Source organism: Mastigoproctus giganteus, chromosome 6 (assembly GCF_048544385.1).
Source record: "Mastigoproctus giganteus isolate SK-2022 chromosome 6, ASM4854438v1, whole genome shotgun sequence".
Classification (NCBI taxonomy): Eukaryota; Metazoa; Arthropoda; class Arachnida; order Uropygi; family Thelyphonidae; genus Mastigoproctus; species Mastigoproctus giganteus.
Genome location: NC_143580.1, coordinates 165911517 through 166380828, shown reverse-complemented (window position 1 = coordinate 166380828; position 469312 = coordinate 165911517). Strand labels below are relative to the sequence as shown.

Below are 469312 nucleotides of genomic sequence, written 5' to 3'. Positions count from 1 at the left end.
AAATCAGGCACTGCAGCGGCTGCAGCAATGGGCATCAAAGAACCAGCTGAAAATATCGTCAGACAAGACCTCATCGATCCTGCTAAAGGGGACTCTGCAACTACGACGACCCCCGCAAATTAAAATCAACAATGTAACAATTAAATTTGTGAGCCAACTGAAGTATCTGGGCGTTATCCTAGATAAAAACATGACGTTCCAGCCGCATCTGAAATACATCAGAAGAAAAATCAGAGGATACTCTGGACTGGTAACCAGAATCACAAGGAAAGATTGGGGACTCAAGAAAAAAGCACTGATGCTTTACTATAAAACAACCTTCCTGCCTGCAATCACCTATGCAGCAGCGGTTTGGTATCCAAAAACGACACTGGTAGTCAACAAAAGAACACTAGAAATGACCCAAAGGACCATACTGCTATCAACAACGCGCGCCTGCAGCACGGTAAGTACCCCAGCATTGCAGGTACTTGCTGGAGCGCTCCCTCTGGACCTGGAGGCAGTTCAGGCCGGGCTACTGTTTTTGCTGGCCAGGGGAGTGGCCGCTACCCACCAAGGATACACGACTGACCCGGCGGGCAACCTAAAACACGAAAAAAATAGGCTACAGACCCACCTCCTAGATCTTTGGCAGAGAAGGTGGACAGAGACTACAAAAGGCGAAGTAACAAAAAGATTTCTACCAGACCTCCAGAAAATATACCCAAAGCAGCCACCGTGGTACTTCCCAGGGTACCATATGACAACACTATTAACCGGACACGGACCCTACAAGGAGAAGCTGTTTGGCTTCCGACTTGTTGAGGACCCCAACTGCATATGTGGAGAAAGTGAAAGCTGGAGCCACATAGTCTATGATTGTCAACACTATGAAGACCTCAGAGGGCTACTAATAACAAGGTTAAGATACTTCCCAAAAGGACTGGAGCACCACTTCCTGGACACTGAGGATGAATATAGGGCACTCTCCCAGTATGCGCAAGACTTATTCACCAGGAGAAAAACACTAATAGCTATCTACAGCAACGTACACAGAGATTGACAAAAATCGGCGCCAAATGTGACAAAAAAACTGAAACCTTGCAGAGGACCAGTACTTGGAAAAGAAGAGTGCTGATCACACGGAAGAGAAAAGCAAGGACGGGGGAATGCAGCACAGACAGTAGAGAATAGACTAAACGCAGCACAGTTGCAAACAGCTTGATGGCGATCTGAAGAGGACACCCTCGCCCTCTTCACCTATTATTCCCACTTCCTTGGGGGGAGGGGACATTTTTTGTTCCTTCTCCTCCACCCCCAAACTTCTACTCTGGTGGGGCATGGGCATGCCCCACTGAAAACTGGGGCTATCTACTCTATTGGCCCCATATTTCTGTCTTTTCCCCCCAATCTTCGGTCTCCCTCCCCTCTCTACCTTCATCATAGCGAAAGCCCCACACGTCAAAAACTAAATATGATAAAATTACCTTACGCCCAAAACTCGGCCTAGCAAACCAAAGCGACATTACCCCAGCGCAGATTTTTTATTTACTTATATATTTATTTTTATTATTTTTTTTTTTTATTTATTTATTTTTATTATTTTTTTTATTTTATTTATTATTTTTTTTTTTAAGGTCCTAGCCGCCGAAATCCCAGGAAATTAAGCGGCAGGACCTGCCAGAGTGAATCTACAGCTACTGGGTTCCTGGTCTGCCTCCACGGGGCGTAAGTGGGACAACGTTGGGCCTCAATAGGGGTCCAACGGCTAAATGACCAGATGAACAACGGTACAGAACACAACACATGAACAATTCCCACACACTTTTAAATCTCTGGCATTTCCCAGTGAACTGGTTCACCACAATGAAAGCAACGCGGAGATGGGGGAAACCCCTGGTGCCGTAAGACAACAACACACACTTACACTTACACTTACACTTACCCCCATTTTTCCTTCTGGTGGGGCATGGGCATGCCCCACTGACACCTATTGGGGTCGCCTTCCCTATTGACTCCATATTTCTGTCTCTCCCCCCCAGTCTTCAGTCTCCCTCCCCTACTCTATCTGTACACAAGCGATTGCCCTACACGTCCAAATTTAATCATGTCCAAATTAAATGTGCCAATAGTTTCGGCCTTTCAAATCCTAGCACTCTTACTCCCGCCCCCCCTCCCACGCGAAAGATCAAATCTTTTTTTTTTTTTTTAGGTCCTAGCCACTGAAATCTTGGGAAATTAGGTGGCAGGACCTGCCAGAGTAATTAATTATAATGCTGATATACCTGGCCTGCCTCCACGGGGCTGAGTGTGGACAACGTTGGGCCTCAGCAGGGGTCCAGCGGCTAAATGGCCAGAAGAACAACGGTACATAGCACTATACATATACAATATCCACACACTTTTAAATCTCTGGCCTTTCCAGTGAACTGGCACACCTACAATGAAAGCAACGCGGAGATGGGGGAAACCCCTGGTGCCGCTTGACACTAAATACACTGTACACTCTATCCTTGTAGAAATTTTTTTTTTCCTTTTTTTTTAATTTTTATTTTATCTTTATTCTTTATCTTATTTTATTTATTTATTATTATTATTTATTTTTTATTTTATTTATTTATTTTTATTTATTTATTTTTTTTTTTTTTTGCCCTCCCTGGGACGCTCAGGCTAATCCCAGGGTCGGCCAGCCAGAGTTCTCTTCCCAATTACCTGGTCCGGCTCCCAGTGCCAGTGACGGTAACTAGCAGTCTGTGGTGTTCCACAGACCCTAGGCTAATCGGCCAGATGAACAACATAACCCGCACTAACCAAACATGAACATACACTAACATATGCTATCTGGCCTTGACAGTACTGTCTTACTTCACAAGAGATTCAAATGCGGAGTTGTGCGAAAGCACCGGTGCCGCCTGTCAAAAAACACTATGTTACTATCCTTGTAGAAATGGAATCCTTTATTCCACACTCCACTTTAAAATCTCGTCCTTTATCTAAACCTTAGCACGTTTATTCGAAAACCAATAAATGTGCTAAGGCTGTTCAAAAGAAGAACGTTCCATATCATAATGGGATTGTTTCCAATTCTTCAGTTTCATTTTCTGCCTACAGCAAAGCTCGCAACTATTGGAAAGCATTTATTAATCAGCCCAAACTAGATTTTGAACAGGCTAAGAGTAAAAAACTTGCTTCTTGCCCTAATGGTAGCCGAGCATTCTAGTCTCTTGCTAAAGCTATTGGCCGCAACTTTTTCCATCTTTGCTCCCACCTCTGTCAAAACCAGATGGTTCTGTTGCCAGTTCAGCCAGGGACAAAGCTGACCTGCTAGCATCCCAATTTTCTTCCAGCTCATGTATTAATGATCTTAGTAAAACACCTCCCACCATTCCCAACACTCTCCGTTCAATGCCTCCTGTGGTCTTCCGTCGAAAGGACCAGAAAAATCAATTAACCGCCAACTCTTAAACTACGTAGAAACCTTCTGTCTGATCAATGATCATCAGAAGGATTTGGACTAATCTTGATGCTAAGAAAGCTCCAGGTCCCGATGGCATTTCTTCACTTGTTCTCAAAACCTGTGCTCCTAAACTTACTCCTATTCTTTGTCGCCTTTTTTCACTTTCTTATTCCAAAGGTGTTTTTCCTTCTGCTTTGAAATTTGCTGATATCCAGCCAGTTCCTTAAAAGGGTGACAAATCCCTCCCATCTAATTATCGTCCCATTGCAATTACTTCTACTCTTTCTAAAGTAATGGAAAAATCATTTAACTGCCAACTCTTAAACTACCTAGAAACCTTTTGTCTGATCAGTGATCGCCAGTATGGATTCCGTCGGGTGGTGATATTCTGGCTTATGTTACCCATTTATGGGCAAATTCAATGGAAAAGTTTGGTAAAACACAAGTAGTTGCTCTTAACATATCAAAGGTTTTCCATCGTGGTTGGCATAAAGGTCCTCTAAATAAGCTTCTATCTTACGGTTTGCCAACTGTTTTTTCTAATTAGTTATTCAGTTTTCTTTGTATACAAATACTTTGTATTCGGACTCAAAAATTTGTTCTTCGTATATTCCCAGAATAACATTAATTCAACTTAGACGTGGGCAGAAGGGGCATAAGACCCCCTTAACCAAAAATTTGAAATTAAAGAAAAAGGACGCGAAGGCGTTCTAAAAAAAAAAAAAACTCAAAACCTTGATTGCCATGCTCGCCCTTCCCCTTACGAAGTTACCTGGACCTGGTCTTCAAGCCCCCCGTTACGATGACACCTGGATACGCCACCGACTCAACTCATAGAATAACTGAACTCATAGTACAAAAATATGTATGTTAGGTTGCTGCTATTTCGTTATTGGCGCTTAACTTTGATTATGCATATCTCAATTAAAAGCTTATTTATTAATAATAATTATGTAACAATAGGTTATCGTAATTACATTTTGAAGCAAATATATGGATTTTTTTTTCTCCTTCGCCGTTAGGTGAAACTTAAACGCGACATACTAGCGCCACCTAAACCAGGTTTATACTGGTTTGGTAGAAATTGTTCATTATCATTTTATTTTGTGCAGTCAATACTGAAATTTGTGTGTTGTTCAGGCGCGTTGTGAAATGGCTCTGAAGCGAATCAAAAAGGAATTAGAAGATTTGAAACGTGATCCGCCTGCTCAATGTTCAGCTGGACCTGTTGGTGATGATCTTTTTCACTGGCAAGCTACTATAATGGGACCTCCAGACAGTCCCTATCAGGGAGGTGTCTTTTTTCTAACTATTCATTTTCCCACTGATTATCCTTTCAAACCACCAAAACTGGCATTCACTACACGTATATACCATCCTAATATTAATAGTAATGGAAGTATTTGTCTTGATATTTTGAGATCGCAGTGGTCACCTGCTCTTACGATTTCCAAAGTATTGCTTTCCATTTGTTCTCTTTTGTGTGATCCCAATCCGGATGATCCATTAGTACCTGAAATTGCCAGGATCTATAAAACAGACCGTGATAAATATAACGAACTAGCAAGAGAATGGAGCAGGAAATACGCAATGTGATGATAAATAAAACGCCTAAAATTAGGCCTTGTGCCTTCTGTAACTGCACCGTTGAAATCCTACTCATACATGATACGAACTTTAAAACGTGTTATATTCTAGGAATTTATACACCCGTAATTTTGCTGTATGAACTGAACATTTTAATTTTCTTTTCACAGAAATATGGAAGAAGAGTATTGCTGAGCATATGTACTACCTAGAATAGCAACGAGTAAGAAGATATTAAGATTTTTCGGGAATAGAAATAATTCATTTCTAATATGCGATGACGTTATACAGGCATAAGTCATTTCTGTGTGTGTACGTAATATGTACTGCACAGATTTATTACAGTCTTTACGATTACCTTCAGTTATTTTCATTGTCAGCTTCTAGTATATATGGTATGGTACTCATCATACTGTAGCCATCCTTGTAAATTTTGCTGTGTAAATGTCATAAATGTAGTATCACTTTTAATAAAAAAAAAACTTGTAGTATAAATTCAAGGAATATACAATCTTCCACAAAAATACATTTAAATTTCTCTTTTATATGTCAGCATAAACAATTTACCATGTTCAGTTACTATGCCAAATTTTTATTTATATTTGAAGTTTTAATAAAAGATTCTTCACATAAGTATGAATATTCAGTTATAACTTTTAATATTTAAATTTTTTTTATTAAATAGGCTTTATTATAAAAATTTATTGTATATGGCTAAAATGGGAGTAAGCAGATGTAATGGAACACCAGCAATTAAAAATCTCACTAGTTAGAATGCCTGTGTTTTCAAAAAAGGTTTATATATTTTTAAAATAGTAGTATATGGTATTGTTCCTCAAAGGGGTTCTATAGTTATGGCCATAATTTATTATTAATAATTAAAACAAAGTGAAACTTTATTTTATAAGACTTTAATTTTGGAATTAAATGCTTTTTTTTTTTTCTCTCTTCCCCTTTCAAATATAAAAAGATTACAGGCCTGTGAAACATTTCACAGAACATTTGTTTTATGGGAAAAAAATGCCTGAGATATTATTTGTTGCCAAGGAGGAAAAAGTCTGTCTGGATTTAAGGAATCAAAACACTACTTAACTGTGTTCCTTAGAGAGAATTCTGCAGATTTTAAAAGGCCATTGCTAGTTTATAACTGCCATTAAAGGGCTAAAGTCAAAGTTGCTTATTCTTTGGAAATCAAATAAAACCTGAGTTAGACTTTCTTTGAATGGTGTAAGGGTGTATTTCTGCCCACCTTAATAAAGACTGCATTGAAATTGATGTTGCACACAGTACTTACAGCTAGTCTGCAAGAATATATTCTTGAATAATGCTCTTTAGCATACACAAGATGTAGATTTGTCTGATGGCAAAGTTAGCGTGTTCATACACTAAATACAAGTGCATCATTTCATTTTTCAAACAATATTATCATAGATGAACATTTTTCAAAACAATAAAACTGATAGAGAAGTGGCTTTAACTCAAATATTCAACTGGAGGAATTCAATATCCCTAAAGCCATAAATATCACTGAAGCCTGAAATGAAGTTTCCAACTGTATAAAAAGTATTGCCAGAACATTGCATGAGTAGTAACTCCCAAGGTTTCAAAGAAAAACTGCAGAGCAAACCCAAGCTGAGGCTACACAACTAGGCTTTAAATCAGATAAAGATGAACTGATTGCCTCACATAATGAGACATTAGGTAGCTACACAGTGGTTTTAGCCTAAGGTCTGGACCATAGGGGTCCAAATCTGCAGGATAAATCACTGAACTGCTTGCTATAAACACAAAAAAAAAAAAAAAAAAAAATAGTGTATAATTTTAATTTTCAGTTTTTTAAAGTTTTAAAAAAATAATCATTTAGCAAAAAATTACACTAATGGTCCACATCTGCAGGAAAAACTGTTTGTGTGTGGCCACCTATTGTCAAATGGGGGAAGCTCATTCAGCTGGATAAACTTAGACCAAAAGCAAATACATACGAAATAGATATGCCTTTAAGATATCTGAAAGCATAGGATCCCAGATTTGTTTTCAAGAGTTTATTGGCAATAAAGGAGGTGATAGAAGCAAGTGGTCTAGCCTCTGAATTAAGTGAGAAGTCTAGAGACTCCAAGATTCAACAGGAAGCTCTATGCTAGGGAAAAAAAAAAAAAAAAAAAATTCCACGAACAAATTTTTTCATTCCCAAATAAAATGGAGCCCTGAGAAAAAACAGAAAACTCCGAAGTCCTCAAGGCTAAACAGATGAAGATAGGAGGTCATCTGAATAATTTTTAAAGCCTAATCACATCAAATTAGGCTTTTAAAATGTTTCACTGAATATTTTTAATATTCTATCTAAATACTGTATTTTAAAGGGCTTAAGAAAGATATAGATGGTATAGTATTTATGGAACTGCTTAAATAATGTAAAAATACGGTCTGATTTCCAACCTCCACATGAATCTACAGATACCCATACAAATGAGTCTTCCACAACTTCCTACTTCTGGTAACCTGTGGTATTCACTGAGTGAATAAAAATCTCCTGCTGTTCTGCAGCTTTCTGACACTGCTTACAACAAGTTTAATTTCTTTATTAATTTCAGATGCAGTTTTTTTTAATTCATCACAGCATCAAAATTTTCAGGGTATTCTTTGAGATCTGACGAGCAAGAAGGGCATAACTCACTCTATTATTTATTTTATTTATTATTATTATTTTTTTTTTTTTCAGTAAAATTCGACTTGAATTGTTAGGTGTTATTGTATATTTAGTATGAATTTATAATTGGTTTAATTTTCTTGCATTTTATAATATTTTGGATAATGTATCTCACTTGCTCTTTCAGTAACAGTATTATGCTGTTATAATATGTTTTAAATTACATACAAATTTCTATGTTTTGGTATATAATATTCATAACGAGCACAGTTGTTTATTTGAATTTATATTATGCTAAGCTTAAATTATAATTGCATATAAGAAGTGATGTGATGGAGATAAAAGCTGCCATATATAGAGACAGTAAGGCCTTGCTGTTTAAAGGAGTTATGTTCCTGAAGATGTCTATGAATGGGTGAGGTTCAGGGCCTAGGGGAAAAGGGGAGGAGTTCTTGGCTCGCAGGATAATGTAAATATATATATTATATATATTCATTTACTGCCAAATTAAAAGACAAATAACAGAGTACACATAAGTCCCAACTCTTTTACATAAATAGAGCACTTGTGAAAACTTTATCAAGGTAATATTTTCAGCAGTGTTACTAAAAAGTGATTTCACCTGTTTAGTACCCAGGAACTACAAATACAAACAGAATACATTTTATACCAGTCAGTGATTTGGTGCCCCACACAAAGTAGAAATCAAGAGGTTATATGATTTAGAGTTTGGTATTAATTAAATTAAACTGTGCTTAAACTCTATTGGTAACATAAGTTAAATAGAGCATTTGCTCGACAGCAGGAAAGTCAGGCATTCTGTTCCAAATTTTGATCAGTCACCAAAGGTGATATTTCCTGCATATGGAAATAAAAGTTGAAAGGTTTCACAGTTAAGTTCAACTGTATGCATGTCAAAGAACATAGGTCAGCTGCCACAGTGCTATACACTGTGGTGGCTGACCTATAACTGCTTCCCCCTCCACAAAGTTATTTGTGAATCTTAAAATTGTTTCACATGTAGCATGTTAGAACTGTTACATTATTTTGAGGTTACTTTGCATTAGGTGATGCAACTGAGTGAACATTAAATTTTGTTTCAAGCTGGGGAAAAGTGTGATTGAAACCTATGAATTGTAAAAACAAGTCTATGCTAATGACGACTTATGCTTATTTATTTATTATATTTTTTTCTGTTTTGAAAGATTTTGATATGGCCATTAGGATCTGTGAATGAATGGATGTTCAAAGCTTCTAACCTCAGAAATGGTCAAAAAAGTTCATACACTTGATTGAATCTGATCACTGAGTGACTCTTCAAATGATGGAAGAACTGCACTGTTTGACTGATAAATAAAAGCTGCTCAGACTTGAAGCATATGAAAGAGCTCATTCAATCTGTTGATGATCCCTCCTTGCTGAATTCAGCTGTAACAGATGACAAGGCATGGTGTTTTAAATAAAACTTTTGTTCTAAAAAAAATGTTTTCAAAAACCAGTGATATTGATCATTTTCATCAACAGCAAAGAAATTATTTACAAGGAATTTATTCCATGCAATAAAACTGAAGAGTACTGTGCACAAGTTTTGGATTGTTTAAAAAAAAAGTAAGACCTCAGTATTAAAAAAAAGAGTTGGTTCCTGTTGCATAGAAATGTCCACATTCTGCACCAATTATTAAGGAATTTTGGAAAATGTGGGATTGAGGACCCCCCCAACACATTTCCTTAATTGTCTTTTATGATTAATCCAACAACTATTTTTTTTTTCCCAAAATCAAATCCATAGCAATTTTGATGGGGTAAAAGACATTACAAGAAAAATGTGACAAAAGATTGGTATTTGTTATTTCTAATGCATTTAATATTTGTAAAATAATAAGAGAAGTTTACTTCAATATAATACATAGAACACTTTTGTATGATACTCTCTAGCAATTAAAACGAAAAAAATCAAATCTTACATTACAGTAAAAAATAATTAAAAATCAAATGAACACAAATGGACATTGTGTTCATTTGAATTTTAATTGTGTTCAAATTGATTAATTATTTTTAATTACTTTCATTTGATTTTTAATTATTTTTTACTGTAATGTAAGATATTCAATTTTTTTCGTTTTAATTGCTGGAGAGCATCATATGGAAGTGTTCTACGCATTATATTGAGGTAAACTTCTCTTATTATTTTACAAATATTGATATCAACGTAGAATGTATTGAGCATTAGCGCCCTGGTTCACACTATCTAATGCATTTAAGAACAGTTTCCAACAGTTCTAGAAATGATCTCACAATCTGCCAAAGCCAATTATATTGAAAATTATTAAAAGCTTTTTTCATTCTAACGTCTGGTTTTCTTTAAGCTGACTCATTCCTGGAACCTGAGCTGGATATCATCATTCTTCTCTTTTTTGGTGATTCCTCTCTCTCTCTCTCTCTCTCAGGGTAACTCAAATTTTTTTTGGTTGGTGCAGCATAAACCTCAGGCTTCCTTACACCATATGGTTAATAATAACCTGATTGTCAACCTCTGTATTTGAGAAGTCTAAAAGACCTTTTCATTATGTAGGTTTTATATTCCCTCCCCTACTCTACTACCATAACTGGGCAGCTGTGAACCTGCAATTTTTATTTGAGGGCATACATATGGCAATTTTCAGAAACTATGAGGTATACACAGAAAAACTGGATAAAAAAATAATTTTAACATAATAAACTTCAATAGCTAGCTAATAACATTTAGTTTTTTTTTTTTTTTTTTTTTTCAGTAATTTCCTTCACTACCAGTTCATTACATTTAGCCATAATTATGATAGCATCTCTGGATTCAGAGGAGAGTCCCAATGTACCGGAGATGTGCAAATATCTCTCTATTCACAAAGCAAAATCAAACAATGTTGAGTAATTAAGACCTGTAAACTAATTTTTTGTGGAAAAATAATTGAGTTGGTGGTTAAAGTAATGCAGGGTCATTATAAAAAAAAAAAAAATACTAGATATACCACAATAATAATACAGCAAATTAATGCTACAATTAGGCTTATACCCTGTCATTCTGCTACCCAGGTACCAAGACAACCTCATATTTAAATGCAAAATAAAACAAAGCAACACTCACCCGCAGCAGCACAAATGCGCTCACCAAAAGAGAAGTGCCCTACCTCCCACCCACCACAGCACAAGTGCCACTTTTCCAATGAATGAAATAAACAAAGACATGGAACTCACAACTTGTGAATTCTGAAAAAGCTTAAATTGTTTTTGATATGTGGAATACTCCACAATGTTTCTTCTGTTCCACCCTTTCCTCCTTAGTTTGAATGCTCATGACCACTCCTTTTTTCATTCAATGTTTTAATTTGTCATTTGGTTTGTTTTAAATATTTGATTTATTTTTGTTAATTTTGTGTATTATTAATTTAAAGGCTAATTTGTATATTTACATTTGGTTTAGACCTGTCAGTTGACTGGATCAATTGAAAATCACATCTTGTTTGCTTTAATTAATGTAAGGAGACAGCCAGGTCATATGGTGTGGCTTTTAGTTTAGTTCATTATTGTTTTTCTATGTTTGAATCATACAGGAATCCATTAATATTTGACTAGATGGTGGTCGACTGAAATATCGGGCCGTCGAAAGTGGGTAAGCGTTGCTTATGGGCGGTAGTTCAAGAGTGTGCCGAAATTTTTTTTTTTTTTTTATATTGTTTTCTGATTGGTCAGTATTCAACATTTAGGGCATCAAATTTTATTTTGCTTATTGGTGAAACATAGGAACACAGCACTACTGCTGAAATATGATCCTTTTTCGGAGTTCACAATTGCCGATGTCCCTTTGATGATCTTTGGTCAAGGTGAGTTCCCAGTCTTTGATTATTTCATTTATTAAAATGGCACTTGTGCTTTGATGGGTATAAGAGTATCCATTTCTGAGGGTGTATATATATATATCAGAAGGCTTGTTATTGTTTGTTTGTTTGTTATTTAGTTTTTAGGAGCATTAGCAACTAAGGCCATATTGCTCCGGGATATGCGGTGGTCATTCCCTGACCTTTTCGCATCCTCCGTATTTGGTGGTGACGGGCTTGAACCCCGGTCTAATCAAGAAGCGTGTGCTACGCACTGCTGCTCCTTCCCACTTGGCTACGGAGGCGCCTATCAGAAGGCGTTTCTTTGTGTGGTACATCTAATGGTACTGGAGGCATAACCATAGTAGTCTTTATAGTAAAGCAGTTTGGAATTACCTTGGCAGGAATGCAGTTATATGACAATCACAGCATGGTTAGATTATGGAAAGATCTTCTCCGAACATTATTAGATACTATGAGGTAGACAAAGAAACTGGATAGGAAAAATAATTTTGACATCATAAACTTAAATTCCAGTAGAGCTTTTGAAACTGTTCCCTATGAACAACTTTGTACAAATTGAAGCAGTGCAGCAGCATTAGGTTGAAGTTACTGATATAGATAAAGAGATGGTTGAAATGGTACTGGAGGCATAACCATAGTAGTCTTTATAGTAAAGCAGTTTGGAATTACCTTGGCAGGAATGCAGTTATATGACAATCACAGCATGGTTAGATTATGGAAAGATCTTCTCCGAACATTATTAGATACTATGAGGTAGACAAAGAAACTGGATAGGAAAAATAATTTTGACATCATAAACTTAAATTCCAGTAGAGCTTTTGAAACTGTTCCCTATGAACAACTTTGTACAAATTGAAGCAGTGCAGCAGCATTAGGTTGAAGTTACTGATATAGATAAAGAGATGGTTGAGTAGCAGAAGACAAAGAATAGTATTAATGGCCACTGCTCTTCATGAACTAATGTTATTAGTAGAATTCTTCAGAATTCAGTGCTGGGCCTATTCTCATTTTCAATATTTATTAACAATATTGAGGAAATGCACATCAAGTGTAACAGCCCTTCCCAAGTACATGGTCGAAATGAGTGGTCCTTTAAGCACCTCAGATCACAACTTGGTGATTGTCTCTTCTCCAATGGAGCCTTTATCTCATGGCTATTCCCACCCTCATGTTGTTTGGCATTAAAAAGAATGCAAAATGGAATGACCTGTGAGATTTCTTTTCTTTTACTTGGTTGGATGGATTACTGTTTCAAAACTTCTGACGTTAATGTTTGCTCAGATCATGTCAGTGAAATTATTCTTGTAGGAATGGAATCCTCTATCCCACACTCCACTTTAAAATCTCGTCCTTTATCTAAACCTTGGTTTTCCAATTAATGTGCTAAGGCTGTTCAAGAGAAGAACGTTGCATATCGTAATTGGCTTGTTTCTAATTCTTCAGTTTCATTTTCTGCCTACACCAAAGCTAGCAACAATTGTAAAGCAGTTATTAATCAGTCCAAACTAGATTTTGAACAGGCTAAAAATAGAAAACTTGCTTCTTGCCCTAATGGTAGCCGGGCATTCTGGTCTCTTACCAAAGCTATTGGCCTCAACTTTTGGCCATCTCTGTCAAAACCAGATAGTTCTGTTGTCACTTCGGCTAAGGATAAAGCTGACCTACTAGCATCCCATTTTTCTTCCAACTCATGTATTAATGACCTTGGTAAAATACCTTTCACCATTCCCAGCACGCTCCATTCAATGCCTCCTCTGGTCTTCCGGCAAAAGGATGTCAAGATTTTGACAAATCTTGATGCTAAGAAAGTTCCAGGTCCTGATGATATTTCTCCACTTGTTCACAAAACCTGTGCTCCTGAACTTACTCCTGTTCTTTGCCGCCTTTTTTTCACTTTCTTATTCCAAAGGTGTTTTTCCTTCTGCTTGGAAATTTGCCCACATCCAGAGAGTTCCTAAAAAGGGTGACAAATCCCTCTCATCCAATTTTCATCCCATTGCAATTGCTTCTACTCTTTCTAAAGTAATGGAGAAATCAATTAACAGCCAGCTCTTAAAACTACCTAGAACCCTTCTGTCTGATCAACAATCGCCAGTATGGATTCAGTCAGTGTCAATCCACTGGTGATATTCTGGCTAATGTTACCCATTTATGAACAAATTCAATGGAAATGTTCAGTTAAACACAAGCAGTTGCTCTTGACATATCAAAGGCTTTCAATCGTGTTTGGCATAAAGGTCTTCTAAACAAGCTTCCATCTAATGGTCTGTCGAGGTTTTTTGTAATTGGTTGTCCAGTTTTCTCTCTGATTGCTCACTGAGGGTGATGGTAGATGGCTCTCTGTCTTCTAACTTCTCCACTAATGCTGGTATCCCCCAAAGTTCAGTTCTTTCTCCCCTCTTTTCCTCTTGTATATTAATGACCTTCTTCCATTCAGTTTTGCCAGTGATAGCACATTGCATTCCACTTTCCATTTTGAGAAAACTTGCCCTGTTCAATCAGCTTCAATGTCTTGAATATCTGCTACCAATTCCTTAAATGCCGATCTCCAGGTAATTCTCCAGTGGGGCAAAGACAACTTAGTTGATTTCAATCCTTCTAAAACTCAGTCTTATCTTATATCTCTCAAAAAAAGGATTCTTCTGCTCCTATGCTTATCTTTGGTAACACTCCGATTTCTAGGCAAGTTGATATATCTCTTTTGGGAATTACTCTGACTTCTAATCTCTCTTGGCACAAACACATTACAAATATTGCTTCCTCCGCATCTAAAAAACTTGGTTTTCTCTTTCGCTCTCGGCGTTACATTTCTTCCAAACAGCTGTTCACTCTACAAATCGCAAATCCACCCTACCATAGAATATTGTTCCCACATCTGGGGCGGTGCCCCCAAAATCTCTCTCAAGCTTCTAGATTCCATGCAGAAGAGGGCAGTTAGGTTAACTAATGTCTCATAGACATACTATTTCTGCTGCATGCCTTTTCTGCAGATACTTCCATGGGCACTGTTCTTCTGAATTGGCTTCTATAATTCCTGCTGTTTCTTTCAAAATGGTCCGAACACGTGCCGCCAACATCCATTTATTGTCGAACTTCAAATTCACAGAACCAACTTTTCATCTTCCTCATTTATTCATTCAACTGCTGTTTTCTGAAACAACCTTCCTTCAAAATTACAGTCTACACAAGTTCAAGTTTAATATCAACAAATATCTTCTCTTGTCTTCTCAACCTCCAACCCAAGTGCGGTACTAAGTACTATAGGTTCTAATACCTCTCGTGTGTGGGGGTTACATAAAAAAAAGAAAAGCCATTTGTGCTGAAAAGTGGCAATAGAGTGTCAGCATTGATAAATACAAGGTATGGCATTTGGGTAAAAATAATTCCAGAATAACATATAAATGGATGGTATCAAAACCCTAGTGATATACAGAAATTTAACAAAACCAAGTGATATACAGAAATTTAACCAGCAGATAGAATGAGATAATCATTCTACCATGTTGTAAGGTGATGGTTAGAATACTACTTTGAATACTGCATACAGGTCTGGAAGATGTGTTTTAGGAAGGATATAGATCTGCTGTAATAGGTATAGAGAAGACAAGATTAATCAAGGACACAAAAGGATACTCTTACTAAGAAAGACTAGTTCTGTAAATTGGCATCTGCAAGGAGACCTGACCGAAGTCTTTATGGATTAAGTACATTAAAATGCTGATGGCATTTAGTTTACTAGAACATAATCTTCCTAGGATAAGACGGACACACAAGGAGGCAGATATAAACTGGAAAAGGATGATTGCAGAACAGGCGCAAAAATTTTCTTTCAGCTAGAGTAATTGATTTTTGGAACAAATTTCCATTTGAGGAAATAGGTAGTTTAAACAAATTATGGATGAAGGCTTTTTATTATTTTTCTTCCTGATGCTACAGAAGCTTGCTTCCTTGCATCATTTTGCTACTGTTAATACTATTAATAGAGTCTTTTCTATCCTTCGGTGTTGAAGCTGACATCACAATACCAATACATCAAACTGATTAATTGACAATGGTACTCACTGAGCACTAAAATCACTTGGAAATGTGAATAAACTGGTGCTTCTATGTCAGTAAATGCAAAGTTACAGCATATTTCCCAAGAAGACATATAACGTATACAGACAATAGCTAAGCAAGGTTCAATTCAGGGAATAATTGAATAACTGACCCTTTGATGGGTGAAACACATTTGAAGCTTGAACCACAAATAGTTTAGTTTCCTGGAAATTGGGATCACAAAAACTTAATGCTCATTATAACTAAATATAGTTATGATGAGCATTGAGGGATTGACAAAATTTCGTTATAAAATACCCACTATATCAGTGATGAGTTAAACTACCTCCTTTTTTTTTTTTTTTTTAATTCTTAATAACTTGATAAAAAGATAGATTCAAAAAACAAAAGAAATATTAGAGAGAAAAAATATTAGTGCATACCTGCATATTATTTGTATTAATATGCTTGTATAAACTACCATACACTTAATATTAAACACTATTTCAATTAGTCTTTTTATTTATGCATCTTAAAATTGATGTTTGTTTTAAAGATTTCACTTTGATATTTCTCAAGTTCCCCTTGAAGACATATCAACACTCAACACATTAAAAGTCTCATTATTTGCCTCAGTTCTTTCAAAAAGATTAACTAATGTGTCCATTGCACCTTGAGCTTGGGAGATTGTCAGCACTGATTTTTATCCACTTTCGCTTATCATCATCACAATCATCTTTGCTGGGCACAGCATTTAGAATGTCACTCTCCATAGGAAGACCACAGACCACTAGTTAAATTGTCATCGACGCGTACAAATTCATCGATGTTATTATTAAAACCTACAATGTTGTTACCTAGCAACCATATGGATAAGGGTAAGTTGTTTTCTTTGTTTCCATTGAAGATATCCATGATTGAAATTTCATTTGAATTTAATTTCCATTTCTTGAAGCAATTCGATATGGTTGTCAAAGTACGTTGTTCCATGCATCATTCAATAAATTTATAGCATCCAATATTGATATAGACTTGTTAAGTTCCTGTTCTCTTTGAAACTATAAATCTTTTATAAATTCCTTTCATACTCTTGATTACACCTATGTCCATTGGTTGTAAAATTGATGTTGCATTGTGAGGCAGAAACACTAGCTTAATGTCAGATCTGGGGATGTGCAGGACAGTTATCAACTAACAAAATATTTTTCTTCTTTTTTTGAATAACTCCTTATTCCAATAATTTACATATTGCCAAAAAATATCTGAAGTCATCCAAGTGTTCTTGTTCGCAGTGTAATCCACAGGAAGTTTCCTTATGTTTTTGAAACACAGAGGTTTTAACGATTTTCCCGATAAGTTTTTTTTTTTTAAATCAGTTCCTGTCATATTAGCACATAGGAGCACCATCAAAAGTCTTTGATTTTTTTCCACCAACACATTTTTCCTCTTTGAATTTAAATGTAGTGTCAGGTTTCAAATTATAAAAAAAGTCCTGTTTTGTCAGTGTAGTAGATGTCTTAGTCATTGAAATCTTTCCTGATTTCTGCCCAAACACGATTAGCATTAGCATTAGCAGAGGCATATGATGCAAGAAAGCAAGCTTATTCAGCATCAGCCAAAAAAAAAAACAAAAAAAAAAAAAAAAAACCCACTCCCATTTCACCCCTCCGTTCGTTCGAAATACCTGTCCAGTTGAGCTTTAAATTTGTTTAGGCTATCAACTTCAACAACCAGTGATGGAAGTCGGTTCCACCAACCAACCACCCGCTGGCCAAAGGCAAATTTCCGCACATCTATCCGACATCCGTCCTTCCTCAATTTGAATTTATGCCCTCTGAGGTGATTATTCTGAGAAAGATGAAGAATCCCATTGGCATTGAGCATGCTCAAACCATTCAAAGCCTTATACACCTCTATCAGATCACCTCGCCGGTGCCTAGTCTCCAGACTCTGTAATTTGCAAAACTTAAGCCTTTCTTCGTAAGAGCAACCCTTTGTTCCATTTACTAATCTTGTTGCCCTTCTCTGTACCCGTTCCAGCAGCTCTACATCCTTCTTGAAATGAGGCCTCCAGACCTGTATACAGTACTCAAGATGTGGCCTTACCATTGCCTTATACAAGGGAATAATCACCTCCTTAGCCCTGCTAGAAAAATTCCTCTTTATCATTGACAAGACACCATGAGCTACTCTTGCAGCTCGTCTGCACTGCTCAGAGAACTTCATATCTGCCTGCACAATTACCCCCAGGTCCTTTTCATTCTCCACCACTGTCAGTGTAGTACCGCAGAGTTGATACGTTGATCTGGGGTTACTGTTTCCCATATGCAGCACTTTACATTTGTCGATGTTAAACCTCATTTGCCACCTCTCAGCCCATCTGTTCAACCTGTCCAGATCCTGTTGCAGCAGCATAGCGTCAGTATTGTCCTTAACGACCCTGCCAACCTTTGTATCATCTGCAAACTTGGACATTAAACTTGATATCCCATCATCAATATCATTCATAAACACCGAAAACAACAACGGACCCAACACTGAACCTTGAGGAACTCCACTAATAACATTAGTCCACGTTGAGCAGTGTCCATTGATTACCACTCTCTGTCTTCTGCCACTCAACCATCCCCTTATCCATAGCAGCAATTTGCCTCCAATGCCACACTGCTCCAATTTGTGCAGCAGTCTTCCATGTGCAACAGTATCAAAAGCCTTTCTAAGATCCAAATATATAATATCAAAGTTATTCCCTGCATCCAGTTCTTTTGTGACTACATCATAGTATCCAATCAAATTGGTCAGGCAAGACCTGCCCTTAACAAAACCATGCTGCGTCTGAGCTATAACTGAATTCTTGTCTAGATGATCCTGCAGTGCTTCTTTAACCAGTGCCTCCATTAATTTACCTGGAACAGAAGTTAAACTAACAGGTCTATAATTACTTGTGTCAGCCTTTGAACCTCCTTTGTGAATTGGGGTCACATTTGCACATCTCCAGTCCATAGGTACCTCCCCTGAGTCCAAGGAAGCTCTCATAATTATGGCTAAGGGTTTGCTTACTTCCTTTGCTGCCTCCTTTAATATAACTGGATAGATCCCATCCACCCCAGGTGCCTTTTTTATGTTTATCCTCAACAATCTCTCCTCCACTTTCCTCTCAGTTATTACAAAATCATCCAGCTCACTGCCAATGTTTACTTTACCTACATCATTCTCCTTCCTGAATAACTCCTCATGCGTGAATGTAGATGCAAAATACTCGTTTAGATTGTTAGCCACCTGAGCAGGATCCTCAACTGTTGAACCATCAATATCCAGTGGACCAATCTGATTCATCCCTTTCCTTTTCGAGTTCAAGTATGTAAAGAACTCTTTTCTGTTTTTCTTTGCATCCTTTGCCAAGGATTTTTCATAGTCTGCCTTTGCCTGCCTAATCTCCTTTGTGACTTGGTTACAGACCAACTTATATCTATCATAGGCTTCCATGTCACCCATTAATTTGTATGTATCCCATGCATTTTTCTTCTCTGCCACATGTCTCATTAGTTCATCTGACAACCATTTAGGCCTAAACCTTGAACAATATTTCTTAGTTGGTATGTAAAGCCTGGTAGCCTCCAAGATTAGTTCCTTGAATGCTTCCCATTTTGAGTTTGCTGTTGGTAACATCATCAGTTGGTCCCACTGTATAGAATTTAAATACTGTCTCAGACCATCATAGTCGCCTTTACGAAAACAAAAACCCTTCCCTTTACCTCTGATGGTAGTTACCTCCTTGAGTAAATCCCACTTCAACACACTGTGATCACTGCCACCTAGTGGTTCATTTATCTGCAGGTTCTTAATGCATGAAGAATCACTACTGATAATCAGATCAAGAGTATTGCTCCCTCTTGTTGCCTCACGAACATGCTGATGTAGAAAACAATCATCCAATAAATCCACAAAAGCCTTGCTAGTGTGCGAGTGACCAACCCACAATTTCCAGTCAATATCTGGGAAATTAAAGTCCCCCATTATAAGACTCTCTGATTTACTGGCCCACTCTATTTCCCTGTACAATATCTTATTATACTCATCAGAGTCATTAGGCCTATAGCACACTCCTACTCTCAATTTTGATTTCCCTATGCTTATGTCACACCAAACTGACTCGACGCTGCCCTGTCCATCGATGTCGACTGGCTTCACTTCCTTGGACTTTATGTGTTTCTTAATTAATAGCATGACCCCTCCTCCCCTCCTGTCCTGTCTATCCTTTCTATACACATTGTATTCCCCAAATTCCAGTTCCGCATTACTTATATCTGTGTGACACCACGTCTCTGATATCCCAACAATATCTGCCTTTGATGTTTTGAGCAATACCTCAAATTCATCAAATTTATTTACCAATCTCCTAGCATTGGTGTACACGCAGGTATACATGCACCTGTTTCTATTCTTAGCTACCCTAACACAACCCATGTGTTTACTTGTACCGCAATGACTACCAGCAGTCTCTGAAATATCCTGCATCCTGTTTTTCGGACTTCTGCTCATTTCAATAGAAGCAGTGCAAGAATCACTTCCACCTCTGCCACTGGCTACTGTTAATCTATTAGTCCTTGTATCCCCCCCAACTAGCAGTTTTCCGACCCACCTAACACTGCCTCGACAGCATCAGCAAAAATTCTTGCACCCTTTCTATTTAAGTGTATCCCATCCCTGTAGAAGCAATCTCTCCTGTTAACAAGTACAGTCCAGGCTGAAAAAAATTCTACCCCTTGAGCCTTGCACAATCCCTCCAGGGCCGAATTGATCGACAAGGCTCTCATCATATACTCCCTCCTATCGTGTCTGGGCAGAATTGCAGACACTTTCAAGTTCAACCCTAATTCACGGCTTTTTTTCAACAGTGACCTGTACTTGCTAAGTAATTCCGCCGGTCTCCTACTCTTAATATCATTAGTGCCAACGTGTACAACTATATCACCTTTTGTGCCCTTAAAAGATGATATCCGCTCTACAACGTCATCAACCTTTGCCCCTGGCAGACATACCCTGGTCCTATTCCACCTATCCTTTTTACAAAGGATGTTCCCCGTTTCCCTGACAATAGAGTCACCAACAACTACTAGTTCCTGTGGGACCAGCGCATTCTGCCTAGGGGGCTGCTTCTGTGTTGCCTGATGACCAAGTGCAAGCTCTGGCGTTGATGTGGGCAGCTGAGAGCTTGATGGGCCCCTCAATTTATTTTCTTCGAGGGCATCCACCCTGTCCTTCAAGCTCTCATAAAGGCCCATAACAACGCTGAGTTGTCGCCTGATTTCCTTGCACTCCTTACATCGTGCACACACAAAGACATCCCCCTTGGCAGTATCATGTCCCGTACCCGACTGCTCCGCAAACATCAAGCAAACAGTGCATTTTACTAGACTGTGATTCAGAGGGCAATTGCCCCCCTCAGTTCTCCCCTGAACCACAGCACTCCCATTAGCTTGAGCCTTTTGCTTTGCTGCTCTGGTCAGAGTCATGATTCCGATTTAATTCAATAAAATTCAAAACAAAAATTAAATCCTTAAGTTATATCCCAAAACAGTTATGTTATATATATTTTTTTTTCGGTATCTAGTGTTTTCTACGAGTTCCCTTTATACAACTTCCGTATCACGTGTACCACTATAGTTATGTATTAATTATTTGTTAGATTAAGTCGTTACATATATATTAATCCATTCATTTTCCATTATTGCATCTGTATATTTCAAGATTCCCCACCAATTTTTGCATAAATGATGTTATGTCGGTTTTTAAATTGATCCAGCCAACTCTTGTTACACACAAAATCGTCCAAATTGTTTAGCAAATTTTTCCACTTGAGCCTTCACGATCAGACAGTCTTGAAAATCCAGCACTTCTTTGTGTAGTGAATCATTGAAACAATGCTTTCGACATTTTTAACCTCTTACTTTCTAAAATTTTTTTTTTAATTATTAATTATGTTCTTTTATAGTGCCAATATGTAAACATGTTGATTCTTCGCACCACATTCTAACTCGCAAATAATTTCGACTTTTTTAGGAATTGAGAGAGACTTTCTTTTGTTAGTAGACATGTTTCTAACTGATTTTACTTTAAAATGACAGTAAAGTGATCTGCATACAAAGTAGTTCTTAGGTCCTGAAATAAATTAATGATTCAGTGAATACAAGACAATCTGTAAATAGGGTAATGCAACAAATGGAATGCCAGTGCACTATTGTATAGCTCCCTGTCCCCAAAAGGGCAAGGTCATAAACTGTCAGTTAATTCAATGCGGATGGTCATAAAAGCTAAGTCGCCCTTTTCATTTTTGTTTGGGTTTTTTCTGATTACCTGAGCAATTAAGAATGTTTGCATAGTTACCAAATTTTGTACAGTATATCCATATAGTACGCTCTTTATAACAGTGAGCGATTATATGGGAATACTGTAAATTAAAATCATTATGGGTTTGCTCATTGCAGCCGTGATCTCGTTATTTTAATGTGCGCATTATAACCAAGTTCAAATGTAAGTAAATCAGTGAAACAGCAAAGTCAGTAAAGCATTGAAAATCCGAATGAGCAGCATTTATTTTTTTTTTATGCTGGTGCCATAAAATAATTACAGTAAGTGCCAGTTATTGTGATCATGTTTGTGAATCGAATTTTGATTTATTTATTTTTTTTTTGTATTTTATTCTATTTTTTTTTTCTTTTTTTGATTCTATTCTGATTTGATTCTACGGCAATTCTAATAAGCAAAAATCAGAGGGATATTATCCACAGGATATAAAATTAAGATACAAAGCACAAATTTTCACCTTTTTTTCCCTTACCAATTAACAAAAATGATATGTGAAAATCAGAAGAATATTATCTACAGGTTAGCAAAATAAATTTATGCTTATGTACATAGCCTAATTAATATACAATGGCGGACAAAAAAACTGTATCACTTCCGTGAATTTTTCAAATAATGTGTTTTGCACTGCATTGTGGGTTGCAGAAGTGTTCAATGCATTTTTTACATGGGATATACACTGAGCGATCACTGAATTATAACCACCTATCTAATACTTCATAGGTCCTCCTTTTGCTCTCAGTAGAGCAACTATCCGACGTGGCATTGATTCAACAAGATGTCGGAAGTGTTCGGGAGGCATGGCCAACCAAGCTGTGTAATGCAGTCAGCAATGCAGGTATGGAGGTGATTGGTGTATCCAGACACCTGATGTGCCTTTCCATAGTGTCCCACAAGTGAGACACTATGGGATTGATATCGCTGGAACTCTTGAGGCCAATCAATATGCTGGAAGTCAGAACTGTGTTCCTCAAACCATTCCTGCACAAGTGCCTGATAGCTCTGCACATTATCATCTTGGAAGACACCACTGCCATTCTGGAAAAAGTGTAACATAGCGGGGTGTACACAGTCAGCAAGTAGTTGAAGATAGTGGAGACCACTGATACGTTGTTCCACATGCACCAGGAGTCCAAGTTCCTGCCAGTGAAACATGCCCCACACCATACAACCGCCTCCACCGGCCTGCACTTTTGATACCATGGATGAAGAGCTTCATGTTGTTGACTCCAAATCCGTATATGACCATCCATGGTGTGGGGTAAATAACATGACTCAACCGACCAGCACACCTTCTAGTCTTCTAACGTCCAACTTACATGCTCTTTACACCACACGAGTCTTTTATGCCGATGAACCCTGGTTAGGAGAGGATGCTGTAGGGGGTTGTCTGCTGGTATAGCCCATACGTGCGAGCATACAACACATGGTCATGGCAGATATTGTTCCAGGTTGGCCCATGTTATATTGGGTAGTCAACTCTTAAACAGTGCTGCATCTGTTTGCCTATACTAGTCATTGGACCTGGAACTCACCTCTAACATCAACCTTTTGCTGACCTTTGAAGTTTTGCCGTCGGGTCATTGTTTGATCATTCTGACAACAGGCCTAGTAAACTTTAACTACAGTGGCTCTCGAATTCAGTTCAGCTGTTTGGAAATCAAGGCACCAGCTCATCGAGCGCCCACAATCTGTCCTTTATCAAAGTCCGATAAATTCTTGCTTTTATCCATTACACTCGGATTTTTACTACCTACTGAACTACTGACACCTTATCTATGCTATGTAGGTCGACTAACTCCGCACTTCATACCTCACGTGGTCAACAGGTCGCATTCAGTTTTCATAGGGTGCCATCATTCAATAATCACTCAGTGTATATTTCTGTGAATAAAATCTAATAAAAAGACTCCACCTGATATACCTAACTGCCATAAATATCTTCCGAGAGGGCAAAATGCCCAATTAATGGAAATATGAGAAGTCGTGCAAGTGGCAGTCATGACAACCAAATACATTTTATTGCTTTATGTGTACAAACTAAAATGACAAGTTAACTTAATAGTATTATGTACTATAAATCAGCAAAATAAGTCCTCAATATTTTGTTGTTCCTCCTTGAGCTGCAATTACAGCCTTACAACGATCTGGCATACAGTTAATCAACTTCTAAATATACGATTGCCCAATTTCGTGATCTCCTGCAGTGTCCCTTACAATGGTCTCCTGCAGCTGAATCTTATTGTTGGCTTCTTTTGAGCAATTTTAGACAACATTCTGTACCAGCAATTTTCAATAGGGTTCAAATCTGGATTGTTGTTGGGCCTGTCCAACAATGTAATGCCAATATTTCTGAGATATGACTGCACCTTAACGGAGAAAAACGAGGGAAAACATGGTATATGTTTTAAGCGTTGTGAGACAAGAAGACAAACTCATCATTAAATCTAAATAGCATAAAACTTATCAATTTTGCTGTGTGGCAAGGTGCTGAGTCCTGTTGAAAAATGCAGTTTTGGACATCTGTGTGGTGATCCCTAATAATGGGTTTCAGGCACTCCTCCAAGATGGCAGTGTAGGTTTCTGCATTCACCGTTCCATTAATAAATTTAATTTGCCCCACCCCTTAGCTTCTTATGCATCCCAGACCATCTGACCAGTAGGGACCTTTACAGTCAGAATGGTATGCCTCTGATTTTCGTCTTCTGACATATCGCTTCCCATCCAAGCCATGCAGGTTGAATTTCAATTCGTCAGAAAAGATGACTGTGTCCCATTGCTCTTTTGTCCACAAAACATGCGTTTTAGCCCAAGCAAGTCGCTTTCTCATTTGTTAGGTTTACAAAGGCTTCTTCTTGGGCCGATAGGCATGCAGACCACATTCCAAAAGCTGACTTTGGATAGTTCATGCACTTGTTTCAACACCAGAGGCCATCTGAAAGTCCAGTTTTAGATCAGGAGCACTAGCATGGCAATTACAAAGGCATAGCCATTTCAAATATCGATCTTGGGAAGGCATAGTCATTCTCTTACGGCCTGATCCAGGTTTTCTCTTCACATCACTAGTTTCACGCTTTAATTTGAGCACCCCTGATACTGTTGACTGGTGGTAACCTATCTTATCAGCAATAGCACGTATCGAAAGCCCTTCCTGGGACAGAGCAACCGCTACACTTTTTTTCTTTGGTGTCAACTGAATATATGGAGCCATGCTTACACCTCTGCAAAACAGGATACTAATGAGCGTGTATACCCCTCCAATTCTGTATTTATAGAAACGGCTGTTGCAATACCTTTGCTTTGCAACCAACAAAATGACCGTAATCAAACAATATCTTATACGTTTCACTACAAATGTTAATTTTTTTAAGGTGATGCAGTTTTTTTGTCCACCACTAACATATATACAGCACTAACCGATCATAACACTTTGTAATCTGATATTTATGTTCACTGACATTTAATCTGAAACAGTAAGATAAGCATAATTCAATAACAAAGAAGACGGTACACAGAAATTGCAAGTAACACAATATGCACATGTGAGGTACAGAGTAAAAAGATTCTGAACAGAATTTTAGTTTACTGTATTGTAGTTTTCATCGCCGTTTAAAAGGAAGCAGAAATTTTTAACAATTGAATCAGACTCAAATTTTAAACATACTTGCAAATGGGGAAAGTGAGTCTTCGTTAGCAGACCATAACAAACATTAAAAACAACAAGGAAAAAATGTAAGTTTGCATCGAAACTTGATTCAGATGGCGCCAAATAGAGAAAACTGTGAGAACAGCTGATGACCCAACCCTCAAAGATGGCATTTATTTGCGGTTCACACAGAGGTGAAGTTTAGGAGAACTCATATCTGGACCTTTGTTGTGAAAAGGTGCTGGATTTTAACAAAAAAAATTAGGCGATCCCTCAGATTTTAAAGCCACTGTTTTTATTTCTAAATTTAATATGAAGTTGTTTTTTTTTTGTCTCCAGAACCAGTATCTTTGATAAGTTCGAAAATCCAAACAAATCAGAAGTCCAATAGTTGGGATTATTTACGCTGTACTGTAATGCAAGGTTCTGTATTTTGAAATTTTTCACTTGATTGGAGTTTGGATTGTTTGGCTGCAAGATTATACAAGCTAATAAGACATCCATCAAATGCAAAATATATTTCAGTAGAATTATCACCACAATGCACTAATATATGGGTGTATGTGTGTGTGTGTAAATAGGTAATGTGATTTCTCAGATATAACATGATATGTACAGATTTTTTTTTTTTTCTTCTGGTAAAAATATGTTATAATAATGTTTTTAATTTTTTTTATACAATTTAAGTTTACCATCTTGAAGAAACCATTATGCAGGATGGATCCCCCTCCACTTCATTCAACTGGATAGATATCATTTTTCCCAAACAGATGAAGGGACAGATGTGAGCCAGCAGAGTGGTGCTGAGTGAGGGAAAATGTCAAGTCTGGTCGTATACTGGTTAGTCGATACTGTAACTTCAATTTCCAATCAATCCCTGGTCCATGAGGCTGTCACAGACATTCTCTCAGCTATTCCAAGCTGTCCTTGCTACCTGGGAGTCTAAAACGCTGATGGAACTGATATTCAGATGACATTGAGGTCAAGTGCATATAATTTTGGCAAAGTCGGGTCGGTCTGTGATAGCCAAATCCTCTGCTTGCACTTTCACGATGGTAGGATAGTTAGTAACCCTGGGTATAACACCCCATGTGCAAGTTCTGAAATACAGCAACTAGCACACTGTAGGTGACCACCCAGATGCAAACAAATGTGAGCTGGGGTCAAAGTGTGGCATCCACACAACAAGGAACAATGACGCCACTCTGTATTACCAGGCCAGGAATGCTAGGTAGTAGATGACTCTCGTTAACTGATGCAACACCACCACTTTGCTTATTGTAAACTTGAAATGGTGCAACCCATGTTTAGTTCTGTCAATCCCCCCCCATCTCTATCATCATGCAGTATGTTTGAGGTTATGATAGACATCATGGCAAGATCCAATCTTCCTTACATTTCAAGGATACAGTTTTAAAATGGTGTTTGCAGGCCAGCCGCTATATAGTACATCGGATGAACCTCCTAAAGAACCTAACTCTTTAGGAGGCTTCTGGATCAGCTAGTGTATAATCTCGCTGCCTCAACAGTGATAGTGAATGGAGGGAGTCCGAGTAGTGTGTATGTGGAGGGCATTGTCGAGGCCACGTTATCTCAAGGAGCTGGGTATATTCTTACCCATTTTTGGATATATTCATATCCAAAAATTTCATTACTCCATACAGCATTTCCCCTGCCACCTTTTCTTACTACTTAATACACCACGAATTGCCTAACAGAACAAACTAACTGTGTAACTCCCAAACACCTCCCTGTTCATTTCACAAATATGTGGTCTCAGTTCTAATCAAAATGATGTCCATTTCCACTTAGTCTGCCAAACCCCATGTACTTTTTCTGACAATCTCAATTATTGGTTGATTTAACCATTGCTCATCTCAGCTGTCCTAATTATTCACTCTACAATTCCTTTCACTTCAAAGTTGTTACTTATGCATGTGTTTGATCTGATATTCTCTGTCAGAGACTTCGAAGTTGGAATCTCCTCTTTTTGATCTTCTCTGGCTTAAAATCTCTCTACCACACTATGTCAAATTCATCTGTTACCCCTATCGTTCTCCCAAATCTACTAATCATTTGGAACTCTTTCACTTCTCTTTGAAACTTGACTTTCTCCAGTCCAATTTTCCTAAGGAGGAGGTAATGTTTCTTGGTGATTTTAATGTTCAAACTCCAGCTGGCTTCCATTTTCTAGTCATACGAACCCAGATGGTAGAGATGCTGAGGCTCTTGCAATTACTAATAACCTCACACAGATTGTTCATTTACCTACCAGAATACCAGACAATCCTAACCACGCAGCCAACATGCTTGATCTTTTTCTCATAATCCCTCTAAGTACACGGTCGAGGAGACCGAGGGTCGAATAAAGAATTGTTTATTCCACACTCCACCTTAAATTCTTGTCCTTTACCTAAACCTTGGTTTTCCAATAAATGTGCTAAAGCTATTCAAGGGAAGAATGCTACATATCATAATTGGCTTGTTCCCAAATCTCTAGATTTGTTTTCTGCCTAGACCAAAGCTTTCAACAATTGTAGAGTAGTTATTAATCACTGCAGCCTTGTCTTGATGGTCCTGCAATTCATCTTTAATCAGTGACTCATTTTCTCGGGAACATGGGAACTGGTATGTCCAACATTCCCTATAAATGTTTTGTGATTAGACATTGAAGGGCTTATATACCAAAATGAAGAATTATTTTGGTGTTAATTTGCTTTACAATAGAAGGAGAACCTTAAATCTAACCACACTTCCTTATTTTGACTTTAAGGACATAACTCTCAATAAACAATATATACTTATACAAATTAATTACCATGAATTTCAAAACTTTATTTGAAAGAGTTATAAATGAAAAAAAAAAAAAAAAAAAAAAAAAAAATACTGTATCAACTAATAAAAGAGAAGATACTGATAGTTTATTGGGAAAATTGTTAAACCGAACATTTTATTTAGTATTGTAAATTGTTATACATAATATATTCCATAAACAGCGTTTTTCTTCTTGTATTAGAAAAATATGAAGCAAATTGTATGTTAAAAAACTAATGTGATTTCTGTCTTGAACTCTTAAGGTTCAGTGGAGTTTAAAAGAGCCAGTTGCATACAAGCATCAAGACATAGTCATGTTTTTACTGACATCATTACCGAAAACTCTGTTTCACATAAATACATTGAAGTGAAAGGTAGCGAAATCCAAGTTTTTTTTCACTCAACATGTTATATTTGCTCCTAATACTTATCCAAAATGTTGCGACTTTTGCCGCTATATCTTTTTTTGCGAAGTTCTGTTATTGGCCAGTTCAGTGAGCTGATCTTCTTCCAGTGGTTTAGATTGACAAACAAAAGAATTTTTGTATCCATAGGCTACCCTTACAAATCTATTCTCTCAGTTTCCAAGGAATAATCTTGAAAATCTTTACTAAGTGCATTTAGATGAACTTTACATTAGCATTTTAATTACCTTTTCATCAAAAACAAGGTTTATTACCATTTGACAGTACTGAGGAAACACATTAATAAATACCCATATCCATTCTTTTAGACCAAATTAATAACTTTTTCTGAAATGCTCTAATTTTGTCAATAGTGAAAAATATATGTTGTTTAGCTGTCCTTGAAGGAAGAGGTTAAGTTCATTGAGGGTAATGAATATGTCATTTAAATAGGCAAGTTTTGCAAACCAACTTCCATTATCGTTAAGTACTCCTAAATCAGATTTCCTGTATCAAAAATATTTCCACCTCTTCCTTTAGCTTTGCTAGTTGTGTCAATACCTTCCCTCAAGAAAGCAAACGGATATTGTTATGCAGAAGAAGTTAAGTATGAGCAGAACCCATTTATTCACACAGTACAGAGAAGAATCTTTAGGTGGTAGCACTTGCTTTCACAAAATTTATAATTTTAACTGGTTGTGAAAGTACTTTGCTGAGTTCTGGCATCATTTTTTTAAGCTGGTTGTTCACAATAAAAAAAACAATGTGTTGCAATAATATCTGTGTGAGCAGTTCTCTTAATTTGAGCTACAACCCAAGATTGACATCCCTCATTGCTGCTGCCCCATCTATACATACATCAATGCAGCACTTCCACAGCAAACTTTCTCTTTTCTTAACAAATTCATTTAAGGCATTAAAGATGCATTTGCCAATGGTAAAAGTTTTTAGTTCCAAGCAGCAAAGCAGTTCTTCCAATTTCCACTTCAGAATATTCAATAAACTGCACACAGACCATAAAATGGATTGGTTTGATGTAGCTAGTGATTTATCCATTTGAATAGCATACCAGTGTAACATAATAAACTTTATCCATTAGTTATCTAATTAAGTTTTAAGTACATCCTGCTGCTTTTTTTTTAAAGCAATGGAGTGTTGAAAAATAATCAGTGGGTTTATTTTTTATTATTTTTTTTTTTGACCCATGTTTTGTATCTAAGTGACAGAGTAGCTTTGTGAGTTTCATTGCCTCATACTTACAGCTCCATAAAGTTCAATGCAAAAACCATATTGAATGTATGTAAAATCATATTTTCATTTTTTTAACTTATCTGACAAACTCGTGGAAGGCTCACTAATCTTTTTTTATAGCTGCACTTGCACTGGAAGTATTCATAAAGGTTCTGATAGTATCTTCTATTTGCTGTCACGACGAGCTTGGCAGCATCTTTGAAGTTGACAAAAATCAAAGAGCATTCTTAGCTTCTTGTTATGGAAGGGGGGTTTACTGAAAAAAATTATGCAAATGGCTGAATATATAATACTCCAAGAATCATGGGGAAGTGATAGCAGCATTTATATAAATATATAATATTAGCTAACAGCAGTTCAGGCTCAGGATGCATTTTGCATTTCCTAGCAATGTATGGCAATGTTTTTTGTGTTAAAAGTCTGATCCACCCACAGAAGTAGATTAAATGCTATTTGTAGCAATCGTTCTATAGAGCACATTCTGGGAATGGCATGAAATAGTAAGATCATCTGCATATAGGTATGTATAACAGTATTTGGGATATTATTTGTTATGTTGTTTATTCTAATTGCAAAACTGAGCATAGAGCCTGTGCCACTCCTTCCTCTTGAAGGAAATACCCGGTGGTTATAAAATAAGTTTCCCTATTCAGGAGACCCTGGTGTCAAAATGGTTGGAGACAGCACTGTGAAAATCAGTGGGTAGTCATTTAGGGCATGGGGAAGATATTTGTTGAAGGAAAAAAAAAAAAAGTTCAAATTTACACCACCAGGGGAGAAATCGGCACTGTAAACATGAGATGGAATACTTAGGACTAGATTTAAATATCAGAACTTGAAATCTACGGATATTGTTCTATGTGCTTTCCTTCACTTGAGATGACATTCTGAAAATAGAGGACTGTATGCAACAGTATCGCACAGCATCTCATTGGGGATGTTGGCTACATGCTGTTTAATGCTTGCTTTGAAATCGACAAGATTCTGTATGCCGCCACACTAAACTCTGTCTTTCAGGTATCCCCACAGCCAGAAATCACAGAAATTGAGATCTGCTGACCGGGCTGACCAGAACTGCGGAAAGTCTCTAGAAATAATGCGATCATTTCCGAATGTTGAACGGAGCAGTTCCTTCACTTGTCGACTAACATGGGAAGAGGCACCATCTTGCATGAACACTACAGTTTCCAAGCATTGCCTTTCTTGCAGAGCGAGAATCGCTTAGAAGAGAGCAGTACCATGCACTAGTTACTGTACACCTTACAAGACCATGAGGTGTTAGACTCTTCAAAGAAAAATGGCCCGATTATAAACTCTGCTGTGAATCCACACCACACTGTAATGTATGGAGTGTAGTGGTCTTTCATGAACAGCAGATGGCCGAGAAGTTTCGCATATTTGGCAGTTTTGTGCATTTACAGCCCCATGAAAAGTGAAATGTGCCTCATCAGACCACGTCATTCGAGCCCATGTATCATCAAGTTCCATACGAGCCAGAAATCATAGAGAAAGTCTATTTGTTGTTGCTGATCACAAGACTTTAGTTCTTGCACTATGTGAATCTTGTACGGGAACCAGTGTAAAATTATTCGAAGCACTTTATGTACAGTAGACCAAGGAAGGTTCAAGTCTCTTGACACACCTCTGGCACTACTGACTGGCAGTGTTTCGCATTCTGACGTGGAGGCCATTGCAACCGCCACTTAATCCACTTACTTCCATTTCAATACATGGTCATCCCCTGTCTGGAATTGCACCTAACTCCCTGGTTGCTTCAAATTTCTTTATTAGTTTTCGAAGCCCCACTGACATCAAAGGTCCTTTACGCAAACTTTTAAGTTTCCAATATTCATGTAGTGCTGCATTTGCATTACTATTATTCTGGTAGAACAATTTTACTAAAAGAGTATGTTCCTTTTCTGTAAGAGCCATAATGGTTATTGACGGTGGTTGTTGGTCTTTCTGCTTTTATCTAACAGGATGTCATTTGTGTAAGCAGCGTGTCTTGAAGAAGTAAATAACAACTTTTACATATGTGCAGCAACGTTTTTCCCTCAATGGCAGAAATTTTAACTAATTTTTTTTTTTTTTCTACAAATAGCTTCCTCGTACCATAAATGACATACCCACCGATTTTCACAGTGATAACTCTAACCGTTTTGACACTAGGGTCTCCTGAATAGGGAAACTTATTTTACAATCACCTGTACTATGACAGTATGTTTTGGTAGCAAACCTGAAATTCTGTGTTGCAGAAAGCTCTGAATAAAGATTAGTAGATTGCCTCTGAGATTATGCAGATCATTTAGGATGCCATAACGTTGGGTAGCGATGAAGGTTTTTTCTATATTTACACATACTATTACTATGTACTCATTTCTTCTTAATGCTTTACTTTTACCATTGAAGTCTAGAGAGGTCCTATTTTTACCAAAACCATACTAATTTGTATTCATTAAGGTATTTTCATTCTGGGTACCATGTGAATTACATGTGCATCATCTTTTCCAGGATTTACCAATAAAACTAATAACATTGGCCAGTGGTTGGGTGGATTTGTGTGATCTTTCCTAGATTTTGGAAAGGCTACAACTATTGAATGTTGTCAGGCACCAAGATAAGTAGATTATTCAATAAAGAACATAAGATGAAGTGCCTTGTCATCTAAATGATATATCAGTAAGTAGAATATTCCATGAGAACCCACTACACTGTTGCACAATTTAGAAATGGATTCTTTCAGCTGCTATTGTAAGGGGCTGGTTATAAGGTTGTGAAAAACTTGAGAAAATTAGCTTTGCTTTTTTCAGCAGTAATTTTATTTTTTTGGAATGCTATGGTATGTGATGTTGATGCAGGTACCTTGGAGAATGTTTCACCGAGGGCATTTACAATCTCTTGGCAGAGGATAATTCCTGCCCATTCCTGTTAAGAAATGGGGAGCATATCAGAGGAAATCTGCCATTTAGCAGTCTAATCTTATTCCATATTTGTCTCGGGTCAAAGCTTTTAGTGATGTAGAGGCATACTGAATCCAAGAGTCTTGTTTAGCTTGCCTTCTGATGTGATGCACCTTTGCTTTAAATTTCTTGCAAATGATTAAGTTTATGGTGGTCATGATCTTCAAAATAGGTTCCATGTCTTTTTTGATTTTTTGGCTATTACATACCTCATTCTACCAGTGGTTATTATACATGTAGTTCTCGACTTCACGAGTTAATTCGTTCCTAGCACGTGCTCGTAAAGCAGGAATTTATTTCCCATAGACATAAGGTTAAAAATAGGGGTTACGTTCTCAACAATGAAATTAGTTAGCTAAGTAGTTTGTTTAAACAATGATTGATTTATCAAAAGAAATGAAAACGTAGCCTGTAAAATCAAGCAAATTATAATAATAGAGAAATTGTTTACGACTTACAGATATTAAAGAATGTTTATTCTTCATTATCATCGACTAAATGCACACTCGTTGATCACTCATTATTGGCTCGGTACTCGGTTTGTTGCACAAGGAGTCGTCTTCTTCAGAAATGTTTTGAGAGGCGTTTGTTTCCAAGATAATCTTCTCTTTTAATTATAAATTTCACGATTGCATGCATAAGCATTTTTTAATGGAACGCAAAAATTACAATATGATTTGCACGGAGTAACAAGTTTACGAAGCTTAAAAAAAAAAAAAAGGAATGAAGAGAAGATTATGAAAATTTATTTATGTTTTTTATACGATTGAAGATTTCAGTAAAGGGCAAACACATTTCACCATAAAAAACCACACAATTCCAGCTATCAGTATTTTTGCAAATGCAAGAAGATCGAATCTACTACCCGTTTATAATTGCTTGCAGTAACAGAAAAGCCCAATAAACTGGAAAGTGCAACTTGTTGTTATTGTTTTATGGTCGTGACCTCCATAAAATATCACAAAGGCGTTTAAAATTGATTCTTATAATGGAACATATAATAATGATGAAAATGTAGTGCATTTTAATTGGTAACTAATACAATTTACAAACCACGCTCACGACCTTTTATATGGCCTTAAGGTCATGCTCGTGACCTTAAAAATGACATTTTAGAGAGATAAATAGCTTAGTTATATTCCTACAGCGAAAATTTTAACTTCCAAGATCTTGAAAAAGGAATTACCAAAAAACAATGTGTTATTGGGTTCACATTACGATATTTTAATGATACAATGGTGTCTCTGGAACTGATTAATATCGTAAAGTGGGTTACACTATTGTATAGCTATGCACGTAGTTTGGAATGCGGTATTTACAAATGTTTAACATTCATTTTTTGCAATTAATGTTCACATTTTCAATTTTGTTGATACTTGATACTTGAAAAAAAAAAAAACTCATAAACCCGGGAACTCGTAAAGCGAGAAAAGCCTGTATTGATGCATCTGATTGGATGATAGTGGGATAGCAGTATGCTGCAGCTAGTAGCTGACATGTAATATGTTCAGTAATGTTGTCATGCACTCTCTGCTTGAATAATTTGTTTATCTTATGAGACAGAATTAATATTTTGCCCAGTCTTCCTTTGAAATTTTCCATAAGTCCATGCTCGTATAGGGCTTATTGTTTGTAGCTTGAAAATTATAGTGAAATGATCACTGTTAAGCATATCATCCAGTACTGTCCAATCTGATGATAGGATATAAGGTTGGGGAACAGATGGAAAGCTGCTCAATGGCTGATGTTCACCCAGCGGAAAGATGCACATACAAGATACTACCCAAAAGTTCCCAAAATGTATTTATAAAATAAATTACTCACCCCGGGTCTTATTTGCCACTGTCACCTTCGAAGTAGTCCCCTTGAGAGCATAAACACCGATCCCAGCGCTTCACCCAATGATTTGAATGATGTTTCCCGAAAGTCCTTTGCCATAGTGTTCAGCACTGCCTGCAATTCGGTTTGGATATCCTCTACGCTGTCAAATCTTTGACCCTTCAGCTTGATTTTCATTCTTGGGAAGAGAAAGAAGTCGCAGGGGGCTAAGTCTGATCAATAAGGGGATGGGGACAACTGTCATGTTGGATGCCAAAAACTGCATCACAGTGAGAGATGTGTGGACTGGCTTGCTGTCATGATGGACCCAGTTCTCTGTGCACCACTTCTCTGGATGTTTCCTCTTGGTGGCTTCCCTTAACCGTTCAGGATGCCGCAGTAGAACTTTGCATTGACGGTCTCGCCAGGAGGAATGAATTCCTTATGGATAATCCCGTAATGTCAGCATGGACTTCACATTGCTCCTTGCTTATCGGGTTTCCTTTGGTTAGGGCAAAGATGGGCTCTTCCGCTGGGATGATTGTTGCTTGGTTTCTGAGTCATACCCATATACACAACAGTTGTCGACAGTGATGACAGTAGAAAGGAAGTTTTGATCACTCCTGGCCCATTCTTGAAGATCTCTGCTAACTTCCATGCGATGCTGCTTTTGATCTTCCCTCAGTAACGTGGCACGAACTTGGCCGCAATCCTTCTCATGTTCAACTTATCTGACAAAATCCGCTGACACGTGCCATATGATAGTCCAATGCCACAAATGTCATGGATGGTCCTCAATGACGGACACCCAGAACAATCGTCGTCGTCAACCGACATTTAACCTTTTTAAAACAATTAAACCAGTAGTATGTCTGTGTCTGGCCTAAAGCATTGTCACCAAAAGCTTGTTTCAACTTCTAATGGGTTTCTGCTGCTGTATCGTTAAGAAGGAAACAAAACTTGATGCAAACATGTTGCTCTCTCACATCAGCCATTACAACAATCGCAAACTACGCAAAACACACTGCCAAAGAACTGCACACAAATGATCCAGCAAGGATGCATGCAGTGCCACAAGTCCGTACTAGATGTAGTTCCCGTGCAACATTCAAATTTTGGGAACATTTGGGTAGCACCTCGTATGTGTGTAGGCCAGTATTTAACACAGTAATATTTTTAGTGTTTAATATAGATTCAATTATTTAATCAGTAGTATGTCTGCATCTGGCCTAAAGCATTGTCACCAAAAGCTTGTTTCAACTTCTAATAGGTTTCTGCTGCTGTATCGTTAAGAATGAAACAAAACTTGATGCAAACATGTTGCTCTCTCACATCAGCCATTGCAAAAATCGCAAACTACGCAAAACACACTGCCAAAGAACTGCACACAAATGATCCAGCCCAATGGCACGTGGCACACTGATTCATAAAGGATGCATGCAGTGCTACAAGTCCGTACTAGGTGTAGTTCCCGTGCAACATTCAAATTTCGGGAACATTTAGGTAGCACCTCATATGTGTGTAGGCCAGTATTTAACACAGTAAGATTTTTAGTGTTTAATATAGATATTCAATTATTTGATTGACTTTTCCCACCTAGTTGGAGTGATCCCATAATGGGCAGTGTCCAAACAAAGTGGAAGAGGTAGCTGTTTAATCGGATTCTGAAGGTCTGCATTGCAGAAAGGATGATTTTGTGGGAAGTACTGTGACATAAGTGTTACAGTGATTCCAAGTACCATGCAGATATTAACTGCTTTCAGATCGAGGGTATGCTAGTCTGCCACAACACCCTGGGTAACAGTTGAAGTGTTTTTGTTCCATGAGAAAAGTGTTCCTTCCATCCTTCCTGACAAGGATTTAGTTGTGGTGTTAGATTTTTCTCTTGCAAACAGATGCCTGCTGGGATATAATGATTACTCAAATCATAAACATCTTCTGTTTGCTACAAAAGCTTCTCCAGTTCAATTGGATTATATTATGCAATATTTGGGTTTAGCAGAGGAAGATGAATCTGTCAAAAAATAAAGGTCAGTGTGAATAACATATTCTGCATGGATCTCTGATATTTCTTCTGGGCTGACTTTGTCATCAATGTCCATATGCATGTCAAAATAACTTATTTTTACAATAGGATCAGATTGTTTTGTTTTTACTATTGAAAGTGATGTGCCAGACTTTTGGGAACAAGTCTGGAATATTACTGGCTTGATCTGCTATTGGTTGCTTAGGAGACTTGTGAAGCAGAAAGCAGTGATTGGGCCAAATCACTGGTTTCCCAGTAAGTGATAAATTCACAGGGATGAGAGATCAGTTTATACACACCTATTATTGTCATTTTAGCATATGTACATTTTGTAAAATTCAGTAACATTTTTTTTTTTTTTTTTTTTTGCCTCTTGGTATGTCACTTTATGATCAATTTTGTATTCCCCCCCCCTTTCCTGTTTGCCATTTATGTTTTTGAATAGGCTGGGTGACCACCTTTGTAATATTACAGATTTGGCAGAACGCTGTTTGCACATGTTCTTTGGACCCACATTTGGGATAGATAGGGATTCCTTGGCATATAGTTTGAGATTGCCCATATTTCTGACACTTATAGTATCTTAGGAGTAGGAATAATATATGGGCAGATTTGAACAATTTAAATATCCTGCTTTTATGGTTGTTGGTAAGGTTGGTATGCTAAAGATAATAATGACATTGCATGTAGGAATCAGTATGCCACTTTTTTTTTTTTTTTACACTAGTATTTGTTTTGTTTGCACAATCTTTTGACCTTGTGGTTCTTGAACAATTTCTTCTTCACTTATATTCATTATACCCATTGCAGTGTTTGGAGACTAGGCACCTGTGACAGGTATTCATGGCCCTGAATGGATTGGGTAAACTGAATGCAAATGGCATTCTTCCTCTTGCTGAAACTACATACATGAGAGGGCATAAATTAAAGTGAGGAAGGATGGTTACAGGATAGATGCGCAGAAGTTTGCCCTCAGCCAGCAAGTAGTTGATTGTTGGAATAGGCTTCCGCCTGTTTTTGTGGAAGTGGATGGTTTGAATAAATTCAAACTAGACGAATTCATTCTTATAGTGTAAGGATGAGTGAAGTGTGCGTGCACGTTTTCGGCTGATGCTGTATAAGCTTACTTTCTTGTATCATTTGCCGCTCATATTACTACTACAGGTCCCATTCTGAGGTGACCTTTGCAAGAATTAAGAGTTGTATGAGTAATTACCTAGACAGGCACTCCACCAAAGAATGAAAATTAAGAAATTCTCTGCATGTTTGATGCTTGTAGTTTCAATCAATAGATCTTCAGACATTTTTTTGACAATAACCATTTTCAGTGAGCCAACAGCATTTTCCAGGCATTTTTGGATCAAGAAAATTGATAATTTTCTCAATGGCCGATCCATAAGCGAATTCAATATCAGTAATGATGGGCAGTCCTGTTTGCATGGGAAAATTACATTTGTCTATCTCACTAGGCATTGTGAACGTGGAGATTTAAGTGACAGAAATACATCACAGTCCATGGTTGCAACTTTTGGACCTGGGGTATTATCTTTACCTCCTAGGTTTCCAGAACTGCCATGGGGAGGCAGGATCAGTGCTGCTTCCTGGCCAAGGGCATGGGTTAGTACAATTAGTAAAATGAATTAAAATTAAAGATAAAGGTGCTTTAACTTTTCTGGGCTCTCTTTTTAGTGTTTTTAAGTAGAGCTACTTTAAAAGAAAATTTTAACTCTCAGAGAAAACAAGGATAACTCTTAAGTCGCTGGAGAGAAAACTCCCTATAAGCACACAAGGATCTCTTGGCCACAAAAAAATGTTTGGTACCCAGTGCACACAACCATGTGGAGCATTTATTTCACCAGTCAGTTTTTTGAAGGAAAGAGGCAAGAAATCTTTTAAATGGGAAATTTTCAAATTTATTCTTCATTCGAATATTATTAAGATCATGAAACATTATCAGAAACAACATCTTATATATTTAAAAACTGCAATCAACTGTATGGCCATATCTTGAGGTAGTGACTGGGCAAAAAAAAAAAAAACTATGAAAAGTTACTATAGCAATGATGTTTTTTGACATATGTACAATTCTGTAAAGAATTTTTTTTCTGACACCTAAACTTTGCCAATGAAAAAACAATGATGATGGAGAATGAACATGAATATCATAGTGGAGTAATATTAATTCATGTTCATGTAATTCTAATAGATATTTAACCCTAGCACTACCAAGCATTAGCACTCAAAATTTATGACTGTCAAAAAATAATAAAATAAAATAAATCCTATTTGGAGGAATAAATAATTTTATTTGCAAAGAACATTAAAGATGGCAAATGTGTACATATTTTACAGTTATCACTGATGGGTAACACTTTGCTTGACATTGCCCATATATCAGCATCCTACAATGTTCACAGTAAGTGGTGGTCATCCTCCACAGTCGTGCCAGGAAGAGATGCACACTGTGTTATGGGAGAAAAAAAAAAAAAAAAAAAGACAAAACTTTGTAAATATCATCACTCCTGGATTTTTTTCTGACACATTACTGAAAAAAAAATAAATCTATAAAATTTAAATAAAATAAATTAAAATTTCCATCTTACAGTAATACTATCACAATACCTAAAATTGACAATGCAACACTAACCAGAAAGAAAAGAATTAACAATATGGGATATTCGTAGAAGGATAAGAGAAATTTATCTCAATCTGATACATAAAACACTTCCGTATGATACTCTCCAGAAATTAAAACGAATAAAAGATTAACACAAAATGATTACAGTACAAAATCAGTTGAACACAATTCAAAAATTAACTGAAATACAAAAAACAAATTAAAAATCAATTAAAGTTAAACATAAATTTTGAAAAATGATTTTCCTTCCTTACGTGTAACTTTGATTTTTAATTTGTTTTTTTGTATTTTTGAATTGTATTCAATTGATTTTGTAATCATTTGTTAATCTTTTATTCGTTTTAATTTCTGGAGAGTATCATTCGGAAGTGTTCTACATATCATATTGAGGTAAATTTCTCTTATCCTTCTACAAATATTGATAACAACGTAGAATGCATTGAGCACCAACAGCTCTGTTATATACTAACAATATGAGAATACATGCAGGCACAGTTTTATGGTATGCTGATATTTTTGTTTAAATTCAAATGCCATTGCCATGTTGTAAATTTTAGAAGGCACAGTATTCTATGGTTAAATTTACATTTTACTGTTTTTGGTATATAAATACATAAAATGTGCAAGATAGCCAGCTAACAATATCAAGACTACTAATAAATAAAATTTTATCGCAACATTCTTTGCAGTGACTTGCAAGTTTAAATTCTGGTATCTGCTAATTACTGGAGTAATTCCAGTAATTACTGGAATGTTAATTATGCAACTTTTGTAAGTTTAATTCTCAACCTGTACGGGTGCTTTGAATCCACTTTGAATGCATCATCACGGGAATATCACAACTCATATTGGAATGACCGTAGGAGATTCATGAGTTCACTTGTATGGCCTGTGACATGTATTTCAAGGTCAATCTAGTAGATAATCCTAACTCAACTGAAGATTTTCTTTTTTTTCTGATGTAAGCAGTTGCCAATCTTAATTAAAACTTGGTTCATTACTATTGTCACTGGCCAAAAAATTAGAAACTTTTATTCAGTATCTAGCAAGACCACCTTTTTTCCTGAATTACCAGTCGTAGCATGGATTCTGCTAGGTGTCTGGTGCCATCAGGATATTTGTCAGCTGCTCTATTATGGTTGGTAAAAAACTGCAAAGCCAAACTGCCCTTTTCAATATATCCCAGACATTCTCAATTGGAGATCATCTGTGATATATTGAGATCTGGAGAATTAGGCAGCCAGGGTGGTAGAGGTTGAAAATCATGGGAATGTTCCTCGAACCATTCAGATAAAATTTTTGATTGTTGGATAGCTGCAATGTCGTTTTGGAAGAATCCATTGCAATCTGGGTGAAAATGAAGCACTGCAGGGTGAAAGCTGGTCTGATATGACAGAAAGATGTTCATTTGAGGTAACATAACCTTCTAACTATATGAGTAAACCGACTTTACCAAAAGAATGTACTGCATACCACGATACCACCAGCCACTTGAGTGGTTGACATGATACAGTCTGCATACTTCATAAGGCACTTTACCCTTAGCAGTGGTGCAAAAAAAAAAAAAAAAAAAAAAAAAAAAAAATGTAAATCAAGGCTAATCAAAACACATGATCCTTTTCTGGTATTCCAAAGTCCATCTTGGCATTGGCAGAACCACCTGTCAAACAGTTCAATTTTTTTTTACAAAAAAAGTAGCATTTGTATAGGTACAAGACTATATCAAAATCCAGATTCTCAATTCCCACTAGAGAGTTTGGCTGGAAATGGGTCTTTTATTCTTTGCCTAAACTGAATTTTTCAGTATTTGCTGCATACTGAACCTTCCATTCTGATGCACAATTTGCTTTAAATTCCTGCAGCCTTGTGCTTGGAGTAGACTTTCTATCGCATTCTTTGTTTTAGAGTTATATTCTCCTTTTGCTTTCCACTCATTATGTACCTTTTTAGACAGTTGATTTACCAGAGCAATGGTTTCCTTTGTTTTCTCAAATGTGGCTCCTGCCAAATGTGCTCCAACAATAATATCTTTCTGAAAATCAGAAAGGTTGGCAGTCTTCTCCATGAATGAACTGACTAAGAAGACCAGGAAATCATACAGTATTTATCTGATGCCAGGGAACTTGTGATCATACCACTGAGTCACATGTTATGATCACAAGTTCCTAACATGAGTGATATACTTTGGAATGATCACAAATGTAAATTGCCACATGATCTTGTGATCACAAGATCACATATGGCAATTTATATTTGCATATTTAATTATCTGTTGATGTCAATTGCAAAAGATTTCTACTTTTTTGGCAAGTGAGCGTAGGTGAAAAGTCACTGAAGAAACCAGCGGATGCCCTAAAGACAAATAAAACTAGGGCTTTTAGCATTTAGTAACCTAACGGACGCACCCCCAATTCAGCCTCAAAACAGACAAGTGCGTACTGCTCTACTTCACAAGAGGGTTTAGTTTTATTGAGATGTGAGGGAAACAAGTAACATTTTCTGTAACAAAAATAAGTTGACTAGAACAAAAATGTCTGTCAGGAGCAATAATTGACAATTTACTAACAGATGGTTAGTTTTTAAGATAGGTAAAGAGAGAGTGAATTATTTATTAAAGTTATTATTATTTTTTATATTCTACCCATAGCAGCTTACAAAAAGGGAATGTGTAGTGTTAATATTATAAAAAACTTGCTCCTTTTTTTATGGAGTTTTTTCTGACCTGTAACGGGTATTGGTACCAAGTGCATGGGATAGTTGGATGTAATGACCATCCTGATCACATGATGATCATTATTTGTTCCATAAGCCACAGGGGCTCACATCTGGTGAGTATGGGCTTGGCATACCCAGGGTCCTGAGCTGGATATCGTCATTCTTTTCGGTGACTCCTTTCTACCTCTCTCTCTCTCTCTCTCTCGGAAATGTTTTTTGGCTGGTGCAGCATAAGCCTCAGGCTTCCTTGCACCATACGGCTGATAATAATAATAAAATAATATCTTTGACTTCCTGATCTTTTCCTCATATGTTTTCTGAAGGTTGCTGGTGTTGAGCATCAACTCATCTGATTGACATAGCGATGCAATTGAGCACCATGTCAATCAGGTAGGTAGCCATTTCCTTCTTTTTGATGAGGATTGTCTGGTTTGTTATGCAGCATTGTCTTCTCTGTTCTCTGTTATTATGACACAGTCCCAGTATAGTCTATGAGTAGAAGTCTCTAGTATAGGCTGAGGCTCGTACTTGTAATATGGTAAACTTTCTTTGATAAGCTGGTATTTTTGCACTAGATTCTGATGTATTATCCTGGCCATCTGGTCATGTCTGTGAGTGTACTCAGTTTGGATGATCATCCTGCAGCAATGTGCTGGATTGTTTCTGGTAGGAGGTGGCATCTGTTAATCTGGGGTCCTTGGTGATGTATCTCCTGTAGTTCCTTGTGTTGGTTACCTGATCTGATAGCAATCACGAATCCTTCAGTCTCGGGGAAGAATTTTCCTTCCACGAGTCAAGCGTTAGAAGCCATCGCATCTATGTAGTCTTGATGGACGTCATTGTAGTGTCTTCTTTGCCCATCTTTCTGTCTTTGTTTCTTCTGTCTGTGTGTGCTCTTCTTGTTGATATTGAGTGACAGGTGCCATTTGTTTATTAGATTGTTACTCTGTTTTCCTGGAACTAATCCCGCCTTGTTCAATGAGGTTAGTCAATCCCCTCCCTCCTTTACAGGCTATGGTCAGTCTCAATGGCAGACTTTGGGTGGTGGTGACAGCTCTTGGTCATCATTATCCTGCTCAATCTCATAACCTTCTCCAGTTCGGTGTTGGTCTAATCTACGATCTCAAAGGAGTGTGTTAATACTGGGACAGACTGAATAATTGTTTATGGCTGTGACCATGTTTCCACCATTCAACCGATTTTAGCAAGCTTCTCAGTCTCTGATGGCATTTCTGAGTCAGTTGGGCCTTAATCTGGTGTTCTACCTGGTCAGCCTGCATCATCTCCAGACATTTGTATGTTGCTCCCTCTGTCACGGCTCCAATCTCTTCACTGGTCTTCAGCTGGTAGTTTTGTCCGACTAAATGTCCTTTATGTAATCCATGTGCCTTACATTTGTTTAGGCCAAACTGCATTCCTGATGTCAGTGCTGAACTAACTCTTCAGTGATCTGGAATAGCTGTTACATTGATTCTCAGTTGTGGCACAGAGCTTGATGTCATTCATGTACATCAGGGGAGGGGAGAGAGAGAGAGAGAGAGAGAGAGAGAGAGAGAGAGAGAGAGAACGAACGAACGAACAAGTTCTTCCTTTCTTCTTCTTTTAGGGTATATCCATGCTTTCTGCTATTGAACATGGTGGATAGTGAGTTCAGTGCCAGACATAACCATAATGGGCTCAGGGCATCTCCCTGTAACGGTCCTCTGCTGATGGCTATCGGTCCTGTCGTGATGTTCTCAACCTTGGTGTCCTCCATTTTGCTATGACCCAAGACCAACAGGCTTCTCTGAAGTATGTCGGTGTTGGATTGACTGTAGATCTTCAGTGTCTCTATCAGCCAGCTATGGAGTCAAAGGCCTTGAGGTAGTCAATATAGGCCATGTACAGGTTGCTGTGCTTCTTGTAAGCTTGCTCCATAACTGCAGCACCATTGGTAATTGCTCCTTGCATCCTCTGCTTACATTCCTTTTGCTGCTAGGCCATGATGTTCAGGCTCTCCAAGTGGTCTGATGTCTTAGTTATGCATCTGGTCAGGATCTTGTACACTGTTGGAGACGAGTGTCTTTGTCCTTAGCACTCAGGGATTGTATCAGGGTGCCTTATCTGAGTGAATTGCTCTGCTATATGCCTGTGTGCATTATAATAAAGTATGCCTTATTATTATTAGTTTAGTATTTAGGTTTAGTGCTAGGACAAATTTTTTTTTTTTCAATTGATATTATGTCTAGAACTAGAGAAGCAAAGCATAGGACCCAAAGCAGTGAGGATACCTTGGCTTGCAGTGGGAGGGGGGAATCTTCTACTTCACAGAGGCATTAAATGCAAACAGCCAGTACTACTTCTGTGAAGATCTGTTTCCATCACCGGTATGAGTTTACAGTAACCCTGCAATGCGAGTGCTCACAACACCCAAACAAAATTGAACTCTTCCATTTCCATGGAGGCAGAATGATTGACAAGGTTCTTCTCATGGTGGTCGGATAGCACTGCATAGAGGTCTGGAAGCTTCATTTTAGGAAGGATGTAAATCTTCTGGATCAGGTGCAGAGGATAACAAGATTGATGAAGGGAATGAATGTGTAGTCATACCAAGACAGGCTTCAGTTCTTCAAATTGCAGCATCTTGAGATTAGGTACCTGGAAGGTGATCTGATCAAGATTTTTAAGGCTTGGAATGAACTGAACAAGATCAATGGTGATAACATTTTTCTTCTTGCTTAGACTACACACGAGGGGACATAAATTCAAACTGAGAAAGGATGGTTGCAGGATAGGTGTAAGAAGGTTTGCTTTCAGCCAGCAGGTGGTTGACTGTTGGAACAAACTTCCATCTAGTGTTGTGGAAGCAGGCAGTTTGAATAAATTCAAGGGAGAACTAGGAAAATTGTTCGAAGGGTGGACAAGTGATTCAGGAGGGTTTTTTCTTTTTTTTTTTTCAGTGATGCTTTATAAGCTTGCTTCCTAGCATCATATGCTAATAATAATATAACAAAAGAAATGGGTGCCCCCTAAACCACCCATGCACCTTGACCTCCAGATAGCACTGTACAGCCCTGGATTTGCTTAACAAGTATGTGGTAATGTAAAGCCATGAATTAGGGCTGAATTTAAAGTCTCTGCAATTTCATCATAACACAATAGGGGGGAATTTATTATTATCATCATCATCAATTTATTTCTCTGTTGAAGAGACAACCCTGGGACAACCATTGGCTAGAAGGGTGAGTTATATTCTAAGGTGTGAAGCAGACCCATGAGCAAAAGGTTACAAAGTCCATGGGAAGTTCACCCTGAAAAGTTGAATACAGAATTTTGGAATACATGAGTAATTATGATTTTATAATAGAATATTTAAATTTTTTGGTATCTTTGAACATTATAGAATATTTAAAATTTTAACATCTTAGGTTGGCATCTAGAATACCAAGAATATATATTTAAAAGGGATCAAAATTAAATGCAGTTTTTGAGCCAAGTGGCTGTGCACTACAGTTACAGGAGACGATAGGAGTCAGCAAAGACTTGCAATCTGTAGGCTTTTTCATTACAGGGCTTTTCCGGTTCAATTCTTAGTTGATTGAAGACTTCTATTGTGTTTGCTGGAAAAAAGTGACTTAGGCTGTCCAGGTTTTTTAAGTTGCTTTGAAGACACTGTCAATCAGTCTGGCCATGCACAAAGCTCTGGGTTAGAATTTTTTTTTTCTCAGAGCACTGCCAGTGCTTGTTAATGGATGGGACTTTTTTCACAGGACAGGATACACTTATATAGATGTGCAAGAATATTTGCTGAATTGAGGCGGTGTTAGTTGGGTCAAAAAACTGCCAGTTTGGGGGGGGGGGAGAATGTAAGAGTTCTTAAAAACACACAGACGCATTTACTTAATAGCACACTAACAGTAGGATTGTAGTAAATAAGTCTCATAAGTTTCAAGTATTGATTAAATCATCAAATGCTAACATTATAGGTATAACAGAAACATGGTGTCACTGTTATTGGGAATGCAGAATATTTGAATATGGTGATTATGTCATGTATATCCTTTACAGACATGATAAAAGTTGGAGGAAGAGTAATGTCCTAATAAAAAAAAAAAAAAAAGACTGGAAGTTGAAGGCGCCTCTGTAGCCAGGTGGGAAGGAGCAGCAGTGCGTAGCACACGCTTCTTGATTAGACTGGGGTTCGAGCCCGTCACCACCAAATACGGAGGATGCAGAAAGGTCAGGGAATGACCACAGCATATTCCCGGAGCAATATGGCCTTAGTTGCTAATGCTCCCAAACACCAAATAACATAACAATAACTGGAAGTTGATTTTATAATAACAGCAAATGAGGCAGAAGAGAAATTACTGTGATGGCTAAAAGTGAACAAAGTGCACTGGGCTGATGGATTCTATCCAATTATATTAAAAGGAGGTGCAAAAGAGATGGTTAAAATTTCAGCCATCATAATATGAGCATTCCTAGATCCAAAAAAGGGATAAGTTTAACCTTTATAACAAGAAAAATAATGCTATCAATAGTCAAAGAAGCAATGCCAGATCACCTTGATAGGAGTGGAGCCATAGCAATCGCAGTATGTATTTATTAAAGGGAGATCACACCTCACCAATCTGATTAGCTACTATGAGGCTGTAACAAAGAAACTGGATGTAAAGAATAATTTTAACATATTTTGGTTTCAGTGAAGCGTCTGATGCTCTACAGTTGTTGCATAAATTGGAGGAATGTGGGATTAGATGCAAGTTACTACTATGAATAAAGGGATGGTTAAGTGGCAGAATGGTTCAGTGGTCCTTGAAGGTGTTACAGATCAGGTAAACTGGGCTTGCATCCTGGAAGTTTAAAATGCTGACCGAACTGATAGTCAGGTGACACTTCAGTCAAGTGGACCAAATTTAGGCAAAGTTCAGTTGTTCTGCAACAATCCAATCCTCTTCTTGCACCTTCGTGATGGTGGGACTTTTAGTAACCCTGGGTATAACCCCCCATTAGCAAGTCATAAAATACTGGAGGTGACCACCCAGGTGCAAACCAATGTAAGCAGGGGTTGAGCTGCGGCATCCACACCACACAGAAAAATGCTGCCCCCACTGTTTTATGAGGCAATACCACAACTTTGCTTATTGGAGGCTTGAAGTGGTGTAACCCATATTTACTGTCCAGAGCAAAGCTCTAGTAACCTCACCATTTCTTCCATCATGCAGTATAACTGATGTCTTTTGAGATTATGATGGGCATCATGGCGAGATCCATGATGTTCATCATAATCCTTACACTTTAAGGGTATAACTCTAAAACAATGTTCACAGGCCAGCCACTAGATAGTCCATGGGACTGAACCTACTGGTAACTTTATAGGAGGCTTCTGGATCAGCTAGTGTATAATCTCTCCACCTCTGCTCTGCCAGATAGTAACTGGAGGAGTCTGAGTAGTGTGTATACAGGAACGGGGGAATTGCGGCAAGGAGCTTGGGTATATTCTTGCTGTGTATACCATATCCAAAATTTTCATTACTTCATACATCTCCTCCCCACCTTTTCTTACTACTGAATACATCATGAATAGTCAAATTAATAGAACAAACTTATATGTGAAAAGATCTAAACCTCTCAAACACTTATTCATTAATTTCACAAATAAACGTGGTCTCAGTTCCAATCTTAATGATGTTCATTTCTACTTAAGTCTGCAAAGCCCCACTTACTCTTTTTGACAGAATTGCAATTATCGGTTGATTCAATCACTGTGCCTCTCAGTTGTTCTAATTATGATTCCTTTTGCTTCAAAGTTGGTACTTGTGCTTATGTCTGCTCTGATATTCCCTATTACAGACTTAGTAATTGGGATCTTGTCTGGCTTAAAAGCTCTCTACCCCATTCTGTGAAATTCATTTGTTGCCTTTATCATTCTCCCAACTCCACTAATCATTTGGAACTCTTTGACCTCCTTTCTTTTAAACTCAACTTTCTCCAGTTCAAGTTTCCTTACAGTAAGGTAAATTTCTTGTATGATTTTAACATTCATAACTCCACGTTCACATTCACAATAGGAGGGATTAAATACCAAAAGCCTTGTGGATTAACTCAAGGCTTTTTTGGGGAGAAATTATCACCATGGCCCACCCTAACAGGTGGAAGGAACCTGTTTCATAGAGATGGAATAAATATGAATAAGGGTGGTGTAGGAGTCTTTGTCAATAACTGGGGAAGCCTTATGATTGGTTGATTATTTGGTGGCACATTGGCAGCTAAGCCATAATGCACCAAGTCAAGAGGTCTTGAGGATTAGAAAAACTGTTAGTTAGGGATTATAGAGACATGTTTATCTGATGATATGGGTCAGAGTATGCACACACACACATCTCAGAAGTTCTTGTTTGTGACATAGCTGAGTGGTCAAGAGCATGAGTGCAGTAGCACATGCTACTTGAGTGGACCAGGGTTCAAGCTCATGACCACTAAATATGATTAACATTTGTACTGATTGATTTATTGTAAACTCCACTGACCTGGTAGTCGTTCCGGAGTATAAACAAGAACATTTTTTTTTTTTTTAAAGCTGATACCAGCAAGATGTGCTAAGGAATAATGCTTGAATGGGTATATCAGGGATAATATAAGAAGACCGTGTTAACTGGGTTTACAAATGCCAGCAGTGTTGTTGATAAAATGAACAAATTTAAAGTTGTCAATAAGTTTAAAAATCTCTTCTCCAGTTGTACAAGTGGACAAAGGTTGATAGAACAAAATGTTTTCATGGGCTTCTTTATTCAGCTCATATCTGACAAACACTAAACCTTTTGGTGTTTTAAAATGATGCATGAGGCTGAATTATTATTATTATTAGCTACATGGTGCAAGAAAGCCTGAGGCTTATGCTGCACCAGCCAAAAAAAAATTCCCCAAGTTATCCTGAGAGAGAGCCCAGGGGCTCACATCTGGTGAGTTTGGGCTTGGCACACCCAGAGTCCTGATTTGGATATCATCATTCTTCGTGATTCCCTTCTTTCTCTTTCTTTCTTTCTCTCTCTCTCTCTCTCTCTCTCTCTCTCTCTCTCTCTCAGAGAGAGAGAATAGTAGAAGGGAATCACCAAGAAAGAGAAGAATGATATCCATATAAGAATTTGTGAGCATCTTCAAACATATTAACACATAATGAAATATGTTCACTCTCATCATCAGTCCCTGAAAATTGAAATTTTAAATAATTTGTCATATCTGTGCAATATATTTGTTTTATTTGCAACTTTTCTTTTACAACACCAAGAGACAGTTCAGGCGATTCATTAATTTGGTCCTCATACCTATCTTATGACATATGACTGATTTCATTGCAATCTTCACCTTTATACTTTAAAAATCCCATTTCAAGCTACTTATCCATGATGGGTTCAACAACAACAAAAAAAAAAGGCCCAATTCCAATATACAATTATTGTATACTTATATACAGTTTGCATAGTAAATGACTGTCAACGTCTGCAAGTACAAAGGGTACTAGGAAAGTTTTGCAATATGACGCAACAATGAATCACAGGAAGCTGCTTGTTGCTGCATGTTGAGACATGTTCATACGTGCATAGTAGCTGCCGCGCCAAGTCGATGGGCTCAGTTATTCATTAGTAGTGAGAGTGTAAAGTGCTTGCGATGGCATCGTGGTCACGAAATGAGATAAGGACAGTTTTGCGGTATAATTTCGTGCGTGATTTAACCATAGACCAGTGCTTAGAAGAAATGACTCTTGCACTAGATGATGATTGTCCACATCGTACAACGATATTCAGGTGGTATAGAGAATTCCAAAGGGGAAATTTCACTCTGGAGGATTCTGAGAGGCCGGGAAGGCCACGAACGTCAGTTACGGAGGAAAACGTTACTGCTGTGAGGAAAATGCTTGACGAAACCAGGCGAGTGACCTACCAACAGATAGAGGATACTTTGGGCCTAAATGCACCAGCAATTCGTTCGATTCTGCAAGATCATTTGCACGTGAAGAAACTTTGTTCTCTCTGGGTGCCGCATCAACTGACTGAAGAGCAGATGACACGACGTGTGACTTGGTGCCGGGAGATGTTAAAAAAGTTTGATAAGGGACAATCTCGGTATGTGAACAACATCGTGACAGGTGACGAGACTTGGCTGTACTATTACGATCTGCCGACCAAGGCTCAAAACAAAGTTTGGGTCTTTGATGATGACGACACACCCGTAATTGTCAGAAAATCCCGATCTGTAAAGAAGAAAATGATAGCTGTATTTTTCAAATCGAGTGGAATTGTGGAACGTGTCGTTTTGGACACACAGAAGACAGTCACAGCTAAGTGGTATACTGAACAATGCCTGCCTAAAGTCATTGGATCTATGAAGAACCTGCGGCCAAAGTCAAGAATGGACACCTGGTACCTCCATCACGAAAATGCTCCAGCTCACCGCGCCAAAGCCTGCACCGAATATTTGACCACGACAGGACTGAAACTTCTCGAGCACCCTCCCTACAGTTCAGACCTTGCTCCCTGCGACTTTGCACTGTTCCCGCATGTGAAAATGAAGCTAAAAGGGAGGCGGTTTTCCAGTGATGAGGACCTTCTACGGGCTTGGGACAACGAGTGTGCTTTACTCCCTAGTGAAACTTGGCAGAACTGGTTTAAAGATTGGTTTCGGAGGATGGAGAGGTGTATTGAATGTAGAGGAAATTACTTTGAAAAAATTAAATAAACAAAGCTGTATTGCAAAACTTTCCTAGTACCCTTTGTAACATTTCGAGGATACCACAACATACATGAAAATATGGAAATTCAGAATACAAGAATCCATCTGATTCTTGTATTCAGAATACCGGTGATCCATATATGGCAGAAATAATACCCATGAAATCAGTTTGATGTGTTAGTTATATTTTTTGTAATACACATTAAAATAAATACATATCCTATTGAAATTAAAAAAAAAAAAAAAAAAAAAAAAAAAATGTTCACTGATATACCACCTAACATTGCATACCACATATTGGGAAACATTGCCCTAAACAGGCATTACTTACTGGAAAAGCTAAACATGCAAGTAAATGCACAATTAAAATTTATATGCAAATAAAAAATACAGTAATTAAATACCACACATTACACTAGACATTTTCATAATATACAACCTATCCATATTCTGTCTCTTCCCCCCCCACTACTATACTTCGTACTTTCTCCATGTGCAATCAACTAACTACAGTCCCAATTAAAGGATTCCTCTAATCTTCAATGGGATTTGAACCCAGACCTCTCCAAACAAGTGGCAAGTAGCAAAACTACTATATTATCACTGAGAATGGAAAGTCCATAAAGAGTGATGCGCAACTATGTATCCTATTCACAAGTGTTGTCTAAGAAACTTGTTTGTTATTTGGTTTTTAGGAGCATTAGCAACTAAGGTCATATTGCTCCGGGATATGCGTTGGTCATTCCCTGACCTTTCTGCATCCTCCGTATTTGGTGGTGACGGGCTCGAACCCCAGTCTAATCAAGAAGCATGTGCTATGCACTGCTCCTTCCTACCTGGCTATGGAGGCGCTGGTCTGAGAAGCAAACTGAGTAATTATGGACCTGTAAGTTTGACTTTATTCCATGGAATATTATGGAATCCATAATTTTAAATAAAACCAGATCACCTGGACAGGAGTGGAGCTTTAATGCAATCACAGCAGGGATCTATTAATAGGAAATCACACCTGACCAATCTGAGTAGCTACCAAAAGGTTGTCACAAAGTAACCGGATGCTAAAATAATTTTGACATCATTAACTTAGACTTTTTGTAATTTTCTAATTCAGTCCCACAAGAAAGCCTGTTTTATAAATTGAAACAATGTGGCATTAGGAAGATTATGAATAAAGGAATGGTTAAGTGGTAGGAGACAGACTAGTTATAAATGGCCACTGCATTTCATGAATCAATTTTATGAGTAGGATCTCAATGCTTTATTGGAGCTGGGCTCTCACAGTTTCTCACATTTATTAATTATATTTATATAAGTTTGCTTATTCCAAGTTTGCTTATGATTATTAAATTTCCAAGTTTGCTTAGGATACAAAGTGAGCACTGTGGATAATAACATTAATCAGCATATGCTACTTCAACAAGACCTAATTAAAATTTTCAAATGAGCTTTAAAATAGCAGTTGAAGTATAACATTGATATATGGAAGGTACTGTTTGAGCAACGGTACTCCCAGGATAACATACCATTTGGGTATTATCAAAATAAATGTAGCAGATTAAAGTGATTCTTGCAAGGCTTCTACTAAAATTAGCAGCAGCCTTGAAAGCAAGGTGCTAGGGATTTCAAGAACTGCTGGTAGTCATCATGAAACAAGTAAATACATGGGCTGTGTTAGAGTAACACAGAATAAGAACAGGTGCATGTATACTTGCATGTACACCAATGCTAGGATTATAGTAAATAAATTAATGAATTTGACATCAAATGCAGACATTGTTGGAATTTCAGATGTCACTCAGATATAAGAGATGCAGAATTTGATTATGGGGAGTACAATGTATACAGAAAGAAGACAGGATAGGAGAGTGGGGTATATGCTCTTAGTTAAGAAGCATAAAATCTAGAGCAGTGCATCCAGTTGACATGGGTGGCCAGTGCAGTTTGGAGTCAGTTTGGTATGGCATAAGCACAGGGAAAGCAAAAATGAGTGTAGCAGTAAGTTATAGACCTAATGACTCTGATAAGTACAGCAAACAGCTGTACAGAGAAATAAAGTGGGCAGTCAATCAGAATGTCTTATAATGGCGATTTTAACTTTACGAATGTTGCCTGAAACTTGTGGATTGGTCACTCACAGACTAGCAAGATTTTACGAATTGATTGGATGACTGTTTTAAAACAGCATGTTAGAGAGGCAACAAGAGGGAGTAATACTCTTGATCGGATTAACAACGGTGATTAATCATGCACTGAAATCATACATTAAGAATCAGCAGAAAAAAGAACCACTAGATGGCAGTGATCACAGCATACTGATTTGGGATTTACTTAGATGTAACTTATCTTCAAGAGTAAAGTGAGGGTTTTTTCTTTTGTAAAGATAACTACAGTGGTCTCAGTTTTAAATTCTATACAGTGAACCAACTGATGATGTTAATATCAGCAAACTCTAAATGGGAAGCATTCAAGGAATTAATCATATAACTTATGACTTTTCATACCAACTAAGGAATACGCTTCAAGGTATAGCCCTAAATGGATGTCAGAAGAACTGATAAAACTTGTGGCAAGTTTTATCAGTTCTAGAAGTGATAGAAGCTTTGTTATTGTTTGTTTGTTATTTGGTTTTTAGGAGCATTAGCAACTAGGGCCATATTGCTCTGGGAATATACGGTGGGCATCCCCTGACCTTTCCGCATCCTCCGTATTTGGTGGTGACAGGCTTGAACCCCAGTCTAATCAAGAAGCATGTGCTACGCACTGCTGCTCCTTCCCACCTGGCTACAGAGGCGCCCAGTGATAGAAGTGCAAATGGGTTGAGAAATGACAGTTGAAGTTTAAATTAATAAATGCAAAGTACTGCATATGAGTAGCAGTAACCCCAGAGTAATGTACCAAATGTGTGGTACTACACTCAGGGTAGTGGAAAATGAAAAAGACCGGAGGTAATTGTGCTGTGAAAGATATGAAGTTCTCTGAGCTTTGTAGACAGGTGGCTGCAGGGCAGCTCATGGAGTTTTGTCAATAATATACAGGAATTTTGCTAGCAGGATAAGGAGGTGATTATCCCATTGTATAATGGCAATGGTCGGAACACATCTTGAGTACTGCACCCACAGGTCTGGAGGCCTAATTTTAGAAAGGATGTGGGGCTCCTGGAATAAGTACATAGAAGGGCAACAACATTGCTGAGTGGAACAAAGGGTGCTCTCACACCAGACATTTGGAACGAATGGAGGGTTGAAATGGGAGGGGGTTTTTTTTGGCTGATGCTGCATAAGCTTGCTTTCCTGCATCATATGCCTCTGCTAATGCTACCAATCAAGGCTTCATTTCTGCAAATTGCAGCATCTGAAGACTAGGCACCTATGAGGTGATCTGATTGAGGTGTTTATGGCTTTAAATAGATTGAGCAAGCTCAATGTTGATGAGATTCTTTCTCTTGCTCAGACCACATGCATGAGGGGGTACAAATTCAAACTAAGGAAGGATGGTTGTAGAATAGATGTGCAGAAGTTTTTTCCCTTTAGCCAGCAGATGGTTGATTGCATGGTGACCTAACTGAAGTGTTTAACCATACTTTTATCTCCTTTAAAAAATCTTGAAGGCTTTAAAAAATCTTGAGTAAACTAAACTGATGGCACCTTTACTCTTTCCTGAAAATTGAAAAACTTTGGTTGCTGGATAATTTGCAAAAATCTCACTTGGTCAATTGATAATTAGCATTAGTAGAGGCATATGATGCAAGAAAGCAAGCTTATGCAGCATCAGCCAAAAAAAAAAAAAAAAAAACTTCCACTTCACCCCTCCATTCGATCGAAATACCTGTCCAGCTGAGCCTTAAATTTATTTAGACTATCAACTTCCACAAGGGATGGAAGTCTGTTCCACCAACCAACTACCCGCTGGCTAAAGGCAAACTTCCGCACATCTATCCTACATCTGCCTTTCCTCAATTTGAGCCGACCGGGCTAGCCGAGTGGGTAAAGTACCTGCCCGGCAACCCAAAGGTCGCGGGTTCGATTCCCGCCTCGGGCTTGGATCAAAGTACTGCAAAAACCTTGGGAGGTGCAATATGGCCACAGAAGCCGATGCGCCAACAACTACCAAATCAAATCAAATCCTCAATTTGAATTTATGCCCTCTCAGGTGATTATTCTGAGCAAGAAGCAAAATCCCCTCAGCATTGAGCATGCTCAAACCATTCAAGGCTTTATACACCTCTATCAGATCACCTTGCTGGTGCCTAGTCTCCAGACACTGTAATTTGCAAAACTTAAGCCTTTCTTTGTAAGAGCAACCCTTTGTTCCATTCGCTAATCTTGTTGCCCTTCTCTGTACTCATTCCAGCAGCTCTACATCCTTCTTGAAATGAGTCCTCCAGACCTGTATACAGTACTCAAGGTGTGGCCTGACCATTGCCTTATACAAGGGAATAATCACCTCCTTATTCCTGCTAGAAAAATTCCTGTATATCACTGATATGACACCATGAGCTACTCTTGCAGCCCATTTGCACTGCTCAGAGAACTTGATATCTGCCTGCACAATTATCCCCAGGTCCTTTTCATTCTCTACCACTGTCAGTGTAGTACCACAGAGTTGATATGTTGCTCTGGGGTTGCTGTTTCCCATATGTAGTACTTTATATTTGTCAATGTTAAACTTCATTTGCCCCCTCTCAGCCCATCTGCTCAACCTTTCCAGATCCTGTTGCAGCAACATAGCGTCAGTAGTGTCCTTAACAAGCCTGCCAACCTTTATCGTCTGCAAACTTGGACATTAAGCTTGATATACCATCATCAATATTATTTATAAATACAGAAAACAATAATGGACCCAACACTGAACCCTGAGGGACTCCACTAATAACATTAGTCCACGATGAGCAGTGTCCATTGATTACTACTCTCTGTCTTCTCCCCGTCATCCACCCCTTTATCCATAGCAGCAATTTGCCTCCAATGCCACACTGCTCCACTTTGTGGAGCAGTCTTCCATGTGAAACACTATCAAAAGCCTTTCTAAGATCCAAGTATATAATATCAAAGTTATTCCCTGCATCCAGTTCTTTTGTGACTGCATCATAGTATCCAATCAAATTAGTCAGGCAAGACTTTGCCTTAACAAAACCATGCTGTGTCCGAGCTATAACTGAAGTCTTATCTAGATGATCCTGCAGTGCTTCTTTAACCAGTGCCTCCATTAATTTTCCTGGAACAGAAGTTAAACTCACAGGTCTATAATTACTTGTGTCAGACTTTGATACTCTTTTGCGAATTGGGGGTCACATTTGTGCATCTCCAGTCTATGGTACCTCCCCTGAGTCCAAGGAAGCTCTCATAATTATGGCTAAGGGTTTGCTTACTTCCTTTGCTGCCTCCTTTAATATAACTGGATAGATCCCATCCACCCCCAGGTGCCTTTCTTGTGTTTATCTTCAACAATTTCTCCTCCGCTTTACTCCCAGTTATTACAAGATTATCTAGCTTACTGCCAGAGTTGAATACACCTCTGGTATTCCCCTTGCTGAATAACTCCTCATGTGTGAATGTCGATGCAAAATATTCATTTAGTTTGTTAGCTACCTGGGCGGGATCATCAACAGTTGAACCATTGATATCAAGTGAACCAATCTGATTCATCCCCTTCCTTCTAGAGTTTACATAAGTAAAAAAAATATTTGCTGTTTTTCTTTGCATCCGTTGCCAAAGATTTCTCGTAATCTGCCTACGCCTGCCTAACCTCCTTTGTAACTTGGTTACAGATCAACATATCTATCATAGGCTTCTGTGTCACCCATTAAAATATATGTATACCATGCATTTTTATTCTCTGCCATATGTCTCATTTGTTCATCCGACATCCATTTAGGCCTAAACCTTGAAAATATTTCTTAGTTGGCATGTAAAGCCTAGTAGCTTCCAAAATACGTTTTTTGAATGCTTCCCATTTTGAATTTGCTGTTGGTAACATCATCAGTTGGTCCCAATGTATAGAATTTAAATACTGTCTCAGACCATCGTAGTCGCCTTTACGAAAGCAATACCCCTTCCCTTTATCCCTGATGGTAGTTACCTCTTTGCATAAATCCCACTTCAGCACACTGTGATCACTGCCACCTAGTGGTTCCTCTATCTGCAGATTCTTAATGCATGAAGAATCACTACTGATAATGAAAATGAAGAGTATTACTCCTTCTAGTTGCCTCCCGAACATGCTGATGTAGAAAACAATCATCCAATAAATCCACAAAACCTTGCTAGTGTATGAGTGACCAACCAACAAATTCCAGTCAATATCTGGGAAATTAAAATCCATTATAAGACTCCCTGATTTACTGGCCCACTCTATTTCCCCGTACAGTTTCTTATTATACTCATCAGAGTCATTAGGCCTATAGCACACTCCTACTCTCAATTTTGATCTCCCAATGCTTATGTCACACCAAACTGACTTGACACTGCATTGTTCAGCGATGTCGACTGGCTTCACTTCCTAGGGTTTTATGTGTTTCTTAACTAATAGCATAACCCCTCCTCCCTTCCTATCCAGTCTATCCTTTCTGTAGACGTACTCCCTAAATTCCAGTTCTGCATTCCTTATATCTGTGTGACACCACGTCTCTGATATCCCAACAATATCTGCCTTTGATGCTTTGAGCAATACCTCAAATTCATCAAATTTATTTACCAAACTCCTAGCATTGGTGTACATGCAAGTATACATGCATCTGTTCTTTTTCTTAGCTACCCTAACACAACCCATGTGTTTACTTGTACCGCAATGACTCCCAGCAGTCTCTGAAATATCCCGCATATTGTTTTCCAGGCTTCTGCTCATTCCAATAGAAGCAGTGCAAGAATCACTTTCACCTCTGCCAGTGGCTACTGTTAATCTATTAGTCCTTGTATCCCCCCAAGCTAGCAGTTTTCCGACCCACCTAACACTGCCTCAATAGCATCAGCAAACATTCTTGCACCCTTTCTATTTAAGTGTATCTCATCTCTGTAGAAGCAGTCCGTTCTGTTAACAAGTACAGACCAGGCTGAAAAAAATACATATAATGCTCTGTTGATAAAAAAAATAAGTTGGTTTATTTTTAACCCACAGATTATCTTATACTCCGTCTTATACTACTTACAAAAGTAATGCAGGACTGTCTAAACAATAATGCAGTTATGGCAATAACAGTAATTTTGTTAAGAGGCAATCCTCTCTAATCAATCTGATTGGATACTATGATGCAGTAATAAAAGCAAAGTAACTGAATGCAGAAAATAACTTTGACATCATATACCTAAATTTAAGAACAGCTTTTGATACTCTTCCACATGGACGACTGCTATACAAATTGGTGCAGTGAGGCACTAGTAGCAAGTTACTGCTATGGATAAAAGGATAGATGAGTGGGAGAAGACAGCAGGAGCTTATAAGTGGGCACTGCTCCACTTGGACTAATGTTTTTAAAATGTTCTTTTTTATAATCCGGCACGACCACTAGGTCAGCTAAATTTAGCAGTCACAGGCTTGAACCCCGGTCCACTCAAAGAGCATGTGCTACTGCACTCGCACTCCTGACCACTCGGCTACATGAGGCCTAAATTATTATTAGTGGAGTCATTCAGGGTTCAAGTGCTGGGCCTCATTGTTTTCAATATTTCTTAACAGTATGATGAGGGTATATCAAGCTCATTGTCTAAGTTTGCAATATAGGGTTGGCAGAGTAGTTAATGATACTACTACCGCAACAAGATCTAGAAAAATTAGGTAGATGGGGTAAATCCCTGTATTTAGGTAGCCCTAATCCTAAAATAGCATACCAATTAGGTGACACTGTGCACAAGGTAATAGAGAATGAAAATGACCTCGAATAGTTGTGCAGACATAGTATAAACATGCAGAAATTTTCTTTCTGTTGTGGGGGGGATTGTTTTTTTGATTGAAGGAAAAAACTTGCTGCTTGTGTTGTGTAAGTAGGTAGAGTTAATAAAATTAAGGAAGAATAAGAGAATAATAATATTTTGTTTGTTTGTTTTGTTTTTATTGATGTAATATAACATTGTTTTGTTGCATAATTTGGATGTGAGGAATTGAATAAATTTTAAGAATTGGACAATTAGGAGACACCCACAAATTGGCTGATGCTGTATAAACTTTGTTTGCATCATTTTGTAAAATATTAATACTCTTCATAACAATATTAATGTGATATTGAAAATTTTTGTTATTACTCAAAATACTACTCTTTCAAAGTTAACAGTATGATGTTAACTTTGAAAACATTATACTGTTATGATGTTTTTCAAAGACATCATAAAAAAAAAAAAAAATTTATCCTGTCGTTATATTGCTAATTAGCCTTAATCGTGGCAGTGAAAATTCCATTTTGAAGCTTTTCTTCGAAGACATTCAGTTATGTCTTAGAAGAAATGCATTCTGTTATGTAGCTACAATCAGTGATGCATTATCCTACAGGCAAAAAAGGCATCTGCCTAGGGCCCCAAAATCACTCTTTCAAAATCTCATTGCTGTTTTTTACTAATATTTTTTAAGTGATTTTTATCGGAAACTGAACTTTCTATCTGCCAGGGTTAATGAACTTGAAGATTAATTTTAAAATTACGTTTTTTTTTCAAAAACGGTTTTACCAATTTTGATGAAATTTTATATTTAGTTCTTGTCATATAATTTATTTGTTTTGTTGTCACAATAAAATGAAATTGAAAATTTTCTTTATTAGTTTTTTTTAGATGGGGCCCCCAAATTCCGTTTTCCCTTGGGCCCAGTGAAGGTATAATACAGCATTGACTACAATATTTCTTATTATATGTAGCTACAGCATATTAGTATTTCTTAGTTCTACTCCAATAAATCCAAGTCTTGATTTGAATATTATATTATGAACATTTTGATTTTACATTTTGTGCAGACATGAAGTTCTCTGAGCAGTGCAGATAGCCTGCAATGCCAGCATGTGGGGGGTTTTGTCAATGATATACAAGAATTTTGCCAGCAGGTAAAAGGAAGTACTTATTCTGTTGTATAAATCAAGATAACCCCGGGGGCTCACATCTAGTGAGTATGGGCTTGGCAAACCCAGGGTCCTGAGCTGGATATCATCATTCTTCTCTTTCTTGGTGATTCCTTTCTACTTCTCTCTCTCTCTCTGTCAGGGGCTAACTTGGGAATTTTTTTTTTTGGCTGGTGCAGCATAAGCCTCAGGCTTCCTTGTACCATATGGCCATTAATAATAATAATAATATGGTTAGGCCACATCTTGATTACTGCATGCAGTTTGAAAGCCTCATTTTAGAAAGGGTGTGGATCTGTTGGAATTGGCGAAGAGAAAGGCAATGTGATTAGCAAGTAAAACAAAAAAGTATGCTAAGAAAGGCTGGTTCTGCAAACTGCATCATCTGGAAACCAGTGAGATCTGACTGAGGTTTAAGGCTTTGAATGAATTGAGTAAGCTAAATGTTGGTGGCATCCTTACTCTTGCTCAAACAATAGATAAATTTAAATTGAAGGTTGCTGGATAAATATACAGAAATTTGCTTTCTGCCAATGGGGGGGGGGGGTATTGTTTGATTGATTGTTGGGAAAAAACTTCCATCTGGTATTGTGTAAGTGGGTAGTATTAATAAATTTAATTAAGGAAGAATTAGAGAATAATATATATATATTTTTTTTTTTGGCTAAGATTTAGTACTTGGTGCACCCTCTCTACACTCGCCGACACGGCAGTGATTGGCTGATGCTGTATAAGCTTGGTTTGCATTTCTAAAGATCAGCCTCATCATTTTGTAAATACCAATACTCTTCATAAAAAATATTAAAATAATGAAAAATTTTGTTATTGTTCAAAATATTACTCTTTCAAAGTTAATTGACCATTCTTAGTCAACGGAGGAGTAAAGACAAAAATGTCTTCTCACGAGACAAATAAATAAAATAAATATATCCTACCTTTATATTGCTAATTAGCCTTACTCACAGCAGTGAAAAGTCCATTTTTAAGCTGTTCTTCGAAGACATTCTGTTATGTAGCTAGTTCCATAACAGTTGTGCTGTAATTTCATTCCAATAAATCCTAGTCATGATTTTCATGTTATATATATATATATTTTTTTACATTAAGTAATACATTAAGTAATCACCCTTATGAGCCAAACTGGGTAGCACCAAAATTCAGTCCTTGAATAAACCCCAAATATTATGAAATAAAAGGATTATTTTCTTTAAACAAAAACACATCAAGTAAGTAATTTTTTTTTTTTCCCGAACCTCTTCCTCCCTTATAACTCACATCCTTAGCCGTTGAGTGGAAATCACTTCGTCTCTTAAACATTTGTCTTTTGCCGCTCTGCTACATAGCCAATCAGCTAAAATCTGAGACCACAAGGTCTGCATAAAACATCATGTCCCATCTGTTACTTTCTCGCAAACACTACATACGATGGGTGTTCAATAAATTATCTACCTATCAATGAAGTAAATGTAATAGAGGCAAAAATCTGTTTTTCAGTGTAACTCCTCTGAACCCCAATACACTTGTTCCATTTTGTTGGAAATGAGGAGATACCAGACAAATAAAATTCTTTGTCCTGTCTATCAAAAATCTCAGAAACAGCAGACTTCAGTTACTTCAGTTCATTATCATCAGCAAAGCGACGTCCAAGTACGATTTTCTTGAGGTATCAAAACAGTAAATAGTCACCGTGGGCCAGATCCAGTCTGTAAGGTGCATGAGTAAGTTCTGTAAAGTCAGTCTCTCAAAGCAGCAGGATGTGACCTGTGCACTGGTGCGTTGTCCTGAAGAAGCAGCACACCTCTGAAAAGTTTTCCACAGCGTTTTTCCTTTATGACATCCGTTAGATTGTACAGCATGGATGCATATGACTCCCCAGTGACTGTCTGCTTGTGTTCCAATTCATTGATTTTGCTTGGTCTCAGGATTCCAGTGATGAACCCATGTTTCATTGCCTGTAACAATTCTGGAGATAAAAGTTTCAGGATCCCTTACATAAAGCTCTAAATTCTCCTCACAACACCGTACTTTGAATTGCTTCTGCACATGGATCAGAAATCTGGGGACCCACCTTTCACTGACCTTACTCAGGGCCGTGCCGTGCTATAATACAGAGAGGCGGCACCATAAGGGGGCGGCATAAGCAGCGAAATCAAAATATGGGAAATCAAAATAGGGGCGGCATTTCGAAGACTTGCATCATACTGAGAAAATCTACAGCACGGCCCTGACCTTACTCATCCCCAAATGTTCATGGAGGATGGTTATAACTGTTCCCTCATATATGTCACATTCCCTAGAGACTAAGGAGATCTTCAAACGTCTGTCATTCAGCACAAGGGTTTCCACAGCTTGGCACATTTCTGCAGTGGTTGCTGTCACAGGCCTTCCTGGACGTGGTTCGATGGACTTTATACCCTACTTGAATTGTTTTGACCAAAATTTCACCTGGTAGTCTGCAGGTGCACTGTTGTCATACACAGCCACCATACTTTCATGAATGGCCTTTGGTGCAGTAATGCCGCGTTCCTATGTGCCGCCAGTAAGCAAAATAAAATTTGCCGCCCTAAATGTTGAATACTGATAAGCGTTAACCAATCAGAAAACAATATCGAAAAAATTGCGGCGCCCTCTTGAATATAATTTTTAACCCTCTTGAATTGTCGCCAGTAAGCTTCCTCACCAAAGCAGGCTGCCCTGCTTTGGTGAGGAAGTTGACGACTAAACGATGCGCCACTTTCAGCAAATCCATAATTTGATACAGGTGTCTTCCTTCTTTCTGTTACTGTAGCACAACCTAAAAACACAGTGGGATTAAAATTAGCACGATTTATGTTGAGATACGTAGGAACATGATAAATCATGACTCATTGAAATATAACTAATTTCCTATAAATTACCTTCGGTAGATAAGTCCGTCGTAGTTATTGTCACAGTGAATGATATCTGTGAAAAGTCTATACACTCCTGCCTAAAAGTTTGTTTTTGTTAATTTTTTTTTTTCAAATTAGCTATGACAATGTAAGGTTTAATATTAAAAAACACATGTTATAAAATATTTTAACATATTTATTAAACATTGAAAAATTTACATAAAAAAATATTGAAATGATTAACCTTAACAACTATGTTGATTTTTCATAAAAATATTCTGCACGAGATTTCATCACTGCCTTACACAGACGTGGCATTCTAGCGATTAATTTTATACGAGTGTCTTGACTAATATTATTCCAAGCATTTTGCAAGGTTCCTATAAATTTTGTGAAGATGGGCAGACTTGACGGTCTGCGCGGTAGCACAGTGGTATCATCCTCCCCACACCAGGTGGGAAAGGCCCGGGTAGATAGCAAGGTTTTTTCCTATAGACACGGGTTTTTTCGTTCAGCAAGACAGGCAAATCGACCAGAAAACACACGCAATTTACCGACAAATACATATATGGATAGATGTAATCATTTACGGGTGACCCTAATATAATAATTTGATTTTTTTTTTTTTTCATGGACTTGAAGGTCCAGATGATCCCATAAAGGCTCTACTGGATTAAATCAGGCGATTAGGGTGGCCACACCATTATTTGCAATACTTCCTCCTCTTTATTTAGTTGCTAGAATGTCTCTGCACAGCTTAGAACTGTCTCATTGTAATATAAACTTTCTTCCAAAAAGTCGAAGTACAGAAGATATTACATTATGTTTAAAAGTGTTTTTATAGCCTTCTTTTCTTAAAATTCCTTCAATTATAACGACGTCACCCGCTCCAATAAACCAAAAGCAATCCCAGATCATGATGGAGCCACCACGGTGCTTGGCTGTAGGCACTAAATAATGTGGCACCATTATTTCTTCAAATTATGATTATGATTCCCTGTAAATGATTACATCTACCAATATTTATTTTGTCCGTAAATTGTGTGTGTTCTCTAGTCGATTTGCCTGTTTGCTGGACGAAAAAAACCCAGTTTCTGGGGGATAAAACCCTTGCTATCTACGCCTCAGACCGAATAACTCAGCCACGAAGTTAAAAAAGCCAACTAAAGTTCCTCGCGTCATCGACGAGATTCGAACCCGGGCCTTTTTCTCCTGATGTGGGGAGGACGGTGACGACACCACTGTGCTACCATGATCACCTCGCATAAATTCTATGCTTGAATTCAATAATTTCAAATTTGGATTTTTCTCCACACTACGTTTTTTCACTATTCAACTGTCCAATGTTGATGGCTGTTAACTGTGAGTTTCGGACTAGATGTAGACACGGGAGTTTCTCGGTACCTATTGAACTCAGTTCGGATTTCAGATGCAGTAAGTCGTCGATTGCGTTTAGAAATCAGTGTTACAGTTTTATCTTGTATCGTCCTTTCGTGGTTTGGCCGTTAAACTGGTAGTCTCCTTGAATTATCGAATGGTAGCTTGTACTCTTTTAAGTGAAATACGTAGTTTTTTGCCAATAATTCTCATGGAATAAATTTCTTTACATATAGTTATATCAGCACTACTTTTTTCAACACTCAGTTCCTCATTTCTTGTCATAAACGCACGAAAACTGATAACTTTTTCGAATAAATAATTTCGACGGTTATTTTTATTCCTTTAGCTGATTCCCGACGTGATAACAAGCAGCGTTTATTGTAATCGAATGATTTGCAATAATCTAAATAACCGATTATGACCTCTCGATTAAGCCCATCACTACTCAAAACTCTTTACAGTCAGGCGTGTCCTGAGAAAAAGTTGCTGCCCGGAGTAAGTTCATTCTGGGGGCTAGTCAGAGAACTCAAATGCCGATGCTATTTCGTGTGATATATTCCCCAATTCGGCTTCAGATATTGATCAACCGATATTGCTTTGGTTTGACAGAAAGTAGCACCAGTTACATAGGAGGTAGACGTCACGGGGGACTCAAATTAGAAGGCAAATAGAGAAAATATTTTCTGTTTCTACTCCGGCACGACCACCAGGTCAACGCTGGACGAAAATACAAATATAAATCAATATAAATCAATCAATACAAATGCTACTTATTTAGCAGTCATGGGCTTGAACCCCGGTCCACTCAAAGAGCGTGTGCTACTGCACTCGCACCCCTGACCACTCGGCTGCGTCAAAGGTGGATGACACACAACCGAAGCCGCTTGGAAAAATTGACGATGTAACAAATAGTTTATCAGCACCTAATAAACTATTGTGTGAATAAAAAGAAAAAAAAAATGTCATATTAGGGTTACCTGAGAACAACCTCATCCACCCACGTGTATTATGTTCATAAACTGCGTGCATCCTCTGGTTAGTTTACCTGTAGTAGCAGTAGCGCATCAACAATTTAGGTCATATTGCATCGTATGTAATATGTCTGTAAATTGTGGTTAGCGGAGCGGTATCGTCACCATCCTCCCCCCCCCACACTGGGTGGAAAACGGATGGGTTCAAATCCCGTCGATGAAACAAGGAACTTTAAGGGGCTTTTTTCACTCCGTGGCTGAGTTAGGCGGTTTCAGATATAGATAGCAAGTTTTTCACCGCAGAAACTGGGGTTTTCATACAGCAAAACAGGCAAATCGACCAGAGAACTCATGCAATTTACAGACATGAATACGAGTTTATATAATCAATTACGGGTAATCATAATATAGTAATTTGAATTTTTTTTTTTTTTTTTTTTCTCTATATGTTCTGTGATCGATTTGCTGTTTGCTGATTTTCTGGCCTTATTTGGCAGACTGAATTTGTTTCGTAAAGACGATAGAGAAGGTTCAAGATTTTTGCTGATGCCATTAGGGCCGGCCACAAACATGCTAAATGGGTTCTGTTCAACAGGGCCCTGCACTCAAATGGTCTAAATAATAATATCATTCTCATCTTTATCGCATTTCTATCAACAAGCTAACTGCTGTCTTAATGTTTAGTTATCCACATTATCATCACTCCAAGAGTGCTTGCGCTAGTCGACTTCCAAAATTGCTAGAAGTAGAGTGCATACTTCCTTCTCAATATGTATGTTTCGTTTGATATCGAACAAAGGACGTTATTTAAATATGTAATTTTTACATTATACTTCCTATCAATAATATCTGTATTAATTTTAAATTCTTGAGGCAAGGATATAGGGCCTGCAAGTAATTCTTGAAGGGGCCCTCAGATTTCGGGGTGGTGGCACTGAATGCCATTAAGGAAACATTATGGGTTCGGGGAAACTGCTACTTCTGGTGGTTAGGGAAGTAGGCACCACATCAACTCAGATAGACATGGGACAAAAATTACAATTGCACCCTCTCTGAGTACTTGTGTGCAACCCTTAATTGCTCCAAATATTGCAAGGGACATTGTAATAATAGTGAAATCCCCCAACAATCTGGGAACACAACCAACAGGTTTTATTCCCAGAAACCCGGGTTTTCCGCCCAGCAAAACTGGTAAATCAACTAGAGAACATGAAAAATTTATGGACAAATTACATATGGGCAAATAAGATCATCCTTGACTGGTCCTAATACGGTATGTCAGGACTACCACTATAAGTAATTACACCGATGAGCCAAAACATTATGATCACCTACCTAATATGATGTTGGTCCTCCATGTGCAGCCAAAACAGCTCATAACCGGCAAGGCATGGATGCTACAAGATTTCTAAATGTGTCTTGTGGTATCTGGTACCAACATGTAACCAGCAGATCCTTTAACTCCTATAAGGTTCGTGGTTGAGATGCCACAGATTGGAGTTGCTGTCCCAACACAAACCATAGGGTGCCTCTGTAGCCAGGTGGGCAGGAGCAGTAGTGCCTAGCACACGCTTCTTGATTAGACCGGGGTTTCAAGCCCGTGACCACCAAATACGGCGGATGCGGAAAGGTTAGGGAATGACCATCGCATATCCCCGGAGCAATATGGCCTTAGTTGCTAATGCTCCTAAAAACCAAACAACAAACAAACAAACAATAGATGCTCGATGGGATTGATGTCCGGAGAATTTGGAAGCCAGAGCAATACATGGAAATCTTCCTCATGTTTTGCGAACCAGTCTCGAACAATCCAGGCGGCGTGGCATGGCACATTAATCTGCTGAAAGACGGCACCACCAGATGGGAAGACCGTTGCCACAAAAGGATGTACCTAGTCAGCAATCATGATTAGGTAGGCAGTAGATATCAGAGTGCCCAGCACATGGATGACTGGATTTAGGGTATCCCAGCAGAACATCTCCCAAAGCACGACACCGCAGCCACTGGCTTGTTTTCATCCCATGGTGCATCCAGGCACTATCACTTCCCCAGGTAAAGGATGCACACATAGCCGGTTGTCCACAAGGTGCAACAGGAAATGTGATGCATTGGGCCAAATGACCTTCTTCCAATCACTCAAGGTCCAGTTTTGATGCTCACTTGCGCATTGTAGGTGCTGTCACCAGTGAACTGTGGTTAGCACGGGCACTCGGAGCAGCCTGCGCTGCAGCCCCATTTTCGGGTGGGTTTGATGTGCTGTGTGTTGTGACACGTTACTCCCGTCACCAGCATTCCAATTATTGGCAATTTGCGCAACAGTCGTTCTTCTGTTGCCACGTACCATTCGGGAGTCTTCACTCACCTCGAGCATTGATGAGCCATAGTTGTCCAACACCTTGCTGGCGGTTCGTGGATTCCCCCTCCTCGGACCACTTTTGGTAGGTACTAACCATGGCTGACAGTGAGCATCCCACTAGCCGTGCTGTTTCGGATATGCTCTGACCCAGTCATCTGGCCATTACAATTTGGCCTTTGTCAAACTCGCTTAAGTCCGCTGCCTTTCCCATCTGAAGAACAAGAGTAACACTGATGAACGGAGCTCAGTATCAGGTGTTTTTTATACTGTGTCCAGACCCGCACGCACCATAGTTCACCTGCAGTTGCTTCGATTTGCATAATGACTCGCTGGTCATAATGTTTTGACTCATCAGTGTATAATGGGTGTTGCAGATCAGTTAAACGTCAGAAAGTACAAAATTTAAAGTGTCTATATACAGTGCTGAACAAAATTAACAGAACACAGAAAATGTGGTGTAAATGGTGAAACTTGCGTTGAAGTGAAAAAAATTTGATAGGGTGACGTACCATAGAATAATTATGAAATGAGGAGACAGCAAGAGAAACTATGGACAAATATAAGTAACATTTATAGGGGTTGTATAAGAATTACCAAACAAGTCACATTACAGAAGTCGATACAAGATGCTCAAAAATATGGTCACCTGACGTAAGTATTGTGTATGAACCCCTCTAACAGTTGAAGAAGCCTGACAGCAGTGAACCATATGCAATATAAGGGTGTATATAAGATTCTGTAACAACAAATCCCATTCTTCCACCAGTGCAGTCCTTAGCTCACCAAGTGACCCAGGAGTCGGGTGTTGGCATGCAGTGAGACTCCCAAGGGCATCCCAGACATGCTCAATTAGATTTAAGTCTGGTGATCACGCTGGCCACAGCAGTCATTAGATTTCTTTGGTTTCAAGATATTCCTCCACCACTTGGGATCTATATGTAGTGGTGTCGTGCACGAAAAGAAAATTTTGGCCAACTACAACCCTAAAAAGTCTCATATAGGGTTCGAAGAACTGTTATCTGTACTTCTGCGCAGTTAAGGTACCCCTATCAAAAACACGAAGAGGGGTGCGGCCATTGATCATTATTCTGCCCCACATGAGAACACTACCTCCACCATAAGTATCTCTTTCTCTGATATTGGGGGGGGATGGTACCACATACAAAGGGACACTGCCCCCAGACCTTGCAGCATAGACCCACTATATAATGACAAAAGGTAGCGTGAGGACTATCAAACATCACGGAAGGGATAAAACCCCATAATGACAGCCAGTAGACTTGATTATGACCCCAAGATAATGACCAGAAAATAGGACCCAGACCCCATGCAGTCTGGAAGGATGACATTCCAGATTTAACCCCCTATTAGTGTCCCACCTAGATGAGACTCAACGGCCAGCTTTTTAGAGCCTGCAAACTGATGGAGACGACATAAGGTGGCACTCTCCCGCCGGAACAGCCTATTGGCGACCCAAATCCGCACTCTCTTGAGCGGATCTTTTTTTCCAAACTCCTGGGGAGGAGAGGCTTGCCTCTCCTTGCCTCCCCAATTTTCTCACTCTGGTGGGGCACGGGCATGCCTCACTACCTGCAGGGGCTATCTACTCTGTCGGCCCCTTATTTCCAACTTCTTCCCCCCAGTCTTCATCCTTCCCCCAAACTTTTGTCTTGCACAGCGTTTAGCCCTACATTTCAAAATCAAAAGAGAACATCAAAATTCTTGCCCGAACCTATTTGGTTTTTAAAACTCACTTTCACCGCACAGCCCCACGTCGCGTACTATTAATACTAACTTGCTAAGTATCACTAATATCAACGTCGATTTATTTATTTATTATAATTATTATTATTTATTATTTATTTATTTTTATTTTATTATTTTATTTTTTTTTTTGGTCCTAGCCACTGAAATCCCAGGAAAGTAAGTGGCAAGACCAGCCAGAGTACAAATATTGGTAACACCCGGCCGGCCTCCCTGTGGCAGGTATTGGTAACGTCGGGTCTCACTAGGGGCCCGGCGGCTAACAGGCCGGATGAACAATGGGCACAACAAACTACACAGTACATATCCCACACACTTTTAAATCTCTGGCTTGTCCGATACAGAGAACATACGCGGAGATGGGAGAAATCCCAGGTGCCGTCAGACCCCGAACATACCTAATACCTTGTTGTCTCCAGATGAAACATCTATTATCTGTTTTTGTAGGCTAAAAAGGGACTCATTAGAGAACAAAACTGTACGCCATTTGTCAGGGCTCCAAGTCTCATGTTCTTGGCACCACTTTCAACAAGCTCTGCAGTGGTTTAGGGTTACTGTGATACAAACCACTGCTGGCTTCCTTGTGTAGAGTCCACTTGAATCAAGCCTTCTTAACACAGTCTGGCTGGAAATGTTTTCACCTGTAGCCACAGCAATCTCATTGAAAATAGGACATCGTAGGGTTCCATCTGTTAGTGCCAGATAGTGCAGCGTTCTGGTTGACATAGCCCTTAGGCGACCTTGGCTAGCTCTTCTTGTAATGGTTCCGGTCTCCTGCTTCTACAGTGCTGAGATGACACATTGCAACACATTAAGCCAAATTGCCACCTCTGCCTGCAACTACCAACTGTAGTTGAATATACTTACTTATTTTTGCTTTCAATTGGAAGATTTTATATAACAAAATATAAATAATATTTTGTAATAGTAAGAGTTTTAAAGCAATATTTGTTGAAATGTTTTTAATTATTTGCCATTAGTGTTGAGGAAATTCTTTTTTCCTCTTCTGTTTCCTTTTCTAACCTATTTCTTCCGTTTCTTTCTTCTAACTATTTTCCTACTAAGTCCTTCCCATTTATTCTTGATGTTTTGCATCAGTATGAAGTATAGTTGTTCCTGGCTGCCTCCACGTGGCTAGGGACGGGAGTCTGGGGGTAGAAGGAAATTGCTTCTGCCCCCAGACTGCGAAATGCCAGGAGCCGGCACACAACATACAACAGAACACACACTTACACACAGTAACGGGTTCAAACATTTTATTAGTTGTTCTTTCCTTGAAAAGTTTTTTTTTTTTTTTTTTCTGCCGGCTCAGCGATATGCTTTTAGAGTACACTGCGGTGTATAGGGGAAACCCTGGATCCCGCCTAACAAACACAAATACTTGAATACTTGCCTGCAACTACCCAGCTTCAAGTCACCCAATGGCCTGCCATCTCAAACAATCATCTAAACGATGACCTGCCATCCTGAGTATTATTATTATTATTATTATTATTAGCTATATGGTGCAAGGAAGCCTGAGGCTTATCTAGCGAGTTTGGGCTTGGCACACCCAGAGTCCTGAACTGGATATCATCATCATTCTTCTCTTTCTTGGTGATTCCCTTCTACTTCTCTCTCTCTCTCTCTCTCTCAGGGTAACTCGGAAATTTTTTTTAGCTGGTGCACCATAAGCCTCAGGCTTCCTTGCACTTTATGGCTAGTAATAATAATAATAAAGTAGAAGGGAATCACCAAGAAAGAGAAGAATGATGATATCCAGCTCTAGACCCTGGGTGTGCCAAGCCCATACTCACCAGGTGAGTCCCAAGCAAGCAAAAAACGGGAATGAAATGATGTGGTAACAACCCGTATTTTTATAGGCATTAAGAACTTGCATAATGTGCGGCCCTGTAAGGTGGTATATTGATTTCTATTGAATACTTGGAATTTGCATGCCACAATGCCTATTATATCAAATATTCATGTTCAGCAACACTGTTCACAATAAACAAATTAAATAAATCTGAGCTCTTGATAGGTCAACTAATGCTAAAGTAGTTTGGCTTAATGAGATATGGTGCAACTCTGCAGTAGAAGATGAAGAATTTCATTTAGGTAAATATTGTGTTCTCTGAGATAATGAAATGGTGGGGGAGGATGCTTGCAAGTGTTCAAGGTTCATAATTATATGTAAACTGATAAAATGAGTGACAGATGAGGTAAAGAGTTTGATGGAGCAAAAGAAAAGTCTGTGTGTTTGTTTGATTTTTATGGGGAAAGAAATGGTCATGAGACAATTACAGACAATCACGTGATTCCTATTTGTATGAGTATTATAAAAGAATATGTAACAAAGTAATTGACAGGTTAAGGTAGGTGGGGAAAAAGTTATTTATGAAAAAACACTAGATAAGGTGTTCTCATATATGAGTAAATCTAACAGGTCCCTTAATTGGTTGGAATTGGCAGAAATGGCAGAACGATTGAATAGATCGATCTGCCATGTCACCTCATCAATATATACAGTTGGAAGCAGCCTCAATTCTGGAAAATGTTAAGGAATCATCCTGCTTTAAAATTAGTGATATAATGATTTCAGAGAAGCACTTGTTAGATAACGTATCAATGTTGAAGGAGGACAGGGCTCCAAAGGAGGATGGTATATACACAGTTATAACTAAAAAAGGCTGCACATGAGCACATAAATCTGTTGTGACCATTAATGAGACTATCATTAGACTCAGGAAAGGATCCTTGGACTGGAAAAGTGCTAATGTTTCCTCAATACACATAGGTGGTGCATAAAGAGGAGTTGTGTAATTATAAGCCAGTTTATTTGACTTCTGAAGTACGGAAGATCATGCATTCTGTGGTAAAGGATGTAATTCAGAACCAACTGGACAAGAATCGTATTTTGAATAGATCACAGCATGGGTTCATCAATGGGAGATCATACCTGACCACTTTGGCAAATTATTATGATATAATCATTAAAAGGTTGGATGCAGGTAATAATTTTGACATACATTCACTTTAGTAAATCTTTTGATAGCATTCCTCAAGAAAGGTGACTTTAAGCAGCACTGGAAGAAGTTGGAGTTACTAGTGAAATCCTATGCTGGATCACAAGCTGGCTAAAAGATAGGAGACAGAAGTTTGTCTTAAATGGTCAATCTTTAAGTTGGCTAAGGTAACAAGTGGGGTTCCTCAAGGATCAATGTTGGGCCCATCTATATTTTTAATTTTCATAAATGATTAACAAGAGCATTGGTATTCATGGTAAGCTGTGAAAGTTTACAGATTTGAAGGTGGGAAGGGTGGTTAACAATCCAGGGCAGGCCAGTTGCTTCAAAATGACTTGTATTGGTCCAAAAAAGATGGAAGTTATAATTTTAATGTTTCTAAATATAAAGTTATGTATTTGGAGAAAAAATACTGGAGTCATGTATAAGCTAAGGAGGGATGGTGCTAAAATTAGTCGAATATGAAAAAGACTTAGGTGTTATGATTCAATCTGACATGAAATTTTCCAATCCATAAGGTGGAAGCTAGGAAGGCAAGTGGTGTCCTGTCTATGATTTATATGACCTTTACTATTACAAAGAAGGATGTCATTATTTGTATGTACAAGATGATGATTAATTCACATTTGATATAATATTTCAAGCTTGGAGACTGATCGAAATATAAAATCTCAGGGAATTATTTTTATTTTATTGCACTATTATTATTATTATTATTTTATTTATCTGTTTCCTTGCATAATTCTGCATTACTATGTCAATAATAAATCACACTGGATAAACTTTTCTGTCCTAGTGAGATCTGAATTCAATGACTTCAAGAAATCAAAAATCTGAGAAAATGACGGGATCTATCCAATTATATTCAGGGAGGCAGCAAAGGATGTGAGTAAACCCTTACCCATAATTATGAGAGCATCTTCGGATTTAGGGTCGTCCCCATGGATTAGAGATGTGTGAATGTATCCCCAATTCACAACGGGGATCAAAGGGTGACACAAGTAACTGCAGACCTGTTATTTTAACTTCTGTTCCAAGGAAAATGATGCAATCACTGGAAAAGGCTGCAATTATACTTCAGGCACAGCATGGGTTGATTAAAGCCAGATCTCGTCTGACCAATATGATTAGATAATACGATGCAAAGGAACTAGATGGAAAAAATAATTTTGATAACATATAATTGGATTTCAGGAAAGATTTTGAAACTATTGCATATAAAAGAAAGGCTACTGTACAAATAAGAGCAGCATGGCATTAAGGGCAAGTTTCTGCTGTGGATAAAGGGAAGATTGAGTTAGTGGGGTTCCACAGCTACTGGGTCCATTTTTGTTTTCTGAATTTATTAACCACCCTGTCAACCTTTGTATCATCTGCAGACTTAGACATGAAGCCTGATATACCTTCATCAATATCATTAATGACAGTAATGATACTATGCTACAGTAACAGGATCTATAAAAGTTATGCAGATAGGCTGAAAAACGGCAATTGAAGTTTAAAATTGACAAATGTAAGGTACTGCATATAGATAGCAATAATCCCAGAGTATCTTACCAACTGCATATGGTACTACACTCAGAACAGTGGAGAATGAAAAAGAATTGGAGGTAATTGTGCAATCAGATATGAAGTTCTCTGAGATGTGCAGACAGGCTGCCAAGCCAGCTCATGGGGATTTGTTAATGATATATAGGAATTTTTCTAGCAGGGATTAGGAGGTTATTATCCCATTGTATAAGGCAATGATCAGGCCACATATTGAGTATTAACTCTGTAACATGCTGATGTAGAAAACAGCATCCAATAAATTCACCAAAGCCTTGCTGTGTATTTAACTTTCCAGATATTGACTACTAACTTGGAGGCCTCAGTTGAGGAAAGATGTTGAGCTGCTGGAACAGGTACAGAGAAGGGCAACAAGACTGATGAGAGAAACAAAGGGGTGCTGTTACCAAAAAAAGGCTTCAGTTCTGAAAACTGCAGAACTGGAGACTAGGCACCTGTGAGGTGATTGGATTGAGGTGTTGAAGGCTTAGAATGGATTGAGTAAGCTAAGTGTTGATGGCATTCTTCCTCTTTCTGAGTGTACACATGAGGAAATATAAATTCAAATTGAGGAAGGATGATTGCAGGATAAAGGTGCAGAAGTTTGCCTTCAACCAGTGGGTGGTTGATTATTGGGACAAACTTCCATCTGTTGTTTTGGAAGTGGGTGGTTCTAAAAAATTCCAGGAAGAATTAGACAAACTGCTGGAGGGAATGGATAGGTGAAATGGGATTTTTTTTTTTTTTTTTGGCTGATGCTGTATAAGCTTGCTTTCTTGCATCATTTGCCACTACTAAAACTAATACTAATATATGAACTGGATGCAGGGAATAACTTCGATATTATATATTTGGATCTTAGAAAGGCTTTTGATACTGTTGCACACGGAAGACTGCTGCACAAATTGGAGCAGTGTGGCATTGGAGGCAAATTGCTGCTATGGATAAGGGGATGGTTGAGTGGCAGAAGACAGAGAGTGGTAATCAATGGACACTGCTCAACGTGGACTAATGTTATTAGTGGAGTTCCTCAGGGTTCAGTGTTGGGTCCGTTGTTGTTTTCGGTGTTTATGAATGATATTGATGATGGGATATCAAGTTTAATGTCCAAGTTTGCAGACGATACGAAGGTTGGCAGGGTTGTCAAGGACACTACTGACGCTATGCTGCTGCAACAGGATCTGGAAAGGTTGAACAGATGGGCTAAGAGGTGGCAAATGAAGTTTAACATCGAAAAATATAAAGTACTACATATGGGAAACAGCAACCCCAGAGCAACGTATCAACTCTGTGGTACTACACTGACAGTGGTAGAGAATGAAAGGGACCTGGGGGTGGTTGTGCGGGCAGATATGAAGTTTTCTGAGCAGTGCAGATGGGCGGCAAGAGTAGCTCATGGTGTATTGTCGATGATATACAGGAATTTTTCTAGCAGGGATAAGGAGGTGATTATTCCATTGTATAAGGCAATGGTCACCCACACCTAGAGTACTGTATACAGGTCTGGAGGCCTAATTTCAAGAAGGATGTAGAGCTGCTGGAATGAGTACAGAGAAGGGCAACAAGATTAGTGAATGGAACAAAGGGGTGCTCTTACGAAGAAAGGCTTAAGTTTTGCAAATTACAGTGTCTGGAGACTAGGCACCGGCGAGGTGATCTGATAGAGGTGTATAAAGCCTTGAATGGTTTGAGCATGCTCAATGCTGATGGGATTCTTCATCTTGCTCAGAATGATCACCTGAGAGGGCATAAATTCAAATTGAGAAAAGACAGATGTAGGATAGACCTGAGGAAATTTGCCTTTAGCCAGCAGGTGGTTGGTTGGTTGGTGGAATAGACTTCCATCCCTTGTCGTGGAAGTTGATAGCCTAAATAAGTTTAAGGCTCAGCTGGACCGGTATTTCGAACGAACAGAGGGGTGAAGTGGAAGTGGTTATTTTTTATTTATTTATTTATTTTTTTTTTTGGCTGATTCTGCATAAGCTTGCTTTCTTGCATCAAATGCCTCTACTAATGCTAATGCTAATGTCTTTGTGCAGAAATAAAATGGAGTCAACACTGTTGCTACTTGCACTGCTAATCCAGCTGCACTAAAATTTCTTTCGGAGCTTACACTGCTGGCAGGTTATTTCCAGAAAAGAGTAAAAATTTCAGTGAATTTTGGTGACATTAGCATTAGTAGAGGCATATGATGCAAGAAAGCAAGCTTATTCAGCATCAGCCAAAAAAAAAAAAAAAAAACACACACCACTCCCATTTCACCCCTCCGTTCGTTCGAAATACCTGTCCAGTTGAGCTTTAAATTTGTTTAGGCTATCAACTTCAACAACAAGTGATGGAAGTCGGTTCCACCAACCAACCACCCGCTGGCCAAAGGCAAATTTCCGCACATCTATCCGACATCCGTCCTTCCTCAATCTGAGGTGATTATTCTGAGCAAGATGAAGAATCCCATTGGCATTGAGCATGCTCAAACCATTCAAAGCCTTATACACCTCTATCAGATCACCTCGCCGGTGCCTAGTCTCCAGACTCTGTAATTTGCAAAACTTAAGCCTTTCTTCGTAAGAGCAACCCTTTGTTCCATTCACTAATCTTGTTGCCCTTCTCTGTACCCGTTCCAGCAGCTCTACATCCTTCTTGAAATGAGGCCTCCAGACCTGTATACAGTACTCAAGATGTGGCCTAACCATTGCCTTATACAAGGGAATAATCACCTCCTTATCCCTGCTAGAAAAATTCCTGTATATCATTGACAAGACACCATGAGCTACTCTGGCAGCTCGTCTGCACTGCTCAGAGAACTTCATATCTGCCTGCACAATTACCCCCAGGTCCTTTTCATTCTAAACCACTGTCAGTGTAGTACCGCAGAGTTGATACGTTGCTCTGGGGTTACTGTTTCCCATATGTAGTACTTTACATTTGTCAATGTTAAACTTCATTTGCCACCTCTCAGCCCATCTGTTCAACCTTTCCAGATCCTGTTGCAGCAGCATAGCGTCAGTAGTGTCCTTAACAACCCTGCCAACCTTTGTATCATCTGCAAACTTGGACATTAAACTTGATATCCCATCATCAATATCATTCATAAACACCGAAAACAACAACGGACCCAACACTGAACCCTGAGGAACTCCACTAATAACATTAGTCCACGTTGAGCAGTGTCCATTGATTACCACTCTCTGTCTTCTGCCACTCAACCATCCCCTTATCCATAGCAGCAATTTGCCTCCAATGCCAGCGGCGAAGTGCGACTTATTGGCTAATTAAAACATTGGCGAAGTGCGACTTATTGGCTAATTAAAAGTGTCAACAGACAAATAATACACATTTTTTTCTAAAAAAAAACTTTAAAAATTTAAATACATAAAAAAATATATGTAAAAAAAGCCCGAAATGTTTGAAATAACAATTCATTTCAATTATTTGTACCCGACCTAAGCCCAAACATCGTTTATGTTACGTGGCCTGGGTTCATCCAGACCTCTAGTATATAGCATATGGTTAGTAATTATACTGTATAGTAAAACTACTAATATACTATATAATATACGGTTAGTATAACTACTAATATACTATATAATATATGGTTAGTATAACTACTAATAGTATATGATTATTAGTTATAGTAGTATATAGTTAACTATGAATATGAGTATATGGTAGTATACAGTTAGTAGTTATTCTCCTAAAACTAGAATGTATAATATTTAGTTTTTGATACTAACATTAAACTATTGACATTAAGTTTATAGTTAACTAGGAGTATAATGTTAGTAGTAATAACTACTAACATTATACTAACATTAACTGGTCAATAGTTAACCACTATTACTGGTTAATTTTAGTAGTAATAACTACTAATATTACTAACAGCAAATAGGAGTATTCACTGGATCGTTAACAGCAATTAGTAGCAATAATAGTTACTATTTTAACTATTGTCACTGGAAGAGTTAGTAGCAATAGTTGTCATTAACTGTTATTACTACTAACAACTCTTCCAGCATTGGACTTCTTACTCCAAAGTTGGGGTAAGGAGTCATTGCCACTGTGGTATTGTCATCCATAAATTGGCCATCACTTTCAGGATAAAGAGTAGGGTTTTTGACTTTCGACCTTCCACAAGTAAGTAGCGTAAGTACCGTAGTACATAGAGTAAGTAGCGGGCTCACACTCACAACTTACTCTACTGAATCAACTTTAGTGACCATTAGCACCATTTAGGAAGTGACACAATTTGCCTCATTTCCATTTCTCATTTTCGCCAAAGATGTTTTCACATAAAACATCTTTTGTGCATACAGGGTACACACATGCCTTTTTTTTTTTTGTAATTGGGTATCCAGTTTTCTTTCTGACTGCTCACTGCAGATGATGGTACATGGTTCTGTTTTCTAACATATCCACTAATGTTGGTGTTCTACAAGGTTCAGTTCTTTCTCCCACTCTTTTCCTCTTGTATATTAATGACTTTCTTACATCGACTAGAAATCCTATCCATAGTTTTGCTGATGATAGCACATTTCATTCCACCTTCCAGTTTGAGAAATCTTGCCCTGCACAAACAGCTTCAACTTCTCAAATATTCATTACCAATTCCTTAAATGCTGATCTCCAGGAAATTCTCCAGTGGGGCAAAGGTAACGTAGTTAATTTCAATCCTTCTAAAACTCAATCTTCTTTTATGTCTCGCAAAAAGGGTTCTTCTGCTTCTATGCTTATCTTTGACAGCATTCAGATTTCTAGACACAAAATCTGAATGCCTTCTAATCTCAGTCATGGTTTAAGCACATCACAAATATTACTTCCTATACATTTGCAAAACTGAATTTTCTCTTTCGCTCTCAGCATTACTTTTCTTCTAAACACAAATCTCAATTCTGCCCTAGCATATACACTGAGTGATCACTGAATTATGACCACTACTATCTAATACTTCGTAGGTCCTCCTTTTGCCCTCAGTACAGCAGTTATCTGACATGGCATTGATTCAACAAGATGTCAGGGAAGTGTTCGGGAGGTATGGCCAATCAAGCTGTATGGAATGTGGTCAGCAATGCAGGTATAGAGGTGATTGGTGTATCCAGACACCTGATATGCCTTTCCATAGAGTCCAATCGATGCTATTGAAGCAGTGTTAGATGGGTTGGAAAACTGCTAGCTTGGGTGGGGGATACACGGATTAATAGATTAACAGTAGACACTGGCAGAGGTGAAAGTGATTCTTGCACTGCTTTTATTGGAATGAGCAGCAGCCTGGAAAACAAGATGCAGGAAATTTCAGAGACTGCTGGGAGTCATTGCAGTACAAGTAAACACATGGGCTGTGTTAGGGCAGCTAAGAATAGGAACAGGTGCATGCATACTTGCATGTACACCAATGCTAGGAGTTTGGTAAATAAATTTGATGAATTTGAGGTGTTGGTCAAAACAGCAAAGGCAAATATTGTTAGAATATCAGAGATGTGGTGTCACACAGATATAATGAATGCAGAAATGGAATTTGGGGTGTACAATGTGTACAGGAAGGATAGGAAGGGAGAAGGGGTTATGCTATTAGTTAAGAAACACAAAATCCAAGGAAGTACAGCCAGTCGACATGGCTGGACAGTGCAGTGTCGAGTCAGTTTGGTGTGACATAAGCACTAGGAAATCAAAATTGAGAGTAGGAGTGTGTTATAAGCCTAATGACTCTGATGAGTATAATAAACAATTGTACAGAGAAATAGAGTTGGCCAGTAAATCAGAGTCTTATAATGGGGGATTTTAATTTCCCAGATATCGACTGGAATTTGTGGGTTGATCACTCACACACTAGCAAGCTTTTGTGGATTTATTGGATGATTGTTTTCTACAGCAGCATGTTCTAGTGGCAACTAGAGGGAGTAATACCCTTTATCTGATTATCAGTAGTGATTCTTCATGCATTAAGAATATGCAGATAAAGGAACCACTAGGTGGCTGTGATCACAGTGTGTTGAAGTGGGATTTACTCAAAGAGGTAACTACCATCAGGGGTAAAGGGAAGAGTTTTTGCTTTCGTAAAGCAAAAACCCAGTATTTAAATTCTGTACGGCGGAACCAACTGATAATGTTACCAACAGAAAATTCAAAATGGAAAGCATTCAAAGAATTAATCTTGGAAGCTGCTTTTTAGGCTTTTCATACCAACTAAGAAATATTGTTCAAGGTTTAGGCCTAAATGGATGTCAGATGAACTAATGAGACATGTGACAGAGAAGAAAAATACATGGGATACATATAAATTAATGGATGACATGGCCTATGATAGATATAAGATGGTCTGTAACCAAGAGACAAAGGAGGTTAGGCAGGCAAAGAACGATTATGAGAAATCTTTGGCAAAGGATGCAAAGAAAAACAGCAAAGACTTTTTTACTTATGTAAACTCTAGAAGGAAGGGGTTGAATCAGATTGGTCCACTTGATATCAATGGTGTTACTGTTGATGATCCTACTCAGGTGGCTAACAAATTAAATGAGTATTTTGCATCCACATTCACACATGAGGAGTTATTCAGGGAGGGGAATGCCAGAGGTGAACTAAAATCTGGCAGTGAGCTAGATGATTTTATAATAACTGAGAAGAAAGTGGAGGAGAAATTGTTGAAGATAAACATAAGAAAGGCACTTGGGGTGGATGGGATCTATCCAGTTATATTAAAGGAGGTAGCAAAGAAAGTAAGCAAACCCTTACCCATAATTATGAGAGCTTCCTTGGACTCAGGGGAAGTACCCATGGACTAGAGATGTGCAAATGTGACCCCAATTCACAAAGGAGGATCAAAGGGTGACACAAGTAATTATAGACCTGTTAGTTTAACTTCTGTTCAAGGGAAATTAATGGAGGCATTGGTTAAAGAAGCGCTGCAGGATCATCTAGACAAGACTTCAGTTATAGCTTGGACACAGCATGGTTTGTTAAGGGAAAGTCTTGCCTGACAAATTTGATTGGACACTACGATGTGATCACAAAGGAACTGGATGCAAAGAATAATTTTGATATCATATATTTGGATCTTAGAAAAGCCTTTGATTCTGTTGCACATGAAGGACTGCTGCACGAATTGGAGCAGTGTGGCATTGGAGGCAAATTCCTGATACGGATAAAGGGATGGTTGAGTGGGAGAAGACAGAGGATTGTAATAAATGGACACTGCTCTTCATAGGCTAATATTATAGTGGAGTCCCCCAGGGTTCTGTGTTGGGTCAACTGTTGTTTTCTGTGTTTATTAATGATACTGATGATGGTATATCAGGCTTACTGTCCATGTTTGGAGAAGATTTGAATGTTGACAGGGTTGGTAATGACACTAATGACAGTTTGTGGTTGGAACAAGATCGAGAAAAGTTGAGCAGATGGGCTGAGAGGTGCCGAATGAAGTTTAACATTGACAAATGTAAAGTACTGCATATAGGAAGCAGTAACCCCAGAGTAACGTATTAACTCTTTGGTACTACACTGACAGTGGTGGAGAATGAAAAAACCTGGGGATAATTGTGCAGTCAGATATGAAGTTTTCTGAGCAGTGCAGATGGTCTGCAAGAGTAGTTCATGTTGTCTTGTCAATGATACACAGGAATTTTTCTAGCAGGGATAAGGAGGTGATTATCCCCTTGTATACGGCAGTGGTCAGGCCACACCTAGCATACTGTATACAGGTCTGGAGGCCTCATTTTAGGAAGGATGTAGAACTGCTAGAGCGAGTGCAGAGAAGGGCAACAAGATTAGTGAATGGAACAAGGGGTTGCTCTTACAAAGAAAGGCTTACGTTTTGTAAATTACAGTGTCTGGAGACTAGGCACCTGTGAGGTGATCTGATCTGATAAAGCCTTGAATGATTTGAGCATGCTCAATGCTGATGGGATTCTTCCTCTTGCCCAGAATAATCACCTGAGAGGGCATAAATTCAAATTGAGAAAAGACAGTTGTAGGATAGATGTGTCTGTTTACTTTTAGCCAGCGGGTGGTTGATTCTGGAACAAACTTCCACCTGTCGTAGAATTTGAAAGCTTAAATAGATTCAATTAGAACTAGACAAACATTTGGAGCAAGTGGATGGGTGCAATTAGAAGGTTTTTTTTTGGATGGGTGGGTATGTATGTACGTATGTATGTATGTCTTTGTGTGTGTGTGTGTGTGTGTGTGTGTGTGTGTGTGTGTGTGTGTGTGTGTGTGTGTGTGTGTGTGTGTGTGTGTGTGTGTGTGTGTGTGTGTGCACGTGCATGCGTGCACGCATAATTATGTATGTATCATACACTCGCACGTATGGGCTATACCCATATGGGCAAGTATGCACGCATACATACATACATACTTTCTGAATGCATGCATGGAGCAAGCAAGCAAGCAAGCTAGCTAGCTAGCTTGTTTCTTGCATCATGTGCCTTCGGAGTGTACACAGTCAGCAAGCAGTTGACGATAGTGAAGACCACTGTTACATTGTTCCACATGCACCAGGGGTCCAAGTTACTGCCAGTGAAGCATGCCCTGCACTTTTGATACCACGGATGAAGAGCCCCATGTTGTTGACTTCAAATTTGTATATGACCATCCACGGTGTGGAGTAAATAACATGACTCAACCGACCAGCACACCTTCCAGTCTTCTAACATCCAACTTGCATGCTCTTTGCACCAGGCGAATCTTTTACGCCGATGAAACTTGGTTGGGAGAGGATGCCGTAGGGGTCGTCTGCTGGTATAGCCCATACGTGCGAGTGTACGACACATGGTCATGGCAGATATTGTTCCGGTTTGGCCCATGTTGTATTGGGTAGTCAACTCTTCAACAGTGCTGCACCTGTTCGCCTGTACGAGCCATAGGACCTGGCACTCACCTCTAACATCAACCTTTTTTTTGACCTTTGCAGTTTTGCCGTTGGGTTGTTGTTTGACCACTTTGACGCCAGTCCTGGTACACTTTAACTATGGTGGCTCTCGAACACCCCACCAGTTCAGCCGTTTGGGAAATCAAGGCACCAGCTTATCGAGTACCCACAATCTGTCCTTTACCAAAGTCTGATAAATCTTTGCTTTTATCCATTACGCTCGGAATTTTACTACGAACTGAACCACTGACACATTTATGCTACATAGGTCAACTAACTGTGGACTCTCGTACCTCACGTGGTCAAAGGGTCACATTCAGTTTTCATAGGGTGGTCATAATTCAGTGATCACTCAGTGTATTAGTTCCCACATGTGGGGTGGGACCCCCTATAATCTTTCTCAGTCTTCTAAACTTTGTTCAAAAGAGGTAGTTAGGTTAATTAATGACCCATTTCTCAAAAATCTTTCCACTCTCTGTATCATAGATGTTTGGTTTCTGCTGCATGCCTTTTCTACAGATACTTCCATGGGCACTGTTCTTCTAATTTGTCTTCTTTAATTCCTGCAATCTCTTCCAAGCCAGTCTGAACATGTTCTGCAACCATTCAACATCCTTTTACTGTCCAAATTTAAACTCACAGAATCAACTTTTCGTCTTCCCCATTTATCCCTTCAACTTCTATTTTTTGGAAGAACCTCCATTTACAAGTATTCTCTGAAAATTACAATCTAGAGAAATTCACCAAGTTGCAATCTAAGATTGCACTGAGGACTACTCATCTGAACTGATTACTTGGAAAGGTTGTTCTTGAGAAAAGAGATCAAGAGTGTTGGCGGTGTGTTTAGGATTATCTGGTATTTAAATCAATAATCTGTGCGAGGTAAATGTAAATTAAACACTGATACTAGCATTGTTTATTTACTCAAGTAAATTAAACACTGATAGCATCCTTCCCATTTTTTTTTTTTTTGGGAAACATAAACACTCAATAGGAAATAATTTTAAATTGGAAAAGGATGGTTGCAGGATAGATGTGCAAAAATTTATCCTCAACGACAGAGTTGGAATTAACTTCCACTGAAATACTGTAAAATTGGAGATGTTGTTCGAATAAATTTAAAGGATTGGAAAAATTATTATTTTACCAAATGATATAAACAAAGTAGATAGAGATACTTTATTTTTTTATGGCTGATGCTTTTAGAGCATGTCATAAAAGCTTGAATTTTTTAAAACAAATTTTTCCTTTATCAACCATTTTTTTTATTACCAGTAGTAGCAAATGATGCAAGAAAACAAGCTTATACAGCATTATTCAAAGGGAATAAAACTTTCCCATTTCGTTTATCCATTCTCTCCAACACTTAGTTTAGTTCTTTGAATTTTTTAAGCTATCCAATTCCACAACATCAGATGGTAGTTTGTTCGAGCAATCAACCACCCACTGGCTAATGGCAAACTTCTGCACATCTATTCTGCAATCACCCTTCCTCAATTTGAATTTATGTCCCCTCCTGTGCATAGTCCGCAAAAAAGGAAGAATCTCATCGGCATTGAGCTTGCTCAATCCATTCAAAACCTTAAACACCTCAATCATATCACCTCACAGGTGCCTAGTCTCCAGATGCTGCAGTTTACAGAGCCAAAGCCTTTCTTGTTAAGAGCACCCCTTTGTTCCCTTCACCAATCTAATTTCCTTTCTCCATACCCACTCCAGCAGCTCTACATCCTTCCTGAAATGAGGCTGCCAGACCTGTATGCAGTACTCATGATGTGGCCTGACCATTACCTTATACCAGGAGTGGCCAACTTAATTTGTGATGTGATCTACTTTTTTCCTTCAAAATGTGCTGCGATCTACCATCTCAAAAATTTCATTGCACAAGGTGCACAAATCGAGGGATGACTATATTTAAAATTGGTCATGATCGACAGAAATTAAATCTGCGATCGACTCGTTGGCTACCCCTGACTTATACAATAGGATAATCGGATAATCATCTCTTATCCCTGATAGCAAAATTACTGTATATCATTGAAAAACCCCATGAGCTGTCCTGGCTGCCTGTACTGCTCAGAGAACTTCATATCTGACTGTACAATTATCCCCAGGTCTTTCCACTACCCTGAGTGTAGTACAACACAGTTGGTAAGATACTCTGGAGTTACTGCTATCCATATGCAGTACTTTGTATTTGTCAATGTTAAACTTTAACTGCTATTTCTTAGCTCATTGACCTAATTTTCCTAGATCCTGCTGCAGTAACTCACCCTGATTACTGTCATTAACCACCCTGCCATAATATGCAAACTTGAACGTTAAGCCTGATATGCTTTCATCAATATCAATTAATAAGTATAGAAAACAACAATGGGCCCAACCAGATAGGCCCCAAAATTTTTGAGGGGGCCCTGTTCAAGAATTACTGTTGGAGTCCTATGCAAGAATTACTTGCGGGGCCCTGTTTGTTATTTCCTTACCTCCAGAAGTTTTCAAGTCGACCTGCACAAGCATTCTTGGAGTGACGATAATGTAGGTAACTAGACATAAAGACAGCGGTAGGCTCATTGATAGAAATGAATATGGAAAAGACACGGATATTATTATTTAGACTAGTGCTTCTCAAATTATCTGTGGTGAAGGACAAGTTTCTTTTATTTCCGATATGTTACAAACTGATACTTTTGTAAAATACAATAAAAATGAATTACTAGAAAAATGAAAAATTACTCGTTGCAGCTGGTAACAAACAGTTTGCAGAATGTCACCAGTCCGTGGACCACATTTTGAGTAGCACTGATTTAGACCATTTGAGTGCGGCACCCTGTTCGACAAAACCAGTTGCATATGCTTGTGGCTGGCCCTGGACCCAACACTGAACCCTCCTGGGGAACTCTACTAGAAGAAGAAGAAGAAGAGAATCTTTATTTCAACAATAATAATATCTATAAAATACTGTTTATGTTGCAACCTACCCACAGGCCAATGATTTACACGTTCAAGAATCAATGAATTTAAATGATAAATGTAAAGGTAAAAAAAAATGAAATAATTTCGCATGCCAGTAATCGAACCCTGGCCTCCTGGGCGAAAGCCAGATATCCTAACCACTAGACCACATGAGAAGATACAATCATAAACTAATAACATAGTTTATTCTAAATTGAGATAGCGAGATTTCGAAGTTAATCAATACTTACGAGTCCGTAGAAATACCGTTCGTGACTTCCCGCCATTTTTACACGATAGCATAAGCTTAGTGTAGTATACTGCATAATATAATATTGTCAATTAATCAGTAAATCTATTAATCTTGATAAACTTTATTGTCAATTAAATTGTATTTTTAACTCTATAAATATATATAACGACTTAATCGTAACGAATAATTAATACATAACTATAGTGGTACACGTGATACGGAAGTTGTATAAAGGGAACACTAGATACCGAAAAAAAAAAAAATAAAATAAAAAAAAAAAATATATATATATATATATATATATATATATATATATATATAACATAACTGTTTTGGGATATAACTTAAGGATTTAATTTTTGTTTTAAATTTTATTGAATTAAATTGGAATCATGACTCTGACCAGAGCAGCAAAGCAAAAGGCTCAAGCTAATGGGAGTGCTGTGGTTCAGGGGAGAACTGAGGGGGGCAGTTGCCCTCTGAATCACAGTCTATTAAAATGCACTGTTTGCTTGATGTTTGCGGAGCAGTCGGGTACGGGACATGATACTGCCAAGGGGGAAGTCTTTGTGTGTGCACGATGTAAGGAGTGCAAGGAAATCAGGCGACAACTCAGCGTTGTTATGGGCCTTTATGAGACCTTGAAGGATAGGGTGGATGCCCTCGAAGGAAATAAATTGAGGGGCCCATCAAGCTCTCAGCTGCCCACATCAACGCCAGAGCTTGCACTTGGTCATCAGGCAACACAGGGGCAGCCCCCTAGGCAGAATGCGCTGGTCCCACAGGAACTAGTAGTAGTTGCTGACTCTATTGTCAGGGAAACGGGGAACATGCTTTGTAAAAAGGATAGGTGGAATAGGACCAGGGTATGTCTGCCAGGGGCAAAGGTTGATGACGTTGTAGAGCGGATATCATCTTTTAAGGGCACAAAAGGTGATATAGTTGTACACGTTGGCACTAATGATATTAAGAGTAGGAGACCGGCGGAATTACTTAGCAAGTACAGGTCACTGTTGAAAAAAAGCCGTGAATTAGGGTTGAACTTGAAAGTGTCTGCAATTCTGCCCAGACACGATAGGAGGGAGTATATGATGAGAGCCTTGTCGATCAATTCGGCCCTGGAGGGATTCTGCAAGGCTCAAGGGGTTGAATTTTTTTCAGCCTGGACTGTACTTGTTAACAGGAGAGATTGCTTCTACAGGGATGGGAGACACTTAAATAGAAAGGGTGCAAGAATTTTTGCTGATGCTGTCGAGGCAGTGTTAGGTGGGTCGGAAAACTGCTAGTTGGGGGGGATACAAGGACTAATAGATTAACAGTAGCCACTGGCAGAGGTGGAAGTGATTCTTGCACTGCTTCTATTCAAATGAGCAGAAGTCTGAAAAACAAGATGCAGGATATTTCAGAGACTGCTGGTAGTCATTGCGTTACAAGTAAACACATGGGTTGTGTTAGGGTAGCTAAGAATAGAAACAGGTGCATGTATACCTGCGTGTACACCAATGCTAGGAGTTTGGTAAATAAATTTGATGAATTTGAGGTATTGCTCAAAACATCAAAGGCAGATATTGTTGGGATATCAGAGACGTGGTGTCACACAGATATAAGTAATGCGGAACTGGAATTTGGGGAATACAATGTATATAGAAAGGATAGACAGGACAGGAGGGGAGGAGGGGTTATGCTATTAATTAAGAAACACATAAAGTCAAAGGAAGTGCAGCCAGTTGACATCGATGGACAGGGCAGTGTCGAGTCAGTTTGGTGTGACATAAGCATAGGGAAATCAAAATTGAGAGTAGGAGTGTGCTATAGGCCTAATGACTCTGATGAGTATAATAATATATTGTACAGGGAAATAGAGTGGGCCAGTAAATCAGAGAGTCTTATAATGGGGGATTTTAATTTCCCAGATATTGACTGGAATTTGTGGGTTGGTCACTCGCACACTAGCAAGGCTTTTGTGGATTTATTGGATGATTGTTTTCTACATCAGCATGTTCGTGGGGCAACAAGAGGGAGCAATACTCTTGATCTGATTATCAGTAGTGATTCTTCATGCATTAAGAACCTGCAGATAAATGAACCACTAGGTGGCAGTGATCACAGTGTGTTGAAGTGGGATTTACTCAAGGAGGTAACTACCATCAGAGGTAAAGGGAAGGGTTTTTGTTTTCGTAAAGGCGACTATGATGGTCTGAGACAGTATTTAAATTCTATACAGTGGGACCAACTGATGATGTTACCAACAGCAAACTCAAAATGGGAAGCATTCAAGGAACTAATCTTGGTGGCTACCAGGCTTTACATACCAACTAAGAAATATTGTTCAAGGTTTAGGCCTAAATGGTTGTCAGATGGACTAATGAGACATGTGGCAGAGAAGAAAAATGCATGGGATACATACAAATTAATGAGTGACATGGAAGCCTATGATAGATATAAGTTGGTCTGTAACCAAGTCACAAAGGAGATTAGGCAGGCAAAGGCAGACTACGAAAAATCCTTGGCAAAGGATGCAAAGAAAAACAGAAAGGAGTTCTTTATATACTTGAACTCGAGAAGGAAAGGGATGAATCAGATTGGTCCACTGGATATCGATGGTTCAACAGTTGAGGATCCTGCTCAGGTGGCTAACAATCTAAACGAGTATTTTGCATCTACATTCACGCATGAGGAGTTATTCAGGAAGGAGAATGATGTAGGTAAAGTAAACATTGGCAGTGAGCTGGATGATTTTGTAATAACTGAGAGGAAAGTGGAGGAGAGATTGTTGAGGATAAACATAAAAAAGGCACCTGGGGTGGATGGGATCTATCCAGTTATATTAAAGGAGGCAGCAAAGGAAGTATGCAAACCCCTAGCCATAATTATGAGAGCTTCTTTGGACTCAGGGGAGGTACACATAGACTGGAGATGTGCAAATGTAACCCCAATTCACAAAGGAGGATCAAAGGCTGACACAAGTAATTATAGACCTGTTAGTTTAACTTCTGTTCCAGGTAAATTAATGGAGGCACTGGTTAAAGAAGCACTGCAGGATCATCTAGACAAGAATTCAGTTATAGCTCAGACGCAGCATGGTTTTGTTAAGGGCAGGTCTTGCCTGACCAATCTGATTGGATACTATGATGTAGTCACAAAAGAACTGGATGCAGGGAATAACTTTGATATTATATATTTGGATCTTAGAAAGGCTTTTGATACTGTTGCACATGGAAGACTGCTGCACAAATTGGAGCAGTGTGGCATTGGAGGCAAATTGCTGCTATGGATAAGGGGATGGTTGAGTGGCAGAAGACAGAGAGTGGTAATCAATGGACACTGCTCAACGTGGACTAATGTTATTAGTGGAGTTCCTCAAGGTTCAGTGTTGGGTCCATTGTTGTTTTCGGTGTTTATGAATGATATTGATGATGGGATATCAAGTTTAATGTCTAAGTTTGCAGATGATACAAAGGTTGGCAGGGTCGTTAAGGACACTACTGACGCTATGCTGCTGCAACAGGATCTGGAAAGGTTGAACAGATGGGCTGAGAGGTGGCAAATGAAGTTTAACATTGACAAATGTAAAGTACTACATATGGGTAACAGTAACCCCAGAGCAATGTATCAACTCTCCGGTACTACACTGACAGTGGTGGAGAATGAAAAGGACCTGGGGGTAATTGTGCAGGCAGATATGAAGTTCTCTGAGCAGTGCAGACGAGCTGCAAGAGTAGCTCATGGTGTCTTGTCAATGATATACAGGAATTTTTCTAGCAGGGATAAGGAGGTGATTATTCCCTTGTATAAGGCAATGGTTAGGCCACATCTTGAGTACTGTATACAGGTCTGGAGGCCTCATTTCAAGAAGGATGTAGAGCTGCTGGAACGGGTACAGAGAAGGGCAACAAGATTAGTAAATGGAACAAAGGGTTGCTCTTACGAAGAAAGGCTTAAGTTTTGCAAATTACAGAGTCTGGAGACTAGGCACCGGCGAGGTGATCTGATAGAGGTGTATAAGGCTTTGAATGGTTTGAGCATGCTCAATGCCAATGGGATTCTTCATCTTTCTCAGAATAATCACCTCAGAGGGCATAAATTCAAATTGAGGAAGGATGGATGTCGGATAGATGTGCGGAAATTTGCCTTTGGCCAGCGGGTGGTTGGTTGGTGGAACCGACTTCCATCACTTGTTGTTGAAGTTGATAGCCTAAACAAATTTAAAGCTCAACTGGACAGGTATTTCGAACGAACGGAGGGGTGAAATGGGAGAGGGTTTTTTTTTTTTTTTTTGGCTGATGCTGAATAAGCTTGCTTTCTTGCATCATATGCCTCTACTAATGCTAATGCTAATGCTAACATTAGTCCATGAAGAGCAGTGGCTATTTCTTGCAATTCCCTGTCTTCTCCCACACAACTATGTCATTATTCATAGCAGTAACTTGGCCTTAATGCCACACTGCTCCAATTTATACAGCAGTCTTTTGTTTGCAAAGGTATCAAAAGCTTTCATTAAATCCAAATATATAATATCAAAATTATTTTTTGTATACCGTTTCTTTGTGACTGCATTGTAATATCCAATCAAATTTTGTCTGTCAACATTTTCCCCTAACGAACCCATGCTGTGTCTGAAGTATAACTGCATGCTTGTCTAGATGGTCCTGCATTACTTCTTTAATCAGTAACTCCATTATTTTCCCTGGAATAAAAGGCTAACAGGTCTGCAATTATTCATATCTCTTTGATCCCTTTTGTGAATTAATCTCCATACATCTCCAGTCTACAGGGACTGGAGTTAAATCCAAGGTTTCAGGGGAAGTCGCTCATAATGATGGTTAAGGTTTTACTTACCTCCCTTATAATAACTGGATAGATCCCATCCACCCCAGCTGTCTTTCTTACATTTAACTTTAGCAATTTCTCTTCCTCTTTCTTCTCAATTATTGCAAAATAATTTGGCTCTGTGGTAGAGCTAAATACATGTCTGGTCATTTTACCATAAAATTTTAATGGCTAATGATGAATTATAAATTAATTACTTATCTTCTAATTTATTATCAACAAAAAGGAATTTCATTACTGTATTTAATGCACATCAACCACAAACAGGATGGTAAGTGTTTTGTAAATAAGATATTTCACGAAATTTAATTCTACGTTTAAGAAAGTTAATAAAAGGGATCAAGTAGTCATCACGATGTGAATTAGTATTAGTGAGGACAAATGATGCAAGAATGCAAGCTTATTCTGCATCAACCGGAAAAAAATCTCTGAGTCAATTGTAATTTGTCACTTCTAAAAAGTAACAACCTAGTTTTATCTTGAACCTTGTGAGATTGTCTACTTCAACAGCCTTGGATGGAAAGAAACTTATGCCATTGTCAGTAACACACTCCTCCAAAGTGAACTTCATAGATAGCTGTCACTTTTTGGGGAGTGTTGTTGCTGCTCTGGTTTTTGCCTGTTTTGGCCAGAAATTCATATTTTTCTCCTGCTTATATATTTTCTGGCCAAAACGATTTTTTTTTTTACAAAATGAGGAAGTCTTCACAAAAAAAGAGGAGAAACAGATTATTTTTTGCAAAGTAGATTTTTTTTTAAGGCCATTTTTTTTTTTTTTTTCACCTGCCTGAATATTTTCTCACAATCAGCACTGCTATGAGGAATTGTAAAATGCCATAATGCTTGAAATATAACAGATTTAACAATCTGTTATATTCCAAGCTTCCTTGTACGATTGTCTATACTTGGCTGTCAAGTGCATTTCAGAATGTTCATAACCGAGGGGTATATTATGAAAGTTCTTTTTTCATCATTATGGAAGAAGAACTAGTACAAGTTATACTGAAATACTTTTTTTTATCTTCAACAATATTGAGAATTACTGGAAACTTACTTTTTTTTTTTTTTTTTTTTAACAAAACTGATTTATTTCAAATTAGTTCAAAGAAATTGTTCTCCAAATAATCATTGGACAGTGAACTGTTCTCAAAATATGATTAAATTTAAGTTAAATTTATATCTGTATAATATTTATAATATTTAATTCTAATATTTAATGCATAATATATTATACATTAAATATTAGAATTTTTCAAGTCACTGATCCCCAAATTTAAACTTGGATGCTCTGTGAATGTCTATATTTTTGTCAGCTGTTCATTTAGCCAGTGTAATCAAAGCATTACAGCAAGTTAGACATATGTTGCTGGCATCTCACAGACACTATGTGGGAATGGGAGTTGCCTAGAATAAAGGTAGACACTTTTGCTCACCTGGCATCTGTTAAACACCAAACACAAATTTAATATGTTGTAATTCATAATATATCAAAATGAAAACAGAAAATATAGTATAACCACTTACAGAATATTGGTTTGGAAAGGTACATAAGAGGATTTATTTCATTTCCAGATTTAAAAAAATAACAGAAAAATTTTAAAAAGTTGTCCATTAGATGCCATGCTAGCAGTTGAAGATTAACTTAATGCTCCTGGAAACTTGGTTGACAACTTGCTACCTATGAATTCTATTTGGAACCAGTAAGGAAACATGCTTTAATCTTAGGAATTCATGATAGAAAGTCAGCTGGCCATTCAACTAAGTCCACAATATACAAAATTTATTCGTGGAATCATCATAAAGTAGAGTATTTGTACAGACCTCAACCCCTGTTGATGCCCGAAATTCCTGGTTGTGTTTTGCAGGGATGCTAGACAAGACCTCCCCTTCTGAGACTCTATAGTCACACTGACTGAGCTTACACAATCTTCCTCTGCACTGTTGGACAGTAGTGGTATTGTCACACTTCCACTTCATGGTTGGCATTGGATAGTGTAGGTTGGTGAAGGTAAAGAAAGCCAACACGAGAAAACTTACTGGGCAAACTCGTTTCCTGCTACAGCAGTTTCTCCCTGCATTCTCGGTAAACAGAGTGTGTGTGTTATCGGTAGTGGCAGTAGAAGTCGATAACGATGTATTGATTAGATTTTTCTCATTATTAAAAGCAGATTATTGGAGTTCATGAGTGTAATGCCTTCGCAGTTGAAATTTACTTATGGGTACGCCCTCCAGATTGCCTCAGTCTTAGAGCGTTTATCCTCCACTTATCATTGTTTTAAAATAGGAAAATGACTCTACAGACATTTTATCGGTAGTAGCAGTAGAAGTTCATTTCCTATTGGGAAAAAACAGAGGGAAGGGGAGATAAACAGCCTCACTCTCCAGACTGAGGCAGTCCCGTAAGTAAATTTCAGCCCACTCATGAACTCCAATAATCTGCTTTTAATAATGAGAAAAAAAACTAATCAATATATCGTTATCGATTTCTACTGCCACTACCATTAACATGCACCATCTGTTTACCGAGAATTCAGGGAGAAACTGCAATAGCAGGAAACAAGTTTGCCCGGTAAGTTAAGCGAAATTTCCTGTCGTTCTTGTGTTGGCTTTCTTTACCTTAGCCTGTAGGTTGACAACAATTGCATGAATTGACAAGACAGCAATGCAACATCTCAAAATATACCTCTCTCAAAATCAGTCATCTTGGCGTAACATGTCATAATGAGAACAATTTACTTGTGTTGCTCATATGTCTTACTTATGTACATCTGAGTTACTTGTTTATCTGGAAAGGTCTAATAGACTAAAAAGACAGGAGTGTCTGGATACTTCTGATTTTTGGAGAATTCTGATGTTAACAGCCCAAAGTATTTCGATCAGCCATGCTGATATTAATGTTGCTAATTCTTACATTATTTTGATTATGAAAATTTAGTCTAAAGGGCTGAAGCCAAAGATATTCAAACTGATATGTTTTGGTAAGAAAATTTGGAAAGATATTGATGGAAGAAAACATGTACTTAGAGTTAAAATTTTATAACCATGGCAAAAATTTAAGGTTAATTTAAACTTGATAAACATCATACGAGGTCTGTTTAATAAAGAATGATCATAAAAAAAAAAGGTAAACTGCAGCCATTATCAACCCACTGCAGGATGGAAGCCTCCTCAACAATTCATGCTGAGGGAAATTGACCATAATCTGCCACGCTGGTCCAGTGCAGGTTGGCAAATCGACCGTATTTAGCGGTCAGGGGCTTGAACCCCGGTCTACTCAAAGAGCGCGTGCTACTGCACTCCCGCTCCTGACCACTCGGATGATCATAACATACCTTTATTAATCATCCATATTTTGATGGTCCTTTTCAAAGTAGTCCCCATTCAGTAAGTGCAGTTCATTGAATGGGGACTACTTTTCAAAGTAGTCCCCATTCAATGAATTGCACTTACTCCAATGTTTCTGCCATTCTCCAATAACATGGAAGTCATTTGAGACATACATTTGAAAAATACATTTTTACAACTTCTTGTGATAATTGGAAACTTTTCCTTTCTTACACTGTTGTGATGCAGCATCCAACAGCTGCGTGCAGTTGTGGTCATTTATGACAAATTTGATCCCACAAAGTGCACATTACAGTTCTGTAGTAAGATCCCATAACAGTCGTATGACATGGCACATGCTGGTGAACCATTCCTTGAATGTCAAAAAAAAAAAGAGATGACTATAACCTTTCCAGAGAAGCCACAACTTTTGCTTTTTTGGTGTTGGTGATGATGTAGACTACTAAACAGCTTTGTTGCTTTCTCTCTCAGCTGAAATGAAGCATGTTTCATCTGCCATTATTATCTTGTGCAGAACCTCCATCTTCAGTAACCCCTCTGTTGCAGCTCCTAATAAACCTCCATGCAAACGTGCTGTTGCTCAGGTAACCTTGGAACCCAGTTGTTGTTATTTGGTTTTTAGGAGCATTAGCAACTAAGGCCATATTGCTCCAGGGATATGCGGTGGTCATTCCCTGACCATTCTGCATTCTCCGTATTTGGTGGTCACTGGCTCGAACCCAAGTCTAATCAAGAAGCATGTGCTATGCACTGCTGCTCCTGCTCACCTGGCTATGGAGGTGCCATGGAACCCAGTATGCACAAACATGTGTCATATGCAAATGGTCATGGAGAATACTGTACATGCTTCCTACTGATATTCTCAACATCTTTCTCTCTGCCAGTTGCCTAACTGTTATACAATGATCTTCTCTCACGATTACAGAAGCAGCATTTATGGTTTTTCTGGTGACAGCAGTGGTTGGAGCTCCAGGACTACCAATTTTTGTGATCGAATCACATCCATCTTTAAACATTCTAAACTACCTGCAACCTGTGCTTTATGGAAGTGCTGATTCACCATAACATTTCATATGATTCAGCTGATGTTTTCTTGAGATGGAAACAAAATTTGAGAATAGCATACCGTTCTTCGTGTGTTATTGTTACGTAGACGAAACTGAATAGGCATAAACTTGACTAACTTCCAAGGGCATGCTGTGCTGTATGCACAAGTCGACTGAGCAGTTGCCATGTGTTGCGGCTTTGTTTGGTCTTAAATTCCGCAGTTCAGCTAGAAATAGCAAGCAGTATGGTTGTTCATGAAAAATTATGATCATTCTTTATTGAACAACCCTCATATGTTGTTTGATTTACAGCATAGCTTTAAGTTCCAAGAAATGTGATAATTCTATAATTAGCATAGCTTTTGAAGAAACAACTTACCTCTAAGTTAAGTTCTGGTTCTTCAAAAGCTATGCGCAGGGCCGGCTCAAGGGTGAATGGCGCAACTAGGCCACAATGAGTGATGACATCCCCCATCCGCTGATGTGAAGATTTTCATTTTTTTTGAATAATTAATTTTACCAATTTGTGTCAAGGTTTGGGGCATTGGCACCTCTAGGCCAGTACCTGTTCAGCCTTACCCTAAAGCCGGCCCTGGCTATGCTAATCATAGAATTGTCATATGTTATTAATTTATCAGCCTATAATCTTAGATGCCGAAATAGTCCCGTGTTTGAACACTTGCCTATCCTAAATAAATATCGAACAAGGCACTATATATCTGTTGCCAATGCTGTTCTTTCAATAGATTAAATTAAGGAAAACTTCCAATTTTGCAACTGAAATTTACCATATTCTTTATGAAGCCATTTTTCCTCTAGATTTGAAGGGGTAAAAATGATAACCCTAGTGTTGATCTCGTATATTTTCTGCAAGCACCTTTTGTTTCAGCTTTATAATTATTGTATGCAATTATATTTTATTATTATATGTTTATAAAATTTACTATGATTAAATAAATATGCAGTGTGTTGTATTGTAATTGCATCATCATTATTTGAAAATATAACAGATTTTTATACTCAGGAAGAAGGACGTAGCACAAGCAAGACATTTTGCCTCCACAAAATATTTTCTCAAACTAACCTTGTGTATAAAGCACGCACAATGTAATATAGTCACTAGAAGAATAATTACTGTTATCAAATACTGGCAAAATTGCTGTATATTACCGACATTATTCCTCACTGTTATAGCAGCCTTACTATACTGTTGCATGAACTTCACATAAGGTTGTATTACAACCTCCAAATCCTATTTGTCTTCAACACTGTTAAATATACAACACCCACCCCTCAGTTGATAATTTAACTTTGAATTACTGTGGTACATATGAAATGCCTTGCATTTAGTAGCATTAAAACTTAATTGCCGTTTTTTGATCAGTTGTATAATTCAGTCTTGTTTTAGCAACATATCTGGATTCTTGTTTTTAACCTTACCTATCTTGGTATTATTAGAAAATTTTGACATGAAACCTGTAATACTATCATATGATATCATTAATAATAATTAGAAACAAGGGGAACCCTACCACAGACTGCTGAGAGACCCCACTGCTGAAGAAGTACCAGTTAACCATTCCTTGATCCACAGTAGCAACTTAACTCAAGTAATACACTTCTCAAACTAATGCACAAGATGTTCATGTGAGGCTCTATCAAAAACTTGTCTAAAATCTAAGTGAATTATACAACAATTACTCCATTTTTTTAGTGACTACATCATAATTCAGTACCAGATTTGTCTGATCAGATCTCTTGACTTAATTGTGTTCCCCTCTCACAATAATAATGGATCAAGGTAATCATGCACATTTTTAATCACAGATTCCTAAAATATTATGGAATCTATGATAATTACTTGTATCATTCATATGGTCTCCCTTATATGGTAACAGGAAAAAATATCCCTTATATTATGTAATGAAACAGGCCCCAGGTTTTAACTTCAGTATTTTATAATTAAGAAAAAAAAAAAAAAAAAAAAAAAAAAATTTGTATGTGCAATTATTTAAATCTTTCTTAAAAATGTACTTGGAAAAAAAATGGGATTTTTTCGCTATATAATTTTCCTAGATTTTGTATTTTCTTGAACTATGCTTGTCCCAGACGAAAACTGCAATCAATTACTGATGAATTTGGCCAGATCATTAATACGGCGTTGTTAGGCTTCTCATGGTATGAAACCACCAATTTTGGAGAAAATTCTAAATGAAGTTTTGACACTTTTTTTTTATTTTTTTCATCCACTAATAACAATGGTTTGTATGTTTCTTCTGTTTTCTCAACTTGGTTTTCCCTTCGTTGCAGCTTTCATATTCGGTTAATCAAAAAAAAGGTTAGGTTAGTTTGTCACTAATTCGGGATGGATTTAAGCGAAAAATGGTGTCTGTAACCTTTAGTGTACAGTATTCTTGAAATTTTGTTAGATCAAGTGGTTATGAACAGTTTTCAGGGGGAAAAAATAAAACTGGATATTTTTTCCCAGGATTCCCCTTGTGTATGGGAGAGACATTTCTAATATTTTGGATTTTCACCTAAATCTAAGAATTTTAGCACATTAGCATTAGTTAAGGCATATGATGCAAGAAAGCAAGCTTATATAGCATCAGCAAAAAAAAAAAAAAAAAAAAAGAGCCTCCATTATTATTGACAAGAGTACAGAAGTGAAACTATAAATTCTGCACTTCCCCCACCAGATTGCCCAACAGCTCCCATGTAATCTTTAATAACCATACCAACCCGTACTTTAACAGCCATTAAGAGGCCCTCCCCATGGTGGCTAGTGGACCTAGCACTGGGTTTAGATATTCCCTTAGCTTTGAGTATAACCAGATGAAACTATCAGTTCATTGTACTTTCTTCATTTCTAGAAATTTCTCTTATGCCCTTGAAAACCATTGCTTTGAATTAGAATAATAGAACTTAGAAGCACAAATAGTTCTAAAAAGGTATGTGTTCTTATTTGTTTTATGTATGAGTATAGATAGAAGGGAAATCCAAGCGTTGCCATTCATAAAATATGTATAAAATTTTAAGTGTGTGTGTGTACCTTATATATACACACACATATCAGATATATATATAAGAAACACATGGGTAAATAAATTAAATGAACCCATTATCAGTCATTCATCAGTTTTTTTTATTCACTGCTAGTTTTTTGGGATTTTTTTTCTTAACATCTTCCAGAAAAGCATTAGTACACAACATCAGATGACATTCAGCAAGATGAATAAATAGTAATTTGGGCTCAGATACATATTTATGCAAAAGCTGAAAGTAAAGCATTAACTGAATGATTGATGTTATATGATTTTCTGGGATAATGGGCAAAGAATGAAGCAAGGCAAAAATTCCTAAAAAAACAAAAACATATCCAATACAGCAATTCTTCACAATGATGACTGGCATTATAAGAGTGATAACAGTATTATAAGTGGTACAATGATTATAAAAATACAGAGGAAGACTAGCTACAGAGAATTTCATGTAATGCTTATCTACTGTGGGTCAGTGCTAAACATAGTGCAAAAAAAAAAAAAAAAAAAAAGTTACAAGACCAGAAATATTCTTTTCACAAAATTTTAATCTTAATATATCTTTGCAACAACATCAGTTTCTTAACATATATTGAATCTTTATAAAGAAATCCAAAATAAAATAACTTAATATCTACCTAGAACTAATGAAATTAATTGAAGAAAAAAGAGGCACAATAATAAATGGAAAAAATATAAAACACAAAATATGCAGATGATATTGTGATTTTAACAGAAACCAAAGAACAACTAAAAGAAATATTAACAAACATCGATAAAGCAAGCAACAATTATGGAATTAATATTAATATAAATAAAACCAAAGTAATGCAAATCAGAAAAAACATAGAAGACAAACATCCAAAATCAACAAATAGAACAAGCACAAAAATTTGTATATCTGGGCTCTCTAATAACTGGAAACCTAAGTAATATTGACCAAATTAATCACAGACTGAACATCGGATGGACAAACATGAACAAACTCAAAAGCATATGAAAGAGCAATAAAATCTCAAATAGTCTAAAAATTAAACTATATGAAACTGTCATCATACCTACAGCAACTTATGGATCAGAGAATTGGAAAATAAATAAGAAGAAAGGCAAAAAATAATAGTAATTTGAAATGAGATGTCTAAGGAAAATCAATAAAACAAATTGGAGAGAACATAAAACTAATGAACAAGTAAGGAGAGATCTAAATTTTGAATACAGAATAATAGAGCAGATCTACAAAAAAACAACTTCAGTGGTTTGGACATGTGAACCGGATGAAACAAAACAAGCTGCCTAATGTAGTACTGACAGGAAGAATTGGAGATAAGAAACCACCAGGAAGACCCAAAAGAGAATGACTCCAATGCCTAAAGGAAAACACAAGCTTTCAGAGTTTCAGAGTGATGCAAGATTCAAGAGATTGACAACAATTGAGGCCAATATCTAAATAGGGACTCAACCCATGCCAAACGGAGGAGTGGAATGATGATGACGACACACTTATGAACCAGTTAAACTCAGGGTATAGCATATCTGCAATTTCTAGTATAATGTTGAACTCAAAATTGTTTGCATCTTGGCAGGCAGAAGGCGAACCATTTCCTTTATGACTTCTAGTTCATTTTTAATATACTTTTCATGGTGAGGATTTTTATTAATATAATCAATTATAAACTTATAATTTTTTTCACTATGATGCATGTTTTCAATTTGTTTTTGAGGATCAGGTGACATTAATTTATTATATAATCTACCAAGACAGAAATGTGCAATCAAGGCAGGCCTAGTAACATCCTCAGAAAAAGCATCAGGCAGTTTCTTATTGATATCTTTAAGTGATTCAATAAAGGCTTCAAAATGATGAATGCTCTTATTTGCTAGAAGATTAATTTTTTTAATTATATGTGTTGAATTTTGTTTATCTTTTTGCAAGGTACACAGTTTCATGTCCATCATCTCACTGTATATTTCAGACAATTCAAACATGATCTGTCTGCAAATAAGGAGGTAATGCTGGGGATTTAACTCCTTCAGCAACTCTTCCAACAGATCTATTCTTCGTTTGTGCATTTTACACTGCCGATCCTCATCTGGTTCAAAAAATATAAGAAGCCTGAATGCCTTACTCATATCTTGTATAATCTGAACATAATTTGATGTGTATTCATTAAGTGCATAATACTGTTTTGCTTCATCCAGCCATTTCTGAATGCTTAGAAACACGAGTCTTGCTTGTTCATACTGTTTGATATGCTGATCAGTTATCATTTTTTCATATTTATGAATCTGTTGTTCCTTTAAGAATATGTACGGCTTCTCTTTTTCTTGTACAGATGAACTTTCGCTGGCATTAATTTCTTTTATTTCAAAATCATGATCACTATTTTGCTTTTTTTCTTGAGAATTATGGAGAAGCTCATCTTGTGATGAAACAAGCAATGCAAGTCCATATTTTGCCCAACACCTTGCAGTATCAGCTTTGGCATGCTGAAAAGAATCCTTCTCACTTGCCTGTATATCACTATTCTTTTTCTGCATTGGCTGATTCTCATATTTGTCTAGAGTATAACTAGCACAAGCAAGGTAATGTCTTGCAACAGTAAAGTTTTCTTTTGTAATGAAATACTGGGAAAGTGTTGCACAGTTTACAGCCCAATCAATAAGGTCATAGTCATCACTTTCCAACTGTCTTTTTAAAGTGGCATGGCAATAAACTGCTGCAGTTTCATTTTCTTGAAGATGTTCATATACTTGTGCAAGATAATAAAGTGTATGAGTATAGGCTTTTTCAATTTTTTTCCATCCGTCTTCACTTGGTTTTTCTGCAGCTGGATTAAAAAAGTCTTCGAAATCGCATGGAATTTGTTCTTTGTTTGCATTTTTATATGTTGTGTATGTCTTCTCAGCTTGTTTAAGTAGATCACATGATTTCTCTAATTCAGATCTCATCGACCATATGATACCTAATTGATTTAATACACTAATTGCGAGAAGGCAACATTCTGGCTGTAGCGCATATTTTTCTATAATTTCCCAACTTCTCATTAAATTATCTGTACCCGAAGTAACATCTTCAGTATCTACATCAACGACACCCAATTCATATTTAACTAATGCAGTCAGAAGAGAAATGTTCGATAGCTTACCCGCTGCAGAAACTGAGTTATCCACTTCTATAACATTTAATTCCGACTCCAATGTTTCAAGAAGTTTTCGTGCCTCATATTTTGACTTAAAAGGCTCGTTTTCTGGATCGTTCGAGCCACATTCATATATCAGTTTACGAGCCATTAGATATCTCTCACGGGCTGATGCGTACCATTCTGTTTTTAACACGGCCATAGTTTATTATTTTATTTTTTACTTATACAAATTAAAACATTGCTTCAACACATGTTCAAGGATCTCCAGAATTACAGCGAATTTCAAGCTTTGCTTTGTAGTGCTTTTCAACGCCCTCTTTATAAACGCAACAGCGGTATATTCCAATAATAGGCACATGGGTATTTTAGCATGCTGTACGCGAAGGCAGCTACGTTTGAACCAAATTCCTATCATTACTTCTTGCTGTGTGCGTACTCACAGATTTTTTACTTGTGCTATTTCATTGCAAAAAAAAGGAAAAAAAAGAAAGTAGTATGCGCTAAGGTTAAATGTATGTAAAAGAATAAACTGATGTTCAGAATTTTTTGAAAAAAGAAGTTGAGTAAAATATTTTTGTAAATAACACATGCAATGGAAACACAATCTCAAATGAGGTGGGTATGAAGTGAGTCATATTTAGTCATTAAAACTTTTAATAGGGGTGGTGAGACTGTAATAGCATAATTAGTGTTATCAGAGGAAGGGATGCGAGTTGCACAGATTCCAACCTAAAATTTCGCGTCATACACAGGGTGACTAGAACTCATGTTTTTTTTTTTTTTTTTGGAGGATAATGTCCCGTAAAATTGTTTCGGGATGTTCACACAAAGCTTTTTTCGCCACTAAATATACATAGTTAAAGCAGAATATATAATTTTTTAAAAAATTTAATGTGGCCATTTAATTGTGGTCAGAGGTGGACGGACCATAAGACTTAGCGGGGCAACCCCGGAGGTCGGTGGATTTTCAACATTACACTTTGACCTCATTATTTGTTTTGACCCAGTCCGCCTCTGATTATGGTTATAAATGGCAACGCACCTATTGTTATTCATTGTCAAATTGCATCATACGAACCTAGCTGCATATGTATACGCTACTTATTGACATGGTATAATTTTAATTTAGTAATACACGTAATAATAGAATACACGTTGCAGTGGGTAAATAAAATTTTGGCCAAGACGAAAGACGTTTGGAAGGAACCATATTAAAGTTAGGTCACGTGCAGGGCCGCGTGACGCTACGGCCAAACCGGCCATGGCCGGGGGCCTAACCCGAATAGGGGCCTCATTTTCAGTGTAAATATTTTGTAAAGTAGTGATAAAAATTTCTAATAATAATAATAATAAACCAAGAAAACGTGTAATATAAAAGAATACCTAAACTTAACGTGTTTAAATTTATTCTTATACCTTTTTATTGTACAAGAAATAAGTTAAAAGTTTCTATTAAAATTGTTTTTATTATTATTTTATTTTTCAAGTCAAAAAACAAAACATTTTTGACCTCTTATTTTATATTGTTATCAAGGAATTATTATTCACAATATAAATATAAAAACCAATGTAGTATTTATATGTATGTGTTATTTATATTATTATTATTATTACTACTAGCCATATGGTGTAATGATGTAGTAGTATGGTGTAGTAGTAATAATGGCTAGCCATTATTACTACTAGCCATATTACTACTAGCTTATGCTGCACAAGCCAAAAAAAAAAATCCTGAGTTACCCTGAGAGAGAGAGTTATTTGGTTTTTTTTTTTTAGGAGCATTAGCAACTAAGGCCATATTGCTCCAGGGATATGCGGTGGTCATTCCCTGACCTTTCCGCATCCTCCATATTTGGTGGTTAAGGGCTCAAACCCCGGTCTAATCAAGAAGCGTGTGTGCAGGCACTGCTGCTCCTGCCCACCTGGCTACGGAGGCGCCCAGAGAGAGAGAGAGAGAGAGAGAGTGGGGGGGGGATTGATAGAAGTAGAAAGGAATCACCAAGAAAGAGAAGAATGATGGTATCTAGCTCAGGACCCTGGCTGTGCCAAGCCCATACTCACCAGATGTGAGCCCCTAAAGAGGCCTCGAATTTAAATATGGTTGGGGGCCTATTTCATCCGGCCCTGGCCATGTGATCATGTTACTGTGTCGATGAAGGATGGCGTGAAGTTATTATTCAATCAGTTTTATTAAAGCCATCTTTAAATAATATTAAATGCCATAAAGTTTTACTGATACCACATTTTAAATAAAAAACACTACTCTAATGTATAAGTATTATTACCATTTATTTAAAATGTATGCCATTCTCCATATGACGGTTTCAACCTTTTCTGGGGTCTCATCAGTGGAGAAGCAAGCATGCCATGCTTGTACTACTGTTTTATAACTCCTGGTATAAGGTCTGTCTTTGTTCAAAATTCTTTTAGCTTTTTTTATATTCCTGTTGTGGATATTTGGAAGAGAAATTGTTGAAGTTAAACATAAGAAAGGCACCTGGGGTGGATGGGATCTATCCAGTTATATTAAAGGAGGTGGAAAAGCAACTAAGCAAACTTTTAGCCATAATTATGAGAGCATCCTTGGACCCAGGGGAGGTCCCCACAGACTGGCGATGTGCAAATGTATCCCCAATTCACAAAGGAGGATTGAAGGGTGACACGAATAATTACAGACCAGTTAGTTTAACTTCTGTTCCGGGTAAAATAATGGAGTCACTGGTAAAAGATGCATTGCAGGATCATCTAGACGACTGCAGCAGTAATTCAGACACAGCATGGGTTTGTTAAGGGAAAGTTTTGTCTGACAAATTTGATAGGATATTATGATGCAGTTACAAAGGAACTGGATGCAAAAAAATAATTTTGATATAATAATTTGGTTTTCAGGAAAGCTTTTGACACTGTTGTGCATGGAAGACTATTGTACAAATTGGAGCAGAATGGTATTAAGGGTAAGTTGCTACAATGGATAAAAGGATTGTTGAGTGGGAGAAGACAGAGGGTGGTAATTAATGGGTGCTGCTCTTCGTGGACTAATGTTATTAGTGGAGTCCCACAGGGTTCAGTGTTGGGTGTTTTGTATATTTATCAATGATATTGATGAAGGTATATCAGGCTTAATGTCGAAGTTTGCAGATGATACAAAGGTTGGCAGGGTTGTTAATGGCAGTGTGCTACTGCAACAGGATCTAGATAATTTGGGCAGATGGGCTAAGAAGTGGCAACTGAAGTTTAACCTTGAAAAATTCAAAGTACTGCATATGGGTAGTAGTAACCCCATAGAAACATACCAACTGTGTGGTACTACACTTAAGGTGGTAGAAAATGAAAAAGACCTGGGAGTAATTGTGCAGTCAGATATGAAGTTTTCTGAGCAATGCAGACAGGCTGCCAGGGCAGGTCATGGGGTTTTGTCAATGATATATAGGAATTTTGCTAGCAGGGAGAAGGAGATGATTGTTCCTCTGTATAAGGCAATGGTCAGGCCACGCCTTGAGTACTGTGTACAGGTCTGGAGGCCTCATTTTAGGAAGGATGTAGATTTACTTGAGTGTGTAGAGAGAAGGGCAACAGGGTTGGTGAGGGGAATGAAGGGATCCTCTTACCAAGAGAGGCTTAAGTTCTGCAAATTGCAGTGGCTGGAGACTAGGCACCTGCGCAGTGATCTGATTGAGGTATATAAGGCCTTGAATGGGTTGAGCATGCTGAATTCTGATGGGATCCTTCCACTTGTTCAGATTACGAAACTAAGGGGCATAAATTCAAATTAAGAAAGGACAGATGTAGAATAGATGTGCGGAAATTTGCCTTTAGCCAGCGGGTGGTTAATTGTTGGAACAAACTTCCATCTGTCGTTGTAAGTTGACAGGTTAAATAAATTTAAGGAGGAACTGGACAGGCATTTAGAGGGAATGGTGTGATTTTTTTTTTTAGCTGATGCTGCATAAGCTCATACACTTGCTTTCTTGCATTACATGCCACTACTACTACTACTACCAATTTTTTCTTAAGTAAGTATACATCACCCACTGAACCGATCTAGCAGTACAGGTTAATATTTTGGAGTAATGCTGGTGATTATCATTCTGTGGAGATTATAGGGATTTGAAGTACTGTATTTTTATATAAAAATAACAAATTACCCCTGAAAATTAGGCAATACTGTATGCAAAATCTTTTAAAAAACCAGAATATGCTATGCCTCCAAGGATTCTGGATTTATGAGGATTTCTGATATATATTCATTGTTGCAGCTTGCATATACAGAATAAAGTTGAAATAATTTGTAGGTTGATACTTTTTTTGGACACCATAGTTTTCACCCAATGGCTTTCATTGAGGATTGTGAACTCTCACTAGAGTGCAGCCCTGACCTCAAGGTGAGGTGAGATGAGTTACTTAAATAAAAAAAAAGCATAGCTATTTACTAAGATTTGATACAAACAGTAACTAGAAGCTATCAAGCTGTAATTCTCAGAATAAAAATCATATTTAAAAATTCCAAATGATAGTTTTCCAAGCATGACAGAATATGGGATCCGGAAAAGTGGCCCTCTCATTTTGTCCCTCACATTTCTCACCCAGCACATTTCGCCCCCTGTAGATAATGAGCAGGTTACAAAAATGTATATAATACACCTACTTTTTTAATAATTCTAATTTATTTTGTTTTAATAGAAGAAATGCACATTATTATTGTTTAAAACTCGAAGTTGTATGCAATGTCTCTAAGGTAATCAATCACATTACAATTTTGAAAATCTTGGACTATTCTTTTGATTTTAGCAGAAATTGTAGCATACTTCTTGTTTCTTTGATTGCCTGAATTACCGGCAATTAGTTGTGTAATTTCAAAATTGTGCAGCCCTTGTTGTTTCTTTAAAGGCTCAATGAATCGGTAAATATTTGAAAATAAAGTAGCACAAGTTTCCTGAAATCCCCTGTGCCACCCCTCCACGGTGTTGTTGGTACGTTGCTGAGTTCGTGTTCGTGTGTAAACATTCCACAATTCGATGGCAAAAATGGGTAATTGCTGGCCTCTCCATTGTCTTCTTCCAATATATGTATCTTCAAAGTAGTTTGCAATCACCATAGCTTCAATGGGGCATCAGCTTCAACTAAATCTTCAAATGCTTGAATAATGTTAGCAGGAGGAATAAATGCCAATGCCGGAATCATTCGGATCCAACGAGCAAATTCATGGTCTTGTTCGTATCGGGCTTTTAAACCTTCATTCTGTACTTTTCGCCAAATGCTTTGGGAAAGATGAAAAAAAACAACCGGTATTTACAATACCAGGAAATTCTTGTTGGAAGGCTTGCATGGCACTTTGTTTGAAATCTGTCATATGTCGCTGTAGATTAGTATAGATAGTCCCGGTTGTAGATTTTTATCTTCTTGAAGCAACTTGACATATGTGGCACGAGTTTTGTTTGGCAGAAGCACGTATACCACTGGAATAACTGCATTGAATTGAACCACATGAATTGTATAAAGCTGCTGAAAAAGCGTGGGTACTGTGCTAAAAGTTCCATCAGAAAACCACTCCTGGCTACGTGCCAATAACTGAAGATTGTTACTAGTGGAAAAAATAAGCATGCTACCCGGGAGCAGTTCGTCCTGAGAATCATACATCAAAAACTGTTGTAGATTGCCATCGATAATAATTTCTTGATAATTTTGTGGAATTACTAGGTCCTGGAGATTGCTTGGTAAAGCAGGAGTACCATTGTTGCATCGAACATGACAAATGGTTCATTTAAGTGAATCCTTTTTAGGAAGTAATGATGTGACATTGGCATGAGCCTCTGCAATTACTGATGCGGTAATTTGCTGTGGTCGTTCGTTCGCGGTTGTTGCATGTTGCCGTATTTTACCAGTCAATTGCAATGCTTCCGACCTTGCAGCTTGAGCTGCATGGTTATGTTTAGTTACGACTTTCACAACTGGGCCTTCCAAACCCTCTGTCCAAACATGCCCTTTGCAGGTGGAACGTTTTTCACAAACCCAGATTCCATGTTGTTGATCTAAAGTTCTCTTTGAAAACACGTAAATGTGGTTGTCATCATCTACCAATTTTCTTTTGCCTCTTAGTTGATGGAACACTTTTTGCCATTGTGCACACAGGATTAATCAACGAAGATGCAAAAATAATATGCAGAAATTGCACTGCCTGCGACACTCAGCTTGTTCATGCGATGCACCACAGATAATGAGGCGGCGAAAACAGCAAATGCGTGCTGTCCACTGCGCCAGGAAATGTGAGGAGAGCCAGATGCAGGAACTTTTATTGTTTGAATTTAGACAAATCAGAACAAGATTCACTTGTTACTGAAAAGACTTCTATAAGATTAGTCACTGTTCCCTCCCCCCCCATGTCCGTCACTAATCACGTGACTATCGGCCTTGTGATCAAGTATGTATTCTTTCCATTGTGAAAGGATTAACTGAAAAGAACTGTTAATGTGAAAGGATTAACTGGAAATAACTGTTAATCCTTTCACAATGGAAAGAGAACCCTGAAGACATACAAAGGGGGAGAAATTAGTTTAAAAGCTACTTGACAATTTGTACACGAATGTAATTTCGAAAATTTGTTCGGAAAAGTTAGAGTTATCGGAAGTTCAGTTCGAGTAATCAAGAGCGTTTAACATTGAATCTCCACTAAAGGGGCTGGTATATATAGACTCTGGTCAACTCTCGATAACTCGAATTTTTATTCGAGTTATCAAGAGTTGACTGTGTTTACAGTTTTTTAACCTATTCATTATCTATAGGGGCGAAATGCGAGGGGCCATTTTCCTGTAAATCACAGAATACTAGGGTAGAATTTGAATAGTCGCGTCAGCTGTCGAAAGAAATAAGTGTGGTAGAACTGTCTGTTCATGGTTGCATGAAATACAATTTACAAAATTCTGTGAATTTTCATTTATTGTTATTTGATCGTGTTAAGATGGAAACTATGTGGAAATTTTTTCCGTGTAGTTTCTTTTTGAAATAATTAACCAATTGGTGAGTTCCAAATCGAACAGCGGGATTTGAAGAATTTTGTACACCAGTTAGTTTTTTTATGGGGTGATGTGTGGCAAGAAATAGTTTAAAATATGGATGAAATTTTAAAAAAAATCTGTAATGTAAATAGGGCCTCTTTTTAGCTGTTTTTATAATATCAAAACTTATCTAATATAGAAATTTTCTTCAGTTCGCTCGAGGTCAGGAAATTTTGGCTATATATTCAGACTGTTTAAGAATAAGGTACTGAAATTGTACAGTGAACATATTCCTAAAAATACATTGTTAAGGAGTTATTCATTGCTGTTGACAGATGTCAGTTGTGAATATTGAACAAGATTTGGGCTGCTATTATCCAGGCAACACCAGGTGCTTATGGACCTATTCATAATTGCTCATAGGCCTGCAGTAACATATTTGTGTTGGTGGTGGACACATTGAACTCTTATAAATCAAATTGTGCATTTGTATTTGGCTTCAGTAAACTATTTATTTTCATGCAAATTGATGCCAATGATATGATCAGATATGTAACTTAATTTTTTTTTTGGGGGTATATTCAGTGAACATTTTTACCCTCATTTGCCTTTCAGACCTCATTCCAAAACACCCTGTGTATATTAGAGGTAGTGAATAAGATATAGCATTTCTTAAATTGAACTTTTAATTTTGCAGTAACAACATATGGGATTTGGCAGTTGAACAAGCAAAAAAAAATGAGCAAGGTAACTTTTATTTCCATATTTATGTTAAATTTAAATTGTAATTTTAAGCAACTTTGCATGACATAGTTTAATAAATAATAAAATGTAATATATAAAGTCATATACACTGAGTGATAATTTATGAGGTACATGTACCTAATAGTGAGTAGGTCTCCCTTTAGCTTTTAGAACAGCTTGGATCCATCATGGCTTGAATTCAGCAGTGTTGAAAATGGGGTGATGCCGGTCCATGTTGACCCAGTTGCTTTCCATAGTTGTTGCAAATTGGATGGTTACAGATTGCTATTCCAGAGAACCTGTTCAACCTCATCCCATAGCTGCTCAATTGGATTGAGATCTGGTGAATGAGGAGGCCACTGCAGTAACAAGAATTTGCTCGCATGCTCCTGGAACTAGTTCTGTACATTTCTGGCCTTGTGATATGCTGTGCTATCCTGTTGTCAGAACCCATTCACAGATATACTACAGTTGCGAAGGGATGTGCCTGGTCAGAAACAATTTTCAGATAACCTTTGGCATTCAGATTTTTCTCCACTTGTATCAAGGGGCCAGTGTACCACACAAAAACACTCTCCACCTCATTACATACCAATACCAACCTGCATTGTTGATAGAAGTCAAGCTTGTTGATCTCTAATTACTTGCTTTACCCTTTTGTAAATTGGGGAAACATTTGTACATCTCCAATCCATAGGGACCTCCCCCAAATCCAAGGACGCTCTCATAATTATGGCTAAAGGTTTGTTTATCTCTTCTGTTACCTCTCTTAATATCATTGGATAGATCCTATCCATTTATATTAAGAGAGACAGGTGAATTCCCAGGTCCCTTGTTTATCTTTGTCTTCAACAGTTTCTCTTCCCCTTTCTGCTCAGTCATCATGAAATCATTTAGCTCCCAGTTGTATACACCTTAAGAACTTCTACTCCTAAAATACCTCAAAACTTCTTCACAAGTGAATGTAGATGCAAAATATATATTTAGCTTGCCAGCAAACCAAACAGAATCATCAGTAGTTACCCCATTTATATCTAGTGGATACCATTGTAGTTCACCTTTTCCTTCCAGTGTTAGCATAAGAAAAGAATCCTTTGCTACCTGATTGCAGACTAGTATGTATTTACTGTAGATTTCTATGTCACCTTCTAATTTATTATCATCCTATACGTTTTACTTCTCTGCCACTAGTTACATTAGTTCATCTGACATCCATTTAGGTCTAAATCTCGAACAGTATATCTTAGTTGGTATAAAAAGCTTAGTAGTTCTATAATTACTTTGCTGAATGCTTCCCATATGAAATTTTCTTTTGTTAATATAATCAATTGGCCTTACTGAAGGAATTTAAAAATTGTTTACAACCACTGTAGTCACCTGTACAAAAGCAAAATCCCTTCCCTTTACCCTTGTCAGTAGTTATATCTTTAAATATATCTCACATCAATATATTATAATCAGTGCCACTTACTGGTTCCTTTATTTAGATATTCTTAATGCCCTAGCAGTCACAGCTGATAATGAGATCATTAGTATTGCTTTCTCTCATTGCTTCTCTAACATGCTGGTTAGAATACAATTATCCAATAAATCTTGAAACGTCTTGCTATAGTATGTGGGAATAAACCACAACTCCAGTCAATATCTGGAAAGTTATAGGCCTGATGTAGCTGAGTGGTCATTAGCAAGAATGTGGTAGCACATGTGCTACCACACATGGTATTAATGATTGTATTCATGATTTATTGTAAACTCCTCTGATCTGGTGGTCGTGATGGCCCTTGACAACTGGTTCTAGAAGCAGATCATAACCTGTGATGAGAAATGGGTGTTTCTGCATAATCCTGACAAGAGAAGGCAGTGGTACCCTGCAGTAAAGAGCCTTAACCAGTGGTTTGAGAGATCGCTTCACACATAAGGTGGTGTATCTGTTTGGTGGAACTTCAAGGGCGTTCTGCACTTTGAATTCGTTCCAGACAGTCATGCTGTGAATACCAGACTGTGCTGTCAACAACTGGACTACATGAAGTTTTGAAGTGTTGCTACCCAGCTTTGATTAACCGAAAATGCATACTCCTCCAACGCGATGATGCCCCAACTCATGAACACAACCAACCCAGGCGAAAATCCAGGAATTGAACATTGAAATTCCGCCATATCCAGCATACACACCAGTCATTGTGCCATCTGGCTACAGTTTGTTCTGGTGCTTAGCTACATTCCTACGCGGACAGCAGTTCAAGACATTTGATGAAGTCGAAGAGGCCCATTATGAGTTTTTCCTTTCCAAATCCAAGAACCCAGTTCCACTGCTTGCAGACAGATGGATCAAAGTCATTGAAAATGGCCTCTATTTTGAAGATTAATTTCTTCTTGTAGTTTTATATATAATCAAATAAGCTCATTGTAGGAATGAACTTTTCTGACACTCTGGTAAATTGCAACTGTTTCTTTCTTTTCACACAAAGTAAAAAAAAAAAAAAAAAAGAAATGCATGCCCCTTATAATGAATTATTTTTGAAAAAAAAAAAATTATATATTCTTTTACCAGTATGTATCACATCTATTAACAAAATTTCAAGGAAATTCATCTATTAGCAGCAACATTATAAATTGCAAAAACTGGTGCCAAATGGAAAATGCCACATTTGTTACCCACCCTGGTAACAAAATTTTAAGAAAAAATTCCCTATTGTTGTAAACTTCTGAAAAGCAGCGTCCAACCTGATACCTTTGCATCCATTGTCACATTGTATGAAAAAAGAATAAAAGCATGTACTACTTATAACGAATTGTATTTTTTGAAATTTGTGTTGTTACAGAACCTTTATTTAATATGTACTTTACAGAGAATTTCAAGGAAATTTATGTATCAACAGCTCCATCATAGATGGAATAACCTGGCATTAAATAGAAAATGCAACTTTATGCACAGAAGAAAAAATGAAATTTGCACTACCCACAGAAAATTGTTTTTACAAACTACATTACTATAGCACAGTTCCCAGATGTGAATTTGATCTTGTAATAAAGATCAAAATCACATTATAAACTCATTATAATAAACTTCTGAAAGGCTGTGTCAACCTGAAATCTTTTCATCCATTGTTACCTTGTGTGCTACTCATAATGGAATCACTTGAAATTTGTATTGTTACAAAATCTTGTTTTGATATATATTTGATATTTGATTTAATAAGAAAATTTCAGAAAAATTTTCTATTGAAAGCTGTTAAAAACTTCCAACCCCCCCATGAAATCAAAAATGAACTGTAATAATTGTGCTAGTTATTTAAAAGAAAAATAACTACTGTGGTTATTAATAATATGCTTTAGCTTTTCAAACTAGATAGTATTACTAACAAAGAGGGAAAAAAATGAGAAAATTTCATAAATGCTGGTGCTAATGAGTTTGACCACTTGGACCCCCCACATGCCTAGAGATGAAACTATAATTTGTATACTTTTTTTTTTTTTTTTTTTTTGCCCACTGGGCTAGCCGGGTGGTAAAATACCTGCCTGGCAACCCAAAGGTCGCAGGTTCGAATCCTGCCTTGAGCTTGGATCAGAGTAGTGCAAAAGCTTTGGGAGGTGCATTATGGCCACAGAAGCCAATGTATACTTTTTTTTTATAGGTTAAATACTTGTTATATTGTAGTGAGTAATAAACACACTTGAAGAGATGAAAATAACTTAAATTTCTAAATCATACTAACAAGAAAATTATTGCATCCACAAAATAGAATGAACATTCTGAGTGACAAAAATAAATGGAAGCCATCCAGTAACAAAAACAAACTCTGGCTGCTTGATCTTGTTATTGTTTTTGTTTCCAGTTTTAAAGGAAATATAACCTTATAGAAATTTTAATAAAAATGCAGGTGTCTGCTAATGAATTATATTGATGAGGTCTACTCATGTAAATATTTTTTTGGAGATTCTCCAAAATACATTTTGCAAGGCATGAGAATAGTTTATACCACCGGAGGGGTGGGAGGCTAGGTATAGATTGTGTCACTGATCATTTACTTGTTTGATTTTTATGTAGACATACTTCTTCACTTCTAATACAACCATAGATTCAGCTTGAAAATGAAGACAATGCTAGAATACTAAAATCCACATTGACATTACTCTAACAGATATTTTGATTTTAAACTTAATTTTTTTTAGCACTTTGAGGAGGGCTGTTCCAGCTCATATATTTAAAAATTAAAACAAATATTTTTTTCATAATTTTACTTTTTTTTATTAATTTTCAATGTTTTTTTCTTTCTATTTTTTTGTCAAACTTTTCAGCCCTAGACTGATATATATCACCTCAAGGCCACCTAGCCTTGAGATGGTATAACATGATGGAGCACTTATTCATTATGGTCAAGATGTTAGAACATAGTTGAATATAAACTATCCCCAACACAAATAGCCAAAGAGGTCGAGTTACTTGGCCATTGCAAACTCTTGATATTGATTTTTATGTATGTGCGAGGTTGGTTCAATAAAGAATCGCCCTGACCTAGCTGCAGAGGTGCTAGCCTGTTGATTCTTGGCACAGGTTTAGTCCCCTACATATCCACCCTGCAGATTTACACATTTTTCCCATTGATGGATGAGGCTACGGGCGCCATTTTTGTAGAAGTGGTGAGGTTGGTCTTAGAACCATACTCTGTTGCAGAAATGAGTGTCTCGTCGTCAGGGAAGTGAGTCACCCTAAGAAATGATTTCAGGGAAAGAAACAACAAGAAGAAGTCTGACAGTGCAAGATCAGGTGAGTAGGCTGGATGGGGCAGTATTTCATATCCACAAGTGGCCGCTTGTGTTGTTGCAATTTCAGAAGTGTGAATTGGGGCATTGTCTTGAAGTATTCTCACACCTCTGGACAGCACGCCTACAAGTTTTGATTTTCTCCCGTAATTTTGTGAGTAAGTTGGCATAATAGGCACCTGTAACTGTTCTACCTTTTGGCAGGTAATTAGTCATTATTATGCCTTTCTCATTCCAAAACACTGTCAGCAAGACCTTTCCTGCTGATGCTTGGACCCTTGCCTTCCCACTCCACAAGAAGGCAAGACCTTTCCTGCTGACGCTTGGGCCCTTGCCTTCTTGTGGGGTGGGAAACCATGGTGTCGCCATTCCATGGAATGCTTTTTACTTTCAGGGTCGAAATTGTGTATCTAACTTTCATCTTGAGTGATTAGATGAGAGAAAAAGTCTTCCTCATTTTTTTGACACAGGGCTAACAACTCTTGTGATTTCTGTTGTCGATCAGCCTTCTGGAAACCAGTTAATAATTGAGGAATCCACCTTGCACTCAATTTTGGGGAAACAGTTTGGGGAAATTCAAAGGTCATCTGGATAGTAGCTTCAGGTGAGGGAAATGCATAGGATGATAGGTTTAATTTCCTTTTCTTTTATTAATTATTATTTTTTTTCTTTTTTTTTTTTTAATCATTGTTTTATTCGTTTTTTTTTTTTTTTGGCTGGTGCAGCAAAAGTCATAGGCTTTCTTGCACCATGTGGCCATTACTAATACTAATACTAATTTCTGTAAATGGAGTTGATTCTTTTATTAATTATTAGTATTTTTCTTTTTTTTTTTTAATCATTGTTTTATTTGTTTTTTTTTTTGGCTGGTGCAGCAAAAGTCATAGGCTTTCTTGCACCATGTGGCCATTACTAATACTAATAATAATTTCTGTAAATGGAGTTGATCGTGAAGGACTGTTTCAACAAAGCCCACACTAATCTTCACCTCCTGGGAAAATTCACGCACAGATATACGGCGATCTTCCATGATTAACGACTTTACTTTTCTGATCGTGCTGTCATCAGTGGCTGAATGGGGATGACCTGGAATGGGCTCAGATTTTACCGATGTATGACTACACATAAACTGTCTATGCCAGTGCTTCACAATGCCATAGGATGAGGCTTCATCCTTATATGCAGCAGTCATCTCCTTGTGGATTTCTTTAGGAGATTTCCCCATCAAGAACAGATACTAGATTACAACAGCTCTGGCTTCAACTTTGTCCATGATGCTACTTCATCACACGTTCAGCTCTGTAAGAGAAAAACAAATTAAGACACAGGGCTGAAATTTAACACCTGTAGTACAGAGATATGTATTTCTTAGTTGATATGAAAAGCCTAGTAGCTTCCAATATTAATTCTTTGAATGCTTCCCATTTTGAATTTGCTGTTGGTAACATCATCAGTTGGTCCCGCCGTATAGAATTTAAATACTGTCTCAGACCACTGTAATCAGCTTTACGAAAGCAAAAACCCATCCCTTTACCTTTGAACATTTGTGTACAATGCTAATTATTGTACACAAATGGTGGGAAATGGTGAATGCTAAAAGTTTGCATAATAAAATGGAACAGAAGTTAAACTCACAGGTCTATAATTACTTGTGTCAGCCTTTGATCCTCCTTTTTTGAATTGAGGTGACATTTGCACATCTCCAGTCCATGGGTACCTCCCCTGAGTCCAAGGAAGCTCTCATAATTATGGCTAAGGGTTTGCTTACTTCCTTTGCTGCCTCCTTTAATATAACTGGATAGATCCCATCTACTCCAGGTGCCTTTCTTGTGTTTATCTTCAACAATTTCTCCTCCACTTTACTGGTGGAGGAGATTACAAGATTCTCTAGCTTACTGCCAGAGTTGAATACACCTTTGGCATTCCCCTCGTTGAATAACTCCTCATGTGTGAATGTTGATGCAAAATATTCATTTAGTTTGTTAGCTACCTGAGCAGGATCATCAACAGTTGACCCATCGATATCAAGTGGACCAATCTGATTCATCCCCTTCCTTCTGGAGTTTACATAAATAAAGAACTCTTTGCTGTTTTTCTTTGCATCCCTTGCCAAGGATCTCTCTCTCTCTCGTAATCTGCCTTCGCCTGCCTAACCTCCTTTGTAACTTGGTTACAGATCAACTTGTATCTATCATAGGCTTCTGTGTCACGTGTTAATTTGTATGTATCCCATGCATTTTTCTTCTCTGCCATATGTCTCATTAGTTCATCTGACATCCATTTAGGCCTAAATCTTGAACAATATTTCTTAGTTGGTATGTAAAGCCTAGTAGTTTCCAAGATAAGTTCTTTTAATGCTTCCCATTTTGAATTTGCTGTTGGTAACATCATCAGTTGGTCCCACTGTATAGAATTTAAATACTGTCTCAGTCCATCGTAGTCGCCTTTACGAAAGCAATAACCCTTCCCTTTACCCCTGATGGTAGTTACCTCTTTGAGTAAATCCCACTTCGGCACACTGTGATCACTGCCACCTAGTGGTTCATTTATCTGCAGATTCTTAATGCATTAAGAATCACTACTGATAATCAAATCACGACTATTACTCCCTCTAGTTGCCTCCCGAACATGCTGATGTAGAATACCATTATCCAATAAATCCACGAAATGAAAATCCCCCATTATAAGACTCTCTGATTTACTGGCCCACTCTATTTCCCTGTACAGTTTCTTATTATACTCATCACAGTCATTAGGCCTATAGCACACTCCTACTCTCAATTTTGATCTCCCAATGCTTATGTCACACCAAACTGACTCGACACTGCATTGTCCAGCGATGTCGACTGGCTTCACTTCCTTGGATTTTATGTGTTTCCTAACTAATAGCATAACCCTTCCTCCCTTCCTATCCTGTCTATCCTTTTTGTAGACGTTGTACTCCCCAAATTCCAGTTCTGCGTTCCTTATATCTGTGTGACACCACGTCTCTGAAATCCCAACAATATCTGCCTTTGATGTTTTGAGCAATACCTCAAATTCATCAAATTTATTTACTAAACTCCTAGCATTGGTGTACATGCAAGTATACATGCACCTGTTTCTATTTAGCTACCCTAACACAACCCATGTGTTTACTTGTACCGCAATGATGCCCAGCAATCTCTGAAATATCCTGCATCTTGTTTTTCAGGCTTCTGCTCATTCCAATAGAAACAGTGCCAAAATCTCTTTCACCTCTGCCAGTGGCTACTGTTAATCTATTAGTCTTTGTCTCCACCCAAGCTAGCAGTTTTCCGACCCACCTAACACTGCCTCGATAGCATCAGCAAATATTCTTGCACCCTTTCTATTTAAATGTATCCCATACCTGTAGAAGCAGTCTCTCCTGTTAACAATTACAGTCCAGGCTGAAAAAAATTCTACCCCTAGAGCCTTGCACAATCTTTTCAGGGCCGAATTGATCGACAAGGCTCTCTCATCGATTAGCCTTCAGATCTTGAGTAATAGTAGCACTATACAATTTTCTATATAATTTAGTAAGAGATTTTAGCATTGATGTGACAAACATTTTTGCTCTCTGTAAGAAATAAAACCTCAGGTTAAGATGTTACAATTTTTCGATTAATTAGTTTTAATCGATAGTATTAGTAGTGGCAAATGACGAAAGGAAGCAAACTTATATAGCATCAGCCAAAAAAAAAAACATAAAAACTCTACCCACCTAATTTGCCTAACTCTTCTAATAATTTGTCTAGTTCTTCCTTAAATTCACTCTCTGGTTGTAATCAAATTTTCTCACACATCTACCTGAAACTGTCCTTTTTCAGTTTAAATTTATCCCCCTGATATTTGTTCATCTGAGCAAAAATTATGATCCCACCTGCATTAAATTAACTCAATTTATTTAAAACCTTAAACACTTCAATGAGGTGCTTAGTTTCCAGATGCTGTGTGATTTGCAGAACTGAAGTTTTTTATGGTAAGAGTATCCTTTTCTGTCCCTGAATAATCTTGTCTGCACCTGTTCCAATAGATCCACATCCTTCCAGACCTGCATGCAGTACTCAAGGTGCTGCCTAACGTTTCCCTTATACAACAGGACAATCACCTCCTTGTTCTTGCTGGCAAAATTCCTGTATATCATTGACAGAATCCCACAAGATGTCCTGTCAGTACTGTTCAGAAAATTTCATGTGAGACTGTACAAATTATCCCCCCCCACATCTTTTTTCATTCTTCACTACTTTCAATGTGACACTACTTAATAAATTGATATGTTAATCTGGGATTACTACTGCTCATATGAAGAACCTTGCATTTGTCAGTTGTTAAACTTCAATTGCTACTTCTCGGCCCATCTGACTAATTTTTCTAGCTTTTCTTGTAGCATCATACCCCGATGTCTAACCTAGCCATCCTGCCAGCCTTTGTGTCCTACTTGCCTTCATCATATCCAGGTATCATTGTAAGGGACGGGGGGGCCATGACAGACCTAGGAATACTTATACGCATGGTTGGGGGGGGGGAATATTCTCCCTTTGTCCCTCTAAATACACCCCTAGACAAAATCTGCAAACTTGGACATCAAACTTGATATATTTTCATCAATATCATTAATAAATATTGAAAACAAAGCGTCCAAGCCTTAACCGTGAGGGATTTCGCTTAAAAACATTAGCCCAAGAAGAGCAGTGTCCATTGATAACCACTCTCTGTCTTTTCCCATTCAACCACCTCTTCCATAGTGGCAGCTTGTCCCTAATGTTACACTGTTCTGATTTGTACATTCTTTCGTGTGGAACAGTATTAAAAGCTTTTCTGAAAAATAAATATATGATGTCAAAATTATTTTTTTCATCTATTTCCTTTGTTATAGTAGCCAATAAGATTATTCAGATATGATCTTCCCTTAAGAAATCCATACTGTGATTGCCATATAACTGCATTACTTCTGAATTACTTCTCCATTATTTCACCGACTTCATTATTTTCCCTGGAAGAGAAGTCAAGCTTACAGGTCTATAATTATTCACTTCTCCTTTCATCCCCTTTAATCAATGGAGAGGACATTCTCACATTAGCATTAGCATTAGCAGAGGCATATGATGCAAGAAAGCAAGCTTATTCAGCATCAGCCAAAAAAAAAAAAAAAAAACCCACTCCCATTTCACCCCTCCGTTCGTTCGAAATACCTGTCCAGTTGAGCTTTAAATTTGTTTAGGCTATCAACTTCAACAACAAGTGATGGAAGTCGGTTCCACCAACCAACCACCCGCTGGCCAAAGGCAAATTTCCGCACATCTATCCGACATCCGTCCTTCCTCAATTTGAATTTATGCCCTCTGAGGTAATTATTCTGAGAAAGATGAAGAATCCCATTGGCATTGAGCATGCTCAAACCATTCAAAGCCTTATACACCTCTATCAGATCACCTCGCCGGTGCCTAGTCTCCAGACTCTGTAATTTGCAAAACTTAAGCCTTTCTTCGTAAGAGCAACCCTTTGTTCCATTTACTAATCTTGTTGCCCTTCTCTGTACCCGTTCCAGCAGCTCTACATCCTTCTTGAAATGAGGCCTCCAGACCTGTATACAGTACTCAAGATGTGGCCTTACCATTGCCTTATACAAGGGAATAATCACCTCCTTATCCCTGCTAGAAAAATTCCTGTATATCATTGACAAGACACCATGAGCTACTCTTGCAGCTCGTCTGCACTGCTCAGAGAACTTCATATCTGCCTGCACAATTACCCCCAGGTCCTTTTCATTCTCCACCACTGTCAGTGTAGTACCGCAGAGTTGATACGTTGCTCTGGGGTTACTGTTTCCCATATGCAGCACTTTACATTTGTCGATGTTAAACCTCATTTGCCACTTCTCAGCCCATCTGTTCAACCTTTCCAGATCCTGTTGCAGCAGCATAGCGTCAGTATTGTCCTTAACGACCCTGCCAACCTTTGTATCATCTGCAAACTTGGACATTAAACTTGATATCCCATCATCAATATCATTCATAAACACCGAAAACAACAACGGACCCAACACTGAACCTTGAGGAACTCCACTAATAACATTAGTCCACGTTGAGCAGTGTCCATTGATTACCACTCTCTGTCTTCTGACACTCAACCATCCCCTTATCCATAGCAGCAATTTGCCTCCAATGCCACACTGCTCCAATTTGTGCAGCAGTCTTCCATGTGCAACAGTATCAAAAGCCTTTCTAAGATCCAAATATATAATATCAAAGTTATTCCCTGCATCCAGTTCTTTTGTGACTACATCATAGTATCCAATCAAATTGGTCAGGCAAGACCTGCCCTTAACAAAACCATGCTGCGTCTGAGCTATAACTGAATTCTTGTCTAGATGATCCTGCAGTGCTTCTTTAACCAGTGCCTCCATTAATTTACCTGGAACAGAAGTTAAACTAGCAGGTCTATAATTACTTGTGTCAGCCTTTGAACCTCCTTTGTGAATTGGGGTCACATTTGCACATCTGCAGTCCATAGGTACCTCCCCTGAGTCCAAGGAAGCTCTCATAATTATGGCTAAGGGTTTGCTTACTTCCTTTGCTGCCTCCTTTAATATAACTGGATAGATCCCATCCACCCCAGGTGCCTTTTTTATGTTTATCCTCAACTTAAAAAAGGCACCTGGGGTGGATGGGATTTATCCAGTTATATTAAAGGAGGCAGCAAAGGAAGTAAGCTCTGCGTAACATCTGAGATCTGCAGGGAACTTCCCCTGAATCCAAGGATACTCTCATAATTATGGCTGAAGATTTACTTGCCTGCTTCTTTTAATACAATTGGTTAGATTCCATCAGTCCCAAGTACTTTATTTACTTTTAGTCTCACTACTTCTTGTTTCGCTCGCATTTATAAGTTGGTATAGTTCTGGTATGCCCATCTCTAAACACTTCTTCATACATGAATGCAGATGCAAAATATTTATTGTTTATGAGTAACCAAAACACGATCATCACTAGTCATGCCATTCATATCTAGTAGACCAATGTGGTTCTTTCCTAGCTAAAGACTTTTTGTAATCTGCCTTAGCCTGCCTAACTCCCTTTGTGACTTGATTGCATACTTGTTTGTGCTTACCATATGCTTCTGTTTCCCCTAATAATTTAATAATCATCCCATGCATTTTTATTTTCTGTTACTGGTTTTATCAGGCTGCCTGTCTTCCATTTAGGTCAAAACCTTGAACAGTATCTCTTAGTTGGTATGAAAAACTTGGTAGCTTATACAGTTACTTCTCTAAAAGCTTCTCATTTAGAATTTGCCGTTGGTAACATTATCAGTTGATCCTACTGAAAATCATTTAAAAGCTCTCTAAGATCACCGTAGTCAGATTTTTAAAAGCAAAACCCTTTCCTTTTCCCTTGATAGTAGTTACATCGTTACACAAATCCCACATTAATACTGTGATCACTGCCACCTGATGGTTCTTTTTATTTGCATGCTTCTTTATGCATGAAGATTCGCTGCTAATAATCAGATCAAGAGAACCTTTAATTAGCTTACCTCTATAGTTGGTTATACATCTTATTAAAATTATAATTGACCCTTCATTTTGATAATGGTAATTATATCAAAAACAATCTACTATTGTATTAATCATAATCATCTCATATTATGTGTATTTTTTTTTTTGTATTTATATTGTTTAATATTGTATTTATTTGCTTGTATTAACCCTGAATCAGTTGCATGGGGTTCAGTTCAGTCCAGACAATATTTAAGTAATTTGCGTTTCATCTACTCCATCTATATAGTGAAACCCCCTACTAGTTGTTTTTGAAAACGTTTTCTTTGAATTCTCTGCAGAAATTTCCAGAAATGTATGTTAATTATTGCACAGTTAGTAAAAATTTATGAATAAATTAAACCTAATTGTATGTATGTGTTGATAGACATGTCATGTTTAGTTATTGATAGCATGCTGTCGTTACAGCCACATGCTTTTCCTCCAGTCGGTAACACTCTCTGGCTTTTTGACATTGATGCATCATCTGGATCAAACTGTTGACATGCGCATATCACATTTCATGCAGCAAGCACTCCTTTTACTGACAGGCTGGCTTCTAATGAAAGAGCATTCATTGAAGTGTGTGGTTTTTAAATTTTAATTCACTTGCTGACAGGTCTAAAGAACATTTTTAAATTTTTAAAAATTAAGTAAAAATATATGTTTTTAATACAGAGCATAGATTTTTCACAGTTATACTCAGAAAAGATTGAAAATATAGGTGGCATCAAAAAAATCGAACAGGTTGAATTATTTTTTGTTGATTTTTCCAATTTTTGCAAACACAGAGGAATTTCAAATTTTCCCACAACTAGTTATCAGGTAAATGTTGTATCATAATTAGCCAAATATCTATTCTAATTGTTCCCCCTTAGCAGTTATATATTCATCTGGATCTCCTTTTTCAGCCCAATGATATAATTTCATATGAGAATTGAGAACATTGCCGCTTAATTTGATAATTGGGACACTGTTTAGGGAAAAATTTTATTCTTACTGACCGGTGAAATATTTAAATTTTATTGTGTGGGAAGGTGTTTTTTAACTTAATTAGTGTAAACCCATAATATCCTTCTAGTTACATTAAAACAATCATAATCAAAAGTTTTTCTCTTTGATCATAAAAGGGAAATACACATCTCTTTTATAATGAATTATATGTTAAATTGCCATTTTTCTTGGTGTAAAATTAAAAAATCATTTATCCATATATTAATGACCACATTGCTCTTATTTTTCACTTATTTTAAAGCAAAGGTCTATCTTGTAAGTCCTTTTTAGAGAGTGTAGGGTGACCATTTTTAAAGAGCATCCTGAAAACAGGATATCTTAAAGTACTTTATTGGAGGAGTTGATTGTTTAATGAACTAAAGACATCCCAAGCAGAGGGACCTCTAGGCTAGTTAAAAAAAAACATTAATTATGAGGATTGATATGCTTTTCAATGTTGTCAACACTGCTGCTATACGTCTTAACGTTGATTACATGAGGTCTGAAGGTCTCCTCTCTGAATTCTAGTTTCTCGTTATGCGATAATACTGCATCTGCTGCTGTAACAATGAATTTTTAAATGTTTAAATTGAAAAGGTGTTTTTCTGTTATTTAAACATTGTTTAATGTAATTTGGGAATGACATTACATGTTGGTTAGATTAAAAAGTAATGAAGCACTCTTATACCACATGATAGTTTATTAATTGCTTGTGACTTAGTTACACTAAATCTGATACAAAGGTGACATTTCAGAACCTTTCCCAGATCCTATCATCAGACCATGTGCTAAAATTAAATGGCAACAAATGAAGTGGATATTTCATTTGTTGCTATAATTCCTAATAAAGAAGATATCCCTAATAAACAATGAGACAAAGAACTTTGTCCACTTCATTTGCTGGTCTCTGATAAATAATTTGTGCAATCTTTCAAATTTATTCTCTTCATACATCCATGGCACTAGGGATATCTTCTTTATTAGGGATTACAGTAGGGATCAGTTTATTCTAATGGATATGTGGAAGTTGGCCTTCCACTTATCCATTCCTCTTTAAATATATATTGCCTGAAAAAGATTAATGGATGCAGAGCTCAAGTCTTTCTCGGTAAGAATATCCTTTTATGCCAACAGCTGACTTTGTTGCTTTTCTCTCCATCCTTTCTAACTGATCTACATCTTTGTAAAATGGCTTCCCAACCTGTACATAGTATTCAAGATGTGGCCTAACCATTGCTTTATATGCTCAATGGGATTATAATCTTTTTCTCACTGCTTTCAAAGTTTGTGTATATCACTAACAGAATCGCATGAACTGTTCTAGCAGCTTTTTCATTATCAACAACTGTAAATTATGTGCTACCCAAATGGTATCTTATGCTAGGCTTATTTATTCCCTAATGCAGTACTCTGCATTTATTAACATTATACCATGATGACATTTTCCAGTCAATTCAAATATTTTGTTGAAGTAGCATGCATTGATTAATCATTAACCACCCTGCATACTATTGTACTGTCAGCAAACTTAGATATTAAAATTTTGAAATATTGAAATAAGTGTCATTAAGAAATATCAGGAACAGTAAAAAACCTTGATTTTGACATTGGTTCATGATGTGAAGGGACCATTCATAACTACTTTCTGTCTTCTACAAATAGAAAAACAAAGAATGGTTATAAATTCTTCTAGTGTTACTATTTGTTGGTATCTCTCAGCCTATCTATCTTTTTATATTAAAACATAAGTTTTAAGGTAGATTATCTGCTTTTTTTTGCCGCATGATGATCTGCTCACGAAAGATGAGTATACTTAAATTCAGGGGATCTCAAACATGTGGCCCACAGAGGTGCATCTAGGCAGTTAATCTTAGTATTAGTAGTTGAAAATTATGCAAAAAAGCAAGCTTATACAGCATCAGTCAAAAAAAAAAACAAACTTCCCATGTCACTTGTCTATCCCCTCTAATAGTTTGTCTAGTTCTTCCTTGAATTTATTCAAACTACTGCTGGGAAGGCAAATTTCTGCTCTTGTATCGTACAACTCAATTTTAATTTCTGCCTCCTCATGTATAGGCTGTGAAAGAGGAATGATTTCATCAGCATTGAGCTTACTCAATCCATTCAGAGCCTTAAATACCTTAGGTTTCCTCTTAAGTGTCTAGTCTCTATACACAGCATTTTGTAGAACCGAAGCCTTTCCTGGTAAGGGTACCCTTTTGTTCCTCTCACTAAATTTTACCCCAGGGGCTCACATCTAGTGAGTACGGGCTTGGCACACCCAGGGTCCTGAGCTGGATATCATCATTTTTCTCTTTCTTGGTAATTTCCTTCTACTTTGGACTCTCTCTCTCTCTCTCTCTTGCTCTCAGGGTAACTCAGAAATTTTTTTTTTTTGGTTGGTGCAGCATAAGCCTCAGGCTTCCTTGTGCCATATAGTTAATAATAATAATAATAACTGTACCAACAGTAACACCAGACATAACAACAACCACCCTATGTACTTGGTAGCAATACCCATCACAAGGTGGAACCCCCAATCAGGGAGAAATAATATAAGAGCAATAATAATAATCTTGCTCTTCTCTGCACCCATTCCAAAAGATCCACATCCTTCCTAAGTGAGGCTTCTAGACCTATATGCAGTACTCAGGATTGGTCTGTTTGCTTTATACAATAGAATAATCACCTTCTTATCCCTCCTGTAAAAATTCTTGTACATCATTGACAAAACTCTATCAGCTGTCCTGGCAGCCTGTCTGTACTGCTCAGAGAACTTCATATCTGACTACACAATGACCCCCAGATCTTTTTCATTCTCCACTACCCTGAGTGTAGTACTGCTATCCTTATGCAATACCTTGTATTTGTGAATGTTAAACTTCAGTTGCCACTTCTCAGCCCATCTGCCTAATTTTTCCAGATCCTGTTGTAGTAGCATACCCTGCTTATGGTCATTAACATCCTGACAACTTTTGTATCATCTGCAAACTTAGACTTTTAGCCTGATATGCCTTCATCATTATCATTAATAAATATAAAAAAAAAATAATAATGGGCTCAACACACAGCCCTGGCAAATTTTACAAATAGGAAAAGACTAAAAAGAGCAGTGCCTATTAATAACCACTCCTTCTCCCACTCAACCATCCTTTTATCCATTGTTTCCCTTTAATGCCACACTGTTCCAATTTGTACAGCAGTCTTTTGTGTATAACACTATCAGAAACTTTTTCTGAAATCTGAGTATATGATATCAAAATTATTTTTTTCATCCAGTTCCTTTGTTATTGCATTGTAGTATCCAGTCAGGTTAGTCAGACAAGATTAAACCTTAACAAATCATGTTGCAACTGCAGTATAACTTACATTCCTGTATAGTCTTGCATTACTTTTTTAACAAGTGACTCCATTATTTTTCCTGGAAGAAGTTAAGCTAACAGGTCTATAATTACTTTTGTTGTCACTATTTAATCCCCCTTTGTGAACTGAGGATACATTTGCACATAACTTGTCCATAGGGATCTACCCTAAATCCAAGGATGCTCCCATAATAATGGCTAAAGGTTTGCTTACCCTCATTTGCTGCCTCCCTTAATATAATCAGATAGTTGCATCCATCCTAGGTGCTTTTTTTTAAAATGTTTAGCTCTTCAATAATTTCTTTTTCATTTTCCTCTCAGTTATCAAAAAGTCATTTAGCTCTGTTTGTCAATCTTATCTCTGCTTCCATAATAATTACAAAATATGAACTAGTTTAATGATACAAGAATTTTAAAATTTAAATACACAGGTTATCAAACTACAGTATATGTTATTCAAAAGCACTGTAACTTACAACCAATAAAAGATTCTCCATTTTGCTGTTGGGAAGGGAACAAGCATTTAAATTCTTTAATCTGTTTATGCCAGTTTTCTTTGTTGATTTGGCCATTCATATCAAAATGAACCTCAGCAGACATGTGAAGTAGTGTGATGATTTTTTTATTATATGTAAAACTGTTTAGTATGGTTTTACAGTAGCAGTATCTCTTTCTGTAATCTAGGTTTTAAGTGAGAACAAATTGGAACTTATATGAAAATAAGTAGAGATCCGGGTTCAAGATTATCTTGGCACTTGCCTTTCTTAGCTGACAGTTTTCATGTACATTTTTATTAGACTTAGTTGCATTGTAGCACTTATTGTTTTAAGCAGTTCTAGTGTTGTTGCTCTTGTTATGATGGTGGTAATATTTTAGGCACATTATCAACTTATGCAGTATTTTGCCATTATGTGTTGTGCTTGTACAAGTGTATGTTGTGTGGGCTGATTTGCATGATGTGCATGCTAAAAGCACTGCATAACTCACAGGGCCCCTACATCCACCTTTGATCAGTTACTCTGATCAAAGAGTCATTTTATAATTCCTCGAGTCATTTGAATGCAGGCCTCTCGAGGCTCATAACCACTGTCGTGCACATGTCACACACACACTAGTGCAGCCTGCATGTCTTTGAGTTTGTGATTCCTGATTTAGTTGATATTCCAGTTCTCTGTTTTAATATTTGATACTGCCGATAAATGATAAAATATGCTAGTTCTGCATTTGTTAAATACAGGGTGAATGCTATTTAATGTTGTAGTCATCATCTCCATGATGTCTTACAAGTCATATATTTTTGGTAGTGCAAATAGGTAAATGGAGTTGCTAGTTTATCATTCCAAAGTATGAGGGTATTTTACTCCAGTGAAAACATATTCAAAGACTATTGCTCTACTACATTTTTATGACAATAGAATTTTAAAAAATGCAAAAAAAAAAAAGTTTAAATTAGGTATTGTGCTTTTAGCTTTTATTTTATAAATTTCATTATGAGATTTGCCTCATAAGCAGTACTCTTTTCTGTAATATGGTATGCTGTATATTAAGGTTGGCCAAACTTAATAACCCATAGCTGCACAAGGCAGGCTTTTGAAGGCTTGAGAGCCACATAATTTTTGAAGATGCAAGCCTTTGAATTGCATTGGTGACTTTTAATAAATAAAGTGCATGGTAAAAATTTACTTTTCAGATTGAGCCATTTCAAAATTGGTTAATACCTTCAATTTAATTACATTTAATGTGTTCATTAATGAATAAAGTAAAAAAAATACTATTTATAATCCATTATAAAATGATGGGGAAAATACAGCCAAAATATTGTTATGGTTAATTTCACATCTTACGTTCTGTTTAAAAAGTAGGTTAACAGATGTTTTTGAGGTAAAACTGTGTTTTCCCAATAGTGAAACAGCATATGAAAAACAGCACAGTTGTTTTTTCTGGGAATTTTTGGTATTTTCATAACATAAGACATCTCAATCTGTTTAATTTTGTATGAATAAAAGTTAGAAACTGAACAGGTTCCTTGAAAAATTTCAGTGGTATTAAAATCATTAGATATTTGGTTGCTATCCACAAAATTTTTTATATATATATATTTAATTAATCAACGTTATCTTCCTTTTCATACTGTTACTCTCCACCCTCTGTGATTACTTAGCTTCTTAATACTATTATTCTTTTATTATATTTAATTAATATATATATATATATATATATCACATCACTTCAGGAATGAGTTTCTCATATGTAAATAATAAAAATATTTTATATTAACATAATTCGGGAATGCTTGGTTCCTGAGTTTTTAACTGGAATACCTTATCTCTCGCAGGTGATTTCCTTCATCACAAGGTACTGACAGGATCTGGTGGTTTTCCATTCCAACCATGTACTCAAATCAGGAGCAAGCTGATATGCACTTTATTTATGGTTTGGCTGATGGCAATGCTCTGGAGGCTCGTCGTTTGTATACCACAAAAGGTTCCCAGAACATAGACTTCCAGACAGGAAAACGTTTCAAGGTATCCATTGCTGCCTTTGTGAACATGGGACTTTTACACCTTGTGCTGCCAACAGAGGACGACCAAGATCTGTGACTTATGAAGTAGAGGAGGAGATTTTGGATGTTGTGCATGCCACTCCTGGAATCAGTACACACAGAAAATAACAATGCAACGTTCAACATTCAACTATTTGGAGAGTGCTGCGAGAACACCAACTGTTTCCTTACCATCTGCAATGGGTACAGGCCTTGTCACCAGCAGATTACCCTGCACGAGTAATGTTCTGCCAGTGGTATTCAGGCAGAAGGTGGACATTTTGAACAATTACTATAAGGTGATGTGAACGGTTAAGTGTCATAAACAGACCTTCAAAACTCGGAAACCAAGCATTTCCAGAATAATAAAATATTTTTATTGTCTACATATGAGGAACTCATTCCTGAAGTTATGCCGTGTATTTTTGAGACACCCTGTATATATATATATATATAGGTATCAATTTGAGATATGAATTTTCCCGTTCAATATTTCTTTGGAGCTGCATTTAAAAAGAGCCACACGTGGCTCCTTGAGGTTGTCACAGACATTCTCTCAGACATGCCAGACAAGCTGTAATTGCTACCTGGGAGTCTAAAAAGCTGATGGAACTGATATTCGGGTGACATTCAAGTCAACTGGACCCAATTTCGGTGAAGTCCAGATGGTCTGTGATAGCCAAATCCTCTGCTTGCACCTTCATGATGGTGGGACTGTTAGTAATCCTGGGTATAACCTCCATGCACAAGCACACTGTGGGTCACCACACAGGTGTGAACAAACGTAAGCACGGGTCGAGGTGTGGCTCCCACACCACATGGAGGAATGCCGCCCCTCGGTCTTACCAGGCAATACTAGGTGGTAGATGACTCTCATCAACCAGTGCAATACCATCACTTTGCTTATTGGAGGCTTGAAGTGGTGGAACCCATGTTTAGTCTCCAGAGCTAAGTTCCGATTAACCTTTCCCCATCTCTTCCATCAAGCAGTATGACTGATAATTACTTAACAAGTACAGGTCACTGATGTAAAAAAGCCGTGAATTAGGGTTGAATTTGAAAGTGTCTGCAATTCTGCCCAGACACGATAGGAGGGAGTATATGATGAGAGCCCTGTCGATCAATTTGGCCCTGGAAAGATTGTGCAGGGCTCAAGGGGTAGAATTTTTTTCAGCCTGGTCTGTACTTGTTAACAGGAGAGACTGCTTCTACAGGGATGGGATACACTTAAATAGAAAGGGTGCAAGAATGTTTGCTGATGCTATCGAGGCAGTGTTAGGTGGGTCGGAAAACTGCTAGATTGGTGGGATACAAGGACTAATAGATTAACAGTAGCCACTGGCAGAGGTGAAAGTGATTCTTGCACTGCTTCTATTGGAATGAGCCGCAGCCTGGAAAACAAGATGCAGGATATTTCAGAGACTGCTGGGAATCATTGGGGTACAAGTAAACACATGGGTTGTGTTAGGGTAGCTAAGAAAAAGAACAGGTGCATGTATACTTGCGTGTACACCAATGCTAGGAGTTTAGTAAATAAATTTGATGAATTTGAAGTATTGCTCAAAGCGTCAAAGGCAGATATTGTTGGGATTTCAGAGACATGGTGTCACACAGATATAAGGAATGCAGAACTGGAATTTGGGGAGTACAATGTCTACAGAAAGGATAGACAGGATAGGAAGGGAGGAGGGGTTATGCTATTAGTTAAAAAACACATAAAATCCAAGGAAGTGAAGCCAGTCGACATCGCTGGACAGTGCAGTGTCGAGTCAGTTTGGTGTGACATAAGCATTGGGAGATCAAAATTGAGAGTAGGAGTGTGCTATAGGCCTAAGGACTCTGATGAGTATAATAAGAAACTGTACGGAGAAATAGAGTGGGCCAGTAAATCAGAGAGTCTTATAATGGGGGATTTTAATTTCCCAGATATTGACTGGAATTTGGGGGCTGGTCACTCACACACTAGCAAGGCTTTTGTGGATTTATTGGATGATTGTTTTCTACATTAGCATGTTCGGGAGGCAACTAGAGGGATTTGATTATCAGTAGTGATTCTTCATGCATTAAGAATCTGCAGATAAATGAACCACTAGGTGGCAGTGATCACAGTGTTCTGAAGTGGGAGTTACTCAAAGAGGTAACTACCATTAGGAGTAAAGGGAAGGGGTATTGCTTTCGTAAAGGCGACTACGATGGACTGAGACAGTATTTAAATTCTATACAGTGGGATCAACTGATGATGTTACCAACAGCAAATTCAAAATGGGAAGCATTCAAAGAACTTATCTTGGAAGCTACTAGGCTTTACATACCAACTAAGAAATATTGTTCAAGGTTTAGGCCTAAATGGATGTCAGATGAACTAATGAGGCATATGGCAGAGAAGAAAAATGCATGGGATACATACAAATTAACACGTGACACAGAAGCCTATGATAGATACAAGTTGATCTGTAACCAAGTTAGAAAGGAGGTTAGGCAGGCGAAGGCAGATTACGAGAAATCTTTGGCAAGGGATGCAAAGAAAAACAGCAAAGAGTTCTTTACTTATGTAAACTCTAGAAGGAAGGGGATGAATCAGATTGGTCCACTTTGATATCAATGGGTCAACTGTTGATGATCCTGCTCAGGTAGCTAACAAACTAAATGAATATTTTGCATCAACATTCACACATGAGGAGTTATAAAGCAAGGGGAATGCCAGAGGTGTATTCAACTCTAGCAGTAAGCTAGAGAATCTTGTAATAACTGAGAGTAAAGTGGAGGAGAAATTGTTGAAGATAAACACAAGAAAGGCACCTGGGGTGGATGGGATCTATCCAGTTATATTAAAGGAGGCAGCAAAGGAAGTAAGCAAACCCTTAGCCATAATTATGAGAGCTTCCTTGGACTCAGGGGAGGTACCCATGGACTGGAGATGTGCAAATGTGACCCCAATTCACAAAGGAGGATCAAAGGCTGACATAAGTAATTATAGACCTGTGAGTTTAACTTCTGTTCCCGGAAAATTAATGGAGGCACTGGTTAAAGAAGCACTGCAGGATCATGTAGACAAGACTTCAGTTATAGCTTGGACACAGCATGGTTTTGTTAAGGGGAAGTCATGCCTGACCAATTTGATTGGATACTATGATGCAGTCACAAAAGAACTGGATGCAGGGAATAACTTTGATATTATATACTTGGATCTTAGAAAGGCTTTTGATACTGTTGCACATGGAAGACTGCTGCACAAATTGGAGCAGTATGGCATTGGAGGCAAATTGCTGCTATGGATAAAGGGGTGGTTGAGGGGGAGAAGACAGAGAGTGGTAATCAATGGACACTGCTCATCGTGGACTAATGTTATTAGTGGAGTCCCTCAGGGTTCAGTATTGGGTCCTTTATTGTTTTCTGTATTTATAAATGATATTGATGATGGTATATCAAGATTAATATCCAAGTTTGCAGACGATACGAAGGTTGGCAGGGTTGTCAAGGACACTACTGACACTATGCTGCTGCAACAGGATTTGGAAAGGTTGAGCAGATGGGCTTCAAGGTGGCAAATGAAGTTTAACATTGACAAATGTAAAGTACTACATATTGGAAACAGCAACTCCAGAGCAACGTATCAACTCTGTGGTACTACACTGACAGTGGTAGAGAATGAAAGGGACCTGGGGGTGGTTGTGCAGGCAGATATGAAGTTCTCTGAGCAGTGCAGACGGGCTGCAAGAGTAGCACATGGTGTATTGTCAATGATATATAGGCATTTTTCTAGCAGGGATAAGGAGGTGATTATTCCCTTGTATAAGGCAATGGTCAGGGCACACTTAGAGTACTGTATACAGGCCTGTAGGCCTCATTTCAAGAAGGATGTAGAGCTGCTGGAACGTGTACAGAGAAGGGCAACAAGATTAGTGAATGGAACAAAGGGGTGCTCTTACGAAGAAAGGCTTACGTTTTGCGAATTACAGTGTCTGGAAACTAGGCACCAGCGAGGTGATCTGATAGAGGTGTAAAAAGCCTTGAATGGTTTGATATGATATTTTTTTTTTATTTATTTATTTTGCTTTTTTTTTTTTTTTGGCTGATGCTGCATAAGCTTGCTTTCTTGCATCAAATGCCTCTACTAATGCTAATGCTAATTTTTGAGGTTATGATGAACATCATGGCAAGATCCAATCTTCATTACATTTCGAAGGTACAGCTCTAAAACAGTATTCGCAGGCCGGCCATTAGTTAGTACACCGGACCAAACCTATTGGTAACTCTTTAGGAGGCTTCTGGATCAGCTAGTGTAATAATCTTGCTACCTCTAATCTGCCAGATAGTGACTAGAGGGAGTCCATGTAGTGTGTATGCGGGGCATTGTCAAGGCCACGTTAGGTCAAGGATCTGGATATATTCTTAACATGTGTATGCCGTTTCCAAAAATTTCATTACTTCATACACCATGTCCCACCCACTTTTTCTTACTATTGAATACACCATGAATTGTCAAACTAATTGAGCAAGCTTATCTGCGAAAAGATCTAAACCTCCCAAGCACTTCCTAATTCATTTCACAAATATACGTGGTCTCAGTTCTAATCTCAACAATGTCCATTTCCACTTGCAGTCTGCCAAACCCCATGTACTTTTTCTGACAGAATCTCAGTTATCGGTTGATTCAACTACTGCTCGTCTCAGATGCCAAATTATTCGCTGTATGATTCCTTTCACCTCAGTGGTGGTACTTGTGCATATGTCCATACCAATATTCCCTGTCAGAGACTTGGTAATTTGGATTCTCCTCTTTTTGATCTGCTCTGGATTAAAATCTCTCTACCTCATTGTGTCAAATTCATCTGTTGTCTACCATTCTCCCAACTCCACTAATCACTTGGAGCTCTTTGACTTCCTCTCTTTGCAACTTGATATGCTGAGGCTTTTGCAATTACTAATGACCTTGCACAGATTGTTCATTTATCTATAAGAATACCAGACAATTCTAACCATACAGCCAACACACTTGATCTTTTTATCACAAACAACCCTTCTAAGTACACGGTCTAAGTGAGTGGTCCTTTAGGTACCTTAGATCACAACTTGGTGATTGTCTCTTCTCCAATGGAGCATTTATCTCATTGCTGTTTCCAACCTCATATTGTTTGGCATTACAAGAATGCAAAATGGGATTACCTGCTAGATCTCTTTTCTTCTTTTCCTTGGTTGGTTTACTGTTTCAACACTTCTGATGTCAACTTTTGCTCAGATCGTATCTGGGAAATTATTCTTGTAGGAATGGAATCCTTTATTCCACACTCAACTTTAAAATCTCGTCCTTTATCTAAACCTTAGTTTTCCAATAAATGTGCTAAGGCCGTTCAAAAGAAGAACGTTGCATATCGTAATTGGCTTGTTTCCAATTTTTTCAGTTTCATCTTTTGCCTACACTAAAGCTTGCGACAATTGTAAAGCAGTTATTAATCAGTCCCAACTAGATTTTGAACAGGATAAGAGTAGAAAACTTGCTTGCTTCTTGTCCTAATGGTAGCCAAGCATTCTGGTCTCTTGCTAAAGCTATTGGCCGCAACTTTTGCCCATCTCTGTTAAAACCAGATGGTTCTGTTGTCACTTCGGCCAAGTATAACGCTGACCTGCTAGCATCCCATTTTTCTTCCAACTCATGTATTAATGATCTTGGTAAAACACCTCCCAACATCCTAGCATGTTCCATTCAATGTCTCCTGTGGTCTTTCATCAAAAGGATGTCAGCAGGATTTTGACAAATCTTGATGCTAAGAAACTCCAGGTTGTGATGGTATTTCTCCACTTGTTCTCAAAACCTGTGCTCCTGAACTTACTGCTGTTCTTTGCCGCCTTTTTTCACTTTCTTATTCCAAAGATGTTTTTCCTTCTTCTTGGCATTTGCTCATAGCCAGCCAGTTCCTAAAAAGGGTGACAAATCTCTCCCATCCAATTATCGTCCGGTTGCAATTACTTCTACTCTTTCTAAAGTAATGGAGAAATCAATTATCCGCCAACTCTTAAAGTACATAGAAACCTTCCGACTGATCAACGATCGCCAGTATGGATTCTGTCAGTGTCAATCCACTGGTGATATTCTGGCTTATGTTACTCATTTATGGACAAATTCAATGGAAAAGTTTGGTGAAACATAAGCAGTTACTCTTGTTATCTCAAAGGCTTTCAATCGTGTTTAGCATAAAGGACTTCTAAACAAGCTTCCATCTTATGGTTTGCCAACTGTTTTTTGTAATTGGTTATCCAGTTTTCTCTCTGATCACTCACTGAGGTTAATGGTAGATGGCTCTCTGTCTTCTAACTTCTCCACTAATGCTGGTGTCCCCCAAGGTTCAGTTCTTTCCCCCACTCTTTTCCTCTTGTATATTAATGACCTTTTTCCATTGATTGGAAATCCTATCCATAGGTTTGCCGATGATAGCACATTGCATTCCACATTCCGTTTTGAGAAACTTTGCCCTGCTCAATCAGCTTCAACTTCACAAATATCCACTACCAATTCCTTAAATGCCGATCTCCAGGTAATTCTCTAGTGGGGCAAAGACAACTTAGTTGATTTCAATCCTTCTAAAACTCAGTCTTGTCTTATATCTCGCGAAAAGGATTCTCCTGTTCCTATGCTTATCTTTGGTGACACTCTGATTTCTAGGCAAAATGATATATCTCTTTTGGGGATTACCCTGACTTCTGATCTCTCTCTCTCTCTCTCTCTCTCTCTCTCTCTCTCTCTCTCTCTCTCTCTCTCTCCCCCCCCCCTTGGCAGAAGTACATTACAAATATTGCTTCTTCTGCATCTAAAAAACGGTTTTCTCTTTCGCTCTCGGCGTTACTTTTCTTCCAAACAGCTGCTCACTCTGTATAAATCGCAAATCCGCCCTGCCCTGGAATATTGTTTCCACATCTGGGATGGTGCCCCTGAAACCTTTCTAAGGTTTGTTGATTCCATTCAGAAGAGGATAGTGAGGTTAATTAATGACTCCTCTATAACAGTCTCTCCACTCGCTGTCTCATAGACGTACTGTTTCTGCTGCATGCCTCTTCTACAGATACTTCCATGGGCACTGTTCTTCTGAATTGGCTTCTATAATTCCCACTCTCTCTTTCAAAACGGTCCGAACACGTGTCGCCACCAGCCAACATCCATTTACTGTCCAACTTCAAACTCACAGAACCAACTTTTCATCTTCCTCGTTTATTCATTCAGCTGCCGTTTTCTGGAACAACCTTCCTTCATACATATTTCCTGAAAATTACAGTCTACAGAAGTAGTAGTAGTAGTGGCATGTGATGCAAGAAAGCAAATGTATGAGCTTATGCAGCATCAGCCAACAAAAAAAAAAAAATCACACCATTCTCTCCAAATGCCTGTCCAGTTCTTCCTTAACTTTATTCAACCTATCAACTTCCACAACGACAGATGGAAGTTTGTTCCAGCAATTAACCACCCGCTGGCTAAAGGCAAATTTCCGCACATCTATTCTACATCTGTCTTTTCTTAATTTGAATTTATGCCCCCTTAGGTTTGTAATCTGAACAAGTGGAAGGATCCCATCAGAATTCAGCGTGCTCAACCGATTCAAGGCCTTATATACCTCAATCAGATCACTGTGCAGGTGCCTAGTCTCCAGCCACTGCAATTTGCAGAACTTAAGCCTCTCTTGGTAAGAGGATCCCTTCATTACCCTCACCAATCTTGTTGCCTTTCTCTGTACATGTTCAAGAAAATCTACATCCTTCCTAAAATGAGGCCTCCAGACCTGTACACAGTACTCAAGGCGTGGCCTGACCATTGCCTTATAGAGAGGGACAATCACCTCCTTTTCCCTGCTAGCAAAATTCCTATATATCATTGACAAAACCCCATGACCTGCCCTGGCAGCCTGTCTACATTGCTCAGAGAACTTCATATCTGACTGTACAATTACTCCCAGGTCTTTTTCATTTTCTACCACCTTAAGTATAGTACCACACAGTTGGTACGTTTCTCTGGGGTTACTTCTACCCATATGCAGTACTTTGCATTTGTCAAGGTTAAACTTCAGTTGCCACTTCTTAGCCCATCTGCCCAAATTATCTAGATCCTGTTGCAGTAGCACACTGCCATTACTGTCATTAACAACCCTGCCAACCTTTGTATCATCTGCAAACTTCGACATTAAGCCTGATATACCTTCATCAATATCATTGATAAATATACAAAACAACAGTGGACCTAACACCAAACCCTGTGGGACTCCACTAATAACATTAGTCCAAGAAGAGCAGCACCCATTGATTACCACCCTCTGTCTTCTCCCACTTAACCATCCTTTTATCCATTGTAGCAACTTACCCTTAATACCATTCTGCTCCAATTTGTACAATAGTCTTCCATGCGGAACAGTGTCAAAAGCTTTCCTGAAATCCAAATATATGATATCAAAATTATTTTTTGCATCCAGTTCTTTTGTAACCACATCATAATATCCTATCAAATTTGTCAGACAAGACCTTCCCTTAACAAACCCATGCTGTGTCTGAATTATTGCTGCAGTCTTGTCTAGATGATCCTGCAATGCATCTTTAACCAGTGACTCCATTATTTTACCCGGAACAGAAGTTAAACTAACTGGTCTGTAATTACTCGTGTCACCCTTTGATCCCCCTTTGTGAATTGGGGATATATTTGCACATCTCCAGTCCGTGGGAACCTCCCCTGAGTCCAAGGATGCTCTCATAATTATGGCTAAGGGTTTGTTTAGTTTCTTTGCCGCCTCCTTTAATATAACTGGATAGATCCCATCCACCTCAGGTGCTTTTTTTACGTTTAACTTCAACAATTTCTCTTCCACTTTGCTCAAGTGGAAAAGAAATTGCAAGTTCAAGTCTAATGTCAACAAATATCTTCTTTCATCTTCTCAACCACCAACCCAAGCACGGTACTAAGTACTATAGGTTCTAATACCTCACGTGTTTGGGGTTATCATAAAAAAAAAAAAAAAAAATGAGTCAGGCCATGGTTTGACCGCATCAGTTATATATGTTCAATAAGATACACAAATAAATTTATATTTGTCATTCATATTAATAATTTAATTCATTAAAGCATATCCTAGTCTGTACTGATCACTCATATGTGCATGTTGAATTTCATTTGTGGTTTTGCCTAATTTTGCTAAAAATTTCCTTCTAGTTTTAAAAGTAAGATTTCATAAAATAATAACTAAAGCAATTTTATTTATTTATTTTAGATTCTCGGTATCTGAAGGATTCAACCATTATATTTATTGGAAATAAGCAGTCTGTATGTAATTTTATGTTTTTTTCTTCTTTGTATACACAATATCTCTAGCTTTTTTTCATTTATTATTGTTTTTTAAGTCATGTTTAACTTAAAGGGTTAATCATCTAGAGCAGGAGTTAGCAACCTTTTGGTACTAGCAGGCCACATTTGATTTCCACTTTCATAATGCAGGATGAATGACCATCAGATTAAAAAAAACAGGTTAGGGTTGTCGTAGGTCCTCAGGAAAACTGAACAGCTACCAGTTTCACATATCCACAGCTTCGAGTTTAATGCATTCATGTCAGTTACTTCAAGAACTTTCCAGGATGGTTTCAATAAAAATAGCAGAGACATTCAAGGAAATTTTTGTGCAAAAGAAAAGTTCACATTGGAAGGGGGTACGTTTATAGTTAAAATTATTAATTTAAAATATAATGGAAGTAAACTGAAAATTCTATTCAAAATAATAATCTACAACTTATAATTTAAAATTATTGCACAACTTTTATAAATTCTTTTTAGAAAAAAACATCTTTCACATTCAAAGAATTCAGGGATATATTAAACACACACACACACACACACACACACACACACACACACACACACACACACACACACACACACACACACACACACACACACACACACACACACACACACACAAGTATTTATGTACTCTTATGTTCATCCATTTGTAATGGTAGATACTTAATCTTAAGTTTAGCTATAGAATAATAAAGATTAAATAATACAGTTCTACCTAAACAGCAACAATAGCTGCAAAATTAACACTCAAGAAAACAACTCTAATGAAAACTAAATATAACTATAGACTAAAATATAAACTAAAAAACATACAAAAATGATAATCAAACTTAATTAGAAAAGATCAGATATTTAGATATCCGGTATTTGCTCAATACGGAACAGAAGCTGATATACCAGACTGTCTGGTTCAAAACTGGACATCTTGCAACTTTTTGTATGGTTATATTTATTATATAGATGTAATTCTTATGTTTTTTTTATCTTGTGATATCAGTTTTTTTTATAATATGGTATTAGTCTTACAATTATTTTGAACATATATTGTTAATAATTCACCATTCTGCATGGCTTTTGATGTTGTAAACTAATAGCTGTTTTTAACTTAATTTACTATGATGATTTCAGAAATGTTATTTGTTTTTTCACAAATCACTTAAGTTGATGTCATGCTGGCTCGACAAGTACTTGTATTATTGAATGTATCAAATCAGGAGTAAATGATTTGAATTGTAAACTAAATCTTCATATGTTGGCAACACTGCCTTCATTCATTTGTTTCTTGATCTTACAAGCTTCATGTAGCAGTGTTTTTCAGTGTGAGCTCAGTTTATTTTTGAGATTTTTGTGTCAAACTTGTGCTGAAAAGTGAATAAATGTTATGTTTGTGGAAGTTATGTAGTCCTCAAGCAAAGACAAGATATTATAAAATTTTTAAAAAAAAGTGTATCATGCTTATTTTAGAGTGAAACTTGGTGATCAAGATAAACAGTGGGCACGAATAATTTGCTGAACCTGTGTTAAAGCATTAAGATTGTGGAAAAATGGTAAAAAGAAGGCTATTCCATTTGCAATTTCTATGATTTAGCAGGAGCCTACAAACCGCTGTCATGACTGTTACTTTTCTTAGTTAATGTAGAGGGATACATTGCGAAGAGTAAGAAGGGCACTGTGTATTCAATATTCCATCTGCCATTAGACCAGTCCCACATGGAGATAATCTGCTGGTTCCATGCCTCCACTTATATTGGAGAATGCAACAACAGAGATTCAGTGATCTGGTTGTTGTTGTTTGTTTGTTTGTGATTTGGTTTTTAGGAGCATTAGCAACTAAGGCCATATTGCTTCGGGGATATGCGGTGGTCATTCCCTGACCTTTTCGTATCCTCCGTATTTGGTGGTCATGGGCTCGAACTCCGGTCTAATCAAGAAGTGTGAGCTACGCACTGCTCCTCCTGCCCACCTGGCTGTGTAGGCACCAATGATCTGGTAAGAGATTTAAATTTGCCAAAGGAATCTGCAGAACTCCTTGATTTTAGGCTTAAGTCAAAAAGTCTTCTAGCACATGGGACACTTTTCTCATGGTACTGACACAGAAAACGAGACCTTTACTTAAAGCTAAAAAGACTGGTGAAGGGAGCAAAGGAGTGCTCTTATGAAGAAAGGCTTAAGTTCTGCAAATTGCAGCTTCTGGAGACTAGGCACCTACAAGGCGATCTGATTGAGGTGTATCAGGCCTTGAATGGATTGAGCAGGCTCAATACTGATGGGATTCTTCCTCTTGCCCAGATTACAAACCTGAGGGGTCATAGATTCAAACTGAGGAAAGACAGTTGTAGAATAGATGTGTGGAAGTTTGCCTTTAGCCAACAGGTAGTTGATTGCTGGGATAAACTTCCATATGTTTAAGGCTCAGCTGGACAGGTATTTCGAACGAATTGAGGGGTGAAATGGGAGTAGTGGTTGTTTTTTTTTTTTTTTTTTTTTTTTGGCTGATGCTGAATAAGCTTGCTTTCTTGCATCATATGCAGGGAATAACTTTGATATTATATATTTGGATCTTAGAAAGGCTTTTGATACTGTTGCGCATGGAAGACTGTTGCACAAATTGGAGAAGTGTGGCATTCGAGGCAAATTGCTGCTATGGATAAAGGGATGGTTGAGTGGCAGAAGACAGAGAGTGGTAATCAATGGACACTGCTCAACGTGGACTAATGTTATTAGTGGAGTTCCTCAGGGTTCAGTGTTGGGTCCATTGTTGTTTTCTGTATTTATAAATGATATTGATGATGGTGTATCAGGCTTAATGTCCAAGTTTGCAGACGATACAAAGGTTGGCAGGGTTGTTAAGGACACTACTGATACTATGCTGCTGCAACAGGATCTGGAAAGGTTGAGCAGATGGGCTGAGAGGTGGCAAATGAAGTTTAACATTGACAAATGTAAAGTACTACATATGGGAAACAGTAACCCCAGATCAACGTATCAACTCTGTGGTACTACGCTGACAGTGGTAGAGAATGAAAAGGACCTGGGGGTAATTGTGCAGGCAGATATGAAGTTCTCTGAGCAGTGCAGACGAGCTGCAAGAGTAGCTCATGGTGTCTTGTCAATGATATACAGGAATTTTTCTAGCAGGGACAGGGATGTGATTATTCCCTTGTATAAGGCATTGGTCAGGCCACACCTTGAGTACTGTATACAGGTCTGGAGGCCTCATTTCAAGAAGGATGTAGAGCTGCTGGAACGAGTACAGAGAAGGGCAACAAGATTAGTGAATGGAACAAAGGGTTGCTCTTACGAAGAAAGGCTTAAGTTTTGCAAGTTACAGAGCCTGGAGACTAGGCATCGCCGAGGTGATCTGATAGAGGTGTACAAGGCTTTGAATGGCTTGAGCATGCTCAATGCCGATGGGATTCTTCCTCTTGCTCAGAATAATCACCTGAGAGGGCATAAATTCAAATTGAGGAAGGACGGATGTCGGATAGATGTGCGGAAATTCGCCTTTAGCCAGCGGGCAGTTGGTTTGTGGAATAGACTTCCATCGCTTGTTGTTGAAGTTGATAGCCTAAACAAATTTAAGGCTCAGCTGGACAGGTATTTCAAACGAATTGAGGGGTGAAATGGGAGTAGTGGTTGTTTTTTTTTTTTTTTTTTTTTTTTGGCTGATGCTGAATAAGCTTGCTTTCTTGCATCATATGCCTCTACTAATGCTAATGCTAATGCTAATGTTTTTGTGGAAGTTGATAGCTTAAATAAATTTAAGGCAGAACTAGATATATATTTGGAATGAATGGACAGTGAAGTGGGAAGGGTTGGGTTTTTTTTTTTTTTTTTTGGCTGATGATGTATAAGCTTGCTTCCTTGCATCATGTGCCTCTACTAATGCTATAACTGACTTAATGAACTATTTAGGAATTAGTTACAGTTCTACACAGTGGAGACTTTATTGACTCATCAAAGGGAAGTCTCAAGGGTGTGCTGCTCCACAATGGAAATAAATATGGGTCAATCCCAGTAGCTCACTCTGTGCAATTGAAAGAAACATGGGAACTTGAAGAAATTGTGGAAAAATATTAAGTATGAAGAACATGGTTGGTTGGTCTGCACTGACCAACCAACCATGTTTAAAATGATAGGCATTTTACTTAAGACAGCAATCTAGCTACACAAAAATTCCTTACTTTTTGTGTGAAATGGGACAGTTAAGCAAGGAGTAATCACTGGGATGTCAAGTTCTGGTCAAAGAGGAGCAGTCAGTTGCCTGGATCAAAGAACATAGTTCATAAACTACTGGTATACCCCAAACTGCCCTACCACCCTTGCACATCAAACTGGATTTGATGAAACAGTTTGTGAAAGCTTTACCTCTGGAAGGTCCCTGCTTCAGGTACCTTCAGCTACTACAAGAGGTGATCATTTAATTCGTGGACTGGTGCAAGATCTTATCTTAATTGTCATCATCTGAATCTTCTTAGGATTTCTCCTTCTTGAAATATTCTCTCTTGAACTTTATACACTTTTTCCACCATCGTACCCATGCTTTAAATGCTTCTTGCAAGCCATTTTTCTGCAAAGTGCTTCATTTGATGCTCTGCAAGCATCGTTGTGTTGGATGCCAAATGCTTTCCTTTCAGAGCTTTCTTCAGACATGGAAATCACACAGGGCTAAGTCTGGTGAATAAGGGAGATGTGGCAGAACCTCAGCACCTATGGCACTGATCACTGCCTGCACAATATTAGCCGGTGCCTCCGTAGCCAGGTGGGAAGGAGCAGCAGTGCATGTCACACGCTTCTTGATTAGACCGGGGTTCGAGCCCGTTACCACCAAATACGGAGGATGTGGAAAGGTCAGGGAATGACCACTGCATATCCTGGAGCAATATGGCCTTAGTTGCTAATGCTCCTAAAAACCAAATAACAACAACAATATTAGCAGTATAGGGCCCGGCATTGCCTTGATGGAGAAACCACTTCACACAGAATGCTAGATCACACCGGAATATGGCCATCCTACCAAGACACTTATTACCATCTGCTTCGTTCATCTCTTTAACTGTTTCCGACATTTAAGCCCCATCAGACACAATAACAAATCACATATCGCTGTTCATTCTGTATGTCCGACATGATACTTGCTTCAAAATGATCATCAGTGACATGCGGCTAAAGAAAATCTCTTCGCACAACACTAGCTCGACAAGTTGTTGTTGCTGTTGTTATTTGGTTTTTAGGAGCATTAGCAACTAAGGCCATATTGCTCCGGTGCGGTGGTCATTCCCTGACCTTTCCGCATGCTCCGTATTTGACGGTGACGGGCTCGAACCCTGGTCTAATCAAGAAGCGTGTGCTACGCACTGCTGCTCCTTTCCACCTGGCTATGGAGGCGCCAGCTCGACAAGTACTGGCAGGCACACACAGAGTTTGCTTAGTAGCAATGAGGGAGATCACCTCTAGCAGCAGTTATGGAAGCATAAAATCTTGCACCAGTCTGCAAATTAAATGATTACCCCTCATAAATTCCCATCGATCAACCAAGAGAAGCTAAAACCAGATAATTTTGTTGGACCTCAAATTTGCAAACTGATGAGGGACTGAGATTTTGAGGGAACTATGAATGAAATAGAAAAACAGGCATGGATTAGCTTCAGGTCTGTTGAGAATTCTTAGAGAACAACGAGGATCCAGACTACAAAAATATAGTTAAAAATATGTTGGCAAACTTCAAGAAGTTGGGTGCAACATGAGTGTCAATGTACATTTTTTACACTCCCACATTGCCACTTCCCAGAAAATCTAGAAAGTGTTAGTGAAGAACAGGGTGAGAGGTTTTGTCAGGGCATTAAAGCCATGGAGATGAGGTACCAGGGGAAGTGGAATGTCACATGATGGCTGACCAGTGCTGGAAGCTGAAGAGGGACTGTAAATTAGAAGGATTTCCAAGAAAATCAAATAAACAAAAATTTGACCCTTCATAGATCAGATTTTAAATGAGAAGTTAATAATAATGGACTTTTTACCAAACTGCCCTTTTTACTAGTGTTTTCAACAAGTATTTAAACATAAAAGTCTGGTAAAAATAGCATTTTGTTATAATTCTAGTGACAAATTCTGCCAAAATTAATAAAAATTTGTGAAAAATCATTTTTGAAATCAGCATTAGAAAATGATTCAGAAATGTCCTTTTCTGAGTAAATATCAGTGAATTTTTTTTCAAAATGTAGAGTAGTATTACTAGTAGTAGTAATAGAGCCATGTGATGCAAGAAAGCAAGCATATGAGCTTATGCACCATCAGCCAAAAAAAAAAAAAAAAAAAAAAAATTCACACTACAATTCCCTCTAAAAGTTTGTCCAGTTCCTCCTTGAATTTATTTAAGCTATCAACTTCCACAACAATAGATGGAAGTTTGTTCCAGCAATTAACCACCTGCTGGCTAAAGGCAAATTTCTGCACATCTATTCTACAACTGGCTTTCCTCAATTTGAATTTATGCCCCCTCAGGTTTGTAATCTGAGAAAACGGAAAAATCCCATCAGAATTCAGCATGCTCAACCCATTCAAGGCCTTATACACCTCAATCAGATCATCTTGAAGGTGCCTAGTCTCCAGCTGCTGCAATTTACAGAACTTAAGCCTTTCTTGATAAGAGGACCCTCCATTCTCCTCACCAATCTTGTTGCCCTTCTCTATACACGCTCAAGCAACTCTACATCCCTCCTAAAATGAGGCCTGCAGACCTGTACGTAGTACTCGAGGCGTGGCCTGACCATTGCCTTATACAAAGGGATAATTACCTCCTTTTCCTAGCAAAATTCCTGTATATCATGTGACAATGACCCCATGACCTGCTCTGGCAACCTGTCTGCATTGCTCAAAAAACTTCATATCTGACTGCACAATCACTCCCAGGTCTTTTTCATTTTCTACCACCCTAGTAGTGTAACCAGTGATGTAGCTACCATGTAGGCAAGCAAGGATTTTTCCTCCAGGCCTGGGCCCTTTAGCGGCCCGATGTCTTTGACTGTCTCCTGTTTTTGCAATTTTCATTAATTAAGTAGGGGCCCAAACATGTTCTTTGCCTCTGGGTCCGAAAAAGGGTAACTATGCTACTGAGTGTAACCATAGGAATTTTTAGAGACAAAACATTACAGAAAACAAATTAAAATAAAACAAAGAAAATTGTACTTGTTGTAGAATACTGTTAAGAAGCATGTACCAAATTCTGGCTATAAAACCTCAAGCTATAAAAATTTTGAATAAATATACAAAATTGATGCTTTTTCAAATTAGTGTAAATGCAGTAATTCTGTATGTAGCTAAAATATTATCATATCATTATATTTATGTCATGCATGAGGAGCTGTCATCTTCTAAGGGCACCAAAAGTTATATTGTTCTATATGTTGGTAATAATGATGTTAAGAAAAGATCTGAGGATTTAGTTATGAGTCATGAGTTAGGATTAAGTTTGAAAGCCTCTGCAATTCTGCTTGGCTGCAATAGCAGAAATTAAATTGTGTGCCTTTTTAATAAATTCAACCCTGGAGAGACTTTACAAGGCTCATGAGGTAGAATTTCTCTTAGCATTGTTTGTACTTGTTCACAGGAGAGACTGTATTTTTACAGGGATGGGATACAATTAAATGGAAAGTTTGCTGCAATATTTGCTGTGTGATTGACACAATGTTAAGTGGGTCAGAAAACCTCTAGTTTGGGCAAGGGAGATACATAGATTAATAGATTAACAATAGTTATAGGCACAGGTGAAAGTGATTCTTGTCCTGCTTCTATCAGGACATCGGCATCCCAGAGAACAAGGTGTCAGGGATTACAAGGTCTGCTGGTGGTGGGGAGGGGGAACTTCATGGAAAAAGCAAATACATGGGCTGTGGTAGGTTTACTAAGAGCAAAACCAGGCACACATATACTTTATTGTACACTAATGCTAGGAGCACAGTAAACAAATTTAATAATTTTGACTGCTGGTTAAGCCACCAAATGCAGACATCATAGGGATATAGGAAACATGGGGCCATTCAGACATAAGGGGGCATAGAAATTCAATATGGTTAGTACAATGTGTGCAGAAAGGACAGGAGAGAAGAAAGATTTATTATTATCAAGGATTATCAAGGATTGGAAAACAGTTGCTTTGTCTGACGAGTCAAAGTTCCTGGTGCATCATGTTGATGGAAGGCTCAGAATTTGGCGAAAACAACATGAATCCCTGGACTCATCATGTCTGATAACTACTATTCAAGGTGTTGGGGGCAGTGTTATGGTATGGAGAATGTTTTCATGGTACACGTTGGGTCCATTGATATTCATAGATTATCGTCTGAATGCCACATTGTACCTAAACATTGTTGCTGACCAAGTGCATCCATTCATGTTAACAGTTTATCCTCAGTCAGATGGTTACTTCCAGCAGGATAATGCGCCAGTCCACAAAGCCTGAATCACTATGGAATAGTTCCAGGAACATGACAATGACTTTTCTTTGCTGCACTGGCCCACTCAGTCCATGGATCTCAATCCTATTGAACATCTTTGGGATAAGCTGGAAAGTGCTGTTTGCTGCAGGCCTACACCTCCGTCGAATCTCAAGGAACTGCGTGACACACTCATGTCTGCATGGTACACCATTCCTGCACAACATTTTCAGCATCTTGTTCAATCCATGCCTAGACAAATTTAAGCTGTTTTGAAGGCTAAAGGAGGCTCAACACGCTGCTAGGTAGGCATATCTAATAAAGTGGCAGCACACCGTATAAGCTGGTCTTAGATAGTATGAATCAGAGCTGTAATACTCAATATGTTCTACGTTGATAATAATATTAGTAAATTAATAAGAGGAGTATACCTCAATATAGTACGTGGAACACTTCCGTATGATACCCTCCAGAAATTAAAACGGAAAAAACGAAAAAATCGACAACTTACCGGTACATTAAAGTAAAATATAAAAATTAAATAATTAAAGTAAAATATAAATAATTAAATAATCAATTTAACACAATTCAAAATCAATTCAAAACAATTAAAATTCAAATTAACGCAATTAAAAGAATCTAACGAAAATATTCAAAACGATTTTCCTTCCTGAAGCTGACAATGCTTTTCGACCGGCTGTCGTGATCACAGGAATGAAAATTACCGAATCAGGCTAAACCTGCAACTTAAATAGTGATTAAATGTCTTCGCGCATGCGCGTAAAGGTCCACGCATCGGAGATCAAATATGGCCGCCGAACATTAACAGAATTCTCGTGTAATTTAATTTCAACGGTTTCTGCAATTAATAGTCGCGTATAATTACGTTGAACGTTAAGTATTTTGGCCTAGTTAAATAAAAAAGTGTGTTTTTCGTTAATGGCATGAAAGGCTAATTCTGACGCTGCTGACCGAGAAGCACGAACTGAGGCTTCGTGTTGATTTACACGAATATTAAGAGAAAACCGCGTCGAACCCTGGTAAGACGAGTCACAATCACCGCAAGAAATGTTGTATACTAGATCATTAATTTGTGTTGCGAACGCGGAAAGAACCGAGCGATTGTTCAGTATAGTGTGTAACTTCCGTATAGGCCTAGCTATAATTTTAAATTCGGTATCTTTAAAGAATCTGTTAAGTTGTTTGTGCCACTGTTCAACATATGGGACAGAAATAAAGTATTTTTTGATATTACTATTGCTGATTGGTGTAGTATTTTTTATCCTATCCTTAGCTTGTACCCTAATTCGATTTATTGTGTTAATGGGATAACCCCTGTTCAAGAATCTGCTAGTTAATATTTGTATTTCTGAGTCCAAAGCAGAATCCGTCGTTGAATATTTATAGGCATTTAGAAATTGATTAAAGATAATCGATCTTTTGTAGGTGAACGGGTGGTAGCTATTATAATGTAGAAGCATACCGGTGTTTGTGGGTTTTCGATAGATGCTAAATTGTATTTTGTTCGAGTCCCAGGTAAGCGTGAAATTTAGAAAGTTTAATGACTTAGTATCCGTATCTTCCCTTTCCAATGTAAATTTGAGTCTAGAATGAATATTATTAAACGAATGTAAAATGTCTTGGATAGTACTACTATCAGTAATAACTAGAACATCGTCTAAATACCTCCCATAGTATGTGATACGGGGACGAAAAGGTGTCAAATGTATCTGCTCAATCGTTGAGAGATAGATCTCTGACATTAAGCCACTCAGGCTCAAACCCATTGGTAATCCAAAAATTTGTTTGTACACCTTGTCTCGAAAGGTGATGTAGTTAGCCTCAACTAATAGTTTAATTAAGTGAAAAATTTCCTTAATGGGCAGCTTCGTATAATTAATCGGTGTCGAGTTTTTATTTAACATATCCCAAATAATATCTAATGTGTATTCAACGTTTACATTCGTATATAATGAGGTAACATCTAATGAGAATAAATTGTCATTGTCGCCGAGTCTACAGTCTTTAAGATTATTAAATAATGTATCGTAATTCTTAATCCCAAATTGTATAACCTGTCTAAAAGGTTTTATAATATTATATACATGTGTGGCTAAGGCTGAAAATGCCGAGTTCCTGTAGGAAACAATAGGTCGAATCGGAAATCCAGGCTTGTGTAATTTTACCTGACCAAAAAGTGCAGGAATATTGTATGTTCTGGACTTCAATTCCTTCAACTGAACCATAGTAATGTAGTCGTTTTTACGATATGTGGTTAACGTTTTATTGTATTGATTTACCAAATTGGTAAACAGTGCCGGGTCCACTTCACGATAAGTGGAGGTATCAGACACAACTGAATCTAACTTATTAATATAATCATGTTTATCTAGTATTACCACTGTATCTCCTTTATCTGCCCTCTGTATAATAATGTCCTTATTTTCTCGAAGTTCTCGTAAAGCTGTACTGTCATGTGTATTCAATTTAGGAAGTCGCGTTTCTTTTATGTTATTCACTACTTGGTTAACTTGTTGAATAAATACATCTTTTTGTGGAACACTACGAAGTCCAAATTCAATATCAATTACGCATTGTTTTTTTTGGCAGCTTTCGAGGTGGTAAATTATAATTTAATCCTTTGGATAAAAGTGAAATCTGGTCCTGCGATAGTGTACACGAGGAAAGATTTGTAACCTGTTGATATGTCGGTTCGTTGGATACTGGGTGAGGGGGTGTTCGTGAACTAGCCGACATATTCTGTGGTAGTGCGTTGTGTGTCTGTGGGGGGGGATGTCACCCAACTCGTGTGAACTTGGTCGCAAGCTTGCGATAATGTGTTAGAATTCGCATGAACGTGTCTTGAACTATTCGATAATGCTTGCAACTTATTAACGTGTCTGTTTTTTATTTCTGAGGCTTGTGCTTCCCGTCGCAAATCTATGGAGGTCTTCAATACAGAACAATCGTTCGGATGTAGATAATTTTTTAATTTATCGCGAAGCTTCCTAACCTGGGAAAGGTATTTTTGTTTATCCGAATATCGAGATTTTAAGGCAAGCTTAACAATATTACGTGATGTCGCCAGTGATAGTTGTTTTATGCCTGAAATTTTTTGATTTAAATTCACCCTGGCAAACTTCGGAACGATGTTGTTTTGAAGGCAATATTTTAGGAAAGAAATATGGTAACTTTGGCCGAGTACCTAAGTGTAGATTTAATGTAATTTTGTACCAAGCCATTCAAAAAATCTCCCATAATTGTGTGTATCGATTGTATACTACTGGAGAGACAGGAAGTGAATGAAATAGTCAATAAGAGTTTGAAAATTAATTAGATAGTATGAATCAGAGCTGTAATACTCAATATGTTCTACGTTGATAATAATATTAGTAAATTAATAAGAGGAGTATACCTCAATATAGTACGTGGAACACTTCCATATGATACCCTCCAGAAATTAAAATGGAAAAAAACGAAAAAATCGACAACTTACCGGTACATTAAAGTAAAATATAAATAATTAAATAATTAAAGTAAAATATAAATAATTAAATAATCAATTTAACACAATTCAAAATCAATTTAAAACAATTAAAATTCAAATTAACGCAATTAAAAGAATCTAACGAAAATATTCAAAACGATTTTCCTTCCTGAAGCTGACAATGCTTTTCGACCGGCTGTCGTGATCACAGGAATGAAAATTCTTTAATTATTTAATTATTTATATTTTACTTTAATGTACCGGTAAGTTGTCGATTTTTTCGTTTTTTCCGTTTTAATTTCTGGAGGGTATCATACGGAAGTGTTCCACGTACTATATTGAGGTATACTCCTCTTATTAATTTACTAATAAGCTGGTCTGTAACCAAGTCACAAAGGTCACAAAGGAAGACAAAGGCAGATTATGAGAAATCATTGGCAAAGGATGCAAAGAAAAATAGCAAAGAGTTCTTTACTTATGTAAACTCTAGAAGGAAGTGGATGAATCATATTGGTCCACTTGATATTGATGGTTCAACTATTGATGATCTTGCTCAGGTAACAAACTAAATGAGTATTTTGCCTTTACATTCACATATGAGGAGTTATTCGGGGGGGGGGGGGAATGCCAGAGGTGAATTAAACTCTGGCAGTGAGCTAGATGATTTTGTAATAACTGAGAGCAGAGTGGAGGAGAAATTGTTGAAGATAAAAATAAGAAAAGCACCTGGGTTGGAGGATGGGATCTATCCAGTTATATTAAAGGCAGCAGCAAAGGAAGTAAGCAAACCTTTAGCCATAATTATGACAGCTTCCTTGGACTCAGGGGGAGGTGTGTTCAAGGACTGCAGATGTGCAAATGTGACTGCAATCCACAAAGGATGTATAATCACAAGTAATTATAGACCTGTTAGTTTAACTTCTGTTGCAGGGAAATTAATGGAGGCACTGATTAAAGAAGCACTGCAGGATCATCTAGACAAGACTTCAGTTATAGCTCAGACATAGCATGTGTTTGTTAAGGGTAGTCCTGTCTGACCAATTTGATTGGATACTACAATGTGGTCACAAAGGAACTGGATGCAAAGAATAATTTTGATATCATATATTTGAATCTTAGAAAGGCCTTTGATACTGTTGCACATGGAAGACTGCAGCACAGATTGGACCAGTGTTGAATTGGAGGCTAATTGTTGCTACGGTTTATCTGTATCTAATGGTTGAGTGGGTTGAGATGGATGGTCGAGTGGGAGAAGACAGAGAGTGGTAATCAATGGACACTTCTCTTCATGGACTAATGTTATTAGTGGAGTCCTCCAGGGTTCAGTGTTGGATCCATTGTTGTTTTCTGTATTTATTAATGATACTGATGATAGTATATGCAGACATCATAGGACTATACGAATATCAGCAGGGTTGTTAATGACACTAATGACAGTACGCTGCTGCAACAGTATCTAGAAAAGTTGAGCAGATGGGCTGAGAGGTAGCAACTGAAGTTTAACATTGACAAATGTAAAGTACTGTATATGGGAAGCAGTAACCCCAGAGTAACATATTAACTGTTTGGTACTACACCGACAGTGGTAGAGAATGAAAAGGACCTTGGGGTAATTGTGCAGGCAGATATGAAATTTTCTGAGCAGTGCAGACAGTCTGCAAGAGTAGCTCATGGTGTCTTGTCAATGATCTACAGGAATTTTTCTAGCAGGGATAAGGAGGTGATTATCCCTTTGTATAAGGCAATGGTCAGGCCACATCTTGAGTACTGTATACAGGTCTGGAGGCCTCATTTTAAGAAGGATGTAGAGCTGTTGGAATGAATACAGAGAAGGGCAACAAGATTAGTGAATGAAACAAAGGGTTGCTCTTATGAAGAAAGGCTTAAGTTTTACAAATTACAGTGTCTGGAGACTAGGCACCTGCAAGGTGATCTGATTGATGTGTATAAAGTCTTGAATGGTTTGAGCATGCTCAATGCTGATGGGATTCTTCCTCTTGCTCTGAATAATCACCTGAGAGGGCATAAATTCAAATTGAAAAAAGACAGTTTAGGATTAGATGTGGGGAAGTTTGCCTTTAGCAAGTGGGTGGTTGATTGCTATAACAAACTTTCATCTGTCATTGTAAAAGTTGATAGTTCATTGACAAGACATCATTGACTGAAATAGATTCAAGGCAGAACTAGACAAACAATTTGGAGTAAGTATATGGGTGAAATAAAGGGTTTTTTTTTTTTTTTTTTTGGCTGATACTATACAAATTTGTATAAGCTTGCTTTCTTGCATCATGTACCTTTACTAATGATGATATTAGAAGAATGATGGCCAAAGTAGGCTTCAGGAATATAATTAGATGGAATAATTTTGAATTAATATCATTTTGTAGCAATTGAAATGTTATGACAGCCATTTTCCTTTCACTTTTTTTTAATAGAAAGATAAACATTAAGCCCCACAAATTGTTTATTACTTTTTAAATTTATTGTGGCAAAGTTAGCCTTCCAATAGTATAAAATCTACACACCTGACAAATCGATTTCTTCAGCCTTCCACTTTGTTTCTTGGATGTACTTACCTACCTTCTTTTTCAGAGTATTAGCTACCTCAGCAATCACACTCATTTCACAGTCATCTAGTTAACAGTAAACTGGTCTTTCCTTTGTGCATGATGATTTAAAATACTATTTGTGAAAAGAAATCATTCAAATTTAATAAGATATCAAACTTTAAATGAAGTTGATCTGTGTTTTATTTGCTTGTAAAAAAAAAAAAAAAAAAAAATTATATATATATATATATATATATATATATATTTTATTTTTTTATTTTTTTCATAGGGTAAATCTAGTATTATCTATAGATTTTTGGAAAAACAAGAAACTGTTAAACCAACCTTGGCTTTGGAATATTTATTTGGTCGACGTTCCAAAGGATTGGATGCAGTGAGTATGAATAGATTAATTATGTTGAAGTTTATCATTTCTACATTAGTCAATTCCTTTAATATCCAAATTACTTTTCATATAGCTCACACTCATTTCCCAAGTTCCAAGTCTGATTTTTTCTTCTTTTTTTAGTTACTTTGTTCAACTATTGCTTATTAATAGAAATATTTCATATCTTATTGGTGTATTCACCTTTGGAAAGTGTGACATCACTTTTTTTTTTGGCCACAAGCATAAAAAGTAGATGATTCCTATGGATTTCTCGGCATCAGATTCAAACCTTAGGAAGGAGAATCACTGTAGAATAGATATGGAAATTTGCCTTCAGCCAACAGGTGGTTGATTGTTGGAAAAACTTCCATCTGGTATTGTGGAAGTAGGCAGTTTGAATAAATTCAACAAAAAACTAGACAAATTATTGGAGAACATGGACAGGTGATGCCCTGAGTCCATTATGGTTCGGTCTTGCACTCAAACCAATGTGTGCCATTTTCAATAAGAGCAAGTATGGGTATACCCTAAAAGAATAGAGGAATAACCTGTACACCCTCTCTCACCTGATGTATTTGGATGATATCAAACTCCACAACTAAGAATCTACTCTGGATAATTGGAGAGTTCAGCACTGACATCGGGATGCAATCTGGCCTAGACAAATGCAAGACCCATGGATTGCATCCAGGATGTCAAGTCGGACGAAACTACCAGTTGAAGATTGGTGAAGAGATTGAAGCTACAACAGAGGGAGAGAGATACAAATATCTGGGGATGATGCAGGCCCACTAGTTAAAACACAAGGAGATCAAGGCCCGCCTGACTGAGAACTGCCATCAGAGACTGAGAAGCCTACTAAAATGAAAGCTAAATGGTGGGAACATGGTCACAGCCATAAGCACTTATGCAGTCCTAGTACTGACATACTCCTTCAGGATCATAGATTGGAGAGCTGGAGAAGATTATGAGATTGACCAGGATAATGATGACCAAGAGCTGCCAACTCCACCTGAAGACAGCCATTGAAAGACTGACCATAGCCCATAAAAGAGGAGGGAGGGGACTGACTGATCTTATTGAACAAGAGAAGAAGGCAATTAAGAACCTGTATGATTGATTACATATAGGAAAACACTGCACCAAGCTGTAAGAAAGATAGACAAACAACGTACAACACTCAACAAGGAAACCACACTAACATAGACACAAGAAACAAAGACAGAATGTTGGGCAAAGAAGACACTCCATGGCAGACACTACAATGACCTCCATCAAACTACACAGATAAAATAGCATGTTCATGAATGGAAGGCCCTTCCCTGAGGCTGAAGGATTCAATCTCACTATCCAAGACCAGGTAATGAACACTAGAAACTACAGGAAATACATCTCCGAGGAACCCAGAGCAATAGACGATACATGTCAAAGATGCACTTGACTCCAGAAACAATCCAATGCATCACCGCAGGATGCAGGGTGATCACCCAGACAGGTTACACTCACAGACACGACCAGATGGCCATGATAATACATAAGAAGATAGCAAAAAAATACCAGCTGATCAAAAAAAAGTTTACCATATTACAAGTATGAGCCTCAGCCCATACTACAGACCTCTACTCACAGACTATACTGGGACCATGCCATAATAACAGACAAGATGATCCTGCACAACAGACCACACACAACCCTCATTGACAAGAAGAAAATGGCTGACTTCCTGATTGACACTGGGTAATGCCCAACACCAGCAACCTCCAGAACACAAATAAGGAAAAGATCAGGAAGTACTCAGGCCTAAGACAGGAAGTCAAAGATGAGTGGCATAAGGTAGAAGTGATGACCATCCCAATCATCATGTCAACCATTGGCATGGTTCCTAAGAGCTTCCATAAAAACCTAGCAATAAAAGGCGTCCCAGAGAACACTAACATGGAACTCCAGAAAGCCATAATCCCAAACACCTGTTGGATAGTAAGAGAGTTCCTTGACCAACAGCAACAATAATAATAGTAACCGTACATAACCAACCTGGCCCCGAGTGACAAGCGATTTTCTTCCAGTGATTATAGTGATCTCCAAAGTGATATAGTTTCTTTATTTTCCAGTGCAGCTGTTATTTTATTTACTTCAAGTGGTTCTGCACTTTAAAAGTCAAAAGTAAGAACCCAGAAAGGCAATCCACCTTTCTTTTCTTATTCTTTATATATATCACTAACCAAATCCACTAACTTAAACAACTGCTTGGTCACTGGTGGCACCGCTCCTGCCTCCACGTGGCGGGGCCGGTAACCCTCGGGGCTAAAAGGAGCAAAGATGGAAATAAGTGAATTTCCACGTTTAGAGCCGAAGTCCTCTCAACATGAACACGACAATGACACCGACAATGACTTCTCTCTTTCAAAAAGACTTAAAAAGGACACTAGGAAACAGGAATCTCCAGCTTTCCTCATAATACACTCTTTGTCATCCCAACCTGTGAGCAAGCTCTCACCTTTCATCATCCAGAGATGCCTAGAAAATGCTGCAGGTTCACAAAAAATGGTTAAACGTCTCCAATCAGGAGATCTACTAGTAGAGACATCTTACTCAAGACATTCTGAATTACTACTACAACTTACTTCTTAAAGCGGAATACCAATTCAGGTTACCCCACACAACACACTAAATTCTTCCAAGGGAGTGATCTCTGAATGGGATCTATTATATGTTTCTGAGGAAGAAATTGTCCAGGAGCTAAAAGATCAAAATGATCAGAAAAGACGGCAACTTAACTTCCACGCGAAACATAATCTTGACTTTCAGTACTCCAAATCTACTGGGTTCTGTCAATTGCCGCATTAGGCCATATATCCCAAATCCGCTCAGATGCTTTAAATGTCAAAAGTTCTGCCATTCTCAGAGAGCATGTCGTGGAGATGCTATATGTCCAAACTGCAGCTGCAAGAATCACACACAAGCAGAATGCAAAGCTCCAACACCACAGTGTCCTAATTGTAGTGGCAAACATCCAGCCTACTCCAAACACTGTGAACTGTGGAAGATAGGAAAAAAAATACAAAAATATAAAATTGAAAATAAAGTCTCTTACCAAGAAGCGAAAAAACAGATGAATTTAAGTATGCCAAAACGCACTTATGCTTCTACCACTCTCAGACACGAATCAGTGGCATGTCAGACTGAAGTATCCATCTCTCCAAAAATATCAATATCAGACTGGGCACGATCAGTACTCTTGATCCAGCATCCATCTAAACCAAATTCAATAGACCAAAGCAATAACACGCCACTCACAATTCCAACCCAGAGACTTCCGCATCGTCAGGCAGCAGAAAATTTGCAAAGATCGTATTCTGCTGAGACGAAAGTATCAGGTCTAACAAGCATGGATACAGATGATTCTATCGGTCAAGAAGAACTGCTTGAAATACACACAAAAGATATGGACGATAGCAATGAATCGGGACATCCAACTTTTCCCCGAAAAGAAAAACCAAAACTGGACCGTCATAAACAATCAACTTATAAAAAGCAGTCAGATACATCTTCCACGAACAAAACCAAATAATGGAACACATCATTCAATGGAATTGTAGAGGTTTTCGCAGCAACATCAATGTTGCTGCGATGTTGTTTCGCAGCAACATCGATGATATCAGTAAACTAATTCACTGCTTCAATCCTGTAGCTATGTGCCTACAGGAAACCAACTTTACACCCCAAGTTTCCACTACAGTCAAAAATTACACTATCTACAGACAAGATAGATCTGACACTAATAGTGCTCATGGAGGAGTAGCCATCCTGTTGGACTTAAGAGTTCCTTCAAGATGCATTCCATTGCAAACCTCTTTAGAAGCTGTTGCCACACGCATAGTAATTGGAATCACCGTTACATTGGTCTCAATTTATCTTCCACCTAATCGTCCATATTCTATTCAGGAAATCGAAGATCTTGTGTTGCAACTACCAGTTCCCTTCTGTCTACTAGGTGACTTTAATTCTCACCACCCATTGTGGGGTTCTTCCAGCTTAGACAGGCGTGGAAAGCTTGTTGAAACGTTAATAGATAGACAGGATTTAACATTGTTGAATACTGGCTCTTCTACCTATGTTCATTTTCCTACCAGATCAACCTCTGCAATAGACCTTTCCATTTGCTCTCCAGTGCTCTATCCAAGTATCCAGTGGGTAACCCTTAACGACCCTCACAACAGCGATCATTTCCCAATAATATGCAAAGTTCAAACTTCCTGTTCATTACCAACAGACAATCCAGTAAAATGGAAATTTCCAAAGGCTGACTGGATAAAATATAGCACACTTGTCTCGTTCGACAACCATATCATACAGTGCTCTTCTATCAACCATGCTACTGAACATATAACAAACTAAATTCTAACAGCTGCAACCGCTGCAGTTCCACAATACCAAGTCAGGAAAAGGCGAAAATTAAATTATTGGTGGAACGAAGAGTGCAACAATGCAAAAAAGAGAAAAACAAAGCTTGGAATCAATTCCACAAACATCCAACCACTTCCAATCTTATTAATTATAAGCGCCTTAGAGCAAGAGCCCGTTATATCAGACAGAAAGCAAAAAAAGAATCTTGGATTAAATTCGCTTCCTCAGTTAATAAAAATACAGACATCAGACTGATCTGGAATAAGATAAAATTGTTAAATGGCAAAATTCCTTCAACATCTACTCCACTAATTAACTGGAATGGACAGGAACTCTACTCCTGCAGAAATCGCAAATGCACTAGGATCTGTATTTTCTCAGTTGTCCTCCTCAACTTCTTATGACCAATCGTTTCAAAAAATTAAAGGTGTAACTGAAAAATCCAAACTGAATTTCACTGACAGATGTGCACTAAAATATAATCAACCATTTACCATGGTTGAACTTCAGCATGCTCTTACCAATACAAGGAACAACGCCGCTGGCCCTGATGGGATATTTTATATAATGCTCAAAAATTTAAATCCAAAGTCACGGTCATCACTGCTGTTCTTCCTCAATCGAATATTCATTGAACATACATACCCAAGCTACTGGCGTCATTCCTACGTTCTGGCTATCCCAAAACTTGGTAAAGACTATTCTGTTCCTCAAAACTACAGACCAATTTCACTTACCAGCTATCTGAGCAAAACCCTCGAAAAAATGATTCACCGCCGTCTAACTTGGTATCTTGAGTCCCAAAACTTAATCAATAACAATCAATTTGGTTTCAGAAAAAATCGATCATCATTGGACCTTATGATTAAAGCCGAAGCAAACATCAGAAATGCATTCATCAAAAAGGAGCATCTCGTTATGGTCTGTCTGGATATTGAGAAAACCTTTGACACCACATGGCGTTTCAGCATTTTAAAGAATCTACATTCTCTTGGCCTGAGAGGAAATTTGCCATATTTCATCCAAAATTTCTTAGAACAAAGATCCTTTCAAGTTCATTACCAAGGAATTCTCTCTAAAAACTTTGTTCAGGAAGAAGAAGTCCCTCAAGGGTCCGTTCTGAGTGCCACTCTATTCGCAATTAGAATTAATCACTTAACTGAACTTATTCCGAAAACAGTGGACTCATATCTTTATGCCGATGATCTCACAATCTCCTGCCACTCTCAAAACATGAACTACATTGAGAGACAATTGCAGATATCAATAAATCAGATCCAGATTTGGATGACACACAACGGTTACAGACTATCCAGCCAGAAATCTACTGCCATTCATTTCTGTACCATACGTAAAATGCATCCTAATCCTGAACTCCAATTAGATAACCATCTTATTCCAATAGCAAATAGTATTCGTCTACTTGGCTTAATTTTTGACTGTAAGTTAAACTATCAAAAACACATTGAACATCTCCGGACAGCTTGCCAAAAAAAAATGAACATACTCAGAGCCTTATCAGCAACAACCTGGGGAGCAGATCGTTACACCTTGCTTCACTTAAATAGATCCATAATTAGATCTTGTCTGGACTATGGCGCACCTGTCTTTGATTCTGCTAGGGAAAGTGCCTTATCTCATCTCAATCCTGTTCAACATTCAGCTCTAAGAATAGCTCTAGGTGCGTTCAGAACATCTCCAGTGCAAAGTCTCTATGTAGAAGCCTACGAAGCTCCTCTAAACATCAGAAGAAAGATGTTATTATTGAACTACGCAACCAAGATCCAAAAGCATTCGACCCATCCTAATTGGTCAATATTTAATGATCCGCCACTCACGATCTTTTATAGAAACAAACCACAAGCAACTAGGCCTGCAGGTATTAGGTTAATGGAACTAGCAGAAAACTGGAATATACAACTCAATAAAGTCCACCAAGAACCTATAGATCACGTTCCTCCATGGTCTGTCATCATGCTGTGTTGTGACTGTTATTTCCACCAATGGGGGGGAACTCTCTTTAACGGGTATTAACATCCAGCAGCTCCACACTGCACATTTACAAAGTTATCCCGACTTTGCGAAAATATATACTGACGGTTCAAAGTCTGAGAATGGATCAGGTGCAGCAGTGATATTCCATGACACTATCACTTCTGTGTTACTTCCGACAGAATACAACAGTTACACCACTGAATTATATGCCGTAAAGCTTGCTCTGGAAAACATTTCCCATCTCTCAATCAAAAAGAGTATAATCTACACAGACTCGCAAAGTGCCCTATTAGCAATGCAAAAGATTTCCCCATCTACTCATCTGCTACTACAGCTAATCAGATCAGAATTGATTCATCTCCGAGATCATCGGCAAAATGTTGTCTTCTGCTGGATCCCAAGCCATACTGGAATACCAGGAAACGAAATCGCAGATGATGCTGCTGCCAAGCATCCATCCAGCACATCCCCAATGAATTTTCTGGTCCCGTTTAGTGATTACAAAGTACATATACGAAATATATGTAAGGAACGATGGAAACTACAGTGGCAAATGCACATTCATAACAAACTCCTTGAAATTAAACCTATACCGCAATTATGGGCCTCCAATTTTCGCACAAACAGACAAGAAGAGGAGGTTGTCCTGGCCAGAGCCCGAATAGGCCACACCCATTTGACCCATTTATTCCTGTTATCAGGTAATGACCCTCCACAGCGTTCACATTGCCACAAGCCACTGACAATAAAACACATACTCCTGGAATGCATCTTGTATAACAACTCCCGTCTAATTTCATTCATTTCTCTCTCAAACTTATAGGAATTGTCACTTAGCCATATCATAGGCGAAAATTCAAATCTTACAGAATTTTTTTTCTTTCTGAAGTGAATAGGTTTATATAACCGTTTCTAACTGCTTCCATAGAAGCTAATAAAATTAGTACTAACTACTATGATAGGTGCAATATGGCCTAAGTAGCCTTTGCACCAGAAAAATCCAAGCACAACAACAACAACAACACAACCAACCACCAAGGCACCTCTGTAGCCAGGTGGGAAGGAGCAGCAGTGCGTAGCACATGCTTCTTGATTAGACCAGGGTTCGAACCCATCACCACCAAATACGGAAGATGTGGAAAGGTCAGGGAATGACCACCGCATATCCCGGAGCAATATGGCCTTAGTTGCTAATGCTCCTAAAAACCAAAATAACAACAACAACCAACCACCAAATGCACTTAGTACCAGTACTCATATCATAGGGCGGAAAAATCACATAAAGGAGAAAAAGTTTAGCCCAGTGATTATGATGCCAGACCACCAATATCACGGACCCTGATTCAGTTCCCACAGCAAGAAAAAAATCATGAAAGTCTTTGTTGGACCTACCTCCCCCATAGCCGAAGTGGTGACTGAGGCAGAGATTAGTGCCATCTAATGCCTCTCCCATAACTAAAATCCACTACTGGATGTCAAAGCTAAAAAGGTCCACCTCCATAGCTGGATGATGACGAGAAGTAGAAATATTGAACATACTGTGTCGAGTATGCTGCAGGATAAAGTATGTACCTTAGGTAGAGGGGTCGGTTCAAAAAGTTGGAGACAGTCTCCCACAGACGACAGTGGAGTGAGTGTTTCTGTTTCCTCTATGGCTACCAGAACTGAGGGACAAGCCCATCCATCCCAACCAGCTGGAAGTGCTTCCTGTGCAACTGCACTAGTGACCACCCAGGATGGAAGAAGAAGATGCCAATGCATGAAGTGGAGCATTGAAATTAATACATTCATCCTGTAAGCATACTACGAAGTAACAAAGCTAGAGACAGACATGACAGTGTACAGGAAGAAACTACACACCAAGTGGTTGGAACTACACTCGATCCCCAACTGTTCTGGTCACTGAACAGTGAATAGCAGACCAGAAATGGACCATCGTCAAGAAAACCTGACAGCTCCTGCAATCTTGGAAAATATCAAGCAGGATATGAACTACCAACTACAAAAAACAGATATCAAATATGGACACAATGGAACCAAAACTGGTGGAGTAACAGCAAATACAAAAGTGCAACCTGGAGCAGTTGAAGTGGAAACAGACAAGATTGCAATATCCAGAATAGTAGAAGAAGGGTAGAAGAAAGTCCTAGTAGAATTTGAGGGAATGGACCCCACAAAGACCCACACCATACCAAAGCAGAGACCCAACAGAATCCTGTGGCAAGTCACAGACCACCTCAATGTGAATAATACCAGAATTATCTCAACAACAATGAAGTAACACTAGACACCATAACTCAGCCATTTACTGTGATACTGTGGCAGCCGCTAGGATGAATGGAAGGTAAACCAGAGACCAATGCAAAGAAAAGGAACCACCAGCCTGTGAAAGAAGGCTGCAGCATAAGATAGAAGAGATAAGAGTGAAGATAGGCCAACTGACCCAGTACCAACGGAGTAACAGAATTAAGAAGCTGATCAGAAAAGTAAAGCCATCCTCAAGAAAGACAACATCCACAGCAAACACAAGACCTATAATCAGAGGATTGAAGAATGCCTTGACACCCTCAAGCAGAAACTCCTGGCATTTACAAAAGACTTCGCTGTTACAGGGAGAGTGCCTAGAGGAAAACAGATAACAGGATATATGATGAAAACCAGAGAGCCTTCTACAGGAAAATCAGACAAGAGGAGAAAGAAGGTAATGGAACCCCCCCCCCCCCCCCCAATCAGAATGTACTCAAGGTGTTCTGGAGAAACCTGTGGAGCAGCAAACTTAGCCACAATGGCCATGCCCCCCGGATAGATCTAGAAAGGAAGAAAACCATGAACATAAAAAGGGATGACAGAATGGGGAGATTCAGAAGGAAGATGTACAACGGTCAATCAGGAAGTCCCACAATTGGTGAACTCCAGGAATAGATAACATTCACAACTACTGTTACAAGAAGTTCAGTTGCACACATGGGCACATAACAGAGCAGTTAGATGACCCAAATAATAATGTGCCCTGACACAATCTCAGAGTCTCTGACTCAAGGAATCACTTATCTGAAGGCTAAGGACAAAGACACCACAAACAGAAATGATCTAGCACATCACTACAGGATACAGGGTGATTACCTAGATGGATTACACTCACAGACATGACCACGTGGCCAGGGATAATACAACACAGATTATACTGGGACCATGCCATAATAACAGACAAGACGATCCCACACAACAGACCAGACATAACTCTCATCAACAAGAAGGAAATGGCTACCTACCTACCTACCTGATCAACATAGTGGTGCCCAACACCAGCAACCTCTATAACACATAAGAGGAAAAGGTCAGGAAGTCAAAGATATGTGGCTTATGGAATAAGTAATGACCATCCCGATCATCGTGTCCACCATCAGCATTGAGGTTGTCACACACATTCTCTCAGATACGCCAGACAAGCTGTACTTACTACCTGGGGGTCTAAAACGCTGATGGAACTGATATTCAGGTGACACTCAAGTCAAGTGGACACAATTTCGGCGAAGTCCGGACAGTCTGTGACAGCCAAATCCTCTGCTTGCACCTTCTCGATGGTGGGACTGTTAGTGGTCCTGGGTATAACCTCCATGCCCAAATACATGGTGGGTGACCATCCAGGTGTGAACCAACGTAAGCAGGGGTCGAGGTGTGGCGCCCACACCACATGGAGGAACGCCGCCCCTCTATGTTACCAGGCAGTACTAGGTGGTAGATGACTCTCATCAACCGGTGAAATACCACCACTTTGCTTATTGGAGGCTTGAAGTGGTGGAACCCATCTTTAGTCTCTAGAGCTAAGTTCCGGTCAACCCTTCCCCATCTCTTTCATCAAGCAGTATGACTGATGACTTTTGAGGTTATGATGAACGTTGTGGTGAGATCCAATATTCCTTACATTTCGAGGGTACAGCTCTAAAACGGTGTTCGCAGGCCGGCCGCTAGTTAGTACACTGGACCGAACCTATTGGTAACTCTCTAGGAGGCTTCCGGATCAGCTAGTGTATAATCTTGCTACCTCTACTCTGCAAGATAGTGACTGGAGGGAGTCCGAGTAGTGTGTATGCGGGGAGCATTGTCGAGGCCACGTTATGTCAAGGATCTGGGTATATTCTTACCACGTGTACGCCATATCCAAAAATTTCATTACTTCATACAGCATGTCCCACCCACTCTTTCTTACTATTGAATACACCATGAATTGTCAAACTAATAGAGCAAGCTTATCTGCGAAAAGATCTAAACCTCCCAAGCACTTCCTAATTCATTTCACAAATATACGTAGTCTCAATTCTAATCTCAACTATGTCCATTTCCACTTGCAGTCTGCCAAACCCCATGTACTTTTTCTGACAGAATCTCAGTTATCGGTTGATTCAACTACTGCTCATCTCAGATGCCCAAATTATTCTCTGTATAATTCCTTTCGCCTCAAAGGTGGTACTTGTGCATATCTCCATTCTGATATTTCCTGTCAAAGACTTGGCAATTTGGAATCTCCTCTCTTTGATCTTCTCTGGCTCAAAATCTCTCTACCTCATTGTGTCAAATTCATCTGTTGTCTCTACCATTCTCCCAACTCCACTAATCACTTGGAGCTCTTTGACTTCCTCTCTTTGCAACTTGACTTCCTCTCTTTGCAACTTGACTTTCTCCAGTCTAACTTTCCTAACAGTGAGGTAATTTTCCTTGGTGATTTTAATGTTCACAACTCCAGCTGGCTTCTGTTTTCTAGTCATAACGACCCAGCAGGTCAAGATGCTGAGGCTTTTGCAATTACTAATGACCTAGCACAGATTGTTCATTTACCTACAAGAATACCGGACAATCCTAATCATACAGTCAATACGCTTGATCTTTTTCTCACAAACAACCCTTCTAAGTACACTGTCGAAGTGAGAGGTCCTTTAGGCACTTCAGATCAAAACTTGGTGATTGTCTCTTCTCGAATGGAATCATTATCTCATGGCTATTCCCAACCTCGTGTTGTTTGGCATTACAAGAATGCAAAATGTGATGACCTGCGAAACTTCTTTTCTTCTTTTCATTGGTCGGATTACTGTTTCAAAACTTCTGATGTCAACGTTTGCTCAGATCGTGTCAGTGAAATTATTCTTGCAGGAATGGAATCCTTCATCCCACACTCCACTTTAAAATCTCATTCTTTATGTAAACCTTGGTTTTCCAATAAATGTGCTAAGGCTGTTCAAGAGAAGAATGTTGCATATCGTAATTGGCTTGTTTCTAATTCGTCAGTTTCATTTTCTGCCTACTCCAAAGCTAGCAAGAATTGTAAAGCAGTTATTAATCAGTCCAAACTAGAGTTTGAACAGGCTAAGAGTAGAAAACTTGCTTCTTGCCCTAATGGTAGCCGAGAATTCTGGTCTCTTGCCAAAGCTATTGGCCGCAACTTTTGTCCATCTCTGCTACCACCTCTGTCCAAACCAGATGGTTCTGTTGTCACTTCAGCCAAGGATAAAGCTGACATGCTAGCATCCCTTTTTCTTCCAGCTCATGTATTAATGATCTTGGTAAAACACCTCCCACCATTCCCAACACGCTCCGTTCAATGCCTCCTGTGGTCTTCCGTCAAAAGGGTATCAGAAGGATTTTGATGAATCTTGATGCTAAGAAAGCTCCAGGTCCTGATGGTATTTCTCCACTTGTTCTCAAAACCTGTGCTCCTGAACTTACTCCTATTATTTGCCACCTTTTTTCACTTTCTTATTCCAAAGGTGTTTTTCCTTTTGCTTGGAAATTTGCTCATATCCAGCCAGTTCCTAAAAAGAGTGACAAATCAGTCCCATCCAATTATCGTCCCATTGCAATTACTTCTACTCTTTCTAAAGTAATGGAGAAATCAATTAACCGCCAACTCTTAAACTACCTAAAAACCTTCCGTCTGATCAACGATCGCCAGTATGGATTCCGTCAGTGTCGATCCACTGGTGATATTCTGGCTTATGTTACCCATTTATGGACTAATTCAATGGAAAGGTTTGGCGAAACACAAGTAGTTGCTCTTGACATCTCAAAGGCTTTTGATCGTGTTTGGTATAAAGGTCTTCTAAACAAGCTTCCATCTTATGGTTTGCCAACTGTTTTTTGTAATTGGTTATCCAGTTTTCTCTCAGATCACTCACTGAGGATGATGGTAGATGGCTCTCTGTCTTCTAACTTCTCCACTAATGCCGGTGTCCCCCAAGGTTCAGTTCTTTCCCCCACTCTTTTCCTCTTGTATATTAATGACCTTCTTTCATTGACTGGAAAACCTATCCATAGTTTTGCCGATGATAGCACATTGCATTCCACTTTCCATTTTGAGAAACCTTGTCCTGCTCAATCAGCTTCAACTTCTCGAAAATCTGCTACCAATTCCCTAAATGCTGATCTTCAGGTAATTCTCCAGTATGGCAAAGACAACTTAGTTGATTTCAACCCTTCTAAAACTCAGTCTTGTCTTATATATCGCAAAAAGGATTTTTCTGCTCCTATGCTTATCTTTAGTGACACTCCGATTTCTAGGCAAAATATATATCTCTTTTGGGGATTACCCTGACTTCTAATCTCTCTTGGCACAAGCACATTACAAATATTGCTTCCTCTGTATCTAAAAAACTTGGTTTTCTCTTTCGCTCTCTGCGTTACTTTTCTTCCAAATAGCTGCTCACTCTGTATAAATCGCAAATCCGCCCTGCCATGGAATATTGTTCCCACATCTGGGGTGGTGCCCCCAAAACTTCTCTCAGGCTTCTTGATTCCATTCAGAAGAGGGCAGTTAGGTTAATTAATGATTCATCTCTAACAGAGTCTCTCCACTCGCTTTCTCATAGACGTACTGTTTCTGCTGCATGCCTCTTCTACAGATACTTCCATGGGCACTGTTCTTTTGAATTGGCTTCTGTAATTCCCGCTCTCTCTTTCAAAACAGTCCGAACACGCGCCGCCACCAGCCAACATCCATTTACTGTCCAACTTCAAACCCACAGAACCAACTTTTCATCTTCTTCATTTATTCATTCAACTGCCGTTTTCTGGAACAACCTTCCTTCATACGTATTTCCTGAAAATTACAATCTACAGAAGTTCAAGTCCAATGTCAACAAATATCTTCTTTCATCTTCTCAACCTCCAACCCAATCACGGTACTAAGTACTATAGGTTCTAATTCCTCTCGTGTTTGGGGTTCACATAAAAAAAAAAAGAGCCTCTTTAAGAACCTAGCAACAATAGGCCTCTGAGGAAAACTAACATGAAACTCCCGAAAGCTGCGATCCTGAACACCTGTAGGATAGTAAATGAGTTCCTTGGACAACAGTAACAATAATTAAAATAGTAACCAGACACAACCAACCATCCCATGCACTTGGTACCAATGCCTGTCGCGGGGCGGAAAAATTCTCATAAAAGGAGAAAAAGGTTTTTTATAATAATAAAAACTTATCCAAAATGCTGTATCACATGTAGCATCTGACTAAAAGTGACACACAGTTCTGTTTTGACTGATATTAAATTGTCATGGTAGGAGGGGGTTCATAATGATTAACTTGTTAATAAATTTACCCTTAGAATGATTGTGCAAGGCTTGTGGTGTTAGAATTTTTCACAGCATAGCTTTTGCTGGTTAACAGGAGGAACATTTTTTTAACAGAGTTAGGATGCACTTGAATGGAAAGGATGTAAGGATATTTGATAGAATTTTTTCATTGCTTATATGAGACATACAACAGACTGGAAAGCAAGGGATAAGAATTACAAGGTCTGCTCTAGCCTTCAGAGGACTAGCAATTATTAATAGCAATTATATTAATAGCAAGTAAGAACTAGCTGTGCAAGAGTTACTAAGAGAACAAAGAGATCCTCATATATTTGCTTATACACTAATGTTAGAAGCATAATGAATAAATTTGGTGAATTTAGAGTTTAAAGTATCAGTTAACTCAGTTAGCCAGTGGGTGGTTGATTACTGGAACAATCTTCCATCTGATGTTGTGAAAGTAGTAGTTTGAATAAATTCAAGGAAGAAGTAAACAAACTAATGGAGGGGATGGACATGTGTGTGAGAATTTTTTTTTTTTGCTGATGCTGTATAAGTCTGCTTTGTTGCATCATTTGCCACTACTAATACTGATACTAATGATTCTAAGAGTACCTTTTCAAGATTCAAATATTTCTCCCTTTGTGCAGCAGATTACCCTAAACTTTCAATCTAAAACTTTTCAATCTTTCAGAATGGTGAACAGTTTACTCTTAATAATGCTAAACTGTTTAGGGATGTCAGTCTTAGACTGTTTGCCATTATCTACAGCTTGTAAATGAATTTTTAGTCAAAGTTAATTTTTATCCCAACAAGCACGAGCAATTGCCAATTCTCGTGCTTGTTGGGATAAAAATTAGATTTATGGAAACTCCATTTGGACCTACCACTTAGGTTGTTATAATGTTGGGAAATTAAAAAAAAAAAAAACAGATTAATTATAAAGAGCTTTGACTGTATATTTGTATTAATTAATGTCCTTCTAACTGTAAGCACGGAATTTAATTTAAGTTTAGGATTTTATACTTGGTGTAAAAGTCAACCTTAAAATTTTCGATGATTTTTGAGTGTTCAAAAGTTTCTTTGTATACTGGAATATACATCAGTTAACTGCATATTCCTAAATGCTGTATGTTTAATGTTTTCATGCAGCAATGTTTTAATGCAAAAAAATGCAAGATCCTACATTTGGGATATAATAACCCCAAAATAACCTTATACACTTGTTGGGTTGAATTGAAAACAATAGAGGAAGAAGTGCCTCCGTAGCCAGGTGGGAAGGAGCAGCAGTGCGTAGCACACGCTTCTTGATTAGACCAGGGTTCGAGCCCGTCACCACCAAATACGGAGGATGCGGAAAGGTTAGGGAATGACCACCGCATATCCTGGAGCAATATGGCCCTAGTTGCTAATGCTCCTAAAAACCAAATAACAAACAACAACAATAGAGGAAGAAAGGGATTTGGAAGTTATGATATGGTCAGACATGAAGTTCTCTGAGTAGTATAGACAGGTTACGAGGAAGGCCCATGATGTCCTATCAATGATTTATCATACATTTGCTTGTAGTGATAGGAAGGTCATGATCCCAAGGTATAGGATTAGGACCACACTTGGAATGCTGTGTTCAAGTATGGAGACTGCACCAAAAAAAAAACAGTTTCTTGAAAGAGTCCAAAGACTGGTAACACTGCCTGGTGAGATTAACAAAAAAGCATCATTACGATTCCTCATAACTTTAAATATGTGGGCTACAGAGCTTGGAAATGTGACACCTTAGAGGAGACTTCAATGGGGTGTATAAGAGGTGAAAGCAAAATGAATGGGGGTGGAATTTTCACTGTTATAAATGATTCCAGAACTAGGGGCCATAAATTCAAATTATGGGGGAACAGCTTTAGAGTGAATTGTAGAAAGTTTTCTTTTAACCAGTGAATTGTTAATTACTGTAAAAAGTTAATCTCCATGGGCGGTTGGGACTGAGCGTGGGGAAATTTAAAGGTCAGTTGGATAGACAACTTTGTGAGAAGGGAGTCAAATACATAGTTTGTTTAATTTTATTATTTATACATTTTTATTTTTACTTTTAATTATTATTATTAAATGGAAAGGAATTTGCTGGCACTGGTGCAGCAAATTCCTAGTTCTCCCACATATCTAATACTAATGAATGGTGCTTAGGACAACTGCTAATTGAGATTCTTTCAGAAAAAGAAAATGGGGCATAGAAGATTGTAGATGGAAATGAACATCATTGAGATTAGAACTGAGATCACGTATATTTATAAACCAAATGAGGAGGTTTGTTATCAAATCAACATCAATTTGATATTTGACTGGTCTATGCTTAGTAACATGAGCGACTGTTTTTACAACAATGATATAAACTTAAATAGAAGGGATGCAAGAATATTTGCTAATTCTATGAAGGCAGTGTTAGGTAGGTCAGAAAACTTCTGGCTTGAGGGGGGGGGGGGATACACAAACTAATGTATTAGCAGCAGCCACACACACACACACACACACACACACACACACACACACACACACACACACACACACACACACACACACACACACACACACACACACACACACACACACAGGTGTAAGTGATTTTTGCACTGATTCTACTGGAAAACAAGGTGTTGGAGATTACAAGGAACATATACTTGCATGTACACTAATACTAGGAGTATAGTAAACAAATTTTTGATGAATTTTAAGTACTGGTCAAATCATCAAATGCAGACAGTGCAAGAATATTGGGGATGGAGTTCTTGATGAACAGTCACATAGAATCTAGGGCAGTGCACCCAGTCATGGGAGGCCAGTGCAATTTTCAGTCACTTTCATGTGACATAAGTGCTGGAAGAAAAAAAAAAGGGAGTAGGAGCATGTTATTGGCCTAATGACTGTGATGAGTATGAAGAACAAATATGCAGACAAATAAGAGTACACCAGTAAATATAAATGTCTTATAATGGGGGATTTTAACTTTCCATATATTGACTGAAACTCATTTCATCCTGCAGTACTCTTGATCTAATTTTCAAAAGTGACTCCTCATGCATTAAGAATATCCAGATAAAGGAACTACTAAATGGCAGTGATCATAATATGTTAATGCGAGATCCACTTAAAGATATAACTACTGTCAAGGTAAAAGGAAGAGATTTTTCTTTCATAAATATTACTTCAATAGTTGTAGACAGTTTTTAAATAACCTTCAGTGCAACCAGCTGATGATGTTACCAAAAGTAAAATCTAAATAGGAGGCATTCAGAGAAGTAATTGTCGAAGCTACTGGGCTTTTTATAAGTGAAAATATATGCCAACTAAGATTACTATTTGAAGCTTATACGTAAATGGATATTAGATAGAGATAGACTAGTGGCAGAAAAGAAAAGTGTATGGGATGCATATAAATCATCAGAAGGATAGAGGAACCCTACAGTAGGTATAAACTGGTGTGCAGTTAAGTCACAGAGGGAGTTAGGCAAGCTAAGATAGATTACAAGAAGTCTCCAACATATAATGCTAAGAAAAGTAGCAAAGACTTCTTTAATTTTGTAAACATTAGAAGGAAAGGGATGAATTGGTCCACTAGATATGAATGATATAACTATTGATAATCATGCTCAAATTGCTGACAAACTGAATAGATATTTTGTATCTGTATTCACACATGTGGAATTTTTTACAGATTGGCATGCCAGAAGTATATCATAATGGGGGCGAAATGATTTTGTGATAACTGAGAGGAAGGTGAAAGAGAGGTCGGGGAGACTAAATATGAATACGCCACCTGGGGCAGATGTGATCTATCCAATTATGTTAAGAAAGGCAGAAAAAGAGGTAAGTGAAAATATAGCCATAATTATGAGAGTGTCCTTGGATTGAGGAGAAGTCCCTATGGACTGAAGATGTGCAAATGTAATTGTATCCTCAATTCAAAATGGGAGATCAAAGGGTGACTTGAGTAATTACAGATCCATAAGCTTGACTTCTGTTCCAGGGGAAAAAATAATAGAATTACTGGTTAAGGAGGTGAAGTAGGATCATCTGGACAGAAGTGCAGTTATACTGCAGTCAAAGCATGGATTTGTTATGCGATGATTATGTCTGACCAATCTGATTGGATACTATGACACAGTAACAAAGGAACTGGATGCAAAAAATAATTTTTACATCATATACTTAGATTTCAGAGAGAGCTTTTCATACTCTTCCACATAAAAGATTGCTGTATAAATTGGAGCAGTGTGGGTTTAGTAGTGAATTACTGCTATGGATAAAGGGGTAGTTGAGTGGAAGAAGACAGAATGGTTATCAATGGACACTGTTCTTTTTAGATTAATGCTATTACTGGAGCCTCCCAGGGTTCAGTGCTCCACCCATTGTTGTTTTTAATATTTGTTTATGATATTGATGAAGGCATATTAGGCTTAATGTGTAATGCTTAACTGGGACCAAAATGGTAGGATGATTAGTTACAGTAATCAGGTTATGCTACTGCAGCAGAATCTTGGAAAAATTAGGCACATGGGCTGCAAAGTAGTAATTGAAGTTTAACGTAGACAATTGCAAATTACTGTATATGGGTAGCAGCAATCTCAGAAAAACATACTAACTGTGTGGTTGATACTGATGGCAGTGAAAAATGAAAAAGACCTGGGGGTAATTGTGCAGTCATATATGAAGTTCTCTGAACATGTGGATGGGTTGCTGGGACAACTCGTGGGTCTTATCAGTGATATATAGGAATTTTTCCAGCAGGGATAAAGAGATGATTATCCCGTTGTGTAAGGTGATGGTTAAGTCACATCTTGAGTACTTCGTATAGGTCTGGAACCTCATTTTATGAAGGATGTGGAACTTTTACAGAAATGTGCAACAAGGTTAGTGAGCTGAACAAAAGTGTATGCTTACCAAGAAAGATTTCAGCTTTAAAAATTGCATTGTCTGTTAACTATTCACCTGTGAAGTGATCTGATTAAGCAATTTGAGGCTATGAATGATTGAGTAAGCTATGCTGATGGCACCCTTACTCTTGTTCAAACAAAGCACATAAATATGAATTGAGGTAGGATGGTTGTAGGACAGATGTGTGGAAATTTCCCTTCAGCCAGTGGGTAGTTGATTGCTGGAAAAAAACTTCCATTTAGTTTTGTAGATGTGGTTTGAATAAATTTAATGAAGAACTAGACAAATTATCCCGTTGGAATGGACATGTGATGTATGAGCATGCTTCTTTGCATCATTTGCCAATACTAATAATAATAATACTTTATGCATTGATACATTGCATAGGTAAGATAAAAGGAGGAAACGTATGAATTAATGAAACTTTTGCATATTGCATACACACACCAAGAATATACCCAGCTTCTGGATATAATATACCTCAACAGAGCCCACCACATATGTTCTACTTGGACTCACTCCACTCACTGGCTGTCAGAGAAGTAAATGAAAGCTGAATGAGGTCAGCTTGTTTATTTACCTCTCTTCGATCTAGTGAGAAGCAGTGAGATCTTTAGCATTAGTAGAGGCATATAATGCAAGAAAGCAAGCTTTTAACTTCCACAACAACAGATGGAAGCTTATTCCAGCAATCACCATCCACTGGCTAAAGGCAAATTTCCACACAATTATACTATAACTGTTTTTCCTCAATTTGAATTTATGCCCCCTCAGGTGTGTAATCTGAGTAAGTGGAAGAATCCCATCAGAACTGAGCTTGCTCAAACCATTCACGGCCTTATACAACTCAATCAGATCACCTCACAGGTGCCTAGTCTCCAGACACTACAATTTGCAGAACTTTACTTTTCTTGGTAAGAGAAACCCTTTGTTCCACTCACCAATTTTATTACCCTCCTATTAACTCTTTCCAGCAGCTCTACATCCTTCCAAAAATGAGGCCTCCAAACCTGTATGCAGTACTCAAGGTATGGCCTGACCATTGCCTTATACAAAGGGATAATCACCTCCTTATCCCTGGTAGCAAAGTTCCTGTATATCATTGACAAAACTCATGAACTACTCTTGCATTCTGTCTTCACTGCTCAGAAAACTTGATATCTGACTGAACAATTACCCGCAGGTCTTTCATTCACCACTACCCTGAGTGTAGTACTGAACATTTGGTATGTCACTCTGGGATTAATGCTACCCATATGCAATACTTTGCATTTATCAATGTTAAACTTCAGTTGCCACCTCTCAGCCCATCTGCTCAACTTTTCTAGATCCTGTTGTAGCAATATATTATCATTACTAGCATTAACAACCCTGCCAACCTTCGTATTGTCTGTAATCTTAGACATTCAGCCTATACACCTTCATCAATATCATTGATAAATACAGAAAAAAACACTGGACCCAACCCCAAACCCTGGGGGACTCCACTAAAAACATTAGTCCATGAAGAGCAGTGTCCATTGATTACCACTCTCTGTCTTCTCCCGCTCAACCATCCTTTTTTCCATTGTAGCAACTTGCCCTTAATGCCATACTGCACCAATTTGTACAGTAGTCTTCCATGTGCAACAGTATCAAAAGGTTTCCTAAAATCCAAGTATATGATATCAAAATTATTTTTTACATCCAGTTCCTTTGTGACCACATCATAGTATCCAATCAAATTGGTCAGATAAGACTTCCCCTTAACACACCCATGCTGTGTCTGAACAATATGTTCAGACATCTAGATCCTGCTGTGCTTCTTCAATCAGTGATTCCACTATTTTCCCCGAAACAGAAGTTAACAGGTCTCTAATTACTTTTGTCACCCTTTGATCCTCCTTTGTGAATTGGGGTCATATTTGAACAGTCTATGGGGACTTCCCCTGAGTCCAAGGAAGCTCTCATAATTATGGCTAAGGGTTTGCTTGCTTCCTTTGCAGCCTCCTTTAATATAACTGGATAGATCCCATCCACGTCAGGTGTCTTTCTTATATTTAAGTTCTACAATTTCTCCTCCACTTTGCTTTCAATTATTACAAAATTCTTTATCTCCCTGTTAGAATTTGATAAACTTCTGCCATTCTCCTCCCTAAATAACTTCTCATGTGTGAATGTAGATGTAAAATACTCATTCAGTTTGTCAGCTACCTGAGCAGGATTATCAACGGTTGAACCATCAATACCAAGTGGACCAATCTGATTTGTCCCCTTCCTTCTAGAATTTACATAAGTAAAGAAGTCTTTGCTGTTCCTCCTTGCATCCCTAGCCGATCGGGCTAGCCGAGTGGGTAAAGTACCTACCCGGCAACCCAAAGGTCGCGGGTTCGATTCCCGCCTCGGGCTTGGATCAAAGTACTGCAAAAACCTTGGGAGGTGCAATATGGCCACAGAAGCCGATGCGCCAACAACTACCAAATCAAATCAAATCCTTGCATCCTCTGCCAAAGATTTCTCATAATCTGCCTTCACTTGGCTGACCTGCTTTGTGATTTGATTACAGACTACCTTATATCTACCTAGTAGTGCAGGAACTCCTTGGCATTGAGCCAGGTGCCAATAAGGCATAAAGCAGTAATTGCCACATGAATACTGAAAATACAGCTTCAGAAACCTATTAAGGTGACAAAGATATGTTTTAAAGCATGCAGAAAAGTGAAAGAAGGTTAGTTGAGGGTACAAGAGGATATTCTCTCCAAGGTAGACTGAGGTTTTGTAAATTGCATCCACTGAAAATGATGCATATGTGTAGTGATCTAGTTGAAGTGTATAAATCTTTAAAAGGATAAGGTAAACAAAATGCTGATGGCACCTTTACTCTTTCCCAAATGACTCACAATGATACATAAATTTAAATTTTCTAAAGGATGGCTAAGAAAATGTGTGAAAATTTGTATTCAGTCAGAGGGTGATTGTTTCAGTGAATTTACAATAATTTTGTGGATATGGGCAGTTTGAATAAAGTTATAGAAGGTTTGGATGAATTATTCAAAGGAATGAGAAAATGAAATGGGATTCTTTTTTTGGCTGGTGCTACATAACTTTTTTTTTTCTTTTTCCCTTTGCATCATTTTACCAATATTGATACTAACTTGATGATGGTACATTAAAGACAAAAATACCTCCAGACTGTTTTAAATTATTCCCAATTTTGAATCACCCTGCACCACTTTTTTTTAAAGCTGCAGTTAATCTTTATTAAGATAGCAGAAGTAAATATGCTTGTACAATTTTTTTTTTCTGAATTCATATTCCTATGCAGTGATAGAGTCATAATTTGCCTCATTTCAAAAGTCCTGAAGAATTAAAGGGAAATGATGGCTGCCTTTGATAAAACACTTTTTCCAGCTAATCTGGAATAACCATGCTGGACTTTATTGGATATTTAAAACTCAGCATTCCAAAACAGGATTGCTTATTTGCTTAAAGAAGACCGAGTATTACTATAAATCTAGAAGTATTATTATATGATTTTCATATTTTGAATATTCATATTTATGTATATTGGATGATTTTCACCTTTAAGAGTAAGTAAACCTCATATATCTTATGCTGAATTGAATAAGAATTTTTATGAATAAAGTATGCATAAAATAAAGTATATGAATAAAGTAATAATGCTTTAAAATTTGATAAGTAATAGCTTTTATAGAACCAGTTAAAGACTGTTATAAAAGAAAAGGAATAGCATCCAGAATTTTTAGTGGATTGAACAAAATATGGAAACACAAAGCAGGTACATCAAAAAATGAAAACACAAAGCAGGTACATCAAAAAATGAAAACAAAATTGTTTAATTCAGTAGTCAGAACAAGATTTGCCTGTGTGGTAGAAACATGGCTGATGAGCAAAACAAGAGAAGACATTAAACCAGTGGGGAAATAAAAGTTTAAGGAAAATAATGGTTGTATACTGGACAGAAAAAATAACAAACAAGGAAATAAGATAGAAAAGAGGAAAACAATGCATCATAAATGGCATAAAACTAAAAAGATGGAAATGATTATTTGGCTAGATCACACCTTATGAAGACACTAGGGGAGTAACATAATAGCAGCAGTGAACTGGAGGCTCAGTGGTAGTGAGGATGGAAAAAAAAGCCCATAGAGGACCTGGTAGAAAATGTTTGAAAAAGAGACAGGAATGTAATCATGGGAAGAGCTAGAAGAGTTGGCAATGGACAAGTAAAGAGAGCAAGGTAGGTCATATAGGCAATACAATACAATACACACTCAATCAGAAAAAGGAAAATAATACAAACAAGTATCTTTACTGAAAAAATTAGAAATTGCTTCAGCAAGTTCTCATTTTTTCAGTCTCTCTCTCCATTTGTCCATGAGTCCATCTTCAATCTCCATGTCCATCTTCAGTCTCCATTTGTCAATAAGTTTTTTCTAAAACTTATGGACAAATTGAGATTGAAGTAGCTTGTCGATGCCCTAGATGATAGAACAGCAGAGCGTAAGTAAGTAAGCAAGCAAGCTACACTGCTATAAATTCTTGGTTTCAGAATTCTACCTCCTGTTCAACTGTAATATCTTTCTTTCTTTCTAATCATTATTTCTGGTGATTATTCTTCCTAATGATTATGTGATTTGATAGTGCTGTTACCCATTTTGTCAATTTCTCTGATGGCAAAAGGACAAAAAAAAAAAAAAAAGAAAGAAAGAATAAAGAAAAAAGTGGCTACTTTTTCAGGTTAATAAGATAATATATTGCTGTATTATTAAAAAAACTTATTTATCAATAACATTATTAATAATAAATTTATTACTAAATAACATACAATTAGTAATAATAAATAAATAATGCTTTGTTAATTTTTCTTTATTAATAAACCTATTAGCAGAGTTAGTTCCGTTATTATTATAATTACATCCAACTCAGAAGCTCTTAAATGCTAACATAGTTAAATAGTTATACAACTGTTTGGATAAATACTGCTTACTTAGACTTTATTTCATTGCTCACAAACAAATTCTTTTGTTTGTATTTCTCTGAATTTCTCTAATATATTCCTTATCACTGAGTTTTGTTTCAACTTCTGAAATGATGCTGACACTCATTTTTGGCAGTTTAAATAACTGATCTAATGTATGCCTTAGCAATAGACATGCTCCTTCAAACTGAATATCATTGTAAGATAGGCTTGGCACATCCAGGGTCCTGAGCTGGATATCATCATTCTTCTCTTTCTTGGTGACTGCTTTCTACCTTTGACTCTGACTCTCTCTTTGACTTTCTCTTTCTCTCTGACTTTCTCTCTCTCTCTCTGACTTTCTCTCTCTCTCTCTGACTTTCTCTCTCTCTCTGTGACTTTGTCTCACTCACTCTCTCAGGATAACTCAGGAATTTTTTTTTTGGCTGGTGAAGCATAAGCCTCAGGCTTCCTTGCACCATATGGCTGATGATAATGATGATAATAATAATAATAAAAAAGAAGACTGACTCATAATGACATCACTCGAGTAGTAGTCATGCTAATGCAAAATATGTAGTTACCTTGTCATGGGTGCTGGCAGCATGATGCAATGTGGTGCAAGTGCACCACCATTGAATTTCAAAGTAATACACAATTTTTAATATTTTTATTAATTTATTGACACATTAAAACAATTCAAATTCTTTCTTTCAAAATACAAGTACTTTCTTCCACCAATCACAAAAACGTTGGCTCGTCTGTACATGTAAATCAGTCAAACTTTCGAATACATGCAATATTAAAATATTGCATGTATTTGAAAATTTGGTGAACAAAAATTTATTCCTGCATGCTCCACCTTGTAAAATATTCTGCTGGCACCCATTCACCCTGTATATGTATATATATGAGGTACAGTTAAAAAGTTTGGGGACAATTAAAATTGTGGCATCAAAGCAAGTTGCAACTTGTTGCAACATGTTGAATGACTCATGTAGATATAGTAACATATGATCACCTAGTTATCTGCAGTCAGTCTGAATTAGTGCATGTTGAAGAGAGAGAGAGAGAGAGAGAGAGAGTATTTTGTCACATTTTAAAAATCGTGATTTCACTGAGCAGGGAGTTTGCATCAAATTTTGTTTCAAATTAAGGAAAAATGTGACAAACCCACAAAATGTTAAAAATGCCTTTTGGAGAAGATGCTATGTGTCATTCAAAGGCTTTACAGTGGTTTGCAAAGTTTAAAGAGGCTGCTTGTTCATTGAAGGTGATCCTCACTCTGGCCACCCTTCAGCTTCAAAAACCAGTGATTCAATCACTCACTCCAGTTTGTGATCTGATCAGGAGTGATCAAAGTTGCTAGTGAAATTTGGTATTTCTTATGGGACATATCAGTGAATTTTAACACATAATTTGGGAGGCAATGTGTTTCGGCCAAGTTTTCACCTTGCATCCTCACTGATAATTACAGAGAGTACCTAGTTCTTGTATATCAAGATCTTCATTATCATGCACTGCTACTAATCCAACCTTTGTTTCTTTCATCTTTACCAATGATGAATCATGGGTATATGGCTGTGACCCAGAAACAAAGGCCCAAATGGAAGCCCTTACTTTTTCCAAAGCCCCCAAAAAACAGCAAGACAATCACAATCAAATGTGAAGTTTGTTGCTTACCATATTTTGCTCATAAGGAATTGTTCATTATGAATTTGTCTTGTATGATTAAATAGTGAAAATGGAATGCAATACATTCCATTTTCAGAACATAGGTTAGCAGAACTAACCCTATGTTCAGAGAAATTGGCCATAAAAGTGGAATCACAGAATTGATGCTTGCACCTTGAGAAAGTTCTGCATGCACTGTTCTTTCCATTCAAGAATATCTTGCATTGTGCTCCACTTGGGTGATTCCCCATCTGCCATACTCTCCAGATTTTCTCTCTGGGATTTTTTCCTAAGTTTAAAGCCCTTGAAAAGTCATAACCTTGCAAATTATTCAAATCACGACACAGAAACTATTAGGAATTCCAAAAGAGGCCTTATCAGGAATGCTTCCAGAAGTAGGAGAAGCTTTGAGGAATTTTATTGTGGCTTAAACACATCCCACATGGTAGACAGATCCCACCATTACCTAAAGCGTACCTGGTTGGAATCATTAAATATAAAATCTTCGGATAAATCCTTAAACAGGAACAGTGGTTGCCAAGTCAACCCGATCACAGAGTCAGTAGTTCTGTCATTGGACAAGCGCTGGCCACGTCATCATGCGTCACAGCCACAGACGTCAACAAACAATTAAACCTCGCGTCTCACGCACCTGGCAGTGCACATCTTCATTCCAACTGCCATTCATGTATTTTAATTCTGACGAAGGCTACCATATAGCCGAAGCTCATATATTTCTGCTTTATCTGTACGCTCTGTGTTTAAGCCACAATAAAATTCCTCAATGAATCCAGAGCGCGTAGGCCTGTTTCGTTATGGAGAAGCTTTGGAATCAGTGTATACAGATACTTTGAAGGAGATCTATCCAAATAGCTGGTAAGCTTCGCCATTTCTCAAATATTACTTCAGTCCCCAAACTTTTTGATCACACCTCATTAGTAGTAGTAGTGGTAGTAATAGTAGTAGTGGCATGCGATGCAAGAAAGCAAGTGTATGAGCTTATGCAGCATCAGCCAAAAAAAAAAAAAAATCACACCATTCCCTCCAAATGCCTGTCCAGTTCCACCTTAAATTTATTCAACCTATCAACTTCCACAACGACAGTTGTGGAAGTTGATAGGTTTTCTAAATGTGTTTTCTAAATATTTAATGATATGTGTTTCTTGATGGTAGGCTAAAGAGATATGTCACATATGGGAATTGGGAGGAGGAACTTTATTCACTCAGTTGCTTGAAGTACCTGTTATGACAGCAAATGTGATGTAAGTAACTTATCCAAATATATTTGCTTAGTTAATACCCAATTTATACAGAGGAGAAAATGCGAAGTTATATTTTTCACCATGATATAAAAAGTAGTGATTAATTGGGGACTCGGATAGTTGAGATAACTTTGAATTTTTAGGAAGTTATATAGTGCAATGTATATTTTTAACATACTATAAAAAGATTACTGATACTGACATTAATTTAAACAGTAAACCAAGTGCTAGGGAAGCAAGCAAGGTCATTCTGAATGTGAACCACATGCTTTTATTTACAAAAACTTAAGCAGAACTAACCGACTGCAGACAGGTGCCTCCGTAGCCAGGTGGGCAGGAGCAGCAGTGTGTAGCACACGCTTCTTGATTAGACCGGGGGTCAAGCCCGTGACCACCAAATATGGAGGATGCGGAAAGGTCAGGGAATGACCACCGCATATCCCTGGAGCGATAGGGCCTTAGTTGCTAATGCTCCTAAAAACCAAATAATAACAACCAACTGCAGACAATAAAGGCTATTTATTTAAGACAATAGATTAAGATTGAGCATTGCTTTAAACAAATTATATATATTTTTAATGTCAAGACATTTTAAAATCGTGATAATCCAATGTAACCCTCATTATCACCTTCCCACCTTATTTTGTCCTTGAAGTTCTTCCTCTTAAGGCTACAGTTGCACTGATCTCCTCTCCTGTTAATAATTGACTTTCAAGTTGCAATTTAAGTCAGGGATTCTTTTAACACTGTAGGTCATAAATGATTCCCCTTTTGTTTCTGTTCTCTACTTCAGTTATTTTAAAGATTTTATTTCACCCTTTTATATAGTGATAGTTTTTATGGAATTCCAACAGTCATCCACTTGAATGCAGAAAATTATCTTTTTCAATAAGTTTTTCATATATGCATTTAAAGGTTTCTTTACACCATGGTCCACTAGCTGTATTACAGATGCATGATGAAACAAATAACTGTAAATGTCCTCATCATGTTTTTAAAATTTATTTGAAAAACAAGATGGTGTATAGTGTTCAAAAGAAGCAAGACTTTCTTCAGTTTTCAGAATTGCTTTGATATGTTTAACCCGAGGAATGAAAGTTTTTCATAGTATTAAATAAATTCTTCTTCATTCATACGTTTGTCTAATTATAATTAACAAAGTTTCACTTTTTCATAGTCTCTCTCTCTCTCTCTCTCTCTCACCACACACACACATATGAGGAAATTTTCAGTTAATGCTGATTTCATTTGGAATGGTTATGTAGTCCCTTCAAATTAGTAAAGTGTATATTTTTTGCAACACTGTTCTGAAGTGCTATATCTATTTTAAAAGCATTTCACTACTTTGATTTCTAACTTTCTCCTCCAGTAGCGATAATAACGATGATGATCATCATCATCCTCTCTATTATAACTAATGAGTGTTACAGGTTATTGTCATAGTGTAAGTCAGTCTTTGTCGACTGTCAGACTGCCATTTACTTTTTTTTGTTAAATTTAACCCTAGACAGAGTTAGCCTTCTTTTGTCTAATTTTTAGTATTAGTAGTGAAAATGATGCAAAAAAGTGAGTTTATACATCAGTCAAAAAAAAAAAAAAAAATCCATTTCACTTATTCATTCCCTCCATTACTTTATCTAGTACTTCCTTGAATTTATTAAAAAATGGATGGATGCTAGTTCCGGAAATCACCGACCTGTTGCCTGAAGGCAGACTTCCACACATCTATTCTACAACCATCTTTCCTCAATTTCAGTTTTTACCCCCTCATGTGCATAGTGTGAGCAAGAGAAAGAACCCCCATTAGCATTGAGTTTGCTCAAGCCATTCAAAGCCTCAAACACCTCAATCAGATCACCTCACAGGTGCCTAGTCTCCAGACACTGTAATCTGCAAAACTTAAGCTTTCTTTATAAGCGCAACCCTTTGTTCCATTCACTAATCTTGTTGCCCTTCTCTGTACTCGTTCCAACAGCTCTACATCCTTCTTAACATGAGGCCTCCAGACCTGTATACAGTACTCAAGGTGTGGCCTGACCATTGCCTTATACAAGGAGATAATCACCTCCTTATCCCTGCTAGAAAAATTCCTGTATATTATTGACAAGACACCATGAGCTACTCTTGCAAACAGTCTGCACTACTCAGAAAACTTCATATCTGCCTGCACAATTACCCCCAGGTCCTCTTCATTATTATAAAATCATTCAGCTGCCTTTTAGAGTTTGATAAACTTCTGGCATCCACTTTCCTAAAAATTCCTCATGTGTGAATGGAGATGCAAAAATACCTATTCAGTTTGTCAGCAACCTGAATAGGATCCAACTTTATGTTGTCAAATATTATCAAAGTTTGATAATATTTGATAACATAAAGCTGAATGACAGTGTTCAGTACATGATATTCAAGTTAGGATGAAATTTGAGTAGTAGTAGTAGTGGCATATGATGCAAGAAAGCAAGTGTATGAGCTTATGCAGCATCAGCCAAAAAAAAAAAAAAATCACACCATTCCCTCTAAATGCCTGTCCAGTTCCTCCTGAAATTTATTCAACCTATCAACTTCCACAATGACAGATGGAAGTTTGTTCCAGCAATTAACCACCTGCTGGCTAAAGGCAAATTTCTGCACATCTATTCTACATCTGTCCTTTCTTAATTTGAATTTATGCCCCCTTAGGTTCGTAATCTGAACAAGTGGAAGGATCCCATCAGAGTTCAGCGTGCTCAACCCATTCAAGGCCTTATACACCTCAATCAGATCACTGCGCAGGTGCCTAGTCTCCAGCCACTGCAATTTGCTGAATTTACGCCTCTCTTCGTAAGAGGATCCCTTCATTCCCCTCACCAATCTTGTTGCCCTTCTCTGTACATGTTCAAGCAAATCTACATCCTTCCTAAAATGAGTTCCCAGATCTGTATGCAGTAATCAAGGCGTGGCCTGACCATTGTCTTATAAAGAGGGACAATCACCTCCTTTTCCCTGCTAGCAAAATTCCTATATATCATTGACAAAACCCCATGACCTGCCTGGCAGCCTGTCTGCATTGCTCAGAAAACTTCATATCTGACTGCACAATTACTCCCAGGTCTTTTTCATTTTCTACCACCTTAAGTGTAGTACCACACAGTTGGTACGTTTCACTGGGGTTACTTCTACCCATATGCAGTACTTTACATTTGTCAAGGTTAAACTTCAGTTGCCACTTCTTAGCCCATCTGCCCAAATTATCTAGATCCTGTTGCAGTAGCACACTGCCATTACTGTCATTAACAACCCTGCCAACCTTTGTATCATCTGCAAACTTCGACATTAAGCCTGATATACCTTCATCAATATCATTGATAAATATACAAAACAACAGTGGACCTAACACCGAACTCTGTGGGACTCCACTAATAACATTAGTCTACGAAGAGCAGCACCCATTGATTACCACCCTCTGTCTTCTCCCACTTAACCATCCTTTTATCCATTGTAGCAATTTACCCTTAATACCATTCTGCTCCAATTTGTACAATAGTCTTCCATGCGCAACAGTGTCAAAAGCTTTCCTGAAATTCAAATATATGATATCAAAATAATTTTTTGCATCCAGTTCCTTTGTAACCACATCATAATATCCTATCAAATTTGTCAGACAAGACTTTCCCTTAACAAACCCATGCTGTATCTGAATTATTGCTGCAGTCTTGTCTAGATGATCCTGCAATGCATCTTTAACCAGTGACTCCATTATTTTACCCGGCACAGAAGTTAAGCTAACTGGTCTGTAATTACTCGTGTCACCCTTTGATCCCCCTTTGTGAATTGGGGATACATTTGCACATCTCCAGTCCAGAGTAGGATCATTAACAGTTAAACCATCAATATCAAGTAGACCAATGTGATTCATCCCCTTCCTTCTAGTGTTTACATAAATAAAGAAGTCTTTGCTGTTTTTATTTGCATCCATTTCTAAAGATATCTCATAATCTTAACCTTCTTTGTGACTTGATTGCAGACTAGTCTGTATTTACCACAGGCTTCTGTATCACCTGTTAATTTATATGCTTCCCATGCATATAAATTATGAGATGATAATTGATATACATTTTTATCATTTTCTCTCTGCCATGCATCTCATTAGTTCATCTAACATCCATTTAGGTCTCAGCTTTGAACAGTATTTCTTAGTTAGTTAATATGAAAAGCCTAGTAACTGCTGTGATTATTTCCCTGAAAGCTTTTCATTCAGTATTTGTTGTTAGTAATATTATTAGTTGGTCCCACTATTATAAAATTTAACCTGTCTGAGAACACTGTAGTCTTCTTTGCAAAAGCAAAACCATTCCCTTTACCCTTTGTGGTAGTTGTAATCTTAAGTAAATTCTGCATCAATACACTGTGATCACTGCCACCTAGTGGTTCTTTTATCTACAGATTCTTAATGCATAAAGAATCAGTGCTGATAATCAGATTAAGAGTATTATTCTCTCTCTCTCTCTCTTGAGCTCAAAGAACAGTGTCGATACCCTGTTCTTCAAGCTCTCATAAATGTCTATCAGAACTCTGAGTTGATGCCTAATATCCTCATACTCTTTACATCAACATACACAAGGACATTCCCCCCCTTTGCTGTATCACATCCCTTTTCAGATAGATTTGCAAACACCAATCAAGTAGTATATTTTGTAAGGCACTGGTTCCATGGCTTGGAGGAGAACACTCCTCCAAGCCATGGAACCAGTGCTACATTGAAACCTTTGCTTTGCTGCTCTGGTCTGGTCTGAGACATGATTTCTGTTCAAATTCAGTTTAATTCAGAATACTACATTAAACTAATATACTTAAATGCAATAATAATACTATGCACTGGTCATGCAGAAATAATATGTATTATGCTGTGAAGTTTATGTTATTAAATATATATGTTATGATATTGAGTTTACGCTATACCATTATGTTATAAGTTAATTAAAATAGATAATAAAATTATCTATTAATGCCAAACTATGTGATTTGAATTTTCAAGATCTCTATTTACCACAATAAAAACACTAGAATTTACCTACCACACACTATGATACAAGTTTGAAGATATAATATTCATGGATACAAAGGTTCTAGGTATGTTAAGTCATAACTTACAAAATCTCTGGCTAAATTTAAAAATAAACTAACAGACATGACTAGAACTATAAAACTATTTATACAATATGATTTCTTGTTAATTAGATCAATAAAATAGCAAAATTTTTCAAAAACTTATCCATTCCCAGAGCTCAAAATTCTTCAACTTCACAGTTCATAATCTTGAACCACTTAGATCTGTTTAGCTAATTTTTCTTCTCCCATATTTTCTCAATACTCATGACATCTTAAGTTTGCTTCACTTTAACTAGATCTTATGAGTTGTTACATCAAAATATATACATGTAATTTTTTTTTTTTTTTTTGCAATTTGTAATATTGTGTTGCCATTACTTCTATCTGTTAGTTCCGGTTATTTTTTTTTAACTCTGCTATTTCTGTAAATTCAAAGTTTTGATCAATCCATTTATATCTTACCCAACTAGCAACTATATAATTTAATATAAGTTTAGAAACTTTGTTATGAAAGCTAACTTTGATGTATTTTGGCAAATTGTACTTTTGCTTCAAGTGAATTTGTTTAAGTGGCTTTCTGTACTTATTTTATTGTTCATTTTTATATCTTCGTCCATCTTCATTAAAGACTGTTTTTAAACAAAATTATTAACTTGTTTAAATGTTTTGTTATTTAGTTAACACTAAATTGTCATAGTCTCTACCAACTTTCATAACTTTGGTTTTGTGCAGCTGATTTAATGCCAAAATAGCTTATTACCATTATCTGTTCTTAAATTTACATAGAAATCTTGCAAGTTACTATTTAACAGCACATCATCATCAATATACAGTAATGGTGATTCAATTTTTACCTTACCCATGTTAAACTGTTTAAAGGAATCACATCAGTTAAGTGTAAGACAGTTGTTTGCAGACAATTTAATGTTTATGATAATTTGGTGTGTGACAATTGTAATGTACATCAATCAGTGAATATGAGAATTTGGCTTGTCCTATTTGAGAGTTCCACATATGAATACTAAAAATGCACATTTTTTTGTCAGCTTTGTGATATGTTTTTTCGAGGGGACTTAGAAATTACATTCTACTTTTTCTTTTATAGTGATTACCAAAAATACTACAGATGGGTTAGGGTTGGTAAAAATGTAAAACTTGTTTATAATGGACTTAATTTCTATAAGTTGTAATTTTAAAGAACCATATACTGAAGATTGTTTCAGGAACCAGGAGTAGAGAGGAAGAGCAAAAGTTAGGTTAGTGAATTTGAAGCTGAACCTTAAACCCTGATGCAGACTTTCCTTATTCTTCTGATAGGACTTCTCTTTTTTGCAAAATATTTTATTTAAAAAAAAGAGAAACTGATGATTTGTTATGGTAAAAATGCTCCTTCTTCTACATCTTGCTTGCAAAGTTTCAATATGCTTCTGCTTCCTCAAAATTAGCACTAGCTTCCCTACCAGTTAATTTCAAGTTGTGCAGATTAGCTCATTTTTAAAATGTTTAACCTATCCAATGCTTACCTTAAAATTCTTCTATTCAATTCACTTTTTTAAATCTTCAAAGAGACCCTTGGCTTTCTCATGAATTATCATTGTGCTTAATAGAACTGATTGTTGTTTGGCCTTCAATCCAAACTATTAAAAAGGCCTTCATTTTCTCCATCATCAAACTCTGATGCAACTGCTGCATTTTTATAGCTGATAATGGAATTACATCCTGAATGTACTAATTTATTGTCTTTAGTTTTTCTTATAGTACGCCCAGTAGAGTCAGCTAACCCCACTGAATTAGCAGTGTTAATCACATGATCACCCTTTTCAAGCCACTTAAGAAATGCAAGTTCCACTTCTAAATTAATACATTTTCTCTTACCAGCACAAGGAGCTGAAGAAAATGATATTTGCGATGACATAGTGAAGGATAAATTACTTTAAAAAATCACAGAGCAGAAACATACTAAGCAATTTTCACTGCATGGTACGCATTAAGAGACTGGCATAGAAGTAAAGTAACTTCCAACGATTAGTTGTTGCATCATTATGCGATGGCAGGTCACTGTGTATGACTGCCATTGCATGCTTTTAAGTTCTACGTTCCTAAAACTTTTAGTCCAACGGTTAACTGATGAAGGGCTACATAAAGCTCGAAAGCTTTTTGTATTACCAGTTACTGTACGTATTTGTTTTAGTTTTTATTGTATGTATTCAGCATTAAACCAGCTTTAACTACAACCCATCATTTTATTTTACTTTCCGTTCTGCTCTGTGCTGCAAAATAGTTAATAAAATTCATTATTTATTCATTAAATAAATAATGAATCCAGAGTGCATAGGCCTTTTTACTTATAATGTTATTCCATTTTTGAAATGTTGAAAACTGTTTATGGTGAAGAAATGATAAAACATTAAGTAGCATCAGTGTGTCTGAATAGTATAAGCAGTTCAAAGATGGATATGAGGACTTTTGCGATAACCCAAGAAGTGAGCACCTCTTAAAACAAGGACAGAATTGTATAAGTTTGAGAAATTAGCACTTATTCGAGAAATTGTTGTTTGACACTCAGAAGGATGGATGATGGGTTGGTTATGAATAAGGAGGCAGAAGAGGCAGATTTGGGGAAAATGAAGGTCTGTGCCAGATCTGTGCCACACAGTCTCATGGATGAGCAGCAGCAATGAAGAGTGTCATCATGCAAAGACTTCATCCAAACTTTTCAGGACAATCCTAATTTCCTCGACTGTATTGCCACTGGAGTGTCATTGAGTGTTGAATTTTTCAGTACAACCCACAAACAAATCATCAGAGCATGAGTGGACTCCAAAATCATCACTTAGGCTCAAAAATTTTGTTTACAGATGTCCATGATCGAGACAACGTTGATCATGTTTTCTGACAAATGATGTGATTCACATGGAAATTGTACCTGAAGGGAAGAGAGAGAGAGTCAATGCCGAATTCTATGTAGGTTTCAAAGACAATTGAAGTGCATTTCCCAGGTGAGGGCACAATTTCAAGAGGAAAGGCAGCTGGTTCTTCTTACATGACAATGTCCCCACACATTGTGCACTTGTTGTGAAGATATTTCTACATGGCATTGTATATATCAATCAACCACCCTACTCTCCTGGTGTAACACCAGTGGACTTCTTCCTCTTTCCCAAGGTGAAACTGCCCTCATATGAAAGACATTTCAGCATGTTAAGAATATATATAAAAAAAAAAAAAAAATGTAACTTCCAATCTGAGCATCATTTCTTTGAATGCCTTTGTTGACTCTTTCCAGAAATGTTTATAATGGTGTAGTAAGTGCAGTCAATCAAGTGGTGATTACTCTGAATAAAAATAAAACCATTCTTGAGCTCCTTCACTCCGTGTTCTTTTTTATTGCACCAGTCCAGGAACTTCATTGGCACATCTCGTATATGTAGTTAATTTAATGGAATGAAATAACTTTGTTCTGGGTATGGTGACATCCTGAGAATTCTTGGATTTGTAGTGAATGATCCCAGTGGTGAGTTCTAGACATTACACGTTTTGAGGCACATTCATGTCAAAGGGTGACACAAGTAATTACAGACCTGTTTGTTTAACTTCTGTTCCGAGGAAAATAATGGAGTCACTACTTAAAGAAGCATTGCAGGATCATCTAGACAAGACTGCAGTAATAATTCAGGCACAGCATGGGATTGTTAAGGGCAAGTTTTGTCTGACCAATTTCATTGGATACTATGATATGGTCACAAAGTAACTGGATGCAAAAAATAATTTTGATATCATATACTTGGATTTCAGGAAAGCTTTTGATACTGTTGCTGCACATGGAAGACTACTGTACAAATTGGAGCAGCATTGCATTAAGGGCAAGTTGCTATAATGGATAAAAGGATGATTGAGTGGGAGAAGACAGAGAGTGGTAATCAATGGACACTGCTCTTCATGGACTAATGTTATTATTTGAGTCTCCCAGGGTTCGGTGTTTGAACCATTGTTGTTTTGTATATTTATCAGTGATATTGATGAAAGTATATCAGGCTTAATGCCTAAGTTTGCAGATGATACAAATGTTGGCAGGGGATCTAGAAAAGTTAGGCAGATGGGCTGAGAATATGCAATTGAAGTTTAACATTGACAAATGCAAAGTACTGCATATGGGTAGCAATAACCTCAGAGAAATGTACCAATTGCATGATACTACACTCAGGCCAGTGGAGAACGAAAAAGACCTGGGGGTAATTGTGCAGTCAGATGTTTCTGCAAATTGCAATGTCTGGAGACTAGGCACCTGCAAGGTGATCTGATTGAGCTGTATAAGGCCTTGAATGGTTTGAGCAGGCTCAGTGCTGAGGGGATTCTTCCTCTTGCTCAGATTACAAACCTGAGGGGGCATAAGCTTAAATTGAGGAAAGACAGTTGTATAATAGATATGTGGAAATTTGCCTTAACCAGCGGGTAGTTTATTGTTGGAACATACTTCCATCTGTCGTTGTGGAAGTTGATAGCTTAAATAAATTCAAGGAAGAAGTGGACAAACTTTTGGCGCAAATGGATGAGTAAAATGGGAAGGTTTTTTTTTTTTTTTTTTTTTGCTGATCCTGTATAAGCTTGCTTTCTTGCATCATATGCCTCTGCTAATGCTAATGTCAAGAATCACTAGTAAAGAGCTTAAATATTTCTAGAAGTATCTTCAGAAGTTACAAAGATACATGGTTTCATCATGTTTTCATTTTCATCATCATTTTTCATCTTTAAAGGAAACTAATCAAAATTAATTTAGTTAAACGAATGGTCATATTGCAAAATGACAAAAATAGTACTATAATGGGAATCTTTGTCCATGGAGTACCTCCTAAAAAATTGTTTAGTTCATATCATTTTCACATTAGGATTCCAAGATGAAAAGACCCCCTCCTCTCCAGTACAGCCTACTCCCAGTTTATAATTATTCCCATTTCCTTCTTTCTTTCCTCCCTTCCTAAAAAGTATTAAAAAAATAGTTTATATGTGTATGCTCATATGCAGATTTTCATTTAAGGTCATTGTCAGTGGTCCTTATATTGGATTTGTCATTACCGGAAGAGCTTTGGTTCACTATGGACATTTTATTAAATTCTGTAAAGGAAAAGATTTTGACTACCATAAAATCCCATCAGGATCAGTCAATCCAAAATTGGCTTATGGAACAAGCTTGGAAAAGAATTGGAGATCATCAGGTAAAAATATTCAAATTTCAGTATTCTTGAACATCTGTTTATTTTTATAATGTAGGTTTGCCAGATTTGGGAAATCACACACAGAACCTACTATTTTATCTAACAATCCAGTTTGTTATAGAGAAAGAAAAATTACAGTGGTGGCCAAATAAATAGCATCGCCCTCTTAAAGTTTACTATTTTCTTAACTTCCTCTATAGGTAAAATTATGTTATATCAAGACTACCGCATCATCCTCTGAAACTAGTGAGGTATTGCATCACCATTATGTAATATTAGAGTGGTAGTGCACCTTGTTTATCTAAGGACCTGCTGATATTTTTCTTCAATTCCCAGAGAAGCAGCACTATGGCATACACTCAGTTAACTCCAAGGAAGAAAAGTTTAATTATTTGCTCTTGATAGTGGGCTTTTCAGGTGAAACGTATAGCCAACTGTTGAGCTATATGTTAGACCAGAAAAGTCCTCTCTATCAAGGTCAATAATTACATTTTTCTTCCTTAGAGTTAACTGTCTATGCCTCCATGATCATCATGCAATTTCCACACATCTAAAATCCATGTGGAAGGAATATACTGGGGTAAATGCAAGTGATGAACTGTTTGACAACGGCTTGAGATTAGTGGTCTGAAAGCATATCGACCTCATAAGATGCCCTTATTGACAAAATCCATGAGGATAAAGACAACTAATGTGGGCTAGCCTGTTAATATGGTGACTCTACAGAAAAATTTTAAAGGAGACTCTTCAGCCCATCATTAAGGACTTCATTCATTCAACAGACAGAAAATTGTTTTCTTCAACATGACTTTGCACCTTGCCACACTGCAAGTTTAATACAACATTACATAATCATTTAATACAGTTTTTAGTATGCTGATTTTAATATGCTTCAAACACTTCTGTTTTATCTTTTTTTTCTTTTTTTTTTTTATCATTAGGTGAAAAAGTTTCTGTAAAACTGCAATATTCAGTCATGGCCAGAAAATAGTCCCAGTTTGAACCCAGTTGAAACCCTCTAGAGTGTTATGCTGCTAAAAAGCCAGGAAGCAAGATAATATTACAAGAAACCATTATATATCATGAACTAAGCAGTGATTATATCAAGAATCTGATACACTCCATGCCAGACAGGTGCAAGGTGGCAATTCAAGCTCGTGATAGGACAACACAATACTAATATCTATTACAGAAAACCAGTTGGTATTACAACTGTATTTCTTTGTTGCTGGTATATTTTTTTTTCTCCATTGTATTACATAATGTTAATTTCAAACACTCACAATGAAAAGGCATTCATGTGGCCTTTTCATTCTGTGAATATTTCTAAATAAATGTCTAAATAGTTTTTATTTATTTTATTTTCTTATAAATAAAATGTATTATCATTTTACATCAGCACTGTATATAATGAATTTGAAGCTATAGGAGTAAATTTTAATTGTTATGCTTGTTTTGGGAGAAAATTTTCAGTGATGCAATTTATGTAGCCACCACTGTAGTTAGATCATTTAAATATAGGATAGGTGATTGAAATATAGGATTGCAAGAGTATTTAATTCAGTAGTTGAAATAAAATTAAAAATTCATACATATTATCTACATTCAATTTCGATTGTAGGTAATGCTTATGACGAAGAGACTTTCTTCTCTCACCAAAGATAGAGAACACACTTGCCAGTTAATGGGAAGCCAGTAAGCTTTGAAGCAGCTGTTCTGATAGTGTCTCAGATTTTTAAATGTATATCACATTCACCATTCAGGTTATCTGTACAATTCTAAAAAGATATTAGCAACTTAGGCAGAGCCATGGATAAGCATTACCTTCATTTTTATGTTTTTTTTTATGGTTAAAGTATGCAAATTTTGATTACATTCAAATAAGTTTAATATAAAAAAAATTATGGTATAAGTATAAAAAGCTATTAATAAAATGTTTGTTTATCTACCACAATATAGTATTAATAAACATATAATTCACTATTTGCTATTAGGCTCCATTCACACGCACACGCACGCACGCACACAAAATACTGAAGCAGATCTGCCACTACTTAATTCCCCAACCAACCAATAAAATTTAAAACAGTATCACACAGTCCACTTCAGTATCATTAGGGCTTACAATACCGAGATCCCGAATACTGGGATCCCGGTCATTTTTTTCCAGTATTCAAATTCTGGTATTGATACAAAATTACTGGTTTTTCGGTACTAATTTAAAAAAAAATAGTTTATAATTTAATCACATAAAGGTTATAAAATCACCTTTATGTGATTATGACATCCTTATCTCTACTAGCAAATGTTCAATAAATCATCTCTAGGACACCATGCAACATTGCAACCTATCCACAATCCTCGGACAACTTCATGTCCCTATCATAACTCCCAAGTCCCATTCCTCCACTACTGACTTTAGTTCAACTCCACCAAGTGTATAAGTTATTTTGGGGTTGCTGTTCCCCAGGTGTAAGACCTTGCATTTTGCTGAATTAAAGCATATAGCTGCCACTTTTCTGACCATCCCAGAAGTCTATCTAGGTCACTCTGAAGAAGCTCTGCTTGGCAGCGATCATTAACTACTCTACTGATCTTTACATCATCTGCAAGTTTAGACATCACACCCTGTATCCCTTCATAGATGTCATTTAAGATAATCAAAAACAACAGTGGTCCCAATACAGATCCTTGGGGAACTCCGCTTAACCCAATCTGAGGAATAACCTTTTATCACAACCCCCTGCCTGGTGCCCTCAAGCCATTGTGCTATCCATCTAAGGATTTTCCCTTTGATTCCAGCCTGCAACTTATAAAGTAACTGCTCATGTGGGACTGAGTCAAATGCTTTGCTGATATCTAAATAAACAATGTTGAAATTATTCTCTAAATCCAGCTCACGAGTGGCCTGTCGAAATGACTAACCAGATTTGTTAAACATTATTTTTCCTTTACAAAACCGTGCTGTGTATCCTACAGAATTCCATTTCCATCTAAATGTTCCTGAATTCCACCCTTGATCATTGCCTCCATAATTTTCCCTACTATAAATTAGACTGGTTGGTCGGTAATTTCCTGTTACACTCCTAGAACCGCCTTTATGTTTCAATTTACACCAATCCAACGGAATCTCTCCTGAGTCCAGTGATGCTCTCATAACTAGCCTTAATGGTTCAATGCACTCACTTGCTGCCTCCTTTAAGATTATAGGTTATATGCCATCAACTACAGGAGTCTTACTCACCTGTGAGCGCAAACGTTTTCTCATTAAATCAACATGTACATGTAATCATCATCAACATGTAACCCCAGAGTAGCGTATCAGTGGTAGAGAACAAAAAGGACCTGGGGTAATTGTGCAGACAGATATGAAGTTTTCTGAGCAGTGCAGATGGTACCAAGACACCATGAGCTACTCTGCAAGAGTAGCTCATGGTGTCTTGTCAATGATATACAGGAATTTTTCTAGCAGGGATAAGGAGGTGATTATCCCCTTGTATAAGGCAATGGTCAGGCCACACCTTGAGTACTGTATACAGGTCTGGATGTCTCATTTTAAGGATTTAGAGCTGTTAGAATGAGTACAGAGAAGGGCAACAAGATTAGTGAATGGAACGAAGGATTGCACTTACGAAGAAAGCCTTAAGTTTTGCAAATTGCAGTGTCTGGAGACTAGGCATCTGCGAGGTGATCTGATTGAGGTTTATAAAGCCTTGAATGGTTTGAGCATGCTCAATACTGATGGAATTCTTCCTCTTGCTCAGAATAATCGCCTGAGAGGACATAAATTCAAATTGAGGAAAGACGGTTGTAGGATAGATGTGCGGAAGTTTGCCTTTAGCCAGTGGGTAATTGGTTGGTGGAACAGACTTCCATCCTTTGTTGTGGAAGTTGATAGCCTAAATAAATTTAAGGCTGAGCTGGACAGGTATTTGGATCAAACGGAGGGGTGAAATGGGAGCAGTTTTTTTTTTTTTTTTTTTTTTTTGCTGATGCTGCACATAAGCTTGCTTTCTTGCATCATATGCCTCTGCTAATGCTAATGTGAAATTTCAACATCATTAATTACATTTTTTTCAACTTTACTCCCATAATTTCTCATTGACGTGAAGGGTTTTTCTTCTGTAAATATCGATGCAAAGTAGTAGTAGTAGTAGTGGCATGTGATGCAAGAAAGCAAGGGTATGAGCTTATGCAGCATCAGCCAAAAAAAAAAAATCACACCATTTCCTCCAAATGCCTGTCCAGTTCCTCCTTAAATTTATTCAACCTATCAACTTCCACAACGACAGATGGAAGTTTGTTCCAGCAATTAACCACCCGCTGGCTAAAGGCAAATTTCTGCACATCTATTCTACATCTGTCTTTTCTTAATTTGAATTTATGCCCCCTTAGGTTCATAATCTGAACAAGTGGAAGGATCCCATCAGAATTCGGCATGCTCAGCCCATTCAAGGCCTTATACACCTCAATCAGATCACCGTGCAGGTGCCTAGTCTCCAGCCACTGCAATTTGGAGAACTTAAGCCTCTCTTGGTAAGAGGATCCCTTCATTCCCCTCACCAATCTTGTTGCCCTTCTCTGTACACACTCAAGTAAATCTACATCCTTCCTAAAATGAGGCCTCCAGACCTGTACGCAGTACTCAAGGTGTGGCCTGACCATTGCCTTATACAGAGGGATAATCACCTACTTTTCCCTGCTAGCAAAATTCCTCTATATCATTGACAAAACCCCATGACCTGCCCTGGCAGCCTGTCTGCATTGCTCAGAAAACCTCATATCTGACTGCACAATTACTCCCAGGTCTTTTTCATTTTCTACCACCTTAAGTGTAGTACCACACAGTTGGTACGTTTCTCTGGGGTTACTTCTACCCATATGCAGTACTTTACATTTGTCAAGGTTAAACTTCAGTTGCCACTTCTTAGCCCATCTGCCCAAATTATCTAGATCCTGTTGCAGTAGCACACTGCCATTACTGTCATTAACAACCCTGCCAACCTTTGTATCATCTGCAAACTTCGACATTAAGCCTGATATACCTTCATAAATATCATTGATAAATATACAAAACAACAGTGGACCTAACACCGAACTCTGTGGGACTCCACTAATAACATTAGTCTACGAAGAGCAGCACCCATTGATTACCACCCTCTGTCTTCTCCCACTTAACCATCCTTTTATCCATTGTAGCAATTTACCCTTAATACCATTCTGCTCCAATTTGTACAATAGTCTTCCATGCGCAACAGTGTCAAAAGCTTTCCTGAAATCCAAATATATGATATCAAAATTATTTTTTGCATCCGGTTCCTTTGTAACCACATCATAGTAACCTATCAAATTTGTCAGACAAGACTTTCCCTTAACAAACCCATGCTGTGTCTGAATTATTGCTGCAGTCTTGTCTAGATGATCCTGCAATGCATCTTTAACCAGTGACTCCATTATTTTACCCGGAACAGAAGTTAAACTAACTGGTCTGTAATTACTCGTGTCACGCTTCGATCCCCCTTTGTGAATTGGGGATACATTTGCACATCTCCAGTCCATGGGAACCTCCCCTGAGTCCAAGGATGCTCTCATAATTATGGCTAAGGGTTTGCTTAGTTGCTTTGCCGCCTCCTTTAATATAACTGGATAGATCCCATCCACCCCAGGTGCTTTTCTTATGTTTAACTTCAACAACTTCTCCTCCACTTTGCTTTCAGTTATTCCAAAATCATTAAGTATCCTGCTACAATTTGATAACCTTCTGCCATTTTCAAACCTTAATAACTCCTCATGTGTGAATGTAGATGCAAAATACTCATTCAGTTTGTTTGCTATCTGAGCAGGATCATCAACAGTCGAACCATCGATGTCAAGTGGACCAATCAGATTCATCCCCTTCCTTTTAGATTTTATATATGTAAAGAAATCCTTGCTGTTTTTCTTAGCATCCTTTGCCAAGGATTTCTCGTAATCTGCCTTCACCTACCTAACCTCCTTTGTGACCTGATTACAGACTAGCTTATATCTGCCATAGGCTTCTGAGTCGCTTGATAATTTATATGCATCCCATGCATTTTTCTTCTCTGTTACGAGTCTCATTAGTTAATTAGATAACCATTTAGGCCTAAACCTTGAACAGTATTTCTTAATAGGTATGAAACTTGTAGTAACTTCCACGATTAATTCCTTTAATGCTTCCCACTTAGAATTTACTGTTGGTAACATCATCAGTTTATCCCACTGTACAGTATTTAAAAACTGTCGGAGACCACTGTTAGTTCATCTGCAACGTCAGTTGGGGTGTCTAATACTATCCCACGCAATTAAATATGCATCCGATCTGATTTTTCCTTCTCTTCTTTGCATTTATATATATGAAGAATTCCTTATCCCCACTCTTTGCTCTCTTTATTCCTTATCCCCACTCTTTGCTCTCTCCCAGACTCAGTAGTTTTTAGATTTAAAAACTGTCGGAGACCACTGTTAGTTCATCTGCAACGTCAGTTGGGGTGTCTAATACTATCCCACGCAATTAAATATGCATCCGATCTGATTTTTCCTTCTCTTCTTTGCATTTATATATATGAAGAATTCCTTAACTGCACTCTTTTCTCTCTTTATTCCTTATCCCCACTCTTTGCTCTCTCCCAGACTCAGTAGTGAAAATTATACTTTGCTGAATAAAACATCTTTCTCCTTCAAAAAATGATGAACATAATTCAACCATGGAAGACCAACATGGAACAGAACATCAGTGTTCTGCAAATTCTTTCCAAAATAAGTTGTCTTCCAATGAGATTTTAAAAGATTAACTTGAGTTGGAAATTAATGAAATACTTTTAACTATTTTTACTAAAAAAAAGTTCAAAGCCTAAAAAATATAGACTGTGATTGTCTGCGATTATCTCAGTACAATAGTACCAGATTAGAATCCAAAAGGGCATTTTCTGTTGCTAATCAAATACTGTATGTACCAAAATTAGATCCATTTTAAACGATCATACTATTGATTGCTTATGATTCTTAAGAGCTCACTTTATTCGGACAGGTAGTGTGGATGTTTAAACATAACTAAACTTTGCAGTAACAATATGTATTTTTTGTTTTTAGAATAACTGTATTTTTAATGATTTTTTTTTCAGAATATTTATTATTGCAATAAATGTTTATTTAAAACTTGAATTCAAGTAATTACAGTACTTGTTTTTTCCTTACTTTATTGCACCTAACTGTCATCAAAATTTATTGAGAAAAACGTTTGTTTTTGGAATACCGGTATTAATACTGGTATCCCGGTTACATAAATTAAAAATATCGAAATACCGGTATTATGATTTTGACTGGTATTGTAAGCCCTAAGTATCGTGTATGATACTAAAGTGGACTGTGTGATACTTCAGTATCATGTGTGTGAATGCAACTTACATGAAATATTATTAATATATACATTAAAAGTTAGTTAATGGGTTTGAGCTATAATTATTATTGTCTGTTCCTTTCCAGTGTGGCCTTGTGTTATTATCTTATTATAGAGTTATAAATGTGGCTGGCTGTGTATCTCAATTAGATATTTGGATCATATGTAGTTGTTATAATGATAAACCAGTAAGAATGATAATAGCAAAATTTCTGAACACAAGAACTTTATCAAAAGGCTCTTGTGTGTCGGGAATCATTTAATAAATTCTTGTTAATTAACTGTCTGTGCTATACAAGTTCAAAAACAAAATGAAGAAAAAAAATTATGAAAATTCAGTTTAATTCAGAGCACTAAAAATTTAGTGCTCTGAATTCACATGAAATATGAGCCTCAGGGCCGTGCAAATGGGGGTTTCATTGGAAGCGGTGCACCAGGGCCCTTTATCTAGGGCCCCCCAATCGAAGTAACTATCAAATTCTCAACATAAATAAATGAGGCCCCTTAACACCTTTTGCATCTGTGTCCCAAGTACCTTTGCATGGCTCTGATGAGCCTGAAAGTTTAAAATGGCTACAGAGGAACAAAGTATATATACCAGTACCATATCTGGACAATTCCAGATTTAGAATGTCTGGGTTGCTGGCACAGATATATATTGAAAGAAAAAAAACAAACATACTTCTTCATAGTTCTGGGGTTCCCCACTACCACAGGGCCACCAAAGCAGCTGCACCACTTTATCTAGGTAAACCTGGCCTCAGATACTAAAGTATTTACTTTAGAAATACATAATAATAATGAATCTATGTGTAAACAGCTGGACCATGTGTTTAATAGAAGAAAGGGACAAAATAAAAGATAGGGAAAAAAGGAAGGGAAGGAGCAGGAAAGAAAGAAAGACATAGATACTGGTCAAATAAACATTTTAAACATTTTTTTTTTTTTATGAAATCCCTAAAGCACAAAAGGTATTTAGTACCATGAATAAGTTGAAGGTTGAGAAGATGAAAGAAGGTACTTGTTGACATTAAATTTGTATTTATGTAGATTGTAATTTTCAGGAAATACGTATGAAGGGAGGTTGTTCCAGAAAATGGGAGTTGAAGGAACAAATGAGGAAGAAGAAAACTTGGTTCTGTGAGTTTGAAGTTGGACAGAAAAAGGATGCTGACTGGTTCCAGCATATATTCTGACTTTTTTGGAAGAAAGAGGTGTAATTATAGAAGCTAGTTCAAAAGAACAGTGGATGCTGACTGGTTGCAGCATATATTCTGACTTTTTGGAAGAGAGAGGTGTAATTATAGAAGCTAGTTCAGAAGAACAGTGCCCATGGAAGTACCTATAGAAAAGGTATGCAGCAGAAACTGAACATGTATGATACAGAGTGGAAAGACTTCATAAGGGATGGGTCATTAATTAACCTAATTGTCTTCAACCACCTGCTGGCTAGGCTAAAGGTGAATTTCCGCATATCTCTTCTACAATTGTCTTTCCTCGATTTGAGTTTATGCCCCCCTCGGGTGAGTAATCTGAGCAAAAGAAAGAATCCCATCAGCATTGAGCTTGCTCAAGCCATTCAAGGCCTTATACACCTCAGTTAGATCACCTCTCAGGTGCTTAGTCTCCAGAAGCTGCAGTTTGCAGAACTTAAGCCTTTCTTGGTAACGACAACACTTTGTTCCACTCACCAATCTCATTATCCTTCTCTGTACTCGTTCCAGCAGTTCTACATCTTTCCTAAAATGAGGCCTCCAGACCTGTATACAGTACTCAAGGTGTGGCCTGACCATTGCCTTATACAAGGGGACAATCACCCCCTTATCCCTGCTAGCAAAATTCCTGTATATCATTGACAAGACACCATAAGCTACTCTTGCAGCCTTTTTGCACTACTCAGAAAACTTCATATCTGACTGACAATTACCTCCAGGTCCTTTACATTCTCACTACCCTGAGTGTAGTACCACCCAGTTGATATGTTACTGTGGGGTTACTACTACCCATATGCAGTACTTTACATTTGTCAATGTTAAACTTCAGTTGCCACCTCTCAGCCCATCTGCTCAACTTTTCCAGATCCTGTTGCAGTAGCGTACTAGAGGCAGCTGTAGCCGAGTGGTCAAGAGCAGGAGTGCAGCAGCACACGCTCTTTGAGTAGCCGGGGTTCAAGCCCCTGACTACTAAATATGGTCAATCTGCCAATCCGCACTGGACCAGTGTGGCAGATTATGGTCCATTTCCCTCAACATGAATCATTGAGGAGGTTTCCATCCTGCAGTGGATTGATAATGCTGTTTTTACTTTGTATCATCACTGTCGTTAACAACAATGCCAACCTTCTTTTCGTCTGCAAACTTAGACATTAACCCTGATATACCTTCATCAATATCCTTGATAAATACCGAAAACAACAATGGACCCAATACCGAACACTGGGGGAGTCCATTAATAACATTAGTCTCTGAAGAGCAGTGTCCATTGATAATTGCTCTCTGCCTTCTCCTGCTCAACCATCCTTTTATCCATTGTAGCAACTTGCCCTTAATGGCGTACTGCTCCACTTTGTACAGTAGTCTTCCATGTGCCACAATATGAAAAGCTTTTCTAAAATCCAAGTATATGATATAAAATTATTCTTTGCATCCAGTTCCTTTGTGACCACATCATTATTATCCAATCAAATTTGTCAGACAAGACTTCCCCTTAACAAACTCATGCTGTGTCTGAACAATAACTGCAGTCTTGTCTAGATGATCCTGCATTGCTTCCTTAACTAGTGACTCCATTATTTTCCCTGGAACAGAAGCTAGACTAACAGGTCTGTAATTACCTGTGTCACCCTTTAATTCCCCCTTTGTGAATTGGGGACACATTTGCACATATCCAGTTCACGGAGACCTCCTCTGAGTCCAAGGAAGCTTTCATAATTATGGCTAAGGATTTGCTTATTTCCTTTGCTGCACCTTTAATATAACTGGATAGATCCCATCCACCCGAGGTGCCTTCCTTATGTTTAACAATTTTTCCTCCACTTTGCTCTCAGTTATTACAAAATCACTTAGCTCCCTGTTAGAGTTTGATAAACTTCTGGCTTTCCCCTCCTTGAATAACTCCTCTTTTGTGAATGTAGATGCAAAATAGTTAGATGAAGGACAAGATTTTAAGGTGGAGTGTGGATATGGAGTGCGGAATAACGGATTTTGTCTCTACAAGAATAATCTTACTGACACAATTTGAGCATACATTGATATCTGAAGATTTTAAACACTAATCCAACCAGGAAAAGATGAATTGAAATCTCGCAAATCATCTTATTTTGCATTCTTGTAATGCCAAAAAAGGAACTTAGAGCAGAACAGGCATCCTATATCTTTCCAAGATAGATCTAATATCTTTTTATTTTAGAAGTTTTTGGAGAAGTTCGGTTGGTCTGCCTCCCTGAAATCCCCTCATGCACACCTTCTCGTTGGTTAGTCCTGTCGTGTCACTTTGTTGGCAACAAACATGTAGAGTGGGTCTCTTCCAGACGCTTAGTCACTGTGAAGAGGAAAAGACCAGATCTGCCAGCACTTGATTAAATATGATAACACAACGAAACAAATGGCCCTCAGTTCCCAGCAGCTTTCACTCTCCCTCTTACGGCAGTGAGATGATCAGAGTGGAAGCAGAGGGTGCAAAGAATCTCTGAGTATTACCAGGCTGCCATGCACAGAAACTGAACTTGGCCTGTTACAATGTAAGATTGCTCATCAGTGAAGATAGGATATTAGAACTGGAAAAGGAATTAGAAAATGTGAATTGGAATATCATTGGATTGGCTGAAACAAGAAGAAGAAGGAGAAATGAATCACAAGTTTATCAAGTGGAAATCTGCTATACACCAATGAAAAGAGTGAAGATGGACATGGAAGATCCCAAATGGATTAACAACTAATGAAATTGACTTCATCCTCATTAACAGAAGATATATTGTGAACAATGTTACTATCCTGAACAAGATAAATGTTGGAAGTTATCTCAGAATTGTAAGATGCATACTTGATATAGATGTAAGGAAAGAAAGGGAAAAAAAACTGACTCAAGTAAATAATACGAAGGCCTTTGAGATAGCAGAAGAGGAGAAAAAGCAATATGTACTGGAACTTAGGAACAAGTTTGAGCTACTGCATACCTTTTGACAAGGGTCATTACTAACAGATTAGAAAGAATACTTGATGAGAATCAACCGAAAAAGCAAGCTGACTTTAGGACAGGATTCTCAACTATGAATCACCTTCACATAATATCCCAGCTAATGGAGAAAGCAAATGAATATAAAATGCCATTATGCCTGGCATTTATGGATTATGAAAAGGCATTTGATTCCATACAGCATAAGGCAGTGTTTCAGTCACTGGAAAGACAAGGCATAGACATCCCATACATTTGATTTTGAAGAAAATATATGAGAATTCTACTCTTTTATTAGACTGGACAAAGACAGTAGCAAATTGAAAATTGAGAAAAAGAGTTTGACAGGGGAAGACAATATCTCTGAAGTTGTTTACTGCTGCCCTTGAAGAAGCTTTCAGTATTGGACTGGTCGCAGAAAGGAGTCAATATGAATGGAGAGTACCTAAACCATTTACAATTTGCAGATGACACTGTGATCATAAGCCATTAAGAATTAAAGAATTTAATTCTTAATGGCTTAAAGAATTTAATTCTTAATAAGGAAATTAAGAATTTCCTTTAATCATAAGAATTAAAGGAAAATCTTAATCAGTTATGCAGGGGACTTAGTAAGGGTTTTGGACTAAAGATGAATATGATTAAAACTAAAGTAATGATGAACAAGTATGCCACAGGAAGGGATATATAATCTTTGAAGGAGCAGAAATTGAAAAGGTGAATTCTTACACTTATCTTGGACAAGTCATTAGCTGTAATAATGATAAATGGCTGGAAGTCAAGAGAAGAATAAATTTTTGATGGATATCATTCAGGAAATATAGTCACATACTGAGGTGCAATGTCCCATTATGTCTGAAACATAAAATAATGAACCAGTGTATACTCCCCCATCATGATCTATGGAAGTGAAACTTGGGCACTCACCAAAAGAATGGAAGAGAAGCTGAAACCACACAGCAAAGAACGGAATGAATTATCTTAGGAATCAGACTGTTGGATAAGAAGAGAAACCCATGGATTAGGCAGCAAACTCAAGTAAAGGAGATTCTTATCAGAACTAAAGAACTGAAATTGACTTGGTCAGGACACATAGCTCAAAGACATGATGACAGATGGACTAAGAAAAAAACAATGGTACTCAAGAGGAGGTAAAAGAAGACCTGGAAGACAACGGCGGAGATGCAGAGATAGATAGATGAAATTCACGAGTTTGTGGGTAGTAGATGGATCGCCATTGCACAAAACAGAAGGAACTGGAAAGTTGCTGGAGAAGCTTTCATCCTACAGTGGATTGAAACTGGCTGATGATAATAAATGCCAAATAACACAAAGTTGAGAATGGCCACAAGAGAAAGGCTCTGTTGGTGAAGAGAACATCCACAAGTTGTGATATGAGGTGCCTAGAGGACCACTCACCTCAACTGTGTATGTGGAAGGGTTGTTTGTGAGAAAAAGATCAAGTGTGTTGCCTGTGTGGTTAGGATTATCTGGTATTCTGGTAGGTAAATGAACAAGCTGTGCGAGGTTATTAGTAATTACAAAAGACTCAGCATCTCGACCAGCTGGAGTTGTGAACATTAAAATCACCAAGGACAATTATCTAAGTATAAGAAAAGTTGAACTCGAGAAAGTCATGTTTCAAAGAAATGAAGTCAAAGAGTCAAGTGATTAGTGGAGCTGGGAGAATGATAGAGGCAACTCCATCATTTTCCCAAGGATGAATTTGACAGAATGATTTTAAGACAGAATAATGCAAGAGAGATTTTAAGCCAAAGAAGATTGAAAAGAGGAGATTCCAAATTACTGTCTCTAATAGTGAGTATCAGAGCCACCTATGAAGTGAAAGGAATTTACCACCTAGGAAGGGAAAGGAATTGTACAGCAAATAATTAGGATAACTGCGATGAGTAGCGGTCAAATCAACCTCCAGAAAAAGTGCGTGGAGTTTGGCAGACTGTAAGTGGAAATAGATCATTGAGATTGGAGTTGAGACCATGTATATTTGTGAAACGAATGAGGAAGTGTATGGGAGGTTTAGATCTTTTCACAGATAAGTTTGTTCTATTAGTTTAGTTTGACTAATAATATTTTTAATTTAGTAGTAAAAAAGATGGGGAGGGCATGTTGTTTAAAGTAATGAAATTTTTGGATATGGCATACACATGGCAAGAATTTGAAGATTCAATGCACAAAGCATAATATGATATGGGTTTAAATTAACTATATAATATTGGTGTAGATACACCATGGTTTACCCATAAATTAAACTATTTACATAGTGTGAAGGCATTGTTTTTAATTGTTTCTCATATTGTGGCTACTTTCATAACGAGATACTACCAGGTATTGCACTACTTCAAATAAGTAATGCTTCTTAATAATATATAGAGAAAATAATATATAATATATAGAATTAATTATATGATAATATATTATATAGTTAATTAAACCCATATCATATTATGCCTTGCACATTGAATCTTCAAATATTGTATCATTCTGTACACCATTTGGCATCTCTCATATTGTGGAACCACTTTGCAACTGTGATGGCATTTTTGCATTATCAGGGTACCTGCCCACCCACCGGCGATAGGCCAACAGCTTTGAAACAGTGACCATCTGTGGTGGTGGTGGTATCCACTGAGAATAAATAACAGTAGTCTTCTCTGCTAGAGAAGCTTTACTTATTCAAAGTAGTGCAATACCTGGTATCTCATTATGATGAAGGTAGCAACAATATGAGAAGCAATTAAAAACGATGCCTTCACACTACGTATGTAGTTTAATTTATGGGTAAACTATGGTGTATCTGCACCGATATTATATATATTATATAATATATACATGGCAAGAATATACCATTCCTTGGCATAACATGGCCTCATTGCTAAGTAAATTTAAACAAACATGTTAAAATGCATGTAATGTAATTTCTTAACTTTTAGCTTAAGGTGACCATAAGTACCAATTTTTCTAGGACTGTCAGTTTTTAGAGTGCTTTGCCCAGTGTCCCAAAAGGCTAAGTAAAACATTACATTTGTATTGGTCTGATGATTCAAGAACTCAAAAGAAAGAATAGCTGTCCATGGCCCTTGGCAAGAAATCAGAATAATACATCAGATAGTACTTGTACTTTTGTGACATTTATTTATATTTATAGAATTATTGCTGAAAAGTAAGTGCTGATGTGGGAGAATATGGTAAAACATTTTGTGTAAATATTAAAAGATCATTCAGATACTCATACTGATAAAAATATTTCAGAGTATATTGCCAATAAAACATGCAGCTTGACATATAACGTTTTAAAGAATATTTTAAAAATGCATTTTTTTTATTGTTATTATCATAAAATCCTACATTGTTTTCTCTTACTTATATTGCTATCAAAAAATTAATGTTTTTCAATTGCGACAACATTATTGTGAAGTTATATTGAAACAAGTTAGTTAATGTGCATTACATTTCAGGCATGATCCATTTTTGTTTCTTAAATTAAATGATATTGTTTCATTTTCTGTGATTAATAAAAGTGAAAAGTAAATATAGTTATCTCACTAGCAATTAATTATTAAAATTGTAATTTTGTAGAACAATTAATAAAACTATAGTTTTACATTCTCTAAAATTAGCTGTCCAGTTTAATTACAGTTGTATAATATTTATTATTCTCTTCCCATGTAATCCTTTTTTTTTTTTAACTCTCTTTTCTCTATCTCTCTATATACGAGGGTGGGTGGGTGGGTGGTTCAATAAAGAATCACCCTGCCTAGCTGCAGAGGTGCTAGCCTGTTGATTCTTGGCACAGGTTTTAGTCCTTCTCTACATAGCCACCATGCAGATTTACACATTTTTCCCATCGATGGATGAGGCTACGGATGCCGTTTTTGTAGAAGTGATGAGGTTGGTCTTTGAACCATGACTCTGTTGCAGAAATAAGTGTCGCATCGTTAGGGAAGTGGGTCTCCCGAAGAAATAATTTCAGGGAAGGAAACAAGAAGAAGAAGAAGTCTGATGGTGCAAGATCAGGTGAGTAGGCTGGATGGGGCAGTATTTCATATCCACAAGTGGCCGATTGTGTTGTTGCAATTTCAGAAGGGTGAACTGGGGCATTGGCTTGAAGCATTCTCACACCTCTGGACAGCATGCCATGCCTACGTTTTGATTTTATCCCATAGTTTTGTGAGTAAGTTGGCATAATAGGCACCTGTAATTGTTCTACCTTTCAGCAGGTAATCAGTCATTATTATACCTTTCTCATCCCAAAACACTGTCAGCAAGACCTTTCTTGCTGATGCTTGGACCCTTGCCTTCTTGTGGGGTGGGGAACCATGATGTCGCCATTCCAAGGACTGCTTTTTACTTTCAGGGTCGAAATGGTGTATCCGACTTTCATCCTGAGTGATTAGACGAGGGGGAAAAGTCTTCCTCATTTTTTTGGCACAGGGCTAACGACTCTTGTGATTTCTGTTGTAGATCAGCCTTCTGGAAACCAGTCAATAATTGGGGAATCTTTCTTGCACCCAATTTCCATAAATGGAGTTGGTCGTGAAGGACTGTTTCAAAAGAGCTCACAGTAATCTTTACCTCCTGGGACAATTCACGCACAGATATCTGGTGATCTTCCATGATTAACAACTCCACTTTTCTGATTGTGCTGTTATCAATGACTGAATGAGACGATCTGGAATGGGCTCAGATTCTGCCGATGTCCGACCACACCTAAACTGTCTATGCCAGTGCTTTACAATGCCATAGGATAGGGCTGCATCCTTATATACAGCAGTCATCTCCTCATGGATTTCTTTAGAAGATTTCCCCTTCAAGAACAGATACTGGGTTACAGCTCTGGCTTCAACTTTGTCCATGATGCTACTTCGTCACATGTTCAGCTCTGTAAGAGAAAAACAAATTAAGACACAGGGATGAAATTTTACAACTTTAGTACAGAGATATGTATGATGCTACATACAAAATATCATAACTCTGCGATATGTGGAAATAGGTGAGGGCGATTCTTTATTGAACCACCCTCGTATGTATTTCATTGCAAGTAACACCATTTTCATGAGCCCTACATAACAATACATGCAAAGCAAGTATGGACTGTCTAAAGCTAACAATACTGCATTAAAACTGCATTTAATCTGTGAATTTCTTTTTTTCATACAAAATTATATGAAAAAAAAAAAATAATAATTGCTGGATTACTAGTCCGATTTTAATGAAATTTTTGAATGGCATGACAAATATTTTTAAAAATTCCAAATGTAAAATTTCACAGAAATCTGTCCACTGGAAGTTGAAGTGTTGCATGTGAATGGACTGAGAGAGAGGTGGACATGGGACAATAGACATATGCATATATATATAGTTATTATAGTAAAAGCATAATATATAGGTACTGAATATGTATATAAACATAACAGTGTACAGTGGACCATAAGGCCAAAATAACTTATAAAGACTAAGATTTCTTATTAGATACATTAGTTAGTTAGTTATTTTGGTTTTTAGGAGCATTAGCAACTAAAGCCATATTGCTCCGGGATATGCGGTGGTCATTCCCTGACCTTTCCGCATCCTCCGTATTTGGTGGTGACGGGCTCGAACCCCAGTCTAATCAAGAAACGTGTGCTACGCACTGTTGCTCCTTCCCACCTGGCTACGGAGGCGCCATTAGATACATTTTTAATATATATATATATATACAGTGGTACCTTGGTTTGCGAGCATAATTTGTTCTGGAAACGTGCTCGTAATCCAAAGCACTCCTATATCAAAGCGAATTTCCCCATAAGAAATAATGGAAACCCAGATGATTTGTTCCAAAACTCAAAAATATTCATATACTGTAAAAATTATTAATACAAAATACATACCTTTTTATATTTTTAATAAGTAAATTTAATATACATAAAGCAATCGAATTTATTAATTATTGGGTAGGATGACTTTCACTTTCTCTAACGGAATCACTGCTATCTGTTGACTTTTTCTTTTTGTGCGACTTTAACAAGGAATCTTTCCAATGACACTTGCTTTTGCCTCCTTTTGAGGATTTCACGGAAATCAGATTCATCGCTCGCACTATTACAAAATGAGGAGGCACGCTTGATACACATAAACAAAGCTGCACGCATGTAGCAACTGAATAAACAACACCGTAAAGGCAGAGATACACTATTAACACCTCACATTTTATTAAAGCACATTTCTAGGGATTACTACCATAAAACAATTTCCAGTTGCGTTTCTGCTAGTGGAATCTGTTATAAACTGGTAGTAAACTCGATCTAATTGCATTTACGATTATACCGATAGCTGGAATTGCGTGGGTTTTTACGTTATTATGGTGAAATGTGTTTCCCCTTCACTGATATAAAAACCATAAATACATTTTCAGAATCTTCTCTTCATTCCTATCGGGTTGCATTCGGTTGGGGTGATTCTGCATTTGACTGCCATTTCTTGTAAATACAAAGGCAAATCGTGCATAAGCGAATTCGGTTTGTGTTATATAAGATATCGTTCCCGTATTTATAAATCTTGTATGATCGAATTCGTGTAATGTAAACACGTGTTATACGAGGACTGACTGTACTCGCATTGCAAGACCTCACTTGTTTATCAAGTTAAAATTTATTAAAAATTTTTGCTCATCTTGCAAAACACTCGCATACCAAGTTACTCGTAATCCAAGGTACCACTGTACACACACGTGTGTATATATATATATATATATATACAGGGTTGTTAAAATTAAAGTCTCCCTGTGTAGAGGGCTCTGGAGCTAGTTCTAAGGCTCGTACTGAAGAGAAATTTGGACAACAGGTACACTAAAGAATGTGTTCGCCATTTATTGGGAAAAAAAAAAATTTGTTACAAAATTTGTCACTGTGTGGCATGTAACTGACTTATGATTATGCAAATAACGTAAGTTATTTGCATAATCATAAGTTATTGCCACAGCGCCACTACTCAGCTCTACTGTACTGTATAAAAGCAAAGCAATCTCTTCAAAGTCATATAGTAGTTGTTTGCCTGTACTACAGCAGCAATGCCAACAACGTTGCAGGAAAAGGCACTATTAGTGAAGCTGTACTATCAGAACAGCAACAATGTAGCTGTGACTATCAGAGAATTCCGGCATCAGAAGCACATAAGGCGTAGACCTATGACTGTTTGTGCTGTAAGTACAAACAGTCATAGGTCCACAATTAGAAGTTGATAGCTTAAATATATTCAAGGCAGAACTTAACAAACATTTGGAGCGAGTGGATGGGTGAAATAAGGGTTTTTTTTGTTTTTTTTTGGCTGATGCTATATAAGCTTGCTTTCTTGCATCATGTGCCTTTGTTAATGCTAAGTACGTCGGTATTGACGTTGCACTGTTTTGACAGATAGATTTAAATTCAGCATACTATGACACACACTGTTCTTTCTGTTGCATGGTTGTCATCTTACTGACACTGACTGGGATAGTGCACGTAGGAGTCATTCTGCACACACTCACAGTGCAGCCAAGGTCATTGTTGAGGTGTCAAATAAAACTTAGTGAGTTATCACACTGTTTGCTGCTACGATCACAGCAATTGATCAAATATTTCCGAAGATAATCAAAAGGGAAATCATGGATACTTTTTTTGATGACCCTGCATAATGTATTAATAACAAGTAGTTGTAGTGAAAAGTAACGGCATAATAAGGAATGGTAAGTTAAAATTAGGATGGTTTATGGACCAGGGGCACTGCTGATTATAGTAAAAATACCCAATGACCATAATGGAATGTAGATAAGTAGATTAGATTATGAGTGGAGAAATGCTGATCATGTCAGATGTAGTAACAATAGTATCCATATAAATTTGCAAATGCACATAAAAATTGGTGGCATACCAGTAAAAATAAAAATGTACTTTTGGCCTGTATGAATTCTTCATTATTATCTCTCTGAATCACAGTACAATTGAATCACAATAATTATAATTCTGAATAACTTGTTCATTACAAAACCACATTTTAACATGGCTTCAATAGAGAAGGATAGCAAACCTAATCAGTTAATTTTGTTGTCTACCACTGGCTACAACAAGAGTACTTACAGTTGCAAGTGCCATCCAGGTATGTTATTTCTTCTTCAGTTAAGCTGCAGTTCAATAATAATAAAGTTGCGAGGTTTTTATTTTTAACTATTTTTTGCTTGTTACTTTTTTATGGCTTAATTTTTAACTTAACAAATCTGGTACCTCATTATAATGAGGTACCAGATTTGTTAGGTACCTGCATTATAACTAGGCACCCTGATTTTAGTTATGAAAAATCAAGTCACTTTGTAACAGGAGAGACTGTTTCTACATGGATAGGAATACAGTCAGTCCTCGTATAACATGTGTTTACACTACACGAATTCGATCATACACGATTTATAAATAGGGGAACGATATCTTATATAACACGAACCGAATTCACTTAGGCACGCTTCGCCTTTGTGTTTACAAGAAATGGCAGTCAAACGCAGAATCACCCCAATTGAGCACAACACGATAGGAATGAAGAGAAGATTCTGAAAATGTATTTATGTTTTTGATATCAGTGAAGGGGAAACACATTTCACCATAATAACGTAAAAACCCACGCAATTCCAGCTATCAGTATAATCACAAATGCAATTAGATCGAGTTTACTACCAGTTTATAACAGATTCCACTAGCAGAAACGCAACTGGAAATTGTTTTATGGTAGTAACCCCTAGAAATGTGCTTTAGTAAAATGTGAGGTGTTAATAGTGTATCTCTGCTTTAATGGTGTTGTTTATTCAGTTGCTGCACATGCGCAGCTTTGTTTATGTGTATCAAGTGTAATTGTGCTTTATTTTGTAATTGTGTAATTGTGTCCTCATTTTGTAATTGTGCTTTATTCCCTAAAAATGAGTAAAATACTTAAAAGGTGTGAAAAGGAAGCGTCCTAGGGAAAGATACTGCAGATTCAGAGAGAAAAAGAAAAAGAAAAGTAATATCGATAAACAGAGGCAGACTGGGTCAAAAATTCTTACCCGTGAAAATTTATAGTGGCCTCGTGCTATGGTTTATGGATGGCCAAAATCCCACCGGCCTCTGGCCCACCGGGGTTTTCCCGGTAAGGCTTATGGCCAGGCCGCCTCTATCGATAGAGAAAAAATATGAAATTGTGAAATGCTTTGAACGAAATGAAAGATCATGTGATATTGCACGTGGTATAGGCCTAAATGAGGCAACGCCGAGAATTACAAAGAATGCAGAGAAAATAAAAACAACTTTCATAGCAGGAACAACTCAAAGTGTAATTAAAATCCATTAGATTAAGACACAAAGAATTGGAAGAGATGGAACGTCTGTGTCATCTGTTTGGATAGAAAATCAAACAAAAAACAAGTTTGATTACGATAGAAGCAAAAGAATTAGCAATATTTTATTATGTAATAGTCGTAATAAAATACAAAAGTATTTTATTACGATTATTTATTGTGTTTGGTAATGTTTTCGTTACAAATGTGTGTTCAATCTTGGGTGGTCGGCACCTAACCCTATTTTTCCCATAGGGCCTGTTGTTTATATTGCACGATTTTGCATTGCACGAGGGTTTCTAGGAACACAACTATAGTGCTATACGAGGACTGACTGTACACTTAAATATAAAAGGTGGTGCAAGAATATTTATCAAGGCTGTTAAGCAGTTCAGAAAACTGCCAGCTTAGACAAATACACAGACTAATAGTTTAATCGTCAGCTACAAGCAGAAATGAAATTGATTCTTGCACTGATTTTATCGGGACATGCAGCAGCCTGAAAAAAAAGTGTGGAAGGACATTACAAGTCTGCTTGGAGGTCCTTTTGGGACAAGCAAATATATGAGTTGTATTAGGGTTACTAAGAACAAAAACAGATGCATATATATTTGCTTGTACACTAATGCTAGAACTATGATAAATAAACCGAATAAGTATTTTGCATCTACATTCACACATGAGGAATTCTTTAGGAAAGGGAATACCACAAGTTTATGAAACTATCAAGGAGCTAAATGATTTTGTGATAACTGAGAGGAAGAGAAATTCTTGAAACTAAACATAAAAAAGGTATTTGGAGTTGATGGGATCTATACATTTATATTAAGGAAAGCAACAAAGGAGGTAAGCAAATCCTTAGGCATGATTATGAGAGCATCTTTGGATTCAGGGAAGGTTCCTTTTGGATTGAAGATATGCAAATCTGTCTGCAGTTCACAAAGGTGGGGATTGAATGGTGACACGAGTAATTACAGATCTGTTAATACAACTAAAAATATAGTAGAACAGCAAATGTTAAGCACATGATTAGAATCTTTATAGATTTTGTTGGTGCATTTGAAAACGTCAGTTGGAAGAGTGTTCTAATGATGTTGAGGAAGGCTAAATGTTCCTTGCAAATCAATAATGTAATTGAAGATTATTTCAGAGATAGATCTGTGACAGTTAAGAACAAATATGAAGCAGCAACAAGAAAGGTACTGAAGGGATGCCCACAAGGATCAGTTTTTAGTCAGCAGTGTTAGAAGGTTGGTTCAGGAAAGAATTGCAGGATGTTCACATGATTGCCTATGCAGAAGACTTAGTGATAACGGTAGAGAGATGATCAGGAGAAAAACTGAAAACAGTGGCAAATAGAGTATTGTTAGAATTGAATGAATGGTGTAAACTACACAGATTGGTGATTTCTGGGGAAAAAACAAAAATTTTATTGTTGAAAGGGGAGACTATCTGTAAGGCGACATCTGCATAGAAAGACAAGAGAGTTCGTTCTGCAATCAGTATGATTTTGAAGTGTTTAGGAGTGCATATAGATAGGTATGAAGTTTATTGACATATCAATGCAATAAGTGAAAAAATTAAAAGATTTGTAGGAATGATATCTCCCATATCATTAACAATATGGTTAATGGAACGAATGAAGGAAGACAGTAAACAAAAGCTGTATTCAGTACAAGGTGTAATGTTGATGCAAATGTTGGTAGGCTGTAGGACTATCCAATAAAGCGCTTCAGGTTATAGCAGGGAACTGCCATTGGATTTGTTGCTGGCCTACAGGGTAGTGTGCTATTATTTGCAATGACAGAAACAATATATAAGCTGCTGGAAATAAAATTAATCTAGAAGAAGATATTAACTGGGAGAGAAGAAGAGTGTGCAACAAGTTGCAAGATATTTGGCAAAGTCAATGGAAGACTGAATAAGAGAAAAATAACAAAATTTTTAACAAATGTAAGAAAGAATATAAGTTGTAAATGGATTCAAACAGACTCATATAATTTGTTTCTCTTGATTTGTTATTGATCTTTCTTTGAAAGGTTGATTAAGTTTGGCACAGCTCAGAGAATAAGATGTGTTTGTGGAGAGGTGGAAACATGGAGCATGTTTAATATGATTGTGAAGAGGATGTGAGCTTAAAGGTTAGTGAGTGGAACAAAGGGTTGCTCTTATGAAGAAAGGCTTAAGTTTTGCAAATTACAGTGTCTGGAGACTAGGCACCAGCGAGGTGATCTGATAGAGGTGTATAAAGCCTTGAATGGTTTGAGCATGCTCACTGCTGATGGGATTCTTCCTCTTGCTCAGAATAATCATCTGAGAGGGCATAAATTCAAATTGAGGAAAGGCAGATGTAGGATAGAGGTGCGGAAATTTGCCTTTAGCCAGTGGGTAGTTGGTTGGTGGAACAGACTTCCATCCCTTGTTGTGGAAGTTGATAGCCTAAATAAGTTTAAAGCTCAGCTGGACAGGTATTTCGAACAAACAGAGGGATGAACTGGAAGTTTTTTTTTTTTTTTTTTTGGCTGATGCTGCATAAGCTTGCTTTCTTGCATCATATGCCTCTGCTAATGCTAAATTGAGGAAGGATGGTTGACTTTAGCCAGCAGGTGGTTGATTGTTGGAACAAATTTATATCTGTTGTGAAATTTGATAGCTTAAATAAATTCAAAGAAAAACTAGACAAACTATTGGAGGAAATGGATAGGTGAAATGGAAAGTGAGTTTTTTTGTTGATGTTGTATAAGCCTGCTTTTTTGCATCATTTGCTGCTACTAATGCTAATTGCAAGGTACTGAATATGAGTAGCTGGGTAACAATAATCCAGTGTAACATACTAATTGTATGATATACTATACTCAGATAGTATAAAATGAAAAAGAGCTGGGAGTTACTTGTGCAATCAGATATGAAATTCTCTGAGTAATGCAGACAGGCAGCCAGAACAGCTCATGGGGTTTTGTCAATGATATACAGTAATTTTGTTAGCAGATAAAAGGAAGTGATTATCCTGTTGCAGAAGGCAATGGTTAGACCATATCTTGAGTACTGTATACAAGTATGGATGCCTCATTTTAGGAAGGATATAGGGAGGTTTTTTTTTTCCTTATTTATCTGGTGATGCACAAGCCTATGGTAGATATAAACTAGTCTAATTGAGTCACAAAGGATGTTGGGCAAACAAAGGCAGATTACAAGAAATCTTTGCCAAAGAATGCAAAGAAAAACAGCAAAGACTTGTTTACTTCTGTATACACTAGAAGGAAGGGGATGAATAAAATAAAATTGGTCCACTAGATGTCGATAGTTTGACTGTTGATGATCCTGCTTAGGTTGCTGACAAATTAAATGAATATTTTGCTTCAGCATTCACACATCAGGAATTCTTTAGAGAAGAGAATGCTGGAAGATTATCAAACTCTAACAGTGACCTGAATGATTTTGTAATGACTGATTGTTGAGGTTAAACATGAGAAAGGCACCTGGGTTGGATGGGATCTATCCAATTATATTGAGGAAGGTAGGGAAGAAAGTAAGCAAACCCCAAGCCATAATTATGAAAGCATCCTTGGATTCAGGGGAAGTCCCCACAGACTGGAGAAAATTTGATCCCCCAATTCACAAATGGGGGATCAAAAGATTACACGAGTAATTACAGACCTGTTAGTTTAACTTCTGCTCCAGGGAAAATAATGGCATAACTGGTATAAGAGCTAATGCAGTCATCTAGACAAAGCCACAATTATACTTCAGAATCTTGTTTGACCAATTTGATTGGTGCTACATTGTGGTCAGAAAAGATCTGGATGGAAAAAATAGTTTTGATATCATATACTTGGATTTCAGGAAAGCTTTTGATACTGTTGCTGCACATGGAAGACTACTGTACAAATTGGAGCAGCATTGCATTAAGGGAAAGTTGCTACAATGGATAAAATGATGATTGAGTCGGAGAAGACAGAGAGTGGTAATCAGTGGACACTGCTTTTCATGGACTAATGTTATTAGCAGAATTCCCAAGCATTCGGTGTTGGGGCCCATTGTAGTTTATATTTATCAGTGATATTGAGGAAGGCATATCAGGCTTAATGTCCAAGTTTCCAGATGATGCAATGGTTTGTAGGATGGTTAATAACAGTAATGATAATATGCTACAGTAACAGGATCTAGAAAAGTTAAGCAGATGAGCTGAGAAATGGCAATTGAAGTTTAACATTGATAAAGTTAAACTTTATCAATGTTAAACTGTGTACTAACTGTGTGGTACTACACTCAGGGTAGTAGAAATTGAAAACGACATGGGGATAATTGTGCACTCAGATATGAAGTTATTTGAGCAATGCAGACAGGCTGTCAGGACAGCTCATGGGGTTTTCTCAATGATATACAGGAATTTTGCTAGCAGGGATAAGAAGGTGATTATTCCATTGTATAAGTAATGGGCAGGCCACATCTTGAATACTGCATACAGGTCTAGAGGCCTCATTTTAGAAAAGATTTGGAGCTGTTGGAACGAGTGCAGAGAAGGGCAATGAGATTGGTGAGGAGAGGAAAGGGGTTCCATTACCAAGAAAGGCTCCGGTTCTGCAAATTGCAGCATCTGGAGGCTAAGCACCTGTGAGATGATCTGATTGAGATGTTTAAGGCTTTGGATGGATTGGGCAAGCTCAATGCTGATGGGATTCTTCCTCTTGCTCAAACCACACACACACAAGTGAACACAAATTCAAATTGAGGAAGGTTGGTTGCAGAATAGATGTGCGGAAGTTTGCTTTTAGCCAGTGGATGGTTGATTGCTGGAACAAACTTCCATCTGTTATTATGGAAGTTGATTGATAGCTTAAATAAATTCAAGGAAGAATTAGATAAACTATTGGAGTGAATGAATAGGTTTAATGAAAAGGTGTAGTTTTTTTTTTTTATGCTAATGCTTTTCAAGCTTACTTTCTTGCAACCTTTGCCATTGCTAATGCTAATATGCTGTAAGAACAAGTGCAGAAAAGGGCAATGAGGTTGGTGAGGGGAACAAAATGGTGAAAAAATACCAAGAAAGGCCTTCAGTTCTGCCAATATCAGCATCTGGAGACTAGGCTTCAAATGGATTCAGCAACCTCAATGGTGATGGCATTCTTCCTGATGCTCAGGCTACACACACGAGGTGGTATCAATTCAAATATATAGGGGGAATGGACAGTTAATATGGGAAAGTTTTTTTTTTTTATTTTACTGATTCTGTATAATCTTTTTTTCTTGCATCATTTTTCACTACTAATACTAATGATAAATTTGTTTAGGGTCCTCTAATGCGGACCAAACAATTTTTAACTTTACACGTTTCTCACCATTTTTTCTCCTGGTGGATGCTATAATGTAAATTTTAAAATTTTTTCTCTAATCCATTGGATTCATATGGCTCACTAATTTTCAGTTTTTGAGAATTCATTCTGTAGTGTCTTCTAGGCAGATTAGATAAAAAAATAGTACATCCTTATGTGACATTGGTAAGACTACCCAGTATCTCATTAAGGACGGTTGATTCTAGTCCCATTGCATTATTTCAAGCTTAGCAGTATCCTCATTTGATGTCACAAATGAGGATACTGCTAAGATTTCGCAAAACTTCAGCTTCACATTTTGCTATGTCTGTGTTAAATACAGTATACCAATGAAGTCCTTCTGCACTCTAAACTGCTCAATAACTTAGGTTTTATATGAGAAAAAAAAAAAATCTGTAAAATGCCCTGAAAAGGTAATTTTATTCAGGTTTTATGATATGTAATCGTAAGATTATTAAGATTCAGTATAACCTCCATCATTACTGATACAAAATGTAGTATGGATTTTCAATTACATAAACATATCCTCCAGTTGTATTGCAGTTACAGCATAAATTGCATTTGTGATCCTGGTATGATGATCGCTTAAATAGCGAGGTTTTAAGGAGTTAACTACACTTTTAACATGTCCCAATAGAAAAATATGCAATGGGCACAAATTTGGTGAGCGAGCTGGCCAAGGAATTGGCTCACCTCTGCCAATCCATATGTTTGAGAAGTCTTCATTTAAAAATTTTCAAACATTGCAAGCCGAGTGGCAAGGTTCTCCATCTTGTTGAAAAACTGTATTGACTTCAATTCTTAATTGTCTTAGTTCAGGAATAAAAAGATCCTGTAGCATTGCAAGATAACTATAAACATTAACCACTGTTTCTCAAAAAGGAAAAGACATTAGACATTGACTTTAGGGAAACCCTTTCATGTACCCAGACTTGTTGTTTCTCTGTCCCCCAAATACATCAGTTATGGCAATTAATCTTGCCACTAATGTGAAATGTTGCTTTGTCGTTAAACATTAGATTGTTAAGAGATGAGATACTGTTTTTAATGTTTTCATTAAGCTCATGACAGAAAGCTAATCCTGCATGGAAGTCCTCTTCCGGCAACATTTCATGCACTGAATCTTGTAAGGTCGCTTGTGCAATTTGTTCCTGAGAATTTTGTGCATTGTTGCTTTAGGAACAGCTAGTTCCAGAGGTGCCCATCTTAGTGATTTTCATGGGTTTGCTGAAAAGCTTCCATACAGACCATCTCCTCATTTAATCTGGGTCTTCCAGTTCTCAGCTTTCTCTTTAATGGAATGAATCTCTCCAAACTTCTTTGTTCAGCTTGAAACTGAATTTCTTTGTGGTGCTTTCTTTGTGTAAAATGTTGTAAATTTTTCTCTAATGGCTGATATGAACTTACATTCTGCTAGCCTGAGAACACAGTTCCCATTCCCTTCTACTGAAGCCATCTCTTGTAAGGTAAATTATCTGAAAACATTTTAAAAAAAGTTAGAGTAAATTAAATAATTATGTTTGTATGTATGAATACTAGAATAAATTACCTTTCCATTGCATTTTACAGATTGTTTTTATCTCATATCGAACCTAAGTTATTGCAGTTTTAAAGTGCACATGTACATAAAAGACATCCTGTATTGTTGAAGAATCTGTACCAAATTTTTTAGTGACTGTATCAAAATTTAGACTGTAGAATTTTTCACTCTCTTTCTGTAATGATAATATGTCACTTTCTTTTATCACCACCACTCCCAGAAGCAGTGCATTCATCGCTGAATGTGCTAAGGTGCAAAAGCACTGAAACTACAATCTAGACTAGAGATGCAATTCATGAATTAATATTATGTAAGCATGACTGAAATGGTGGTATGATCTGTGCTAGTGTATCACAAGAGAATAGCAAATTCTGAAGTGAACAGATTTAAGAAATTCAGCACATTTATGGAAAAAAAAATAGATTTTTTGAAAATTTTATTGGGTGATGTCCAAGTTAAGAAAGTTAGAGTAGCAAGACGCAGCAGTTGTAATAATATTCGTAGTAATATGATCTATCCACACAGTTTTTTCATAAGTGTCCTTATTTCTACAGTGACATATTTTTACTGTTTCATAGGATAAAGATGCCATTGATCCATTTCCAGTTCCTCTACTCATTTTAGGATCAAAATATGACATATTTCAAGTAGGAATTATTTATCTATGACATACTTTCTATGTACTGTTGCATACTGTTAACATTTTAATTTTAAACGAATTTTTGGGTAATTTCTGGTTACCCAAAAATTCATTTATGATTAAAATGTGAACTCTTATTTTATTGTTATTTACTTACTATAAATTAGTTTTTTTTTTATTTAAGTGCAAAGTATCATTAGTGTAATAACTGAAAATATAGTTTTTGTATCAAATATGACTTTTATTTCAATAATAAAGATTATATTTCAACATGAGAATTGAAATAACTTAGATTATACCCATCTCCACATTTAATTTCTGTCTTTGGGGACACACAGTGGTCCTTCTCTTTTTGACTTTTGACTGCCATTCTGCATTTGTAAATACAATACATTCATAGAGGATAGATAGCTGGAACTTTCTGTTCATGCCCAAATCAGCCATTTCTATTATTTGAAATAGGTACAATGAATTCACATAGGTTCACTGTGTTAATACCTTTCCTATTATTAATTGGTGTAGTGTGTTTAAAGATAAGAAATAAAATATGGATATCTTTTATTATAATTTAGTTACAAACTTTTGAAATAAAACCATATAAAAAATTTTAGAAAATTACTTACTAAATGACTACTAATTTATTAACTTTCATATCACTGCATTTATTGGAGCATGCAGCAGCCCAGAAAGCAAGGTGTCAGAGATTTCAAGCCCTGCTATGGCTATAATGGAACAAGGTTCTTACTCCTAGTTTCTCTAGGAGTGAGTAGCACACGCTTCTTGATTAGACCAGGGTTCGAGCCTGTAACCACCAAATACGGAGGATGCGGAAAGGTCAAGGAATGACCACCGCATATCCCCAGAGCAATATGGCCTTAGTTGCTAATGCTCCTAAAAACCAAAAAAACTTTAAAAACTTTATTTATTAAGGAGCATAATAAATAAATTTGATGAATTTGGAATACTGATAAGTCATCAAATGCAGACATCGTAAGGATATGGTGTCATGGTGTCACTCAAACATAAGAGATACAGAATTTGAATGTGGGGAGTACAATGTATACAAGACAGTATAGACAGGTCAGGAGGTGGGGGGTATGCTCTTGGTTAAGAAGCATGTTAAATCTAAGGCAGTGCATCCAGTTGACATGGGTGAACAGTGCAATCAGTTTGGTGTGATGTAAGCACTGGGAAAATGAAAATGAGAGTTGGAGTGTGATATAGGCCTAATGACTGTGATGACTATAAGAAACAACTGTACAGAGAAATAGAGCAGGCCAGTAAATCAGAATGTCTTATAATGGAGATCTTAAATTTCTAGATATTGACTGGAACTTGTAGGTTGGTCGCTCACACACTAGCAACAATTTTGTGGATTTATTGGATGTCAGTTTTCTACAGCAGCATATTAGAGAGGCAGCAAAAGGATGCTATACTCTTGGTCTGATTATCAGCAGTGATTCTTCATTCATTAAGAATCTTCAGGTAAAAGAACCACTAGGTGGCAGTCATCACAGTGTACTGATGTGGGATTTACTCAAAGATGTAATTACCATCAGGGGTAAAGGGGTGAGTTTTTGCTTTCGTAAGGGCGACTACAGTGGTCTCAGACAGCTTATAAATTCTATACAGTGGGACCATCTGATGATGTTACAAATAACAAATTCTAAATGTGAAGCATTCAGATAAGTAATCATAGTAATCTGACATCCATTCCAGGCTTAGACCTAAAAGGATGTCAGATGAACTGATGAGACATGTGGTAGAAAAGAAAAATACATGGAATTCATATAAATTATTAAATAATAACGAAGCCTGTGGTAGGTATGAACTAGTCCTGTAAGTAAGTCACAAAGGAGGTTAGGTAAGCTGAGGAAAATTACAAGAAATCTCTGCAAAGAATACAAAGAAACAGAGCAAAAACGTCTTTACTTATATTAACAGAAAGAGTTTAATCACATTGGTCCACTTGATGTTGATGGTTTAACTGTTGATGATCCCGCTCAGGTTTCTGACAAACTGAATAAGTATTTTGCATCTACATTCACCCCCATGAGTTCTTTAGGGAGAGGGAAGCCAGAAGTTCATTAAAATCTGACAGGGAGTTAAATTATTTTGTGATAACTCAGAGGAAAGTGGAAGAGAAATTATTGAAGCTTAACATAAAAAAAATTCCTGGGGTGGATGGGATCTATCCAGTTATATTAAGGAAGGCAGCAAGGGAGGTAAGGACACCTCCCTTGCTGCCTAATGACATAATTATGAGAGCACCTTTGGATTCGGGGAAGAGGGAATCCCTATGGACTGGAGATGTGCATATGTATTTCCATTTCACAAAGGGGGGGGGGGAGTCAAAAGGTGACATGAGTAATTACAGACCTGTTAGCTTAACTTTTGTTCCAGGGAAAAATAAGGGAGATGCTGGGTAAAAAAGTAATGAAGGACCATCTAGAGAGGAATGGAGGTATACTTCAGCCACAACATGGATTCATTAAGGGATAAACTTGTGAGCAATCTGGTTGGATACTGTGATGCATTAACAAAGAAACTCAATGTAAAACAAACCAAGGGTTTACTGTAAACCCCTGGCTTTTAGCCGTGAAGGGTATTGTGTACGGCATGTGTGTTTGTATGCAATAAAGAGCTCTTCTTCTTCTTCTTATACTTCAATTTCAGGTAAGCTTTTTATACTGTTGTACATAATAGACTCTTGTACAAATTGGAGCAGTGTGGCATTAAGAACAAGTTACTGCTATAAATAAAAGAATGGTTGAGTGGAACATGACAGAGAGTTGTTATTAATGGGCACTGCTCTTCATGGAGTTATTAGTGAACAAACTCGCCAGAGTTCAGTTCTGTGCCTATTGTTGTATCAACATCCCTACTAGCTGGATATCATCATCATCATCATCAGCCATTTTCAATCCACTGCAGGATGAAGGCCTCTCCAGCAACTTTCCAGTTCCTTCTGTTTTGAGCACTGGCCATCCATTTACTACCCAAAAACTCATGAATTTCATCTATCCATCTCCGCCGTTGTCTTCCAGGTTTTCTTCTAGCTCCTCTTGGGTACCATTCTGTTATTTTCTTAGTCCATCTGTCATCATGTCTTCGAGATATGTGTCCTGCCCAAGACCATTTTAGTTCTTTAGTTTTGATAAGAATGTCCATTACTTGAGTTTGCTGCCTAATCCATGTGTTTCTCTTCTTATCTAACAGTCTGATTCCCAGTATAATTTGTTCCATTCTTCGCTGTGTAGTTCTCAGCTTCTCTTCCATTCTTTTGGTGAGTGCCCAAGTTTCACTTCCATAAGCCATGGTGGGGAGTATACATTGATTCATAATTTAAGTTTCAGACAAACTGGGATATTGCTCTTCAGTATGTGACTATATTTCCTGAATGCTATCCATCCAAAATTTATTCTTCTCTTGACTTCCAGCCATTTATCATTATTACAGCTAATAACTTGTCCCAGATAAGTATATGACTCCACCTTTTCAATTACTGCTCCTTCAATCATTATTTCCCTTTCCGTGGCATACTTGTTCATCATTACTTTTGTTTTAGCCATATTCATCTTTAGTCCAAAATCCTTACTTACTGTGCATAACTGATTAAGATTTTCCTCTAATTCTTTGGGATCGTGGCTTATGACCACAATGTCATCTGCAAATCGTAAATGATTTAGGTACTCTCCGTTCACAGTGACTCCTTTCTGCGACCAGTCTAATCTTCTGAAAGCTTCCTCAAGGGCAGCAGTAAACAGCTTCGGAGATATTGTGTCTCCTTGTCGAACTCCTTTCTCGATTTTAAATTTCCTGCTGTCTTTGTCTAGTCTAATAAAGGAGGTAGCACTCTCATATATTTTCTTCAAAATCATAATATATGGGGTATCTATGCCTTGTCTTTCCAGTGCCCGAAAATTGCCTTATGCTGTATGGAGTCAAATGCCTTTTCATAATCCACAAATGCCAGGCATAATGGTGTTTTATATTCATTTGCTTTCTCCATTAGCTGTGATATTATGTGAAGGTGATACATAGTTGAGAATCCTGTCCTAAAGCCAGCTTGCTCTTTTGGTTGATTCTCATCAAGTATTCTTTCTAATCTGTTAGTAATGACCCTTGTAAACAACTTGTAGATGTGGGATAAAGCTAATTGGTCTATAATTTCCAATTTCTGATTTATCTCCTTTCTTATGCAGCAAAACTATGATTGCATTATTCCACTTCTTAGGCATCACACCTTTTCTAATGCACTTTGTGAAGAGCCTTGCCAGTTTTTGTGTTGTCTCTTCCTCCCAATTTTAACAACTCTACAGTAACTTCATCTTCCCCTGGGGCTTTCTGATTCTTCATTTTCTTCAATGCATGTTCTACCTCATCAGGAAGAATATCGGGTATGTCATATGTGTTGCTAATTTGAGATCCATCTTTCCCACTGCTGGCATCATTCCCTCGCTCCTTGTATAATTCTCTATAGTAGTCTTCTGCTATTTGAATTATGCCTTCTGTGCTGTTTATAAGTACACCATCGCTATTCTTCAGTTTCAGTATCATTTGTCTTTCTGTATTACTGCTCATGGCTGCTGATTTAAATCCTTTGTTTTCCCTTAATGCTTGTTCTACTTTTCTTGTGTTAAATCTTCTTATGTCCTCTCTGAGTCTCTTTCTAATGGCTTTGCATAACTCAGTATACTCAATTTTCTCCCTGTCAGTGTTTTTCTTGCTCTTCATTTGTCGTCTTCGGTTCATCATGACAAGTGTTTCTTGACTAATTTTTTCTTCTTTGGATTTCTTTTTCCCTATTGGTTTCTTGGGCTTTATCACTTTCAGAAAGTTGTAATATTCCTCGTTGATATCTTGATCCTGAGCAATCTGCAGAAGCTCAAACTTTTTCTTAAGTTCCAGTACATACTGCTTTTTCTCCTCCTCTGTTATCTCAAAGACCTTTGTATTATTTACTCGAGTCAGTTTTTTCCTTTCCTTTCCTACATCTATATCAAGTGTACATCTTACCATTCTGTGATCACTTCCAACATTTACCTTATTCAGGACAGTAACATCATTCACAATATATCTTCTGTTAGTGAGGATGAAGTCGATTTCATTAGTTGTTAATCCATTTGGACTCTTCCATGTCCACTTTCTGTTCACCCTTTTCTTGAAAAAAGTGTTCATTACTGACAGTCCTTGAGATTCTGCAAATTCCACAAGTCTTTCACCTCTTTTATTTCTTTCACCAATTCCAAAATTTCCTATAGTTCCTCTTTCTGCGCTGTTTTGCCTTTTTCCAACCTTAGCATTGAAGTCCCCCATAATAATAGTGTAGTGGGTTTTCTGCTCATCTAGAAGACTCTCAATTTTGGTGTACATTTCTTCAACCTCTTCATCATCATGGCTCGATGTTGGTGCATAAATCATTATAATCTTTAGCTTGTACCTCTTAGAAATCTTGAGTATTAGTCTTGACACCCTTGGTGATGTACTTTTGAATTCTAAAATGTTATTTTTCAAATCTTTATGGACCAGAAACCCAACTCCACCTTCACTCCTTTCACTGTTTCCATTGGTGTACAGCAGATTTCCACTTGATAAACTTATAAGTGATTCATTTCTTCTTCTCGTTTCGGCCAAACCGATGATATTCCCATTCACATTTTCTAATTCCTTTTCCAGCTCTAATATCCTGTCTTCAATGATGAGTGATCGTACGTTATAACAGGCCAAGTTCAGTTTCCATGCATGGCAGCCTGGTCGTACCCAGAGATTCTTAGCACCCTCTGCTTCCACTCTGATCCTCTCGCTGCCGTAAGAGGGCGAGTGAAAGCTGCTGGGGACTGCCGTAAGAGGGAGAGTGAAAGCTGCTGGGAAGCTAGATATATTCAGCTATAAAATTGAAGTCAGTTGGAGTCATGAGCATTAAATTCACTTGTGGAGAGATGCTTCAGTTAGTTATTTGTTTATAGAGCAGTGGCACAAGTTTTGTGTCAGTTTTTACTGCAACCTCATAATGCTTTATACTGCTTGCTCTACTATGCAGTTTATGAAGTAAGTTTATTCTCATCAAGATATGAAACTTATGAAATACTGTTAGGAAAGTGAAACCAGAGAAAGTCAGATATCAAAGAAAGAAATACAAAAAAATTCAGAAAGACTAGTCAAATTGGGAGGGAAGGGTTAGGGATAGCAAATGAATTTGGCAGAATGATTTAATATTTTGAGCCAAAGGACATGAAACCAATTAGGAGATCTCTGGCAAGGAATGTCAGAGTGGACACACAAGTATGCATAAGTGTTTGAGAGAATTAATTACTAAATTGAGAAATGTAGTCTAAATTAAGTCATTTCTATTTCACAATATTCGCTGCATCTATGTGTTGTGTAAACTAGAATTTTTAAAAAAAATCATAATTTTTAGGCTACTTTATATAATTACAAATCTCATTAAAATCTCAGAATTTATAAACAGTTTAGTATAATGATAATATAACAATAATGATTTTCTGTACCCTAAAGTCAATTAAAGGCACTTTAATTGACTAATTTATTTGCTTTATTATTCCTCAATAGTGAATGCTATCTTTTTCAAAAACATTTTTTTTTTTTTTTTTAAGTTTTGAATAGGACATTATTATTGTTTTTTTTAGCAATAACTTTAATAGTTATTGTTTTCTTTACCTGGATAAAAAATGAAAAAAAAATTTTATCCAGGTAAAGAAAATATTTTTAAATGTTAGTTGTAAACTTTGTTCATTTTTAATGATAACAGTGGATAAAGTAATTTTAGATTTTTCTATTTTGTTTCCACTTCTAACAGTGGTTTATATCTTTAAGGATTTTGATCCAGAGAAAAAGAAGATAATCTGCAGGTGTTTGCGATTTATAGCTCATGCAAATGGTGCAGCTTTGCATTTTATCAGTTTAAAATCAGAAAGTTTAATAAACAAAGGGAGAGTTATAATTAGCAGCCTAGCATTTGGATCCCCTTTTAGGTATCTATTATGTTATTTAAGTAACAGTGCACAGAAATCTATTAAATTTTTTGTATTTATTCTTGTGATAAAATATTGATGTACATACTTATATATTTATATTGTGCTTGTCAGGGTAATGGATCCATTTGCTAAAAGGGCAAATTTTTAAGATAAGATTTACAGTACTTTTTCTGTAACATTAGTCCCTCAAATTGTGGATTCTTTTGCCTTTATGTTGTGGTATCAACTACTTTCTGTTTGAGCAGTGTAGCTGTTATATATTTGTATTGTATTGTCATCATCTTAACAGCTGTTTCAATGATTATTACTGTCTCTCCTCTTGAAGATTGCAGTGTTCTATGCACTCATTAGTCACTGAAATTGTGTTCTGCATTTGTAAACTGATAATTGTACATAGATTGAGAAAATGCTATAGTTTATCAGAGTTTGATTTTTGCCTGGAGTATGGGCTGTTTCCCCCCCCCCCCCAACAATCAGAATGTAGAGTGAACTGTGACTTATGAAGAATTAGTAAACTAGAGTAAGACAACTAGTCATCATAAATGATGTGACAGAAAGGTGAAAATGGATGTAAGGAGTGAGTAAAGGGTGGAACATTTAATCCTTTTTTAGAGTGAACAGCTGGATCTGTGTTTTTTATGTGTGTGTGTTCTCCGGGAGTATATGTAGGTCTGAGTTTCTGAAGGTCATTTCATATACACTTCAAATGTGTCTGTTTATTCCAGAGAATTGTATTGAAATTTTTCCAGTCTGTGTTGCCATCTCTTATCTGTGTTTCTAATTAATAGTAGATACAATTTTAATAGATGGCAGCACAAATAGCTTCGAAATCAAAGGAGGACATTATACCTGTCAGAAATTATTATCCAATTTTGGGTTGCAAAAGCCAAGATTCTCTGTGATTCAGATCTAGAAATTGATGAAATCAAATTGTGATACATAAATAGATGTAGAGAATATTATTGCTTCAAATAAAAAGTAATGACAAGTTTTTTTTATTTCTTAAATTTTTTTGAAATTCTGCTCTCATTTTTTACAATAATTTTGCTTTAATGATGGACAGTAAAGTTAAATAAGAAGATAGTAAAATAAGAAGAAATTGAAACATTTATGTTGAATGTGTCCATTTTTTAAAAAACTTCAAAATTTCACAAAAACCTCATTCCACAGAGTCCCTATCAAAACTCTATACAGGATACCCACACACATTAAGGAAAGTCAATCATAAAAGGGTTATTGTATACCAGATAGGCCAGTGATAACAGAAATATCGTGGCATATAATGCTTCAATAATGCTATGCATATTATTATTGTTAGCCATATGGTGCAAGGAAGCCTGAGGCATTTGCTGCACCAGCCAAAAAAAAAAAAATTCTGAGTTACCCTGAGAGAGAGAGAGAGAAGAATGATGATATCCAGCTCAGGACCCTGGGTGTGCCAAGCGTATACTCACTAGTTGTGAGCCCCTGGAGTTAATTTAACTAGTTTCATGAGCATATTCCTTGGATAAGCAAGCTAAAGTTTGCTATACATTCCAAAAAAGGCCCGACATAGTTGATTGAGTGGTCAGGGGCGAGAGTGCATAGCACGCGTTCTTTAAGTGGACCGAGGTTCAAGCCTGTGACTATTAAATACGATAAATATTTGTATTGACGATTTATTGTAAACCCTACTGATTTGGTTGTCGTGCCAGAGTATAAACAGAAAAAAATAAAATAATAGCAATAACAAAATGATAAATTAACTAAATTTCTTATAAATTGTGCTTTGCAATTATATTAAAACATGTGACTTATATAATTTCATCATTTATAACATCAGTAGAATGTTAATCAACTTTGTGGGATGGGAGATAAACAGGAAAAAGAAATGTATGTCTATTACAACCAGTCATAACTGGCAGATATGTCTGGTTGTAATAGACATACATGTGATAGCTTCATTAGCAACAAAAGTGTAGAGTGTACCTCATCCAAAAGTGGTGGAGGTCAGGTACATAGATTTATAATGAATGAGGCTCTCCTGGTAATGTGCACATTTTAGCTCTTAAAACTACCTTAGCATGTGTGAATTCTAAATACATTTTCTGCCTGTACCAATTCTATATTTAAGATCAAAGCCATATAGAACTCTTTTGCATATCAAGGTTTATCAACAGTTAAATTTAACAGTAATGAAGTTGAACATGACATTCCCTAGATGCATAAATAGCGGTATGCAAAGTTACATATAACATGAAATATGAGAATAAATATTCTTATATTTCATGTTGAAAATCTGAAGATTTGTATAGACTTCAATAAAGTCTATAATTTGCATGGAAATCACCATGAAAAATATAAAAACATATTTTATTGTTGTTTAATATATTTTAATAATACATAATATTATGTTGATAAAAAAGCATAGGTTAGATGAATACTTCATTTAAAAAAAAATACTTTTTTCAATATCTAAACCCTGCAGTCAAGTGATTTCCGTATATTTACTCAGTATATACATGAAAAAATGGCTATTAAGTACGTATAAAATATATTAATATTAAAAATATATTCAATACAAAAATATTTTGCAAGCCAGGAACCTAACCCTCCTCTTCTCATAGAATTTATTGATCCAAATTAACCTTAATCTTCCCTATTGCAAACATTTTTAATAATATAACACTCACAATCAAGGAGGGTGTACTGCATTTGGTTTTTTGTACTTTTTTTGATGCCAGCATAATTAATTGCAACATGCAGTACCTTTTGAAGTTAGAATAAGGTATTTTGTAAGTTGTATGAGAGGTGTTTGAAAAGTTTGTGGCCTGAGTATGAAGGGTTTTATTTGAGGAATCTGGTGACATGTTACTTTTCAACATAGTCCCCCTTTGGAGTCAATACATTTTTGATACCCATGCTGCAATGCATTGATTCCAGCTGCAAAGAAAGCTTTCTCTTTGGCCTCCAGGAATACATCCACTTAAGCAATGATGTGCTTGTTGAAGGAAAAATGTATGCTAGCCATGTATTTTTTCAAATTAGGAAATAAGGAAAGTCTGATGGTGCTAGACCTGATGAATATGAGCATTAGTAGAGTAAATATGATGCAAGAAAGCAAGCTTATACAGCATCAGCCAAAAAAAAAAAAAAAAAACCTTCCCATTTCATCCATCTATTTACTCCAAATGTTTGTCTAGTTCTGCCTTAAATTTATTTAAGCTGTCAACTTCTACAATGACAGATGGAAGTTTGTTCCAGCAGTTGACCACCTGCTGGTTAAAGGGTCCTCATATATACAACTGTTTTTCCTCAATTTGAATTTATGTCCTCTCAGGCAATTAATCTAGGGAAAAACAAGAATCCCATCAGCATTGATGGGATTCATCAGCCAATCAATTATTTAAGGCTTTATATGCCTCTATCAGATCATCTTGGAGGTGCCTAGTTCTCCAGATGCTGCAATTTTCAGAACTTAAGCCTTTTTTCTTAAGAGCATCCCTTTGTTCCCCTCACCAGTCTTGTTGTCCTTCTCTGTACTCGTCGTAGCAGCTCTACATCCTTCCTAAAATGAGACCTCTAGACCTGTATACAGTAATAAAGGTGTGGTCTGACTATTGCCTTATACAAGGGGATAATCACCTCCTTATCCCTTCTAGAAAAATTGCTAGTATGAACCAGAGTTATAATGCTCAATACGTTCTACGTTGATATCAATATTTGTAAAAGAATAAAAGAAGTTTACGTCAATATGATACGTAAAACACTTCCTTATGATACTCTCCAGAAATTAAAATGAAAACAATTAAAAAAAAAATCAAAAATCTTACATTACAGTAAGAAATATAGTTAACAATAATTAAAAATCAAATGAGCACAATTAAAAATCAATTTAACACAATTAAAAATTAAGTAAAAAATTAATTTAATGAAAAGAATGCAAAACTAATTTATTTCTGAAGAGTATCATACAGAAGTATTCTACGTATCATATTGAGGTAAACTTCTCTTATTCTTTTACAAATAGAAAAATTACTGTATATCATGAGCAAGACACCATGAGCTACTCTTGCAGACTGTCTGCACTGCTCAGAAAACTTCATATCTGACTGCGCAATTAAGTCCAGATCCTTTTCATTCTCTACCACCTTGAGCACAGTGCCACACAGTTGATATGTTACTCTGGGGTTACTGCTACCCATATGCAGTACCTTACATTTGTCAACCACATGCTTCTTGATCAGTCCGGGGTTCGAGCCCGTCACCACCAAATATGGAGGATGCGGAAAGGTCAGGGAATGACCACCGCATATCCCGGAGCAATATGGCCTTAGTTGCTAATGTTCCTAAAAACCAAATAACAAACAACAACATTTGTCAATGTTAAACTTCAGCCCATCTGCTCAACATTTCTAGATCCGGATGCAGTAGCATATTGTCATTAGTGTCATTAACAACCCTGCCGCGCCTCCGTAGCCAGGTGGGAAGGAGCAGCAGTGCGTAGCACACGCTTCTTGATTAGACCAGGTATCAAGCCCGTCACCACCAAATACGGAAAGGTCAGGGAATGATCACCGCATATCCCGGAGCAATATGGCCTTAGTTGCTAATGCTCCTAAAAAGCAAATAACAACAGCAACAACTCTGCAAACCTTTGTGTCATCTGCAAACTTGGACTTTAAGCCTGATATATCTTCATCGGTATCATTAATAAATACAGAAAACAATGGGCCCAACACACCGATATGAACCCTGGGGGAATCCACTAATAACATTATTCCATGAAGAGCAATGTCCATTGGTTACTACTCTCTGTCTTCACCCACTCAACCAACCCTTTATCCATAGCAGCAATCTGCCCTTAATGCCATACTGCTCCAATTTGTATAGTAGTTTTCCATGTGTAATATCAAAAGCTTTCCTAAAATCCAATTATATGATATCAAAATTATTTTTTGCATCCAGTTCCTTTGTGACCACATCATAGTATCCAATCAAATAGGTCAGAAAAGATGTTCCGTTAACAAACCCATGCTGTGTCTGAACTATAACTGCAGTCTTGTCTAGATGAGCCTGCGGTGCTTCTTTAACCAGTGCCTCCATTTCCCTGAAACAGAAGTTAAACTAACAGGTCTGTAATTACTTGTGTCACCCTTTGATCCTCCTTTGTGAATTGGGGTCACATTTGCACATCTCCAGTCCATGGGGACCTCACCTGAGTCCAAGGAAGCTGTTATAATTATGGCTAAGGGTTTGCCTTCTACCTTTTCTGCCTCCTTAAATATAGGTGGATAGATCCCATCCACCCCAGGTGTCTTTCTTATTTTGTTATTTTTGGTTTTTTTTTTTAGGAGCATTAGCAGCTAAGGCCATATTGCTCCGAGATATGTGGTGGTCATTCCCTGACCTTTCCGCATCCTCTGTATTTGGTGGTGACGGGCTCGAACCCCGGTCTAATCAAGAAGCGTGTGCTACGCACTGCTACTCCTTCCCACCTGGCTACGGAGGTGCCGTCTTTCTTATGTTTAATTTCAACAATTTCTCCTCCACTTTGCTCTCAGTTATTACAAAATCATTTAGCTTCCTGCCAGAGTTTGATAAACGTCTGCCATTTTCCTTCCTGAATAACTCCTCATGTGTGAATGTAGATGCAAAATACTCATTCAGTTTGTCAGCTACCTGAGAAGGACCATCAACAATCAAACCATCGATATCAAATGGATCAATCTGATCATCTCCCTCCTTCTACAGAGTTCTTTACTTATGTAAAGAACTCTTTGCTGTTTTTCTTTGTATCCTTTGCCAAAGATTTCTTGTAATCTGCCTTCGCATGCCTCTCCTCCTTTGTGACTTGGTTACAGACCATCTTATATCTACCATAGGTTTCTGTGTCACCTGATAATTTATATGCATCCCATGTATTTTTCTTCTTTGCCATGATATGGGGGATGATCCAAGATTTCAAAGCTGCACCCAGCAGTACAGCCATGGTATGACAGATTTGTGAGCAGGCATGTTGTCCTAGTGAACAGGACTCTTTTCATGAGTTTTCCTCAGTGTTTATCTTTTATGTCTTCCTGCAAATGCTTAACAAGGTGCTGCATAATGTGCCTTTGTGACTGTCTGGCCTTTCTGAAAATAATCTGCTAGCAGCACTCAATCGGCATCTTAATAAGTTGATGCCATCACTTTTCCCATGGCCCCGGGTGCCAAGCGATTGTGACTGAGCGATTTATCTGTGCCTTATAGTGCAATTTCCAAAAAGTGATATATAGTTCTTTTGCGTTCTTCTCGTTAAGTAATCTATTTATTTTATAACTGCTCTTGCTACAAAAGTACCTGTACAGAGCAAGAAAGGCAAGCCACCTTTCTTTTTTCATAATCTTTATTACTAACCCCCTACTACTTCTCGCTTGGTCACACCAGGCACTGCTCCTGCCTCCCCGTGGCGGGGCCGGAAACCTTGGCAGAAAAGCTCATCTGCCAAGGGCGAAAAGGAGCAAAGATGGAGCAAAATGATTACCCATCTTTAGAGCTGACAAGCTCTCGGCCACATACTGAAATTGATTATGACAGTTCACAACCCAAGAGGTTGAAAACAAATTCAACAACAAAAGAGTTTCCTTCCTTTTTAATTTTACATTCACTTTCAGAACAACCTCTCAGCAAATTATCTCCTATCCTCATCCAGAAACACCTGGAGAGTATTGCAGGATCTCCGAAGACTGTGAAGAGGCTGCAATCTGGAGACCTTCTTTTAGAAACAACAAAAAGTAGACATTCAGAGAAACTCTTACAACTTTCAAATTTTGCTGGGATACCAATTAAAGTATGTCCCCATGGTACCTTAAATACATCCAAAGATGTGATTTCTAGTTGGGATCTGTTGAATGTGACAGAGGATGAATTAACCGAAGAACTTCACGATCAAAATGTTACTGCATCAAGAAGGATCATGATGCAGTAACATGATCCTTCTTGATGCAGTAACATCAAGAAGGATCATGATTAAAAAAGACAATAACCTTATGCCTACCAGGAATATCATTCTTACATTTAATTCCCCAAACCTACCATCAACAGTAAAAGCTGGCTATCTACTTTGCCGTATTCGCCCGTATATACCCAATCCCTTGAGATGCTACAAGTGCCAAAAGTATGGTCACTCTCAGACAACATGTAGAGGAAACCCATTTTGTCCAAACTGTGGATCTTCCGATCATACTCAGTCTGAATGTTTGGTGACAGAAAAGACATGTCCCAACTGTAAAGGTAACCTGCATATTCTAAAACTTGTGAGAGATGGAAAACTGAGAAACAAATTGTTAAATATAAGGTTGAGAACAAGGTAAGCTTTCAAGAAGCAAGGAAAATAATTGCTCCTACCCTGCCCAAACGTACCTATGCAAATGTTGCACAAAAACAACAGTGTCCACCCAAACTGAAGTTACCTACCCCTCAAACATATCAATCTCTGACTGTGCTCGAGCTCTCCTCTCTCATCAACAGTCCAGTAACCCCAAGCATTCAGACCAGGCAAGTAACACTGCTCTTACAATACCAGCGACATCTCCTACTCTACAGGAAGATCCAATATTAGAAATTCATGCCGAAGAAGAAGAAATGGACACTGGTCGGCCAGTTTTCCTAAAAAAAGACAAACAAAAATTGGAACGTCATAAGCCAGTCACCTTCAAAAAGCAGTCAGATACATCTCAAACAATTAAACACAAATAATGGCCTTCATGGTACAATGGAACTGCAGAGGCTTTCGTTGCAACACAGATGATATTCATAATCTAATTAACCAGTATTCTCCAGTTGCTCTCTGTCTCCAAGAAACTTACTTAACCTCGCAAATTTCTCCATCGATAAAGAACTACTGCCTTTATCGAAGAGATCGCAATACAGCAAATACTGCCCACGGTGGTGTAGCAATCCTGATAAATTCAAAGATCCCAACTAAGCATATCCCACTTCGAACTGAAATAGAAGTTGTTGCGGTTCGTATAACTCTCCATATTGCAATAACACTAGTCTCAATCTATTTACAGCCAAACCATACTTATTGTTTAAAAGAACTTGAAGACCTCCTCATACAGGTACCTCCACCTCTCTGTATATTAGGGGACTTTAATGGGCACAACCCCCCTATGGGGTGCTTCTAAATTGGATACATGTGGTCGACTCATTGAAAGACTTTTAGATGCACTAAACCTTGCCATACTGAATACTGGCACGCACACTCACATTCAGCTCCCAACTTGACATACTTCAGCAATAGATCTTTCCATTTGTTCTCCAATACTGGTCCCGACCATAGAGTGGTATGTTATAAGCGATCCTATGGGCAGTGATCACTTCCCAATCGTATGCAAGGTATTGATAGCACAGACTCCTTTAACTAAACCCTGCAGGAAATGGAAATTTACAAGAGCAAACTGGGCAAAATTTCAGTCATCAATCTCTTTCGATGAGAAAAAAATCCGTCTCCAGCGTATTGATGATGTGAAAGATTACATCACATCGCATCTCTTAAACGTGGCTAAAGATACAATACCATTATCAAATCCACCGGGCCGTAAGCATTATAATTATTGGTGGAATGAGGAATGCACCAAAGCAAAAAAAGCAAAAAATAATGCGTGAAATTTGTTTCGGCAATATCCAATCATAGCCAATCTGATAAATTATAAGAAAGTAAGGGCAAAAGCACGCTTCATACAGAGGCAAGCCAAAAAAGAATCCTGGACTTGTTTTGCATCAACAATTAACAGAAATACTGACAGCAAATTAATCTGGAAAAAAATTAGACAGCTTTCTGGTAAGTTTCCAACCATACCCTCTCCAGTCCTCTCCTGGAATGGGCGAGATTTAACTAGTCCCTCGGATATAGCTAACGCTTTGGGCAATACTTTTTCTGAGATCTCAGCAACATCAACTTATACTACATCTTTCCAACAAATTAAAAACAGTCGAGAACAGTATTCTATTAACTTCCAAACTGCCCTCATTCTACCATATAACAAACCTCTACAATATTCTGAATTATTGCATGCCATTAAAACAGCTCGTAATGGTGCCGCCGGACCAGATGGGATCAATTATATCATGCTGCAACATCTTGATGACAAAGCTTTGCGCCTCCTCCTGGTCTTTTACAACCATATTTTTTTAGAAAAAACTTATCCAGCTTCTTGGCACCACTCTATTGTTTTGGCGTTCCTGAAGCCTGGAAAAGATCCAACCGATCCCCATAACTATAGACCTATATCTCTGTCAAGCTGCCTCAGCAAAATCCTTGAAAAAATTGTCCACAATAGACTCGTCTGGATCATAGAGTCACAACATCTAATGAGCAATAGTCAGCATGGCTTTCGACAAAACAGATCATGCTTAGATCTCATGATCAAGGCTGAATTGGCCATTCGCAATGCGTTCGTTAAACACGAGCATCTGGTAATGGTTACTATAGATATACAGAAGGCCTTTGACACCACCTGGCGACATGGCATACTTAGTGATCTTTATTCTCTCGGTCTATGGGGAAACCTTCCCATATTTGTACAGAACTTCCTATAGACTAGATCGTTTCAAGTAAAATACCAAAATGACCTCTCTACAACTTTCATTCAGGAAGAAGGTGTTCCTCAGGGATCTGTGCTGAGTGCCACTCTTTTTGCTCTTAGAATCGATTCCATCACTAAACAGCTTCCAAACACAGTTGAGTCATACCTTTACGCGGATGACCTTTCCATTTCCTGTCATTCCCAAAGCATGAGATCAATTGAAAGGCAGCTTCAGATATCACTGAATAAAATACAACAATGGGCCAACCTTAACGGCTATCGACTCTCACAACAGAAAACAGTTGCTATCCATTTTTGTCGACAACGCAAACTCCATCTGGATCCTGAACTCCAAATTTCCAACGTCTCCATCCCAGTCAATAGTAACATCAGATTTCTAGGATTAATCCTTGACAACAAATTAAATTTCTTAGACCATATTAAAAATGTATGTACTTCCTGTTTAAAAAAGTTAAATATACTCAGAACTTTATCTGCCCTAACATGGGGTGCAGATCGCACCTCCTTACTTCTACTATACAGGGAATTAATCCGATCCCGTCTCGATTATGGTGCTCCTGTCTATGATTCTGCCAGAGCAAGTGTTTTGCGCTGGCTTGATCCAGTTCAACACAGTGCTTTGAGGATTGCACTTGGAGCTTTCAGAACATCACCAGCACATAGACTACATCAACTCTCACGAGCCACTACATCGACGCTCATGAGCCCCCGTTAACTCTACGTAGGAAAACACTGCTACTGAAGTATGCTGTCAAAATACAAAGTTATGCCTCGCATCCAATTCAGTCATACTTATTTAATCCACCATTAGAAAACCTCTACAGAATTAAGCCTAGTATAGTAAAACCAGCTGGTCTTCGCCTTCTTGAACTGATGCAAGTTTGGAAAGTTTCCATTCATTCTGTACAAGAAGTAGTAACATGCACTCAACCACCATGGACTCGTACTCCTCTACCCACCTGTGACACTTACCTTTGCCAGTGGGGAAAAAATGTTCTTCAAGCATCAAATGTGAAACAACTTCATGCAATTCACACTCACAAATATTTTGACTTTTCTCCAATTTATACAGATGGCTCCAAATCTAACTCAAACGTTGGAGTAGCAGCAGTGTTCCTAAATACCACTATTTCAGCAGCCCTTCCACCTGAATTCAGTATCTTCTCAGCAGAATTATATGCAATTAAACTAGCCTTAGAAAATCTCTGTTCTGACTGCTCATTAAAATTTGTTATTTACACTGACTCCCTCAGCTCAATTATGGCATTATCTAACTCCACAGATAAAGTTCACCCTTTTCTAAATGCAATTAGAAGATTATTACTGCAGACTGAAGAGCCCACCAAATGATCACCTTCTGCTGGATTCCAGCACATTCTGGAATTTCTGGTAATGAACTGGCCGATAAAGCGGTAAAAAATCCATCTACCTTAGATTTAACCATTATCCCTGTTCCAGCATCAGACTATCCACAAATCATTTGTGATGCATGCCTAACAGAATGGACAGCACTCTGGCACTCCCAAACAAATAACAAACTTTTTCAATTTAAACAGGATCCTAGAATTTGGCGTTCCAGTGTCTGTTCATCAAGAAGAGAAGAAGTACTCCTTTCAAGATCAAGAATAGGCCATACACATTTGACTCACCTTCATTTACTCACAGGAGATGATCCACCACAGTGTCCACATTGTTCTATAAATTTGACTGTGAAACACATTCTCATTGAATGCCCACACTATAATCAAGACAGAAATACAACCCTGCTATTTTTGATTAACCTTCGGAAACCAATAACTCTAGAGAATGTCATTGGTGACAATGCAAATATCCCTGAATTTTTTAACTTTCTGAAGAAAATTGGAGTTTTTAGTCATTTCTGATTTTTGCCTCTTCTGACATAACAAGAAATTCTCATATATTATTACAATAAAGGAATAGGCACATTATAGCCAAAGCAGCTTATGCGCCAGAAAACCCCCACAACAACAACAACAACAACAACTTTTCCCATAAACGGAATCGATTTGGCTTTCTTTGGGGGGGGGGGGGGCTGTGTTTCTACTGTTTCGCCTGCTCCTTTTACTCTGGCTGAAACCAATAGACCTTGTCTCATCCATAGTCTCATCCATAGTCACAAACCTTACAAGTAAATTTGCGGGATCTATATCTTCTTAGCATTAGTAGAGGCATACGATGCAAGAAAGCAAGCTTATGCAGTATCAGCCAAAAAAAAAAAAAAAAAACCCTCCTATTTCATCCCCCATTCGTTCCCAAATGCCTGTCCAGCTCAGCCTTAAAATTATTTAGGCTATTAGCTTCGACAACAAAAGATGGAAGCCTGTCCACCAATCAACTAGATGCTGGCTAAAGGCAAATTTCTGCACATCTATTCTACAACTATCTTTTCTCAATTTGAAACTGTGCCCCCTCAGGTTCTTAGTCCGAGCAAGACAAAGAATCTCATCAGCATTCAGCTTGCTCAACACATTCAAGGCCGTATACACCTCAATCAGTGGCGCCTCGGTAGCCAGGTGGGAAGGAGCAGCAGTGCGTAGCACACGCTTCTTGATTAGACCTGGGTTCGAGCCTGTCACCACCAAATACGGAGGATGCGGAAAGGTCAGGGAATGACCACCGCATATCCCAGAGCAATATGGCCTTAGTTGCTAATGCTCCTAAAAACCAAATAATAAATAACAAACCTCAATCAGATCACCTTGTAGGTGCCTACTCTCCAGGTGCTGCAATTTGCAGAACTGAAGCCTTTCTTGGTAAGAGCACTCCCTTGTTCCCCTCACTAATCTTCTTGCCCTTCTTTGCACTCATTCTAGCAACTCTACATCCTTCCTAAAATGAGGCCTCTAGACCTGTACTCTGTACTCTAGGTGTGTCCTGACCATTGCCTTGTATAACGGGATTATCACCTCCCGGTCCCTGCTAGCAAAATTCCTATATATCATTGGCAAGACTCCATGTTGTTGTTGTTGTTGTTGTTGTATGTTTTACGGCACAACAGCAGCTATAGGCCATTATGCGCCAAAGACTCCATGACCTGCCCTGGCAGCCCGTTTGCACTATTCAGTGAACTTCATATTTGGCTTCACAATTACCCCCAGGTCTTTTTCCACTTCCCTGAATGTAGTACTACCCAGTTGGTATGTTTCCCTTCGGTTATTGCTACCCATATGCAGTACTTTGCATTTGTCAATGTTAAACTCCAGTTGCCACTTCTCAGCCCATTTTCCCAACTTATCTAGATCTAGTTGGAGTAGCATACTGTCATTACTGTCGTTAACAACCCTGCCAATCTTTGTATCATCTGCAAACTTGGACATTAAACCTGATATACCTTCATCAATATCAGTGATAAATATACAAAACAACAATGGGGCCCAGCATTATGTTATTAGTCGGATACCACTAATAACATTAGTCTACGAGGAGCAGTGTCCATTGATTACCACTCTCTGTCCTGAAATCCAAGTATATGATATCAAAATAATTTTTGGCATTCAGTTCCTTTGTGACCACATCATAGTAACCAATCAAATTGGTCAGACAAGACCTCCCTTTGATAAACCCATGCTGTGTCTTAACTATTACTGCAGTCCTGTCTAGATGATCCTGCAATGCTTCTTTAATCAGTGATTCCATTATTTTCCCCGGAACTAACAGGTCTGTAGTTACTTGTGTCACTTTTTGAACCTCCTTTGTGAATTGGTGATACATTTGCACACCTCCAGTCCATGGGGACCTCCCCTGAGACCAAGGAAGCTCTCATAATTATGGCCAATGGCCTGCTTACTTCCTTTGCTGCTGCCTCCAATTAAACTGGATAGACCCCGTCCACCCCAGGTGCCTTCCTTATGTTTAACTTCAACAATTTCTCCTCCACTTTGCTCTCAGTTATTACAAAATAACTTAGCTCCCTCTTAGCATTTGATAAACTTCTGGCACTCCCCTCATTGAATAACTCCTCATGTGTGAATGTAGATGCAAAATACTCGTTCAGTTTATCAGCTACCTGAGCATGAACATCAGTAGTCAACCCATCTATGTTAAGTGGTCCAATCTGATTCATCCCTTTCCTTTTAGAGTTTACATAAGTAAAGAACTCCTTGCTGTTTTTCTTTGCATCCTTTGCCAAAGATTTCTCATAATCTGCCTTCGCCTGCCTAACCTCATTTGTGACTTGCTTACAGACTAGTTTATGCCTGCCATAGGCTTCTGTGTCACCTGATACTTTATATGCATCCCATACATTCTTCTTCTCTGCCACTAGCCTCATTAATTCATCTGACATCTATTTAGGCCTAAATCTTGAAGAGTATTTCTTAGTTGGAATGAAAAGCCTAGTAGCCTCCAAAATTAAGTCCTTGAAAGCTTCCCATTTGGAATTCAAGTTGGTAACATCATCAGTTGATCCCACCGTACTGAATTTAAAAACTGTCTGAGACCTCTGTAGTCACCTTTACGAAAGCAAAAGCCCTTCCCTTTAGCCTTGATGGTAGTTACATCTTAAAATAATTCCAACATCAATACATTGTGATCACTGTCGCCCAGAGATTCCTTTATCTGCAGATTCTTAATGCATGAAGAATCACTACTGATAATCAGATCAAGTGTATTACTCCCTCTGGTTGCCTATCGAACATGTTGCTGTAGAAAACAGTCATCCAATTAATCCACAAAAGTCTTCCTAGTGTGCAAGTGACCACCCCACAAGTTCCAGTCAATATCTGGAAAGTTAAAATCTCCCATTATAAGACATTCTGATTTACTGGCCCACTCTATTTCTCTGCACAATTGCTCATTATACTCTTCAGATTCATTAGGCCTATAACACACACCTACTCTCATTTTTCCACTCAACACTGCATTGTCCACCAGCATCATTCTACTCAACACTGCATTGTCCACCAGCATCAATTGGATTCACTTCCTTAGATTTTATGTGTTTCTTAACTAACAGCATAACCCCTCTTCCCTTCCTATCCCGTCTATCGTTCCTATACATATTGTACGCCACAAATTCCAACTCTGCACTGCCGATATCTGTGGGACACTACATCTCTGATATCCCAACAATATCTGCCTTTGATATCTTGACCAGCACTTCAAGCTCATCAAATTTATTAACTATACTCCTAGCATTGGTATACATGCACGTGTTCCTTCTCCTAGCCTGACGGCGCCTCCGTAGCCAGGTGGGAAGGAGCAGCAGTGCGTAGCACACGCTTCTTGATTAGACCGGGGTTCGAGCCCGTCATCACCAAATATGCAAGATGCGAAAAGGTCAGGGAATGACCACTGCATATTCCCGGAACAATATGGCCTTAGTTGCTAATGCTCCTAAAACCAAACAACATTAACATTTAACATTCTCCTAGCCACCCTAACACAGCCCATGTATTTACTTGTTCCACTGTGACTCCCAGCAGTCCCGAAAATCTCCATTACTTTGCTTTTCCAGACTGCTGCCCATTCTAATAGAAGCAGTGCAAGAATCACTTTTGCCTCTGCCTGCGGCCACTGTTAACCTTTTAGTCTGTGTATCCCCCCCATGCTAGCAGTTGGAAACAATGCAAATGTTCATTTAACTTGACAACTATTGTGTGTTTTTGATCTGCTGTTAACAACTTTGGGATTGATCATATTGACATTTTTTTCATACCTCTGTTATTATGTGGCACATGTGTTCAGATGAGATGCCCGTGATGCTGGCAATGTAGCAAACTGTCACTCATTGATCACTCATTATCAGATCATGCACACTGTCAACAATTTCTGGATTGATGGATGTTGCAAGTCTTCACAGCTTGGGTTGTCTTCCAGGCTCTCTCCCTCATTAAAATTTTGCTGCACACTTCTTAACCATGGAATAGGAAGGGGTATCTTCCCCCCAATCTCGTAACCATATCCTCATGAATTGCCTTTGGTGCTAGCTCCCTTTTTTTTCCCAAATACTGGATGACTGCACAATGATTGATTTTGTTTGTCTTTCCTCAATCGCATAACTTTGTTTACTTCAGGACCTGTAATTAAAAAAGACGTTATTTAAACTGCATGAAACTTTGTGGGTCACTTTTTGAGGTGTTATACATTAAGTACAGAAATTTTTTTTTAACACAGTGCTACTACATTTTCATACCCAGGCCATGAACCTTTCAATGTCCCCCCATCCTGTAACTGCATAATAGAAAAGATGTAAATAACATACTCCTGTATACTATGTGTAAAATACATGGATCACTTCTAATAGCATAGTGGAAGCCCTTACATTTCAGGGGGAGGAATAGTTTCATAAATATCTTAGAAAATAAATATCATTAAAATATTTCATGTAATTGTAGTGATGTATAAAATATAGGAAGATCTGTTAAAGGTAAAAATATACATTTTTCCCCTAAAGGAGGGCTGATCAGTTTTTTGGGGGGCTTGATATTTTGTGTGCCACTGAGGAGATTAAATTAAAGCCCCTATAACTGCATAAATAATGAAATTAATTAATTGGAGGAAGAAAGTTTAGAAATGAGCTGATAACAGAGATAGGTAAAAATTGCATAATCACACACACACACATGCAAAGGACAGTACCCTACATTTCAACAGATATTCCACTATTCTTATTGGGAATTACTAAAAAAGGACAGACACACAGGTGGCACAAAGTACTGATAAAAAAGACTGCCATACTGACCTCTGTTGAGGTCCTCATGTTCTTCTAGATTGATTTCATCCAATCTATGCCATTATTTCTAAATGTATATATACTTTACTTTAATAATTTTGTGCAATTATCTATGCATTTCCCAAATATCAGTATATTAAATTGTGTTATTTTTATACCTATTGAATGAACTGTGAGAATTTTGGTTTTGTCAATTTCGATTTTTATTTCTATAAATGTTTCTTTTTCACTTTTGTGACTTGCATTATTAATATTAGTTTTTATTTTACTAATATTATTACCTTAAATGCTTTAACAGTAATTTTTTTAAATATATTTTTAGCAAAACTGCAGTTGTTGATTATAATAAACCTCTGTTCATTCCATTTGGTGCAGATTCTATACACCTGATTGGTAAGAAGGAAAATAATTTTGAATGTATTTAAAACATAATTGGAAAGATTTCAATTTTTTTCCCTTTTCTATAAATTTTATGCCACATAAATACAAGTTTTTATCAAATAGTTGAGTGAATATTGAAAAGTATTTATTTTATTCAGTGATAATCTTTTTACATTTTTTATAATTCTTCAATATAATCTGCAACCACACACTTGTTTCATTGTGCCTACCACCGATCTAAACAATTATCAAAACATTATTGGAAGTCCACTTTTGTGTATGCATTTAGGCAGTCATTCGTGTTTGATTGGGTTTTTTTTTAATCAACTCAACTTTTCCTTTCGTGTCCTGTTTTAATTTTGGGAATAACCAAAAGCTAAATCAGATGAATAAGGGTGGGTATTGAAAATGCTTCTATTTGACCAGCGGGAACATTTCTGCCAATACATGTCTGATGGTGAGTGACATGATTAATTATTATCTTGGTGAATGATTTTGCCATTTTTCAGGTTATTTATGGTGGATTGTGTCTCTCAACCATTTTCATATTTCTTGGTAGTAAGCCTGCATTAACTTAGTAGTAGGCTGCATTAACAGTTTGTTCTGTAACCTCACAGAACAAATCCCGATCTCATCATCAAAAGAATGCAGTCACTGTGACCTTCCTATGCCATTTTGATTACTGCACCTTGTTTTAGCTATGGAAACAATGCAATTTTTCCATTGAGGAACTTTGAACCTTGGTCCCAGTCATATTTACACACCCAAAACTCATCATGCAAAATTTAACATTCACATGTTCAAATTTTCCTGCATGATGAATGAGAAAAACAGTGTTCACTCAAAGCAACTTTCTGGTGCTAATAACTGATTAATGAATAAGCAAGTCATCAATGTAAAAACTATTACATTGATGACTTGCTCTCCACCTATTCTGTGCATTTCTCATCCATAACAAATGTATCAGGTGAAATAAGGTAAGGAAAAAAAGGACTCAAATGCATATTTTCAAGATGTGTCAAATATAAATTAGCCATAAGCCTGTTAATTATTGCTTGCCAACATCAATGAGGTCCAGCTTAAAATACATCTGCTCCAATTATGTTCCATTTAATATATATTTATATGCATTTGTTATGAAGATATTGATAATTTCGTGATTCTTTACCTCGTGGTACACCCTGTTTATTATTGATACACATGTATGTAATTATCTGATACTTTAATACTTTGCCATATCAGCAAAATTGAAAAATTTTGCCAATAAGGCAAACTATGATTTATATAGGAATCTTTGCTGTACCTTTCCAAAGTAGCATTTTCCTAATATGAATCAAAGTCCATGGTTTAATTACACAGTGTGGCAAATGGAAAATGAAACCGATGTTATGAGACAAGTGCTGGTGCTAACATCTACTAGAAGTAAACATGAAATGAGTGTTTGCTAAGCAATGCAGTCAAGGTCAGCGGAAATTGCTGCCATTTCAGAATGTAGTTGAGCTGAACTGCACATCTCTCCTGTGTTGAGGAGGGACAATGGAACAAACACCATTAAAAAATTTTTAGTTACTATTAAAGCATTTATGGTACTAATATTAGTAAAATAAAAACTAATATTAATAATGCAATGTACAAAAGTGACATAGAAGCAGTTATCAAGTTTTGTGTTTGACTGGGCAAAAGTCCAACGGAAACATTTCAAATGATGAAGTAAGTGTATGGAGAGAATTGTCTGTCTTGTGCACGTGCTTGAGTAGCAAAAATGTTTCACCCAGATGTTTGTCATCTTACCACTGTAAGATGACAAGCATCTGGGTGCAGCAAAAATGGTATAATTGCCAGAGTTGTGAAATGCTCTGAATAATTTTAGAAGATCTGTGCATTGATAAGGAAACCATACAATAGATAATATCCCAGGATTTGAAGAAAACGAAGGTCTGTATGCAGTTTGTTCCACGTTTGTTAACAGATGGTCAACAACAGGTGTGGCTTGAACCTGCAGATAACTCATTGAGGTCACCGAAAGCAAACCCAACTTACAGAATTCAATCATTATGGGTGACAATATGTGGTGTTTTGAGTATGACCTGCAATGAAGTAAAAAAGTGCAGAGTGGAAGTTGCAAAACTCTCCCAAAGCCAAAAAAGTTTTTCAAGAAAGGTCAAAAATCAAAACCATGCTCATCACTTTCTACGATATCAAGGGAATTGTGGAAAAGTGTTCATGCCCAGTACTGCTGCCTATTAGCTGGATGTTTTGAAATGTTTGCTGCAGAGAATCCCTCATGTGCAGCCTCAGTTGGGAGAAGACGGCAGTTGGTTCCTCTTTCACACAACAACCCACCAAACCACAAGGCATTCATTTTTCAGTTTTTGGCTAGTGAAAAAAGTTTCTGTACCATTGCACCCAACCTAGTCACCAGACTTAGTGCCATGTGACAACTTTTTGTTCCTGAAGCTGAAGGCACCACTGAAAGATGTTATTTTGATGATGTGCACACCATTCAAAGATCTATGACGAGAACATAAAATAGCATACCAGTAATGGCCTTCCACTAGTTATAAGTTGCAGTTGCTTTCAGATGCATTCAGAGTAATAATCTTGGTTTATTACTCTGAATAAACCAAGGTTAGTTTATTCATACATGGAATAATTTTTTTTCCTAGCATTAGTCTCATTTTCCAATTCCCACACTGCAGGTGTAACATTCAAAATCTAGCAACCTCAGCATTGAGCTGTTTGGATTTTTCTGGTTTGCAGCTAATAAATCTAACCAAATATTAAATGTCAAAATTCTAGCATAGATGAAGGAAGAATACATTAATAGTGTGGCCATCTACTTTTTGATCATATATCTGTGTTATTAATTTATTTTTATAAATTAATCACATAGAAAACAGGTGATCCTTTGGATGAAGTTACCAAACTGATCACCTACAAAATCACTCCAGTAATATTCCATTAAAAAAATATAAAATAAAATAATGAGTTGGAGGGGAAAATAAAATAATAGAGAGGAAAAAATAAACAGAAAAAAAAGAACACATGAGAAATATTTTTAATGTACAAGATGATGCTTTTTAGGAATAAAAGTTAAGGCTTTTATATTCTCCTCCTCCCCCCACCCCTCTCCTTTCACATGATTGATCCCAAACACTTTCTCACCACTTTGGTGGCCAAATGATGTACAGGAATTTTTCTAGCAGGGATAAGGAGGTGATTAAAATGGGAAGCATTCAAAGAATTAACCTTGGAAGCTACTAGGCTTTACATAACAACTGGGAAATTTTTTTCAAGGATTAGGCCTAAATCAATGTCAGATGAACTAATGAGACATATGGCAGAGAAGAAAAATGCATGAGATACATATAAATTAATGGATGACATGGAAGCTTATGATAGATATAAGCTGGTCTGTAACCAAGTCACAAAGGAGATTAGGCAGGCAAAGGCAGATTATGAGAAATCCTTGGCAAAGGATGCAAAGAAAAACAGAAAACAATTCTTTACCTATGTAAACTCTAGATGGAAAGGGATGAATCAGATTGGTCCATTGAATATTGATGGTTCAACAGTTGAGGATCCTGCTCAGGCAGCTAACAAACTAAATGAGTATTTTTCATCTACATTCACCCATTAGCAGTTATTCAGGGAGGGGAATGCCAGAGGTGAAGTAAACTCTGGCAGTGAGTTAGATGATTTTGTAATAACTGAAAAGAAAGTGGAGGAGAAATTGTTGAAGATAAACATAAAAAAGGCACCCAGGGTAGATGGGATCTATCCAGTTATATTAAAGGAGGCAGCAAAGGAAGTAAGCAAACCCTTAGCCATAATTATGAGAGCTTCTTTGGACTCAGGGGAGGTACCCATGGACTGGAGATGTGCAAATGTGACCCCAATTCACAAAGGAGGATCCAAGAGCGACACATGTAATTATAGACCTGTGAGTTTAACTTCTGCTCCAGGAAAATTAATGGAGGCACTGGTTAAAGAAGCACTGCAGGATCATCTAGACAAGACTTCAGTTATAGCTCTGGACACAGCATGGTTTTGTTAAGGGAAGTCTTGCGTGACCAATTTGATTGGATACAATGATGTGGTCACAAAGGAACTGGATTCAGAGAATAACTTTGATATCATATATTTGGATCTTAGAAAGGGTTTTGATACTGGTGACGGAGCACAATATGGCTTTAGTTGCTAATGCACCTAAAAAAAAAAAAAATATGCTGTTGCACATAGAAGACTGCTGAACAAATTGGAGCAGTGTGGCATTAGAGGCAAATTGCTGCTATGGATAAAGGGATGGTTGAGTGGGAGAAGACAGAAAGTGATAATCAATGGACACTGCTCATCGTAGACTAATGTTATTAGTGGTGTCCCTCAGGTTTCAGTGTTGGGTCCATTGTTGTTTTCTGTATTTATAAAGGATATTGATGATGGTATATCAAGCTTAATGTCCAAGTTTGCAGACAATACAAAGGTTGGCACTAATGGACACTTAAGGACACTAATGACAGTACGCTGCTGTAACATTATTTGGAAAAGTTGAGCAGATGGGCTGAGAGGTGGCAATTTGTCAATACATTTGTTACATTTGTAAACAAATGTAACAAATGTATTGACAAATGTAAAGTACTACATATGGGAAGCAGTAACCCCAGAGTGACGTATCTACTCTGTGGTACTACACTGACATTGGTAGAGAACGAAAAGGACCTGGTGGTGATTGTGCAGGCAGATATGAAGTTTTCTGAGTAGTGCAGACAGTCTGCAAGAGTAGCTCATAGTTTCTTGTCAATGATATATACAGGAATTTTTCTAGCAGGGATAAGGAGGTGATTATCCCCTTGTATAAGGCAATAGTCAGGCCACACCTTGAGTACTGTATACAGGTCTGGAGGCCTCATTTTAAGTATGTAGAGAGCTGTTGGAACGAGTACAGAGAAGGGCAACAAGATTAGTGAATGAAACAAATTGTTGCTCTTATGAAGAAAGGCTTAAGTTTTGCAAATTACAGTGTCTGGAGACTAGGTACCTTTGAGGTGATCTGATTGAGGTGTATAAAGCCTTGGATGGTTTGAACATGCTCAGTGCTGATGGGATTCTTCCTCTTTCTCAGAATAATCACCTTGAGGGGGGGGGCGCCTCCGTAGTCAGGTGGGCAGGAGCAGCAGTGCTTCTTGATTAGACCAGGTTTCGAGCCCGTGACCATCAAATACGGATGTGGAAGGGTCAGGGAATGACCATCGCATATCCCCGGAGCAATATGGCCTTAGTTGCTAATGCTTCTAAAAACCAAATAACAAACAAACAAACAAACCTTAGAGGGCATAAATTCAAATTGAGGAAAGACAGATCTAGGATAGATGTGCAGAAGTTTGCCTTTAGCCAGCAGGTAGTTGATTGGCGAAACAGACTTCCATCCTTTGTTGTGGAATTGATAGTCTAAATAAATTTAAGGCCGAGCTGGACAGGTATTTGGAACAAATGGAGGGGTGGAATGGGAGCGTTTTTTTTTTTTTTTTTTTTGGTTGATGCTGCATAAGCTCGCTTTCTTGCTTGCTAATGCTAATGATTATCCTCTTGTATAAGACAATGGTCAGGCCATACCTTGAGTACTGTATATAGGTCTGGAGGCCTCATTTTAGGAAGAATATAGAGCTGCTGGAATGAGTACATAGAAGGGCAACAAGATTAGTGAATTGAACAACGGTTTACTCTTACAAAGAAAGGCTTAAGTCTTCCATGTTCAGCAACAGTATCAAAAGCTTTCCTGAAATCCAAGTATATGATATCAAATTTATTTTTTGCATCCAGTTCCTTTGTGACCACATCACAGTATCGAATCAAATTGGTCAGGCAGGACTTCCCCTTAACAAACCCATGCTGTGTCTGAATTATTGCTGCTGTCTTGTCTAAATGATCTTGCAATGTTTCTTTAATCAATGATTCCATTATTTTCTCTGGAACAGAAGTGAAACTAACAGGTGTGTAATTACTTGTGTCACCTTTTGATCCCCCCTTGTCACCTTTTGGTCCCCCTTTGTGATACATTTGCACACCTCCAGTCCATGGGGACCACACCTGAGGCAAATTTCCGCTTTGCTGCCTCCTTTAATATAAATGGATAGATCGGATCCACCCCAGGTGCCTTTCTTATGTTTATGTTTAACTTCAACAATTTCTCCTCCACTTTCCTCCCAGTTATTACAAAATCATTTAACTCCCTGTTGGAGTTTGATAAACATCTGGCCCTCTCCTCCTTGAATAACTCCTCGTGTGAATATAGATGTGAAATACTCATTTAGTTTGGCAGCTATCTGAGAATGATCATCTACAGTCAGACCATTGACATCAAGTGGACCAATCTGATTCATCCCCTTCCTTTTAGAGTTTATGTAAGTGAAGTATTTTCTGCTATTTTTCTTTGCATCCTTTGCCAAAGATTTTTCATAATCTGCCTTTGCTTGCCTAGCCTCTTTTGTGACTTGATTACAGACTAGCTTGTATCTACCATAGGCTTCTGTGTCACCTGACAATTTATGTACATCCCGTGCATTTTTCTTCTCTGCTATGAGTCTCATTAGTTCATCTGATATCCATTTGGGCCTGAACCTAGAGCAGTATTTCTTAGTTGGAACAAAAAGCCTAGTAGCTTCCAAGATTACTTCCTTGAATGTTTCAGTTGGTCATCAGTTGGTCCCACTGTACAGAATTTAAAAAATGTCTGAGACCACTGTAGTCTCCTTTACGGAAGCAAAAACCCTTACCTTTACCCCTGATGGTAGTTACATCTTTCAGTAAATCCCTCATCAGTACACTGTGATAACTGCAACCTATGGTTCTTTTATCTGTTAATTCTCAATGCATGAATAATCACTGCTAATAATCAGATCAAGAGTGTTAGTCCCTCTTGTTGCCTCTCTGACCTGCTGCTGTTGAAAACAATCATCCATTAAATCCACAAAAGCCTTGCTAGTGTGCGAGTGACCAATCCACAAGTTCCAGTCTATATTTTTGAAGTCAAAATCCCCCTTATAAGACACTCTGATTTACTGGCCCACTCTGTTTCTCTGTATAATTGTTTGCTGTATTCATCAGAGTCATTAGTCCTATAACAAACTCCTACCCTCATTTTTGCTTTCCTAGTGCTTATGTCACACCAAACTGACTCAACATTGCACCGTCCATCTATGTCGACTGGATGCACTTCTTTAGATTTTATGTGTTTCTTAACTAATAGCATAACTCCTCCTCCCTTCCTATCCTGTCTGTCCTTTATGTACACATTGTACTCCCCAAATTCCAATTTTTCATCCCTTATATCTGAGTGGCACCAAGTCTCTGATATCCCAAGAATATCTGCCTTGGCTGTCTTAACCATCACTTCAAATTCATCAAATTTGTTTACTATACTCCTAGCATTGGTGTACATGCAAGTATACATGCACTTGTTCTTACTCTTAGTACTCTAACACAGCCCATGTATTTAGTTGTTTCATGACCCCAGCATTGCTTGAAATCCCCAGCAAATGGCTTTCTGGGTTGCTGCTGCTCATTCCAATAGAAGCAGTGCACCTTTGCCAAAGTGCACCTTTTCCACCTCTGCCTGCAGCTACTGTTAACTTATTATTCTGTGAATCCCCCCCAAGCTAGCAGTTTTGCGAGACACCTAACATTGCATCAATAGCATTGGAAAATATTCTTGCACCCTTTCTATTTAAGTGTATCCCATCCCTGTAGAAGCAGTCTCTCCTGTTAACAAGCACAGACCACGCTGAGAAAAATTCTACCCCCATGAGCCCTGCACAATCTTTCCAGGGCCAAATTTATTGACAATGCTCTGATCATATATTATCTCCTATTGTATTGTGCCTCTAATGCTAATGCTAAAAGTTTTCCATAACTATCACAACACGTTCAATTGCCTTGAAATCAATGCAAGAAGAGAACAGTCACTTCAGAGAAGAAATGCAGAGTCTGGATAATACACTTTTGGTGTGTAATGCACGTGTCAGTTTATCCAGAAAACTTGAGATAGGCAACAATCCAGTTCTTGAAGTTTTTCAGTTTTCTGAATGACACATACCAGTATGATATCATTGGCCAGTTGTACATTTGAACATCAGATGAAAGTGGAAATTATGCTGTGAAATTCTCTGTAATTGTGTATGAAAATCTTTAATATGGCACATGCATGCATGTTTTACTTACTGAAATATTTAAACAGTATACATGATGTAATTAGATAGGCAATGGTAACGAATATGGCCAATATGGCCACCCGGGAAATGTTGTTGTGAGCTGTCAAGTAAATTTTTTCTGTGAACTTGTTTTTTTTTTGCAATGCAAATAATATGGCCCGGAATCAATACTCTCCCTCACTTTTAGCATTAGCATTAGCAAAGGCACATGATGCAAGAAAGCAAGCTTATATACCATCAGCCAAAAAAAAAAAAAAAAAAAGCCTTATTTCACCCATCCACTCCCTCCAAATGTTTGTCAAGTTCTGCCTTGAATCTATTTAAGCTATCAACTTCTACAACAACGGATGGAAGTTTGTTCCAGCAATCAACCACCACTGACTAAAGGTAAACTTCCACACATCTTTCCTACAACCGTCTTTCCTCAATTTAAATTTATGCCCTCTCAGGCGATTATTCTGAGCAAGAGGAAGAATCCCATCTGCATTGAGCATGCTCAAACCATTCAAGGCTTTATATACCTCAATCAGATCACCTCACAGGTGCCTAGTCTCCAGACACTGTAATTTGCAAAACTTAAGCCTTTCTTTGTAAGAGCAACCATTTGTTCCATTCACTAATCTTGTTGCCCTTCTCTGTACTCATTCCAACAGCTCTACATCCTTCTTAAATTGAGGCCTCCAGACCTGTATACAGTACTCAAGATGTGGCCTGACCATTGCCTTATACAAGGGGATAATCACCTCCTTATCCCTACTAGAAAAATTCCTGTATATCATTGACAAAACACCATGAGCTACTCTTGCAGACCGTCTGCACTGCTCAGAAAACTTCATATCTGCCTGCACAATTACCACCAGGTCCTTTTCGTTCTCTACCAATGTCAGTGTATCTTCAGTGTAGTACCACAGAGTAGATATGTCACTCTGGGGTTACTGCTTCCCATATGTAGTACTTTACATTTGTCAATGTTAAACTTCATTTGCCACCTCTCAGCCCATCTGCTCAACTTTTCTAGATCCTGTTGCAGCAGTGTACTGGTGTCATTAACAACCCTGCCAAACTTCGTATCATCTGAAAACTTGGACATTAAGCCTGATATACCATCATCAATATCATTTATAAATACAGAAAACAACAATGGTGCCAACACTAAACCCTGAGAGACTCCACTAATAACATTAGTCCATGAAGAGCAGTGTCCATTGATTACCAATCTCTGTCTTCTCTCACTCAACCATCCCTTTATCCATATCAGTAATTTGCCTCCAGTGCCACACTGCTCCAATTTGTGCAGCAGTCTTCCATGTGCAACAGTATCAAAGGCCTTTCTAAGATCCAAATATATGATATCAAAGTTATTCTTTGCATCCAGTTCCTTTGTAACTACATCATAGTATCCAATCAAATTTGTCAGACAAGACTTCCCCTTCACAAACCCATGCTGTGTCCGAGCTGTAACTGAAGTCTTGTCTAGATGATCCTGCTCTGCTTCTTTAACCAGTGCCTCCATTAATTTCCCTGTAACAGAAGTTAAACTAACAGGTCTGTAATTACCTGTGTCTTCCTTTGATTCTCCTTTGTGGATTGGGGTTACATTTGCACATCTCCAGTCCATGGGTACCTCCCCTGAGTCCAGTGAAGCTCTCATAATTATGGCTAAATGTTTGCTTACTTCCTTTACCGTCTCCTTTAATATAACTGGATAAATTCCATCCACTGCTGGTGCCTTTCTTATGTTTATCTTCAACAGTTTCTCCTCCACTTTACTCTTAGTTATTACAAGATTATCTAGCTGATGATATTTTAAGGAGTCCTTATGTGCCGTGATGTAATGACTAGATCGTAGATATAGCTTAGCTTAATTTTCAGCACTTACCTCATAGTAATCGGTTTAGTTGGTTGAAAGTTTTACCACGTACATAGTGGTTATGAGATTCTAATAACTTAAATAAATTATAAATTTAAAAATTGCTAAGTTATGAGCTTTAAAATTTTTCCAAGAAAGGAAAGTGCACCTTCCATTCTATGGTTGTCTAATTAAAATAAATTAAAGTGAGATAAAAGCTGATAGCTGCGCACGAGCGACTTTCGAAATCGTCTTCAGTTAGCTATAGTGGGAAGGGAAGAGCGCGCGAGTGTGTTATGTACAGGTTGAGTTCCTGAAATGCATTTCAGTGCATGTGGAAACTTTATATAAGCTAAATTCCAAATAGGAGAGAAGTTAGTGGGAATCTTTTTGATTAATATGTTGAACGATATGGCACTTAAACCACTCAATGACGAGGGCTTCATTTTGAAGGATTTTATAACTGGAATTTAGTTTTACCACTGTAATCGCTGAATCGATGAGTGGGTTATGATTATAAAATTTAACATGTTGTGTTAGTTCTGCACTTCATAAATCAGATTTGAAGCTATTAAAGTGGTAGTATGCACGCATGTTAGAAATGTTTGATGTCCCAAATTTTGCTGTTGTACTGCCTATGTAACTTGCTTGACAATCTGATTGACATCTAATCAAATATATAATGTTATAATTCTGTGTCCCATATTCATATGTTGTCTTGTATGAATTGAATTTAGAACTTAATTTATTATAAGATGTAAATATTAATTTGATATCTGTATTCTTGAAAACCTGTTGAAGTCGTCTAGCATAATGTTGATGGTATGGGAGGGCGATAAGGGATTTGTGTATCTTATTCATGTGGTTATTAATTTTGCTAGGGTTATTAGTACTATTATGGACTTTAGCGATGGTTTCTTTTATTAGTTGTAATGGGTGTTTCCTGTCGATGAATTTTTTGGTGAGGTATTGCAATTCTACGGATAGGTCTGTTTGTGTGTGACTATATTTGATAGCATTGTATATGTGATTGTATAGAACTGCTTTTTTGATGTATAGAGGATGGTGTGAGTGGTAATGTAAGAACTTACCTGTATGTGTGTTCTTTCTGTATCTTTTGGTGCCTAAAGATGTACCTATTTTGTATATAGTAAGGTTTAGAAAATTAATTTTATTATCAGTTTCTACTTCGAGGATAAATTTGAGTCTCTCATGTTTTGTATTAAATGTGTTAAATAAAGTATCGATAGTGGTTTTGTTGCCCATTAATAGGGCATCGTCCGCATATCTCGTATACAATTTAATCCCTGGGGGAAAGGGTTGAAGTATTTTTTCTTCAATAGAAGTGAGGTAGATTTCGGATAAAGGGGCAGAGATACTGAGACCCATGGGAAGGCCGAAAATTTGTTCATAGATGTTATTTTGAAATTTAAATTGTTTGGCATTAAGTAACAGTGACGTGAGCTCTAAAATGTCATTAATGTTTAAGTCAGTACATTTTATCAAAGTGTCGTCTTTAATTAATAGTTCTTTAAGAACCAGTAGCATGAATTCGGCATTCACGTTTTTATATAGGGAGATGACGTCGAAGGACGTGAGAATATCTTTTTCAGATATGGTCATGGAAGTTATACGTTCATGTGCCTGTTTAGTATTGTAGACCCTGAACTGAGAAAATCTCATTAAAGGTGAAATAATTTTGACGAGGAATATGGATAGATTAGCATAGGCGGACTGTTTATAGGAAACAATGGGTCTTAAAGGATAATCTTGTTTATGGAGTTTGACTATTCCAAAAATTTGTGGAAAAATATTACTGCATATGCCTATTTGCTGGAGGGTGTGTAAATTAATTTGTTTGTCGGCTCTGAGTCTTCTTAGGAACCCATCAAGTTTAAGTTTTTTTTTAAGTTTGTTAATGTTAAATGTGTTGCAAACTCTGTATGTCGTTGAATCTGACAGGATGTGTAACATTTTCTCTATATATGTATTTTTATCCACTGAATGTTTCATGTTCCACTGCAGAACTTGATGATTTACTAAATCGACTGCCCCACCCTGTATGCCTTCTAGGTGATCTAAATGCTCATCATCCTTTGTGGGGGGGGTTACCCAAACATGGATCGGAGATGGCAGATGACTGAAAGTGTACTTGACAACCATCACTTAACATTGCTGAATACAAGTGTATGCACACATATATCTACCTGCCTACAGGATCAAGCTCTGCTTTTGACCTATCTATATGTTCCTCATCCATTTATCCTAGCTTTGAATGGACAGTATTAACTGACCTTCATAATAGTGATCACTTTCCTATAATTTGCAGACTACAGATGGATACAAAACTATGCCTCCAACCAAAGGATTGTGTGGAATTTTCAGCTTGCAAACTGGGAACAGTTTTCTAAAATAGTCCAATTTGACAGCCATTTGATCCTCACTGTGTCTATTAATAATGCCACCAGGCATATAGTAGAAGTACTTAGAGCTGCTTCCAGTGTAATACCGAAATCAAATATTACCAAACAAAGATATAATGGTTGATGGACAAAAGATTGCTTTCTTGCCAAAAGAAAACAAAATAAAGCTTGGAACATTTTTTGCCGAAATGCTACAATGGAGAACCTTATAAACTATAAATGACTGAAAGCTGGAGCTCGCTGAATTCATACGAAAGCAAACCAGGATTCGATTCACTTCTACCATCTGCAAAAACACTGACCCAGAATAATCTGAAGAAAGATCTGTATCTTCAGTGAAACGTGTCAACAAACATCTTCCCCAATCCTGGCTTGGAAAGGAATGGATATTTATTCTCTGACTGATATTGCAGAGGCACTAGCTGAAACATTCGTTGCCACTTCATCCTCTCAGTCTTATGAAGATTCATTTAGAAGCACAAAAATATCTGTGGAAAAATATAAAATTAAATTCAATACAAACCAATCATATTCCTATAATCTTCCATTCACTATTACTGAACTCAGTGAAGTTCTCCAGAATTCTCGAAATAATTCTGCTGGACCAGGTAGCATTTTCTACATAATGCTTTGCAACCTAAACTCAAAATCTACACTACTCAAATTTTACAACATAATTTTTGAAGAGAATGTTTACCTTGATACATGACATCAGTCAATAGTGGTAGCCGTGGCAAAACTGGGGAAAGATGCTTCTTCCCTGAACAGTTATCATCCTATATCTCTGAGCAGTTGTCTAGGAAAAATACTAGAAAAGATGGTTCCAGGAAATTTGACTGGATTATTGAAGATCAGGATGCTACAACATGCCACCAATTTGATTTCCGCCATAAGCAATCTACAATTGATGTCCACATCAAAGTCAAAACAAAGCTCACATTCAAAATGCTTTTGTTAAAAAACAACACATGGTAATGAAAACTTTTCATATTACCAAAGCATTTGACACAACCTGGAGATATGGAATCCTCCAAGACTTATACAACCTTGGACTGAGAGGTAACCTGCCTCATTCATTCAGGATTTTCTCCATCTCAGGACCTTTCAAGTACGGTTCCAGAATGAGCTGTCTGCAATTCACATGCAAGAAGGAGTACTGCAAGGATCGATTTTAAGTGCTACATTTTTTTGCATTATGTACCAGTGGCATTACTTGAGACATCCCAGCTACGGTGGAAACTTATATGTATGCAGATAATCTTGCTATTTCCTGTCAATCATCAAGAATGGCTACCATTGAAAGACAACTACAATTAGCAGTAACCAAAACTGAAACCTGGACAAAATGCATTGGCTATTGATTAACCTAGGGGAAAACAGTAGCAGTGTACTTCTGTAAGTTGCAATCGCTTCATCCAGAACCTGTATTAAAATTAAAAGGCAGAGAAATACTGATGACAGATTTCATAAGACTATTGGGTTTGATTTTAGACACCAAACTAAATTTTCATAAGTATATAACCTACCTGCAAAATGTGTGCCTCCAGAAATTAAACATCCTTCGTGCAGCATCCTCAACAACTTGGGCTGCTGACAGACAGTCACTGCTGAATTTGTATCGTGCTCTAATCCGATCACAATTAGATTATGGAACTATAGTATATGCTTCAGCTAAAAACAATATCTTAAAGTCTGTGAGTGCCATCCAACACAGTGCCCTTCAATCTTCACAACCTCGCCGGTTCAGAGCTTGTATGTAGAAGCACATGACCCCCCCGCTTTATCTTAAAAGACAATGCCTTCTCTGCCAATACACTGCCAAAATGTCAGTAGGAATGCAGTCATACTACAGTCACGGCATGGACTTGTTAGGGGATGATCTTGTCTGACCAATTTGATTGGATACTGTGATGCAATAACAAAGCAGCTGGATGAAAAAAATAATTTTTAAATCATATATTTGGATTTTATATATATTTATATAAATAGTATACTATAGTATCATATATAAACTTTTGATAATATTCCAGGTAAAAGACTGCTGTACAGATTAGAGTAGTGTGGTATTAAGGGCAAGTTACTACTACGGATAAAGGTATAGTTGATTGAGAGAAGACAGAGAGTGGTTATCAATGGACACTGCTCTTTGGAATAATGTTATTAGTGGAGTCCCTTAGGGTTCGCTGCTGGACCCATTATTGTTTTCGGTATTTATTAATGATATTGATGAAGGTATATTAAGCTCAATATCTAAGTTTGCAAATAATAAAAGGTTGGCAGGGTGATTAAAGACAGTAATGATGGTATGCTAAATCTAGAAAAATTAGGCAGACGGGCTGAAAAGTGGCAATTGAAGTTTAACATTGACAAATGCAAAATACTGCATATGTGTAATAGTAATCCCAGATTAATACCAACTTTGTGGAACTACTGGTACATTCAGAGTAGAGGAAAATTATAAAGATCTGGGGATTATTGCATAGTCAGATATGAAGTTCTCTGAGCAGTGCAGAAAGGCTGCCAGAAGGGCTCATGGGATTTTGTCAATGATGTGTAGGAATGTTACTAGCAACTATATGGAGGTGATTATTCCATTGCACAAGGCATTGGTTGGGCCACATATTTAGTGCTGCACACAATTCTGCAGGCTTCATTTTAGGAAGGCTATGGATCTGATGTAACGAGTGCAGAGAAGGGAAATAAGTTTGATGAGGGGAACAAAAGGTGCTTTTACTAAGAAAGGCTTCAGTTCTGCAAATTGTAGCATCTCAATGCAATGCACCTGCAAGGTGATCTGATTGAGGTGTTCAAGGCTTTGAATGGATTGGGAAAGCATAATGCTGATGGCATTCTTCCTCTCTTGCCCAGACACATAAGAGGGCATAAGTTCAAATTGAGGAATTGATGGTTGTAGAATAGATGTGAGGAAATTTTCTTTCAGTCAGTAGGGTTGGATTTTTTTTTTTTGCTGATGCTGTATAAGCTTACTTTCTAGCATCATTCGCCTTGTTAATACTAATACTTCAATTAGGTCACCCTGCAGATACCAAGTTTCCAGATACTGCAGTTTTCAAAATCTCAATCTTTCTTGGTAGAATAATCATTTATGTCGACAGATAATCTTGTTGATATTCTCTGTACTTTTTCCTACAGATTCATTTTATTTCTAATATGAGGTTTCCAAACCTTTGTGCAGTATTCCAATGTGATCTACAATTGCCTTGTACAATGGAATAATCACCTCTTTGCCCCTACTAACAAAGTTCCTCTATATCATTGACCATTCTAGCAGCTTTCCATGCCCAGGAAATTTCATGTCAGTCATCCATAAATCTTTTCCTTACCACTTAAATTTATTGTTGTATAAATAGCATGTCATTCTGGGATTAGTGCTACCTTAGGTAATTCAATAAATCAGAAGAAATGCTATTTATGCACTAATCCCAGAAGATACAGGTAATTGTTGTATAAATAGCATGTCATTCTCGGATTAGTGCTATATTAGGTAATTACCAAATGTAGTAATTACCTAATATTTTACAATGCTAAACTTCAGTTACCATTTTTCAACCCAAGTGCTTAGATACCTACATCTTCTTGAAGTAGCTAATACTGATTACTGCCATTAACCACTGTGCCCACATTTGTTGCTAATGCCACATTGTTCCAATTTATACAATAAGCATACATATTATACAGTATCAAAGGCTTTTCTGAAGTCTAAGTATATTATCATTAGTAGAGGCATATAATGCAAGAAAGCAAGCTTATACAGCATCAACCAGAAAAAAAAAAAACATTTCACACATCCATTCGCTCTAAATGTTTGTCCAGTTCTTCCTTGAATTTATTTAAACTATCAACTTCCACAATAACAGATGGCAGTTTGTTTCAGCAATCAACTACCCGCTGGCTAAAGGGAAATTTCCACACATCTATTTTATAACTGTCTTTCCTCAATTTGAATTTATGCCTCCTCAAGTTTGTAATCCAAGAAGAAGAAGAATTCCATCAGCATTGAGCCTGCTTGAACATTTCAAGGCTTTAACACCTCAGTCGGATCACCTTGCAGGTGCCTAGGCTCCAGACACTGCAATTTGCAAAACTTAAGCCTTTCTTCTTAAGGACCCCTTCATTCCCCTCACCAATCTTGTTGCCCTTCTCTGTATTCGTTCTAACAACTCGACATTCCTAAATGAGGCCTCCAGACCTGTACACAGTACTCAAGGTGTGGCCTGACCATAGCCTTATAGATAATTACCTCCTTATCCCTACTAGCAAAATTCCTATATATCATTGACAAGACCCCATGACCTGCTGTGGCAGCCTGTCTGCACTGCTCAGAAAACTTCATATCTGACTACACAATTACCCACAGGTCTTTTTCATTCTCTACCAACCATGTAGTACCACATGGTTGGTATGTTTTTGGGGAGTTACTTCTACCCATATGCAGTACTTTGCATTTGTCAATTTTAAACTTCGGTTGCCACTGTTGCAGTAGCATACTGCCATTAATGTCATTAACAACCCTGCCAACCTTTGTATTATCTGCAAACTTTAACATTAAACCATACTTTTGACATACCTTCATCAGTATCGTTGATAAATATACAAAACAATCATGGATCCAACACCGAACCCTGGGTGGACTCCACTAATAACATTAGTCCACAAAGAGCAGGGTCCACTGATTATCACTCTCTGTATTCACCCTTTCATCCATTGTAGAAACTTGCCCTTAATGCCATACTGCTCCAATTTGTACAGTATACAGTCGAACCATCAACAGTTGAACCAGCGATATCCAGTGGACCAATTTGATTCATCCCCTTCTTTCTAGAGTATAAGTAAAGAAATCTTTGCTGTTTTTCTTTGCATCCTTTGCCAAAGATGGATGTCATGTGCAATAGTATCAAAAACTTTCCTGAAATCCAAGTATATGATATCAAAATAAAATTATTTTTTACCCCATTCTTTGTGACCACATCATAGTATCCAGTCAGATTGGTCAGACAAGACTTCCCTTTAACAAACCCATGCTGTGTCTGAATTATTACTGTAGTCTTGTTCAGATGATCCTGCAATGCTTCCTTAACCAGTGACTCCATTATTTTCCTTGGAACAGAAGTTAAACTAACAAGTCTGTAATTACTCGTGTCACCCTTTGATTCCCCGTTATGAATTGGGAATACATTTGCACATCCCCTGAGTCTAAGGATGCCCTTATTAACCATATAATTATGGTTAATTGTTTATTCACTTCCTTTGCCTCCTTTAATATAACTGAATAGATCCCATCCACCCCAGGTGCCTTTCTTATGTTACTCTCCCTGTTAGAGTTTAATAAGCTTTTGTCCTCCACTTCCTTACAGAGTTTCTCATGTGTGAAAATTGGTGGAAAATACTAGTTCATTTTGTCAGCTATCTGAGCAGAATTATCAACAGTCGAACCATCGATATCCAGTGGACCAACTTGATTCATCCCCTTCTTTCTAGAGTATAAGTAAAGAAATCTTTGCTGTTTTTCTTTGCATCCTTTGCCAAAGATTTCTCGAATCTGCCTTCGCTTGCCTAACCTCCTTTGTGACTTGATAGACTAGCTTATATCTACCATAGGCTTCTGTGTTGTCTGATAATTTATATGCATCCCATCCCATTCATTTTACTTCTCTGGCATGAGTCTCATTAGGTCATCTGACATCCATTTAGGTCTAAATCTTTAACAATATTTCTTAGTTGGTATGATAAGCCTAGTAGTTTCCAAGATTAATTCCTCGAATGCTTCCCGTATATATGATGTCAGAATATGATGTTTATATGATGTCAGAATTATTACTGTCATCAATTCCTTTGTGATAATCTCATAGTAGTTAATCATATTGGTCAGGTATTACATCTTTGAAATCCATGCTAAATTGCATTATGATCCTGATCCTGTCATGATAATCTTGTATTATCTCCTTAGCTTTGTAACAATTTCTCAACTATACTGATATCACTGTAAATTAAGATCACCAAATGAATTAAAACACAAATTTCCTTCATAAAATTAAACTGGTATTTCATATAACTATATATTTAAAATAATGTTCAAAAACAAATAAATTATACATAAAAGTGATAAACAAATAAATTATACATAAAAGTGATAAACAAATAAATTATAATATGATAAAAGGATTTAAAAATGTGAAAATAAATACAGGTTCCAGTGCTTTTCAAACCCATGGCTTTCTTCATTCTTTCCTCAGTGAATTATACATTCTTATTGTAACATATATTATGTGCTCTATGGTGCCTCCGTAGCCAGGTGGGCAGGAGCAGTGGTGCATAGCACATGCTTCTTGATTAGACTGGGGTTTGAGCCCGTGATCACCAAATATGGAGGATGCGGAAAGGTCAGGGAATGACCACCACATGTTCCCGGAGCAATATGGCCTTATTTGCTAATACTCCTAAAAACCAAATAACAAACAAACATATATGCTCTATATATATATATATATATATCATTTAGCAATGATTGAAAAAACACAGTTTCAGCCTTCAGTCCCTGGCATTCCTTGATTGGGAAGAGGGTGCTAAGAATTTCCAGATGTTCGTAACTTAGATTTGGAACTTGGAACACGAAAAGTTTATATGAAGCAGGGAAACTTGATAAGTTGATAGCAGGAAAAATTGATAGCCTAAATAAATTTAAGGCTCAGCTGGACAGGTATTTCGAATGAACGGAGGGGTGAACTGGAAGTTTTTTTGTTTTTTTTTTGGCTGATGCTGCATAAGCTTGCTTTCTTGCATCATATGCCTCTACTAATGCTAATGTCACAGGTGCCTAGTCTCCAGCAGGGCTGCCGCAAGTGGGTAGGCAAGGTAAGCGTTGATTACGGGCGGCAGTTCAAGAGGGTGCCAAAAAAACTTTTAACATATACAAGTATTCTCTGTTTAATTAACGAACTTCTTTATAGCAGAATTTCCTATTTAGCAATATGCGCAATATCACATATTCTTTCATTTTGCTCAAAGTGTTTTCATAATTTCGTTTTTTTTCCTCTACCGACAGAGGCAGACTGGCCTTACTGGGAAAATCCCGGTGGGCCGGAGGCGGGTGCAATTTTGGCCATAAACACTTGTGTGAGTCTGCTACAAGTTTTCCCCAGTAAAAATTTTTGACAGTCTATCGGTATTGCTTTTCCTTTTTCTCACAATCTGTAGTATCTTCACCAGCAAGCTTCATTTTCACATTTTTCTCAAGTATTTTATTCATTTTTAGGGAATAAAACACAATTTCAGTATAAAAAAGGCAAAAATGAGGAGGCACACTTGATACACATAAACAAAGTTGACCGCATGTAGCAACTGAATAAACAAAGCAGTAAAGACAGAAGCACACTATTATCCTCTCACACTAGCTCAAATTTTACTAAAACACATTTTGGAGATCACTATCATAAAAAATAAAAACAATTTCCAGTTGCGTTCCTGCTGGTGGAATCTGTTATAAACGGGCAGTAAACTCGATCTAATTGCATTTTCAATAATACCGATGACTGCATTTGTGGGTTTTTATGTTATTATGGTGAAATGTGTTTTCTCTTCACTGAAATCTTAAATCGTATGAAAAGCATAAATACATTTTTACAAACTTCTCTTCTTTCGGTTCAGGTGATTCCCGAGTTCGACTGCCATTTCTTATAAACACAAAGACAAATCATGCACAAGCGAATTCGGTTCGTGTTATATACGACATCGTTCTCCTATTTATAAATCGTGTATGATTGAATTCGTGTTATACAAGGACTGACCATACTATATACTGTATTTTAATTTTTTCTCAGGGTAAGTATTTTTTGTGTTACCATGTGTAACTTATTTGTTAGCATATGCTTATAGCTTCAATTCTTTATACGATTTCAGTTTTTTTAGCATTCTTTATAAATATCACGAAACTTACATCCTAATCCGTATGGTTAAAATATAATGAATAAATTAAAATGGGAAATTAAAAAATATAAAAAAATTCCCTGAGGGGGAAAAAGTGCACTCTTTTCCACTTGGATCGTCATACATAAAAATTAACGATTATGAAACTAAGAATGAGAAGAACCAAGAGTCCTAACGTTGGACTTTCGCAGTTCTATCATCAGTTGGTTCGTTTAATAGGGAAAGAAATTCTGAATTTTATAAAGATTAACTCTAGCTCCCATGGTGCATGGTTAGCGCGTGCATGCCAGAAATTTTACATGTTATGCTGCGAGTTTGTTGGAAAATCATTCAATGGCTAAAGCTTCGTGTATTAATAATAGTTTATAACTGGAATTCAGTTTTGCTAATATTATTGCAGAATCTGTTTGAGTGTTATAATTATGTGAATGCGAATGTTGACTGAGTTCTGTGACTAAATAATTTGCATGGAGGCTAATTTGTTGATATAAGCTCTGTTATTTGCAGTTTTAGTGGATCCAAATTTAGTGGTAATACTACCAATTTCGTATGCATTAGGGTACCTACAGACACTCCAGCTTGCCTGCACAGGCCAAGTTTGTGCAGTCAAACTGGAGCGTGTGTATGTAGCACAGGCTGCCTGAATGGCCATCTGGCCCGGTCTGTAAATTTGAGCGACGACAGATATTGCCCTGCACAGACCTGTAGGTCTGTGCATGTAGATGGGGTTTTCCCAAATATGGCACACACACACAAAGAACCTTGTGAAGGTGCACTCAACGCTGTAAACAAATTCCCTACTTGATAAAATTGTTCTATAATTATTAGCTTCATAAATTCTGATTGTAATTGGGCCTCTGACGTTGGTAATTTCCAGATTCTGGGTTATGAGAGTGAGCAAACAGCATGTTAGATAAAAACAAACACAGTGAGCGAAACAAATAATTCATATTTAATGCACCTTAAATTCTTCTTCACTACCCTTACTTAAGCCGGAAATTCTTCTTTGTTACCCTTAAAGATAATACTGTATTACTCCATTTGAATTGTTATATTATATTTTTAAAAACGATTTTACAGATACTTTTCCAAATGTAGCAGTTGCACTAAGAATTTTTCTAACTTTACCAGTTTCAGCTGCCTAAGGTGAATACAGTTTTTCAGAATTAAAATTAATCAAAAATTATTTACGATCGACAATGTGTGAACAACGACTTTCTAATTTGACAATAATTTCAATAGAAAATGACCTTTTGGAAAAAATAAACATAAATGAATTAATAAATTCTTATTTCTTAAAGCAAGGAAACATAAATTTGTATAATTTTTTTTAAAAATTATAATTTTCCTTTTATTTTATTATTGTGATAGAATATGATTACTGTGATTTAGAATATAAAGTTTATTTCCAGAATTTCAGAATGATTTTGTTATTTTTGCTTGTTGTTTCGTTATATTATATGTGAGATATTTTGTAATTATCTTCTCTTTTAATAAATGAATGCTATTTTATTTACGCCTTATTTTATTTTTTAATCCAAATATTTTGAGGCGGCAAATTTGATTTCACTTACTGGCGGCATATAGGGTCGCTGCGGCCCTGGTCTCCAGAAGCTGCAATTTGCAGAACATAAGCCTTTCTTGGTAACACCAACCCTTTGTTCCACCCACCAATCTCATTGCCCTTCTCTGTACTCGTTCCAGCAGCTATACATCTTTCCAAAAATGAGGCCTCCAGACCTGTGTACAATACTGTGAAGGTGTGGCCTAACCATTGCCTTATACAAGGGGACAATCGTCCCCTTATCCCTGCTAGCAAAATTCCTGTATATCATTGACAAGACACCATGAGCTACTCTTGCAGCCTTTTTTCACTGCTCAGAAAACTTCATATCTGACTGCACAATTACCCCCCAGGTCCTTTTCATTCTCCAACAAATATCTCTGTATTTGTTGGATGGCTGCTTTTTATACCAACATAGAAGGCAAAAAGAAAAAAGTAGTATTCTTCATCTTTCCTTTCTTTACACGTCACATTCATCACATTCAAATTGTGTATCTCCCATGTCAGATGGGGGTAATTGTGTATCTCCCATGTCAGAATGATACTATGTTTCTCACTGCATCCCAGTGGCATATCCAGGTATCATCATAAGGGGAGGCATGACGACCAGGTGTTTGAATGATTTTTTTTTTTTTAGATAGACCTAGGAACACTTATACACGCACATAAATAATGTTTTATTGATTATCTTTATTTGAATATTAGGAAAGCATGTGAATTATAATATGCATTAATCACAAAAAATGATAATAATATATTATTTCCAAACATTTGGTAATATAACACACGGAACAAACAAGTTTATGAAATATATAAGAAAATTACAAAAGGAAAGAGTAATAGAAATATGCGCAGAGGCGGATTTACAGTGAAACTAATGAATCTTAAGCTTCAGGGCCCCCTCACTTGCACAGGCCCCTTCATGGCCCTGGGAGGGGCCCCTAGCAATATGTTTTTGTAAGATTTGCAAAAGTAAGATATTTTAACCATGATTGATTAAAACTGCTGTCTCTTTCCATTCTGATTTCTCCTCTGTCACACTGTCACACCGGGTGGTGTTGGAATCTCAAATGCTACCCGAACTTTGAGTGGCCACCAACTTTAACAAAAATACACAGAAATTTTGCATTCTTTTTCTTAAAAAGGGGTGCCAAAAATTGTATAAGCTTCAAGCCCCACAAAACTTTCATCTTCCCTGCATAGCTCTGAAAAATGCTATGCTGCTTTCTGCCTTTGCATGTTCTGTATTGCCAATTTTCTTGAATTGCCATACTCTCTGATGCTGAAAACTAAAGGGCTCTTTGGCTTTCTTGTGCTTCATTTGTATTACGATGCCTTTCAATATCACTTAATTTGGTCATGTAAATATTGTAAATGCATGCTGACATTTACAATATTTACAAAAACATTTTAAATAATCACCTCTAATTTGCAGAGCCAGTTCTTATATTTAGCTTTCATTGATCATGAAAGTGTCGACTATATTTTTTGCTCATTTTCAAAAGGGAGCAAAATTACACACTAGTTTTAATATGAAAATTCATAAGAGAAAAAAAAAAAATTTGTTACCTACTCAAAGTAATTGAATCATCACAAATGAAAAAGGACAAGTTTTCATCAACACTCTGTTAAACCTATTCAGAACAGTTGTTTGCATGTGGAAATAATTTAAGTTACTGCATCTATGTTTTCAGCAGAATACTCCAGTAATTCAAAAAGTGAACCAGCATAAAGTGACCCTCCATATTAGGAAAGTTAGACTGCAGAAAGTCGAATTTCAAAGAAGGGAAGTTGAAGAGTTCTGAGGGATTAATGGAAATTCATATTATAATATTTCTCTGATCTGTAAATGATCCAGCAATAAATTTTCAATAAAAAAAAATTACTGACATCAGAGTTATAAAATTACAAATCGTTCTGTCAAATTGTAACAAAATGCAAAGAATAGTAAAAAAAATAAATAAATAAAAATATATCTAGAGTAATGGGTAACATATATTAGTATAGCAAACTGTACAACATTTGATGATCGTTGATGTCGTGGACCATTCATGATTTGTGAATGGTCCATCATATAAACTTATGAAAACTGGAATAATAAATTCGCTTATGTGAACGCCGCCATAGCCAAGTGATCAGGTGTGAGGGTGCATAAGTATACGTACCTTGAGTGACCATGGGCACTGGCAGTATGGTGCAAGGTAGTTCAAGTGCACTGCCTTTGGATTTCGAAGTAATACACAATTTTTAATATTTTAATTAATTTATTGAAACATTAAAACAATACAAATTCTTTCTTTCAAAATACAAGTATTTTCTCCCACTGATCATGAAATGTTGGCTTGCCTGTACACATAAATCAGTCAAACTTGACTGAATACTGTGTTCAAGTATGGAGACCGCACATAAAGAAAGACATTGTGCTTCTTGAAAGGGTCCAAAGATGACTAACTCGCCTGGTGAGATCGGTAAAAGGGCATCCATATGAGGAAAGACTTCGAATATGTGTTGCAGAGCTTGGAAACTATATGCACCTTAGAGGAGACTTGATTGAGGTGTTTAGGCTCTGAGAGACATAATCAAAATGAATAAGGACAAAATTTTCACAGTTATAAATGATTCTAGAACAAGGAGCCATAATTTCAAGTTACAGAGGTAGTTGGTTAGACTGGATTGCAGGAAGTTTTGTTTTAGCCAGCAAGTAAAAAATACTTGAATAAGTTACCTACTAGGGTGGTAGAGGCTGACAGTTTGGGGAAATTCAAAGGTCAGCTGGATAATTACCTAAGGGAGGAAGGAAATGCACAGGTTTTCCATTTCATTTTCAGTTTGTTTTTATTCTATTATTTTATTTTTTGTTATTTTATTATTATTTTTCATTTATTTATTATTATTATTTTTTTTTTTTTTGGCTGGTGCAGCATAAGCCATAGGCTTCCTTGCACCATGTGGCCATTACTAATGCTAATGCTAATTCAAATATTGCATGTATTTGAAAATTTGATGAACAAAAAAATTTATTCCCACTTGTGCCACCTTGCAAAATATTCTGCCAGTGCCCATGCCTGACTGATAAATGCAGTGCCATTCCTTGTATTCTCCCTATCTTGTGAACGCCTCTGACCATGTGGTCGCCCCAGAATATAAACAGAAAATTCATTCATAAAATCACTTATTACAGAATCACTACAAAGTTGGAATTGCATTGTGCACATAAAGCAAATCAATGCACACTTCTCTATTCAGAGGTGTTCATTCATTATTTACTGAGTGCAAAAGGGAAAAAAAGGTGAGGACAAGAAAAATAACTTTTTTTAATTCATATTATATCTTTCTCTAATCTGTAAATGATCCATCAACAGGTTTTCAATAAAAAAATATATATATAATAAAAAAAAAATTACTGACACCAGAGTAACAAAATTACAGATCGTTCTGTCAATTTGTAACAAAATGCAAAGGATAGTAAAAAAAATAATAATAAATCTACAGCAATGAGTAACATTAGTATCAAAACTGGACAACGTTTCATGGTCGCCTACATCATGGATCATTCAAAATGTGTGATCCATCATGTAAACTAATGAAAACTGGAATAATAAATTTACTTACATTTTCAGCCTTTCTATCACAGGTTAGAAAAGAATGGTTGTAATGGTAATGGGTGAATTTTTTTTGTGCTCTGAGAAAAATGAAAATGTACAATCACTACACTTGAAAATGTAGAATCACAGAATAGTACATGATGCTTGATAACAGCTGCAGAACTTTCTTTCTTTGCCAATAAAGCAAAATGAAAATACTGTATCTGTGATTGGCTGAATTTTTGTGTTTCATTTCCCCAGTTTCTCCTTCAAGTAACTTTGCAACAAATTTTCCCATTATCACAAGCAAAAACAGAACAGATTATCAAAAACAAAAACAAAAACAAATTATCACAAGCAAATACAGAACAGATACATATGAAATGGCTATAAAATGTATTAAAAGCAACTAAGTCCAGTCCAGTTGGCTATTTTGAAAGAAAGCAATAGACAAGGGTAGAACATCGTTGCGAATATGGAAAATGAACCTCAAAACCATAAATTTAATGAAACTGCATGCTTTGGAGTGACTTGTTAGACCTACAACTTGTGTGATCGAGACCAGCTAATTTTGGGGTGACTGAAGTAGACGTTTTACTCTTCCTTGTCATTGCTTAATCCGCTGTCTGAACACCATGGGATAAATGCTAATTACATGAAGGGTTCCTCCCAATGCACCGACCATGTACAGAACATCATCAACATATGCAAGAATCAAAGGATCAGCAATTTAGATGTGTTTCTGGTTAGCATACTAATAACTCATTTGTAGTCCTTGTAGTGTTTCGTTTCAGATAAACAAAAAGGAAAGAAAAAAAAGCCAAATCTAAGGTACTAAAATGACAGCACTGGCCATAGCTAGACTGTTATGTGACAATTTGTGTATTGTAAAATAAAACATATTGCCCTCTGACAACAATCAGTGTACCCACACACACAAAAAATGTAAAATAAATTCAATGCTAGAATAAAATCAGATGTGATTTGTATCTATATTTGGCACTGGTTTTGTGGAATATTTTACGACTATCTTTTATTTGCTACTATTTCTATAAGTGGCACAGTCAAAACAATATTCAGATGGCCAGTCGCTGTGCTGATAAGAATGTGTTACATTTAATTTTAAAAAAATGCTCATTTATTAATGAAATTCGTTAATTGTCTTGAGAAACAAATCTGTCTTCCAAATTTCACAGCCCCTTTCAAGCTCGGGCCCAAATGCAGCTGCATTGGCATAGTTACCCCACTGAACAAAATCATTGGTTTTTCTGGAGATTTTGTCTTTCAATTAGCTCTTCGTACACTGAAACCCTTTGAGAGAACAGAGAAGAAGTGAAATGCCTCCTGCATTCTTTTTCTTTAATTTTGAATTTTTGGTTAAGGGAGTGCATATTCGCCCTCTGCCTCCCCCCCAAATATGCCCCTGCTGTATCCCACCATATATTCTTCCCCTTTTTCCTTGTTATTTTCCTTATGAAATACCTTTTGCTGTCTATATCCTGTGCCCAAGGAATGTGTACTTCATATGCCTTTAGACTCACCAGTTGTGGGCTTCTCTTTTATGTTAAAGATAGTGCATAGGCATGAACATTGCCAAACATTTTTCTGGCAGTGGGTATGTATGTTATAAAGTCTGATCTGCTGATCAATAGTCAACAAGTTAATTTTATCAACAAATAAAAGATATAAAGTAATGTTGTTTAAAACGTAGTGGGACAAGTGACACCCTTGTTCCTCCCTAGTGATGCCCATGTGCATAGGGGTGGTGCTGAAGGAATTAATGAATATGTTCTTCTAATGCCATACTAATCTGCCCTTGAAAGACCAACTCTTAAAATTTTATTTTCACTATCGCATGTAGTTTTATCAATGATGGATATGAAAAGATAGCTAGACATCATCTCTGTATACTCAACCTCATTTAATATGATTAATCTCGACTCCTTGCCAAACAAGTTAGAATGGTGCTATATTATTGAGGGATAGTTCCTGGTCTTCCTAGCGAAATCTGTACACAGCAGAACGGTTTGTTCTGAACACATTGTGGGTTGTCACTTTCGCATAAAGGGAACGATGCTAATATTTTCCAAGGTTGTTTCTCCTCAGTAATACTATTCTCTGCTATCATTTATCTCTCTTTCAAATGCATGATAGCATATCTACCTATGTAGATATGCTATCATGTATATCTACACAGGATTCTGAGAGTTTGGAGATGTTTACATACATGACTTTATCCTTAGCATGATCACACTTAGCATGTCGTATAAATTGGCCTCAATAATTTGTAATTTGGAATCTTACAAAAATCTTTTGTAAGACTCCAAATTATTACTGAGTTGCTAGACAAAGTTTGTTTAACAATGTAAAAATGATTGCTGTTTTTGATTTTACTTACACATTGGAAATCATTTTTATTTTCTTGTGGTTAGGTTGCAACATCTTTTTTGAAAAGTTCATCAGTACCTGTTGCATGCTTATAGCTAACATATTTTGCAATTTTCTGCAAGTGAATACTTCTCAGTGTCGACCTTAGCAAATGCAGGGCCCGATTGGAGCATGCTGGTGGGGCTCCTTGAAAAATTCAATACTAACACCTCAATATTTTGAAATAATGAAAAATTGAAAAGCTAAAACTATTAATAATTCTTTATTATTTTTATATTTCATATTATTACAATTTGTTAACAGTTGACCAGACATTATGATAATATAAACAAAACTAATCAGAAAGATTTATTTTTTTTTTATCGGCAAACTCTTTGAAGACTTTATTAAAATTTAAATTCCATGCTTCTCTTTCATTGGATAAAATTGCAAGGCTGTTGAGCCTTTCCTGAAGCGTTGTCAACCTCAGATATGTTTTAATTAACTTTAATAGGGGAAAGCTTCTTTCCCCTGATGCTACAGTCACTGGAATCAATAAAAAATATTCTTAGCGATATCAATAAATTCGTAAATCCAGTGGCTCTTTCATTAGTTACGAGAAATTTGAAAATATTTAAAGGATTTTTGAAGCAAGATTCTGGAAGAACTGATTTCAGTGCTTTTAGCATCTGAAAGTGTGATTTCTAAATCTGCAGCATGTTTTCTTAAATCGTCCTTTAATTAAAACATAGACAAGCCTTGTCTACAATTTGATTAAAGCAGTTTACCTTGTAAGCTTCCTTAGGATTTGTTATATGTTCATCAGCAGGCTTGTAATTGAAGTGTCTCTTTCTTTTTTGTAATCGTCTTGTGCGTAATTCTGGAGATATTTCCAATTCTGTCGCAAGTTCTGTGGCACCAACTGTTTAAAGCCAGTCTTTCTATACTTTGACATCCAGTGCAGAAGGTTTTTAAATGAAGAAAGAGCTGTAGCAAGATTTGTAGAATCACTTTTCAGTTCTTTAATAACAAAATTTACTTGAAACAACAAATAATGCCAAAATACTAATGAAACAAGAAACTTGTATCTCTTGATCTGGTTAACTAGTTATTCAGCTTCATTTCTTTCTTGGGCATCTTCTGATGTTTCTGCTATTTCCAAAAGTGCATCATAGAAATCACCAACTTGATACCTTAAAGCCTTCACACTTTGCATTCGACACTCCTTTCACAGAGAGGCTTTGCAGAAAGACCCTTCACATATTTTTGGAAAACTGACCATCTCTTTGTTGATGCTGAAAAGAGCACATACAGATGTTGAAGTGTCCCAAAAAAGGGCATTGCATCAGGACAGGTTTTGGCCATATCCCCCAGAATTAAATTGTAATTGTGATAAGCACATGGTGTGAAAAATGCCCTTGAATTTTCCTGTAAAAGTCATGCCTGAACACCTGAAACTTTTCCTCTCATGTTTACTCCATTGCCGTAACCTTGACCTTGGATATTAGCTATGTCTAATCCTAATATTTCAAGTCCCTGTTTCAGCACATTGTACAAATTTTCTCTAGTACTGCTCTCTATATTGATAAATTTTATGAACTGTTCATGCACACCAACTGGCATCTTGGGCAACGTTTCATTGGAGATGTATCTAATTGTCAGGGACATTTCGAGGGCTTAGTGTCAGACAGTGTTAACTACAAAATTGCATTTTTGTTTTGAGACAACTTTAGTTTAACTTTATACAAATAACAATGCATATCATGTCATAGAAATGTATTTCTCTAGTAGTGTACAAGTTAGCTTGGGCTATAAGCACATTTCCAGTAAACCAAGAAAATGTCAAATGACTTTTTGTTGGTTAATTACAAAAACGTTTACTACAAAATGATTTTGTTGTTAATGTTGTCCTCGATTTGTTCCTGATGGCTGGTATCAGGTGTACACTGAAGAATAACAACAAAATACTTGGCTGATTTTATTTGCACTAGAAAGATTCTTTTTTTAGTGCTTCTGTGGACTCTCTTTTCCTCTTGCTTTTAGCGTAGCTGCTTGGTGTGCTTTTATTCCATTCTAAAAAGAAATTATAAGGCAACAGACAGATTAGTAAAAATTTTCTTACATGTTTTGTTTTCAACTTACTTGTTGTAGAATAACGAACTTTATAAAATAACTGCACTTTATGCTTTATCAGTGATCAAATGAGGAACTTCATCATTCATTAAACTATAAAGCTTCTGATATTTAGCCTGTTGAAGAGGTGAGTGTGAGAACAATAAGAAAATCTCTTTCGTGGCAGACACTCATTGACAGCATGGAACACCACTAGTTGGAATGAATGACAAAAACACACTTGATAAGAATTCTGCAATACATTCATTGAGTTCAGTTATGTCAAGAAAAATTCCATTTTTACCACAAATTGATTCTTGAAATTTGAATGGTACCATATTATAATTCCCAACATTTTTATAACACTAATGTCATTACTTTCATTGATAATTAAACTGAAGTTTCTATCTCCTAAATCAGGTTTTAAATTATCCACAAAACGTGTGTGGTGCTATAGCATTGCATATTATTGAAGTTCATTTTGTTCTTTGCAGTTTGAAGTCCTTACTTACCCTGCTGTCTGAAAAACGAAATTCACAAATGTCACTCAAATGATCAACTACCCTTAATGCACAGCTATGAAAAATGCTTTCTGCCTTTGCACCTTCTGTATTGCCAATTTTCTTGAATGGCAGTACTCCCTGATGCTGAAAACTAAAGGGCTCTTCGGCTTTCTTGTGATTCGTTTTTATTACGATGCCTTTCAATATCACTTAATTTGGCTGTGAGTGTACATTTACAATATTTTCTAAATATATGTAAAAAAAAAAAGTTATTGTTTCAGGTTTCACAGGAGCCCTGCTTGTTTTAAATATGTTTTAAAATCAATTCTTTAACTAAGCTTAAAAAAAAATTTTTTTTCCTTCTCTTTTTTCTTTTCCTTTATCTCTGTTTTTCATCTATTCTTTGTTCCTTTTTTTGTTTAATTTTAATTGTTCTACCATGCACGGGGCCACAAGAGTGTGGGGTCCGGTTCGGCCCAGTGAGCCTAAGGCTGGCCCTGATAGGCCTTGAATCTGCTCATTGTGTTGTATTACTCTGTTATTTATTTTTTAGGAATATTGGATGAGATGATTAATAAATGTTATGGAAGAATTTTATTTCACCATTTCAGAAAATTGAATATTTAAAACTCTCAGTTACATATCATTATCAAAATTGTAAATGCTAGAATTTTACTCAGCATTCTATTCAGTCATATTATGTTATGTTATATTGTAGTTTTTGAAAACCTTATTTTTATTTTTATGAAAATCTTATTGCTGTTGTAGAAAATATGCCAGTAGCTGAACAAGATCCAGAAAAGTCATTTTTCAGGTAACTTGATTAATTTTAACCGTATGAAATGATTACTCTAAAAGACATTTGTTGGCTAAAGCCTCAGAGTATGAAGGAATTAACTTATGCACACACATGATATATACCACCAAGATAGTTTTAATGCATTGTTTTAATTATATCTCATATTGTGAATACCTTCACAATGAGTTGCCATGGTATTGCACTACCTCGAGGTAGTGCAATACCTTGTTGCACCGTTTCAAAGCTTGAAATGTTGCTGTCTGTGTAGTGGTATCCCCAGAGAATAAGTAACAGTAGTCTTCTCCATAGGCAAAGCGTTACTTGTTTGAGGTAGTGCAATACCATGGCAACTCATTGTACTCCCATAATGAGATATAATTGAAACAATGCATTAAAACTACCTTGGTAGTATAAATGATGTGTGTGTGTGTGCATTAACCCACGCATAAGTAAACTCCTTCATATGAAATGATTAGATTAAAATCCTAGATTATTGTAATTGAAATTAATAATCACCTCTTAGTGTGTTATTCATAGTTTTACTAATCACATAGAGCCGTCATGGTTAATACAGTAAGAAAAATTCTGATTGAAACAGGAGGAATCTTTATGGACTTTTTTTGTACCATATGTGAGCTAGTTGGTTTTGGGAACACAGTGCAATGTTTTTATGCAGTAACCAAGCAGACTAACCAAAGAATATGTGCAATTTACAAGCACAGTATACTGATGTCTTGTAGACATCGTTATTTTCTAAATAATTCAGCCCAACTAATCACATATTATCCTAAATTATTTCTCCTCTCCTTTTCCATTAGAAGAAAATTAAATAGTCTTATGTTTGAAGTGGTCTACACCTTAAATGTCATTCTAATAGAGATCTATTCATCCTTGAAAGGTCATCAAATGATTTAAATGAAAAAATCAGGGTACAGTTTAAAACAGAAAATTGAAGGCCCAGCAAAACAAATTCATTTATGTGTAATCTGCTACACATTATTAGAACACTTGTCGAATATACACTCAAAACATTATGATCAGCCCTGTGTTTTAGCACTTGGCTGTTTTTCCCCTCCTGGTGGCACCGGGACAGTGGTGAGATCCAGTAAATATGATACTGTAGGTTTGTGGCATGCAGTCCATACAAAGTACTTGACCAACATAGACAAGGGATGTGATCTGATAGACTTTTAAAAAGGAATAATTGTCAGGTACTGGTTGAAGGATAGCAATATTAAGGAAACTGAATCTTGTGGGCTGTTTGTGGAGTGCATAGCTAAGGTGTTCCAAGAGTGGATGGATAGTGGACAGAGCAGCAGTTGCCAGGCCAAGGCTGTCACACAAGGTGAGCCAATAGACAGAAAACGATGGAACAGCTGACTATAGACTTTAATTAGAGGACAACCAGCAGTATTTCCAAAACCACAATCTGATGAACTCTCCTCCATACAGGTCACCCGAGTAGACACGCGATCAAAGTTTCTTCGTTTCTGTCGATCAAGGATGATAGGCTGCTTATGGCCACCTATCATCAGTGACACCTAAAGTTTGCATCTGAATAGTGTCATTGGACCATTTATGACTGGGAAAAAGTTGCCTTTTCCATTGATCATGTTTCCTGTTACATTGTGTGGATGGTAAATGGATGGAAGATACAATGATAAACTGCAGAGAGGAATCACTCTGATGTGTTGGTCCAACAAAGATGGGAAGGTGGCGACAGTGTTTTGGTATGAGGGATGATTTCCTAGGAATCTCTTGGAGCCCTCAAACACCTAGACTGCACTCTGAATTCTAAAAACTACCTATCTGTTGTAGCTGATCAGGTATACCCCATCAGGGTTACTGTCTTCCCAAATGGTACAGGTATGTTCCAGCAGAATAATGCATTCTGCCACATTGTTGGTGTTGCTTGAGAGTGGTTTGCCAAACACGAAAGTGATTTCCAGGTGCTACCTTGGCCACCGAATTTTCCGGATATGAATCTGGCTCTTCCTCCATGGACTGTCACCGATCTACAGGATGCAATCTTGGCAATATCGTACAACACACTTGCTGCAACATTCAGAGGCCTTATGAAGTACATGCCTCGCCATATAGCAGCAGTACTGGTGGCAGGAATAGGACATGCCCACTATTAAGTAGGTGGCATCACGTTTTGACTGGACAGTGTATATTGCTCCACAGTCAGCCATAGTAATTATTTTGTTGTCAAGTTGCACACTTTAGAGCATCATGATTGTGATGTGGCAGTGATCTCAATAACTGTATTATAAGAGCATTTGACAAGTGTGGTTTGATGACTAAATAAATAAATTTGGTGACTTCATGCATTTCATCATTTCTTGGTATATATGATCAAGTGCAATTAAGGATGATTAGTATTTCTTTTTTCCATTTTTTTAAAATTATTTTCTTGATTAATTTAGTGGTTAATTCATTTAATCTGTAAATTCTGAGTAGAACTTAGAGATTAAACGTTAGATGAGGTGCTACCCAAAAGTTCCTGAAAAGTATTTATAAGATAAATTAAACTCACCCTAAGTCTTATTCTCTGCTATCAACTATGAAGTAGTCCCCTTGAGAGCATAAATAAACACCAATCCTAGCACTTCTCTCATGATTTGAATGCATCCTGAAAGTCCTTTGTTATAGTGTTCAGCACTGCATGCGATTCGGTTTGGATAGCCTCTATTCTTTCAAAATATTTGACCCTTCAGCTTGATTTTCATTCTTGGGAAGAGGAATAAGTCGCAGGGGGCTAAGTCTGGTGAATAAGGGGGTGAGGGATGATTATCATGTTGTTGGATGCCAAAAACTGCACCACAGCAAGAGATGTGTGGGCTGGTGTGTGGTCACGATGAAGAACCCAGTTCTTTGTATGCCACTTCTCTGGATGTTTCCTCCTGACAGTTTCCTTAACCACCTCTTGGCGCCTCCGTAGCCAGGTGGGCAGGAGCGGCAGTGCATAGCACACGCTTCTTGATTTGACCGGGGTTCGAGCCCGTGACCACCAAATACAGAGGATGCGGAAAGGTCATGGAATGACCACCGGATATCCCCCGAGCAATATGGTCTTAGTTGCTAATGCTCCTAAAAACCAAATAACTTAACCACCTCAGGACATTGCAGTAGAACTTTGCATTGACAGTGTGGTCAGGAGGGATGAATTCCTTATGGATAATCCCGTCAATGTCCAAAAAACAGATCAGCATGGACTTCACATTGCTCCTCACTTGTCTGGCTTTTTTCAGTTGGGACAAAGATGGCCTCTTCCACTGGGATGGTTGTTGCTTGGTTTCTGGGTCATACCCATATACCCAACTCTCGTCACCAGGGACGACCATAGAAAGGAAGTTTTGATCACTCCTGGCTGTTCTTGAAGATCTCTACTAACTTCCATGTGATGCTGCTTTTGGTCTTCACTCAGTAACCGTGGCACGAACTTGGCTGCAATCCTTCTCATGTTCAACTCGTCTGACAAAATCCGCTGACACGTGCTGTACAATAGTCCTACAATGCCACAAATGTCATGGATGGTATGCCTGCAGTCTTCATGGAATGCCACCCGAACTTTTGCGACATTTTCCAGAGTGGTGCTCAATGATGGATGCCCAGAGCGATTGTTGTCATCAACTGACATTCGACCATTTTTAAAACGGTTAAACCAGTAGTAGGTCTGCATCTGGCCTAAAGCATTGTCACCAAAAGCTTGTTTCAACTTCTTATGGGTTTCTACTGCTGTATCGTTAAGAAGGAAACAAAACTTTATGCAAGCACATTGCTCTCTTACATCAGCCATCGCAACAATCCCAATCTACATGAAACATACCACCAAAGAACTGCGCATAAATATTCAATGACTCTATCCAGCCCAATGCCACATGGCAACTGATCCACAAAGGATGCATGCAGTGTTACATAGCATCACAAGTCTGTACTAGATGTAATTCCCATGCAACATTCAAATTTTGGGAACATTTGGGTAGCACCTTGTATATTGCTTATGGTTTAATATCTATATAATATCAGTGTAGATGTACCATAGATAACTCTTAAGAAACTATGATGGTAGTGTGGGAGGCATCATTTGCTCTGTATCTCATATTGTGCTCTTCCTTAAAGTTGCCATGGTATTGCACTACCTCGAATAAGTAACGCATCACTAATAGAGAAGACTATTTTTATTTATTCTTAGTGAGTACCACCACCCAGATGGCACTATTTCAAAACTATTGGCCTATCATCAGTGGGTGGGCAGGTATCTTGGTATTGCAGACATGACAACCAAGTTGTTAGACCGGGGTTCGAGCCCGTCACCACCAAATACGAAGGATGCGGAAAGGTTAAGGAATGACCACCGCATATCCTGGAGCAATATGGCCTTAGTTGCTAATGCTCCTAAAAACCAAACAACAACAACAACAACAACAACAACCAAGTTGTGAAGATAATCACACAATATGAAAGATGCCAAAAGGTTTATGATAGGCCAATAGCTTTGAAATGGTGCCGTCTGGGTGGTGGTACTCACTGAGAGTAAATAACAATAGTCTTCTCTATTAGTGAAGCATTATTTATTCGAGGTAGTGCGATACCATGACAACTCATTGTGAAGGAAGAGCACAATATGAGATACAGAGCAAATGATGGCTCCCACACTACCATCGTAGTTTCTTAAGAGTTATCTATGGTGTATTTACATCGATATTATATAGATATTAAACTCTTAACGTATTACGCCTTGTGCATTTAGTTAATTTAAAAAATTTCTTATGGTGTAATAATCAACTTCCATGACAGAATGCCAGGATCCTGTGATCTGCTTTTTCATTTAACTTACCTAGAATTCCATATTTATAATTTCAGTATATTGATATGTTAAAAAATGAAAAAAAACCCATCCTAGATCTTAATATGAGACTGACAATTAATTTCCATGAGAGAGTCAATTTAAACAAAAGCAGATATTAGAATGAATGAGTTAAATATTATGCATTCTAATTTTCTTGTTCAATCTCAAACTGTACAGGGAAATAAAGAGTGCCGTTAAACCAGAATGTCTTATAATGGGGACTTTAACATTCCAGGTGGAAAGTTAAAATTTTAACTGGAACTTGTGGGCTAATCATTTACACAGTAGAAAAAACTTTTGTGGATTTATTGGATGTTGGTTTTCTACAGTAGCATGGTAGGAAGGCAACATGAGGAAGCAATATTCTTGATCTGATTATCAGCAGCGATTCTTTATGCATTAAGAATTTGCAGGTAAAAGACCCACCAAGTGGCAGTGATCACAATGTAGTTATGTGGAATTTACATAAAGACATAACTATTGTCAAGGGTAAAGGAAAGGGCTTTTGCTTTCATGAAGGTGATTACAGTGGTCTCAGACAGTTTTTAAATTCTACAATAGTACCAGCTGACGATGTTCAGCAACTTCTAAATGGGAAACATATAAGGAAATAATCATAGAATCTACTAAGCTTTTCATACTAACTAAGAAATACTGTTCAAGGCTTACTCTTAAAGGATGTCAGATGAACTAATGAGACTTGTGGCAGAGACGAAAAATGCATGGGATATACATAAATCATTGGGTGATACAGAAGCCTGTGGTAGATATAACCTAGTCTGTAATAAAGTTGCAAAGGAGGTTAGCAAGGCGAGGCAGATTATGAGAAATCTTTGACACAGGATGCAAAAAAAAAAAAAAAAACAGCAAAGACTTCTTTACTTATTGTAAACACTAGAAGGAAGGAAATAAATCACATTGGTCCACTTGATATCAGTGGTTCAACTGTTCATGATTTTACTCAAGTTGACAAAAAACTGAATAAATAGGTTGCATCTACATTCTCACCTAAGGAGTTCTTTAGAGAAATGGGTCCAGTACAGCCAGGCCTTGCATAACGCGAGTTCGATTAACGCATGTTTCAGTTACCGCTATTTGAAAAACTATACCACTTTTCACTTTACACGATGCAAATTTCCAGTTAACACAATCTTTTTTTTTTATGCGATAGTTGAAAAATATTTGAATTGCGCGTTAAGCTTACCGTGCGTTGGACGGGCAATAAACAAACGTTTGCCTGCTGCCCGCCTCGGTGTGTTCCATCCACTAATAAAGTCAATGCAGACTTGCATTTAAAAGTTCTAATTTTTAAATGAGCCAGATGAAAATGTTACCGCGAAGGAGATAACGGTAAAAGAACTAGATGAAATCTTTCGTATCGCAGAGAACCTCAAACAAAAGGTGCGAGGTTCTCTGCGATATTTATTTCGCCAGGACCTAGTGAAGATTGTCAGCTATTGGAAATTGATTGATGAAAAGAGAAAGTCAACACTGTTCAAATATTTCCGCAACAGTCATTTCTTCATTGTGTATTTTATGTCAGAGGTTCCCAAACTTTCTCGGTTCATTGCGCCCTTAGTGTCTCAGTAATTTTTTCACGGCACACCTAGACCAAAAGAAATACCTAACCATTCCGTTTAGTAGTTAGGTCCAAACAACTTAGTAAAAAATGTTGAAACTGTGAACTACCTCGAGCTAGTAGTTCGTGCGGTGTCCAACAGATGTCAAGTATCGTTGTGCTTCCATCGAAAATTTAAAATATTCCACAGCACACAGTTTAGGAACCGCTGTTTTATACAATAAACATTTAATTCCATAATTATTTTCATTATATTTTACATCGTATACAGTTAAAAAGTTATTTAAAAGGTATTTTTAAAATTCTTTATAGACATTCCAGAAGGTCAAGGACCAGTTATAATTTTTCCTATTGATTATTATATTCGATTAATGCATTTCCGTTTTGCGCGATGCACTTGTGAGACGAAATAATCCCGTTAATCGAGGCCAGCCTGTAGTTTATCAAACTCTAACAGGGAACTAAATGATTTTGTAAATGATTCTGACTGAGGGGAAAGTGGAAGAGAAATTGTTGAAATTAAACATAACAAAAGCACCTGGGATGGATGTGATCTATCCAATTATATTAAGGGAGGCAGCAAAGGAGGTAAGCAAACCCTTAGCCATAATTATGACAGCATCTTTAGATCCAAGGGAGATCTCTATAGACTGGAGATGTACAAATATATCTTAGCTTAATGTCTGTTCCAAGGAAAATAATGGAGTCACTGGTTAAAGAAGTAGAAGTAATGCAGGATCATTTAGACAGGAGTGCAGTTATACTTCAGTTACAGCATGGTTTTGTTAAGGGAAAATCTTACATGACCGATTTGGATACTATGATGCAGTCACATAGGAACTGGATACAAGAAATAATTTCGATATCATATACTTGGATTTCAGGGGAGTTTTCAATACAGTTGCATATAAAAGACTGCTGTACAAATTAGAGCAGTGTGGTATTAAGGGCAAGTTACTGCTATGGATAAAGTTGAGAAGAAGAAGACAGAGAGTAGTTATCAATGGAAACTGCTTTTCATGGAATAGTGTTATTAGTGTAGTCCCTAAGGTTTGGTGCTGGGCCCATTATTGTTTTCTGTATTTATTAATGATATTGATGAAATTATATCAAGCTTAATGTCTAAGTTTGCAGATAATACAAAGGTTGGCAAGGTGATTAATGATGGTATATTACTGCAACAAAATCTAGAAAAATTTGGCAGATGGACTAAGTGTAAATTGAAGTTTAACACTGACATATGCAAAGTACAACAAAGTACACTAGACTCCCGCTAGTCCTAACTAATTGGGACCGAGCCCTGTTCGGATTAGCAGAATTTGGGATTAGCCGAATAACTGCAATAATGCAGAAGCAAGCAGTAAAACAGGTCTGGTTTATTAAGGAATGAATGTATAGTAAGTCTACTAGCGTTTGTACGCGAGCATAACACACCGGAAGCAAACCCCCCCTCCACACTATGACTAATTGCACGCGACATTGTGCATTAAACGTGAATGTTTATATCTTCGCTCTACATTACATTTTACAGTTTAGTTTAGTTCAGTCTGCTGCCATAATGGCCACGAAATGGAAACACACAACGTGTATGTTGAAAGATAAGCTGGAAGTTTTGAAAAGACTGGACAAGGGAGAAAGTGCAATGAAATTAGCAATAGAGTTTGGAGTGGGCAAGGCCACAGTAACTGACTGGAAAAAAAACCGCGCAAAGATCGAGCAGTTTTGTACCTCTACTTCAGAAAAATCAGTTGAAAATCGACAAACAGTAAGGCCCTCAACGTTTTACAAGCTTGATGAAGCCTTATTCACGTGGTTCACTCAGGAAAGAGGAAGGGGAACACCCCTAAGTGAACCTCTTGTTAGAGAAAAGGCCATTCATCTCAACAAACTAATGAAAGGTGATGAATCATTTAGTGTGAGTACCGGTTGGTTTGATCGCTGGAAGAAGCGCCATGGGATTCGCCAGCTAACGATCACCGGAGAGCAATTATCAGCTGATCATGCTGCAGCAGAGAAATATTTGGGTGAGTTCACTGATTTGGTATCACATTATTCACCTCAGCAGATATATAACGCTGATGAGACAAGTTTAAATTTTAAGGCTTTGCCCACAAAAAGTCTAGCATCTCAACAAGAAATGCGTGCCCCAGGTTTTAAAATGAATAAGGAGCAAGTGACGTTGATAGCTTGTAGTAATGCTTCAGGAAATCACAAGCTACCTTTGATGATGATCGGTAAATCAGCGAAGCCGAGAGCTTTTAAAAATATGAACATTAACAATCTTCCAGTTCATTATAAAAGTCAAAAAAAAGCTTGGATGAACAGACAGCTTTTCATTGAGTGGTTTCATAATCAATTTGTCCCAGCAGTGAAACGTTTCAGCAATGAAAATGATTTGCCACCTCATGCCATTCTCCTCACGGACAATGCGCCGTCCCACCCAGACGTTTCCGAGTTGACATCAGGGGATATAAAGGCAGCTTTTTTTACCGCCTAATGTAACACCGTTATTACAGCCCATGGACCAGGGGGTGTTACAGTCTATCAAGCTTGCATACAGAAAGAAATATCTTAGGTCCTTGATAGAAGATAACACCAATTCACTTTCTTTACATGAGAAAATGAAACAAGTGAACTTAAAAGATGTTGTATATTGGGCTGCTGAGTCGTGGGAGGGTGTAACCGAGCAGTCCATACAAAGATCATGGAAGAAATTATGGCCCTCTCTCAGCTTTGTCAATAGCTCCGATGAAAACAATGACATAGAACAATTAATTCAACTCGTACAGGAAATTCCCGGGTGCGAGGAAGCAATAGAATCTGACGTTAACGAGTGGATTGCAGCGGATGGAATAGGTCATGAAAACCTGTCGGATGAGGACATCGTGGCAGCTGTCACCCAAGAAGACTCCAAGCAGAATGATGACGAGCCCGGTGTTTCTGTGGAACAACTTGTGTCGCACACAGACGCGACAGCGGCCCTTGACCTCGCTTTACGCTACTTAGAACAACATCCCAGCGCTACACCGGCAGACTACATGTTTATGAAGCGGTGGCGAAACATAGCATCCTCTAGCCGATTTTCATCGTTACGTCAAAAGAAACTAACAGAGTTTGTTACTTCCGAAAAATGACTTTGGTTCCTGTTTTGGTGTGTAAGTATAGATCTGTAATTTTAATAGGCCATGTCAAACACTGATTTATTAATTTTGTATTAGTACAGTACTACAATAAAATACAATTGTTTTGTGGAATTCTAAATGTTTTTGTACTATTAATGCCATTTAAATTTAACTGGAAAATACAAAAAAAAACGTATATTTTGCGAACTAAAAAATTTCCTCTCCGCCGACCGAAACGTGTTCGGATTAGGCGGATGTTCGGATTAGCGGGAGTCCACTGTACTACATATAGGTATCAGCAATCCCAGAATAATGTACTGCCTGTGTGGTACTACACTCAGGGTAGTGGAAAATGAAAAACATCTGGGAGTAATTGTGCAGTCAGTTATGAAGTTCTTTAAGCAGTGCAGGCAGGCTGCCAGGACAGCTCATAGAGTTTTGCCACTTATATACCAGAATTTTGCTATCAGGGTTAAGGAGGTGATTATTCCTTTGTATAAGGCAATGGTTAGGCCACATCTTGAGTACTGCATACAGGTCTGTTAGTCTTATTTTAGTAAGGATGTAGAGCTCCTGGAATGGGTACTGAGAAAGGCAGTTAGATTGGTGAGGGGAACAAAGGGATGCTCATACAAAGAAAAGCTTCAGTTCTGAAAATTGCAGCCTCTGGAGACTAGGCACCCTATGAGGTGATCTGATTGAGGTGTTTAAGGCTTTGAATGGATTCAGCAAGCTCAGTGCTGATTCTTCCTCTTGCTCAGACTACTCACATGAGGGGGCATAAATTCAAATTGAGGAAGATTGGTTGCAGAATAGATGTGTGAAAGTTTGCCTTTAACTAGTGGGTGGTTGATTGCTGGAACAAACTTCCATCTATTTTTGTGAAAGTGAATAGCTTGAATAAATTCAAGGAAGAACTAGGCAAACTATTGGAGGGAATGGATAGGTGAAATGGGAAGTTTTTGGTTTTTTTCTTTTTCTTCTTGGCTGATGCTTTATTGCTTTTTTTTTTTTTTTTTTTCTAGTTTTCTTGCGTCATTTGTCACTGCTAATACTAATACTAACTCCTGGTGAAGGTGTCTCCACAGCATAAGATCAATGCACGAAGTAGCAAACTGAGTTTTCTCAATTTTATATAAGAAAAGTGTGGCTTTGGCCACTACTTTCAATAATGTTTTATAGCGCTCATAGCATCGGTTTTCTGCAATCACTTAAATTAGTTATTTAGCATATATGATTCAACTTGACTTCAATCTTTTGAAATCAGAATTTCCTAGTATGTGTCACTCCTCAATTATTTTCAAATGATAATCATTAAAAACAAAATTTAATGATAGAATTTACTTCTCAAAGGTTTATAGGTATATATATATACACACACCATAAAGTCTGTTTTCAAGTAAAATTTTCACTGAAATTATTACAAATTTCATATTGAATTAACTACTATTTTGATTTGCATTACATATTTTTATAAAGATATGTTTGGGTTTTTAAGATTAGTTATTTTTCAGAACAATGGATGTTTGGAGACAGGCATTTGTTTCTCATTTTCCGCAAGTGGTAAGTAAACTTTTTGTTAAAAGTTTTATTTGTTTACAAGACAAAGAAAGGCATTTAAATTTGAACATCAGCAAGCGTGTGCATGTGTAGCACATGCATATGGTGCATGCATTTGTAGTGATCAGATATATTACAAATATCTATAATAGATATATAGCAAATACATGTAAAATGTTCTCTCTTCTGTCATAATAATGCAAAATGAATTTAAACGTGTCCATTACTCTGTGATATATTACATGAAGTATATTTTTGAGCTTCTAATTTCCACCATGATTAATCCCATTTTAAACAAATGGGCACAACCAGGGAACTCATTTTTCTGGCTCCACTGAGACCTCAGTGTGGCCAGAAAAATTAAAAATTCAGTTGTAAGAGTAGTTACATATATCCTGACAGAAATCAAGTTTACAGATCTGTAATTACTCACTTTATTCTTTGATCCACCCTTTGTGAATAGAAGAGACATTTGCACACCTCCAATGTGTATGGACCTCTCTGAGTCTAAGGATGCTCTTATAATTATGGCCAAAGATTTGCTTATCTGTTTGGCTTATTCTTTCAGTATAATTCGATAGATTTCATCCAGTTCCAGATGCCATATTTAATTTTAGCTTCAACAATTTTTCTTCCACTTTCTTCTCAGCCATCACAAAATCATTTAGCTCCCAGTTATAACTTGGTATATGTCAAATGTTCCAATCCCTAAAAACTTCATGTATGAGTATAGGATTATTCAATTTCTCAGAAACCTGAAGAGGATCATCAGTAATTATCCCATTCATAGCTAATGGCCTAATGTGGTTCATCTCTTTTCTTTTAGCGTCAGCATAAGCAAATAGCTTTTTGTTACTTTTCTTTGCATTCTTAGCCAAAGACGTGTCATAATCTACCTTAGCTTGATTAAACCACCCTTTAGTGATGTGATTGGAAACTAGTTTGTACTTACAATAGGCTTCTGTATCTCCTGATAATCATCCCATGCATTTTTCTTCTCTGCCATTAGTCACAACATTTCATCTGACATCCATTTAGGTCTAAACCTTGAACAATATCTCTTAGTTAGTATAAAAAGATTAGTAGCATTCCTAACTATTTCTCTTTTAGAATTTTCAGTTGGTAACATCATCCCACTGAAAAGAATATAAAAACTGTCCAAGACCGTTGTAGTCACCTATGCAAAATCAGAATCCCTTCCCTTTATTCTTAACAATAGTTATATCCTTAAGTAAAACTGACCTCAGTATATTATGATCATTGCCACCTAGTAGGTCCTTTAATTGTAGATTCTTAATGCATGAAGAGTCACTGCTGATAACAAGATCAAAAGTATTGATATTGCTTTTCCTTGTTGCCTTTCTAACATGCTGCCATAGGGAATGTTCATCCAATATATCCAGGCCCCGAGTGCCAAGCGATAGTTCCCAAGCGATCTTTCTAGTACGATTTTCTAGCGTTTTTCCTAGGGCGAGTACTAGTGCTTTCATAAATCCTCCAACGCTCGCAACGTTACTGCTGACCGCTCGCAACGTCACTGCTACAACGCCAGCAACGTTACTGCTAACCCCGCTTGCAACGTTACTGCCATCGCTAGCAACGTACTGCTCTCCTCTTGTGCTGATCGCTTGGTCACTGGTTGGCACCGCTCCTGCCTCCACGTGGCGGGGCCGGTAATCTGGGAGAAGGAATTCCCTCTTCCAGGGCTAAAAGGAGCAACGATGGAATGCAGTGAATATTCATCTCTGGAGCCCACAGGCGGCAAAGTTGTTAACTCTGTCTCAGAACATGAGTCCAATCGTCCGAAGAGACTTCGGATGGAAAAACAGATTTCAGATCTGCCAGCATTTCTTATAATGCACTCATTGTCCACACAACCTGTCGGCAAGCTATCACCTTTTCTGATACAGAAATGTTTAGAATCGGTTGTTGGATCCCCTAAAATGGTGAAGCGTCTCCAATCAGGAGACCTTTTAATTGAAGCAGCAAAAACATCTCATTCAGAAAAATTGTTAAATTTAACAACATTCAACAATATTCCAGTGTCAGTTACGCCCCATAACACCCTGAACACGTCTAAAGGCGTTATCAGTGAATGGGACCTATTAACTGTTTCTGAAGAAGAAATAGTACAAGAGCTTAGCGAACAAAAGGTGACACATGCACGGAGAATAATGACCAAAAAAGATGGAAACCTACTACCAACTAGTCCATTATTTTGACGTTCAGCACTCCAAATCTTCCATCTTCTGTCAAAGCTGGTTATTTAAACTGCAAGATTCGACCTTACATCCCGAATCCCATTCGCTGCTTTAAGTGCCAGAAGTACGGCCATGCACAGACTGCATGCAGAGGCGATGCTGTGTGTCCTATTTGTAGCTCAAAGGAGCATTCCCAAGGAGAGTGTACAGCTTCCACTCCTACTTGCCCAAACTGTAAAGGAAGCCATCCTGCATTTTCTAAAGCATGTGATCTCTGGAAAACAGGAAAAAAAATCCAGAAATATAAAGTGAAGCAAAAAAGCAAGTGCTGTTAACCATGCCTAGCAGATCATATGCATCAGTAACCAGAAGTAGCCGCTCAATTGCAACACAAACAGATGTCTCCATAGAACCAAGCAGTTCTTTTTCCACCTGGGCCAAAACTGCGCTGCTAACATCCAAAAAGAAACTTACAGTCAATGAGACTAACAATACACCAATTAGTATCCCAACTGATGCTATCTCATCATTGCCCGAAACAGCAAAATCAGCAAATGTTGAAGACCAAGAAAAAGGGAAACAATGCAATAGGAAAATGGAAATTGATATTCAACCAGAGGATGAAGAGTCAGTTTTAGAATTATATGCTAATGATACCATAGAAACAGGACGCCCAACCTTTTCAAAGAATGAAAAATCAAAACAAAGCAGACTGAAGCCTTCTCAGAAAAAACAGTCAGATCAATCTTATTCAATCAAATCGAAACAATGAATAAATTCATACAATGGAATTGTAGAGGATTAAATAGTAATTTTGATGACCTGAGTGATTTACTTTTTCAAACAAATGCAGTAGGTGTATGCTTACAGGAAACATTTCTATCACCAAAAGTCTCTCTCAGATTCAAAATTTACACCATGTTTAGACGAGACAGAGATTCTGATGGTCCTGCCCGTGGGGGCGTAGCTGTTCTTGTAAAATCTACTATACCGTCAAGACATCTCCAGCTACAAACCTCCTTAGAAGTTGTTGCAGTTCGGATGGCATTGGGAATATCATTAACGCTTGCATCCATTTATATCTCGCCCAATTATCCTTGCTCCCTGGCTGAACTTGACAATCTAATCGCACAACTGCCGCCTCCTGTCTGCTTATTCGGTGATTTCAACGGCCACCATCCATTGTGGGGATCTTCCACCATGGATAGGAGAGGCCAATTAATTTAATCATTCCTGGATAACCATAACCTGACTCTGCTGAATTCTGGCTCTCCAACTTATATACAACTACCTACAGGTACTACCTCAGCCATAGACTTGTCCATCTGTTCAGCATCTCTTTTTGCAAGCATGAAATGGTTAGTGTTGAATGATCCATTCCACAGTAACCATTTTCCTATTATCAATTCAATTGAAACCCAGGCTGTGTCATGTCCAAAAGGCCGTACTTCTTGGAATTTTTATAAAGCAGACTGGGTAAACTACTCAGCTTGTATCCTTCTTGACACTCAATTGTTCAACATCAACATATTGATGACGTAACTGACCACATTACCAGCCAAATCCTATATGCAGCAGAAATTTCCATCCCAAAATCAGACCAATGCAAACATGTACACAAAAACCAGTGGTGGAATACGGATTGCTCTAAAGCAAAAGTAGAAAAAAACCGTGCTTGGAACCGGTTCCGCAAATGCCCAACTACTGCCAACCTAATTTTATACAAAAAACTCAGAGCAAAAGCAAGGCAAATTAGGAAGAAAGCAAAACGTGACTCCTGGATAAGCTTTGCATGAACTATTAACAAAAATACTGACACTCGAATTATATGGAAAAAAATACAAGCTCTCAATGGAAAATTTCCTCCGCAGCAGTCCCCGATAATACAATGGAATGGGCAGGACCTATCCTCTTCTACTGACATTGCAAATGCTTTAGCAGAATCTTTCTATAACATTTCCGCCTCCTCTTCTTATGTCACCTCCTTTCAACGCATTTAATCTGTTGAGGAACGTCATAAATTTAATTTTTCAACTAGACTCTCACTTCCGTATAATCAACCCTTTTCTATAGCTGAACTCAAAGAATCCTTGAGCAAATCTCCAAATAGTGCAGCAGGACCAGACGGCATTCACTACAGTATGCTGAAGAATCAATGTGAAGCCGATCTCTACATACTATTACTCTTTTATAACCGGATCTTCTCAGAAAATACATATCCTCTCTCATGCCGTCATTCCTACATTTGTGCTATTCTAAAACCAAGTAAAGATCCTTCCATAGTTGAGAATTACAGACCAATATCCTTGACAAGCTGTTTGGGCAAAATCTTTGAAAGGATGGTGCATAAGAGGCTCATGTGGGTGCTAGACTCCCAAAACGTTCTTTCCGATCACCAATATGGCTTCCGTAAAAACAGATCTACCCTAGATTTACTGCTCAAAATTGAATCTAACATACGTAACGTTTTGTCACGAGACAACATCTGGTGATGGTGAACCTAGATATTCAGAAAGCATTTGATACCACTTGGTGTCATGGTATTATTAAAGATATACATCAGTTGGGGCTGAGAGGCTACCTTCCACAATTCATCCAGAACTTTTTAAGGTTACGCACCTTTCAAGTCCGATACCAAAACATGCTATCAGCAACTCACATTCAAGAAGAGGGTGTTCCTCAGGGTTCCATACTGAGTGCTACCCTATTTGCTATTCGGGTCAACCACATATTGGAAGAACTTCCAAAATCCATACAAATATACATGTATGCAGATGACCTCACCATATCCTGCCAGTCACAAAGTATGAATACTGTTGAAAGACAGTTACAAATTGCTCTTTCCAGAATAGAATCGTGGACCTTACGTAATGGATACCGCCTAGCTGAGCAGAAATCCACCACTACTCATTTTTGCAAATTACAGTCACTGCATCCCGATCCTGAGCTAAAGATCAATAACATTTCAATTCCTCTTGTTCACACTGTCCGTGTTCTTGGCCTCGTACTTGATAAGAAACTGAACTTTCAAGCACATGTAGCTTATCTTAGAACTATCTGCTTGAAAAAGTTGAATATTCTCCGGTGTGTGTGTGTCATCTATGTCGTGGGGTGCTGATCGACATACCCTGATCCATCTTTATTGAGCCCATCAGATCCCGCTTAGACTATGGCTCTCCAGTGTATGACTCTGCGAGAAGAACTACTTTAGAGCAATTAAACACGATCCAGCACAGTGCGCTTTCTCTAGGGGCTTTCAGAACCTCCCCTGTTCAGAGCCTTTATATCGAAGCTCATGAGCCACCTTTACATCTTCGGAGGAAAACATTACTTTTGATGTTTGCCACAAAAATTCGCAGTCTTCCCTCCCACCCTAGTTGGAAATATCTGTATAATACCGAATGGGAGTCATTTTACAACAGTAAGCCAAATGAAAACCGACCTGCTGCACTTAGACTTAAAGAACTCACTCAAGCATGGAATATAGACATCAGCAATATATTTCAGGACATGACACCTCCTGATCCACCTTGGAAAAATATTTCTGTTAATTACGACAACTATTTTCAACAGTGGGGTAAGAACGCCTTGTCCCCATTCAATATCGCACAGTTACATGAAACTCACTCTTCTAACTCAGAGGCCTGTAAAATCTATACATATGGATCAAAAACTGAGACCCAAGTAGGTGCTGCAGCAATCTTCCCTTCATTCACCATTTCTGTTTCGTTACCAACAGAATGCAGTATCTTTACTGCTGAGCTCTATGCTATTAATTTAGCTCTTGATCGGATAACTGAATTTTTAATTACAACCACTTTAATATACACCGACTCACTCACTCACTCAGTGCTGTCACTGCTATAATACGTGGTAACAACTCTTCTCACCCTGTAATAAAACAGATTCGTTCTAAGCTACTTGCCTGTAAGGAATTAAACCAAACTGTGACATTCTGCTGGATCCCAGGACATTCTGGAATAGCTGGCAATGAAAGAGTGGATCATGCAGCCAAACAACCAGAAACCACCATTTCACAGAATTTTCAAGTTCCATATACAGATTACAAACACATTCTCCATAAAGCATGTTATAACAGTTGGTCATTAATCTGGAAAGGTTATCCAGGAAATAAACTCTACCAAATAAAACCGGAACCAAAGCTATGGCAATCCAGCTTCAGAAAAAGCAGGTGAGATGAAATAATTTTAGGAAGGCTAAGGATTGGGCATACCTCACCTCACTCACCTATATCTATTAACTAATGACAGCGCTCCACAATGTACATTCTGTCAAGTACAACTGACCATTCGCCATTTGTTAGTGGACTGTCCCTACTTTCAAAATATCCGCTTAAACACCTTTAAATCAATAGCTAATACACAGTCATCAATAAATTTATTACAGATTCTGGGTGATGATTCTAATGAAAAAGAACTATTTATTTTCCTAAATCGTATAGGAATATATCATAAAATATATCATAAAATATATTCACTATTAGAAAGACACAATATGGCCCTAGCAGCCTATGTGTCGTTAAACACAACAACAACAACAACAACAATCCAATATATGCAGAAAATTTTTTGCTACTACTGTGGAAATGACCAACCCAAACATTTCAGTCAATAAAAGTTAAAAATCCCCTTTATAAAACATTCCAATTTGATGGCCTGCTCAGTTTGTGTGTATAGTTGTTTATTATACTCATAACCCCACAGGCTCACATGTGGTGAGTATGGGTTTGGCACACCCAGGGTCCTCAGTTAGATATTATCATTTTTCTCTTTCTTGGTGATTCCCTTCTACTTTTCTCTCTCTCAAGGTAACTCCGGAATTTTTTTTTGGCTGGGGCAGCATAAGCCTCAGGCTTCCTTGCACCATATAGCTAATAATAATAATAATAATAACACTCCATGGCAGACAGTTATGGTCAATATGGAACCAGAGGAGGAACAGAATACCATGGAACCAGAGGAGGAACAGCAAGAAGAAATACAACCCAGAGTAGCTGAAGTGGAAAGAGATTGTTATTGTTGTTATTTGTTTTTTAGGAGCATTAGCAACTAAGGCCATATTGCTCCGGGGATATGCGGTGGTCATTCCCTGACCTTTCTGCATCCTCCGTATTTGGTGGGCACGGGCTCGAACCCCGGTCTAATCAAGAAGCGTGTGCTATGCACTGCTGCTCCTGCCCACCTGGCTACGGAGGCGCCAGTGGAAAGAGACGAAATCATGCTATCCAGAATAGAAGACAAGTGGAAGCCACGTGATACCTAAGAACCCACGTGATACCTAAGCAGAGGCCAAATAAAATCCTGTGGAGAATAACAGACCACCTCAATCGGCAAATAATGCCACATTACCTTGACAACAATGGTGCAACGCTGGAGGCTATCCACACAGCCGTATACTGTGCTGCCATAGCAGCCACTAGGATTAATGGAAAAGAAACAAGAGACCAGCAGCAGAAGAAGATTGTTATTGCTACTGCAGAAGGAACTGCCAGCTTGGGAAAGAAGACTTCAGCAGAAGATAGAAGAATTAAGAGTCAAGATAGGTCAGTTGACCCAGTACCAACAGGGTAATAGAAGTAAGAAATTGATTGGAAAGGTGAAGAGCATCCTCAAGAGAGACAGCGTCCACAGCAAACATGAGACCAGAAATCAGAGAATAGGAGAATACTTGGACACACTGAAGCAGAACCTCCTCGTGCTCAGTAAGAGACTACACTGATACAAAGAGAACTCCCAGAGGAAAATATGAACAACCGAATCTTCAATGAGGACAAAGAGCCTTCTACAGGAAACTGGGTGAACACGAGAAAGCAGAAAGCAGACCACCCGAGAAGAAGATGATCAAAGAGTTCTGGGGAAATATCTGGAGCAGTGAAGTAAGACATAACAGCAGAGCACCCTGGATAGAAGTAGAACGGAAGAAAACAAAGGACATACAAAATATGAAAGAGTGGGAGATTTGAGAAGAAGAAATAAAACAGTTGATCAGGAACACCCATAACTGCCGAACCCTGGGAATTCGTAACATGCACAATTACTGGTACAAGAAGCTCACCTGCACACACAAGCACCTAGCAGAGCAGTTCACTCAAATAATAAGGCACCCCGAGACAATCCCGAAGTTTCTCGCTAAAGGAATCACACATCTGAAGCCTAAAGATGAAGATACAAGAAACCCAGCGAAATACAGGCCAATCACATGCCTCCCAACAGTGTACAAGATCCTGACCAGCTGCATAACTAAGAAGATATCAGACCACTTAGAGAGTCAGAACATAATGGCCGAACAGCAGAAAGGATGCAAGCGGAAGAGCAAAGGATGTAAGGAGCAATTAACCATAGATGCCGCAGTTATGGAGCAAGCCTTCAAGAAGCACTGCAACCTATACATGGCCTACATCGATTACTGCAAGGCCTTCAACTCTGTACCTCATAGCTGGCTAATAGAGACCCTGAAGATCTATAAGATCAATCCGATAGTGACAAACTTCCTAGGAGCAACAATGGCAAAATGAAGTACCACCATTAAGATCGAGAACATCACAACCAGGCCAATCCCCATTAGAAGAGGAATCTTTCAAGAAGATGCTCTGAGCCCACTATGGTTCTGTCTAGCACTCAACCTGCTATCCACCATGCTCAACGGCAGCAAGTATGAGCATGGTGGTCAATCGAAGCTATGACAAAGAAGGAAGAAAGAACCTGTACACCCCACCCACCTAATGTACATGAATGACATCAAGCTCTACGCAGCAACCAAGAAGCAACTCCAGCAATTACTCCGGATCACTGAAGAATTCAGCAAGGACATCAGGATGGAATTTGGTCTAGACAAATGCAATACCCACAAAATGCACCAAGGAAAATTAGTTGGCTGAAACTACCAGCTGCCGACTGGTAAAGAGATAGAAGCTATGACAGAAGAAATCAAGAAGTGCCTGACCGAAAAATATCATCGGAGACTCAGAAGCCTGCTGAAATCAAAATTGAATGGAGGGAACACAGTTAAAGCCATAAACACCTATGCAGCTCCTGTACTAATATACACATTCGGGGCCATAGATTTGACTAATACCGAGCTAGAAGATATCATGCGAAAGATAAGGAGAATGATGACCAAGAGTCGCCAACACCACCGAAATCAGCAGTGGAGAGACTAACAATACCTCGGAAAGAGGGGGGGAAGAGGCCTGATAGAGCAACAGAAAACAGTGACAGTTAACCTGAAGGATTACTTCGAGAACAACACAGCACCACTCCACCAGGCCATAAGGAAGATAGATAAGTGATATATCCCTCAACCTAAGCGAGAAACCCCCTCCCGCTCAGGCAGTACAAGAAATGAAGTTAGAAAGATGGGCAAAGAAGACACTCCAAGGCAGACACTACAATGACCTCCATCAAGATCACATCGATAACATTGCTTCCAATGCATGGCTCACAGGCGGGACGCTCTTCCCCGAGACTGAAGGATTCATGCTGGCCATCCAAGACCAGGCAATCAACACCAGAAACTATAGAAAATACATTGCAAAGGAGCCTGGAATGTCAGATGACACATGTCGACGATGCCACCTAGCCTCAGAAATGATCCAACACATCACCACGGGTTGCAAGGTGATCACCCACACTGAGTACCCCCATAGACACGACCAGGTAGCCAAGATAATACATCAGAAGCTAGCGAGGAAATACCAGTTGACCAAAGAAAGTGTACCATACTACAAGTATGAACCCCAGCCAGTACTAGAGACCCAAACCCACAAGCTGTACTGGGACTGCACCATAATAATGAATAAGACCATCCCACACAACAGACCAGACATAACCCTTGTGGACAAGATGGAAAAGGCTACCTACCTCATTGACATACAGTGCCCAACACTAGCAATGTCCAGAAAACCCATGAGGAAATAATTAGGAAGTACACGAACCTGAGACATGAAGTCAAGGAGATGTGGCATATGCAAGAAGTATCAACCATCCCGATCATCGTATCAACCACCGGTATGGTGCCAAAGACTCTACATAGCAGCCTAGCAGCAATAGGTCTCCCAGAGAACACCTACAAGGAACTCCAGAAAGTCGCAATCCTGAACAACACTTGTAGGATAGTCAGAGATTTCCTCGACCAACAGTAACACCAGACATTACAACCACCCGCATACTTGGTAGCAGTACCCGTCACGGAGTGGAATCCCCCAATCAGAGAGAAATAATATAAGAGCAACAACAATAATAATAATAATAAAATAATAACAATCACAGTCATTTGGTCTATAACACTCCTACTATCATTTTTGTTTTCCCAGTGCTTACATCACAAACTGACTCAGCATTGCACTGTTCTCCCACATCTGCTAGGTGCACAACCATTCTATGTGTTTCTTAAGCAAGAGTAACTTTCATACAAATTGTACTGATGATATTCAAATTCCATACCCCTTATGTCTGAGTAGCATGTCTCCAATAACCCTACAATGTCTACATTCATTGACTTAACCAGTACTTCAAATTCATCAAATTTGTTTGCTACACTCCTAGCATTAGTGCACAACCAAGTATATGTGTGCCTCTGTTTTTTTTGCTTTTGGTTACCCTAATATGGCCCATGTATTTGCTTATGCCATGAGGACTCCATCAAACCTTGTAATCCCCTAGATCTTGCTTTTGCAGCTAAAAATTTCACAGATAGAAATAGTGCAAGGGTCACTTTCACCTCTTCTTGTGACTGCTATCAACCTATTTGTCTGTGTATATTCCCAAATTAGCAGTTTCAAACCCACCTAACACTACCTTGATAGCGCCAGCAAATATTCTTGCACCTCTTCTTTTTAAGTGTATCTCATTCCTATAAAAATAGTCTCTCCTGTTAGCAACCATGGACCACGCTGAGAAAAATTCTACCCCACGGGCCGTGCTTGTCAATCATTTGAGTCTTTTGAGCTCAATTGATTGAAAAGGCTCTTATCAAGTACTCCTTTCTATCATGTATAGGCTGAATTTCAGACACTCAAATTTAATTTAATCCTAATTCATGACTTTTTCTCAATACTTTGTTATGCACATTAAGTAAATCCACAGAGATGATAAACCAGGAATAAATGTGAAAGAAAAATCCTTGAAACTGATACTGACTAACTTCATCTAACTGATAAAGTCTTTAAAAATTTCTGGCATGACTAATAGGGACTGCTAGTGATTCCTGGAGCTTTTCCAAATAAGTGCCAAAAAAAAATGAAGGCCACCACACTGCACTACACATTTTGTAAATAAAAAGTTAAAAAAAAATAATAAAACACAATGAATATTTATATCCAGCCATAATGTAAGATTTAAAATTGAAAGTATGCCATAAACTGTTAGACCACACTTGAAATACTGTGTTCAAGTGTGGAGACCACACTTTGTAAATAAAAAGTTAAAAAATAATAATAAATATTTATATCCAGCCATAATGTAAGATTTAAAATTGAAAGTATGCCACAAACTGTTAGACCACACTTGAAATACTGTGTTCAAGTGTGGAGACCGCCCCTAAAAATAGACAGAGCTTCTTGAAACTGTCCAAAGATGGGTAATTCACCTGGTAAGATCAACAAAAGTGTATCCATATCAGGAAAGACTTCAAATATGTCAATTGCAAGCTTGGAAACTAGGAAACCTGGAAAAGGCTCTGAGAGGCAAAAGTAAAATGAGGATGAAATTTTCTCAGTTATAAATGATTCTAGAACTAGGAGTCATAAATTCTGGTTACTGAGGGAGATGTTTAGACTGGACTGCAGGAAGTTTTATTTTAGCCAGCAAGTTATAAATTACTGGAATAAGTTACCTGTATGAGTGGTTGAGGCTGACAGTTTGGAAAAATTCAAAGGCCAACCTGATAGTTACCTGTGGGAGGAGGGAAATGCATAGGTTTTCTCTTTCATTTTCTTTTATTATTTATTAATTATTTATTTTATTTTATTTTATTATTATTATTTTACTATTTTTTTTTTTGGCTGGTGCAGCATAAACCTTTGGCTTCCTTGTACTATGTTACGAAAGCTAAAAAAATAATTATTGCTTTTCTTTGTTATATTTATTTGTTATTACTGACTAGAAAACCATAGTTCAATGAAAAAAATCACCTGCTTTACCATTTAGGTTTCAAAGGATTAAAGAAAAGTCACTATTGTTATATATTCTTATGAATTCACTGTATACTGTATGATGGATTAACGAGAAATATTCATAGATGGCTTACTACAGCGGTTCTCAAACTTTTTCATCAGTGGGCCAATATTGATGAAAATACAACAGTACAAATTGTAAGTGGGCCATATATCAGTTAATGCTGTGATATTACTGATATATATATATATACATCGCACAACATACATATTACAAAACAACACTTCTGAATAAATTTTGATATAATTGGCAAAAAATGTACATAAAATTAACAAATTTTCACATGAAACCTTGAATGGTATTTTTTAAATTAAGCAACACAAAATTTTATGTTAATTGTAAAGCAAAATGAAAAACATGATTGTGATAAACAAATTCACAGAATTACTATATTTGCATGAAAGAAGGGAGACATTGTGGTCACGATACACAAATTTGTGGAACTGCCATTTTCGCTTGAAAGAGTGGTTTGAAAGAGAATTGTTTTCAAGTGCATCTTATTATCACAATTGTAATAGTTGGGGGATTTTCACAGTATATACTGGTCTAAATATTTTCTGCAAACCAATTCCTACTGCAATTCTGTCCAGTTCCCTCAGTTTTTCTCCATTCCTGGAATTGGTCATCAAAATTTTACCACTGAATTTAGTTAACAGGAAATATTTATGAAAGTCCTGTGCATTTTGTGTTAGCCAGTTTCCACTTTACTTAGTACACGTCTTATGATTTTATAAAATTTGAACAAAGATTTTCTTCACATTTATATATAACATCATAAAAATGGGCATGGGGCACACTTTGTGAACACCTGGCTTACTATAATAGTTTTAATTTATAATAGCTATCATTTCCACACTGCTACTTGCATTACTGAAATTAACATACTTGCTAATGATATAAAATTAGTAAAATTAATTAATCTGGAAATAATATCTCAACAAGAAAAATTTCATTTAAAAAGAAGACTTCATATCAAATCCAAAAAATTGCTTCACTTAAAAAATTAAGATACTGGGTATTCTATTGATACTACGAGGACTGTTCAATAAAGAATGATTGTAATTTTTCATGAACAAAAAACCAACCTTACTAATTGCTATTTTTAGCTGAACTGCGGAATTAATCCACAGATGGGTATGGGAGAACAAAATGTGCAGACAAAGAATTTTGAGCTAGTGGGAACGGATAAGTTTTTTGGAAAGTTTTACCGTCTATTTGATTAATTAACATATTACATTGTGTTTGACAAATAGTTTAATAGTCTTAGTCACAGTCATTAGCATATTTTTAAATTTAGCTAGTGATTTTGTGAGTTCCAAATTATTATTCATAGAGCTATTGTATCGGTGTGTTGGTGTGAATACACCAACATACCAAACGTAACTAGTAGTGTAATTGGATAGTAGGGTTTTAATTGCAATAATTAAGTGCCTCAAATGTTCTAATAACGTTCTTTGGCATATTGTTTTTGTATTTAGCTAAGAAATTTTATTTTAGTATGGACATAACTAATTTAAAACTCTGATGACATAACAGTATAGTGTAATGTATATCTTGAACATGATAGCATAAGGTATAACACAAACTTGATAGCTTCAGCATCATATTTACATAGATTGCATTTAGGAATCTATTAGCTTAGTGTAGTATTATCAATTAATTAATTAAATCAATTATTTTGCTAGCAGGGATAAAGGGGTGATTGTCCCCTGGTATAAGGCAATGGTCATACAACACCTTGAGTACTGTATACAGATCTGGAGGCCTCATTTTAGGAAAGATGTAGAACTGCTGGAACGAGTACAGAGAAGGGAAACGAGATTGGTGAATGGAACAAAGGGTTGCAGTTATCAAGAAAGGCTTAAGTTCTGCAAATTGCAGCTTCTTGAGACTAGACACCTGTGAGGTGGTCTGATTGAGGTGTATAAGGCTTGAATGGTTTGAGAAAGCTCAATGCTAATGGGATTCTTCCTCTTGCTCAGATTACTCACCTGAGGAGATATAAATTCAAATTGAGGAATTACAGTTGTAGAATAGATGTGCAGAAATTTGCCTTTAGCCAGCAGTTCGTTAATTGCTGGAACAAACTTTAATCTGTCATTGTGGAAGTTAATAGCTTAAATAAATTCAAGGAGGAACTGGACAAACTTTTAGAGGGAATGGATGTTTCAAATTGGCTTTTTTTTTTCTTTTTTTTTTGGCTGATGCTACATAAGCTCATACGCTTGCTTTTCTGCATCACATGCCTCCATTACTATTACAGAGTTTTAAAAGGTAATGATTGTGGGAACTCATGCATCAGGTGCTTCCATATAGGTTGCCCACGGTCCACTATGGTGTAGGTGAACAAAGAATGGTGTTGAACTTGTCAGACCATATATAACCTTGTAATAACTGAGAGTAAAGTGGAGGAGAAATTGTTAAAGATAAACATAAGAAAGGCACCTGGGGTGGATGGAATCTATCCAGTTATATTAAAGGAGGCAGCAAAGCGGAAATTCGCCTTTAGCCAGCAGGTAATTGATAGTTGGAACAAATTTCTATTTGTTGTAGTGGAGGTCAACAACTTAAATAATTCAAGACAGAACTAGACAAACATTTGGAGTGAACCGATGGGTGAAATGGGAAGGTGTGTTTTTTGGCTGATGCTATATAAGATTGCTTACTTGCATCAATGCTAATGCTAAATTGATTAATTTTATTAATTTTTATTGTTAATCAATTAAATTGTATTTAAATGGAAATCATGCCTCAGACTAGAGCAACAAAGCAATGGGTACAAAGTTGCAGATGTGCTGTGGCTTGGGGAGAGCCAAATGAGACAATTCTTCTCCGAATCATGGCCTAACTAAATATGCAACTTGCACAATGTTTGTGGACCTTTCTGGAACAGGACATGATGCAGCCAAGGGGAGGGATGTCTTTGTGTTTTTTGTGCAAAGAGTGTGAGGATATTGGATGCAAATTCAGCATTCTTATGCGCATTTATCACAGTTCGAAGACTAGGGTGGTTGCCCATGAAGGAATTAAAATGTGGACCCAGCAATCTCTTGGCTGCCAAACTTAACACCAGAACTCACACATGTATCAGGCAACACAACAGCAATCCCCAAGACAAAATGCTATGGTCTCACAGGAGGTTGTTATTGTCGGTAACTCTATTGTCAGGGAAACAGGAAGTATGCTGTATAAGAATCATAGGTAGAATAGGACAAGGGTAAGTCGGTCAGGGATAAAAGCCGATGATGTTGTTGAGCAGATATCATCTTTTAAAGGCATAAAACAAGTGATATTGTTGTACTAATGATATTAAGAGTAGGAAATGTGAAGAATTACTTAACAATTATAGGGCTATGTGGGGAAAAAGGTACAAGTTATGATCGAATTTGAAAGTGTCTGCAATTCTGCCCAGACACAAAGGAGGGAGTACATGTTGACAGCCTTGTCAATCAATTTGGCCCTGAAGAGAATCTCTCCTGTTAACAAGCACAGACCATGCTGAATTTTATACATCATGGTCTGTACTTGTTAACAGGAGAGACTGTTTTTACAGAGATTAGATATACTTAAATAGAAGAGGTGCAAGAATATTTGCTGATGCTGTGGCAGTGATAGGCAGGTCAGGAAACTGCTAGCTTGGGGTGATACACAGACTAATAGATTAACTAGAGCCACAGGAAGAGTTGAAAGTAATTCTTCCATTACTTCTATTGGAACATAACTTCAACCTGGAAAGTAAGCTGCCGGTGATTTCAAGCCATCCTGTGGATTATCATGGAACAAATAAACAAATGGGCTGTGTCAGGTTAACAACTTGTGCATGTACACTAATACTAGGAGCATTGTAAATAAATTTAATGAATTTGAAGTACTGATTAATCCATCAAATGCAAACATTTAGGGATAGCATAGATGTGATGTCACTCAGACATAAGCGATGCAGAATTTGAATATGAGAAGTAAGATGCACAAGTTGTTACTTTTTCTAACAACTTGTACATTTTACAGTTGACATAGGTGGCTGGTGAAATGTTGAGTCAGTTTGGTGTGACATAAGCACTCGGAAAGCAAAGAGGAGAGTAGGAGTGTGTCATAGGTCAAATAAGTGATGAGTATACCAAACAGCTAAACAGAGAAATAGAGTGGGCCAGTATCTCAGAATGTCTTAAAATGGGGGATTTTAATTTACCAGATGTTGACTAGGATTTGTAGGTTGGATACTCACACTCTAACAAGGCTTTTCTAGATTTATTGGATGACTGTTTTCTACAGCAGCATGTTAGAGAGTTAACAGTAGAAAGCAATACCTTTGATCTAATTATCAGCAACGATTCTTCATGCATTAATAATCTGCAGGTAAAAGGCTCACTGGGGGCGGTGATCACAGTGTACTAATGTGGAATTTAATTAAAGACAAAGCTGATGTAACAAGGGTAAAGGAAAAGGCTTTTGCTTCATTTGTAAGGGTGACTACAGTGCTTTCAGAGTTTTTAAATTCAGTGCAGTGGACCAACTGATGAAGTTACCAACAACAAATTCTAACTGGGAAGCATTCAAAGAAGTAATCATAGAAGTTTCTAGGCTTTTCATGTCAGATGAACTGTTCAGACATGTGGCAGAAAAGAAAAATGCATGGGATGCATATAAATTATCAGATGATACAGAAGCCTATGGTAAATATAAACTAGTTTGCAAACAAGTCACAAAGGATGGTAGGCAAACTAAGGCAGATTATGAGAAGTCTCTGACAAAGAACAGCAGCTGTGCTTATATTAACAGTAGAAGGAAGATTTTCAATCACATTGAGTCACTTCATGTCAGTGGGCCAACTGTTGATGATCCTGATTAGGTTGCTGAGAAATTGAATAGGTATTTTGCATCTACATTAGCATTAGTAGAGGCATATGATGCAAGAAAGCAAGCTTATGCACCATCAGCCAAAAAAAAAAAACACCACTTCCATTTCACCCCTCCGTTCATTCGAAATACCTGTCCAGCTGAGCCTTAAATTTCTTTAGGCTATCAACTTCCACAACAAGGGATGAAAGTCTGTTCCACCAACCAACTACCCGCTGGCTAAAGGCAGATTTCCGCACATCTATCCTACATCTGTCTTTCCTCAATTTAAATTTATGCCCTCTCAGGCGATTATTCTGAGCAAGAGGAAGAATCCCATCGGCATTGAGCATGCTCAAACCATTCAAGACTTTATACCTCTATGAGAACTCTATAGTGATCGCACCGGTGAGGTGACCTCTATGAGATCACCTCGCCGGTGCCTAGTCTCCAGACACTATAATTTGCAAAACTTAAGCCTTTCTTCGTAAGAGCAACCCTTTGTTCCATTCACTAACCTTGTTGCCCTTCTCTGTACTCGTTCCAGCAGCTCTACATTTTTCTTGAAATGAAGCCTCCAGACCTATATACAATACTTAAAGTGTGGCCTGACCATTGTCTTATACAAGGGAATAATCACCTCCTTATCACTGCTAGAAAAATTCCTGTATATCATTCACAAGACACTATGAGCTACTCTTGCAGCCCATCTGCACTGCTCAGAGAACTTCATATCTGCCTGAACAATTACACCCAGGTCCTTTTCATTCTCTACCACTGTCAGTGTAGTACCACAGAGTTGATACGTTGCTCTGGGGTTGCTGTTTCCCATATGTAGTACTTTACATTTGTAAAGTACTACATCCTTTTCATTCTCTTCACTGTCAGTGTAGTACCACAGAGTTGATATGTTGCTCTGGGGTTGCTGTTTCCCATATGTAGTACTTTACATATGTCAATGTTAAACTTCAATTGCCACCTCTCAGCCCATCTGTTCAACCTTTCCAGATCCTGTTGCAGTAACATAGTGTCAGTAGTGTCCTTGACAACCCTGCCAACCTTCGTATCGTCTGCAAACTTGGACATTAAGCTTGATATACCATCATCAATATCATTTATAAATACAGAAAACAATAATGGACCCAACACTGAACCCTGAGGGACTCCACTAATAACATTAGTCCACGATGAGCAGTGTCCATTAATTACCTCTCTCTCTCTCTCTCTCTGTCTTCTCCCCTTCAACCATCCCTTTATCCATAGCAGCAATTTTCCTCCAATGCCACACTGCTCCAATTTGTGCATCAGTCTTCCAGAATTACTTAACAAGTACAGGTCACTGTTGAAAAAAAGCCGTGAATTAGGGTTGAATTTGAAAGTGTCTGCAATTCTGCCCAGACACGATAGGAGGGAGTATATGATGAGAGAATTGTCGATCAATACGGCCCTGGAAAGATTGCCTGGTCTGTACTTGTTAACAGGAGTGAATGTTTCTACAGGATTGGGATACACTTAAATAGGAAGGTTGCAAGAATATTTGCTGATGCTATCGAGGCAGTGTTAGGTGGGTCGGAAAACTGCTCGCTTAGGGAGATACAAGGACTAATAGATTAACAGTAGCCACTGGCAGAGGTGAAAGTGATTCTTGCACTGCTTCTATTGGAATGAGCAGCAGCCTGGAAAACAAGATGCAGGATATATTCAGAGACTGCTGAGAGTCATTGCAGTACAAGTAAACACATGGGTTGTGTTAGGGTAGCTAAGAATAGGAACAGGTGCCTATACTTGCGTGTACACCAATGCCAGGAGTTTGGTAAATAAATTTGATGAATTTGAGGTATTGCTCAAAATATCAAAGGCAGATATTGTTGGGATATCAGAGACGTGGTGTCACACAGATATAAGGAATGCAGAACTGGAATTTGGGGTGTACAATGTGTACAGAAAGGATAGACAGGATAGGAAGGGAGGAGGGGTTACGCTATTAATTAAGAAACACATAAAATTCAAGGAAGTGAAGCCAGTTGACATCGCTGGACAATGCAGTGTCCAATCAGTTTGGTGTGACATAAGCATTAGGAGCTCAAATTGAGAATAGGAGTGTCCTATAGGCCTAATGACTCTGATGAGTATAATAAGAAACTGTACAGGGAAATAGAGTGGGCCAGTAAATCAGAGAGTCTTATAGTGGAGGATTTTAATTTCCCAGATATTGACTGGAATTTGTGGGTTGGTCACTTACACACTTGGAAGGCTTTGTGGAATTATTGGATGATTGTTTTCTAAATCAGCATGTTCGGGAGGCAACTAGAGGGAGCAATACTCTTGATCTGATTATCAGTAGTGATTCTTCATGCATTAAGAATCTGCAGATAAAGTAACCACTAGGTGGCAGTGATCACAGTGTGCTGAAGTGGGATTTACTCAAAGAGGTAACTACCATCAGGGGTAAAGGGAAGGGTTTTTGCTTTCGTAAAGGCGACTACAATGGTCTGAAACAGTATTTAAATTCTATACAGTGGGACCAACTGATGATGTTACCAACAGCAAATTCAAAATGGGAAGCATTCAAAGAACTTATCTTGGAAGCTACTAGGCTTTACATACCAACTAAGAAATATTGTTCAAGGTTTAGGCCTAAATGGATGTCAGAAGAACTAATGAGACATATGGCAGAGAAGAAAAATGCATACAAATTAACATGTGATACAGAAGCCTATGATAGAAAACAGTTCTTTACTTATGTAAACTGTAGAAGAAAGGGGATGAATCAGATTGGTCCACTTGATATCGATGGTTCAACTGTTGATGATCCTGCTCAGGTAACTAACAAACTAAATGAATATTTTGCATTTACATTCACACATGAGAAGTTATTCAGCGAGGGGAATGCCAGAAGTGTATTCATCTCTGGCAGTAAGCCAGATAATCTTGTAATAACTGAGATTAAAATGGAGGAGAAATTGTTGAAGATAAACACAAGAAAGGCACGTAGAGTGGATGGGATCTATCCAGTTATAAAGGAGGCAGCAAAGGAAGTAAGGAAACCCTTAGCCATAATTATGAGAGCTTCCTTGACTCAGGGGAAATACCCATAGACTGAAGATGTGCAAATGTGACCCCAATTCACAAAGGAGGATCAAAGGCTGACACAAGTAATTATAGATCTGTGAGTTTAATTTCTGTTCCAGGAAAATTAATGAAGGCACTGGTTAAAGAAGCACTGCAGAATCATCTAGACAAGACTTCATTTATAGCTAGGACACGACCAATTTGATTGGATACTATGATGCAGTCACAAAAGAACTGGATGCAGGGAATAACTTTGATATTATATATTTGGATCTTAGAAAGGCTTTTGATACTGTTGCACATGGAAGACTGCTGCACACATTTTGGAGCAGTGTGGCATTGGAGGCAAATTGCTGCTATGGATAAAGGGATGGTTGTGAGGGATTTAGGCGGAGAAGACAGAGAGTGGCAATCAATGGAAACTAGTCATCGTGGACTAATGTTATTAGTGGAGTCCCTCAGGGTTCAGTGTTGGGTCCATTATAGTTTTCTGTATTTATAAATGATATTGATGATGGTATATCAAGCTTAATGTCCAAGTTTGCAGACGATACAAAGGTTGGCAGGGTTGTTAAGGACACTACTGACGCTATGCTGCTGCAACAGGATCTAGAAAGGTTGAGCAGATGGGCTGAGAGGTGGCAAATGAAGTTTAACTTTGACAAATGTACAGTACTACATATGGGAAACAGCAACCCCAGAGCATCAACTCTGTGTTACTGCACTAACAGTGGTAGAGAATGAAAAGGACCTGGGGGTAATTGTGCAGGCTGATATTTAGCTCTCTGAGCAGTGCAGACGGGCTGCAAGAGTAGCTCATGGTGTCTTGTCAATGATATACAGGAATTTTTCTAACAGGGATAAGGATGTGATTATTCCATTGTATAAGGCAATGGTCAGGCCACACCTTGAGTACTGTATGTAGGTCTGGAGGCCTCATTTCAAGAAGGATGTAGAGCTGCTGGAATGAGTACAGAGAAGGGCAACAAGGTTAGTGAATGGAACAAAGGGTTGCTCTTACGAAGAAAGGCTTAAGTTTTGCAAATTACAGTGTCTGGAAACTAGGCTCCGGCGAGGTGATCTCATAGAGGTGTATAAAGCCTTGAATGGTTTGAGCATGTTAAATGCTGATGGGATTCTTCCTCTTTCTCAGAATAATCACCTGAGAGGGCATAAATTCAAATTGAGAAAAGACAGATGTGCATTAATTTGCCTTTAGCCAGCGGGTAGGTGGCTGGTGGAATAGACTTCCACCCCTTGTTGTGGAAGTTGATAGTCTAAATAAATTTAAGGCTCAGCTGGACAGGTATTTCGAATGAACGGAGGGGTGAAATGGAAGTGGTTTTTTTTTTTTTTTTTGTTTTTTTTTGGGTGATGGTGCATAAGCTTGCTTTCTTGCGTCATATGCCTCTACTAATGCTAATGTTAATGTGCAACAGTACCAAAAGCCTTTCTAAGATCCAAATATATAATATCAAAGTTATTCCCTGCATCCAGTTCTTTTGTGACTACATCATAGTATCTGATCAAATTGGTTAGGCAAGACTTTCTCTTAACAAAACCATGCTGTGTCTGAGCTATAACTCAAGTCTTGTCTAGTTGATCCTGCAGTGCTAATTAAACCAGTACCTCCATTAATTTTCCTGGAACAGAAGTTAAACTCACAGGTCTATAATTAATTGTGTCAGCCTTTAATCCTCCTTTGGGAAATGGGGTCACATTTGCACATCTCCAATCTATGGATACCTCCCCTGAGTCCAAAGTAGCTCCCATAATTATGGCTAAGGGTTTGCTTACTTCCTTTGCTGCTTCCTTTAATATAACTGGATAGATCCCATCCACCCTAGGTGCCTTTTTTATGTTTATCTTCAACAATTTCTCCTCCACTTTCCTCTCAGTTATTACAAAATCATCTAGCTCACTGCCAGAGTTTACTTCACCTCTGGCATTCCCCTTCCTGAATAACCCCTCATGTGTGAATGTAAATGCAAAATACTTATTTAGTTTGTTAGCCACCTGAGCAGGATCCTCAACTGTTGAACCATCAATATTCAGTGGACCAATCTGATTCATCCCTTTCCATCTAGATTTTACATAGGTAAAGAATTGTTTTCTGTTTTTCTTTGCATCCTTTGCCAAGGATTTCTCATAATCTGCCTTTGTCTGCCTAATCTCCTTTGTGACTTGGTTACAGACCAGCTTATATCTATCATGGGCTTCCATGTCACCCATTAATTCATATGTATCCCATGCATTTTTCTTCTCTGCCATGTCTCATTAGTTCATCTGACATCCATTTAGGCCTAAACCTTGAACAATATTTCTTAGTTGGTATGTAAAGCCTAGTAGCTTCCAAGATAAGTTCTTTGAATGCTTCTCATTTTGAATTTCCTGTTGGTAACATCATCAGTTGGTCCCACTGTATAGAATTTAAATACTGTCTCAGACCATCGTAGTCGCCTTTATGAAAGCAAAAACCCTTCCCTTTACCTCTGATGGTAGTTACCTCTTTGAGTAAATCCCACTTCAGCACACTATGATCACTGCCACCTAGTGGCTCCTTTATCTGCATATTCTTAATGCATGAAAAATCACTACTGATAATCAGATCAAGAGTATTACTCCCTCTAGTTGCCTCCCGAACATGCTGATGCAGAAAACAATCATCCAATAAATCCACAAAAGCCTTGCTAGTGTGTGAGTGCCCAACCCACAAATTCCAGTTAATATCTGGGAAATTAAAATACTCATTATAAGACTCTCTGATTTACTGGCCCACTCTATTTCCCTGTACAGTTTCTTATTATACTCATCAGAGTCATTAGGCCAAAGCAAACTCCTACTCTCAATTTTGAGCTCCCAATGCTTATGTCACACCAAACTGACTCGACACTGCACTGTGCCGCGATGTCGACTGGCTTCACTTCCTTGGATTTTATGTGTTTCTTAACTAATTGCATAACCCCTCCACCCTTCTATCCTGTCTATCCTTTCTGTAACCACTGTACTCCCCTAATTCCAGTTCTGCATTCCTTATATCTGTGTGACATCACGTCTCTGATATCCCAACAATATCTGCCTTTGATGTTTTGAGCAATAGCTCAAATTCATGAAATTTATTTACCAAACTCCTAGCATTGGTGTACATGGAAGTATACATGCACCTGTTCCTATTATTAGCTACCTTAACACAACCCATGTGTTTTTACTTGTACTGCAATGACTCCCAGCAGTCTCTGAAACATCCTGCATCTTGTTTTCCAGGCTGCTGCTCATTCCAATAGAAGCAGTGCAAGAATCACTTTCACCTCTACCAGTGGCTACTGTTAATCTATTAGTCCTTGTATTCCCCCCAAGCTAGCAGTTTTCCGACCCACCTAACACTGCCTTGATAGCATCAGCAAATATTCTTGCACCCTTTCTCTTTAAGTGTATCCCATCCCTGTAGAAGCAGTCTCTCCTGTTAACAAGTACAGACCAGGCTGAAAAAAATTCTACCTCTTGAGCCTTGCACAACCTTTCCAGGGCCAAATCGATCGACAAGTCTTTCATTATATACTCCCTCCTATCGTGTCTGGGCAGAATTGCAGACACTTTTAAATTCCACCCTAATTCACAGCTTTTTTTCAACAGACCTGTACCTTTGACCTGTACTTGTTAAGTAATTCTGCCGGTCTCCTACTCTTAATATCATTAGTGCCAATGTGTACAACTATATCACCTTTTGTGCCCATAAAAGATGATATCCACTTTACGTCATCAACCTTTGCCCTTGGCAGAGGTCTTGTTCCACCTATCCTTTTTACAAAGCATGTTCCCCATTTCCCTGATAATAGAGTCACTAACAACTAATAGTTCCTGTTGGACCAGTGCATTCTGCCTTGGGGGTTGCCATTCACACTCATTCACACAAAAGTAATTCTTTAGAGAAGGTGATGCCCGAAATTTATCAAACTAACAAGGAGCTAAATTACTTTGTGATAACTGAAAGATAAGTGGAAGAGAAATTGCTGAAGATAAACATAAAAAAGGCACCTGGGGTGGATGGAATCTAACTAATTATATTAAGTGAAGAAACAAATGAGGTAATCAAACCCTTAACCATAATTATCAGAGCATCCTTGGATTCTGGAGAGGTCCCTATGGACTAGAGATGTGCGAATGTATCCCCAATTCATAAAGGGGGATCAAAAGGCAACATGGGTAATTATAGATCCATTAGCTTAACATCTTTTCCAGGGAAAATAATGGAATCACTAGCTAAAGGAGTAATGTAGGACCATCTGGACAGCACAGGCATGTAATTATACTGCAATCACAGCATGGTTTTGTTAAATGGTGGTCTTGTTTAACCAATCTGATAGGTTACTATGATGCAGTGATCAAGGAACTGGAATACAAAAAATAATTTTGACATCATATGCTTGGATTTCAGGTACGCTTTTGATACTGTTGCACCTAAAAGACTGCTGTTATTACTGGAGCAATGTGGCATTAAGGGCAAGTGACTACTATGGATAAAGGGAGTGTTAAGTGAAAGAAGACAGAGTGGACTAATGTTATCAGTGGAGTCCCTCAGGTTTCAGAGCTGAGCCCATTTTTGTTTTCAATATTTATTAATGAAGGTATATCAGGCGTACTGTCTAGGTTTGCAGATGATACAAAGGTTAGGCCATATCTTGAGTACTGTGTATAATTCTGGATGCCTCACTTTAGGAAGGATGTAGATCTGCTTTAACAGGTGCAGACAATGGCAACCAGATTGGCGAAGGGAACAAAAGGTTGGTCTTTCCTAGAAAGGCTTCAGTTCTGCAAATTGCAGAATGTCATGACTAGGCACCTATGGGGAGGGCTGATTGAGATGTTTTAAACTTTGAATAGCATTCTTTCACTTACTGAGACTGCACATATGAGGAGTCATAAATTCAAGTTGAGGAAGGTTATTTTCAGGATAGATGAGCAGAACTTTGTCTTCAGCCAGGGGGATAGATGATTGTTGGAACAGGCTTGCATCTGTTGCATCTGTTGATGAGGGAGTGAATGAGTCAAATAAATTCAAGGTAGAACTAGACAAATTCTTGGGGGGTATGGATGGGTGAACTGTGTATGGGTTTTTTTAGCTGATGCATTGCACTACTACTACTACCTATTCTCATATGATTCACACACATGAAACTTTTTTATTATCTTGAAAATTGCAGCTTTGCATGGACAGTTGTGTTATGGAATTTTTAAACAAATTTTCGTCAAAAAATTTACATTCACTGTTAAGACTTTGTTCCCAGGTAAGATCCCACTAAAAAATGTGTTGCTCAATGATATTTAGCATGACAGCTATTCACCAGTAATGACAGGAAACTTGAAACATGGTTGTGATAAATGTAAAATATGCAAACTATCACTGCCTCCAATTATGTAATATCTCCTCTAGCACTCTTACACAGTTACACTACTGATCATTACTCACTGGCATTGCACTTAATACAAATAACATGCGTTAAAATGAACCAGTATAAGCTAATATGCAGTCAAGTTACTAAGGGGTGAGGGTGGGGAAGCTTAGACAGATTACTTGAAATTTTTGGCCACAAACATGAGAAAAGGAGCAAAGAATTCTTTGCTTATTTGTGTTTGTGGTAGAAGAAAAGGGATGAACCATATTTCCCACTGGATATGAATGCATAGTAGTTGATCCTGTTCAGGTTGCTGACAAAGTGAATAAATATTTTGGCTCTACATTCTTTCAGGAGGAGTTTTTAGTGATGGGATTCCAGAAGGACGAAGACCTAAATGATTTTATAACTGACAGGGAAAAGAAATTGTCGAAGCTAAAAGTAATTAAGGCACCTGGTGCTGATGAAATCTATCCAGCTATATTAAAAGAAGCAGCTAAAGAGGTAAGGAAACTTTTAGCCATGATCATGCGATTGATCATGGCTAAAGGATCCAAAACCTCCCCAGACTCCAAAGACGATCATGGCCATGATCATCATTGGATTCTGGTGAGGTCCCTACAGACTGGAGATATGCAAATATCCTTCCTATTCACAAAGGGGGATCAAAGATTAAAGTGAACAGCTACTCAACGTTGGATTATATGCACTAAAAAACAGGTCAAATAGGCATGCAAATATACTAAATTATGCACCAAAATGCTAATGTATCTGCACTACAATTTTTACATTTATTACTTGTTTATTACAGTTAAATGAATCACAGTTTCTTTGTTTTCAACATGTTAAAGTGAAGAAAACCATTTATGAAAAGTTTTAACATCTTTTTTAAAAGTTTTCCCTTTCAAACTCACACCTGGAATAATTTTTGTTGTTCATCTGGCATTATAACCCAGGGTAGGTCTTAGTCTTCTCAACGATGTGCCACCAGTAAGCCCTCCCAGAAATCAAACTTCTACAACTTCTTATTCTCATGATCTTTAAGTTCTCTTCTACGTCAATAATTTTTGTTACAATACACAATAATATATTTCTCAAAGTGGTCTTTTGTAAATTTTTAGCATTGATAATCCAAGATCATTTTATATGCAGAAAATGACCTTTCTGCTTCTATGGAAGTGACTGGACTGTATTTAAATCTGTGAGCTTTTGAAGCCTCTACTTGAAATGTAAGTTCATTTCCTTTCCCATTTATAAATTCATCTATTTTCCTTAAAGTGTGACATCCTGAGTTCTTTTCTAAAACGTTATTGTATATTCTCCTGTGCATCCAGGCATGGATGAAATTTGCAATTCAACTTTTTCCATCTCTCCAATTGTACTGCTCAAAGAAAGTCTCCACATTTCAAGTTTGGTTATAAAACTAGGTGACCAGATGAAATGGGTCTGGATGAACAATAAATGTTTTCTAGCCAAAGAATCAGAAAACATTGCCTTAGCACTACCAATAGCTGCCGAATGTGTACTATCCAAGTAATCAACAAATTGTTTTATAGAATCAAAATTTTTAGCATAAAACGACACCACTTGTAACCAATAACTCCATCCCATGAGAACAGGATCAGGTGGAAGAGTAGGTAGCATATTTCTGTCAGTTGAAATTCTCAAAAGTGCTTTTGACAAAAATCTTTTTATACTAGAAATAATTATGCTAATTTCACTAAAATTCTCCTGAATTGCCTCTGCAAACCTATGTAAGCCATGGGCTAAGCAAGTAACATGGATCAGATTTGGATAGAAAACTTGTTGTGCAGAAGCTTCTTTTACCCTATACAAAGCAGCGTCACTAACAAAAATGTTAGTGATGATCTTTTGCTATGGTTCGATTCTGGCCATAATAACTGCAAACAATTGTTACAAAATCTTGTTATTGTAGAGTAATTCAAGGACCTTATAAGCAAGTAAATATGGCTGTGATGGTTCTCTGTCTAATTTTCCACATATAAAATGTGAAATATAGTGGTCACAAACATCTGTTGTTTCATCAACGGACACCCAAATGTAGTTTGCTCTAATATCTTGACGAATTTTGCAGATAATATCATCATAAATAGCATTAAGGTAATTCTTTCTTATGGTAGATTCATGTGGATTATTTTGATTTGTGCAAATCAAAAATTGCTTGACTCAGTTGTTTAACTAATTGAAAGGAATATGCTGCTTACCAGGGCAAGACACAAATTGTTTGAAAAACACTTTTTTCTTTTTTTGAAGTACATGGCTTGGTTAAAAGTGACTTCTCTGGAAAATTTTTTTTGCTTCTCCTTTTCTTCAGCATTGCACATAATGTGCAATGCTGTTTTCACATGTTGATCGATCTGGAATTTTTTCTTGCATGGAATGTTCTTTTCGTAAACAATGCAGAACACAATAATGCCACCCATAATAAAATCTTTTCCATGATTGACAATCCACAATTCCATATGAACTTTTGTAACAGATTTAATTTTTTGGCATGTTTAAATATCACTGTGAAATTAACTAATAATTCTATAATTTCTACTGTGTTGCTAAAGTTGAAATTCGCAATATCTGTCAACAGAAGTGTTTTTTTTTTTCATGTTCAAAATTCAGACATCTCTAATTATCTTACAATCAGCAAAAATGTACAATATCAAGTAAGCATATTTAACAATAGCATGAGAATGAATAGCAAAATAGCATTAAAACGTTTCCCACACCAATTTGAGAAATTTTCCCACACTCAATGAAATATTATCCCGTGCTAATTTAATTGCAGTACTGTGACATTGGTGCATAGTTCCGAGATCACTATTTGAAAAAATGATCAAGTTAAGGAATATGCAGTATTTCTTGTAATATTTGTGTTATGTGCTTTTATATGCACTAACGACTACAATGAGCACAATATGCATTTGTATATGCACTCATGCAATTGTATATAATCCAAAGTCTGCTGTATAACTGCATTCCTTGACAGGAATGCAGTTATACAGCAATCATAGCATGAACCGGTTAAGTTGAGATCTTGTCTAACCAATCTGATTAGATCCAATGAGGTAGTTACAAAGGACTTGGGTGCAAAAAATAATTTTGACTTCATATTCTTAGATTTACGTAAAACTTTTGATACTTTGCACATGAATGACTGCTGTACAGATTGTGAAAATGTACATTAATAGTAAGTTACTACTGTCGATAAAGGAGTGGTTGAGTAACAGGAGACAGAGAGTGGTTATTAATGGCCACGGCTCTGTCTGTTGTTACTCAACCACTCCTTTATCAACAGCAGTAACTTACCATTGATGCACATTTTGACCCTTTCGAGAAGCTTGACGTCAGTTTTTAGGTGTGGCCTCCATACTTTACTGTAAGGTGTTTTATACTTACAAAAAAAAAAAAAAGAAAGAAATAGTGCAAGTCACCTTGTATTGAGGTGATTTGTATGAAGTGTTACAACTTTAAATATTTAATATACTCATAGCAGAAACTGTATGAATTTATGAATAAATTTACAGACTTGACTGGCAGCCACTGACTTTCTGTTGTGTTTTCCTAAGACCTAAACATGTTTCCTTACAGCACTTGAAGGTAGATAGCAAGTTACCAAACTGAGTTATAAAAAACTTTAAGTTAAATGTTATTTAACTTAAATATAATCATATTTGGAGAAACAGTTTGTCATCCAGTAAATGCTGTTCGGCTAACAAGTTTTTGAACCAAATTTAAACAAATCAATTTTGAAAAAAAAAAAAAAAAAAATACACACACCCATACACAGTTTCCAATACTTATCAATATCAGTGAAGGTAAAGAAATAGATAACTTGAAGAGATCAGTTTTGTTAATTTCATTGTGAATCTACCAGACACTATTATGTAAGAAGAAAGAATTGATGTACAGAGTTCTTGGTCAGAGAATCTACAGGTGCACAAGTGATATAACAAGTCATCCCGAGTCATTCTTGGCATTTTAATAATTCCCCATAGCAGTGCTGGGTGTCAGAGAATATTCAACTAGGTGAAAAAACAAGTTAGTTAATGTACATAGTGCATTACATTTCAGGCGTATTAGCAGATAGCAGTAATTCATGATTTATAATAAAAAAACAAGCAAAATAGCAATGATTTTTATGTACGAGCCAAGAGCATTTCATTTCTATACATCCACCATATTGACCATTTATTCCTCCAATCAGCACTTGGCAACAAACATAATATCTAATGCTTCATTTATAATATACAATATATGGATAGCCTATGTGATATGTATGGAAAAAGAAATAATTGCCAGGTTTCTGTTAGCCCAATTTTATTGATATTTGGGGAGGCTCGACAACTCATTCTAAAAGAGCCAGCTATAAAATTTCATAAAAACTGATAGATCCACTGAGAGTTGAGTAATTACATATGGACAGATGGACAAAGAAATGCTAATTACTAGATTTTTCTATTAATCCAATTTTAATAAAATTTGGGATGGTTCAAAAATTCTTTCTAACAGAGCTAAATATAAGCTGCAGATGAATAGAAATAGTCAAAAAATAATAATTACATGATTTCTATTGGTCTGATTTTGATGAAATTCAGGATGGCTCAACAGAGTTTTTTAAAAGAACAAAATATAAAATTTTATGAAAGTGCATCTGCTAAGGGTTGAGTTATTACCTGTGGATAGATAGACAGAGGAACAGACAGACTGACAGTAGGTGCTTTATGCATGTACGATAACATGCCTAAAAACTGAATACACAGCTTCTCTTTTAGGTATGGTTTTGGAAATGCTCTTGACTGCCAATTCATAACAGCAGTCCATTGTTATAAATAAAACTTTGACTTTACATTTCTGAAGATGTACAAGTTTTTCTACAGTATCTTTATTCTTAAAGCAATCACAGTTAGTTGATATCTAATAGACAATCCAAACAGAAATCCACAGACTGAAAAAAAATTAGATAAGGTAATTATAAAAACAATATTGTACTGGTAAACAATCCTATGGCTATATTTTAATATAAATTTATGTTTATCAGTGTAATTTAATTTATAGTGCAGTGTAGACATTAAAAAAATCTCCTGTTTTTTTGGGAAAGCAAGGAACTGCTACTTTTTGCAAAAAAAATCTGTTTTGTGCCTGTTTTACCTAAAAAAAACTCCTTTTCCTTCTGCTTACAATTACTTAATCTCCAGCTTTTGGAAAGTCAAAAGTTGGCAGTTATGCCAGGGACAGTTGTTCACTTCACCACAAAGTTCTCTAAGCATTGCAGATAGGCTGCTAGGAAAGGTAATGACGGTCAATGGAATTTTGAATGAAATGAACAAATTCAATGAATGTGTTTGTCTTGAAGCCTCAGTTTAAGAAGGATGTACAGCAAACCCATTTATTCCTGGGTTACGTTCCTGAGAAATGCCGCGAATACTGAGTTATGGCTCCCATAGTAATAAAGGGGTTCCATGCCAAAGTATGAAATGTATAAGAAAAACAAGTCTAAAATTTTGTCTATGTGTGTATTATATGTACCTTCATAATATGACTATGTACATAGACAGTACATAGTGAAATGCAAGCATATGGCATCGAAATGAAAATAAGAAACAATTTAATATTAAATGTAATATTTATTAGAAATTTCAAACAAATCTTTCAAACCAGCGCCTTTGCTAGCAAAAAAAACTTATCCCGCCAGTGCTATCACCAGTTTCGCTAAAGTGTTGATACAGGAGTTTTGCCTTTTCACGAATGATGAGTGAACTTTGGGAGATCAAAATTGAGAGTAGGAGTGTGCTATAGGCCTAATGACTCTGATGAGTATAATAAGAAACTGTACAGGGAAATAGAGTGGTCCAGTAAATCAGAGACTCTTATAATGGGGGATTTCAATTTCCCAGATATTGACTGGAATATGGGGGCTGGTCACTCACACACTAGCAAGGCTTTTGTGGATTTATTGGATGATTGTTTTCTACATCAGCATGTTTGGGAGGCAACTAGAGGGAGTAATACTCTTGATTTGATTATCAGTAGTGATTCTTCATGCATTAAGAATCTGCAGGTAAATGAACCACTAGGTGGCAGTGATCACAGTGTACTGAAGTGGGATTTACTCAAAGAGGTAACAACCATTAGGGGTAAAGGGAAGGGTTATTGCTTTCTTAAAGACGCTACGATGGACTGAGACAGTATTTAAATTCTATTCAGTGGGACCAACTGATGATGTTACCAACAGCAAATTCAAAATGGGAAGCATTCAAAGAACTTATCTTGCAAGCTACTAGGCTTTACATACCAACTAAGAAATATTGTTCAAGGTTTAGGCCAAAGTGGATGTCAGATGAACAAATGAGACATATGGCAGAGAAGAAAAATGCTTGGGATACATACAAATTAACACGTGAAACAGAAGCCTATGATAGATACAAGTTGATCTGTAACCAAGTTACAAAGGAGGTTAGGCAGGCGAAGGCAGATTATGAGAAATCTTTGGCAAGGGATGCAAAGAAAAACAGCAAAGAGTTCTTTACTTATGTAAACTCTAGAAGAAAGGGGATGAATCAGATTGGTCCACTTGATATCGATGGGTCAACTGTTGATGATCCTGCTCAGGTAGCTAACAAACTAAATGAATATTTTGCATCGACATTCACGCATGAGGAGTTATTTAGCGAGGGGAATGCCAGAGGTGTATTCAACTCTGGCAGTAAGCTAGAGAATCTTGTAATAACTGAGAGTAAAGTGGAGGAGAAATTGTTGAAGATAAATACAAGAATGGCACCTGGGGTGGATGAGATCTATCCAGTTATATTAAAGGAGGCAGCAAAGGAACTAAGCAAATGCTTAGCCATAATTATGAGAGCTTCCTTGGACTCAGGGGAAGTACCCATGGACTGGAGATGTGCAAATGTGACCCCAATTCACAAAGGAGGATCAAAGGGCGACACAAGTAATTATAGACCTGTTAGTTTAACTTCTGTTCCCGGAAAATTAATGGAGGCACTGGTTAAAGAAGCACTGCAGGATCATCTAGACAAGACTTCAGTTATAGCTCAGACACAGCATGGGTTTTTTTAAGGGGAAGTCTTGCCTGACCAATTTGATTGGATACTATGATGCAGTCACAAAAGAACTGGATGCAGGGAATAACTTTGATATTATATACTTGGATCTTAGAAAGGCTTTTGATACTGTTGCACATGGACGACTGCTGCACAAATTGGAGCAGTGTGGCATTGGAGGCAAATTGCTGCTATGGATAAAGGGGTGGTTGAGAGGGAGAAGACATAGAGTGGTAATCAATGGACACTGCTCATCGTGGACTAATGTTATTAGTGGAGTCCCTCAGGATTCAGTATTGGGTCCATTATTGTTTTCTGTATTTATAAATGATATTGATGAGGGTATATCAAGCTTAATGTCCAAGTTTGCAGACGATACGAAGGTTGGCAGGGTTGTCAAGGACACTACTGACACTATGCTACTTCAACAGGATCTGGAAAACAGATGGGCTGAGAGGTGGCAAATGAAGTTTAACATTGACAAATGTAAAGTACTACATATGGGAAACAGCAACCCCAGAGCAACGTATCAACTCTGTGGTATTACACTGGCAGTGGTAGAGAATGAAAGGGACCTGGGGGTGGTTGTGCAGGCAGATATGAAGTTTTCTGAGTAGTGCAGACGGGCTGCAAGAGTAGCTCATGGTGTATTGTCGATGATATATAGGAATTTTTCTAACAGGGATAAGGAGGTGATTATTCCCTTGTATTAGGCAATGGTCAGGCCACACCTAGAGTACTGTATACAGGTCTGGAGGCCTCATTTCAAGAAGGATGTAGAGATGCTGGAACGAGTACAGAGAAGGGCAACAAGATTAGTGAATGGAACAAAGGGGTGCTCTTACGAAGAAAGGCTTAAGTTTTGCAAATTACAGTGTCTGGAGACTAGGCACCAGCGAGGTGATCTGATAGAGGTGTATAAAGCCTTGAATGGTTTGAGCATGCTCAATGCTGATGGGATTCTTCCTCTTGCTCAGAATAATCACCTGAGAAGGCATAAATTCAAATTGAGGAAGAGGAAAGACAGATGTGGGATAGACGTGAGGAAATTTGCCTTTAGCCAGTGGGTGTTTGGTTGGTGGAACTGACTTCCATCCCTTGTCGAGAGAGTTGATAGCCTAAATAAGTTTAAGGCTGAGCTGGACAGGTATTTCGAACAAACAGAGGGGTGAAGTGGAAGTGGTTATTTTTTATTTATTTATTTATTTATTTGTTTTTTTTTTTTTGGCTGATGCTGCATAAGCTTGCTTTCTTGCATCAAATGCCTCTAGTAATGCTAATGCTAATGATAACTTAATGGAATTTTATTTTGAGTTCGGTCTTCTATCCACAGATTTAAAGCCTTTTCCATTTTTTATAATTTAACATCACGAGTTACAGAGCAAATTTTTGAAGCAATTAGCGCGTTTTCACGGACACTATGGCGGATATTTTCTTCCGATTTTTTGATTGATCGTACCGTTGACTCATTGATTTTATAATGTTTTGCCACTGAGGAGACACTTTCACCATTAGAAATTTTATCTAATAACTCAATTTTATTCGCTAATGTCATCACCTTCTTTGATCTTTTCACATTTCCCTTGTTATTCGTAGCCATATTTTTGTACAGGTTAGAAAGAACTTGTCCACAATAAAGTCACTTTCTTCCGTTAACACACTCGAAAAAGTCTGTTTTACATTGCAAAATGGTAGATTTATCACTTTTGTAAGCATATCAATTTATAAATTGATATGCTTACAAATTCAAATATCAATTTATAAATTGATAAATTTATTCAATTTATAAGCATATAAATTAAAAGCAAATGACGAAACCTTCCATGACAAGCGCATAACACATACTGAACAAGGATTAGCAAGAAACATCCACGCTCGCGATTTTGTCACCCCTCTCCCCCCACCCACTGAGCGCTGTTTTGACCGGGAAAGATAATTTTAGCCACACTCATGTTTTTTTTTATGGCGGAAAATGTTCATGGTGCTTTAAAATTCATATTTTTTAAGGTTTCATTTTATATTAAATCAACGACCGCAAATACACGAAACTGCGAATACAGATACCGCGAATAGCGGGGGTTTACTGTATTGAATTTTTTTTTTTTTTTTTTTTTTTTTTTTTTTGGGATGATGCTACATAAGCTTTGTTTCCTTGCATCACTTTGCCATTTTGTCACTACCAGTTCTAATAAATACACATTACATGTATAATTTTTAATTTATATGATATATATTGTTTATAATGCTCTTTTGTTTTCATCATAGGTAATAAAAGCCTTTATTTATTGGAAATAACACATATAAAAAAAACATTTTAAATTAAAATTTTATTATTTAGTTGCATATTTTATATTTTTATATATAAATAATCACATTTATAAGTATTGCAATCGTTAGTAAAAGAGTTGATGTCTCTAATCCTGTTGTGATGTAGCAGATCCCCAGGAAGGAGCTATACTGTGCACCCAACTTATGGTATTGAACCAGCTATTCGAATTTGTGCAGAGCAATAGCAAACCTTTGAAATGCTTTATTTTTGCTGCTCCCTTAAAACACTTTGTGTTTTTTTTAAAGCTCAGTGCCATTTGCAACTAGGTTTGTTGTGCAATCAGAGCATAGGAATATATCTGCATCTTGATTCAACCCGTGATGTTTTCACTCTGTTGTAAGAAACTTAACCACTCCGCTGGTGTACACTCTATTGCCAGAATTAATCACACAGCTTCATGTTTCTGTGAATCTTTTATTGCTACAATATTTAATAGCATGTCCAACCAGAAGCCTTACTTACATGGTCATCAGTAGATTCTGCACCAATTTTCAATAACAGGAAAGCAGTATTTTGGTACATTATTCCTTCATCACAGTGATCAATTCAGCTACATATTGTGGATGTATTGGCCTGGTCTCTAATGCATAAGCATTAGTAGAGGCATATGATGCAAGAAAGCAAAGCTTATACAGCATCAGCCAAAAAAAAAAAAAAAACCCTTCCCATTTCACCCATCCATTCGTCCACTTCTTCTTTGAATTTATTTAAGCTATCAACTTTCACAATGACAGATGGAAGTTTGTTCCAGCAATCAACTACCTGCTGGCCAAAGGCAAATTTCTGCACATCTATTTGACAACTGTCTTTCCTCAATTTCAGTTTATGCCCCCTCAGGTTTGTAATCTGAGCAAGAGGAAGAATCCCATCAGCATTGAGCCTGCTCAATCCATTCAAGGCCTTATACACCTCATTCAGATCACTTTGCAGGTGCCTAGGCTCCAGACACTGCAATTTGCAGGACTTAAGCCTTTCTTCATAAGAGCACCCATTTGTTCCCCTCACCAGTCTTGCTGCCCTTCTCTGTACTCGTTCTAGCAACTCTACATCCTTCCTAAAATAAGGCTTCTAGACCTGTACATAGTACTCATGGTGTGGCCTAATCATTGCCTTATACAAAGGGATCATCACCTCCTTATCCCTTCTGACAAAATTCCTGTATATCATTGACAAGACCCCCATGATCTGCCCTGGCAGCCTGTCTGCCTTGCTCAAAAAACTTGATATTTGACTGCACAATTACCCCCAGATCTCTTTCATTCTCCACTACCCCGAGTGTAACACCATACAGTTGGTACATTTCTCTGGGGGTTACTGCTAGCCATACCTTAGCTTCAGGGGATCATACTTTGCATTTGCCAATGTTAAACTTCAGTTGCCACTTTTCAGTCCGGCCGACCGGGCTAGCCGGGTGGGTAAAGTGCCTGCCTCGTAACCCAAAGGTCGTGGGTTCGAATCCCGCCTTGGGCTTGGATCACAGTACTGCAAAAACCTTGGGAGGTGCATTATGGCCACACAAGCCGATGCGCCAACAACTAAAAAAAAAAAAAAAAAAATTTCAGCCCATTTTCTCAACTTTTCTAGATTCTGTTGCAGTAGCATACTCACTGTCATTAACAACTCTGCCATCCTTTGTATCATCTGCAAACTTCGACCTTAAGCTTGATATACCATCATCAATATCATTGATAAATATACAAAACAATAATCGGCCCAACACCAAACCCTGAGGGACTCCACTAATAACATTAGTCCATGAAGAGCAGTGTCCATTGATTACCATTCTCTGTCTTCTCCCACTCTTTATCCATCCTTTTATCCATTGTAGAAACTTTCCCTTAATGCCATACTGCTCCAATTTGTACAATAGTCTTCTATGTGCAACAGATACTAATATCAGTTCTGGATGTTATTTATCTTCCAGAAGTTGACAGTATTTAATAATAATGTCAGCTTCTGGTTTACTGTATTTAATAAGGACTAATAGGTTTTATACACTATTCTGAGTGACCTCCAGTCTCTTTCCATCAATTTCTATGGTCTGCTCAAACGTCTTCCAGATGCAGTAGTGTCATAGCATTTCTATTTGGTGATTCTGCCAGCAACAATTGATATAGAGTGTTGCAGTTTTGCTGCCATGGTATGAACAGATTAATTGCTAATATGGCATCCTATGAGAACTTTCCTTTGGAGGTTGCTAAGCTCAACACCTCAACCCATCGAGTGTCAAAGTGTTAATGAACTTTTGGGAAAAATGTGAGTATGGTTAATTACTTAATCAAGATAAAATCAGCTGAATATTGAATATTTAATGAGGTATTTACATTCATACCATTATGCTATGTTAAACACAATAGATCTTTGATTATTTTTGTTTTATGGGAGGGAAGGGCTCAATGAATAATCAGTTTTGGTAGATACTAAGTTAATGACATATGTACAAGTATAACAATTGTCAAACTATCACCTAATAAGAAGAGGGTTGGCACTTTCTGGTATTGAAAGTCACCATATTTGACCTTTACCCATTCAGTTAATTGTTAAGAGGCGATTCACAAATTGTGTAACATGATTTTTTTTTTTTTTTTTTTTTTTTAGTTTTTGAATTCCTTTATCCCATGGCAATAGCTTCCTCTGCCCCAGTATATTATGTAACAATATACTCCATTAAATTCTCATTAATAATGAACGAATAATTACATTATGAAACATACTGGTCGCTACAGGTGTATAATCATAACACACACATCAAGTAGGACTTTGCATGTTCACAGCTGCAATTACAACTTGACTCATCAAGGCACAATGAGGATTACAGCAGGCCTTATAATCCTATGTCCTATATTTTCCTTGTGTGGTTTAGTCATATAACTTGCACAAATGCCATTATAATGATAAAAATCATAGGTATTTTTACAATAAAATACATAAAATATGAATAAGCACTATGGTTCAGGTTCCACTCACAACCAGTTGGTGGAAAATCTGATATTCAGCCACTAAATAATCAGGGATCTATTGTATTTTCTGTTATGCATTAAGAATTTCATGTTATGTTAAAGTATTGTAATCAGTTTTAAAAAGTGGTATTTGTAGGTAAACAAAGTTACATTACCCGAAGATCCTGGAAGAGATCCTCACTTTAAGGAGAGAGATATAGATCTAATGAGAATACAAAAAGATAAGGTATTGGTTTTGGTTATGTGTTAAGGATTTAATTAAGCATTAATTTTTAACTTAATTCACTTCATTAAACTACCTTAAGTTTAATAGATTACCTTTACATTTAGTATTTTATATCAAAGGGAAAAATTTCAGGTATGCTTGCTGAAATGGTTTAAATAGGTGGTTAGAACACATAACCAATACAGCATTATACCACTTTGAAAATATCACATATTTGTATTTCAGCTTCAGGGGATCATGGCTTTTCTTCTTCCAGAAATGATCAGAGAGGTAAGTATCAATCAAAATTCACAATCAGAATACTAAAATACTGATAGAGCTCATATTCAAGTCAACCAGGCTTTTCAAGCAGAAGTTCGAAAAAATTCAGTTGTCTTAAAGACTGCATAACTGCTAAATATGGTGCTATTTCTTATATTCTATATCTTATGAACTTCTCTGACCCTGTGGTCATCCTGAAGCATAAACAAAAAATTAATTAATTAATTAATTTATTTATTTATATTGAGCTATCAGACACTGATAGCTCAATATAAATGGTATCTCTTGATGTGGTGGTGGGGCTTGTGTGCTCTAGTGATCCTGAGAGCTATGTCGGTGGTAGCTTAGCTACTGGTAGGGCCTCCCAAGCCGGACAGGTCTTGGGAGGCCCTACCAGGGACGGGACAGGATGCACAGGATGCTGACAATTCTACCCTGTAAAAAATTTAACCGTTACGTATAACTTGATGAATAAAACTGGACAACTCTTACGGAAACAGACCAGGTGCCGAAATAAGGACACAAGTTTGGTATTGAGATTTGGAATGTGCGTATCCTGTTGCAAGCTGGTGCTATGAACAGTACAGCGGAGGAAGTTGATAAGTTTAAGGTGGATATTGTTGCTCTTCAAGAAGTTGGATGGAAAGGTAAAGGTGTGATTAATAAGTCAAAATTTACAATGTATTACTCTGGAATTGATGACAGACAGGGAGAACAGGGTGTAGGATTTTTGATTTCTAAGAGAATGTGCAGATCAGTACTTGCCTTTACACAAGTGTCTGGGAGAATTTGCAGCCTTAGAATTAAAGGAAAATTCCATAATGTGACCTTTATTAATGTGTACGCTCCAACTGAAGGTGCAGATGGATTTTACAATGAACTCCAGGCTGTATGTGAAAGAATTCATAATGATGCTATTATAACTCTCGGTGACTTCAATTGCTAAACTAGATAGGGAAGAAGTTTTCATGGGTCTATTTTGGGGGAGACAGCCTCCATGAAGAAACAAACAGTACTTAGAGTATCACAATTTTCTGCTGCCAACAACTTTAAGGTCATGAGTACCTGGTTCTCACGAAAGAATATTCATAAGGGTGCATGGAAAATAATCCCTGGTACAAATCAGATTGCTCATGTACTGGTCCCTAAGAGGTGGACTACTGCAATTGAAAATGTCCATTCTTTTCGGGGCACCAACTCAGATTCTAATTATTTTCTAGTGGAAGCCAGACTGAAGTATAAAATAGCCCTAGTAGCAAGAGAAAAAGCTGAGAAAACTAAACAGTGGAATGTAGAGAAATTGAAAGATTGACTTGTTGAAATGAAGTACCAGGCAGCCTGAAGACTGCAGGAACAGGAAAAACAGTGACAAGACTGAAGATGAATGGACTTGCATAAAGGAAGCAATTCTGGGTGCAGCATGCGTAATCTTGGGTGAGACCCCGAGGCCGAGAAATGAGGAATGGTATGATGAGGAGTGCCGAGTAGCAGTAGAATTGAAAAGACAAGCCAGGGTGAAATGTTTGCAGTGGAATAGCAGAGCAAATAGTGAACACTACAAGGAAAAACAGATTGCTGCAACTAGGATATGTAGAAAGAAAAAGAGAGAAACTTTGAGAAGGAAGGTTGATGAAATGGTGGAACATTACAACAAGAAGGAAAGTAATATCCTGAGTGGAAATAGATGTTCCTATGCACAGGAAAAACTAATGACGTCCAGAATATTAAACAGACATTTAAAATTAAGAATATACAAAAGTCTCATTAGACCAGTTGTGAGATACGGTTGTGAAGCTTGGACATTAATGAGTAAGATGAGCAGTTGTTGAGAGTGTTTGGGTGTAGAATTTTACAAAAAGTTTTTGGGCCCATACAAGACATTGATGGATCCTGGAAGATCAGAATGAACTATGAACTTTACCATCTTATTTGGGGTGCAGACATTGTTAAATTTGTGAAGAGCCAGTGACTTTCCTGGTTGGGACATGTTATGAGAATGGATAACAGCAGAACAACTAAAAGTATAATTAAATGGAAACCTACCGGTAGGAGGGCAAGAGGAAGACTGTGGAAAAGATGGATGGATGGATGGATGGATGGATGGATGGATGACGTAGAAGAAGACTTAAAGATCATGAGAATAAGAAGTTGAGGAAGTTTGACGTCTGGGAGGGTTTACTGGCGGAATATCGTCGAGAAGGCTAAGACCCACCTGGGTTATAACGCCAAAAGAAGAAGATCAGTGTCTGATTCACTGGAAGAAACCAGTCAGGCAGGGGTCAATTCCATAAAGCAAAAACCAAGTCACGGTTAATGTTAAGGGAAAATGCATTTCTTTATTGTACTCTAATAGTGTGACAATGCCAAAGGGACATTACACTTCAAACCTCCTCATTTATCATTTGATAAGAATTATTCACCAGATTCAGAACTGAAATAAAAAATTTGTTGAAAAGTAGTGATTTGAAATGAAAATTATCAGTTCATCAGTCTATTTACCAAACAGTTGTAGAATCTATAAATGCAGCAGTAACTTCTTTTCATCATTCATCATTCTACTCTTCCGTTTGGCACAGGTTGAGTCCCTGTTTAGATATGGACCTCCATCGTTGTTGGTCTCTTGGATCTTTCATCATTTGTTGATAGCTCTGAAAGCCTGTGTATTCCTTTAGGCATTGGAGCCATTCTCTTTGGGTCTCCCTAGTGGTCTTTTATCTCCAATTCTTCCTGTCAGTACTACATTAGGCAGCCTGTGTTGTTTCATCTGGTTCACATGTCCAAACTGCTGAAGTTGTTTTTTGTAGATCATTTCTATTATGCTATGTACAGGCAAAGATGGGGGATCTATCTTCAGCCACAGTGGGTCTGTCACTCTTCCATGATATTGGTCCCATCTAAATTGTGGACTATGCAGTGGAGGAATGGCAAGCCAGCTGCATTATCTGCTTTAAATCCTATGGATCTCAGCAACTTCTTTTAAAATTGCTCATTCTTAGCATTGAAGAAAAGCTGCTTGAAGATAGTTTTTATTAAAGAAGCATTCATTTGAAGTTGTGAGCAGCTTTTTGATGAATTTTAAAATGTCACCAGTTAAAAGATTGCAACTTTCTAAAGATACAATTACTAAAAGATACAATTACAATTACAATTACTAAAGATACAATTACAACAATTACCTCGTCTGCTGACGAGGCTACTAGTGACGGTCGTGTTCAAAGCCGCTAAGTGGATTTTTCTTATTTATCGATTTGAAATTATTGTTTTTCTAAAACTTTTGATTTAAATTTAGTAGTATAACATTATTTTGTGATTTTTTGATTAATTTGGTGTATTTATTCTTTACTCGGCCTTGTAAAAGTATCGGTAAGGGTTTCCACGTGTTCGTAACTACCGTTACCGTTAGTAACTTTCCCGCCATTGAGATACCGTACTAGATATACTGTAGGTTATATACCGTACTAAATAGCGTTAGTTGAACTTCGTTAGCAGTTAAATTGTACGTTTAAATAAATACATATAACGACTTAGATTACAAACGTAATATAATTAATAACATAACATAATTAATTAATAAATTAATAGAATCATGACCCAGACCAGAGCAGCAAAGCAAAAGGCTCAAGCTAATGGAAGTGCTGTGGCTCAGAGCAGAACTGAGGGGGGCAGTTGTCCTCTGACTCACAGCCTTATAAAATGCACTGTTTGCTTGATGTTTGCAGAGCAATCGGGTACGGGACATGATACTGCAAAGGGGGATGTCTTTGTGTGTGCGCGATGCAAGGAGTGTATCGATATCAGGCAACAACTCAGCGTTCTTGTGGGCCTATATGAGAGCTTGAAGGACAGAGTGGATGCCCTCGAAGAAACTAAATTGAGGGGCCCATCAAGCTCTCAGCTGCCCACATCAACGCCAGAGCTTGCACTTGGTCATCGCGTGACACAGAGACAACCCCTAAGGCAGAATGCGCTGGTCCCGAAGGAACTAGTAGTTGTTGGTGACTCTATTGTCAGGGAAACGGGGAACATGCTTTGTAAAAAAGATAGGTGGAACAGGACCAGGGTATGTCTGCCAGGGGCTAAGGTTGATGACGTTGTAGAGCGAATATCATCTTTTAAGGGCACAAAAGGTGATATAGTTGTACACGTTGGCACTAATAATATTAAGAGTAGGAGACCGGCAGAATTACTTAACAAGTACAGGTCACTGTTGAACAAAAGCCGAGAATTAGGGTTAAATTTGAAAGTGTCTGCAATTCTGCCCAGACACGATAGGAGGGAGTATATGATGAGAGCCTTGTCGATCAATTCGGCCCTGGAAAGATTGTGCAAGGCTCAAGGGGTAGAATTTTTTTCAGCCTGGACTGTACTTGTTAACAGGAGAGCTTGCTTCTACAGGGATGGGATACACTTAAATAGAAAGGGTGCAAGAATATTTGCTGATGCTATCGAGGCAGTGTTAGGTGGGTCGGAAAACTGCTAGCTTGGGGGGAGACAAAGACCAATAGATTGACAGTAGCCACTGGCAGAGGTGAAAGAGATTCTTGCACTGCTTCTATTAGAATGAGCAGAAGCCTGAAAAACAAGATGCATGGTATTTCAGAGACTGCTGGGAGCCATTGCGGTACAAGTAAACACATGGGTTGTGTTAGGGTAGCTAAGAATAGAAACGGGTGCAGGTATACTTGCGTGTACACCAATGCTAGGAGTTTAGTAAATAAATTTGATGAATTTGAGGTATTGCTCAAAACATCGAAGGCAGATATTGTTGGGATATCAGAGACGTGGTGTCACACAGATATAAGGGATGCAGAACTGCAATTTGGGGAGTACAACGTCTACAGAAAGGATAGACAGGATAGGAAGGGAGGAGGGGTTATGCTATTAGTTAAGAAACACATAAAAACCAAGGAAGTGAAGCCAGTCGACATCGCTGGACAGTGCAGTGTGGAGTCAGTTTGGTGTGACATAAACATTGGGAGATCAAAATTGAGAGTAGGAGTGTGCTATAGGCCAAATGACTCTGATGAGTATAATAAGGAACTGTACAGGGAAATAGAGTGGGCCAGTAAATCAGAGTGTCTTATAATGGGAGATTTTAATTTCCCAGATATTGACTGGAATTTGGGGGCTGGTTACTCACACACTAGCAGGACTTTTGTGGATTTATTGGATGATTGTTTTCTACATCAGCATGTTCGGGAGGCAACTAGAGGGAGTAATACTCTTGATTTGATTATCAGCAGTGATTCTTCATGCATTAAGAATCTGCAGATAAATGAACCACTAGGTGGCAGTGATCACAGTGTGCTGAAGTGGGATTTACTCAAAGAGGTAACTACCATTAGGGGTAAAGGGAAGGGTTATTGCTTCCGTAAAGGCGACTACGATGGACTGAGACAGTATTTAAATTCTATACAGTGGGACCAACTGATGATGTTACCAACAGCAAATTCAAAATGGGAAGCATTCAAATAACTTATCTTGGAAGCTACTAGGCTTTACATACCAACTAAGAAATATTGTTCAAGGTTTAGGCCAAAATGGATGTCAGATGAACTAATGAGGCATATGGCAGAGAAGAAAAATGCATGGGATACATACAAATTAATACATGACACAGAAGCCTATGATAGATACAAGTTGATATGCAACCAAGTTACAAAAGAGGTTAGGCAGGCGAAGGCAGATTATGAGAAATCTTTGGCAAGGGATGCAAAGAAAAACAGCAAAGAGTTCTTTACTTATGTAAACTCTAGAAGGAAGGGGATGAATCAGATTGGTCCACTTGATATTGATGGGTCAAGTGTTGATGATCCTGCTCAGGTAGCTAACAAACTAAATGAATATTTTGCATCGACATTCACACATGAGGAGTTATTCAGCGAGGGGAATGCCAGAGGTGTATTCAACTCTAGCAGTAAGCTACAGAATCTTGAAATAACTGGGAGTAAAGTGGAGGAGAAACTGTTGAAGATAAACACAAGAAAGGCACCCGGGGTGGATGGGATCTATCCAGTTATATTAAAGGAGGCAGCAAAGGAAGTAAGCAAACCCTTAGCCATAATTATGAGAGCTTCCTTAGACTCAGGGGAGGTACCCATGGACTGGAGATGTGCAAATGTGACCCCAATTCACAAAGGAGGATCAAAGGGCGGCACAAGTAATTATAGACCTGTTAGTTTAACTTCTGTTCCCGGAAAATTAATGGAGGCACTGGTTAAAGAAGCACTGCAGGATCATTTAGACAAGACTTCAGTTATAGCTCAGACACAGCATGGTTTTGTTAAGGGAGGTCTTGCCTGACCAACTTGATTGGATACTATGATGCAGTCACAAAAGAACTGGATGCAGGGAATAACTTTGATATTATATACTTGGATCTTAGAAAGGCTTTTGATACTGTTGCACATGGAAGACTGCTACACAAATTGGAGCAGTGTGACATTGGAGGCAAATTGCTGCTATGGATAAAGGGGTGGTTGAGGGGGAGAAGACAGAGAGTGGTAATCAATGGACACTGCTCATCGTGGACTGATGTTATTAGTGGAGTCCTTCAGGGCTCAGTGTTGGGTCCATTATTGTTTTCTGTATTTATAAATGATATTGATGATGGTATATCGGGCTTAATGTCCAAGTTTGCAGACGATACAAAGGTTGGCAGGGTTGTCAAGGACACTACTGACACTATGCTGCTGCAACAGGATCTGGAAAGGTTGAGCAGATGGGCTGAGAGGTGGCAAATGAAGTTTAACATTGACAAATGTAAAGTACTACACATGGGAAACAGCAACCCCAGAGCAACGTATCAACTCTGTGGTACTACACTGACAGTGGTAGAGAATGAAAGGGACTTGGGGGTGGTTGTGCAAGCAGATATGAAGTTCTCTGAGCAGTGCAGACGGGCTGCAAGAGTAGCTCATGGAGTATTGTCAATGATATACTGGAATTTTTCCAGCAGGGATAAGGAGGTGATTATTCCATTGTATAAGGCGATGGTCAGGCCACACCTAGAGTACTGTATACAGGTCTGGAGGCCTCATTTCAAGAAGGATGTAGAGCTGCTGGAACGAGTACAGAGAAGGGCAACAAGATTAGTGAATGGAACAAAGGGGTGCTCTTACGAAGAAAGGCTTAAGTTTTGCAAATTACAGTGTCTGGAGACTAGGCACCAGCGAGGTGATCTGATAGAGGTGTATAAAGCCTTGAATGGTTTGAGCATGCTCAATGCTGATGGGATTCTTCCTCTAGCTCAGAAAAATCACCTGAGAGGGCATAAATTCAAATTGAGGAAAGACAGATGTAGGATAGACGTGCGGAAATTTGCCTTTAGCCAGCGGGTGGTTGGTTGGTGGAACAGACTTCCATCCCTTGTGGTGGAGGTTGATAGCCTAAATAAGTTTAAGGCTCAGCTGGACAGGTATTTTGAACGAACAGAGGGGTGAAGTGGAAGTGGGTTTTTTTTTTTTGGCTGATGCTGCATAAGCTTGCTTTCTTGCATCAAATGCCTCTACTAATGCTAATGCTAAAAGGTTAGAAGATGTTTTGCATGTTCAACCAAAGAGTGATCTCAGCAAATGTGACTAATATTCCTTACAATCTGATGAAAGAACAGATTTGTCTAACAGCTCAGCTAGCAGTCATAGTGAGAATGGTTTTTAGTGAATTTGCAGGAGAAAAATCACTAAAAATCATTCTGAAGAGGACCTCTTGAAATTATTGCCGTTGAAAATCAGGACCAGTTTGGGAGGATATACCCCTCGACGTGGGCACCTGTACGTGGTGAAGGGACCTCCCAGTGACGCTGCTGGACTTCCAGACTAGCATCACTGGGATCCAACGCCCACAGCCCAGGTTCCAGGCTTACATCAATGGAATCCGGTGTGTTTGCTGTGCGCTGCGACCTGTGGAAATTCGGAAAGGGGGATCCTGGTGGTTGAGGGGCCCAGCTTCAATACACCACTTTGGCCCCTGCTTCGACAAGACGGGTAGTCCTGGAAGGCCGAGCTAGGATCAATCGGCTAGTAGGCTCGCCTGCGAGGGTCAACCGTGTCAATGCCACGCCCCTACCCTCATGGTCCGAGGGACAGGATTCCGGCTGGCGGCGGTGCGGGTATAGTGTCTGGGTAGCCCTGGCGTTCCACTCCTGAGCGCATTTATTGCATGCCGGGTAGTGGGCGTCCCTTTGGGCTCCATGGTGGGTGGGGAGCCCGGGCACTGAACAATTTAAAAAACTTCATGAATCCTGATAAACATATTCCTTCAGGGGCCCCAACCCGGTCCCTATCTGAAAATAATGACGGAGAGGCAGATAGCATTATTGCTACAAAGAGGCAGCGAACCGAACTACCATCAGGGCCTGTCCCAAGGTTCTTAATAATGCATTCCACCAACGAAACACCGATTGGTAAAATGTCGCCCTTTTTTATACAAAAAGGGTTGGATGGGTTAGCAGGTACACCCAAGTCAGTTAAGAGGCTCCGTTCTGGGGACCTCTTGATTGAAACAAAAAATGACAGGCAGTCTGAACATCTACTCCGAGTAACATCAATCGGAGGTATACCCATAACAGTGACACCACACAGAACACTAAATTCATCGAGAGGTGTCATTTCGGAGTGGGACCTTCTCGACGTCACCGAGGAGGAAATCTGCTCCGAATTAAAACCACAGGGAGTTACTGCCGTCAAGAGAATCACTGCGCGAAGGGATGGAAAAATAGTTAAAACCAGGAGTGTTATCCTGACTTTTAACTCTCCCAAACCTCCTGATGAGATTAAAGCTGGATACATCAACGGTGTTTTAAATGTCAGAAGTATGGACATTCTCAAATGGCCTGCCGTGGAGTCCTTGCATGTGCCCAGTGCGGTGCAAAGGACCACGAAACAACAGCATGTTCAGCCACTAAACCCACCTGCATTAACTGTGAGGGAGAACATCCGGCCTATTCAAGGGCATGCCAGAGGTGGAAAGAAGAAAAAAAAATTCAACGGCTGAAGGCAGAGCTAAACATATCATACCAGGAGGCAAGAAAAGCAGTGAAACCTCTTAACATCAAAACACCTACCTACGCCCAGAAGGTAGCAGGGAGGTGTTCGATTGGGACTCAGACGGACATGTCCGTCGCTCCAAAAGAATCATTTACTCCCATTGCACATTATCTTTTAAGCTCCCAAAAACCTGCACAGAAGGACCAATCAGCTGCCACTCCTATATCGGTACCTCCAAATGCTCCACAAGTAACAAAAGCAAAAGAAAAGAATAAGAAAGGGGAAGTAACACCTAGTACCCAGGAAAACATGGATGTCGAGCAGAAGGAGGTACATGATGAGTCAGTTTTGGAACTCTTCGCTGAGGAAGAAATGGACACAGGACAGCGTCCATACTTCCCCAGGAAAGATAAATCCAAGACTGACAAAATTAAGCCCTCAGCACCTCGGAAGCCGCCTGATGGACCCACCAAGTCCAAATAATGGCTAAATTCCTACAGTGGAATTGTCGTGGATTCCGGCAAAATACTGACGACATCAAGGCACTCCTGCAAAAGCACAAACCAGTTTGCTTTTGCATACAGGAGACTTATTTAAAGGCAAATGATGACCCCACCATGCATAACATTACCATCATTCATAAGGATAGAATTGTGGATGGTCCTGCCCACGGAGGAGTCGCAATCCTTGTCGGCAACCAGATCCCATTTCAGCCTTTGCAGCTTACAACTAGCATTGAAGCTGTAGCAATTCGCCTTACAGTGGGGTTCTTATTAACTGTCTGCTCTGTTTATTTGCCACCTGGGATTGACATCCCGCAGAAAGATCTTATCATGCAATTGCCTTCCCTGGAAGGCCCGGCTAGGATCAATCGGCTAGTAGGCTCGCCTGCGAGGGTCAACCGTGTCAATGCCACGCCCCTACCCTCATGGTCCGAGGGACAGGATTCAGGCTGGCGGCGGTGCGGGTATAGTGTCTGGGTAGCCCTGGCGTTCCACTCCCAAGTTTAATTCTTGGGGACTTCAATGGACATAACACTCTGTGGGGTAGTGCTGACATCAATGGAAGGGGACGAGTCATAGAGCATATGCTCACTGACAATGATCTCTCCCTCCTAAATGTGGGAACAAACACCTTCTTCCACATGCCTACCCGTACATTCTCTGCCATTGATCTTTCTATCTGCTCCCCTTCTCTCCTTCCTTCACTTACTTGGGAGGTAGAAGAAAATCCATATGGAAGCGATCACTTCCCCGTGATAACCACCCTAACTAGTGGAAGACAGTGTCTGCCATTTAGTTTACCGAGGTGGAAGATTGATCAGGCTGACTGGAATGCCTTTCAATATCTGGCAAACTTTGACATTGCTACAGTCAGTCAGGAACCAATCAATGAAGCAGTCATGTATGTCACAGAAACGATTGTCCAAGCAGCTGCAATTGCAATCCCAAAATCATCCAGCCGGTTCCCATTATTTCCCAAACCTTGGTGGAATTCAGAATGCACGGCAGCAAAAAAAAGCACAAAACAAAGCGTGGGGGATATTCCGCCGATATCCCACCACTGAAAATTTAATATCATTCAAACGTGCACGTGCAACAGCACGTTACGTACGACGTCAGAGCCAAAGGAAATCTTGGATTCGTTTTACATCTTCCATAACTCAGGCTGCTAGCTCAAAAGTAGTCTGGGATAAGATCCGGAAAATGAAGGGAAAATATCCACCATGCCCTTCAGTGATCCTCGAGCAGAACGGATGTCCAATTGCAGATCGAACTGCAGTTGCAAATAGTCTAGGGGAAATATTTGCAAAAATCTCTGCAACAACATCCTTTCCCGCAGAGTTTTTGGCCCTAAAAAAGAAAATTGAGAAAAACCCACCGAACTTCTCTTCAAAAGGGCTTGAATCATATAACAAGCCCTTTTTACAGGAAGAGTTAAATGCAGCACTCGCTCTCACGCATGCAAGTGCTGGGGGGCCTGATGACATCCACTACGAAATGTTAAAACACCTCTCACCACAATCTAAGGATCACCTTTTAATTCTGTTTAACAAAATTTTTATTCACAAACAATTTCCGGATTCCTGGCAAAGGGCTATCGTCCTTGCTTTCCCAAAACCAGGAAAAGACCCTAGCAATCCAAGTAACTATCGTCCTATTGCTCTGACAAGCTGTTTGTGCAAAGTCCTGGAAAGAATGGTTAATGCACGCCTCGTATGGTATTTAGAAACAAATGGTCTGCTTTCCAGGACACAGTGCGGCTTCCGAAGAAATCGATCCACTCTGGATCATTTAATCCGATTGGAAACGTCCATTCGTGATTCTTTTATTAAATCCGAGCATTTGGTAGCAGTTTTCTTTGATATTGAAAAAGCGTACGACACAGCCTCACGATTTGGGATTTTAAAAGACCTCTATAACTTTGGTCTTAGAGGTAACCTTCCTCTTTTTATTAAAAACTTTCTTTCGAATCGCCAATTTCAAATCCGTTTAGGATCCACCCTCTCTCGAGTTTTCTCTCAGGAAGAGGGAGTCCCACAAGGATCCGTTCTAAGTGTCACGCTTTTCGCAATCAAAATAAACTCTATCGTAGAACAACTTCCACCCACTGTAAACAATGCCCTCTATGTTGATGACTTTGCTATATTTTGTCATTCATGCAATATGAGGGTCATTGAAAGGCAACTGCAGAAAACCATTGATCATCTTACAGCTTGGTCTTTGGCTAATGGGTTCAGATTTTCATCACAGAAGACTGTTTGTGTACACTTCTGTTGCAAATGTAATCTTCATCCTGACCCAGAATTAAGGCTTGGGCAAAATAACATTCCAGTTGTAGCAGAATTCAAATTCCTTGGACTTATTTTCGACAAAAAGCTGACATTCTTACAACATATTCGTCAGCTGAGGACAAGATGTGTCAAAGGGCTTAACATCCTTCGTGCCCTTTCGTCAACCTCACGGGGCGCAGATCGTGCTACCCTTCTTCGTCTCTATCGGGCACGTGTCCGTTCCAAACTCGACTATGGGTCTCAGGTCTATGGTTCTGCTAGAGATAGTGCACTTCGGTGGTTAGATCCAATCCACCATCAAGCCATCCGGACAGCCACTGGAGCATTTCGCACATCTCCTGTCCAAAGCCTTTACGTTGAAGCAAATGAACCATCTCTGTCTCTTCGACGTAAGCAGTTGTCCTTACAGTACGCCTTCAAATTAAAATCCCTGCCCGATCATCCCACGTGGCCATCCGTTTTTGAGCCACGCTGGAAAAACCTCTACAACACCCGTCGGACTGCCAACAAACCTTTTGGTATTCGCATTCAAGGGCTGCTGAATGAGCTGAACTTGACGGTAGACAACGTTGCCCAGTCACCAAGGCAATTCTTTCCACCCTGGCATGCTCATTTTCCAACTTGTGACTTCTCCCTTAAGATCTGGGAGAAGGCTACTACACCGCCATCTGTCTACCAGCAACTCTTTGCATCACATAGACAGCAGTATTCTGACTTTCTGCCAATCTATACAGATGGCTCAAAGTTAGAATGTCATGTGGGATCGCTGTTGTGTTCCCTCACAAAACATTATCCTATAAGATCCCACAAGAAACTAGCATTTATACTGCAGAGTTGCATGCAATACAATCAGCCCTAGATCACATTAAAAATCGCGACTACCAGAGGTATATGATTTATTGCGATTCGTCGAGCGTGTTACAGGCTCTGGTATTGGTGGGTTTTAACCCTCATCCGATCCTGTCCAGGATCCGGCAGATTCTTTTTTCTCTCAAGAAATTAGAATTCGATATTCGCTTTTGCTGGATCCCAAGCCACATTGGGATCCGGGGAAATGAATCGGCTGATGCCACTGCCAAATCAGCCATTTCCCTGGATAATCATTGCCTGTCAGTCCCCTATACAGACTACAGGCAAATAATACGTTCTAAACTGCTTTCCCAATGGCAAGATTCTTGGCATGGACAGGCCACAAATAAATTACATCACATCAAGCCTGTAATTATGCAATGGCAGTCCAGTCTACGCAGGGTCCGAAGAGAGGAAGTTGTTCTTGCTCGGCTCCGCATAGGTCATAGTCATCTAACCCATTCCTACTTGCTGAGAGCGGATGACCCACCTATGTGTGAGATGTGTAATGTTATTTTAACCGTCCATCATATTTTAATAGAATGTTCCGTTTTTATAGAAGCACGACGCTTGTATTTTACCGCTTTTAATAATTTGACTGAGCCATTTACACTCGGTCAGATTATAGGTGACAGACACAATATGTCTGACGTTTTTAACTTTTTACAATTTATTAATTTTTATACAAAGATCTAAGTTTTATGCTTTTACTTTTATACCTTTTTAACACAATAATTGTTTGACGTGGTAGCCTTGGCTACCAAAATGTTTAATAGCATTTTAAAATTTGACTTGGCGCATTATGGCCTTAGCTGCCAATGCACCATAAAAAATCAAATCAAATCAAATCAAATGGGAGGATATATGTAATATATATATATTTTTTTTATGTAATATTTTTAAAAGGTAACATTGGAAATTATTGATTTACTTCTTAACCTTTACATGATCATGTACGTATTCAATCTAATGTACATATATACATTTGATCTGTGTTTTTTATATGCAAGTTCCTGAGAGTCCATTTATACATTGCTTTTTTTATAAAGTTATTTCTAGTACATTTCAAATGATGTCTGTAATTTTGTTTTCAACATGCTATGCTCTTTATCTGTAGTTTCAACTAATAATAGACAATTTTAATAGATGGTAGCACAAAAATTGTTGTGAAATTCAGAGAAGAACATTGCACTTGTTGGGAGCCATTTTTAAAAAAGCTAGAAATTGAAGATATTTGATAATCAGATCAAGAAAATCAAACTAAGTGATATATTAACAGATATAAAGGATATAATACCTTCAGGAGGAAAAAAAAAGTAACAAGTTTATTTTTTTTAACCATATTTTAAGATTTCTTTATTTTCATTTATTTATTTATTTTACAATTCTGGTTTGATTTTTGACAATAATTTTACCACAGTGCTGAGAATAAAGTCAAAATGAGAAGAAATTAATATTTAAAAGCATTTAAGTACAATGTTTTCATTTTTACAAAACTCCAAAATTTCAGGAAGAAACTCAGTTCATAGCACTCTATATCAGAAACTGACTATTAGGGAGCCTGCCCATGTTCAGCCAATCCACTGGTGAAAAGGTTAATATGCTTAACATCAGTCACAACTGATGGGACTCCTGCAATGGTGGAAAGAAATGATAAATTTACTGTCCTTGTTTTAAAAAAAAAAAAATCTAAACTTTTGTTCATGGTACAAAAGTTTATACAGGCTGGCCTCAATTAATGCGATTAATTCGACCCGCATCGCACAAAACGGAAATGCATTAATCGAATAACTGGTCCTTGACCTTCTGGAATGTCCATAAAGAATTTAAAAAATACCTTTTAAATAACTTTTAACTGTATACAATGTAAAAGATAATGAAAATAATTATGGAATTAAATGTTTATTGCATAAAATAGCGATTCCCAAACTGTGCGCCGCGGAATGTTTTAAATTTTCGAGGGAAACACAGCGATACTCAACATCTGTTGGACACCACGTGAACCACCCAAGGTAGTTCACAGTTTCAGCATTTCTTATTTAAGTTGTTTGGACCTAACTACTAAACGTAATGGTTAGGTATTTCTTTTGGTCTGGGTGCGCCTTGAAAAAATTACTGAGACACTAAGGGCGCTGTGATCCGAGAAAGTTTGGGAACCTCTGACATAAAATACACAATGAAGAAATGACTGTTCCGGAAATATTTGAACAGTGTTGACTTTCTCTTTTCATCAATCAATTTCCGATAGCGGACAACAATCTTCTCTAGGCCCTGGCGAAATAAATACTGCAGAGAACCTCAAACCTTTTGTTTCAGGTTCTATGCGATACGAAAGATTTCATCTAATTCTTTTACTGTTATCTCCTTTGCGGTAAAATTTTCATCTGGCTCATTTAAAAATTTGAATTTTTATGCAAGTGTGCATTGACTTTATTAGCAGGAGACAAACAAGTAACACGTCTTCTTCCGATGGTTGATGGAACACACCGAAGCAGGCAGCAGGCAAACGTTTGTTTATTGACTGTACGACTCGCGGTAAGCTTAACGCGCGATTCAAATCTTTTTCAACCATCGGATAAAAAAAATCGCTTTAACTGGAAATTTACATCGTGTAAAGTGAAAAGTGGTATAATTTTTCAAATAGCGTTAACTGAAAATCGCGTTAATCGAACTCGCGTTATGCGAGGCCTGGCTGTATTGTACTTAGTGCCACACTGGTCATGGAAATTCTGGAAAATGCTAGAAGTGTGCATTTTCAACTAGAGCCAACCCATGCCTTAATGGGCTGGTGAGCTGACTAGCAGAAAACAACCTAAAAACATTTACAACCATAACTTCTCTTTAGAGAAGTTATGGTTGTAAATAAGTTATGTAAAAGAATTAAAATATTAATTATCCTTGTGCAGATTATTCAGTTTGTGGGTTACTCACAAACTGAATAATCTGCATGATTTACCAAATATGCACATAATTTGCAAATTTATTGAAGACATATGTAACAGCATGTCATCTACAAACTGAACTATCCTTTCAATTTTTGTGAGACACTTCCAGTTATGTGTTTCCAAATCTGTTTTTTTGTTTCATGATTCCTTTCAAGTATAAAGGGCAAGAGATTATCAGTGTGTGATTTCTCATTGATCTTATCTATTTATTTTAAATTATCATTACTTGATATTGATACACAATATTGTGTATCAGTAACTATATTAAGGCATATCAGAGGGATGATGACATCATGAAGGCTGTCCTTATCAGACAGCTTTAATGGTGGTGAGGGTGTGATAGAGAGTGGAGGCACAGGGGGACCACAGGGTCGTGCTTGGATGTGGAGGTCTAGCAGAGGCAGGTTTGAATGGGTGTGGTAGGGTGCCTTTAGTACTCTTCCACTCTCTAGTACTCTCTAGTATCAGGGGAACTCTTCTACCTCTGCCTGAGATCTGCTAACTAATTGAAGACCTTAGAATTTGCTCCAAGTCATCAGCATGACTTGAATGCAATCCAGACTTCTAATTATTGACAAGTAGTGAAATCCCTATACTCTCATAGCATAGAGGACTAAATTTGCCATTAGCCATTACAGGTTAAAAAAAAAAAAAAAAAAAAGGTAAACTGCAGCCATTATCAACCCACTGCAGGATGGAAGCCTCCTCAACAATTCATGTTGCGAGAATGGACCATAATCTGCCACACTGGTCCAGTGTGGGTTGGCAGATCAACTGTACTCAGCAGTCAGGGGCTTGAACCCCGGTCTACTCAAAGAGCGTGTGCTATTGCACTCCCGCTCCTGACCACTCAGCTACGGAGGCCATTACAGGTATACCTCACTTAATGCAGGGTTAGGTTAGCTTCCTCTAAAATGAGTCATTAAGAGAAATGTCATTAACTGATTGGCAATTTCCCATGTACTCCTGTAGTAAAATGATAGCTGTGTTCCTTTAAAAAAAATTTTAAGTAGTAATATTTTAAATATAACAGTTGTTAGAGTTCAGCAATAATAGAAATAGACTCACTTATTTTGCATAAATTAAGTAATAACAACTGGCTAACTAAATAGTAAAATAATAATAATGGAAGACTGAAACTTTGTGCTGAAATTTAATGTGCATTCATCCCTGTTAGGCCTATAACAATGAAAAAAAAGAAAAAATATAGAATAAAAAAATTAACATTGTTTTCCCTTTATCTTTGTTCACAGACAAGGAATCATTTTTTTTTTTAAAGATGAACAAGGTTAGAGTTGTTTTAAACATGTCTGTTGACATCTACATAAATTTCTTCCTCTCTTCATAAATAGCTGATAATATTTGCATGCTTTTTAAGAGGTTCCTCTTAATTTTGCTGCTCCTTTGTATGTCTTCATCTTTCTCAGTGGAGATGGTCATTGGAGTTTCTAAATGGGTTAAAACTTTTAAATGTCCTTAGTGTTAATAATTTGAATACAATTGGTTGTTGAAGTTGTTTTTGGTTGCTTTGAATTTTGAATACAGTCAGACCACAGATTTCTCCAAGCTCTATTAAAATTTGATGCCTTAACTTCCTTCCATGCTGCTTCTCCCTTTCTTGAGAATTTTGGATCCTTTTTTTTTTAATCTTTTGTTGTAAGCGAATGAGATTGTTTAAAATATGTTTATTGACATCTACACATTCTTCTTCTCTTCATAAATAGCCAGTAATATTCGTATGCTTTTCTATCTCCCTGCTAATTCTGCTGCTCCTTTGAGTGTCTTTATCTTTCTAGGCAGAGATGGCTCCTGGAGTTTCTGTATGGGTAAAAGTTTCTGACATACTTGGTTGTTATTAATTTTGTGATCTGCAGCATTAGCATTTCTTCACCTTTGTGTCATATTCTTTGGTCTTCAGTTTTGAGGAGTTCAGTTGTCACCTGTGATTCGAGTAAATTGACCACATCATACTTTACATTACATTATTCAAGCCAGACTTTTTTGCAATCTCCACTATGTTTCTTTAGTATCATGTGCTACCTTTCCCAGTCCAAGGCAATTTTGAATACAGACTATAGATTTCTCCAAGTTCTATTCACATTTTGATATCTTAATTCCTTTCATGAGCAGTTAGGTCCATTTTTTAAAATGAGTCCAAAATGGGACTGTTAAAGTGAAGCCAATAAAGAATGGGGTAAATGGTGAACAAATAAAAATAGCATATAGAATACCTTATACTTAATAAATAATGCTTCAGTTTGGCAATAAACATCGCAACAATGATTTATTTTTACTCAGCTTGGAGCATGCTTTTAAATATTTTTGGAAATAATTTTTAACATGTCATTATAATGAGGTGAGGGACATCACAAACCAAATATTGGTGGTAATTTTCAAGTATCATTATAATGGAATGTCATTAAATGAACTGTTATTAAGCAAGGTATGCCTTCTAAAGAATTTCTGGATAATCTTGATTGGATAAAAAGTTCCAAATGTATTCACTTTCAAATTGGCATAAAGAAATTGGAAAATCTTATATGTTAGAACTTACCTCCTAACTGCTTTCCTTTAGTTATGATGAAATTAAACTAGAAAAAATGCAAGCATTAAACACCTATTAAAATAAAATCCCATACAGCAACATGGAGTAATTATCCTTTATGAACATTAGAGAAAGGGGCACTTGCCTGTATATGGGATTTCATTTTAATAAGTTCTTAATGTACTTTTACAAACACAAAAGGTGATATTGTTGTACACTTTGGGAATAATGATATTAAGAGTAGGAGATCTGAGGATTTACTTAACAAGTACAGGGCAAAGTTAGCAAAAAATCGCGAAGGATTGAATTTGAAAGTGCCTGCAATTCTGTCTAGACACAATAGTAGAGCGTATACGTTCAGTGCCTTGTCAATCAATTTTGGCCCTGGAGAGATTGTGCAAGGCTCATGGGGTAGAATATTTCTTAGCATGGTCTGTTGCTTGTTAACAGGAGAAACTGTTTTTACAGGAATGGGATACACTTGAATAGAAAGTATGCAAAAATATTTGCTGATACTATCGAGATGATAGGTCAGATAGATCGAGGCAGTGATGGATCAGAAAACTGCTAGCTTGGAGGGATACATAGACTAATAGCTTAACTAGTGCTGCAGGCAGAGGCAAAAGTGATTCTTGCACTGCTACTATCGGTACATGCAGCAACCTGGAAAAAAAGGTGTCTGAGACTTCAGGCCCAGCTGTGGATCATCATGAAACAAATAAATATATCGGCTTGTTAGTAGGATAACTAAGTGTAAGAACATGTGCATATATACTTGTATGTACACTAATGCTAGGAGCATTGTAAATAAATTTGATGAGTCTGAAATACTGAATAATTCATCAAATACAGATGTTGTAGGAATAGCAGAAACATGGTGTCACTCAGACATAAGTGATGCTGAATTTGAATATGGGGGAGTGCAATCTATACAGGAAGAACAGAGAGGACAGGAGAGGTGGAGGGATTATGCTCTAGTTAAGCATATTAAATATAAGGCAGTAAATCCAGTTGACGCATGATCAATGCAACACTGAGTCACTTTGGTGTGATATAAGCACTGAGAAAACAAAATTGAGAGTAGGTGTGTGTTATATACCTGACTGTGATGAGTATAACAAAAAGCTGTACAGAGAAATAGAGTGGGCCAGCAAATCATAATGGCTCATAATGGATGAGTTTAACTTTCCAGATGTTGGCTGGAATTTGTGTTTTGGTCGCTCACACACTAGCAAGACTTTTGTGGATTTTTGGATGACTGTTTTCTACAGCAGCAGCAGCATGTTAGAGAGGCAACAAAAGGAAGCAATACTCTTGATCTGGTTTCTTTTTTTTTTTTATGGAAACCCCAAACGCGAAGGGTATTAAAACCTTTAGTACTTAGTACCATGCATGGGTTGAAGGAGAAGTATGGGGGAAGGGGGATGCCGGAAACTTTGCTCTAGAGACTAAACATGGGTTTCACCACTTCAAGCCTCCAATAAGCAAAGTGGTGGTATTTCACCGGTTGATGAAAGTCATCTATCACTTATCAGCAATGATTCTTCATGCATTAAGAATCTGCAGGTAAAAGACCTACTGGGTGATGGCAATCACAGTGTACTAATGTGGCATTTAATTAAATATCTAACTACTGTTGAGGTTAAAGGAAAAGGCTTTTGCTTCATTCGTAAGGGTGACTACAGTGGTTTCAGAGTTTTTAAATTCTGTGCAGTGGGACTAACTGATGGTGTTACCAACAGCAAATTCTAAATGGGAAGTAATCAAAGAAGCTACTAGGCTTTTCATACCAACAAAGAAATACTGTTCAAAGCTAAGACCTAAATGGATGTCAGATGAACTATTGAGACACATGGCAGAGAAGACTGTGCATGGAATGCATATAAATTATCAAGTGATACAGAAGCCTATGGTAGATATAAATTAGTCTGTAATCAAGTCACAAAGTAAGTTAAGTAAACTAAAGCAGATTATGAAAAGTCTCAGGCAAAGAATGCAAAGAAAAACAGCAAAGACTTCTATGCTTATATTAACAGCAGAAGTATGGGGGGTTGAACCACAAGGAATTCTTTAGAGAATGGAATTCCAGAAATTTATCAAATTAGCGAGGAGCTAAATGACTTTGTGATAATTGAAAGGAATGTGGAAGAGAAATGGTTGAAGATGGACATAAAAAAGCACCTGGGATAGATGGAATCTATCTAATTATATTAAGGGAGCCAGCAAAAAAGATAAGCAAACCATTAGCCATAATTATGAGAGCATCCTTGGATTCAGGGGAGGACCTTAAATTCACAAAGGGGGGATTGAACAATGTGAGTAATTACAGACCTGTTAGCTTAATATCTGTTCCAGGGAAAATAATGGAATCACTGGTTAAAAAATAATGCAGGACTATCTGAACAGGCATGCAAATATACTGCAATCAGAGCATGGATTTGTTAAGGGGTGACTTTGTCTAGCCAATCTGATAAGTTAGTATGACACAGTGGCCATGGAACTGGATGCAAAAAATTATTTTCCCATCATATACCTGGATTTCAGGAAGGCTTTTTATACTGTTGCACATAATAGACTGCTGTACAAACTGGAGCAATGTGGAATTAAGTTACTGCTATAGACAAAGCAATGGTTAAGTGGAAGAAGACAGAAAGTAGTTATTAATGGGCACTGCTCTTTGTGGACTAATGTTATTAGTGGAGTTACCCAGGGTCCAGTGCTGGGTCCATTGTTGTTTTTAATATTTATCAATGATATTGATGAAGTTATATCAGGCATAATGTCTAGGTTTGCAGATGATACAAAGGTTTGTAGGGTGGTTAATGACAGTCTTTAAGGTGAGCTACTGCAACAAGATCCGGGAAAATTGGGTCAATGGGCTGAGAAATGGCAACTGAAGTTTAACATTGACAAATGCAAGGTACTACTGTGGGTAGCAGTAACTGCAGAGTAACTTACCAACTGTGTAGTGCTACACTCGGGTAGTGGAGAATGAAAAAGACCTCAGGATAATTGTGCAGTCATACATAAAACTCTGAGCAGTGCAGACATGCTGCCAGCTCAGCTCATAGGGTTTTGTCAATGATATACAGAAACTTTGCTAGCAGGAATAAGTCAGTTATTATCCATTTGTATAAGGCCATGGTTAGGCCTCATCTTGAGTAACATATAAAAAGTATAAAAAACCTTCCTGAAATCCTGGAGACTTCACTTTAGGAAGGATGTAGAACTGCTGGAACAGGTGCAGGTAACCAGGGAAATTTGCCCTCAGCCAGAGGGTGGTTGATTGTTGGAGCAGGCTTCCATCAATTGTTGTGGAAATGGGTGGATTGAATAAATTCAAGGAAGAACTAGACAAATTCTTAGAGGGTACGAATGGGTGAACTGTGTATGTTTTTTTTTTATTATTATTTTGGCTGTTGCTATATAAGCTTGCTTTCTTGCATCATTTGCTTTACTACTACTGCTTTGTAATTTAAATGAACCAGAAAAGGGAGGGGGATAGTTCTAAAACACATAGACAAAGAAAGTAATTTTAAAATATTATTTATTGATTTCACAATAATATGTCACATTGCATCATGTGACACATTAATTTCTGATAAATTATTATTACATGTAGGGGGGAAAGAATTTCATTACTTTCTGACGGAAGTGCTCTTGTGAACAAGCAATTTCATAGGCAATGTTTTATTCAGTTTCTGGAATTAGCCCATATAATACCTACAGGAAAAAGTAACAGAAGGCTCAAAAAGGAAGTCACTTTCTTTCTCCTTTTTTAACTCTAATCCCACCAACAGACTAATATCAGCTGCTTGTTCACTCTATGGCAGCACTTTTTTCCCCCCATACTTCACCTGATGGAGCTTGTCCCCACTGACCTCTTTGGGGATGCCTACTCTATCATCCCCATCCTTCTACCTGTTTTCCCCAGTCTTCAGTCTCCCCCCCCCCCCACTTTAACTAAACTGTCCAAGTATGCCCTTAGCAAAGCTGCCAAATTCTAATCAATGTCTAAATTCAACCGCTCTCATAAACCTCTTTCGGCCGTTCCAAATTCTAGTGTTCACTCCCCCCCCCACTTTTAATAGGGGCCCAACAGCTAAATGGTCAGAGAAACAACAGAACATAACACTACACAACAAACCACTCCCCACACACTTTTTTAAATCTCTGGCCTCCACAGAATTCTGTGTCACACAAACAGAGAACACAATGCAAAGATGGGGGAACCCCTGGTGTTGTCAGACAACTAACACGCACAAACAAAGTACTCTTGCCTCCACATGGCAGGGCTGGAAACCTGGTGAATAAAGTTAACCTCTCCGGTCCTGAAAGGAGCAACCCCTTGAAAAACAATAACTGTAAAGTCACAGGGCAGAAAGATACATCCCAAATAAGTAGTAAAAAATGACAAAGATCATGTTATCACTGCACACAAATTAAAACAGATATTCGGAACCTCTTTTAGCTATGTTATCAAGTAAGAACACATGACAATCTTTTCTACTCTATATGGTAACAAAACTAATCTCATCTCATGAACATTGGTAAGGACCTACCCCCAAACACCAAATGCAAAAATCCACAGACAAAAAAAAATTTTAAAAGTAATCTAATGCTTAAAAGCATTCTGTACTGGTAAAAAAATGCTATGGCTGTATTTTAATATAAACTGTGTGAAATTTAATTTCTAGTGCAATGTAAACTAAAAAAAAAAACCCTGCTTTTTTCCAAAAAAAATCTCATTTTCCTCCTGATTACATATGCCTGATCTCCAGCTTTTGAAATTCAAAAGTGGCAGTTCTGCATCTCCATTGCAATTCCAATTTGCTTTTAGAATACCCTTTCCTTAAAAATTATTTTCCTTTTCATTTTTCATTCACCACTTTAACTTGCTAAAAATATTATGCCTTCTTCCCCTGCCCCTTTCTCACCATCTTCACTTTCATATAAATATCCAAAACCAGCAATCTGTGCTATTGGTAAGCACTCTCCAGGCATTGCATTGCCTTAGTTCCTCCCTCTTAATTAGTAGGAGGGAGGAATTAAGGAGATGAGCATAAAATGACATTCAGTGAATGTCATTTTATGCTCATCTTTTTTCTGATAATATGTAAATACAATAATCAAATTATAGATTACTACTATTTCCAATGCAGATTTTCCTCTCTTCATTCTAATTCCCATGTCCTTGCTAACCATATACTCTACTACTAAATCTCTCTTTATCCTTCTCAACCTGTCCATTCAAATCCAACCCCCCACAATGATCTGGTCACCACTTGGTACTCCTGTTGTACTCAAGCTCTAACCAAAATGTTTTTCCTCTCCTCGTTCATACCTTGCCGTGGTGCACTCAAAACATTTACTCCTCCCTTCCATTAGCAGTTTTACCATTATCAAGTTATCATTCTTCCTTTCCACCACTTTCACATCCTTATCCAAAACAGTACTAATTTCATTTTGCCTGTCTGCACACTCCATATATATGTTGCCAATTTTCTCACCTTTCTTCCCTCCACTTGTTTTTTGCGCACAAACAATTCTTATCCTTGGTCTTCTTTAAAATCTCTGTTAACCCATTCCCCTTCCTGTTAGTGTACCTATATTCCAAATTCCAGGTTATAATTCTTCTCAAATGGACTGTCTTCTTTACACACACACCTCGTCCATGCTTATGTGAGAGATCTCCTCCACTTTTTGTACCAACCAGGGGGGAATTGCTGTGCATCACTTTTAGAGGCTACTCTAGCATTAAACAAAGGACTCATCATTGATATTGTAAACAGTTTTATAGCTGAGTGCTCCTGATTTCACCCTTCCTCCTTTTTCATTCAAGCTTGTGGGACTGACATAAACAAACTTAAAATAGTAAATTCATTATTTTTATGATAAATATTAATCAGACAGTAGTGTATTACATAGAAAATAAATTTTCATTTTTTATATATACATTTTTTTTATGTAGGAATTGGAAGATTACAGAAGAAAACTGCAGCACAAAAAACCAGAATGGGAAGAATTAAATTTGGATTGATATCTCTTAACATTCTGAAGGTGTCAGGTTTTTATTTATTGCCTTTCAGTTAATCAAAGACGTCCTCATCACATCTAATGTGATCTTCAAATTAAAGACCAATAGCTATTAAGCATGGATTTTATTATTTAATTCACAATTCACATATTATACTATTAATCGTAAACCTCAATAACACTGGTTAAAAAAAAAAATATATATATATATATAACTTTTCCCCAGAGTAAAAGTTGCAGATTCTAAGAAAATTGTTCTGCTGCTTTACAAATATACAAAATTTATATCTCTATTACGGCTCCATTGAAAGATGTACAGAAATATTAGAAACTTAATGAAGAATCAGTTTCAAATATTGTACAATAATATGTATGCTATCTTAAAAATGAGGCTTATTCATTTTAAAATGAATATGCCTCATTAATGGGTTGTTAATGATGGTAATGATAGTACACTACTGCAACAGAATTTTTAAAAGTTGAGCAAATGGGCTGAGAGGCAGCAACTGAAGTTTAACATTGACAAATGTACTACATATGGGTAGCAGTAACCCTAGAGTAACGTACCAACTGGGTGGTACTACACTCAAAGTAGCGGAGAATGAAAAAGACCCAGAGGTAATTGTGCAGTCAGATATGAAGTTTTCTGAGCAGTGCAGATAGGCTGCAAGAGTAGCTCATGGTGTCTTGTCAATGATATACAGGAATTTTGCTAGCAGAGAAAAGGTGATTGTCTCTATGTATAAGGCAATGGTCAGGCTGCACCATGAGTACTGCATACAGGGTCTGTAGTCCTCATTTTAGGAAGGATGTAGAGCTGCTGGAATGACTACAGAAATGGCAATGGGATTGGTGAGTGGAACAAAGGGTTGCTGTTACCAAGAAAGGTTTAAGTTCTGCAAATTGCAGCATCTGGAGACTAAACACCTGCAAGGTGATGTAATTGAGGTGCGTAAGGCCTTGAATGGTTTGAACAAGCTAATGCTGATGAGATTCTTCCTCCTCAGATTACTCACCTGAGGGGACATAAATTCAAATTGAGGAAAGACGAATAATTGTGGAATAGATGTGCGGAAATTTTCCTTTAGCCAGCAGGTGGTTGGAACAAACTTCCATCTATTGTAGTGGAGGTCAACAACTTAAATAAGTTCAAGGTAGAACTAGACAAACATTTGGAGTGAATGGATGGGTTAAATGGGAAGGGTTTTTTTTGTTTTTTGTTTTTTGGCTGATGCTACATAAGCTTGCTTTCTTGCATAATATGCCTCTACTAATTCTAATGCTAAAAATCCTTAATTTAGCATATAATTACTACATATATTCTATTTTCTTAGAAATGCTGGCCACTCAGAGTTTTTCTTATAGTCCATTTTACTTTCCTTTATAAGAAACCAGCAGTGAACTCCCATTTTGGCAGTTTCCCACAAACTTTCCATCATGCATATGTTCTGATGAAAGCCAACATCTCCCAAATTTTGACAAAAAAACTGAGATGGTAATGAAAAAAATGAAACTTCAAACACATTAGGCAGCCCAAATCTCTATAGCATTGCAATAAAGTTACACCAGAGAATCATAGTTATCTTCTTTCCCTCTCCCAAAAAATCCCTGCACAACTGCTTTAAACAACTACAAAGCTGCTAGTTCAGTATCCTGTAACTTAGTTTCAAATGCATCATTCATAGATTTCTTTTATAGATCTCTAATTTCATAAAATAGAGAAATTGATGGGTATGCATTTCCACTGTGTAGCAAAACTGCTTTTAAACGTAATTTTGAGTCATCACTAAATGTAAGGGGTGATCATTTAATTTGCAGACTGGTGCAAGATTTTATGTTTACTGTGTGAACTTTTCATAACTGCTCCTAGAGGCACTCTCTCTGATCGCTACTGAGCAGACTATGTGCATGCTAGTACTTGTCAAGCTAGTGTTGCACAAAGAGAGTTTCTTAGCTGTGTCACTGACGATTGTTTTGAATCAAATATTAGCATTAGCATTAGTAGAGGCATATGATGCAAGAAAGCAAGCTTATGCAGCATCAGCCAAAAAAAAAAAAAAAAAAACCTTCCATTTCACCCCTCCGTTCATTCGAAATACCTGTCCAGCTGAGCCTTAAATTTCTTTAGGCTATCAACTTCCACAACAAAGGATGGAAGTCCGTTCCACCAACCAACTACCCGCTGGCTAAAGGCAAATTTCCGCACATCTATCCTACATCTGTCTTTCCTCAATTTGAATTTATGTCCTCTCAGGTGATTATTCTGAGCAAGAGGCAGAATCCCATCAGTATTGAGCATGCTCAGACCATTCAAGGCTTTATACACATCTATCAGATCACCTCGCCGGTGCCAAGTCTCCAGACACTGTAATTTGCATTACTTAAGCCTTTCTTCGTAAGAGCAACCCTTTGTTCCATTCACTAATCTTGTTGCCCTTCTCTGTACTCGTTCCAGCAGCTCTACATCCTTCTTGAAATGAGGCCTCCAGACCTGTATACAGTACTCAAGGTGTGGCCTCACCATTCCCTTATACAAGGTAATAATCACATCCTTATCTCTGCTAGAAAAATTCCTGTATATCATTGATAAGACACCATGAGCTACTCTTGCAGCCCATCTGCACTACTCAGAGAACTTCATATCTGCCTGCACAATTACCCCCAGGTTCTTTTCATTCTCAACCACATAGTTGATACCTTACTCTGGGGTTACTGCTTCCCATATGTAGTACTTTACATTTTTCAATGTTAAACTTCAGTTGCCACCTCTCAGCCCACAATCCATTTGAACAAAGGATTCAAATATCATTCAGTGCCTAAATCTTAATCTGGTTATCCAGAAGATAAAAATTTTTCCCCAGACAACTAACTCACCTGACCATATGTAAAATTCAGGGGCTCACATCTGGAATTGGCACACCCAGGGTCCTGACTTTTGGATATCATCATTCTTCTCTTTCTTGGTGATTCCTTTCTACTTCTCTCTCGGAATTTATTTTATTTTATTTTTTTATTTTGGCCAGTGCATCATAAGCCTTAGGCGTCCTTGCACTACATGGCTAGTAATGATAATGATAAATTGTCCACAAATTACTTGTGTTCTCTGATCGATATGATTGTTTTTCTGGACGAAAAACTGGATTTCCCGGGATTGGGGGGGAACCTTGTTGTCCATGCCCAAGGCCAACTAACTCAGTCAAGGGGTAAAAAAAAAAAAAAAAAAACCAAAAAAGTTCGCATCATTGAAGTACATTCAAATCCGAGCCTACTCCACACTGTGAGAGGAGGGCAATTGTTTTAACCACTCTGTTACCTGAGCAGACTCACCTAAAGGAAAGGGACTCACTCATAAATTTTCCAAAGGTCTATTGTTACTGTACAATGATGTGATTTAATTAAGAAACTATTCACTCCAATAGTTTAGCTACCCTTTTTCGGGCCCGGAGGCAAAGAACATGTTCGGGCTCCTACTTAATTAATGAAAATTGCAAAAACAGGAGACAGCCAAAGACGCCGGGTCCCTAAAGGGTCCAGGCTCGGAGGCAATTGCTTTGCCTGCTTACATGGTAGCTACACCATGATCCACTCCCAAAACTGAATTTGTTGGAGGGAGTTATTTTTGCATTTTTGAAATATGCCGGATAAATGAGTGTTATTAATTCACCTGATCTTACTTGTGAAAATTAAAAAAAAAAAAAAAAAATAGCAGGGATATAGATACGAGTATTCAAACTCGTATAATTTATAAAAAAATTATAAATGTGTAAACAATAATAAATATTGATTCTATTCATATAGAACGGCTGAATAGGCACGTGAGTGGTATAATCATCTCACGATCTCATCGCAAAAAGCTCACATATATACGAGGGGCATTCAAAAAATAAGTTACACCTGCCGCCATCTCTTGGTATAATTGCGCAACAAATATGGCGCCTGCGCGGAATGGAGTTCATATCGTGCGCTCCCTGGTATGTGAGTTTCGTTGACCTAGCCGTAACAGTTGTGTAGGTACAGCCGCGATCTTTCGCTTTGTGACTATCACATCTTCGGCAAGTTGAAAGAACATCTAGGGGACAACGATTTTCAAACGATGTGCAGGTGCAAATAGCAGTTTGACGGTGGCTGAATGACCAAGGAGTGGATTTCTATCATCAGGGAATAGAACCACCGTCAAACTGCTATTTGCACCTGCAAATAGCAGTTTGACGTTAGTCACACATTCCGAGAAGTGTTTACACCAATTCGGTGACTGTGTAGAAAAGTAGTGCAAGGTATGTGCTTTTTATTGCATAATGTTACATACCTCAATAAATGTCTCTTGGGGTACAATGGTCAAGTGTAACTTATTTTTTGAATTACCTTGTATATATATTTTTTATTTTTTTCAGGAAAAATACTTCCTAACCAGCATAATCATTATATTTCATATTTCCTCGATTAAAATTCTATCAGTTATATGAGTTATCCGTTATTTTCTTCAAATTTTATGCACTTTCATAATTCGAGGGAAGTATGCTGTACATTCACTGATCATTAAATTAGGATCATCCCATCTTTAATGAACAATGCCACATAGCTCTGCGGTATCAAAACCCAAACAGCTTCCTATGCTGAAACAGTGGTAATTTGCCTCTGGTAGTACAAGTCAAAATGATAAAGTAGTTTTTATGTCACTTAGTAAGTCACAGAAGCCTATTGCAGATATAAGCTAGTCTGTAATCAAGTCAAAGGAAATTAGGCAAGGGAAGGCAGATTACGAGAAATCTTTGGCAAAGGATGCTAAGAAAAACAGCAAGGACTTCTTTAGTTATACAAACTCTAGAACGAAGGGGGATGAATCAGATTGGTCCACTTGATATCGATAGTTGATAATCATGCTCAGATAGCTGATAATCTGAATTAGCATTTTGCATCTACATTCACACATGACGAGTTATTAAGGCAGAAAAATGCCTGAGTTTTTCAAACTGTAACAATGATTTTGTAATAACTGAGAGCAAAGTGGAGGAGAAATTGTTGAAGTTAAACATAACAGAGGCCTGTCGTGGAACGGTTCTATCCAGTTACATTAAAAGAGGTGGCTAAGGAAATAAGTAAACCCTTAGCCATAATTATGAGAGCATACTTGTACTCGGGGGAAGTTCCCACGGACTGGAGGTGTGCAAATGTATCCCCAATTCACAAAGGGGAATCTAAGGGTAACACGAGTAATTACAGGCCAGTTAGTTTAACTTCTGTTTTGGGGAAAATAATGGAGTCACCGGTTAAAGATGCATTGCAGATTCATCGAGACAAGACTGCAGTAATAATTCAGACACATCATGGGTTTGTTAAGGGAAAGTCTTGTCTGACAAATTTGATCGGATATTATGATGGGGTTACAAAGGAACTGGATGCAAAAAATTATTTTGATATCATCTATTTGGATCTTAGAAAGGCTTTTGATACTGTTGCACAGGGAAGACTGCTGTACAAATTACAGCAGTGTTGCATTGGAGGCAATTTGCTGCTATGGATAAAGGGATATTTGAGAGGGCGAAGAAAGAGAGTGGTAATCAAAGGACTCTATTCTTCGTGAACTGATGTTATTAGTGGATTCCCCCAGGGTGTGGTGTTGGGCAGATGTTGGTTTGTATATTTATCAATGATATTGATGAAGATATATCATGCTTAATGTCAAAGATTGCAGGTGATACAAAGGTTGGCAGGTGTTAAAAACAGTAAAGACAGTATGCTATTGCAACAGAATCTAGATTAGTTGGGCAGTTTAACATTGACAAATGCAAAATACTGCATATGGGCAGAAGTAACCCCAGAGAAACCTATCAACTGCGAGGTATTTCAGAAAATGAAAAAATTGTGGATGTAAGTGAGCAATCAGATATGAAGTTTTCAGAGAAATACAGAGCGGCTGCTAGAACAGATCATGGGGCATTGTCAAAGATATACAGGAATTTGGCTAGTATGGAAAGGAGGTGATTGTCCCTTTGTGTAAAGCAATGGTCAGGCCACGCCTTGAGTTTTGCTTACTGGTCTGGAGGTCTCAATTTAGGAAGGATGCAGAGGTGCTGGAACGAGTACAGAGTGGGAAACGGGATTGATGAGTGGAACGGAAGGTTGCTGTTATCAAGAAAGGCTTAAGTTCTGCAAATTGCAGCTTCTGGAGACTAGGCACCTGCGCGGTGATCTCATTGAGGTGTATAATGCCTTGAATGGGTTGAGTGCGGTGAATTTTAATGGGATTCTTCCGCTTGCCCTGAAGGGGCTTAAATTCACATTGAGGAAATACAGTTGTAGAATAGATGTACGGAAATTTGCTTTAGCCAGCGGTTGGTTAATTGCTGGAACAAACCCTCATCTGTCGTTGTAAGTTGATAGCTTAAATAAATTCAAGGAGGAACTGGACAAACTTTTAGAGGGAATGGATGTTTCAAATTGTTTTTTTTTTTTTTTTTTTGGCTGATGCTGCATAAGCTCATAAGCTTGCTTTCTTGCATCACATGCCTCCATTACTATTACGAAGTTTCAAAAGGTAATGATTGTGGGAACACGTGCGTCAGGTGCTTCCATATCGGTTGCTCACGGGTCACTATGGTTTAGGTGAACAAAGAATGGTGTCGAACAGGTCAAACCATATATAATCTACTAACTGAGAGTTAAATAGCGGAGAAATTGTTTAAGGTAAACATAAGAAAGGCACCTGTGGTGGATGGAATCTATCCAATTATACAGGGTTATTCAAAATGAAGTCCGGGGTTTCACACAAATCCTGTACACACATGAGCAGACACAGGAAGAAAGAAATATTTCCAGAATGCAAGTATAGTATTGAAGTTTTTTTTTACATACCTTATAAATGTTCAATATGAGAGCCTTTAGTGAAATCTCCCAAAATCGCACATTCTGCTTATTAACTTTCCCCAACAAATGGGAGATCGATTCATCAGAAAAAATCACTCTGTCAGCAAAGTGGCGTTGCACAACGGTAACAGATTTACTTACATGAAACTCCAACACAGTAAAAGCTTTCTCATTACATTCCAAAGGCATTTCGCAACAGAGCAGAACTGGCGTCACAGGCAAATGAACGACTGCACGGCGGTATGTGTCCAACGCATACCGCCGTGCATAATTATGGTCTGGTGGTTAGCCGTACAGCATACCGAACATCGCGAGTGTGGGAACGAAACTTGAGAGATTATGCGTTCTTTCGAGATGGCTACAAATGATTATGACACATGCGCTTTCCCAAAAAAAAAATTCTGAAACCCAGGACTTCATTTTGAATAACCCTGTATTAAAGGAGGCAGCAAAGGAAGTAAGCAAACTCTTAGCCATAATTAGGAGAGCTTCCTTGGAATCAGGGGAGGTACCCATGTACTGGAGAGGTGGAAATGTGACCCAAATCCAGAATGGAGGATCAAAGGGTGAGACAGGTAATGACAGACTTGTTAGTTTAACTTCTGTTCCAGGGAAATTAATGGAGGCACTGATTAATGAAGCATTGCAGGATCATCTAGACAAGACTTCAGTTTTAGCTCGGATACAGTATGGGTTTGTTAAAGGGAAGTCTTGTCTGACTAATTTGATTGGATACTACAATGTGGTCACGAAGGTACTAGATGCAAAGAATAATTTTGATATCATTTATTTGGATAAAAAATAAAAAAAAAACCCTTTGATACTGTTGCACATGGAAACTGCTGTACAATTAGAGCAGTGTAGCATTGGAGGCAAATATGGAAAAAGGAATGGTTGAGTGAGAGAAGACAGAGAGTGGTAATCAATGGACACTGCTCTTCGTGTACTAATGTTATTAGTGGAGCCCCCCCCCCCCCGGGTTCAGTGTTGGGTCTATTATTGTTTTCCGTATTCATCAATGATATCGAAGATGGTATATCAAGCTTAATGTCAATGTTTGCAGAAGATACAAAGGTCGGCAGGATTGTTAATGGCACTAATGACAGTACGCTGTTACAACAGGACCTAGAAAAGTTGAGCAGATGGGCTGAGAGGTGACAGCTGAAGTTTAATATTGACAAATGTTAAGTATTGCATATGGAAAGCAGCAACCCTAAAGTAACGTATCATCTGTGTGGTAGTACACTGACAGTGGTAGAGATGAAAAGGACCTGGGGGTAATTGTGCAGACAGTATGCAAGAGTAGCTGGTGGTGCTTTGTCAATGATATACAGGAATTTTTACAGAAGTTATAAGGAGGATAATCACCTTATAACAGCAGTTATAAGGAGGTGATTGTCCTCTTGTATAAGGCAATGGTCAGGCCATACCTTGGCGCGCCTCCGTAGCCAGGTGGGAAGGAGCAGCAGTGCGTTGCACACGCTTCTTGATTAGACCGGTGTTCTAGCCCGTCACCACCAAATACGGAGGATGCGGAAAGGTCAGGAAATGACCACCGCATATACCCGGAGCAATGTGGCCTTAGTTGCTAATGCTCCTAAAAACCAAATAACAAACAAACAGGGCATACATTGAGTACTGTATACTGGCTACAGCGTTTGAACCATAGACTCTTTCACTGTCGTAGAGTGTGAGCTTTCATTTTCAGTGAACACGTAGAAAACGTGGTGTAATTCATGCAACTTGCGATGAAGTGGAATAAAATTTGATATGGTCGTGTAGCATAGAATGACCACGAAATGAGAGGAGATAACGAGAACTACTTAGACTGGTATAAGGGACATTCATAGGGATTTTATAAGAATTACCAAAAGGTTCACTTCACAGAAGTTGATAGAAGAGGCTCTAAATATGGTCACATGAGATCAGTACGGCATATGATCTTCACCAGCTAAACAGGCCTGACAGCGGTGTATCATGTTTGATATAAGAGTGTCTACAAGATTTAGTGGCAAAGAATCCCATTCTTCCACTAGCATAGCCTCAGCTCACCAAGTGATCGAGGAATTGGCTGCCGGCCTGCTAAACAATGCTTAAGGATATCTCACACCTGTTCAATATTATACAGTGACCAAGGAATTGGATGCAAAAATTAATTTTATATATACTTGGAATTCAGAAAAGCTTTTGATACTGTTGCGCATAAAAAAACTGCATATTGATTGTACAAACTGGAGCAATGTCGGATTAAGGGCAAGATGCTGCTATGGACAGTGTGTAGAATGTGTTTAGTGTCAAACGTCACCAGGGGTTTCCCCCATCTCCGTGTAGTATACATTGTGGGTGTGAAACAGAACACTCTCAGTGCTAGAAGTTTAAAGGTATATGGATTTTGTATATGTGTAGTGACGTGTACCGTTGTTCCTCTGGTCAATTAGCCGCTGGGCCCCTAATGGTTTCCAACGTTGTCCACACTCCGCCCCGTGGAGGCAGACCAGTACACCAGTATTATAGTTATTTACTCTGGCAGGTCCTGCCATCTAATTTCCTGAGATTTCAGTGGCTAGAACCTAGGTTAAAAAAAAAAAAAAAAAAAAAAAACACCAGAGGAAAAAGTGGGGCAGCGAGGGGGAAGGAGTACAGGATTAACCTCCCCCCCGCCTGGGTGGTGGAGGAAAAGGGCCACACAAGGGAGTGTGGCAAGGAAGGCTTAATGGCAGCAGACACCGTCCTCCCCACACCGTGTGGAAAAGGCCCGGGTTCGAATCCCGTCGATGACGCGAGGAACTTTAGTGGGCTTTTTTCACTCCGTGGCTGAGTTAGTCGGTCTCAGGCGTAGATAGCAAGGTTTTTTCGTCCAGCCAATCAGGCAAATCGACCAGAGAACACACGCAATTTACAGACACGAATACGGGTTAATGTAATCATTTACAGGTAACCCTAATATAGTAATTTTTTTTTTAATGGCAGCAGATGAGCTGTGCTGCTGGAGTGTCATACCTGGGACGAATGTCCCATCCTGTCTTCTTTTTCAGATTCTGGCGAGCCTGATTGTGGTCACACTAGGGACTGTAAGTCATGTGTCCCGCCCGATGTGTGTGACAAATACGGAGGATGCGGAAAGGTCAAGGGAATAACCACCGCATATTCCTGGAGCAATATGGCCTTAGTTGCTAATGCTCCTAAAAACCAAATAACAAACAAACAAACATACCCGCCCGATGTATACTTGTCACTACGAGTTCGGAGCTTTCAGGTCTGGTCAAAGGGATGGTTAAGTGGAAGAAGTCACAGAGTGGTTATCAATTGGCTCTGTGCTCAGTGCCGGATTTAGGTATGGGACAGCAGGGCCATTGCTCGGTGCACCAAAAACAGAAGAACAATGATGGGAAAAATATATATCCTTAGAAAAGTTACCAGTGGAATTTCCCAGGGTTCAATGCTGGGTCCCCATTGTTGTTTTCAATATTAATTAATGATATCGATGAAAGTATATCAGGATTGATGTCAAAGTTTGCAGATGATACAAAGGTTGGCAGAGAGGGTAATAACAGTAATGGTGGTATGTTATTTCAACAAGATTTAGAAAAATTAAGTTCACGGGCTGAGAATTGGTAGTTGCAGGTTTACATTGACAAATGCAAGGTACTGCATATGAGTAACAGTAATCTCAGAGTTTATCAACTGTATGGAACTGAAGTTGATATTTACAGTTAATAGTTGCTCTCAGAGTGACTATCAACTCTAAGGTAGTTCAACATGAAAATGATCTGGGGTAGGTAATTGTTCAGTCAGATTTGAAATTCTCTGAGCAATGCAGAAGTGCTGCCAGGACAGGGCATGGGGTTTTGTCAGTAATATACACCGATGAGCCAAAACATTATGACCACCTACCTAATATGATGTTAGTCCTCCACGTGCAGCCAAAACAGCTGGTACCTGGCAAGGCATGGATGATACAAGATTTCTAAATATGTCTTGTGGTATCTGGTATCAACATGTAACCAGCAGATCCTTTAACTCCTGTAAGGTCCGTGGTTGAGATGTCGCAGATCTGAGTTTCTGTTCCAACACAAACTCTGGTATTGCAATATCTTCCAGGTCTTGCCCTGGAAGATATTGCAGGCCGGATTTAGGCCGGATTTAGGTATGGGACAGCAGGGTATGGTATTTAGGGTATTTAGGTATGGGACAATAAAATTACTATATTAGGGTTACCTGTAAATGATTACATTAACCCATTAGCCCTGGCCTCCAAATTCAGGCCAGGGCAATACGTGGAAGATATTGCTTCCCCAGGTAAATGACGCACACGTACCCGGCCGTCCACATGGTGCAACAGGAAACGTGAGTAATCGGACCAGGCGACCTTTTTCCACTCATTCAAACGCTCGCGTGCCCATAGGCGCTGTCAATGGTGAACCGTGGTTAGCATGGGCACTTGGAGCGGCCGGCGGCTATGCAAATTAAAAAACCTAAATTATGATATTAGGGACTACCCGTAAATTATTACATCTACCCATATTTATTTTGTCTGTAAATTGCGTGTGTTCTCTGGTCGATTTGCCTGCTTCTGGCAAAAAAACCCCAGTTTCTGGGGAAAAAACCTTGCTATCTACGCCTGAGATCGTCTAATTCAGTCATGGAGTGAAAAAAAAGTCCAATAAAGTTCCTTGCCTCATCGAGGGGATTCGAACCCGGGCCTTTTCCACTTTGTGTGGGGAGGACGGTGGTGATACCACTGTGCTACCCGCGCAGACCCTGCGGCTATGCTTTCCTATTTTCAGCATGGTTCGATGTGCTGTGTGTTGTGACACATTACTCCTGTCACCGCATTCCAATTACCGGCGAGTTGCGACACGGTCGCCCTTCTGTTGCAACCTACTATCCGGGAGAGCCTTTACTCACTTCGTACATTGCTGAACCGTGGTCGTCCAAAACCCCTCCGGCGGTTCGTGGGATTTTCCTCCTCAGACCACTTTCAGTAGGTACTAACCACGGCTGACCGTGAGCATCCCACCAGCCGTGCCGTTTCGGATATGCTCTGACTGTCTGCGCGTGTCGCACAGTGGTATCGTCACTGTCCTTCCCACACCGGGTGGGCAAGGCCCGGGTTCGAATCCCGTCGATGACGCAAGGAACTTAAACGGGCTTTTCTCACCCCGTAGCTGAGTTAGTTGGTCTCAGGCGTAAATAGCAAGGTTTTTTTTTACCAGTAACTGGGGTTTTCGTCCAGCAAACAGACAAATCGACCATAGAACATACGCAATTAACAGACATAAGGCACGGCACCGCAGATGAATTTAATTATTCGGGTGACCAAAATACAATAGTTTGGTTGTTTTTTTTTGGTTTTTTTGGATATGCTCTGACCCCAGGGGCTCACATCTGGTGAGTATGGGCTTGGCACACCCAGGGTCCTGAGCTGGATATCATCATTCTTCTCTTTCTTGGTGATTCCTTTCGACTTCTCTCTCTCTCTCTCTCTCTCTCTCTCTCTCTCAGGGTAACTCGGGAATTTTTTTTTGGCTGGTGCAGCATAAGCCTCAGGCTTCCTTGCACCATATGGCTAATAATAATAATAATAATAATAATAATAATAATAATAATAATAATAATAATAATAATAATAATCTGTTCAATTTGCAGAACTGAATAAAGCTTCAGTTCTGCAAATCGCAGCGTCTGGACACTAGTGCGGGTGGGGTACCTGATAGAGGTGTTTAAGGCTTTGAATGGATTGAGTAAGCTGAATGTGAATGGTATTCTTCCTCTTTCTGAGAAGTACAAACTTGAGGGGTATAAATTCAAGTTGAGGAAGTAATAACTTCCCAATCTAATTCAAATGCAAAAAACGCGACAGCCGCTTAATGGACTCAATAAGTAAAGATTATTTTATTATTATATTGTTTAAATACTTTTTAACGTGGATGCTAAATTTTAAACCTATTTCTTGTTGTGCATTCAGCTTGCCTAACATCTTACAAAATTGGAAAAGTACCATTTACGAAATGCACGTTTGACAAAATTGTTTTATAACTTAAAAAAAAAAGTGAAAAAATAAAAACTAAAAAGAATAAAAAACAAAAACCAGTTAATGAAATGTAAATTACAAATCGAATGATACAGACGTCCCGCTTCATCTTTCTCGGGATACCTTATTCAAAAACGGGATAGCTGGTCATCCCAATTTAGAATTCTGTTTGCATGCCTTGGAAGATTAACAGAATCGTACCCAATATCTTTTTTGAATGTTGGTTACTATTTTATTGAATTAATATAAATAGCATTAAAATTTATGAAAGGAGTGTAATTAAAAGGAGTAGTGAGGAGCAGTAGCTGTGTTCTTCAATGTGATCTCATACATTCAATAGCAGTGTCGCGCATTGACAGTATTTGTGAATGGAATTTGTGTGACGTGAAGGTCACGAAATAGTTCGCGTTCATTTTACTACTTTGCCAAAAAAGGTTATTTTTTCAGTATAATGTGATTTGAATATATAAGTTTCTTTCGCGTTACAAAAGTGAACAAACGTGTGTTTTGGAATGAATAAGATTTCGATTTTTGACAGCAAATGAATGTTTGCTTGAAGCAAAGGTAATTTACCTGTTGGTATAATGTGACATGGTTAAATATTAGAATTTTAAGCGGAGTTGTTCATGAGATCGAACCTTGCTTTTTATTTCATGACAGCAGTTATGAGTTAATAGATACGTGTGGCAATATATTTTTATTAAATATATTTTATTTCTCATTAGAAGGTCAGGGTAAATACGAAAGAGTCGGTGTTAAATGCAACGTCATGACAGTCGTCATTTTATTAGCGAGAAGGAAGGTAATGGGACACACTGCTCATTAAACCACCCGATTTACGAACACCATGCGCTCATAAAGCCAAAGTTCATACATCAGAAGCGATATGCCCATATATATAATGGTATAATGAAAGGTTGTATTTCAAAGAATAAAATTTTCACTTCAAAAATCCATAACAAGATTTATGTACTATATATATGTCCAAACAACATTTAAAACAGTATTTAACTTTTTATAACAATAAAGATTTTTAAACAACCTTATTGCAATATACGGCATAAGGATCCCATTTGAAGATCTTACTTATGAATTAATTGCAGGTTAAATATATTAAATATGTAGGTTAGTGCAAAAGCATCATTTTAAATATATATATTAAATATATATTTTTTAATATACTTTTATTTTTTAATAAGTATGTTTTTGGTAAGAAAAAACAACTGACACATACTGTGTAGCATAATAGTTTTGGAACTGTGTATAGAGAATGGTTATTACTGTATAATTTAAACAGTTGCAGGTGAAGGTTTCGAAAAAGATAAAAATTTCAGGTGAAATGGGAAAGTTTTTTTGGTTGATGTATGAGCTTTCCTTCTTGCACCATATGCCTCTGCTAATCCTAATTCTTTCTAGCATGTTTTTACATTTGTTAATCCACCACCCCTTTCTCAAGTCAAACTGTGGTGTGACTGACCTAAGGGAAACTATCCACAATTTATACAACTGGAATAAAATTATTAAAAAGCTAATTTTCTAAAGTTCTGAGCATTATTTGTAAATAATGCAGTATAGCTATGTTAGAATTTGCATCCTTGTAGCACAAGTAAAGAAAAATGCAGTCTTGCAAAGTCTTACAAAGGGTCCTGAGCTGAATATCATCATTCTTCTCTTTCTTGGTGATTCCCTTCTCTCTCTCTCTCTCTCTCTGGGTAATTCAAAAATTTTTTTTTTTGCCTGGTGCAGCATAAGCCTCAGGCTTCCTTGCGCCATATAGCTAATAATAAAAAGATGTTTGTCTCAAATTGTAATGAGTTGCCTTATGCTATTGCTAAGTGTAATTTCTCCAAAAAGAGATGTATAATGTTTGTTTTTAGTATGTGGTGTTTCCATATAGAAGGTTTTTTTTTTATGTAAATTAAATATGATAAGTAAATGATGATGTAAACTGGGGGGGTGGCCAACCTTTCTCTGCTGCATGTAACATAGCTGATGAGGAGATCACTAACACCCCCATTTAACTGCATAAAATTAATGTTACAAAGTGATAAATAGAAACCATAGGTTTTTGTCACTTTGAATTTGGGTCATTATTTATAGCAATAACAGTGGAATTTAAACAGCATGTGTATTTAGCTTCATTTCTGGCTTAAAAATTTTGGTATTCTGGTAGTTAAATGAACAGTCTGACACAGATTGTTCATTTACTTACCAGGATATCACAAATAGAAGTTTGGCTTTAGCCAGCGAGTAGTTGGTTGGTGGAACAGACTTCCATCCTTTGTTGTGGAAGTTGATAGCCTAAATAAATTTAAGGCTGGGCTTTTTTTTTTTTTTATGTAAACCCCAAACACGAGAGGTGTTAGAACCTATAGTACTTAGTACCGTGCTTGGGTTGGAGGTTGAGAAAACGAAAGAAGATATTTGTTGACATTGGACTTGAACTTCTGTAGATTGTAATTTTCAGGAAATACATATGAAGGAAGGTTGTTCCAGAAAACGGCAGTTGAATGAATAAATGAGGAAGACGAAAAGTTGGTTCTGTGAGTTTGAAGTTGGACAGTAAATGGATGTTGGCTGATGGCGGCACATGTTCGGACTGTTTTGAAAGAGAGAGAGCGGGAATTATAGAAGCCAATTCAGAAGAACAGTGCCCATGGAAGTATCTGTAGAAGAGGCATGCAGCAGAAACAGAACGTCTATGAGACAGGGAGTGGAGAGAGACTCTGTTAGAGATGAGTCATTAATTAACCTAACTGCCCTTTTCTGAATGGAATCAAGAAGCCTGAGAGAGGTTTTGGGGGCACCACCCCAGATGTGGGAACAGTATTCCATGGCAGGGCGGATTTGCGATTTGTACAGAGTGAACAGCTGTTTGGAAGAAAAGTAATGCCGAGAGCGAAAGAGAAAACCAAGTTTTTTAGATGCAGAGGAAGCAATATTTGTAATGTGCTTGTGCCAAGAGAGATTAGAAGTCAGGGTAATCCCCAAAAGAGATATATCATTTTGCCTAGAAATCGGAGTGTCACTAAAGATAAGCATAGGAGCAGAAGAATCCTTTTTGCAAGATACAAGACTGAGTTTTAGAAGGGTTGAAATCAACTAAGTTGTCTTTGCCCCACTGGAGAATTACCTGAAGATCGGCATTTAAGGAATTGATAGCAGATATTCGAGAAGTTGAATCTGATTGAGCAGGACAAGGTTTCTCAAAATGGAAAGTGGAATGCAATGTGCTATCATTGGCAAAACTATGGATCGGATTTCCAGTCAAGGAAGAAGGTCATTAATACAAGAGGAAAAGAGTGGAGGAAAGAACTGAACCTTGGGGACACCGGCATTAGTGGAGAAGTTAGAAGACAGAGAGCCATCTACCATTACCCTTAGTGAGTGATCAGAGAGAAAACTGGATAACCAATTACTAAAAACAGTTGGCAAACCATAAGATGGAAGCTTGTTTAGGAGACCTTTAGGCCAAACACGATCGAAAGCCTTTGAGATGGCAACTACTTGTGTTTCACTGAACCTTTCCATTGAATTAGTCCATAAGTGTCGATCCACTGATGATATTCTGGCTTATATTATCCATAAATGGGTAACATAAGCCAGAATATCACCAGTGGATCGACATTGACGGAATCCATACTAGCGACTGTTGATCAGACGGAAGGTTTCTAGGTAGTTTAAGAGTTGGCAGTTAATTGATTTCTCCATTACTCAAGGCTGGGCTGGACAGGTATTTGGAACGAACAGAGGAGTGAAATGGGAGAGTTTTCTTTTTTTTTTTGGCTGATGCTGCATAAGCTTGCTTTCTTGCATCATGTGCCTCTACTAATGCTAAACCCAGCTCTTTGATCTTTTTCTCACAAACAACTCTTCAAAGTGCATGGTCGAGGTAAGTTGTCCTCTAGGCACCCCAGGTCACAACTTGGTTATCTGAGGTGCTCTTCTTGAACACTATAGCCTATGCTGTCAATGTACAATTAAAAAGAAAAGCAACAAACAACCCAGTCTTTTCTCCAGTGGAGCTTTTCTCTCGGATTCTTAGCCTCATGTTTGGCATTTCAAGAATGCAAAATGTGTTGAACTGTGATATTTCTATTCTTTTCTTTGTACACTGGATTACTGTTTTTTTATCTTATGATGTCAGTGTTTGCTCAAATTGCGTCAGTGGAATTATTCTGGTAGGAAGGAATGAAATCTGTTATTCCACACTCCACCTTAAAACCTAAACTTTGATTTTTTTTCAATAAATGTTCTAATGCTGTTCAAGATAAGAATACTGCACATTGGCACACATCTAAATATTTGCATTTAGCATTAGCATTAATAGAGCATTTGATGCAAGAAAGTAAGCTTATGCAGCATCAGCCAAAAAAAAAAAATAAAGTAAAATAAATAAATAAAAAATAACCACTTCCACTTCACCCCTCTGTTCGTTCGAAATACCTGTCCAGCTGAGCCTTAAACTTATTTAGGCTATCAACTTCCACGACAAGGGATGGAAGTCTATTTCACCTACCAACCACCCGCTGGCTAAAGGCAAATTTCCGCACATCTATCCTACATCTGTCTTTCCTCAATTTGAATTTATGCCCTCTCAGGTGATTATTCTGAGCAAGAGGAAGAATCCCATCAGCATTGAGCATGCTCAAACCATTCAAGGCTTTGTACACATCTATCAGATCACCTCGCCGGTGCCAAGTCTCCAGACACTGTAATTTGCAATACTTAAGCCTTTCTTCGTAAGAGCAACCCTTTGTTCCATTCACTAATCTTGTTGCCCTTCTCTGTACTCGTTCCAGCAGCTCTCCATCCTTCTTGAAATGAGGCCTCCAGGCCTGTATACAGTACTTTAGGTGTGGCCTGACCATTGCCTTATACAAGGGAATAATCACCTCCTTATCCCTGCTAGAAAAATTCCTATATATCATTGACAATACACCATGAGCTACTCTTGCAGCCCGTCTGCACTGCTCAGAGAACTTCAAATCTCCAGGTTTATTACTATTAACATTAGTAGAGGCATGGGATGCAAGAAAGCAAGCTTATATAGCATTAGCCAAAAGGAAAAAAAAAAACCTTCCCATTTCACCCATCCATTCACTCCAAATGTTTGTCTAGTTCTGCCTTTAACTTATTTAAGATATTGACCTCCACTACAACAGATGGAAATTTGTACCAAACTGTCAACCACCTGCTGGCTAAAGGCAAATTTCTGCACATCTGTTTTACAATTGTCTTTCCTCAATTTGAATTGATATCCCCTCAGGTGAGTAATCTGAGCAGGTGGAAGAATCCCATCAGCATTGATCTTGCTCAAACCATTCAAGGCCTTATATGCCTCAATTAGATCACTTCGCAGGTGTCTAGCATTAGCATTAGTAGAGGCATATGATGCAAGAAAGCAAGCTTATTCAGCATCAGCCAAAAAAAAAAACCCTCTCCCATTTCACCCCTCCGTTCGTTCGAAATACCTGTCCAGTTGAGCTTTAAATTTGTTTAGGCTATCAACTTCAACAACAAGTGATGGAAGTCGGTTCCACCAACCAACCACCCGCTGGCCAAAGGCAAATTTCCGCACATCTATCCGACATCCGTCCTTCCTCAATTTGAATTTATGCCCTCTGAGGTGATTATTCTGAGAAAGATGAAGAATCCCATTGGCATTGAGCATGCTCAAACCATTCAAAGCCTTATACACCTCTATCAGATCACCTCGCCAGTGCCTAGTCTCCAGACTCTGTAATTTGCAAAACTTAAGCCTTTCTTCGTAAGAGCAACCCTTTGTTCCATTTACTAATCTTGTTGCCCTTCTCTGTACCCGTTCCAGCAGCTCTACATCCTTCTTGAAATGAGGCCTCCAGACCTGTATACAGTACTCAAGATGTGGCCTAACCATTGCCTTATACAAGGGAATAATCACCTCCTTATCCCTGCTAGAAAAATTCCTGTATATCATTGACAAGACACCATGAGCTACTCTTGCAGCTCGTCTGCACTGCTCTGAGAACTTCATATCTGCCTGCACAATTACCCCCAGGTCCTTTTCATTCTCCAGCACTGTCAGTGTAGTACCGCAGAGTTGATACATTGCTCTGGGGTTACTGTTACCCATATGTAGTACTTTACATTTGTCAATGTTAAACTTCATTTGCCACCTCTCAGCCCATCTGTTCAACCTTTCCAGATCCTGTTGCAGCAGCATAGCGTCAGTAGTGTCCTTAACGACCCTGCCAACCTTTGTATCATCTGCAAACTTAGACATTAAACTTGATATCCCATCATCAATATCATTCATAAACACCGAAAACAACAATGGACCCAACACTGAACCTTGAGGAACTCCACTAATAACATTAGTCCACGTTGAGCAGTGTCCATTGATTACCACTCTCTGTCTTCTGCCACTCAACCATCCCCTTATCCATAGCAGCAATTTGCCTCCAATGCCACACTGCTCCAATTTGTGCAGCAGTTTTCCATGTGCAACAGTATCAAAAGCCTTTCTAAGATCCAAATATATAATATCAAAGTTATTCCCTGCATCCAGTTCTTTTGTGACTACATCATAGTATCCAATCAAATTGGTCAGGCAAGACCTGCCCTTAACAAAACCATGCTGCGTCTGAGCTATAACTGAATTCTTGTCTAGATGATCCTGCAGTGCTTCTTTAACCAGTGCCTCCATTAATTTACCTGGAACAGAAGTTAAACTAACAGGTCTATAATTACTTGTGTCAGCCTTTGATCCTCCTTTGTGAATTGGGTTTACATTTGCACATCTCCAGTCTATGGGTACCTCCCCTGATTCCAAAGAAGCTCTCATAATTATGGCTAGGGGTTTGCATACTTCCTTTGCTGCCTCCTTTAATATAACTGGATAGATCCCATCCACCCCAGGTGCCTTTTTTATGTTTATCCTCAACAATCTCTCCTCCACTTTCCTCTCAGTTATTACAAAATCATCCAGCTCACTGCCAATGTTTACTTTACCTACATCATTCTCCTTCCTGAATAACTCCTCATGCGTGAATGTAGATGCAAAATACTCGTTTAGATTGTTAGCCACCTGAGCAGGATCCTCAACTGTTGAACCATCAATATCCAGTGGACCAATCTGATTCATCCCTTTCCTTCTCGAGTTCAAGTATGTAAAGAACTCCTTTCTGTTTTTCTTTGCATCCTTTGCCAAGGATTTTTCGTAGTCTGCCTTTGCCTGCCTAATCTCCTTTGTGACTTGGTTACAGACCAACTTATATCTATCATAGGCTTCCATGTCACCCATTAATTTGTATGTATCCCATGCATTTTTCTTCTCTGCCACATGTCTCATTAGTCCATCTGACAACCATTTAGGCCTAAACCTTGAACAATATTTCTTAGTTGGTATGTAAAGCCTGGTAGCCACCAAGATTAGTTCCTTGAATGCTTCCCATTTTGAGTTTGCTGTTGGTAACATCATCAGTTGGTCCCACTGTATAGAATTTAAATACTGTCTCAGACCATCATAGTCGCCTTTACGAAAACAAAAACCCTTCCCTTTACCTCTGATGGTAGTTACCTCCTTGAGTAAATCCCACTTCAACACACTGTGATCACTGCCACCTAGTGGTTCATTTATCTGCAGGTTCTTAATGCATGAAGAATCACTACTGATAATCAGATCAAGAGTATGCTCAGATAATCAGATCAAGAGTATGCTCCCTCTTGTTGCCTCACGAACATGCTGATGTAGAAAACAATCATCCAATAAATCCACAAAAGCCTTGCTAGTGTGCGAGTGACCAACCCACAAATTCCAGTCAATATCTGGGAAATTAAAATCCCCCATTATAAGACTCTCTGATTTACTGGCCCACTCTATTTCCCTGTACAATATATTATTATACTCATCAGAGTCATTAGGCCTATAGCACACTCCTACTCTCAGGAGTGTGCTATAGGCCAGGACGCTGCAATTTGCAGAACTTCGTCTAGTCTCAGGACGCTGCAATTTGCAGAACTTAAGCCTTTCTTGATGACTGCAAGCCTTTGTTCCACTCGCCAATCTCATTGCCCTTCTCTATACTCATTCCAGCAGCTCTACATCTTTCCTAAAATGAGGCCTCCAGACCTGTATGCAGTACTCATGGTGTGACCTGACACATTGCGTTATACAAGGGGACAATACCTCCTTATCCCTGCTAGCAAAATTCCTGTATATCACTGATAAGACACCATGAGCTACTCTTACAGCCTGTCTGCACTACTCAGAAAACTTCATATCTGACTGCACAATTACCCCCGGGTCCTTTTCATTCTTCACTACCCTGAGTGTAGTACCACCCAGTAGATACATTACCTGGGGCTAATGCTACCCATGTGCAGTACGTTACATTTGTCAATGTTGAACTTCAGTTGCCACCTGTCAGCCCATCTGCTCAACTTTTGCAGATTCTGTTGCAGTAATGTGCTATAATTACTGTCATTAACAGCCCTGCTAACCTTTGTATCGTCTGCAAACTTAAGACATTAACCCTGATATAACTTCATCAATATCATTGATAAATATAGAAAACAACAATGGGCCCAACACCGAACCCTGGGGAACTCCATTAATAATATTAGTTCACTAAGAGCAGTGTACATTGATTATCATTATCTGTCTTCCCCCACTCAACCATTCTTTTATCCATTGCAGTAACTTGCCCTTAATGCCATACTGCTCTGATTTGTACAATAGTCTTCATGGACTAATGTTATTAGTGGAGTTCCCCAGGGTTCGGTGTTGGGCCCATTGTTGTTTTCTGTAAGGTAAGTTGCTCTTTGCATCCAGTTCCTTTGTGACCACATCATAGTATCCGATGAAATTTGTCAGACAAGACTTACCCTTAACAAACTCATGCTGTGTCTGAACAATAACCGCAGTCTTGTCTAGATGATCCTGCATTGCTTCCTTAACCAGTGACTACATTATTTTCCCTGGAACAGAAATTAGACTAACAGGTCTGTACTTGTCACCCTTTGATCCCCTTTGTGAATTGGGGACACATTTGCACATCTCCAGTTCATAGGGACCTCCCCTGAGTCCAAGGAAGCTTCCGTAATTATGGCTAAGGGTTTGCTTACTTTCCCTTACTTTTCCTTACTTTCCAAGGAAGCTTCCGTAATTATGGCTAAGGGTTTGCTTACTTTCCTTGCTGCTTTCTTCAATATAACTGGATAGATCCCATCCACCCCAGGTGGCTTTTTTATGTTCAACTTCAACAATTTCTCCTCCTCTTTGCTGTCAGTTATTATAAAATAATTTAGCTACCTTCCAGAGTTTGATAAGCTTCTGGTCTCCACTTCCCTACAGACTTCCTCATGTGTGAATGTAGATGCAAAATACTTATTCAGTTTGTCAGCTACCTCAGCAGGTTTATGAACAATCGAACCGTTGATGTCAAGTGGACCAATCTGATTCATCCCCTTCCTTCTAGTGTTTACATAAGTAAAGAAGTCTTTACTTTACTGTTTTTCTTTGCATCTTTTGCAAAAAATATTTCTCGTAATCTGCCTTTGCGTGCCTAATGTCCTTTGTGACTTGATTACAGACTATTATATCTACCATAGGCATCTTTGTCTCTTGATAATTCATATGCATCCCATGCATTTTTCTTCTCTGCTACGAGTCTCATTAGTTTATCTGACTACCATTTAGGCCTAACCCTCAAACAGTATTTCTTAGTTGGTATGAAAAGCGTAGTAGCTTCCAAGATTAATTCCCTGAATTCTTCCCATTTAGAATTTGCTGTTGGTAACATCATCAGTTGGGCCCACTGTATAGAATTTAAAAAATCTCTGAGACCACTGTAGTCACCTTTATGAAAGCAATAACCCTTCCCTTTACCCCTGATGGTAGTTACATCTATCCCACATCAGTATACTGTGATCACTGCCACCTAGTGGTTCCTTTATATGTAAATTCTTAATTCCCAAATAATCACACCGGGGGCTCACATCTGGTGAGTATGGGTTTGGCAAACCCAGGGTCCTGAGCTGGATATCATCATTCTTCTCTTTTTTGGTGATGCCTTTCTCTCTCTCTCTCTCTCTCTCTCTCTCACACACACACACACACACACACACACACACACACACACATAGGGTAACTCGAGAATTTTTTTTTTTTTTTTTGGCTGGTGCAGCATAAGCCTCAGGCTTCCTTGTACCATATTGCTGCTAATAATAATAATAATAATAATAATAATCAGATCACGAGTATTACCCCTTCAGAATGGTTGCCTCTCAAACATGCCACTGTATAAAACAATCATCCAATAAATCCACAAAATCTTGCTACTGTGTCAGTGACTAATCCAAAAGTTGCAGTCTGTGTCTGGGTAGTTAAAATCCTCCATTATAAGACAATCGGACATACTGGCCCACTGTATTTCTCTGTACAGTTGTTCGTTGGAGTGATTAGGTCTGTAACACTCTCCTACTCTCAACTTTGTTCTCCCACTGCTTATGTCACATCAAACTGATGTGACATAAGCAGTGCACTCTCCACCTATGTTAGCTGGATTCACTTCCTTAGATTTTATTTGTTTCTTAACAGCATCACCCCTCCAACCCTTCTGTCCTGTTCTTATATTTGCTGCTTACAATAATGCTTGCAATAACTGCAAAGCAATAGTTAGTAATCAATATAAATTAGATTTTGAACAGACTAATAGTAAATTTTTCCTTGTCCAAATGATAGTCGAGCATTCTGTTCTGTTACTAAAGCTATTGGCAACAGACCAGAATGCAAAATGGGGATTTTTGTCCCCATTTTGCATTCTGGTCTGTCAATCCATACTCCTACATTTGTTAAAACCCGAGTGTTTTGTTAAACTAGCATTTTATTTTTCTTCTAACTCTTGTATTTATGTTCTTGGTAAACCACCTCCTACCATTCCTAGTTCACTTCCCTAAATGCCTCTTGTGGTTTTTTGTCAAAAACATGTCAGAAGAACTTTGAACAATCTTGATGCCAAGAAAGTTCCAAGCATTAAGGCATTTCTCTGCTTGTTCTCAAAACCTGTGCTCTCTGTTGTTGTATGTTGCCTTTATATACTTTCATATTCCACTTTTTTTTAAAATTCTTTTTGGAAATATGCTCAGATTTAGCCAGTTCTTAAAAAGGGTGACAAATCCCTTCCATTCAGCCAGTTATTGTCTCACTGCGCTTATCTCTACTGTTTCCAAAGTAATGGAGAAATTCATTAACTGCCAACTCCCAAACTATTTTGAAACCATCCATCTGATCAGTTATTGCCAGTATGGATTTTGTCAGTGTCAACCACTGATTTGGAAAAGGAATGGACAAATTCAATGGAAAAATTTCTTGAAACTCAAGCAGTTGCACATGATATTTCAAAATCTTTTGATTATGTTTGTCATATTGGCAAATAGGGGAACCCTGGAGACCACAATTAAAACAAACACACCTTATGTTTGTCATAAAGATCTAAACAAGCTCTTATGTTATGGATTGCTGACTGATTTTTTGCTATTGGGTATCCAATTTTCTCTCTAAACACTCTGTGGGTGATGGTAGATGGGTGTTTCATGATTCAGTTCTTTCTCCCACTCTTTTACTCTTGTGTATTAATGACCTTTTGCTGATTGGAAATCCTATCTTTAGTTTTGCTGATGACCATTGCATTTACTCTCCAATTTGAGAAACCTTGCCCTGCACAGCTGGCCTCAACTTCTCAATTATCTCTCACCAATTCCTAAAATGCTGATATTCAGATAATTCTCCAGTGGGTAAAGATAACTTAATTTCAATCTATCTAAAACCCAGTCCTCTCTTATATCTTGCAAAAAAAAACAAAAAAAAAACAAGAATCTAGTGCTTCTATACCCATCTTGTATGGCATTCAGATTTCTGGACAAGGTCACATATCTCCATTAGGGATTTCCCTGACTTTTAATCTATTTTGGCAGAAGCATGTCACTAATATTGCTTCCTCTGCATCTTAAAAAAAAAAAAAACTAGGTTTTTCTCTTTCTCTCTCGGTGTTACTTTTCTTCTAAACTCTGTACAAATTTCAAACCTGCCCTACAATTGAAAATTGTTCTCACATCTGGAGTGGTGTCCCTAAAACCTCTCTTAGGTTTCTAGCCCCATTCAGAAGAGAGCAGTCAGGTTAATTTAAGTCCCATCTCTTACAAAGTCTCTCCATCTCCTAGATGTTCTGATTTTGTTGCATACCTTTGCATACTTCCATGGGCAGTGTTCCACTAAATCGGCAATTATTCTTGTAGGGCAATTATTTTGTAATTTTGCCCACTCTCTTCAAAACCAGTCTGAACACATGCCTCACCTAGTGGGTGTCCATTTAGTTTTCCAAGTTCAAACTCACAGAACAAACTTTTCTTCTTTCTCATTTGTCTCCCTTCAGCTTCTTTTTGGAACACCCTTCCTCTTTATATTTTCTGGAAATTACAATCTACAGAAATTCATCTAATATTAACAAATATCTTCAGTCTTCCCACCCTTTAGCCATACATAGTACTAAGTACTGTAGGTTCTATTACTTTTCATGTTTGGGGTTTTCATTAAAAAAACCTCTAATTTTTTGCATGTTTTTTTTACATTGGGAGGCATGCATGCATTGGCCACTCCTGATATGACAAAAGATGACGTATGCCAAAATGTGTCAACAGTAACAAGATATAAAGTTGTAACATGGAAGAGCTAATTGTAACAAAACAAGAGATGCCTTTTGCCATCTCTCATGATATGACAAACCAGTGATATTATAATCTCACAAGTCTTGAGTTTATACCATTACTGGTTTGTCATATAATGTACTTGAAATATAATTTTGTTATATAATGCCTCTGATGAAGTATCAACAAGCACCAGACCATTCAGGGGGTGTGATGCTGAATATTAATGAATAATATTATTCTTCTCTTTTTAAAGAAGTGTTACTTGTTAGTAATGCAATGTTAAGCAAATTGTTGTGGTAGATGTATAATTTGGCAGCCCAATAACTTTTCATAAGACTTCACATCTCTCTTTACCTGTGCTGTATAACAAGGATGCAAATCCTACCATAGCTATACTATGTTAAATGGAGTATAAAAACTAAAAGACTAAAATAGATATGAATATTTCATTCATATCTATTTTACTTTCAAGAGGTGATGCTATTGAAAAGTTCATAAGGCTAAGTTCATAAATTGAATGGCCATAAAATGGAAATTTATAAATTGGATACTGTATTTGTATACAGGGTGTTTCATAACATGTTCATAATTCAGGATTGATTCAAGAACGGAAAACAAAAAAGTTTATATAAACATATCCCATTCTGAATGGTTACAGAGCTGTGACTGTTTGAATTTTGAAAAAATGGCTTGGAATTTTTAATAGTAAAAATAAAAAAAATTAATAAAATAAGAAAACATGTACCTAGTATGAATAAACATTTTATTAGGTAATGTGTATGCTTATCATGTATGTAGATTTGATTCTTCATTTATCAGCAACTCAGTCAAGCTAGTGACTTTCTTCGATCTTGACTCTGATGCCTGGATTCATGATAAGGTGTACAGAAGTAGTATTTTAGATTCACATATATCAAACTGTTAACGTTTGCAGACTATCTCATTAAGCTGTTACATTTTTATTTTATTCCTTTGTTAAAGCCACATTTACCTGTTTCATATATTATTATTAGCCTTTAATTTATATAAACTCCCTCTAGATTGGTTGTATCGGGGTGTAATGCCCTTACTTTAATGGATGGCAATAAATGATTTTATATATATTATTTATTTTTTACCAATAAAACTCCATAGCCATTTTTTTAGGGTTGTTACTGTTCACAATCAGACACATATTTATACAAAATTTGTGTTTTCAGGTGCAAAATAATTTCTGAAACTATATCCTACAGTGTTCTCCCCAGAAAATTTTGCCAGCTGGGTGGGGAAGTGTAATACTTCACAATATTATAAAATTTTCCGTTATTTATAAATGTGACTTAAGTGATCCTGAGCAAAAATTAAATGCATAATTTAACATTATATGCTCCTGTCGCATTGATCTTGATCACATGGTATGTTCGAATTAATATTGATCGAGATCAGTGAGCAGTACCATACAGTACTGTGAGAATCGCTTAAATTTTAGCCAGGCAGTCAGTTAAATTCGCCGGGCGCTGTGCCCATTCGATAGGTCCCGGGGAGAACACTGGCCTACATGTTATAAAACACCTTGTATATAATAGTTAGCTTTTTAGTAAAGCAGTGCTTTTTTAACTTTATTATATATTAATGCTATCAAACACTACATCTTTCCACCTTCAATAGAGGAAAGATATAGTATCTTTGACGAGGCTCCTCTGCATCAACTACTATTTCTAAAGCCTTCCCCCCCCCCCAATAAAAAACATAAAATGGGCAAAGCCAATCCACGAGGTGAGGAGGCTATTGCTTTTCAGGTATCATATGTTAAACATGAAAACATTGAGTATTCAGTGTTTCATTTTATATGTATAAAATGTGTCTTATTTTTATGTGTCTTATCTTACTTTAGAGACAAAATGCTCTGCCTTGCATGTAACAGTGCGTTTTACTACATTTCATTAGAATAAGTGAAATGTAAAACAGAATATGCCTCAAATCAACGGAAATGTCACAGGGAAAAAAAAAAAATTAAATGAACATCCACAAAACCTTGTTTTTCCATCAATCATTCTGTTTGTTGGACTTTGCTTTGTTTGCCTATGGGCTCCCTCTGCCTTCGGTTTCCTATTTTGTAATATTTTTATCTACCAATTATTTTCGATCCTATTAGGTTTTCCAATTCTTTTTTTTTTTTTCTTTTTTTTTTTCTTGTTATATATCCATTTGTTAATAGGTGGTATTCTACATTGTTTTCTAATTATCTTGATTTTAATTTTTTATTATTTCCAGTAATGTTTTCATTTCTGCAGTTTCTTTTCTTTCTTTTTTTTTTTTTTTTTTTGCAATATTTGTGTTACTAATAATAACACATGCAACATAATTTATCTTTCATATATTATTATATGTCTTACTTTAGTTTTATATATTTTAACTTAGCTTGTTGATTAATATTTAAATTATTTAAATAATTTAATATTTGGAATATTATAATTATTCCATTCAAAATTATATTACTTAACTCAACTGATATTTTTAAATGCCTATTCTTCTATTTTAATTTTAGTATGGTTGAAGACATTGAAAACATGTGCAGAAATGCATTTCTGTTGAGTTTCATTATCAGTATTAGTAATGGCCCATATGGTGCAAGAAAGCCTAAGGCTTATGCTGCACCAGCCAAAAAAAAAAAAAAGAGTAAAATAATAATAATAAAATGAAATAATAAAAAATAAATAAATAATTAGAGAAAACGAAATAGACAATCTATGGATTTCTGTCCTCCCATAAGTAACTATCCAGCTGACCACTGAATTTTCCCAACCTGTCAGCCTCAACCACCCATGTCAGTAACTTATTCCAGTAATTTATAACTCACTAGCTAAAATAAAACTTCCTGCAGTCCAGTCTAAACTTCCCGCACCCATAACTTGAATTTATGGTCCCTAGTTCTAGAATCATTTATAGCCTTGAAAATTTCGTCCTCATTCATTCTACTTTTACCTCTCAGAGCATTAAACACTTTAATCAAATCTCCTCTAAGGTGCCTAGTTTCCAAGCTGTGCAGCCCATTATTTAGAGATATTATACAGGATATTTCGTAATGTGTGAGCCATATTTTCAGGATTAGTTCAAGACCTGAAAACTGATTTTGGTTATGGAGCTGGTGCTGTTTGAATTTTAAATAATAGCTATGGAGTTTATAATGTTATAAATTATAATGAAATTATAAAAATAATAAATAATCAGCAGACAAAGTACCTAGAAAATGTTTTAGCAGAAGCATTTGATGCAATAAAGCAAGCTTATACAGCATTGGTAAAAAAAAAAAAAAAACACTTCCCATTTCCCCCATGCATTTGCTCCAAAGGTTTGTCCAGTTCTTGTTTGAATTTATTTAAGCTATCAACTTCCACAACAACTGATGGAAGTTTGTTCCAACAATCAACCAGCTGCTGGCTAAAGGCAAATTTCTGCACATCTATTTTACAACTGTCTTTCCTCAGTTTGAATTTATGCCCACTCTGGTACTCAGTCTGAGCAAGAGGAAGAATCCCATCAGCATTGAGCTTGCTCAAATCATTCAAGGTCTTATACACCTCAATCAGATCACCTCTCAGGCGCCTAGTCTCCAGATGTTGCAATTTGCAGACTGGATTCTTGGTAAGAGCAACCCTTTGTTTCCCTCACCAATCTCGTTGCACTTCTCTGTACTTGTTCCAATAGCTCTACATCCTTCCTAAAATGAGGCCTCCAGACATGTTTGCAGTACTCAAGGCGTGGCCAGACCATTGCCTTATACAAGCAGATAATCACCTCCTCATCCCTGCTAGAAAATTCTTGTATATCATTGACAAGACCCCATGAGGTGCTTTTGCAGCTTATCTGCACTGCTCAGAAAACTTCTTATCTCACTGCACAATTACTCCCAGGTCCTTTTCATTCTCCACTACCCTGAGTGTAGTACTACACAGTTGGTAGACAACTCTGGGGTTATTATTATCCATGGCGCACTCTGGCCATAGTTACCAATGCTGCTAATAAATCCCCAAACAAATAAACTACTACTCATATGTAGTACTTTGCATTTGTCAATGTTAAACTTCAGTTGCCTCCTCTCAGCCCATATACCCAACTTTTTTTAGATCCTGTTGTAATGTGCTGTCATTACTGTTATTAATAACCCTGCCAACCTTTGTATTATCTGCAAACTTGGACATTAAGCTTGATATACCTTCATCAATATTATTGATAAATATAGAAAACAACAAGGGACCCAACACCAAATCCTGGGGGTCTCTCTCTCTCTCTCTCCCTAAGTTATATGATAGAAATATTATTTTTTGCATCCAGTTCATTTGTAGTATCCAGTTTTAGACCACATCGTAGTATCCAATAAAATTGGTCAGACAAGGCTTCCCCTTAACAAACCCATGCTGTGTCTGAACTAACTACAATCTTGTCTAGATGATCTTGCAATGCTTCTTTAACCAGTGACTCCATAATTTTGCTTGGAACAGAAGTTAAACTAACAGGTCTGTAATTACTTGTATCAACTTTTGAATCCCCTTTGTGAATAGGGGTTAAATATGCACATCTCCAGTTTGTGGAGGACCTCCCTGAATTCAAGGATACTCTCATAATTATGGCTAAGGGTTTCCCTACTTCTTTTGCTGCCTCCTTTAATATAACTAAAAAGATCTATAACTAAAAAGATCTCATTCACCCCAGGTGCCTTTCTTATATTTAATTTCACCAATTTCTCTTCCACTTTTCTCTCAGTTATTACAAAATCCTTTAGTCCCTGCTAGAGTTTGATAAACTTTTGACATTCCCCTCCCTACAGAATTCCCCATGTGTGAATGTAGATGAAAAATACTCATTCAGTTTGTCACTACCTGAGCAAGATCATCAACAGACAAACCATCGATTTCAAATGGACTAATCTGATTCATCCACCTCCTTCTAGAGTTTACATAAGTAAAGAAGTCTGTGCTATTTTTCTTTGCATCTTTTGATAAAGTCTTCTCTTAATCTGCCTTAGCTTGTCTAACTTCCTTTGTAACTTGATTACAGGGTAATTTATATATACCATAGGCTTCTGGAATCACCTGATAATCTATATGCATCTCATGCACTTCTCTTCTCTGCTATGAGTCTCATTAGTTCATCTGACATCCACCTAAACCTTGAACAGTATTTTTTAGTTGGTATGAAAAGCCTAGTAGCTTCCAAGGTTAACTCCTTGAGTGCTCATTTAGAATTTGCTGTTGGTAACATTCTGTTGGTCCCACTGTATAGAATTTAAAAACTGTCTGAGACCACTGTGGTCACCTTTACTAAAGCATAAATTCTTCCCTTTACCCTTGATGGTAGTTACATCTTTAAGTATATCACACATCAGTACACTGTGAAGGTGCCTCTGTAGCCAGGTGGGAAGGAGCAGCAGTGCACAGCACACGCTTCTTGATTAGACCGGGATTCAAGCCCATCACCACCAAATACGGAAGATGTGGAAAAGTCAGGAAATGACCACCGCATATCCCGGAGCAATATGGCCTTAGTTGCTAATGCTCCTAAAAACCAAATAGCAAAGCAAAGTACACTGTGATCACTGCCACCAAATGGTTCCTTTATCTGCAGATTAATCACTAAGAATAATCACTGCTGATAATGAGATCAACAGTATTACTCCCTCTGGTTGCCTCTCGAACATGCTACTGTAGAAAACAATCATCCATTGAATCCACAAAAGTCTTGCTAGTGTGTGCGAATGACTAACCCACAATTCCAGTTAATATCTGGGATGTTAAAATCCCCCATTATAAGACAATCTGATTTACTGTCCCATTCTATTTCTCTGTACAGTTGTTCATTGTACACATCGGAGTCATTAGGCCTGGTTAAGAAACACATGAAATGTGTTTCTTAACTAACATCCCTTAAATTACATCTTAACTAATCCTTCCCTCCTTCCTTCCTTCCTATCCTGTGATAAGAAATGCATTACACACCCATTGGCAACAATTATGGCATGGACAGTCCACAAACAAGTTGTATCAAATCAAGCCTGTAGTCTGGGTAGGAGTCATTGAGAGGAAGTTGTTCTAGCTCGCCTCCACATAGGACATAGTCGTCTGATGCACTCTTTTCTGCTGAGGGCTGACGACCCTCCTATATGTGAGTACTGTGACACCATTTTAACTATTAGATGCATTTTATCTGAATGTCCATGTTTTAAACCTGAACGACATATATCGTTTACCACTTTTAACCCTGGTCTTGGCGCATTATAGCCTTAGATGCTAATGTGCCAATAAAATCCAAATCGATCAATCAAACCACTTTTAACCATCTGACCAAGCCTATACACTCAGTCAGGTACTCTCTGACAATGATCGTGTATCACCTGTTTTTAACTATTTAAAACCGATAAAGTTATTTGCATCTTTTTAACATATGCTCTTTTGTTAACATATACTTTTATTACATTTTATATATCGTTTGTACCTTGTTGACTGCTTTTATACATATTTTTATACAAAAACCATTTTCTGATATAGTGACCTGGTAACTGTAATATTTTAACCTTTGTTTTTCTACTTTTAATATGTTTACTCATTTATCGTGGTTGGCACATTTTAGCCTAGGTTGCTGTTGTGCTAGTAAACCCAAACTAAACCAAAATCCTTCCTATCCTGTCTCCTTTCTGTACACATTGTATCCCCAAATTCAAATTCTGCATTCCTTACACCCGTGGACACTACATCTCTGATATCCCAATAATATCTGCCTTTCATGTCTTCACCAGCAGTTCAAATTCATCAAATTTATTTACTATACTCCTAGTATTGCATGTACATGCAGGTATACATGTACCTGTTCTTACTCTTAGTTATTTTTGTTCCACGATGATTCCCAGAAGTTCATGAAATCTCCAGCAACTTGCTTTCTAGGCTGCTGCCCATTCCAATATAAGCAGTGCAAGAATCACTTTCACCTCTGTCTGCCACTGCTGTTAATCTATTAGTTAGAGGTGGTAGATGACTTTCATCAACCGTTGAAATACCACCACTTTGCTTATTGGAGGCTTGAAGTGGTAAAACCCATGTTTAGTCTCTAGAGCAAAGTTTCCGGCATCCCCCTCCCCCTTTCTCCTTCAACCCATGCACGGTACTAAGTACTATAGGTTTTGATACCTTTCGTGTTTGGGGTTTTCATAAAAAAAAAAAAAAAGTCTTGATTCCCCTCCCCCCCAAGCTAGCAGTTTTCTGACCTACCTAACATTGCCTTGAAGCACAGCAAATGTCCTTGCACCCTTTCTATTTAAGTGTATCTCATCCCTGTAGAAGCAACCTTTCCTGTTAACAAGCACAGTTTTATTCATAATAGGAACATGTTTTCTTATTCTAATTTATTTTTATTATTTCTTCCATGGAAAATCTGAGTTACAGATTTTTTAAATTTCAAAATAGCCATAGCACTGTTATTGTTCAGAATCAGATATACTGTATGTTTATATGAACTGTATTCATTGTTTTCAGGTCCTGAATTGATCCTGAGTACGTTACGTTGTGAAACACCCTGTTTATATATGGTGAATCTGTACACCCATATATGCATTGGTGACTATTAATTTTTTTGTACCTTCTGAATTTATTGAACTTATTTTTGTTATGTGTATTGAGCTACTTAAATAGCTCCCTAGTGGTGGTGAGCTAGTTAAAAAAAAAAAAAAAAAAGCCCTTGCTATTTTTAATATTAGACTTATCTTCTTATTTTGTGTGAAAATTAAGATAAGTGTTATATTTTCTTCATTCATTTATTGTTTATCAGCTTAAAATACAATAGTGGCATCAGTCATTGTTTCCATTCAGAAAACACATTTTTCAGTTTTCATTTTTGTCATCTGTATATTTAACTGTTTTACTATAATAATGACAGTTATTAAAAGAATCAAGAGAGACAATTTCATAATTTTTCCTGATTTTTCTGTGTAGTAGTAGTACTAAAATACTCGAAAGAGCACCAATTTGACTTACTAATCTGATTCCCATGGGCCTAATTATACTTCAAAAAATATACAAGTATGTGTATCATATGTGAATAGTCTATAAGAAAGTAGTTGCAGTCTTTTTCTGCCATGATGTGAATTTCCTTTGTGAATAAATGAAGTGCAAGGTATGGGAATTCACCAGGTAAAAAAACTCAGTAGACAAAAGTAACAGTTGATGTTGCAAGCCTAGCTTTGAAATATCTCCATTTATGGAATTTTGGTATGCAAAAAGTTAATGGCATTGAATGCCTCTGACGCCTGATGATTTCTACCTTTATTTGAAAGGGTACTTCATAAAATAAAAACAGGTTAAGGGTTAGTCCTGCTTTTTAGCTTAAACACTTTACTGTCTTTAAAAAATGTATTTGGAATTATATTTCAGATAAAGATTGAATTGCATCAGTTTTGTTTCTAATAAAGTTAGTTTCCCCCAGAACGTAAAACTACATAATTCTTAACCTCTGAAATAATACCATGCAGGATAGGCATTATGTTAGTTTATTCTTAGTTCTGTAGACAAAAGAAAATGTTCTAGTGAGTTATAGTAGTATATAGTATATGTGGCTGAAGAATGGCATCACCCAGAACATCAGTTCAACTCTGCCGTGTTTTGCTTTGGTAACAGAGGATGTACATATTTAGATAGAAAAACAAAAGTGAACATAAAAGAAACCATTTCAGGTTAAATTAAGAATTCAGTTTGAAGGAAATTTTGTTTAGAGTTAGATTTTCTTTAAAAATAGGAGAACATTTAGAGATAGATAACCTGAAATAGTTAACCACTCAACTGTTTGCAAGAAAAGGAATTACACAGAAAATTATACAACCTTAAACAAATAGTTATACAAACTGTTTGTGACAAAAGTAATTATACAGAAAATTTACGGAATTATACAGATGCAAAATATACAAAATTATACAAAAATGTTCAGAATTATACAAATAATTATATAAAAGAAATTATTACATATTTAAAAAAAAATAAAAAGGGAGAATTAAAACCATTAAAGTTAATAAATGTCCAGTCCAGCAATTAACGTCCAATCAGTCCAAGGTATGAACAGGTGTTCAACACAAATTCTACAAGATAATGACATAAATTATGTTGTTGTCCATGAGATTTCATAACATTCACTTGTGATTAGAATCAAATACACATCGAAGATGGTAAAGAGCATACTTTACCACAAAATCTAAAGAAAACAAAGGTGCTATTTAAATATAAACTTAATCACTATTTACAAATATATGAACATATTTATGAAATGTCAAATTTCATGGTAGAAAATATGGAGCAAACAGTTGAGTTGAATGTTACAGTTTATACAATTTGTGCTACCAGGTTGATAGCAACAAGTTCTTGGATACATTCCTTAAAATTAAGAATTTAACCAATTTAGGGGGGAAGCTTGGTGAAGTTCTGAAAGAATTTGGGAATTATGAATAAATTTAAGAAAGTTAAGTATAGGTGTTTGATAAATACAAAATAGTTTAAGAAAGAGTTCTAGAGTTATGACATCCTGTTTATTGTTGTTAGAATATGCAGAGAAGGATTTGCATCAATTATCTCTTTTGTATTAAGCATCAAATGACAACTGCCCGATTACAATGATTATTCTCTTTGGAGAGGTATTAGCAAACTGCATAGATGCAGCTACTGCAGTAACAAAAGGTAGACAGGGCCTGCAGGATAGATCTCTAAGGACACACATTACAAAAAGGATCTTCATGAACAGAACTATTTGAATATTAGAATTAAGTGGATGTTCTTTAAGACTTACTTTATATACAGGTTGTCTCAAAAATATTGGTACAAACGTTTAGGGGAGGTAGGTAACATATAAAGGAATGTGAATCGCATAGGAACCCATAACCAGAAACATCACCATAAGTCGGTACACGTCGCTGTTCATCAGTTTGCGAGAGGGAAAATTTCTGGTTTACTCATTCAATCAGTAGTTGCTGCACGAAGAGCATGCATTGATATATGAACTGTGAGCTGGCAGACATGCACCTAGTGTATGGATTAGCAGAGGGCCCACACGGTGTGCTCCTCCCATGCAGCACAACATTGCTTCGCAATAAATGTGTGGACAGGTATGGTCGGTGACTGCTTAGTCGGCCTACACCTGTTACCATCCCGCATGAACCCCGCTAAATATCGGATCTTTCTTGAACAAGTTCTACCAGGGTTACTTGACGATGTTCCAGCAAATGTGAGACGCAACATTTGGTTTCAACATGACGGGGCACCTGCCCATTATGGAAGGTGTGTTGGTGACCATTTGAACAGGCGTTTTGGGCGTCGATGGATTGGCCATGGTGGACCCATTGCCAGGCCCCCACGCTCACCTGATTTATCAAGCCTTGATTTCTTTCTGTGGGGGGGGGGGGAGCCCTCAAATCTATCGTGTATGAATCGCCTGTGGAGACGGAAATGGATCTCATGGTGAGACTCGTCTGCGCTGCTGCTACTGTCGAAGAAACTCCAGGTGTGTTTGACCGTGTCCACCAATCCATGCTGCATCGGTATCACGCATGCATTGCGTGTCATGGTGGAACCTTCGAGCATCTGTTGTAACATCATAAAATGCATCCATCTCGTACTCCATTGTTAATATTTTGTCAAATAAATGTTTGCCACTAATTACTGTCTTGTGTCATTTCTACTTCTTGTGCCTCTGCTACTACTTTCCCGTGACGTCTCCGGTTATGGGTTCCTATGCGATTCACATTCCTTTAGATGTTACCTACCTCCCCTAAACGTTTGTACCAATATTTTTGAGACACCCTGTATATGTGACTAGTTAATAAATTATTATATCTTGTTGATAGTCAATTTCGTTGGATATTTCAAAAGTATTCACTATATGCATTATTTTCTTTTATGTTTTGTTATATGTTGTGGGATTGACTTCAGATTTAATCATGAAAATTTGATTTTCAAGAACAGGTTGTTGTTTGGGGTGATATTTCACAAGTCACAAAGAATCCAAAAAAAAAGTCACACAACCAAAGCGGCAGCGACACTTCTGATTTAAAAACATGAACACGAACAAAAAAAGAACTGATTTTTTCATAGGACATCACATAATTAAATCCATACAAAAATATGAATTTAATGAACAGTTGGTTTTGTTGAATAGTATAGACTGTTAGACAAAAAAAAAAAAAAAAAAAAATATATATATATATATATATATGTTATTGTAATTGTGCTACTTAAGATCGAATTTCGTGAAATGATGTATATTGAAATATGATCTGTAAATTTTTTTCTTCTTGCTTAGTGTCTCAGTACTTTTGGTACTACTCTGTGTTAAAGTTAAGGACTACTTTGTCTAAATGGAAATATTTTTTTTTTGAAAAATATAAGAATAAAATATCGATAAGTTCCATTTCATTTGTTAAAAAAAAGGCCCAGTTATTGTTATCACTGAAAGGCTCATTGTTGCAGATCCTAGGTAGGATGGCGATTGTCATTTGCTACGTGTTATTTGGAAAGGTGTGGATTCGGATCTCAATCAGTGATGTGACAAAGTTTTAAACTAATCTGAAGTGGAACCCCTCCCACAAGGATTTTTCTTTTTTTTTTATTTTTCCTCCTCCAGACCTTAGCACTAATCCAGATTTAGCTCAATCCACTTTATGGTAGAATGCTGTATGGAAATTTACATTGCATAATGAAAGAAACATCTTTTGTATCATCCTGATTGCCCTGTTTCTCTATTTTTATTTTTAAATCTTAAGGTAATATATCTTTCATGTAATTCCAAACCTGATAATATAAAATACATGTACCATCAGTTATTTTTTTTATTTTCAGAAATATGTCTAAAAATCTTAAAAGAAAAACAGCTAAATATGTGTATATGACAACAATAAGCACACTTATTGTATTAACATGTTCAGTACAGTATTGTATGTCACATACATAGTGCAACAAGCAATACATTTTTTAGAAATTTGCGAGTTCTGAATGGCAGGATGCAGTTTTGAAGTATGTTTGTTTTTTTTGGTATATTTTCATGTAAAATGGGTTATTTCATATGTAGTCTGTAATAACACAAATTTATGTAATTTATGAAATTTTAAAACTTCTTGGGACAGTAACAATGTTTTGTCTCCAGAGCAAAAGTTTCTGGCATCCCCCTCCCATCTTCAACCCATGCACAGTACTACTTTTTTTTTTTTTTTGGTAGTTGTTGGCGCATAGGCTTCTGTGGCCATAATGCACCTCCCAAGGTTTTTTTGCAGTACTTTGATCCAAGCCTGAGGCGGGATTCGAACCCGCGACCTTTGGGTTGCCAGGCAGGCACTTTACCCACCCGGCTAGCCCGGTCAGCCACAGTACTACTATACTACTACTAACTAGTACTGCTACTAATATAAAATAACATTAATAATACAATACTATAATCTAATACTAATGCTAGGTGGTAGATGACTCATGTCAACTGGTGCAATACCACCACTTTTCTTATTGAAGTTTTGAAGTGGTGAAACTGATGTTTGGTCTCCAAAGCAAAATTTCTGGTATCGACTCCTCCCCATCTCCTTCAACCCATGTACAGTGCTACGTATTATAGGTTTTGATACCTTTCATGTTTAGGGTTTCCATTAAAAAAAACAAAAAAATAGCGTATTGAATTATGTTTTGTTTTAGTTTGTACACAGTACACAAATCAGATTGTATTAATAATGAAGGGTATGATCTAGAGAATAATTTGTTAATTATTCTCTAGATCATGACTAGATCTCTAGTCAGCAACTAAGGACTGAATGCAGTACATTGGGTAAGGCACAAGGAGGAACTTCACTACGGATAACCAGGTTATCCCAATTTTCCATTAGTTGAATGGATGTTGTGTTCTTTCAATGTCATTCGAAAGGACCCAACCTTACTTTGGTTTGGTCCTTCCGACTTAATTTGCAGTATTCTAAGAAAGATCAACTTAATTTGCTTTTGATTGCAAAACTTATGTTGGTGTCAATTTTTTTAACGCATTGTGAAAAATCTGTCAATGAAAAAGCTTGAAGCAATATATATATTTTTTTATTATGCAAAAAAGATGATTAAGCATATTCAATCAGTCAGTTTATATCAACATTATTGTAGAAAACTCTGGGTTGCCCTATACCGTGTTTTTTTTTTTTTTTTTTTTTTTTGCATATTTTGTTAGCATTAGTAGAGGCATAGTTTGCAAGAAAGCAAACTTATACAGTGTCAGGCCAAAAAAAAACCCCTTCCCATTTTACATGTCTATTTGCTCCAAAACTTCTTCCTTGAATTTATTCAAATTTTCCACTTTCACAAAAATAGATGGATGTTTGTTCCAGCAATCAACCATCCACTGGCTAAATGCAAACTTCCACATATCTATTTTGCAACCATTCTTCCTCAATTTGAATTTGTGCTCCCTCATGTGAGTAGTCTAAGCAAGAGGAAGGATCCCATCAGCACTGAGATTGCTCAAACACATCAATCAGATCGCCTCACAGGTGCCTAGTTTACAGAAGCTGCAATTTTCAGAAATGAAGCTTTCCTTTGTGAGCATCCCTTTGTTTCCGTCACCAATCTCTCCCTTCTCTGTACTTGTTCCAGTAGTTCTACATCCTTCCTAAAATGCCTCCAGACCTGTGTAATGCTTCTTTAACCAGTGACTCCATTATTTTCCTGGAACCGAAGTTAAACTAACAAGTCTGTAATTACTCGTGTCACCTTTTGATTCTCCTTTGTGAATTGGGATACATTGCGGAATACATTGTGGAATATATTTGCACATCTCCAGTCTGTGGGGACCTCCTCTGAATCCAAGGATGCTCTCGTAATTTTGGCTAAGGGTTTGCTTACTTCCTTTGCTGCCTTCTTTAATATGACTGGATAGATTCTATCCCTGCCAGGTGTCTTCCTCGTGTTTAACTTCAACAATTTCTCCTCCACTCTGCTCTTAGCTATTTCATATCATTTAGCTCTCTGTTAGAGTTTGATAAACTTCTGGTCTCCCTTTTCCTACAAATTTCTCATGTGTGAACGTAGATGAAAAATGCTTATTCAGTTTGTCAGCTACCCGAGCTGGTTCAATAGTCGAACCATCACTATCATGTAGACCAATCTGATTCATCTGCTTCTTTCTAGAATTTAAAAAAAAATTCTTTGCTATTTTTCTTTGAATTTTTTGCCAAAGATTTCTTGTAATCTGCCTTCACTTGCCTAACCTCCTTTGTGACTTGATTGCAGACTAGCTTATATCTACAATTTTTCTTCTCTGCCACAAGTCTCATTAGTTCATCTGACATCCATTCAGGCCTGAACCTTGAACAGTATTTCTTAGTTGGTATGAAATCATCAGTAACATCATCAGTTGGTCCCAGTGTATAGAAATTTAAAACATTCTGAGATCTCTCTAGTCACCTTTACAAAAGAAAAACCCTTCCCTTTACCCCTGATGGTAGTTACATCTTTAAGTAAATCCCACATCAGTACACTGTGATCACTGCCACCTAATGGTTCATTTATCTGCAGATTCTTAATGCATGAATAATTACTGCTGAAAAAAATTTTTGGAAAATCCGCCTATTTTATTTTGTTGGGAAATCCACATGTTAGGTTCTGCGCTATTGAACTTGTGCTTGTTTGAGACCATAAAAAAATTGTGACTTTGAAATTTGCAGTTTGTGACTTTTAAGGTTTTTGTAAGGTTATTTTGGTTTTTATTTGATTATTTATAAATTTTTCCAGGTATGTGTTACTAAACTTTGTTCTTAAGAACCATATTGGAATAATTTCTTTGTTGTAAATTCAATTCCAGCCCTAAATTATGCCTAAGGAAAGAGAGAAAAAAAAGCACCATCCAAAAGAAACTTTATTTTGCTAGAATCAAAAATACAAATTTTGGATTTGTAAGAAGGGGAAAAGGTATCATAAGTTGTAAAAAGCTTAGATTTAAGGAAAGCAACAATCCGGATCATAAAGAAAAATGAACAGAAAATTAGAACTGGATCCCATTAGACAGCAATGTAATTAAACAAAAAGTACTACAAAGTTATAACCATTTAAAAGAAAATGGAGAATCTTTTGTTAACGTGGTTTGTTGTCAGTAAAGGTTGGTTTGAGTGATTTAAAAACTGCTTCTCATTATATAACATAAGAATTCAAGGGGAAAGTGCATCGACTGATAATGAAGCTGCCAAGAAGTATACAGATGAATTTCAAAAAATTATTGAAGAGCACAGGTACACACCACATCAAGTTTTCAGTGCTGATGAGACAGGTCTTTGGTTGGAAAAAATGCTCAACAGAATGTTTATTTCAAAAAACAAAAAAGAAGCAAACTATATTAGGTTTTAAGGCATCAAAAGTTCGTATAACGTTACTTATGTGCAGTAATGTACATTTTTTTTCTTATTTTTTTGCAATTTTTTCGTATTTTATCAATTATTTTTTCAATGTAGATCCTTCGACTGAAAGGAGATTACATGATAAAACCTATGCTAGTTTATAGATCCTCTATGCATTACCGGTATATTGGAAAGCAAATAAAGAAGCTTTGGGTATCTATTGATTTATTTAAAGAATGGTTTCTAAATTGTTTTGTGCCAGCTGTGGAAAGCTATTTAAAGTGGGAAAAATCTAGATTTCAAAGTTTTGTTACTATTGGATAACGTGCCAGGCCATCCGAAAGATATAAGTCATCCAAACGTTGAAGTAATATTCCTACCACCTAATACAACTTCTTTAATTCAGCCATTAGATCAAGGCATTATATCTACCTTTAAAACTCAATACATCAGAAATCGTTACAATGGATTTTGGAAAAAATTGAATCCAAAGCTGTTGAAGTGATGGAGGCACGGAAACATATTTCAATTGTGGACAGTATCAGAATCATAGCTTTATCACCCAAAGAAGTAAAATCTTCAACATTAAATGTGTGTTGGAAAAATGTATGGCCAGAGTCAGTTCATTCAGGAAATATGGTCGAACCAGCAGAAAACAGAATCGGTGTGACAGTAGAACTTGTTAGGTCCGTAAGAGAGGTAGGTTTTGATGACATATTGCTGAAGATGTTCAAGAATTTCTGGTAGAAAAAGAGACTAGCAAAGTGGATTTGGTGGAAATGGCATCAAGGTAATCCAAATCAATTCAGAGGATGATAGCACAGATGAATTCTGAAGTTTCTAATTTTACACTAAAAAGCATACGGGAAGGCATAAACTTAGCCTTGCAATTTTTTCTTATTTTATCAATTATTTTTTCAATGCAGATCCTTCAACTGAAAGGAGCACAAAGTTCAAAAGGGGCTTCAAAAATGCTTAGCTCCGTACCATGAAATTAACAAAGATCTATCAAGCAAAAGCAAACAAACCCAGATTACCGATTTTTTTTAATAAGAGTAGAAGATACACAAAATCTAGATGCTGCAGTAGAAAGTTCAGAAGGTGAAGATATTCTGAAACAGAGAATGTTTTCATTTGATTGTGTTTAATAGCAATTAAGAGGAGGAAACTTAAATGAATGTGCATTATCTGAAATATATGTATCACAGTTTGTAATACATTTGTTTAGTTATTACTATTTTTAATAAAAATTAACTTTCTGATAGTTATAAAAAAAATGGTGTATTTTTGTTAGCTTTTGAAACGTAACCCCCCCTCGCCCTTTTGTACCGGTTCTTTGTCCCATATAACAAGTTTCGTGCAACACAAGATTTTATAGGAACCCAACTACCATTTTATACGAGGGTTACATGTATTTCTTAATTTTTATGAAAAGCCTAGTAGCTTCCAAGATTAATTCCTTGAACTTCCCATTTATGATTTGCTATTGATAACATCATCAGTTGGTCCCACTGTATAGAATTGAAAAAAAACTTTGAGACCACTGCAGTCACCTTTACAAAAGCAAAAACCCTTCCCTTTACCCCTGATTGGTAGTTACATCTTTAAATAAATCCCACATCAGTACACTGTGATCACTGCCACCTGGTGGTTCCTTTATATGTAAATTCTTAATGCACAAATAATCACTGCTGATAATCAGATCAAGAGTATTACTTCCTCTGGTTGCCTCTCTAACATGCTGCTGTAGAAAATAATCATCTAATAAATCCACAAAAGTCTTGCTAGTGTGTGAATGACCAATCTACAAGTTCCACTCAGTACCTTGGAAGTTAAAATCCCCCATTATAAGACTCTCTGATTTACTGGCCCACTCTATTTCTCTGTATAGTTGTTTATTGTACTCATCAGAGTCATTTGTGCTATTATCATCATCATCAGCCATTTTCAATCCACTGCAGGATGAAGGCCTCTCCAGTAATAACACACACTCCTACCCTCATTTTTGCTTGCTCAGTGTTTATTTCACACCAGACTGACTCAGCATTGCACTGTCCACCCATGTCAACTGGATGCACTGCCTTAAATTTTATGTTTCTTAACTAACAGCATAACCCTTCCTATCCTATCTATACTTTCTGTACGGTGCACAATAGCTTTGGATGCTGATGCACCATAAAATTCCTAACAACCAACTAACCCATTTTCTGTACACATTGTACTCCCCAGATTCCAATTCTGCATTCCTTATATCTGTGTGACACCACATCTCTGATATCCCAACAATATCTGCCTTTGATGTCTTGACCAGCACTTCAAATTCATCAAGTTTATTTACTATACTCTTAGCATTGGTGTACATGCACCTGTTCTTACTCTTAGTTAACCTAACACAGCCCATGTATTTACTTGTTCCACGATGATTCCCAGCAGTTCCTGAAATCCTCAGCAACTTGCTTTCCAGGCTGCTGCTCACTAGCAGTGAGCAGCAGTAGCAGTGTGAGAATCACACTGCTACTGTTAATCTATTAGTCTGTGAATCTCTGCAAGCTAGCAGTTTTCCGACCCACCTAACTTTGTATCGATAGTATTAGCAAATATTCTTGCACCCTTTGTATTTAAGTGTATCCCATCCCTATAGAAGCAGTCTCTCCTGTCAACAAGCACAGACCACGCTGAGAAAAATTCTAAACCATGAGCCTTGCACAATCTCTCTAGAGCTGTATTTGATTGACAAGGCTCTCATCATGTACCCCCCCTTCCCTTCATTTCTCAGCAGAATTGCAGAGAAACGATGGGAAGGGGGTCAAATTTAACTCTTAACTCGTGACTATTTTTCAACATGGACCTGTACTTGATAAGTAAGTCCGCAGATCTCCTACACTTAATGTTGTTAGTGCCAATGTGTACAACAGTAACTTGTGCCCTTAAAAGATATCTACTCTATGTCATCAACTTTTGCCTCTGGCAGACATACCCGGTCCTATTCCACCTATCCTTTTTGCACAATATATTTCCCGTTTCCCTGACAATTAAGTCACCGACAATAACTAGCTCCTGTAGGACCACCACATTCCACCTTGAAGATTGCCACTGTGTTGCCCGATGCACAAGAGTGAGCTCTGGCATTGAGTTAGGCAGCTGAGAGCTTGATGGGCCCTCCATTTTAATTTGTTTAAGATTATGTACCCTAAACCTCAAACTCTCGTAGATGCCCGTCAGAACGCTGAGTTGGCACCTAATTTCTCTGCACCCAGCACACACACAGCCATTCTCCTTGGCTAGATAATGTCCTGTTCCTGAAAGGTCTGCAGACATTTCACATTTTGCACATTTTTTTATACTGTGATGTGTTGGAGAATTGTCCCCTTTGGTTCTCCCCCTAAGCCACAGCACTCCTGCTACTTTGTGCACTTTGCTTTGCTGCTCTAGTCTGGGGCATGATTTCTGTTTAAATACAATTTAATTAACAATGAAAATTAACAAGATTTATAAATTTAATTAATTGACAATACTATACTAAGCTAAAAGATTCCTAATACAGTGCTACATATTATGCTATCTAGTTTTACGTTGTACCTTACACTGTCAAGTTTTGATCTATATGTTACACTTTCCATATAGATCTAATATACTACAACAATAGCGGCAAGTTTCGTCGAACAGTACCATTATGTGCAACAGTATCCAAAAGCTTTCCTGAAATCCAAGTATATAATATCAAAATTATTTTTGCATCCATTTCCTTTTTTATTACATCATATCACTGTATTCAATCAAATTGGTCAGACAAGATTGCCTCTTGACAAATCCATGCTGTGAGTGAAGTATAACAGCATTCCTGTCTAGATGGTCCTGCGTTACTTCTTTAACCAGTGACTCAGTTAAGTTCCCTGGAACAGAAGTTAAACTAACAGATCTATAATTACTTGTGTCCCTGTGTGAATTGAGGATAAATTTGCACATCTCCAGTCCACAGGAACTTCTGAATCTAAGGACACTCTCATAATTATGGCTAATGGCCTGCTTCCTTCCTTTGCTGCCTACTTTAATATAATTTGATAGCTCCCATGCACCCCGAGGTGCCTTTCTTCCATTTAACTTTTGCAATTTTCTCTTCTACTTTCCTCAGTTATTACAAAAAACCTTGTAAGTTGGCTCAAAACATTGTAAGTTGACAGCCATCTTACACACCATAGGGATAAATCACTGGGCAATTCATCTGTTTCGTCATTCACTCGCAACTCTTCTAAAAAGTTCTTAAATCAACGATGTGTTTTGGCATTTGTTCTAATTAAATTCACAATCTGCAAAATAATCTTCCACACATTTTCGTATTTGAAGTAGTTCGCAATGAGATGCTCGTGGTGAATTATGCAGTGAAGAGGCGCTCCGTCAGTCGCAACACTTACAAGTTTATCACGAGGCAATTCAAACCTGTTCATTACTTCATCAAATGCATTTCTAAAATCGATACCGTGAGTTGTTTCGATGAGAGCTACTAGGTCTGATATTTCTTCCTTCACATTTACGTCTGCAGATACATAGCGGACAAAAACGGCCAATTGTGGGACATCCTGAATGTCTATAGACTTGTCGAGAACTAAACTAAATGCTGTACAATTTTTCAAATCACACATCAAACTATTTTCAACATTTTTACTAATTGCACCAATACGACGCTCAGTTGTACGGCGTGACATAGGAACCTGTGCGATCAATTTATGCAGTTTTGTATTATCTGGATCCCAAACTTTAACCACTTCTTCCAAGTTTCTTTTAATAAATTCTCCTTCTCCATATGGATGTTTGGCACGAGCAATATTCCAAGCTATCAAAAAACTAGCTTCGTTTGCTCTGCCATCTTCGCGACTAAAAGAAGACAAGAGTCCTTGTTGCTTATGAAGACCAGATTGCAAGGACTTAAGTTTCTCTGTTCGCAGTTTTGAATTGAGTGGATATTGAGTTGAAAAGTGGGGATGACTTACTTCGTAATGTCAACGTAAATTGCTTACTTTGTAGTTTGCAATTGTAACTTTACAAATAAGACACAACTTTCCGTTATTGTCAGTAGAAGCAAAATTTTCTACCCATTCTTCTTGAAAGATTCTATTTTCTTGTTTGTATTTTCGTTTTTTGATATTTTCTTGTCATGTTATTAAAAAATTTAAATAAATTTAATTCCAAAGTCTGAAATTGAAACTGTTATGGGAGGTTTGGTCACATTTTCTACCCACTCCTGGTGTAGTGTTGCACAAGTTCGCTGTTGGCACCAGCAGTGTAAATGCATGCGGATTTATTTATAATCAAAATAAAAATAGCAAAATATCTATACATAAAAAAAAAATAAACACAACATAAAATCCATATAACAAAATATTAGTTACTTAGTTAATTTAACAAGATTCAGTGAAAAAAGTTCTGAAATAATAAAAAAAAAAAAAAAAAACTGATTTAAATTTTCAATGGGAGCTGCACTTAACTCAACGAAGAGCCGCATTTGCCCACCGTTGGTATATACACTATGTAATTTTCTACATTTATTATGTTTCCCTTTTCCTTTTTTTCTTTCTATTAATGTCCACATTAATTAAAAAATTTTTTTTTCTTCAACTATTTTTTTCTCCTTTCGTATTAATTTATCTCCAATTCCACGTTCCAGCTCTTACTATTCCTTTCTGCTTATAGATTTTTCAAAATATTTTTGTTTACTTTGAGCATTTTGATTTTTTATTTTGATTTCAAATTTTAAAATTTTATTTCGAGTTTTAAATTTTTGTTATTTTGATTTCGATGTTTAAATTTTTTTTTTTTTATTTTGATTTTTAGAATTTTTTGATTTTAATTTTTAGAATATTTTGACTTTGAATTTACATGTTAAAGGTGAATTGCTAGCCCTATTCTGAATGGTGGATTATACTTTCTCTCCTGCTTTTTACCTGTCTGGCTAGAATGGCCTACCAGGAATTTAAGCTCCTGCTAGCATAGTTCTTGGGATCACTGGGGTACTCAAGCCTCCTCACCATGGCAAGGTAGTAAGTAGTTCATGAGGAAGATTCCATAAAAAAAAAAAAAAATCTATATGCAGAAAAAGTTCTAGGTGGTTAGATGCATAAAAATATATGCGCACCCATCATATTTAATAGATGATAAGACACCCCCCAAGTTTTAGAAAGCAGATTTTGGGAAAAATATTTTATTGGTTATATATTTGAAGCACAAGTTCACAAGTGCTCACTAAACAGAATTTTAGTGTAAAATGAAGCTTTTACCATCATAGATGCCAAAAACATGTCATTTTTCCTATCACACTTATCATTATAGCTGTTATGGTCTGAACTTTCGCTTTCTTCAGACTGCATTATTTTCAGAGCCATCTAGGACATAGCTGATTCCATTATTTGAAAGGCTTGGAAACTCATTTTTCATTAACACCTGCAAATTTTCCTCATTTGCAAACCTCCGAAATTGTTGGCAGCTTCGTTCATCCCGTTGGCATCAAATCATGACTTGGTGACACCAACAGGATGAATGAAGTCTTTAAACAGTTGTCACCCCAAATACAGAGGATGTGGAAAGGTCAGGGAATGACCACTGCATATCCCTGGAGCAATATGGCCTTAGTTGCTAATGCTCCTAAAAACCAAATAACAAACAACTTTAAACAGTTTGTTAATCAACGTGTCCCGTGACTGTATATGACTGAGAAATTACAGTTAACTGTGATTAATTCAACCATTTAATTCAGACTTCCACATTATCAGGAATGGATCCTGACTGCATGTAAGTATAGGGATGAGATCCTGTGACTCATGGTTCTTCCATATGCTGTGACTCGTGGTTCTTCCATCAGAATGAACTCTCTGCAGGCAGAGAGTTCATTCTGATGAATGACAATGCTAAACTGCAATAGGGAACAGCTGGTCAACAATATGTTGTGAAATGAGTGTATTATCCCCCTGGATTGGCTTGCCTGCTCCCCAACCTGAATTACGTTGCACATCTGGGACACCCTTGGAAAACATATTGCAGCTTGTCCAGGCTGTCTGGTGACACTTAAACCAGCTGGGAAATAGCACTTATACAAGATTGGCAGCTGATTCTGCAACAGTTCATCAATACCTTGATTTTATTCATTCATTGTTAGCACAAAACATGTCTCTTAGTTGCTGTGGCCATACGGCCACAGCAACTAAGAGACATGTGGCCATACGGCATTCTAAACTTGTCTGTGCACATGTTGTATATAGCAATTACAAAAACTTTTCTCACGAGCTTGCAGTACTTCTGGTGTGTCATTTCCAATAAAACCACAATTATTGTTCACTCTGGACTTGCTTTTAATATTTGGCTTACATTGATCAGAACTTAATTTCAACTATGCATTTACACAAACATTTTTTTATACATGCTGTGATCCACCAATTGTTTGATAGTGTAAATTTAAGTGTATATTGAAATTAACATCATGCTTTAAGAGAGTAAAATTTTATACTAAAACAAAACTGTGTTTTAGATGGATCGGTTACGTAAAAGTCTAAGAGATAGCTTTCGAAAGAAAAAGAATCAAATTCCAGAGTGTAGTAAACCACATCATTGGCAAGCGGATGAAACTGCAGTAAAAGATGGGACCTGTAGCTTCATTGTTAAAGTAAGTTTGGATTTGTGTTATTGTAAATTTTTTTTGTTGAAGGTAAAGACCTGTTCCCTCACTTCTCCTAGATGTACTTTTTCTATCATGTGTGTTTGATTTGAAGATAATCTGTATTTATGACGATAGTCTATGGTCAGCATAGGAATAGGTTGTGACAGTGTTTCTCGGAGTGGAGCTGATTATTCAGAGGAGGGTGATAATTAGTATAAAAACAGTAATATAAAAACATTTTGATTAATAATTGCAGGTCAAAAAATTGTAAACTGGACATTTTCAAGAATATTAGTATTGGCAAAATAATGCAAGTTTTAAGGAATCAACCAAAAAAAAATAATCTGCTGAACCTTGTGATATGTTTATCCATTGTGACAACACTAGATCGAAATTTATTCTGATCAGTTACTCTAAATAAAGGCAAACCCTTTTAAAGCTTGAAGGGCTCCAATTATGTCTCCACATAGATATGTAGTTTCGGGGGCACCAAGCCACCCAACTGGCCCCTAGACAGCCTCTCATGGAACTTCCTTTCCCCTACAAAGTCTGGGCCCAGAACAGCTGATTGGTTGTCCCTCCACTCTCTACATTCCTGTGTAGTGTCCATATGCTGAAATTGATAGATTTCCAGTCTTTCTTGATAATTGTACTCTTTTGTGACCTTTACTAATCTTGTTGCTCATCTCTACACCCTCTCCAATAGCTCTTCATCCATTTAAAAAAAAAAAATTCATTCAGCATGAACAGTTCACTTTTTTTTTTTTTTTTTTTTTTGTTGTTATCATCATCAAGTCACTGTCGTAGTCACGGAGCATATTCTTGCCTGATACTCATTCATAATAACAGACACACTACCATCTCAGAATATGAGCAAATGTTTGGGATCTTTGACTACCAGTAGACTTGTAAAGACAAAAGCATACTGTCTAATGGTGCCTCCGTAGCCAGGTGGGAAGGAGCAGCAGTGCATAGCACACGCTTTTTGATTAGACCGGGGTTCGAGCCCATCACCACCAAATACGGAGGATGCGGAAAGGTCAGGGAATGACCACTGCATATCTCGGAGCAATATGGCCTTAGTTGCATATGCTCCTAAAAACTAAAATAACAACAACAACAATACTGTCTAATGAAAAAGCATACATACTTAATAAAATAATAGAATAATTCCAAGGTATTGAATAATAATTATACATATTATATATTCTATTAGATGTAATACATATTACATTACGTTACATATAGTATATTCTGTTATATGTAATGTAATTTAATACATAATATAATGCATCGATATTTACAGAAGAAAAACCCTTTGTCAATGGGAAATTATGAGAGTGAAGTTGAAAAATATGTAATTAATGATATTGAAATTTCACATTATTATTTAATAGATAGTATGAAACAGAGCTGTAATACTCAATATGTTCTACGTTGATAATAATATTAGTAAATTAATAAGAGGAGTTTACCTCAATATAGTACGTGGAACACTTCCATATGATACCCTCCAGAAATTAAAACGGAAAAAACGAAAAAATCTACAACTTACTGGTACATTAAAGTAAAATATAAATAATTAAAGTAAAATATAAATAATTAAATAATCAATTTAACACAATTCAAAATCAATTTAAAACAATTAAAATTCAAATTAACGCAATTAAAAGAATCTAACGAAAATATTCAAAAACGATTTTTGAAAATATTTTCGTTAGATTCTTTTAATTGCGTTAATTTGAATTTTAATTGTTTTAAATTGATTTTTAATTGTGTTAAATTGATTATTTAATTATTTATATTTTACTTTAATTATTTATATTTTACTTTAATGTACCGGTAAGTTGTCGATTTTTTCGTTTTTTCCGTTTTAATTTCTGGAGGGTATCATACGGAAGTGTTCCACGTACTATATTGAGGTAAACTCCTCTTATTAATTTACTAATATTATTATTTAATGAAAAGACTTTTGAGCCTACAGGTGAGTAAGGCTCCTGGGGTTGATGGCATATACCCTATAATTTTAAGGGAGGCAGCAAGTGAGTGCATTGAACCATTAAGGCTAATTATGAGAGCATCACTGGACTCAGGAGAGATTCCATTGGATTAGAAAAATGCCAATGTATTGCGGCGCCTCCGTAGCCGGGTGGGTAGGAGCAGCAGTGCGTGCACACGCTTCTTGATTAGACCGGGGTTCGAGCCCGTAACCACCAAATACGGAGGATGCGGAAAGGTCAGGGAATGACCACCATATATTCCCGGAGCAATATGGCCTTAGTTGCTAATGCTCCTAAAAACCAAATAACAAAAAAAAAAAAAAACAAAAAAAAACATAAAGGTGGTTCTAAGAGTATAGTGGGAAATTACTGACTGGTCAAAATCATGTTTAACAAATCTGGTTAGCTATATTGATATGGGTCGCTCATGAGTTGGATTTAGAGAATAATTTTGACATTGTTTGTTTAGATTTCATCAAAGCATTTGACTCAGGCCCACATGAGTGGTTATTTTATAAGCTGGAACAGTTGGAATCACAGGAAAAATCCTTAGATGGATAGCAGGATGACTTCAGGACAGGAGGCTGAGGGTTGTGATAAATGGTTATTCTTCAGATTGGGTTAATGTAAGAAGTGGGGTTCCCAAGGATCAGTATTGGGATTACTGTTGTTTTTGATTTTCTTAAATGGCATTGATGAGGAGATAGAGGGCGTGATGTCTAAATTTGCAGATGATATAAAGATTGGTAGAGTAATTAATGGTCTCTGCCAAGCAGGGCTTCTTCAGAGTGACCTAGATAAACTTTAGGGATGGTCAGAAAAGTGACAGCTTTTAATCCAGCAAAGTGCAAGGTCTTACACCTGGGGAAAAGCAACCCCAAGATAACTTAAACACTTGGTGGAGTTGAACTAAAGTCAGTAATGGAAGAAAGGGACTTGGGAGTTACGATACAGTCAGAAATGAAGTTCTCCAAGCATTGTAGACAGGCAGGCCCACCGTGTCCTTTTGATGATTTATCGAACATTTTCTAGTAGAGATAAGGATGTCATAATCCCATTGTATAAGGCTATTGTTGGACCACACTTGGAATACTGTTCAAGTTTGGAGACCACACCTAAAAAAAGACATTGAGCTTATTGAAAGGGCCCAAAGATGGGTAATTCTCGTAGTGAGATTGGCAAAAGGCCATCCATATGAAGAAAGACTTTGAATATGTGGGTTGCACAGTTTGGAAACTAGCATCTTAGAGGACACTTGATTGAGGTGTTTGAGGCTCTGAGAGGCAAAAGTAAAATGAATGAGGATGAAATTTTCATGGTTATAAATGATCCTTGAGCCTAGGAGCCATAAATTCAAGTTACGGGGGGAGGGGAGTGTTTAGCCTGGATTGCAGGAAGTTTTATTTTAGTCAGCAATTTAAAAATTGCTGGAATATGTTATCTACGTGAGTGGTTGAGGTTGGCAGTTTGGGAAAATTCAAATGCAGAGGTCGTCTGTTTCCTTTTCTTTTATTATTTAGCATTAGCATTAGCATTAGTAGAGGCATTTGATGCAAGAAAGCAAGCTTATGCAGCATCAGCCAAAAAAAAAAAAAAAAACCACTTCCACTTCACCCCTCTGTTCGTTCAAAATACCTGTCCAGCTGAGCCTTAAACTTATTTAGGCTATCAACCACCACCACAAGGGATGGAAGTCTGTTCCACCAACCAACCACCCGCTGGCTAATAGAGATATAGAGATATTTCTAGTAGAGATAAGGATGTCATAATCCCATTGTATAAGGCTATTGTTGGACCACACTTGGAATACTGTTCAAGTTTGGAGACCACACCTAAAAAAAGACATTGAGCTTATTGAAAGGGCCCAATTAATTTTTATTAATTTATTAATTTTATTTATTAATTTTTATTTTTATTATTATTATTATTATTACTTTACCCTTTTTTTTTTAAGTGAAACTTCTTTAGGCGTGCTTCAGGCAGTTTTCAGATTGGAGTAACTGGCATTTGTTGATTGATAAAAAAAATGTAACGACCGTTGCCATAAGTAAACGCATTACAGGCACCCTGATTAGCCAAATATCGTACTAGGCTAAATGCCCTGGTTTTCGTGCGATCACCAAAATTAAACAGCGTTAGACTGGGTTAGTAATGGGGAGGGTGACCTGGCAATACCTGGTGTAGTTGCCTTCTTTACTTTTTCTTTTGTTAACCTGTGGAAAATATTCTTTCAATTTCCAGGTATCATTTAATTTTGTTAATTGGTAAGGTAATAAAGTGTAAAACTGTGCTTTATATCTTTACTTTTATAGCCTGTGGATAATATTCCTCCTATTTTCGCTTATTAGAATCGCCGTTAATAGAATTAAAATTCAGTTCGTAAACGTGATCGCAATGATCAGTGTGCTTACTATATATCGTATAGTGAACGATATTTTGTTATGGAGTGTCCATTGTAAAGAGACTTGATCGTACAGTGAACCAATTGTAAAGAGACTTGATCGTACAGTGAACCAATTGTAAAGAGACTTGATCGTACAGTGAACCAGTTGTAAAGTGCGGATCCACTGTAGTGAGCATTGTAAGGTATATAGCACGTGTACATGTGCAATACGTGAGTATTGATAAAAATCGTCAAGAAAATCCGATACGAAATGATTCTTCCCCCCACCATTGTACCACTCTGTACCAAGGCACAAATGATGCATGACCCTATCAATACCCCTACTGATTGCGTCATGCTATTTCTTTCGTCATTATCCACCGTATTTAATAAAAAAAAATTGAAAAAAATTTATAATTCAACATGCCGAAGGACTAACAGTGAGCGCGTAAGGCGTATAGAGCACGTATACGTGCAATGCGACTGCCAAAACCATCTCCATTGAGTACAAAGGAGAGATCTAAGCTATTTTGACAGTGGAAGAAATTATAGCATGCGATGAAGTTGAACAAAGAAGCCGGAGAAGGTCCATCCACATCTTCAGAGCCTTACATCTCCCCAGAAATGTTAGAAGTGAATTTGGAAGGAGGACTCGTGGAAGTAGATACTGCAAATGAAAACATGGAGTCCTCAAAGCAGTGGAGCCAAAACCAATTGCCAGAAGTACTCCATCAAATCGTTCAGCACTTAACACACAGCCGGAGCAGCAACAGGATTTTAGGAAACACCGAAGCATCCACGCACAGTTTAAATGTACATTCCTGGATAATGATTTTGGTTCAGTCTGTTCTGTGTGTGATCGGCTTTTGTTCAAGACTGATGTGAAGATTGTAGCAGCTTGAGATCACTCTCTTCTGCAAACAGCATTTTCAAATGACTATGTAAGTCAAATGTTGGCCTGTAACAGCTGTCATGGCTCTCTCAAGAACAAAGTGATTCTGGCTCTATTGAAGTCAAATGGTTTTAAATATCATCCAGTGCCACAGCATTTGCCGAAACTAGATTTGGTAACAGAACGTCTCATATCTCCGAGGCTACCATTCATGCAGATTTGTTGCCTGCAGCATTCATATGGTTAATATGGGATCCTTGGTCAAGTGATAAATGTTCGCCTAAAGAAGTTTCACTTAACTTCTGCTATGCGTGCTCAGCATGCACTATTTTTTTTTTTTTTTTCTTTTCTTTTCTTTTCTTTTCTTTTGCTGGTGTAAGCCTTACACTTCCTTACACCATATGCCATTACTAATACTAATTATGTAATTCAATTTTGTATGTAATTTAACATAACTGTTGAAGAAAATGGAAACAAGCTGTGTGCACCTTGCTGTGCATAATTTTTGTATTTGTCTGTATTTGTCTCTTATAAAGAGGATAAGTGTATTTCCCCAAGAAATGGCTAAGAATCTCCCTATATTTCTTCAGTTATTATTGAGATGTATAACTGTATATATATGTTTTTTTCTTTTCTGCTATCCATACCTGCTTTCATCACAGCTCTGTTTTCGTATTCCAACTTCACCTTCTCTCAGCTACAAGGTGAATGTTTTATTTTCTTCAATATTTATTATATTTATAAGCCAAATAAAATCTTTCAATGCAGGATTAAGTTCTGTAATTTTTATAATAATAATTAAAAGAGAAAACAATCCTGCATAAAAAAAAAAAAAAGAAAACAAGAAACTTCAGTGCAGAATCATGTTCTGTAATTTTCAATTTGGTTATCTTATTTTACAGTTTAACTGTGTATTAATAATTACATTATTTCTATGTATCATTATATATGTTTACTGCTTGCAGGCATTTGTAGATGTTTTATCATTGGAATAAGTAAAAGGATACTACGAATGAGGTCTCACAAATATATGTAATCAGTAGGTGTGCCACAATGTTACAATCCATTGTTGGTAGTGGCAGGGGAATACTTTTGCACCAATGTTATGATACATTACAAGTGAGGGAAGTATTTGCTAATGTCACATTAGCAAATATATATACCTCACCTGTAATGCATCATATCTCCCAGGGTTCACCATTAGAAAGACACAATATGGAGGTGCCTCCGTAGCCAGGTGGGAAGGAGCAGCAGTGCATAGCACACGCTTCTTGATTAGACCTGGGTTCGAGCCCGTCACCACCAAATACGGAGGATGCGGAAAGGTCAGCGAATGACCACCACATATCCCGGAGCAAAATGGCCTTAGTTGCCAATGCTCCTAAAAAAAAAAAAAAAAATAACACAATATGGCCCTAGCAGCCTTTGTCTTTAAACACAACAACAACATGTTGTTGAGTTTAGAGACAACAATATGTTGCAAAGTTTAAAAATTGTTTTTAATTTTAAAAACAATTAAAATTACTCCCAGGGTTTGGTGTTGGGCCCATTGTTGTTTTCCATATTTATCATTGATATTGATGAAGGCATATCAGACTTAATGTCCAAGTTTGCATATGATACAAAGGTTGGCAAGGTTGTTAATGGCAGTAATGACATACTGTCATTACTGTCACTACTGCAACAGGATCCAGGCACAATACGGCCTAAGTAGCCCTTGTGCCAGAAACTCCCATAACAGCAACAGGATGTAGAAAAGTTGGGCAGATGGGCAGAGAGGTGGCAACTGAAGTTTAACATTGACAAATGTAAAATATTTTATATGGGTAGCACTAACCCCAGAGTGACATACCAACTGTGCGGTACAAAACTCAGGGTAGTGGAGAATAAAAAAGGCTTGGGGGTAATTGTGCAGTTAGATGTGAAGTTTTCTGAGTGGTGCAGGCAGGCTGCCAGAGTAGCTCATGGGGTCTTGTCAATGATATACAGAAATTTTGCTAATAGGGATAAGGAGGTGACTATTCCTTTGTATAAGACAATGGTCCGCCCACATCTTGAGTACATACAGGTCTGAAGGCCTCATTTTAGAAAGGATGTAGAACTGCTGGAATGAGTCCAGAGAAGGGCAGCGAGATTGGGGAGGGGAACAAAGGGTTACTGTTACCAAGAAAGGCTTAAGTTCTGCAAATTGCAGCATCTGGAGACTAGGCACCTCTGAGGTGATCTGATTGTGGTATATAACTGATTGTAATATATAGGAATTTTTCTAGCAGGGATAAGGAGGTGATTATTCCCTTGTATAAGGCAATGGTCAGGCCACACCTAGAGTACTGTATACAGGTCTGGAGGCCTCATTTCAAGAAGGATGTAGAGATGCTGGAACGAGTACAGAGAAGGGCAACAAGATCAGTGAATGGAACAAAGGGGTGCTCTTACGAAGAAAGGCTTAAGTTTTGCAAATTACAGTGTCTGGGGACTAGGCACCAGCGAGGTGATCTGATAGAGGTGTATAAAGCCTTGAATGGTTTGAGCATGCTCAATGCTGATGGGATTCTTCCTCTTGCTCAGAATAATCACCTGAGAGGGCATAAATTCAAATTGAGAAAAGACAGATGTAGGATAGACGTGAGGAAATTTGCCTTTAGTTGGTGGAATAGATGGAAGTCTATTCCACCAACCAACGGGTGGTTGGTTGGTGGAATAGACTTCCATCCCTTGTCGTGGAAGTTGATAGCCTAAATAAGTTTAAGGCTCAGCTGGACAGGTATTTCAAACGAACAGAGGGGTGAAGTGGAAGTGGTTATTTTTTATTTATTTATTTATTTTTTTTTTTTTTGGCTGATGCTGCATAAGCTTGCTTTCTCGCATCAAATGCCTCTACTAATGCTAATGCTAATAACTTTGAATAGTTTCAGCAAGCACAATTGCTAATGGAATTCTTCCTCTTTCTCAGATTATGCACTTGAGGGAGATAAATTCAAACTGAGGAAAGTCGGTTGTAGAATAGATGCATGGAAATTTGCATTGAGCCAATGAGTGGTTGATTGCTGGAACAAATTACCACTTGTCGATAGCTTAAATTAATTCAGGAAAGAACTGAACAAACTTTTGGAGCAAATGGATAAGTGAAATGTGAAGGGTTTTTTTTTGGCTGATTCTCTATAGTCCTTGCATAATAAGCCTCTTACTAATGCTAAAGATTTTTTTATAATAAGTAATGACATTTCAGTTGCATTTGCAATTTCACCAAAAAGGAAGCAGTTTTATGAGTTTTATCATTGAAGAAATATAATTGAGAGTTGTGCCTTCTTGTTGTGTTATACCATATTAGATTAATACTATCATCATTTATCATTTTTCATCCATATTACATTAGTACTATTATCATTTTTCATCCATATTAGATTAGTACTATCATCATTTATCACTTATCAAAAATGTATTATCATTTTTGATAATTAACTGTCTAGTGAAAGTTCAAGACATACAAAGGAGACCAAAAACAATTAAAATAAAAAAAAGTTATTAGTGCGTAACCTGTGATTTGCATCATTGATTAAGTTAGAATTGGAGACGTTTTTTTTTTTTTTTTTTTTTATGAGAACCCCAAACACGAGAGGTATTATAACCTATAGTACTTAGTACCGTGCTTGGGTTGGAGGTTGAGAAGACGAAAGAAGATATTTGTTGATATTGGACTTGAACTTCTGTAGATTGTAATTTTCAGGAAATACGTATGAAGGAAGGTTGTTCCAGAAAACGGCAGTTGAATGAATAAATGAGGAAGATGAAAAGTTGGTTCTGTGGGTTTGAAGTTGGACAGTAAATGGATGTTGGCTGGTGGCGGCACGTGTTCGGACTGTTTTGAAAGAGAGAGCGGGAATTATAGAAGCCAATTCAGAAGAACAGTGCCCATGGAAGTATCTGTAGAAGAGGCATGCAGCAGAAACAGTGCGTCTATGAGACAGCGAGTGGAGAGACTCTGTTAGAGATGAATCATTAATTAACCTAACTGCCCTCTTCTGAATGGAATCAAGAAGCCTGAGAGAGGTTTTGGGGGCACCACCCCAGATGTGGGAACAATATTCCATGGCAGGGCGGATTTGCGATTTATACAGAGTGAGCAGCTGTTTGGAAGAAAAGTAACACCGAGAGCGAAAGAGAAAACCAAGTTTTTTAGATGCAGAGGAAGCAATATTTGTAATGTGCTTGTGCCAAGAGAGATTAGAAGTCAGGGTAACCCCCAAAAGAGATATATCATTTTGCCTAGAAATTGGAGTGTCACTAAAGATAAGCGTAGGAGCAGAAGAATCCTTTTTGCGAGATATAAGACAAGATTGAGTTTTAGAAGGGTTGAAATCAACTAAGTTGTCTTTGCCCCACTGGAGAATTACCTGAAGATCGGCATTTAAGGAATTGGCAGCAGATTTTCGAAAACTTGAAGCTGATTGAGCTGGACAAGGTTTCTCAAAATGGAAAGTTGAATGCAATGTGCTATCATCGGCAAAACTATGGATAGGATTTCCAGTCAGTGGAAGAAGGTCATTGATATACAAGAGGAAAAGAGTGGGGGAAAGAACTGAACCTTGGGGGACACCGGCATTAGTGGAGAAGTTAGAAGACAGAGAGCCATCTACCATCACCCTCAGTGAGCGATCAGAGAGAAAACTGGATAACCAATTACTAAAAACAGTTGGCAAACCATAAGATGGAAGCTTGTTTAGAAGACCTTTATGCCAAACACGATCAAAAGCCTTTGAGATGTCAAGAGCAACTACTTGTGTTTCACCGAACCTTTCCATTGAATTAGTCCATAAATGGGTAACATAAGCCAGAATATCACCAGTGGATCGACACTGACGGAATCCATACTGGCGATCGTTGATCAGACGGAAGGTTTCTAGGTAGTTTAAGAGTTGGCGGTTAATTGATTTCTCCATTACTTTAGAAAGAGTAGAAGTAATTGCAATGGGACGATAATTGGATGGGAGGGATTTGTCACCCTTTTTAGGAACTGGCTGGATATGAGCAAATTTCCAAGCAGAAGGAAAAACACCTTTGGAATAAGAAAGTGAAAAAAGGCGGCAAAGAATAGGAGTAAGTTCAGGAGCACAGGTTTTGAGAACAAGTGGAGAAATACCATCAGGACCTGGAGCTTTCTTAGCATCAAGATTCATCAAAATCCTTCTGATATCCTTTTGACGGAGGACCACAGGAGGCATTGAATAGAGCGTGTTAGGAATGGTGGGAGGTGTTTTACCAAGATCATTAATACATGAGCTCAAAGAAAAATGGGATGCTAGCAGGTCAGCTTTATCCTTGGCTGAAGTGACAACTGAACCATCGGTTTGGACAGAGGTGGGAGCAGAGATGGGCAAAAGTTGCGGCCAATAGCTTTGGCAAGAGACCAGAATGCTCGGCTGCCATTAGGGCAAGAAGCAAGTTTTCTACTCTTAGCCTGTTCAAACTCTAGTTTGGATTGATTAATAACTGCTTTACAATTGTTGCGAGCTTTGGTGTAGGCAGAAAATGAAACTGAAGAATTAGAAACAAGCCAATTACGATATGCAACGTTCTTCTCTTGGACAGCCTTAGCACATTTATTGGAAAACCAAGGTTTAGATAAAGGACGAGATTTTAAAGTGGAGTGTGGGATAAAGGATTCCATTCCTGCAAGAATAATTTCACTGACACGATCTGAGCAAACGTTGACATCAGAAGTTTGGAAACAGTAATCAGACCAAGGAAAAGAAGAAAAGAAGTCTCGCAGGTCATCCCATTTTGCATTCTTGTAATGCCAAACAATACGAGGTTGGGAATAGCCATGAGATAAAGGTTCCATTGGAGAAGAGGCAATCACCAAGTTGTGATCTGAAGTGCCTAAAGGACCTCTCACTTCAACCTTGTACTTAGAAGGGTTGTTTGTGAGAAAAAGATCAAGCGTATTGGCTGTATGATTAGGATTGTCCGGTATTCTTGTAGGTAAATGAACAATCTGTGCTAGGTCATTAGTAATTGCAAAAGCCTCAGCATCTCGACCTGCTGGGTCGGTGTGACTAGAAAACGGAAGCCAGCTGGAGTTGTGAACGTTAAAATCACCAAGGAAAATTACCTCACTGTTAGGAAAGTTGGACTGGAGAAAGTCAAGTTGCAAAGAGAGGAAGTCAAAGAGCTCCAAGTGATTAGTGGAGTTCGGAGAACGGTAGAGACAACAGATGAATTTTACACAATGAGGCAGAGAGATTTTAAGCCAGAGAAGATCAAAGAGAGGAGATTCCAAATTGCCAAGTCTCTGACAGGGAATATCAGAACGGGCATATGCACAAGTACCACCTTTGAGGCGAAAGGAATCATACAGCAAATAATTTGGACATCTGAGATGAGCAGTAGTTGAATAAACTGATAACTGAGATTCAGTCAGAAAAAGTACATGGGGTTTGGAAGACTGCAAGTGGAAATGGACATCGTTGAGATTAGAATTGAGACCACGTATATTTGTGAAATGAATTAGGAAGTCCTTGGGAGGTTTAGATCTTTTCGCAGATAAGCTTGCTCTATTATTTTGACAATTCATGGTGTATTCAATAGTAAGAAAAAGTGGGTGGGACATGCTGTATGATGTAATGAAATTTTTGGATATGGCGTACATGTGGTAAGAATATACCCAGATCCTTGACATAACGTGGCCTCGACAATGCTCCCCGCATACACACTACTCGGACTCCCTCCAGTCACTATCTGGCAGAGTAGAGGTAGCAAGATTATACACTAGCTGATCCGGAAGCTTCCTAGAGAGTTACCAATAGGTTCAGTCCGGTGTACTAACTAGCGGCCGGCCTGCGAACACCGTTTTAGAGCTGTACCCTCGAAATGTAAGGAATATTGGATCTCGCCACGACATTCATCATAACCTCAAAAATCATCAATCATACTGCATGATGGAAGAGATAGGGAAGGGTTGGCCGGAACTTAGCTCTAGAGACTAAACATGGGTTCCACCACTTCAAGCCTCCAATAAGCAAAGTGGTGGTTTTTCACCGGTTGATGAGAGTCATCTACCACCTAGTACTGCCTGGTAACATAGAGGGGCGGCGTTCCTCCATGTGGTATGGGCGCCACACCTCGACCCCTGCTTACGTTGGTTCACACCTGGGTGGTCACCCACCATGTACTTGTGCATGAAGGTTATACCCAGGATTATTAACAGTCCCACCATCGTGAAGGTGCAAGCAGAGGATTTGGCTGTCATAGACCGTCTGGACTTCGCCGAAATTGGGTCCACTTTGACTTGAGTGTCACCCGAATATCAGTTCCATCAGCGTTTTAGACTCACAGGTAGCAAGAACAGCATGTCTGGCATATCTGAGAGAATGTCTGTGACAGCCTCAATGGCATAAGAAAATTAATCTTTTTCACTGCTGAGTGTGCACAGTATGTCACAAATATAAGATATTCACCACTTTATTATAATATATTTTTTTAATAATAGTGTTGATTGTAAAAGAACATTATCTAAATATTCTAATAATTTGATATAATTAAGGCACTTTTCCTGAGAAAATTTGTTTATTGGAATGTTGCAGAAAGTAATTATAAATACAGTGCAACCTCAATATAATGAGTTTCTTCTTACCACAATTTAGGATATAGCCTGGTATGGTCATGACCCCCAAAACAGATAAAAAAAAAAAAAAAAATAGTGTGTTTAAAGAACTAGCAATTTTGTATTGGAAACTGGAAAAAGTGAATACAGCCACTCCCCTATTAACGTAAGGGTTGCATTCGGTGGAATGCTATGTAAGTCGAATTTTACTTGTCAGAATTTCCCTAAATAAGCATTTAGGGAAATTCTGCACTCGCAACTATGCACGCTGAATTTGATAGAAGCAAAAAAGTAATGTTTGATGAACATGTAAATAGAATTATTCAAATTTTTTTTTATCTCATTCACAAGGAAAATTACAAAAAGTGTGCAAAATTACTAAAATTACAAAAAGAGAGAGGAGACAGGCTTATGCCTGTCATCAGCATAAGCTTGCTGATGGCGAAAGGTAAAACTTGCTAATGTTATCATCAGCAAGTTTTACCTTTCGACCCTCGTTGCCAGAATTAACTCTCCAGCTGATAAGCACGCTGCTGTTGAAGTTGAGAGCTGTGGAGATTTAGAAGGGGTTTTTCCCAACACATCACAAAATTTCTCTGCAACTGCAGAATCGGCACTGGCGTCTTCACCACATACTTTAGTGTTTTGGAAACCAGTGCGATGCTTGAACCTATTAAACCACCCATTGCTTGCCACGAACTTGGCTTGGGTTTGCCGTACTTATCATTATCTTCATAAATAGTTCTTGCTTGAATGGCTGTTAGATTCAGGGGCACTTGCTTCTGAACCTGATTTTCCATCCATATTATTAACAGCTTTTCCATCTTTGATATAGCATTTGAATGCTGTTTTGTGATCACTGTTGGGGCGGACTGGCCCTGGTGTGAAATTCATTGATCCTTTAACATGTTCTTTTATACGTGCACTGTCCCTTAAAATAGTCTTCACTGTTGAAGCAGCGAGACCTAATTCTGTGCAATAGATGACAAACTTTGTCCTGCTTCATATTTAATTAATCATCTTCATTTCTAAATCAATTTTGTTTCATTTCTTAGCACTGCCAGCACTTGCACTTTCCATTGGTCCCTTTCCCTTTGCCATTAAAATAAGTAAATAGGAATGAAGAAAAGATTCTGAAAATTTATTTAGGTTTTTTATATGATTGATGATTTCAGTGAAGGGGAACTGATTTCGCCATATTACTGTAATGTAAAAACCCACAGAATTCCAGTTATTGAGATTATTGCAAATGCAGTAAGATTGAGTTTACTACCCGTTTATAATTAGATGCACTAACAGAAAAGCCCAATAAACCGGAAAGTGCAAATTTTTTTTTTTTTATGGTAGTGACCTCCAGAAATGTGTTTTAGAAAAACATCACTAAGGCGATCAAAATTGATTCTTATAACAGAACATATGATAACGATATAAGTGTAGTGCAATTTGGAAAAGGACCAGCGTATATCTGCCGGGGCAAAGGTTGATGACGTTGTAGAGCAGATATCATCTTTTAAGGGCACAAAAGATGATATAGTTGTACACGTTGGCACTAATGATATTAAGAGTAGGAGACCAGCAGAATTACTTAACAAGTACAGGTCACTGTTGAAAAAAAGCTGTGAATTAGGGTTGAATTTGAAACTGTTTGCAATTCTGCCCAGACACTATAGGAGGGAGTATATGATGAGAGCCTTGTCAATCAATTCAGCCCTGGAAAGATTGTGCAAGGTTCAAGGGGTAGAATTTTTTTCAGCCTGGTCTGTACTTGTTAACAGAAGGGACTGCTTCTACAGGGATGGGATACACTTAAATAGAAAGGGTGCAAGAATATTTGCTGATGCTATCGAGGCAGTGTTAGGTGGGTCGGAAAACTGCTAGCTTGGGGGGGATACAAGGACTAATAGATTAACAGTAGCCATTGGCAGAGGTGAAAGTGATTATTGCACTGCTTCTATTGGAATGAGCAGAAGCCTGGAAAACAAGATGCAGGATATTTCAGAGACTGCTTGGAGTCATTGCAGTACAAGTAAACACATGGATTGTGTTAGGGTAGCTAAGAAAAAGAACAGGTGCATGTATACTTGCATGTACACCAATGCTAGGAGTTTGGTAAATAAATTTGATGAATTTGAGGTATTGCTCAAGAAGCATCAAAGGTGGATATTGTTGGGATATCAGAGAAGTGGTGTCACACAGATATAAGGAATGCAGAACTGGAATTTGGGGAGTACAACATCTACAGAAAGGATAGACTGGATAGGAAGAGAGGAGGGGTTAAAAGTCCTCCAGTGTTTTAAGCATGTCAACATGAAATTTCCACCTGTGATTTTTTTTTTTAAAATAGCTCCAACACTGGATAATGAGTGATATTTTTGGTTCATGGTTTTGAAGGTGCATTTGTACCATCGGTGAGACAGCACTTGCTCTCCAAAATACTTGAAGAAAAGGCTCTGTTACCGTTGAATCACTGCCCAGCTCATCCTTCGGCTGACATCCTGAAATTGAAAGATGACAAGGTCAGAGTCTCATTTCTGCTAACTAATGTGTGACATTTCTGAACAACCGTTTGCAATTCTGTGATTGGGCTGGATGTGGTGTTTATATATACAGTTAATAGACATGTTTAAGTTAACATGAAAATTTAGGATAAATTGAAATGGATATTAAATCTAAAAATAATGCCAAAAGTTATCTACTGCATTCAAAAATTTATTTAAACTACAATATCATATAAAATTAACTCTAAAAGGCAGCTGAATGATTTTATAATAATGAAAAGGACCTGGGAGTAATTGTGCAGGCAGATATGAAGTTTTCTGAGCAGTGCAGATGGTCTGCAAGAGTAGCTCATGGTGTCTTGTCAATGATATACAGGAATTTTTCTAGTAGGGATAAGGAGGTGATTATCACCTTGTATGGTCAGGCCACACCATGAGTACTGCATACAGGTCAGGAAGCCTCATTTTAAGAAGGATGTAGAGCTGCTGGAACAAGAACAGAGAAGGGCAACAAGATTAGTGAATGAACAAAGGGTTGCTCTTATGAAGAAAGACCTAAGTTTTGCAAATTACAGTGTCTGGAGACTAGGCACCTGTGAGGTGATCTGATCTGATTGAGGTGTATAAAGCCTTGAATATTTTAAGCATGCTCAATACTGATGGGATTCTTCTCTTGCTGAGAATAATCACCTGAGAGGGCATATATTCAAATTGAGGAAAGACAGTTGTAGGATAGATGTGTGGAAGTTTGCCTTTAGCCAATAGAAGAAGTTAATAGAAGTTGATAGCTTAAATAGTTTCAAGGCACAACTAGACATACATTTGGAGCGAGTGGATGGGTGAAATGAGTGGTTTTTTTTCGGCTGATGCTATATAAGTTTGTTTCTTGCATCATGTGCCTTTGCTAATGCTAATTTACCAAGAAGCTATAAAAATTGCTGCAGTTCATCTGCTTTTATAGGGGGTGAACTGCAGCCATTATCAATCCACTGCAGGATGAAAGCCTCCTCAATGATTTATGTTGAGAGAAATGAACCATAATCTGCCATGCTGGTCCAGTGCAGGTTGGCAGATCAACCATATTTTGCAGTCAAGTGCTTGAACTCCGGTCTACTCAAAAAGTGTGTGCTACTGCACTCCCACTCCTGACTACTCGGCTATGGAGGTCCCATATATGGTTGCTTGTTTTATAGGTGTAAAAGAGCTGTTCTGTCATTTGATTTTCTATTATATTCAGTTGTAGTGATGTGTAATTGTTGAGAATAATGCTCTGAAGAATTTTCTCATTTTGGAAAAATGTTTTAGATTATTATAGTTTTCTAAGAATATTCTGTGCATTGTGTGCCTTTAGGGCTCACAGCCCCATCTTGTGGGGTGCTCTCGTCCCAGCACTGTCTTGTACCAACCCCTTCCTTTGGGGTGACACCCTTGATGTCTATGCCGCTCTAAACTTTCAATCTATTAGGACAAAAAAAATCCGTGCCCTCGGTAACCAAAGATCATATAACACCTGGCCGCTGCAGCATTAGATTTGCATTGTGATTTTTAGATTGGGCGATCACTGAGTGTCGCTCAACCCTCACTTTAACCCCTTTCTTACTTCTATTTTCTCTGGTGTGGATTAGAATATTGGCAGTGAGAACGAGACATGTAGTAACACATAATATTTATTAAAATGAAAGAAACATGTACACAAAACTTGCATTCCATTTGGTTAATTATGGAAGAAAAAACATTTCTAGCTGCTGCTCAAACAGTTTTTTATATAAAAAAAATCAACTGATTTGGGAGGTGCAATATGGTCTAAGTAGCCCTTGTGCCAGAAAACACCACAACAACAACAACAAGAGAAAACATATATATTGGTCCTAAGTTTCAGCTCATAATAACAGCAAGGATTTGATTAAAGTTATAAAAAAAATTGTACAGTTAACTCTTTATAGAGTTCTGCATTCTATCATATAAAAATCCTCAATCCTTACCTTTGTCATTTACTATATTGCTCTAGTCTGAATAACTATAATGTTAATAAACACCTTCATATTTTGCATACTTTAGGGAAAAACAAGGAAACATAGGGCATGCTCTTAGTACCTATTCTCATCATAGTTATAGGACCAACACTTTTCCATATTTGATTGTTTTACTCCTTTTTGGGCATTTGATTTGCTGAGAAAACTTTCAGGTACTTCTAAAGCATTATAGTTATTCCACATATAATTAAATTAACAAGAAGTTCAAGTAAGTTAGGAAGGAATCATTGAGTTATATCTATTAATGTTATTTTCGTCATTTTCATTCACATGAATGGAATAGTTTGCTTACCGTTTAAATCACTTTCTCCTAGAATCAGTTGAGGCTTCCTTCTCTCCAGTGAAATCTGGGTGTGGTCCTCTCTGATGTCTCGAATCTTTACCTCAGCTACTCGTTCTTCTTCTTTTACTTCTCTTTCAACTCACTGCCAGCTATGTCGTCTGCAAACTCGTTCTGCTGCACAATTTAAAAACTCTTTTCTGCTGAATAACAACTACTTCTCCAGAATTGACATTCTCGCTCTCTTTGCCCACAATGAACTAGCAGCAGTCAAAAATCTCTCTGTCTAACTATCTCCTTTTTGAGCTTCCCAAAAACTCGTATATACCTTGTGTCTTTGCTCTACTTTTCATTGACTATACTAAAATAAAGGAACTATTCACTTCCTGCCGATGGTAATAAAAGAAGTAAAATGGAAGGAAACTTTGTTCTTTGGTTATCTGATTCTACGTCATAGAGACAAAGTCACCCAAGAAAGTGCATATTCCCTCCAACGATACCATCTTTGGTAACTGTCCCTGTGATTGTAAACATCATTTATTTGCTGTTGTTGATGTATGTGGGAACCGGGAATCTTATTTTCCTTCCACCCACATTATCACTATCGAATGCGAATGCAAGCTTCTTGTGGTTATAGCAATCCTTGTCCTCTTATTGGCTCTTTCATACTTTAAGTAACTCTTTTGCCTTATCCCCTGTCGGATGCGCAGTGGCACATGTCTGCAATTGAGGGAGAGGAGTTTCTGTGAAAACCTGAGAAAACCGAGAATTTCCCGCAACCATGGGGTTTCTTACTTCTTTTGCTTAATTATTGTGGGTTTCCGATTGAGTGCGTTTTTGTCATTTTAACCTAAATATCCCAAGATATGATTTTAACAATAGAATAGTTAATTAGATCTGCCTGATAGTCAAGACCTTTGAATTCTCGGTCTCACAACATGCATAACACTTGTTCAACATCCTTTTTTCCAAGACCTCACAATTTATTTATTTTGAGTTAATGTTAAAATTTGATCTGTTGCTTAGTTTTTTATAATGGTGTTTAAAGAAGAATTATTTCATAAAATATGAATTGTTTTTATTTCAAGTATCTTGGCTGTGTTGAAGTTTTTGAATCTCGTGGCATGCAGGTATGTGAGGAAGCTTTAAGAATTCTCAGGGTAAGCAAGTTTTTTTTTTTTTTTTCAGCCCACTTCATTCTTTCTTAATAATTTGCTAATTTTGGTAAATAAATATCACGAGAAAATTTGATATATCTTTAAATGAATAAAAAAAATATATATATAATCAGTCCAGCTAGCTGAAATTTCTGTATCTGTGGTTGAATGCCATTCAACCACAGATACAGAAAAACAGTCAAATCTTTATTAATTTTGGTAAATAAATCTTTATTCAAATATTTATTTTGGTAAAAAGATATCATGAGAAAAATTGATTTAGCATTAGAATTAATAGAGGCACATGATGCAAGAAAGGAAGCTTATACAGCATCAGCCAAAAAAAAAAAAAAAAAAAAAATCCTTCCCATTTCACTGATCCATTCCTTCCAAATGTTTGTCTAGTTCTGCCTTGAATCTATTTAAGCTATCAACTTCCACAACAACAGATGGAAGTCTGTTCCAGCAATTAACCACCCGCTGGATAAAGGCAAACTTCCACACATCTGTCGTGGACTAATGTTATTAGTGGAGTCCCTCAGGGTTCAGTGTTGGGTCCATTATTGTTTTCTGTATTTATAAATGATATTGATGATGGTATATCAAGCTTAATGTCCAAGTTTGCAGACAATACGAAGATTGGCAGGGTTGTCAAGGACACTACTGACACTATGCTGCTGCTGCTGCAACAGGATCTGGAAAGGTTGAGCAGATGGGCTGAGAGGTGGCAAATGAAGTTTAACATTGACAAATGTAAAGTACTACATATGGGAAACAGCAACCCCAGAGCAACGTATCAACTCTGTGGTACTACACTGACAGTGGTAGAGAATGAAAAGGACCTGGGGGTAATTGGGCAGGCAGATATGAAGTTCTCTGAGCAGTGCAGACAGGCTGCAAGAGTAGCTCATGGTGTATTGTCAATGATATATAGGAATTTTTCTAGCAGTGATAAGGAGGTGATTATTCCCTTGTATAAGGCAATGGTCAGGCCACACCTAGAGTACTGTATACAGGTCTGGAGGCCTCATTTCAAGAAGGATGTAGAGCTGCTGGAACGAGTACAGAGAAGGGCAACAAGATTAGTGAATGGAACAAAGGGGTGCTCTTACGAAGAAAGGCTTAAGTATTGCAAATTACAGTGTCTGGAGACTAGGCACCAGCGAGGTGATCTGGTAGAGGTGTATAAAGCCTTGAATTGTTTGAGCATGCTCAATGCTGATGGAATTCTTCCTCTTGCTCAGAATAATCACTTGAGAGGGCATAAATTCAAATTGAGGAAAGACAGATGTAGGATAGACGTGCGGAAATTTGCCTTTAGCCAGCAGGTGGTTGGTTGGTGGAACAGACTTCCATCCCTTGTCGTGGAAGTTGATAGCCTAAATAAGTTTAAGGCTCAGCTGGACAGGTATTTTGAACGAACAGAGGGGTGAAGTGGAAGTGGTTTTTTTTTTTTTTTTTTTTTTGGCTGATGCTGCATAAGCTTGCTTTCTTGCATCAAATGCCTCTACTAATGCTAACTGTCTTTCCTCAGTTTGAATCTATGCTCCCTCGGGTTTGTAATCTGAGCAAGAGGAAGAATCCCATCAGCATTCAGCTTGCTCAACCCATTCAAGGACTTATACACCTCAATCAGATCACCTCGCAGGTGCCTACTTTCCAGGCGCTACAATTTGCAGAACGTAAGTCTTTCTTGGTAAGAATACCCCTTTGTTCCTCTCACCAGTCTTGTTGTCATTCTCTATACCTGTTCTAGCAACTCTACATCCTTTCTAAAATGAGGCTTCCAGACCTGTATGCAGTACTAAAGGTGTGGCCCGACCATTGCCTTATACAAAGGGATAATCACCTCCTTATCCCTGCTTGCAAAATTCCTGTATATCATAGACAAGACCCTATGACCTACTATGGCAGCCTGTTTGCACTGCTCAGAAAACTTCATATCTGACTGCACAATTACCCCCAGGTCATTTCATTCTGCACTACCCCAAGTGTAACACCACATAGTTACTGCTACCGATATGTAGTACTTTGCACTTGTCAATGTTAAAACTTCAGTTGCCGCTTCTCAGCCCATCTACCCATCTTTTCCAGATCTTGTTGCATAGCATACTGTCATTACTGTTATTAACAACCCTGCCAACCTTTGTATCATCTGCAAACTTTGACATCAATATCACTGATAAATATACAAAACAACAATGGGCCCAACACCGAACCCCAAGGGACACCAATAATAAAATTAGTCCACGTAGAGCACTACCCATCGATCACCACTCTGTCTTCCCCACTCAACCATCCATCAATATTGTAGCCACTTGGACCCTTAATGCCATACTGCTCCAATTTGTATAGTAGTCTTCCAAGTGCAGCAACAGTATCAAAAGTTTTCCTGAAATTCAAGTATATGATATCAAAGTTATTTTTTGCATCCAGTTCCTTTGTGACCACATAGTATCCAATCATATTGGTCAGACAAGACTTCCCCTTGACAAACTCATGCTGTGTCTGAATTATTACTGCTGTCTTGTCTGAATGATCCTTCAGTGCTTCTTTACCAGTGCCTCCATTATTTTCCCTGGAACAGAAGTCAAACTAACAGTTCTGTAATTACTCGTATCACCCTTTGATCCCCCTTTGTGAATTGGAGATACATTTGCACATCTCCAGTCTGTGGGCACTTCCTCCGAGTCCAAGGATGCTCTCATAATTATGGCCAAGGCTTGCTTAATTCCTTTGCTGCCTCTTTTAATATAACTGGATAGATCCCATTCACCCCGGGTGCCTTTCTTATATTTAACTTCAACAATTTCAGCTACACTTTTGCTCTCAGTTATTAAAAAATCATTTAACTCCCTGTTAGAGTTTGATGTACATCTGGTCCTCACCTCCTTGAATAACTCCTCATGTGCAAAATACTTATTTAGTTCAGCAGCTATCTGAGAATGATCATCTACAGTCAAACCATTGATATCAAGTGGACCAATCTGATTCATCCCCTTCCTTTTAGAGTTTATATAAGTAAAGATCTTTGCTGTTTTTCTTTGCATCTTTTGCCAAAGATTTTTCATATCTGCCTTTGCTTGCCTAACCTCCTTTGTGACTTGATTACAGACTAGCTTGTATCTACCATAGACTTCTGTGTCGCCTGATAATTTATGTGCATCCCATGTATTTTTCTTCTCTGCCACGAGTTTCATTAGTTCATCCTGCATCCATTTGGGCCTGAACCTAGAGCAGTATTTCTTAGTTGAAACAAAAAGCCTAGTAGCTTCCAAAATTAATTTAATGCTTCCCATTTAGAATTTGCTGTTGGTAATATCATCAGTTGGTTCCATTGTATAGAACCTAAAAAATATCTGAGACCACTGCAGTCACCTTTACGAAAGCAAAACTGATGTCATACAGGTTAAATGATTTTGTCTTGTGACTGTATGTTACAATTATCAGAGTTTTGGGCATACTACCAAAACATGTAGATGACAAGATCCTATATGCAGCCATTGTGCTGGGAAAGGCCATACATATAAAAATTGCAAAGACATTAACAAAGAGGCCATGTGTTCGAACTATATTGCTAGAAATCATTTGGGAGACCATTCTGTTTGTGACAAAAAGTGTCCAGAATATCCAAGCATACTTAAACTAATTAAACTGCGTATGGCTGATTCCTTTCGTAACTATGGCCAACAGTCCGAATTACTGTAACTCAAATCAGTACATTCACAATATAAGTCCATTTAAAGGTTTGAAAATAATGCAGCTGAATGCGCAGCATTCTCGATCTGTTGCGGATGAAATAAAAATTGTATGTCAATGAGAAAATATTGATGTTGCTTGCATCCAAGAACCTTATTATGTGAATGATAAGATAGTTGGTTATCCCCTTTCCTGTAGGGTCATATATAATCATTGTCCAGAAGTGAGAGCTGCAATAATTGTTTTTAATTCTGATTTAGTATTAACCAAAATTGAATCCCTATGTAGTAGTCATGCAGTTTGTGTTGGCGCCTCTGTAGCCAGGTGGGCAGGAGCAGCAGTGTGTAGCACACGCTTCTTGATTAGATCAGGGTTCGAGCCCGTGACCATCAAATACGGAGGATGCGGAAAGGTTAGAGAATGACCACCACACATACCTGCAGCAATATGGCCTTAGTTACTAATGCTCCTGAAAACCAAACAACAACAACATGCAGTTTGTGTTAACATTCAGTTTACTGTTGGTGTATTTGCTTCAATATATTTTAAATACAATCTGACATTCGGCCATATTTAGTTTATATGGTAGTGTTCTTAATAAGCTAGGAGATTTGCCTGTATTGTTTGCAATTGATTCTAATGCCAAGAGTTCACTTTGGTTCAGTGGTACTACTAATGATAGAGGGAATGCTTTAGATGATATGATAGTGGAGCTGAAGCTTATGGTTCACAATCAACCTGGGGAGGAGTCCACCTTTTGGACAGTAAATGGTGAATCAAACATACGTCTATCAAATCATCTTATAAATTCAATTGACACTAGATTTTTCTGTGGATGGAAAGTCAAATCTGACTGGGTATTGAGTGATCATCATGCAATATTTTATGAAATCAATAAACATAGGGAAAACAGTGTTGGTTTGAATCAATTATGGCGCTTTTCTGTTAGGCATGCAAACTGGGATAACTCTGAGAAAAGTCTTCAGCGGGCCACGGATGTGATCTCTGAGTTATCTAACACAGGTGAGAACTCTGTGGGGTTTTTGCAAAAACTTATCTATGATGCGTGTGTAGCTGCTATGAAACGGAAACAGATAAAACATAGACCAGTTAAGTGGTGGACATCTCAGCTTACAAGTTAATAAGACTAGGAAGCAATTTCAGAAGAGCAAACGTAGTGAAAGTGCCTTGGAAGTTATATGATTAAAGAAAGACCATCAAAGTCTTCGTAATACGTATGTCCATGCTATCGCTAAACAGAAATATGACTGCTGGAAAACGTTGGTGAAAACACAGGAAATAATGACCCTTGGAGATTGGGTTATAAAATTTGTACTGGCAAATTCAGAGCAGCTGCTGATGTTATATATTCTATTGGCAAGGGCAATTGGCTAGAACATAGTGAAAGTGCCTTGGAAGTTATATGATTAAAGAAAGACCATCAAAGTCTTCGTAATACGTATGTCCATGCTATCGCTAAACAGAAATATGACTGCTGGAAAACGTTGGTGAAAACAGCAGGAAATAATGACCCTTGGAGATTGGGTTATAAAATTTGTACTGGCAAATTCAGAGCAGCTGCTGATGTTATATATTCTATTGGCAAGGGCACCACTGAGACACGTAGTTGGGAAGATACCATGAGTGCAATCTTAGATCACCTTATAGGTAATGATAACATGGCTGATAATCCATGTGTTAATCTAGAACATCATCATATGTAGGCATTGAATGAGTCATATGGTAATGACATTGAAGAATTACCCTTTACCCATGATGAACTTCTAACCATTGTTAAGTCCATTAAAAATAACAAATGTCTGGAGGGGAGAGGTAATCAAAAAGTTTTCTAATTTTTATTCGAACTAATTATTACAAGTTTTTAATAACTGTCTAAGAGATAGTGTATTTCTGTCTCCTTGGTGGAAGGATGCACTGCTCAAGGTTATCCCAAAATCTCCAACCAAGCCAACCAGTTCATCTGCTTCATATAAACCTATCGCATTGCTTCCTGGTCTTGGTAAAGTTTATGAGAACCTTTTAGTCATGCGGATTGCTATCTACCAAAGCAGTAATATTGATGTTTCTAACAAACAATATGGTTTTACTCCTGGTGTTAAGTACTGAGGATGCGCTTCACTCTTTAGTTTGCAATGTTTGGGAATCGAATTATAAATATACCTTGCGAATTTTTGTAGACTTTGCTGGTGCCTTTGACCCCATTAGTTGGGACGGTGTACTGATGATGTTGTGCATGGCTAAATGTTCTTTTAATATTTACTCTATAATTAAAGATTACTTTAAGGATCGCACAGTAACAGTTAAGTCGAATTTTGGATCAATTATGCATCGTGTGACTCGAAGCTGCCCAGCAGTTCCTGAAATTCCCAGCAACTGGCTTTCCAGGCTGCTGCTCATTCCAATAAAAATAGTGCAAGAATCATTTCTGCCTGTGGCTACTGTTAACTTATTAGTCTGTGAATCCCCCCAAGCTAGCAGTTTTCTGACCCACCTAACATTGCCTCGATAGCATCAGCATCAGGTCCTTTAATGTGGAACTTGGTTTTGGAAGATTGGCTCAAGAGAGAATTTGACCACTCACACACAATAGCTTATGCAGATGATATGGTAATATTTGTGCACGGAAACATCAGAAAGGAGCTTGAAATGAGGTCTGATTGCATATTGAAAGAATTATGCAAATGGTGTAATTTACATAGGTTGACAATCTCTACATCCAAAACTAAAATCATGATGTTGAAGGGTAAACTGGCTCTTAGTAGACCTCTGCTTGTAAGGTTGAATGGTATTCCCTTACAGCAGGGGTTAATGATTAAATACTTGGGAATTTGCTAGTATTGCTAGTGGCTTGAACTTTATCCCGCATATTAATTATATATCAGAGAAAGTGAAGAAATTTATTGCAGTGATCTCAAGAATAATGCGGGTGGAATGAGGGATAAAGAGGAAAGCACTGCATTTGATTTATGATTGCATTTTTCTGCCGATTGTGATGCATGGTGCACGAATCTGGGTTGGCCATGCAATCAAAGTAAGCAGCACCAGAAAGCTCTATTCTATACATCGAGTTATGTTACTCAAAATGGTTATGGCCTGCAGAACGGTTTCCACAGAAACTTTGCAAGTGTTAGCTGGCAAAATGCTACTTGATTTGCAGTTAGTATTTAGCAGCCTATCCTTTTATTTGAGAAGCGGTGTAAAGTCTGAGTTGCTGTCCATCGAAATTAACACTTTAAATGACTTGAGAAATTAAAAGAAGAGGATTTGGGATCTTCTTTTACAGAAATGGCAAAACAGATGGAATTGTTCAGAAAAAGGTAGAATAACATTCAAATTTTTCCCTTCTGTTAATGGTGTGAATTATATTAAACCAATCTGGTTACTACCAAATCTACATTGTACATTCTTACTAACAGGTCACAGATCATTTTTTGCTAAACTGAATAGTCTTGAAATCGTAGCAAGATGCAACTATGTGTGTGATCTGGGAACATATTGTGTTTAATTGTTTGGAATATGCTGATTTGCGTTTGGATTTACTGAATAATGTTGATAATGTAACTTGTCTGGTGGATGGGATTGAGCCAGTACTTATTAAAACAAGGGAAAATTTTATTGCCTTTCAAAATTTTGCAAATTCAGTTTTCGTGAGAAGGAATATACTTTTGCAATTGGAAGAGTTAAGGTTGAATAATGGATGAATTGATGGACTGTACCCTCTTCTTTACATAGAGCAGTATGTTATTTTTTATATAGGAACAGAGATAATTCTTTGCAGAGGTGGACAGGATGTTGGTACTCTGTTTCTTTAATGCGTGGGTGTCCACTTCTGCTTCTACCAACGCAGTTGGCAAGAAGCCTTAATTGTTTTTCTTGGATTTGATCCTGGAATAACACCTTCCAGCTTGGTTTTGCTGGTTAATATGAGTAACTTCTGTTGAGCTCTCTGTCTGCTGGTAGATGGTTGTTCGTTGAATTCTCTGTCTTTTGGAGAATACTGGTGATGATCAATCTCTAGGATGTGATGCTTGTGCTCATAAATAAAATAAATAAATAAATTTTTCTGTTTATACTCTGGGACGACCAAATGGTCAGAAGAGTTCGCAAGATAGATAGAATACAAGAAACAGCACCGTATTCGGTAGTCACGGGCTTGAACCCCATGGCCAGTGTCTCTTCATCGGTTTCTGCTATAGCCTACTTGCCAGGTTGTTGTGCTGTAGCTGAGGGGATGACTATTGCACAGTACAGTTCATTTGTAATGTGAAATTTGTATTGTTAATAATTGTATACTGTAATATACATATTTCTATATATATGGCGGATTTACCAGATTTTTTTTTTGGCTAGGGGCTGCTTTACTCAATAAATGAAAAAAAAAAAAAAAAAAATGAAAATAGCCTTGGTGTACATGCAAGTATACATGCACCTGTTCCTACTCTTAGTTACTCTAACACAGCTCATGTATTTACTTGTTTTATGACCTCCAGCCAGTTGCTTGGAATTTCCTGAAATTCCAAGCAACTGGCTTTCCAGGCTGCTGCTCATTCCAATAAAAGCAGTGCAAGAATCATTTCTGCCTGTGGCTACTGTTAACCTATTAGTCTGTGAATCCCCCCAAGCTAGCAGTTTTCTGACCCACCTAACACTGCCTCAATAGCATCAGCAAATATTCTTGCACCCTTTCTATTTAAGTGTATCCCATCTCTGTAGAAGCAATCGGATCCTGTTAACAAGCACAGACCACACTGAGAAAAATTCTGCCCCATGAGCCCTGCACAATCTCTCCAGGGCCAAATTGATTGACAAGGCTCTCATCATATACTCCCTCCTATCATGTCTGGGCAGGATTGGGATTGCAGACACTTTCGAATTTAACCCTAACTCTCGACTTGTTTTCAGCATTGACCTGTACTTGCTTAGTAAATCCGCAGATCACCTACACTTAATGTCATTAGTGCCAAGCGTACAAAGATATCACCTTTTGTGCCCTTAAAAGATGATATCTGCTCTACAACGTCAACCTTTGCCCCTGGCAGACATACCCTTGTCTGCCAAAAATAAAAACTTTCATTTATACCTTCCCCACTGCTAAAAAAGTGGCTGTCCAGTTCTAATATAAACTTTACCAAACTACCTGTCTTGATTACTGTGGGAGGCAATTCATTTTAGTGATTTACAAAACACTGCCCAAATGTAAACCTCATGAGATCCAACCTTCTGTTACTCTCAAAATTATTGTATTTTATTTATACCTCCCTTGATCCTTTTACAGATTGCTTTCAGGGCCTTATATACCTCTATCATGTACCCCCCTCCCAAAGATGCTAGTTGTCAAGCTTTGCAATCAGTACCTTATAAGCTATTCTTCATGTGGACATCAATTAACACTGCTTATTAAATTGGTAAATGGGTTTGCGGATGGTATCGAACCAGGGTTCAAGCCCATGACCACCAAATATGGAGGATGCGGAAAGGTCAGGGAATGACCACCGCATATCCCCCGAGCAATATGGCCTTAGTTGCTAATGCTCCTAAAAACCAAATAACAACAAGAACAAGTCATGCCTGTGACATTACATGTATATCTTTTCTAGTTGAAACCTAATTGCATTTAAGTAAAGATATAATAAAATATTAAAATAAGCAATAGTGAATTACATTTAAAAATGTCCCCTTAAAAAAGCAAAGTTACAAAAATAATCACATTATACTGAATAAAGTTTAAATTTAGTTTTTACTCAGTTCCGCTGTTCCAGAAACTGTGTTATGAACATCTTTTACTACAGAGATGCTTTAATATCTATCGAAAGCTGTTCATTTAATGGTTTGCTCTTTATAATGTAGGTCTTTGCAACTACTATTTTACAGGTCATTATAGTGGCAGTTGAAGTTGAACTGTCAGTTCTTTGTTTTATGATTACTGTGGTCTGTGTCTTGCAAGGATTGGTATGACTTTCAGCAGAGGTGGAATATGATGGATTGTTGGTATGGATGCTAAACTATCAACATTATTGTATGAAACAAGTCATATTGAATGAAAATCATGAAGAATAATGGCCAAACCACCATTTCTGGCTTTTTAGGATAGCACAAAGGGTCACCTGGACAGCATTTCATTATTAGTTTGTTACTCAGCATTGATACAGGAAACTTTGTTTTTTAACTGATCAGGTAAAAGAAACAATATGTTCAAAGTACAATATTATATTTTAAAAAATATACAATATTACAACATAGTATTACAAAATATATACAATATTACAACGTAGTATTATAAAATATATACAGTATTACATATATGTATATTATACAGGCAACCCCCATATAACATGGTACTTCTACAACATGGTTTCACCTAATACGATTGATAAATTGTGGCAATCCTCATTATACACAATATTGTATAACATGGTTTTGCTCTAACACGGTTAGAGAATTGCGGCGAACCTCACATAACACAGTATTTTTGAGCTTTTATGTGGAAAAAATCCTGCTATTATATTGGATGTAATTTTTCAACATTTCCATTATTTTTTGTGAATCCACACTGTTGACTTGCTAGTCATTATGCAAAAAAAATATATTAAATCACCATGTTAGGTTTTGTACTATTGAACTTGTGCTTGTTTGAGACCATAAAAAATGAATTTTAAGGTTTCTGTAAGGTTATTTTGGTTTTTATTTGATCATTTATAAATTTTTTCTGGGTATGTATTACTAAACTTTGTTCTTAAGAACCGTATTGGGATAATTTATTTTGTTGTGAATTAAATTTCAGCCCTAAATTATGCCTAAGGAACTTGGACATAATTTGGGTAACTGCCGATTTATTTAAAGAATGGTTTCTAAATTGTTTTGTGCCAGCTGGGGAAAACTAAAGTGGAAAAATCTAGATTTCAAAGTTTTATTACTATTGGATAACGTGCCAGGCCATCCAAAATGTTGAAGTAATGTTCCTACCACCTAATACAACTTCTATAATTCATCCATTAGATCATGGCATTATATCTACCTGTAAAATTCGTTACCTCAGAAAATCGTTACAATAGATTTTGGAAAAAATTGATTCCAAATCTATTGAAGTGATGGAGGCATGGAAACATTTCTCAATTGTGGATATATCTGAATTGTAGCTTTATTGCTCAAAGAAGTAACACCGCCAACATGTGCATGTTGGAAAAATGTATGGCTAGAGTCAGTTCATTCAGGAAATATGGTCGAACCTGCAGAAAACAGAATCTGTGTGATAGTATAACTTGCTTAGTAGGTAGGAAGGGAATGTTTTGATGGTATTGATACTGAAGATGTTCAAGAATTACTGGTAGAAAAAGAGGCTGGTAAAGAGGATTTGATGGAAATGGCATTGGAGGTAAAATAAATCAATTCAGAGGATGATAGTACAGATTATGCCCACAACTAATTTAATTTCTGTTTTCTGCAGACAATGCGACCCTTTCCAACAGATAAACAGCCTTCTTGAAATGAAGTTTGTGAACCTCTATACATTATTAAGGATGTATCATCGGATCAAGAATAAAGGTGTCACCTACATTTAGTTTATTCAATTAAAACTCTTAAACACTTCAGTTAGTGCGAAAATTTATTTTTATTTTGTTACATAGAGCATTAATAAAACTACAATAAATAAATTAGCTTTCGGCTGGGTGGCAGCCTTCATCGGATTAAAATACTTGAATGGCAGTTGGAATAGAGATGCACTGCCAGGATGGTGCGTGAGGCACGTGGTTAATTGTTTGTTGATGTTTGTGGCTGTGACGTATGGTGGTGATGTGGCCAGCGTTTGTCTATGGATAGAATTACTGACTCTGTGATGGGGTTAACTTGACAACCACTGTTCCTGTTCAAAGCGGTGTCCGAGCATTTTATATTTAGCGATTCCAACCAGGTACGCCTCAGGTAATGGTGGGACCTGTCCACAACCACGACATCGCGGTGTGGGTCGATGTCGTGGTGGGTTGTCCAGACATGCTCGGCGATAGCTGAGTATTCTACATCTGCCAAACGGATCGCCCTTTTATGTTCTGAGAGACGTTTCTCGAGTCGACGTCCAGTCTCTCCAAAGTAGCAGCTCGTGCAGTCACGGCAAGAGATGCGATAGACCAAACCACTCTGTAGAAGGGTGGGGACAGGTGTTTTTATATTGGAAAGGAGAGAACGCAGTTTCTTGCCTGGGAGTTGGATGCACTTTATCCCATGCGATTTTAGGATTCTACCGATCTGCTGTGACAGGTTGGGGTAGTATGGGATGAATGCCCTCGTGGATGACTCGTCACTGTTGGCGTTGCTGTTGGTCGTCACGTTGTCGTGACAGATCGGTAGAATCCTAAAATCGCATGGGATAAAGTGCATCCAACTCCCAGGCAAGAAACTGCGTTCTCTCCTTTCCAACATAAAAACACCTGTCCCCACCCTTCTACAGAGTGGTTTGGTCTATCGCATCTCTTGCCGTGACTGCACGAGCTGCTACTTTGGAGAGACTGGACGTCGACTCGAGAAACGTCTCTCAGAACATAAAAGGGCGATCCGTTTGGCAGATGTAGAACACTCAGCTATCGCCGAGCATGTCTGGACAACCCACCATGACATCGACCCACACCGCGATGTCGTGGTTGTGGACAGGTCCCACCATTACCTGAGGCGTACCTGGTTGGAATCGCTAAATATAAAATGCTCGGACACCGCTTTGAACAGGAACAGTGGTTGTCAAGTTAACCCCATCACAGAGTCAGTAATTCTATCCATAGACAAACGCTGGCCACGTCACCACCATACGTCACAGCCACAAACATCAACAATTAACCACGTGCCTCACGCACCATCCTGGCAGTGCATCTCTATTCCAACTGCCATTCAAGTATTTTAATCCGATGAAGGCTGCCACCCAGCCGAAAGCTAATTTATTTATTGTAGTTTTATTAATGCTCTGTGTAACAAAATAAAAATAAATTTTCGCATTATGAATCCAGAGCACGTAGGCCTGTTTTATTATGTACACTTCAGTTAGGTTACTGCAGATGTCTACTTTCTAGAATTTTGCAATTTACAGAACACCAGGTTTTTTTTAGTAAGAACCTTTTATGCCCACAACTAATTTCATTTCTGTTTTTGGCACCCTTTCCAACAGATAAACAGCCTTCTTGAAATGAAGTTTGTGAACCTCTATGCATTAATAAGGATGTGATCTAACCATTGCTTAATATGATTGGGGAGAACCTCCATGTCCTGCAGGTAAAGTTCCTGTATATTGACAGAATTCCCATAAGCTGTCTACACTGCTCAGAAAACTTCATGGTCAAACTGTACAGTTACCTCTAGATCTTTTTCCTTTTCTTGAGTGTGGTAATACCCAAATGGTATGTTATTCTGGGACTATTGCCCAAATGCAGTACCATGTGTTCATCGATATCAAACCTTAACTGCCATTTTTCAGTCCAATTCTTAATTATAGGATTACTTGTAATATTTAATCCTATAATTCAATATGATATTTTCAGTCCTGTAATTCAATATGATATTGAATTTTAGGATTTTTTGTGAAGAATTTTGAAAATTTATTAACATTATGTAGGATTATAATAAGTATATATTATTTTACTTTTATTTCTTCAGAATTCCAAGCGAAGACCTGTCAAAGGAACTTTATATGTAACAGCAGATGGACTTCGCATAGTTGATGATCAAACAAAGGTATTTTTATGACTAGAAATATTCTTAATTATAAGTAATGTAGTCTCAGAATTTTAAATTGTAGTTAACAACAAATTAAATTAAGTTTTCCTCCTGGTGATATTTATTCGAGCCAATGGGAGAAGAGGGATGTGGGTGACACGGTACAAGTGGGCAGGGCAATTACATTACTACAAATGTGCAGGTAAATAATTACATAGGTAATTTCCTGATTAGATTTCGATCAGTGCGTTATAATGGGGTGTAGAAGATTTGACTTACTCCATCACACCTTTACGTTTTACGTGGGACAAAACGGGAAATAAATGGCATCGATGTAAAAATATGTGTAAAGTGGTCACTCGGTTAAATAGCATCTCACCACAAGGTGTCGAGAGATTTCATTTGAAATTATTGTTATGCGAAGTGAAATGTCTAAGGTGTTTCGAAGACATGAGAACTGTGAATGGAGTTCACAGTTCTCACAGTGCTGCTCAAGTGGCTTCTTTTCGAAAAGCTGCTTGAGCGGCAGGTGTAAACAAATTGGTCGATCATGTGAAGGAAAAGCTCTTTCCGAAGTTGCTTCAGTAATGATGCCGAACAGGTTAAGACGTTTTTTTTTTGCATATTTAATATTGGCTGGGGATTGGCAAGTAAAGCAAGCTGGGGATGGAACCCCCCTAGTTGTCTATTTAAAAAAAATGTTATATGAGGTGTAATAATAATAATAAAAAAAAAAAAAAAAGTTGGATTGACTTTGTATCTTGAAATTTTGGTATTGTAACGAGTTGTAACTTGCTTCAACATGTTAGTTGACTCATCCGAACACAGTACTGCATGAATCACCCATTTATTTGCAGTCAGTCTGAGTTACTTAATTGAATAGAAGCTGTTCTGTATGTCATGACATTTTAAAATGAGTGATATTACTGATCAGCAAATTTCCATCAAATTTTGTTTCAAAGTGCAACAGAAACCTACAAAATGTTGCAAACAGCAAGCTGTTTTTAACATTTTCCCCATTTTCCCCTTCATTAATTAATGACTCAATTGCTTGTGTTTATTATCTGATCAGGAGAGTGATTGATATTTAATGAACTGCAAAGTTGCTAGTAAAACTGATATTTCTTACGGAACATGACAATTTTAATGCAAGATTTAGGAACGCAGTGCTTTTCAGCTATTTTTCATTTATCACCAACAGCCTGCTGCTGCCAACCCAGCAGCAGGTTGTTGGTGATAAATGATTTACTGTTGATTAATTATAGGCTTATGGTTATGATCCAGAAACAAAGGCCTAGTCCTCTTAGTGGAAGACTCAGTTCTCTTCAAATCCTAAAAAAAAATCAGGACAATCATAATCTCCACATCTGTCAATCAGATGTGGAGATTATGCTTATCATATTTTTTTTGACTAGTGGGACATTGTTCTTTATGAACTTGTCCCACATTATCAAACATTGAACCAGGAATACTACAAAACAGTTCTGTGGTAATTGCATGATGCTGGAAAATTGGGCTTCGGGGAATTGGCTCTTGCATCATGAATACTGAAACTTAGTATAATAACAGTGTTAATGTGTCATTAATTAGTATTAGCAAATGATGCAAAAAAAATTTTCCACATCCTGTAACATCTCCTTTTTCTAATTCTTTAAATTTTATCAAACTACCCACTTCTACAAACCAGATGGAAGTTAGTTTCAACAATCTACATGCTGGCTGAAAGCAAATTTTCACACATAAGTGTGTTTTTTTTTTTTTTTTTTTTTTTTTTGGCTGATGCTGTATAAGCTTGCTTTCTTGCATCATATGCCTCTACTAATGCTAATACTAATGTTAATGCTAATTTAAATCTGTGCCCCCTTTACGTGTGCTGTCTGAACTAGAGTAAGGATGCATTAACATATAGCTTACTCAATCCATTCAGCACCTTTGCCACCTCAGTCAGATCTCATTTTCAGACATTGCAATTTGCAGAACTAAAATCTTTCTTGCTAACTTTTCCCTCCTCAGTAATTTTGTTGCTCTTTACTGCACAAATTCCAACAGATCCACATCCTTCCTAAAATGAAGCTTCCAGATCTGTATATAATACTCAAGGTGTGGCCATACCATTTCCTTATACAGTAGAATAATGAGCTCCTTATCACTACTGGCAGAACTTGAATATATCATTAACAAAACCCCATGAGCTGTTCTAGAAACCTGTCTACACTGCTCAGAGAATATCATGTCAGCCTTCACAGTTATCATTAGGTTCTTTTGATCTGTACCACATTCAGTGTGGTACAGAACAAAAGAACCTAAAGAAATCCAGATTAATGTATCAACTATGTTTCCACATAGTTGATACATTAATCTGGATTTTTTTTTTCTGCCTATATGCAGCACCATGCATTTGTCAATGTTAAACTTTAATTGGCACTTCTCAGCCCATTTGCCTAATTTTTCCAGATCTTGTTGCAGTAGCATAACTGATTACTGTCATTAACTACCCTGCAAACCTTTGTATCATCTGCAAATTTAAGCCTAATATGCCTTCATCAATATCATTAATAAATATTAAAAATGGCAATGGGTCCAGCACTGAACCTGGGGGTCAAGCTTACCCAACTAATAACATTAGTACAAGAAGAGCAGTAGCCATTGATAATGACTGTCTTCCTCTGCTCAACTATCCTTTAATTCATAGAAAAAACATTGCCTATAATGTCATACAGCAGTTTTTCATGTAGAATAGTGTCGAAAGCTTTTCTGAAATCTAAGTATATGATAACAGAATTATTCTTTGTATCCAGTTCCCTTGTTACTACGTCTCAGAATCTACTCGCATTTATCAGATAAAATCACTCCTTAAGAAATGCTATGACTGCTGTATAACTTCATTACTTCTCTTTGGGAATTAAGGAGACATTTGTACTTATCCAAAGTTCAGAAAAACTAGGCTGCAGTATGAGTGTTAACGTACACATATTGCACTCTCAACTATTTCTCAGAAAATTTAGGTAGCTTAAGTGAGAGCAGAGAGGGAAGATTTCATCAGGATATAAAAGAAATAGAAAAAGAGTACCAAGGCATCAGCGTGATGGAATGTCAGTATGATGCCAACTACTGCTGTGGTTAGAAAGAGGAACAGTCACCAAAATTACAGCCTGAGGAAGTCAAAATGGTGCAATAAAAATGACTTATCTGTAAAATCTGAAAAAAAGTATACAATAAACCAGTAGCACTCCCAATATTTTAATTTTTTTTTTATTATTAAAAAAAAATTCTGATGTGCTGCAGAAAATTTCAAGTAACTTTCGAAATTTCCTTTAAAAATGCCGTTCAGATTATTTATCAGCAGTAAAACATCAGAGGGAGGGAGAATCAAATTCTCAGTATCTAATTGTGAAGGAATCTTTCTGATCACTGAAGAGCAGGAATCTATTTGTTTTTCCATAGGATAGTCTTAAGCAATAAATTATTTATATAATAGACTTTAATTATTATTTTTAAATATATTAGCTAATTTAATTTATTTAAATTTCTGTAGCTATATAGCTTTTATATTTTGTTATTGTTTGAGTCCTTTTAATTAATGTCTGTCTTTCTTGTTCGTAATAATCGGAACTGTAAGTTGTCAAGTACTTGACCACTTAATTTACGTAAAAGGCTTTATAGATGCTTTCTGGTGTTAAAAGTTTATTATTGGTAATAATAAGTTGAAGCTTTCTAATTTCAGCCATATTGTGCTAACACTTCCTGTAAGAGGGAAGTTTCTTTAGGTAATTTAATCTTGAACTGAAGAATCATTGATATTTGTAATTCTAGTGATATGCATCATTTCAACAATAAGCACATTTCCAGTGGGTTTCCCCCATTCCTTTTTAGTGGAATTCCAAGTTACATCTATGACAGTAGAGATTTCCTGGGTATTTAATGGTATCTCACATTACTGAATTCCATTTAATGAATTTCCTGCTGTTGCTTAGATCAGTGGTTTCCAAACCTTTTTGGTCACGTACCCTTATTTTACTTAAAAGGACTAGCGTTACACCCTTAAAAAAAAAATTAAATATATAAGTTTAATATATTTTTTATTTATAAATCATTTACAGATAGGCATTATATCTAAAATCACATATCATTTTTAAAAGATCACAAATAAAAAAATACAAAACAAGATTAAATTGAAGTTCAAGAACAAAATGATAAGAAATCATTAATGTAGTAAATGTAATGCAATACTATTTGTTTTATTTATAAATAATTTACGTGTTATGCATTATATCTAGATATAATGTATTATATCTAGATTATATATCAGTGTGGAAAACAGCCATCACGATTTTATTGAGGATTATCTCATGCACCCCACTTTGGAGATCACTGGCTTAGATAGTGATTTTAGATATAATGCCTATCTGTAAATGATTTATAAATAAAAAATATATTAAACTTATATATTTAATTTTTTTTTAAGGGCACAACGTAAATGCAAGTTGAAATTGTCATTACCTAATAAGAAAAATATTTAGCTTCTGTTTTGGTGCCCAAAGGCATTACACTGCAAAATTAAAGGAAATAATTGAGTTCAGATGTGATAATTTGCTAAAATGTTTTTGTTTGAGATATCTCAAAATTAGCGGTTGCTTCTTTACCAATGAGTATTGAAGTTCAATTGATGGATGAGTAAAAGCTTCTCCAACTAGAACAAGGATGGTTAATCTTGTCCAATCTGTGGGCCAAAACAAAAACAATGGTTGACGGTCAAAGGTTGGAAGAACAGTCCGTAATCATTAATTACACATTTTTCAAAATAATTTAATTTTTATTATCAACTGTTATAGTTAGTTTAATATTTTACATTTAATACTGATGAAAACATAAAACTTATATAAAGCGTAGTGTAAAGGCATTGATTTGATTGTATCTCATTGTGACTACCTTCACAACGAGTTAGTATGTATTGTACTACCTCAAATAAGTAATTCTTCACTAATAGAGAAGACTATTGTTACTTATTCTCAGTGAGCACCACGACCCAGATGGCATCGTTTCAAGGCTTGTTGGCCTATCGTCAGTGGGTGGGTAGGTACCCTGGTGTTGCACTCATGCCAACCCAGCTGTGAAGCTATTTCCACAATATGAGAGATGCCAAATGGTGTGCAAGATAATACTTAAATGAAATATAAATGCCCAAGGCATAATATATTATGAATTTAAAATACACTATAAAATAGCAGTGTAAATACATCATAGTGAACTGTGCATACCTTTTGGCATCTCTCATATTGTGGAAATAACTTCATAACTGGGTTGGCATGAGTGCAGTACCTGCCCACCAACAATAGGCCAACAAACCTTGAAATGGTGCCGTCGTGGTGGTGCTCATTGAGAATAAGTAGCAATAGTTTTCTCTATTAGTGAAGAGTTACTTATTTGAGGTAGTCACAATATGAGATACAATCAAATCGATGCCTTTACACTACTTATGTAATTTTTCATTATGAGTTTACTATGATGTATTTACACCAATATTTTATAGTGTATTTTAAACTCATTATGCCTTGAGCATTTATATTTTATTTAAGTATAAAACAATATAGAAAAGCCAAATATTACCAGAAATGGATATTTTCAAAAGTCAGTGAGAGTTTTGAAAGTTAGTTCAAGCTTCGGGGACAAAACACTTAAGGCTGCCTACATGGCTGCACAATGTGAAGGAATAGGCTGCAGACCAGACATTTCTGAACTAAAGAATGAAAGCATTGTGGAGCATAAAAGAACTGGATTAGCATTGTGCTTTTTTAAGTAAAACAATCTTCAGTTGAAAGTTAAAAAATATCTGGTAGTAAATAAATTAGATTGTTTCATCTTGCACTCTCCTATGGTAGTGCAAATATAGGGTTTATCTCATTTGAGCAGTTATGACTGATGCAATATAAGTTACAAATTTAAATTCAAGGCTAATTATTTAGTGATGCTCTTTTGGGCAAGAGATTTATTTCATCACCCAACTTTCATGGTTTTTGGCAAATCAGATATTTTTGATTTTTGTCTACTTTTAACACTTTTTTATATCTCTTATTTTTGCCACTAATTATCATTTTTAATTTTCTCAATAAAGGATGATGTTGATTCCAATTTAAAATCTTCTGAATACTCTTATACTGTATAATGATAAGTCGCTTATTCTTTTTTGTTTTGTTATACTTACACTCTATAACTTTTGGCTATCTTTATGTTGAAATACCATATTTATAATTAAGAGTGCATGACTCACAAAATTTTAGTAGCATTTTACCATTACTACTACATTTACTCTTCTCTTCAGATTTTCTTTTATTATGTTTTTATTATGAGACAGTTTGTGTTGCTAAAGGTTCAGTTCCACCCTTCCTTTGGAAGGTGGGTCTCATTAACCTTTCCTCTTTATATTTATAAAGCTAGGTTATATATTTTATCATGGCCTTTATATCATTATTTCTATATTTCATAAAATTTTTTCATTCCTATTAGGGCCTCTTATTGGATCAAACAATTGAAAAAGTATCATTTTGTGCACCATGTAGAAATTACGATAAAGGATTTTCATATATATGTCGTGATGGAACTACAAGGCGGTGGATGTGTCATGGATTTGTAGCCATAAAGGATTCTGTAAGCCACTTTTAATTGCATAAAGTGTGTTTTTAAATACTGAGAAACTTTTAAGTAAGTGTATTAAGTTCCTGAATTTTCCCCTTTTAAATTTATCTAAGTGATCTTCTTTTTTTTTTATTGGAAAATATACAATTTTACAGATACTTTCAGGTGTTTTCTTTCCCATTCACTTTAAAAAAATTGTATTTGTATTGATGTGCTTGGTGTTGTTATCAGAAACTGAAATATCATCTTATCTTAAATATACATAGTTATTATTATTGAATGAGTTTATTAACTGCAAGATATGCCCCTAGAACAGTCATCTGTCTAGGAGGGCTTTACAAATTTACGATATAATCACAAAGACTATTATTAATTAATGCACCTAACACATTATGGTATTAATACAATATATAATTAATACTGGACAAACTTTTGGAACAAATGGTTGGTTGGTTGTGTTAGGGTTTAATGGTGCATGGACTATGTTGGTGGTCATAATGCACCAAGAGCAAATAGATGGGTGAAACGGGAGTGTGTTTTGGGTTTTTTTTTTTTTTTTTTGGCTGATGCTGTATAAGCTTGCTTTCTTGCATCATATGCCTCTACCAATGCTAATAACAATAAAAATTCACTATTTGGCATCAAGAATTATCATTTATTACACTTTGAGCATCAGTTTAGTTAAGTAATGGTCCAGGATACAATTTTGAGAGGTGGAGAAGAATAGGCATGACCCTCATTGCTGAGAGGAGTAAAGGACCACTTGTATCTATAGGAGAAGCACAGCGAATAGTCTTGCCTTACATTCCACTTTGTATGCCTTACTGTTGATGAATTTAGTTTGATGGATGCGGAGGAATTAAATAAATTAATGATATTATTATGAAACTTGTTAAGAGTTGGTTACATAGCTTGAGATACAGAGGTAAGGTTGTTTTAGTTCTTACCTGTTCTTGGAGTAGCTATAAGTCCAGTTAAATGAGGCAATTTTGTTTCAAAATCAGTTTTGTCAGTTTAAGTATGTTGTTATGTATTATTCTGATTCACTAAGGTTTCACATCCAGGTTGGTATAAAGGATTTGTCTGGAGATTGTGAATGGATCCAGAAACTCCATTCATTAATATCAGTATCTAGATTCCAGTATTAGTATCCTATTGAGAGGAACCTGTTGATGTACACCTGGGGACTGTCTCACTGGAGTATACATGAGAATCAATAAACGACAAAGGTGGATATATTCAGTGATAATCTTTTTTACAAATACCCACTAGTTCCTGCCAGATCAACCACATGGATGCAAAAGTTTTTCCTTCTTTGCAATTGAGCTTCGTATCCCAGCTAAGCCCCAGGTCCCTATGAGATCGCAACTTCTGAATTCCTGTTGACATAAGCTTCAGTGTACAACCTTATTATTCTTTTTATGAATACCACATGGCTTTCTTCTGATGGAGTTCAAGACCTACTGAAGGTATTTCTCAAGATTCCTAATGGTCTTATTTACAACTCTTTATTGTCTAGATCTCTCCAGTATCATTGGCATTATCATACATCATAAGGTCATCCGAATAGTAAGCAAAATTATTGTGTATTGCCAGAAATGACTACAGAGCATCTGCAAAAAGAAGACCTGAGAGGACACCACCCTGTGGGCTCCTCTCTCAACAACTCTGGTTTTCTGAAGATGCTTATGATTTTTTTTTTTTTTTTTTATGTAAACCCCAAACACGAGAGGTGTTAAAACCTATAGTACTTAGTACCGTGCTTGGGTTGGAGGTTGAGAAGATGAAAGAAGATATTTGTTGACATTGGACTTGAACTTCTGTAGACTGTAATTTTCAGGAAATACGTATGATGGAAGGTTGTTCCAGAAAACAGCAGTTGAATGAATAAATGAGAAAGATTTGAAGTTGGACAGTAAATGGATGTTGGCTGGTGGCGGCACGTGTTTGGACTGTTTTGAAAGAGAGAGCGGGAATTGTAGAAGCCAATTCAGAAGAACAGTGGCCATGGAAGTATCTGTAGAAGAGGCATGCAGCAGAAACAGTAAGTCTATGAGACAGAGAGTGGAGAGACTCTGTTAGAGATCAGTCATTAATTAACCTAACTGCCCTTTTCTGAATGGAATCAAGAAGCCTGACAGAGGTTTTGGGGGCACTACCCAAGATGTGGGAACAATATTCCATGGCAGGGTGGATTTCTGATTTATACAGAGTGAGCAGCTCTATGGAAGAAAAGTAACGCCGAGAGTGAAAGAGAAAATCAAGTTTTTTAGATGCAGAAGAAGCAATATTTGTAATGTGCTTGTGCCAGGAGAGATTAAAGTCAAAATTAGAAGTAATCCGCAAAAGAGATATATCATTTTGCCTAGAAATCGGAGTGTCACTAAAGATAAGCATAGGAGCAGAAGAATCCTTTTTGCGAGATATAAGACAAGACTGAGTTTTAGAAGGGTTGAAATCAACTAAGTTTTCTTTGCCCCACTGGAGAATTACCTGAAGATCGGCATTTAAGGAATTGGTAGCAGATTTTCGAGAAGTTGAAGCTGATTGAGCTGGACAAGGTTTCTCAAAATGGAAAGTGGAATGCAATGTACTATCATCGGCAAAACTATGGAAGAAGGTCATTAATATACAAGAGGAAAAGAGTGGGGGAAAGAACTGAACCTTGGGGGACACCAGCATTAGTGGAGAAGTTAGACGACAGAAAGCCATCTACCATCACCCTCAGTGAGCAATCAGAGAGAAAACAGGATAACCGATTACTAAAAACAGTTGGCAAACCAGAAGATGGAAGCTTGTTTAGAAGACCTTTATGCCAAACACGATTGAAAACCTTTGAGATGTCAAGAGCAATTACTTGTGTTTCACCGAACCTTTCCATTGAATTAGTCCATAAATGGGTAACATAAGCCAGAATATCACCAGTGGATCGACACAGACAGAATCCATACTGGCGATCGTTGATCAGATGGAAGGTTTCTAGGTAGTTTAAGAGTTGGCGGTTAATTGATTTCTCCATTACTTTAGAAAGAGTAGAAGTAATTGCAATGGGAAGATAATTGGATAGGAGGGATTTGTCACCCTTTTTAGTAACTGGCTGGATATGAGCAAATTTCCAAGCAGAAGGAAAAACACCTTTGGAATAAGAAAGTGAAAAAAAGGCAGCAAATAATAGGAGTAAGTTCAGCAGCACAGATTTTGAGAACAAGTGGAGAAATACCATCGGGAGCTGGAGCTTTCTTAGTATCAAGATTCATCAAAATCCTTCTGACATCCTTTTGACGGAAGACCACAGGAGGCATTGAATGGAGCATGTTGGGAATGGTGGGAGGTGTTTTACCAAGATCATTAATACATGAGTTGGAAGAAAAATGGGATGCAACGGGTCAGCTTTATCCTTGGCTGAACTGACAACAGAACCATCTGGTTTGGAGAGAGGTGGGAGCAGAGATGGGAAAAAGTTGCAGCCAATAGCTTTGGCAAGAGACCAGAATGCTTGGCTACCATTAGGGCAAGAAGCAAGTTTTCTACTCTTAGCCTGTTCAAACTCTAGTTTGGACTGATTAATAACTTTACAATTGTTGTGAGCTTTGGTGTAGGCAAAAAATGAAACTGAAAAATTAGAAACAAGCCAATTATGATATGCAACATTCTTCTGTTGAACAGCCTTAGCATATTTATTGGAAAACCGAGGTTTAGATAAAGGACGAGATTTTAAAGTGGTGTGTGGGATAATGGATTCCATTCCTGCAAAAATAATTTTACTGACACGATCTGAGCAAACGTTGACATCAGAAGTTTTGAAACAGTAATCCAACCAAGGAAAAGAAGAAAGAAGTCTCGCAGGTCATCCCATTTTGCATTCTTGTAATGCCAAACAACACGAGGTTGAGAATAGCCATGAGATAAAGGTTCCATTGGAGAAGAGACAATCACCAAGTTGTGATCTGAAGTGCCTAAAGGACCTCTCACTTTGACCGTGTACTTAGAATTGTTGTTTGTGAGAAAAAGATCAAGCGTATTGGCTGTATGGTTAGGATTGTCCGGTATTCTTAGGTAAATGAACAATCTGTGCAAGGTCATTAGTAATTGCAAAAGCCTCAGCATCTTGACCAGCTGGGTCAGTGTGACTAGAAAACAGAAGCCAGCTGGAGTTGTGAACATTAAAATCACCAAGGAAAATTACCTCACTGTTAGGAAAGTTGGACTGGAGAAAGTCAAGTTGCAAAGAGAGGAAGTCAAAGAGCTCCAAGTGATTAGTGGAGTTGGGAGAACAGTAGAGACAACAGATGAATTTGACACAATGAGGTAGAGAGATTTTAAGCCAGAGAAGATCGAAGAGAGGAGATTCCAAATTGCCAAGTCTCTGACAAGGAATGTCAGAATGGACATATGCACAAGTACCACCTTTGAGGCAAAAGGAATCATATAACGAATAATTTGGGCATCTGAGACGAGCAGTAGTTGAATCAACCGATAACTGAGATTCTATCAGAAGTACATGGGGTTTGGCAGACTGCAAGTGGAAATGGACATCACTAAGATTCGAATTAAGACCACATATATTTGTGAAATGAATTAGGAAGTGCTTGGGAGGTTTAGATCTTTTTGCAGATTAGCTTGCTCTATTAGTTTGACAATTCATGGTGTATTCAATAGTAAGAAAAAGTGGGTGGGACATGCTGTATGAAGTAATGAAATTTTTGGATATGGCATACACATGGTAAGAATATACCCAGATCCTTGACATAACATGGCCTCGACAATGCTCCACACATACACACTACTCGGACTCCCTCCAGTCACTATCTGGCAGAGTAGAGGTAGCAAGATTATACACTAGCTGATCCAGAAGCCTCCTAGAGAGTTACCAATAGGTTCGGTCCGGCGTACTAGCTAGCGAACAGGCAATGAAAAGGCAAACCCCAAAGCTAGCTGCCATGCCCTGGTGGATACCCGACATTGAAAACCTCAGAAGAGCAGTAATGAGACGATGAAAGGACTTCCAACGAGACCGGTGGTTTTGGCCGGCTGCTGAGGTCGCGGCCATGAGGGACACGTATAAAGACGCAAGGAATCAATACACCAAATTAATAAAGGACACCAAGCACAAAACTTGGGAAAATCTTGTTTCCACAGCAGGGAATGCTGACCCTTGGGGAATGGTTTATAAAGTAGCCACTAACAGACACCCCAGAGGAGAAGTTGCAGAAGCAACAATGACCCTGCTGGGTTCCCTGACCACAATGTGGGATGACTTGGTGACTAATATCCTAAACACCATCTTCCTGGAACAGGTAACTCCTACCCTCCCGGAAAACTGTGGATCTGTCGAGGAAATGACTCTTACTTCACTGACCAACAAGAAACACCCTTCACTGTGGATGAGCTCCATGCGGCTGCCATGCAAATCAGAAGCAAAAAATGCCCTGGCTCAGACCTAATTGAACCGGAAATTGTGAAGAAAATGGTGGAATACACCCCAGATCTGTTACTTGCATTACATAATACCTGTGTCCAAGAAGGAACCTTTCTTGATGACTGGAAAATTGCCAACATCAAACTTAAATTGAAAAATCCATCACAGCAGCTAGAAAAACCAGAGTCTTACCGTCCAATCGCCTTACTCCCAGTTGTATGCAAACTATTTGAGAGAATGCTGCACAAGAGGCTTCTCCACTACAAACCAAACAAGCACAATGCAATTTGGATTCAAACCACTATCCACGATCAAAGCTCTTAAGACACTGCTGGATAAAGTAGAAGCCTGTACTACCAAATATTTTCTTGTTGTCAGTATCGACTTTGCATGGGCGTTTGATGCCATCTGGTGGCCAAGCATCCTCGCGAGACTTAGGCGAGCTGGAGTGCCTCTAAACCTGTATAACACAATCAGGAGTTACTTAAAACAGAGAACGATTGATGTACATGCACTGTATAGGATGCTAACCAGATAAACCACAGGGGGTGCCCACAGGGCTCTGTCCTAGGATCCCTGTTATGGAATATGATTTCAGATGAATTCCTGGCCCTTGATATTGGCGAAGTCAGCGCACAGGCCTTTGCCGATGATTTAATACTAACTGTTGCTGCTGACTCGTGAGTGCAGATCGAAGAAAAAGCCAACCACGCGATAGGAATTTTGCAAAACTGGAATCATTGCCAAGTAAGACCTGCTTGGTACTCCTGAAGGGCAGTACTCGACCTTGCCAGACCACCGCAAGTGAAAATCCATGGCACCACAATAAAACTTGCTACAGAAATCAAATATCTCGGAATCATCATTGACAAAAATCTTTCTTTCCAGCCTCATCTAAAGTATATTAAACAAAAGATACGGAAATATTCTGCACTGGTCACAAGAGTGATCAGGAGGGACTGGGGGCTAAACAAGTGGACCCTGTACCTCTACTACAAATCTACCTTCATCCCTGTCATCACATATGCTTCACCAGTTTGTTACAAAAAAGTAACCACAGTGGTAAATAGAACTTTGGACAGTATCCAGTGGTCAATAATTCTGACAATCACACGAGCTGTCTTGACAGTCAGCACGCATGCACTCCAGGTTCTGGCGGGAGTCCTCCCACTGGACTTGGAAATCATTAGATGCACCCTGATATATAATATGGCAAAAGAAATACCGTGTACTATCCTGAACTACAGGAAGCTTGACAAAACCAGACTGCTCGACCACCTCCAACAGGAATGGCAGGATCAGTGGAAAGAGTCTGCTAAAGGGGAAATCACCAAGAAGTTCCTCCCGAGTGTAAACATCTTTCCAAAACCCCCGAGTGGTTCCAACCGGGGCTCCACGTCACCTTTCTGCTCACCGGGCGGGCCATTTAATACAAAACCGTCTAGCTTCTGAATCACTGCAGATCCCCGTTGCCTCTGTGGCTGCGAGGAGACATGGCAACATCTCATGTATGACTGTGACCACTATGAGGACCTGCGATGCATGCTCACCACTGCTATCACCTACTTTCCGCAGAACATGGAACAGCATCTTCTCGACTCGGAACATGAATACAAAGCCCTTACCATCTTTGCACCGAAACTCTTTGCTAGAAGGTGAGCACTTTAGCAAACCACCATGCACAGCACCCAGAAGCTGATGATGAATCACGAAACTAGGACTGAAGAAAACTGGAATACCCAAGAAAACTGTATCAAAATAACCTCCAACTACGAACATGACCATCATTTAGCCTTGTTCACGAGGGAACTGACAACTAGGAAGACCTACGTCTGAACCAGACAAACTAACACAGGACTTGACATGAACTGGATACAAATTATTCGCACTGGACCACTAGCTGGATGACTAAACAAAATGACCAACGCACGAACTAAGAAAATGATATCACCAGGACCCAAGGCAGCATCCTCATAACATGCAAACTGGGCGACCTGAACAGGTTACACGACCAACCATAGGACAAGACTGTCTCGTGTATGATCTTACAACTGAATTTGACTCTTACATTGAAAATGATCACCAATGAAGATCCGGTTCAGATCGCTTGGACTCTTCACGTGCTCTCTGCTCTCTATTGCCAATGCCTGATGGCGATCTGTACCGGGCTCCCTTGCCTGGTACCTTTACTCCCTTTCCCCTGGCGGGGAGGAGGAGACAGTCTTGTCTCCTCTCCTCCCCTACCAACCCTTATTCTTCTCCTGGTGGGGCACCGACCTGCCTCACTGAACATCCTGGGGTCGCCTTCTCTATCGTCCCCATAGTTCTGTCTTTTCCCCCAGCCTTCAGTCTCTCCCCCTACTCTGCCTAATATGTCAGTGTATAACCCCACAAAAACTTAACTTTGTCCAAATTAAACCGCATAAACCTCAGTTGGTTTTTCTAATTCCAGCGCTCAACCTTAGAGGTGGTTTTTTTTTCCCCTAGTCACTGAAATCTCATGAAATTAGGTGGCAGGGCGTAACAGAGTAAAATTTCATTCTGTGTACCTGGTCTGCCTCCACGAGGCCAAGTGTGGGCCTCAGTAGGGGGGTTCAGTGGCTAAACGGCCAGATGAACGATACACAACACTGCACATATACAAAATCCACACACTTTTAAATCTCTGTCCTTCCCAGTGAACTGGTTCACCTACAATGAAAGCAACGTGGAGATGGGGGAAACCCCTGGTGCCGAGATTGTTCAAGACTGGTTTTGTTATCTACTCACTTTATACTGCACTGCATTGAGAGATTGAAAAAAATAATTTTGGAAACACCTCATGACTGCAAATAACTTTAAAAAATTTAAAGTTCAATGTAAAGTAAATTTGTAATTTACTGTGTATTTTGTACCTATCACTTAAATTTCTTTAATTTTTAAATAGTTCTTTTGTTATATTTTCCCAAAAAAGAAATATTTAAAGATTATTTCTATATGAAAGATAGGCATTACTCTGATACAAAATATAAATTTCCTGGCAGTAAGATAAAAAGTTTCAATCTACTTTGATGTTAGCATTATTACTTGTATTAAACAGTTATTTAAATGAATAGACTCCCCTAACCTTCCATTCTATTTTCAATTAGGGAGAACGCCTTAGTCATGCTGTGGGTTGTGCTTTTGCTGCGTGTTTGGAAAGAAAACAGAAAAGAGATAAAGAAACAGTTGTAATGACATTTGATCCAAGTACTTCAAGTTTCACTCATACAGGATGTTTTCGACAAGCTTCCCTTACGGAAAGAATGCAGGATCCTCAAGAATGTAAATTGTCAGGTAAAAAATTATTATATAATTATTTGTTTATATATTTAAATGTGAAAATTTTATTTCATATTTTCAGCTTTTCTTTAATATGTTGGATGAATTACAGCACAAGAGATTATTATAAGGTAAGAAACAAACACTTTACCCCCACTGAACAAATATACTGGGTATTTCAATTAAAAAGGTACTGGGGTCCTGCCTCTTATTTTTAGGTGACATTTTTTGTGATATTTAATCTAAAATTTTTGCATTTAAAATTTTAACTTGTATTACCAATTAAAATTTATGATTTCTGAATTAAAATGTTGCCTAATAAACTGCTTTTTTCTCAGTGGAATTAGTATCAGTAATGGCTGTATTAGTATTAGTAATGGCTGCATGGTGCAAGAAAGCCTATGGCTTATGCTGCACCAGCCAAAAAAAATATATAAATAAATAAAAGAAAAGGAAATTAAACCTATCAATCCTATGCATTTCCCTCACCCAAAGGTACTATCCAGATGACCTTTGAATTTTCCCAAACTGTCAGCCTCTACCACCCATGTAGGCAACTTATTCCAGTAATTTATAACTCGCTGGCTAAAATAAATTACTAAACATCTCCCCCCCCCCGTAACTTGAATTTACGTCCCCTAGTTCTAGCATCATTTATAATCTTGAAAATTTCTTCCTCATTCATTTTACTGATGCCTCTCAGAGCCTTAAACACCTCAATCAAATATCCTCTAAGCTGTCTAGTTTCCAAACTCTGCAACCCACATATTCGAATCTTTCTTCATAAGGGCACCCTTTTGCCGATCTCACCAGGCGAGTTACCCGTCTTTGCACCCTTTCAAGAAGCTCGATGTCTTTCTTTAGGTGCGGTCTCCATACTTGAACACAGTATTCCAAATGTGGTCTAACAAAAGCCTTATATAATGGGATTATCACATCCCTATCTCTACTTGCAAAAGTTCGATAGATCATCGATAGGACACCATGTGCCTTCCTTGCAACCTGTTCACAACGCTCAGAGAATTTCATGTCTGACTGTATCGTAACACTCAAGTCCCTTTCCTCCAGTACTGCGTTTAGTTGAACTCCAAGTGAATAAGTTATTTTGGGATTACTGTTTCCCAGGTGTATTACCTTACACTTTGTTGGATTAAAGCATAGCTGCCATTTTGGGATTACTGTTTCCCATGTGTAAGTTAATCCAAAAAGTGTAAGGTAATACCTTATACTTTTTGGATTAAAGCATAGCTGCCATTTCTCTGACCATTCCTGAAATCTATCTAGGTTTCTCTGAAGAAGCTCAGCTTGACAGTGATCATCATTAACTACTCTACCAATTTTAACATCATCTGCAAATTTAGACATCACGCCCTCTATCCCTTCATCAATGTCGTTAATGAAAATTAAAAACAACAGTGGTCCTAATACTGATCCTTGGGGAACCCCACTTCTTACATCAACCCAATCTGAGGAATAGCCATTTATCACAACCCTCTGCCTCCTTCCCCGAAGCCATCCTGATATCCATCTAAGGATTTTCCCAGTGATTCCAACCTGTTCCAACTTATAAAGCAATCGCTCATGTGCGACTGAGTCAAAAGCTTTGCTGAAATCTAAATAAACAATGTCGAAATTATTCCCTAAATCCAGCTCATGAGTGACCCTTTCAAAATAGCGAACCAGATTTGTTAAACATAATTTTCCCTTTATAATACCATGCTGAGTATCCTTGAGAGTTTCAGTTCTATCCAAATGATCCTGAATTCCACCCTTGTGTATGGGAGATAACATTGGCACTTTTCCAATCCAACAGAATCTCCCCAGAGTCTAGTGATGCTCGCATAATTAGCCTCAATGGTTCAATGCACTCATTTGCCGCCTCCCTTAAGATTATAGGGTATATTCCATCAACTCCAGGAGCCTTACTGGCCTGTAGGCTCGAAAGTTTTTTCATTAAATAATCTTGCGAAATTTCAGTATCATTGATTACATATTTTTCAACTTCGCTCCCACAATTTCCCATTGCCACGAAAGGTTTTTCTTCTGTAAATATCGATGCAAAATAACTGTTGAGTTCATCTGCAACAGCAGCTGGTGTATTTAATACTATCCCCTTTCCCTTACGTAAAGGTCCGATCTGGTTTGTCCTGCTCTTCTTAGCATTTATATATGTGAAGAATTCCTTATCCCCCCCCTTTGCTCTGTTTACTAGCGATTTCTCATAAACTGCCTTTGCCCGTCAAACCTTTTCTGTGGCTCTATTACAGATCATCTTGTAGCTGTTATAAGCTTCAGTACTTTTTATTGCTCTGTAACTTTTCCATGCAACCTTTTTCTGCTGAAGTAATGTGGCAACTTCACTCTTCATCCAACTTGGAGCCCTCCTCGTGGAGTATTTTTTTTAATGGTAAATATGCATTCAAGGCATCTGTGATTAATGTTTTAAAAGCATACCACAGTTCAATTGTATTCGTTCTCTGTGCGATATCTACCCAGTTAATAGAGGCCATGTAGTACCTTAAGGCACCGTAATTTCCTTTTCTGAAATTATAACCCATTCCTTTGCCTTTTACTACTGCTACCTCTCTCTTCATCATCCACCGTAGAACTCAGTAATCACCTCCTGCTACTGGTTCCTCTACTGTCAGCCCTGTTATGTCATCTGATTCATGGGTGATGATGAGGTCTTGGATATTCTTTTCTCTAGATTTGATACTAGAGAGCTATTACGTGCTCGATAATTCCTATATTCTATTATATTATGAATCAACAGGGCTTACCTTTATTTTTTGATATAGGAAGCTTCTTTTCCAACTCTCCTTGTCCAACTCGCTAATACTTCATGGGGAAGGCGATGTCAATTTTGCAAAACATTGTCATAAAGTTAGATTTTGGAGGTCTAAACGGGCTAATAATTAAGGATCGATTTTACATTTTGGTCCTGTGGCTGGAATTTTGAGTTAAATTTAGGGGTCTAATAATTGGGTAAGGGGCGGGGGTGGGGGTAGGGTTGGGGTTATTCTCTACATTCCTTAAGTTGGACTAGAACTTTTCGGGGCATCATGTTCACAGGAAGAGAGTTACTCACAATTAATCCGAAACTTTTTCTTTCCTTTTTCTTTCCTTATGTTGTAGTATTTGTTCTTCACGCATGCGTATAAGTGACCAATCGTCGGACAATAGGAATGGCCTACGGATATTGATTGAAGTTTCATGTAGTTTCATCTCTAAGGTTTCTGCAATGAGTAGTTTGTAGTAGTTGTGTTGAATATTTATAATTTTTGTTTCCGTAAAGCCGAAAGTATGTCTTTCATTTATTGCGTGGAACGAAAGTTCCGATGCATTTGAACGACCCGCCCGCACCGAAGCTTCGTGTTGTTTTGCTCGAAGCTGTGCCACTCCCATGGTGGATCCTACGTAGACAGCGTCACAATTTTTGCATGGTATACTGTATACGAGGTCATGCTGTGATTGGAATGTGGTGTTTGAAGGCCGATTTCTGAAGAATGTGTATAGTTTGTTCATGGGTTTTGCTATGATTTTCATGTCGGTTCCCTTGCATATTTGGTTAAGTTTATTGTACCAGTGCTCGATATATGGGATGGTGATGAAATATATTTTTTTGGTCTTGTCGGATTTTTTTGCTATGTTTGTTGCGAGGTTGTTGTTATTTATTTTATCACGGGCTATTTTTTTGACTTTGTTTATATAGGTTAGAGGGTAACCCCTATTTGAGAATCTTCTTGTTAGTTCATTTATTTCAGTGGTTAGAGAAATCTGGGTGGAAGAATATTTATAGGCATTTTGAAATTGGTTCAGCATGACCGATTTTTTGTATGGTTGGGGGTGGTAACTGTGGAAATGTAGAAGCATCCCTTTATTAGTGGGTTTTCTGTATATGCTGAAATTTAGTTTTTGGTCTAATCTGTGTATGGTAAAATTAAGGAAATTTATGGAGTGGGATTCTGCTTCAGTTTCTAATTCAAATTTTAGTCTCTGATGGATGTTATTAAAAACCTGTAGAATATTGTTTATGGTCGAATGGTCTGTGATGATTAGGATGTCGTCCAGATATCTTCCGTAATATGTAATCTGTGGTATAAATGGATCAAGATGGATCTTTTCTAATTTGTCTAAGTATAGTTCGGCAATGAGTCCGCTAATGTTTAAGCCCATTGGGAGGCCAAAAATCTGTCTGTATATTTTTTCTTGGAATAGAATGTAATTTGCATTTACTAATAGTTTTGTTAGTTCGAATATTCTGTCTTTGGGGAGTCTGGTGTTATTAATTTTTGTTTTATCATCGTTTAAGTAGGCCCAGACTATGTCCAATGCGTAGGGTACATTTACGTTGGTGTATAGTGAAGTCACATCGAGTGAATATAACTTCATATCCTCCTTGATATGGAGGTCTTTGAGGTTCATGAATAAAGCATCGTAGTTTTTTATATTATATGTTAGGAGTTCTCGGAGTGGTTTTAGAATAGGGTAGATGAACGTGGCTAGGGAGGCAAAAGCTGAATTCTTATATGACACTATGGGTCGTATTGGGTATCCTGTTTTGTGCAATTTTACTTGGCCGAATAAGGTTGGGATATTGTATGTGCGGGCTTTAATTTGTTTGAGCTGGGCCATAGTGATGTGGTCATCTTTCCTATAGGTGGTGAGCAATTTGTTATATTTGTTAACTAAGCTGTTGAACTCTGATGGTGCTACTTCTTCGTATGTCGTTGTGTCTGAAATTATGGCGTATAATTTATTTATAGTTGATTCATAATTCTTTTCTCTAGTACTTTCCCTGACATGTTGATACAAATAAGTCATCTAGTTGATTTAAAAATTTTGTTCCCCATGTCGAGTTGCCTTCCCATTTTCTCCAATCAATTAGAGGCAAATTGAAATCGCCCATAATAAGACATTGACACTTACTTGCCCATTTCCATTTGCAGGCTTTCGTCAAAATCTTCACAATCACCTGGTCTGTAGGTTACTCCTACTTGCATTATACCTTTGTTTCCAACTATCTCACACCATACAGACTCTATACTAGCATGTGAAATATCTGAATCCGGGAAAGCTATCGTCGCACACAGGCTGCTTCTGATAAGAAACATTACCCCACCACCCCTTCTATCTACCCTACCCTTCCTGAATACATTATACAAGCCGTACTGAAACTCATTATCCCCTATTTCTGGGTGGCACCACGTTTCTATAAGCCCTATTATGTCCGCGTTACTTGTTTTAACCAGCAGTTCGAATTCACTCATTTTATTGACCACACTTCTAACATTACTATATAAACCTATATAAACAATTAAGACTTGCTGTTCTTGTATTTAACAACCCTCTCACTTGAAACGTTTCTGCCCCCAGAACATCTAGATAATATGTCCAGTTGGGGGAAACAGATAAGAACTCTTGAGGTATGTGCAAGAGTTACTTTGACTAATATTATCAGATAAACGTGTCAGTATTACCCACATCCCCACCCCCTAACTAGCAGTTTCCCTGAACCTTTAAGGTATCCTCAATAATACTCGCAAAAACTTTTGCACCACCTTTGTTTAAGTGTATCTCGTCTCTACAAAAGAAATTCCTTCTACCTACACATGTGGGCCAAGCTGATAGAAATTTCCCCCCAAAAGCCTTGCAGAGTCCTTCAAGTCTTGAGTTAATCCAAAAGGCTTTTAACATATAATCCCTCCTATCATGTCTGGGCAGAATTGCAGACACATAGACATTGTGGCCTAGCTCGCAGCATTTCCTCAGCATGGTCCTGTATTTTTCCAACAAATCATCAGATCATGTACGTTTAATGACATTAGTCCCCATATGAATAATAATATTCTCTTTACCCCCCCCTTAAAATCTGACAATCTGTTGGTGACATCATTAATAGTTGCTCCCTGCAGACATACCCTGTTTCTACTCCATCTGTATTTATTACAAAAAATATTCCTCATTTCCCTGACAATAGTCTCCTAATAAAACAAAGTCCTTTTGAACCAGAGTAGTTTGCACTTGGTTTTTCTGTTTTGAGGCCCGAATTGGGAGTGCATCACTTGGTAGATTGCTGGAATCTTGAGTCCCTGACGAGCTCCCAGATGCATTATTCTTGACGGCAAGCACCCGTTTTTTTCAGTGACTCAAATAGTTCCATCAGTGCATAAAATTGTAATTTAAGATCGGTGCACTCCTTACATCGATCACAAAGAAAAGAATCCCCAGGTGAGCTGTGATTAGTCACCAGGTCGACCTTGGAAAACATTCCACAGGTTCCGCAACGGATTAAATTATGACTCACACGTAAATCGCCATCGGCTATTTCCGTGTGAGTCACAATACCCTGTGATGTGTTTAAGGCAGATCTCATAATTACCATTATAAAATTAGCTAAATATCAATAAAAGTTAACTTTAAAAAATGATATCTATAATATTATAAAAATCAAACTGTTACAGGAAAACCTATAACAAAATAATCCAACAATATACTAAATAAATCAAATTTAAAAGCAATAATCAACAGTAATCCAATCCACTTAACTGAAGAGCCCTGACGAGGCGTGTCTGCTCACCTCAAATGAGCGGACACGCTTCGTTAGAGGCACATGATGCAAGAAAGCAAGCTTATATAGAATCAGCCAAAAAAAAAAAAAAAAACTTCCTATTTCACCCATCCATTCACTCCAAATGTTTGTCTAGTACTGCTTGAATTTAAGATGTCAACTTCTACAATGAAAGATGGAAGTTTGTTCCAACAATCAACCACTCGCTGGCTAATGGCAAATTTCTGCATATCTATTTTACAACTGTCTCTCATCAATTTGAATTTATGTCCCGTCAGGCAATTAATCTGGGCAAGAGGAAGAATCCTATCAGCATTGAGGTTGCTCAAACCATTCAAGGCCTTATACACCTCCATCAGAGCACCTTGCAGGTGCCTAGTCTCCACACACTAATTTGAAGAACAAAGGGTTACTCTTTATTTGTAAGAGTAACCCTTTGTTCCATTTACTAATCTTGTTGCCCTTCTCTGTACTGCACAATTACCTCAAGGTCCTTTTCATTCTCTACTACCCTGAGGTGTAGTACCACACAGTTGATACGTTACTCTGGGGTTACTTCTACTCATATGCAGTACTTTACATTTGTCAATGTTCAACTTCAGTTGCCATCTCTCAGCCCATCTGCTCAACTTTTTTAGATCCTGTTGCAATAGCGTAGTGTCATTAACAACCCTGCCTGTTCGTATCATCTGCAAACTTAGACATTAAGCCTGATATACCTTCATCAATATCAATAATAAATACAGAAAACAACAATGGATCTAACACTGAACCCTGGGGAACTCCAGTAATAACATTAGTCCACGAAGTGCAGTGTCCATTGATTACCACTCTGTCTTCTTCCACTCAACCATCCCTTTATCCATAGCAACTTGCCCTTAATGCCACACTGCTCCAATTTGTGCAGCAGTCTTCCATGTGCAACAGTATCAAAAGCTTTCCTAAGATCCAAGTATATGATATCAAAATTATTCTTTGCCTCCAGTTCCTTTGTGACCACATCATAGTACCCAATCAAATTGGTCAGACAAGACTTCCCCTTAACAAACCCATGCTGTGTCCAAACTATAACTGAAGTCTTGTCTAGATGATCCTGTAATGCTTCTTTAACCAATGCCTCCATTAATTTCCCCAGAACAGAAGTTAAACTAACAGGTCTGTAATTACTTGTGTCACCTTTTGGTCTTCGTTTGTGAATTGGGGTCACATTTGTACATCTCCAGTCCATGGGTACCTCCCCTGAGTCCAAGGAAACTCTCATAATTATGGCTAAGGGTCCATCTACTCCGGGTGCCTTTCTTATGTTTATTTTCAACAATTTCTGCTCCACTTTGCTCTCAATTATTACAAAATCATTTAGCTTGCTTCCCAAGTTTAAACACCTCTGGCATTCCCCTCCCTGAATAACTCCTCATAACATCCAATTTAGTCTAAAATCATCAGAATACATTTCAAATGAACTTTATATTTAAAGAAGTAAGAGATTACCTCAGTCTTTTGTATTGATTTATTTAGTTTTTTTTAGGAGCATTAGCAACTAAGGCCATATTGCTCCGGGATATGCGGTGGTCATTCCCTGACCTTTCCGCATCCTCCGTATTTGGTGGTGACGGGCTCGAACCCTGGTCTAATCAAGAAGCGTGTGCTACGCACTGCTGCTCCTTCCCACCTGGCTACGGAGGCGCCCCTTTTGTATAGAATGCTTCCAGTCAATACTCTCCAAATGTAAACAAATAAAATTAAATAAATGGATAAAATGATTTTAATGAATTCTTTCATTCATAGAGATATGACCAGTTCAATGCACATGGAATCGAGAGCCCCAAACCTGACCCCGAAACACATCAAACCAACCTTGTTTTGGTGTCTTTCGTTGGATTGAGGCTCTCGGCTTTCGATTCCGTTGTGCGTCGAATCGGTCATATCTGAAAGAATTCACTTTGCTGATTTATAGAGCTTCTTAATGTACCGTTATGTAATCAACTTAATAATAAAATAAATAAAGACAAATGTCTTTATTTATTTTAACTTATTTTAAACTTCATTTCCACTTCAATATCATGTAACTAAACAGATCAATTGAGGTGAGTACCATCAATTAAGCTCTTATTGCTATTATTATTAGCAAGTGAAAGAATTCATTAAAATCATTTTAATCCATTTATTTTATTCATTTACATATGGAGAGCTTTGACTGGAAGCATTCTACAAAAAACAACGTAGAAGTTGTGTTTTTACTAATTTTAAATGACCATAAACAGATTTTATTCGAAGAAGAAACAAAGTTTTATGTAATGTTTTCTCTTCAGAATGCATGTTTAGCTGTAGAACAGTTAGCCTGTACAAGGGCACATTTGTGTCATGTCTCCTCGTGCTATATCCATTGCATTATTATTAATTTCTCTTCCAGTAAAATTGATTAGATTTGTTAACTGGGGGCAGGCAAAAATCTTCCTATTGAGGAAAAAGCAGTTAGTTTTGATTAGACAAAATTAAATTTAGAAGTCATAAAAATCTAAACAGTAACACCTAGTCAAATTCAAAAATTTAAGCCCAAATGGGACAAAAAAAGTTCCAGACAACAAATTGCCTAAACTTAAAAATAAGCAAAATAGACTAAAGTGCCTTAAAAACATACCATATAGTGTATTGTATAGTAGAATTTGTCAAAATAGTAAAAACATACCATATAGTTTATTGTATAGTATATATTGCTTCAAATTGTTTCAAATACTTGTGAATGTAACTAGAATACAGATACATCTAGGAGTATGCCAAAAATTATTTCCATATATTTACTTCCACTTCCATAATTACTTGCTGTACTATAAATACATTTTTAGAAAACAATAAAATAATTTCTACAATTTTAAAGCATTATTTCTCAATCACCTCCATCTTGGTTTATATTTTTGAGTTAGATCATTTGTATTATTAAATCTGATTTAAGTTGCTCTTCACAAATGTAATTTATGTATTGGTTTTAAGTCATTTCTTATTAGCAGCTACATATTTAATGAGAAATAATTTTCTCATTTTTATAATTTATAGCTTACTAACCCTTAAAATATTTATTTTTAGTTAATTAGTGGCAGCCGACTGCTGAAATATAAACTTAAAAATAACCTACAAGTTCCACCCTTATATCATTGATATTAGTATTAAATTTGCTTTAATAGCCTATGTGCAAAACTGATGCCAAATCAATTTTTAAAGTTTGATGTTAAAAAAAAAATAAAATATTCAATAATTTTTTTTTTTTTATTCTCCTTTTCTCCTATGGAAATGTATTCTTAAATCCACATATAGTAGAATTATTTTATTTTAAATTCAGACTCCACTTACATTGCAGGTAATTCAGGTTTCCAAAATTGCATTGTTAACTTTCATTTCTTTATAATTCACCATTGGTATTTGGCCTGGTGCCAGGATTCCATTGTAGAATACGGAGGATGCGGAAAGGTCAGGGAATGACCACCGCATATCCTGGAGTAATATGGCCTTAGTTGCTAATGCTTCTAAAAACCAAAAACAACAACCATTGTAGAATCTAGAAACATTGAAAAAATTAAAATTAAGTATTTGCAGTGTGTTATAAATCTGTACTTTCTGAATTCACAACTTTTAGGATCCAGTAAATCATATGGTTGTTACATGCAACTAAAATAACATGCCAACTTTGATTTTTAGCAGGGTAATGAAATGGTCTGAAAAATATTAAACCAACAGAGGTGACAAAATTAAATAAATTATAATAAGTGAAAAATCATTTTATAATTCAAACATAAATGAACACTAATTTACTTTAGGCGTAGGGTCTAACATGAAAAGCCATATTTGTTTACACAAAACTTAAAAATAGTAACACAAACAATGACACCTGGCCTGTCAGACCTTTTCATGTTTAATTCTGGGTTAACAGTAATATTTCACTTCCAAAAAAATATTCAAGTAAGACTACAAATAATTAGGAAGCTAGACAGAGTAATAGCCACTTATCTTGAAGTAAACACACAATACAAGGGACAGTGAGTAAGTATTTACCCTTGCCAAGAAATATTTGAGTTAAGGATATGAAACTTGACTGGCAGTTTTATCCTTCTCTATGCCTTCTAGAGCACCACATTTTTCCCCGTATGTGGAAAAGCTCTTTCATGCCTCTTCAACAGAACTCTTCACTTTAGCAGAAAACCAGGCTTCCACATGATCAATTACCTCCTTATCATCAGTCTAAAAGCTATAGCCCCATAATGGTTTCTTCATTTTAGGGAAGGGAGGAAGTCTGAAGGTGAGAAAATAAGGTGATTATTGAAGATTTTCAAAGCCACACCTCATTACAAATTTCAATGTGAGAGCCTTGTGATTTTAATTTCTAACAGATGAGTTGGCACATGTGGGCCAACACCTCAATTTTTTTTTTTTTTTTTTTTTAATTATTTATTATCTTTTTGGGCTGAGGCAAAGAAAATGTTTGAAAGCCAAGAACTTTTGATGAAATGAACATGAAGGAAATTAACATGACTAGCAGTGTTCTTATAGACTTTCTTCCATGTTCAGTGAAAAATGTAATAAGTTTTTTTTTTTTGCAATATTGGTGAAATTTGAGTGTATAAATCATCGGTTCAAAATGCTGCACCTGTGCACCATGGCTCTTTTTTTTTTTTTTTTTTTTTTAAATTATACTAGTAAGCTTGTGAGAATGACTATGCATGGAATGTGGGCTGTACTACCATATTGTGTCTTGCTGCTTTTCTCTCTCACTTTGTGATTTATTATATTTGGAGTTTTCTGCACTAATTGTGCTACCTTTTTTTCTCAAGTTGAGTGGTTGGTGCCTGCCAATTTCTCACAAATTCTCAAACGTGCCCATAGGTACAAAAAGGTTGAAGATGACTGTTGTAAATTGAATAAATTGTTTGTTTCATAGTATACTCCAACCATTTTTTTAAAAAATGGTAGAAACTGTAGAGTTTTAATTCTTTTATTATTATCTGTTTATTTCCATAAGGAAACTTGAAAACTCTTGAATATATATATCAAACTGTAAGGTTTAATCTCAGGTTGACTGAGATTAAACCTAAAAATCAAATAACACTTTCTTTTGAGAAGCAGTTATTGTGTCACCAAAGAATATCTAGGCATTTTAGCAGTGTCTATTTTGCAATGACTGCCTTTTCCAAGCATTTATACCACCATGGCACTACTTTGTTGACCTTGTCAAAGATATCAGTATCAAGCAGTTCTTGCTTTAGTAGCCTTAAAATAACAACAAAGCTTGCTCTGTTGTTCATTTTCAAAAACATTCTCTTTTTTGAAGTTTCTTGCTTGCACTAAAAAAGAGAAATTGCTGGGTACTTAGGCATTGTTGTGGGGTTCAGATAGGACTCTTATAAAGGTAAGATCATTGAGAAAGTCCTATGATAGGCTCCTCATTTGATCATCACAGGCAGTGAAATGATTGCTTGTATCTACTATCACAGAGTTGATGATACAAGCAGTCTGACTTGGACTACCAAGTTTTAGAATGATGTCCCATTCCAGGGAATGTCATGGCAAAAGTGTTTTAAGCCACTACAGATATTCATTGTTCTGATACCATGAATTCTGAAAGTTACTATCAAAAAAACATTCAGAATTGTAGTGCACATGATAATGCAAAACCACACAATGCATAGGGAACTAATGAATCTAAGATGAGAACTCCTAGACCATTCTAACTTCACAGTCCTGACTTAACTGATTTCTATCTTATTTCTTCTTCTGAAGAAATGAGTAGTAAACATTTTCAAATGTTATGCTGAAACATGTTATTACTTCAGTCATTGCACACTGTGCCATTGTTTTTGTGGGGATGAATTAACTGGTGCCATGGTGGGATAAATACTTGAGCAAATTGGTAACCATGTCATTATTGTCATTATTATCAATCTTTATGGCATATACTTTAGTGAAGGAATATAAAAATAAGCCGTTGACAGAATATATTTTATCTTTAGAGCCTCCTCCACCTGTGAAGCCAACTTTCAATCCATATGCCATTGAGCGACCTCATGCAACTGCAGTGATGATTCAACGGCAAGGTTCTTTCAGGGGTTTTAATACACTTAATCAGACATCACCATTTAAGAGGCAGTTGTCCTTACGCCTTAATGAACTGCCATCCACATTGGAAAGGCAGAAAGAAATGTCTTTAGAATGTGGCGATTCTTCTCAGAATATTTTTTCAGGTGAGTTTTTTTTTTTTTTTTTTTTTTGGAGAGATGTTGGAGAGAAAGCTAAAAGTTGAACAATAAGTGCAATTAAAAGTCATGTAGTATACAGTTCAACATGAATTTATTTTTTATATGAATGAAAGAAATGATACATCGCACTTAACTCCATGGTTAACAAAGCTTTTAATGTCCTAAGGTAATTTGACCAATTTTAAAAATAGAAAATATAATTAGAGTATAATAATAAACAAAAAACTATTTGTAAGTCATGAGCGTCTTCGTTTGGTAGTATGGGAACAGGAAGGAAGAAAAAGAAGAAATCCTACTAATGATTCACAAAAACACACAGTAGCATATCTGAAAACATGGTGAATTTTCTGATATCTGTCTCATCTGAAAACAAAAGGATGTCTCTAATGTAGCTCAAGCATGCTCTTGATCAACATTTATGGGGTAAGTGGTGATTCAATAGCTGCCAAGTTTCAAACAGCATTTAAAACTTTGCAACTGCTTTGCAAAATGAACTCTGAAGTTCATTTTGGGGAGATGGTATTTAGATTGCTGTTTTGTGATACTGGGGGAAATGGCTGGTTGTGGAAACTTAATGAGGGAAGTTGTTAGCCTTGATCATTGATGATGCTTTTCTAATAATGCTGTGGTGGTGATTGTTTTACCATTGAAGTTTTCATTGGTTTCTGAACAGAATTTTTTAGCACCTGATTATTAAAGATATTGATCTAATTATTGTTTGTTCACTGAAATTGTTCTTGTAGGTATGAAACCTTTCATTCCTAAACTTCACTCCAAAATCTTTTATTACATCTAATCTTGGTTTTCTAATAAATGTGCTAACATATCACAATTGGCTTGTATCCAAATCTCCAGCTTCATCTTGCTTACTACACCAAAGTTTGCAACAATTGCAAAAAAAAAAGTTATTACTCAATCCCAGCACAATTTTGAACAGACTAAGAGTAGGAAACTTGCTTTTTATCCAGATTGCAGTTATGCTTTCTGTTTAATGCCACAAGGTATTAGCCACAACTTCTGCCCATCTGTACTTCTACCTCTTACAACCTGATGGTTCCATTTCACCCTCAGCTAAATAATAAAGCTGACTTACTCACATCCTACTTTTCCTCTAACTCTTGCATCAGTGATCTTAGAAGAGCACCTCCCACCATACTAAACATAGTCCTCCAGTAGAAGATGTGAAGAATTCTGAACAATCTTGATGCCAAGTCCCTATCGCATTTCTCCATTTGTTGTAAAAAACTAGTGCTCGAGCTTACTTCTGTTTTGTTTTTGCCTTTTTATATTCTTACTACACTGGCATTTTTTGATTCTGTACAGAAATTTGCTCATGTAAGTTCCAACCAGTTTTTAAAAAAGGTGACAAATCCCTCCCTTTGTCATCCCACTGATTTACTTTTACCCTTTCTAAAGTAAAATAAAATACATCAACTGGCAACTCTTACACTATTGAAATGTATTATATGATTAGTGCTTGTCCATGTGGATTCCATCAGTGTTAATCCAGTGGTGGTACCTTGGTTACTTAGCTTTATCCAAATCTGATAGAAAAGTTTTGAGGAAAGCAAGCAGTTGCTCTTGACATTTCCAAGGCTTTTGGTAAGGCACAACATAAAGGTCTCCATCTTGGAATTTGCTTCAGTTTTTTGCAGTTGGGTAGCCAGTTCTCTCCAATTGCCCACTGAGAGTGATGGTAGATAGTTCTCTTGCTGGCCTCCCCAGAAGTCTGCTCCTTCTTAGACTCATTTCCTCCTAAATATTAATTGCCTTTTTTCATTGACTAGAAATGCATTGAGGTGAACAGTAGAATTCAGATCAGACTTTGTTTATTGTTAGCAATGGATAAACAACTAAAATTCCCATACAAAAAAATGTAAATAGATTTTTGCCATAAATTTTTTTTATCATAAACGGAAAATTATAGAAAGTGGTATTATAAGAGCTATTACCAAGGAATAACTTATAATACCATTTTACACAATTTTCTATTTACTTAAAGAAATTTTGCAAAATGGATTGTTTGTTAAGAAGAGCTCATAAGTGGCAGGAATATAGATTCTAATTCCTGTTAGGATCTTTATTGACTTTTTCTTGAAAACATGCACTTCTTACCCAGGGTGATAACATGTCATTAGTAGGAAATTAGCTTTTTGGAGAAATCTACCAGCATACTTTGAGCTAATGTTTTTTTTGTCAAACTGAGCTCATTTTAGAAGTGAAGGAAAGAAGTACTTGTCCATCTTTAAGCTATTCAATGAAGATTGTGTAGTGTGGGAAAGATGGCCTTTCACTGGGCCTGTCCTTTCAGTCCTGGTTGTAGCTAGTTGATTTTAGGCAGAGGAAGTAAGCTTTAAGATTATAACTGTAAAATGCACATAGAACTCACTTTATTGATAAGAATACCTCATTGCATCCATAATTAACATTTATGCTGCATGCTTTTCCGACAACCTTTTTGGTCTGGGATTTAGGCAGTTTGGATCGGGGAGGGCAGAAATATTGATGGGCTTTCTTCTCATTATGGCTGAATTAGTGAGCCACTATTGAAGGTTGCCTTGACAAAAATATCCAGTTTTTCTTCCATAAAATGGCTCCAAAGTTAGGTGGCTGCCCCTCAAGTGGATTAAAAACTCCATGACACACGTCATGATGCTCTTTGTACTGTTTGCAGCAGGTCCACATCCTTCCTAAACTGAGGTTTCCAAACCTGTAATGTAATGGCACATCTTGAAAGATGTGATACCCATTGTGTTATATAATGGAATAACTGCCTCATTATCAGAATCCTATGGGGTGTCATAACAGTCCTAAATGCTGTGTTTCAGATCTTAATAATTTGTATAAATCTTATTGAAAAATATAGCCTGATTGTTGTTGCTAATTCCCCTGCTATCCACTTTTATATCATCATCAAGTTTAGATATTAAATACTGTATTTGTTTGAATATAAGATGCATACCCAAATTATGTGGTCTTGAAGTGAAAAAATTTAAGTCCTTACCTTAGTTATGTTCTTCTTACCTAGTGTGATAACATGTCTTAGTAGGAAATTCAGCTTTTTGGAGAAATCTACCAGCATCCTTTGGTCTAATGTTTTTTTGTCGAAGCAAGGTTGCTTTGTCACAGATCTACTCCAGCCAGTTCTTTCTTTGAACTTTTTTGATAGAGGCGTGGCAGTTTCTCATGCCTTTAACTTGACTGAACAATTTCCTATCTGATAGTCATGCCACCATTTATTTTTGTCTCACGCAAAAGAAAGAGCATATTCATCAACTTTTGCTTCTGAATGCTTACTGTGTTTAGGTCCTCTGAAAGTGCTGCTACTACAGTTTTTCATAAGCAACCAACAGTGCAAGTTTGGTTCACCACCAAACTTTCTAGCAGCTTCACTGTTACTGGTCTTTTCTGCATGATGTACATCAACTGTTTTGAAACAGGCATTGTAAAAGTCTTGCAATCCCCTAATTTTTAAACTTCTTGTTTCAGTGCAGATATCCACATCTGTTTACAATTTATACTATATCACTAACATATCTTTAATTTAAAAAATGTTAAAAACACATTATTGAGTCTAACTATGGTAATAAAAATGGACATCTACAACACTAATCCCACTTTTATTTCAATGTCAAAATAATTGTAAAATCTATAAGCATAGAATGTATGAAAAATAAATTCAGAGGCAAAACTATGAATTCCATATGCTACACACTATGCTTGCTCATGCTCGTGAACCAAAACTAATTGTTACTGAGAAATTTTTTCCAAGGTAAGCCATGTGCTTTGCATAACATTGCATAATTTTATCTACAACAGACAATCCATTATAATGAATTACACAAGATGTAATTCATTAAAATTAGAACATTTAACTGAAGACTCTGAACATATAATAATAAAGCAGTTGTTAATATTTAATAAACTTGCATCAATAACAATTTTTACGTGTAGAGGGGATTCCTTTTACGTGGGTACGGTATTCTCCAACAGCCCTTCATAGTGGATTGCTTGGTATCTTTTCAGCTTGCAGCAATGTTTTTCACTGCCCTAAGGATGTTATGAGCCCCATCCAAATCTTCATAAAAGTTACTGTTTCCTTCCCATCAGTAGCAGCAATAGTCTGAACAATGACACTTCTGTGGTTAAAGGTGAAAATGACCCCATGACTCAGATTTCTTTTTCATCTGCTTTATTTTCACTTTTCACCCGTCTGTACCACATAGTAAACAGCACCTTCTAATCTCGTAAATGAAATATTTTGTTCACTTGAATCAGGAGAGTATAAGTACAACTCTAGTTTACCAAAATAACATCACAGTATGCCAAAGGCTTGAAATGTACATAACTGAACATGTGGTAACTGGGTGTTAGGTGTATTTCATTTGATGATCATATCATTCCACAGATATGTTACTGAGCACCTGGCATACAGATTGTAACAGCAGCAGCCAATAATAATACCTCAAACCTCTCCTAGACCTCAGACTTGCTATTCTTTGGTGGAATGATATAGATCAGCAAACAAAAAAAAAAAAAAAAAAAAAAAAAATTACATGATTAAGAACGCACACAATCTGAAAAAGAAAGAAAAATGTATCATTAGCATTATCAGAGGCATACAGTGCAAGAAAGCAAACTTACGCAGATTGCTTTCTTGCATCGCCCCCATTTCACCCCTCCATTCGTTCCAAATGCCTGTCCAGCTCAGCCTTAAATTTATTTAGGCTATCAACTTCCACAACAAAAGATGGAACTCTGTTCCACCAATCAACTACCCACTGGCTAAAGGCAAATTTCTGCACATTTGTTCTACAACTGTCTTTCCTGAATTTGAATCTATGCCTCCTCAGGTTTTTAATCTGAGGAAGAATCCCATCAGTATTCAGCCTGCTCAACCCATTCAAGGCCTTATACACCTCAATCAGATCACCTTGCAGGTGCCTACTCTCCAGGCACTGCAGTCTGCAGAACGTAAGTCTTTCTTGGTAAGAGCACCCCTTTGTTCCCTTCACCCAATCTTGTTTCCCTTCTTTGTACCTGTTCTAACAACTCTACATCCTTCCTAAAATGAGGCCTCCATACTTGTACACAGGACTCTAGGTGTGGCCTGACCATTCCCTTGTACAATGGGATAATCAACCTCCCTGTCCCTACTAGCAAAATTCCTATACATCATTGACAAGACTCCATGACCTGCCCTGGCAGCCCGTCTGCACTGCTCAGCGAACTTCATATTTTATTGCACATTTACACCCAGGTCTTTTTCACTTTCCACTTCCCTGAGTTTAGTACTACATAGTTGGTTATTTCTCTTGGGTTATTGCTATCCATATGCAGTACTTTGCATTTGTCAATGTTAAACTTCAGTTGCCACTTCTCAGCCCATTTGCCCAACTTACCTAGATCCAGTTGGAGTAGCATACTGTCTTTACTGTTGTTAACAACCCTGCCAACCTTTGTATTATCTGTAAACTTGGACATTAATCCTGATATACCTTCATCAGTATCATTGATGAATACACAAAACAACAATGGTCCAATTTGCTTTCACTATTGCAGAGTAATTTGGAGTAAAATAAAAAACTAAATGGTAAATTTCCACCAGCATCCTCTCTAATTTTAAAGTGGAATGGACAAGATATATCTCCATTGTAAATATTAAATTCCTTAGCAGAATCCATTGCTAAGATGCCATACTTTTTTTGCACAGTCCATCCTTTTAACAAAATAAAGTAAATGCTGAAAGTATAAATTGAATTTTATTACAAATTTTTCTTAAACAGATCAGCAAAAACAGTATCACTGATCTTGACAAGATCTTCAAGTATCATCTCATGCTTTAGTGACTAGATTTTTTCTGGATTCATTATGGGTATTTTTAATGAGATTTTCTTTGAAAGCTGTTATCCAAACTTTGTATCACCTAATGTTCCTAAACAAAGTTTTCTCCAAAATAAAACCTTTCAAGTGCACTACTGTAATGAGCTTTCTCAAACTCTCGTCCAAGCAGGCTCAGTTTTATGTTTACCTTACTCACAGAATGGGCTCCAGTGAATGACAATTTCAATCCTAATAAATTAAACAGGTCATGAATGTCACATAATGGCTGCTGCCTCTCTGCTTCAAAAAACCATGTATTGTACATGGTTTTTGAAGCAGATAAATATGTACATGAAAAACAGACCAAATGCATTCTGGATCTGGGCAACAGCTTAGAACTCATCAGCTACCACTTTTTGGCAGTATCTAATTCTTAGGCTTAATAATGGATACTAAACTTACTTCCCAAAAGTATAAATACAAAGAATTCTTGTGTGCATTGGAAAACAAACTTTAATATGAAGAAACTTAGTTAACTCTTCCATGACAGGAGCTAATTGTTACCCACTACTTCACTTATATTGAGTATTGACCATATCCTGCTTATACTATGGGGGGGGGGGGTCCCAGTTTATGAATTTGCAAGAGCTTAACTGGCATGCCTTAATCCAATTCAATACAGCACTTTAAAAATTGGACACCAACCCAAAGTCCATTACAGATAATAAGAAACCTCTGCTTCATCTTAGGAGGATAATGTTGCTTCTCCATTATGTAAAAAAATATGGAGCGCTCTTATTCTATTTAGACACTTTTTTTTTTTTTTTTTTTTTTTTCAGTTCATAAGCATCTATGGAAACAACTCCACAGGAACCAGATTACAAGAATTAATGCAGCAGTAGAATGTATATCTCCATAACATTTATAAAGATTCAAAACCAGTATAATTTCTATGGACAATGTTATAAAAGTTTATTTTATAAAAGGCATCCATTGATTAATCCTTTACAATATGCTTGTGTTAATTTTTTATTTAAATTGTGGTTTAATTCATTTACATTAAAATAATAGTTATCATTCCATATTTGCAGTTGCACCAATCCCAGAAAGTTCACCTATAATAGAAATGACAAGTAAAATGAGTGCTATGTGTCAAGAAGTGTCTCAGAATGTTACATCTCTTAGTTGTAAAGATGGTTCGTTTGATTCTTCTTGTAAAGTGCCAAGCCATCATGGTGAGTCCCATTACACTCCCATCAAAATCATTTATTCCAGTGCTTACATGTTAAATTTTAATATCAAATAAGAAATTGCAGCACAAATATAATAAAAAGGTAAAAATAAGTATATATTAGTGCATGTTTTTGCATAGCTAAAGAAAAAGATTCAAACATTTTTAAGCATACTCAACAAATGTCCATCTGCATGTAACACTCCTCTCTCAGTGGACAGATTTTCATGAAATTTTGTATTTGTATCTTTAAAAAGATACAGTCATCATATATTTTATTAAAATCAAAGGAACAGAAAAACTGGAATCATTATTTTTGTAAAATTCAAGTTCTCTATACCTAAATGGAAATATGTTTAAGATTTTAAGGGCATTACTTAATTAAAAGTGAAATCAATGCCAAATTTTCATTATATGTTCAGTTTGTCTCTGGGAAATTTGTATTAGGATCAATTTTGATTCAAAGTTCCTCCCCCTCACCAAACCACAGAAATCAGTATTTGTTTCATGATGTTCAAGCATTATTTAAAAGGAAAAGCAAAAATTTGTATATAAAAAATTGAAAGTGTTTTTGGTCCCTAGGGAAGTTTGAGGCCTAATTCTGGAAAAAAAAAATAAAATAAAAAAGTTTTATCCCCCCCCTAAATCTGTATATATAAATGAAAGCAAGATTTTTGGGTATTATGATTTTGGGTATTTGTAAATGACATTGACAAAGAATTAACTTTTAATCTAGTGCCCAAGCTACCTACACTCAATGCCATAATGGGTTGAGATTACATACGAATTACTAATACTTAGGCTTTTTAGCTGTATTCACAAATGCATAAAGTACACATATAAGAACTCAATTCCCAGTGAACAGATTTTCATGAAATCTTTTGGGTCTTTCAAAAAAAAAAATAAATAAATAAATAAAAAAATAATCATCATTGAGCCATTACAAATTTAATTAAAATCAGTTCATTTAAAATTTTTGGCATTTTATTAATCTGGCTTGCTTTAATTAATTACATTTTTTAGGAAAATCAACAAGGCAACTTATGGGTAAAACTTTGGTCCTTGAGGCCTGTCACAGACATTTTCTCAGCTATGTCAAGCTTTGCTTCCTAGCTAAAAGTCTAAAATGTGCCAATGGAACTGATATTTGGGTGATGCACAAGTCAAGTGGACCTAATTTCGGAAAGTCTGGTTGGTCTGTGACAGCCAAATGCTCTATTTGCACCTTCAGACTGGTTTTTCTGTAATCACTTCCAGCTCCTCTCCTTTTTCAGATCCTTATGACATTTTAGACACTTTTTCCAAATTCCTGACGTACAATTCTAAAAGTCTCGCAAAGATAAATCAGCATCAGAATCTATCGCTTCGATGGCTTGTGCGAATGTCGTTCTGAGATAGTGAGCTTTTAATGCTGAAATAGCACCCTGATCCATGGGTTGAATAAGAGCGGTTGTGTTAGGTGGCATGAAAACCACTAACATCATGATGAAGGCCGTCCACATGAGGGGGTGGCAGCCAGGAGCATTGTCCATAACCAATAAAATCTTGAAAGGGATCTCTCTCTCTCTCTCTGCATAATATTCATGAGCCTGGGAAATGAAGAAATTCATGAACCAGTCTTTGAACAGTGCTTGAGTCATCCAGGCTTTAAGGTTTGAACAGTAATAAATGGGTATCAAAAATCTTTTTTTAAGACGCTTAAACCACCCAATACTAGCCTGAAAATCTTCTGCGTAATTGTCTCCGGCGTGTGATTTTAAACTCAGAAACAAACTTCTAGCCTTCACTTGCACTGTGTGAAGGCTCATGGGTGTATTTTTTTGTATTAAATCTTCCATCCACATAAACAACAATTTCTCCATTTCATGGATGGGTCCCTGTCATTGTTTGGTTAACAATTTCTCCATTTCATGGATGGGTCCCTGTCATTGTTTGGTTAAAATTGTAGACTTAATAGGTGCAGAACCTTTCACAGCTTCCCAAATTTTCTTTTTCCTTAAGTATCGTTGATACCGTGGAATGTGATAACTTCAAGTCACGTGCTATCGTATTCACTTTACTTCCGCCTTCATACTGCTGGATAACTTTCATTTTACACTCTAAATCAATAGTTTTCCTTGACTTCTTAGCTGGTGTATATGTAGATGAAGGCATTTTCCTTTTACTAAACATTTCGGTAGAATTTTAATTAATAAACCACACACAACAGATGCTTGAAAGCGATTGAGTGTATGTGAGAGATCGACTGAGTGTATGTGCCTGGTGGTGTCCTCAGGCCTCCCGTCATAGATGTGCCTCCTCACCTGGGTTATGGGAGTCCTCAGTAGTGACTTCCTGATTTATTATTAATTTATTTTATTTATTTATTTTTTGTGGTCGTAAGTCGACGACCAAGTGTATTTGATCATACGACACCTTCAAAGTTTTTACATCCCTAAACTTCTCACAGATGGGCATAAGTGGAAGCATTTAGCAATTTTCATTCAATTTTTGCAGTGATATTACAATGGAGAGGCATTCCTTGATGAGTTGTTAATTAAGACAAAACACGGGAATGGGAATGTACATTATTGCCAACACCCGAAAAAATCAAGAGTGGCCTTCCAACAGTCATGCTGATGTTTTGGAATTTGGAAGGAACCTGTTGTGGAAATGTGGAGACTGTCAATAATACAAGATATTGTGCCATGTTGGAAGGTTATTTTGCAGTGGTGATAATGAGCTAGAAACAGTAGCTGAATGAGGCAGAGAATGAAAATATTCTAGTTCATTAACCATTGCAACCACTAAAACGGTTCAAAATCTTCATTTTTCACTTTAATATGTGTACTTCCAAGATAATAGTGGAAAGAAGATCATGTAAAAAAAAAAAACCTGTCAGGCAGATTAAATCTTTTGTGGAAGAAAAAATAAAGGTTTAACCAGTTTTTTTTTGGATAATTTGTTGTAGGTTACATGAAAAAGATCTGGAAGCCATGTCCATCAGAACACTGATTGCTTATCCTTATTTTAAGATCTTAAAAAGTCAGTTAATTTCAAATATTCACTTTGCAAATATTAATGATTCTAAATAAGCCTTCAGAAATTTTAAGAACAGATTAGTTAATGTGGCTCTTGTGGGTTCAAAAGAGATGATTTTGCAAAGACTTTATTTTTATGTATCTAATGATGTATTAAGAATTGTGCAATATCTATATGCAATCTTTTGCTACTATACAACCGATAACTATTTCTGCATAAGTTATCAATTGTGTGCACATAAGTAAAGTTAATTTTTTACCTCCTTTTACAGCTGTTTTCAACAGAATGGTAGTATTTCTACCACTCTGTTTAAAACAGAGTGGGCTAGCCTTCAGCTTATAAGCACAAAAATGTATGTGGATATACCAAGTTGAATGTAGCACTCTTTCTTGGATAATCAAAACTCATTCATAAAAAACCATAGTACTTAGGTTCAATTATATTTTCCCTATTTAAAATCCAAAGAAGCATAGTCGCAGTTTGTTGTAAACTTTTAAATTTTTTCACCCATTTGAGGAATCTGGAAATCTGGCTACAGTATTGATATGTTTTGAATTTCATAAGTAAATAAACTGTAAACTTTATGTACAATTTTAAAACCACTTTCACAGGTTACCTTTCATTTGTGTACATATTATATTGCATTATACATATTATACACATACATATTATATTGCATCACTTATCACTGTCTGGACTGAAGAGTGGTTGTGACTGAAGAAGAATTCTGCTCACAATTCTTCATTACAGTTCTCAGTGAAACAACTTATTGCTCATTTATTGAATTATCTTCTTGAGCCAGTTCCTGCATGAATGTTCATTGACCTACAGCTGACTTTTACCAAAAATACATCTCCATAATCTTTTGGGTAGCAAATTAATATGGATTCATCAAAATTTTGAACATTGGCATTCGATTTGCAAAACTAAAATTAAAATGACAGAAATTTGTGAATCACCTCATTCCAAGGAATTAATGTTCCTCTCCAGGTTCTTGTTTTACACTTTCTAAATAACTTTTATACTCTACATGTTTATTACTTTATTTTTTCTGATGACAGCATTTTAATGGATTACAACAATTACTTTACAAATGAAATATTTTGTACTTTTATTTTTCTGTTAATTAAATATTATTTATAATAGTTTGCATCATATATTTAATATTTTCTGTTCACATTTTCAGTTGGTAACCCATGGACAGATTGTGGAACTTATACAAATGCAGAGACTTGGACAATTAGTGAAAAAGCACCACAGAACATTAGTATCATTGAAGGAGATTGTCTCCTAAGTAACTTGGTAGCAAAAACTAATTCAAATACAGAAGTAGCAGTCAAACCACAAGTGTCCTATACATTTTCACAACCCATGGTACCACCTAGACATAGAAGCCCCAACTTTTCGCAATTACATAATCATCTTGTAGGATCTGCTGAAACTGCTGATACCCTGAGTAGTAACACAAATAATGAATATGACTTGTCAAAGCATGCAAATCTTGAACATCGACATTCCAGTTCTACAGAGCAGCATCCAACAGTAGATGGAAACCCAGTACAATCATCAAAGGATTCTGAAAAAGCATTTAAGGACCCATTTGATGTGGAGTGGGCATCTCTAAGTCATGTACATCATGGGAATACAAATCCCTTTATTCAGCATTCCATCAAAGCCTTTGAAGTTCACATGTGATCACAACTGCACAAAATTACATGTCATTAAAGTGAATTTAAAAGCCATTAGTGTACACTATAAATATCTCAATGTCTGTTTGCTTATTTTTTGTTAATGTTTAGAAAGTATTATAAGGATATGTCACTGATTTCAGAAATTGGTTAGAAAAAAATTTTTTATACAGAAGTACATATTTACTTAGTAACAGTAATTTTGTCCGAATTTGAAAAGATAAGACCATGTACAATGAACTTGAAAATAAATATATTCAAGTTTATTATATGCAGGATATTCAATTGCCACAATTTTATTCTTAATGAATAGAATGAGATATAATAATGAAATAAATTGTCAAATAGAGCACAAAAGTAAATTTGTGCTTATACATTGCAATAATTTGATATGGATAGTCCTTTTTAACCCTGCACATTGTCACTCAGCAATAAAGTTGCAAAAAAAAAAAAAAAAAATTAAATTTCCAAAATTGGCACTAAAATGCACTGGTCAAGGAGGGGGAAAAACTGTGTTAATCTGCTTAATAAGCGATGATTGCATTCACCTTTGAACATATTTTTACATAATATGAAAAAATAATTGTATATAAATTAGTACTGGGCACCAACAGAGCAGATATGTAACTTGGCACTGCAATAAAAGGTTGCTATCTGTATATAAGCAAATAGTTCAGTCACAAATACAGTGCAATCTCAATATAATCCACTTCTTCATACTGCAATTTTGGATGTACCCTGGTATGATAGTGTCCCCTAAAACAAATTATGAAAAAAAAAAGTATGTTCAAAGAACTAGTCATTTCATACTGGAAAGTGGAAAAAGTGAATATTGTATATACTCATATCAACTGTACATCCCACTACTTTATTTCCAAGAGGAGAAATTAGCTAAAAATTTGCTGTATATTCGCTTTGATGTATTCATTTGCAGAGTAATTTTTGTAAACAACAGGACTCAGACTAATTACTGTAGACACTCAGTGTCTCCCCTCAGTTAGAGATGCAATAAAAGAGTATGTCAGTGGAACAATAATTACAAAATGCTACCTCTGGAGGGGAATATGGCTACTATTCACCAAGTGCATTACATTATTTACAAAGCAAACTTTTGTACATGACATCCTTTTTTCGACTAGAAGCTACACTTAGGATAGCAAACACTGCTAAGGACTAAACTAGACAAAAATATACATGAACCGACAAGTGATTTATGAAGAAATCACGTGACTTCATTTTGGTGCTACGATAGGCCAGATAGTTTGATTTTGATTTAATTTTCTCAAAACATGGTAAATTCTAGCATGAGAAATAAATACATGGCAAAATTAGTAAATCAGCAGGACTGAAATAATGGCCACTAAAAGAAAAAATTATACAATTGAAGAAAAGTTAAAGAAGGGTAGCAAAACAAGATGCAGTATATTTTGCAAGTGTGGAATTCCAGAAGGTATGATCTGCAGTTGGACAAAAGAGGAATAAAAATTGCATTTATTTGTAGACTTCATAGAAGATGAAGTAGGCCTTCAAAGAAAGAAAATTGGACTGTGAAAACAGTGATGTGAACCAATGGTTATGCAAGTTCTACAGAAGCATAGTGAAGGAGTATGAATAAATGGGGTAATTTTGAAAGTACAGGCTAGCTATTTGCTAGTGTTGTGAACTCAGAAATTCAGTTTCTAGAATTTCTGAAAACATTAACACTGAAATACGTTCATGCAACATTGGATTGTGTGGGAGATGACA

General features: G+C 37.5%; 3 protein-coding genes and 1 pseudogene across 9 annotated transcripts; 3 read left to right on the top strand and 1 right to left on the bottom strand.

The window, feature by feature from the left end:
• The first annotated feature begins 4496 nt into the window (after nucleotides 1–4496).
• LOC150084728 (ubiquitin-conjugating enzyme E2-17 kDa pseudogene) lies at nucleotides 4497–5461 on the top strand (annotated as a pseudogene).
• Nucleotides 5462–98865: 93404 nt separating this feature from the next.
• On the bottom strand, nucleotides 98866–101738 carry LOC150084727 (KIF-binding protein). Of its 2 annotated transcripts, XM_090376575.1 has the most exons (2): nucleotides 100570–101738; nucleotides 98866–100506 (listed from the first exon to the last, which is right to left on the bottom strand). In XM_090376575.1, the coding sequence occupies exons 1-2, from the start codon at nucleotides 101528–101530 to the stop codon at nucleotides 99731–99733; spliced, it is 1737 nt and encodes a 578-aa protein (XP_090232701.1). In that variant the 5' UTR covers nucleotides 101531–101738; the 3' UTR covers nucleotides 98866–99730. The 2 variants fall into 2 exon arrangements, with proteins under 2 accessions (XP_090232701.1, XP_090232700.1); XM_090376574.1 differs by having other exon boundaries at nucleotides 98866–101738.
• Nucleotides 101739–101791: 53 nt separating this feature from the next.
• LOC150084726 (cytoplasmic dynein 2 light intermediate chain 1) lies at nucleotides 101792–346837 on the top strand. 4 transcript variants are annotated; one of them, XM_090376577.1, is made up of 13 exons: nucleotides 101792–101946; nucleotides 109021–109070; nucleotides 137511–137563; nucleotides 152354–152458; nucleotides 179152–179240; nucleotides 189364–189541; nucleotides 217914–217982; nucleotides 224813–224970; nucleotides 241562–241632; nucleotides 272942–272987; nucleotides 284043–284091; nucleotides 322282–322371; nucleotides 346724–346837. In XM_090376577.1, exons 1-13 carry the CDS (start codon nucleotides 101924–101926, stop codon nucleotides 346790–346792), a joined length of 1050 nt encoding a protein of 349 aa, XP_090232703.1. In that variant the 5' UTR covers nucleotides 101792–101923; the 3' UTR covers nucleotides 346793–346837. The 4 variants fall into 4 exon arrangements, with proteins under 4 accessions (XP_090232703.1, XP_090232702.1, XP_090232705.1 ...); XM_090376576.1 differs by lacking the exon at nucleotides 101792–101946 and adding an exon at nucleotides 102501–102633; XM_090376579.1 differs by lacking the exons at nucleotides 101792–101946; nucleotides 179152–179240; nucleotides 217914–217982 and adding an exon at nucleotides 102501–102633 and having other exon boundaries at nucleotides 224796–224970.
• Nucleotides 346838–360084: 13247 nt separating this feature from the next.
• LOC150084725 (protein numb-like) lies at nucleotides 360085–467579 on the top strand. Of its 3 annotated transcripts, none has more exons than XM_090375466.1 (10): nucleotides 360085–360250; nucleotides 379882–379962; nucleotides 395251–395385; nucleotides 414157–414198; nucleotides 427579–427656; nucleotides 434143–434283; nucleotides 442819–443005; nucleotides 455558–455788; nucleotides 462718–462861; nucleotides 467065–467579. In XM_090375466.1, the coding sequence occupies exons 3-10, from the start codon at nucleotides 395251–395253 to the stop codon at nucleotides 467571–467573; spliced, it is 1467 nt and encodes a 488-aa protein (XP_090231592.1). In that variant the 5' UTR covers nucleotides 360085–360250; nucleotides 379882–379962; the 3' UTR covers nucleotides 467574–467579. The 3 variants fall into 3 exon arrangements, with proteins under 3 accessions (XP_090231592.1, XP_090231590.1, XP_090231591.1); XM_090375464.1 differs by having other exon boundaries at nucleotides 414157–414228; XM_090375465.1 differs by lacking the exon at nucleotides 379882–379962 and having other exon boundaries at nucleotides 414157–414228.
• Nucleotides 467580–469312: the final 1733 nt, after the last annotated feature.

Bases quoted from the DNA above. Each gene is read 5' to 3' on its own strand.
- LOC150084727 (XM_090376574.1), bottom strand. From the start codon at position 101,530: ATGGCCGTGTTAAAAACAGAATGGTACGCATCAGCCCGTGAGAGATAT.
- LOC150084726 (XM_090376576.1), top strand. From the start codon at position 102,593: ATGGCCGGGGGCCTAACCCGAATAGGGGCCTCATTTTCAGT. The intron at 152,459-179,151 runs GTGAGTATGAAT...TCTTGATGGTAG, and splicing joins GTTCCAAAGGATTGGATGCA to GCTAAAGAGATATGTCACAT. The intron at 284,092-322,281 runs GTAAGTAAACTT...TGGTATTTGTAG, and splicing joins TTTCTCATTTTCCGCAAGTG to GTAAACAAAGTTACATTACC.
- LOC150084725 (XM_090375465.1), top strand. From the start codon at position 395,251: ATGGATCGGTTACGTAAAAGTCTAAGAGATAGCTTTCGAAAGAAAAAG. The intron at 414,229-427,578 runs GTAAGCAAGTTT...TTATTTCTTCAG, and splicing joins AAGCTTTAAGAATTCTCAGG to AATTCCAAGCGAAGACCTGT. The intron at 434,284-442,818 runs GTAAGCCACTTT...ATTTTCAATTAG, and splicing joins TTGTAGCCATAAAGGATTCT to GGAGAACGCCTTAGTCATGC.